The sequence below is a fragment of the Natator depressus genome, chromosome 12 (assembly GCF_965152275.1).
Source record: "Natator depressus isolate rNatDep1 chromosome 12, rNatDep2.hap1, whole genome shotgun sequence".
NCBI classification, from domain to species: domain Eukaryota; kingdom Metazoa; phylum Chordata; order Testudines; family Cheloniidae; genus Natator; species Natator depressus.
The window spans coordinates 14,172,568-14,749,283 of record NC_134245.1 but is presented as its reverse complement, the minus strand read 5'-3'; the positions used below and the strand labels follow the sequence as shown (position 1 = coordinate 14,749,283).

The 576,716-nt window shown below is 40.7% G+C and overlaps 2 protein-coding genes across 12 annotated transcripts; both read left to right on the top strand.

Moving 5' to 3' along the window:
* The first annotated feature begins 328,045 nt into the window (after window positions 1–328,045).
* Window positions 328,046–510,359, top strand: CHD9 (chromodomain helicase DNA binding protein 9). 9 transcript variants are annotated; one of them, XM_074968615.1, is made up of 42 exons: window positions 328,046–328,099; window positions 337,380–337,580; window positions 338,663–338,797; window positions 339,328–339,418; window positions 350,176–351,781; window positions 393,285–393,622; window positions 405,985–406,096; window positions 416,648–416,794; window positions 425,270–425,338; window positions 425,449–425,504; window positions 426,763–426,880; window positions 427,722–427,808; window positions 428,361–428,498; window positions 430,353–430,474; window positions 431,750–431,993; window positions 435,724–435,900; window positions 436,926–437,069; window positions 437,751–438,006; window positions 447,283–447,493; window positions 449,552–449,747; window positions 451,274–451,441; window positions 452,501–452,680; window positions 457,093–457,203; window positions 458,306–458,502; window positions 459,672–459,871; window positions 460,407–460,566; window positions 466,266–466,355; window positions 467,057–467,160; window positions 467,301–467,418; window positions 468,133–468,190; window positions 468,513–468,555; window positions 468,726–468,945; window positions 469,118–469,320; window positions 469,608–470,516; window positions 475,775–475,935; window positions 482,219–482,443; window positions 483,287–483,455; window positions 486,164–486,303; window positions 486,958–487,179; window positions 497,841–497,969; window positions 503,840–503,944; window positions 506,980–510,359. In XM_074968615.1, the coding sequence occupies exons 5-42, from the start codon at window positions 350,342–350,344 to the stop codon at window positions 507,838–507,840; spliced, it is 8,628 nt and encodes a 2,875-aa protein (XP_074824716.1). In that variant the 5' UTR covers window positions 328,046–328,099; window positions 337,380–337,580; window positions 338,663–338,797; window positions 339,328–339,418; window positions 350,176–350,341; the 3' UTR covers window positions 507,841–510,359. The 9 variants fall into 9 exon arrangements, with proteins under 9 accessions (XP_074824716.1, XP_074824714.1, XP_074824715.1 ...); XM_074968613.1 differs by having other exon boundaries at window positions 482,219–482,491; XM_074968614.1 differs by having other exon boundaries at window positions 475,772–475,935.
* A 5,288-nt stretch (window positions 510,360–515,647) lies between these two features.
* RBL2 (RB transcriptional corepressor like 2) lies at window positions 515,648–575,167 on the top strand. 3 transcript variants are annotated; one of them, XM_074968609.1, is made up of 22 exons: window positions 515,648–515,778; window positions 523,601–523,731; window positions 529,486–529,686; window positions 534,430–534,494; window positions 544,831–544,959; window positions 546,405–546,565; window positions 546,682–546,746; window positions 549,983–550,169; window positions 558,235–558,401; window positions 560,782–560,891; window positions 562,461–562,564; window positions 563,048–563,185; window positions 563,799–563,963; window positions 564,613–564,724; window positions 567,086–567,358; window positions 567,827–568,110; window positions 568,608–568,784; window positions 568,907–568,978; window positions 569,587–569,692; window positions 571,360–571,565; window positions 572,100–572,264; window positions 573,166–575,167. In XM_074968609.1, exons 3-22 carry the CDS (start codon window positions 529,508–529,510, stop codon window positions 573,334–573,336), a joined length of 3,036 nt encoding a protein of 1,011 aa, XP_074824710.1. In that variant the 5' UTR covers window positions 515,648–515,778; window positions 523,601–523,731; window positions 529,486–529,507; the 3' UTR covers window positions 573,337–575,167. The 3 variants fall into 3 exon arrangements, with proteins under 3 accessions (XP_074824710.1, XP_074824708.1, XP_074824709.1); XM_074968607.1 differs by lacking the exon at window positions 515,648–515,778 and adding an exon at window positions 520,340–520,565; XM_074968608.1 differs by lacking the exons at window positions 515,648–515,778; window positions 523,601–523,731; window positions 529,486–529,686; window positions 534,430–534,494 and adding an exon at window positions 536,699–536,747 and having other exon boundaries at window positions 573,166–575,166.
* Window positions 575,168–576,716: the final 1,549 nt, after the last annotated feature.

Sequence of the window (576,716 nt, the reverse complement as noted above, 5' to 3'; positions counted from 1 at the left end):
ACCTGCCTCATTACAAATTGCTCAACAACTGTAATATCATCCCCTATGAAACAACTTCCGCAGGTGCTTTATAAATAACTGCTGAGGTCACTCAACCTGTTAAAATTGCCTGTGAAAATTCAGGTTGGGTGTCTGCTATCCAAATTATGTAGGTTACAAAGAATGCTTATGTCAGCTGCCAGCAGCTGGCTGCCTGCTAGATCCTACCACCACTGCCACTGTGAAATGCCCTTGAAACTAAAGAGAAAAAGTGGCACTGAAGAATAAAATAAGGAGTGTATCAGAACGCACATACTACAGGAAGCCATTCTATAATGACAAACTCCTGCTCAGTAAGCACTTCTTATATGTCAGATGTTCACAATCTGAGTTACTCCTAAAAACAATTCTGCTTATGTCAGTAGGTTGTAAACCAGGAGGATCTAGTACCACTTGCACCAATCTCCTTAAAATCAAATAGATAAGTACTCCAGCTTTAATTATTGCAAGAAGAAATGTTTCAGAGCACAATTGCAATTGATCTACTGACAAATTTGGGTTCAGAAAATGCTCCTGACAAAATTCCACACCTAAGGGTAAAGTTAATGAGGCTGTCAAGGGAACGGCAGGGACAGATTTAGTGCCAAAAAGAATACCAATCATACGGGCTAGAAATGGAAGGTTAAGGAAAAATAAGGCTAAGTGATAAGGAACAATGCAGCTTGGTGACAGATTTAGATCCAATAAACAGATGCCAACGATTGTTAAATCAATTCATAAGAATTATGCTGAATCCTGCCTAAGAAGCACATCAGACAAGTACAGTAGCATTCAGAGTTAAGAAATGTATGAAGTCAAGAAGGTAGTCTACGTGTTGAATGAAACAGGAATGAAAAGAGGGCTCTTCCAGACGAAGTCCACTCTCCACAGCTGGCACGCCCCCTCCAGGTGGTGCCTCTCCTGTCATCATCTCCACTTGCAGACTCACCTCAGTCCAGGAACCATAGCATCCTTTTCATGACTTGGCCCTCTGGCCATGTTACATTCTGTGTTTCCCCCTTCTAGGTAGGGGGAGAAAGGTAAGTATCTCAGTTCAATGCTGCTTCAATTCCCTGGGCTACTTCCCCATGACCCCAGCACCTTCTTTGCCCTCTTAGCAAGACTTTCAACCAGCAGGTCCCAGCAGCCAGCCAGGAACTTCCTCTTGCTCTCCTGGTCCCGGCCAGAAACTGCTCTGTCCAAGGTACTTCCAATTCTCTCAGACCTTCAGGAACACAGTCCTCACTCCCAGAGCACCCAGCAGCCACTGAGCCTGCTATGCCCTGCAGTGCCCTTTTATGTGAACCCACTGGGCCCTGATTGGCTGCTCCATGCAGCCTCCTTCCAGTTGGCTACTTGGAGGACTCACCTTCACTACTCCTTTCTGGGCTAGGGTGTGGCAGGCCCAGGAGGCCTCAATTAACCCCTTGCTCTCTGGTGTGGGGTGAATACCCTATTACAGGAAGGGAAAACAATAATAAAAATGTGGAAATGGCAGAAGTGCTAATTGACTTTTTCATTTCAGTTTTCACCAAAAAGTTTAGTAGCAATTGGACATCTAACATGGAATGCCAGTGAAAATGAGGTCGGATCAGAGGCTAAAATAGGGAAAGAACAAATTAAAAATCTTCAAGTCACCAGGGCCTGACAAAATACATCCTAGAATTCTCAAGAAGCTGATTGAGAAGATATCTGAGCCATTAGTGACTATCTTTGAAAAGTCATGGAAGATGGGTGAGATTCCAGAGGACTGGAAAAGGGCAAATATAGTGCCAATTTATAAAAAAGGGGAATAAGGACAACCTGGGGAATTACAGACCAGTCAACTTAACTTCAGTACCCAGAAAGATAATGGAGCAAAGAATTAAGCAATCAGTTTTCAGACACCTAGAAAATAATAAAGTGATAAGTAACAGTGAGCATAGATTTGTCAAGAACAAATTGTGTCAATATTTTCATCAATGGTTTTGATAATGGCATCAAAACCATGCTTATAAAGTTTGCAGATAATACCAAGCTGGAAGGGGTTGCAAGTGCCTTGGAGGATAGGATTAAAATTCAAAATGATCTGGACAAACTGGAGAAATGGTCTAAGGTAAATAAGATGAAATTCATTAAGGGCAAATGCAAAGTACTCCACTTAGGAAGGAGCAATCAGTTGCACACATACAAATGGGAAATGACTGCCTAGGAAGGAGTACTCCAGAAAGTACTGGGGTTCTAGTGGATCACAAGCTAAATATGAGTCAACGGTATAACACTGTTGCAAAAAAAGCAAACATCATTCTGGGATGTACTAGTAGGAATGTTCTAAGCAAGACATAAGAAAAAGCACTACTCTGCGCTGATTAGGCCTCAACTGGAGTATTGTGTCCAGTTCTCGATGCCACATTTCAGGAAAGATGTGGACAAACGAATACCAGAGAAAAGCAACAAAGATGATTAAAGATCTAGAAAACACGATCTATGAGGGAAGATTGGAAAAAATTGAGTTTTAGTTTGGAGAAGAGAAGACTGGGGGGTGGGGGGACATGATAACAGTTTTCATGTACATAAAAGGTTGTTATAAGGAGGAGGGAGAAAAATGATCTTGTTAACCTCTGAAGATAGGACAAGAAGCAATGGGCTTAAATTGCAGCAAGGGTGGTTTAGGTTGGACATTAGGGAAAACTTTCTAACTGTCAGGATATTTAATCATTGGAAGAAATTGCCTAGGGAGGTTGTGGAATCCCCATCATTGGAGATTTTTAAAAGAAGGTTAGACAAACACCTGTCAGACATGGTCTAGATAATACTTAGTCCTGCCTTGAGTGCAAGGGACTCTCAAGGTCCCTTCCAGACCTACAATTCTATGATTGTATGGAAAGCCCAAGACAGGTTTGAAATCAGGGATGTGAAATACCTCTTTAAAAAAAAGGTACAGAGGGAGGAAAGAGGATGCTTAGGGAGGAAATAGAGGGAACATGCTGTTGGCCTTGTGGGTTCTACAGTCATTAGTGGAATAATTAGGAAGGAATTACACAAAGAGATCCTTGTAGTGATTTCCTCCTCCTGAGTTTTTGCCTATGGGTTATTCAATAGGAGCAGTGATCCAGATCATTATTACTGTAGATGATCGTTATCCACGTTAGCATGTATTCTAACAGAGGATATGGTACTGAACAGAGCACTTGGGAGGTAGATCATTCTTAGATTGGACCCCATCTGATGGCATGAATGCAAGGAAGAACATCAGAGTGACTGTACTCTAACAATGGCCAATGCCAGATGCTTCAGAGGGATTGAACAGAACAGGGCAATTTACTGCATGATCCAGCTCCCTGTCATCGAGTCCCAGCTTCTGGCAGGCAGACCTTTAGGAACACCTGGAGTATGAGATTGTATCCATGACCATCATCGCTAATAGCCATTGATGATCTATCCTCCATGAACTTATTCAATTCTTTTTTGAACTAAGTTTTACTTTTGGCCTTTAGAACATCCCATGCAATGAGTTCCACAGGTTGACTGTGTGTCGTGTGAAGAAGTACTTCCTTATGTTTGTTTTAAACCTGCTGCCTATTTTACTAGATGGCCTCGGGCTCTTGCATTATGTGGAGGGGTAAATAGCACTTCCTTATTTATTTTCTCCACATCATTTATGATTTTATGACTGTTATCATATTCCCCCCCCCCTTAGTCCTTTCTTTTACAAGCTGAAGAAGAAGACTGTGGATGATCATTAGAATGAATCAGTCTGAAATATTCTAATGTGACACCCCTCAGGTGGCAACTATTGTTTGAATACAGAACAGGGAAAATGTAGCTGTGATCCCTTCCACAAAGAGGAAAGATTTTTTAGATGTGTGTTCTAAATTTTTTATTCATAAGGCCAAATTCCATCCTTAGATGCTTGTGTTTTCAGTAGGAATCATGCACAAGGACAGGCTTTGGCCTATAAGGATGGCTGACATAACTTGTGCCCATTACTGTACACAGTTAAGTAAAGTAATTGTTTTTCTTTTTGCAAATAGGAAAAATAATACTCTAATTCCCTTATGAGTAGTTGCTTTATCTTTTTATAAACATTTTTAAAGTAGCCTAGTCAGTGGCATCAAACAGCCAATGGCTGATGCAATTAAGAATGTGAAATCGGGAGGCAAAAGTGCTGGAAGAAGGCTAGAGAGATGCCTAGTGGATGAAAGAGGAAAGGAAGAAGCCTGACAGTTGCAAAGGCAAATCCAACATTGGAGAATGGGTCTGTTAGTTGTCAGTGTGGTCTAGCAGGAATAAAAAAGAATACTTGTGTCATAATATAAATGTCTCTTCACAAATATACAGAAGTACCATATTAGACTACCCTTCTTTGGCCTATGCTGAGTGATAAGCTGTGTGTCAAGTGTTTAATTCGAGAGAATTTCGATTCTCTTTGCAATTCATTATTGACCTATAGTATTATTTCATTTCCAGATCACATGCTGTACCTTCTTGCACTGTTGCTTTTTAGGTAAACACTAACAGCACTACACAAACAACACTACAACATGGAGCTGAGCCAAAGTGTCTGATAATTCATCAGAAAAAACTTAAGTGTTTTCAAGCAATGCAAATTGTTTTGGCTTCTACACAGCACCTGCTTCCTTCAAACACTGATGGCAAAGAGCCTTTCTCGGGATTAATATCAAGTATTAATTTTAGCAGCATTAATTTATGATGTGTGTCATCCCATTTTATCTTGTGCAACATGACATTCAAAAAGCAAGTATTTTTCCCAAAGTGAATACCCATTCTCCACTGTAACAGTAGTGCTCTCCCTGGATTTTTAAGCTACGGGGGCATATGTTGGAAAAGACATTATTTGTCATGCTGTTTCCACAGGGATTGCTCATGGAGATATTAATATACCAGCATATTCATAAAAACTGCCTACATAATACATGGTAAGAGCAAAATTATGAAGTTACAAAGGAGATATATATATATTTGGCTGCCTGAGGTTCTATCCTCAGAAAATTGTAGCTGTACCACCAATTGTCAGGCAAGTCATTTAACCTTTCTGGCCCCGATTCACCGCTGGCACTGTTCTAAGTGAATGACTCAATGATGAAGTTAATGCAATTGTGCCCATTTCTGTCAGTAGCAAATTTGGCTCTTTGTGTCTCAGTTTACCCAGCTGAAAAGTTCATATAATTATATTTATCTAATACACAGGGATATTGGGACTACATTTCCTGGCCCATGCATTCCCCTTGCAACCAGCTGCATGCTGGAGAGGGGACCAGACCTGTAGAAGCTGCCATGGACCTATGTGAAAGGGAGAAGGCACTAACCAGGATGCTACCTTCAACTTTCCTTTCCTCTGGTGCAGCTGTAGATTAATACAAGGTGCCATGGAGAAGCTGTCCTGAGCCCACCCCAGCCAAGTTGCCACAGAATTCTTGCTGTGATGTGTGAATGAAATTCACCCCATGCAGACAGCCCGCTCAAGGCTTATGCATCATCTACATTCCAATTAAACATATTTGCCCTATTTTAAGGACATAACTGGGAATTTAGTGGTGTGAGCTCCCTGCACAGGGGTGAATTTTACTCTCTCTGACTTTAGTCTCTGGATCTTAAAGCACAGCTGGTTTCTGGTATAGCTACTAGTCTTGCCATGATGCCCTCAACAAAGGAATAGCAGAGAGTTTCTTTGGGCAAGTAACGAGGTTCTGCACTGTTGATGGTCCAGGTCCCCAGAACTAACTAACATCCAGTGTCTTTTTGGGCCCCACTTTTTATCTACTTCGCACTGCAGCTCAAACATGGACTAGGGACATGGGAAAAGGTGAATTAAGCAGATCCAAATGGAGCTGCAGATTCTGGGCACTGATTTGTTCCCCTACACTTGAATTTGCACAGGAGGGGCGCATATCAGTCATTGTTTGTAAATCACGTTGGATAAAACGTGTTCTATAGAAGCGCAGGTATATTACACATGCCTAATCCTCAGATAGTGTAAATCAGTCAATGGAGCTATGCTACAACACTCTTTAATCCATTGATTTCAATGGAGCTACATCAGTTACCAGCACCTGAGGATCTGGCTCATGGTCTCTTATTGTAATGGATTATTTAATTATTAACCTTAAAGAAAGAAGCTACATAGCCATAAAAAGTTTTATAAATGTATAACTGTATAAAGAGATTCAAAAACTAATTTTGCTGCAAAAGCAAGATTTTAACAGATGTGCAGCTGTTTTCAACCTTTTACAATTGTCTAGATGAGCCAAGAGATTTTTGTCTAGTACTGTAACTAAATTGACTCTGAGGCTTGTTTTCTATCCCCTTGGGTAAGCCCTCCTGACATACACTATACCAGGAAAAAGCTTTTTCTCAGACTCATCTTAACCAAATTGAACTGCTTTAAAAAAAAACATAAATGTATTTCAAAATCCAATTGCTTTGGCCCTAAATCTAGCTTTTCTTGGCAGTGTGTGCTTGTTTTTAATCCTAATGCTAATATTTAGCAATGTGGCATCAGATTTAAAACACTAATTTACATTCTGCCAGAGAACTATAGTATTTCAGTATGAGTCAATCAATAAATGATTTTAGTGGTGTTTTTTTAAAGGGAACATTGTTTAAACTGTAATGTAATATTGGAAACAATTCTTCTACAGACTACATACACATATACTCAATTGTCTAACACTATACATTACTGCTATTTTCTGGGGTAAGGGGATTTAGAGCTTATCTACTATATATATATATTCATTCTGGTGTTCACACTTCAAAAAGGATGATGAAAAATTGGAAGAGGTACAGAAAAAGCTATAAGAATTATTCAAGTTCTGGAAAACATGCCTTATAGGGGGTATTAAAGAAGGTCCATTTATTTAATTTATCAAAGAGATGACTTGATCATGATCTACAAGTACCTACATTGGGGAGAAGATTTTTGATAGTAGATGACTCTCTAATCCAGCAGAGGAAAGTATAACAAGATCCAATAGTTAAGTTGAAGATAAACAAATTTAAACTGGAAGTAAGATGCACATTTCTAACAGTGAGGGTAATTAAACAGTGGAACAATTTAGGTAGGCATCTGATGTATTAATCACTTGAACTCTTTAAATCAAGACAAAATTTTTCTAAAAGATTTACTGTATCTGAACAAAAATTACGGACTTGAGTCAGAAATTTGGGGGTGAGATTCTTTGACCTGTGTTATACAAGAGGTCAGACTAGATAATCATAATGGTCCATTCAGGCCCTAAAATCTATTAATCTATTATCCAACCTCGTGATCTCTGATCTGTGTATTTGAGAAATAATCTACATGCATACATCATATTCAGCTGATGCATCTTATACATCTGAATAAATAATTTATAAATTAAACAGGCGAACATTGTCCCATTATCTGTTGGGACTAGAATATGTGGAAGCTCCCAGTACATACAAGAATAGAAGCCACTTCCAAATAGTCAGGGATTCTGACCTCTTTATGGCTCTCTCCTCCTAGTCAGCCTCTCAGTATAATTACTGAAAGCTCGTTCAAAGCTGTAGAACACGGGTGGGCAAACTATGGCCCACGAGCCATTTTAAGGCAGCCAGCGAGCTCCTGCTGGGGAGCGGGGTCTGGGGTTTGCCCCACTGCGGAGTTCCAGCCAGGGCGCAGGGTCGAGGGCCGCTCCATGCAGCTCCCGGAAGCCATGGCATGGCCCTGCTCTGGCTCCTACACTCTCCAATGGCCCCTTACAGCGCTCATTGGGAGCTGCAGGGGCGGTGCCTGCAGACGGGGCAGTGTGCAGAGCCACCTGGCCACATCTTCGTATAGGAGCTGGAGAAGGGACATGCAGCTGCTCCCGGGAGCCACTTGAGGTAAGAGCCGCTCGGAGCCTGCACCCCGTCCCCCCTCCCGCCCTCCAAACCCCTTGATCCCAGCCCAGAGCACCCTCCTGCACCCCAAACCCCTCATCCCCAGCTCCACCCCAGAGCTCATATCCCTAGCCGGAGCCTGCACGCCTTCCCGCACCCCAACCTCCTGCCCCAGCCCTGATCCCTCGCCTGCCCTCCAAACCCCTTGATCCCAGCCCAGAGCACCCTCCTACACCCCAAACTCATCATCCCCATCCCCCCCCCTTAGCCCGCAGCCCCCAGCCGGAGCCCTCCCTCCCCCCTGCACCTCCCTCACTCCCCCGCCCTAGCTCAGAACCCCCTCCCACACCTTGAACTCCTCATTTCTGGCCCCACCCCAGAGCTCATATCCCCAACCAGAGCCTTCACCCCAACCCCAATTCTGTGAGCATTCATAGCCCGCCATACAATTTCTATTCCCAGGTGTGGCCCTTGGGCCAAAAAGTTTCCCCTCCCGTCCTGCAGAGGCTCAGTTTTCCTTTGTTGAGAAACATTTCCCACTACAAGTGAATAGTCCCTCACCCATTCCATGCACCCAAATACATTACTTTCTTTTTCTTGTAATTTTTGGCATCTGAGTGGTTACCATAGTCCACTCACACTCATGTAAGCATGACAGCTTACCTCTTTAAGGAAACAGTCTGCTGAATCCTTTCCTATTGACTGGCAAAGCTCATTGTCCTGTCAAGGTAGATTTCTACATACCCCGGTGCCCCAGCTCCCCAAAACTACTCTGGAAGAGGCACGCTCCACTGGTTGGATCTCTAGTATTTCTTTTCTCAAAAACAAAACAAAATAAATCTACTGCCCTCACCCCAACCCACTCTGTGAGCACTTAGCAAAGACTTTCTTTGAAGGATTTCACTGAATACAATCCATAAAGCTATCCATAGACCCAGCCAACAAGAGATTTTCCTTTAACAAACTGTCATCTCAAATATCCTCTGCTCAAGTAAGCACCTGCTCAAATTGACTTCCATTGTCCCATTTCCAAGGATGGAAGGTTAAGGATTGTCTCTGCTTTGCCAAAAATATTGGGGCATGCCTCCATTTTCATCCCGAAACTGTGAATTTGTCCTCTCTCTCACCTTCTTCTGGACCTTACAACAAGAGTATATATTCTTGATACATAATACATTCTTGATACATAATGCAACACCTCCTCTTTCTTTCCCTGCCTGTTCCTCCTGAACAACCTATACACCTCTCTACCAATATTCCAATCATGAGATTTATCTTGCCAATTTATCCTGTGATGGTAATGAAGTCATCATTTAGCATATGTACTAATACTCCCAGTTCTTTCTCTTTATTCCCCATACTCCTTGCATTTGTGTATAGGCAGCTATGATGTTGAGCAGATTCTCCCATTTCTTTCTTTCTTTTTATTCCTATGACTCTTTTGTAATTTTCTGTGTTCACCCGTCATCTATCCTTCTGTTATGATTGCCTTTGAATTCTTTGTACCTGTGGGGTTTTGTCAGCTGCCCCCTTTGAACCTAGTTTAAATCCCTCCTCACTAAGTTGGTGAGTCAGTGTGCAAGACAAGTCTTTTGAAGGTAGAAACATGGAATTCTGAAGCAGGGAATGTCAAGTAATCAGAACATGACGTTTTCCTATTTTTTGCTTCAAAACTTATTTGTAATTTTAAAGTTTATACCTATGTTCTGTTACTGAATTAGAATCACTGGGCCTGCTTCAAACAGTATTACCTCAGACTATGTGGTGGCTTTACGTCCTGAGACCTAAACAAGGTTGGGTGAGTTCAATACTATTTGGAGTTAACCTTAAACAGGAAAATACAGCGTCTAGCAGAAATGTTCATAATTCAGTAGATACTGCTTTTCTCTGCATCTGGACTGTTTCAGTGCCCCATTTGCAATTTTTCAACATTTCAGTTGTGGGTGAAATAATTTCTTACATATAATGTGTGTTTGTGATATGGATTTATATGAAATGTGTTATATAAAATGTAATTTATTATTATTTCAGTTCACCTTTAAATTGTTTTGTGCAGTATGCTGATCCCAATAAGTTTGTATTTGCTCTAAATGTTTCAGTATATGTCTCATCTAGCAATAAACACACAAAAAACCATTGTTTGGATATGGAAGAACAAGGAGGAAATGAAATGGAAAACAATCAAAACTAAGAAAAGGCTCATGAGAGATATAAAACATTGATATTGTAAAATGGATCTGTGTGTGGAAACAATCAAGTAAAATAAAGGTGGAGAATGAAAGACACATTGTACCAGGATTTGAGATAAGTTATCACATTTTTTAGTACAAAAGAAACCTTGGGTCACTGAAGGAGACAGCATGGCTTCTAACAGATGGCAAGGATATTCTGGAGACAGAAGAGGTAAAACTTTCAGTAGACAATTCTTCTAGAAAATGACCTGAAGAAGAACTGAGTGTAAGCTTGAAAGTTTCTCTCTCTCACCAGCAGAAGTTGGTCCAATAAAAGATATTAGCTCATGCTCCTTGTCTCTCTATGAACCTCCCAGAGAAGATAGAAGGAAAACTGCAGGAAATCACAGCAAAATTGAGAACATCTGAAGACCTCAGAAGATATCTAAAGAAAAATACTTCAAAATCTTGGGATGAATTAATTTTAAGTGGCAAGAGACAGAAAAACTGTTAGCAGACATTTATGGAAGCAAGAACATAGGTGATAAATTTTTGGCTGGTAATATATATTTGTCATTACTGTATACTACGTTATAATTATTAGCATTTCCTTATAGAGTAGAGGGTTGGTTGCAATAATAAACATAATCGTGAGTAGCACTAGTATTGCACTTCATATGTACAAAGTACTGTACAATCTGTGGTGTAGATAAACAAATATGTATATCCATATTTTTCTTCTTCTGTGGCATCTCCATTGTTAAAGGTTTGCAACCATGCTGTAACCTATTCTGTAAGAGCCTCTGCTAATCTCTTTGAGGATTTATAGTCTCTTAGATCTTGCCAGGATACTACGTAGCCCATCATTTCCTTTCCAGGGCCCATAAACATGCACCGCCCACTGAACCCCTTAAAATGTGTCCTGCAACTCCAAACTCTCTTTTCATAAAGATAAGATTTCTATCATTGAATTCCAATCACAGCCAATACCTTTTTTATTGGTTACATGGTCCATCCATGGTACAGTATTTTCAGAATTCATCTATAAAACTATAATTCAAAGGATTGTAATTTCTTTATTATCGATTGTTTGAATGTCCATGTTTCACAGCTATAATTTAACACAGACCAAATGTAAATATTTTGAGTCAGAATTTAGTCTTCAGATTTCTCTCCCTTCTGATCAGATGTTCATTCTTTCACTCTTGCTATTCTGGTGGTGACTTCAGTATCCAATCTTCCATCTTCTGTGATGATGCTTCCTAATTGCAATAATTTCTCATTTGCTGTATGGCTGTGTCATTCACTGTCTTCCCAGGGTCCTTGCCTTTTTGTCTTGTCCACATTCTTTGACCATATTCATTGCTATAGTAGGATATAATCTCCACTAACTTCATCAGACTTTCTTCTGAATCAGCCAACAGAACTGTCATCTGCATTGTGAATGTTATTCACCCATTTTCCATTCATCTTAATACCTTCTATTTATTTAATTTAATCAAACACTCGCTATAAATGTTGAATAAAATCAAAGACATTATGTAACCTTTTCACACTCCTCTCTTGATCTCTGTTAGATTTTCATTTTCATCTTCCATTATAATCACCTTCTGATTTTAGTATAATTCTTTTATTACTCAAAGTTCATATTCATCCATCTCTACAGACCTTAATATGTTGAGCAATCCATTTTATAGATGGGGAAATCAATGCAGAGATCATGACTTGGCCAAGGCCACCCAGTGAGCCTATGGTAGAGGGGAATTAAAACTCAGGCATATCTGGACACAAAGCTGTCCTTGTTCCTCTAGACCAGTGATTTTTCAACCTTTTCTATACTATGACAACTGAGAAGCAGCTGTGTTAGATGCCTTTCATGCCACTGGCTTGTGTGTCACAAAATGCTGTTACAACAGAAGTTGTTTCATGACTCTCTTCTCGGCATAAAGAAAGGGAGGGTGGTCATGACCCCCCTGAAATATGTTGCACCCCTTGGGTTGAGATTCCCTGCTCTTCTAGACCATGCGGCTTTACTGGCCTAGTGTTCATGGTGAGCAAATTTGAAATTACTGGGAAATTTGGTTCAGCCTGACTATGTATCCCAAAGTTTGGATGTAGCTCCATAGCTTATTTTCACTGTTTTGAGGTCCTCGTTTACAAAGTGTCTTTGGAGTGGAGGAAAGGTTAAACAACTGAGAAACAGGTCACACCACTGTCTTGGATGCCACAAAATGATGCTATCTCAGCTGTTTTCTTTTTGAATCTAAGCCCTTAATAACAAGCCTCGGCACAGGAGTTTTGTGATGTGAGGGGGGTTATATATGACATATTTGGAAAATATGTTTTTGGGGATAATCTGATTCGATTTGTTTGCCATTTTTTGGATTGTGTGAACCCCGTCTTCCAACACAAGCATCCATATGATTCATATCATGTTATTGCCAGTGTGGCCATGTTATTGCCAGTCTTTTGCTTGAATGTACAAAAAGTAATTAAAGAGCCCATTCTGTGTTTGACAACTGGAAAAAGCCACCATTCTGGGGGTTGCTCCAACGACCACTCTTAAATTAATCTCCAGCTGTGAATCTAGCTATTGTCTGAACACACTAAACATTTGTTTCTGAATCACATCTGGAAATCCCTCCCACAGCTGTATAAGCTCAGTGAGACCCATGTTGCAGGCAAAAACTAATCTGCTTGATTTCTGTCATCCTGCTTGAGATTCACAGATCAGCCATCCTCACATCTCACTGATAGGACTGATCTCTACACTTAGACATACTATACTGGTATTTGCTGAACCAACTTTTGTCCAGTTTCTCACTCTGACTTCAATGGGAGTGTAGGGTGCTCAGGACCTCTCAGAAGATATGCAGCTCCTGGCAGGATTTGGCCTTTAATTGAGGCACAAATTAAATTTACTTTAGGTCTGGATTTGGAGATATTTTATGCACCCAGAGCTGTAGCAGTTTAGCTCCAGTCCTCACTGAATCAGGCTGTTACTTTGGCACAAGTAGGATCATAATCAGATTGCTGGTCATCAATTACTCTATGCAAAGTTATGTTTAGAAACGGACAGCTTTTGAAGGATCTCTCATTTGGATTAAATCAAGTTGTTTAAATATTTATAAAGCTCTAGGGCACAAGATACACCAAGTATTTGCCTTACACATAGGCAATGGAAATACGAATGAGCATAATCTGAGCTCAATACTCATTTCAAGAGTTGTTCATTTTGTTTGCATTATTTTAAAAAAGCATATTGCTTTCTGTTAAATACCCTAAAGGCTTAGCATAAAACATGACTGGAATGAATATCAAGAAAAACTTTCTGTCTCATTAGATGGTCTGAGTTTCAAAATCTGTTCTAAAAGTGTTGTAAAGTGTGCAGTGTTGTACGTTAATGCGCTGAATGCATTTCCACAGTGCTTGATGTGTTTCATAAAAGGTCCATTTCAAAAGTGTGCTGCATTATAGGTGAACAGTCGCAGTAAATAATCTTGTTACAGAAACCGAAGCAATTTTTACAAGGCGCATTTCTGGCTGACTGAACAATTTATTCTCCAGATGTCACATTGCATTTTCCCAATATAAAATGAAACAGTTTTTTTTTTTAGGCAGACTGTTTTGTTTGGAGAGACTGGAACAAAGGGTACTTCCTTAAACACGATAATCTACTATTAAAATATGTTGTTACTATAAAACTATCATACATAAATGTTCATAATTTACCATTTAATTTGGTTTAAGAGACATAAAAGGTTACTTCAAGACTGGGCTTTTCTGAGGATACTTGCATGTACTTCAAAAAATAAAGAATGGGTATTTTGGCTCTCCAAACTGACAGTGAATATTGATCCTGAAAGTTTTTGACACCTGAATAGTTCTGTGAATGTCTAAGCTTGTCTCACACCATATTGTGCCATCTAATAAACCCACATGATGTGATGTAATCTTCCAGGGATTATAGCCTAATGTAACATGACACAATGTCAAAAAACTAAAGCAGTTTAAAACAATGTTTTAGATTATATAGTTATTAATTTAGGAGGTGTAAATTCCAAGACAACTTTCTGTATAAAGTTTATCGGCTACAGAAGACATTTGGTGTGAATATTTCCATAGAAAGCTCTGGTACTGGAGAAATCCATGGAAAATCAGCAATGTATTTTCTCAAAGGCAATATGAATAAAGAATGCTGTATAATTATGAACAAAAATGCAGCAACATTTTACCTTTATAGAATTTGTTATCCTGTGCTCTTGATTAGAAGATATATAGCAAATTGGTTGCACAGGATAAATTATTTAAGATTTTATTAATAAAATTCACCTTTTTACCCTTTTCCTATTAATAGTTGTGTAAGTAGCGGTAACTATATTTCTGCCTACTTAGCTATCAGTCTAGGCTTTTGTAATAGTGCCAAACAGCTGAGCCCTAGAACTGTTTGACTCCTGCCAAGATCAGTTTGGCAAGGTCTGCAAAATATTGGTGTCAAAGCCACTGAGCTCCTAGGCCTTGAAGTTCCAAAAGTTTCGGCTTTGAATGAATCTGGTTTTCAGAAGAGATGGACTCAAGCTGAGAAGTTTTACTTTCATTCAGCTCCATCTGTGGTTTTGATATGCTAGAATCTTTGTGAACCAACAGACAGGTTTGGGTTCATGCAGTATGGGCTTCTCTGCTGGACCCAGAAGTGAGAGGCAATGGCCATGTTGGCAAATACCAAGTGGCTTGCCCTATCAGACTTTTCTTTTTCTTGGTGAACACTGTTCATACTCGCAAAAAGAAAAGGAGTACTTGTGGCACCTTAGAGACTAACCAATTTATTTGAGCATAAGCTTTCGTGAGCTACAGCTCACCTCATCGGATGCAAAATTCTCCAGTGGGCAGCACTGAATATCCAGAAGGAGCAAATTTTTGTTGAGATTTAATAAAATTTGAGTAAACCATTGCTGCTACATGACTAAGTCAAACTTGTAACAAAGATCATTTCAACTTTATCTGAGGTTCGAGTTAAATGTTTTGCACATGTCTAATGTCCACCAATTCACATGTTTCTAACATGACTCATTAATAAATCTGTGTCTATGGTGTATGTATAACAAAAGTACAACGGAGGAGGAATCTGTTGTGGATACAGCAAACGCTTCAAATCAAACTTTCCCCTGTAATATATATCCGTGGTTTGCTTCTTGGCAGTGCATCTGGCTCTAACATAGAACACTCATATTCAAAACAACTTGGGATTTTTGTTCTCATTTTAATTCCCCACCCTCCCCATTCTTTACATGCTGGTATCTCCTGGGTGCCTTTATAATAACTGTAGTTATATGTATAAAACCTTCAAAACTGAGGAAATTAGGTGACAAATAAATCCAAAAGCACACAGCATACACACAACACAGCACACACACAAATGTATAAGTAAAGAAATACAGGAGTGCAGTCCTTTGCTACATCTAGCATTAGAACAATGAGTCATTGTGATATTAAACGTGTTGGAAATGGCTGATTCTTTGTAATGAATTTGTATTGAGCACATAATAAAAAGAACAAATTACGTTTCTTAAGGTTTACTTTTAAGCAAACTCCAGGGGAAGCTTTATACTGTACAGTCAAGTGCACTGTCAACATACAACAGGGGAGAAGGTGAAATATACTATAAAAGGCATCATCACAGCACTGCATTCAAACTGTTCTTGTACTTAAGTTCATTTGCCTGTACACTGAGTTGCAAATTTGGAACAGCACCTTTTACAGGATCAGTTGCTGGCTCTGCCATATACTTCCTGTGTGACCTTGGGCACGTCACTCACTCTCTGTGCCTCCGTTTCCTAATACTTTGATGGATCAAGGCCCAAGGGCTGAGCACCATGCAGGTTTGAGCCTTTAGACTGTAAGGGCCAGATTTTTAAAAACTATTTCAGTGCCTCAAGATGGACACTCGATGCCTACAAGATTTTCCAAAGTGTCTGGTTGCCTATCTGCATTTTAGGTGCCTAAATATCTTTAAAAATCTGGCCCTGAGTGGAATTTACAAAAGCACCTAAGCAGTTTAGGAGCTTAACTCCCATTGAAGTCAATGCTCAAGCTCTTTGGGGGCCACAAACTCACTTGCTCTACATTCAGGACACAGGTGCTATAGTGTTCAGGAGAAGGGGGCTTTGATTTTGGTCTGGGCTGTTAGGTGCCACTGTATTGCAAGAAAGAATTGTTAACAGTGGTTATGTAGAAACCAAGCCTTACAGTCCTAACTCACTGATGTTCTCTGACAATAAAAAGTTTTAAGCTTTGTTTTAAATTGTGTGGACAAATCAGAAACATAAGATCCTGATTCAGGAAAGCGTCCATAGTCAGGACAGCACTTAATCACATGAGTCAGTGATGTCCTGAACAAGGATGGATGTAAGCAGAGGCTTCAATGCTATGCTGGATCGGACCCCTAGTGATTTGAGGGGAAGGGGACTACCAAACTGCAACAGCATAGGCAAAGTCCCCGCATTCAGTTAGCGAGCAGTAAACTGGAGGACGCCAAGGCCATTTAAAAAGGAAATGCAACTTGGGAGTAGGGTAACCAGACATCCTGATACGATCGGGACCGTCCCAATATTAGGGGCTTTGTCTTAAATACACAACTATCCCTCCCACACCCCAAAAAGTGTTCCAATTTTTGACACTTGCTATCTGGTCACCCTAGTTGGGAGTGGGTATTTGCACAGATATCAGGTAAACTAACAGTTTTAGAAATATTTAAGAAAATTAGCATCTTTCCTCTCTCAAGCCTATAACAGATTACTTAAGTAAGAGCAAGTAAACTATGAGGTATAATGGCGTGGCTTTTGAAGTATATTTGTCATTAATTAAAAGAGAGAGCACTTCTAGAAATTGTGAGCCTGAAAAGGGAAGAGCAAGCTTCACATTGAGGCAAATGCGGTAAGAGAACACCGCTACACAAATAAATGGTATTGGCCATCATTTCTTGTGGCTCCCATTTTCTCCAAGGAAAGACATTTGCGGTCAGGTTAATGCTGCCTCCCATGCAGTCCAGGCTCTTCTTTCACCAGGTCCTGCACTGAAGCAAAAACACTTTGCTCATGAAGTAGCTTATTTCCATAGAAATGATTGCAGTGTCACAAATTCAGCATTCTGATTCCACAGCAGGGTCAGTTAGGAGCAGCTGAAGCACTGAAAAAGAGGTGAACCCTTGATGAAACACAAATAGCTGTGACAATTAACAAATATGGGAAGAAAGAGTATTTAAAACCATGTAAAGAATTAGTGGCTTTATATTCAGAGCAGGATATGATTTAAAGGTTTTTCTCAATATTAGATGTGACTGAATATTTTTAATGTCTAATTTATTTTTAAAATTTCATGAAATTCACTGAATAAATTATTTGTGAATATATGTAATTAATAATCAGACCTGCTCCATAGCTCTGTGAATAATCAATCAGATGTGTGTACAATCCAGCACACAATGGGACCCCAAGCAGGTTAGAGCCTCTCAGCACTACTGTAATAAAATATGTAATAGGAATCAAATCTATTTGTATTTTATTCAAAAATATTAAATATTTTCAACTAAAGGTACATCATATCTAAGTCCCTCTTTATTGGCCCAATCCTGAAAGGTTCTGACCAACTCTTGTGAGGTGCATTGTGCCCTCTATCAATGAAACACCTCCCAGAGGGGTTTTGCATCTCACAGGACATGGTCCCAATGGAGCGTAGGCAACCACTCTAACTAAAAATATTTGCAATTTCATTTTTATTCATAATGACGGCTCTGATTCAGCACGACACTAAAGCATTTGTCAATAGGACTACTTATATGCTAATGTACCTTACAGAATCAGTTAAAATTGGACATATGCTTTAAGTACATTGCTGAATCCGGGCCTATATTAGGATTCATTAGGTTCATAGTGGCTAGAGGTGGAAAAGACCTATTTATATGATCCATTCTATTCATTTTTATGAGCATACAGTCCCCAGTGGAGGACTCATCACATATTAAATTGATACAACAATTGATCCAATATTATTTAAGTCCATGGGGGATGTTTTCTTTTCAATAGGTTTGATTGTAAAATCTTAAAAAGACATTTTTTGGATACCTGGCAGCTCAGGTTCCACCCACAGTTATTCTAGTACCAAAAGTACACTGTGGAGTGGGTATATCCATTCCAGGCCATGTCTACTCTCAGGCTTTATGCACTGTTTCTTCTATTTCAGACTATTTAGTCAATGCCATTAATCAAAATCCTATAGCAGAAAATGCATGCATAAGTCCTACACATTTATTGCCATGGCAACAATTCACGCTCTTGTTCATATGTCAAACTACATCAGTGGAGATAAATTCTATTGTTTTCACACTGACAATTCTCTCTATGTTGGACTTAATCCATGAAAAAATATAGCTTTGCCTCTTATTAAAATAAAACACAGACCACCCAGCTCTCAAAATTCTCATTCTTCACAAAACATCAACTGAACAATCTGAACAGTTATAAAATTATAATTTGATATTTAGGGTTATTATAGCAATTAAACGGTAAGAAATGGCCTAGTCCTTCTCATATTGTTTAATCTGTGGGTTTGGTTGGGAATTTAATTCTTGATGAAAAGAGCTCATTGCTGTGAATCTAAATGGTTATGATACTGGTTCTTGAACTAGATTGCAGTACTTTAAAATGAAAGCCTTTAAGCCTTAAATGAAGTTGATTTAATTCATTTGCCAACTCTGATGTAGATACTGTATTTTCATAACATAAAAATTAATCATAAGTGCATAAGAATATCTCACCCACAGAGAGAGATTTTATATTACATTTAACTCAAGAGTAAAGATCCACTCACATGGGTCATTCACACTTGTGAATGAAAGATAAGCATCATCCTTTGTGCATGAACCTCTCTATATACTTATTTGTATATACTGTGTTGTGAAATATGTATTGGTGCCTGGTACAATCCTACATAATTTTATTGCATGCTAGACCACAGTTCTCTCATTCCTAGTCTCTCCACAGAACACATTATCTTTCTCATTATCACAGAATAACGAGAAAACAGCCTCTTGTTAATAAAATACTTATAATTCTTCGGAATCTCATTATTTCATGTGTATGGTACATCATGCTTCACCAGAAAGGCACATACCTCATATAACCAGTGATTTTACTAAAGATATGTCTGTTTTGATCTGACCCCTTTTTCACTTCCTCATGCAGATTTAAGTCCTTGCTTTTACTGCATTGCTTCATATTGACAATGCCTATTAACATGATATACTATACTAGAGTTCATTTAAACTAATATCCACTGCTACATCTGTTACTGTCAGTACATAACCTAAGTTCCTGTGTCAATGCAGATGAAGACAACCATGATTGTCACACCATGCGATGACAATATAGAAACCCGATTCACACACATTGTGTGACTTGCATCAAATATGTATTTTTTTAAATGGGAGGCTTTGTGTAATTTGTAAATATACTGTGAACTTCATTCATATTAATGAAGCACCATTTGCTCCTTACTGGTATTTTAATGCAAATTGCATTAACTCCTTGTGTGCTGCACCTCCATACATGACCCAGGTCATGTCTTTTAAAAGCAGGTCTATTTTTTTCCTGTGATGGAGCAGTAATGTCAAACCATACAACACAGCCTCTTCATAGGTCATCTGGATGGCCTAAGGCACTGAGGAGGTTAATAATGGATTAGAGTATATAATTCATGTGTATATTTGTCAAATAATTTATTCTCTGTTTTGCAACATTTATCAGAGAAAATATTTGGAGAATAATTTTTCATTATATGTCGAGGTTTGATTGCAAATATGGTCATAGTGAATGTTCACTTTGAACTCCAAAAAATAATCATTTGGGTTTTTTTTAGTTTGCACCTGAATTATGCTTTACTTTAGTTTTGTTGTTAAAAGAAATGTAAAGTGAAAAAAGATTAATGCTAATATTTGAAACAAATTATGAATACATTTTAAAATATCTAACAATGATTTAATAAAAAATAACAATCTGGTTCTTGGTTAATACAGCACAGCCCCTTGTTTGTGTCTATCTTAGATGGCCATTATCACTGTAGTATCTGAATGCCTCATGATACTAAATGCATTTATCCTCACACCACCCCTGTGAGCTAAGAAAATGCTATTATCCCTATTTTACAGACAGGGAACTGAGGCAGAGAGAGGCTAAGTGACTTGCCCAAGGTCACATACATATAAATAGCAGAGACTAGACTTGGATATGGGTCTCTTGAGTCCGAGTATTGCATCCTAGCCACTGGACTATCATTCTTGCCCCTGTGAGGTATCAGTGATACCCTTATTACCAACAGATCTGGTTTCTGTCATGACTGGGAGGGGCTGGAAAGCTGACAGGTCTGCCACACATTGGATATCCACAAAGAGTCATATCCTGCAGTCCTAACAGGGATTTCTTTATCAGGCCCACAAGCAAATTAATCTTGCCAAGAACCATCCTTCCTGATCTTATGTTTGTAAAATAGTGGTTATGTATTGATTACTACATCTGCAAGCATTTATCTGTCATGAGTCAAGCCTCTTTCTTCTCATCTGGCAGACACACAGCAAATACAATTTTGAATAAAATACAAATACTTTGTGTCACAGGAAACCTCAAGCCAGATTTTCAGAAGCGCTCAGTTCTCAGCATGTCCCTTTGTTCTAAATGAGAGCTAATGGATGCTGAGCACTTTTGAAAGTTGAGCCAATTCATTCTGGTGCCTAAATGGGAATTGATCTGGGGCAAAATTCCTATAGACTTTAATGGAGCCAGGATTTCACCCTGATAACTTATTTAGGTGCCTACAGAGGATCTGTTGGGTGCTGAGCTCTTTTGAAAACCTGACCACAAATGTTGGTGGCCCCTTAATACTAATCGCTAATGCACCTGACCACTGAAGTTAGTGGCAGGTGCATTAGAGAGAGACAGAGTAACAGCCGTGTTAGTCTGTATTTGCAAAAAGAAAAGGAGTACTTGTGGCACCTTAGAGACTAACCAATTTATTTGAGCATAAGCTTTCGTGAGCTACAGCTCACTTCTGCATCCGATGAAGTGAGCTGTAGCTCACGAAAGCTTATGCTCAAATAAATTGGCTAGTCTCTAAGGTGCCACAAGTACTCCTTTTCTTTTTAGAGAGAGACAGACAATGATGGGGTAAAATAGTATTCTGAATATTTTAGCTAGAAGATATAAACAGAAGATTCCCAGTGAAAAGATTTGTCATTTTAAATATTGAAAGATGCTTTAGTGAGATCTTTAAGAATACAACAATGTGTGTAATCCAAATCAGATTCATATTTGTCACTAACTACATGAAAAACGCCAGAAAAACATAAACCTGATTTGTCTACATAAATGACAACTAGAAAGAAAAGAAACCAACTTTTCCCCAGTTCACTGTACAATATTTCATATTATTAATCAGAATTATGTCATAGTATTATTGCTTTGCTTAATAATGTGTTTAATGTAAGTTTAATGTAAAAAGATACATGATACAGGCAGTCAAAGGGCTATTAAAATCCTTTTCTATAGTTCAGTCACTGCCTGAGCTGCTTTAGCTTGTTAACTTGGATCCTAATCCATTACCATGTATGATATTTAATGTGTTTTTGTCATTAGAATTTTTTTTAACAAAGCAGGAAAAAAACACACAGGTCTGAACACATGGTTGTCATTGAATATATTTTCAGGCTGTGTATAATCATAACATAACCTCTTATTTTTTTAAAAGTGCCTTAGATCACATACTAGTCATACAATTGTCGTCTCATCCTATGAAGTGACGAGAGATATAAAGACAACCAAAGTCAGAATCAGAGTCAGATGTTACAGCTGTCCACAAGGGACATAACTGAAGACATAGTTCCATACCCTTCCATGAGCTTCCTTACTAAATTCCATGGACAGGGAGGATGAAGCTAATCCCAAAGGAGTGATCCAGAATAGTTATGTGGTTTTTATTTTCTCAAACCTCCTTGTGTTTAACTTTGGCTTTGAGAATGGGTTTACAACAATTGAAGGGATGATTATCATAACACCTCAGGATTAAAATGTTATATAGCTCTTGGCAGGAATTTGGTCTACTTTTGAGTCAAAGGTGGAAATACATCTAGACAGAGAACTATATTAAGGAACATAGAAACTCTTCTACCTCTAATTCACCATCTCTGGGACATCTCTGGCACATCTGGTGAAATAAAAGCATTGACAGTGCCTACTTATGCTGTACTGCCTATCAAATGATTAACAAAGGAATCCAAGTACAAGAAAGGGTGGGAACATGATATCAAGACCAGAAGGAAATGAAAAAAACCCATGCAAAATATAATGCTCAGAAACATACCATACAGAATAGTGTCCTTACACTTGAATCAAGAGCTGTCCAATATAATATAGAAAGTATTCCCCCCCCCACATTCCGCCTCACACACACACACAAAACAAGACACACAAATGCACCATATCAATATATGCTGGAAGTGTCATTGTACCAAAATGCCTTAATATATCTTAGAGAATTTTCTCTTTTTTTTTAATCTCAAATGTATTTTTTACCTCTAAATATAAATATTCAGACAAGATTAATTTGGGCCTCATTTTATTAAAGAATATTCTTCTGAATTGACACATCATCTGGTGAAAATCTGTTCAGTTTACACCATTGTAAATTTTAAATGAAATTTAAATGGAATTTCTGTGCTACGGAATGTCCAGCTTAAAATACTAAACAGGAATTCTCTGAATTGGACTCTCTGCCATAACTCACAATGTTAATCTGTTACGTGACAGAGGTTTACAGATCCAGCAACAACAATAAAGAGAGTGAGACAGAGAGAGAGAGCTTCATTCATTATAGGCCCACTAGCCACATCACACCTGACTGCTGGCCCACCCTCAAGCCATATTCTGTGGTGGCCCATACTGAGCTGGCATGGAGCAGTGTGTGCAGAATTGCCCTGGTATCCACTCCACCTGCTACATAATGTAACTGCAGCCCTTCTGGTGCATTACAAATCTACTGAAGGACCTCTAACTGCTGGCTTAATTTCAGAGAAAGTACATGTAAAGCTCCCCTTTTAGAACCATTAAGTTAGTTAATGCCATTTATCATTCAGAATTAATATTATACAATCTTATATTTATAACTGTTTGGCACTATACCCATTTAGCCACATCAAAAACACTGATGGAAAAACCATTATCCACCATATGATCTTTAAAATAAATACATAAATAGTGCCCAAAGGGGTATGAGTGTGCAGGAATTTTAGAGTTAACTGTGTCTTATGAAAAACTGCACAGTTAATATGGCTATAATGTAGCTAAGTCAAGCAAGATATGATTGATTTATTATATTGGAGTTCATTAAAAGTGCTCCACTGCAGTCTTTAAACCATATAGTTATTAAATATCTTTGAAAACACACACTCTCTACCATCATTATAAGATATTCTTGACAGCACATCATTTTTAATGACACTATTATAAACAGGATTCATAATGGCTCTGCTCAGTATGCCACGGAATTGGAGGCCAGTAATATACAGATTTGTATTCAACATAATCTCGTAACAAAGAGCACTATGGGAAAGGATGAGTGCACAATTAATATATGAATAATTATTTTGTGTCAAATTAAACACATTTTAAATAGTCCATCATGCCAAACAGACATTAATGTAGAAAAATTAAATAGTGAAATAGAACTGAAGTACAGTACAATACTTACAAGCACAACATGAAGTAGTGGTGCTGAGCTATGCTTCAAACAGGAAAGGAAAGATAATTCCTAAAGCTAATTGTAATGATAATTCTGCTTTCTAATTTGCAGAAAACTGATATATGCTGAGAGTAGATCTCAGATTCAGTGCATGGGTCTTAAAACATGGTTTCAAACTAACTACTCCCGCTGTTTGCCTATAGCTGGAAAATATTTCAGAGACTGCCAAAAACAGCATTTTCCAAGTTGGTAAATATCGCAGGGATACTTGAAGCATGATTTGCCCAACTATTGTCTCTTAGTTTGTGCTACAGAATCATATTGTCACATTGTATTGTTGTGAAGAATGGATCCTCAGCTGTTATGATTTAGCTGTAATGATAAGAAAACTACGCAACATAATATTTTAAACTAATATAGTGTCTCTTGTTCCAAATTATCCCTAAGTCATCTGAACTGATCTACAAAAAGCACCATGGGAATTCAGCTACTTTTGCTATAATAGAAGGATGGGAACCCGTTTATAAAAACTATTTCAGTGCAACTTGAAAATCAAGAATGCCCTAAATATTCACGCAAGGTTTCTACAACCATGTCAACATGGCTACTCTTCATGGATAGGATCTATAATAGTATGGATTACTGTTGAATATGCTTTAGTGTAGATATCTGACATAGCTAAATAAATGTTGCTTTCGGATCTTTAGCTTTTACATTTCCTGAATTTTTGTGTTTAAAGCTCAACCTTAATAGTTTATACCAATAATTACCATAGCTTTTTTCTTTTAATTTCTGCAGTTTAAAAGAAAGTACCCCCAGGGAACGTGACCCCACTCCCAGATGCCAATTTCTGATTAATCTTAATTTCCATTGACAATCCCATTGTTACAGGAGTGATGTACTTATTAATAATTATTAATATTATTATAGTTTCTGGGAACAAGTAGTCAAGGACCAGGAAGCCAGTGTGCCAGCTGCTGTACAAACACAAAATAAAAAGACAGCCTCTGTCCAAAAGAGCTTACAATCTAAGCAAGAACAAGAGACAACAGATAGGTACAGACAGACTGAGGGGGCATCACAATGAGAAAATATTGATCATCATGACAGGCTATGGTCTCAGCACACCAGCAGCCTAGCTATTGTCAAGTTTTAGTAGTCTTCACGGCAAAGGAGAGTTTTAAGGAGGGTTTGTGTGTCTGTATGTGTGTGTATATTGTCAGTAAATGGATAGTGCTCAATAATATGTAGCGTAGTTCCTGCACTTTGCATAACAGAACATCTTTTTCTGCACCGCAAATGACTATCTGCTCTTAACATGCACTTCCCCACTGTCCCAGGCATTGTAAGTCTATCGTGTTGGGGGCTAAATAAATATCTAAGAAAGTAAATATGAAACTTATTAATCTTCTTTCTGTATTTCTTCCCAGGACCAAAATATTGTCAATTAGACAAATATGGCTTTAGATAAAATACTAATGTGTATACATGCTGCTTCTAAGCCTCCCCCTATTGCCTAGGTACCATGGGATCAAGCAAGAAGTTTGGCAGCCATTCCTTTGGGCTCAGGGTCTTTCAAACTCAAATTTCTTGTGCTCTGTGAAGCCAATAATTCATGGGGAACCAAGAACTAGAACACAAGTATTTCCAAGTTGTAGATACAGGGTCTCAGCTGAAAGGCCTAGCTTTCAACCCAACTACTCCTGCTGTTTGCCTATAGCTAGAAAATATTTCAGAGGCTGTCAAAAAAAAAAACCTGCGACCCTTCCAATGCCATTTGAATAGTAGATGGGACAAAAGCTTATCTGGATGAAGACCAGCCATATGAGTCCACTTAAATAGATAGGTGCCTAATTACCTGTGTACCTGAACAGGTTGAAAAGATAATTTGTGTGTTTGGGTGTGTGTGCGCACACACACGCACAATGTGTAATCTTTCACTTATATCTTAATTATTTCTTATAACCATTTTTTAAACTTATTAAAGCAACTATTACAGCTGGCCATGTGCTGAGCAAGGACCACTCTTCCCACCTTACTAACTTAGTAGATTGTAAACTCTTTGGAGCAGAGTCTGACATTCACTATCTGTTTGTACAGCACCTAGCTCAATGATGCCCCAGCCTCGTTGGCATCTAGGCACTACCATAATATAAACGCTAAATACTATTACGTTACTATACTATACTATAACTATATAATACTATAAACGTTAAATAAAATAATAAGGAGATGCATCAGAAAAAAATGAAAACCCTTCAGACATAAAGGCTCCAATCCATCCCTGCACTGGAGCTAGGTGCAGGTGGAAGTGGCTTTGTGTCCAATGCATTTCTCCTATCCTGGTTTGGATCATCAGGGGAAGGGTAGAGCAGCTGAAGCACTCCCCTAATTTAAGCTACCTCCCTGGAGCAGAGGTTGGGAGACTCCCTGCTGAGCAGAGCCAAACCCATTGGGGTCCACTCCTAAGCACATAGGAAACAAAAGACGGGGGCCCAGTGGGCTAAGCAGTAGGCTCAGCAGGCCACTGCAGGGAATAACTGAGCATAGCAGCATTCCCTACACCCCCCCCCAGTTCTGGGGCTCCTGTGGGGGTGTTAAACCACCCCAGGTCTACGCTAGCCAGCAAAGCCCCCATTCACCAGGGAACCCGCCCACTGTGGCAGTTCTGAATCAGAAAAGAGGAAGACTCTTATGTAACTAGGTCACAAACCATTTAAACTGAAGAAATTGACTATGGACAGTTTGTACCTTGCAGGTAGCTGGCTTGTTGCCAAACTGAGATAAGAACAGTTTTGATCATCTATGTAACTGTACGTTTATCTGCAGATATTAATGGTTGCATACATGTGTTATGTACTTGAAGAAATTACAGAACCATTATGACTGACTTTCTTTTGCCTTTTCTGCTGCTAATTAGAAAATTAGCTTTCTGAGTAATTACAAAGTGATATTTTCCTTCCTCCCATTCCCTCCCCAGTGTTAATTATGCAAATAGGCAACATATAGGAAAATGTGTGTATGACAACTGAGGCTAATGATAGTTATAATGAGTAAATAAAATGGACTCGGAAAGTACTGATTCAGAAGTTCTTCCCTTGAGCTATAGCAGGATTGTCAGACAAGTTCCATGATCTTGACTCTGTTTCCCAAATTGCCACTTCTTCCCATTACACTGATGTCAACCTTGATCCAAAGTTTTTCTTCTCCAGCATCTGTGTGTCCAGATTATCATCACCACAGTACTGCCCCAGTGTGGCACATCAGCTCTCTCTCTGCTGAAATCCTTTTCTAGTCTTTAGATCCTTGCACCATACCATTTTAATTCCTTTCTCTATGGCCTCACCAACTCTTAGCTCTACAGACCCTAGATTGCTGGTGCCTAGTATTGATTCTTTTTCTTGGCTTCCCCTCTGTCCCAGAGTATGAAAACGGCTCCGGGGGCGGCGGGGGGGAAAGGAATCTATGATGGGACTTAGGCATTGCAATGCTGAGTGTCATGGCATCTAACTTTGAAGCCCCTAAAAATACCACAGGAACAATACTGTAATCCACTAAGCCAAGTTAGGCATCTAAGCTCCCTCTACAATGAATGGGGAGAGATGCCTTGGAATGCAATCCACAAAAGCCAGCAAGTTAGGCAGGGAGCCACCTAAACTAGCCAGTGGAAGATGCCAAGGAGAGGGTTGCATGCTAAGTCCTGCTCCTCTCACCGATATAGGCACTTAAATCCAGGCTGCAAGGAAGTGCCTCCCTCTGCCTAGCAATCCACAAAGGAGAACGAGCCACGTGGAGTCAGGCAGCTAAGGCGCCTAAGACTCTTCTGGTGAGAATGAGTTAGGTGCTTGCCTCGCTCCACACGAAATGGAGGGGAAGGAGGAGGTGATGATGGCGCTGCTGCCACTCACCTCATAACTTTTAGCCCAGTGGCTAGAGCACTTCTCTGGGATGTAGGAGACCCAGGTTCAGGTCTCCCCTTGTTCCCAGGGAAGAAAGGATTGGAGAACAGGATCTCCCACAGCTCAGATGAGTGCTCTAACCACTGGGCTATGGGATAGTCTGGTATGAATCTCTGTCTCTTCTGTTGAAGCTGTTCCACTGTGGATAAATAATGAAACAATTATTGGAGCCTGGTTCTGCCATCTCCCAGGTAAGTGTCCTAACCCCTGGGACACAGAGTCATTCCCTCCCCACCCCAATGACTATTTAAGTATTTATCCACAGTGTGTGTATATTAGATTAGACATAGATGTGCATCTATGCATATTTATCTAGATCTATGTATACATATATATTATAGCTAGGGCTGGTAGCACTTCCCATTACAATATTCTGTTTTCACTTACTATATCTTTGCCAAACTTTAACCATTAGGGCTTAAATTTTGGAAAATTTCAGCCAAAACAATTTCTAGGAACAAGGGTAGAGAAAATACATTGTTTTTGCTGCATTAAAAACATTCTGGTGACCTTTTCTTTGAAAAACCCTAGCACCCCCTTACTTTGGAGAACGGATTAGAAATTTGACAAGGGTGGCCTTTATATTAAGGATGTGGCTTTTACGTTTAAGTGTAAATCTGACCAAATTTGGCCAACTTTATAAATTTAGACCTCTTTTTTGGACTTCTCCATCCATGCTCAAGCTGGCAGGCCTGATTACAGCAATTCCAGGCACCAGGGCCAAGGCTGTCCGTAGGGAGGTGTGGGGCCGAGGGCGGAAGTGACAAATCCGTCACTTCCGGGACCGACCAGTCACTTCTGGGACCGACCACACTGGCCAATCGCACCAGCCTTCAGGGCCCCCCAAAGCGCAGGGCCCGGGGCTCCCAGCCGCTGCTGCTGCTACTGTGGCGGCGGAGGTCTGGGGCCCCAGGGCCCTTTTAAATTGCCTGGGCCCCTGGTCAATGGCCCCTGGGCAATTGCCCCCTTGGTCCCCTCCCCCGTTGGTGAGCCTGCAGGCTGGGCACTGCTCTGGGCATGAATCAAGGCTGTGTAGTGAAGGAGACCATTGTAAGATCTCGGCCTCATTTGTATCAGAAGTTGGAAGGTGTGTGGCAGGGGAAATGGAGGAAGAGAAAGGAGGGTCTCATGGTTAAGACAGCTGAATGCTGCCATGGAGAATTGAATTTTATCCCTCCCTCTCCCACCAGGTTCCTATGCAATGCTGGGCGAATCACAAACCAAATATCTCACAGATTGTCCCTAAGAGCATCTCTACACTCTATCAAGCCTCCCAGTTTGGGTCTAGAGACCTGTGCTAGTGGGGCTCGCGCTAGTTCTCTGAAAATAGCTGTGTGGATGATGCTTCGACACTGTAACGTGGGCTCTCAAGCCTACCCCAAGCTTAAGAGCCTGAGCTCTGACAGAAGTCACAATATCAAAGCATCATCTGCACGGCTATTTTCAGAGCACTAGTGCAAGCCTTGCTAGCACAAGTCTGCAGACTCGCAATGGGAGGCTCGCTCCCAGATGCAGGATAGGCAAGCCCTAATTGTATGAGACTCATTTTCTGGGTGCCCAGCTTGAGAATTTGGAATGTGATCAGTACAAGTGGTGAGCACTCAGAGCTGCAGCTGAAGTCAATGGGAGCTGTGCTTTGATCATAGAAAGTACTCTGAAAAATCTCAGATTGGGCTCCCAAAATTGGTGGACACTTTTGACCTTAATGTTTGTGTCTCAGCTCCTCATCTGTAAAATGGGGCTAAAACCACCCACCTCACCTGCAAGACTGTTGTGATAATTAATTAATGTTTTTGAGCTGCTCTGATACTGTACTGATGAGCACCATAGAAAAGCTCGTGAGGAAATTAATAATTCTGTCTTCAGAGTAAGGTTTGAATCATGTGCAGTAAATAAGGCCACACATTGAAAAATGAGGAGAAAACAAAACACTGAATAACTATTCATTTAGTGAGCGTCATCCATCCTGTGCACTAAATGAGGCAGGGGTTCTCTGAACAAAAATTATGTGATTGTCCAATTAAAGACTGTATCATAATGCATATGCACAAGGGGGCCAAATCAACATTGCACAGGCAACATTAATGTTGGCATTTCCTAATTTTTGAGTGCTTGACTTTGCTACTTTTTCTTTTAACGTAGATTTTTGTGTGTGCGGTATATAATCGAATGAAAGAATGACCTTTGGCCAGAATGGCCTTGTGCTAGAGCAGTAACATTTACTGTAGATTATATTATAAAAGCCTTAATGAAATTCTAATCAATAATACTTTACAGAATGGTTAAAACTGAATACATTTGTAGGTAATAGATTATGTTATCTCAATTCAGTAATTATGAAAGAGAAATTTAAAAATCGGTTTTTATATTAAAAATGAGTGCAGCTATACAGTTACATAATAACGTTTTGCTTGTATGCATGGCAAGAGAGTAACTGGTGGACCACAAGTTATTTTTATAAACCCAAACAAAAAAATTCAATCAAATTTCCAGTTTTTGACCTTATAATATTTTGAATCTCTACATAATATACATATTACAGAGAGAATACTCATTATTGACCAGGCACGTTGACTAAAACATGTTGGTTCTCCTGCATATCCAACTACCACGTCTTTCTTGAAAGGCTTCCTTGAAATAAAATGAAAGGTTACTTACCTGGTACAGTAGTACTTTGAGATGTGTGGTCCCTACCATGCACCTGAGACAGTAAGATTTTTTTTGCTAACAATGTCTGTTGATCTGTGGCTGCACCCTTCTCCCCCTCATGCTCTGAACTGAGCCATTAGGGGCGGTGTGGACCAACTGTCTCTCCAGTTACCTTTCTACTGCAAGTATCCCTGTGCTAAGGCTCTGCAGCAGAGGGAAGGGAACGCAGGTGGTGGAATACAGATAAGAACCACACATCTTAAAGAATTCCAGTCCCTATACAAGATAAGAAACCCTTGTCTCTTCTTTGAGCAATGGTCCCTATAAGTATTCCACTCTAGGTGACTAACAAGAAGTATTCATTGAGGAGAAGGATGTACAGACCCCTGCTATACCACTCACTGAAGGACTTCTCCACCAAAGAATATTTTGGCTGTCAAAGCTTACCCTAAGGCATAATGCCTCGCCAAAGCATGAACACAGCATTTTGTTACTGCTTTGCAGATTTCCAGGAGAGGGCTGTCTTGAAGTGAGACTATGAATATAGCCCGGGCTCTAATCAAGTGGGCCCTCAACCTTATGGGGGATGGGTTGCTATTAACTTGTAACAAAGCAGGATGCAGCCCGAAATCCTTTTGGAACATCTCTGAGACGAGAATACTTCCCCTCTGATGGTTCTGTAAAGGGTGCAAACAGTCCAGGTGACCTCTTAAAAGTGTTTTTCCTCTACAGGTAATATGCCCTGTCCCAATGGATGTCCAGAGAGTGAACTGTCCTATCCTCACTGGTGGCTGCAGGTTTAGGAAGAAGTCGGTAAGTGAATGGTCTGATTTAGATAGAATTCTGAGATTACACTGGGGTGAATTTTGGGTGTAATCCCAGGGAAACTTTTTGTCCCTATCAAAGATTGTGTAAGGTAGAGCAGCAATAAAGGCCCACAGTTCACCTACTCTTCTAGCTGACATGATGGCAACCAGAAAGGCAACTTTCACTGATAGGTGGGTTAAGGAGCATGAGACTAAGGGTTCAAACGGAGCCATCATTAATGCTGATAGGATTAGACTGAGGTCCCATATCATCATAGGCTTCATTTTCAGAGGAAAGGTTCTGTCCAGCCCTTTTAGAAAGCATACTGTAATAGATGGGCAAAGACTGGATGGTTGTCCACTGGAGGGTGAAAGGTGCAAATAGCAGCTAAGTGCACTGACAGGGAGCTAAGAGATAGTCCAGAAGTTTTTAATGAGAGAAGGCAGTCCAAACTGGCAAGGATGTCAGTACCCTCTGGGGTTATCTAAAATGTTGACACCAGATGGAAAACCTCTTCCTCTTCTGCCTGTGTAGCACTTCCTTGTGGAATCTTTCCTATTATTGCTAAGGATGTACTACCTCCAAGAATGACTTTTGTAGGTTTGTTGTCAATCCAAATACCACACTGTTCGGTGAAGGGATGCCAGATTGGGAAATTTGATCTTGTCTCTGATGTGGGTCAATGGGTATGGGAAGAGTTGGATATGGACATATGGGTGTATGATAGTATGTTCCATTTCAGGGACCTCTTTTAGGATTCTTTGTCCTTTCCAAGGCAGAATTGCTTCTTGAGAGCTACAGAAGTGGGCAGACTCACAAATGGTTCGTTAGATGCATTGAGGGACACTGACCTTTTGAATTATATTGAAGGCAAGTCCTAGAAAGATCTGTCAATGTAACCGAGAGATGCGGCATGTTCCTTTCCCACCACCTGTGTGCTGAGGGCACTAGTGTCTGCGATGTTGACTCTTCGCCAACATATCCTGTTCATCTATGTGTCTCATAATTCTGTTCTTTGCTATAGTTTTAACAAATTTGCCTGGTACTAAAGTTAGGTTTACTGGCCTGTAATTGCCAGGACCCCTTTTTGTTTTGTTTTGTTTTAAATCAATGCTCCATTAGCTATCTGCCCGTTGTCTGGCACAGAAGTGGATTTAACCAATAGGTTACATGCCATAGTTAGTAGCCCTGCAATTTCATATTTGACTTTCTTCAGAACTCTTGGGTGAATATCATCTGGTCTTGGTTCTTGAGAAAGTTCAGGATCTGCCTTTTGAGAGTTGTCTGGATTCCCAATGGATTTTAAGGATTCAGGATGTTGCATATATGGATCCCATGGACCCCAGTAAGTCCAGCATGGAAATTGGGGAGATCCCCATGGAAGAGGATACCATTGGTCCCAAGGTGCACAGTCCCTCTTATGTGAGCAAACTAGTGCCCACAAGAACTTTGATCCTCTCTCTGGGCTGACACCTTGTCTTGATGGGAGCTGTTACACTCTCCCACTCACACCAAAGTCATAAGAGGAGAAAGTACTTCAAATTCCCTGGGCAGTGCCATTGGTACTGGTGTTCTTATTATGCCCCAGCTGGCTGATGCTACTAGTGAGTGGCTCCCACCCACTTCCATGCTTTCCCTGAACTGAAGATGTAAGGACTTTCCTGGTCAGAATAGGTTCCAAAAAGTCCAAGTAGATAGCATTGTCCTCGGAGGCAATGTATTTATTCCCTGGTTCAAGGGAACAGTCTGGGCTTGTTTCTTTCCGTGGTTCCTGTGCTGTCAGTCTTGCTGCAGACTTCAGAAGTAGCAACTTCTTTTCATGGTGCATTGGTACTGTTGGTGTGGGAGGCATTCACTTCCGTTTTTTCCTCATCTGCACCTGGGATGGTCCCACTCCTGTGGTTAATGGTGTCTGGGCACTTTTGCCTGTCGGGTCAGGAGATTAGTACCCTGCTCCTTGTGAGCTCCTGACACTCCCATACTGCGGCACAGTCTCGCCAACTTGGAGCATGTCAGACAAGAGGCCTTTTTTTTTTTTGCATGAGGACCTACAGGTGGATTTCTCTTGTTTCTTGTGAGAATGTTTCTTACCTTCCTCACAACACCTTTTGGAGGAGTTCTTTGCCATATGCCTATCAGCCCTAAAGCCAGTAACCACCATACTCTGAGGGGTACTTCTCAGTGCCTCTGCCCAACATAAGGGGGGTCTGACAGATCAGGATTTCACTGGGGCCTCGTAGTGTCACTAGTTAGGAATTTTCAGAGCCTATACTCACAGACTTGTCAGGCTCAGCTAGGAAAAGATTGGCAAATGCTGCCTTTTGAGGGGATGTGGGCTTCCCCAAGGCAGTAGAGGCACATGAGGTGGTTGTTACTGATTGGAAAGGCCTGAGAGCAGGACACATGGTTTTTTGAATCCCAGGATCTGTGGCATCCTAGGTTCCCCCATCAGGGGGAGGAAGGCACTGGGAGGGGAGGACCACCAAAGCTCTGAAGTACTAAAACTACACTACAACTATAAAATTATTTAAAATGTAGTTACAGATAATTACACTTTTGAAGAACGCTGCAGACACTGCAGAGGTTCCACCTCATCTCAGAGTTCAGGTGATAGAAAGGAACTGGAAAGGTGGTCAGTCCAACAGACACTGCTAGCAAGAATCTCCCAGTCTCAGGTGCACAGAGCACATGCATACCCACAGTGGAATACATATGGGATGATCACTCAAAAAAAAAAATTGTTGCTTAAATTCAGGCTGTCAGAGCTTGGACAAACATATGTATTTAGGGACTTGATTTTTAGGATGTTAAACATTTTCCAAATTCATCATATTAAGGAGTTTAGGATAATTATAGTAAAAATCAATGGAGAATTATAGTGTTCAGAAAAGATTGTGCAGTAAAAGAAAAGCATGTTTTTAATGATGTATCGGACTTTCTCTCTAATGAGCCAGCCTCCTAACCTTCCCTTGAATAAAGGTAGATTAAATGTATGATGTTTTGTAGATGGATCAACAATGATACACACAGAGAGCCAGATCCCTACAGCTCCAGAACAACATAGCCCAACTGACTTTAATGATTTACACCAGCTAAGAATAGGAGTACTTGTGGCACCTTAGAGACTAACCAATTTATTTGAGCATGAGCTTTCGTGAGCTACAGCTCAGCTAAGAATGTAGCCCGCAGCTTTCTGTATCTTGATTGACTTACCAGGTAGCTAAAAAGCAGTGAGAAAAGAGACTATAAAGCCCATTGGTAATAAATTGATCCTCTGCAATAGAGGTCGTCTTTGTGCCAATAACTGTACTCCTTTCCCCCTCCATCAAATTCAAATCCAACACTGATTTGCTGCCATCCAACACAAGAAGTGTGTTAGCTGGAAGTTGAGGGTGGAATCTTCTAGTGGCATTATTTCAGGTATGCTGACTTTAAATAAATTCCTATTCTCAGCTTTTGAACAGTGAAGAAGAAGAGGTCAAAGAGACAAGGGCCCATTTACATTACTCAATAGTATCGTTTCTGGTTCTACTTGTAGGTAGTACCTAAGATGCTGACTTCAGTGATTTTTCTGTCAATGTAAATATTCTTTCAGACACAAAAGGTACCATTCCCCTTTCCTGTAAGGTGTTCTTCTGCAAAGCAACATTAAGTATGACCTGAACTGCAGCAATAGAAGAAGTCTGGATCCATAAAACTGCTTGTGGCAAACTATCTTTTACTTTAAATTTCCCCTTTTTTCATTGTTTCAGTCTGAACTCACTGCTCATTGTTCCAGATTCAAGATCAAAAATAGTCTCTCTTCCTTTCTGTTCCTGACTGATTTCTAATACTGCTAACATGCATCTCCTAGAGAAAAGAACACTTAAAATTCTTATATTTTAACTCAAACAGAATATCACCAAATTATATACAGTATTTAAACAATCAGTACTACTTTTCACTTCTCTATGTAATTGAATATTATCTCCTTTGTCTTTCTCTCTCTGTAGTTCCTTTGATTTTCCTTTTATCCAGTATCTATATCTGCCCTTTGCTGGCAAGGAGTCATTTACTCATGTATAGCCATGAGTCATTTACTCATCTGCAGATTAACTGGGTAGGTCTCCTATGACCTGCCATTGCTGCATCTGTATAGGGTTCCTCAATATCCTCCACTGCTTTCTAACCTCTTGTTAGCAGCATTTACTCGAGTAACAATATGTGCTATAGAAACTCCCATCGATTCCCTTTTACTTCAGTGGGGCCAGTATTTCACACTGTGGCAAGGCTCTTTTGAAAATCTGGATGAGCACTGGCTGGGATATGCATGAGGCTCAGACAGCTGCACAGACCTTAGCAAATTTCTTTGGGGTCTATCCATTGTGCCTATGCTACAAATGTACACTCCTGATTTTCTAACTGATATGATCTGTGTTTTTTTGGATCAAAAATGGATGGGGACAATATAGAGTCTGGCCTCTGTACACATAGGTGCAGATGCACTTCTGCTTAATGGAAACTTTAAAGTTTAACCTCCCTTCTTAGTCAATATTATTCAAATATTAGGACTATTTTAAATATAACCAATCCCATCATTAACTTGAGGCTATTTTAATTATATATTTTTATTTAATGAAAGCCACTACAAACAGAGATTCCCTCCTTCATTGTTTGTACTGATAGTTTATTCCTCTTCATCCTCCCCTCCATTGCTGTATCACAATGTCTATTTGTCTAGAGATAGTGAACAGAGAATTATAACTGCTTAACAAAAGGCAGGTTATGGACCATGCATCAGCAAGAACAAAAGAACCAGAAGCATAATGTAAAAGCTAATAATAAAAGCTTATAGACAGGGAGCACAGAATTTAGCATTTTCATTATGTTTTTCAGTTAGCATGAATGTTTAATCTTCCACTAATCATTTAAAAACTAAAGGTAAACAACTGTCACCATATTACAGTCTATATGCAGATCCCCAGGAGAGTGAAAACCACAAAAGAAAAGTAATATGAAGCTATATATTCTGAGATATTGCCATTCAATCTGATTTGCCACATGCCCATACATTTTAATGCTGATTTCATTTTGAGATCGCTTCCTGATTAATCATTGGTGAACAATGACTAAATTGCACTTTTTCATCAGCCTGAACTAGGGCATTGCCAGCAGCAACATTCATGTGAAAAGCCTCCCAGGTGGGCTGAAGAAAGGTTAGTATGGTAGTACCATGGTAACAATGGACAAAGCTCAAACTGGTGGCAGAACCAGGTGAACCGAGAGTACAGTAGCTGTGTAAAACCTGCTAGCTGACTGTTTCATCTCCCTCACCCATTTAAAAATTGCTATTCATTTTTATAATGTTCATTCACCTTCTGTTCTCTTTTCTGTATGCACTTCCCTTTCCCTTCCACACTCCATCACTGACACACGCAGCTATTTGATACTTCTGAACAGTAAATAAATAATACCACCAAGCTCGTACATGGCACGCTTTAATTAGTAGATCTGACAAGGCTTCCCAAAGCCCAGGAGCTTTATCCCTGTTTTACTGAGGGGGAAACTGAAGCACAGTTTTGGATGCACTTTTATATGTGCTGCTGGAAATGAAAAGTTAGTGTGGAATATATAGGTTGTATCTAAAGTACTTTTACAGCCCCCATTACCATCCCATCTGAGCACCTCACAATCTTTACTGTATGTATAAGCTGCAGGTAGGGGAAGTCTTATTTGTCCGACTTCTACCGATGTGGAACTGAGATATGAAAAGACTAAAAAACTGACTTTCAAAGGTATTTAGGTTCAGGTAAGGGAATTTTCAAAAGTGCCTAAGCAAATTAGGTACCTAACTTCCACTCTGGCATCAAGGAAGTTTAGGGGCTTTTGTGAATGCCTTTGGTACCTATCTGTATCTCAGGCACCCAAACAATCTTGAAAATCCTAAGTGACTTTCCCAAGGTCACTGTTGCAGAGCAGGTCATTAAATGTAGGTTTCCTGAGCACCAACTTTGTAACCTAATTACTGAACCATCTTCTCTCTCATTGTGCTGTATGTGCTGCATCAAAAGATTTTCTCTCTGCTGGAGAGGCAGCATTTTATGTTGAGATGCAGACTGCTACAAAAGAAACACACCCTGCTCTCTCTTAAAGATTTTACTTTTTGTCTCTATAGTTTAATTTTTCTCTCAATATAAAGTAAGCTCTTGGAGGGAAAACAGTCTTCCTGGTGAATGGATGGTGCCTAGCACATTGTAGACAATAATAGACACCAGCAATGTCGTTAAACTAAGCCATAACTTTATTAATTTAACACATCTGGAAAACTATCTGCAATAACTATTCCAGTGCAGGTTATCCTTCCTTTTCTAATCCATTCCACCTGGAGAAGGGCTGCCCTTAGCCCTGTCCGCCAGCACTGTTGTGGAAACTCCCTTCCCCTTCCCTTGTAAAGGGCTAAGGATATGGGAGAAAGTGTTAGCCACTCATTATACCAGCCATTGTACCAACCCTATTCCCCAGTTTCTTTATGAGATGCCGTCCCCTAATTCTGCTTCCAATTCCAGTTTCTCAGAGAACCAGACCCCAGTTGAATGATTACCTGCACTGGGCACGTGCAAAGCTGCGACAACATGAACTTTACAATCTAATCTACCTACTGAGTTTCAGGGCTGCTCCGTGGAAGGTAAAGAAACCCGCCCTGCCCAAGCCAATCTAGCAGTGAAGGAAACTTCCTTCACAGCCCCTGAAAGGCAACCAGCATGATGCTCACAGCAGGCTGAAAATCTCAGACTCATTTAAATCATGGGAGCTGTTGCTCCCTGGCACAAAATGGTGTCCTGGACCAGAGAGTGGTCTTAAAAACTTTCCCTTTGAATATGCAGGAGTCAATGGGTTTCTGCCACCCATTTTGGTCCGACCAATCATCTAGGAAGCCCCCCACCCTGTCTATCCTTTCCATCCCCAAGTCTATGAGGAAGCTGAGCTCCCATAAAGAGGGGGCAGAAAGGGTGTCAATCTTTAAAGTAACCCCAGGGCAATTTTTCCCTTGGTGGCTCAGAAAAGCCACTCTGGATTCCAGCTCAGGGACCATGTACACTGCAGCCAACATCCTTTCCCTGCACCTTACTGTCTTTCCCTGAGTCGTTTCTATACCTCCAAGCCTTCCCCACTCCTCTGGGTTTGCCCATCTCTTCACTCCCTCCTCCCAGGGAATAATTTAAGGCAACTTGTCTCTGCAGCCCCTCAAACATTCTTCCCTTCTCCCGGGGAGTGTCTATAGCATTCTCCCTGATTCCCCTCTGCTTCCAGTTTCCTGTCTTTTATAATAGCCCTGCCTGTCCCTCACAGGTGAGCATCTCTCTAATCAGCTGTATTGGTTTCCCTAGGTGTAACTATCAAGGAATTTGAGACTTCTGAGGAAATTAGGATGAAAAAGTCCATCTTTAACGGAGCTCCTCGAATACACAAATCGCCCATCAATATAAACAGGAGTTTTGCATCACCAGTTGCAGTTCTTAGCCCTGCTGTGCCTCAGAGTTCTATCATGACTAGTTAGTGTGGTTTATAAATGTGCAATACACCTCTAGGCCTATTTGTATAATTTCCAGTGGGTGAAATTGCCCCGGGCAAAGAGTGATGTACTTAAACCATATCTGGATAAATTATAGCTCCTTATACAATCTGTTATTAAGACTTAACTAACTAACAGTTCTAGATATTCCCCAAATATATAGATTAAGAGTTAGCATGGAAAAAAACCACAACAGAGAGGCAAGTAAATCTTGGTAGTGGTTTATCTAAGAATGATTATTATTTGTATTACTGTAGTGCCTAAAAGCCCTAGTCACGGACCAGGACCCCATTGTACTAAGCATGGTACAAACAGAACAAAAAAGAAATCCTTGACCAAAAAAGTTTACAATCTAAATATAAAACAGATTGTTTCCTGGTTCTCCCCTATTAGACAATGGGACTATTGGTCAACATGATACGCAGTGGTCCCATTACACCAGTTTTTTGTGTTCATCACAGCAAAGATGAGTTTTTCAGGGTAGCTTTGTGTATGTTTTGGGGAGGTCCTCCCAAGTGTAAAGGGCAGCATGGCAGAAAGCATAAAGTTTGACAATTAACAAGTGGACAAACAATCGAGACAGGCATAATCAGCCCGATCTCTATAGTGAATCAACATCTCTATAGTGAATGAACAATGAGATAGATAAATAGGTGTAGCTTCACTGACTTCAATGGAGTTACGCCCTCTTAGGATATGGTACTTGAGATGTTACAGGTAGTTACTTTTACTCTCACCCCTTGTTCTGAGGGCTAAATTAAAGATTGAATTACAGCCTTCACTTTGATTTATGTTGGACAGTTGACATTATTTTAATGTAGATTCTGTGAGAATCATTAATGTTATATTTTTTCTTAAAAGATTTAAAATACTGACAGCAATACAAGGCAAGTCTTCAAGGAGGAGAGCTATATGAATAAACAGAAAAGCCTCCAGGAAGATGTAGGGGTAGGAACCTGATATGTTTCCTCAACAATGCCACAATTTGTATGTCCCAGGTAGGCTCACCTGCATGAGACAGCATGCCTGGCACAGGCTTAGGGTATTATCACAGAGGACAGACCCAGATGGCAAGCTCAAGCCTGTTGTTTATCAGAAATCCTCCTACCAAGGTCAGTTTTGTTGAAGTCAAGATTAAGGTCTACAGCGGGGTGGCCAAACTTGCTGACCCTCTGAGCCGCATACCGTAATCTTCATAACCTCAAGAGCTGGGCATGCCTGCCGGGGCTTGGAGCTGCCCCATGGGGCTGAAGCCCCAAGTCCCACCACCCTGCTGCAGGGCAGAAGCCCCAAGCTCCCCCAGCCCAGTCTGGTAGGCAGAGAATGGGGGCCATGGTGGGCTCCATGAGCAGAACTTTAACTGTAAAAGAGCCACATGTGGCTTGCGAGCCGCAGTTTGGCCAACCCTGGTCTATAGAATCATGTACAGCATTTGTGTGGGACTGGGGCTATTCTGAAAGCTAGAAAGGGTGGTTGAAAATAAGTCAAAATAGAATAAACAGTACTCCAGTGGCCCAGCTGTGCAGTGGTTCCATTTTGCTCAGCAATACCTGAAGGAGTCCATCAATGACACTGGTAAACTCATTACTCAAGTCATTGGAGACCAATAGCTTTATTAAGTCAAAGAGACAAAAAATCCTAAAACAATTTCAGTTGTGTTTCTTCTACATGGACACTATTATTTAAAGCTAAATCCAAAGGAGGTCAATGACCTGGCAAGAGCTGTAGTGACAAAGATAGACATAAATGACCATATTTTATTGCGCAGTTCAAGGCTTTAGACAAAATTGATCATGCTGTCTATTGTAGATGGCATTTCAATTTGGGAAGGGAGTTCAGACACATGTTTCAAAAACTATCTTGTGGAGTCAAAATAGTTTTTGTGTGGGAAATGTTGTGATCATATTATATATAAAAGAAAGGAATCACAGGAATTATTTATGCATGCCAGAAACAGGAAGGATGGGATTTTGATTAAGGCTCTATGCTAAGACTCAAGAAATCTGGGTTTGGGTCTTGGCTCTGCCACAGACTTCTTGTGGACCTTGGGCAAGTTACTTACCCCCTCCGTGAATCAGTTCCCCATCTGTAGAGAACAAATAACATATCATTTCTCCCATTCTTTGTCTGTATTCTCTATTTAGATTGTGGCAGAGAGTGTCACTTACTATGTGTTTGTACAGTGTCTAGCACAATAGGGTGCCAGGTCTCTAGGCATTTCTATAATATAAATGATAAATAATAAAATATTTACATTATAATATTCAACTTTGTATTTTAAAAGTTTTTTTTAAATATCACTTGCCTCTGATATACAAGTTTACTGTTACTTTTGATTACAAATTGTGTAGTCACGGTCCATGCTCAAAAATCATATTTTTGTTGACCAATCCTACCCTTACCTGCTTCTTTTTTTCATCTATCTGCCATGTCTTGTCTTCTAGAGTGTATGCTCTACAAGACATGGACTGTTATTTACTATATGTTTGTACATTGCCTAGCAAAATGGAGCCTGACCTCACTGGAGTCTACCACAATATAAATGTTAATCATAAATAATTCTCAGTAACATACATGAGAAGTATACTTTTGAGGTTATAGACAGACTTGATACCGTAGAACTGTCATCTCATGGGAAGGTAATTTTTGGACCTTATAATCTCCCAGATGGCCTGTGCCCATACTCACTAAATAAGTGATGAGACCATGCTCATTTTCTAGTTTCCCTTATCAGCTGTTCTTAACCATATATCACATTGCTACGGTAATGTGGACAATATAAGAATCTACATAGAATAAAATTGAAACAGCTACAAAGTGAAAGCTTCTGTAGCATTACTCCAAGCAATCATGTTAAAGTGTCTGACAAGCTGACCAATGTCATCCGTGATAAGAACTGGTCAAGAGTCTTTTGTCCAGACTCAATGGCAGTTCACTTTCCATGAGGGTAGTATCTACAATTGCGGTGTTCAGCGTGCTAAAAATAATATTGCAACTATGTCTTTGTGTGTCTCAGTACATTGATTGGCCCTCAGTATTTGATCATTATTTCTTATTTGTTTTTGCTGATCTCATACCCTACTTGAATACATTTTTTAAAAAAAGCTAGAGATTGTGTGTTAGTTATTGACCATTTTGGGGACTACTGTGAGACTACACTATACATTACTGCAGTCTATTATTCTTCACTAGATTGAAAAAATTTCAAGGTTAACAAAATTGTTGTGACAAATTGTTATTTTTCAAGTGACTCAAGGAAATATCCTGCTATATCCATACATTTGACCTTTTGAGAAGAGAAAGAAAATGTTACTGAAAACCTGGAATCCAAATCTTGTATACATCTGTTTCTTCTATAAACATATGTAAGTGGGTGTCCTATATTGTAGCTTCTATTCTGAAGATTCTTTTCCCACTGCAACCACCTTTCTTCACCTCAACTCCTGTTTCACATAATGAATGTAGCAATGTCTAGCAACCAGATTGGAATTTTTATTTATTTATTTACTGCTAAGAGGTTTTGTTGCAACAAATGTGTACTTTGGTTTGGACAGAAGTACAGTCTGCGATTTATGTTTCCTCTACAGTGCTATCAAAGTAGTAGTTTTTCTTGGAAAAATTAAAATACCCTGTCAAGGCATGCCCATCAAATCCTCCAAAGTCTACCTATTTTATGAAGTATCCTGCTTTATGAATAATACACCTCCTGTAGTAATTCTGATCTATAAAATGTTTTGCCTTTCAATGTATACAAATGGTGCCCATTTTACCGGATGATAAAACATCAGTCATCCTGGAGATTTTTTTTCCTCATTAGACAATGGAAATGCACTTCAGAAAGAATAAAACTTGGGCCTTTTTAAAAAAGTTATAATTATAGTGCTGTACAAGGCACTGCCTATCCAACTGTGAAGAAAACCAAAAAGAGAAATTGTCCCTTTCTCCCCAGGCTGGCTGAATACTAGGATTAGCCTAACCTGCAGATGAGCTGTTGTAGCAACTTTTCTGCCTGCCCACACTGATTGTTAAGAACAGAGGATGCTAGCTGACTACAGATGACTACAGCTGTACCAGAGGAAGAAGGAAAATTGTATGCACTATGGGGAGGAGACCAGCTGCTGGTCATCTCTGGCAGTAGTTAACAGTGCTCCACCTCCCTCCCACCCCCGTCCATCATGGTCAAGAACCAATATGCCAAACTGGCAACAGAAGGTGAGGAGCTGACCCCAATGGCTGAGAAGGCAGCTCCTGCCAAGGAATGGAGGCTCCCAGCCACTGCACCCAAGAGGAGGTGACGTAGGTTGCTGGTGGGGGATGGAGGCATCCATCTGCCAACCTGACATGATGTCCTGGGAGGTGTGCTGCCTGCTTAAAGCCCACATCTGAAAAGTTACAGAAAGGTTGCCAAATATCATCTGGGCCTCTGACCACTGCCCCATGCTCTTCATCTTCATGGGCACTAATACTGTCAAGTATGTCCCTGAGCAGATCAGCAGTGACTACCGGGTTCTGGGAGCTAAGGTGAAGGAGTCAGGTGCAGGTTGTGTTCTTGTCCATCCTCCTGGTGGAGGGCAAGGGCCCAGGCAAGGACTTGTGCATGCTGGAGATGAATGCACAGATGGTATCATTGGGAGGGCTATGGCTTCCTTGACTCTGGGATGCCATTGTGGAAGGAAGACTTCTGGGAGAGATGGGGTCCACCTGACCAAGAAGGGCAAGAGCATCTTCATGCTCCAACTCACCAACGTAGTGAGGAGGCCTTTAAACTAGGTTTGAAGGGGTCTGGTGACCAAAGCCCACAGGTAAGCATAAAAAAAGGTGATCTTAGCCGAAGGCTACAATAGGATTATAGGAGCAAAGAGAGGAAAATCAGTGTGGCAATCAATATGTTTAGGCCTGAAATTGGACAAAGGTTTCTTAATATCAGAGGACTGAATTTCTGAAACAGCCTTCCAAGGGAGAGTAGGAAGGGCGAAAATCTAACTTGGTGTAAGACTGAGCTTGATGAGTGTCTGGAGGGGATGGTGTGATGAGATTGCCTACAATGGCATGGGGCCCATCTGTGATTGCTATTTTCAGATGTTGCCAACAGCCAGAGATGGGGCACTGGAGAGGGAGGGCTCTGAGTTACTACAGAGAATTCTTTCCCAGGTGTCCGCTGGTGGGTCTTGCCCACATTTTCAGGGTTTCAGTGATTACCATATTTGGGGTCGGGAAGGAATTTCCCCCCAAGTCAGATTGGCAGAGACACTGGGGCGGAGGTTGGGGGGTTTCTCCTGTAATGTTGGGCATGGGACACTTGCTGATATGAATTAAAGTAAATTGTGGATTCTCTGTAAATTGAAGTTTTTAAGTGAAGATCTGAGGACTTCAGTAATTCAGCCAGAGGTTATGGGCCTACTACAGGAGTGTGTGGTGAGGTTCGTTGGCCTGCAATATGCAATATGGAGCCCAGACTAGATGATCATTATGGTCCCTTCTGGCCTCCGAATCTGAGTGTCTTTCTACACACAAATGCAAGAAGTATGGGAAATAAACAGGAATAACCAAAGTATCAATATGTAAGTTCAATCATGACCTAACTGGCATCACAGAAACTTGGTGGGGTAAATCTGATGACTGAAATAATAATATAGAGGGGTATGGCTTTTTCAGGAAGGACAGGCAGGGAGAAAAGGGAAGAAGTTGTTTTTTATACATCAATAATACATCCACTTGTTACGAGGTCTAGAAGGAGGTGAGAGGCAGGGACAGGCAGGGAGAAAAGGGAAGAAGTTGTTTTTTATACATCAATAATACATCCACTTATTACGAGGTCTAGAAGGAGGTGAGAGGCAGATCAGCTGAAAGTCTCTGGGAAAAGATAAAAGGGGGAAAAAAGCAGAGGAAATGTTATGGTAGGGTCTACTATAAATCACCAAACAAGGAGATGGGGGGGGGATGAAGCATTTCTAGAAACAGAAATATCCAAAACACAAGACCTGATAGTAATGGGGGACTTTAACTACCCAGATATCTGTTGGGAAAAGTAATATGGCAAAATACAAAATTTCCTATAAATTCTTGGAATATATTGTGGATAACTTTTTGTTTCAGAAAGTGGAGGAAGTAACCAGGGCCAGTCATTTTAGACTTGATTCTAACCAACTGGGAGGAATTGGTTCCAAATCTGAAAGTTGAAGGCAATTTGGGTGACAGTTATCATGAAATGATAAATTCAGGATTATAATGAAAGGAAGGAGTGAGAGCAGCAGGATAAGGACAACAGACTTTTAAAAAGCAGATTTTAACAAACTCAGAGACTGGTAGGTAAGGACACGTGGGAAGAAAACTAAGGAATAAAGAAGTTTGAGAGAGCTGGCAGTTTCTCAAAGACACAGTATTAAAGGCACAGCTGCAAACTAACTCAATGCAAAGATAGGAAGAACAGTAACAGGATTATATGGCTCCATTGGGAGCTCTTTAATCACGTGAAAATCAAAAAGGAGTCCTACAAAAACTGGAAACAGGAAGAGTACAAAAGAATAGCACAAGCATATAGAGACAAAATCAGAAAGGCTAAGGGACAAAATGAGCTACATCTAGCAAGGGACATAAAATACACTAAGAAGAGGTTCTTTAAATACATTAGGAGCAAGAGAAAGACTGGGGAAAAAGTGTAGCTCCTCTACTGAGTGAGTAAAGAAAGCTAATAACTAATGGCATCAAGAAGGTGTTTAATGCCTATTTGACTTCAGCCTTCACTAAAAAGGTTAGTGGGACCGGATACTCAGCCCAACTAATAGTAATAATCAGGGGGAAAGAAATGCAAGCCAAAATAGGGTGAAGCAGGTCAAAGAATATTTAGTTAAGTTCAATGTATTCAAGTTGGCAAGACCTGATGAAATTCATACTAGGGAACTTTAGGAACTAGCTGAAGCAATCTCGGCATCTTCAAGAACTCATGTAGGATGGGTGAGGTCCCAGAGGACTGAAGAAGGGCAAACATAATATCTATTTTTAAAAAGGGGAGCAAAGAAGTCCTGGGGAATCAGGCCAGTCAGCCTAACTTCAAAACCTAGAAAGATACTGGAACAAATTATTAAACAATCAATCAGTTTGTAGAGCAACAAGGTACATCAGGTAATATCTTTTACTGAACCAACTTCTTTTGGTGGAATGGATCAGCTTTCAAGCCTCACAAGCTCTTCTTTAGGTCTGGGGAAAGTAACCAGAGTGTCTAAGCTAAATACAAGTTGGGACAGATTGTTAAGCATAAGGAGTTCACACGTGCTATTGTAAGCATCTAGAGGATAATAGGTTATAAAGGAATAGCCAGCATGGATTTGTCAAGAACAAATCATGACAAACTAACCTCGTTTCCTTCTTTGACAGGGTTACTGGCCTACTGGTTAGCGGGGAAGCCATAGATATGATATATCTTGATTTTAGTAAGGATTTAGAAAAAGTTCAACAGGACATTTTCATAAGCCAATTAGGGAAATGTGGTTGAGATGAAATTATTATAAGGTGGGCGTGCAACTGATTGAAAGACCATACTCAAAAGAGTAGTTATCAATAGTTGGTTGTCAAACTGGAGGATGCAGCTAGTGGGTCCCACAGGGTTCAGTACTGGGTCCTGTACTATTCAATATTTTCATTAAATGATTTGGATAATGGAATGGAGAATATGCTAAAATTTGCCAGTGATACCAAGTTGGAAACAAGGGCGCTTCAGTTAAGATACTGCCTACGCCTACAGGAGGGCTTCTCTGGTTAGCATAGGTAATCCCTGAGAAGCAGTAGATAGGTTGACAGGAGAATTCTCCCATCACCTAGAACTGTCTATGCCAGGGGTGACGTTGGTTTAACTACGTCGTTCAGAGATATGGATTTTTCACACCCCTGAGTGACATAGTTATACAGACCTAACTTCCTAGTGCAGATCAGGCCTTAGTAACCATGAGGGTAGTTAAGTTACTAAGGGAGGTTGTGGAATAATTGGAGTTTTTAAGAACACATTGGACAAATATCTATCAGGGATGGCCTAGGTTTACTTGGTCCTGACCCAGCACAGGGGGCTGGACTTGATGACATCTCAAGGTCCCTTCTAGACCTACATTTCTATGATTCTATATTACTATCTTTCTTCCAGTCTGCTTGCACTGTAGATTTAGATACTGTGATTTAAAAAACATCACTCCCACTTTCCATTCTCCTATGCAGGACTAATGCTTTCTTAAAGTAAAGTAAGAAAAGATAAATTCTTTTAGAAGCTTGGGTAGAGCTTTATAAAAAACATATATACTTCATTTAAATATCTAAACTTTTCAATCCTTAAACAAAATCTGAATTCTGAGAATACCTGCATCTGATAATGATAAAGTAATTAATCTCACACTGCTCCCGCTTCTATATTTGGTTGAGTCTGTAATATATTTAAAACCTCTGTGTCACACAATTAGATTTTGGAAAGTTGAAGGAAATGCTTCAAGTCTTTACCTATCTAGTTGTCTCTAGCTGTATGTTTTGTTTATGTGCTTGATTTAGAGGTGTTATTTGATAGTAGTTGGCAGTAATTCCTAGCCAGCTTTGCAAGTAGTAGGAAAGGAAGGCACTGGTTTGCGGTGGTGCACATGAGAATGAGTGAATGTGAATCTAGTTCTCTCTTTTGGATGGTCAATAGATTTCTTTGTTTTCTTTTTATGTCCCTGTGTCCTGTCACTGATTCTCCTAAAATTAACTCCTCTGATGGAGTTACACCAGTATAAAAGTGGTGTGAAAGGGGAGTTGGACGATATAATAGGAAAGAGGCTGACATTTCATTAAGAGAAACGAAGGAAACATCATTTAAATACACACATTGTTGTTTTCTTCTGACAATAGTGAAATAACTCAGTGGCCCAGGAAAGGGTTACACACTGTGTCCTGGCAGTTTGCATAAGAGCAAAGGCATTGCAGCATCCCACTCCAGTCTTCATGCCCCAGCATGTTTTCTCCATAATTTCACATTCTTTGAGGGACAGTAGTATGTTAACATAGAACCAGATACTGTGCTATGTGACCAATAATAAAACCTGCCACTGAGAGCTCTGCACACATATCTTGTGACTGGACATGTTTTGGAAGACTTTGGTCCTTCTTTTATATATAATATAATATAACGGGTAAAACTCAACTACCACAGCTAAGTAGCTCCCAATGCTGTTGGGGAGCAAACAGAAACAGATTTATTTCGGCTAATAGCTATATATGATCATAACTACCACCATCAAGGTAGGGAACAGTAAAACCAGGCATAACAAATAGATAAAATGGAGATGCTCTTAGCGTGATCCACAGTTATATACATCCAGTCCTCCACATACTACTGTTTCTGGTGTACATACTTGCGGGTATTATAAAACAGTGTAGAAGATTTTAAGTATAGGATTGGGTTTTTCCTGTCTTTTCTAAAAATTGTTTTACTCCAAAAACAGCATTTACCATAAAAAAAACATTAAGTACATGAACAATGAAGATACCATCACTCCCCCAAAATGCATGACGTGTAAAATCATGTATTGGATCTTTAAGTAACGTTCAATTATCAATATGTCTTGGGTGACATCTGAAAATGGAATAATCAGAATTCTGGGTAAAGAAAAAATGGTTTCTATATGAATTTTACAGTCAAATGACGTTTGAATTGCGGATAATCAATTTTCAGTAACCTGTAGAGGGTTAGACTGTGGCTTTAAAATCCCATTTTGCATTTGCAAGGTGCAACTGCAGCACCACACCAGGAGTGGAGGCCAGAGGCACATTCTACAGTGTGACAGATAGGGCAAATTCCTGTAATAGCCTTGGAAGGCCTTATTGTACTAAGTCTATGTATTATTGTGGGTCAGGACTGTATGTGGGGGGAGCTGTGATAGAGGTGAGACCTGGGAGTTTAAAAGAGTATATAAAATATGTGGCAGACAAGTAGGGACTTTTGGGACAATAAGTGTTAAATGGATTTCCTGGGGAATCCCTAGGGAGAGGTTAATGCAAATTCCCCAACTCCAGTTATGGAAAAACCCATAACCTGAGGCATTTGAAGCTGGCCTGAGGAAAGGGTGATTATCTGCTGATTACCTGCTACAGAAGGCCAAGATCAAAAGGTCCAAGCTGTATAAGGGTTTGTCTACACTAGAAAAGTAAGTCAACCTAGGTTAGGTCGACTGACGGACACCGCAGCGGGATCCAGCCACTCAGCTCTAAAGCGGAGCAGGGGACAGCGAGGCTCTAGCTGCCTGGCTTTCTTGTCAACAGCTGATGTCAGGGACACAGTGTATACACAGATACTGCATTGTCCTAACTACGACAACATAAGCCTTACACCTCTCATGGAGGTGGAATTATTATGTCGGCGTAATAAGGCACTTACATTGGTGGGAGGAAGGCTGTAGTACAGACACTGACATAATTAGGTCAACATAGGCTGCCTTATGTCGATCTAGCGGTGTAGTGTAGACCAACCCTAAGAAATGACTGATCTGCCCAGCCTTCATTCGGGTTCTGGGTCTAAGACAGATAAATTTGTAACCCCACGGAAAACCCAATTATGGGTTTTGTACTGAAATCTACCAAAGCCATAGGCTGGAGTGTGGGTGACCTCTGGTAAGCTTCTTAGCGAGAGTGTAAGTTCTTTTACTGTTTTAATATGTGTTTTCTGCAATGCTTCTATCTTGAGAATAAATGTGATTGCTCAGAAGGAGCTGTGTGGTAACTTATAACTGCAGGCAATACACAGAGCATAGCCCTCAGAGAAAAAGCAAGGCGCAGGCACTGGCCTTTCAGCGGTCTGGCTTGCTGGGAATATCACAGTGTAAGGAAAGGAACTGTGCAGCCATAAAATCCCAGTCCCGAGGGAGTGAGACAAGGGTCTCTGCCCAAGAGAGGTGACAGATTGGAGCCAGAAGCCTAAAGTGGGTACCCTTGGTGGACCACGGAGGGGGGAAATTCAAGTGCAGTTGCCCTGAAACTGAAACAGGCACATTCCACAGAATGCTGAGGAAACCAGAATGCTTCCAGGGATATTGTGGGGAGCATGAACTCTCCATATCACTAGCCATGGAATAGCTACACCCCTAATCCTACCTACATAACTGCTTTGTAGGGTCTGGACTTGATGACTTAGAGGTCCCTTCTAGCCCTATATTGCTATGATTCTGTGTAGCACTTCTGCCTGAACAATCTTCAGCACCTGGCATTCACAAGGAGCAAACACCTGAAAACTGGCTGCATCTTTTGCAAGTTGACAAGCCCTTTCCTCCCAACCCTTGCAAGCCTACCCTGAAAGCAGCCAGAACGTTGGTCACATTATGTTGTGCTACAACTACAAATATGTAGACACCCCAAACATCCCAGGACACAAACCAAATGGCTGTAACATCACAATTTTTCTGTGCATGTTTAAAGTATGCTTAGCTCTGCAAAAGAGCTATTAGTTTTCCCCATTCTGTAAAGCGCTTTCAGATCTGCTGTTGAAAATGCATTACATAAGAGCTAGGTATTAATTATCATCAAAGATTTTTGTCTGTGAACGCCTTATGCTGATTCAATGCAGTGTTAATACAGCTTAACTTCTACCCCATATATAAGCCGTTCACATAGGACTTTTGTTGCTGTTTCTGTCAGACAACACTAGCCAGAAAGCCTTTTTGTGAGGTTAGATTTCATCAAAATAGTGTATGGAATGGAATGTCTTGGGGTTTTCTTACATTCACTCTTCATTACAGAATGTGAAATACCACATCACCACTCCTCATTGGAATCTAGTGCAGGAGGTCAGATTCCTGTAACGTGCGCTTTGTTCCAGGGTCTCTTCTAGTTTCTGTACCAGTGCCATGGAATTACTCTCTTCACTGCAGAAATTTGTTTTCAGTGCTAGTTATGCATTTTTAAGAAGCCTATTGAATAGATCTTCTAATGCTCCTTTCATTCCCTCCTTACTTCCAAAGCATCCATTTTTCAGGGTATTGCTCTCCTCTATTGCACTCTGAGTCTGCTTTTATTCTACATAGCCTCTGATCTCTCCTGCTCAGTGAGGGAAGGGTTTGAAATGGAAGTGTATAAGCTTTGGCTATAGTAAATCCCCAGTGCTGCCAGAAACTGTAGAGATGGGCATCCTTTGGGATTGACATACTCCTTGGGGAAAACATGTCCTAGAAGTCAAACTCTTCACAGGGAAGGAAACAATCTCTCACCCTGAAGGACATCATCTGGAATAACTATACAGTGCAAGGAAGAGCATACCTTGTCTCAATCATAATTATAGGGTTTCCTCTTGGTGTGTAGAATATTCCTAGCATATGGAATCTGCAATATTCTACACACCAGAGTTTGTAATATGCACAGAGGTATAGAAAGGTAGATAAATCATGAAAATGAATGTGTCCCCTTTCTATACCTCTGTGTATATTACAAACTCTTGTACCCTTTTCTGTATATTCTGAGCTAGACCCTCAGGTGCTCCTGAGGAGGGATGTCACTGGTGATTTTCCACCCCCCAGATCCTGAGGTTGCTGGTATTTTAATGAAAATTGGCCTACTTTGCATGTAATGTGATATGTATATTATTTTACATACACTGGATCTACTAATTATATGAAGCATATGTTTATTCATAGGAGCATTTTGCTTTTGCTTTTGAAGTGCTGTTAATTAGTGGCAACTCCTACTTTACATGATTAGAATCTTTTTTAGAAATCCAGTCATGAGCATGCAATTAAATTTTGTTTGGACATTAGTATATTTCCTTATGCCATGATCACTGTGTTTATTTGCTATTTATGCACAATTCTACGCTTGATCACACCCAATCTATCTACAACAATGGGGTAATACATATAACCCTATTCATAAAAATAGGGGCACCCACTTTACTTATTTCTAACATCTACTGGAGGTCTACAGACTATGTCTAAGGGGTCCACAAAAGGTTGTTGTTACCATAGAACAGTGGTTTTCAAACTGTGGTTTATGGACCCCTAAGGGTTGTCTAAGATTTCCAAAGGGGTCCACACCTCCATTCAAAATTTTGTAGGGGTCTGCAAATGAAAAAAAGGTTGAAAACCACTTGTCAAGGTTCCTCCCTCACTCTGAACTCTAGGGTACAGATGTGGGGACCTGCATGAAAAACCTCCTAAGCTTATCTTACCAGCTTAGGTCAAAACTTCCCCAAGGTACAAAATATTCCACCCTTTTGTCCTTGGATTGGCCGCTACCACCACCAAACAAATACTGGTTACTGGGGAAGAGCTGTTTGGACATGTCTTTCCCCCCAAAATACTTCCCAAAACCTTGCACCCCACTTCCTGGACAAGGTTTGGTAAAAAGCCTCACCAATTTGCCTAGGTGACTACAGACCCAGACCCTTGGATCTTAAGAACAATGAACAATCCTCCCAACACTTGCACCCCCCCTTTCCAGGGAAATGTTGGATAAAAAGCCTCACCAATTTGCATAGGTGACCACAGACCCAAACCCTTGGATCTGAGAACAATGAAAAAGCATTCAGTTTTCTTACAAAAAGACTTTTAATAGAAATAGAAGTAAATAGGGTCTATCCCCGGCAAAGACAGAATATAGACAGACACACATACCCTTTGTTTCTCTCCCTCCTCCCAGCTTTTGAAAGTATCTTGTCTCCTCATTGGTCATTTTGGTCAGGTGCCAGCGAGGTTACCTTTAGCTTCTTAACCCTTTACAGGTAAGAGGAGATTTCCTCTGGCCAGGAGGGATTTTAAAGGGGTTTACCCTTCCCTTTATATTTATGACACCACTGATCTACTGTATTGAAATTTCAGTAGAAAACTATAACATGGCTTCACATAATACTTCTCCCTTTGGACTGAGTAAATTCTCAGGTGCTATTGTATATTTGGAAAGAGTACTGAATTATTGGCGATACTATGGCATTTTCCAGCCAAGATATCTGGTGGAATCTTTTTATTCCATGACTCTGAAAAACAGTGTTTGAATTAGCTAGCCTAGAGCACATCTCAACTACTATTCAATGGAAACTAAAATAAACAATGCACTTTTTGGGTTCAGAATCCTTTCTGGGGTCTGGGATTCATTTAGGAACTGTGTGTGTATAACCACTTTAAAATATTTTATTTTAATGTGATCAGATTCCAATATACTGTTGACTATGGAGGTGGGGTGGGGGGTTGTTTTTTTAAATGGAAGGAAGCCTCCCATACACTGAGATGACAACATGTACACTACCATGGTCAGCCTTAAAATATTGGCATTTTTGTCATGGATGTATGGATCAGCTTACCACAACTTAGAAATGTTTTTGATAGTTCTCAGAGTAAGCAGCCGTGTTAGTGTGTATTCGCAAAAAGAAAAGGAGGACTTGTGGCACCTTAAAGACTAACCAATTTATTTGAGCATAAGCTTTCGTGAGCTACAGCTCACTTCATCGGATGTCCAATGAAGTGAGCTGTAGCTCACGAAAGCTTATGCTCAAATAAATTGGTTAGTCTCTAAGGTTCCACAAGCACTCCTTTTCTTTTTGATAGTTCTGTATACTTGGGGAATACTGAAGATATTGAGTTCTTGATAGTTCCCGATAAAAAACTAATACTTAAGTAACACTGTAAATACTGAAGCAATATTATTTAGTTATCTAAAGCAATCAGCATGTTTTTAAGGGTGACCTACTTTATGGACCTGATGCAAAGCCCATTAAAGTCAATGGAAGTCTATCTATCGATTTCAATGGGATTTGGATCGGGCTGTATGTATGTTTGTTCCTTTTTAAAAAAAAATTTTCAGTAATACTTCAGTTCTTAACAGTATTTCCAAAGTGTTTCAGAGCTTCTAGTCCAACTCAGAACCAAGAAATGGTGAGGTAGATTGAGATGAAGTAAAAAACTCATTGTTTTGTCCTAATAAAATGCTTCATTCATTTTGCACGGGTGAACGTTTGGGGCATCATGCTTCATTTTAGCTAAATATAAAATATATGTTTGATTCATACCCATCCCTTGCGAAGCAGTGAGCATCATTGTGACAAGATAATGTCATTTTACCCACACCATACCCATCCTATGATCCATATCTTCAGATGGAAAGAATGGTTACATGCCTCAATCTCTTGCAAGATTTTGCAATGGATATCAAATATACACAAGTGTCTCACCACCACTGTGCCATTAACATCCATTCACTTAGAATTCTAGACAGGAAATAGAAAACTTCACCCTTATAGAGACTCATAAATAGCTAAGCACCTTCTATCAACACAGGATAAAAGGGAAAAATAACCAATAAAAATACGTAATGAAACAACTACAGAACAAACAGAGCAATAGCACTCTCATACTGCCAAGTTATTGCCTAGGCTATTACAAGGATTTTACAGTAATATCATTTGATTTTCCAGCTTCATGGCAATTATTTCAAAGGTCCTTTACTCTTTTCTGCTGGGTATCACTGACTCAAAATAAATTATATTATGAAGTCCAGGGTGGGAAGCCACCAAAAAAAGTTGTTCAAGGTCATGGGCAGTAACATTTGTATAGCACATTTGTCCTTTTTGTTACCTTCATTTAATTGCTGGTATCCACCTCATGCTACATTCTGCTTACAAACAGAAAGATTACAGTACTTTACAGCATTTTTAATCACTATAGATAGGCTCAACTTTTTGATTCTGGATGCAAATCGGAATTTGCACCGTTCAGGTTAAATTGACTTTGGCTTCATTTCACAGCATCTGAAATCATATTGCAGTTCTCCAGTGCTTTCAGGACATAATTAGATAAATTCATAGATAAAGCTGCTCCTGGCAGTACTTGCTCTTCTGTGAATAGTAAACCAATTCCACAGCACATTGAAATACAAATGTAGTTGCAATACCAAGTTGGCAGTGTGTCTTTGCTGTCGATTGTTGTTTGCCATATGGACCCACTTAAGCCTCTTCCTCTTTTGGCTCTGGAAGAGAAGGCAGCCATTGTGGCCAGTTATGAGGTCAGTTTGGAAACCAAATAACCCAGGTGCAGAGACTTCAGTAGAGACATCTGGATCCAGAGCTGGCTTTTTGGCTAGCTTTTTCATTGCCTGTATTTAGACAGGCAGTCTGACTTCTTACTGCAGTATTGTCAGTTTCTGCCAAATAAAGCCTTGTAAGTGTTTTCTTATTTGTACCATAAGTGTTTTCATAAGAAAAACCTGAGATCTTGCAGATTAGTACCCAGTTCAGCTCTGTACGGTATAAATACTAAAATGTCTAGCATTACTTTGTTGGACTTATATTAGATGGTACAGACAGTAATTTAGGGGAACTTTGGTTATGTCCCAAAAAGCAAGAGAATCTTGAATGTGGAAATTTGTTCTTTTAAAAAAAAAATCTTTTGACGGCAATCAGTAACCATTGGAGAGAAAGCAACAATTCAGAGCAAAGATAAAAAGTTTAATTTGGTCGTACAGACCCATAGTTATATATTCCCACTTTTGATGCATTCTGAACTTACCCTTCAATACACAGTTCCTCAAATGGCTAGACAGATGCAAATCAACCATGCTCATTTTGCCTGCAACATTAATATTTATATCAACATGAACAAACACCGATAGGATATATAAATTATGCTTGTATTTCCTGAGACAATTCTCTGTGAGACCCAGAATAATCAAACCAGCCTCTTCTCCATTCCCCTTCAAAAGATGTTTACTACAATATAAAATAAAAGCATCCTAGACATTGTTATCATTGAATGATTGTAATGCTTTTTCAAGCACAAGTGACAAGCATCCTAAAGTAACTCATGCATTTCATATAGAAATATTCTGTTAGTACATTTCCAATATGTCACTCCTAGGACAATACATCATCGAGTTTAACTTTCAGTTAGACAGTGCTCAGATATAGAGTACAGGGCCTGCATAAAATGTTGATGGGGGGTCTGATTCACCACTTTATCACTCCAATTTTAGACTGGTGTTACTCTTTTGCAATCATTGCAATGCAACCAATGTATTGGTAAATCAGACTCATAGCTTTTGGCCCAAGATTTCTAATGCCACTAAAAAAAATTGAGAGATGATATCAACAATCTTATTTAGGCAGAATGTTTGGTTATGTCATGAGACAGATTCCTTTGGACCCATATGTAACCCTTCTGCCCGTCAGAGTTGGCAGCAACAAAGGCCGGGTTCAATATCTAGGGGATCCATTCCAATAACACAATGCAAACCGGCTCGAGCCCCCACCCAGTGACCTGGGCGCCTCCGAGAGGCAATACTTCCCCTCTCGCAAGCACCTAGTCTGAGTGTAGCAAAAAGCCTTTTAATAACAGAGAGAAACAATGTGGCATATTGTTGGGGAAACATCACCAACAGGATTCATAACACAACCCATGAGCAAAAAATCTCACCCCAAGCAAATTGGGGCATGCCCTTTCCCTTTGGTTCTTGAGTCCAGCAACCCCAAATCACCCAAAGTCCCAAAAGTCCAATGACCCAAAAGTCTCTGTCCCTGGTCAGGGCAGCCCCAGAGTTCAAAAGTTTATCTGCAGAGCTTTACCTCCCAACCTGGGTGGAGATGGGGGTGGGGGTAAAAGGCACCTTACATGATCTGAAGCTGACCGCCCCACAGCTCCATAGGCCTTCGCTCCGCTCCACCAGCCACCCCACGAACTGCTTCGCTCCGCTCCGCGGCCCACAAGCAGCTCCCGCCATCGCACGAACTGCTCCGCTCCGTGTCCCACCAGCAGCTCCCGCTGTCCCATGAACTGCTCCACCAGCCTGTCCACAAGGCACTCCAGCCGTCCCGCAAACTTCTCCACAATATATCTTCAGGCTCCCCCACTACTTAACACAACGCTCAGTGATTTCAGCTCTTAGTCAGTTCAGCTCTTTGGTGAATTCAGCTTGTAGTAGAGGAGCCTCAGTGCTGGTGCACCATTAGCCCAAAGTGAGCTCAGCAGCATGTAACTAGACTCCTAATGAAATCAAAATTAGCTCTGATATTCCACAATGGGGAGAGGAGGAAGTGCAATTAGCATGTAAGGCCCTCACCAAGGGGCCCATACCACCAAGTATTAATACTTGTCCCCAACCTCTCTCAATTCACAGAGTTTTGGAACCCATGACCCTTGCCTAGCGAGTGCTACTTAGTTGATGGTGAGTCCCTCCATCATAACAAAAGGCCAAGTACAGTTTCAAGCACAGTTCCCATAATCAGGGTAATAACAATTTATTCTTCCTGCCCCAATAACAGAGACACTGGGGATCCCACAGCAGCCAAAGTGATCATTTGGGCAGCTATGGCCTCATTCTAGCCTTGGATCATTTCTGCCACACCACATTCTTCCCTTTAATTTGCTTAGTCCTGCCCTGGATTGCCCCCACCTTCCATGGCAAATCCATCCATGACCATTTTTGCTGAGAATGCCAATTGTCAGTGTGGTTATTTTTTCTGAGAACATCTGTCTATTTTTCTGAGAACACCAGCTATCAGAGACAACCCTTAATCATGAGAATTTACACAACCAAAATAGCTGTTATTGCATGGCAGCTCAGTTAGGACCTGCTTCAAACCGAGTACAGTCAATAGACCTGCTGACTTAAATGGACATGGGCTTTGAGTCAGACTCATAGGACTGATTTAAATTTGCCACAGCTCCACTTAGATCAGTAACAGCTAACCATAATAAAGTCAATGGGAAACTACATCCACTGAGGATCTGGCCCCTAATTTTTAATTTTCACGTTAAAAAAGTACCAAATGCCCTAGTTATGATCAGCTTTTGAGTCTGCAGCAACAAGCCTCAACTCTACCTATTCGTCTTCAACAAATTATTGCTACAAAAAAAGGTTTTGTATACTGATGTCCCCAAAGCAAATCTGCAAGAACTCTTTTTCTCCCAAGAGAGTAATGAAATCAAGCTGACAGTTTGGAATGCTAGTGAACTGGCAGTTATTTAATGTTGTGTCTGTGCAGTACGGGTGTGAAATTACTGACAATAGATTTCAGAAGTATGGGAGCAGTAGCACTTTTCTTTTTTTTAACATATATCAAACATTTAGGAGAGTGCTAACATTTATTTGTAGCTACTATGCACCAGTGGTGAGGGATAAATGCATCTAGGAAATTACTTTAGAATTCTGGACGCAAATGGAGCTTTCTGATTGGCATGTCAGTAATGCCAAGGCAATGAACAGGTCTGTTTTCTTGATTTTTATGTATAGATTCTGTTTTCTAATAGCAATAAGCCATTCTAGCCAGTGCATTTGGAGGCTATTATTGCACTTCTCCAGTGATTAGACTCGCTCATCTTCAAGCCTTATGCCTCAGAATACCACCCAAAGCCACGTAGTCATCCAGTCTGGTTTTTTGGGGGTTCTTTTTGGTTGATTTAATATTCAAGTTTGTGTTATACTCTATGTATGTTAATTAAATTGTTTTCTGTTGGGGGGGGAATAAATATGTAGCTGACACTGGGTTATCTGCAATTCCAGGATTCTAAGAGAAGAGCAAGATACTTGTCTCCTTCCTATAGTGTTTTGGAACACAATAGGCATTTCTATCTGTCTGTTTAGCTCTGTAGATATTGATGTAGACACAAACAATGAGATATAGACACCACAATATGGTTAAATGCAGAGGCCACAACTTTAGTTATGTAGTGAGAACTGGAATAAACCACCACAAACTACCAGGAAGGGTTGCTCCAGTGTGGATCTCAATGGGCACTAATGACCTCTGATGTACTATAAACCTTAGGGTGAGAGTGATGGCCATGCCTCCTCCACAGCCTCAGACCTGCCAGAAGACCCTGACTGGAAGCCAGAGACCCAGTCCACTCCCATAGATAGAAGAGATGAGCTATGGGGAGCCACAAACTGCCAGCCACAGGGGTATAACCCCTTACCATGCAATAGGATTGTCCAGAACCAATGCCACAGAAGCTCCAAGGTATAGGGCCCTTTATTAACCCACCCCCAATGCTGGAACCTGACACAGTTGTGAAATTGTAACTTCAACCTCAAAACAGAGTTTGTGGATGCTGGGTGAAAGTGTGAAAAAAAACCCACACAGCAGTTTGACAGTTTTGTGATATGGGAAAAATCCATTCCAAGCCCCTAGACTGATTCAGCATCACAGGGGATCAGGCAACTAGATTAAGGGAGGAAAAGTGGGACTGAAACAGGAAGCTCCAAATGGATACCCACCAATATCATCCCCCCTCCAGCACCACAAAGGAGCCAGTCTCCACTCCCAGCACCCAACGGCAACAGTGATGGGCAGGACAAAGCCTCAGAGCCCAGTCCCAGATGTAGCCAGTGAACCCCTCCCTCTCTACCCACCATGCCATGCAGCATGAATTGGGAAGCCTGAAGCAACAACCCCAACATGCCAGAAGTAAAAGTTGAGGAAGGAGTGCAGGGGGATACAAAGAACACTGCCTCAGGTGCTCTCATCTGAGTTCTGCCTCCTCCCCCCAGGGTGATCTCATTTCCATTGACATGGTACCTGATTTGTAAGCAATACTCAGTCTCAAAGATTTGTGGTGTTCACCTTGTTCTTTAATCATTTTGAACATATGAGGAAAGATTTTTTTTAAATACATAATTGCTTCCAGTTTGCATGCTAGTTGTAGGGTCCCACTGTGGGAAAATCAAGCCCTTTTGTCCATTGACAACCTCACTTCTGGTTTTACTATGTGTAGCGTTATTGATGGCTGTGGGTTTTGTAGAGGATCATAGAAAGAAGTGATCTGTGAGGAAGTTGGGATGTAGACCATTGTGGATTACATATGTTAGAGCCAGGCCCTTGAAGAGGATCCAGTATTTCAAAGGGAGCCAGTGTAACTCCTGGAACAATTTTTTCCATTGACCTTGTGCTGTCAAGTTATCATTGGGACATTTCTCTATACATATGCAATCAATCAACTTTCTGCTGTTGGAATGTCCACCCTAATCACGTATGTTGATAACTGTGGGCTAGCCACAGTCATAACTACTCCAGTAATATGACAGTCAGTCAAGACTCTTTATTAGCACAAATGTTAGCAGTCCTAGGTTTTGGGATAGAACCACCTTGAATTTTATCCCCACAATTGACCTCAAATTCCATGTAGTTATGTTGTGCAGCTGACAATGAGAATGACATGGAGAATCTTGAAGTGGTGCTAGGCTTATTTGAAGGAAGGGCAGTAGATCTTGGTAGTGCTATTATTTTACAGGTCTTAGTATTCAGGATGGTAGAAGTGTGATTCACTAGCTGGCCCAACCCCTTTTGGCTGGGAGTTACAGGGTCCACAGCTGGGCCTTCACCTTAGTTGCCTCCTTTGGCTGACCATCCGGGCTCTGTGGTGGCCTGTTTCTTTTAGTGACTAGGGCCTCTCCAGCCAAGGTACATACAGTCTCACCCCTTCCAGGTATTAGAATCCCAATCTACTCCGTTCTCCAGCTTCCTCTCCTTATAGCGCCACCCTGCCTGACATACTCCCTTCCCAAGGTGTAGCAGGGTGGAATTAATAGGGCTAAAATACTCCCATAAATCCCTTCCTAGGCCCAACTCCTTTACCAGGCCTCCACTGGGTGGGGAAGTTGAGGCGGGGGGGGAGTTTGTACAGTCAGTCACAGGGAGCTGGACTAGCCCTCTTCCTTTAATAGGGCCAGCCACCCTGTAACAAGGACAAAATATGATTGATGTTCTAAGAGAACAACTGCAGATCTCCAGTGAGCTCATTGTGTCACAGAGCTTGTGGAATTTCCACAAACCATATTTCTGTACATTTATTTTGAATACTTTAATTTAAAGGTAATTTTGTAATTAACTTGTTTGTACAGAAGAACAAAACCCATTTTTCCAATTTAGCACCACTGTGATAACGTTCCTGAATAAACAGTGCTTTTTAAATCCAAATGGAAGTCTACAAATCTCCCTACATTAGCACTACTTTCATTAGTTTCTCTGACATGAGCTGCTAATTAATTGAGCTCTTTGATATTATAAGCTATAGAAGATCAACTACATAAAAATGAGATGTCAAATTTTCACCATACATCATGCATAATGCCACTATTTTCATCGTATCGTTGCAAGACATCAAATATGTTAATATTTATAAAGTGTACGCTAAGGAATACTGCTAGAATGAATAAATAATAAAGCTAATATTTTTACTCAAATAAATCTTCAGATATCTCATTATAAACAGGATATCTTCAACTGTATATAATTTAATACAGCAATAAATAACAGGAGAGCACAATGCTGATGGAATTATATTCCATTATTTAAAATATCTTGGTACCAAAATAAATATATTTTATTTTGTATTTGAAATGGTAGAGATGGGTTGATCGGATTCAAAAGAGTTGAGGTTCCTCCAAAAAAAGTGAAAATGGGTTTGTGTCTACCTGTCAGCAAGGTATAATTTTATAGAGACGTATGAGACATATAGTTCTTCAAAAACACTACAAATTCATTTGAGGAGTAACATAGGCAAGTTCCGGGTGAGAGAAGTCTAGCACAGTTTCTATTGTCTTGGCAGTAAGACACCCCTTTTGTTTGTCTTGGAAGGGCTGTCATGCAGGGCCAGTTTGAGTGTCAACTGGGATACTTTAAAGGATGTATGCAAGGCAAATATAATCACCAAAGAGAAGTGCCACTCTCTAGCTAAGTTTGATCTTGAGTCTGACCAGCTATTGGTAGACATGATGGGGTAAGTGTGACAATCAGGGTTCAGACTCCACAAGGAGAGAACAGATGGTTTAAACCCAGAAAATGAGGAGGTGAACCAACTGATTGCAAACGGTATTATTCTACTATACACGTATATTGAGTAAGGTCTTTTATGAAAGCTTGTTCTGAACTTGATGATCATTTAGATAGATACATTTATTATTAACTGTGGCTATGAATCTACCCCACAGCTAGGGGGTAGGCTGGGAAACCATTCAAAGGTAATATGTAACTTGTGTTAGAAAACATGGAAGTGTAAAGCCTGAGGTTGTGTCTTTTTGTTTGTTTTCTGTGTATCCCATATGTGTTTGCTTTTCCTTCATATTTCATCTTTGAATCTTATTAAATAAAACTTTTTGTTTATTTTGATCCCAAGCAGGTCTCTGTTGTGCAAACTGTGGCCTCTGTGTGTGCCAAAGAGAACTGGAATCTGGAGGGCTGGTTTCATGCCTTCGGGGGTGATGAACCAGAGCAGAATGGTCCAAGCATCTGGTACTTAAGAAGTAGGGGAGGACAGATTTGGGGAGATTCAGGACTGGAAGGTCTGTTGGTGTCACCCTGCAAGGAATAATTAAGGAAGCCAGGGTTTGGATCTTGTGCTTGGCTACTTTCATCAGGGAATTGAACCATAGTTGCGCAGCATGAATGTCCCCCAGGTTACAGGGCAGGAATGATTGAAACCTGTACCAGTCTGGGTGATCCCCCAAAATGTCAGAGATTTTTGTAAAATCATTGCTTCATAGTTAATTGCTTCTGTGCCAATTAAAACTAGTCAAATACAGTATTTGGTGAATGACTATTTTTAATAAATACATTATTAAAATTGAGTAAACAGTTTATTTGCCTCGGATCATATTGCATCTAATCGTAGGACCCAATCCTACAAACACTACCAAGCTTATGCTGTGAGTAGTCCCATTAGAGTCAATGGGACTTCTTGTCATATTGAGTACTGTGTTACTGGCTTGTACAACTGGGATCCTAGACTGTGGGGCTAGGATTTTCAAAGGTTACTAAAATAATTAAGTGCCCATGTCTCATTGAAAGTCAATGGGAATTTGGTATGTAACACCCGTAGGCCTCTGAAAGTCCCAGTCAAAGTTCCTTGGAGCAGGGACCTGTCTTTATCCTCCCTCCAAAGTACACCTACTATGTACTACACACGTGTCAATTAGCTGATAGTAATATAATTAAGAAAACATGGTTATGGACCATTGTAGCATGCAGTTTCAGACAGTGACAACCAAATTTAAATACAGTTTTAAAATAGTAACACTGTTGACAGGCACAGTGGCAATAGGAAGATCAACATAAGGTTATGATTAGAAATCCAGATCCCACAAAAATACCTTGTGGCACTATCACTTTGTTTTCTTATGGCTCTTTTCCTTTTTCTAGAGAACGTGCCTATGAGATTTACATATAATTTTAGTAAATCTCTAAGCCCATTCTGCTATTGAATTTCTTGATATGTGACTTAGTGAACTGGTTTTATGTGTCAAAAGCACATTTAAGAAGATAAGCTTAGACAGCATTTTCAGCCTACAACAGATAAGTTAACTCTGTATTGTTTAGTTCTCTGTGTCTGCATCTAAAAGTCTAGGTGATGATTTGTTTAAACAGCAGAGATTTTAAATGTACACTGATCAGACATTATTTAAGAACAGCTTAAAGGGAAATGGTACATAAAATCAATGTTTAATTGATTAATTTACTTTACAAGTCAGGGACTACAGGCTGATATAAACTGGAAGGCATAAACTAAATTATCCACCAAGTTGATCCCATTACATTTCTGTGTCTGCAGAATTAAAATCCTGATAACCCAAGTGATAATGTTACAACAAAAAGTATAATTCCAGCTAGCCAGTGGGGTAGCAGCAGAATTTTACTTACTCCTAGTGCCATTAAAATCAATAGAGCTATGATGTTTTTCACTGACTGAGGATCTAGCCCAGAGTTCTCAGGCATCTCCAGGACGCCCCTCTCCCCATATTTTTCATCATTACTGAGGTTTGTTTGCTTTTAAAATATTGTAGCAAAATCTAGTAAAAAAAATCCTGCTCTAAGCCTAGAACTTTAGATCCACAACCCAGATCCAACATCTGGGTCCATTTGTCAGCTGGTATAAACTGGCACAACTCCACTTAAATGTATGGGTTCACTCCTTGACTGCAGTTGCTTTCTGCTTCTGAAGCAGCAGGAAGCAGCCCAAATGCTGCCCTAGGTAGGCAATCAAGAATCCCCCTTGTACCATGGGTGTATCAGAAGGAGAGAGGCTGTGAGGGTAGCAGGGGAAGAAGAGGAATGGGCAGTGTAGTGCACTCTGCTTGATCCTTGGCCGCTGTGGGTAATGTAATTAAGAGCAGTCACAGAGCTGCTATAAGTCATTCATTTCAGCTCCCAGTTGAACCAGGATCAAAGAACAGAAAGTTGGTTTGGGGTCAGTTTTGTTTTCTGCTTCTCATCTGTGCTGATTGAGCCTCTTATTTCTATAATGGACCAAACAAAAACTCAATACTGGAATACCCCAAACCTGGGGGACTCAGACCTTTCCTAGATTGACAGGTGTAGTTTTGGTGTTGGATTCAGGCCAGGGAAGAAAGGTCTTAGGTGAAAGATCAGTTCCCAACCCAGATCCAGAACATGGATCTGGGTTTAGGGATGAGGTGTATCTCTAGTTTTTCTGTTTTTTTCATCATTTCTGTCTGCACACCAGCAACACAGCTGTTCACAGAAGCTCCAAAAGCTTCCAAAACTATTCCATCACAGAGGTTGCCTGTTATTTCGAAGGGATTTCAGTGTGACTATTCACATGTATAAAGTTATGTGTCTGCAGGATTCTTAGGCATATTAAACATTAAGATGCAATACATCTTCTCTTCTGCCCCAACCCTTTATACTACATGGAAATGGAGCAGCCAATAGGCTTAAGTGGCCATAGTAGATATGTCTACACTGCAATAAAAAAAACCAGCAGCACCAAGTCTCAAAGCCTGAGTCAGCTGACTTGGGCTCACAGGAATCAAGCTGCAGGACTATCAAATTGCAGTGTAGACGTTTGGGCTCAATCTGGAGCCTGGGCTCTGAGATTCTCCCCGCTTGTGGGGTCTCAAAGCCCAAGCTCCAGCCCCAGCCTGAACATCACACTGCAATTTTCATAGCCCCACAGCCCAAGCCCACTCACCCAGGCCAGCTGTGAGTCTTTTATTGCAGGGTAGACATACCTAGAGTCAACAAGAAGCCATTACTGAAAAATATATCTTTAATGGCTTAACCATAAGAAGTTGTCCCATGGCTAGATGTGTCATATGCATTGCCTATCACTGGGGAAATCTGTACAGGAAGATGATGATGCATATTGGTCTTACTATTTATTCATGTAATTTTTAGAAAACTTGTTAAAGTCTTTAATGGAAAAAACTAGCTTTCTTCCTATACGTATTGATTTTGTTTATATTAAAAAGTGACAATTTTCTGAACGGAGAACTATTTTTTTAAATGAAGGAATTCTTTGTGTTTAGCCAAAGTAAGTATGTAAGCATTAATAACATAAGAACATGGACATTGTTTGGGATTAAATTAAAGCCATTTGCCTCATGCATGCTCATTTCCTTTTTTACTACTCAATTCCCCTATGATGCCATCTGATCATTTCTTGAATGTCCCCTGTGCTTTTGCCTTAACAATCTTGCCTGGTAGGCCATTCCACACGTTTGTGATTCTCTGCATGAAAAAAATGCTTCCTGACATCTGTTCTGAATTTGTTTCTCTTTAATTTCCATTTATGCTTCCTTATCCTAACATCTGTGTCATTCTGAAAACGGTAACTCAAATTGACGTTATCTGTGCCATTTAAGATTTTATATTCCTCAGCTAAAAGCTCCTCTTAACCATGTAGTGTTTTTGTAGTTCTTATTGATACTTTAGAAAGTTTTTCTAGTTGTAATTCATATGTTTTAAGTTATGCGTTGTCGTTACTGTTGTCTTTTGAATCTTTTCAAGCACTGCACAGCCTTTCTCACAAAATGGTGGCTGATGCTGTACACAGTGGGCGAGTTTATTTCCTGAGTTACACCTATGCATCTCCAGCTGATGTTGCACAGATGGGGAAAAACAGCAGAATTTGACACGATATGCTTATGGGTGGGGAGGACATCCAGGGGATTGTACTTTATGCTAATTCATTTCCTGCTGTGGTAGTGCCACAAATCTAGCATTCCAAAAGCATTCTCATTGTTTCTCTCTCTAAATATTAGGGCTGACTAAATAGTATTTGGAAAATATTTTATTTGACAAATTTCACCGTGTTCTGCTGGGGACTGAACAGGCTCTCATTTTTGCCCATCCCTCTTAGATTTACTAAGTGCTGCTCCAGCACACCAAAGAATCTGAGACAGTCTTTTCCATTATTACTTTTTCTATTGCTTTGAAAGCCTGTGTCTGGGACCAGTACTCTTACTCAAGTATTGTCATTTACTTGCCCTAGTAAGATAAATAAATCCCAAGAGATTAACATTCATCTTGTAGACTCTCCTCCCCCCAAACCAGCACTCAAACTCACACTTAACTTTAAGCAATGAGTAGTACCATTTAAGTGGTTTGTTGTCGCAATTTTACCCTAAAAGGTGAAATTGCCAATACTGGAAAAAACAAACTGAAGAGAGTAAAGCAATTTGGTAGCTGGTCACTGAGGCTGGGGAGTACATTGATCAGACTGGAGAACATAAAATTTCAATTGTTTAACTCTTGCTTCCCTTTAAGTCATAACTTTTCAATAACTAAAAAGGGATGTGGTTTGTACAGAGTTGACTGAACTTGTGAGCTTTTTAAAATAAAACTGATAGCAATATTTTGCATGTGTACTCTTTACAGATATAATAGATTAATGTTTGTTACATCAAAAACACCTTAAACTGTTCAGAGGCCTGATGGTACTTCAGATTGTTTTCCTACCTCTCAATGGTGCCTTAGCATTATTTTTGATGTCATTGGTCTCAGAATTTCTACTGGACTATGAAACGAATACTTTCTAGAAAAGCAGCAAACATTGATTGTAATCTCCTTCATTTCCACACACATTCCCAGCAGTATAGCCTTTTATAAAGAATGTGTCTGAAAAGGATAGCAAAACATGCTAGTTTACATAGTGAGCGTGGTGTTTGGCAAGTATGCCCACCAAGATGAGTTGGGTATTCCAGCCTTGGTTTGCCTCCAGTTCATATCTTCCTTTCTAAATGCAATTATACTATTAAACTTATATTTATGATACTTATTAATTATTTAGTATACCAAAGAGAGGAGGGAAAAGAAGAACAATATTGCTGAAATGCTTACGATCATGGTGGGAGTTGTGCTTCGGGGTAAGACTGATGCTGAGGTTACATCATCTACTATGGGTAGCTAATGCACTATTGCATTACTTAACACATTTCCCATTCTACAATTAAGAAATACCACAGTAATGGGAAATACCATAGTGAAGTAAATGTTCATATTTTTGAGGCTGCCTACTGTAGTCATGTGGTAGGAAGAATTTATGGGGTAAGAAATAAAGCAGAGGTGATTAATTAATTTACAATATGCTTTCCTTAAATGAGTCATGTGAAGGAACTACTGAAGGACTGAAATACTGGACCATATCCTCAACTGACTTCAGTGGAGCTATGCTGATTTACAGCAGCTGACGATCTAGCCCAGGGGTGGCCAACCTGTGGCTCTGGAGCCCCATTCGGCCCTTCAGAGGTTAATATGCTTCGCCTTGTATAGGTACCGACTCCGGGGCTGGAGCTACGGGCGCCAACTTTCCAATGTGCTGGGGGGTGCTCACTGCTCAACCCCTGGCTCTGCCACAGGCCCTGTCCCAACTCCACCCCTTCCCACCCCCTCCTCTGAGACTGCTATGACCTCACTCCGCCCCCCCCCCCACCTCCTGCATGCCATGAAACAGCTGATCGAGAGGTGCGGGGGGGCACTGATTGGCAGGGCTGCCGGTGGGCAGGAGGCGCTGGGAGCGGGGGAGAGGAGGAGCTGATGGGTGGCTGCTGACATATTCCTGTGGCTCTTTGGCAATGTACATTGGCAAATTCTGGCTCCTTCTCAGGCTCAGGTTGGCCACCCTGATCCATTGACCCCAAAATGCATTCAAGTAGAATAGGAGAGTAAATACACAAGAAACCTTAGAAATAAACATGATGGAGGTGGCATGTGTGGGGAGGAGAACAATTTAAAAAATGAGATGTTCAAGGAGTAATGTGTCATCCAAAATGTGTCATCTAATGTACCACATCAAATGAGTTCTAATCTTTATCATTGACATAGTACTGCACTGAAGACTTATACAGGAAAGGTCAGGGAGGATTGGAATTCTTACCAGTAGGGGGGCACCATTTACAAAACAAATGTTTACTGCATTTACTTTTTACTGCAGTATTTATATTTCCTGCACTTTAAATGGGAATTACAGCCAGTAGCTATGATACATTAATTAAGGCTGGTGGTAAATGTCCATTTTTTAAAAATGGAATCCACTGAATATTTTCCAAAATAAAAAAAGCGGCATGTTTTACTTTATGGCTTGTGAATTGTACAGTTTGGTAGCAAACAAGGGGTATTTTTCCAAGTTTGGGGGGATTTGATAGAAAGTCTTCTACTTTTGGTGGTGCTTTTTATCTTACAAAAAAGATTTGGCTTAGTGACCCTGATTTTAACTAAGCTTCTGTGAGTAATAGGTAAGTTTCCTTCATGATTATATCATACTGAAGCCTATTCAGATTTGATAACATTTTTGCTGCTGTATCTTGGCAACATGATTTATTCTGTTAACACTCAGTGTTACAGTCTCAAAAAGCTCTACCATCTGGGTTGAATTAATAGGCTACCCAGAGAAATAAATGAGAATGGCCTGCTATAATTAACATGTAGGTAAAGTATATTGAACAGATTATTATAATTAATATGTCAGTTACTGATTTCATGCTAAATAGAACTGCGAACACAAGATATTAAGATTAGTTACCCTCTCAGTGTGTGCCTAGTAAAATGCAATGGAAAAAATGAGATCCACAGAGTTCAGCATCAATAAAATTGACCTTAACGTTTAGAACATCAGATATGAAACTCCAAGAAAAACAGAGGCAATGTAGGGCACCAAAAGATAGCACTGGCAAATTACTGGTTTTATAAATTGAGAATTAATACCAGAAAATCCCAAATATGACCGGGGGCGAGGGGGAGCATAAGAATGCTGAATTTACACATTGCTGAAGGTATCAGTCCACAAAATGGACAGAGAGGACAGATTTGTTTATTATACCTGCCTTGGTAATCCTGGCTGGTACTATGTAAAATGCAAGATAGAGTGGAAAACCAACAAAGGACATATGGATGTGATCAGAATTCATGCACCCACACACTGCATCTTCGTGTAGAATGGATATAGTTTTTATATTGGCAGCTGCTTCATGAGACACAGAATAACACTGGTTAGTTTATATGGAACACGGATGGAAAAAAAACATCACTGTTCTTTTAAGTGACTTTCATGACAAATTTGCCTTTCAACATTATTAAGCTCCATTTCTTTAGATGCCTCTGGGAAATTGCAGATTCATCTTTGTTGAGGATCTCTTGGGTATTTTCAGCTGAACTGAAGTTAATGGTTCCAGCTGGGAGATCTCCAGTACACAATTCCAGGATCATAGAGTTTTCCTACGATATGTTTATGCATCTGTCAAGGTTCCTTCCCCACTCTGAACTCTAGGGTACAGATGTGGGGACCTGCATGAAAAACCCCCTAAGCTTATTTTTACCAGCTTAGGTTAAAACTTCCCCAAGGTAAAAACTATTTTACCTTTTGTCCCTGGACTTTATTGCTGCCACCACCAAGCATCTAACAAATATATAACAGGGAAAGAGCCCACTTGGAAATGTCTTTCCCCCAAAATCCCCCCAAGCCCTACACCCCCTTTCCTGGGGAAGGCTTGATAAAAATCCTCACCAATTTTGCATAGGTGAACACAGACCCAAACCCTTGGATCTTAAGAACAAGGAAAAAGCAATCAGGTTCTTAAAGAAGAATTTTAATTAAAGAAAAAGTAAAAGAATCACCTCTGTAAAATCAGGATGGTAACTACCTTACAGGGTAATCAGATTCAAAATATAGAGAATCCCTCTAGGCTAAACCTTAAGTTACAAAAATACACAAAAACAGGAATATACATTCCATTCAGCACAACTTATTTTATCAGCCATTTCAACAAAACAGAATCTAACGCATATCTAACTAGATTGCTTACTGACTTTTTACAATTAACCCTTTACAGGAGTTCTGACCTGCATTCCTGCTCTGGTCCCAGCAAAAGACAACACAGACAAACCCTTTGTTTTCCCCCCCTCCAGCTTTGAAAGTATCTTGTCTCCTCATTGGTCATTTTGGTCAGGTGCCAGCGAGGTTGTCTTAGCTTCTTAACCCTTTACAGGTGAAAGGGTTTTTCCTCTGGCCAGGAGGGATTTAAAGGTGTTTACCCTTCCCTTTATTTTTATGACAGCATCATTCATTTCACTGGTGATCCAACAAGAAATATATGATCTCTGGATAATTAAAGACTAGTATCTTAGGAATGTATGTTACCCATATTATATTATTTTGTCACAAATGAAGTATGGCTGTCCATCGTATACAATGAAGATGTCACGGCATCGTGTGTGTTTTCATGGGACTGTATAAATGTACTTTCAAAAGAGTTCCCACCCCCGAGTTGCCCAATTAAGGCATTTGGGTCTCCAGATTTTCTTTAAACCATTAGTATTTAGCAAGTTTAATACAGTAGTGCATAAAGGCCAACTGAGAATGGGGGGAGCCCTGTGCTAGGCATTGTACAAACATAAAATTAGGGAGCCCCTTCCCCCCAAAATTTACACCTAACTAGACAAGACAGACACAGGGTAGATGAAAGGGATCTAGGGGTTGTTTAAAAAAAGTTTTAGAAATAGGAGTTTAAACATGCACAATTAAAATGCCCACTTTAATCAGGGACAGATTGTTACTGGCCCTAATGTGGATGTATAGGGTGAGATCTTGTAAAAACCTAGTCTCTGAGTAGTCGTCCTCATCACCCCAAAAGAGCAGGGTCCCAGCTTCTCCCAGATGCAGCTCAGATGCACTAATGGGAGTATTTTGAACTCTCCCAAAGTGCATATTCCCCCTTCACACCAAGGAAAGCAGAGGCAGAAATCCTCTTGCAATTCCTCTTGCAGCCTTACACATCTTCCAACAGAGGGCTGTGCATATACTACACGTTGAGACCTGATCGAACCTTCAGCGAATGGGACGCTTTCCACTGACTTGTGTGATAGTCAGACGTGCTGATCTGTTGATGTAGTTAATATGAAAGCATATGAGGCTATTGATAAGATTTTGCATTATAATGCAAGTTTGATGAATCTGGGGTATTTGGTTTTGTATTTGGTTTTGGGTATCCATTGGAGCTGGAAGTGCAAGTCTTTTGGAGCGTGTTATCAACAGTCTTGTAGGGAATATGAAAGTTCCCTTAACTTCTTAGTCCCTGCTTTGGGTAGATGGGGCATAGCCTGCTGCAACCTGGACTTTCATTTTTGTTCACATTGTTTTCTAATTCTATAACAAACAACCCTGCCTAACTACTGTAGGTTGTGGTACTTTGGCCTATTATTGTAGAATACTGTTGTATTGTGTGTGTGTGTGTGTGTGTGTGTGTGTGTGTGTGTGTGTGTGTGTGTGTGTGTAATATATACATATAAAAGAGCCAAATCATAAAAGGTACTGGCTGCTTTCTACAAGGTACCAAGCACTGTATTAGGTGATTCCTAACAAACTGTCTAAAACATCCACCCACAGGGAGTTCCACAGGTTAATTATGTATTTTGTAAAATGACCTTTAGTCTTTAAAAATTTGCAGCCTTAAATTTCAACTGGTTTTCTCTTGTTCTTGTACGAGACAGTAGAGCTAGTTAGGAATGTCTGATTTGCCTTCTCTGTGCCATTATCCATTTTATTATTTATTAAAATTTCATAATTGCTTATTCATCATAATGTCTTTGAATCTGCTTATTACTATATATCATTTGACTCCTGTAATTGTGCATAATGCAAAGACAATTCATTGTGCTGATTTTCTTTTCTTCTTAAACATGAAGGATAGGATTTTCAAAAGCGCCTGAAAGGATCTGTTCCTACCCAGTGTAAAGTCAGTGGAAAGCCTCCCATTCCCTGCACTTGGAAAGTTATTTTGCCCCAACACTGCTGGGGTCACTGTTAAGGTTTTAGGAAAATTAGGGGCATTATGATGTTTATGCCTTCTGCTGAAGCATCTGACATTCGTCAACATCCAACATAATACTGGACAAGATAAACTGTTGGTCTGTTCTGTCTGTGCAGCAGCCCAGACGCACTAACGGGAACATCTTTTACACACACAAACACCTCTCTGCCCCCTCAACTTCTGCACTGGAGAATTCCCAGGAAGAATTCCTCTTGGAATTCCCCCTGAGGCAGTGGTTCTTACAACTCATACATAATTATCCTGGCTACTATTCTATATTGCTTAAATACATATATGAGCAGCAATACCTACGCTAAAAAGTGAGCTGGTCTTTTAATACTTGTATCTGTACATAACAACCAAAGTGACTATTTTGTCTCCCTTCTCACATTCTTCCCCGGCATCGGTGGAGACCTGAAGTAAAGTGGATCAGCAGGTTAAAGATTTCTTTGAAAGCCTCACTTTTTTATTTTCTTGCTAAGTTTTCACAAGAGCCTTATTTCTACAAGTGTGAATGTAACAGTTGCTCCTGATAATCTTATTTTTAGATGATTCTTAAAAGCATCAAAAATGAAAGCGAATACCCCCCTATGTGTATAAATGAAAATGGAATGTATCAGAAAGGAAATCTGTTGGACACCGAGGAGGATTTTGTTTAGTATCCTGTTGTCAGAGATCAGGACATGAGTGGTCGTGCTGAGTGATTAGAACAGGAGTTGGCAGCAAGGAACAGAAGTGCAAGGTCTGATCCAAAGGCAGAAATCAGGAGTTGAAGCCAAGGGTCAGAGCCAGGCTACCTGGAGTGAGGCAAAGCAGGGCATGGATGGGTCCAAGGCAGAAGCAGGACTGGAAACGAGCAGGTGCAGAAGCTAACAGAGCCATGGGCAAATGCTTTGAGGAGTCACTGTGCAGGTGCTGGACTTAAGAGCTGGTCTGCTGACTCTTCCAACCATTCAGGCAGTGTAGCCAATCAGGCAGCAGGCTCCAGACCAGCTGTGCTAGTTAGGTTGCCCAGAGACTGACTCAGCTGCAGGCCTTGATTCCTGACACCTGCACCTTAGGGACATTATTGGGTGTGTCCCTATGATCATATTCACATAGTAGTCTATTAATACATGCCTGAAGCAGGTTTGGAGAAACAAAGCTATGCATGAAAGGAGAAAGGAATATAATATTGCAGTTCTTTAAGACTACTGAGAGATGAAAGACTTTAACTCTTGAATTATCCATGGTATCCAGTGCTTGGCAGTCATAGACGCAGCAGGTGAGTCTACTTTGCCATAAAACACAAGGAAAAAGAAGACAAAGAAAAGGGTATTTGGATACAGTGGATGGCACCATGACAACAAGGCATGATTGCGGGGGCGGGCAGTCTCAAAAAAATCTGCTATTACAATGGAGGATTTTTTAAAACCAAAGCCTGATAGATGTGAGATCCTGCTTTGTTCTCTGCTGCCTTGTGTGTCCCTTTCTGAGCCCTGTTATCTTCCTCCTGTCTTCTCTCTCTTTCCTTTTCACCTGAATCTGAAATCCACTGACCTGCATAGTATCAGCATAGTGAGGTAAGATGGCCCATCCAAATCTGCTCAGCCTGAGAAGGACCAGTGAAAGAGAGGGACCTGACCACACCAACTAGATGATGTCCCTGATCAGGGAGATGAGTTGGAGTCCAGAGCAACAGCTATCATGGCCAACCTGCCAGCCATCAGTAACTGACCCACTGCCCTGTATCTTGATAACACCTACAAAAGACGTGTTTCCCCCATCTTCACTATCCTATCTCTTCCCTCCCTATTGTGTCTATGTTGTTAAAAGCAGAAAAATGGCTATCATTCCCAACTTAGAATTGAAGTACAAAAATAACCCTTTCTTCCCCACCAAAAAGGATTGTTTGATCAGCATTCACTGTCTCCAAAAAGCACTTTGATAGGTTTTGATCGATTGCTTTGCATAATCACTCAATTTCAATGCTTTTTTGCCTTCTTTTGATTTTTTTTCTCTTCTGTGTATTTTAAGCAGAGGAGGGTCTCACATAGAGCAGCCTGGGGCCCTGGCTGGCGCACCAATGCACCCCCACTGGAGTACCAAGATCTAGTGTCACAGCAACAATATTTCATGCAGTGATGGTAAAAAATATGTTTTCTTTTTCTCCCCCAACGTCTCTATTTAAGGGCCCCAAAAAGGTGATGGGTTAAATGATCCAGCCTAACAATATTTTGCCCACCAAATAGGTTTAATTTCCAAAGCACCAATGTTAGTTCATTGGACCTCAACTCCTCTTGTTTACCAGTCATAATCTTCACCCAGTCCGTAAATGGTATCAGTAAATCTTTTCTCTTTAAATTAATTCAGTCTTGCTGTCTCCTTCTCACATCTTTTCTTAACCAGTTTTATGTAACAGGTCAGTGTGACCATGCATGCATTATTAGCCACTTCTTTCCAGTTAGGCAACCAATAAAAAATAGGGCTGCTAGGCCCCAATTATTACAGCAGGCCCCAATTCACAAAATACTTAAACACATGCTTAAGTCCCAGTAGAGACAGCTTGCTGAATCAGGACCACAGTATTATAAAATCATAGTTTTCCCACAGTTCTTTGAGAGTATTCCAGTTACTAGATTAGCAGCAGATAAGTGTTGCTGGAGGTGGAGGTGGAGGAATGTAGAGTGGTTTGTTTTGCAGGAACACATTTTCAGAAGAAACATTTCTGAAGATCCATTTGCAAGAAGATCCATCTGCCTGAGATCCATGCTTTAAATAAGTGGGCAATTTCGAGCACATATCAGTGCATTCAGTTATCTTTATTGTATGTGCCAATGGGTAGCTAGAGGCTTTAAAAGACCTTTCTGCCTGCAATCCCCTGGACTTGAATGCATAGTCACAGGAACAGTGAGCGCAAACACAGATATGTAACTGCATGCACGAATTTGCATATATATCTTGGGCCTCATTTCTTTGAAAATTTGGCCCTTAAAATTTACACTAAGTCCCTGTGCTCAGCAGTGCTTCCCGGGTGGCCAGACAACTTCAGTATTGAGCATCTGTTAGCAAACAGCTAAAATGGGAGCAGTTTGATGGCCTGTATCTGCATTCTTCAAAAGTTCAATACTTATTGGAAAAAATAGGTTTCTTGCATTTTAAATAGAGAATGAATACATCAAATAACTTTTATCTTTCCATAATTCTGACCTAGACGCTTCTTTCTGTACATACCATATGCATCATAGGATATTACTACTGCCAAATTGAGGACTTTCCCAGTTAGTTTATATTATTTATTCGTATTGCACAGCAACTCTGCAGGGTGCTTTACCATGTGTAAAATATACTCAACAAAGACCATTATCCCTTTACTGAAGGGTTTTGCATTCTGAAAGCATGAACAAGTACCAAACAATGAAAAGCTACATGATGGTTTTCTCTAATAAACTGACCCTAATATTTTGGGTGCCTTACTGTTATTTTCAGAGATGATTAGCCTACCCAAAGGAGAGAGTAGAACATACTTTGTTTTGATTGAAAATATGAGTTTCAGTAGTCATGATGGCAAGGTAGGTATCTTGGTCAATTTTATATCTGACATGGGAAGCTTATTTACAGCGTAACTGTCTTCTGAATGTTTAAAGACTGTTGCATTGTCTGCCTGCTGTGCTTTTCCACTGTAGTATGGAACAGCACTAACTGGATAATACTTTCAGCATGGGCTGCTAGCAGTGTGATGCTATAAAGTTAAACAAGATTGTTATCTTTATATATTGTTCTATACTTGAACACATTTGTTTAGTTTAGATTTTTACATTGATATTTGGTTGCTGTGATTACACCATGTGTACTTGTTAAAAAGTTGGTTTCTGGTGGAATAGAGGTATGCACTTTTATCTAGGTGAGCTTTTTCATTCATTACAGTTTCCCTTAAACAAGCTTCTTCTGCTATCACTGCTTATGGCCAAAGGATAAATACAATCACGTATACTGAAATAAATTAAGGGGCAGTTAGCAATATGCCAAGAATGATTTGCTGATGGAAGTTTATTAACAGCCCAAAACAACTTATATTAAGATGGATATAGTTTGTATGTAAGTATACTTGGCATATCAGTACAGTACACAAAATTACAAGCATTTATTTAATACCCGTCTTCTGGTATCTGGGCACCTTACTAGGCTAAAGCTGAGGAATTCAAAATCTCAGGAAATGAGACCAAAAAGTTATGGGCCAGATCCTTCAGATTAAAATGTTAAAAGCAGAGAGATCCAAGATGACATATTTTCTTCTAATATTTTTCCACTATTGCAATCAGTGCCAGGAGCCAATTTAACCTTCTTTTGGTGATAAAGAATGTAAGGTGATATCACCTAAAATATCGCCAGTATAAAGGATATATTTTAGAAATATAAGGCAAGATCATACTCCCATTTTAATATTTGGAAAAAAAATTCTAGAGGAGCAAGAATCTAGGGTGTGGGCTGAGCAGTCCTTACAGAGGAACTGTATGAGCAGCTACGCAGAAGGAGAAGGTTTGAGCTGATCTTTGTTACTTTGCTGTTCTTTTCCCATAAAGCTAAATACCAGATAGGAGCAGTGGTGGAGCCAGGTTTTGCAACTCGACGGGCGATTTTCATTGGTGCTGCCAATTTTAATTATACCTATTGGCTTGCTCATTTCACATGTTTTTATGCCTGTGTATTTCACAAATTAACATGTCTGCTGCAGTTTACAGCCCTGCACCGCAATCCTAATCCTGACCCAATCTGGAGGGGAGGCCTGAGATAGGTGGGGGAGGGGGAGCTGGAGAGTGAGCCTCCCTGCACTTTCCCGGTAGCTTTCCTGTCCCACAGCTCCCCACTCCGGGCATTGCAGCCTGGCACACAGGGTCAGAGAATGATTCAGGTTTGGGCTGGCCACCTCTTTCTCATGGGGGTAGTCATGCCAAATTTGAGTGAGTGACATTGTGATCCTGTGTGCCATGATGCAACACCAACACCCTCCGCGGATGGGATAGGGCCTGCTGCTGCCAGGTGAGTATGAGGCAGGCTCGCTCTCAAGCCCCATGTGAAAATTCATGCTGTACACCTACTTTTGTCAATTGAATAACTGGGTGCCACGTATACATCTAAAGACCACTGGGAAGCAGTCATCCCTCGCCACCTATTTGATCGGCCATTGACTTGGGGGTGAGTTTCAACTTTTCATCCAGTTCAGAAAGAACCTGCTCAGAAGAATATACTAAATCATCAAAGGACTTGTATAATTATTAAAATAAAAATAATCCAATAATTTAAAAAGCCATGCACCATGTTCTGATTGCAGATATGCCCTGACAATGGCAATGGAGTCAATGAAGACTGTGCGTGTGCTTTTGTGATCAGAATTATCCTTAGGTCTTTGGGGGAACTCATACTCTAGGTATTCATTAGTTTAAAACTTTCCAGTAGTTTCCCTGCTATTTTAAAGGCAAGTCTTTCCCTCTATTCCTTGTTCTTAATGGCTGAGAGCATATATGCAATAGGTATCAATGGTCAGTATTTTAAAAGATTTGCAAAGCTTTGAGTGGCTGACACATTAAAAATAATAAAGATCTTTCTTTAATTGTTTTTAGAAACTAAATATATGAGTAGGTACCAGCGTCCTGTTCCTGATCTCAGAGAAATCTACTGGTTTGTAGCTATCACATTTCTAAATAACTGAACTGTGTTTTTTCCTGAATTTATTTAATAATCAGCTAATTCTTTTGTTCTTTAGAACAGTGGTGAGAATTAATCAATATATAGTTATTCTAATGGAACAAGATAATTGAAATTATAATAAAATACACACCTCACCAATGTATGATCCCAGCACCCTTGAAATAAAGTATAAGGAAGAACTTTATTATTTATTATTCATTTGTATTGTGGTAGTGATTGTACGCCAATCAGGGCTAAGCAATTCACAACCATAAACAAAGAGCTGGTCCAGCCCTGAAGAGCTTACAAACTAAGTATAAGATGAGAGATAAGAGGTGGGGGAAACACAAGGTAAGAATAAGACAAATTAATGAACAGCATGATAAGCAGCTGTCACAGTTCATGAGCTGCCAAACCATCGTCGAGTCTATCACTGAACTATACAGTGGTTAATCTCTACTGGGTTTTACAATATTATTTAGGCCACTGGAGGGCTCCCATATTGTTCCATAAATACCTTGGTAAAGGATCAACCATGTAAATATACAGGTTATAAAAGTGTATCCCTGGTTCCTACACCAAGATCAGCATGCATGGACAATTACATTCAAATCAGACTCCATTTACTGTGCATTTACCTCATCTTCAATTAAGAGGTGAGAGGAAGAAAAAAAACCTTCCCTACATTTGGTCTATACATTTCTCCATAAATAGGACACCTATTCAAAAGATGTCCTTTGTATGCAACGATAGGGATCAGGTCTGTTCAAAAACACAAAAGGAATAAAGTATCAGTGCTTCATATTGTCAGGGCAGTACCCCAGATTTCCTATCAAGTTCAGTGTTGTATAGGCAATAATAACCATTACTGGGCTCCTTGGTTTCCAGTCACTGCTGTGACTCTCAATACAATGAATGTAGCAAAGAAAACATTTAAAATTGCTGATAAAAATCCTTTAGTTTTCTGCCTTTGAAGAAGTGTTGAGAGAGTTTCTGACAGAAGGGAGTAATTTCAATGAAAGGGATAATGGGAAGTATATTGGATGACAAGGAGGATGGAGGGCAGGAACTGCAACAATACGATTTAATTAAATTAAAGAACAAGCTCCAGCCGTGCAGTATATGCTGGGTTTATATTTTTTTCTAAGGACAGGCTGGAAAAGTCTAATGTAGACTATTGAAGATAAAAATATAACCATTGGGACATATATTGATCTTCGACTCAAAAGCTGATGTTCTATTGAATATCTCCCATTCTTTCTGACAATGCACGTTCGGTAACACATTGTTGAGGAAACCAGAAAGAGTGCAGTAGATGGTGTGGCTAAAATAGCACCCTCAATCAGCGATCTCACTTTAGATTATGTAAGGTATTGCATGGATGACACACAACTAAAATGACAGGTTTCAGAGTAACAGCCGTGTTAGTCTGTATTCGTAAAAAGAAAAAAGAAAAGGAGTACTTGTGGCACCTTAGAGACTAACCAAATGGGCATTTGAAAAAGAAGCATCAGATCTGGAATCATTTCAATCTGAACCCATTTCAAGCCAGACATTCTGCTTAAGTCCAATGATGCTGATCCTGTGATATGTCCCTATTTGTTGTTGCTGTTTTTTTTTAATATCAGATGCATTTGATGGAAAAAGTTGTGCATTGTGATTGCTCTTTCAATTCAAAATGTATGAAGACAAAAGTGAACACACGTGCAGTTTAGTACCTGTCATGATTTTATTTTTCACAAGAGGGAAAATTTCCCATGGAAAGCACTCTAGCATCAATCCTTTTTTTCTCCTGCTAGCACTCCCTGTTTCTAACACTGCTTATGAACCCTAGTTGTATGGGTCAGATAGTGGGATTTCGCCCTCAATCTTGTCTGTTTCAGATGTGAATGGTTCATCCTGTATTTGCTGATGATACAGAGGGCACATTGGCCAGGGCAGGCCTTACCATGAGGCAAACTGAGGCGCTGCCTCAGGTGCCAGACTGGGCGGGGGGGAGGCCACAAGGACCCAGAGTGTAGAAAATTGTATCTGCTGCTGGTGCATAGGTATTCTCTCTGCTCTAGATGCATAGAGATGGTGGAGTGCTGTGCTGGAGGAAGGAGGGCACAAGAGACATAACAGGCAGGCAGGAGAAAAGGTGAGAGGGAATAACAGAAAGCGGTAGGAGCTGCAGGGAGAGAGAGGAGGAGGAGCCTCTTATGTTCCTCTCTAGGACCTCCAGGAGCCTGGACTGATTAACACCAGCTTTTCAGGGAGCTTCCTGGTTCCTGCTGCTTCCCTGAACCCGCTTGAGGAGAACAGGCAGTCAACTGAAGTAGTAGAAGCCAGTTAGGTCCTTAAGACGCTGATATCTTCCCTCCCGCAGACCCTGCTACCAGCCTGCTTATTTGTCCCCTTCAATTGAGTGTTGAGAGCCACTATAGCTGGCACAGAACAGCAGTCATGAGTGAAAGAAGAAAACGCCCCTCCGGGGCAGCATTCAGAAAAAGAAAGAAAGCAAAAGAAGCTTTGCTATCTAAGCAGGAAGGAGCTCTCCTTATATACATAGACACAAATGTTCACGGTGAACCTTTCGGCCCCAGTGAAGATGTGAGTGGTGAGGAGATGCCTGATCTTCCAGTTAGTCAGAGTGCAGGTTACCTGGCAGCTACTGCAGCATCCATATCTCCATCTCAAATGGATGTAACCATGCACATTCCTGAAGAAAAGTGTAGATCAGAGAAGAGTGTGGTGGAGGTGCAAGAAACAGCTGCTGCTGAGTTTAGTTCCTTAAGTCTAGATGATCCAGGACTGTGGACCCACTTGAGCAGTAGCCTGAGGGACTTCCTCGTACTGCATGGGCCACAGCAAGTGAAAAACTTCATGTTCCCCAAAGATAATGAAAATAGAAGTTTCCATCCAACACATTACTGGTGTGAAATCCCCAATGGTGACAAAGTGGAGAGGCCATGGCTTATGTACTCAAAAACCCAGAATGCTGCATACTGTTTTTGTTGCAAACTCTTCCGGTCTAATGTTCCAGCCACACTGGGTTCTACAGGAACAAAGGTCTGGAAAAATCTGGCTAGAAATCTGGCATGCCATGAGAAGGCAGCAAATCACCAGAGAGCATTCCATAGGTGGAAAGAGCTTGAGATGACACTAAGGTTAAAGGCCACCATAGATGATCAGTATCAAGAGAATATTGCATCAGAGTCTCTTTACTGGCAAAATGTTCTGAAAAGGTTCATTTCCATTGTGAGAATGCTTGCTACCCAAAACCTAGCACTGCGCGGCACTTCAGATCAGCTGTATGTGCCAAACAATGGAAACTTCCTTAAAATTGTGGAGCTGATGGCTGAGTTTGATGCTGTACTCCAGGAGCATATAAGAAAAGTCACCCCCCAAGAAATGCATCCGACGAAGTGGGTATTCACCCACAAAAGCTTATGCTCCAATACGTCTGTTAGTCTATAAGGTGCCACAGGACTCTTTGCCACCCAAGAAATGTACACATGCCACTACCTTGGAAAAACAATTGAAAATGAGATCATACAGTTACTGGCAACAACAGTCAAACAGAAGATTGTGGCAGATCTGAAATCAGCAAGATATTATTCTGTTATTCTGGACTGCATAGCTGACATCAGCCATATGGAACAAATGACTTTAATGGTGCATTTTGTAACAACAACAGAACCTAGTGAAAATGTCCCTGCAATGGTGACTGCCAGAGAGCATTTTCTAGAATTTATTGACATTGATGATACTACAGGAGTTGGTATGACAAATGTGCTTCTTAAAAAGCTGGAAGATATGGAAATTGCAATAGCTGACATGAGAAGTCAGGGCTATGATAATGGTGCCAACATGAGAGGAAAGAACAGAGGAGTGCAGACACAGATCCAAGAGTTAAACCCTCGAGCTTTTTTTGTCCCATGCAGTTCTCATTCATTGAACTTGGTGGTCAGTGATGCAGCATCAGCTTCTAGTGAGGCTGCTGAATTTTTTAATGTAATTCAAAGCATCTATGTATTTTTCTCTGCATCAACTCATTGATGGCAAATTTTGAAGCAACATCTGGGAACATCCTCTCTGACACTGAAACCGCTGAGTGCCACACAATGGGAAAGTCGGTGGAGGCGATAAAGCCTATCAAACACCGAATTGGGAAGATAGATGATGCCATAGTTGCCATTATGGAGGATAATGCTGTGACAGGAACTGTTCGTGGGAGAACAGTGGCAGAGGGAAATGGAATCAGCAGAAACATACATAACTTAAAATTTCTGTGTGGCTTAGTGTTGTGGCATGACATACTGTTTGAAATAAATGTTGTAAGCAAGAGACTCCAAGGTGTTGACCTTGATATATCTGGAGCAATGGAACAACTGGACAAAGCAAAGTCATACCTACAGTCTTAGTGGTCAGATGAGGGATTTCAAAACATTCTGAAGAGTGCACAGAAATTGGCAGAGGAACTTCACACTGAATCTATTTTCCCACCCATTCAAGAATACAAGAGTCACCAAAGAAGACGACATTTTGATTACAAGGCACGGGATAATCCCATAAGAGACCCCAAACAATAATTCAGAGTTGAATTCTTTAACCAGGTGCTAGATTGTGCAATACAGTCAGTTGAAGATCATGCAGCTCTAGGAACACAGCAGTATATTTGGGATGTTGTATGATATTCCAAAACTCCTCACTATACCTGAAGAAGACCTACACCAGCAATGCAGGGCACTAGAGACAGTGTTGACACCTGATGACATGTGCAATATTGATGTGAGTGATTTAGGTGATGAACTGAAAGCCTTTTCAAGATACATTTCAGCAGGATCAACTCCAAAGGCTGTTCCAGAATATATGTGCACAAATAAGAAGACTACCCTCTTTCCAAATGCTTTTGTTGCTCTGTGCATACTTCTAACACTTCTTGTAACAGTTGCCAGTGGAGAATGCAGCTTCTCCAAGCTGAAGTTAATAAAAACACATCTACGCTCCACAATGACACAGGAGAGGCTGGTCGGCCTTGCAACCAGCTCAATAGAGCATGAGCTGGCCCAGACTGTGGACCTTCAGGAAGCAGTTCAAATCTTTGCAACCAAGAAGGCACGGAAAGCACCACTTTGATTATTCAAACAGATAAAAATGCCAGTGTTTACTATGCAAACAAGAAAAGTTACATTTGCTGTTCAGGCGTTTGAAAGCTGTAGCTCAGGAAAGCTTATGCTCAAATGAATTGGTTAGTCTCTAAGGTGCCACAAGTACTCCTTTTCTTTTTGCGAATACAGACTAACACGGCTGTTACTCTGAAACCTGAAAGTTAAGTATTACTTAAAATTTTTGAACAAGGCATTTTAAGTTGTTAGTTCTCCTTTATTGGGGTAGGTAGCAGAGCAGTACCATGAGAGGAGTAGAACAGGAAGAAGGCAGAACTGAAACCTTTCAAAGTTTTGGCCCAAGCGAAGGGGCATGGGGGCATCATTTGAGCTTCCCACCTCCAGTGCCAAAATGTTATGGGCCGGCCTTGACATTGGTATTCAAGATGTCTGTCAACCTCCTCTTGCCTCCAAATTTTCCACCTTCCACTTGCTTTTCCCACTTATTTTGTGAGGGTAGCATGTAGAAGAATTGTTTTGGTTACTTATGAGTTTGGATTGAATTGCATTAAATAACCATGATGATATCAATACATAAATTAACTTCAAACAGTGAAGAGATGTTATCTACAGTGGAGATTTGCCCCAGTTACACTCATCAACCCCTGCACTGCAACATCTTAGCATAGACAAGCCATGAACCACAATTGGCTCCAGTGCAATTTACCCCAGTTTTGAAGCAGGCCTAAGCTGCATTGATGCAAATAGTGGTTTGTAGCAGCTTTGCCAGCCAAACCTAGGGATTTGCACTGTGGCAGCTGCACTACTGAGTGGCCACCAATAGCTAGATCCTTAGAAAGACAAATCATTAGAGCTGCAAACTCTTTGTTGAAGATGGCTTCATGACAATACTTTTCACATTTCATCTCTGGATCAATCATTGCATTACTTGTTCCGCATTAGCTAAACACCAGCACTTAGAAATCCAAATAATGTTTTATGATTTGGGCTCAGTCCCAATTTAATTCATCTGACATAGTCAAAACTCTGACAGTCTCGCCTTCAGTAGTGTTATGTCGGTTTACACCAAGGTGGGATCTGGCCATATAAGTGCAAATAATCAGGGGATAGCACTTATATATTAAAAATTGCTGGCCAAACAAACCAAAGACTAGCATTATAATTATGGCTTTCTAATCCCAATATGCTAAGGCATACGTTTACAGTGTGCCTAACCATGACAATGAGTATTTTGTAGGACTGCTGATTAATTCATAGATGTATATGTAATTTACTGCCACTGTTTGCCATTCATGTAACCAAAGTAGCGGTATTGACAGAGAGGATTATCATAATGCGACAGTATAGTGTATGCAGAGGCAAAGCAGTGGTTAAGAAGATTCTTTTTACACACCTTGTTTTTTCACAATTGTTTTCATTGCTTTTCTTTCAAGAAGAGAAATAACGTTAACAAAACCCTAGATATTGACTCTTGAGGAGTGACGCCAGCTGCTCTTATTGGCTGCATGTCCCAGAAATACTTATGGGTATTCTCCAAAGTGTGGCTTAGATGTTTTTTTTTATTTCTGAGACTACATCAACAGACAACTATGTACCAGCCCTAAATTGCTCTAATCAGGGAAACAAAACACATTTCTATCCTTCATTTTTAAAGTATGAAGAGTATGCTAACTTATTTATAGCTCAGCAGAAATCTTGGGAAGATAATGAAACAATAGAGGTCTAGGTCCTTAACAATGGCATAAAAATAAGTTACTCTGTGGACATTAAAGTGTAATACCTCAGTAGAGTACAAACCTATCCTTTCTGGTACAATTATCTCAACAGCAATATAGCTCCATATTTAAACTAAGGCAATTATTTATGGAGTTATTTAGAAATTCATGTCAGTAAGGTATAAAAAGGAAATGAACTACTGATTATGCTTGTGACTCCCATGATGAAAAGTCAAAAAACCCAATAGATAAAACCTCTGAATGTCTTATAATGCAAAAATTGAGTTGTTGCTCACCTTTGCCTCACTACAACTCTCCTTATTAGCCATCCACACAAAAATGGTTACTGAGAGAGGGTGATGATTGGTGAGGTTGTCCATGTCAAAATACATGTCAATAGTAGTTACAGGGTTAAGCAGTACATGCTGCTTACTACTTCAGTTGGTCAAATTAACAATTCGCTCCACTTCCCAGTGGAAGCTGTTCTGCTTATTTGCATAGAATGCCAATTTCTGTTATCTTCCATGGTTTTTAATAGACTGTTTTGTCACCTCACAGGTCAGTAACACAATGATAGCAGCTAATACCAGGATCACTGCACAGCTTAAGTCCTTTGGAATCATTGTCTACATTTTCTTTAAAGTGGATTAGATTTGATTTACTCTCCTCTCTCGTTTAGGGCTGTCAGGTGTTCCCCAATCCCTACTGTTATCAAGTCATCATAGTATTCAGGCCCAAAATTTCAAGAGTATCCAATATTTCTGAGCGCCTCAATTTTTGAGTGCCCAGTGTGAGATGCTTAAGGCCTACCTGAGGTGCTGAGAGCCCACCATTCCTATTGCATGATGTTGAGGAAATTCACATCAGTAGATTTACAAAGAGACTAGATCCTCTGACAGTGTAATCAAGCTCCATGATGTAAATTATTTTTTACCAAAACTCAATATTCATGAAACCCCAGTCATGGTCCCAGGGACAAGTGCATGTAGCTAATGTAAGTATTATTAACTTTTGTAATGAGTTAAAAGTGTTAAAGGAAACTAAATATATAAGGGATAAAAATTCATGTTCTCCATTCAGTTCAAAGTAAACCAATTATAGTTAATGGAGACAATTTCATCCTGGAATTTAAATCAGTGGAATTACACACTAAGGGTGAATTTGGCCCAATGGGTCAAATTATTTCAAAGGCCTCAGAAAATGTACCTTTAACTTTGCATATAACAAACTGAGTGACCCAAGATCTCTTTTTAAAAGAGATATATGGAGTTCTGTGCATACAAACAGGCGTGCCCATAAATATTAGGAGTATATTATTATTTATTTGTATTATTGTAGAACCTGGGAGCCCTGGTCATGGACAAAGATCCCATTTTGGAAGCCCTTTGAAAAACTGCTCATACAATAAATTATTAAAATAGATTGAAGCTTACTGAATAATTAATTCAGGTTGTGTTTTACACTGTGATGCTTCCTTTTTTTCATGATGGAATTGTCATGAATTCATTTCTAATTAAGATCCTTTACTCCTAAAACTAGTACAGACTTGCTGGTTCCAACTGTGGGAAACCTTTCTGATGGAAGACATACGTTAGGTCAAGAAGCATCTTTGAGAGTTACTGGAAAATTAAACTATTAGAGGAACCCACCTAAAAGCAACACAAAAATAAATGATCTTGGATTCCCATTATGGGAAGTTATTGGTTAAAAAGTTGAATTTGGACACTTCAATTTTGTGCAGGCAGGATGTGTCTTCTGTGCTTACTGTTCTAATATAATAACTGTTAAATGCAGTTGAACGAACATCAGGACAAGAAATTGTTAACTACATACGTCTTTGCAGGCAGTAATTTATATTTAATAACTGCAGTCACTTTATTGTTCAGACTTTTATTATTTTTCCTACTGGGCTCTTTATCTTCTCTGTCCCTTTAAGTTTAGGTTACTTTTCAATGCAACAAACTGTTGGGACACAACGGTTAAATAATGTGAAATTGCACTGATGCCAGTGAAATAAAAGTGAGTTTTACAAAACCAAGTTCCTTGCCTGAACATAATAACAGTAAATTTCTAGGGTCCTCTAGTGCAATATCCATTAGATTTATTATGTTGCAATTCCCAATCCCACTAGTTCTGCCTGAGGGTGAGTATATTACATTTCATCACAGTTTCATTTTCTCCTACAGATGAGAAATGGGAATGCTATTGCAGTTATGTAGCATGCATGTGTTAAATCTGATCTCTAATAAAATCAAACACATCACAACTCACAGCACTTTAGCACAGCGTCGGCAAAATGAAACACCATCTGTCATCATGTAGAGATTGCCTTATTGTAACACAAAATCAAACTGTTCAGTGTGAACATTGTTATTTAATAAATGGGTAAATGGAAACTGATAATTATGATCTTATTTATTTTAAATGATTAGTTAAAGCTACAAGTTCAGTATAATTTATCAATTAGACATTACAGACATTACACTAACATATAGTGCAAACATCTATAAGTCACATCAAAATTTTTAATGCATTTAGTAGGAGTGAAATAAATATAAGATAAATACACTTACAAAGACCATCCAAAATGTGGGATAGGGATAAAGATAGGATTTGAAGATACAAACAATCATTCTCAGTACTGATTAGCCAATTGTAGCTTCTAATAGATAACAGTTGAAGGATATGTTGTTAAAAAAATAGCTACCACGATCATGTTAGAAGGTTTTGTGACAGAATTAGCATCGTATTAGGATCTCACTGTACTGTCTGTTGTTTAATGTTCTACTGTGCAGCAGTTAAAGGTTAGCTGTCTTTCCAAATAAAAACCTGATTTCTAGAAGTTTCTAGTCTCACCCTTTTAATTAATGTCAGGCTGAAATATCAATTGGCATATTTGCTGTTAGCGTGAACTAATTTCATTCTCTTAAACAGAATAGGATTATTCAGTTAAGCTGTTTCTTTGCGTTAGCACAATAAAAAAAATAGACTTTGGGTTCTAAAGTGGTAATTAAAAAAATCTTAATTTGACAGCTAAAGTGTAATGTAATGTAGATGGTGCCTTTTGCTCTGATAAACATGAAAACCTCCAGGATATTTACCTTCAAAAAGCAGCTGTGCACGCCCAATGTGAAGTTTATTACTCTATCTACAATAATGACAATACAGTCTGATGAAATCTTAACAGTTCCATTGTCCTCATATCATGTCTAATGGACCCATGGGTCTGATAAGATGTCAACAGAAGTGTCTCAGACACTAAGAGTGACATTGTGTGGTGTCTGAAGGAACTGATACAATGCCAATGAAAACTCTCATATTTATGAATGTGGGAATTTTGACCATTCTATTGACATTGTATCATGAACTGAAGAACCATTAGTAGTCTAGGAGATGTGTCCTATGCAATGAATACATTCATGAATGTTCTGCTGATATTGGACTCAAAGGTGTTATAGAAATATAAAAATGTCAGTGGATTTGTTATTTCTTTGTTCATGTTCGCCTTATTTTTTTACTGTGTGTGTTTTAAAGGGACATTTTAAAATATAGGGCCTGTTCTGAAAATTGCGCGGAGTTCCATTATGCATGAGCAAATTGTGCTACTGATGTGCCAGTTGGATATTGGAATACACAAATGAACTGTAGAGCACACAATTAGACATTTGTGCATATAACTGCTTGATTGGTCTGCGCAGACACATTTAATTGCTTTGCAAACATTAGACTCTCAGTTGCATGATGTCTGATGGTGTTTAGTTGGTTGGTTGCTTTTTTTTAAAACAAACAAGGTCCAGAATGAATAGGGCTAATAATATTGACAACCTCAGTGACATTAAGAATTTCAGCAGTTATTGTTTTTTCAGTTTGCCCTGTTTGTTACTAGATATTTAGGGTGACATATGTCCCATGTTGGCCAGGACAGTCCATTTTTAAGTCCTGACCTGGCCACCCAAACTTTTTCGGCAGTTGGCAAGAGCAAACGGGACAAATGCCCACTTTTGTCAAAAAAGTGGAGTGCAGTGCGGAGGAATGTGTGGAGGGCAAGCCGCGATGCCAGCCCCTTGTGGGGAAGGAGACAGGCAGGGGGCAGGCAGGGTTCCAGGGACCAGCAACCCCAGACTTGCAGGTGGTGGGGGGAGCAGGCAGGGTTCCAGCAACCCCAGCCTTGCTGGGGCGGGGAGAGAGGGCAGGTAGGGTCCAGCAACCCCAGCCTCGTGTCAGGGGAAGGGGCTCAGGTGAGTGGCTTGGGCCAGCCTCACGCAGTGTCCCATTTTCACTTTGGGAAATAGGGTCACCCTACAGATATTGGAATATGTATATATGTCATATACAATTACCTACCAGACAAGACCCCCATAAAACTTAGGCACCAAATGGAAAAATAAAAATAACATATTTATGTAGCATGTTTCATCCCAAACAATTCTCAAAGCACTCTAAAATCAACAGTACTTTCCCTATGATTGAAATGCAGCCAGTTGCATTGTGATACACAGCAGTTGTTTAACAGCTCATATTAACACTACACAGCAGTCAGCTGGGCAGGCAGCAAAGAAGAATACCCTATTGAGTTGAAAGTGAAAAGAGAAATTACGCAATCAAAATATAATTACCCAGCCCGGAATTGGGCCAGGAAACCATCACCAAGGCATCTTGAATCACCACAATAAGTCTGGAACTTGATTTTATAGCTCCTCCAACCAAGAGACAGCACCTCAATCAGCATGGAACCCTGCAAACCGTGCTGGAACATTTGTTCAGTATGGAGTTGAGAGGGAAATTAAGGTTGGTGTTTCATTCTTATTTGTAGCTGTCTTTGCTCTTGTTAGTTGAAATTAGATTCTCAGCATTAATTTAGCACCGCGTTTTTGTGTTGATTATATCAGATTAGGAAGTTATACAATTGGATATGAGGCTTTTGAGAATACTGAGAATGTCTACACACAGGGAACACTGATATACTTTCCATATGTGCTTCATTTATTAAACCTCTTATACAAGGGAGTCCTGAGAGAAGTAACATCTTTCTAGGGATGCTCTTGAGGATTGGTTGCTAGGAAGTTACATATGCTAGCGTTTTTAATGAGATTTAAAGTATCATGCATTTTATATTATTTTCTGCATTTAGGATGTTCACCACTATTTGGCTTATTTCGTATTTCATTTTGAATTTGTGACATGTAGCCTGTTTGCATACAAAACATCTTTTATAAAGAATTCCCTCAGAAATTTTAGAGAGAACATTTCACATTTCTGCCTTAAAAGAGAAAGCTCATATAGCCTTTTTCTCTATTGACGTGTCTGCTGCAGGCATTCACAGAGAATTTGTTTTCACCAACTTAAAAAAGAATTAATCGTGGCCTGTACCACTAGTAATTATTAATGTGAGCTTTGTGTGCTTTCTCTAATGTTGGCTCTCATAAGCATTCTCCTAACTTTATGTTCAGAAAAGATGTTTAATGTCAGTTCTGTAGGTTTTATTCCACTGGTAATTATGGAGGTAGTGTTTAAAGAGAATATTTTATAAGACCCTTTACCAACTCCTTTCACTTTTCAACATTAAATAAAGAGGCAGCCATTTCTCAAAATAAATTCAGAAACTATTTAGTTTTAACTGCCCAACAAAGAGGCAAATCATTATGTAAATGTGCAACACTGAATTGGCTTTACATGTAGCCCTTATCCAATCTGCATAATAAAAAGCACGAGTCAAAGGTCAAAAAAAGGCAGCAAACATTTCTGTTGAAAGTGGAGACTGAAAGCAAATTAAGATGGTAGCTTTAGCTTAAGGAACTGTTTTGATCTGCAAATAGTTTGGAAAATTAGGTTTTAAACATTCATTGAAGACAATAGGATGTGTTGTTCACCAACTTCCTTAACCTTTAGTGTGCTAGTGTGTGATGTACTGAATTCTCAACAATTGTTCAGATTACATTTAAAATATAATAGAGTATGCACTAGTTTCTGTAGATGTGCAGCTATTTTACTGTTTTGCCTTTAGAACAGAATTTGAGAGCTTTAAAAAGGGACAATTAATCGGATGTAATATAATTTGTACAAATATTCAAAATCCAACGATAGGTTAAATTCAGATTACTGCAAAACAGGCAAAACTATTATTCCTCAATGAAATCTCAATACTGTTTTCTTCATATTCTCTCTCCTCCTCCATCACCTATCAAATGCACTGTAATTTATCCTTCTCCTGCATTACCTGCAGTGACTGTAAAGCATTTGTTGGAGGATTGCTAATCTAAGTATCTTTCATGTTTAGTTACCCAGCTTTGGAAGCAAAACTGAAGATACTTCCCAGTATGGTGGAGCAAAATGCAAAAGCTAAGACTGGATCATATTTTCAAAAGTAGTTTTTATGCAGTGTATAGACTTCCATGGTTCAGGGTGCAATTCAGACCAGTAAGAGGTTGTGTCACCACTTGCCCTGTAACTCTAGGTATCTTACGATGCTTTGCTGATATAACTCACAGCCCAGCTACAAGCCTACAGGTCACATCCTGAGTATCTGTCTTTATAACCCATATAAAATCTCTCTTCCCTGCTAGAAGCTGTCTCTTCCCCCGCTTGTTAGCTTTGTTTACCTTATGTGTAAATGAACCTTCATTGTCTCTGCCTGGAGACTGGGCTGGACAAACAAACAAACAAACAAACAAACACACATTCCTTTGTCTAACACAGACTGGGTTTATGCATTGCTTGCCAAATAGATGTAATTCTAGCACATATTCATAGCTCTTAATACACACCACATGTATATACCACATGAGAATACTAATGATCAGTGAGTTATGAATTTTCCAAGGATATGTTACATGACCCCTTTTAGATAGAGATTATAACCATAGTGAGTTGGGGTACACTGAGTTGGTCAGGCCAGCTGAAACTCATTACCTGATACCAGTGAGCCCCTTGTCCTCTGTCACTGGGATGCTCTTAGGATCACATGCACCCATCATTTTTTGCATACATTAAGTAGCTAGACATCTAAACCAAAATGTTCAAAACTGTTCACTGATTTGAGGTAATTCAGTTTTTGGTTGCCCAACTTGAGACAGTTGGGTCAGATTTTTAGAGGTACTTAGGAAATTAAAGATGCAGATAGTGAGATTTTCAAAAGCATGTAGGAGAATAAATCTTCATTTCAATGAGTTAGGTATCTAGTAAGATTTTCAAAAGCACCTATCTGCATCTTTTAAAAATGTAGGGGCCTGATTTTCAGAACTGCAGAGCTTCATTGCTCCCAGTGAAATCAAAGTGTTTTCTACCTATGGTGGAGGGAAAAAAAGAATCAAAAATTAAATTGCATTAGTACCATTTGCATGTTACCTTCAAAGTTACACCTAGAAAGGTCCTAAAGAAAGCACAAATATTGGACTTACAGTCTTATCTCCATGCATATTAAGTTATGCAACTCAGTCTTTGTGAATCAAGTTAAGATTACAGAATTTATAAAAAATACAAATATTGACTTGGAAACCCTCTCTTATTTCATCGCTTTCCATCAAGTCATGCAGCTGTGACCATCGGAATTTCTGCTATGGTAAAACAAGTGCGATAAGTAGCAACCACCATGATGAACACCTGGGAGTTAGCTAAGTACATATTGACTTGCTGTTCATTATAACTTTGTAGCAATGAGACAAAATCAGAAGTGCATATCTCACTTTTGAATTTCAGGGGGAATTTGGATCCAAATCCCTAGATCGAAAGATTGTGTTTTGTTTTGGTGTCTTTATTCTGTTTGGTTTTTGCTTTGTTTTTTGTTCTGGGTCAGACTGAAAACAAGAAGGGGATCATTTTCTACTTCCAGGCAAGATGTGCTTGAACTTTCATGAGATTTCCTTCAGTTGGAGCCACACAGTGTGTGCAAGATTTCAGTTCCACTGCATCTGAACCAGAATCCAACTTTCGACCTGTTTTTTTGCTTCCAGAACCAGTTCATGTATAACTAGGACCCTTCACCCAGAAGACCCCTTGGGGCTGTAGGTTTGCGACATTGTAAGAACTGGCCCTGTGAACCTCAAATACAAACCTTAAATCCTAAATTAAACCTAATTTAGGATAGGACCTAGATCCAATTACTGGGGCTCATCTCTAGTTTTACTATAAGTAAAGAAACACTGAGACTATGGTATCCATATAACAAAACTGTCATATACTAAAATCTCCTGCCACTACTTCTCATGGGCAATTTGGTGTCCTAATTTCTTAATATGTGACAGGCAGTCACTAGTTATACTACTTTGCCATCACTGTCATTTTGAAAAAACAAACGGTTTTAAAACCGTTCCTGCTACTGCCTCTGCTACAGCGCTGTGCAAAACAGAGATAAGATGAGAAAAAAATAAGACTCTTTTTAGATGAGGAAAAAAAGGAAATTTAATGAAATGATCTGGAAAAAATATTTAGTGCAAAATTTCACCCAACTGTAATAAATATCGAAGCCAAATGGTCCCTCCCCAATTTAAAATCCACAATAGACGACTTTGGCAAGAAAATGTTGATGATAATTCTATTGCAGAGGTTGTTCCGTCAGAAGAGTAGACATCTGGGCATAGGCTCTATTCTCTGGTTCTGGCAGTGCCCTTGGCTACACAGTCTCCACCCCACCCCATCCCCAGCAAACATTTACATCCCATTAAAACTACTGATTGTACACTGGGATTTTATTTATTTTGTAGTTTGAAGAAATGTGTTGGATTTAACGTTAGCTGCCGTAATATAAAAAACACTTGAGAAAGAATTGAATCTCTGATCCAAAGGCCACGGAAGTCAACAGGCGTCTTTCCACTAACCTCAACAGAGCCTCTAAGAGAATAAGTGGAGGAAGGTGCTGCCTTTGCCCACAGGCACCGCCCCTGCAGCTCCCATTGACTGCGGTTCCCAGCCAATGGGAGCTGCAGAACTGGAGGCTTGGGGCGGAGTGGAAGCAGCACATGGAGCTAGGAGCTGGAGGTCGCCGCTTCCCAGGAGCTGGGTAGGGAACCTGCCCCAGCTCCCCCCCGCCCCCACAAGCACCCGTGGTGCCTCCCTGGGGCCATGCCCCCCCCCCATCCACACCCTCCCCAAGCACCCACAGGGCCACCCCCCCCGAGCTGCCCTCCTCCCAAGTTTTAGTCAGGGGTATATATTAAAAGTCATGGACAGGTCACGGGCCATGAATTTTTGTTTATTGCCCATGACCTGTCCATGACTTTTAGTAAAAATACCCGTGACTAAAATGTAGCCTTAACTATAAGGCAGGTTTTCTAATCTTTTAATCATGCTGGTGGTTCTGCTCTGAACCCTCTCCAATTTATCAACATCCTTCTTGAATTGTGGACACCAGATCTGGATACATTATTCCAACAGCAGTCTCGCCAGTGCCCAATACAGAAGGAGAATAACCTCTCTACTACTCGAGATTCTCCTATTTGTGCATCCAAGGACTATATTAGTGCTTGCAATGACAGCATCACACTTGCAGCTCATGTTCAGCTGATTATCCACCATGATCCCCACATCTTTTTCAAAGGCCCTGCTTCCCAGGAGAGAATGCCCCATCCTGTGTGAACGGCCAACATTATTTTGTTCCCAGATGTATATGTTTGCATATAGCTGTATTAAAATGCATATTGTTTGCTTGCACCCAGCTTACCAAGAGATCCAAATCCAGTAAATCAGAGCCCTGTCCTCTTCATTATTTAGCACTTCCCCAATATTTGTGTCATCTGCAAACTTTATCAATGATTTTATGTTTTCTTCCTGGTGATTAATAAGAATGTTAAATAGCATAGGGACAAGAACCAATCCCTGCGGGACCCAACTATAATCACACCTATTCAATGATGATTCCACGTTTACAGTTACATTTTGAGACATATCAGCTAGCCAGCATTTAATATGCACCATGTTGATTAGATATCTTTCTAGTTCTTTTAATCAAAATGTCTTTTAAGACAAATGCCTTACAGAAGTCTAGCTATGTTACACCCACCCTATTACCTTTATCAACCAAACTTGTAATCTCATCATAAAAAGATATTGAGTTAGTTTGACAGGATCTATTTTCCATAAACCCATATTGATTGGCATTAATTATATTACCCTCCTTTAATTCTTTATTAATTGTATTCTGTATCAGCTGCTTCGTTATATGGCCCAGGATCAATGTCACACTGACAGGACTACAATTATCTGGTCATCCCCGTTTACCCTTTTTAAATATAGGCACAATATTAGCTTTCAACCAGTCTTCTGGAACAGTAACGGTACAGCAAATTCCTCGGTGAGCTCTTTTAACATTCTTGGATGCAAGTGATCTGGACCTGCTGATTTTAAAATGCCTGACTTTAGTGGCTGCTGTTTAACAGTATCATGAGATACTAGCTGAATGGAAAGAGCGTGATTTAATATGTGTACATCATCCGTTCTTTTCCCCAAATACAGAACAGAAATGTTATTGAACACTTCTGCCCTTTCTGTATTATTATTGATAATGCTACCATTTCCATCTAGTAATGGACCAATACCGCTGTCAGGATTCCTGGATAAGTGTCATCATAAGTTTCTCTGTTTATACGAACTTACTAAATAAAAAACTCAAAGAAAGAGTGGTTGTCTGCACTTATTTATTTTGAAGTCCCTGAAAGGACTTGCAAGGGTTATTTGTTTTTTTTTTCCAACACTATCTAATAGCATAAAAGCCACACATTTCTTATTTATAAAGAAGATTAGAGAAACAGACATTATGGTCCAAGTGAGAGTGGAAAGAATAGCCCACTAGTGAGAATTGCAATTTTCTGAGCGCACCATTGCAAATGGAGTTGCAGGTATTGCATTTAAGTGCCTTGCTTGAGGGTGCTTCTTCTATTATTATTATTGTTGGGCTGCTCGAGTGTGCTTAATGCAGACAGTAAAAATGTTAAGATCGTATTCTTAATTGTAATTCTATAGTATTGTATAATGTGTTCTTATTTGTGTGGAAGTAATAGATCTCTTAAAACGTTTGATAATCTGATGAAACGTTTTGTTGGGGATTGTGGCTGAATCAAAATGAGTTCTCTTTAGAACATTGTTTTTGGCCAGCTTCAGGAGGTGAAGGAAATTACTTTTTTTTTTTTAAAGAGATAATAGAGTGATTCAGTGCAAACTGTTATTCACTGAACTACAGGGCAATGCCTCTGTGTGTCTGAAAGTACAGAATCTACAGTGAATGCTACTGAAATGTACACTACAGTAACTGTAAATTTAAAGGATCTATTTAGTAGTGAGTCTAATTCTTCACAAACTCCTTGGAGAAACTGAAAATCAAGACTGTCAGGGCTAAAACACAGCTTAATTCAGTAACTGTATGCAGCCCGAGCGGCTCTTAGAGTTCTCCTTTTTTAAAAGAAGTATTGATATCTAATCACAAAACAGTAACAGAGGTGACAGGTGCATAAACTACATATGTATCAAATTTAGAAGGAATTGTATTGAACATATGTGCCCATGCTGGAGATAAGCCTAAGCTTGATAGCCCTGAACAGTCTCCTGCAACACCCAAGTGACAAAGATATCAAAAGAGACAATTTTACTTAGTGTTTCTAAGACAATATAGAATACAATAAAATCTGTAATTTTTCTCAAAAAAAGAAAAGGAGGACTTGTGGCACCTTAGAGACTAACCAATTTATTTGTTAGTCTCTAAGGTGCCACAAGTCCTCCTTTTCTTTTTGCGAATACAGACTAACACGGCTGTTACTCTGAAACCTGTAATTTTTCTAGGTCTTATGCGGTTACTTGTACTAATATATTTTATGTATCAACAATGGAAATACAAAGAAAGGGTCTAAAAGGAAGCAATAAGAAGAGGAGCACTGTCACTGACGTCCTTATACAACTACATTTCTCAAGCACTATCATGCAACAAGTAGATATATATGGAATTATGTAATCAATTTTGCTTTACAAAAAAAAAATTCTGCAATATTAGCAAAGCAGAAGGGTTTATTCTGTCTGTCTAGATATGGCCATATTGGACATGGGTCAAGGTATCACCCTATTATGTGAGCATTAAGAACATTACATGAAGATACATGCATTCAAAAAGACTGTATTCTCCAACTCCTCCAACTTGGAGCAAGTGTGCTATTTGCTTTAACTTTTCCTTTTTTCTCTTACTACTTTCTGCTTTCTTCTCTTCTTGTGGTGGACTGTCCTATCTGCCATGGGACAGAATACACTGAGATATTTTTGGAACTATTACTGAGGGAAAGCTATTGCAAAAAGCCTGATATTAAAACATAGACTCCCAATGTGCATAGACAATCTGGTGTCAAGAGAGCAGGATTTTCACAGGCATGGGCCAAAGGCTAATAAAGTCTTGGACAACTTGAAATTGCCCTGTTCTATTCATTCCCTCTGAAGCATGTGGTACTGACCACTGTCAGAAGACTGAGCTAGATGACCAGTGGTCTGAACCAATATGGCCATTCTTATGTTCTTTTAGTTCTGGACTCCCATTCTTGATATTACCTCTGTAAAGTCATTTTGAGCTTCTACATAATATTCTCGGTCATCCTCAGCTATAGGACATTGCAGTAATACACCACCTCCAGCCTCAATGAGTCAATTCTGCTTCCAGCTGGCAGAGTGCAGCTTCATGACCAGATAAAGGTACACAGTAGCATCTGGCTACTGATACCATTTGTGTATCCAACACCAGCAAAGAATCCAGAAGGACTCTGAAACGGCAAACTTCATTGACAATCAGGGCAGGAACCCTCTACTGAGGATAATGCAATGGTTCTGGACAGTTCTTTAAACAGTTTTCTTCTTCCCACTATCATCAATTCTTGCCTGGATTTAGTTCCAGCCAGTGTCTTTCCAGTTGCTTATTTCACTCAGAACCACTAGGCAATGGTGTTGTCTGGGTTTGGTATGGAGATGAGGTAGAAATGGGTATCCTCTGCTTTCTACTGGCTTTGAAGTCCATGGAATCTCATATCTCCCGAGATGATAAACAAAGTGAGGGATAGAACTGAGTGCTGCAGGACCCCACAGGTGAGGCAGAGATGCAGCATGAATCTCTAGGATCTAACTAGAGCCAGTTCAGTGCACTTCACTGTCTTCTGCCAGGTCTCTCAAATGAATTGGCTATGCATCGTGCTCTATGGTGCTGAACACTGCTGATGAGTAACAGAATGGCAGTTTGCCCCTTGCCTGTAGCATGTGGGACCAATCAACCAGTACAACCAGTGCTATCTCAGTTCTGTAACCAGATCTGAAGCCTGAAAGGAGAAAGCTTGAAGTGTTGAAAGAAGTCAGGTGCTTCACCAGCTTCTGAGTGACTCAGCCTAAGAACAGAAGATCAGATATTGGGCAGTGGCTGGTGAGATCATTAGCCATGAGTGATGGCTTTTTGGTCACTGAGCAGACTTGCAGGTTTTATGGTTGCCTGAAAATTGCCCTCAGAGGAGGTCTTGACTAACTTTATCAGCAAAGTCCAAGCCAAAGGGAGCAGTGGCCAGAGCCAGAGTCATAAGTCACTGGAGGGGAGGGAGAGATCATAAAATGCAAACTACTCTTTGAGCTACACAGAGCAAACAATCTGAAACATCCTCGACTTGTCTCGCAAATCTGGTCACAGACACAGGCACAAATTGAGCTGTACACAAATTGAGCTTGTATGCATAGTTGCAGGTGGAAGCCTGCTAGAGATCATAATGTTCACTCAACAGCAACGTATGAATCATGCCATGTTTATCTGCAAAGCAGAAAGTTGCTTACTTCAAAACCAAATATACCCTACCATATTTTAGAAAACTCCTTAACCTTTCAAAGTTTAGCTAGACTTTGTTGCTGACTTGTTCTTTGTATAGCCATTTAAATATGCTGTTATTTCTTCCCTTCATATTCTAACATACATGTGGCCATAACTATTTTGCATTCCATCATCTCTGAGAACTTCCCAGAAACAGTAGGTGCCAGAACTTAGAGCCTTCTATTCCTAAAGCACTTGCATTGTTTGCACTATAGGAACTATGACACATGGTCAGACAATTCGGATTCCATGCAGTGGCATGTATACACACTAACCATCCATTAGGCATTTTAGTACTTCATACTTTTCTTTTACTTTTTTATGTTATTGTGGGGGAAAGAAGGGGGGGTTATTGCAACATTTGTATTGTTTATTTTTTGTTATTTAATGTTAATGAAAATGGCAGTTGAGACAATTGTATTATACTCAATTATTTTATGTACCTAGACATCTGTTCAGTACTTGCATTATGTGACCTGCTCACCTCCATAATATTTGAGTGCCTGAAATAACTTATCCTCAGCAACACCTCTGAGACAGAGAAATATTATCCCCATTTAAAACAAATGGGGAACCAAGGCACAGAGAGAATCTGACTTGCTGAAGTCACACAGTCTTTGGTAAAGTCAAGAATTGAACACAGATCTCCTGACCGTATGAGGACATAGGTAAATAAATGGATAGTGCCTTCACCACACAACTATCCTACCTGCAGATGGAATATTCACTGTTTGACCTTCAGCTCACACACTCCACTGGCACACACAAATCAAATTTTTGCAATGCAGGAAGAATTTCACTCGCAATTGCAGCAAAACCTAATTAAAATAAACTGGACTGGCAGACATAGAATGTTTCTACCTAAAAGAAAACTGATAAAAAGACACACACACACATTAAAAAAATTTCTGCTTGTGGGTATATTGAAAAATTTTCACACAGCTTTAGTTGTAATATTTTATGGTTTTTTGAGAGAGAGAGGTATAGATAATATTCAGGCTGTAGAACACAATATCTTTCCCACTTATAACAAAATAAGCAGTGTCTTCTGTTGTCTGCATGCACTTTTGCACACTGATTTACAGTTAAACTGCCACCGCAGAAAACTAGAATAATAACTCCTACAGCACAACTTACATTTGTCCAAGCAGATTCCTGAAAGGTGGTTATTAATTCCCCTCAGAGGATATTTGATGGAAAGCAAACAGGTTATTTTTATATGTTGATAAGCTCGTGACTTAAGGTGCCTTCTCTCAATTATCAATAACACATATTCTACTAAAAAGAACAGGAGTATTTGTGGCACTTTAGAGACTAACAAATTTATTTGAGCATAAGCTTTCGTGGACTGCTACTCTGAAACGTATTCTACTACACATTAACTTCATTCCAAAGAAAGATCAGAGTTTAAGGAATAGCAACTACATGTACCTTCTCACTGAAGTTTTCTACTCAGCAAAAACTAACAATTTGCCTCCAGCATCAGAACTCTGGCACTTTTCATAAGCACTACATCAGCTTTAATTAAAAAGAAAATGTTTTGGCATTTCCAGCAAGGTAAATTTATGAAATGGTAATAATCATAATGAAAATGGTAAGGTTAATTTGCCCATAGCAGAAAGTAGCTATTTTAACAGCGAAAAACACCTCTTTGTGGTGAAATATTTTTTGAACTGGTAAAATGGACGTCAGTGCTTGAAGCAGCAATAAGTACAGCTCTGTCCCTCCTATGGCTGCTAATGGGCAGCCGTTTGAGGACTTAGTCAATGACAGCGTGGTTGTTTCAGGAGCTATCCTGCCGCAGGACATCATAGAAAACTCTCCCTCTGTGGGAATTTCCTTCCTGCCATGGAACAATGACCCTTCCCTGTATATTCATAGGATCCATGAAATTAGGAGCCCAAGGATTATGCTCTCTCCACACTTCACTAAATGCCCAGCACCTGAATGCCCCAGTAACTTGAAAACTGCACACAGACCATTTCTAGAGTATCCTGCTCCCTGCCAGAACTTTCTCTGAGGCATAGCAAGATCTAGCTCCTAATAACGATTAGTCTTTAAATCTGGCACCTTGTATTTGAAGATCTCCACGTACTTTGCAACCACAAATAAATTTATTCTCGCAACATCCCTGGCAGGTCAATGAATGTTTTTGCAGAAGAGGAAAAGGAGGCACAGAAACTAAAGTGACTTGGTAAATATCACAGAGGTCTGCTGTACAGTCAGGAACAGAGCCCAGTCTGCTGATTTCCACTTTGAGGTTCTAACCACCCCTTTAAGAATGTGGCAAAAATGGGTACACTGTTTATTGGCTGAAGAATCTCCAAGGATAAGAGAGCGTCCTGGTGGTCGGTGAAGAACGTTTTGTTGGTCATTTTGGAACAGGAGCAGCCAGGTGCTATATTAGTGTAAGATATGTTTGTTAATTCTTGATTAAACTTTTGAATGGCTGTTCCATGTTGAGAAATTAGAAAGTGACTCAAGTGTTTTGGCAGTCAGAAACAGCTCTAGGCTCTGCTGAGCATTCAGGACAGTAAGGGTATGTCTACGCTGCAATGAAATGCCCACAGCTGACAGGCTTGAGGGGCTATAGCTACAGGCCTGTAAAACTGCAGCATAGACATTCATGCTTGGCTCCCCATGAAGGCGGAGGGGTCCCAGAGCTCAGGCTCCAGCCTGAGCCTGAATGTCTACACTGCAATTTTACAGCCCCATAGCCCAAGCCACGCAAGCCTGAGTCAGCTGACACAAGCCAGCCATGGATGTTTAACTGCAGTGTAGACGGACCTAAGACTCTGCTGAGCATTCAGGACAGTAAGGGTATGTCTACGCTGCAATGAAATGCCCACAGCTGACAGGCTTGAGGGGCTATAGCTACAGGCCTGTAAAACTGCAGCATAGACATTCATGCTTGGCTCCCCATGAAGGCGGAGGGGTCCCAGAGCTCAGGCTCCAGCCTGAGCCTGAATGTCTACACTGCAATTTTACAGCCCCATAGCCCAAGCCACGCAAGCCTGAGTCAGCTGACACAAGCCAGCCATGGATGTTTAACTGCAGTGTAGACGGACCTAAGACACCTTCTAAGTGGGATTTATTAAGGATGACAACATGCCCAGTGAAGAAAAAACACAAATCTGTCTAGGGTGTTATATTCATTTGAGCTGGAGACACACTATCCAGTGGAGCTAGAGTTCAACTTCTGGAGACCCCATTAGCTGCCAAAGGATTTTTGATCAAAGCTAACATCAAGCCTAACATGCTGTGACTGTTGGAATCAGAGATACTGCAAAGAAGCCGTCTCTGGAGCACTGAGTTTCTCTTTCATCTGTGCTAATGTGTCTTTCACGGAAGACTCCAACGGGTGCTGCCTGTTCGAAGCACTGCAGATAAGTCAATACTATAGCATCTGTGTACGGATGGGGAAGCAGGAAGAGTCAGGAGTTTATTCCTTTGAAGGGAATCTGGGGATAACTGTGGCAGCAGCTGCTCATAGGAGGGGAAGGGAGAGTGAAAAAAGGGGGGAAAATGAATGAATGAACAAACAAAGACAATCACATGCATGTGTACAGGCTGCTTTTGGTCACAGATAGTTGCTTTACTTGTGATCAGAATTTACTTTTGCTACTGGACCTGCCTGTCCGTGCTGGGATTCCATGTGTCCACACATAATAAATAGCATTATCGTCACATTCATATATAGGACCATCAGTCCAAAGCACGTCTTTCTATCCCTGTCTCTACAGATTTAACGGTGTGGACCCCAGAGCAGCCTAGCTGGGCTCTGAGGATGTATCTACACTGCATCTGAAATGGGCCTCACTGCCCAGTTGACAGACTTGTGGGTAGTGTGCTAAAAATAGCTGTGTAGACATTGCTTTGATGTTACACCTTGGACTGGAGTTCGGACTCTCAAGCCCACATGCCCCCCCCCTTAGACTTAAGAGTCCAAACATCAAAGCAACATCTAAACAGCTATTTTTAGCATGCTAGAGCAAGCTAAAAGTACATACCCATACCTAGCGTCTCAGATGGGTATGTAATCCGGCAACTAGCTCTACCCACAGCTTGAACCGTTGCAGCTGCACCTCTATTTTCAGTGTGCTAGCTTGATTAGCGCTAGGAGGAATTTGTCTCCTGAATCTGGGAGACGTACCCTTTGAAGTCTGAGGGTATGTCTACACTTCGCAATGAGAGGCATAACTCCCAACTCAAGGGTATGTACTCGTGTTAGCTCTGATCAAGCTAGCTCACTAAAAACAGAGCATAGCCATGTCAGCACAAACAGGGGGAGGGGCTAGCTGCCCCAAGTTACTAGCTATGTACATGGACAGATTGCCCCTCCCGCTGCCACGGCTAAACTCTATTTTTAAATGAGCTAGCTTGATCAAAGCCAGTGCGAGCGTCTCCTCGAGTTGAGAATTGCAACTTTAGCTTGAAAGGTAGATCTACCCTTACAGGCAGCAGGAATTTCTACTTCTTCTGTCACCCAAATGGACTGCAGAATGTTTACCAGTCCCCCACCCAGCATACAGCTGCTTGTGGAGGGACAGGTTCAACCAAATATTTACAAAAAACTCAGAAAATTTATCTTAGTGGTAAAAGCAACAGCAAAGGCCTCAGGGGACTACGTGGAGTCTCTAGCTCTCCACACCCATTGGAGTAAAATTCTTCTTGAGATATTGTTGGAGGGTTGGTAATGTTTTGTTATTATATGTCTGCACAGTTTTAAGACCCCTTGTCTTAATTAGAGTACAATGGTTTTGTTTTTATAACCAAAGGTGGGCTGCACCTGAATTTTACTTCACCTTTGAAAGACAGCAATGGGAAGAGATTCAGCAATAAATATGCTACATTTTCCAAATGATCATTCTAATGTATAATGATTTGCATAATAGGAATTGCATAATGATTCTTCCAGTTACACCCAGAAAGAACATTACAGACCAACCCGTAAGTAAAACATTAATCTAACTCCAGAAAGATCTCAATGGGACTATTTTTTGCTAAGAAATTGTGCATAGCAGGTGAATTTTGTTCTTTATTGGTTCTGTAAAAAGAGAAATGAAAGTTAGAGCTCCAAGAATGCAACAAAAAGCAAGAATTTTAGATTTGCCGACAGGTGATGAGGGAAATACTCCAAAAGAAAGAAAGCGCCCTTATGAACTGCTACATTGAGAGTGGCCTTCCTCTAGCTATTGAAAAAGGGTTTCAGATTTCAGCTAAATGTTCTGCATCTTCTGGTATTCTTGGAAATCAAGAAAAAATAAGTAAAGAAACTAAATCTAATCAGACTAATCAGGTAATTTTTTTACAGCTTGACAGAGAGAACATTTGGGAGAGCTAGAAGAAAAGTGGAAATATTCTGTCAAGGAAAGAGGCTTTTCCCCAGCGGTAAACTAGGCCACCAATCTAGAAGATATGGAGGGTTTTGTCTTTCAAATACGATTTTAAACAAATTTTGCTGACATCCATATTCCCCATCACACAAAGTTAAGGGTGGTTTTTACAGGTACAAAGTATTTAATGCTGTGATTTTGGTGAGCCTAAAATTTTCTCTGATTCTCATGAACCACAGTATGACAGCCCCAGAAACTGAAACTGAACTGCTGACAGAAGCTCAAAGAAAGGGGATTTCTTCCTTCTGGACTTTTAAGCCTATTAGATCTCTGATCCTATTCTCTGTTACAACTTAAAACATAGACTATAATGTACTCACAACAGATAGGGAAATTAAATTCAAATGTCTATACAGGACACAGTAAAATTTATCCAGGGGTTTTATAAGCTCATCCAAAAGTTTTGAATAAATGAGGCTTTGAAAGAATTAGGGAGCAAAAAGGGTAAACAGTGAGGTCAGGAGACATTTGCAAACTCTTCAGTTAATAGAACTCAGTATGGTTTTACTACTTATTCATTTTAAATGCTTCTAGTTGTTCCTGTCTTTAAAATAATGGGGGGCATTTACCCATGTGCTATGTTCATAAGCAATAGTCTCCCTGACAAGCTGTCATATATCCATACCCCACCCTCCTTAGGAGCCCTTGACATTGGACCTGGGGACAGAGCCAGGACATTCTATGCCCTTGGCATTACCAGATTCCAGAATGGCTCAGAGGGGCTCTTGCAGCCAGCACATGAGTTAGTCAGCCCCTCTTAGTCCCAGTGCTGTGATCAGGGAGGAGCACTGACTCCTCTTAGTCACTGTGCTGGATTCAGTAGCAGTACAGAGATGAATTGGGCCCAATCTTTTTAAAGTCCAAGAGCCTGTGTGTTCAGATCCTTCTTAAACTGTGAACTGTAATAGTCCAGCCCCTATGAACAACTGTGTAGTTGCACACTTATGTAGTGAAGATGTATAATTCATTATGATTCTGCATTTAAGGGGATGCAGTAAACATGCTGTTAGTTATTAGAGCTGAGCAAGGGTTTGCAGTGGAAACCCAAAACCATGTGGACCTCATCTGATCAATACAAATTCATGCTCAGATCACATTCACTAAAGTCTCACCAAGCTCTGTGAGCCTTTCAAGGGCATCTGGGCTGATTTATGACTAAGGGATGAAACCAGGAAAAATTCAGTGGTTTTAACCAAGGTGTGTTCTCCCAGGAACCTTGCCTCCTTCAGTGCTTTGTATGATCAGAGCTCAGTGAATAAGCCCCCTATTCAATAATTCTTTATAACCGTGCATTATTTATTTCATGTGGTATAAACCCTGCACTGAGTATAGAATTATTCATTTCCTCATGGTCTCTTTTAGGGTACTCATAACCAAAATATCTGAGTGCATCACAAAGTTGAATACATTTATTTTCCCAAATCCCCTGGGAGATAAGGGAGTACTGTTACCTTCATTTTATAGATGAGGAAACTGAGACAAAATCAAAGTGACTTGCCTGAGGCCACACACAGTCAATCTATGGCAAAATTCAGATGAGAACTCAAGACCTCCTTACTCCCAAGCCTGGGCTCATTCCTCTAGATCAGCGGTTCTCAAACTGTGGGTCAAGACCTCAAAGTGGGTCATGACCCCATTTTAATGGGGTCACCAGGGCCAGCATTAGACTTGCTGGGACCCAGGTCTGAAGCTGAAGCCTGAGCTCCACTCCCACCCAGGGTGGTGGGGCTTGGGATGTGGCCCCTTTTCACCCAACCCAAGGCAGCAGGGCCCGGTCTCCGCCCCCCTTCCCGGGGTCATGTAGTAACTTTGTTGTCAGAAGGGGGCCGCGGTGCAATGAAGTTTGAGAACCCCTGCTCTAGATCACACTGACTTACTGCAAGAGGTGCTGAGAATCAACAGCTCTCATTGACTTCAGCTACAGTTGTGAGTGCTCAGCCTTTCTTCATGCCAGGGTCCAAGTCTCTCGAGTTGGCCACATAAAAAAGGAGGAACAGACAACTGATGCGGTGATGTCTGCAGAATCTGAAACCATAACTGAGAAGCTATGAACTCAGATAATCAGCTATGACAAAGTGAACATTTAAAGGATTAGCTATTTCACTGCTCATCAAACCTCATGGAAAAGGAGGGTCACAATACAAATATCTGCACAAATACCTGCTGTGAGTGACGGCCGATTCTGGCACCATGAGTGACTGGATTTGGGAAGAGTGCCGCCACTTTTTCCCATCTCTCAATCAAGAGGAGGCCGAACCCAAGGAGCTCATCTGAGGCCACACAAAGGGGATCAAAGTCCAAGCAGCCCAGTGGGGCATACAGTCCTTACCAAGAGAAAGCCAAGCCTGAGGAGCCCAACAGAGCCCATGGGTCTATTTGAACCCTAGTGAGGGAGACTCGACCACAGACAGCATGCATGATTTGATTTTGAACATCTGCACAACCAACTGTGAGGAGCATATCATGTGGAAGAGTACCATCACATTTTCCCGCCACGTGAGGCCTGTATATAATAAAGAGGTACTGTATATAGTAAAGAAGTACTGAAAACAATCTAGCGAGACTACAAAGTTAGCTGAACTAAAGTGAGATGAGAAGAATAAAACCATTGAATTTCCACACAGCCAAGTTTGAAAGAAAGCAAGTGATCTTGGGTGAAATCTAATCAAAGGAAGTATTGAAAGAAAAGGACACTAAGGAGAATAGAAAATGCAGATAAGTGTATGCCAAAAATATGTATGCCTTCTAGCAATAAATAGCCAAGGAATCAAAACGGCCAGTGTGGGTAAACAAGAACACAAAAACTAATAAAGGAAAAGAAGGAGGCATAATATGAGATATAAAAATAACAGGATCATAGAAAAATTTGAAGGAATATAGAATAAGTGAAGAGAATGTAAAATATATATATGGAAAGCTGAGGTAAAAAATAAAAAGCTGATTCCCATACCTGAAAAATAAGAGGTCAATGAAAGAGACAGAAGGGCCTCTGAGGGATAATAAGGATAGTTTGACAAAAGAAATACACAATGCTGAAAATATTTAAATAAATTGTTTAAATCAATGTCCACATAGGAGTAAGGAAGACAGATGCCAGAAATAGGCATAAATTCCTAAATGATGAAAAAAGAAGTTAAGATAGTAGGAAAACGTGATCAAGAACTCCGAAGACTGACTCCACAGCCAGACAGGATCAAGCCCAGAATACTCAAAGAAACTTGCTCAGCGGCATGGAGAGAGAAAGGGAGGGGAGAGCATTAGCAATGTAACGTATTTACAAAATCTCCTGTGCCTAGATTAGAGCTGGTTGAAAAATGGGAAACATGTTTCATGAATTTTGTTCCCTTTTTTCAATCAAAAATTTCACATTTCCTAAATTTTTTACCTACTCTTGATACATTGGGAATAGGTGAGTTAGAAATGCACATAAATAGTAATAAAAAATACCATGAAAGGAACAAGGATGTTTAAACAGATATCTAGATGGTAGCTTTGAATCTGCAGACTAGCATACTTTAGTGCAGGAGCTGGAAAGGAAGTGGAATACAGAACCGAGGATCATCTGGAAAGCTATATTTTAATTGAGGATAGTCAACTAAATGGATCCAAGTTTTTTGGATTTTAGAAAGATCACTTAGGCTCTGCTTCCTCTTCCACTGTCTTTCTATCCCTCTTTCCCTCTGCACCACACAATCGAAAAGAGCAGTCCAAAGTCATTAAGTATGGTATTGCGGTGAGCCACATGTGTTGATAGGAAACTGACTTGAATGTCACAGACAGAAGCTGTTTTTGGGGAGAGAAGGGATTAGTGGAATCCCATAAGAATTAGTATTCGGCCCATTTTTTTTCTCTTTTTCATCAGCGACCTAGTACATGAAATATGTATAAGGGGAAGAAATTAGCTGATGAAACAAAACTAGAGAATGGGGCCAGTAAAGACAAAAGTAGTATGGCAATAAAATTGTAAAAACGATAAATAGACTGGAATCATGGGCTGATACTGTTAGTGGTTTCAATGACATACGCAATTCATTGCAAAGAAAGATAAGGTTACAAAGTTACAAAATAAATAATAAAAAGCAATGCTCTCCCAGGAGCCATATGCCACAAAACGTTTAACAGGAGTTGAATATTGTCTTGGTACTGGCTAAAACCCTAATACCATCTGCAAACTAGGATTAATAGTATTTAAATTTTTAAGAGAAAGAGATTCTAAGCTACAATGAACAAAGTAGAACTCAGAATAAATCATCCTAATACTACATAAGGGACTCTAGGCCACATTTGGTATGCAGTAACAGTTCTTGTCCCTCTAGCAGAAGAAGAATTTTATAAAAATAGAGAAGATATGAAAAGGGCAATCAGAATGATACAAAAACTCTAGTAATGTCGTTCACTCCACAAAGGTAAGAGCAGCTAGTATTCTTTGAAAAAAAGATAACTCGGAGGGAATATCTCTTTGAAGTATACAGGATACTGAGAGAAATACAAAGGAAACAGCGTATATTCCCCTAAGCTAAGAAGGATGGTGAACGAAGGGGAATTTAGGAAAATACATAACCAAGGAGAGTGGTAGGAAGGATTAGCGAGATGGTTACCAGTGTTATCTGATTAGTTGCTCTCCCAAGTGGTGTACAATACTACAGGATGTTATGCTGTCGTACCATCATTCTCAAAGTACGTTACATCACATGGGTCACCTGGCACATAATGGTCGTCACTATGTTTACACAGAGGAAACAATATTGTGGGACAGAGTTACTAACTCATAGGTGAAGACATACAACAGTAGTGCCAGATATTAATAGCAGAGATATCAAAAGAACATAACCCCATTAACAATTCTCGGAATTGCACAACATTGTTTCTAACTTCAGATAACACACCCTGCACAACAAGTCAGCAAAAATCAGTCATCATCTCACAAGGACTATGCAGTTCTCTTGGGTCACGATTGGTCCCCTCAGCTTGCTGGCCTTCCTTCTATCCCAGAGTATCCTTGGTGCCTATGTATATTACAGGTCTGATCCAACTCCCCTTTAAATCAATTGGAAGATTCCCATTGACTTCAAGAGGAGATAGCTGAGGCCCAAATTACTCACTGATTTTTTCAATATATGTAATACCTTTAGCATTACTCAAAGGCCTGATTATATACTCTAACCAGATGCATAAAACATTATGTGGCTTCCTTAGCAGTGCTACAAACATTTTCTTTTAAAATGATCCACGATTTTCTTATCCTGAATGGTCTTTTCATACAACCTAACTAACTACTAAAAACAGTGTAATGTTATTAGAATATCATCAAGTTTCATTACGTTTAATATGAGAATCTGACAAGAGATGATTTTAAATACATTTCCACCCAAATTAAAATCACAAGTTGTAAAATTAATCCTAGAAGTGTCAGTTGTAATGTAATGTAATTTCAGTCTTCCTAAAGTGACTCTTTATTAACTGCTACAGATGGGACTCTCAGCATAAAACCAGGAATGTGGTGAAATACTGTACTAACTCCCAACCAGACAAAGTGGGGCAGATTAATTTGATTTGATAACCACCTGCAAATATTCAGGTTGTGTTCCTGCCATCTGCATTAATTAACTAAACATGACAGGCTCCCGTTAGTTTTGATATTGTCTCACAAGAATTCAGCAGTCGTACCATAGCTTGAAGGGGGGAGAAATCAGATGGGAAAAGGTGCTGCCTAACTGTACTGTTGATTTTCTCTCTATTGGAACCTCTTCCTAGGAAACTGCAAGTGCCACAAGAAGAAGGGTTTGTTGAGTCAACAGGTAACAGTCTTTCCTTAACTCTGTTAAACCAACAGCCCAGTATGGTGCTAGAGGTGAATTTACTGCTCACGGTGCCCCATAAAAAATACCCTCCTGAATCTCATGTATTTTCTGAACCACGAACTCCAGCTGTACAGACTGTATTCATGTGACATTTTCCAAAAAAAAAAATCAACCTGTGGCAGACACCCGGCATGAGAACTACTCAAACAAACAGTTATAAGCAACTGAAAACAGGGTTTTAGAATAGGAAGTGTTGGGCAAACTTAAAAAAGGGCAGTGCTATTAGCCCATGTATAGTCTGGCAAATAATGGTTTGAGTTGAAAATCGCTAGCTAGTACCTGCAAAAGCTACATTTGGGTGAGAGGGTTACCTCTCCAAGTTGTTGCATATCAAGGAAGAAAAATAAGTTCCCAATCATCTGCTCAGTCTTCCTGCCACCACTCTCTCTGCCCTTTCAAGTCCTGTCATAAAATGCCCTTCTTTTGCAAAGCCTGCCTGTGCTGATCTCATCAACAGTGTCCCTGCACTTTGTCATACCTGGACTGCTGTCCTGTATGTTGTATGTCTTTGAATTAAACAGTGAAAAGTTTGGGACAGGGACCTATTTTCTTTTATTTTCCATGTAGCACGATGTAAATTTATGAGATAGTAATTTATGAAGTGTAGCGGGGCGGTCACCCCGCTCCGGCACTGAAGGGATTAAAACAGCCCTGGGAAAGGGCTGCCCCGGGGGAGCCAATAGGGAAGGCTGATTGGAAAGGCAGCCACAGCTGGGGCCATGCCCCAATCAGGCCACAGCTGGCCCTATGAAAGGCCAGTGAGCCAGGCTCTGGTAAAGACTGTCTCTCTAGCTTCTGAGAGAGAAGGACTGGCTGCCTGGGAGAAACAGTTACCTGGAGTGAGGCAGGGCTGGGGTGCTCCAGCCTGGAAAACCTGCAGGCCTTGCTAAAGGCCAGGAAAGGTACTGGGGCTACAGAGGGGTAGCCTGGGAGTAGGCAGAGGCAGCTGGTCCAACCACTTTGCCAATGATGAGTGGCCATTACAGACTTCAGGCTGCCCCAGGGAAAGGGGGCTAGATGACAACTGGCAGTAGCCACTGAGGCAAGATGGGTTTAGAGGATTGGGGGTTCCCCTGGGAGGGGAGACCCATAGTGGGGGTACTGCTGGGGCAGAAATCTGAGGGAAAGGGGCACTGGGGTTTGGGAAGGACACGGGGCCAGCGGCAGGCAAGACACCGGCCTGCAGAGGGTGCTCTGGACTGGAAGAGCTAATTCCCAGTATGACCAGCAGGAGGTGCTGCACTGGTGAGTCATTGCCTTGCTACAGAAGTTTTTTAAGGTTAGCTTATTAGAAACTGATATCAACACTTTATGAAGCAAAATCCTTCAGTCAATCACAGTTGCTGTCAGGAGCCCTGAAGATGTTCTCTGAGCACTTAACAGTGGTCAACTTAGAAAGAGAACAAGTTTTACCAAAGTTGGACACTCCCAATTTCACAATTACCAAAACAATCAATGGTCTCACTCAAGACTTGGAAACTTCACTTCATGAAAATACTATTGCACAGACACAGACAAGTGGAGCTTACTTGGAAGGTGCTGCTCAACCCTGGGGATAATGATAAATTCCAACAGTCACCTGTGAAGTTGTATTTAGAAACTGGGACACTAAAATGTTTTGATCCCGATTATGCTTGTTTATGTTGCAGTGATTGTCAAGGTTCCTTCCCCACTCTGAACTCTAGGGCACAGAGGTGGGGACCTGTGTGGAAAAACCCCCTGAGCTTATTTTTACCAGTTTAGGTTAAAACTTCCCCAAGGTACAAACTATTTTACCTTTTGCCCTTGGACTTTATTGCTGCCACCACCAAGCATCTAACAAATGTATAATAGGGAAAGAGCCCGCTTGGAAACGTCTTTCCCCCCCAAAATCCTCCCCAAACCCTACACCCCCTTTCCTGGGGAAGGCTTGATAAAAATCCTCACCAATTTGCATTGGTGAACACAGACCCAAACCCTTGGATCTTAAGAACAATGAATAAGCAATCAGGTTCTTAGAAGAATTTTAATTGAAGAAAAAAATAAAAGAATCACCTCTGTAAAATCAGGATGGTAAATACCTTACAGGGTAATTAGATTCAAAACATCGAGAATCCCTCTAGGCAAAACCTTAAGTTACAAAAAGACACAAACAGGAATATACATTCCATTCAGCACAGCTTATTTTATCAGCCATTTAAACAGAATCTAACGCATATCTAGCTAGATTACTTACTAAGTTCTAAGACTCCTTTTCTTTTCTGTTCCCGGCAAAAGCATCACACAGACAGAGAGAACCTTTGTTTCTCCCCCCCACTCCAGCTTTGAAAGTATCTTGTCTCCTCATTGGTCACTTTGGTCAGGTGCCAGCGAGGTTATCCTAGCTTCTTAACCCTTTACAGGTGAAAGGGTTTTTCCTCTGGCCAGGATGGATTTTAAAGGTGTTTACCCTTCCCTTTATATTTATGAAAGTGATATTTACCAACTTGCATAATCATACCTTGTTTAAAAAGTTATTACAGCATTGTCTTTGCTATCAAGTTTGGATAACCTGTTTTTCCAAGCAGGGGAGAGAAATATTGTACCTGATGAGTGGAAGTATATTGCTAAACCTCAAATCATTACTGCTGACTTCCTGAGAGCAATTTAAATAGGCAGAAGATAGCACCAGGATTGCAGTTAGTGGGGATGGAAGGTATCTTTCTTATCCATCTGTTTTCTAGCATAAACATCACCAGGATACCCCGGCACTAAATACAATAATTAAAGAGAAGGGTCAATTACTGTCCAGTCTGATATAGTAGCATTTTACATCCACGTTGCACTCAGTTTACATAAGTGTAAATGACTTCAGAAGGAGCAAGGCACCAGAAATTCAGGGTTTAAGTACATGGGAATTTGTCCACATACACATTTTTTAAAATGCAGCCTTCTGTTTCTGGCTGGGGAAAAAAAATCTTTCTTGATAGCAGATGCCTTATCCGGATGTTGCTGATAGGTAAGTGAGCCTAAGAGACTAAGTGGGACATAGGGATAAACATCAAACTTGTCAAAAGCTAATTTACCAGCTTTTGATCAGATGTTAGAGATGACAACAATGGATGACTTTATGCAAATTGTTCTAAAAGGCATCATGAAATGATTACTAAAATACAGAAAAGATGTTTCAAAAAGTATAGTGCTTGCCCTTAAAACCTTTGGGACAGTGTCTCTATTGCAAGAGACTGCCCAGTGTGCACCAGCAGTGAGGCTCCCCCACTTAGAGCTGAAATCCCTGAGCTGTGTTAAGTGGGGAGCCCTGAAAACATCTTGGCAAGTGGCCAGCCCGGAGGCTGGTGGAGAGGCGCGGAAAGCGGCCGGCAGGGCAGCTGGAGGAGAGGTGCGGCCAGCAGAGAGGCTGGCAGAGAGGTCCAGAGCAAAGCCCCACAGAAAGGCACGGCAATCAGCCATTGGGGCGATGAGTGCCCGAGCAGCGGAGCATCTAAGATGCCCCCTCCCTCCCCTCCCCCCCGCCCTTCCTCTGCAGATGAACCTCTGGTGGAGAGGCGCGACCAGCAGGGCGGCTGGTGGAGCGACACAGCAATCGGCCGTTGGGGCGATGAGCAAGTGCCCGAGCAGTGCAGCTTGTAAAGTGCCTCCTTACCCCTCCTCCGCCTTCCACACAGGGTGGGAGGTGAACTCTGTGGATGAACCTCTGAACTCTGCGGCTGCACTGGCCAACAATAGCAACTGTGAGTGGGGTACAGAGAAGGGACAGGCACGTTAAAGGGACTCTTGGATTGCTGGACTTAAGAGCCTGAGGGGAAAAGGACACTGCCCAACTTACTTGGGGGTGGGTCATTTACTTGAGGTTTGTGTTTATGAACCCTATGCAGTGTTTTCCCAAATTAAGGCTGAGTTACTTTCCTCCTTTTATTAAAAGTTTTGCTACACTCAGACTCTGTGCTTGTGAGAGGGTAAGTATTGCCTCTGAAAGGTGCCCAGGGGGTGGTGTGTAATTGTCTCAGGTCACCGTGTGGGGGTTTGAGCCGGTTTTGTATTTTATTGTTAAAAGGAACCCCTAGATACTGAACCTGGCCCTTGTTGCTGCTGGCTTCACCTGGCAGAAGGGTTACTCTTCCTATAAAAATAGAACTAACATAATTTTAATTTTCTAAGGCAAGGGTTCCCAAATATTTTCATAGTGCCAGGGTTCTCAAACTGTGGGTCGGCACCCCATTTTAATGGGGTCACTAGGACTGGCTTCGACTTGCTGGGGCCTGGGGCTAAAGCCAAAGCCCTAGCCCCACTGCCTGGGACCAAAGCCTAAGCCCTGGGTGATGAAGCTCAGGTTACAAGCCCCTCTGCCTAGGTCTGAAGCCTTTTGGCTTCAGCTTTGGCCTCTGCCCTCCCCGCCAGGGGCAATGGGGCTCAGGCTTTGGACCCTCCTGCCCAGGGCGGCGGGGCTTGGATGGGCTCAGGCTTTGGTCCCCCCTCCTGGGGTTGTGTAATAATTTTTGTTGTCAAAGGGGGTCGCAGTGCAATGAAGTTTGAGAACCCCTGTCATAGTGCAATCCAGTTAATACAATACAGATCCTTAAGTGGACTATCCCCTTCCCAGTCTGCCAAACACTTTACAATATTTTACCATGTATTTTAATGTCCTATTTATCATTTAGCCTATCAAACTGAAAGTAGGTTTTCTTCAGTGTCTGATTCATTTCTAAACAGACACTTACACAATTAAATTCAAATATGATTTCTCATATTTATAAAACAAATTAACCCCATTCTCTCATCTTTATTTTCATCCCTTGTGCTCCTCTGCTCCTGCTTTCTCTCTTCTACCTACCACCATGTGCTCTGAGTAACATTCGCCCTCTCGGTATCTCTCACTCCTGCCCTGCTCCCCACCATATGCAGCACCAGACTGCTAAGGGAACTGCCTTCTCCATGCACAGCATCAGGCTGGCAAGAGATCTCTTCTCCTCTTCCTGACTCCACTGACACACACAATCAGACTGATGCCAGCAGAGGGAGGCCCTCACTCCCCTACCCCACTCCCAACAGCTGCTTCTACTGGCAGCTGTTTTCCTTGTAGCACATCTTGGAGGTCACAGCATACACTTGAGAATGACTGGTGTAAGGCAACTGAAACATTATTTATGGGCAACAAGTCTATTCACCAGCCTAGGGACAACTTTTGGAGAATATAAATTATAGTATGATGCAATACAGTATAGTATAGACTAGCAAACTAAGTAACATCTATCGCATACAGTAGTTACTTCTCTATCCGTAAGACATCCCATCCTCTGATGGAAACATGAAGGTCATCTAGAATTCACTAAATGTTACAACTGGCTTTGCCCTCTTGCATGGTGGCCTCTACCTGAACTGGCTGTGAAGTAAAAGTAGAATTCTGTAAATTTGTAGGACTAATAAACTTACCCAAAAGGAAAAACAGCAAGTATTGACACAAATATCTGAAATACATGAGAAAGAAAAGTAGCCAGTGTCCACGAGGAGGAAGAACAGAAACACATAATCATAATTGACTATTTTGTACCATTTCCAGAGATAATCTTTATGTCAGAGTTGACTAGTCAACTAGCTATTACTAAGGTGAAGGCAATTTTAGCTCTCTTCAGTATCGCTGATAAGCTAGTGACTCAATATGCCACAGTTTGTGAGTGATGAATTTCAGAGGTTTCAGAATGAATCCTACAGTATATTATACATGTCATAACAATTCCACACTCTCCAGAAGTTAGTAGTCATGGAATATATCACACAGTTTGACAAGCAAATCTCTCAACAAGATCCACTTTTATCTCATATGACCTACAAAGTGACTCCTATCACAACAAATGGAGCAAGCCCAAAACAACTCAGTGTGTCTTCACACTGAGACAAATCTATCTATATAAAGGAACAACGATGGGCCAACCTCGTGGGAGTAAGACAACAGGCTAAAGATACATGCTTTTTCTTTTGTGAAGGTTTTTTAAAACCTATCTTAACTCAAACCAGTATAATACCAGCTAGACAGAAAAAAGCAATGGAGATGCCAGGAACTGATTAGAAGAGAGATTGGCTCCAAAATGTTCTGTACTGTATATTATACTAAATAAAGTCTTAATAATGAGAAATGGTCATCATTTCTAATTCTTTCCAGAAGTAACCAAGGCAACAACTAGAGGTAAGACTGATTCTGCACATAAGAAAAAAATCAAAGCCCAGAGAGCTAGTTGCAATAAGCCTGCAAAAATTCAGCTGTTTTTCAATAGCTTATACATATTTATTGAAATCTCTTTGGTCTAAAAATCAGACTGAAAAAATGGAACAAGTTCTTAAATAGTACTAGGATTGGAGTAGCAGTAAAAGTACAGTGAGATGTATCAGTGTTGTGTGCTTTCAGCCGGTCATCCACACTTAGCAGATAGTATTTACTATCTTTGGTCTTTTGGTTGGTCTGCTTTGTCAGATCAAGTTATAACCCAATAGAGTCATCTAGCCTCGAAGTGACAAAAGCATGAATCAGTGGCTAGGTGCCCATCCAGAGGAAGGGGCTCAATCCTCCAGTAAGCCAAAAGAAGGCATTTCTGGACGGATGTGCATTATGATTGTCTTGTGACAAATTCGGAGTCCATTTGGACCCCAAGGTTCACAATCTGCTGGCCCTTCTAGATCTTTGGCCACTTGTGTCTTATGGGGGCCAGCTCTGCAATCCTTGCTCAAGCTGAGTAATCGTTGTTCAGGTGAGTAATCACTATAAAATCAGTGGGGCTACTCACCTGAGAGGGGGTCCCTAAATGAACAGAAGTTACAGAATGATGCCCTTCAGTAGTAGCAGCAACATATGGGAGGGCTTTTTTCCCCATCAGCATCTGAGTACATTACGAACTTTCCTTCCAGATGCAGTCTCCCATATAGTGATCCATGTTTCAGTTACATCCCGAATTAATTATCCTAATATGCCTTCTTAAAGCTACTCTTGGAGATTGCTCAGAAACTTCAGCTGGTGCAGATTGTACAGTTACATAGGGCCTGATCCAAAGCCCATTGAAGTCAATGGGAGTACAATCCTTTGTGGTGCTCTATAGAACTGTTCTGTAGTGAGTGCTTGCCAGCAGTTTACTTGCAAATGCATTGAAAACTATTGTTTTAAAATGTATAAGGCTCCACATGGTGTGTATCCTTAATCATAACCCAACCCCACTTAAGGCAACAGAGTCCTTCCACTCTCTTCAGTGGGAATCTGAATAAGCCCATAGACAGCACCACATAGCCTCCTAGTTAAGATTAGTTGGGACTCTTTCACCATATTTCAGTGATTAGGCAGATGGGGGGAGACCTGGAGGCAGAATTTTCTATTTACCTCATTGACAGGTCAAAGAAATCTGACCTTCAGAAAGAGATGCAAGGCCTGTTCTCTCGAGATCTTTTAAAGTAACTAGTGTAAGAGAGAGTGTATTTTTATGATGTGGGGGAAAATTGACTCTTGTCAGCATTATCTATTTTACAGTTCGTCTAAAATTATTGCAGATGTTCCCAGAGATGATTAAATAGTTCATATTGTTTATTAATAATAAATATACAAATGATTTTATTTCCTATAGTGCTGTTTAAATGCTATGATACCTGGTGTATAGTAATGAACAATTAAAATGTGCAATTCTTTGATAGCACCATAATTGGCATTCTTCATGACTGAAGACAGATGAAAATGAGCAGGCTGCACCCACTGGAAAAAAGAGGACCAGGAGGAATTCCACAAAGCTAGAAGTTTCCATTCCATATCATGTCCTCAGCATGGAAACTCTGGAAGATACTTCTCAAGATCCAGCTGGTCCAAGAGAATGGAGAGAGGTATGGGACATTCCAGTTGATGGCAGGTTGGCCCAAACTATGAGACAAGCAAGCTAGTCCACAAAGAGTTCTCTGACTGTCCAAGGAAGATGGACAATCCTTGTTGAAGATTCAGTACTCAGAAGAATCGAAAGAACATTCTGTAAGGAGAAAAAAGACAACAAGATGGTGTGCTCTGCTCCCAGAGCCACGACACGAAATGTCATTCTAAGATTGGATAGGCTGCTGAAGTCAAAAGGCAAAGATCCATTAGGGGGCATGTCACTGTGATGGTGCATGACACTGTGTCACAAGATATCCTGCAGATAATAGAAGATTTCAGCCAACTCAGAAGCGTACTAAAAGAAGAATGTCCAAACGAACTTCTCTGAGCACCTTCCTATTCCACAAGAGAAGGGAAACAGAAAGCAGAAGATTTTTGGAAGTGAACCACTGGCCTGGAAAGTAGTGTAGGGTTTTGATTTTGTGGAACATTGGATTGCCTTCTTTTGGGGGAGAGGGGCTGTATAGTTTGGATGCCCTTCATCTTAGTGGAAGGGGAACCAATCCCTTTGGGACAGGCTGGCTAGAATAGTTAGGACTAAACTAACTAAACTAATAACAAAAGTGGAGGCATAAAAAGAGGGACGATATGAACACTCATTTAGCACAGAATCAAGAGGTTGACAACAAAATTAATCAAGGAACTAAAAAACATGAAGATAAGAAATTACTTAAATTTCCTATAAACCAATGCCAGGAGTTTGACAAACAAGAGGAACTGGAATTGTTCATTTATGAGCATAAATTTGATCTATTGATATTACTGAAACCTGGTGGGATGATTCACACAACTGGAATGTTAAAATCAATGGTTAAACCTATTTAGGGAGGATCGAGGAGCTAAAGGGGAGAAGGAGTTGCACTCCATCTCAAAAAATGGCATTACCTGTTTCCGACTCACTGACAACTAGGAAGAAAATTATCTTGAATGCTTATGGATCAACGTCTTAACAGATTAAGCTCAAGATGTGGTATTAGTATCTCTATAACATGTAGAGGGGAAAAACTGGTCTGGGGGACTTGAATTTGAATGACATATGCTGGAGGCCTCATGCTGCCAGTACTAAAACATCCTTGGAATTTTTAAAAAGTATAGATGACCATTTCTTCCTAACTCAAAACATATTGCAGCCAACATGGGGGAATTCTATATTAGACCAAGTCTTGACAGATAATGAGGACCTGATCACAGAACTAAAAATTAATGTTAGCTTAGGCACAAGTGATTATGACTTGATCATTTTTACAATGTACAAAGAGAATAAAGTCCAAACCAGAAATTACACTTACACACTTGATGCTTTAAAAGGGCCAGTTTCACAAAGCTGAAAACAATTAGGAGACGAATAAACTGAGACGAAGAATTTAATCAGAAAAATGTAAATAAAAATTGAAAATTGTTTAAGAACACATTCTTAGATTACCAAAAACTAGATAACAATTGAGGAAGAAGGCCATATTGGTTAAAAAATCTGGTTTAGAGAGGAATTATAAATTAAATAAATAATATGTAAAGGGAAAGCTGAAAGTAATGAATATACATCAGAACCTAGGAACTGTCGAAAATAGACAAGGGAAGCAAAGGGATACAAGAAGAAATCTATGGCCAGCAAAATTAAGGACAATAAGATGTTTTTAAACAAAGAATCCTGATGATACTATTGGCCCATTACTAGGTGAAAGTGGCAAAATTAACAACAATTATTCAGAAAATGCAGAAGTGTTCAATAAATATTTCTGTTCTTTATTTGGGAAGAAGACAATGATGTAGTCTCATCATATGATAAGAATCTTTCCATTCCACTAGTATCTCAGGAGGAAGTTAAACAGCAGCTACTAAATTGAGACATTTTTAAATCGTCAGGTCCAGATCATTTGTATCCAAATGTTTTTAAAGAGCTGGCTGAGGAGCTCTCTGGACTGTTAATGTTGACACTGAGGAAGTTCCAGAAGACTGAAAGAAAGCTAACATTGTGCCAATATTTAAAAAGGGAAAATTGGATGACCAGGGTAATTATAGATCTATCAGTCTGACATCAATCCCAGGCAAGATAATGGAACAGCTGATGTGGGACTCAATTAATAAACAATCAAAGGAGGGAAATATAATTAATGCCAATCAACATGAGTTTATAGAAAACAGATTGTGTCAAACTAACTTAACATCTTTTTATGATGAGATTACAAGTTTGGTTGATAAAGGTAATAGCAATGTAATATAGCTAGGTTTCTGTAAAGCATTTGACTTGGTACTGCATGACACTTTGATTAAAAAAACCTAGAAAGAGATGAAATTAACATGGCACACATTAAATGGATTAAAAACTGGCTAACTGTTAGGTATCAAAATGTTGAGCAGGTATGTTTATAGTGCAGTCCTACAGGTATCTGTTCTTGGCCCTATGCTATTTAACATTTTTATCAATGACCTGAAAGAAAACGTCATCACTGAAAGTTTACAGATGACACAAAAATTAGAGTGGAAAATAACGAAGGGGATAGGTCACTACTACAGAGCTATCTGGATTGCTTGGTAAACTGGATGCAAGCAAACAATACGCATTTTAGTATGATTACATGTAAATGTAAACATCAAGGAATACAATATATAGGCCATACTTACAGGATGGGAACCAGTGACTCTGACAAAGGCTTAGAGGCCATGATGGATAATCAGCTGCACAGGTGCTCCCAGCAAGATGCTATGGCCAAAAGGCTAATGCAATCCTTAGATGCATAAACAGGGGAATCATGAGTATTTGTAGACACATTATTTTACCTCTGCATTTGGCACTGGCGCAGGCCGTAGTATAATTCTCTTTGCAGTTCTAGTGTCTGCAATTTAAGAAGGATGTTGGAAAAATTAGAGAGAGTTGAAAGAAGCGCCACAAGAATGAGTAAAGAATTAGAAAATCTGCCTTATTGTGATAGATTGAGCTCTTTGAGGTTATTTAGCTTAACAAAGAGAATATTAAGGGATGAGCTGATTACAGTCTAAAAGAACAAATATGGGGAACAAATATTTATAATGGGCTCTTCAATCTAACGAGAAAGGTATAACATGATCCAATGGCTGGAAATTATTTCCAATCTGTATTCATCTAGCTTTAAAGTGTAAATTTTTAACAGTGAGAGTAATTAATCATTGGAAGGGTCATGGTGGATTCTCCATCACTGACAATTTTTAAATCAAGATTAGATATTTTTCTAAAAGATATGCTCTAGGACAGTGGTTTCAACTTTTTTTAATTTGCAGACCCCAAAAAAATTTCAAATAGAAGTGCAGACCCCTTTGGAAACCTTAGACCCCTTAGGGGTCCACATACCACAGGTTGAAAACCACTGCTCTAGGAATTATTTTGGTGACGTTCTAAGGTCTGTGTTCTATAGATGGTCAGACTAGATTATCACAATTGTCCCTTCTGGCCTTGGAATCTATTAATTAGAATATCTGGTTTTAACTCACAAAAAATATTTAGCAATAGATTACACAAAAGTACATAAGAATGGCCATACTCGGTCAGACCAGTGGTCCACCTAGTCCAGTATTCTATCTTCTAACAGTGGCCAATGACAGGTACTTCAGAGGGAATGAACAGAACAGGTAATCATCAAGTGATCCATCCCCTGCCACCCGTTCCCAACTTCTGGCAAACAGAGACTAGGGACACCATCCCTGCCAATCCTGGCTAATAGCCATTGACGGACCTATCCTCCATGAATTTATTTAGTTCTTTTTTGAACCCTGTTATAGTCTTGGCCTTCATAACATCCTCTGGCAAGGAGTTCCACAGGTTGACTCTGCGTTGTGTGGAAAAAATACTTCCTTTTGTTTGTTTTAAACCTGCTGCCTATTAATTTCATTTGGTGACCCCTAGTTCTTGTGTTGTTAGAATGAGTAAATAACACTTCCTTATTTTGTTTCTCCACACCAGTCATGATTTTATAGACCGCTAACATATCCCCCCCTTAGTCGTCCCTTTTCCAAGCTGAAAAGTTCCAGTCTTGTTAATCTCTCCTCATATGGAAGCCGTTCCATACCCCTAATCATTTTTGTTGCACTTTTCTGTACCTTTTCCAATTCCAATATATCTTTTTTGAGATGGGGAACCATATCCATACACAGTACTCAAAATGTGGACATACCATGGATTTATATAGAGGCAATAAAATATTTTCTATCTTATTATCTATCTCTTTCTTAGTGATTCCCAACATTCTGTTCGCTTTTTTGATTACTGCTACACATTGAGTGGATGTTTTCAGAAAACTATCCACAATGACTCCAAGATCCCTCTTGAGTGGTAACAGCTAATTTAGACCCCATCATTTTATATGTATAGTTGGGATTATGTTTTCCAATGTGCATTATTCTGCATTTATCAATATTGAATTTCATCTGACACTTTGTTGCCCAATCACCCAGTTTTGTGAGAACTCTTTGTAACTCTTCCCAGTCTGCTTTGGACTTACCTATCTTGAGTAGTTTTGTATCATCTGCAAATTTTGCCACCTCACTGTTTACCCCTTTTTCCAGATAATTTATCAATGTGTTGAACAGTACTGGTCCCAGTACAGACCCCTGGGGGACACCACTATTTACCTTTCTCCCTTCTGAAAACTGACCATTTATTCCTACCCTTTGTTTCCAGTCTTTTAACCAGTTACTGATCCATGAGAGGATCTTCCCTCTTATCACATGACAGTTTACTTTGCTTAAGAGCCTTTGGCAAAGGACCTTGTCAAAGGCTTTCTGAAAATCTAAATATCCATTGGATCCCCCTTGTCCACATGGTCATTGACTCCCTCAAAGAATTCTAGTAGATTAATGAGGAATGATTTTCCTTTACAAAAGCTTTGCTGACTCTTGCCCAACAAATCATGTTCATCTGTGTGTCTGATAATTCTGTTCTTTACAATAGATTCAGCCAATTTGCCTGGTCCTGAGGTTAGGCTTACTGGCCTGTAATTGCCAGGATCACCTCAGGTGCCTTTTTTTTTTTAATTGGCATCGCATTAGTTATCCTCCAGTCATCTGGTACAGAAGCGGATTGAAGTGATAGGTTACATTCCACAGCTAATAGTTCTGCAATTTCACATTTGAGTTCCTTCAGAACTCTTGGGTGAATACTAGCTGGTCCTGGTGACTTATTACTGTTTATTAATTTGTTGCAAAACCTCCTCTAATGACACCTCTATCTGCTCCTTTAGCATCTCAATCGTCCAGTGGCCCCACTGGTTGTTTAGCAGGCTTCCTACTTCTGATGTACTTTAAAAAAATTTGCTGTTACTTTTTGAGTCTTTGCCTAGCTGTTGTTCAAATTCTTTTTTGGCCTTCTGAGTTACATTTTCACACCACACTTGGGGCTTGTCTACTCACAGGATCGACCGCCAAGTGCTCTCCCGTCAACTCCGGTACTCCACCAGTGCGAGAGGCATAGGCAGAGTTGACGGAGGAACGTCAGCAATCGACTCACCGCAGCAAACAGTAGATTTAATTACGTAGCTGAAGTTGCGTAACTTAGATCTATTTCCTCCACCCCCAGTGTAGACCCAGGCCTTGCTCTTTTCTACTTTCTTCACTAGGATTTAACTTCCACTTTTTAAATGATGCCTTTTTGCATCTATCTGCTGCTTTTACTTTGTTTAGCTACGGTGGCAATTTTTTGGTCCTATTACTATGTTTTTTAATTTGGGGTATATATTTAAATTGAGCCTCCATTATGGTGTCTTTAAAAAGTTTCTATGCAGTTACATCACTGCAGCTATATTGGAGTGGGGAGGCGAAGGAGCACTGTCTCCATGCAAATTCACAAGCAAAGGGAACACTTTTCAAGAGCTTAGAGCCCAGCTGCACAGCCAGTTTGCCAAAATATTAATAAATAAATACCCAGCGGTAAGCAGCCTTAGGTGACCACCTTCCAGTTTCTCTCTGCCTGACAGTAGGATCCTATTCCAAACTATCCACACTGCATATTTATCTGTTTAGATAAAGTGGAAACAGAAAATCAAATCATAACAAAGAGGGAGTAAAAAAGTGTCTTGAGTGATAGATTAGGTGTTGTATGCAATTAAATTGTCAATGTGACAAAAGGAATGCAAAATATATATCAGAAGATATCAACATTGTAGACGAAAAGACAGAAGATGGTTGCAAATACATTTCTGGGGTCGTGGGGGGTGGGGGGAAGATACCCAGATTGCTGGGGGGGTTTTTTGTTTGTTTTTTGGCCTAATGAATAAATCATCTCTGTCCCCCTTTATGCACCTGCTGCTTTGAAAAGCCCCTTGCACACCAACTGAACAGCAAATGCTGCACAATGCCTCAAATGTTGCTGGAGTCATGCCAGCAAAAATTACCACTCTTCAACCAAGATAAACATCATATTACTTCATTACCCTTTTAAAACATATGCAAATTAAATCCATTATTCTTTTTTCTCAGAGAAATGAAGTTCGTTTGGCTGGAATTCAACGGCTCCCTTTGTCATTGTTGACCATGAATGGATGAACTTCATGTAGATGATGCCCATTTCCCATCTTTGAATCAAACATTAATACCATTTGACAGTAATAAATAACATTTATCACAATGGGGATCTAATAATGATTTTCCCACTAAGCGCGCTCATCAGAACCTATCAGCTGACAACTGCATAAATGAGATTAGCATAACAGCTGCCTATGACAAATGTATCTAAATCATTTTAATGCCAGCTAGCTCTTTGATCTCCCTATCACGTTGTTGCAAAAACTAAATCCATTTCTCCAAGATACATGTTCTTTATTATAGATACCTGGGTATATTCTACAGCATTATGGACTCTTGAGACTTTAGTAATGAAAAGAATTAGGAATATGGATTGGACACCATCCTGTAATGTAAATCTGCAGCACTGACCTTCAGAATATAATTCCACTGCCTATTTTAAAGAATTATTTTGCAGAATTTTGAAACCAAGTATCTGTTTAATAGCTTCTGTCTGGGTATTTCCCCAGCATGTAATATGTGTTTTAATGCAAATAATTTTATTAGTTTCACTTTGTGATTATTGCTTTCAGAGTTATCAGATTTATACAAATTTAAACTGACTGCCAGTAATATGAAATATGGCCTTTTATATACACACATTAAAACTCAAAATCATTGTGTGTGGGTGTCTGAATGCAAATGCGTTGGGGGGTGGGAAGCTAATCGGAGATGCAATGTATTCATTTTTAAAAGTGTTAGTTAAGGGATGTCACTGTGCAGTAAACCCACAACAGGAAATTCAGAATAAAACTAAGCACTCAGGTGTGACTCTACCTCCTTAACTCACCCAACTGAGCTGAATGGATGGGATTTTCAAGAGCATCTATATGGCCTAGGAGCACAACTCCCATTATTAAAAACTTTCAATGGGAGTTGTGCTCCTAAGCCACTTGGGGCCAGATTTTTTAAGATATTTAGGTGGCTAAGAAAGCAGATAGATGCCTAGTGGGATTTTCAAAAGCACCTACCTCTTATCAGTAGGTGCCTGCAACCCAAGTGCCTAAATACCTGTGAAAATCTGACTAACTCTCATATCAAGCCATATTGTAATGCACATCCCTATTCATGATGCAACACCTTAGGGACACTGTGAAATTTAAAGCAGAACTTTCACCACAGACTTTAAATTTTAATTCTGAATATCCTTGATTAAGTTGATTTATATCAGACATGTAAGTACACACACTTGGAGCCTGATCCAAACCCACTGATATCAGTAAAAATAATGCTTCACTGAGGTTTATATTTAGCTTTCGGTGCACTCATATTTCCAATGGGATCAGGCATGTGCCATAACAGTGAAGTAGATTAAATGTTCAGGTATGCTTATGACCAATACTCCAGTTTTGTAGCTCATCATAAAAAATGGCATATATTTTCCTCAGGTAGTTCCAAACTGTTGATAGGAATTACGTGCACATATGTTGTAGAGCTGCGACTAAGTATGTTTTGCATTTAAATTGAAAATCAATACATACAGGGTCCAATTAACTCCAGGTGAAATCAACAAGCACATTTCCATTGTCTTTAGTGGGAGCTGCACTGGGGCCATTGAAGGGAAGAATATAAACAGTAATCTGATTTCATTCAATTCAGTGGTAACACTCCTATCGACTCCCACAGGTGCCAGGACCAAGCCTAATGTCTTTTAACATCCAGTCTACAATATATTATCTTAGGGTTTTACATAACATTGGCAAAAATGTTTATCTATGGGAAATAATGAGACTACAGGATTAGAGTTGTTACAGCATCCTAGTTAAAATGTTCTGTAACAAATAGCTTGCCCTCTAATGCTATTGTATTCAGTAGCACTTCATTCCAATATTTTCAATTAGAATTCATGTGATATTTTCTCCAACCAACCTACAGTGCACTTTGCAAGCACGCCTTCATTTTCCATATCTTAGAAAAATGTCTGGTCATTTATTTTTCATGTAAGAAGAACAGAATGTATGGTCTTTTGTCCAAGCCTTTTGTTTTTTGAAGCAGGTCATTTTTCATAGATGAGAATGAGGTACACAAACTCAGTTTTGACAGCATTTCTTATCATTCCCTACAGTTAACATTGTCATCTTTCATTATTTAATTTTTAAGTACAAGGAAGGCTGATTTATATCCCTGATGTATAATTACAGACAGATGCAGGGTTTGGAAAGTAGAAATACTGAATTAGAACTGCACTAAGTGTCCTCATGCTTCCTGCAAAAAAATATTCCAAGTGCCCAGGTAAAAAAACAAGCAAACCAACCAAAAATGAATTAAATGAAGCCATGCTGTTGTAAGCACTATTTCAATTAAACTGAATACAAAACTAACAAGTCCATTGGCTGTGGTTGCAAGGTAATTTAAAATGTTTTCTGGTACAGATGATTAAATGTGTTTATATTAATCAATATGGGCTTTGAATGTGCTCATGGTCAAATAGACTCCCTTTATAACCTCCACTTCACTTGGAATCACTTTGAGACAAGTCCACTCTGCATTTTGAAGAGGGAGGCACTTTCTGGAGTTCTTTCATATGATAATATACAGTATATATTCAGCCTTCTTTTTTGTTTAAAGTTTAAACAAACGGAAGCCTTATTAAGAAGATATCATTATTACATGCAGCTATTTCACTGTCTCTTATCTGAAGAGAAAGCAAGCAATTAGTTCAGAACATAAACTGATTCAAGACATTTACAGAACAAGAGGGAATAGACCAGCAGGAGATAAAATAGGTCCACTTTCGTGTTTCATTTTCAGCTGAGCCTTATTGAAAGAGAGTATACTTATTTCAACAGGTCTAACAGCATCTAACATATATAGCTTGGGTGATTTAAACGCTAATACTTGCAAAACTAACTAAAATATTGAAATATTTTCAATATTTCTTACAAATATCAAAAGTATACACACACAAAACTTCCCCAACAATGCCCATTAGGGCAGACAACAGTTAATGATGGTTATAATATATGTGAAATGTTGAGCTCTTGCAAATTGACATAGCTCCACTTACATCAGTTGACACCAGCAGAGAAATCAGGTTGAACTAACATTTAGTTTAATCAAAAATAATAATTTTTATTCAATTTAATTGATTGAGAATTGTTTTTAATTTAAAAAAATAAAATGAAATAAAATTTTGAAACAAATGATTTCAAAACAATCAAAATGTTCCATTTTGAAAGCGTCACTGAGCCATTCTATAGTGCTGCCAGCTGTAGATCTCACTGGCGTGAGTTCAATATAGAAAAGTAGTCAGACTTTAAATTATTTCCTATTGTACAATTACACAAAATAGACATGAATTTGCTAAATGTTTTGGTTTCCTGAATGTGCATTTTTCACCCCCAAAAAATTTCAGCTGAAAAATTTTGCCCAGTTCTATTTATGGCTTTAATTAAGTGATAATTAAGCGCCATGAAGTCCTAACACTCGTTCCTCCCCTTTCCTTACAAAGGTCATCATGAAAGAAAGTAGGAACAATATTAGAAATTTGGCATGGGGTTTTTTAAATTATTTATTTGGAAGTATAAGCAGTACAAGGCACTTCTCAAACATCTTAGGTGCCATAAAAATACATGGAAATATCTTCACATAATGGGATTTGTTGTAGCATAACCTTAAATAGGGAAAGCACACTCTTCTGATAGATTGTGCGGGAATTTATGTACACTTTCTAAATTATTTATTTACTTCGATCACCAGATGTTGGAAGGCGTGTAAGTACAATAATACTTAATCCTTCTCTAGTGCTTTCCACTTGCAGATCTCACTAGGGTGAGTTGAATGTGGATAAGTAGTCAGAGTCTAAGCCCTGGTCTACACTGGGGGTTGGGAGGGGATCGATCTAAGTTATGCAACTTCAGGTACGTGAATAACGCAGCTGAAGTTGACGTACTTAGATCGACTTACCGTGGTGTATTCACCGCAGTGGGTTGACTCCTGCTACTCCCCCGTCAACTCTGCGCCTCTTGCGGCGCTGGAGTACAGGAGTCAACGGGAGAGCACACGGGGGTTAATTTATCGCGTCTAGACTAGACACGATAAATCCATCCCCGCTGGATCGATCGCTGTCTGTTTCTTTGCTCTTGTACAGTTTTGATTGGATCCTGAATGTTCCTTTTAATGAATGAAACATAATTAATGTAGAATCACTGTTGTACCGAGCAAATTCATAATTAGTGACAATTTTGCAGCTGATGTCATGGGTAGACAGTGTTTCCTTTAATTAGCTTGATAACTTGATTATTCATTGGGAGCTGCACGAGTTACTGATCATTTTATATGTTTCCTGAAAAGAACATTGCAGTTACATCTGGGTGAATACAGCTGAAAAGTATTAGCAAATATTCTTAATAATCAAGGCCCTGATCTATCAAAGCACGAGTAGTTCCAACGACTTCAATGGATTGTTGCTTTGGTGGGTGTGGATGAAAACTCTGTGGGTATGGGAGGCAGTTACACTTTGTGTAAAATTAATATGGCTAATGTTATGGAGGTTAAACTATATGGAAGGAATGTGCATTTTCCCAGGACGTGTGGAGTGTCTATTGGAGAAGGGGTAAAAGAAATGCAAACAAAACATGGTACTTAATTAAAATCCTATTAGGGCTCCAAAAGGGGCCACAATAGGTTGTGCTTTCTTTTTCAGATCTCTGTGTGATTTGGAGCAGGAGATGAAAGTAATCAGAACTCTGGTGGAAGTAAAATGTTTCCCTTTTAAGACAGTGTCTGAGCTGCTTACAGCTTTGGATCCAGAAGCAAGATAGTAAGCCTCTGTGTAAATGCAAATTACCTAGCTGATGGGCACAAAGGAGCTGCAAATAATGAATACATCTGGTCAGCAAACAAGCTACTAGAAGACTCAGATTATGGCCCTCCAGGAAAGGGAGGTGAAAAAACAAGTCAAGCCTGAAAATAAGGGGGACAGGTTAACCTTAAGGGGTGGGTGTGTGGGTGCGGGAGATGGGAACAGGGAATGGGGGTGGGGAAATTGGAATCATGTTTGGCTAAAGGGGGAAATGGGAACAGGGAATGGCGGTGGGGAAATTGGAATCATGTTTGGCTAAGGGCAGGAATGGGAACAGGGATATAGGTGTAAGGCTCTGTGGTGTCAGAGCTGGGAAGGGGGACACTAAGGAAGGAAACTGGAATCATGCTTGCTGGAAGTTCACCCCAATAAACATCGAATTGTTTGCACCTTTGGACTTCGGGTATTGTTGCTCTCTGTTCATGCGAGAAGGACCAGGGAAGAAAGTGGGTGAAGGAATAAGCCCCCTAACAAAGGCCCTGATCTATCAAAGCATGAGTAGTTCCACCAACTCCAGTGGAATGTTATCACCTGGTGTGGTAATTGGATGGCTCATATGCTTGAAATAAAACATAAGTGCTTTGTTGGATCAGAGTCGAAACCCATACGTTCAGCTCAATGAGATTCACAATTCTTTTTACTTATTTGTATCAACATTCATGGGAGTGACAATATGTGATTAAGAATGTATTTGAGAGCCTCAAATACTCATTTCTATAATCTTTTTGCATCACAAGTCCTCATGCGGATCTTGAAAGTTCTTTAAGACCAGGAGAGACATTTTGCTTCCAGAACTTATGGGTGACATATTGGGAAAGTAGTTTTATTGGGTGCATGGCTTTTCCTGCTGCATAGGCTCTTTTTCTAAAAATATTCAGTGAGTCTGGCTTTGTATATAATTATTTTCTAATAGTTAAAGATATCTGATTGCAGGATATCTGCAAGGGACCTCTCAGTCATTCTTCCAGGACCCCAATGAGCTGTGCTTCGAAAGAGATGGATGGAAAGAAGTTCTATTTCCAATGCTCTTTAATCTGTGTGTGAACGTGTGCATGTGTACCAAAGGAAAGGGAAGCATAGTAACATCTGTACCCTGCAGATCCAAAATTTAGCATGAGTAGCAAGATTCCAATCCCATTGGGGATTTGGAGCAATCCTGAAATGGCAGGTCTACTCTCTGGGAAAGGCAAAAGGATGGCCAGGCAACCAGCCCCAAAGCTATTGTGGCAGTGTGACTGATAAAGGCAAAAGCCTTTATCCATGTAAGAGGAGTGGATGCTCTGGATTAGTTGGAAAAGGATTTCACAGAAAGAGGGGGAGAGCCATGGACGAAGTATTGAGAGGTCCTAAAGGGAGGGGTGTCTTTTGAGGAAAGTAGTTTGAGCATTTGGAATAGTTCTGTCTGTGAAGCAGTGGAAAGGGGAGCGTAGAGTTAACCCTGAGCCTGCCACTCAATGGTGCTAGAGCATGTTACACTTCTCCATCATGTGTGAGCTGTGCTTCAACAGACCTTGATGCTTTGAATGTTAGAAGGTAACTTATAAGTAACTTTCTAGCATAATTCTGTAAGTCAACTGTTTAATAAGGATAACCTGCTATGATGACATTCAGGATAATTAATCGTAATAATGAAATGCTTGTCAATGATGTTGTCTTATGACCAGTAACACCTAGCTACTGGATGGATCTTTTTCTCTACAACAGTAGAAATGGACTGCAGCACATTGTGTTTCTAAGGGATCATTACACAGCTTGGAACATTGAAGCCACTCGGCTGGTTAAAGCCACTCAGCCTTTGGCTTCTTACCTCAACACCGCTACATGACCTATGCAATAACTGCTCAGATATGCTAGGCTGGTCATGTCTTATTGCATAGTTAATCTACTTCTAGTTTATATAACTATGATGTACTTCCATAGTGGTTTAGCTGCACAATATTATTTTCTTGTGCTTTGAAAAGCAGCTTAACACTATGTACCTTTAAATGGGACCAACCTTTGCCAAATGTGATATTTATTTGTTTACCAAGATTATTGTATCATCTGATAAAAACAGGCTATACATTTTTTCCCTCCCAGTTTCACTGTAAGCATTATTAGATTTCAAATATTTTTCTTTTTGTAAATTCCTTCACAAGTCCAAAAAGTCATCTTTCCAGGAACACTCCCAACAGTATCATTAGGTGATATCTTCCATCAATACTGAACATGATGATGCTGTGCATAAATATGGTATCTGTATTCATATTATGTTAATCTGAACAGCATAATATCACATACTAGTTGTTTTCAAATGCACCTACAAACCATACATGACCAAACAAAAAACAAATAACTTTGATGTTTAGAAATGACACTACCTAAATTATAATAAAATTGTTTAAGCTGTAAAGAATAAAACCCCACCATAAAGCCCCAAAAGCCTAGGCATACACAGATAAAGATTTTAAACCTCAGCTCCTGGACACAATATGACATTTGTACAGGAGGCATGGGAGGAATATGAAGGTGATTCTTGAGTTTGGAGAATCCTCATCCTTACTTATTAACGCGCATTGACCTTGGATGTGCAAAAAAAAAAAACAGTAGAAGCTATATGCACTCAACTGCAAGGTCATGCTTAAGGGTCAAATCCTCCCCTGGCTTATTGATGAAATTTAAGTAGTTTTTGTTACACATTTTGGTTTGGCCTTTTCCTGAAGTAATTTCCTATAACATATAACAGCTACATGCTCATTGTTTACTTTAGGGGCCACCTATACATAGCTAATAAGTATTTAACACATTAACAAATACTGTCAAAGTTTTATAAACAGTTAAATAACTCATTAAAACAATCCTTGTGAACCTATTTACATCACTAATGTATACCATCTGTTAGAGTTGTGTTAAGATTATAGGCAGTGTGCTGTTCTGTTCAGTGCGGCGTGACTGCCTCTTGAAACCCTACCTTCATTTCAGAGAGCCATGAGCAAGTAAATGTTGATTTCTGGAGCTAAGTGGAGATCAGAAGGGACAACAGCCTGTGGGCTGCTGCCAAGGAAGTGAGAGAATTAGAGACGGTATTTCCATACTTCATTTAAACAATTGGAGTAGTAGCAGATATTCACACCAACGCAGAAGGGCTGCATCACTAACACTGTAGCACTCCAGCACCTATTCCAAGTCTAAGAGTCTTCTCATGGGATAGGATCTCCTACCCCAAAGTAGAGTCACACCACAGTCAATACTAATATAGCTTCCATTTCACTTCTTTCAGCCCCTAGATATAGCTCACTGGTCAGCGAGTGTTACATTACACATCACATCAGAGGAGATGAGTCTGTTACAACTCCTACCTTGAGTCTCTGGCTTTTTTTAGCTCAATTTGTAGACATTCATATTTTCAGCTATGGAAGTCCCTGGTTCAAATCCACACTATCAGCCAAGTTGGAGGCCATCACATAGACATAGGGATTTGGTTTTGATTCTACTAAGAGCGCTATAGGTGATTGATATGAACTACTCTAAAAGAGACAGTTTGGTCTGTGTTAGACTGACAGACTATGTGGTTAATTATAATTATTTTAATGTAGAAATGAAGAAATGAATGAAGCGAAACTTCTGTCATGATGTAAACAATGTTAGAACTTTACTGGCTTTGATTACTCAGGAATTCTCATACTGGCTATTTTTATAGTTCATTAAAAAGGAAATTGAACAAAAAATATATAACTGCTAGCCATACCTTTTTTAAAAACCCACAAATTTCAGCCAGACACAGATGTTTGCGGTGAAATTACAAGTTCCTTAAAATAAGGGGATTATAGTGAAAATGTTAGCACACACAACATCAACTATAGTGGCACAAATGGAAAATGTGAATTGAATCACTGTTCAACATTCTCTCTGAATATAGCCTCTTGGAATTCAGCATGATTTTCATTGTAGGATGTAACTGACAGTTTATATCTCTGCCCCTATATGGGGAAAAGTGGTAGGAAAACTAGTGTTCATCACTCCCGTTTTTCTTCTTCCTTCCATGCTTTGGGTGAACACCAACGATGGCAATGATTAGCTTTGTAGTCCCAATGTGTCAGAACTAAATACAAAACATGACCCCTTATTACCACCTCTGCAATTAGGAGTGTTTTTGTAAAATCAATCTCATGTTCTCTTCAGCAGATGCAAAGGAGGCTACATAGTTATTTCCTTCTCACCTGGGAAGTAACAATTAACGAATCAGGGAAGAAATGGGAAAGAATGGGAGATTCTAATACTCTGGCAAAAGCTATTTAGGACTCACCATCTCTCCTTTTACTCAAGGCAAAGTTTTGATAGGGCTGTCTTGTGCTTTACAGGTCACTGAAATAGTGTGATCCAGTGCAACAGTTCTGTAGTGCATCACCAGTGGTCTACAGAGCCACAGAAGTAGTGCCACTGGTCTATGGAAGGAAAGATTTAAAGAACCCAACAGTTGAAAATTTCTTACCAAGTCCTTAGTCTAGCAGTTAGAACAGAGAATTAGCAGTCAGGGGCCCTGTTCCTGGTTCTGCCCATGACTCACTATACCACTTTGGCCAATTCACTTAACTTCTTAGTGCTTTCAATTTCTCCATCAGTAAAATGGGATTAAAAATACCTTCCTACCTCACATGCTTATTAATTAATTTTTGCAAAACACTTTGAAATCCTCAGATAGAAAACACCATGGATCCAATATCAAGGCTGATTACTCAAGAGCATAAGGGCTGAGTGTGGCAGAAACAATGCATTTACTCCACACAGGGAGAAAATTAGCTGTGACCTTGCAGAGGGTACGCAGAACACCCTTGCAAGCTGCAGAATTACCTTCTATAATGGGTCTCATCAGGGGAATATACAGTGCTGGGGAGGTGTGTCCACAGATGTGTATGTAGTTAATGGTTCCATTTACAGCATTAACCCACATGTAGGACTTTGGCTGTAGAGGAGGGTGGGGAAAAATTAGGCCGCATTTAATGCTCCTCCTCCTACCTGCTTTAGGTGGCTTTAGGCCAGCTACATGGGTTCTCTGCTGTTAACGCAGAGGTTAAGAATGAATATTCAGTTCTTCAGACCTTTTTGTAGAGCTTTGGCAGGCAAAGTCTCTTTATTTGAGCCTTGCACTTCTATAGAGTCCAACCCTAAGCTGGGGCAGAAATCTCATTCTGACACAAAATGGCAATGTAACATCATGACATTGACATCATACTGCAATAACTTTACTTAAGTGGACAGTATAAAAGGTGGTAACCCACATTCTGATAGGGAGAACCCTAAAAGTGGAAATCTCCAGTCATTTTAGAGGTGTAACCAGTGCTTAATTTGAGCCAGGGCTTGCCAGGCTGAGCCCCAGCACCTCTAGGCTTGGCAGTTCATAGGGCCAGCACCTCTGGGCTTGACGCGTCAATCACAAAAGTAAAAAAAAAATGATTGAGCCCTGGCAACTCTTTCATTACAAATTAAGCACTGGTTGTACCTTTACATTCTGTACATTAGACGACAATCACAACTACCACCAAAAAAGTGTTTATTTGAAGACCACCTATTTTAAGCTGCAAAGCAATAATCACAAAAACCAAATTAGGCAAAATTAATCCTTCCATTGGTTTCAATGGAGTTATAGTAGGGGTGAATTTGGATCACTGTTTTCAGTTCTGGGTTCATCCAACTTGCCTATCCCTCCAGACATTAAAGGGCTATGGTTTTTGTAAACCTCATCTTGTAAGTAATGGGGATAATTAACCTTAGAGACTACTTAGGTCACATAAACAATAAAGGCCAAAAGGAAATTAATTGTACGAGCATGTGAAAGAACCCAGAAGAGATCTATACTTCATTGCAAATAAGGCCTGACAGCCAGAAGACATTGCATATGTGTTAGTTCAGCAATGGAAAGCTGCTTCTGGTTGTGTCATTCATACAGTTTTTTGTGGAAAAAAATATTAGACAAGACATGCCCAGTGGTGTCTTATATGGTGTAATGATGCTGGTTCTGGTGGGATCCAACTGAGAGTACCAATTCAGGAAAATTGCTTAAAGCAGGACAGTTACAGCCCAAGGGTGGGGTTTCTATGCACACCAAGGCAAACCAAACCAGCCAAACAGAGAAGACTTTGGTTTTACCCCATTGGCTAACCACAGGTCACATGAGCAATTCCCTTAAACACTCCAGTTTCCCAGTACCACCACCAGTGCCACTCGTTATGGGGACGAATGGTTATGAAAACCAATACCCCAGAAAAAGAAAAAAGGTTCTCTCGCTCCCAAAGGACCAAGCCCCAGAGCCAGGTTAATATACAAATCAGATCTTACCCACAAATCACGCTGCTGCCAATCCTTTAGAATCTAAAGGTTTATTCATAAAAGGAAAAAGATATAAATGAGAGCTAGAATTGGTTAAATAGAATCAATTACGTACAGTAATGGCAAAGTTCTTGGTTCAGGCTTGTAGCAGTGATCGAATAAACTGCAGGTTCAAATCAAGTCTCTGGAGTACATCCAGAGCTGGGATGGGTCATCAGTCCTTTGTATAGAGATTCCGTTTGTAGCAAAGTCCCTCCAGAGGTATGAAGCAGGATTGAAGACAATATGGACATGAGGCATCAGCCTTTTATAGTCTTTTCCATGTGTAAGAACACCTCTTTGTTTCCATTTGCTGTGGAAAATTACAGCAAAATGGAGTTTGGAGTCACATGGGAAAGTCCCTGCATACTTTGCTGAGTCACAAGGAGTATCTGCCTTCTCTCAATGGGCCAGTTGTAGAGCTGACGGTACTTAATGGGCCATCAAGCAGGCTAGGCAGAGCTGATGCCAAACTGTCTGGGGTGTCACCCAGAAGCATAGCACAAGTTTGAAATACAGACCGTATAGAGCCAATACTTATAACTTTAAATACAAAAATGATACATGCATACAGATGGCATAATCATAACCAGAAAACCATAACCTTGTCTTAGACACCTTATTTGACCCTCTTTATACAAGATTTGGTGCCACTACAGGACCCTGGTTGCAACAATGATCTATATGGTCCCAGTTCATGTCAATAACGTCACATATGGTTTGCAATGCACATCTGTGGGTCATGAATTTTGATGGGAATCTGAACAAATTAATCATTGGCCATTTCAGTCTATAGGCTTTGCTAAGGTAAAGGAAACATTTACCTCTGTGGTGGCTTGCCCAACCAGTCAGACCCATTGAAAGCTAGCCAAGAGTGGCTCAGAGATGCGAGGGCACTGATGGCACTAAATTGTCTAACAATTTTAATGGGATTGGAGAAAGCAAATATTCACAATCTTTTCAGGGGATGGCAGAAAAGAGAATCACGGACAAATCCAAGGAAGAGAGATGGCATTTTGTATCCCATTCCGGGGTTTTATCTTAACATGACTAAAAGAAATCATGAGAGACAGTTACCTCAAACACTGCTTCAGAGAGGAAAAAATGCAACACAACGTTGTGTGTGTCATGATGGGACAAGGCCATACCTTTCACGTAGGCTTTTTGCCTACCAATGTTTTGTTCTTTTTCTGTCAAGTTGCTTGTCTAATTATCCTGACATGTTCCCTGTAGCAGCTTCAACTGGTGTCACCGGTAGAATCTGTCCTGCACTTATCACATTCAATAGCCTCAGCAAAGAACTGAAATCTTTACTCAGATTCTACTCAGCCCTTACTCAATAAAACACTAATTGATTTCAATGGGAATTTTGCTTCGGTCAGAACCGAGTATAAACCACTACTACGGTCCTCTATCTATTACAATTCTATCCCCTCTTAAACTTGTCTGTTGAATAGAAATCTATCATTATTTAACATATATATTACAGAAATGCTAGTAGGCCCAAGTCCAGATCAGACCATTGTTGTGTTAGGCCCTGTAGAAACACATGAAAACACAGTGCCTACCCTGAAGAGCAGATAGTCAAAGAAACTAAAACTAATATTCTTAACCTTGACTGTAATTATGTGAAGGACTGAACTGGAATATCCAGGAAGTCTCTTCTAATCCTAACAATCTGTGAAACTTTTCCTTGTATTTGTAAATCCAAAGGCCCTGTATCAAAAGTTTCTTGAAGTCCGAGTCAGTTATATCTTCTGCTTCCTGGTCTAATTGATACCTCTTCAAAGATATTAATCAAGATGATGAAGCATGATCTTCCTTTTTGTGATTCTGTGATAATGGTTTCTAACCAATCAGTACCTGTGTAAGTGTTTATGGACCTTAAATTAGGATAGAAAAAGATACGAAGAGAGTGACAAAGAGAGCTCTGTTTAAAAATTAATGAATCCATCCTCAACTTGCTCATTCATGCTAGTTAATGGTTTGAAGCTGGTTTATTAGTCCTCATAAAATTACATTTATCATTTTGGGAGCCCATCCCCCTTTACACATTTAGATTAAAGATGCTCAGGTACAAAGCTACGCATTGTCTACCTGCCCAGCTATAACTTAATACACAGAAAATAGTACCTTCAAAAGATAAATACTTCCCAGAATTAAATTATTGAACACACCTACACGTCCATAACACTATGTGCAGGTCAGAAGGTTCTTTACATGCCCAAATCAGTCAGCTTCTTGAGAACAATCATGTCTTTGGGAGCTTTGCTTAAGTATGGACTGAGCAAGGAGTGCCAGAATTGGCCCAATGATAATTTTACATAGTAAGTTTGGTTTATGTTCCAGGTAATTTATAACATATAAGCAAATAACAGCAGATCAGTCTGCAATGGGATAGGGGTTCTGAAATTAAAAAAAGTTCTTAAACTTAATTTTAAAGAAAAGCTATTTGTGGTCTTTCAAAGGTTCAGAGGCCAGAGAAGCAAAGGTATAAACAATACCACTTAGCCCCATATCCTTAATCATTAGTGTTTAAAATGGTACACAGGATATCTTAACTTGAGTGAATCTTGCTCAGCAGGTCTTTTTTGTAAACATATTTTGTGGCTTTACAAATCCAGATTTTCTTTGAGGGCTTAAGGTAATATATATGCAATATACAAACCCCATTCCTTTTTCAGTATTGCATTAGGAATTGTATTGCAGATAAGGAACAATGGTGAATGACAGGAGTGGTTGATTTATTATAGAGAAGTGCCACAAGGGACCAAGACCATCACATTCATTTCACTTCATCTGTGATCTCGTGCAGAGAAATTTGTCAGGAAAAGAGTGTTTGATCGCTGCGAAAGCATTTGTGAGGCTGGGACATGTACAATTTATTAAATTCCGTTTAAGACTGGTTAAAACTGATTTTAAAATGCAATGAAATGTTTGTCAGAGAATATCCTGTACAAAGGCAGTTATAACTGGCTTGGAATAAAACAAGTGGGCAAGAGAGACACTTTCAAAGAATGTCCCACAATTTTCTAACTTTGTTTTAGCTTCAAATAACTCATTTTTTATAATAACCCCCTGAAAGCTTGAAACTGAAGACTGTTTCCTAACCAATACTTTCTCTCCATCACACAGACATAGGCAGAGATTTTCCAAATATGGATGCCTCAAATGAATAATCTAAATCCACATAGTTAAAGTAAGAGAAAAGGAGTACTTGTGGCACCTTAGAGACTAACAAATTTATCTGAGCATAAGTTTTCATGAGCTACAGCTCACTTCATCGGATGCATTCAGTGGAAAATACAGTGGGGAGATTTATATACATAGAGAACATGAAACAATGGGTGTTACCATACACACTGTAACGAGAGTGATCACTTAAGGTGAGCTATTACCAGCAGGAGAGCGGTGGGGGGGGAAACCTTTTGTAGTGACAATCAAGGTAGGCCATTTCCAGCAGTTGACAAGAATGTCTGAGGAACAGTGGTGGGGGGGGAATAGTTTTACTTTGTGTAATGACCCATCCACTCCCAGTCTCTATTCAAGCCTAAGTGGCCACACACTATCAGAGGCTCGTTCACCTGCACATCTACCAATGTGATATATGCCACCATGTGCCAGCAATGCCCCTCTGCCATGTACATTGCTCAAACTGGACAGTCTCTATGTAAAAGAATAAATGGACACAAATCAGACGTCAAGAATTATAACATTCAAAAACCAGTTGGAGAACACTTCAATCTCTTTGGTCACTCAATTGCAGACCTAAAAGTTGCAATTCTTCAATAAAAAAACTTCAAAAACAGACTCCAACGAGAGACTGCTGAATTGGAATTAATTTGAAAACTGGATACAATTAACTTAGGCTTGAATAGAGACGTTTATCCCCCCCCCCCACCTCCCACTGTTCCTCAGACGTTCTTGTCAACTGCTGGAAATGGCCCACCTTGATTATCTCTATAAAAGGCACCCCCCCCGCCCCCGCTCTCCTGCTCGTAATAGCTCACCTTAAGTGATCACTCTCGTTACAGTGTGTATGATAACACCCATTGTTTCATGTTCTCTATGTATATAATTCTCCCCAGTGTATTTTCCACTGAATGCATCCGATGAAGTGAGCTGTAGCTCACAAAAGCTTATGCTCAAATAAATTTGTTAGTCTCTAAGGTGCCACAAGTACTCCTTTTCTTTTGCGAATACAGACTAACATGGCTGCTACTCTGAAACCTACAGTTAAAGTAAGTTGCTAAGCACCTGTGACTTCCAATTAAGTCAATAGGAGCTCAGCACCATTGGCAGTGTTCAATTGTAGCTTTGTCATGAGACCCCAGCAAGTGGCATTGTGTAATTATGCTGCCCTTCAAGCAGACCAGATTGTGGTCTAGACAGATTGTGACCCTACTGTCCTCCCCAAGGCTGCTATCTGTAATGCGGGTAGCGGGTTCAAGGAGTAAGGAAGTGTCTTAATGGCCCCTCACTCTCTTGCACGTCTGCAAAGTTAGGTCACAATCTGGCTACTTGTATTTTGTGCCTTAAATATGGACTTAGATGCCCAGGTTGGAGTTTCATAGAATTTAAGGCCAGAAGGGACAAATAGATCATCTAGTCTGACCTCCTGTCTATCACAGGCTATTAAATTTTACCCAGTTATCTCTAGACTGAGCCTTAATAATTTGGGTGAGACAAAAGCATTCAGTTCTCAGGAAACTAAACTATTGTGCACCACAGGCAGAAAACAGAAGAGATTGAGATCCCACCAATACCTGTAGCCCCAGCAATGGGAAGGAATTGATTAGGTGAGACATGCCCAGATGATTCTAGCAGGTGAACAACTCCCTATGTTGAAGAGGAAGGCTAAAAATATCCAAAGTCTCTGACAACCTGACCTGGGGAAAAATTCCTTTCCAACCCCAAATGCGATAATCAGCTTGACCCTGAGCATGCAAGCAAGACATACAACCAGGCATCTAGAAAGGATTGTCTGTATCACCTTAGAGCCATTGTCCACCCCATCTAGAGTCTTGCCTCCAGCTGTAGCCAATCACTCATGCTTCAGAGGAAGGACTGAAAACAAATCAAAAACCAGAATACATCTGACCAATTGTGAAATAGGTGGAAAAAATTCGTTCCTGACCACAGCAGGTGACCAGCTGAAGTCCTGAAGCATAAGATTTGCTTATAGTCACTGTTTTATTCCAGAGCTGCAAGTGTTATGAGCATGCTCAGGGCAATGCAGAACTTCCTGTCCTTTCCATGATCTATGAAGGGTGGGAAGGAATGAACAGGATTCAGAGATTCACAGATCCATAGACTTCAAGGCCAGAAAGGCCACAACCATCCAGTCCAAACCCCTGCATACATGGGTTGTAGAATTTCTCCCAGAGGTGGGATTAAAGCATACACTTTAGAAACAAGTAATCTCATTTTAAAGACTCCAAGCGACAGTATATCTAGCTCCTTCTAAGCTGTTCCAATGTTTAATTACTCTCACAGACAGGAAATTGCATTTTATTTCAAGGTTGAATTTGTCTAACATCAGCTTCCAGTCACTGGATCTTGTTATGCCTTTGTCAAAGAGACTGACAAGGCCCCTCACTATTATACCTTTTTCACGTGTAAGTACCTATACACAGTGATCAGATCAACTCTCAACCATCTTTTTATGACTGAATAGGCTGAGCTCTTTAAGCCTCACATCGTAAGGCTTTTCCAGTCCCTGGATCATTCGTGGCCCTCCTATGTACTCTCGCCAACACGGCCATATCCCTGCCAAAGTGTGGACACCAGAACTGGAGAGACACTTCTAGTAGCAGTCTTACCAATGCTACAGAGGCAAGATAGCTTCTCTGCTTCTGACTGATATCCCCTTTTTTATGCATCCAGGTATTGCATTTCCTCTTTTTGCCACAGCCTTGGACTGAAAGCTCATGGTGAGGCAGTTATCTACGATGACGCTTGGGTCCTTCTCTGAGTCCAGGACAGAGTCTCCCATCCTGAGTTCTTTGTTCTCAGAAGTATTACCTTGCATTTGGCTGCATTGAAACACACTTTGCTGGATTGTAACCATTTAACTAGGAGATTGAGATCACTCTGCAGCAGTAACCTGTCGTCCTCATTATTTACTATGCTACCAATCTTTGTGGAAACTTTACCAGCAAAGACTTCACATCATTGTCTAGATCATTTATAAAAAATATTGAAATAGTATTAGACCAAGAACCAGGCCCTGCGACTCTCCACTAAAAACAACCCTGCTTGTTGATTTCACCCCAGTAGTAGCTATATTTTGAGATCTATCAGTGAGTCTGTTTTTTAATCTATCTCATGTGTGCCCTGTTAGTTTCATATAATGCAAACTTTTTAATCAAAATGTCATGTGGTACAAGTCAAATGCCTTCGAGAAATCCAAATATACTATATCAACACAGTTGCCTATATCAACCAGATCTGTAATCCTGTCAAAAAACACAAAAAATGGTTTGTTTGACAAGATCTGCCTTCCATGAAACTATGTTAACTGGAATTTATTATATTTTTAGCCTCTAATTCTTAGGTGATAGAGTCCTGAATTAATCATTCTATTATTTTTCCTGGGATCAGTGTCAGACGAACTAGTCCACAGCTCTAGGTGTCATCCCTTTTACCCTTTGTAAATATTGGAACTACATTGGCAGACCTCCGATCCTTTATTTTTCAAGATTTGTTAAAAAGTAACACTAGTAGTTCAGATAGCACCTCAGCTAGTTCCTTTAACACTAGTGGACACTCTGGGGCTGTTGAAAACATTTCAGTTCAGTAGATAGGGACTCAGATCCTCCTTTGTTACAGATGGTAAACTTTCTATTCCATCCAAAACATTATATGGGATGTATAGACTCATGCTTTGCTACAAATACAGAACAGAAATATCTAAGGAACATTTCTGCCTTTTCTGCATCACTATTTACAGTTTTATCATCTGCTTTTAGCAACAGACCTATATCTGACCTAGGGTTTATTATGTTCCTAATAGGTTTAAAAATGCCTTCGTTGTCTGTAACCTCATTGGCCATTGAGATGTCTTTGATTCCTTTAGCTTCCTTTCCATTCCCTACATTTTTTAATTTGTACCTCATATTCAATTTCTCTCAGACATCCCTTCAACATCAATGAGAATTGCATTCATGTATTCGAGAACATATCTCAGCCCATAATTTATATACACGAGGTTATTTAAAAAACCCACAATATTTTTTTAATCTAGTGGGACCACCACAAAGTTTCTTTAACTTGGTAGCCACAGTATACCAACACTGATGACATTCAGAAGCCTTAACAGCCTTAATACACACCAAAGTTAGAAGCTCAAATTAAACCCAAAGGTCTTCCACTCAGAAAACTTTGCTCGCCATCTTTCTACTGGAATACCTAAAACTGATCTTGTGTTCGTTTGGAATGACATGTTTACTCACACATATGGTACCTTTCTAGATCTTAAAATACCCGTAAGAGATACACCACGTCCATATTGTACCTTGAGGTCTTCCTAAGTACAGCAGTATGTTTTCTTATATTGTACTTATATGTTTAAATGAAGCTCCTACATATTGTTCTGCGATAATGGCCTGGGCACACATTCACAAATGTTGGTGATGACAACAGTGGCCTCTGTGTATACATTTAGTTTCTGTATACAAATCACGTGCATTTTTCTGAGTACTAGATCTTGCTTGCACAAACTCTATCTGCATATGAGATTAAACCACTTCTTCCTATAAGGTTTCAGAGTAACAGCCGTGTTAGCCTGCATTCGCAAAAAGAAAAGGAGTACTTGTGGCACCGTAGAGACTAATAAATTGGTTAGTCTCTAAGGTGCCACAAGTACTCCTTTTCTTTCTTCCTGTAAATGACAGTGGCAGAAAATAGTCAGCACACACAAGTGCATATGCAAAATTACGCATTCAAAACCAGAGACAATCCATGTAAATCTATGCAAAAAAAAATAAAATAGTTTAAAATATATAGTTTAACCCACAGTTCTTTTTCAAATGAGAATTAACAACCCTTCTACTAAAATTGCTTTACTCAATCCAAAGAGAGGTGCAGGACCAGAAACACAAGGGGCGTATGTTGCCTCTCACCCAAATTGAATAAGACTGTTCACAGAGTGCAGTGACATCTAGGAATTGATTTTTGTGGTTGTTATGCAACGCTTTTTATTAAAAGTATTATAGTAGAGTGTGGGTTACTCTTAGTTGTATTTCTGAAGCAACAGAATGGCTGACATACTGCAGATACCTTCCTTCATTTAACTAATGACAGGTATACCATGTACATCAGTATTATTTCAACTATACTCTTTTGATTCTTCTTTCCCTTTAATCATTATGAGATGGACCCTGCAGACCGCACTTAATTTTGCTCAGGAAGTAAAGTCAATCCACTTAAGTCAATGGGATATTTCATTGAGAAAATTCTGCAGGGTTGCCATGTGTTTCTAAATAAGCATTTGTAGTTTAGAAACAATCTGATTATTCTTCTGGCTTTAGGTAATTAAGTAGATAACTGACAAATATTAAAACTAATACCAATTGAGTGTACTCTTGGAATATTCATGGAAAATGCCATACTTCCATCATTTGTGAAATTATAACGGGACAATATTACATCCAAGGTTTACTCTGAAAGTTAGCTCTGTATCTAGTTACCTATACGGACAACTCCCCACTCTCTCCCATACACACACAAAATCATTGTAGGGTCTGAGTACTGTGTAATATTATTATTATTCCCTAGCCTTCATACAAACATTAATGATTAATCCTAACCATACCTCTGTAAATTAGGGAAGTACTATGCCCATTTTATCCCCAGTCTAGCATCTAAATTACAAAGACAGTCCTTCCTCCTCTTATCACCAAATATCCTGGTCCTCTACATTCTCCTGCACACCTTCTGGTACACTTCATCTCTTACACATACATGTGGTTATTGTTTCACAGAGAAGGGATCATATGCTAGAGGCAAATTATATACATTTTCAGACAATTATTGCACCTATTAATGCTAATTTGTACTTTAGAATTTTTTCCCCTAAGAACAGGATTTGAGACCTTAATTAATATACCACAGTTCATAAGGATCTGATGAAACAAGAGATGGTGCTTACAGTACATCAATCTAATAACCAGTCTTGATGGCAGGTTGTGCTTGCATGCTGGCTCAGCATTAGAATTTCAAGTGCCACACAGAAAAGAAATTTGCATTCTTAAGTATTCTGTTTAAATGTGTGACTATAATGAGCCCACAGCCACACTGAATACAAAAGAAAACACTGGAAAATGAAGCATTCGCTCTGCAAGATTTAATAAATCTATTTAAAAGTGGTTTCTGCTGGCTCAAAGATTGCTGTTCTAGATTAAAATGCATAGTTTCAATGAGCACCATGAGGAGTCACCAACTTCCCTTCTTGAATTCTGTAGAGATCACAGAATTTAAGCCCACCTAGTCCTTGAGCTGGGATATAAAAGGTTTCAAAGGATTAAAAAAAAAACAAAAAAAACAACCTCCTCAGGATCTGCAGAAAATGCAGTCTTTGCTGCTATAATATAGCCATGAATATGGCCTCATGAGAATTGTTTCTACCCATTTTCAGTCATGTAAACATGTGTCAATTGTTCAGACCTGTGGGAGAAAAACAAGCTGTTTCTCCCACTTCAGCTGCTGTTCAGAGAGATGCTGCTTTGCCTTCAGAGCTTTGCTGTTGCTGCTTTCAGCAAGCTTGTGCTCCATTGTCAGAGACTGTCTTTTCATAGGCCTCTGGGGAATGAAAGGACGGTGCAGATGGTAAACAAACCTGCTTTATGGTCTTTGAGCTTATATTGAGAAATTCAGATTCACTTCTGACTCTGGAATGCCACTGAATAAAAAGATTAACCACATTTATTACCAAGTTGATCCTCAGCTTTATATTATCTCCCACCACTGCTTTGTCTGGTAGAGGTTTTTTTCTCAGATCTCACAGAGTTCACTGATAGGCTTTAAAAATCCATCAGCATATTGTGAATTACATCAAGATATCTGATTTTGTTTATAATGATAGGTCCAGGTCCTCAGTTAGAGTAAACCAACGCAGCTCCATTCACTTCAGTGGAGCTACACCAGTTTACACCAGCTGAGATCTGTCCTACATATGCACTATTCATATCAACAATTCATCAACTGAACAACTCCTGTTCAGAATCTGCATGTCATTCTAAACCATGCAGATGATTGTCTTGGTTCTGTGTATCCTTCAGCTAGTTTTTAGTCTGAGAACAGTATCTTTCAAGGCAGTGTACTCCAGCTGAGGAACTGTCTCAGTTCACATTTTAGATAAGTTTTTTTCCAAGTCAGTGCGAAAAGACGACATACCTTTGGAGTTTGGATTCTACATGGAACACCAACAATATCTCTGCAGGTCAGAATAAGAACTCCAACAAAGACTGTGATACTCAGATTCCTCCAGTTTGTTTTGGGGGTGGGGGAGAGGTGTCAACAAAACATGGATTCTGTGAAGAAATAAGATGGATGAATAGTGCAAAAATCACTAATATTAGTTTAAATTACTAACCAAATTCATTTAGACTGTGTTCACATTCCCTTAGGGCTTACCCTCCCTTTATAGGCTAGTATGCATGTTTACTTGCATGAGTGCTAGTTAAATAACCAGTTTTAAGTGAATCTTGCAATATACTCAGAAAACACAATTTCAAATGTGTAGTAGTGAGAATTCTTAGCAAGAAACTGATTCAAAAAGAGTGTGCTTAAACAATCAGGAAACAAGCTAATCATGTGACCTCGTGTCCAGACAAAACATTTAATATTCCAAATATCCAGTACTCATAGTTAACAGCACACAAACAAACAAAGAGACCAAAAATTATTCACTGAAAGTCAAACCTACCCCATTCAGAGGCCAGCACAAGGCATATGCACCACTTCATACTGGCTTAAGGGTTAGATAGCAAAACCTTTAGCTACAGTGTATAGTAGTCCCACTGAAGACAACAGAACTATTTATGGAGTAAGACACTAAATATGGGTAAGGATATCAAAATCTGGCTTCAAGTGAGTCTCAAGGACCTTGTAGTGGCCTTATGCACAGGGATGGGTTTCACCCTCAAATAATTTGGCAAATAATTTTGAATAAATGAATAAATTTGAGGAGTGTCCAAAACAGATAATGAAGCAAAATGCAAATTCATTATTAATTATCATACTCCACAAAAATGGAGGAGCTGGACAACATTTGATGCTACACAAATCAATAATGGTACTAACTAGTCAGATATATAAACTGCAGTACACTAATGTACTATATGATATTTTACTTCTACAATTACAATCGTGGCATGCCTAACGGTAACATGGATCTTTCTAAAAATAGTTATTTTCTTTTTGCTTATTAGAGCAAGTGCTGATATTGTCTTCGTGACTCATCTGCTTTTTGCTGTTTTGGGCACAAGTTTGTCTTTATGATTCAGGTTAAGGATCCAGTGAGTTAATGAGTGCATTAACTCACTGGTTTAGCACATCATAAACTTCTAACAAACAAGCACTGTAAATGGCAGAAAAAGGTTTCTAGCTGATCTCTTCAGGTGTCAGTAATTATATGACCATGATCTATTCTCTAGGGAATTTTAAAGACATGCTATTGTTTCTGTTTATTATTTTTTTAGATATTTTTGTTTCTAGTAAAAAATCAGCAGACTTACTTTGGATGTATAAAGAGAAATTCCAAACAGCAATAACAAACCACATCCAGATTTTTCAGGCTTCTCCATAATATAAATACTTTTTCCTGCCCCAGAGAACTGTTATCCAGTTCATAAGTGAATGGTGCAAAGGTGACACTTTGTGGCAAGACAGAAGCATTTAATTTTCTTAATCCTATTAATTCCTGTGTGTTTTTATCATTCTTGTACTACGCGTTTCTCAAGAAAGTAAATAAGGTAATAAAATTGTTCATTCCTTCATATATTCCTATTGGCACCAGACTAATGCCATGGAAGATTGACAAGTGGAGTTGAAAAGTGGGGAATAAGTAAATAGCTACCACCATAAAGTGTCTCATGGGAGTATTTTAAACGAAAATCTATTAATAAATCATAATATGGAGAAAAATCAGCAGTATAATAATACACACCAATCAGATTCTAATATAAGGGAATTCCATTAACTTCAATGGACTAAGGATCAGGCCCATATTTAGTACCTGGACTTACTCCCATTGAAGTCAAGACTGACAATCTAACTGCTCTCCAAAAAAGTTAAGGTTGGGCCCAGTCTTGAGAGATGCTGAACACTTGTAAATTCTTCTGAACAGGGACCATATTTTTGTTACAGGTGTACAGCACCTAGCACAATGGAGCCTTGATCCACAACTGGGGCCCAGGGGCACTTTGGCAGTAAAAAACACACTACAATAACTTCCCACGCTGAGGATAAGGATGCTCATCCACTCTCAGCATCAGACACCTCTTCAAAGTTTCCTACAGGATGAACCTTGTTGATGAGGCAGCTACAGGCCTTCAGTGCTTTATCAGAGTTCATTCAGGACCTCCCATGATCAGACTAAATAAAATGAAACTGAACAAAATAAAACTTGCATCACTCATCTACTATTTTATTCTGGGAAACTGTTATGCCATTACTACTCTGTGCAGTGTGATGAGTGGAACTCGAGAAAGAGGGTCAGGGACCTAGGTTAGTTGACATGGGGTGGGGGCACTGAGGAATGTAAACTGGGGACAGGCCACTACTAGACAAATACAAGCTTCTCTGCAAGTAACACTCGCCTCTTGCATGCTCAGTAAAGAACTTTTCTACAACTTATGACTAATGAAACACTGAGCCCATACAGTATTAGAACCTTTCACTCATAACATGGGTATATTCCGAGTATCTTAATTTCAAAAAATTCACCTAGGATGCTACCAAATCTCCTTTCCCAAACATTATATATATAATAAATTATAATCTTCTCCTTTTTAAACTTGTAACTTAAAGTCTAGTATGTTTAGTATATCATTTAATGGGTGTTTTTCCTTATTATTTAATATTCTGTGAATTATTAATAGTTCAGAATGACTATTAATTTAGACTTACTGATTAAAGGTGTAACTGTGAGACAAATGCTCAGACATGTACTCTTTATTCATACAAATAGTTCAACTGAAGCCAAATTCTCATACCCAACATAGGATTCAAGTGGTGCAAAAGATTTTTGGTGGTCCTCTGCATAGGTGTGAATTATACTCAGAGCAAGAGGAGAATCAGGTCCATCATACATTTGCTTTTTTTTTAAAGGGTGATTTAAAGTGCTATACATGATATATTCAGATAGTAATAAATCAGTCAGAAAACTTACACAGTAGATTCAATCTTGCTCTCACAAAGATCAATGAAAGTTTTGCCACTAACTCTAGTGGGAGAATGGGAGCAGAATCAGGTCCACTTTGTTGCAACCATGCCCCTATAAAGCTGAACAGAATGTACAATGTGCATTAGAGAAAGTGGTAAATTAACCACCTCAGAAAAAAAGTGCATGGAAATAAAGTTAAGGGCAACAAAGAAAGTCAGCACCATTGAAAAGACAGCATACTGCAAAAGTTACCGTACGATGCTAAAGTATCTGAGATACCCTGGCTATTTCCCATTCTGAGTATAGTGCGGGGGTGAGCAAACTATGGCCCGCGGGCTGGATCTCGCCTGTCAGGGCTTTGGATCCAGCCTGCAGGATTGCCCCCCACTCCATGGTGCCACAGGGCTAAGTCAGTCTCCTTGCCTGCCCTGGCTCCGCACCACTCCCGGAAGCAGACAGCACCACGTCCCTGTAGCCCCTCAGGGAGGGAGGGCAGAGGGCTCCACGCACTGCCCTTGCCTGCAGGCACCGCCCCCCACAGCTCCCATTGATCAGTTGGCAAGAGCAAATGGGACAAATGCCCACTTTTGCCAAAAAAGAAAAGGAGTACAGGGCTTAAAAATGGGACTGTCCTGGCCAAAACGGGACATATGGTCACCCTAAGCTTGCCTAACCCATCAACCCGGTAACAGGGCTGATCGTTCACCTACTGACCAAGACAGAGGAAAGCAAGTAAGTAAAGAATGTTTCTTTAACAGTCATTTGAAAGATGACAATGCAAACTGTGAACACTTAGAACACCAATCAACTCAACTAAAATACAAGTCAGCCTGATAGCTCTTATTGTTCTCTACAGTTTTTTTATTTTCAGTTTAAGATGTAAAAACTTATAAGGAATATTAATTTCATGCAGCACATATCAAAGGCCAGGCACAATAAGACACATTCATTAGACACAGAACAGGACAGCTCATCTTTACAAGTTATTGAAAGGACACTCCCAAGCAACCTGTACCAAAATGATGATATACATAAGCTAATGTACAGACTCACAAGCCAGGATGGAAAAACAGAGTCACAACTCCAAGTTTCTTCACATCCTTTTTTTCAAGGCTTGCTTTATTCCCAAACACTCAGAACTAGAGCAAAATCAACTCAAACTACTTGGCAACAACCATTCAAGACCTTTCCAGATCCAGCCAGCTGGGAGCGGAGGAGATGTTCCCTTCCTCTAAGGAAGCCTCTTTTGTATCACCTTTCCCTTTCTGCCCAGATTGGCCTTGTGATAGACAGGAACCTATATACTTAATAGGAAAAATGCTCACCTGTATGGTTCAATGCTGAATTGGCCTCACAACTAGAGCTACCCAGGAATTTTTCAACAAAATGATATTGTGGTCAGAAATGCATATTTACTGAAACCAAAACTGTGTATGTGAAAGGGTCAGTTTCAACAAAACTTTTGTTGGGAAGTGTTTTCAGGTCAAAACCAGAGAGAAAACACAATCACTGCAGCTAACAACGTAGCGGATAGGGCACTCCCCTGGGCTGTAGGACCCTGATTCAAGTCCCTGCTTTATCAGATATAGATCTATATTCTGGGGTTGTTCTCTATCATTTTTTGCTAAAAATTTTTAAAAGGTCATGGTTTCATCCCCGTGCAGAATGGTGAAAATAGCCTAATGTTCACCTCAAATGGATATATGCTGTATTATCATAATCAAACGTGTATTTTGCAGTAAAGCCCAGAAACTTTAATCAAGACTGGAGCCCCAGCATACTGAGCTCTCTGTAAACAAATAGCAAGAAACGATCCCTCACCAAGGAGCTTCCAATGTAACACATTGTTCTACTAATATTTGGGCAAAATAATGTGGCCTCATTCAGGCTTACTGTGGATCCACTGTCAGAAAGGAAGAGGCAAATCTGTTTTCATTCCCATATGGGACTTGGGACTTCTGAGGCTAAAGGCTTGGCAGCAGACCAATTATCCCTGTCTTTTCTGTAGAGCAGAAGGTCCTTGTTCTTTACTGTGTCCAGTAGTATAAGTCTCCTGCCAACATTAGTGTTTTCCTCATCCTTAATGAGTTCAGTTGGCGAACGGATACAGGTACCATAGATATGCTATTAACTGCCTTGTCCAGTTTCATGGGTTATCAAACTAGGGACTACAAGCAAGCCCAGGGAGCCCCAAGTAGGCCATGGAAGGAGAGTGTGAATATCACCCTCCCTTTCTTAATAGTTAGATGAAATAAGGGCCCAGGAACCTTTTTCTGTTGTAACATGGGGTCACTGTTCTGAAAAGGTTGAGAACTCTGATATGCCAGCACTTAGAATAGATTAGACATAAAGCAAGCATTATTCCTCCCATTTTTGGAACTTGGCACATGTGCATGGTGACCATATTTTCAGAATAAAGTGAAACTTCTGGGGATCACAAAACAGTCTAAAAATGTCAAAAATACACTTAAAGTTTTTTTAAATATTTTACATTAGGATATATTATTTAAAATTCTCTGAATTTTGATCAGGTTAATGTCACTTTACATAATCTTATTACAAATATAGTAGTGACATCACTGAAAAGCCTTTTAAAGTGCAATTTTCTCAAATCACTGTGAGCAACACCATAAATTAGTTTTTGCTTGTCTTGCCCTTCTCATCTAATGTTGATTTCACAGCATGAGACCAGTGACATCAATCTTAATGCCTGCATTAACAAAACAAAGTCTAAATGGTGTTTCATTAGTCAGTTGTTTTTTCTAGATTATTCTAATTAATTTGTTCTTCTCTATGGTACTTTGAAATTTGTCACGTGACTGCTTTGAAAACTCATGCCCTTGTAAAATCTTCAGGCCAAGAAATTTATCTTACTCGGTGCTTCTATTGTGCCTAGGACCAGGGGGACCGGGGTCTGATTGAAGTTTTTGGGAGCTACTGCATTACAAATGTACTGATCATGTGACCAAGGCAAGCAGTCCTTGTTCCTCCAGCAATGAACTGAACTGAGGGTGGGATGTGTGCAGGAAGGTGACACAAGTGATGCACTGGGTTTCTTGGTGAGGGAAGCTGCAAATTTACCTATTCTAGTACAATTCAAAACAATTCAAGCACAGCAGCTTGTTCTGACTTGCCTGACAAAACTTCCTCCAAGCATGTGGGTCAGGGCAGATACCAAAACATGAGATGGAATGGGAAAAGAAAGAAAGCAGGCATCACATTGGTCTCAGAATACTTTACATGTAAGGGCACTGCCCACCAGCAAATAACATTAAGGGCAAGTTTAGAACCAAATTTGGCCCTCAGTTACCTGTCTGTTCGCCTTCTGACTTCACCAGGTTTCATGGGTGTAAGAGAAGACAGAATATTGCCCCAAGACCACAAACCATTAGATTTATTAGTAGGCCATAGCCCCACCATTTAGATTACGTATAATAATAAGAGGGATTTTATAGTAAAAGTACTGTTAAAAATGCTTTCATTGCATTAGGAAGATGAAGATATTCCTCTAACAAATTTCTTGGTTCCTTTGCTGGTTCAGTTCCTTTTTCGATGTGCGCCTGGAGACTACTCTTTTGTGCACAATAGCTAGCTGTCCAGTAAAGGTGATCACGTCTCTCATAATGCACAGTGTTCTACTTATGATGTGTTTTTCCCCCTTAGTTAACCTTTGAAGTCCTCTCACAGAGACAGAATCTTTTGCACAATTGTGTCCTGGCCAATATGTCCAGCACTGACTTCTTTCATTTAGCCTGTGCAATGGGGTACTCTTTTATAAGTACAATGGTAAGATTTTCATTGTGCTGTCACTGGCTTTTGTTTTATATTAATCTCCTTGTCTTCAATTACGTCTTTAATTTAGAGAGCTAGTACTTTCTGAAAAGCACAATGGCTGGCTGCTCAGTGGACTGTCTCCTGTCAGGCCTTGATTGCCTTGTGCCTTTTATTCATCACAGCTTCAATTTAGTCTTTGTACAATGTGACCAAAGCCCAAAGGTGAACAGAAAGAGGAACACAAGACTGTTTTTGGTGAACTCTTTTAAAAAACAATAAAATATGACTTTGTTCTTAGAGATGTGTTTACATTTTAAAAGACATTACCCAGCAAAAATCATGACATTTGGGAGGGTGGTAGAGAAGAAGAGACATGTGGCCAAACTAAGTTCTTTTGAAAACAGAATTTCTTTTTCTGATGCTGCTGGAGCTGCTGTTACTTTATAACCATTCATCTTTCAGTCTTTCCCTTTAAAATTTTGCTTTGCCTTTGTTAGCTGAGCAGACAGAAGTTCACTGGATGTCACTGGTTTTTAAAAAAAGGAGTACTTGTGGCACCTTAGAAACTAACCAATATATTTGAGCATAAGCTTTCGTGAGCTACAGCTCACTTCATCATGCATCCGATGAAGTGAGCTGTAGCTCACGAAAGCTTATGCTCAAATATATTGGTTAGTCTCTAAGGTGCCGCAAGTACTCCTTTTCTTTTTGCTAATACAGACTAACACGGCTGCTACTCTGAAAACTGGTTTTTAACTCTTCCAATATAGTTTAAAAACAGAGCCAGATTGTGGCTACCAGTTATATATAGAGAAGAGAAGAGAAGAGAAGAGAAGAGAAGAGAACTCTGTTCCTGCACCCCAGTGCAACCCTGGGGAAAGACCAGCCACAGTCCCAGCCTTTGTACTCACTGTGCACAAGCACAAGTCACATTAGTAATACTTACTAATAATTCATCCACACTACTTGCTCAAACTTTTGGAAGTATATCAAAATCTGATATTGTTCAAGACTTTACATGAGGGCCCAGGTTGACTGTATAAGAACTGAGCACAATAGTGTGAAAAAACCCCCAAACTTTCTGCCCAAAAAGGCCTTCCTTTACATTGAAAGCATTAAAACAATGGAACCTCAGGATAAATAGGATTCAAGAAGGGACAGTTAATTTGGAGACAACCGTTGGAATTTGGATTCTAATTGAACTATTTCGTGTGAGACTTATGTTTATGGCACACAAGAAGTTAGATAAAAAGACTTTATTTCTAGTCTGAATTTATCTAGCTTCAATTTCCAGCCATTCGATCATGTTATACCTTTCTCTGCTAGATTGAAGAACCCATTATAAATATTTGTTCCCCACATAGGTACTTATAGACTGTAGTCAAGTCATCCCTTAATACTATCTTTATTAAGCTAAATAGCAGGAGAAGGGGTTATATTAGCTCTGTATATGGCACTGTGCAACCAGTACTGTAATCCTGTGTCCAGTTGTGATGTCCACAATTGGAGAAGGATGTTAAAAATTGAACAGGGTTCAGAGAAGAGCCACAAGAATGACTGAACGATTAGGAAACATGCCTTATAGACTCAAGGAGCTCAAACAATTTAGCTTAACAAAACAGAAGTTATGGTAGTAGTGAGCAACCTGCGGCCCGTCAGGGTAATCCACTGGCGGACCGCAAGACAATTTGTTTACACTGACCATCTGCAGGCACAGCTACCTGCAGCTCCCAGTGGCCGCAGTTTGCTGTTCCCGTCCAAAGGGAGCTACGGGAAGCAGCGAGGGCCACAGGGACATGCTGGATGCTGCTTCCCGCAGCTCCCATTGGCCGGGAACGGCAAACCTCAGCCACTGGGAGCTGCGAGCGGCCATGCCTGTGGACAGTCAATGTAAACAAACTGTCTCGTGGCCCACCAGTGGGTTACCCTAACAGGCCGCTGGTTGCCCACCACTGCTTTGATATTAGCAGGCTCTAGCACCATCTAGCTAACACTCATCAACACAGATACTCAATAAGACATGTCAAGAGCAAAAGTGTTGTAAAGCACCTGTGTGTGGCTTTGAACCTGTTAGAATTAATTTATGGTGGGTAAAATGCTGTCCACACAAAGAATACAAAGCAGAGTAGTATCACAGTAATGCAGCATGTATTCTCAAATAGATCTTAAAATATCAAAAAGAGTAAAGAGAACCAATGAAGAAACCAGACAGAAAAATATTTACTATAGTTACTGGCTGTGCCATCTAATGTAATTGTTAGAGAATATAACAAATGGGCATGTTCCCCAAGTTAACTGGTGAAAATGAATATCTGTGATTAAACTTGTTTAGCAAGTGACAGCGAAAAGGAAATTATTATTATTATACACAAATCATCCTTAAACACTAGAACTTAATAAATGGGCAAAAAATAAACAATGGGTAAAACTGTTTGCTAAATAAAAGATAAATCAGAATGCCTGCAGTGTTTCTATAGGGCTACAGTGGAGATCTTTTGGAACACTTACTTGTTTTTGAAATACTACCATTTCATTATTGCCCAGCGGTATTATTATAAGAAAATAGCCATTATTGTGCGTAAAGGGATAGTGTGGAGATGTGTGTTTTTATATATCCCCAAATAAAATCCTTCCACTTTGACTACAGCACCAACCACAGCTCACACACCTAAGTCTTCTACATCACATCCAAACACAACCGGAACGCCAACCCCATACTCTTCCATGTAAAAAGAAAATATTTTAGACTTTACCAGAACATATGTAGCTATAATTTATATAATCCAGCTGTGACTCGAGTTAAGGCTGCATATTTTAGAGTGAGCATAGCGACTGGTTACATGTTGGCTGGGCAAGGGGTCTAGGGGAGTATATTTGTATGGTATGATGTCTGGTTGTTAAGGCATGTGAATTAAGGTTGGCTTACTTGGTGATTTCCTTGATTTTTTTTTAATTGATTGTGTTGGGGAATAGGATCTTGAGCAGCCTTAATAAACAAAATCATTTTGGGAGAGGGGGAATATATACTGCTGTCATTATCTGTATATAATAAAAACTTCAGATTTTGCTGATTCTGCGGGCTTATTAATATCAGTTGGACACAACCAGAGCAGGGAGGCCTTTGGAACCCTTCAGGGGTGGCTCCTAGATTGACAGGAGGATGAAAGGGAAAGTTCTGTGCAGTTGAATAGCAGGAGATTAGTCCACGATGCTGAGGTGACTCATACAAGGTCTTGCTCTTGGGCAGGCCTGGCTGTCAAGTTTTTCAGGGCCCTGAGCAGGGGTGAAAGTAAGTCGAGTGACTTACCGGTATGCTGGGGCCAGCTCTGGCCCCCGGACAGGGCGGGGCCCAGGGTGGAGGGGGTGGGGTTGAGGGGGTCAGAGCCAGCCCCAGCGTACCAGTAAGTCAGTCGACTTACTTTCACCCCTTGACAGCCCCAGCCCACCCTGTAAGGTAAGTGCCCTCCAACCAGGGTAGCAGCATCAGCCCAGGGCTCTGGGGGCTGTTTAAAGGACCCGGGACTCCCCTCTTCTATTGCCCCAGCCTTTTAAATAGCCTTTCACTAAGTGGCTGCACAGTGGTAAGTGCATTAGCCCCAGCCTAGATATAATGGAGGTGGAAGTGGCTGTCCAGCTTAAGAGCGCTAGGGTAGAAGAGTTCCTGTTGGGGAACCCTACAGATAAGGTTTTAGATTAAGCTGATGTTGTGTTATTGTTCATGAGCTACAAATTAAGCCAAAGAGATGATTATGGACACTAACTCAGGAACAGTATGCTTCAAGTATTTGCTGAGAATCGTGCCATCTTCACTAAGTTCTAATGTAAATGTAAGTAATTATTGATTATTAGGAAAAGCACACTACGAAAAATATGTACCTGATAAGAGAATTGCTGGCATGGGGCGGGAGGGGAAGGGAGAGAAAAAGGCAGTTGAGCATAATAATAAAGTTGGGCTGACCTGCATTTTTAAAAAGGTACTCCCTTGTGTTGAGGGCAGTGCAGTCTCCCTTCCCCAGCAGGACTTCCTGAAGGCACTGTGCTACAGAGAGCTCACAAGCATGTAGGAAAATACACTGTGACCTGCTACTCCATGACCAGTCAGCCCCTCCCTCATTGCAGGTCAATGAAGGAGCTGCCAACAATCTAACCCTTGCTCTTGCAATGTTTATACAATCGCTAATAAGAATTTTAGACAAAAAATAGTAGAAATTATAAAGCAAAACTATGTAAATACATTAAAAATGAACCTAACATATTTACTAGTATTTTTACATTATTATTTGAACCATTAATAAGGACAATAACCATTAATAAGGACAGAAAAGGCTATGTAGAAACTGGTAGCAATTATTTTAGGTCCAATTTGTCTTTAATTTTAATCTTGTGTGTGCAGAAAGAACAAAAGTACCTTACAAAGGTACATTTTAATAACATAAAAAATGTTTTATGGTTGATCATTATACATATCCTATTCCAGTATGAGATCATCCACAAAGCCAGCATGAGAGAACCTATCATAGCAACACGAGGGCAGTGCTCAGGGGTTTAGTATATGGAAGGCACAAATCTAACAAAAAAATCAGGGACAAAAGGGCCACAATTAGAAGCACCTTTTGAAATGAAGGAATAAAAACTCTGAACGTGGTATGTTAAAGTACCTCTGAATGTGTTTTAAACTTTTATATCATTGCTCAAGTCCCAGGGTTTAATGAGACACACCACAGATGAAAAAAGGGACAGAAACCATTTTGAACGAACAATCAGGGGAGTGCTTGAAAAATCAGGCAAACTGGAGAGGCTTTATGGGGAAAAGCATTTACCTCAGCCACGCCGCAAAGGTTCAAAACAGGCTCTCACCCTGTCATTTAACTTTTGAAATGACCATAATTTTTGTCTCTGTCGTACATAAAATTTCTGAGCAAATAAAATAACGTTCTTGAGCTAAAACTGCAGTTTAACCAAAATATGTACATCTATGACCCAGAAATACTATCTATTGTACATTTGCCTTCAAAATTTATTTAGCGGTCACCATTAAAAAGATTAGCTTTGCCCTTTGCTACTGTACGTAAGGTACTGCATGATTTCACTGTAATTTGAGATAACTGTAGTATCTGTTTTGTTTCAGTTCAGCATTAATCTACGTCTGCTTAAGCTGCTGTAATGATTCACTTGAGTGATGGGCTGAGCTCCTTGGCTAGTCTATATCTCCCATGATGCACTGTAGTGGTTCAACCAAAGAGGAGACCATGGTGCATCATGAGATGTAGTCCATTCAAGGAGCCCACCCCGTAGGGAAGAATGCGGCCATGAGGCACCCAGACGACAACTCCATTGAGACACCATGTCAGCTCAGGAGGAGGAAGTTCAATATTGATTCAAGCTGAAAAGAGACATTTCACTTTAGTTCAACAAACCAAAATATTCTGTTTTGACCCAGGAATGTCAAAATATTTTTTTAAAAATGTCAAAATCTTTCATGTCTGAACTGAAATCTTTTTAAACTTCCCATACCGAGAAAAATGGAAATATTTCAATTTTTTTGTCCTGTTTAAGGATGAAAGTAAATTTTGAAATATCAGATTTTCCAATAGTACAGAAATTCTGATTTTTGACCAGCTCTGAATTTTGTTTTACTGTCCCTATCTTATAATATGCGAATCACACAATCTCCAGAAATATGTAATGCTCCTTGGACTCTAGCCAAGCTTCCCCTGATTTTAGTGGGAATAGAATCAGATCCACAGTCAAGCAACACAAACAGAAGTGACCCAATATTCATTGCCTTTTTTGCACTAGAAGTTGCAGCTTTCAGTTCCCCAAAAACCATGTCACAAGCCTTTGTTTAGTCTATGACATACTGCTTAGAACTCTGTATCGGGCTAGCCAATATACGATGTCACCACTGAAACCCAGAACACAACAGTCATCAGATTAAAAGGCAGATTTCATGTCATTAAGTTGTAACAGCCCTCACATTTGTTTATAAGCAGTTTCCATTTTGTTGTGTTTACACGTACAATATGTTCTGAACCCCATAAGTAAACTATGGAATATTAACAAGAAATAATTCAAACATCAACCTCAAATTAAAATTCTATGGATCAGAATAATCCACTCATAAGGTTCTGGCTCCAAAATCATCTAGGGAGTTTCTCAAAACCCTCATGATATCCCTGAATGCTGGATTTTCCATTTGGATCCCAGCTACATCTGAACTATGTGTGAAACCTCATGTAGCAAAGGTTTTCCCTATTTGTAGTTTAGATGAGGAGGCCCAAGAGAGTGAAAGCTTTTATGTTGATAGATGTGCATTTGCACACACCTTTCTTCTCCTCCCACTCCACCTTAGGCTGGAGCAGGTATGTGTCTTGCAGCTTAATGCTATTCTGCTTTCCCAACATGATCTACCTGGTTTGTAGCTCTGAACAGTGGAGTTTTAAAGCCACACTCATTGTTTTATCTGAAAAATGTGTTTGACTGGAGTGTAGGCTACAGTGCTATTTTATATGCACTTTTTTGTACGTTTTCCACCAAATTGTCCCTCTTGCCACATTGTTTTTTCCAGAAGAGAAGCACATTGACTCCATTACATAAAACAGACATCGAATAAATATAGAAGAGATCACAGAAGGGAGTAGCTCTTCAAGAAAGACCCAAGATCATATCAATTCCCTAATGAAATCGTCATCAGGAGAAAACCAAAACCCAGTATCACATTCCATTGTAATATTTATGACAGTTTCTAACATGGTAAAAAAAAACCTTTTCAATATTTCAGTAAATAAGAATTTAAGCAGTGATGCAGCAAGCTAAGAATAATAAACCTACCCATGTAGGGGCAGATTTTCAAGTGCTCTGCATCCAACAGCTCCCATTGTGACACATATGGTCACTTACCCATAGTGCTAAGCTCTTTTGAAAATCTTGCCTCAATTGTGGGTACTGAACCCTTCTGAAAATTTCTACTATAGACCTTCATATTCCATCCTTTGCATAGCTCTGGTGGCATTAATATAACCTTGGGGATTCAAGGTTAAAAATCCCGTTAGGAATTTATGCTACAAATGCCAATAACCAGTTTGTTTCCTGCTACCATTTAGGTCTTAAAGAATATGAAATATTAATGAGCATAAATACAACTAAAGAGATTTAAACCAGGTTAAAGGAACATTGTCAAACTTGACAATCCATGTATAAAAGTTCTTCCCTTATCTTGCAAATCAGCCCTACTGCCAAAACACTGTCGGCCTAAGAAATTACACCAGTAACATTTCAGAAAATAAGCCTGTGATATTGATTTTTCTCCTATACATTGATCTGTGCACATTACATGTGGTGGATTGGCTGGTTGCAGTCATGTTCCAACCCTCTCTTGTCACCCTATTGCCAGAAAACCTGAGGCAGATGTGACATTGACAACTACAGAGAGCAATGGCTCCTCTGCTTCTGGCATTTCAAATCCACTTTAACTTGTCACACAGAGATCTAATGTGGTTTCTTTGCCAAATCAATATCTCTGGAACCCTTGCTCCTCTCTGAGGTCTAAAAATGAATGCATAAACCACTCTTTTAGAGGAATAATTCTTTGCAAGTTGCCTTTTTAGCAAAAGAAGCCAGCCCAACATTATTTAAAAGCAGATGAGAAAATAAATCAATAGTAAACATTCTCATGTTTTTATCCTGTTGAAAATTGATTGATTTCCTACCTGTGCTCTTTAAACAGTCTACATTTGTCAGTATTTAAATGAGACATTATTTTAGTTTCCAACATAGTACAACAAAGAAATGTAACCCAAAGTAACTTAACAAAACACATTAAGTGACTGCAAGGTGTATGTACTGTGGCTGTGATGCTCAATCTGCATTTACTGCTCCGGGATTGTTTTTCCAGATGCCTCTAAGCTAGCAGTTCCCACTTTTTCACTGTCTACATGAACTGTTTAGTTCAATTAATCTCTAGGTAGGTTTGATCAATTATTAGACCTTGAAAGACATAAGACTCACTCACTGACAAAGCTACACTGAAAGTAGACAAGTGAAAGTTAAAAAAAAGATGTAATTCACTACACAGCTACTTGCAGCTATTCAGTGTCTTACATGAATAGGCCCTTCTGGTGCACACGGAAGGTTCTCTAGTGCTCTTTAATGTTGTACTGTTTCAAACAGCACTATGTGAAAGCACACCAGCAGGGTCCTCTCAATTTATGGATAGCACATTAGCGTTCTTTAGAAATCACACCTCCACAAGGTGCACGACCTCACTATGTAGGCAAGCTCTCACGTAAGCTGTTCCCGGGAGTACCACCTCTGGAAAGCAGTTCTTCCTGGAAAGATAATTCTTTCTGGTGCTTTAATGTTATAAATAGAACTACTGTCCTACCTTCTGAATGTTGTACATCCAAAATGACATTACATTCAAGGGACAGAGTATCAAGGTCATCCTTCAACATTTGTGCTGCACAAGTGGCACACTGCTCCACTCACAGGCTGGAATGCACATTCATAGACGCGTTTGAATAAACAGGATTCTTTGCCTCATAGAACTCATGATGTCTCTAATGGACAGTTAATACTGCTGACTCAGGAAAAAAAGTAGCTAGCATGTAGTGCTGGAAATTAAGACACTGGTAATCCAGAGTTCTAGGAATAGGAATGTTCCTAAAACTGAAGAGCTTGAAAGCTTTGCCTAGCTTTTGTAATGAAATGGTGGAGACAAATGGACAGAAGCAAAACTCTGAAATATAGCACCTGCAATGGATAGAGGAGTGCGTCTAATATGTTTGGATGTAGCTGAGGCAAGCCTATTATATAGGGACTAAAGATGAGACATTCTGGGTATGTCTACACTGCAACGTAAGCCCAGGGTTAGTGGAATGAAAGTCAGCAAAACTTGGGTTTGAGAACCCAGGATTTTAGCATCTATACTGGTTGCTGAATTTCTGAACTCGGGCCTTAGCCTGAGACTTCATCATCCACACTGCAGTATGCAAGTCTGAGTCCAACCAACCATACCCCAAACTTCCTAGCTTCATCCCAAAATGTGGCTGCTCTAGCTCTTCGTTTGTGGGGTAGTGTGGAAAAACTTGAGTGTCCACCCAGCACATCATGGGAAGCCTGAGCAGCCTGTCAACACATCCTGCCAAGCAGTCATTTCGGTCCCTGCGCTCCCAGAAACTGGAGCCAGCAGCATGGAAGAGTCACCATTTGAAGAACTTCTCTCACTTGCGCTTTCACTCTTGTTTAAGGAAATAGGCAGAACTCCCATGAGACACTGACCACCAAAGGCACCTGACAGAGCTAAGTATGGAGGCGGAGGACACATACATGGCAGACTGAAACTGGCTGATGATGCTCAGGACACTCAGTATGGACTCTGATGCCTCCTGTGTAGACAGGTCCTTCCGGTCAAGGGCCACAAGCACAGCCTGGTGGAACCATGTCATTATGCAGACACTGGATGACTAGCAGTGGGTCCAGAACTTTCTTATGAAGAAAGTTCCATTTCTTTGTGAGCAGCTTCCCGACACTTCAGCATCAAGGCACATGCAAAGGCAGCCAGACTGGTCCAGGAGTGGGTTGCTATAACAGTCTAGAAGCTGGCTACTCCAGACTGCTACAGGTCTACCGCCAACCACTTTGGTGTTGGAAAGTCAACTGTGAGTAAAGTGGTGGAGAAGATTTCTGAGGCAATCAGGCATGTGGTTTACCCCAAGATGGCAGGCACAAAAGATATTCCTGAAGTAATTGCTGGCTGTGAGAGAATGGGGTTTTCCAAACTGCTCTGGGGCCATAGATAGGACTCATGTGCCCATAGTTTGCCCTCCTCAAGGAGCACTTGAGAACACAAACTGAAAAGGGTACTAACTCACTCCATTGTTATGCAGTCTCTTGTGGACCAGAGGCCAATTTATGTACATCACTGTGGGCTGCACTGGAAAAATCCATGATACCAGGTTTTCTGCTGCGTGGGAGTCTACATTCAAGGACAGGTTGGGACACTCTTCCCACCAAATAGCATTGTCATAAATGAAGTTACCGTTCCCACTGTGATTCTTGGGGACCCTACGTACCGCCTTTTGCCTTGGCTTGTGAAACCATGTCCTCATCTCAGATGTCCTGGCAAAAGAAGGGTTAATGACACTCTCGGGTAGGTGTTGAATGGTGGCAGATTGAAGTCCCACCAGCACTGTCTACAGACCCATTTGGATTCCTGTGTCATCAATGTCCATATCACTGTGGCTTGCTGTGCTTTTCACAATCTTTGTGAACCCAGAGGTGAGCCGTTTCCCCCTGAATGGCCTGTGACAGCGATGGACTGCTGAACTGGTACGCTCAGCCAGGAAGGGCAGTTACCACGGCTGGAGCTGGATGCAGCTGGGCAACAGAAGTCAGGGATGATCTGTGCTCCCACATCATGGACTTGCATGGGCCAATGGAAGAGGGAGAATAGTACCATTGTGAATGCGCTTGGCAATGCAATGCTTTCAGTGCATTAGGTAAGAGAGAGGAGGCTTGATTGCCATACAGTGAACTCATGACTGATGTGAGCACTTACGAAATGGTGAGGGGGAGTGGTAGAACTATGGCTTTAGAGCTATGAATTGACAAAGAAATAGTGTTCGCATACAACTTCCAAGTGTTCTCATGGGTTTATTATTTGAAATACACATTATATGATGTGATGGTAATACAATTTTTAATAAAGTAAAAACTATCTTTTTGAGCTTTTATTAAAAAAAGCACAATAATAAATTATTGCCACTCAGCCCACCTGTCATTAGCACACCAGAACACCAGTAACAGCAAAATCTTAAATGAAACCATCAACAAAGCACATGAAAAAGTACAAACAGTGAAACAATTTCCAAGATGGAAAATCCCAACTATGGCATGGCCATTGGGCCCCCATTCTCCTTTCCCTTCTTTTCATATTTCCACACACTGGATGCCGAGGCAGGCGGGTGGAGGCATCCATGGCAGAAGGGTTCTCTATGTGGAAATGCATGGGGTGCACTTGGCCTGTCCATCTGTTGAGAGGGCCCAACTGCATGCACATCCAGCCATGGAATTGTGCCCAACAGTTCCTGGTCTGCAGCACGTTATACTATGGAGGGGACTCAGGCAATGGCGCAGGTGCAGCAGGAGCCTGCCATCTTGTGGCCATAAGCAAAAGCTGCTGCTCCAACAGTTCTACTTCCTCCCTTAACTGCCATTCCTCTTCCAGAAACTGCAAAGCATGGGTCTGCTGCTGCGGTGAAATCCCCTCCTCAAGCTATGCAGCCAGCCTGAGCCTTTCTGCTTGCCTCCCATCTGCCTTTCCCTTGCTGCAAGTTCCTCTCTCTTTGGTATTGGACCTGCTTGTTGGCCCTATCCAGAATGTCAACTATAAATTCATCACAGAAAAGCTTCCTCTTGAACCAGTCCATCAAGGTATGTGGGTGAGCTGTCGAGGTACACAGGCTGTAGAGGTCAATGGGTATGGAAGCCGACAAGACACGGAAGGTTGTCGTCTCAAGTGTCTCAGTATACGAGCACAGAAAAATTCCTTTTGGAATTTCAAGAACATAAAATGTCACGCTGTAAAACTATATTTCAGTATATTGTTAGAGGGACACTTCAGACCACAGAAGCTCCCTGGACACAGCCAGATTAATTACAGTGACAGATGTGCACAGAGACTTGTAAGTCAAAAATCACATCTGCTTTTTTCTAAAAATTGCAGACCAGTTTCGGCTTTGGAATTTGTTGTTGGTGTGGTATTCTACATCCTCCTCTATCATTTCACATTCCATACTTTGGAGGACATAACAGTTCTCATGGTTCCTGAGTGGCAAAGAGAGGTTTTATTCCAAGCTGCCGGGGGGAAAGCCAGCTGTGTATGCCACCACAGTATTCAAAGTATAGGGTGAGTGAACAGCACATCTACAAGTGGAGTAGGCTAGTCAGCTATTGATGTGGCGCTGAAAAATACACCTTTGCCCAAAATGTGACTGCATCTCTGGAGTTCTTTCTCCAGGAAAAGTTTGCAGCCATCAGCACCTAGGATTGGATTAACATTCATGAAGAAATCAACAGCATGCTGCGTTAGCATCCACATGGGTTGGTGCCTCCCCGCAGCTTCTGATAAAGCCTGTTATGTCTGCATGCAAACACACAGAACTCCATCTGCATCCACCTTTCTCCCCTCACCCCCAGCACACTTCTGGACTGCATTTCAAACCCCCTATCCCTTACAGTTCACTGTTTGCAGGCAGCTCGTTACACCTTAGGGCTGGTACAGAGTGTTATGCTTATAGGGAAGGCAATATAAGGTTTTGTGTTATGCTTATAGGGAAGGCAATATAAGGTTTTTATTTTTAACATACAGCCTATCTGAACAAAAATACACTTTTAGAGCCTTGTTTCATTGCTTGTACTTCGCGGTCTCCATTTTGAATTCCACAGAGGGGGATGGGGGACGCCAAGATACTGTCATGCAATCCACCATTAGCAGATATATGCTGGTACCCAGAGCTCATAATAACTTTCGCATTGGTTCATAAAATGGAAATCACTCCCACAGCTATATTAATAAACACAAAAATGGAACCAGAAACTTCTTCTGTCTTTTCCACTTCTGCTGCTGGTTCCATGGTGTGCCGCTCCTTGGGGGGCGGGGGAGGGGTTCAAAAAGCTCCTCCCAGTATGGCCCCATGCTATGCTGCAGCTGGTTCTGTAGCAAAGCCTTCTTAGGGTTGGGTTTCATCACTAGAGTCACTTCAGTGCACTCATCCTGCACCTGCTGATGGCTCCCATCCATTCACATGCTAGATTCTGGGGTCAGCGGGGACCCATCCTTGCTGACCAGGTCATCATGCACCACTGTTTGCTCCATGATAGGCGCAGTACCCAGCACCCAGTTAAAGATCTTGTAAAATGGGCATGATGACAATGAGTTCCCCGAAATGCGGTTCTGGTCCCTGGCTTTGCAGCAGTCAGTCTTGAGCTGCTTAATCCGCTCCCTGCATTGGTCACCAGTCTGGTAAATTTCCAACACTACCAGCTCCATTGCTATTTGCTGGGAGGCATAGTCTTTCCTAGTACTCTCACTGAAATCAAACATTTTGCTGGCCTCACACACCACAGATTCTGGACCAACAAGCGGACTTCTGGTCAGTGGTCACTGCAAATGGAGGAAAAGGTTCACTGTGTTTGCAGCTCAGCGGTCAGAGTAAAATGGAAGGGTTAAATGCCGAGCTGTACTTGAACAAAGGGGTTGCTTCCGTTTCCTGGGAGTCAATCGGTGACTCATGGGATAGAGAGGACAAAGAACACTGGCCCATGGGACTTCTAGGCATTGGCAGACTTCCAGGGTCTGAATCTGGTGTTGGTGCATCCAGAAAGCAAAACAATAGGTCTTGAACCCTGCATCCCAACTGGATTTGGGCTCGAACCTTCCATAGGGTACGACAACCTGGGTTTTAGTCTCAGAGTTTTGTGGGTGGAAGAGGGGTTAGGGCATCAGAGCCTGGGCTTACATTCCTGTGTAGACATATCTTCTGTTCTAAGAGTGGAGCATGAGACTTACATTCAGGAACTCCCAAAATGTAGTCTAGTCTCTGCCACTGATCTGCTGTGTGACCATGGAAAGTCACTTATCTCCCCATTATGACCATTTATATAATGGTGATATTATGTACCAATGTGTAGCATTGTTTGTAAAGAATTTTGAACATGCATTATTTGCACACTGCACAAATTCAGGTATTTGACATATTTTAATAAATTCAAGACATTCCAATTTTAAACGGAGCTTTGAAGCAGTATTTCTGTGCTCATACAGCTGGCTACTAAAGACATAGTTGGAAGGGAAAAAAATCCCCAAGAGTTAGATTTTAAATGCATATTTAGTGCTACAAGACACACATCTTTAAAAAATCCCTTGAGGATCTGTTTTATATTAAAATTCTAGTCACAGTTTGCATTAAGCCACCTTATTGTTTTCTACTTAAACTAGGGAACTGTTTGTAAATTTAAATATTGTTTCTTTACAGAAGCTTCATTTTTTATTACAAATGTAGATCTTAACAAAATGCTGTACTGTAATGTTTGAAGATTTTACCCCTTTTCCATAAAGAACAATAGAAAGAGCTAGAAAAAAAGTAGTGATGTAGTTATTAGACAACCTGCAAAGTTCTCAAAGTTCTGGAATTTATTTGCCGATAGGTATGCTGTTCTTCATACGTTCTAATACTAATCACATGATAGTATGATCTTGATTAGGCCCTATGACATTTTCTTCCAATGGTATATGAAAGGCATGTCAGATCCTACCAAAGTTACTTCGATAGTCTGTGTTATGCCCATAAAATCAGTCTTTTGGGAATGAGGTTGTTGCGAAGTTATGGGAAGCAGGTATAGCTTTAAAGAAAATGTTTGTTCTTTTGAGAAGCAAAGAGAAAGGTGGAGAATTTACACGAAAACTAGGTTGGATTTAGCTACTCTTACAGCTCAAAGAATGATCCTGACAGAGGTACTGGAAAGATTTATGAGGCCCTTTGTTCTAAAAGCAGCACAAATTCTTATAGCACAAACAGCTGTTTATGAAAATACTACTGGGCAAGCTCTCCATGGCAGGAAACGCCTTTCTGCACCAGTCAGAAGCTAGACCGTTTCACGTAAAACTCCATATCCCAAATAGCTACTATACATAGTTAATAGATCTTCTTTATGACTTTTAAGCATGGTTCTGTCCTCTGTCTTTGTTCTTTTTTCTCTGTATTTCACAGGTCTCTCTTATTGCCTTGAAACATAAGGCTGTATAGTCCGTCCCATGTGAAGGATGGATTTTAACATAAAATTAGTGTGCTGTACTCCTGAAAAAACTGATTAATTGAATTGTCTTTATAAGACGTACCTTCATTTATGACTGTAATTCATATATTATTACCTGAAAATAAACTATAGCTGAGGGGACGGGGGAATGCAGAACAATAAGTCTACACACAAAGAATAAAGAGGAGGGCGCATCTGCCAAAGGGAAGTGTGCTGCAAGTTCCTCACCAAGAAACAAACTAGTAAGTTATGCTCTAAACCAGTGGTTCTCGACCTATTTACCATTGTGGGCCCATGGGCGGCAGGTTGAGAACCACTGCTCTAAACAAAGTCAACCAAGGAAGTGGGAAGCAGGAAATCACCAATATCTCAATGAGTTCTATACGAAATCTCATGCATCCCACAAACTTCTCCAAGGACTGAACTTTATTTTCCAGGTGTTGGCATTTTTATGACATGTCAAGATCGATGACGAAATGAAAATAATCGCCAGTATATCTGTACGAATAACGCCTCTACATTTTGCGTCTACTCATGCTCACAGAGGGACAACACAAGGCCTATGCACTACATGAGCCAACAGCACAGGCCTAACGTAGGACTGAAATTGTATAGAGCGGCTTTGGGCTGGCCCACAGCAGAGGGGTGAATTTCACTCGTGAGCCCAATCCTAGTGCCATTTTAGTTCATAAATTCAAAGCAAAGAGGTGCTTTAGATGTCATTCAACTGAAAGTTACATTATAAAGAATACCGATTAAACTGAATCAGTTAAATTCCTTGGACTAGCTTAAAGCATACCGACATGGGACAATTTTCTAAAAAATCAACCACTACCACCACCACGCATGGTTGTGGCCCAAATGAGGTTGCAGGCTCAACAGACTTCACTGTATCGCATTTCCACAAACAGTTAATGAATGTTTTCCAAAGAGAACCCTAGAAGTACACAGCATCAATGACCCATCATGGTGAGTTGGAGCAGTCACTATTCACCACTCTCTTGAAATAGCAAATATGATATAACTAAGACTTTCTGATGCTAGATATTACCATGGTCTGTCACCTAAATAAACAAACAAATAAAATTAAGGACAAAATCCTGGCGCTACTGGCTTCAAATGGGACCAGGATTTCACCCTAAAGCTTATTATAGAGCCAGTGATGGACTGCCAGGAGTGTGAGATTTAGGTGCAGTGTCTTTGCTCAAGAAAGCACAGGACTGTAACACTAGGGACAGAGGATGAACATATGGGGGCAAGACTGTGGCATGGAAGAAACTTTCCCAAATTTTGTCTGACTCAAGTATGGGCACATGGGCATGCTTTACTTTAAAAAAGTAATGTATCCTAAGTCACATTGGAATCACAGTGTTGGCCTTTTAACTTAAAGACTAAGTGCAACTTTATCTTTGGAAAACTTTTGAGAATTGTGTTTAGAGCACATCATGAAATAGGGCTTTATTATGAAACCCTTCGTGTTCTAGTTCCTGAGATATAGCGCACTGTGCCGACTAAAATGTTTAGAATTATAGCACACAATTGTATTCTGCTTGTAGTACAAATACACTGGCACATTCTATTTTTATTTTAATTATTTTTTTATTCAGGGGAAAAGAATTGCCAGATTTATTACCAAGGTGGACTCCAATGGCAATATTATAATAGTTGTAACAGATGAATAAACTAATATATTTCTTCAAGCCATAAAGGAACTAGCTACAGTTAGAGAAAATAGATCTGGAAAGCTGCAGCAGAAAAGTTCAAATGGGAGTAAGGACCCTCATTCCACAGCTATTCCAAGAAAAATAAAAGCTCAATCCAGACAGAATCCAGCTGAGCATTTCTCAATATCTAATCAGTTTCAAAATCTGCCAATATTCTCAAAAAGTAAAAATTCAGCTGCAGTCCATGGGGAGCTCTGAGATGTACATTTTACTAACTATATACTCACCATTTTTTGTTGTTAAAAATGAATATTTGTGCCTTCAATATCTCTAATTAATACGTTAGTGCAACCTTATATTGCAAACTGAAAAGACAAAGTTTTTTCAAACTATGTCTGATATTTTAGTGCTTGATCCGGGCAAAGCTGCTAGTTTGAGATTTCTTTAGGGGGGTGTGGAGGAAAAGAGGGGTATGCAGAAACAAGAGAAAAGTTTTACAAAACATTGCTTATCAATGTTATACCATACTCATATGTGGCCCACAAGCACACCCAAATGGTGACTACACATCACAGAAAAAAAAAAATCAACTAACACCACTTGATACATTTATGACTTCTTTTCACTGAATAATTTCTGCACACTTTACAAACATTAATTGAGTTCAGAACTCTTGTGTGAGGCAGATAAGGAATAATTTTACCATCAATGAAATGGAGCCACTTCTGGCATTGAATATGGCAACTGTTTAATAGCACACATCAGTTTTTAGGACACAACATAAGAAGATACCATTATCCTTTTCAAATTGCAGCAGGTAATTACAGGACTTAATTACCAGAGTTGGAAACTCTCCAGATAACCAATGTTAACACCTTTCATTTTACAAAAAAATGCCATATGCTCCATAATCCCAAATCTGACCCACCAGCACTGCGACATCTAACACTGCACTAAAGCACAGATTTATTATTGGTTGACAGAGAAGAGAACCACCTCAATGCCAACATCTGTAGAATCTAGGTTTTTCTTAACAGTCTTCCATCCAAATACCTACTCAGTGCCAAACAGCTTGTGTTTCATAATGGGTAAAACAGCACAGGGTGAAATGGCTGGGTTGGAATGCAGTTCTCTTAGAGACATGTGGTCAAGTAAAACCTTAGAATGAGCAGACAAAACTCCTTTAACTTCATGGTATTGTACCTACCTATGCTTGAGCTGAATTCAGCCCATAGAATTCATAGCATAATTCAGAAGGTAACTACTGGTTGTATGAGACACAATACAAGAATTGCAGCACTAAACTGATAGTGACACTGACCATACGTAGACAGAGCATGCTTTTCTCATTGCTCATAATTGCTCATCATCTGTCAAAGACCTCCTGTTTTATAACTATAACAATGAAAATATATTTAGAGTGGCACCAAAATTCCACCCAATGCAGACAGAAACCTCAAAAACAAAGAGCTCCAGAAGCAATTTTCTTATTCCAGCTCTCATTATTTTAGTGTCTCAATTTCGTCTTCATAACATGATTACAAGATTACCGATAAGACTAAGTGATAAATGTCCAACTCAGTTATATTTTTAGATAACTTTATTTGGGTAACAAACTGCCTTGAGTATTGCTTGGATTCTTCTGGATCAGTACTTAATTTTGGAATAGAGTAATGGCATGCACATCCCAATTCTCCTAAGGAAAGTGTATGCTCTTAACTTAGGGTTTGTCTATATGAACACATAGTTTGCGATAAGCTCAGGTGTAAATCCACCTCGTACTAGCCTGCCATGCACTAAAAGTTCCCCTAGCACACTTGGATGTACTCCTGTTTCAAAGTGGAGTATATCAAAGCCCATTAGGGAACTTTTAGTGCACAGCAGCAGGGCCCACATAGACACTTAGTGTGTGGCTGGCTACTTAGTGTAGATTTGCACACTAGCTTGCCACAAACTAAGTGTTCGTACAGACAAGCCCTTATTCCCGTTTGTCCTCAAAATATAGCTATGAGAAGTAAAGATGTGGTGCAGCCTCCTATTCCCAAATCCACACACTGCTCTGAATCGAAAATGTTTGTGACTGACCTATGTTTAAAAGCTATTATTCCCAGGCATGTTAGTTTTCACAACGATGAACCAAGACTCTGGAGAAAATTCTTTCTTTGAACAGAAACCTACCCTATTATGTATGAGACACATTCAAACGTACCAATCCAAAGTCAAATTTAAACCCTTTGTTCTTGAAGTTCCAGCTGGGTGAATCCCCGGCCTTGCAAAGCTACTCAACCCACACTTTAAATATACGTAATTTAAACAGTGTTTGCTTCCAGAATCATGAAAGAAAGCCATTCATATTTACTGATTCTTAAAAACCCCCTATAAGTATAAAAGGAGACATGGTTCCCTGGTGCTTCCTTTAGACCAGTGCCATGGCTCTGCGCAATACATCATCCAAGTGATAATATGCTGATGATGTGTTACACTAACATATCCTTACATGGGAAATGCTCTAATGATCTGTCAGGGTGCTGAATCACTACAGAGCTGTCGTTCTGATGATGTGTTACTTAGAGATATGGCTCTGATCTAAAGCAAGCATCAAGGGACCCAACAATGGGAGAACTATATTTTTATATTTCAGGGATTTGGCATATTGAAAATAACTTTTCATGAAGGAGAAAAAATAAGGTTTGCACTAATGGATGACTAGCCTCCCACTGAGTTTTCTGTAGATATTCAACCTGTAGGCAAATTAAGGAAATGTACCTTCTGAATAATATATAGCATGATATTCAAACCTGAGTACTGCAGAAGGAGTTCAAAGCTAAACATTCATATTTTCAAAATGGCCTAATTGTGTACAATACTATGCACAAAACCCCCTATATTAAAAGAACATTAAGATTGCAAAGTCAAGACTAAACATGCCCAGTTTTTTTTAACCTTTCCTAATAGGTCAGGTTTTCTAAACCTTTTATCATTTTTGTTGCTCTTCTCTAGACTGTCTCCAATTTGTCCATATCCTCCTTAAAATGTGGCAACCAAAACTGAACTCAGTACTCCAGCTGAGGCCTCACCAGAGCAGAGCAGGACAATTACCTTCCATGTGTTACGTACACCCCAGAATGAAATTAGCCTTTTTTGCAACTGCATCACATGGTTGATTCATATTCAATTTGTGGTCCACTATAACTCTGAGCCTTTTCAGCAGTACTACTGCCTAGCCAGTTATTGATTTTTTGTTCCTGTATGAATAATTTTGCACTTGTCAGTTTCTTTCCCAGTATCAAAATTAGGCAGACCCATCCATACTTTCCCGAGTCCTCTTTATTCCCCTTGTTAAAGATAGGTATTATGTTTGCCTTTCCTTCAGTCCTCTGGGACCTCCTCTGTCCTCCATGAGTTTTCAAAGATAATCACTAATGTTTCCAAGATTGTTCCAGCTAGTTCTTTGAGTACCTGATGGTGCATTTCATCAGGCCTGCTGACTTAAATACATCTAACTTACCTAAAATTCTTTAGTTGTTCTTTCCCTATTTTGGCTTGCATTCCTTCCCTCCTGTTGTTAATATTAATCATGTTAAGTATCTGGTCACAACATACCTTTTTAGTGAAGACTGAAGCAAAATAGGCATTAAATACCTTGTCTTCTTAATGTCATCTATTATTAGCTCTCCTTCTCGGCCAAGTAGAGGAGCTATACTTTCTATAGCCTTTTCCTTGCTCCTAACATATTTAAATAACCTCTTCTTATTGCCTCTTATGTTCCATGCTAGGTGTAACTCACTTTGTGCCTTAGCCTTTCTAATTTTGTCTCTACATGCTTGTGCTATTCTTTTATACTCATCCTGAGCAATTTGTCCACATCTCCAATTTTCATAGGATTCCTTTTTGATTTTCAGGTCATAGTTTCACCTAGCCTCATTCTCAAAGACAGTCGAACCAATTCTAATATTTTCCAGAAAAATTCAGCCTGGAAAATTTCAGCCCAAATGGTTAAAGTTTACCAGAGTTATAATCAACTGAAAATGGAGTCTTATAGTAGGAAGTGTCAGGCAACCTCAAAAATAGGAGGAGCTTTGTTACAGCAAATGGAGATTTAAGTAAACGGGATTAGAGACTTTATAGCCCCTTCATCACCCCTTCAGTAAATTCCATATCATTAGGAAATAAATACCTTTTTAAAGGCTGGTGAATAACTTTTTGAAATCACTATGAAAGTAAATAGTTATTTAAACTCAAACCACCTTCAGCAATGGTAATCCATGAACAAAGAGGATTATTCATCACAGCTGAGTCGAGACTGGCCTGAACTATTATTCTGGATTCAAGTCTACCCCACATCTGAATTTCAGAACCAGATCCAAACTTCCCACATCCACTGCTATTACAATTGGAAGGTGCAATGTACCCATGATTAAATGCTTACAAAGACCAAATTAAAATAATGAATAAAATCAGGGCACATGCAAAGTTGTCAAATTCATGTCATAACATTGACAAATCTAGGGCTCTGATCATATGCAATTTTGCTAATGAAACTGATCTGAAATCAGATCATGAATCATAGCAACTTTTAATACAAAAAAAGATATACAGCCAAAATCTTGCCATCAGATATATATGTGCAGAACTCCAATTGCAGTAAATGAGAATTACATCTGTGCATCTAGAGGCAGACTTTCGCTCTTTATACTCTAATGAGGATAATGGAAATAATGAATGGACATATTTGAAGTCATAATTAACAAGATATACAATAAGCAGCCAAGGCAAAACTGATACAGCTTATGATAATGCTATCAACACAGTCACATTATTCCATCGTAAACTACTTCTTCCATCCATTATCTAACAATTATCTGACAAGTGACACAGCCAATATTTCTCTAGAGTTCTGATACAGGCAGTAGGTCCACAATATCCTACATATGTCTTTGTTGCTTTTATGATTTTGTTTAATAGGGAGTGACTGGAACAAGAAATGATCTTTCTCGCCCTCTCACCATGTAATGAAGAACTGACTTATTCAGGACATCAGGTATAGATAGAAGATAAATGTGGGGATCCTAGTTCCTTTAATTTTCAGCGATGAAATAGGGAAACATGTCTGACAGGGCAGAAAGAAGCTAGCCAGAAGAGTAATTTTTCCAGCATCTGCCTATGACAATAGATCAATAATTGTATTTCAAATTATTAATAAAATTTTGTTCCTAAAAACAGATTTTCATATTTTATCAATCAGATCATTTGTATAGTAGGTCTAAGAGTGCAAGATGGGTTCCACATCCATTGAGACATTGTTTTATACTGTAAAATATGCAGTTTTATTTACCTGATGCATGGCTTAGTCAGCACTTTATACCTTGTGTTACTATAGCGCCACTAAAAAGAAAAGGAGTACTTGTGGCACCTTAGAGACTAACCAATATATTTGAGCATAAGCTTTCGTGAGCTACAGCTCACTTCATCGGATGCATACTGTGGAAAGTATAGAAGATCTTTTTATACACACAAAGCATGAAAAAATGAGTGTTTACCACTACAAAAGGTTTTCTCTCCCCCCACCCCACTCTCCTGCTGGTAATAGCTTATCTAAAGTGATCACACTCCTTACAATGTGTATGATAATCAAGGTGGGCCATTTCCAGCACAAATCCAGGGTTTAACAAGAACGTCTGGGGGTGGGGGGGTAGGAAAAAACAAGGGGAAATAGGTTACCTTGCATAATGACTTAGCCACTCCCAGTCTCTATTCAAGCCTAAATTAATTGTATCCAATTTGCAAATGAATTCCAATTCAACAGTCTCTCGCTGGAGTCTGGTTTTGAAGTTTTTTTGTTGTAATATCGCAACTTTCATGTCTGTAATCGCGTGACCAGAGAGATTGAATTGTTCTCCAACTGGTTTATGAATGTTATAATTCTTGACATCTGATTTGTGTCCATCTGTTCTTTTACGTAGAGACTGTCCAGTTTGACCAATGTACATGGCAGAGGGGCATTGCTGGCACATGATGGCATATATCACATTGGTGGATGTGCAGGCGAACGAGCCTCTGATAGTGTGGCTGATGTTATTAGGCCCTGTGATGGTGTCCCCTGAATAGATATATGGGCACAGTTGGCAACGGGCTTTGTTGCAAGGATAGGTTCCTGGGTTAGTGGTTCTGTTGTGTGGTATGTGGTTGCTGGTGAGTATTTGCTTCAGGTTGGGGGGCTGTCTGTAGGCGAGGATTGGCCTGTCTTCCAAGATTTGTGAGAGTGTTGGGTCATCCTTCAGGATAGGTTGTAGATCCTTAATAATGCGTTGGAGGGGTTTTAGTTGGGGGGGTGAAGGTGACAGCTAGTGGCATTCTGTTATTTTCTTTGTTAGGCCTGTCCTGTAGTAGGTGACTTCTGGGAACTCTTCTGGCTCTGTCAATCTGTTTCTTCACTTCCGCAGGTGGGTATTGTAGTTGTAAGAATGACGTACCATACAAAACAGCCTTTGTGTGTAAATTCTTGTTAACCAAAAATAAACTTTTACATTCAGCTTCCATGTATTCATGACATGGGGATTGTTTTCCCTTTTGACATCTGTTTGTGGTAACATCTTAAGATCCTCTCTGAAACTCTCAATTCTATTTAGGACAGTGGGTAAAATAAGAACAATAAAAGTAAATAGTACTACTCTAAAGTTGGAGCGGTACACAAGCTCCCTGAGAGAAATACCACAAAACCGCAGAATTACAGAAGGGAAGACCTATCATAGCTATTCATTTATTTACTCAGACTGTACTACACTATTTTGCATCAGAAAGATGAACAAGTAGCGGCTATTCAGCTTGCCCTACTCTTTCCAGGGATCACATCAATTCTCAACCTTCCTGCAGATAGCAGATAAGGATGAGTTTTATGTGGCACCCCCACCTAAAATAGATTATAGTTTGGCATGCAATTCACCAATAACCACTGGTATGCAATAAGGTATTCATGTATTAGCAGCTCTATACCAATTACGTTGCTTTTGTGATTATATTGTCCCCCCAGAACAGGACTGAGACTGATTGGCATAGGGAAGCTTAGGCTGTCTCTCTGCCTGTGCTGCAACTTTTCTGATCACAGATATGGTACTTGAATCTGGGACATTTCCTGAGCTCCAGGAGTCACTTGAAACATGTATGGGTTGTGGGAATGGAATCCTAGCTGATAGAGATACATTGAGTAAGTTCTCCCACATTTTGTGTTGATAAGTCAGACTTATTTCTGGTTTCCTTTGCACCCTAGTAACCTTTTTTCCTGAATATGTTCTTTTTATCGTCATACATTTCAGAACACTTCGAATTTTTCAAAAATGTGTATGTAAAGAGACATGAAAATACTATAGACTCAAAGGGGAATGTTTATGGCCTTTGCAACTAATGCTAAAGTGATTCTGTAATATGCTTTCATACGTGTTTCTGTGTGCTTCTAATATTCTAAGATTCACTCTTTTTTGGGAATGAGATGAGCAGGAAACTACTTAAACATACTAAAACAAACGCACACACAGTATCATTTGGAGGAAAATGAGAACAAGCGTGAGCACTGGGTTAAACATAGGATCTTCTGTATGAGGCCTGAGCAGAAACCAAGGAGCTATAACTACGCAAACAAAAGTGTTAGTACATCTCTTTGGAGTGTTAGTACATCTCTTTTGGATTAGTGTGGTTCCTATTTTTGAGCTGGGTTTATATCCAACTTAACTGAGAACATTTAATGTACAATATACAATAGCAGAATAAAGTATGCTGTGTATTGATATTACAGAGGAAGCCACCTGGGAGTTTTTGTGGGCTATGTGTCACAGCGTCAGCTTGTGTAAAAAAGAATTCAGTGGAACCACACTGATTTACACTACCTGAAATTATAGCCCTATATCTCTGCAAATTCATTCATAGGAAAATAGGCTACTCTTTAAAGCACTATATATAAATTGTTTGGATTGGTTTTTTTTTTTCATTTGGGTATATAATTAGCTGAACATATGAGGTTCAGCTAATTATACACCTGAGAAAAACACAGGTGTGTGAAACAAACTTACTGAAAGTAAAATAAACTAACCCAAAGCTTTTACTCTACAACTCACTCTCTTGCACTGAGAGTTAATAAATTGCTAAATCATAGTATAAGAAGTCAACCCTACACTATTGTATTTTCTGGTTTGCTTCCAGGCATTTCAATTTCAATACATGCAATGGTGCCTGAAGGATGATTTGGAGGTGCAAGACTCATCTAGCACTGATTTATCTTATTGTTACCTCTAAGCCCTGTGGGCTAGACCATTGACACAACCCACCAGAATATGTCAATATGTTGCTTTGAGAGACTATTCTGAGTACTCATAAGCATACACTTCAGAGGAACTGCATGGTCTGGATGCATACTAAGAATAGTAAGTATGGTTGTCACCAAGTACTCACAATGACCAGAATGACTGTCCACCATAAAAGTGATAGGAGAAAGGAATCCAGAGATGCGGCAGTTCTTGAAGATGCATCGGTATTTATTGCACCAGCAATTACATTCAGTTGCCTTCAGCCCCCATGTATGCATGTGTCCCGTCCCCCCGTCCGCCCATGTTCAGCGTGCACCAAGTGTGATCAGAATAGCCTTCCGGGTCCCAACCTGTGTGCCCAAATTCTGTACTTTCTTCAACATGCAGTGAGGAGGCTGTTTCAAGCAAGAGAACTTCTTCCAGCCTTTACCTGCATGCCCTCCCCCAGCTTTATTCTTCTAGTATCCTTCCTACCCTGGTGCTATTCTTGTAATTGTTCTCTGCACAACCTAGCTTTCTCTGGTATTGTCCCTCCTCCTCCCTCTGTCATGAGCTGAGCCTGTATGGTATAGGGCCCCAGAACCTCTGTCACTCCCAGAGGATTTACCAAGGATAATTAGGCAAATTGAGTTACCTGGACTACACCCTAGTTCTAATTCCTTAGGGAGTCACAAAACTTTTTGCAGATGCTTCTTGGTAAGCCTAGCTTCTCAAAGCATTTTCCTTTCTTTTCCCGCAGTGACAGTTTACTCTGCCACAGCTGTATATTATTGATCCTACTGCATTGTTGATCTGTTCAGTGATCTGCACAGTACAGTGTTCTGTGTATTTTCATTTTAAGAGACATTTCCATAACAGTCCATACTGAGACTGCTAAAAATATTAATTCTCAGTTTAATTGCTAGCTGTCAGGACCCCACTATTGAACCAAAGCCCATCTGGTCCTTATGTAACATCCTTAGCTGCTTTGTCATGACAATGCACTGAACTGTTTCCCCTGACCAATAGCCTTAGTCTAAATGCCTACAGACCCACAGCAGACATGCCCCAAACCCCTGATTGGATGTACAGGCAGCAGTCTCATTGAGTATCTGGACTATATAAAGGCCACAACAGGACGAGGAAGAGAAAGCTGTCTGAGCAACATTGCCTGTTGGTTCCTGCCTACACCTACTGCCTCACCTGGCCCTACCTTGTTGTCTTGCCTGATCCTGCCTTGCCATCTCACCTGCCCTTGCCTCCCCCAACCCACTGACCTGGCTGCTTGGATTGGATCTTCTAGCTACTGACCCATGTGAGAACTCCAACCATTGCACCTGACACTGATTGACCTCCTGGCTACCTGTGCATACTCTACTAAGGCTCTGTACTGCCCCCCCCTCAGCCACCAGGGATTACATTATCCACTTTTACAGAATAAACAAAGCATCATGTGATTGCAAAAATACTTAAAAATTAAGCAAGTGACATGATTCCGAATAATCTGTGAAGAGTGAACAAAAGAAACAAGAGTCTAGAGAGAATCAATAGTTGGAGACCAAAATAACTTAAGTATGAAATTTTAAAGGAATGGATCAAAATTTAATTTGTAAAAGGAGTTAGTAGTTGCAGTGTTTAGAATTGTTGACCAGATTAAGTAACAATCTAAAGCAGGGGTCTCAAACACACGGCCCATGGGCCGCATGCGGCCTGCAGAGTTATTTCCTGCAGCCCGCCATAGGCACCGACTCCACCAGCAGCCAAACTCTCCTCCCCAGTCCCACTCCCCCAACGAGTGCACTGTGTCCCCGCTCCTCCGCCTACCTCCCAGCGCTTCCCGCCACCAAACAGCTTTTGGCGGCTCTTAGGACTTTCCAGGAGGGAGGGGGAGGAGCGGGGATGCAACGCGCTCGGGGAGGAGGTAGAGAAGAGGCAGGGCTGGGGCAGGGATTTGGGGAAGGGGTTGGAATGAGGCAGGGAGGGGGCAGAGTTGGGGCGGTGACTTTGGGGAAGGGGTTGGAATGGGGTTGGGGAAGGGGTGGGAAGAGGCAGGGCAGGGCCAGAGCCTAATGGAAAAGATGGAGTGGGGCGGGACCAGAGGCAGAGGGGGAGCTTTAACCAAAGTAATTCTAAAAGTAAATGCATGTTTTGTCATTTGAGTGAGGTGCATTACTGAGTGTTTATATTTTATTAAAACCCCTCTTTGCATTACAGTTTTTAAAAAGTTAATACATTGACTTTTAATAGCATACTATATTACTCTTCATTTTTTTCATTTTTGATTATACTTTTGTATCCTTGTATGAAAAGGTTTCAGCAATGTGGCCCTCGGGCCAATGTACTAGTCCTCATGTGGCCCCTGTGGTGATTTGAGTTTGAGATCCCTGATCTAAACGATACAAAAAGTAAAACAACACACAATAAAAAGCCTACGTCCCTTGCAACCAGTACAGGACCAGAAGAAGCAGAGACTTCAATTAAGCAAGGATTTCACGCAACAAGCCTGCTAGTGGAGTAAGGTCCTATTCAAAGTGAGTAAGGTGGAAGAACTGGGTGCTTTATTCTCAAAGGTCAACAAAAGGAGGGTGATTCTGGCCAGGTACAGAGATGTATTGATGTACCTTGTTGATGTACCTTACACATCTACAAATATTTAGTTATACAAGAACCTAGTATCAGCATAGAAGCTAGGAAACAAAAAAGTAGAACTCAATATTGCTAGTGCAGAGATGCTGCTCGAATCGTGAGATCTTATGAACTCAGTAAGGGGAAAGAATAAAGAAAATATTAAGGGACCCAGGAATGAGCCCTGCAAATACTTACTTTGTGCCTGTAAGAATTGGACAAATTATTTTAACCAATACAGGAAAAGATTACATTAGACAGCTAGAAAGAAACCAGTGAAGAAATGAACTGAGATCTTGTTGAGTAGGTATCCAACTACTGGCCTGGGGTAATAATTTATAGAACTCAGTCAGATTACATTGTTTAAATAAAAATTTCTCTGTTTATCCTAAAAAATATGGAGCTCTGTGAAAGTAAAATTTACACCAGTCCTTTTAATGATCATTGTTTATATTTTAATGCTAATTTGTCAGTTATTTTTAGTAAATTGTATACTCTTTTATATGGGGTACTTCTAATTTAAGAATGCCTCCCTGAGTACTAGCTGGGAATCAATCACCTGAAAAGTGATAGAATAAAATCAACTGAATGAAAGCATATAATTTGTTCAAAACAATCTACTTCCCAACTTTCTCAGCCCTCCTACACCTGGAACTTTCAAAATCACATTCTGGGTACATTTTGTAATACCTTTTATATACTAAGCACTAAATCTTTACTAAAAAATACCATTATGATCTCTGCAGTACTTAAAATTAGGACCATAATATACCACACATTTGATGTGTAAGAAGCAAAAGACACTGGCAGTGACTTAATAGCTCTCTTGTGGTTTCAGTAGCTTTTTCTAAAAAAATGGATGGGCTAGAAGTTTTTTATATTATAGATATAGATACACACACACACACACACACACACACACACACATATATGTTTATATTACATATATTGTGACAGGGTCAGGCCAGATGGCTACAGGAGAGTGATTTTTTTTTTGAAGCAGAAAAGAATTTTATTTGCATAACACTTACAAAGAATCACCAAAAAGGAAAAAACAAAACTATGCAACAAAACAAAAGCAAACGCAAGGTATAACACAGCAGCCTTCAGGAGGGAGAAGTGTTCAGGCTAGCCTGGGCCCAGAGCGGGGGGGCTTCCTTGACACTTATGGTCTTCCACCCTCCTGCGTTACCTGGTGGCCTAGAGCGGGGGGGCTTCCTCGACACTCATGGTCTTCCACCCCCTCGAGTTACCTAGTGCCATGCCCAGTGTCACCGATTATTCCTCTCCTGAGAGTGCCCGACAAGATGGGCACGGCTGCAGGGTGGGCAGTTTGGGGGGGGGGGGGGATGTACACCCACATGCGATAGGACCCTTCTTAGGTGACGGTGATGATGGTATCCACAGCGGCAATGGCTGGGGCTGGGGTCTCTTGCTCTTCCCCTCAATCAAAGGGTCAGACGGAGGGAACCGGACGGGGTCACCGAGCAAAGAACCTCGGACAGCGCCCACCGCTCCTCGAAGGCGTCAAGGGAGTCGGTGGATGCCACCCAGAGGAACTCCGCCCGGATACGTGAATGTACTGAGGATCGGAAAACGGCCCTACAGACGCTTCATTGGCCAGCCTCCTCTCTCTGGTTTTATAGATGGCTGTTTTAGCTAGGCCTAGGAGGAGGTTAACCAGGAGATCCTGCGACTTTGTGGGGCCACGGATGGGGAGTGTGTAAATAAAAAGGTGAGGGGAAAAGTGGAGCCAAAAGCGTAATAAAATATTCATGAGGTGCCGGAAAAGGGGCTGCAGCCTGGCACACTCTAAATATAAGTGTGCCAGGGTTTCCCTCACTTTGCAAAAAGGGCAAGTATCTGGGATGGGGGTGAACCATGTCAAAAACACGCCCGTGCTCACAGCTCCGTGAAGGAGCCGCCAACTAATGTCCCCGACGGACCTCGGGACCAAGGTGGAATACAGGCTGGCCCACCGGGGCTGCTCACCCTCCAAAGGTGGCAGGAGGTCCCGCCACTTTGTATCGGGGCAGGACACCAGGGTGAGGGCATGAAGGGTGTGAAGCGTGGGTGTGTATAGATGTTTCCTTGGCTTGGTTTGAAAGCTGACCGGCTGCAATTCGTGCAGCCGGCTCGCAGTGAAAGGGTGAGGGGTTTGTTGGGATCTACGGGGTAGGGGCCCAATTAAAAGGTCCAGCGGGCCTGGGGTAGAGGGTGGGCGGGGTGCGCCCTCACGTAGGGCTCGGTTGAGATAAGCCCGAGTGACGGGCGTCAAAGCGGCCTTCACCTCCTGAAGTACGCACCGGGGGGTACACGGTCTGGAGAGCCCCATGCGCCTAGCGAGCGTCAGGGGATCCAGCCAGTCTCCCCAGTCGTAGTCCAGGAGGTCTCCGACTCTTGTGACTTCCGCCAGGACCAAACTCTGGCGCACCAAGCGGGACTCTGCCACCTGCACACAGAGCTGGGGGTTGTGTAGCAGGGGCTCCGCGAGGAGATACGCTCCCATGGTGGCCGCCGCGGACCTGGTCATTGAAAACAGTTTCCAGGTCCGGAGGAGGTCCTGGTAGAAGACCGGCAGCCTGGAGAGGTCTCACGGAAAACCTCTCGGACAAAGATAAAAGAGCTGCCGGTCGTATCGGAGCCCTTGGAAACGGTGCAGGAAGGCGTGCGCCAGTATGCTCCACGTCGAACTACCTGCACTATAGAGGAGCCTCTGCAGGGCCTGGAGGCGGAAGACATGGACCTGAGTGTGCAGACACTTCAGGCCCTGCCCTCCTTCCTTCAGGGGTAGATGAAGAACCCCAACAGGGGCCCAGTGCATTCCTGACCAAAAGAACTCTAGAATCGATGTCCGGAGGTTGGTCAGGAAACCCGGGGCCGGGACCAGGGTGTTGAGCCGGTACAGAGCGTGGACAGGACTAGTTGGTTAAGCACCAGCGCTCTCCCTCGGAGGGCGAGACATCGGAGTAGCCTCGTCCATTTCCGGAGCCGCTCTATCACCCCGCTTTCTAAATTTTGCCAGTTCTCCGGCGGAGAAGAGAGAAGAAAGATAAATGCCTAGGTAGAGCAGCGGACCTGCGCTCCACCGGATAGTCTGAAGCATGGGTGGGACGGAGCTCACCTGCCGCCCGTCCTCTCCCGCCAAGCCAGAGCCCGAGTTCCAAAAGGTCTTGGACTAGAAATAGGTTGTCAAAAATGCTGTGGCCCGGGACAGTGTAGGTCTGTTCTGGGTGGATCACGTCCACCAGCACGGACCCTAGCCGCAGCGAGATTGCTTTCGCTACAATTTTGTAGTCTGTGCTAAGGAACGAGACGGGGCGCCAATTTCGTAAATCGCGGAGGTCCCTCTTCTTCGGCAACAAGGCGAGCACCGCTCGCCTGAACGAAAGAGGGAGGACCCCGCCCTGCAAGGACTCGGCCCAGACAGTGGCAGGTCTGGGCCAAGGATGTCCCAGAACGCGCGGTAGAACTCTACGGTCAGCCCATCCATGCCCGGAGATTTATTGGTGGGCATGTGACAGAGGGCTTCCGAGAACTCGGCCAGGGTGAGAGGCAGCTCTAGTCGGTCTCGGTCACCCACGCTGACCATAGGGAGTTCCTCCCAGAGCACCCTGCAAACACCAGGATCGGTCGGATCCGGGGAGAAAAGGCTTGTGTAGAAGTCACAGGCCCTCCCACACATCTCCACCAGTTCCATGAGGTGGGTGCCATCCTCTGCTAGAAGGCAGGTGACATGTTTCTTGGCCCCCCTCGTTTTCTCCAGGGCGTAGAAGAAACGGGAGCCATAATCCATTTCCCGAAGGAGGCGGATGCGGGATCGAACAAAGGCACCTTGGGCGCGATGGTCCTTGAGGGCCCGGAGCTCCTCCTGCTTCTCCTGGCACACTCCGCAGAGGAACGGGTCCTCGGGGCTGGTGGCCAGACGCCTCTCCATCTCTAAGACCTCCCTTTCCAACTGCTCTATCGCCGCATTTCTCCGTCGGCTGGTGCCCCGGGTGTGGTCATGGCAGAAGAGCTTGGCACGCACCTTCCCTAGATCCCACCATCGCCGCGCCGAGGGAAAGGCACACCGCTGCTCTCGCCAGGCCAGCCAGAACTCCCGGAAGGATGTCACGAACCCCTCATCCTCCAACAGGCTGTTGTTAAAATGCCAATAGGCTGGCCCCGGCCTCTGCACGGAGGGAGGCTGTTATGGTGCCTAAATGATCGTTGGAAAATGGGGCCGGCTGAATGTTGGAGGAGTGGGCTCGTAAAAGATGGAAACGGGATAAATAAATACGGTCCAACCGAGAGTGGTGTGACCTATGGGCCTCCACCCGGACAAAGGTAAACGTGAAAGTGTCATCCGGGTGGTGGTCACACCAGACGTCCACTAGGGAGTGATGTTCGACTATTTCTTGGAGAATGTTCACGGTGGCCGGGGTACCCCCCCTCCCAAAGGAAAGAGAGCACCTGGGACCTGCGGAGAGCCATCCTACAGCCCCTGGTGTTCAAAGTTGCGATAATGAGAGGCGTCATGCGGAGGGCTGGGGAGGTGGGGGTTCCCTGTTGGCGGGGGTGTTCGCAGCCCCCAGTGGGTCGCGCAACAATCCATGACCCATCCCATAAGTGAGTAATTTATCACGGAAGCTGCGGACCCACCCGTAGGCCGCGGCACCTTGCCTCCCTGTCCCTCTACCCTCTCTTATAAGGGCCCTTGTGGCTTGGAGGATTTGGTCAAAGTCCCCCCATTGCTGAAGAGCTAGCTGTACCTTGTTGCGGGAGCCATGGGCATCTTCTAAAAACTCCCACAATGCTTTTCACAGCTCATGGGGGGGTGGGGTTGAAATTTCTCAGTTATTCCCTGGTGGGGCTCTTGGTGTGGCCTCGTGGTCCGCTGAGGCGGGCAAACAGGGTGCGGACCACTGACGGCGTGTCTGACAGGCCAAAGTTATTAGGTCCATTTCAAGCCTTGGGGTAGAAGGGGATGGCGGAGGGAAAACTGCAGCTCCTAATGGGTTGCGGCAGGAAAATGCAAAGGCTGCTCCTTGGGGGGAATCCGCAAAAAAAGGGAAAGAAATAACCCCAGGGGCGGCAATAGCATTGCAGGAGGAGGTGGATTGGGCAGGGACGGGGTGGGGGCAGGGGCAGAGGTGAGGCTCTGGGCTTCGGGAGGCAAGCAGCTGAGAGGTGACGCCTCCCGAACAGATTCGAGGGTTAAGGGGGTGGGGAGGGGGCTCCCAGTGATGCTAGGCACAGGCTCTGTGGTGGATTTGGCAGCCACAGCATCAGATGGTGGACTACCTTCTGTAGGGTGCCCGCCCGGGAAGGCGGTTAGGGGGAGGGAGCATGGGGAAAAGGGGACTGGAGTGAGGTTGCCCAGATCGAGGCCAGCCAGCAGTAGGTCATCCTCTCCCTGGGTGACCGGGGCAAACCTAGGTCGCCTTCCGCCACTCCAAGGGTCTCCCCTCTGCTAAGAAAAGAATGACCTTACTGTACATTTTGGAGGCCTCCACAATAGCCGTGGGTCCTACCACCCTCACCAACGCCTGCACGTATGTCTCCAAGTGGGGCGAGGCGGGCACTAGGAGGCAACGGACGCAGTGTTTCCTGGTCATGGTGGGAAAGGGGCCCTGGCTGCTTTTGATGGTAGCGGAGGCGGTGGGTGGGCGAGATGACGAGGCAGCAGGTGGGGAGGCTGCCGCCGCCTGGGCATACACCCTGGGGGCCGGGGGAGGGACGCTCGCAGAGCTGGTGGAGGGAACAGCGGGGAGGGACGCCATGGTCGATGACGAGGCCACAGTGGTGGGGGCAGCCCCTGCCATGGAGGGCCTGGTGGTTGTAGCGGGGCCCTTTCCCTTCTTCACACCCTGGCCTTCCGGCCAACTGGGGGGGCTCTCTTAGAATCTGGGGGGGCGGTGGGTGTGGCAGTGGCAGTAATCGCCCCGCTGCCTCCTGCTGCTGATGCCCCAGCGGGGGCGGTGGCAGGTGTTTTGGCAGCAGTGATGGGGGGAGAGGCTTGGGGGTCGGGCGGGGGGGTAGGTGGGGGTGGAGCAGCTGAGGTTGTTAGAGGGGCCTCACCCCTCTCATTCCCCGCCATCGTGAGCAGGGAGAGAAGGGGAGACACCAGAAGGAGGAGGGGGGAGGGGGGAAGCAGATTAACCACTTCTCCCTGTTAGGCTGCAGGCGGGGGGGGGGGGGAGGGCCAAATGGATCGGACTGGACAGGGGGAGAAAACAGGAGTTGGGGTCAGGTAGTAGGGGCAAACTGTGGGGTGGACAGTCCGGGGTGGGGGGACATGAACCCATGCACGTTTGTCCAAAGAGTCTCGTTTGGTCGGCTGTTGTTTCTGGTCCGGATGGTGGAATCAGGGCGAGCAGCTGAATCCAGAGGCAGATGGCAAGTTGCCAGTAGGGACGGACGGCGGGGGGGCCATGACGGTTACAGTAGTGTTGGGGGGGGGCACCGATGGATCGGGGGGCAGCTCCGTGCCACACCCCCTGTGCCCTTACAAATGCAGTCAAGACACAGTCAAACCTCCCCCCACACGAGAGTACAGTTCAAAAGTTACTCAGTCTTACAGCCCCCTCCACAATGGTTCGTAGCTTCCCTGGGCGGTTTTTTCTGTCGGCTATCTTTCCTTCTGGTTTTGTAGTGAGGCTTTCAGCAGGCCAGGAATGTCGGAGAGATAAGAAGATTCCTCTCGGCCATAAACATACAGCAAAATGGTTGGGTCTGGGGGCTTCCACTCCCCTCCTCTGGGGAGCGGGTCGGCAGTCCTCCCCCCACCCCGGGGGTTTCAGCTGGAGCGGTAGCAGCATCCAAGAGCAGGTGTGGGGGGGCTGGCAGCTAGCTGGCAGCCGACCAGCACTCGAACAGCAGCAAAGAAAAACAGCAAAAAAAAAAACAAAATGAAGAAAAGCATCTGGCCCGGTCGGGGGAGAAGCTGAGACAGGGGCAAAAAGTAAGAAAAGCCCAGGCCGGGGGCTTTAGGAGAGAATAGAAAGCAGATAGCTTAGCAGCAAGCGAAGGAGGTCCCTTTTCCCTGGGTAAGGGAGCAGGGAAGGTTCAAGAACAATCAGGAACTTTCTGGAAACAATTACGGCAGACAGGCTGATTAGAACACCTGAAGCCAATCAGGAAGCTGCCAGAATCAATTAAGACAGGCAGGATAATCAGGGCACCTGGGTTTAAAAAGGAGCTCTCTTCAGTTTGTGGTGTGCGTGTGAGGAGCTGGGAGCAAGAGGTGCTAGAAGCTGAGTGAGAAGGCGTATTACTGGAAGACTGAGAAGTACAAGCATTATTAGACATCAGGAGGAAGGTCCTCTGGTGAGAATAAAGAAGGTGATGGGAGGAGGCCATGGGGAAGTAGCCCAGGGAGTTGTAGCTGTCACGCAGCTGTTACAGGAGCCACGGTAGACAGCTGCAATCCACAGGGCCCTGGGCTGAAACCCAGAGTAGAGGGCGGGCCCGGGTTTCCTCCATCCCCCCAACTCCCTACTTGATACCGAAGGAGTTGATCTGGACTGTGGGTTCCACCAGAGGGGAAGGTCTCTGGCCTCTTCCTCGATCCACTAGGTGGATCAGCAGAGACTGCGGGGATTGTTCTTCTTCCTTTTCCCCATGCTGGCCAGTGATGAGGCTAACTGAGTGAGCAGCAGATTTGAGCCACGAAAGTGGCCAAACTGAGGGCTGCCGTGAACCTCTGAGGCGAGCAAATTCACCAATAAGCACAGGACCCACCAAGGCAGACTAGAAACTTTGTCATAACATATATATATATATAAATTTTCCAGAGAGACTACATTTGGATTGGACTAGCTATAATGTCTTCCCTATATTGGTCATATCAAACTGCAAATAACATATCGTAGAGGTACCACCACAGTTGAACTACTGAGACATAAAACATAACAGTATGATGTGCACACATTCTTTATCTATAAAAATGTATGTACAAATGTATATATACACACATCACAAGGCTATCTACATGCTGAGAAAAGCCCAGTGAAGTATCAGTATCAGAAAATATTTAAATCTAATTTATCATAGACAAGATTTTATTTTGTTATATTTTCAAGACTACCATTTTGCTAAAAACCTAAAATATTTCCCAAAGATTTCTCTCTCTCTATTTATATTAAGGATTCCTTTCAAAAATGCCATCAATCAATTTCTAAGACAGTGTCTCTGCTTCATGGCAGTTAAATTCTTTGTTGAAAGCAATTCTCTTTTATGTCCAGTTTTTTTGGATTTTAAAACATGCTTTTATATATTCAGAACAAAGCCTGTTACAGGTAATTTTTTTGTTTTGTTTTTCAATACAGGATCATTTGTAGTGAGAACATACGAATAAGCTGCAGTTGCTCATTTAAGTACTCCTGTTCCCCTTGTTGTCTATGAGGGCACTTAATTGAAGATATTATGCTGTAGCTGAATAACTAAGCCTGCAACTATTTCATTTACCTACAGCAATTTATTCAAGGTTCCATCACCATGCTGCTTTGAAGTTCAAGAAGAAAGAGAAGGAGTACTTGTGGCACCTTAGTCTCTAAGGTGCCACAAGTACTCTTTTTCTTTTTGCAGATACAGACTAACACGGCTGCTACTCTGAAAGAAGAAAGAGGTTATACTTAATGAAGACCATTTGAAGAGTCCCCCTTGCAGGTGCAGCCTCTGCAGATACTGTAGTCCAGAAGGCAATATACTGTATTGTGATGTAGATTTGCTTCAGAGTACATCTGCAACAACAACAAGATCATTTCCCATGGTCTTCACTGTATTTCTTCTATTATTCATAGAAAACAATGTAAATGAAGCTATAAATTTTACCACATACTAAATGTGGAAGGAAGATAATGGAAATCGTGAATTATGAATGAATCACTGTTATTGTAATTCCTCAAGGATTCTAGTATAGATGATTACATTCATGCAAAGACACAGTAGCTAAACTTTTATATGTTGATCTTTAACAATGATTCTAAGATTATAATTAGTATATACAATTCATGGATTTGTTTTTCATATCAATGCCAAATATATCCAACCATCAAAAGACAGTTACACATCAATGCTACCTAGGGGCAGGCAAGTACTTTTATATTTAGGATTACTGAATTGGGAAGAGAATGATAATAGCCTCCAAAAATGTGTTTCTTAGCTACCCACATGTGTTCTTTCACATTTAAATAAGCCACAAGCAAACTTTGTTGGGTATTTTGCAGTGAGTGCATTTAAATGCCAAGAAATAAGCAATAAGATGAATTTTTCCTTCTTTATTCATGGGTAGACTGAATCAATCAAAAAGTTTTTAAAGGAAAGATTCCACTTGCAGATGTGATTCAGAAATCTACAAATCCATTTTTGCTACATTTGTTTTGATAACAAAGGATGCCAGTCAGTAATTACTCTCTTATCCATCATGAGTAGTTCTCCTAACGTAATGATAGGTTGAGAACCAGGAACTGTTCTGGTTTGATAATGATTGGAAATTATTAGAATTACTTCACTGATTCTATTTTAGATAGATCTTATGGAAAATTTCAAACGTAATTCAAATCAGCAGTAACACTGACTGTGCCTTGAGGCAAAGAGAGTTCTCATCTCACAAAAGTAATTCATGTTTAAGAATGTGTGCGCTACAATGCAATGCTTATAGGGCTATATCCTACAGTCCTTACTAATTACAATAATTGTGTTTTGCCCAAATAAGGACTGAAGGATTTTTCCCATAGCAATTATCCAGACCAAACATATTATCCATTTGCTTTATCTGTAAATACCGAATAATGAACTGGTCTCACAACTCCTACTCCTCTGAGTAGTTCCATTGACTTTAATAAAACTTCTCACATGAGTAATGATTGCTGGAGTGGGCCCAAAATTCTTCTGAAAATTCCCTACATGAACGTCAGACAGAATTGCTTGGAATTATGGCATCATGATCATGTCTTCATGGCTAAAATAGAACTAAGTTGTGGTTTAAGAATTATTTTTAGCCTCCCTATACACCAACCAAAGCAAACTGCTTTGGCATGAAAATTACCAGATTTACTCTGAAAGGAATGGAATTTTTTCTGGTAAGTTTGGAAAAAAATCAGTAAAACCATTATTAAATCATCAGTGGTTATTCAAAAATTCAAACCGGGATACCTTTTTAGTGTGTATCACTTTGGATTCTCTATCTCCCATATGGCTTTTTAAAATACTATTTTCTATATGGATGGACTGAGTGGCTTGCTGTTTGTTTTGCACTGGCTTCCAGAATGATAGAAGTGACCAGCTAGTAGCAGCAGTAGGACTGGGAAAAGCTCTAGGGGACAGGTTTCCACCTCCCAAAAAAACCTATCAACACAGTTGACATAATAATTATCTGTCTCAGCCAAGCTGGCAAGGGCTAAATGGGATCAAAGATGGAAGTACCCTGTCTCCCCACAACTCATGGTTGAAGCATATTGAGACATCGTGAGAAAGTTTTGACTGCCACTACTCATGCTGTACCTCTTCTGTGGAGAAATATATGACTTAAAGTATCAAGGGATGTTAAACTGGGACCTTTCCTAACCGCTATAAGAAACAGAAAAATGAGACAAAGAATGAGAGACTAGAATATTTTAAGATAGTTTTAAAAATATTAAAATGGACAAAATTAAAAATTGCTTACTACACAGACATGTCAGTGTCTGCTTTTGACAAATATATTCCATACTTATATAGCATGATATATTGATCGACCTATGGCCATTATTTTGGAGGTACAAGTGGGAAAAAGAAAAAAGAAAAAAACTTTACTTCTATTTATTGAAAGGAAACAGACAAATGTCCTCACAATGATTTCACTAGATCATGGTGTGGTCCCTTATGTATGTTTTTTGCTGATATTTTGTTCCCTTTTAGACCAGGAGATGGAATTGTTGGCGGGGGGGGAGTTAATTCTGCTATTCTGTATATGTACAGCTGACACCCTCCTTTTTCTGAATGTAATAGGCTTACAATAGTACTTTCAATCCAGCACAGAAAAGTAAAGATGCAAACAAGCAGTATTCCAGGATGATTTATGGTAGCAGTTCACGTTGTGACACTCTAAAACCATAAAGTGTCTCAAAAACTCTACTAAGAATGAGACCCAAGAAAAATGTAAACGTTTGTTAGTTTAGCATCATTAAAGTGGAAAATGAAAGTGATTAAATTGATTTAAGTACTCTACATGTAACAATATAGAAGTATCTAATACCATTCTGCTAGAGTATCTCACTCATACAAACCTCGTAAAATGCACCCAGCCAACCGCAGTATTCAGAGTCCATTGGTTTTCACTGTAATAGGCTTTTTGTAAAAGCACACTGAGTTAACAATTCATCAACTCTAAACTGCTCCACTCCTCCTTGTGATGTAAAATGTTTGACAATCTAAACATATATACATTGAAGTAATGTTGAATTCCATATAATGATATTTAGTATTTATATAATGCTTCATATTTTTATAGTTCTGTGCAAATGTGAACTAATGAGGCCTCACAACATACTGAGAAAGTAATGTATTTTTCCCATTTTACAGATGGGGAAACTGAGATGGAAGTGAAGCATGTACCACAGGAAGTCATAGTCATAGCCAGTAGGAGAAATCAGGAGTTCCTGGCTCCCAACTCTCTGATGAATTCCATAGGCCACACTCCCTTCTTTATTCACAATATGTAGTGCAATATAATGGGGGTATATTCTCTACTTTTATGCATACAACTTCCATTTCAATGAGAATTCTGACTGGATTATGGAATAACTTGTCCCTATTGTTAAAGAAATCTATCTTTAATATAAGCAGGGCTGGTGGAGCTGCCTGTTATTACAGTTGCCTGATACTTCCCATTATAAGGCCCTTTTTTCAATTCCTTTTATATTTCCCATACTTTAACTGTATGGGCTAAAATTTTTCAAGCCAAACATCTGCCTGAGACTATATTTTTGGAAAATTTTAACCAAAACAGTTCAGTTGTTTCAAAGAACAAAGCTAAGAAAAAAAATTGTTTTGCCCATGTTAAAAAACGCTCTTGTTCCCCTCTGCTTTGGGCCAGGGACTTGAAATTAGGTGTGTGGGGACGGGGTTAATACTTTGTGTCAGGATATGTGCTTTACTATCCCTGTGAAAATCCATCCAAATTTGGCAAAATTATTTAGCCAAGTCTCTGGAGGGTCGGGGGGGATTAAAATTTGCACATGATCCGTAGAGATTCTTTAGATTTTAGCAGTTAAAATCTGAATTATGTTCTTGCTGAGCACGCATAAGTCTCTCATATTGCCTAGTTCCAACCAGACTCTGCATGCGCCATCCCCACAAAGCAACTGAGCATCATCCAGCCCAGAACTATGGAGGCAAAGCTGAGTTTTCCCCATGTCTTCGAACAACTGCTCTGAAATACGGTGGGGCTAGATACTGGAAATGAGAGTGGGTAGCCTGTCTCTCTTGGTCTTAATTATCCACGATGACATCCAGACAGTGTGGGGGAGGAAGCTGCCTACATCAGATAGAAACGGGAGAAAAGCTGGACCAGGGGAGGGCAGAGGGAGAGGGAAAGGTGTCTGGCAAAACTGGGACCTGAGGAAGAAGGGAAGAGTAACTAGAGCTGGTTGGGCAAGGGACTGGGACAAGAAGCCTCAGGTGTGGAGACTGCGACGAGGTATACAAGGAAAATGGGCCTGGGACAAGGAGTCAAGAGTGGAGAGAGAAAAGACTGGCACCAGAACACATTGGCGAGGACATGGCAGAAGGGGGCAAGCTTGGGGGGGCGATGTGCAGAATTGGCTGTGCCCACTAGAGGACACTCCCTCCAAAGCCTGGAATGGAACCCAGCATTCCCAAATCTCATGATTCGTCTTCTGTCAACAATTAGGTTTGAAACCCTCTGGACAAATGTGCATCTCATTCCCCGTTAGTCCTGGTCCATTCAGTGGGTTACAACCTATTATCATCATCAGCTGCTCCATTAGTTCAAATGTCAGAGGTCTGCGTGGTGAAACTAAAAGTTCCTACCCTACTGATGACCCCATATAGGTGGAAATATGATGCCATATGATGGAATTTCTGTTTTTCCAACTTGCTTCTCTTTAAACCAGAGAAATCACACACCCATGTTACAAGTTCTTTGTTAAGGCTTCAAAGTCAAGCATAGATCATAAATTAGGATATGCCACAGTTAAGTCTAATGGTGCAATTCATCCTCCTTGAACACATGCATTATGATACAGTCTTTAATAACTTGATCACATACTATTTCTTCCAGAGGACCCTTGCCTCTTCAGTCGACATGCTCAGTGGGTGTATTTGTTGCATAAGTTGGAAGGTGTGTAAAGAATGAGGAAGTGGATTGGAGGAACAGAAAGGACAGTCTCGTGGTTAAGGTATTTGAATGCTGCCCTGGAGAACTATCCCTGCCTGTTCCACAGCGTTCCTGTGTGAAACTGGCCAAGTCACTTAAAACCAAAACTTTTCAACGGTGGTCACTAATCATGTGTTTATCACAGACTTGAGGTCTCGCTTGCAGAAGAGCTGAGCACTCTCAGCTGAAGCTGAACTCAATGGGAGCTGTGCTTTGAGTGATACAGGATGCTAAGCACTCTGAAAAGTTAGGTAGTAGATGTCTCAAACCGGGCACCTCACATTAGTGGAAACATTTGACACGCTCCGGGACTCAGTTCCCCATAAGTACCATGGGGATAATAGCAGCCTCTCACCTCACAGAGGAGTTCTGAAGATAAATTAATGTTTGTGAAGCATTCATATCATACAGATATAGCACTACAGAAAAGCCAATAAAGAAAATAATTATTTCTGACTTCATAACAGGCTTTGAAATAGTCTGCAGTACATAAGCCAGGAGGGCAAACATTGAACAATTAGAATAAAACAAAATATTGAATAGTAGCTCAATAAGTGACTCTAGTCCAACCTGTGCACTGAATGAAACAAAAGTCCTGTGGGAAAAAATAGCATGTGGTCATGTAATTGAAGACTGCCTCATAATGCACAAAAGCCTTAATTCTGTCATTTCCAAACTTTTGCGTGTTTGACTTTGCAACATCAATAATGTTCTTTTCACGTAGCTTTTTTCTCTGTAATATTTATATGCAGCAAAGCCAACTTCACCATTCAGAAAACACTGGATGATATCAATAGTCCATCAAGTCTAATAGGGTTGGTTTGGATTTATTTTTTGCCTTCTTCTGAAGCATCCACCATTGACCCCCCCAGAGTGAAACTTTAATACACCTTAAATACTTCAATAGGGAAAATTTCTTCTCGTCCTCAGATTCTGCCATTCTGACTGACACTGAAATAAAGGAGAATCATAGAATCATAGAATCATAGAATATCAGGGTTGGAAGGGACCCCAGAAGGTCATCTAGTCCAACCCCCTGCTCGAAGCAGGACCAATTCCCAGTTAAATCATCCCAGCCAGGGCTTTGTCAAGCCTGACCTTAAAAACCTCTAAGGAAGGAGATTCTACCACCTCCCTAGGTAACGCATTCCAGTGTTTCACCACCCTCTTAGTGAAAAAGTTTTTCCTAATATCCAATCTAAACCTCCCCCATTGCAACTTGAGACCATTACTCCTCGTTCTGTCATCTGCTACCATTGAGAACAGTCTAGAGCCATCCTCTTTGGAACCCCCTTTCAGGTAGTTGAAAGCAGCTATCAAATCCCCCCTCATTCTTCTCTTCTGCAGACTAAACAATCCCAGATCCCTCAGCCTCTCCTCATAAGTCATGTGCTCTAGACCCCTAATCATTTTTGTTGCCCTTCGCTGGACTCTCTCCAATTTATCCACATCCTTCTTGTAGTGTGGGGCCCAAAACTGGACACAGTACTCCAGATGAGGCCTCACCAGTGTCGAATAGAGGGGAACGATCACGTCCCTCGATCTGCTCGCTATGCCCCTACTTATACATCCCAAAATGCCATTGGCCTTCTTGGCAACAAGGGCACACTGCTGACTCATATCCAGCTTCTCGTCCACTGTCACCCCTAGGTCCTTTTCCGCAGAACTGCTGCCTAGCCATTCGGTCCCTAGTCTGTAGCGGTGCATTGGATTCTTCCATCCTAAGTGCAGGACCCTGCACTTATCCTTATTGAACCTCATCAGATTTCTTTTGGCCCAATCCTCCAATTTGTCTAGGTCCTTCTGTATCCTATCCCTCCCCTCCAGCGTATCTACCACTCCTCCCAGTTTAGTATCATCTGCAAATTTGCTGAGAGTGCAATCCACACCATCCTCCAGATCATTTATGAAGATATTGAACAAAACCGGCCCCAGGACCGACCCCTGGGGCACTCCACTTGACACCGGCTGCCAACTAGACATGGAGCCATTTATCACTACCCGTTGAGCCCGACAATCTAGCCAGCTTTCTACCCACCTTATAGTGCATTCATCTAGCCCATACTTCCTTAACTTGCTGACAAGAATACTGTGGGAGACAGTGTCAAAAGCTTTGCTCAAGTCAAGAAACAATACATCCACTGCTTTCCCTTCATCCACAGAACCAGTAATCTCATCATAAAAGGCGATTAGATTAGTCAGGCATGACCTTCCCTTGGTGAATCCATGCTGACTGTTCCTGATCACTTTCCTCTCATGTAAGTGCTTCAGGATTGATTCTTTGAGGACCTGCTCCATGATTTTTCCAGGGACTGAGGTGAGGCTGACTGGCCTGTAGTTCCCAGGATCCTCCTTCTTCCCTTTTTTAAAGATTGGCACTACATTAGCCTTTTTCCAGTCATCCGGGACTTCCCCCGTTCGCCACGAGTTTTCAAAGATAATGGCCAAGGGCTCTGCAATCACAGCCGCCAATTCCTTCAGCACTCTCGGATGTAACTCGTCCGGCCCCATGGACTTGTGCACGTCCAGCTTTTCTAAATAGTCCCTAACCACCTCTATCTCCACAGAGGGCTGGCCATCTCTTCCCCATTCTGTGATGCCCAGCGCAGCAGTCTGGGAGCTGACCTTGTTAGTGAAAACAGAGGCAAAAAAAGCATTGAGTACATTAGCTTTTTCCACATCCTCTGTCACTAGGTTGCCTCCCTCATTCAGTAAGGGGCCCACACTTTCCTTGGCTTTCTTCTTGTTGCCAACATACCTGAAGAAACCCTTCTTGTTACTCTTGACATCTCTTGCTAGCTGCAGCTCCAGGTGCGATTTGGCCCTCCTGATATCTTTCCTACATGCCCGAGCAATATTTTTATACTCTTCCCTGGTCATATGTCCAACCTTCCACTTCTTGTAAGCTTCTTTTTTATGTTTAAGATCCGCTAGGATTTCACCATTAAGCCAAGCTGGTCGCTTGCCATGTTTACTATTCTTTCGACTCATCGGGATGGTTTGTCCCTGTAACCTCAACAGGGATTCCTTGAAATACAGCCAGCTCTCCTGGACTCCCTTCCCCTTCATGATAGTCCCCCAGGGGATCCTACCCATCCGTTCCCTGAGGGAGTCGAAGTCTGCTTTCCTGAAGTCCAGGGTCCGTATCCTGCTGCTTACCTTTCCTCCCTGCGTCAGGATCCTGAACTCAACCAACTCATGGTCACTGCCTCCCAGATTCCCATCCACTTTTGCTTCCCCCACTAATTCTACCCGGTTTGTGAGCAGCAGGTCAAGAAAAGCGCCCCCCCTAGTTGGCTCCCCTAGCACTTGCGCCAGAAAATTGTCCCCTACGCTTTCCAAAAACTTCCTGGATTGTCTATGCACCGCTGTATTGCTCTCCCAGCAGATATCAGGAAAATTAAAGTCACCCATGAGAATCAGGGCATGCGATCTAGTAGCTTCCGTGAGTTGCCGGAAGAAAGCCTCATCCACCTCATCCCCCTGGTCCGGTGGTCTATAGCAGACTCCCACCACTACATCACTCTTGTTGCACACACTTCTAAACTTAATCCAGAGACACTCAGGTTTTTCCACAGTTTCGTACCGGAGCTCTGAGCAGTCATACTGCTCCCTTACATACAGTGCTACTCCCCCACCTTTTCTGCCCTGCCTGTCCTTCCTGAACAGTTTATAACCATCCATGACTGTACTCCAGTCATGTGAGCTATCCCACCAAGTCTCTGTTATTCCAATCACGTCATAGTTCCTTGACATCACCAGGACCTCCAGTTCTCCCTGCTTGTTTCCAAGGCTTTGTGCATTTGTATATAAGCACTTGAGATAACCTGTTGATCGCCCCTCATTCCCAGTATGAGGCAGGAGCCCTCCCCTCACAGACATTCCTGCCTGTGCTTCCTCCCGGTATCCCGCTTTCCCACTTACCTCAGGGCTTTGGTCTCCTTCCCCCGGTGAACCTAGTTTAAAGCCCTCCTCACTAGGTTAGCCAGCCTGCTCGCAAAGATGCTCTTCCCTCTCTTCGTAAGATGGAGCCCGTCTCTGCCCAGCACTCCTCCTTCATGGAACACCATCCCATGGTCAAAGAATCCAAAGCCTTCTCTCCGACACCACCTGCGTAGCCATTCGTTGACTTCCACGATTCGACGGTCCCTACCCAGGCCTTTTCCTTCCACGGGGAGGATGGACGAGAAGACCACTTGCGCCTGGTCAACTCATCAGAAAGAGTGGCAGAAACTGTCCTGTTATGATTACCACTCACCTTGTGCTATGAGGATTGATAGAACTATATGTAGTAGTTCAGCTATAAACCCAGTGGACATCCCTCCAGTTCTGTGAACTGGCTCCTGCTGCTAGCTCACATGCATCCCCAGTGTCTCATCCCTCCCAGTCTCTTCCCCTGTTTTATCTGGGATTCAGAGGGTGTTTGTGAGGGCATGCCAGGCCATCTCTCAAAACCTGAACCTCCAATTGAGCCAGTAAGGGTGGTTCCATTGCCAACCTCTGCAAAGTAAACAGTGCAGGGTCTTATTCACGTAAACCATACAAACCAGATCCTACAGGGTTCATCCAGCCTTTAGTGATAATTGTTCCTCTTTTATCCCTGCTGGTACAACTGCAGCTGCTATTCTTATCCATATACATAGCTCATACTTTCTAAAGTCTTGCTGAGCTATTTGCCACATTGCTGTCCTGAGGCACAATCTCCCCCAATTTAATTATATGTTGCATTGAATTTTTTTTTTAAATCTGAGTTGCTTATTTTTTGCTTTTCATTTAGTTTGTGTCCCCTTGTCCTCATATTGCAGGAATAGGTAAGCAGGAGCAGCTAATGGGCACTCATTAAAACATCCATCCCATTACACACACCAACACAAAAGCTATGTTCAAAGAACATTAAAGTTGCATAATCAGGCATTCAGCAGTTAGGAAAAGCCAGAATTAAGATTGCTCATCCAGTCCTGGTCCCCTCTACATCCAAATCAGGCAGCTTTCTCCTCCATGCTTCCTGGGCCCAGCGAGGAGGAGAGTGTAATGGAGAGGACAGGACACAAGCTGCAATTGCAGGGGAAAGTCCTGTTCTGCGCCGTGCTAGAGCATGCTCAGTGTGCATTAAATCTTTGGGAAATATAGCTGCTAAAATCCATGGAGCACAGGCAGACAGATTTTTCAAGGTCTTATACCTTGGTCAAATGTAGGCAGATTTTCAGAGGGACAATAAAAGATCCATCCCTGACACAAAGAAAACACTGCCCTGTCAAATTTCAAGTCCCTACTCCAAAGTGGGGGGAGAGGGAGCTAGAGCTGTTCAAAGCAAATGTGACCACAATTTTTTTTTAACATGGGCAAAGCCATGTATTGTTTCCCTAGCCTAGTTCTCTGAAATGGCTGAACTCTTTTGGCTGAAATTTTTTCAAAAAATTCACTGAGGCAGAAACTTGCCATGAAAAATTTCAGCCTGAACAGTTAAAACTTGGCAAAGAGTGGCAAGAGAACAGTCTTATAATGGGAAGTGTTGGTCATCCTTAAGAATAGGCCATGCTACCAGCCTATATCCTCTTAGACTTCTCCTTTCCAAACTAAATAATCCCTGGAATGTTAACTTTCCTTCATATAGAAGCCTGTCTCTTTCTTGCCCACAACCATTTTCATAGCCTTCTTGTTGAAGATTCCAGCTGTCTGGAAAGCTTGGAAGCCCACTATACTTAAAGAAAATTGTAGTCCAGTGTCCAAGCTGCTCACGGATCAGGGGGAAAAAACATAAAAATAAAACAAAGACAGCATTAAGTCTTTATTACTTTTCCCCCCTATGATGTTCAATGTATGGTTGCAGTTGGAATGGCTACATAGAATATGAAGTTTGTATCACTCTGTAAACATGGTCTTTGATGTAGTATAGACATATAGATTAGCTCTCCCATTTAATATGGAAACAAAATGTTTGTTTACTTGCTGAAGTTCTTCTGATGTTAAACCAGGACAAACAAACAGGTGCTTAAGGCTCAGAAATGCCAGCTGTAATTTAAAAATAATTATTTATAAATAGTTCTGTACCACACATACTGTTTATATGATTCATAGTTAAGTGCTTCTTTAAAATTGTTGTGCATAATCTTAAAGATAAAATGTTTCTTGCTTCTGTATCAACCAGGATTTTGTTATTTGGTACGTGTAGAATTAACTCTTCTTGTATCCTCACCTGTCTTTAATCTATTTCCCCTCACCAAATAAGAAAGTGTTTAATGGAATATTCTACAGCAATAAAGAGTCCACATGAACACTATCTGAGGACCCCCTCTGTAATTAGAGAAAGGTCCAAACCAAAATCCCAGATCCAAACACCCTGAACGTGGAATTTCTGATCCTGATTTGAGCCTTATCTCTATAACAGGTCAAACTAAAACTTCAGATCTAGACAATGTTCAGCTTCGGCAAAACTTTGATTTAGTTCAAACTTGGTGACTCATGCCCACCTTTATTCATAACAGCCCAATAACAGTTTCTTGGCATAGACCAATGTTCCATTCAATAGTCACAAGGAGGGAGAAACAGCTCCTGTAACTTTCTGTAAGCAAATAACCATTTTAGGTTTAATGGGAGCCCTTTGCTTTCATTATAAAAATAAACCTGATAGTTTTGAAATCAATCTTTAAGGAAATAGGATGGTTAAAATCAGATTCTTTAAGTATGTCAGGTTGGATCCATTAAATATCACATTAAATATCAGAGTAGGAAGGGGTAGAAAGAAAATAGAAGCCTGTACCTTCATTGGAATTCAGTGTTGGAATTAGAGCAAGTGTGACTCAAATATATGAGAGGAAGTAAGACAGAGATGCCCAAGACACTTTAGTGTTTACGGTCATACCTCAAACAGCCTCACCTGCAGCTGCTCTGGGTCAGAGGATACTGGCCATCATCCTTCTGGCATCTCTCCTGTCAAATCCCACCTCTAGAAGGTAGGAGTAGGAGTGTAACTTCAAAGCATCAGCCCAATCATAGCTGTCTGAGATTACTGGCAATAACATCACAGTCTCCCTTAGGCAAGTTTGCCTGGGAATTATGATCATGACACACTTGCAGGTGAGAAAATGGAGGCATAGAGGGATGAGTCCCAACTCCCAGTCTTCGGCTCTAACCATTAGACTCCATTTGATGACAGGCTTTTGAGCATGACATCAAAGGAGAGTGGAGGTGAACCTACACAAAAGCAAAATGGGGAAATAGCTGCACCAGCAAAGCTCTGCATTTGCATGTGCAAATACATATTTGCAAGCTAAGAAGGGGTCATGGCATGTAGAAGTATTTCTTTGTGCCCATTTGCATCCAAAAATTTGTATTTCTGCAGGCATACCTGTTGTGGCCTGGTTCAAAAATATGACTCTGAAGATGCAGCGTTATCACAGAGCATTGCTGCTACCAGAATAGCTTCATTTTATAGTTTTGCTCAAATTTAAGTTACAGCATGTACTGCTGCAGAGATGCTATTCTATTACTGCCATTTGGTACAGTGTGTTCTTTTATTTTACATTTTTTTCCCAGTTGTCCAGAGTAATCCATTTTGTAAACATATTGGCAGTCTTCTAAAATGTGATTTATGGTACCATTTAAGCACTTATCACTTGCTGTTCATTTTTTCCCATCATACCCAGCTGCATTATTTTTCAGGGCTGCAAAATAGTAAGTATCTCAGCAAAGCAAATACTTTTAATTTATAGTGTTTTTTTACTTTTGCCATACCAAAATATGATGGGCCCTGCTTGTCATGTATATGACGATATACAAAATATACTCACCCATGCGTTAGAGATCAAAATTCCTCATTTTTCATTTGCAAGACAAAACCTTGGGCCCCAGTCCTGCAAACACTTATGCACATGCTTTATTTTAAGCATGTGAGTAGCCTTATTAGCTTCCATGGGACTATTTGTGTACTTAAATTAAGTAAGTGCATATGCATTTGCAGGATCAAGGTCTAATTGGATTCCCTTATTTCCTCACTACTAACTTTCGAAAAGATTGTGGACCAGATTAATTCCATCCATTCCAATGATGCTAAGTAGCTAAACACATCCAACAGAAAAGTGCACCCTTCCAGGGAAATGTGGGAGTAAAGGGGGGACTTGGAGCCAGAGCAGATGGTCAGCTCTAAAAAGCTGAAGTCTTTTTTTGTTTTCTTGCTTTCTCAAATCCACCACATGAAATTGCTGACACCCCTCTGTAACCACATGCAGTAACTCACTCTTTGAGACAATAATCCTGAAGGGTAGGAAGGGGTGGAAAGAAAATAGAAGCCTGTACCTTCATTGGAATTCAGTGTTGGAATTAGAGCAAGTGTGACTCAAATCCATCCATTGAAGTCATTAGAGTCATTATACTAGGGATAAATGTGGCCTATTGTCATTTTAACAGACATAGATGAGAATTATCAGGAGATATAATTCCAACAGCATTAAATGAAAAAACAATTTGGTCCAGGGAAAAGGAAACTGTTCATTTATAAGATGAGTAGGATAATGCATACTGAGATACATTGTAACGTTGGTGTGCATGTGTCATAAAGGGAAGGGTAACCACCTTTCTGTATACAGTGCTATAAAATCCCTCCTGGCTAGAGGCAAAATCCTTTCACGTGTAAAGGGTTAAGAAGCTACGGTAACCCCGCTGGCACCTGACCCAAAATGGCCAATGAGGGGACAAGATTCTTTCAAATCTGGAGTGGGGGGAACAAAGGGTTTGCTCTGTCTGTGTGATGCTTTTGCTGGGAACAGATCAGGAATGCAAGCCTTACAACTCCTGTAAAGTTAGTAAGTAATCTAGCTAGAAAATGTGTTAGATTTTCTTTTGTTTAATGGCTTGTAAAATAAGCTGTGCTGGAGGGAATGTATATTCCTGTTTTTGTGTCTTTTTGTAACTTAAGGTTTTGCCTAGAGGGATTCTCTATGTTTTGAATCTGATTACCCTGTAAAGTATTTACCATCCTGATTTTACAGAGGTGATTCTTTTACCTTTTCTTTAATTAAAATTCTTCTCTTAAGAACCTGATTGATTTTTCATTGTTCTTAAGATCCAAGAGTTTGGGTCTGTGTTCACCAATGCAAATTGGTGAGGATTTTTATCAAGCCTTCCCCAGGAAAGGGGGTGTAGGGCTTGGGGGGATATTTTGGGGGAAGATGTCTCCAAGTGGTTTCTTTCCCTGTTCTTTGTTTAAAACGCTTGCTGGTGGCAGCATACTGTTCAAGGACAAGGCAAAGTTTGTACCTTGGGGACGTTTTTAACCTAAGCTGGTAAGAATACGCTTAGGGGGTCTTTCATGCAAGTCCCCACATCTGTACCCTAGAGTTCAGAGTGGGGAAGGAACCTTGAAGCATGTTACCAATGTGTAATAGAGATTCCCTGTGCAAAAAGACATTTCAAAAAATAGCTAAGGTTGCTGAGTGACAACAATGTACTTAACTAGCACCTCATTTACAAAACCACACACTTAGAAACAAGGAAATGAATAGTTATAGCCATCATAAATCTTACACTGCCAACATAATAAATACATTATTATAATTAAATATAAATAAATGCATCACAACAGAACAACATTACCAGTATGTGGGGCTGGGGGAGGGGTTAAACACCTTTCGTTTTTCTTTTATGCCAATAAATGATGGAAAATGGAATAGTAGAAAATGGAATAGTAGACAACCAAATTATTCAATTTGAAGGAGTGAAATGCACCACTCAGATTTTCCTACTAGTTTTAAGCTGTTGTAGAAAGAACCAGTCAGTGAGAAAACACTGTCAACAAGCAACTCGTAGGTTTGTAATGGTCACCAATGCAAGCACACTGTATAGGAGCAATACATCTTCCCATTACCTTTGTTTGGGTCATTGAAATGATTCATTGCTGACAGTGGCCAGGATAGAATATATTCTCTTTTGGCTTTTTCTTTTCTCTGGCAGCCTCAATGATAGAGAATCATGTTTCATTTTCAAATAATTTCTTAAACATTTTACCATTCCTGCCTTCAAAAACTGCCTCTTGCAGGAGCCAATGAAAAAAATCTACCTATGTTTCAATTGCTGTGATGTAATGTGATTTTATTGGATAGACAGAGGGGCATGCACAAAAATATTAGACCCTTTGCAAAAATTTCAAAAAGGAGCCATTTTTAAGTCTCAAAAAGTATTTAATTCACCTATTTTTCAGAACACATTCTAGATGTCATATCTGAATGCAGGAAAGTTTTTTTTTTTAACTTTTAAAGTTAGCTTTATAAGGGGATTCTGGTGGCAATATTAGCTATAATAAATCATACATACTTGCAAATCTGGTTCCACAGCTGCAAAAGACACCAGCTTTTACACACACACACACACACACACACTAAAGGGAGAGTTCTGAAGCTGTAAAAAGAACCCACTAAGTGAGTATGCTGAAGTTTCTGCCAGTTTTGAGAGACAGTATTGATTCTACTGCTTTTTAAGTACAGGGTTTCCCTTGAAAACTTTATTCCATTTTGAAGGATATCAGTGTGGGTGTAAACTGCTCTTACAGAGTCAGGTAAAAGCATCCAACACCAACACACTCTTCTCAATGTTCAGAGGTGCTGATCTCAGATACAAACTTACATTTAACACCTCTGAAATCAAAACCAGAGAGCCAAGAAATGCAACCCATTCACATTAATAGTAGGCCATAACTAACCATAGCAAGAAACTATCAACTTAATTATGACCTATTTTATTCAAACATACTGGGCATGAGTTTTCAAGGAAATTTAACAAACTGGAAAAAGTTTGAAAGGGTGGGTAACCAGCCATTTATTTTAATTACAGTAGAGGGAGACAAAGAAATGCTTGACAAAAGCCAACTTTTCAGATTAAGGTTTTCCTAATGACACAACTAAAAAAGTTTGGGAAGTGCAGGGGGGCAGTAATGGTCAATCTCCTTTGCTTTTAGAATATCTTTTGGTCATTCTGAAGCCAAACAAAATTTCCAACCCAAAGTTATTGTGAGTGGTGGGGGCAGTAGGGGTGTAAAAAAGGGTTTCTGTAGGGACAATAGCATAAAATTTAAAAATGTGGGTTTCTTCTTGAAAGGTTTTTACGTAAACTTTTCCCTCTGAAGATGAAGATTCCAGAGGATAAGCTGACAAGACACTGACAAGTAATCTTTCTATTTTGCAGCTGGGCTATAAATCAAACTCTCTCGTTTGCAAGAAGACCGACAAGATTAGTTATAAATTGTTTCAATTAATTTTTAATTTTGCTGATGGATGAAAGCTGAGTGACTGGCTGTTGAAAAAGAATCCCAGCAATCAGCTATTTTATTTAATAGGATTTGTGTGTTGAACTTTCTCTAAAATGATGACACAATGTCATCAAGAAATGCCAGCTTAATCAAATGTGGTCTCACGTGGCTGTATTTTTGACATTTTTGCGTGGTCACAGATTTACAGCATCTGTGGTCTGCAAAACAGTGAAAGCATTTTTAAATTGCCGATTTAAGTGGTACTTTTCCAAGTTAAAGCTTGCAAATGATGTCCAAATTCAAACCTGACTGGACCAGATTGCATGGCTCCAAGGTAGGCCTCACAGCTGATTTGTCTGAGGATCTTGGAAACAAAGGCCAAAAACTGAGTAAGTGAAGTTCTCAAACAACAAGGATTAAGGGTAAGGCCCAGAAGCTTCACTTTGGGGATTAACAAGCCACCTGAGGGAAGGCTGATGTTCTAGAACCCTCACGGTAGATCACCTTGGGGAGAGGAAGTCATGCCTGGTTGTTGTCAACTCCAGCCTTTGATGAGTCTCTCCCTGTGCCTGAAGGAGGCCCTCCTAGTGAGAAGTGCTGTGCCAGCATCATCACCATCTGGCTCCCTGACTGCAGTTCCAGCTCCTATGCTAGGAGAGCCCCAAAAATGTGAGCTGAAGGGTTTGCGCATCCCCATTAGTCTTAAGTATCTTTTTCTTTTTTTGGTTTTTTTATTATTTATTATTATTATTATATATTTTTTTTTTATTAGCTGAGAAACATCCCAGCCTTTTTTATTTTGAGTATGAGAAAGCGGAAAGGTAGCTGTGCGCTTGCATGTGTGTTTGAGCAGCCACGAAGTCCACCTGAAAGAAAAGCTCCCTGGGTGAACAGTGCTATACATGGTCTCATAAAATTATTCATTAGCATGTGTTCTGTCTGAAAATCCTGCAAAACTTGAAATTGGCATTTTTCATACATAAGAGTGGTCAAATTTTGCCGAATCAAAAGTAATTTTTTAAAGTCTGTATTACAATCGCTCTGTTGTGGGGAGAGAAGGAACTGGTTAGCCAACACACAAGAGTTGAAGTCTAAAGAGAAAGGTTTGTAATTAGCTCTGAGGTTGTGGTTCAGACAATTTGGTTTCAGAATGAAAATATTCACCCAGCTTCAACTGATACATCTATATGGCTTTGGTACAATCTTTAGTTGGGGTTTATAGTCAATGGCAGCCACCTCCTTAGGGACCTTTTAGGAATTCAGATGGGTTCATATTTTTCCTGTTAATCTGATTGTTTAATTCTAATTCAGAATTAAGTGTAGTTGATTTAACCTTGATTTGATGTTGATTGTTGTATTGCTTTCTTCTTACTATTAATAGTTTAGCTTTGATGATGTATTTTCTTGATTATGTTTTTGTTTAATAGTTTTAATACAATTTCTAAAACTGATGCTGAGTCATTTATTTCAGTAATGAATGTGGGTGCAGACTCTTTGGGACCTGTATAGATACCAGCCAGTCAATCTAAAAGCCTGATCAGTTCCTCCTAATAATCCGTTGGGTCATACACTTCAAAATGGAATCTGGTTGGAACCAACACTATGGAGAAGCTACTGCCCCTCAACGACATAATATACACCACGCATGCAATACAAATATCATGTTATGATAAGACTGTTTAGAAGTTAAGGATCACTCCCATAGGTATGTTCTTAAAAAAAAATCAAGCTTAAAGTACTCTGCATACCTTCCTACTAATATTAAGTCTTGTAGCAGAAGAACTTATAACTGTGCTGTGTGCTAATCAGATATTTACCACCATATTATATATTAGTACTGTACATGCCATTTTAGTCAAAGACAGTGTGGGGCAGCTCTGTCCACCTTGAATCTTAACTAGTTCAAGTATTCCAAGGGATCAAATCTCTACCCTATTTTTTCTTTTATTCACTTAGGTTCATTAAATTGAAAGCAAAAAATATGCTGGCGGCTGTGCTAATGAGCAGCACATGGTTTCACTCCCAATCCTGATTAAAAAGCTTCTCTGAGACAGCAAAAAAAGGATAAAAGTCCAGTTCTTCTGGGCTCGAACATTTGGACTAAGGTGACTGTCAAAAGGAGTCAGAGAGAAAGACTTAAATATAGAATATTATGAGCCTGTTTTTGTTTCACGTGTATCTAAAATAAATTGTTCTTATTCAAAACCATGTATCTGGAGTAAACTCACCATCAGCTCTGATTCCTTCACGCTTAGTAAAAGGACTACAGGATTCTCACCAAAACAGCTCACAATCTGAATTGGATCCAATGAGGTGAATATTTGTACTGTGAGGAAATCTTACTTTGTGGCAAAAAATCTCCCTGTGTATCTTATGGAGCCTACAGATCCTCCTTCTTTCTCTACACTCTCCTTTCCCCTCAAACTCAGGTGCAGCATGTCTGGTTCTGGAAACGCTTTGAAGGTTCATACTCCCCGTCACATGAAACTGTTACAGCAATATGCTAGTCCCACAGCGATGATATACTTTGGGTAGCAATTTGCAGTTCATGGAGATATAACCATGCTAGCTTTAATCCAGTGGGCCTAAAGTAGAAGTGAGGATGCTGCAGCCTGGTCTTCAGCACAGGCTAGCAACATGACCAGTTACCCCAGGGGTCAAGGGTGTTAGTGCAGCACAGGTATTTCCCAGTCATATCCCCAGCTGCAGTCTAGATGTACCCTTAAGAGCAGTCATTAAAAAGTCAATATTTGCCAGCCATTAGTTTGTATAGTACCAAAGTTATCTCCTGTCATAACTATAGGGGAAACTGTAGCACCTCAGATGCCACTTTCTCCTTTAATTATAAGTACTCTTAATTCAAGGTCCTCTAACTCCAGCAGGGAGTCTTCCCCTGAACCCCACAGAATCTGTCTGTCATGGAGAACGAAAATCTGTCAGAGAAAGAGAGAATATATATGTGTGTGTGCCTGTGCATGTATATATATATATGTATACACACACCCCTCACATTATATATATATATATATATATATATATATATATATGTACACACACACACAGCAACTCAAACTTCTATTAAATGGAAAGAGCTAAAGAGGAGTACTTTACTCTATGGCTCAGGGTACGGAAGCTTACGTACCTGCTTAGCTTTTAAATGGCTGTTATATCTTGTCTACCATTTTGCTAAAGTGTTTAACAATGATTAGGGACCATCTCTAGCATAAATATCCTACCCTTTTCCATTTTTGATGCATACTTCTATTTCTCAAAGGAAGCACTTTAGGTCTCCCCCCAATTTTAATATTTCTATGAATGGTGTGCACTTTGTGTAGGGGACGACTTGGGAGGAATCAATTCTTTACGTTATTTGCTATAAAGTAATAATATCTTAAAGTGACAATGTTCTGTTTACAGCTGCAGGGAGAGTCTGCTGACTATCTACGAAACTGAAACAGGTTTTTTGTTGAGGTATGCGGAGGATGCTGTAGATAGCGTTGCTTCAGTTCTAAGAGCCTTTGCTTATTTTAAATCAAACATGAAATAATGCCATGAAACAGTTAGGGAGCATTGAAAAATTGTCAAAAAAAAAAAGGGTTGTGTGCTGTTCCCTCAGCCCTGCCTTTAAGGTGTTCCCAGTATTAGCGATAGAATGTGAGGCAGGGAATGCCCCTATATTCCAGCACAAACTCCTTTCCTGCATTTACACTGTACCTTACAGACCATTCAGTGGGTTACAGAGTTAATGTTGAGCTTATAAACATTAATCCCATATATTAAGTGAGGCGAGCTTTGAACTGTCCAGTACATTAAGCATGGCAAACCTCCAAATAAGCTCTCCAAGCTTATGAGCTCTTGTACAATTTACATATGCAACATTATTCAGGCTACATTAAGAGCTACTTAGCAGCAGCAGGTAAAATGTCAAAATCCCTGTTTTCTTTCACGCTCAGTCCCTAAGGAATGTTAAATACATTAAAATAATGTTGTGGGTTTGATTAAAACCAAGTAAAGTAAAGAAATCCACTGCCACTCTCTTTAATTCCGCAAACTGTACCCAAGTACAGGTTGTATATAAAACCAAAGAGAAATGTAGGTTTAGATCTTCAGACACAAATTAGATCCACAGTAATATCACACCTTGCATTTAACGTTTATGTATAATATTCCAACAATGAAGCACATTGGGAAATGGGACAAATATCAAAAAAAGAGCCCTGCTAATCTTTATTTGAACCTTTTGTTAAGAGCCTGATTTTAAGAAACAAACTCCATATTTGCACATACAATTAAGAAAGGGTACAAGTGACTGCACACAAGATGGGTCTAACTCCCTGACTTGGGGATGCAGTCAGATAGTCATAAAAATGCCAATATTTTCATCTGCAGTGAACTGCAAGAGCAAAAGTACACCTGTAAATCTGGATGTCCCAAAACTAAACAACCCAGAGGGTTTTCTTCCTGTTGCGGGGGGTCAAAGGTGGGGGATTTGGACATATCTCTCTATATTGGGATGAGCCAGAAAACTGCATCTTATCACCTATGTTTTTACTTTGTCCATTGGAGTAAAGCCTCCTGGCTGTTAAAACAGAACAGTTGTTTATTAGCACATAGCATATGAGAAAGAATATAGGAAGTCCTGCTGAAACAGCAGGGAGAATTTGGGAGAATAAAAAGTAAATCCCTGGGTGGGAATTTCATTTGGATACTGGGGTAAAAACATTCTTGCTCTTGCAAACAGTGCCAGAGAAGATTTACTGAAGACTTCAGGTTTTCGTGTCTCATCCAAAATATGGCACTGCCATCAGTGCATCACCCCATCACAATGCTGTTCGCTTGACTCAGAGGGAAGCTAACCACCCACAGAATAACCCACTTCCTCAATTGTGCAACAAAGGTATGGTATCAGGGTGTCCCTTCAAGTCCATCTCTGGCCAGGGACAAGAGAGACTAATGTTGAGGGCCTTATTTTGGAGAGGGTGGGGGGAAATAACCCCACCAGATGGGTGCTCAAAGTCACCGATTTATGAAGCCAGCCTATGCCTTTCCCATCACAGATAGATGCATCACATCCATAGAAATCCTCAGCAATAGAAAAAACCCATAAGTTACAAACCCTTCTCAGCTATATATGTCAGGCATGTCACTGCCCAGCACTTTGGTCCTTGGCTTCTCCCACAGTTCAGATACCTCTGGCCATGTTTCTATGGCTGAGATTTGCTTCCTTCCCTTTCTTCCTTAAAAAGACACAACCAGGATAGTGGAGCCCTTAGAAAGATCTCTCCTTTTACATAAGATAGTGTTTGCTCCTGCAGTCCATTTGAGAGATGGGGTAGGCCTGTTGGTGGCACTACCACATCTACCACTGCCTCTCACTTTTTAAAGTTTAAGTACCATCAGAAATGGTTTCAGAGTAACAGCCGTGTTAGTCTGTATTCGTAAAAAGAAAAAAGAAAAGGAGTACTTGTGGCACCTTAGAGACTAACCAGTTTATTTGAGCATGAGCTTTCGTGAGCTACAGCTCACTTCATCGGATGCATAGCATATCATGGAAACTGCAGAAGACATTATATACACACAGAGACCATGAAACAAAACTTCCTCCCACCCCACTCTCCTGCTGGTAACAGCTTATCTAAAGTGATCTTCAAGTAGGGCCATTTCCAGCACAAATCCAGGTTTTCTCACCCTTCCCCCCCCCCCCACATACACACATACAAACTCACTCTCCTGCTGGTAATAGCCCATCCCTCTTTGAAACCTCTCTTTATAATGCGCATGATAATCAAGGTGGGTCATTTCCAGCACTAATCCAGGTTTTCTCACACCCACCCCCCACGGTGTGAGTTTTGTTTCATGGTCTCTGTGTGTATATAATGTCTTCTGCAGTTTCCACGATATGCTATGCATCCGATGAAGTGAGCTGTAGCTCACGAAAGCTCATGCTCAAATAAACTGGTTAGTCTCTAAGGTGCCACAAGTACTCCTTTTCTTTTTTCTTTTCATCAGAAATGGGTAAACCTCACAGAAATATTTAACATTCCATGAAAAAAATATTGTATATGAAGCAGTCAGTGTAAGGGGAGGGTGTATCTGTCAAGCTTAAGAAGAAATAACATGTTAATAATACCACTGTTTAGTGCTGTAGCAGTAAACAGTTACATGTAGTCCAGAATCACACATAAAATTCATAGATCCATAAGTCATAAGGCCATATCAAATTTTTCAAAAATACCTAAAATTTTGAAAATTTTACCAAGTCCCGTTTTCAAAAGTCTCTTAACGGCTCCTAAGTCACCTGGGCATTTTTGAAACTTTTACTCTTTTTCATCTGCCCTCTAGCAAGAAACAGGCCTGGGGATTCCTGCATCAAGCCCATTACATCGAAATGAGATCCAAATCTTGATGTAAAGACTTCACGTGATAGAGAACCTACCACATCCTTTGCTAGATGTGTTCCCACGGTTAATTTCTCTCACTGTTAAAAATATGCACCTTATTTCTAGTCTAAATTTGTTGAGCTTCACTTTCAGCTACTCAGATCGACCCCATCTGCTAAATTAAAGAACCTTCTGTTATCAAAAATCTTCTGTCCAGGTAGGTACCAGACCATGATCAAGTTACCTCTTATCCTTCTCTTGGATAAATTAAATAGATTGAGCTTCTTTGCACTCTCACTATAAAGCAGAGATTCTCAAACTGGGGAGGTGGTCCCTCCCCTGGGGGAGTGTGAAATGTATTCGGGGGGAGGGGAACGTGCAAAGCTTTCCGGGGACTTACTGTGCACATTTTACCCACAGCAATGAATAATTAGCAAAGCTGATTCCTCCAGACATATCAGGTCCTCAGATGGTGCTGTGCCTTTTGATGGATTTCTGTTAAGCTTGCCTAATATTATACAAAGTTGTTGCCATCCCTACATTAATCCATTTGCTACGACACAGCGTGCACATTTAGTCGTAAGCATCAACCACAATCACAGTTTTGCTTTTGCTCTTATTACGAGGGATCGTTGGCTCTGTTTGAATCAATGCCTTACTGTTTTTAATAAATAGTGAGAGTTGCATGTTGATTTTTTTATCAGTATATGTACTTGTGTGGTGGGGTGAGGGAGGCGTAAATCACTACAGACACAAAGAAAAGGGGTGCGATTAAATAAGTTTGAGAAACACGACTATAAAGGCATATTTTCCAGACTCTGAATCATTCATGTAGCTCTTGGTTTTTTAACTCTGAACAATTTGTCAACCTTCTTTTTAAAGTGTTGACACCAGAACTGGACACAGTATTTCAGTAGTGGTCTCACAAATGCAAATACCACCTCCCTACTGCTGCTCTACCTTCAAGAATTTCACTTGCTGTTTTAGCCGAGTTGTCATTGGATTACTCTCATAGTAATAGCGAGCACCAGAAACATCTGAATCTTTTCTTAATCTGGCAGGACAAGAATACCACACAGTTAAAGCATGTTTAAATTAAAGAATTAGGTAATGTTTTCATTTTAACAATTTCTCCCATTCTCTTTCATTTTAGTTGTACAGAGTTTGTATATGGAAAAATCCTTTGTTTAAACAGTCCTATAAGTAGTATTAAAGCTGGTATTAACCGTCCTTTGGGGGAAAACAAAGTTATTTTAATTGGTCTTGAGTTATTGCTGCTGAAGTCCAATCCTGTTCCTCTTAAGACAAAAATAAGACATTCAAATACTGGAAGAAAGAAAGGACAAGGAAAAGATAGAAAATGCACCTTCTATCTCACTTACTTGTAAGCTAGTTACTCGAAAATTACAGGCACGGTGTAGTTTTAATCATTATTTCGAGAGGTAGCAAACTTTTACCAATAATGGACTGTTTAAGGCATTGCTTTTAGCTAGTCTTCCTGGTCACAGGGTCAAAGCAGTGTTGTGAAAGATGAAGTTGTCTTGTCTGGAGGATAGATAGAAAGTGTGAGGAAATGACACAGGAACCTAAGGTTTACAACCAAGGATTTAGCCAAATCGGATGGAGGGCTGATGTCAACTGGTTCCCTCCCTCTGGTCAGGTCTGGTCAGGACATCTTTTAGGATAAGGATGATCAAGACCTAATGGCCCAGTAGATCCTGGAATCCTAGTAAGCAGGAAGCTGAGGAACAGCAGTGACAGCCATAATGGTGACACCCAGTTCCTTCAAAACATCCCCCCACCACCACCCAGATAAGCCATGTCGAGAAAAGGGGTAGCAATCTCATTCCATCAAAATACATTCTCAGTGATTTTCACTATAAGCTCCCACCCATTTCTAGAACCTTTCAGTTTATTGTCATGCCAACATGTGACCTCACCAAGAGCCTTAAAGATCCCCTTATCAAATTTCCTTGACTTAAAACAGCCAATTTGTTCAAATCTTTCTGTCTTCAACTTTTTCTCATTTTTATATAACAATTATGTATAATGGGCTGAGCTGAAGTTTTGTTACTAGCTGTCCTAAGTGGGTAAAAGGGTCATTTAAGCTTCTGCACAACAATCTTTCCATTATGTGCTAGAATAGGGAAATAACACAAGTTATGGGGGGTAAAGTCAATAATGTGTTCAAAATACTGTTTCTATTTTAAGATCATCTACTGTAAATGTAAAATACATACAAAATTGCCCTTTGGCATGGATTACATATGGACTACATATTGAGACAACATAAGGGGAGAAGCTATGAACATTGGCCAGGAGAAAAGGACATGAGAATCTTACTCGCCACAAGAAAATGTTGTGAGCATTGCCAAAAGCATGTACAGTACATGTTTTAGAGTATAATGCTACCTCTGTCTCATCTAAATATGAATTCAGGAAGTCTACATATAATGGATAGGCAGAAAACTAAACTACCAAAACAGAACAGAATTACCTACTACTTGACTTCCAAACACAGAGGGTGAAATCATGGCTCCACAGACATTAATAGAGGTTTTGCCATTGATTTCAATGGGCTAGGATTTCATCAAAGAAATATTGTGGGCAATCTCTGTGATGTGCCTTTGTGGGGAAAGGGTTACCATAGTTCTTGGCACACAAAGTGCATTGTTGGAAAATCATTTCCACCACATCTGCTGGATGATATTTGAAATGGTCTTTACTTCCCCTTTTTAAGAGGCTTTTCCCCTTCCTCTGTGTTCAGATGCAGCCCCCAATCTGCATCTAAGCAGGGTTTCAGGTGAATTAAAATGGACATGTATGGCAGCCCTAAAGTAGTATATAAAAGTCTTATTGGATTAGTCATTTTTTCTGTCATTTTGTATTAGTGTCATATTAGTCTAATGCAATGCTAACGTTATACTGAAATGTCAGCATATTATGGATTACTCAGTGTGTCAAGTTTGTACCTGATCATATTATTCTGTATTAAATATTTTTGTGAGAAATAAATGAAAATGTGCAGGACTTTAGCAGAAAACATGAGGCTGTGAGGTGTGTAGGATTCTATAAAGCAGGAGTGGCCAAACTTACTGATCCTCCGAGCCGCATATCATAATTTTCAGAAGTTCGAGAGCCTGGGCATAGTTGCTGAGGCTCGGGGCTTCAGCCCTGCTCCTGTTGAAGCCCAGAGCCCCGGTAGGTGCACCCAGTGGGGCTGCAGCCCCCAGGCTCCCAACCTGCACTGGGCAGAAGCCCTGAGACTCTCCTCCCGCTGGGCAGAAGCCCCTACCCCACTACCCTGCTGCAAGGCAGAGGTCCCGAACTCCCCCCCCCCCCCCCCCGTCTGGTAGGTAGAGTGTCAGGGGACTCTGCAAGCTGCACTTTAATGGTAAAAGAGCCACAGTTTGGCCACCCCTGCTATAAATCTTTCATAAGAGGCATTAACATCTCTTGTGCCAAATGCAACAGCCTAACTGTAAGTGAGCATCCAATATATTTGATTCAATCTATAGTTTTGTTAGAACAAACAAGGTTTTCCTTTTTGCTTTACATAGAGAGAGACTGAAATTCTGCTTAAACTGAAGAACAAACATTGTAAGAGAAGTATATTGGCTACGTCCAGTGGAAAAAAGTGTTGGCTTTCCTCCTGAGCCTCCCCTACTTTTAATTAAGTGTAACTCTTCTGCGAGGTGGAGCCAGCAGCAACAAGGGCCGGATTCAGTATCTAGGGGTTCCTTTCCAACAATACAACACAGAACCGGCTTGAGCCCCCACCCAGTGACCTGGGACAATTACACTCTACCCCCTGGGCACCTCTCAGTGGCAATACTTCCTTTCTCACAAGCACAGAGTCTGACTGTAGCAAAAACTTTTAACAAAAGGAGGGAATTAACTCAGCATTAATTGGGGAAAACAGCGCAACTAGGGCTCATAAACACAAACCATGAGCAGAAGACCCACCCCCAAGTAAGTTGGGCAGTGTCCTTTTCCCCTCAGGGTCCTGATTCCAGCAACCCAAAAGTCCCTTTAATGTGGCCGTGCCTTCTCTGCACCCCACTCACAGTTGCTATCCTTGGCCAGTGCAGCCCCAGAGTTCAGAGGTTCATCCACAGAGTTCACCTCCCACCCTGTGTGGAAGGCAGGGGGGGGTAAGGAGGCCCCTTACACACTGCAATGCTCGGGCACTCGCTCGTCGCCTCAATGGCCGATTGCCACGTCTCTGCAGGGCTCTGCTCTGGCCCTCTCCACCAGCTTCTCTGCTGGCCACTTGCCACACTTCTCTAGCAACCGCCCTCCTAGCCGCTTACCACGCCTCTCTACCAGCCGCCCTGTTGGTCGTGCCTCTCTGCCAGCCGCCCTGCTGGATGCTTGCCACGCCTCTCCACCAGCTGCCCACTTGCCAAGATGTCTTCAGAGCCCCCCACACACACACTTAACACAGCTCTCAGTGATTTCAGGTCTCAGTGATTTCAGCTGAAAGTGGGGGAGCCTCACTGCTGGTGCACACTGGGATGTCTCTTGCAATAGAGACACTGTCCCAAAGTAGGTCTAATACTTAGACCTAGGTATCAGTGATATCAGCTCTGCAATGTGTAACAAGACTCTCAATTGAGTCTAAATTATCTCTTTTATTATACCATGGAGAGAGGAAGGGTCAGATGGTGTCTAGGACCCTTAAACAGGGCCCACACCACCAGATACAAGTACCTGTCCCCACCCTCTCTCAACTCATTGGGCTTTGGAACCCATGTCTCCTGCCTAGCAAGTGCTGTTCAGTTGAGGGCGAGTCTCTCCATTGGGGTATGCAAGGTACAGTTCTGTTGCCCTCGGTTCACACAACAAGGATAGCAGCCCTTTATTACTCCTGCCCCAATAACAAGGAGACTGGGGATCCAACACCAGCCACAAGTGATCATTCGGGCAAGCAGTCCCATCATGTTGAGAGTCTAGGGGTTCTTTTTCAACAATACAACACAAAACCAGCTCGAGCCCCCACCCAGTGACCTGGGACAATTACACACCACCCTCTGGGCGCCTCTAAGAGCACCTAGGCAAGATCAGCTTCTGAAGTCTTTTTCCACAGCTCACCACCCGATGTCAGACTCTACTTACATCAGAAACACAAAACTCAGTAACTTAGAAAAACATACAGTATTGTATAGATATGGCTGATTACTGTTATAGTGGCTTAGCATGAAGTAAGAAATAGACTATAGAATTGTGTACCACAAAATGAAATGCTGTGACTGAGTTTTCCTGGTCAGTTACTCCAAAACCAGGCCATTGTGACAAGTGAGCTCAGATACAACTACCAGTAACTGATGGCACAAAACTGATAATGATTCCCTAATGGCCAAGAACTAGTTCTTGACAGCTGTAAGACTGGGATTCTGGGTGTTTTCCAGGTCTATAACTGGTGCCCAAATTAATCACAAAAAGGTGCCAAGGTTCTGTTGCAGATTAACAATAGTTGTGAGATTAGATTGTTTAGATTCAGTCTATGCTCCTAATTGAAATAAGCAAATGATAATGTCTCACTCTTTTATAGCACTTTTCAACAGTGGTTCTCAATGTGCTTTACAAAATAAGTCAGCATCATCGTTATCCCCACCTTACAGATGAGGAAAATGAGGCACAAGGCATGTAGTTCCCATTGACTGCAATGGGAATCAAATACTTACATGACGCTAGAGCATAGCCCAGATTTGATACTGCACCCTCTAAGAGTGAGTAAATTATGGTGTTACCCAGGGTTCTTTCAACCCAAAGCTCTTGGTAACTTGTACAATGGAAGGTAGACATTTAACTTTTCAAAACACAGAGGAAGCAGAAACTTGGAATCTGAAAGGGTCTAATATTAATCCATGTCTGGTGACAGAGCTAGAAACAGCCTGACCTGAAAAAAATCCAATTATTCAAGTGACTACATGAATTGCTGTAACCCACACTGTACCTTGTTTAGTCTTTGATAGGGTTTCTGAACATTTTCTTTTCCATGTGTTCTTTTTAGTCTGACTCCTTCACTGATTACTTTGCTTGACTTTTTGCTGTATCTTCATTTAAATGTAATGCGTAGTAACTGCAGAGCCTACCTCAGTTTTGTCATGTTTTTAGAAAGTCGTTTTCTCTACATGTCACGTGATTAAAGTAGCTACTATTATCAGCAGAGTTACAGTAGCACTTAGATGTCCTCCGAGATCCAGGTCCCATTGTGCTAGGTGTACATGCACATAGTTAGAGAAGTCCCTGCACTTCAGGGACTTGCAATCAAAACAGACAAGACAAAGCATGGAGATGATGAGTATTATTTTCCTTATTTTACATATGGGGAGACTTACCCAAGATCACACATGGAATCAGTGGCAGAACCAGGAACTTAAACCAATCTCTCAAGTCCCAGTCTAGTGCTTTAAACTACAAGACTACAGACTTTACAATCTAACAGATTTTTTTTAATTACACAATGCGTGCGCACACACACACCCACGCACGTCTCTCTGTTCACCTTAGATGTGGCATGACAATGGCCTTTCTTGCAGTTTATGCTATTGGTAGTTCTTAACTTGGGAGATTTCAGTAAGGGCCATTCTACAGCTTGACTCCTTCAATGGACATGCAGTATTGGCTTTTACACTTCTTTGCATGCACAAACATCCATATTTGTGTGCGCTCAAATCTAGCTACATACATCTGCACATGTAATTTCCTGTCCTGCCCAGGTAAACAAGGGGTTTTCTGTAGAGTTGTGGTCGCAAATACTGTTAGTGCAGGCAAGAAGATGGGATGAAAAATGTGCTGCTTACTCTTTGTATAAAATCAACTAAAAGCTTCTAATCTACATTTATTGCAAAGCCTGGAGAACACGGAGCTGTTCAAAGATAAAGTTTCAGCCTTAGCTTTGAATTCCCTTGGGTTTGTAGGTTTAAGTCAAAACCCATAATATCTGTTTTTATATAATCAGAGAGTGAGGGAAGCTGGGAAACTAGTTAATATCATTTCCATGTACAGAATGAACTCTTAAGCATGTGATTTGATGAACAGAGTTTTATTGAATTTGGATAAGTATTTAAAGCTTTTTAGAGCACCATGTAAATCATATAAACACAGATTTGATCTGCCATCTGCTGGAGAGCCATGGTATATAGCAGGAAGGAAAAAAATATCTGTGTTTGAAGACATACCCAGAGCTGAAAGTCTTCTAATTTTCACTAGTTTCTTGCCCCGCTTCTTCTTCTTCTTCTTCTTCTTTTTTTTTTTTTGCGCAGCCAGTTTTGAAGTGAGCAGTAGCATGAGTCCCAATGAAAATATTACCAGAAAGAGCAGCACCTGTACAGACACAAAGCGACATTACCCTGTTTAGCTGCTCACCCCAAGCAGATAAACATCCAATTTGTTGGGCATAGTGCTACTAACACTATTTTCCCACCTCCAGTTCGGTTTGAGCAGAGAAGGCCAAACAGTACTGTATCAATAGAAATACCAAGTCATAAGAATGCCAATATATTATAGGATTTACTATTGGCTGCTATATCGGGAAAAAGATTTCAAGTGTACAATGATGCATCAAATTAAGAAGGCAACTAAAACTAATAATGAATTCCTTGAAGTACCTGCATATAAACTAACCATATCAGAAAGGGAAAAGGTTTAGAGAAGTAATTTTTCAGCACCTTAAAAAATAAACTCTTCTTAGACCAGCTAGCTCTAGAGCACACAAAAGGCCAAGCTATTCTCTAGTTAGTCTTAAGTAACATGGTGGCGTTGGTTCAAGAAGTAACTAATAGTAACTACAATATCATTAGGTTCAAAATCCCCAGGGAGGGATCATGCTGAAAATACACATTGACACACTAAAACTTTAGAAAGGAAGTTGCCAAATAAATGAGGAAGCTAATCAAAAGAGACACGAAAGTCAAAAGAGAGGAAATTAAAATCTTTATATTCAGTATAGAGGCTTCCTAAGGAACAAGTGCAGAGTAGCGAGCAGTACAGAAGAAGATATGCATACCCCTAAACAAGAGAGAAAAAGCAGCATAAAAGTACAAAGTACAAATGTATAAGCCAATCACTAAGCGACATTAAGTAGCCAGTTATCCACAATGAGGTTTCTTGCACCTCCTTTGAAGTACCTGGTTCTAGTCACTGGTAGAGATAGGATACTAAATAACTGGAGACTCCCATTACCCCCTGGAGACAATTCATTTGTCTCTTGTCTTATACTCTGATTGTAAGCTCTTTGGGGGCAGGGAGTGTGTTTTTGTTCTGTGTTTGTACAGCATCTCGCAGGATAGGGTCCTGATCCATGACTGGGACTCCATGGCATTATAAAAATATAAATGATAATAATAATAGGAAAGTTGTTTAGTCTAACAAAAGAATTCCAAGTAAGTACTGGCAAAAGTTTGGACAGTTTTTCATTCGAAGCAGTAGATACTAAACAGACTGGCCCACCTTTCTTTATTATCCTCTACTTGCAACATAATCCTTTTTCCACCAATCAGTTGTGGAAACCGTGACTTCTGTTGGGAAATGTGCAGAAGGAACAAGTATATTTTTCAAAAACAAAGCTCTCATTTTCATGCAAAACAGTCCAATAATAGAAACAAGGCAGCAAAACCACAAACCTCTATGTGATACATAGGCAGAAGAATATCTAAACAGAATGTGTTTGAAAGTTTTCTATGCAGCATCAGCAGCTCTTTAATTTCTCCAGTGAGTTAATTCATATTCAGTTGCCTACCCCCATCCAACTTCCTTTTTGCATCTGATGCAGCCTTTGCCATATGTCAGACAGACACTCAGAGGAGATACAGGTTCTAAAGCTTTAGAATTGTGAAAATGGAGACATCTTTTAAAAGTTTATATTTTTGCCAAAATTGCAAGTTGTTGTGCATTTCTGCCTAGTCGGAGAATACTAGAACCTAACAGGATAGAGCTTCAGACTGAGTTTTCTAAACTCTTTTGGACCATGCGTGCACGCGTGTGTGTGTGTGTATATATATTTCTATATATGTTATCATTGTTTGTAAAACCACTTGAAAGCTCCCATCCAATCACAGTGATAAATGACAACTACCACAGGTCATCTTGGTCTTCTGGTTCTCAAAACATTAGATATGAGTGAATACTGAAAAAAAAAAGCACAAAAAATCTTTTAAAATGATTTAAATCACTGTTTCAGGCAAGTTTACACCTTCTTTTGGGGTTTTTCTTAATCACTGAGGAAAGAAATCAAGATTACCTAACATGAACACTTACAGAAAGTGAATATTATGCTCAAAACTAGGATACTCATGGAAATCAAACTTCAGATTTCAGCAATAAGCCTACTGAATAGGAGTGAGCCCTTTGTGACATGGGAAGAATTGGGTGAGTCTGAGAAGATGAGATTCTCATCCAGTAAGGCACTTAGCTGACACGCCTTTTCTTAAGTCTTGTATACACAAGAAATTTGTATTGCTTTTAGTATCCTGGTCTAGTTGAAGGGGTACAACGCCATTAATGTGGATGCAGCTATATCATTATAAAGGAGCTGTATGCCAGGATAGCTATTCCTGTATGGGAAGAGTAGCAGCTGTACAGGTATAAGAGACCTTTATGCCAACATAAAGAAGTCTTCATTAGGGCTTATAACAGAAGAACTATATAGATTTAAAAACCTCACCTCTAAGTAACATAGTTATATTGTTACAACTTTCAAGTGCAGATTAGCCCTTAGGCTAATGGTCTGAAGCAATCTGGTGACCAGACAACAGCATTCGTTCATGCATGATCAGGTTCCCTGGACTTTTTGGGTATGTCTACACTGCAGTGTAGGCCCAGGGTTAGTAGAACTTGAGTTAGTAGACCCTGGGTTTGTTAATCTATGGCTTGAGCATTGACTGTCATTTGTAACCTCAAGTTAGAAACTGTTGAACCCTGGGTCCCAACCTGGGGCTCCAATGTCTGCACAGCATTATGTGGGCCCGAGTCCAACCACCCATGTCTGAAACTTCTTAGCGCTGTCCAAATGTGGCCGCTCTTACCCTTTATTCATTGTGTAGTGTGGGAAACCATGACTGTTCACCAAATTTGACTGTCCAGAGGACAAAGTCAGCTGGTGGGATAGTTTGATGGATGCCCAGAGCACAAGTCCAGTGGGGCTGCATCTACTATAAAGCAACAGAGCTTGAACCCTGGGTCCCATCTTGACTCAAACATGGACCCTCCATTCCCCTGGGGTCCTGAGAACCTGGGCCCAAGTTCTGGGTTAATGCAATCTGTGTATAGATGGAAGGCGGGGGAGTTAGGCTTGAGCCTGAGTTCCAACCCTCAGCTTACATGACCATCAGTTTGCAGAATCAACTGTGTTTGGTCGAGAAGTGGCTGCATTTCAGTGCAAAGTGAAATTATACATCTATATAGTATAAATCAGTTGGTCAAATGCTTTGGGATCTTAATGGAAGAAAGCTGCTATATAGATTATATTTTTGTCATTAGCCATTTCACTCACAGATATTTATCTGTTCACAGGGTCTCACAACCTAGTTTTTCTGTGAAGCAGAAATAAATGTGCAGGCTACCTTCAGTGATATTCTTCCTATGTTTATTACCCATTGTCACTGTGGGTGGTATTGGGGGAGCAATGGTGACTTGCCAGTTCCTATGTGCCATGTTTTGCACATGATCAAACTGCAGACTCAGGACTTTCTAAAGAATTACAGCATAATCATCTTCTGGACAGATGCTCACAAAACCTGAGCCATTTTAGTCAGTCAGTAAGGGCTCATTAAATTCTTTGAGAGCTGCAGGAGGAGAACATGGACAAATTGAAACTAAAAATGCCAACTCAATAGAATCAGTGCACAAAAAGTCAGCCATGCATACGCAGGCCATATATCATAGGCCTGAGGTAAGTGGTGTTCCACCTCTTCAGTAATAGGGGTTTATGAAGTATTTGGGTCAACATCCATTGTTCTTTAGGGGTGGTTGCTTATGATGTCAGAGAAAATGATGCTGTCCCCTTCAAGTACTGCTTTTCATCAGTCTTCAGGAAAACCTTAGGAAAGAATATCCGCACTGTGATGCCAGGTGGATGATTGAGGTTTAAATTTTCGGTCCTAGTTTCTTAGTCCCCAGTTTGGGATTCAGCCAGGTTAGTGATAGGAGAAATCTCCACGTGCCCTCCGTTGATTAGGCAGAAACATTGCCTAGGACTGGGATTTTCAAAGGAGACTAAGAGGCTTTGGGCTCCGAATTCCCTCAGGCTTCTATGAGAACCCCAGCCTGAGGTGCAAAGTTACATTCCAGATCAGGATCTGAGCTTTTCCAAAGACTGAGCATATTCAGATCTGGAGTTTTAGCTAGGCCCATTACAGCAATAGATATACAACGAAATAAAGTTTGACATCATTTGCCTTAAGTGGAGGAACTTCAACCAACATTGTTAAAATTCATTAGCATGAGGCGAGCAAAGGTTTTGAACTGACAGCATTTGTATATTCCACTCATTATACAAGTTCCTACAAAAAGACTTTCCTTTCTTTAGTTGCAAATATTTAGAGTCCTTGTAGAGAATATGAGCTAGCAAAATCTACCCACACTTTTTTATGCGTTATAGTCATTAGCTTCTGATCTGAAACCTTTCAAATAGCTTTCTAGAAAGCTAACCTTTGTTTTGACTGCACCAGAAGTGCTTTTTCATCATTGAGATCTTGTGGCATTGTAGAACTTACATGTTACATACACATATATATTACATATGCACAAAGACACACACATAATACTAAGAGCATTGTATACATGCAAAATATATACTCCCATCATATATATATTAAACAATTAATGTAGAGCCAAACCCTGAATCCCTTAAATCAGGCAAAACTCTCCTTCAGGTGGGAATCTTGACTGAATAGAAATGAATAAAGATTTCAGCATTTGGCTCAGTGAATTTAATATGAAAATATTCTGAATGCTAACAATTCCCCAATATACTTGTAAATGTTAATGTTCTAACAATCACACTTTGTGTATTTCATCTATTTATATATAAATTCTTTACATTAAATGGGTGATTCTTACACCAAATGTATAGGAGAAAATATACTGAATATGGGTTCTTACAGAAAAATATATTTATACCTTGAATTATTTACCATGCTTTCAAGGAAACACTGCTAAATGATTCCTTTACATTTTAGTTCCTGACCAACCAATCTCATGCCAATGTATACAGAAATAATAGAGATAGTTTGACCCTAGTATTCATACTGTACTGTATTTTTGCATAACAAGAATTGTCATTAAATGCTAGTCATGTGACACGCTTATTGTAAGTTTGTGACTACACCGGATCTTGGTTGGATCCAAGAAATCTACAGTGTAGAGGAAGAATGGTTAAAGTAACAGTAAGGGTCCTAAAAACCTCTATACAATAGTGTATAATAGGGCAATAATAAATAGTAAGGGTACCATGATTTTGCTACATCTAGATTTTGGAGAGAAGAGTATTTGGTCACTATTGATAAGTTACTAGAAAGAAAGATACCAGTTATATCACTGTTTCCAGATGTGTTGTAACATATATATTCATCTTGTCACATTGCTGTATAAATATATGAGGTAAAACAACATGGCATTTGTTGTACTTCAATTACTTTCTTGTATAATGTCAAGAAGTAAAAGCTAACAAACCATAACTTTTCCTGACATTTCCTACCTCCAGTGACCAATGATGGATTTGCCCTGAAAAAGCATTAATCATTTTACAGAACAGCATAGACTGATTTTTTTAGTTAATGTTTAAATAGAAAAGCTCAGCTCTTATCTACAAAGATGTCAACCCTGGCAGAAAACATTTGGTGCATTTCCAAAGAGGCAGGTGTTGGGAGACACACAGAGTAGACATTGTGTTACCTCTTACCTGCCACAAGTTAGTCTAGCAGGATGATTATAAAAGTGATGAACATGCCATTAGGACTCAGTCCTGCAAGGTGCAGAGCACTTTTGTGATGTACTGGACACCCTTAACTCTGTTTAAAGACAGTGGGAGCTGAGGGCACTCAGCTGCTGAGAGTAAGCCTATAGGCTCAAATGCAGGAAAGTACCCTATGCAGCAAAGAACGTAAGCATGTCCTTAAGCTTCATTGAGCACGCGGTCAAGTACTTTGCTAAATAGGGTTGGATTTTTTTTATTGCTAGTTATTTTTGCTTTTGCAGTTTTCCCATGGAGAAAGGAACTCCTCCAAGAAACACACAGGAACAAAATGGCAGAGTTGTCATGGATACCACAAGTTTCTCATAGATAAATGAATACACAAAATTGGGAGGGGAAATGCTGAATATACCTTCTCCCTGAGCTAGTCTTTTCTGATAACTACCCCTTTTTGTCTCAGACACACATATCACCAATGGGTACCACAGGGTATTTGCTAAATTACACAGAAGGAAATGAAAATACCCTTTATATGTTCTGTGTTTGGGGTTTTTTTTTTTTGGTAGAGTCCGCAGAAAAGCCACAGAATTAAGAGATTTCATAAAGCATTTGTTACCTTATATAGTTTATATCTCCATAAAAGAGCTGTGTGTTCCATCCATTTAAAATTAAGCAACTCATTTAAGAGCTAGGTAGGAGGTTGTGTTCTAGCAATTATATGGATGAAATGCAGTGCATTGGACAGAATGAATGTTATCATTAGCTGCTCTTGCAGCTGCTAGTAGCAACTCATGTGCATGATACATTCAGAGATTGTGAATAGGACATAAACAGGAAAAAATCTGAACAAACATTATGAATGTCACCCATTTTTCTTGTCCAAATCAGGAATATGTCATTCCTGCTGCAGTGAATACAGCAGGCACATAGTCAGTGTATTTGCCTATGGGCAAACACAATGATCTCCAGAATGCAAATTTGCTACAAATTTCAAGATGAAAACCTCTTTCGCCAACATATTGGTTTGAGTGTACAAAAAATCCTATCATTTAAAAAAGTGGATTATTTGAATTTACATTCAAAGATACAAAGACAAAGCGAACCACAGGAATACTTTTCCTCTCTCACTTAATTAATTTTAACTTTTTAATGTCAATGGCTGGTCAATAGAATCAGCACCATGAACTCATACTTCCAAGGCCAGATTAAGGCAATCTGGTGCCTCTGTGTAACCCACTGGTTAACATGCATGTGTCCCCTCCTCTACACTCAATCCAAAAAGAATATAAATCATTTTCAGTTCCCAGATATATAGTCTGGCTCAAGCTGTGGAGACAACTTTCCATTCTGGATGTTCAACCTCGACTGTTGGCTGTGACATGGCTCCTCTGTGACCCTGACTCTGCTCTATGACTCCATTCCTTCCCTGGAGTGGCAGTAGCTCCCCTCCCAGCATGGCTGGTACTGTGGCAGCAAGACCCCCTGGTGACATGGGAACAGCAAGAGTAGCAGCAGAATCCCCTCCCACAGAGACAACAGTGGTGCCTCATTATGTAACCCAGAAGGTACCATGTATTTGCTTGAGCAAGTTGGTGGGCGCTCTGGGACTGCTACACTCTTCTCCTCCTGCCAAACACAGAGGAGTTGGATGGCATTGGTGCAGTTCCCCCAAAGCGCTGCAACTTGGAGTACATGGGGGCGGGTCGCCATGGTTCTTGAAGCAAACATGGAGCTGTTCACTCCTGTAAGAGCTATCACTTCAGGCTGTCTGCCGACTCAGGCAGACATCACTGCACCAGTTACACTTGGGTCACAGTTCAACCTGTAGTAGAAAGAGAGCCTGAAACATGAGGCCTGGTATAAGAGGCCCAATATGAGGCTTGAAGCGTGAACTAAATTAGTGGTCCAGCCTTGCTGACATAAAGCCAACTAAGCAAAAGTCAGGCTGTGAGCAGACGGCAGGCCCTGTTATAAAACACGCCTGCGTGCAAGCTCACAGAACCTGGCCGGAACAGGTCTGTTATTGCAAGACCACACACATTCCTGAGAAGTACTAGGCAAAGGACACTCACACAGACACAGTCCAGAAGGGTGGTACCAGAACACCCTAATAACAAGTAGGGTACAAACACACTCCCCAAAGATGATACAAGGACAAACTGACCCCCTTGTAAAGATCAGATCAGATAACAGCATGATGAATAGAGATGTTTTGATGAAATCAACATGTACAAGGTAAAGGGTGGTAACTACATCAGAGGGGCAATACATAAATTGTTTGTGTCAATGTATAAAGGGGGGTCTCAGGAGGAATGTCTTTGGCCAGCCGAGGGGACAACAGAAAGTCCTGCCATTCACTGAGCTGAATCCATTGTCATGGGCATACACATATTAAGTGTACTTGTAGCATGTATAGGGTGCTAATACCATGCTTTGTTGACAATAAAACTGGCCAGGTGCCTTCACTACTAAACCCAAGTCTTGTGGTCTTATTGGGTGGTTCCATCGGAGCCTGCTGTATGAGCTATCTGGCCAGAGTCAGTACAGCATGCAGAGAGAACACACACACACACGCAGCCAACAACGAACTACACAACCTATTCTTTGCATCCATGAAAACACTTTTTAAAATGATAGCTGAGGTTCTGATGGAATCACATGACTGCAGGAGCTAAGACCATAGTGCAGATCCCTTAATTATCCACCTCCTTCTTGTCTGTTTACTTCACAAGATGCAGAAATCTGTCAATGAATCAATTCAGTTTCACAAATTAAATGATCATACTACAATCTAAAGTTACTATATTATGATGCCTCTGAGCATGGAATTGAAAAGATAGGTTGTGACCAGACAGTGCAAAATATTCATAATGCAACGAAAGATTTGAAGATTATGTGAAAATTCTGATGTGTACATATTGCTTTGAATTATTTTTAAAGTGACATTTTCATTGAAAATTTCTTTGAATTACCCATTTCTAGGAGAAAATAGGCCTATTTTTGAGTTTGCACGATTTTGATGCAAAGCTATTTAACACTGAAAATAAAGTTAAATTTGACCACATGGAAACTAAAACAGACAATCATAAATAGCATTGTGAATTTTGTGCAATTCTAGTTAGAATGTTTTCAATACAAATATACATTCTCAAACACATTTTGCTTTCTCCACACTATCAACAGCGATAGACTCTAATGCTAGGATAATTACTAAATAAAATGTAGTCGGACATGGAATTAAACAAAAGTCAATTTCCCAAGAGCTGTAGTATGGACCAGATACTTGCTTAAAATACAAAGTATCAAGCTGAAGTCAGTACAACACTGCTGACTATTTAAACTTAAGGCTGAGGGGACGTGGGTGGGGGGAGAATAAACTAAAAATTTGTTTTCTACAATATATCTTTCAACTCTTGTTACAGATGAAGAAATGAAAGATATAAAAAGTATCCCAAACATCCAGTTAATCTTGACAAGCTGGCAAGCATTAAAATATTATCCTTTTTATTAGTATAGCCACAACTAGATTGAAATAAAATGAAGAGCTTTCAGAAGAGAAGGGGTGGGGAACTCATCCTGGGATTGGAAAGCCAAGACGAGATTACTTACTTCTATTGACTCTAGTATTACAAAAAAGATTTTTTATTTTTGCCTATGCCACCCTTTTTAGTATTGCTGTGAGCTCAGTCTACTATCAATTACATGAAAATACAGACGTTATGAAACTGCTTTTAAGACAGAGAGTTTTCAGGGTTACAGAAAGAATAAAGAAGTCTTCAAATCTCATATTTACTTCACAGACAAGGTCAGCTCCCAGACTGCTGCACTGGGCAACACAGTATGGGGAGGAGGTGAGCAGCCCTCAGTGGTGAAAGAACAGGTTAAGGACTATTTAGAAATGCTGGACATGCACAAGTCCATGGATCCAGATCGAATGCACCCAATGGTGCTGAGGGAATTGGCTGATGTGATTGCAGAGCTATTGGCCATTATCTTTTAAAATTTGTGGCGATCAGGAGAGGTCCCGGACAACTGGAAAAAGGCAAATATAGTGCCCATATTTTAAAAAGGGAAGAAAGAGAACCTGGGGAACTAAAGGCGGGTCAGACTCACTTCAGTCCCAGCAAAATCATGGAGCAGGTCCTCAAGGAATCCATTCTGAAGCACCTGGAGGAGAGGAAGGTGATCAGGAACAGTCAACATGGATTCACCAAGGGAAAGTCATGCCTAACCAACCTGACTGCATTTTATAATGAGATAACTGGCTCTGTGGATATGGGGAAAGCAGTGGATGTGATATATCTTGACTTTAGCAAAGCTTTTGATACGGTCTCCCACAGTATTCTTGCCAGCAAGTTAAAGTAGTATGGATTGTATGAATGGACTATAAGGTGGATAGAAAGCTAGCTAGATTGTTGGGCTCAGCGGGTAGTGATCAACAGCTTGATGTCTAGTTGGCAGCTCGTATCAAGCGGAGTGCCCCAGGGATGGTCCTGGGGCCGGTTTTGTTCAACATCTTCATTAGTGATCTGGATGATGGGATTAACTGCACCTTCCACAAGTTTGCAGATGACACTAAGCTGTGGGGAGAGGTAGATATGCTGGAGGGTAGGGATAGGGTCCAAAGTGACCTAGACAAATTGGAGGATTGGGCCAAAAGAAATCTGACGAGATTCAACAAGGACAAGTGCAGAGTCCTGCACTTAGGAAGGAAGAATCCCATGCACTGCTACAGGCTGGGGACTGACTGGCTAAGCAGCAGTTCTTGCAGAAAAGGACCTGGGAATTACAGTGGATGAGAAGCTGGATATGAGTCAGCAGTGTGCCCTTGTTGCCAAGAAGGCCAAAGGCATATTGGGCTGCATTAGTAGGCGCATTGCCAGCAGATTGAGGGAAGTGATTATTCCCCGCTATTCGGCACTGGTGAGGCCACACCTGGAGTATTGTATCCACTTTTGGTCCCCCCCATTACAGAAGGGATGTGGACAAATTGGAGAGAGTCCAGCGGAGGGCAACGAAAATGATTAGGGGGCTGGGGCACATGACTTAAAAGGAGAGGCTGAGGGAACTGGGGTTATTTAGTCTGCAGATGAGAAGAGTCAGGGGGGATTTGATCGCAGCCTTCAGTTACCTGAAGGGTGGTTCCAAAAAGGATGGAGCTAGGCTGTTCTCAGTGGTGGCAGATGACAGAACAAGCAGCAATGGTCTCAAGTTGCAGTGGAGGAGGTCTAGGTTGGATATTAGGAAACACTATTTCACAAGGAGGGTGCTGAAGCACTGCAATGGGTTACCTAGGGAGGTGATGGAATCTCCAATCTTAGAGGTTTTTAAGGCCTGGCTTGACAAAGCCCTGGCTGGGATGAGTTAGTTGGTGTTGGTCCTGCTTTGAGCAGGTGGTTGGACTAGATGACCTCCTGAGGTCTCTTCCAACCCTAATATTCTATGATTTAAAAATACATATATTTGATACACCAAATTGCATAACTGCCAGCTGTCTATATAAATACTTGATAAGATGCATGAATATTGTTTTATGGTGAACCGAATGAAGGCATGGAACGAAAAACTTCTTATATAGCTTCCTATATTTATTGTTTTCCACCTCTTCCATTTAAATACTATGTTAAAGTTTTTACAAAGACTTGAGTTCAAATTAACTTGAGGGTCACACCAGAAAAAATTTCTCTCAGAAAAATGTCACTGACATTTTTCTTAAGCGTGAATGGAAGTGTAGCAACAAAGCTGAAAGTAATTTGGGCAGCAGAAAAGACAATGTTAACTGACCTCTGGGACATTTTGTTGTTCAAAGCAGTTGCTACTGTACCTATTTTTTGTGAAAAAGGAAGGCACTTCCAAGTTAACAGAAATATCATGGTGAATAATTGTCAAGACCAGATAGGGTATTCTGATACATTTTTAAACAAAGGCTATTATTCTCTCTATCCAAAACACCCAGTGTAGGTGTAATGCTGACAGACCCCGGTCGTCGGCGGGCAGGATCGAACCTGGGACCTCAGTGCATAAGCCTCTACAGCAGAGGTGGGCAAACTATGGCTCGCAGGTCACATCTGGCCCACGGGACCGTCCTGCCCAGCCCCTGAGCTCCTGGCCTGGGAGGCTTGCCCCGGCCCCTTCCCCGCTGTTCCCCCTTCCATGCAGCCACTCCTCCGTGTGGGCAGCAGAGCTGCGAGCTCCTGCCACTCTGGGCAGCATGGTAAGGGGGTGGCAGCAGCGCGCAAGCACGGCAGTGAACACCTTGGGTAGGAGGTCCCGGGGGGGGCAGTCAGGGGAGAGGGAGCAGTTAGGGGCGGGGGGTCCCGGGGGGCAGTCAGGGGACAGGGAGCGGTTGGATGGGGCAGAGGTTCTGGGACAGTCAGGGGTTCGGGAACAGGGGGGGTTGGATAGGGTGTGGGAGTCCCGGGGGGGCCTGTCAGGGGGCGGGGGTGTGGATAGGTCGGGGAAGTCAGGGGACAGGGGGGTTGGAGGGGGGTGGGATCCCGGGGGGTGGTTTGGGGTAGGAGGTCCCAGGAGGGGGCAGTCAGGGGACAAGGAGCAGGGGGGTTGGATGGGTCGGGGGTTCTGAGGGGGACAGTCGGGGGCGGGAAGTGGGAGGGGCGAATAGGGGGCGGGGACAGGCTTTTTGGGGGGGAACAGCCTTCCCTACCCGGCCCTCCATACAGTTTCGCACCCCAATGTTTGCCCATCCCTGCTCTACAGCATGAGCTAAAAGCCAATGGCTTTTAGGTAAGGCTATAGAGCAGATCCATTTTATCGCTCTCTTTAAGTGGTCTGGGTTCCACTAGATGGGTCAGAACACCACACCCAGAAGGTGTGTGGATTACGTAGGGAACATGCTTTATACAAAGAGAGTGTATTTTGTGTTTGTCTTTTTAAACTTATTATGGTGTCAGTGCCATAAAATAAAAGAAAGTCAGTCAGGAAATCAGAAAGAACAAGTAGGATTCTACTAGCCAGTAGATTATTTCAAGGAAGCAGTTTGGTGAAGAGTGTTTTCAAGCACAATCAAAATTCATCTTTCGCAAAGACTAAGATTTCTTCAGCGAGAAATGTACCAGAATTTTAATATTATGATTCATGATCCCACAGTACATGGGATGGAAAAAGTTAACTGGATAAGACACCTGAAGCAATGTTTTCTCCAAGCTCAGCAAGGAGCTATGGGAGACTGAGAAACAGTTTTGACTGAAGAAAAAGTTGCTGGCTATACATAGACTACATATAGAACAGCAGAAAAAAATCCTTCCCATTTGGAGCAGAAACTGGAATGCAGCAGCTCAAACATCATCAAGCAACAGACAGGTAATAAACAGCTAGCTCAGGTTTTGACCACAATAAGTGAGAAGTAGCTAGGAAAATACTTCAAACACCTAGCAAATGCCATGACTGCCTCACTGGTCAAGAGTGTCCATTAGTCCTCAGGGCAATGCACAGTTTTAGAGCTATACTTGTCTCAGTTCTACATTTGGATGCCCATGTTAAAGCAAAGACAGAAATCCTTTATTCCATCTTCAGCTAGCAAGAAATTGATGTCTACTCCTCTTGGACGCAGACCTTGCTATAGTAACCCACATCTGCGGAATACTGTAACACTGTCTACTCAGGACTAGCAGTGACAGCTGCAGCCAGTCACGCCATAGCTTGTTTTCCAAGTGCAATAGATACAGAGCATAAGATCCCTAGAGTGCATGTGTTTCTACATGATGCTACCTCCCAGTTCAACTTCAACCCTATGGATGGCACAGACATTTAATCAATAATTCAAGACCCTAGATATCATAGTAGTGCCCTAGTAATACAAAGATACACGTATAAAGAAAACATAGAAACACAATACTCAGTCACAGGTTCTTTCCTTCTGAGACATGGAAACAGCTGGGGAAAAGTGATAAATTGAGGGTTATTAGTATTTATTATTTGTATTACCGTTACATCGGAGCCCTAGTCAAGAACCAGGATTCCACTGTGCCATAAGTATCATTATTCTGTTAACTCTTTGCTCCCTATTTTAAACATCTGCAGTTTAACAGCAATACTCATGCTGGTTAATTCTCTATTCAGGCTTCTCCAACTTACTATTCTGCACCTATGCCACCACAGAAAAGTTTAGCTCCCAAGGCATGGAGAAGAGTTCTGACTTTCTAAACCTATATTATTCACACTTAATTAAGAGTTTTGGAATGGATAAAGCAGTTTGAAAGAAAACCATAAAGAGCATTCTATTCTCATCTACACTTGTATAGTACTCAGAGTAATAGAATCAATGTCACTGGACTTACTTTGAATTTGTACTATGTTAATGAAGTAGAAAATATTCAACAGGCTAATTCATTTTGTGATTGTAATTTGGATGCTAATAAAACAGAACTATTTCTCTTCTCACATCAGTGCTACATGCATACCCATACACAAACTGTCTACGTTACAAGACCCTTGCTTATTGCTTGGGTGCAGACTTCATGAATTTGTTTAAAATATCACAAACAATCTGGAGAGAAAAATAATTTGTTTCAGAAGTTCGTGACAGCTGGACATTTATATTCAATTGACATTTTGTTCCAGTATGGCACTATATTAGAATAAAGACATTCAAAAACAAAACCCAGACTGTTTTAGCAGGTTTCTGTTGTTCCTAGAACATCCTAATTCTGAGTTCAAGTAAAAAATATCTTCTTTTGCCTTCTGATAAGCTTAGATTTGTTTATGAGGCTAATCATGATCAGATTAAACAGTTGGCCCGCAAAAAGCATAAACTGTAAGTATTTAACACGGATGCTGTTTTTGTTAGTGGACTAAAGACAGAGGACCTTCCTCACTGGGTGATAATCCTGCAGCACACTTGCTGTAATAAAGTCAATATTAGAACTATACTAGTACTGCAAAAAACATTCTCAATTCGTTTGAGTAAAAATTTATGAATTTACTTTGACTGTATTCACAAACCTTCATATTCATCATTCATGAACATTTGTACAAGTGATTTTCTGCAATACATGGCTGAATAAAAGTTTGCCTAAGGGGTTATACTAAGCGTTCAGGCACCCATCTTGAAATCTTGCTAGTTTGTTTTAAATTTCCATCACTCCTGTTTATAAAAACTTAATTTGCCCTAATCAGGGACCTGCACATGGCTGATGTGACTAAAAGTCAAATGCTACATAGTCAAAGTGAATAATTGACAAACACCTTGAGTTTGAAACATGCTTACTGAAATATTTCTCAAGACAATTCTGGGCACCTAACATGTTCATTAAAACAAGCCTGTTAGCAGATAATTCACAAACAAAAGGGCAACATTAGCTCTAGTTGCAGTCTAAAGTGATAGTAAAGTTCACATATTTTAAATTAAATGTTAAAATGTTTCTGAAATTACTTAAAATAGCCAAAACCGTAAACAAGTGTCTCATAGCCTTATAATAACTGAATCTTTTAAAGATCATGTTAAACTGGAGCTAAGATTGAGAATACTCATTGCTAATTCAAGCTAACACATTACAGGAAAATTAAAATTATCCCAGACATAAACATTATAAACCAAAAAAATCTCTCCTTTAAAGTTCAACCTTAACACTTAAAAAAAATCTTAAAGGTAGAGAAATTCATAGGTAGGGCATCCAAACAGCCTTAACTTCTATCTGTAGTTACGCTGTTGGGGTTTGTAAGCGTGCATATGTGTGATGAATCCGATGTTTCTTTAAAAAAAAAATTTATATCAGTAATGTAAGGTAAAACCACAATATTAAAATGCCTAAACACTGAAATATTTATTGGATGTTATCTACAAAGCCAGGTTAAAATTATTTGGTTACCTAACTGTCCATTTCTATACCTACATGTTTGGATTTCTTATAAGTTTATCCTTAACTGAATTTCCTGGGTTTATAATGCCTCTTTCAGAGACAATTTCAACATCTATGGAATGTATTTGATCCTAAATTATTAATATGTACTCAGTCTTAAAGACATCTTAATGTTGTTTTGGTCTGGGAATTTCCCTGGTTTTTTAGACAATTTCATACTGGAATACTAACCAAAAGTGTCAAAGAATGTTACCATGTGATAGTTCTCATTTGGACACGGGAAGACTCAAGCTTTATTTAACTTTTAAATTCAGATTCACTGGTATGCTTTGGCTGCCCAGCTCCATTCTGAAACAGAACAAAATAGCCAGACCATACTGGCCAGTTAAACTAAGTTTACAGCTGCTTTGCATCACCTGAGCACCAAAACTGCTGCAGGGTACACCCCATGATTCCTCCTGGTCTGTACATTGCCCTGTGCACACAATTCTCTCTCTAGCACCCAACTATATACTCTTGCACACACACAAACCTGAATACCTCTCTCCTGGCTCCCACGTTGTCCTGCAGGCACACATCCTTAATTTTACCCTAAGTAAAAAGGTAAAGTTGCCTTCACAGGAGATAGTGATCTCCCTATACTCCTGGAACAGAGGAACAGTCTGGATCAGCTATCTTTGCCAAGGACAGGATGTGACCTCAGTCCCAAACCCTCTTGAAAGTGGGTGCATACTCCACATCGCTCAGCATACCTCTACTGCCCCTGCCCAGGCTACCATGAGTTTTGGGAGAGGGGGGAATTCACACTCCTAGCTCACAGTGTAGACAGAGCCTATGAGAAGTTTGAAAACTAAATCAATACATTATTAAGAACATTAGGAGAAAAAAATTGTAGTAGATACTAAATTTCTTGAAGGATCCATTTTAATTCATTTTAACTCAAACTAATTGAAATAATTATTTGTAAATTCTCAGAACATTCATTCTATACTCAACAAGTGCATTAATATTGGGCAAGATATGCTATATGTTTCATACACTGCTAAATGTCTACTTTTTGTGCCAAACCCAGCTCAGCTCTATGGCACAACACTTTTGGTAATAGATAACTATACAGGATTGTAATTGATTGTCACTTATAATACCAGGTTTCAGAGTAGCAGCCAGTGTTAGGCTGTATCCACAAAAAGAACAGGAGTACTTGTGGCATCTTAGAGACTAACAAATTTATCTGAGCGTAAGCTTTCGTGAGCTACAGCTCACTTCATCGGATGCATTTACCTTCTTGACAACAATTATTCAGTTTGCGTAATACTCAATTTTTTAAAAGGCTGTCAATATATAGGGTATTTCTGATACTTTACTGAACATGTTCTCATGATCTTAGTGTGAAAACAGAAGAAATAGAAATTGTTGATTTTATAGTGATAACATTATATCTGGATAAGAATCCTCAAAGCATATTTAAATGGTGTATAACATGGAAATGAGGATTCAGTCAGCTGAACTGAGTGTTCAGTCAAAAGTCATATGTAATTATAGTATCTAATTTGAAATTCTTTTAAAATTTGAGAAACTTGATTTTACCTTACAAAAAACATGTGAGAAGCAATGGAAATGTATTGTAAATGTCAGCATCATATTTGATCGTGCATAGGTGACCTTAAAATGCCATCTTATCCACTTTAAACGATTAAATATTTGATATAAAAGAATATACATTGAACCACTGGAACATGCAGCTAAAAAATATTTTAGTTGTCATGCTTGAAAAGACTACAATAGAGGTAAGGGGGAGGGGGGACTTTTTTCCAGTAAACTTTATGTCTTTCATGTAAGGAAAACTCTGCCTCACCACTTTATCAGGAAACTTTCAGACTCCTTGAAAACTGATTTTTCTAATCAGTGGGCCAGTTTTTATAACAGTGCACAGAGGTTACACACAAAAATCCTCTTAACACTGGAATGCAACATTCAACTGAACATTTTTAGCTGATGATATTATGTATGGCCCCAATCCTGCAAACAGACAGTGCTGGCACAAAAGTTCACTTCCATGGTCAACTGCAGGATCAGGGCACTCATTCCAAATTATATTAATACTTCATACTTTTACAGTGCCTTCCATCAATGGGAGATGGCTGTATTGACATAATATCCAGTGTTTATTTTGGTTTTTGCTTCCTTTAAGTAGAACCTGAACTCTGAACTACCTGGATTTCAGTCACTGGTGTTTTAAATCTTCAACTTACTGTTAAGGTTTCTTTCCCCTTAAAAATACCAATTTTATTCACAACCTCAAATGCATCTTAAAGAAGTATTCAAGCATGGGAGTTGCCTTTGGTTTGGGGCCTTTACAATAGTAGTCATTCAATTATACTGTCCAATGCCTATTGCTATCGCACTGATTTAAAATGAATCCAGATTCACTTTTAAATCAGTGAGAATGTAATATAAGTACAGACAGAAACATCAATCATAGATACATTCTGCAATTCTCATTAGCCTTAACATAAAATGTATTGCCACCTACAGTATTTACATAGTAATATCACAGATTTCTAGCTCATTTGGATGCTGCTTTTTTCTTTAGAAATACAAAGAAAGATGTTTTAGATTATCACATGGGTTAATGCTGTCTAATGGTTAGGGAAGGGAGTCAAAGCATCCCTGCATTTTTTCCCCTCCGCCTGCCATAAAAATCACATTGTGATGATGGGCAAGTTAGTTAACCTTAGTTTGTGCATCTGTGTGTATTACACTCGTTGGTATACTAATGCTCAGTGCATTAACATTTGCAAAATGCTGCTCTTGAGATTCTTGCATGAAAAGCACTACATAGGTGCAACATATTATTTACCTAGGAAAGTACATAGGTTATCTGGTTAAGCAGAAGATCTGGTTAAGCAGAAGTACAGAGAATATTACTTAGGTGTGTGTAAGGAGGCACATAACATTTATAGGTACAGATGTTACTTGCACTGTACATTTATAGTGAAACCCAACTTCAGCTTCCACTCAGGCCTGGTCTACACTATGAGTTTATGTCGGATTTAGCAGCGTTAAATCAAATTAACCCTGCACCAGTCCACACAACGAAGCCATTTTTTTCTACATAAAGGGCTCTTAAAACCGATTTCTGTACTCCTCCCCAACGAGGGGATTAGCGCTGAAATCGACATCGCCGTTTTGAATTAGGGTTTGAATTGTGGACACAATTCGAAAGTATTGGCCTCCGGGAGCTATCCCACAGTGCACCATTGTGACCGCTCTGGACAGCACTCTGAACTCAGATGCACTGGCCAGGTGTACAGGAAACGCCCCGGGAACTTTTGAATCTCATTTCCTGTTTGGCCAGGCGAGCTCATCAGCACAGGTGACCATGCAGTCCCAGAATCGAAAAAGAGCTCCAGCATGGTCCAAACGTGAGGTACTGGATCTGATCGCTGTATGGGGAGAGGAATCCGTGCTATCAGAACTACGTTCCAAAAGATGAAATGCGAAAACATTTCAAAAAATCTCCGAGGCCATGAGGACAGAGGCTACAGCAGGGACGCAACACAGTGCCGCGTGAAACTTAAGGAGCTCAGACAAACGTACCAGAAAACCAACGAATCAAACAGACGCTCCAGGACAGAGCCCCAGACATGCCGCTTCTATGCTGAGCTGCATGCAACTCTGGGGGGGGGCGCCACCAGTACCCCACCCCTGTCCGTGGACTCCAGTGATGGAGTACTCTCCACCATGCCTGAGGATTGTGCAGACGGGGAAGATGATGATGAGGAGGACGAGCTTCAGGAGAGCACACAGCACACAGTTCTCCCCGACAGCCAGGATCTTTTTATCACCCTCACTGAAATACCCTTCCAACCCAACAAAGCTGGAGAAGGGACCTCTGGTGAGTGTACCTTTTGAAATATAATACATATTATAAAAGCAAGCATTTTTTAATGATTAAGTACCCCTGAGGACTTGGGATGCATTCGTGGCCAGTACAGCTAGTGGAAAAGTCTGTTAACGTATCTGGGGATGGAGCATAAATCCTCCAGGGACATCTCCATGAAGCTCTCCTGGAGGTACTTTAAAAGCCTTTGCAGAAGGTTTCTGGGGAGAGCAGCCTTATTCTGTCCTCAAATGGTAGGACACTTTACCACGCCATGCTAGTAGCAAGTAATCTGGTATCATTGCATGACAAAGCCTGGCAGCATATGGTCCTGGTGTTTGCTGGCATTCAAGCAACATCTGTTCTTTATCTCTCTGTGTTATCCTCAGGAGAGTGATATCATTCATGGTCATCATTCCCCTGGTTGAAATAGGGGAATTTAATTAAGGGGACATTCAGAGGTGCCCGTTCCTACTGGGCTGTTTGCCTGTGGCTGAAAAGAAATCCTCCCTGCAGTTAGCCATGCGGTGGCGGAGGGGGGCATTGGTGCTGAGCTGTTCGCGTTTGGCTAGCAGGGATCTTCCCTGATACCAGCCACGCATTGGGGTAAGGGGTAAAGCAATCATCCCAGAGAACTGGATGGGGAGGGGTTAGTTTGGTTTCTGTTGCTGCACGTTAACAGGAAAACTGCAGCACTAAATGGCCAACTCAATGTGCTTTGCTTGGTATGGGAGAGGAGGGTGCTGCTGTTACGAAGGTTGCAGAAGCCGAAAGACTATGGCTTACCATGGCCGCCTGCAAGCCGAATTCTGTTACCCGGCACTACGTGTGTGATCTCTAACACCAAAGCTGCAGGCACTCAATATAAGATGCAAAATGCGACCTTGTACCAAAATCACATGTGCTACGTAATGTGAATAGTGTTGTTCACTGTGAAAGAGTATAGCCATTGTTCTGTAAAATGTATCTTTTTAAATACTTCACTCCCTTTTTTTCCTCCAGCAGCTGCAAATGTTTCAAGCCTCCCTCCTCCACCCCAAAGACTATCTCAGATAAGGCGGCGAAAAAAACACACGCGCGATGAAATGTTCTCTGAGCTCATGCAGTTGTCCGGCACTGACAGAGCTCAGCAGAATGTGTGGAGGGACACAATAGCAGAGTACAGGAAAGTGGCCGATGAACGTGAGAGAGGTGGTGGCAGGAAGATCAGAGGAGGCATGAGGCAACGCTGGGGCTACTGCAGGATCAAACGGACATGCTCTGGCGTCTGATGGAGGTTCATGAACGGCAGCAGGATTGCAGACTGCTGCTGCAGCCCCTATTTAACCGTCCTCCCTCCTCCCCAAGTTCCATAGCCTCCTCACCCAGACGCCCAAGAATGGGGGGGAGGCTCCAGGCACCCAACCACTCCAGCCCAGTGGACAGCCCAAGCAACAGAAGGCTCTCATTCAACAAGTTTTAAAGTGGTCTTTTCCTTCCCTCCTCCGCTCCTCCCCTCCTCCCACACCCCACCCGGGCTACCTTGTGAGTATCTCCCTATTTTTATAATCAATTAATAAAGAATGCATGTTTTTTAAACAATAGTGACTTTATTTCCTTTGCAAGCAAGCTGTGATAGAAGGGGGGAATTTAGAGTCAACCAAGGTGGCGGGTTTTCATCAAAGAGAAACAAACAGAAGTGTCACACAGTACCCTGGCCAGTCATGAAACTGGTTTTCAAAGCTTCTCTGATGCGCAGCGCTTCCTGCTGTGCTCTTCTAACTGCCCTGGTGTCTGGCTGCGAGTATTCAGCAGCCAGGCGATTTGCCTCAACCTCCCACCCTGCCATAAATGTCTCCCCCTTACTCTCACAGAGATTGTGGAGCGCACAGCAAGCAGCAATAACAATGGGATTATTGGTTTTGCTGAGGTCTGAGCGAGTCAGTAAACTGCACCAGCGACCCTTTAAATGTCCAAATGCACACTCTACCACCATTCTGCACTTGCTCAGCCTATAGTTGAACAGCTCCTTACTACTGTCCAGGGTGCCTGTGTACGGCTTCATGAGCCAGGGCATTAGAGGGTAGGCTGGGTCCCCAAGGATAACTATAGGCATTTCAACATCCCCAACAGTTATTTTCTAGTCTGGGAAGTAAATCCCTTCCTGCAGCCATTTAAACAGACCAGAGTTCCTGAAGACGCGAGCGTCATGAACCTTTCCCGGCCATCCCACGTTGATGTTGGTGAAACGTCCCTTGTGATCCACCAGTGCTTGCAGCACCATTGAAAAGTACCCCTTGTGGTTTATGTACTGGCTGCCCTGGGGGTCCAGTCCCAAGATAGGGATATGGAGTCTGTCTATAGCCCCACCACAGTTATGGAATCTCATTGCAGCAAAGCCATCTAGTATGACCTGCACATTTCCCAGAGTCACTACCTTTGATAGCAGCAGCTCAATGATTGCGTTGACTACTTGCATCACAGCAACCCCCACAGTAGATTTGCCCACTCCAAATTGATTACCGACTGACCGGTAGCTGTGTGGCATTGCAAGCTTCCACAGAGCTATTGCCACTCGCTTGTGAACTGTGAGGCTGCTCTCATCTTGGTATTCTTGCGCTTCAGAGCAGGGGGAAACAAGTCACAAAGTTCCATGAAAGTGCCCTTACGTATGCGAAAGTTTCGGAGCCACTGGGAATCATCCCAAAACTGCAACACTATGCAGTCCCACCACTCTGTGCTTGTTTCCCGGGCCCTGAATCGGCATTCCATGGCATGAGCCTGCCCCACTAACACCATGATCTCCAAATTGCTGGGGACTGCAATTTTAGAGAAATCTGTATTCATGACCTCATCACCGCGCTGCCGTTGCCTCCTTGCCTGGTTTTTCAGGTGCTGGTTCTGCATAAACTGCATGATAATGCACAAGGTGTTTACAATGGTCATAACTGCTGCGGTGAGCTGAACGGGCTCCATCCTTGCCGTGCTATGGCGTCTGCTCAGGCAATCCAGGAAAAAGGGCACGAAATGATTTTCTGCTGTTGCTTTCACGGAGAGAGGGAGGGTTGACTGACGACATTTACCCATAACCACCTGCGACAAATTTTTGTCCCCATCAGGAATTGGGAGCTCAGCCCAGAATTCCAATGAGCAGCGGGGACTGCGGGAACTGTGGGATAGCTACCCACAGTGCACCGCTCGGAATGTCAACGCTTGCCATGGTACTGTGGATGCATATCACCGAATTAATGTGCTTAGTGTGGATGCATGCACTCGACTTTACACAATCTGTTCCCAAAAATCGACTTCTGTAAAATCGGAGTACTTTCGTAGTGTAGACATGGCCTTAAGTACCTATTCCAGGTATTCTGAGGCACCAGCTTAAAAAAGAACTTTCCCTAAATAAGAGTGGTCTCACAAATAGTGTCAGGTATTACCCAGAAATACAGAAGTAATATTACTAGGGCCCTACCAAATTCATGGTCCATTTTGGTCAATTTCACAGTTAGAGGATTTTTAAAATTATAAATTTCATGATTTCAGCAATTTAAATCTGAAATTTCACAGTGTTGTAATTGTAGGGTCCTGACCCAAAAATGTTGTGGGAGTGGGTTGCAAGGTTATTGTACAGGGGGTTGCGGTACTGCTACCCTTACTTCTGCACTGCTGGCGGTGGCGGCGCTGCCTTCAGAGCTGGGAGCTGGAGAGCAGCAGCGGCTGGCCGGGAACCCAGCTCTGACGGCCGAGCCACCACCACCAGCAGTGCAGAAGTAAAGATGGCATGGTATGGGATTGCCACCCTTACTTCTGTGCTGCTGCTGGCGAGGCGCTGCCGTCAGAGCTGGGTGCCTGGCCAACAGCCTCTGCTCTCTGGCTGCCTAGCTCTGAAGGCAGCACAGAAGTAAGAGTGGCAATCCTGCAACCACCCTACAATAACTTTGTGACCCCCTGCAACTGCCTTTTGGGCAGGATCCCTAATTTGGGAAATGCTGGTCTCCCCTGTGAAATCTGTATAGTATAGGGGAAAAGCACATGAAAGATTTCACGGTCCATGATGCATTTTTCATGGCCATGAATTTGGTAGGGCCTTAAATATTAAACAAGTACTGCTGATTTAAGTAGCTGATTCCAATATTAAAGAGACTACAAAGGTTTTTTGTGGGGTGAGGGTTAAGTGAGTTTGGGGAGGAGTGGAAGATGGAACTAATAATTTCAGTTTTTAGTTTAGGATGTGTGGGAAAAAATGAGCAGTCATCTCTCTGGTCCTGTAAAAGTTCCCTATGCTCGGTAATGTATCCGTTTGCTCAGTGACTAGTTGTAATCATTTTCAATTTCCCTTGCAACAGAAATTAAAACATCTAGCACTCTTCTCCCTGTCATCATTGGTTACTGATTTATAATTTCTGAATTTTCCTTAGTCAGAGCATCTAAAAATTATGTGGATGGACAACATGGAGAAGCATTGGTCATATTGTGAAAATAACTCAACTAAAAATGATTACTTTCTCTATAAACGCAGGTATTGAAAAGTGTCTTAGATGAAGAAATGTGTCATTTGAGGGCAAATTATATTTAAGACTGGAAGAAGAAACATACAATGCCAGACACAAGGCAGAATGCTCAGTTAAGCAGTCTCCATGTTGTATCTACTCTGTTGCTTCATAATCTCTGAATTTTCTAGACAATACATGCACTGCAGTACAGTGTGTTTGGATAATTAGCAATACTACTTGTCTTCTATTTAACATCTGATATTCATTATCCCAGCTGATCGCTGAGTAAAGCCTAAAGATGAGCAAGTCTGCAGAGAAAGCGCGTCAAAGGACTTAGATGACAAAACTTCCTTTTTACTGAAAAAGCAGACACCATTCCAAATCCTTAAATTCCTTATTTCTGATTCACTTTCTAAATATTGAGGGGAAGTACATAAAAGAGTAATCTGAAAATAAAAGGTTAAAGACATGTTCACTTTCAAATATTATAAAACTACACAGAAGCATAAGGTCCAATTTGATGCCCCTGGAATTCAGTAGCAAACCTCTCACTGACTTTGATGAGAACAGGATCAAACCCATATTGAGAAGATTTGGAAAGAGAAAGTCAGAAGAGCAGCAATCTATAATTTAACATCAGATATGGCTGGAATTACTACTTAGACTTTCAAATGATACTCACTGCATAAGGCATCTATGAACTTTACAGACAAATCCTCTCATTTTACTTTTTTTATTGGTTCCATGGTTGCTATTTTAAGTATCTCTCTATATCCTCACGAAGTTTTAAACAGGATGAACAAATGGCTACATGCTTTTTCTTTTGTTGTGAAATGAAACATAAGGAATGAGTAGGTGAGACAGTTTGGATAAAACAAAAACTGCTCCAAATTCAAAATACAGACTAAGCCTGAGGGTATTTTTGTCTAATATTAAATAGCTTCTGTGAATTTTATAGCAGGCAGAGGAGAGGGAGAGATTTTCATTGGCATGAAACACAGTCACATCCAAGACCAGAATTGGAAGTACCAAAGTAACACAAGCCATGTTGGTTTTCATTACAATTTCTGAGCCAACAGGAAGGAGACAGGACTAGAAATCTCATGAGAAATTAGAGAAGTGAAAAATAAATGACTTTTCTCTCTTGTCTTACTTACAGACACGTGATTTTGTATCATGAGATCCATTTTCATTAATTTTTCACCATAGGTCTTGTTTGACATTGAAGCATGCACATATTCATATTTTTTCGTTTTATTCTGAAAATTGATGTTTTTCTGTCTAAACAAAACTGCTAAAATGTTGAGATTTTTGTAATCAAAAGCAAAACAATCTCCCATTCAAATTGTATTCATTTTCATTTCAAAAGCATGCAGGGTTATTCCTAAAAGTTATTCTATTTTCAAAAATGTGAAATGGAATGTGAAAATCACAAATTTCAAATACTGATGAGAATGTTTTACACAACACACAATGAAAGCCTGTTAGATTTTGAACTCACTTTTGGGATATATGCCATCATGTGCCAGCAATGTCCCTCTGCCATGTACATTGGCCAAACCGGACAGTCTCTACATAAAAGAATAAACGGACACAAATCAGACGTCAAGAATTAGAACATTCAAAAACCAGTCAGAAAATACTTCAATCTCTCTGGTCACTTTATTAAAGACCTAAAAGTGGCAATATTACCACAGCAAAAACTTCAAAAACAGACTCCAACGAGAGACTGCTGAATTGGAATTAATTTGCAAACTGAACACCATTAAATTAGGCTTGAATAAAGACTGGGAGTGGATGTGTCATTACACAAAGTAAAACTATTTCCCCATGTTTATTTTTCTCCCCTACTGTTCCTCACATGTTCTTGTCAACTGCTGGAAATGGCCCACCTTGATTATCACTACAAAAGGTTTTTTCTCTCTCCTGCTGGTAATAGCTCACCTTACCTGATCACTCTCGTTACAGTGTATATGGTAACACCCATTGTTTCATGTTCTCTGTGTATATAAAATCTCCCCACTGTATTTTCCACTGCATGCATCCGATGAAGTGAGCTGTAGCTCACGAAAGCTTATGCTCAAATAAATTTGTTAGTCTCTAAGGTGCCACAAGTACTCCTTTTCTTTTTGTGGATACAGACTAACATGGCTGCTACTCTGAAACCTGTCAAAAATGATAGGTTATATATGAGATATGGAGACATATCCAAACTTCTGGGTGCTTAGTTGAACCCAACATCCAACTCTTCTGAGATTTCCTCATTGCCCCTTAAAGTGGGTAGCAGAACTAAAATAACAGTTTAAAGTTGCTTTTATGAAAAAACACATTCTCTTCTAACTCTGGAGTCTTGTTTAAACATCTTAATAAAATAATTAAATTAGACCTATGATCTACTTGGCACCAGCATTCTGTGCAGAAGCATTTCTTTTAATAGTGTGGTGTTGTTTCAAGTCTACAATTTGGGGGGGGGGCGGGGGGGTAGATATTATGACAATGGAGGGTTTTCAAGAATCCTGAAAGCAACTTGAATTCTGTAACAATATAAAATATATTACTCTGTACCAACCACAAGAATCATGAGTTTTCAGATCCATTTTAATGGCCCATCTAAAATGTTTACAGTGTTTTATATATAGGTTTGCAGAACTTATTTTTAATCATTTTAATGGGCTATATTGGTTTATTTTTAAGCTTTATTTTTATGGATTTTTACAGTTGCAAGAAATTACGGGAGACAGAATTATTTAATGACAGTGGACACTGACATTCAAAAAGTTAAATTTATAACCATTAAAACACAAATTGTCTATTTCACATGTCAAAATATAAAAAATAAATATTCTTAAACTAATACATTCTCAGGCAGCATTTTTCTTACTTTGCTGATCTGTAAATTTCAATCACCTGAGGAAATATTTCTGTCCATTTGTATGTGTATGGTGCAATCAATGTTTACGGATTTAAAAAAAAAATCAAATTCTTCCAAGCCTATTGATCTGCAGCTATGAGAGACTGCAGAATTTAATCTGCCAGTAAATAATTTTACTCTGAAAAAAAAATACTCCATGAGTTCTGCTAGATTCCTAGCATTCCCTATTTTGTGGGATTTACTCTTTTGTTAGTAAGCACCAATTTGTCCCCAGTGATTGGAATACTCCAGGAGCAACAACATCCCATATTTGCACCTTTATTTAGCAATGTGCAGTACAGAATATGTACTTTTTGTAACAGTACAATACTTGGAAAAGACACTTCCGAGTTTTGAAATTCTGTTGCCTCAGGAGCAGAATTTGGCAAGAGTTTAAGATAACATTGCACAAGAGTATAGGTCGGGAAAAATCTAAATGAAATTGAAGGGGCAGTTTTAGTAAGAATGTAGTTAATCTAACTGGAATTTGACTAGGACACCCATACTCTTGTGAGAAGTATGAGGGAAGCTTTAATGACCGCAGGCAGTCATGAGCTGACTTTGGGTTTAGTAAAAAAAAACAAAACAGAAAACAAAAAAAAACCCAGCAACTAGAGCTAACACAGTACTAGCTCACTGGATCAGCAATGTAAATTAGAGGTAATGCCAAATCAAATCAAAGGACAAAATACAAATATTTCTAAGTACCCCAGCATGATACTTTCCATTGACCTGAGTTGGAGAAGGAGCAAGCCACCAATGCTATATGTATTACTCATGCAATGTCCACATAAAATATATGAATATGAAATTTAATCTTAGTACATCAGACTCTGCCTCTAGGATTCAAAAGACCTCAGTCTAAAAGATAACATACACCAGTTACAATCTATTAAGGAATTCTTCTATGTTATGCATATATTAAAAACCTTCCACCTGAAGAAAAGGTGACCTCAGTTAACTACAGTTTCCTCTAAAAACAAACAAACAAACAAACAAACAAAATCACTAAGAAAGTTGGTCAAAAACTGCAAAAAAGTCAATCTTCAGTCACTATAGAAATAGCAGCCACCTTTTTCTTTGTATCCTTTCATTGACCTCCCCCCCATGATAATTTTTGTGCACTTTTTTCCTTCAATTATTACAACAAAAGCTCCTTTCAAGTTAAAGAAAATTATGCTATTTTCTTCTTGGAGCAAGCAGCACTTTCACAAAAACTAGCAGTGATACTAAACATTGCCCATGATTGTTATGGAAATATATTTCTCTGTATCCTGTTGTCATGGCAGCTGAAGATCAAGGCATGAATGCTACATATAGTAATTTATATTGAATAGAAAGAATGTTTGGGGGAAACATTTAAATGTATAATCTGATATTTGAAACCATAGTCTGACTGAGAAGACTGGCTAGAAGAAAAAATTTGAGACATTGTGGATTTCAATCAATATTTGGTTCATTATTTATGTTGACTGAGTTCCTTTAATTTTTAGTGCACTGGCAATTCTATTTCTCAGGCACTCTGAATCTTCCAGTATTTTTTTACCCTGGCATTAGTCCAGCTTCAGCAATGTTCCTGACCACACAAAAGAGAACCACAAGCTGTTATTTTGTTTCTTTTTAGTTAAATAGTATAGTTTGCATAAGGCTAAATTGTCTTTATTGTACTGCAATTGCCCACTGTTTAATACAATGGTTCAGCTTCTAGTTCTCACCATAAAACACTGAACTACCATTCATTTTCTAGTTACATTCAGAATGTTTGTTCAGCCATTTGCTTCTAAAACACTGTCAACAGAGCAAATACTGTATATCAAAACATTTTAGATGATGTTGCATTCCTTGGATACTTTACAAAGAAACTGGCACTCTCTGTGTAGAAGTGGTGCAACTAGGGTGACCAGACAGCAAATGTGAAAAATTGGCATGGGGTAGAGGGTAATAGGAGCCTATATAAGAAAAAGACCCAAAAATCGGGACTGTCCCTATAAAATTGAGACATCTGGGCACCCTAGATACAACAAAATAGTTTCCGCACTTAAGCAATGTTGGTGAAATACGGGTTCTTGGTGGCATGTAATATTGTTCAGTGTTGTGGAAAACTCTATAACAGGATCTAATCATGTGCTGTCTGTACAAGGAGAATGGATTAAACAGAAACCATCTTAGGGCTTCAGATTTCCTTATTTTTGTCTGTTTCAGCATTATTATTTTTGTAGTTCATGTCCATTTTACTTTATTAATTTATTTACCCAAAACCAGAGTCTGATCCAAATATTTACCCTCACACATATACAAACTTTAGGTGCTTGGAAATCTGCATCCTGATCCAGATGTTCCCATTTGGGGCCCACTTTTGTTTTATAAATATATCTCTTACGGATTTGCAATGAATTAGTTTTGCCTGGCTACATAAGATCATAATGAAGGATGGACATTCTTCTTCAGATAAACAAGAAAGAGGTCTGAAGAAAAGGTTTCATGGGGAAGACTGAGAGCAGAGGAGATAAAGGAGCCTTTGAACTGTGCAAGATCAGCTGGAAAGTGGAGTCCAGAGTGAAGGATACTCCATTGCAAATGCTCAGCCACTAAATGATGCAATGGTGTTTGCCATGTTTGTATCATGGAGATATGATTATGCAATAAAGGACAAAAAGCAAACATGACAGAAAGGAAGTAACGTTCCAATTATTATGGGCTCTACAATCCATTTAAGGACACGGTGGCTTTCCAGCACTTCAAAGTTACTTATCAGTGCATTATTCTATTCTAGAGAAATTCTTATGCTGACCTCATCACTGTAGTATCTCAGCCCTTTCCAGTAAAGTACCAAGTGAGTGAATAATGGCTGTGTTTTCGTGAGTTTGTCTATCCTTTTTAATATAAAAGATATATAGACCATGTTTTGTGTTTATATTAATGAAAGCAAAGCCAAAGAAGTGGACTTTGCTCTTGGAATGAGAAATGGTGAGGTTTGTGATTGTCTTTAGTTACTATAGGAGTTTGTTCTACAATCTTGGACCAGTCCCCTAGAAAGTTCTGCCTTCTGCACAGACAAGCTTCACCTCTGCAATGGGCATCTCCATTGCGCCCACAGAGCAGAATTGTCAGCCACCATCATCCTGGACTTTTAGGTGACCTTTGGGTATCCTGGGCCAAGCCATTCAGTGCCTTGAAAATAAGGACCAAAGACCTTGAACTAGACTTGATATGCTATGGGAACCCAGCGTAGAGGGTGGAAGACAGATTTGATGTGCTCACAGTAGCCCGTATAGCTGAGGAGATGTTAGATACTAGAAGAAGTTTCCTTAGGGCTCACAAGTTCATGTCCAGATACACAGCACTGCCATAGTCTAGCTGATAGGTGATGCAGGCATGTAGCACCTAGGCCACGTGTGATGTTTCCTAGCCAACCAAAGACAATAGAAAGCACTAGCTCATATAGCTGCATCAAAGAGTATGTGAGAGTTTGACAACAACGAGGAATCCAAGAGCACTTGTAAAACTGAAGATTGAATTGATCAATTGCTGTTGTGTCTTCAAACAAAGGGGAGTCGCCATGGTTGTGAATTCCTCAGAGTGCTTTCTTCTCCCAATCAGCACAAACCTGTCTTGCTTGGGTTCATCTTCAACAACCTGTTCTTTATCCATGAGCTGAACTCTTCCAAGCACTGGGTCATTTTGGTAGCAAGGGTGGTGAAGGGTAGATAGAGCTATGCATTTGTAATACTTTTGGCACTTGAGTGCATTATCTTACCAGTCCCCTAGTGTCTATATGCAGATATTCAATAGGACAAGATAAAGAACTGATCCTTAATGGACTCCACAAGTGAGAGTTCTACTGGGGAAGATGCAGTTTCCCATTACTATCTTTTGGGTACATCCCTCCAAGAAAGACTCAAACCATTTTAAAGCATTTCTCTGGACCCTGGACCTCCCTCAAGCAGGAAAGAAGTATCTTACTCTCTGTTGTATTGGTGTAGATGGAATCAATGGGCCCAACAGTGAAAGGTGTTACTATGTCCCTGACACTGTCCAACGTTAAACAGCTTTGAACAAGGTCCAAGGTTTGGTATACAGAAACCTGAGGCCTGCTTAGTACCATGGTAAACACACCACTAAAAATTGTTTTAACCTTTTATTACGGATACAGAAAAGGAGGAAAAAACAGAAATGGCATTTTAAATAAGATATTAAGTATGGCTTTCATGTTAACAAGTGAGAGTTCTACTGTGGCAAAACTCTTTCCCATGCACCCCCCCAGACACCGCCAACACACTCTTATAAACTTCCTGGCTCCAGTCTGTACCCACTGCATTCCACTCCTCCCCCATCACAGTCCAGCACTGCAGACTCCCAGTACCCACTGCACTCCACACCTGTCCCTCTGCAGTACAGTACCCGCTGCACTGTACTCCAAAGGAGAAGGTTGGATATGATTCCTGGACATACACAAATCTTTAACCGTCCCGGGACCCCACCTCCTCCTGGGACCCTCCTTTCCCCTCAGTGCTGTTGTTGTTGTTGTGGCTGTGTGTGTGGGGGGGGGGGGATGTGGGGGTGTGTGTGTGTGTGTGTCCTCCAGTTGTTGTTTTTCAATAAAAGAATTGTTTTCATTTGAAAACAATCTTTATTCCATTAATTGAAAGCAAAGAGAGCCCTGCAAAGCAACAGGCAATTTTCTTAAATCTTCATTGTGCATCTTCTGCACCAATCACAATCACCTCCTAGCATTACAAGCACTGCACTCCCGAGCATAGCAACAAATATTAGTGGCATTCAGCTTCAAATTGCTGCCTCAAGGCATCCCTGATCCTTATGGCCCTGCGCTGCGCCCTGGTCTCTGGCAGTTCAAATTCAACCTCCAGGTGCTGAGCATCAGCATTCCAGCCCTGAGTGAAGCTTTCACCCTTCCCTTCCCAAATATTATGGAGCGTACAGCATGCGACTATAAGCATAGGAATATTATCATTGGCCAGGTCCAGCCTCCCATATAGGCAGCACCAGCAGGCCTTTAAACAGCCAAAAGCACACTCAACAGTCATTCTGTACTTGCTCAGCCTGTTGTTGAACCCCTCCTTACTGCTGTCAAGGTTCCCGGTGTATGGCTTCATAAGCCATGGCATTAAGGGATAGGCGGGGTCTCCCAGGATCATGATGGGCATTTCGACTTCCCCTACGGTGATCTTCTGGTCTGGGGAGGAAGTCCCTGCTTGCAGCTTCCTGAACAGTCAGTGTTCTGAAAGATGAGTGCATCATGCACCTTTCTGGACCAGCCTGCGTTAATCTCCGTGAAATGCTCATGGTGATTCACAAGCACTTGGAGAACCATTGAGAAATACCCCTTCTGATTAATGTACTCGGTGGTTAGGTGGTCTGTTGACGGAATTTGGAATATGCGTGCCATCTATCGCCCCTCCACAGTTAGGGAAGCCCATTTGTGCAAAGCCATCCACAATGTCACACGTTTCCCAGAATCACGGTCTTTCAGAGCAGGATGTGATTAATGGCCCTGCACACTTCTGTCAACATGAGTCCAACGGTCAACTTTTCCCACTCTGAATCAGTTAGCGACCGATCGGTAGCAGTCTGGAGTAGCCAGCTTGCACAGTGCAATTGCCACGCGCTTCTCGAACGGCAGGGCAGTTCTCATTCTCATGTCCTTGAGCTGAAGGGCTGGGACGAGCTCATCACACAGTCCCATGAATGTAGTTTTCCTCATCCGAAAATTCTGCAGCCACTGCTCGTCATCCCAGGTGTGCACGACAATGTGATCCCACCACTCAGTGCTTGTTTCCTGAGCCCAAAAGCAGTGTTCCACTGTGGTCAGCACCTCTGTGAATGCCACAAGTAATCTCATGTTGTAGCTACTACGTGTTGCAAGATCAATGTCACGCTCCTCTTGCCTTTGTAGTTTAAGGAATAACTCCACTGCCATTCGTGGCATGTTAGTAAGAGCGAGCAGCATACTGGTCAATAGTTTGGGATCCATTCCTGCAGACCAAAGAGGAAGAGCAGAGCGCACAGTACACTAAACCATTGAAAGATGGCACCAAATGCAGACGGAAGCACAGGGATTGCTGGGATGTGATGCAAATCATCATGGGGCATTGGGACAGGACCCAGGATGACTCATGACCCCCTTCGCCTTCCCACAACTCTTAGCGGCAGAAGAGGAAGAGGTGCTCGGTGGGATAGCTGCCCAGAGTGCACCGCTCTGAATACCACTGCAAGTGCCGCAAGTGTGAACACACTATTGTGCAGGCAGCTGACAGTATGAACACACAACAGTGGTTTTCCTTCAGCGCTCTCTGAGCAGCACTGTAAATGCCAGTGCTGTAACTCTGCCAGTGTAGACAAACCCTAAGAAAAGAACGGAACTGACATCAAAAAGATGGAGAGCATGGGGAGGAATTAAAGGACATTGACACCAAGAGACACTTTTTGGTAGCTGAAAAATAGCATGGCAACACAGGAATTATTAAAGAGGAAGTTCTTGGGATAGAAACAGAAGAAAGCGTGTTAAGGAAGAGACAGTTTGAGCCTGAAAGCAGAGAGGGAAAGATGTCTGAAGAATTATATCCAAGACCAAATGAAACTCACCAGCTCTAGGATCTTTAGCGGGGAAAAAACATTTCTTTTTTCTAAGTTTTATTGCATTGTTCCTGGCTAAAAATACACCATAGAAGGTTATTGAGAGTCTTTAATTAAAGCAAAAATATATAGTATTAAAAGCAAGATTTTTTAAATAGGGATGATCTTAAATCTTTGTGTAGAATGCACAGAGTATTTTACAAGTGCATTAAAGAAAAATAACATACAGTAGTTAGTCAGAGCAACTGTTTTATTGTATTGTTTCTTTTTACTGGAAAATTATTGACAATGTTTTTCAAAACCACCTTTGCAAGCTCTGAAGCAAACATTTTCAAATTCTCCCAATCCATGGTAAAAATCACCCATGCTCATAAATATGGCACTTAGTTTTCATAGTACACTGGAATTAATATACCATAAAGTGTATATAAACTTACATTAAACTCTTATTCATGCAGCATTTCTGGCAAACAAACTGGGTCCCTGAAGAGATATGCACATATTTTGTCATGCTGGTTTGTTACAATGCTGGATGAGCTCTTCCTGTGGGATGCTCACCAGACTGATGTCCTAGACCCAAACATTGAGTCCCATGTACTCTTGGTTTGCTGAAGCTGTGCAATTTGGACACTATCTCTCTGGCTCTGAGCATCTCGATACACACTGTGTCAGGCCTCCCTCTTGGCCGTGAGGACCATGTAGTCCAATTACCTAGGTCCTAAACGAGCACCAGCTCTCACAAGCCTCCCCATCCCCAGTACCTGTTGCATGCACTGAGTTCCACTGGAGCTGTGGATACTCTGGTTTACTATTTGTCCTCTCAAGATCTACCTGAGATTGTAAGTAACATATGCACGCTTTACTTTTAGCCAACAGAAGAGATATACGGATCTACAGAAACACAACAAAACCTGCATACAAATCCCTGCCTCAATTTCCTCACCACTTCGAGAGTCTTTTGAGATTCAGCCTGTGTCCTTTCAACGGATCCAGGAATCCTCCTGCTCAGTTTTGTCTGCTTCTGGTCCGCTCCTCACCCCCATCTCGCTTGCCAGAGCAAGTCATTTTTATAAAACTGCAGTCCCCTTTGTAAGGTGACCACCTCAGTGACTTCAAGTCTTTGTCAGGTGTTCCTTGGTTATCAATCCACCTGGAAGAACAGTTTCCCCTGGGTGTTAGGCAGCTCATTGTCCCACCAAAGCAAGTTATTTAATTGTTGATGGTCCTTTTCCATTCAGTGGCAGAGACCCAGTGCCAATCCCCCCGCCCTTAACATAAGAGGTATGAAGCAAGGATATAGTGAAAGAAAACCATAAGGGCAAAAACATACAGAGAGTTCATAAAACCAAACTGGAATTTGTAAGTTCACTTAGATTCTCAAACTCTCATAAGGTGACATTGATATCACAAGATGTCCATTGCAATGAGCTTGTTTGGCACTGTAATTTGCTCTTGTAATTGTTTCATATTACCATTAAAAATGGACTCCCTGGAATAAAAAAATTATTACTTAGACATTAGAATCTCACATAATTCTGGCATCACCACAACCTGTTTTCCATGGACTTGCATTACAATGGCATATTCAAAGACCTGAATTAAAATTGATTTGTCATTGTAATCTCACGTAATAATGGTATGGTAATGGCATTATAATTAGTAGATCATAAAATTACATTAAAATCATTTTGGCATTGTTAATTCACATTGTAATGGCATCAAAGTGACATTGCAATAGGTTCCACTCTGCATACAGTTTAACTGAAACTGTTTTGGCATTGTAATATCAAACACTAATGGCATGGTAATGGGATCATATTATAGTCTCTATAGGCCTGCTTTGAAATTCTTCTGCAATTATAATTTTACATTGTAATGCCATCATAACAGGGTTTCACAGCCCTTGCATCAGAGTGGCCTTGAACCTAGATTGAACCTATTACTGCCGTAACTGATATGTCTAAGTGACTTCCTTCAAGTCAAGAAAAAAGTTTAGCATGGTTCTTTGTAGTGCAGACTTAGGGCGTACAGTACCTGTGGACCACAAGAGCCTATTTCTCAGCTCAGGAGATACAAATAAAAGTGTGCCCATCCTTATGAACAGTTACCACAAATGTGAAAGCTGGCGGCTAGTTAGGGCACTTAGCCATGTTTGTATGCACGTTTAATTGCATGTTAAAAATTGCATCCAATAGCAGCTGAACTTTTTCCACACACAGACTGTGGCCTCTACTTTTTGGCCCATAATAAATTTAAGTACAGAACAAGGGGCTGTGTTAATTGGCTAGGTATGTTTGGATTGTCAGGCTTCTCATTTATAGATACATTTGGCAATGGAAGTAGGCAAATCTAGACATCAGTGGCGTGTATTTCACATAAACAGCAAGTGTCTAACAGGTCTAGAAGACTGTCTATACATTTCAATTTAGATTTTATTTAGGCTCAAGTTTGGGTTTGGGCTTAGGTTTAGGTTTTATTGCTCTAAAATCTTTTCTGTATTGAATGATATCAACCCAAACTGGTAGTAATCTCATAAGGGTTAGCTGATTTTATGATTAAGGCCCTTTGTAAATTACGAGTTTTGTGGAGTTTTCTAAATCATGGCAGCATCATGGATAAGTTTTAGAATTTTGCAGGATATGAACGGCTGCAGAGTCCCCTGTCAAACTGCTGTGGGTTTGCCCGCTTTTGCTTGCCCCCCACCCCGTTGAGGCCACAGGTGCTCATAAACTGGGAGGAGAGGTAGATACGCTGGAGAGTAGGGATAGGATACAGAGGGACCTAGACATATTAGAGGATTGGGCCAAAAGAAATCTGATGAGGTTCAACAAGGACAAGTGCAGAGTCCTGCACTTAGGACAGAAGAATCCCACGCACCGCTACAGACTAGGGACCGAATGGCTCGGCAGCAGTTCTGCAGAAAAGGACCTAGGGGTTACAGTGGACGAGAAGCTGGATATGAGTCAACAGTGTGCCCTTGTTGCCAAGAAGGCCAATGGCATTTTGGGATGTATATGTAGGGGCATTGCCAGCAGATCGAAGGATGTGATCGTTCCCCTCTATTCATCATTGGTGAGGCCTCATCTGGAGTACTGTGTCCAGTTTTGGGCCCCACACTACAAGAAGGATGTGGAAAAATTGGAAAGAGTCCAGCGGAGGGCAACAAAAATGATTAGTGGACTGGAACACATGACTTATGAGGAGAGGCTGAGGGAACTGGGATTGTTTAGTCTGCGGAAGAAAAGAATGAGGGGGGATTTGATAGCTGCTTTCAACTACCTGAAAGGGGGTTCCAAAGAGGATGGATCTAGACTGTTCTCAGTGGTAGCTGATGACAGAACAAGGAGTAATGGTCTCAAGTTGCAGTGGGGGAGGTTTAGGTTGGATATTAGGAAAAACTTTTTCACTAGGAGGGTGGTGAAACACTGGAATGCGTTACCTAGGGAGGTGGTGGAATCTCCTTCCTTAGATATTTTTAAGGTCAGGCTTGACAAAGCCCTGGCTGGGATGCTTTAGTTGGGGATTGGTCCTGCTTTGAGCAGGGGGTTGGACTAGATGACCTCCTGAGGTCCCTTCCAACCCTGATATTCTATGATAAGGGAGGGTCAGTGGGCTGGTCCTATTCCAAAAAGTGGGTGGGGAGGTGGCAGGCTAGTTCCTATCTCAGGGAGTAGGCTCACTACATGGTACTGGCCATCTGGACGACCTTCATCCCAGGCTTCTGTTGCTGCTGCCACCAACCCCACCTCACAGCAGCCCCCAGCAGGCCTGGGCAAGACACTGCAGGAGGTGAAACTGGCATCTGCCACTTCAGCATGAGAAGATGGGTGGAGGTGCCCAGCCCCAACAAGGGGATTGCGGTGAGACAAGGATCCTACCTCTCACCCCCATCCCTCTCACACACTTGCTTGTGCTCCAAGCCATCAAATTAAAATAAGAGGCACATCTGACAAATATTTACAAGTGCAATTAAAAAAAACCCAACCATGTCAGACTAAAGAAAGGTAGCATAAAAATAAGTCAAATTCCTCATTTTTCTCTAATCTTCACTGTGAGTAAACACCTATCTCTTCCTTAATCTTTCAGCTTCTCCTCTTGCATTCATCTGCTGCAGCCTGGTAGCTGCACAACTCATTGGGAGTGGACAACCGTCCATGGCCACTAGAGTCTGAAGTGGATTGGGGTGTTGGTCCCAAAATTCTTTACCTTTCAACATTTCTCCTTAGAGGTTATAGGGTTTTTTAACGGATGTCTGCATAAAACTATGCACACAAAAGTAATATTGACCAAGACTAAAAACAGAGACACCATGGAATTAAAAATAAATGGAATGGTTATCATATCTAGATTTACACTTACAAGCTAAACTATAAGATATGGAATTTGCAGCTTAGTTATAGAGAGAAAAAAGAAACATGAATAGCTCACATATCTTGGGGGGAGAAAGTCTTCTCTCTCACTATTATTTGGTCAAAACCTGAAATGCAGTTTTGTGCATATAGTTACATGCACATAGAAAAATATGCATGTACAAAAGGCTGGAGGTCAGCCAAAAGGCTGGCCTCTATTATTCAGGTGTAAGCACTTTAGGCCTTTTATCCATACCTTTTCCACTCATTCAATTTACAGTTTTATTAGGTCATGATTATTAAGTCTGTTTAAATTGCAGTGATCTCCCCATTGAACAGGCTTTTCCCTGGTATGTAATAAATGGTCACACAAACATATTCAACAAACAAAATTCTCTCTTTATAATGAGAATGTATTAATGGCAAAATGCCAGTCAAAGGAAAATAAATCTTCCCTTTAGACTAAATAAATGTATTAAAAAAGATACTAAGACAGCAAAATTAATTTTGAAGTGTTCGATTCCTGAATTTTAAATAAATACAATTATCTAATCATTAAATTATTTAATGGGCTTCATTAGGCTTATTTCTGATTTTGATGTCACATTTTTCATTCCAATTAACTCAGCCGTTAAGATTAATTTCATATTACTAGTAAAAATAAAGATCAGAGCCAAGATTCATACTGCCTGACTTTGCATAATGCCATACAGTGTTGAAATTGATCCTTTCATCAGTATGAATACTGATTCACTGTGTCAATACTACTATCTAAGTAAGTTCTAGGTAATAGCATTACCATCTACACTGTTTAAAAGAGCCAAACTATGCGGCAAACCTAGTCTGGCAGCAATGCACTAAAATGTCCTAGCTTCAAAAGTGTGTTTGGTATTCTGCAGGCTGGCAGGCAGATGACATGGGCTGCCTTATAGAGACAATGTGTTGTCTCTAAGAAATTAATAGACCACCTTTATGCTGGTGTATCTCTGTCATATTATTTCTGAATATTAACAACTGCTCACTAATCCTTCCTGTCACAGAGTAGGTGCCAGTATGCTGGTTCACACTAAGGTAAGAATTAACAAGAAAATGTAAATAAGACAACATTTTGGGAAGGGGAGCAAGTTTTGTTATAGATAGTGACCAAGGTGACTATTGCCATGAATTCTGAGCATCTAACAGCTTTATCCACCATAATACTCTACCAAACAGACTGTTTCTATTGCCATGTAATCTGTTTTGTGTGTCTAATGTGAAAAAAAGATTGCCAGAAACCATCAAAATTAAATAAAACAGAAACAGAATAATTTTGTCATCTAAATTCTACACAATTTTAAAGAGGTGCAATCTGAAATCTGTTATGAAACACAGATTAGATCTATAAACAAGGCAGGTTCCCTAAATCAAATAATCCACTTCAGCAGAATACAAACTTTGACAGACACTTCCCATATGCATATTTTAGATAAATGTTATTACTGCATACAGATTGCCTATTATACACATATCCAAGCTGTACACTTATTTCATCTCTTATCTACTAAAGTGAATTATCCTTGTCTTCTTCTGTTTGAATAGGTAGCCACCTGTTGTCAACAGTATAATGTAAGTGAGAACACCAGAAAATTGAGTTTTTACATGAAAGGATTGTTTAACCCTTCTCTTGGGGCCTGAACCTGCAAGGTGCTGAGCCCCTTTAGCTCACATTTAAGTCACATTTGGTTGATTTCAAAGGGCCAAACTCGGAAGCGATGTATAAGAAATCTTAAATGGAGCTATCCTAACAGTGACTCTCATCCACTTAAAGTCTCTTACCTATTAAGAGGGTGGGTGTAAGTGGACCTAAGTTACTCTCCCACCACCCTACATATCACTTATGAATTTGAACCAAAAGAATCGTAGCCTCACAGAAATGTAGGGCTGAAAGGGACCTTGAGGTGTCATCTAGTCCAGCCCACGGCACTGAGGTAGGACCAAGTCAACCTAAACCATCCCTGACAGGTGTCTGTCTAACATGTTCTTAAAACCTTCCAGGGATGGGGATTCCACAATGTCCATTGGAAACTTATTCCAAGGTTTAACTATCCTTATAGTTAGACATTTTTTCCTAATATCTAACCTAAAATCACCCTTGCTGTAGATTAAGCCAATTACTTCTTGATTGACCTTCAGTGGCCATGGAGAACAATTGATCACCATCCTTCTTTATAACAGTCCTCAATCTATTTGAAGACTGCTATTGGTTCCCTCCACAGTTTTCTTTTCTCACTTTTTTTTTTAAACCTTTCCATATGTCAGGTTTTCTGAATCTTATCCTTTTCATTGCTCTCCTCTGGACTCTCTCCAATTTGTCCAGATCTTTCTTAAAATGTGATGCCCCCAAATTGACTCTGTACTGCAGCTGAGGCTTCACTAGTGCCAGATAGAGATAGACAATTACCTCCCAAGTCTTACATAAGACACTCCTGTTAATACACCCCAGAATCATATTACCCTTTTTAGCACCTGCCTCACACTGACTCGTATTCAATTAGTGGTCCACTATAACTCCCCCCATCCCTAGTTTTCAGCTGTACTACCACCTAGCCAGTTATTCCCCATTTTGTGGTTGTGCATTTGATTTTTCCTTCTTAAGTGCAGTAGTTTTCACTTGTTTTAATTGATTTTCATCTTGTTGGTTTCAGACCAATTCTCTAATATGTCAACAATGTTATGAATTCTAATCCTATCCTTCAAATTGCTTGCAACCCCTCCCAGTTGGGGGTCATCCTGAAATTTTAGAAGCATACTCTCCACTCCATTATCCAAGTCATTAATACAAATATTGACTAGTATTGGACCCAGCACTGATCCCTGTGGGACCTCACTAGATACATCCCCCAGTTTGACAGCAAACCATTTATAATTACTCTGAGTATGGTCTTTCTATTAGTTTTGTACCCACCTTATAATAATTTCATCTAGACCACATTTCCCTAGTTTACTTATGAGAATGTTGTGTGGGACTGAGTCAAAAGTCTTCCTAAAAATCAAGAATTTGAGGTGCCCAATCTCTCTCTGGAAGCACCTTGCATCTGGCTAAGGAAGTAAGATATTAATACTGTACCAAGCTGTTCAGTAACTAATTCCTGTTTCCACTGTGTTGGTATTTGACACAGAGTAATAGCTTTCCATTTGTTTTTCTACAGTGTTAAGAACATCATTGCAACACTGTTTATAAAATCAGTGGAAAATAATTGAACTGAAAAATTCTTACACCGCATAGTTTTGGTATTTGAGATATTTGAATAACGTCTTCCATGAGACAGCATGTAGGAATCACAAGTTTTGCAGAAGATGGAAGGTAAGAAATAAAATTCACAATACATTGAAATACCTATCCACAGATACAACCCCTTATCCATCATTCTGACATTAGTATAAATTCTCCTCTCAAGAGCCCAAACTCCATCCTCAGATACACCAGTGTAACCCCACTCTAAGTTATGGGGCTGCACAAGTATAATCTAGGACAGTATTTGCTCCAGAGACTGAAGAATTCTGGAATACCAGCTGCACGCAAGTAAACGGGGCATGATGCTGCTGCCGTCAGCTTTGTTGCAGTTGTGCCCTCTATCCCTGCCATCCTGTCCAAAGGAGAAGTCCTAAAGACAGTACGGGACAGTGGTGCTACAAACCTTATGGAAAGGGAATATTGTCTTCACTGAGAAATGTTAAGAAGGCAACATGTTCAAGAGGCTGAGATTGGGAGGAAGAGCAGAAACAACGGGAGAGGATACCCCTTTCTGATTGTTAGCCGGGCCCTCCCACTCCACCGGGCTCCAGCTCAGGGCCCTGCAAGGGTTACTGAAGGCCACATGCCCAAGAGCGCCTTACAGCTGTACTCCCCACACCCTACTCTATAGCCCAAGCTTTTCAGTTTGTAGTCAAAGGTACTGAAGAAAAGGTATTAACTGCACCATTGGTCTTTCTGGGCCTACCAGGTATGCTCCTCTTCCCAAAGGAGCTGCCACTGTGTCCCTTCTCAGGAGCTTCCACTGGCTGGCATATGTCACACACACTAATTAGAGCTGACTGAAAAACAAAAAAGGTGTCCAATGGTAGGACATTTGTTTTTGCCCTGAACTGGGACATAAAAGGAGAAGTATAATAACTTTTCTTAGAACAAAATGTTCAGAAAAATTGTGGATTTGGAAGATATTTTGTTTTGACATTTTGGATCAAAACAAAATGTCTCAACATGCCTGAGAATGAAACCTTTCAGGTTAGAACATTAAACTCTGCATCTGCCTGAGCCACCACAGTGCCTAATGGGAGCTGTTGTTTCAAATCCCTCATTACTATGTTCTCCTCTCCGCTATGAGATGTACTCCCATGCCAGACTACCTCTCCCATGATGCATTGCATTGCCTTTGAGGCCAAGTTTCTGTGGTGCTTCATGAGGATCTTCATGAGGACCACAAATAACAAAAGAAAAAAGGCACCATATTCGTTAACCCATCTGGACACTATATTTGTTCTTCTCTCATGGGTCCGGTGATGTGTTCTGCACCCTCTCCTACCACACCATGCTGGCTTGACAATATGTTCTGTGCTTCCCCAAAATCCTCTGTAGCTTCCTCCTCGGGTGTTTGCTGGTTCTCTTGAAGCCTCCCTGATGACCCAGTGATGTGTCCAGGTCCTCTTAACCAGTCCATTTATAGCATGCATCTCTTTCAGATCATCAGTTCTACCCTTTCTGCTTAGAAAGAACATTGGATAAGAGGAAAATGAATATTTGACCGATGATTTATTTTTAGCCAATATGCAGTAATAGCGGTGGTATCTAAGCAATAGTCTAATAACTGTTGCCCCTAACTAACTGCTGCTTTTGGCTGCTGCTATTTTTAGCAGGGCTTTTTGTGCTTCTAGTTGTTCTGATTACTCCTACCTTTTGTTTCATGAGAGGTACTGAACCTTACTGGATTTTATTGGAAGAGGAAGAAGTGGTAAATATATGGGCAGTAACATGTCCCTTACACTCTAATAAATATTTTACTAATCTGACAGATCAGCAATATTTTTAAAAAATATTTGTACCCATTGATTTGTTCATATCTAAACCTTGTTTAAGGGCCTAGCGTTATCTTGGTGTCAGCCCCTCTGATGTGCTGGTTTGTTGCTGTTGATCCAGATATTGCTGTTGCTACCAATTTTGTTGCACTTTAATCTTTAGCAGTTGCCAAGACTGCCAAACCAGCTATTCTTTTCAGACAGGGATTGGTGGTTGGTGTTATTTTAGTTCTCACTAACACCAAACACACACTTAAAGAGGGATGGCTGACTTCGTTAGATTTGTTTATACGGTACAGCACTGTTGCTGGACCAAAACACAACTAAACAACGTGTAAAAAATAAATCTGACAGCCATGATATTTTCTAACTGTAGTTCACATGAAGCCTAATAAATCATTATGCAGAGTTTGTTGTATAATAACTTCTATTTCTCAAACTAGCTGATCTGGAGCACTGCTAAATTAAGCAGGCTCAATTCAAATATGCTCTTTAAAGCAACAAATAAAGGGCATCCAGAAGGAAAAGGACCATGCATAGGCAGATGATGAATTATCAAGTAAAGGAGTCTCATCTCCATGTTTTTCAGGTGTAGTAATTCTGAGGTTTTCAACAATGTTATTTTATAGTCACCTCTGAGGATCAGGCCCCAAATGACAAGCACCTCAGTGCAACTACCATTAAAGACAGTGGGAAGTTGCAGCTTCTCAGCATGCCTTAGAAGTAGGTCCTATATTAAAGGTGTCCAAAAACTAATAAGATGAGTACATGATGTCCATTTCTCTAGTAATTCTATCACCTTTATATGAAGGATAGTGGATAGAGATGCATCATCCACAATATTCAATTCATTGTAAAGAGAAGTAAATGCAGGGGGAGAGAAAACCTCCAGCTTCCTGTTGCTGGGAGATAACTCCTATGCTTTTTTCATTCTCTCTCTTCTGATTCCTAAAGACAAATTTGAAAGGCATACTAAATGCGAAAGAGGGAAAGAGAATGAGATGTAAACCCAGAAGCAGCCACATGGTTTTCCAACAAGACATATTTTTCCGGCTATTTAGTTTTGGGTTTGGGCAGGAGGGTGATTAAATGCATACCGTTCAGTCTAAAGGCTAATGTAGACCAGAGTCCAAGGGAGTGCAACTCCCTCTCCTCTGCTAAAAGAAAGGGCTGGTCTCAGGGTTCTCAGAAAATAAGAAAAACAAAGTTTATGGGGGAAATGGAAGAAGGAGATGGGGGAGAGAGAGCTAGAGAGACAAAATGGAAAAGGAGCATATTTGGTTGTAAAAAGGAGAGCAAAAATCTAGAAAATATCCAGAAATAACAGTGGCAGTTGAGCACTCCAAGATTTAAGTTGACTATCACAAACTGAAGTGATTCCAAAATATCACTGATTCATATTTTACATCAATTGTTTTTTCTAGAGCTGTTGAAAGTAGTTTTCTGTCAACTTCAGTATGTTACATGCATGTCAAAGTCTCCTAACTCCTCTCTGGGCAGGTCTGCACTACAGCGGGGATCAATGCTCTGAAATCGATCCACCTGCGGTTGATTTAGCGGGTCTAGTAAAGACTCGCCAAATCAACTGCTGATCTCTCTCCAGTCAACCCCTGTACTCTACCCCTGACAAGAAGAGTAAGGTAAGTCAAGAGGAGATTTTCTCCCATCGACCCCCAGCAGGATAGACCCCGTGGTAACTCGACCTAAGGTATGTCAACTCCAGCTACGTTATTCACGTAGCTGGAGTTGCATAGCGTAGGTCGACTTACCGCGGTAGTGTAGACATAGCCTTTGTCTCCTTACGGTTCAACAACTACTTGCTATAGTACACTAGGAATGCCTGCCTAGGGCATATGTTATTAGCCAGGATGGGCAGGAATGGTGTCCCTAGCCTCTGTTTGACAGAAGCTGGGATTGGGTGACAGGGCATGGATCACTTTATGATAACCTGTCTGTTCATTCCCTTTGGGGCACCTGCCATTGGTCACTGTCAGAGGACAGGATACTGGGCTTGATGGCCCTTTGGTCTGACCCAGTATGGCCGTTCTTATGTTCTTAACTGCTTGCTATAGTACACTAGGAATGCCTGCCTAGGGCATATGCACAGTGCCTGAGAGCTGCATACAAACAGAATTATGTCTTTGTCTCCTCTTTTGAAATCATCCACATGCCCCAAATAGCTATTTGCTCCTTGCTAGTTGAGTAAACAATAAAGATGTATGCAATTGTGTTTGCCATTTCTTTCCCATCTCTAGCATTCTTCCCCCCAAATATACCCAGGACTTTAATTAAGGTGGTGGAACAAAGAGAAAGATCTATCCATGGCACAGTTTTTTGGTTTATCTCATCTCTGGTTTCATTTTATCTCCACTCTTTCTTGTATCCCTGCTTGTCTCCTTCACTCTAATGAATTGTGTTAAACACAAGTGAAATAATGCTTCCTTTCAACCCAGCAAGTTATTTTATGCAGCTAGTGAGCATCCCATGTAATAATTTTAATAAATCAAGCATCCCAAAACATTTTCCCCTTGGGTTCCCCAAAGGGTTTCAAACTGTAGTTTATTCCTACCACCATTATTATAAGGACCATGAAAGTAAGAAAAAGTGTGGTGACACACATGCAGTATGTGGTGTGCACTGATTAAGCGGTCTTCTAAATGTCAACTGCACGTGATTTTGGGTATCACCTGAAATCTGTGGACACTTCACACTTGTTAAAGCTAGAATATAATCTCTGTTGAGCTGCAATGGGTTAATAGCTGGTAGCAATATTCACTGGAGCCTGTTTTTGCAATTCTCCTTAGTATACCTGATATGGTTCTGAAATACTGTATGTTCACAGTTAAATCTAATGCTAAAGGGGGAAAAACAACACTTCTCTTCCAATTACTTACAAAACTTTGGGTGTCAAACAGTCAGAATGGATGTTCTATAGGTTGGGAATCATCTCTGTGGCTGCATTTTCAGAATGTGCACCTTTTAAAGTTTCTTATCTCATGTCATGTTGGTTTTGCCAGTCATGTCATGTTACATTACACAACATAACTTGATGTGGCTGATGCAACCTGATGTCATGCGTCACAACACAAAGAAGTCTGAAAAGGCACTTTTGGTAGAAGTGATCTCAAAATCTTGATTAAAGATAGCACAGACTGCAGGGATAAGGGGGGGAGGAATTCTTTTTCAGAGTTTATACCTGAAAAGGGGCCAATAATTAACATTATGTATTCACAGCTCTGATCAGGACGTGGCTCATTAGGTCAAAAGGTTTGCTGGCAATTCTGATTAAAAGCAGGCACCTCCTAACTGTCTAGCTTACAATACGTTTCAGAAGGTGTTGAACAACAGAGACAGAAAAGTACAGGGCAAACAAGACAGATGTTGTACTGATCATTCTGATCTAGGAACCAGAGGGCTGCCCATATTGCACCTTACCATACAGAGATGCCTAAATGTACTGAACATTTGAAAAATGAATAGATCAGTCAATTACTGCCTCAAGACAGGTATTTGGATTTTTTTTTCAAGAAATAGTTTTAAAGTACCTTGGGAAAGTGAAACAGGGAACGTTGCTCCAGTCTCAGTGAGATTAGGCTCCACTTCAGAGCTTCACAATTGAAAGATATGTGAAATATTCAAAGGGGTAAAATTGGCTTTGGCAAAATTGTTCAGTGAGGATGTATAAGGAAGCAAAACGTATTATTATGTCCCTAACCTCTTCTCATCAAGGATTTCCCTTGAGTGTCCGTTTACTTAGTTCTGCAGGTAACATTTGTGAAATTGTTGGACTTTCACATCCCTAGAGATAAATTACTAGTGTACTTTCAATGATATTCCCTTCACATTTCTAAAGTAGAGGAGTCACATTACAAAAGCTACCCAGGAACTCCAGATGAATCTCAAAGATCTCACTCACTGCTGTCTTACTGAAGAGAGAAAATGTCTTACTAGACAAACAATGATAATGTTTTTCCTGCCTTGGTTTTGTATCAATGATGGATTCATTATTCCTGCCACATGTAGAATAAGGCAACTTAAAGGGGATTTCTGACAGAATGAAAGAATGGAATAGAACGAACACCATAAAATGTCCAAAATAGTACCTAAGGTCAGCAGTTAGTACTACTGCCCACGGGCTGCAAGACTGAGCAGAGCTATCATGTCACTCTCATATTTGGATTAAATTATGGGGATTATGGGGTAAAGTCAAATTTTAATCTGTACTTAGAAATAATTCCATATACTGTAGACTAATGTAGACTTCAATACTTGGCAGAGAATCTTTTTACTACAGGCCAGGCAGCTAGCATGGGACTAAAACATTCAGTTGTACAGAGTGACAATATATAGCAAGTGCCTATGTGAGTGACAATAAGGGAAATTAGAAGTACAAGCACAAATGTTCTGTGGGAGGGTCACAGTCATATAAAAGATGCATTTCTTTGTCCAGTTGACAAACTAGCCAGGATACCAAAGGTCACTAACCCCAATAAAATTAAACCATGACTTTGAGTGTAAAAAGATTTAGTTTTCTCTAATGAATGTTCATTAGAAGAATGGGATGTGGGGAATCTGAGATCAATAACTGTATTTTATAATATAGAAGCCGGAAAGAGAATTTCCATTTGAGAGGATAACAATCCCTTTAAGTATGGGAGTATCTTGCCCCGGGGGATGGTCCCTAAAAAGGATTTTAATGGAGTTTACACTTTTACACCATCTACTCTATTCATGGAGGGAGTCTACTAACGATTGTTTGGACCCTTTGCAGTGGTTAGTGTCTTATGCCTCACAAGTTTAGATAAATTAGATAATTAGGGATTGTGGGGAAAGCTTGCTAATGACTGAAGCAGCTATTTATTACCCTTACATCCAGCTCAGTTTCACCTGCTTGTTTTTAAATCTGAAATTAAGTGTATGTGGATCATTTATGCCAATGGGCATTTTGGTTTCACTGTGCTGTTTGCAGTTTTCATGCATGGGAAGAATGATTAATACCAAATCTAGAGGTTCAGGAGGTACTGGGTACAATGCCAAATAGAGATTGTTGAGTTTGTAACTCATTAAAACGGTGTCTCTAAGCAGAAGTGGGTATGTTTTCTAGCCAAACACAAAAGCACTTGAAAGAGGCAAGGGGGCATATTGACACGTAAGATTATAAGCTGTAAAGGCTAGAGAGTATCCTGTGCTAAATCAACTCTTCTTCGGACAGTGCAGAATCTGTCTCTTTCTTTCATACCTTGCAGGCTACTGCCTTCTACAAGAGTTCCTTCTATTGACCGAAGGAGTGGAGCAACTCCTTTAGGTCACAAGGCAGAGGGCTGAGTTTTTTGAGTGGATAGCCAGAATTTTTATTTTTTTTTGGTTCCGTGGGCCGCATATATGAAGTTTGGAGACAATAACTGTATCTATGCAGCGTTCCACCTTGTTAGCCACAGAGAGGTAGTAAACTATAAAGGACTTAGGAAATTAAATCCCCCTTTTTTCAAAATAGGACCTCCCATGTTATATATCGTGACTGACCAAGAAAATGTCTGATATGCCCCAAACCTTATCACAAAGACACAAATTCAGCACAAGAGTTGCATTTATGAGCAGGAAGGAATTAGTGGACAAGGAACAAGAGCTCCTTTAAACTTAGAGATGGTAAATAATTTTTTTGGATCAAAAATATTGATTCATCAAAACAAACTGTTCTTGGGAAATTTGACGAATTTTGTTTTCAAAAAAATTTCAAGCTATTTTCTCAACGAAAAATTCCATTTTTTGTTTTGAAGCAACTTTGTTTTGAAATGTAAGTTAATTTATAGCACAAAAAATGGTCACAATCTGAACAAAATATTTCGCTTGACCCAATAATCAAAAGGTTTTCCTAGATTTTCAATTCATAAAAATTTGAGATTTTAACTTTGTCATGATTTGGGATGGGAAAATTTAAAAAATAAAAATCTAAAAGTGTTCACAGGACAAAACCACCATATCCTGCCCAGCTCTAGTTAAATCGTTTACATGGAGAGGCCCTTTGAAAAAGCTGGTGTTGAGACCTATTGCTTGATTTTGGGGAAAGTACTGCTGGTGCAGGAGGGTTCTTGCTGGCCATTGCCTGTTACTGGAAGAACTCATCAATGAGGTGAGGAACTTTGGGGTGACTAAGTTTATTTAGTAAACATTTGCTCTTTGACAAGATCAGATAAGCCTCTTTTTAATTTCAGTCTCAAATGCTTGCTGGTAATTTGAAAATGGGTGGGAAAGGGTGTGGGGGGGAAGTCATGCCCAGGAGCTTAGATAGATATTTAATAAGACCAACCTGTATGACTAAGCACTGCTATGAGAATAGGAACTGTATGTAAAGACAATCTCTATTAAGATCACTTTATGGTGAAAAAAGCCTAGAATCCAGTAAGAGGAGTGATAGCATAGAGATCTAGGGAGCAGGTTCTTAAAGATGATGCAAGCTGGAGCAAAATAAAGGAGTGAGCAGTATATATTGAAAAGTTGTCTATTCTTTCCTGCTCTAAGGCTAGTACAATTGCACAAATACAATTGTCAGACAAGAATGCCAACAGTAAGATTTTGGCACCATGTCAGGTTTTCTATAGTTTGACTATGTGTATATAACCTGTCCTTCCCTAGGGACTGCACACCTTGATGTAGTAGAAAGGCTTGTGTGTTCCAATGACTACAAGAGCTATGGAAGGTCCACCCAAACTAGACCAGTTACAGGGCAGGGACTAGATCTGTTGGAAGTCTTCCAAATTAACTAGTTTTAACAATTTGAGGCCAGATTCTGGTTCTATTCAGCGTGAGTGATGGTATCAGAATACAGCTCTTGATTCTTATAACATTAAAATTAAAAACATAATACCCATTTGGTAACTGGCCTCATCACTAGCAGTATCAGCTTTCGGGGTTCAGAACCTGAATAGGTTGATTAATAGATTCAAGGGCAGAAGGGATCATTGACCTCCTGGATAGTACAGGCCATAGAACTTTCCTGAAATAATTTCTATTTGAGGCCCAGGGGTTCTCAAACTTCATTGCATTGCAACGCCCTTCTGACAACAAAAATTACTACATGACCCGGTGGGGTGGGGCGACAAAGCCTGAGACCAGCTGGCCCGGGTGGGGAGACCAAAGCCAAAGCCTGAGACCTGCCGCCCTGGCCCAAAGTCCTTAGGCTTCAACCCTGGCAGGTGGGACTCAGGCTTCAGCTTCAGCCCTGGACCATAGCAAGTCTAACACCAGCCCTGGCAAGCCCATTAAAACAGGATCTTGACCCACTATGTGGTCCTCAACCACTGTCTGAGAACTGCTAAGCATACCTTTTAGAAAAGCATTCAATCTTGATTTAAAAATTGCCAGTGATAGAGATTCCACCACAATCCTTCAAAAATTGATCCAATCATTAGTTACCTTATTTCCAATCTCAATTTGTCTAGCTTCGACTTCCAAGCATTTGATCTTGTTACACCTTTGTCTGCTAGATTTAACTCATAGACCTAATCTACCATAAAATTTGTGAGAGTTTGCTACACTCATTAGACACAAAACCAAGGATATTAGACCTTAAACCACCTTACTTACCCCCTCAACCTACCTTTCAAGACACACCTTTACCAAACTACTTCCTCCCAATGCAATTAGTTAAAGATGTTTGCTGAGATGGTTGTGCTGGGAGGGTGTAACAGAAGGCTGGTATCCCTGGAGAGCAGAGTTTAGGCTATAGTGTGCAACAAAAGTAGTAAAGAGTCTGGATGAGATGGTATGCGCAGTTAGGTGTCTTAACTTCTCTTTACCTCTGTATCAGATATGTTTCTAAGGTAGCTACCTTAAGTGTTTCACATTGAAGTTCATGTGTTCAATGCCTCTGGGTTTTTTGGTTTCGTTTATATTATATAATATATATAATATAAACCAAACCAAAAAAACCCAGAGGCATATATATATATATATATAGGCAGGTGAGAAGGATTGGCTGAGGACATGATTCCAGAAGTGTGCCACAAGTGCAACAGCTAACAGAGAAGGTTTTCTCCTATGGCTGCCCACTGTACATATATTGTTAGTTATGACAAAAACTGCAAAAGTGACCCTCAAGCCTATTTTTTTATTTTTGTGTGTATATGTATTTTAGACTCAAATTCAACAATATGTAGATTTTTTTTTAAATAAAAAGATACCCATAGATTTTTTTAAAAATCTGACCTCCATGACAAATTTCAACCATGGCACAATTTCAAGTAGTACTTAATAAACATTCATGAAAATAAAACTACACATAGCATTCAAAGGATGTACAAATTGTGATCATTTGGGGGCTATAATCCATAGAATTTATGAATTCTGATTGTATTGTGAACTTGTATTGTTTGTTGTGAGTGCATATGTGTATGTGGATCCACCACTGCTGACAGGTTCTGTAGCAGACAAAGATACAATGGGAATTACTTAAGGTTACCGTGGTACTTAAACCTCTCAAAAGGTTATGTTAAAAAAAGCAGCTCAAGCATCGGAAATCCAGTTTAGCAGAAGGGGCGTGGGGGAGGCAGGAGCATTGGAAAGTTAACCAAAAGACAGAACAAAGGAAGCCAAGTAGGTTTAAATAACACGTCATACAGGAACAGGAAAAACCAACAGGAAAGTGAAGCATGGAGCAAGAGACAGCGAGGTCATAGAAGCTGAATAAGAGGCTCCATGAGGGAGAGAGACCAGCTAACATTGCAACAGCCTGTATGGGGAGGGGACACCCTGCCTACTTGCCTTCCAGGGCCCAGATGGTTCCCCAAGGACACAAAAGGGAAGGATGAGCTAGAAAGTAAGGGACATTTGCAGTTTCAGATGTTTATTGTTTTGTATGATCCATACTCTCATGTGGTTTACATGATTAAGTATAAAACAGCAAGAAGGTCTTAGAACGTTCAAAATATAAGTATGTTGACTGTTTCACAGCTACTGCATGCCCTTGAGAAACTGCAAACCAGAAACTTCACGTGTTCTGGGTGGAGTTCTGGAAGAGGGTGTGTTTAAGTACCAGGGAGTCTGAAGGGTCAGCGCTGAACCCAGCAGTGCTAGGCAGTGGGACAGCAGGTTCCTACATTTGAAGTGGGGGGTGCCAGATAGAAGGTCTATATGCTGAGAGTGTGCCTAGGCATCCTGAGACTGGGGTAGTGTCTAGGCTCTGTTTAAGCTCCAGAAGCTTGAAATATCTTCGATCCAGAGCAACAGAGGCTTAGATCACAGCACTCCTAATGGGTGGTCACAAAGGGACACAAACTAACATGGACATTTCACATTGAAAGGCCACCTACATTGAGAAAAAGAAATAGAAATTTAGGCCTCATTTTAAGCCCATTTCAGAATGCAGCCTCAGCTATGGAGTGTGACAGTACCTCTATAATATTGTGATGCATGGGGGCTATAAATAGAAAATAAAAGCTTTGGACTGAATGGGGCCCTCTAGTGAGGCCCTTTAGTGATTCCCTCTAAATCCTACTTTACTCATACTTATCACTTCGTACAATGCTTTCCATTTTCACCTGGTCACCACCTTTTCTTGCTGTTACAACTATAACTCTCATTGCAGCTTGAACCAACTCAAGTTGGGTATTACCCCAAGTTTATGGGTTGATACATGTCATAGAATCTAAGAGGGAAATGTTCACAGAGCAGAGAGATGCACAGACACCATTTGAACATCCTTGTCCCAGCCAGGCTTTTTCTCTCTCCTTCTTTTCCATGGAATAAGTTTTCCACTCCTCCCTTCTATACCCTCCAATTGTCCTCTATAGGTTTTTCAGCAACCAATGGCTGCCTGTTCTCTCATTTTACATCATCAGGGAGTCGCCACGCTGCTATAAGAGAACATTTATCATTTCCAATCCTTGTCCCCAGAAATCAGTAGAACTGGAGTACTTGGGCCTACTCCTAAATAGTGTTTAGAGTGCATACGCTGGAGATGGAACGTATTGCTCACCAGGCATGTCAAAACAGATTTTAGCACCAGAATACTGGGATTTCCAGAGCCAGCACAATATATACTTGAGGTTTCCACTACTGACTGGGGAATTTTATATATTCCAAAAAAAGGTTGACTTTTTAAAAATTTTAAAAAGTATGCAAGGTTTACACACACACACACGCGCGCGCACACACAAACAATTTGCAGATTTATTCACCTCACTCATGTCACTTTCATATAATGTAAAATGGATTCTTATTTGAAGCAGGTGACCATTCAAGTTGCAGAAATATTGAAAAGATTTTAGATCCTGCACAGAACTACTCGTTTTGATCCCCTCCCTCCCAGCTGACCTCATTTACCAGAGTGGAAGTCTGCTTTTCCTGGTCTATTAACACTTCAATAAAATCATCCGTTGATAGTTAACTGAAATAGTATTCACATTTAGACCTGAATATTAATTGACTGATAATGAGATGATAAAGCTGCTTTTCTCTGCAGGTGTACCAATCAATTTCAACAGAACTGAAAAAGTGAGTGTTTTTTCTTATTGCATCCGAAATTAAAAAGTGATTTATATTTTCTAATAAAGTGCTTTTCATTGATCTCCTTCAAAAATGTATGGTTTCATTTGCACCCTTTTAAATTATAATAGTTTCCATTTATATAAGAATGATTTTCCAATATATTTTTCCCCCAAATTGATTAGCTTTAATATGGCTTTGTCGGATAAAAAACCTTACTGAAGAATTCTTTTTACTTTTAATAAACTTTAAAATATCCAGTCAGCAAAATGATTTATTTTCAACACAATGGTGTCAGAGTAAATTTTTTAAGTTTGTTTTCTTAAGCTTTTGCATTTGTACAAATAGTTTTCCATTATTTGTCAACATAGCTGCAGGTTAATGTGTACAAGTTTTTTTTGGCTGCCACCAGTAACAAATTCCAGCGGGGGCAGCTCATAGAATACTGTTACCTACTGAAATCTTCTGGCAGATATTGAAGTAGGTTGAACAATTAGATTTCACTTTAATTTTAGTATTATTTTTCATGATTACTTAATTATCATCACTTGGAAGGGAAGCTATATTCTGAATGTGTTCAGAGTTAGGAATAGGTGTTGCGAAATCAGGGTAGAGGTTGCTCATCTCTATGCGAGAAGACCCCAAGTTTTCTGTCAAGATGAGAAATTGAAGAATCTCCATCTAAGAGCTGGATGGTGATGTTTCGTATGAATTAACTTTTTGAAACAGACCATATGCTTGTTTTCCTGTCCAGAGGTTAAATTGTAGGCTCTGTTTTATTTTGTTCAGCTATGGATTGTGCTCATACAACAGTTCTGAATTTTAGTTCTCGATTCTGCAGTCCCTGAGTGGAGATTATTATTTGTATTACTGTCGGGCCTGGGAGCGCTAGTGATGGAAAGGAACCCCATTGTGCTAAAACGCTTTACAAACAGCAAAAAGACAGCCCCCACCCTACAAAGCTTACAATTTAAGTGTAAGAGAAGATGACGACTCTTGCAATTTTATCGCAAGTCTTATGATATTTGGTGTTTTTCATAAAGCTCTACCTCCTTCGGTATTGGGATACGAGAGGGCCAAATTCAATCTCGGTTTAAGCTTAGACCAGTGCTGAATCTGGCCCAGCTTCCATAGTGTATTGAAAGAATAAGAGCAAACTGTAGCTCAGTAGAAAGTAAGCATTCAGCCTGATGTTCAAAGCATTTGTTGCACAACTACCACAAACATTAGTAGTCGTTAGACATTTAAGTCACCACATTGAAAGCAATTCACCAAATGCCAGAATAGATAAGGCCTGGAATCCTCAAGCTCTCTCTTTTATGGCAATTTTTAGAGAGGTGTGTACAACTGAGCAGTGAGGACTGAGTGATAGAAGGTACACAAAGTCTTATAATGACTTCTCTAGAATTACCTTGGAAATAATTTTCCTGTTATGGTAGCCCTTAGGAAACCATGGATCAAGGTCCCATTTTGGTAGGCATTGTACAAGCAAATAACAAAAAGAGAAAGTCCTTGTCCCAGTTACAGTCCAAGTGTCAGAAAAATCTTTGGATTCTCTCCTGCCCCCAATTTCCTTAAACAAAAGTGATCTTTATACAATGTCAAACAAAATCAATCTTTAGGCTAACATGATGCCAAATTTGTTAGTGTTTTGTTTCCTTCCATTATTAGATTATTTATGTCAGTGGTTTTCAACCTTTTTCATTTGTGGACCCTTAAAAGATTGCAAATGAAAATGTGGACTGGACCCCTTTGGAAATTTTAGACATAGTATGTGGACCCCAGATTGAAAATCACTGATCTATCTGCTGCAGTGGCAAACATCCTAACACGCAAAAAAATTCTGAACAAAGACCCTGTTTTTACTTAAGGCAGTTCTCTAAATTGTTTCCAATGAATACAAATACATCGTGAGTAGTTCACCTCCTAAGTCTAACTTCACTGCATTTCTGTGGACTTTTCTAAGTTCTTAATGAAGACAGTGGATAGAATAAAAAGTGACAATAAAATAGCATTGATTGATAGTTCATTAAGAATTGGATGGACACAAGAAAGAAGTGACTATTATAGAGACCAGCAATTTTTAGACAGTTTTGTTTAATGTACTATATATGGATAAAACAAAAATGTTCTTAAATTCAACATTACAACTTTCATTTAATAGGGGAGTAAGACATAGTAAATGATTAGTGCTGCTAAGTCTGCCTTTAAGGTTTCATGACTTTTAGAGTTCTCTAGCTGTACTTAAACACACTTATGAATAAGTCATCAGTATTTTTCCTCTCTGGTATAAATTTATTTCATATGAGGAATTTTTAGCTTCTTAATGATATCGTCTAGTCATACCATATTACCGTATGTTTAGAAGTAATTAGTTTTCTGACTGCAGTACAAGAGGGTGTGATGCATTTAATTTAAAATTGATTTTTTTAAAATCTACTGTATGTTTCCACTGGTGGAAATAAAGTTACTTTTTTCCCAACTTGTTAAGTCAGAAAAAGATCTTATTATGGATGATGTTTGACATAATTTGGAACTATTTTTTTTTATGCCAGAACAGAGCACTCTCTGCTAGATTTGACTGCATAGAAATCTAAGGTATGCAATATAGACAAAGGCAACCTAAATCTTTGGCCTTCTGTGCACTCCCAGGAGTGCTAAAACCAAAAGGCAAAACTGTACTTCCTGAAGAGACAGCACAATTGCAAATCCCCATCTTAAAACATTACAGCATTATTGATAAAGTTTTCACAAACTGCAGTGGTACTTTTAGATTAGACAGGGGGAAAAGGGAGCAACCCACTGATTTTAGAGTTAGCCTGTATCTTGCTGAAGGGCTCTAAACAGGGTGCCACTGTCAAGCCAGTTCAGCTTATTACCTTTGATTAGGATCTATTGTACTTGTTTCTGTTATTTCTGTTAGTGGTGCCCTCTTGCAATCTTTCAGGTATTATGATTTAAAACTGCTGTTTTAAATCACTATCCAAAAGCTCAGTGGATTAGAGATGGATTCCCACCCCTCACCCAAAATCCTATAGGTCTAAATACACCCCTCTAACATTTGGAGCTATAAAATGTGGCCCAAATTAGTCAATAAAGATTAGAAAACAGAAAATATTATGTAATACAGATTCTGGAATAATTATTTTAAATGTTTAGAATAATCAACTTAAAAATGCTGCATTTTCTAACTCCATAATTCACATTAATAAAATAACCAAACTATTTTACTTTGCGTAAGAGTACAGACTTGATTTAAAAAGTATAGATAGATAGAGCTTTGCCAATAAACAGAGCTGGAATAATTGTGTAAGAACACGTTTTCCATTAGGTGCTAGTACAAAAGTGTCTCCACATCTTCTAGTAGGTCGGTCTTTTAATTCCTGTTACATCACTGCCCTCTAGTGTTACCTTAAGTTATACAGAAAGATTTTCTTATACAATTCATGCATTGTTTTGCTTCAGTGGCAAACACATTCCTAGAATTGCAACATTTATTTGCTCTCTGTAAATAGCTTTGTATGCATCAAACATTCCATGGGTAAAGGAGGTGATGCAGATTTCTGGTTCATACACTCCATGTTTACTTGGTATCATACTTAGTTACAAAATATTTGTAACTGTAGATGGGAAGGATTGTTCCTAATTTCAAAATTAGGATACATCAAATCACACAAAGTCCAATCCAGATCACTGATTTACATCATTCATTCTCCACTCTTACCATCTATATGGTATGTCAGAATGTGGGATTTGTGTACAGAATTGGCAGTTTTGTTTCCATGATCTGCAGGAACATACCATTTCTTCTACCATGGAATGAAAACTTTTTAAAAAATATATAAAATGCTTAGTGTGAGTGTATCAGTTAACATAGGTTCTAGGTAAATGGCTTGTAATGAACTATATGCCAGTAATGAAGGATAAGAATAACAGTCTCATATGAAAGAGTGCATGACACTGCATTTAATAAACTTAGATTACAGATATGTCAAAAATATCAAGAGATCCTTCAGTAAATATTTCTGTAGGTGAAAAAGAGCAGATCAAGGAACAATTAATATATAAGGCAGATTGTCCACAGTGATACAGGCCAGATTGGGCTAGCTACTAGGAGCCACACAATGAGTTGAAGTCACAAAGAGCCTTTCTTCTCTTAAGAGTCTTGGCAGAATTCACCCACACCTGGAGCCCTTGAGCTACTCTGTGAGTACAAGGGTTGCTTCGGGTTAGCATCTAAAGAGGTGGAAAGAGTTAGGGTCATACCCTTTTCCAAACTGTCCAACAAGACTGGCTGGCTCCTGAGGGCAGGACACACTGAACCTCCTAACTGGTGGTTCCAGAGTTTCCAGGGCCACTCATGGCTGTGCCTTAATGGTACAATCCGTCATCACCATGTTTATAAGAACCCACGATGCTGTGAATGTGAAAGTTACTGCTGTTCTATCTGTAACTGAACAAAAGTTACTGTAAAAATCCTTTACAAAAATAAAACCCTTCAGTGTGACTCAAAACTGATTGAACAGTATAGCTTTCCAATCCACAAGATGAAAGCACTCAAGCCATTAAAGTTATAGACACTGGTGTAATCATCAACTTCAGGGAACAAAAATATATATAGCATACAGTTTAGTTTATTTATTTAAAAAAAAAAAAGTACGCACAAAAGAAATGGATCTGGCTTAATGATGTAAAGATTTAAGCCAAACCTCTTCAGCTTTAAATTTAGAGCCCACTGAAATTTGTTTTAACTATTACCCACAAATATACTAGCAGGTCTTACACAATCAGGTTCAATTAGTACATTATTACTGTAAAATTTTTACATACTCTTCAAGAGAGGCAACCTCAGAATTTTTGAGTGGGCCTGCAAAATAATGTTCAAGGTCTGTGTCAATGGACTCTGAAGCTTCGGAGTTACAAGATGAGAGAATTTAAGGGAAGTTGGATTTGGGTTTAAACATTTAATAGTGTGCCTTTAATAGAATAGCAGCAACTTAACATTTTTATAGTTCCTTATCTTGAAGCATCTCCAAGTACTCGTTAAAAGTTATTCCATCCTGTAGAGTTAATAATTAGTCAGAATCAGTGAATATAAGTACGTTTTAAAACTATACTAAAGGGAAAGACAAAAGCTATTTCTGAAGTCAAAAGGCAATAATTTCCAAGTGCATAGTACTGTAGCTATAAGTGACCCACAATCCCCATAAATGATGATATCTGTATTTCCGAGAGACCTCAGATGGCACCCAGTACAGTAAGTAGGTCCCATATCAGATAAGTGTATCATTACAATAAACTTATTTAGTAGGACAATGACATGAATCAAAATCTCTGCATCAAAGGAGATGCTGAATTTTCGGAGTGTTTCACAAGCAAAGACTGACTCACAAATGGAGACATATGCTTCAGAAGGAAGATTTAAAAAAACCAGTCAGGGCCCCCAAGATCGACTACTGGTGATGACACTTCATCAGAAATGAAGGAGGACTACATTAACCACTTTCTCAATGGACCAGTGCTGCAAGGTGCTAGCAATCTCAGTGATTGCTACAGATGATCAGGAACCTAGGAGGTAGCCAGCATCTCCCCGGCTCAAATTGGGTTTCTGAAACCAGCAAATCATACTACCATTTTTAGGATCATTTATGGTCTTCATATTTATGTTCTTTAACATCCATGACTACGCCCTCACAACAATTCAGTGACATGGGAGAAGCAATTTGCTCAAGAATGACAGTACAAATAATTCAAGTCTTCACAATCTCTTCATCCAACTGCTGTCTGAAAATATGATTTTAAAAGACCCCCCCCACATCATTCTAACAGACAGCATGTAACCAGGCAATGAAGCAAGTTCTTTGCTACACATCTGCTCTGCCATTTTATCAAGAAGTGGTAAGTTAGACCGGATAGTTGAAAGTATTTTAAAAATTAATGTTACAATTGCCAGCTTTAATAGGAGCGGAACTAAACAAGTGACTCAAAAGTAAAAGTAGTATATTATAAATGGAGAGTGCATGGGCATGATGTTGGAGAATAGGTTACTGGCCAGCAATTGCACAATAGCCTCTTGACTTCACTGTACATGAGAGCTTTTGAATCTAAAGATCTCTGTTCAGAAGCTTGTGCACACACATACACGCACACCCGTTGGCTTACTATGAGATTCTAATGTCAATGTAATGTCCCATTATTTTTGTATTTGCTATAAAGTACGGTGCAAAAAACCAAAGAAACAAACAACCCCCCCATCCTAGAGGTTTTCTAGTCACTGGGTTTTCAGTGTTTCCATGAGCTAATCTAATATTGTCTGTTAGAGACATCAAAAAGCTATAGGTTCATACTTGGATACGAGAAAACATTGTTTATCTGCTCTCTCATATTCACGGGCAATAAAGCACTTGGCAAGGTGCTCTGCATAAATGGCCAAAATAAGGCTCAGTAACAGATTGCTGAATTAGGGTTTTATCCTTCCAGCACCTAGCACCTCCAAAGAGTGCCAAGCACCTTCAGTACCTATTGACTGCACTGGTTTTTGAGGGTGGGCTGAATTGAGCAGATGCTCAACAAATCTTTTGGATTGTTGCAGTTTTTTGTTGTTGCTGTTGTTTTGATGTAATGAAATCATCTAGATCCAGGACTGCTCAAAAGCAACAATTCTATCATCTACTGAGCTCCTAGAGTGGTTAACTATTGAGACATAAAACAGCTCAGTGCTAATCCTAAACTACTAGACGCAGATGCCCAAGTCACTACATGGTACAGCAAGGGAGGTCTTTCAAGAGACGTCTTCTCCTGCTATTTCTTCTCCGCCTCAGGGTTAATAGTCAGTTTAGACAGCAGGGTCACAGTTTAATAGGAGACTTAACAAATGTTTTAGTGTTACACATCTTTAACTAAGCATGGAGAGCACAGAGCACATTTTGGAAAGGGCTGTTAGATTTTGTTCTAAGGGTCCAACAAGAGCTCTCTCTTAGATGTTCTATGTGTGCAGTGGGTTAATTACCATTGTATCTGCGACACTGTAGCAGCAGTCAGGAAAGCTGGCAGGGCCTGGAGCCATTTTATGACTGCCAAGCTGTAGGCTTTGTTTTTGATTGCATAAAAAGCATGTGAAATTCTCATCACTATGTGCTAGTACAGTAGCATTTCCACATCATTCATTCCAAATGAGCAGTGTGCCATACCATCCCTTACAGATAAAGTACAAAGTGCAGTACTGCATTGTTTAAAGATACAACGTGTGACTTAGGCAAAGGGGGTCAATTAGGTGGGAATGGGCTGTACAAGCAAAAGGTAAATAGTGGTGTGTAAATGCAATGAATGATTTATATACAGAATATTTTCATCTCAAGGTGCACTGTAACGATGCAGTTAATTTAATAACTATTTTATTTTTGCCTGTGTGACTTTGTGCTTAAGGAAGATGCTAGGCTGACAGCACAGGTGACTGCAGTCATATTTATCTACAGAAAAGTTTTATCTTAGAAGAGCTTGCACAACTACTGCCATCCTCTTCATCCATTCCCTCAGGAAACCACCCAAAAGAATAAAAGTGTGTAAGAGCTTGGAACACCTATGCAGTCCTCAGACACGCTGTGAAGACTGTGAATAAGGGCACAAATCAGTATCACTAGCAAAGGAAAGTCTGAGGTGAGGATATCCTTCCAGTAGAAATTAGACCGACACCAGACAACTTTCAGGTGATCGCTGGTAACTTGGATTGAATTTGAATTTGTGACGTAGCATTACTAATGCCATGAACCATCAAGGCAGCCTGTTTCAGAAGAGCAAGTAATGTGCTCACTGTGAATAAGAGTGTGGAACATTTGAGGAGGTATATAAACATAATATTCTTAAGGCACTGGATTGGAATTCAGGAAATCAGAATTTAAATCCTAATTCTGTCAGAGGCTTGTTAGGGGAGCTTGGGAAAGCCATTTAATCTCTATGTGCCTCTGTTCCCCATTAGTAAAATGGGGACAGTATTTCTGCATTTGCAGGAAGGAGTGTGAGGAGTCACTATCAATACTGGGAGAGGTGCTTAGATACCCTGTGATGATGTTACCTAAAGTACCCAAACAAATGAAGAGTAAAATTCACATTCCTATTGTGAAAGAATTCAACTCTGCAGTTCTAGTGGCTTTAAATTTTCCAAGCTTGATATATTTTACAAGTTATCTTTCTGCTTAGCGAAGGCCTGATCCAAGGAAAAGAAAAAAAAAAAAAAAGTAAATCAGGTTTATTAAGGGGAAGTTGAATCAAGCCCTCGGTCAGCATACTGCTAATTACCCTGGGTATGACTATACTACCCCTGATTTTAAAATGGTTTAAAAGTTAATCTAGCAGTAAAATATTAAAATGTTGCCCCTAGGGGACAGGATTTACTGCATCAGTACAAAAGTGGTCCTATACTTCAAGTTAATTGTAACCAGGACCAAACAAAGTGGATCATCCACAATATCTATTTTTCCATCTAATTAAAAATCTACTTCAATTAAGATTCACAATAAATTATTTTGTAACAGTTTGAGTTGCTACATACATCTGACATGGACCCAGAACAGCAAGGTAATGAAGTTAAGCCACATAACAGACCATACCTTCTACTTCTCCACTCACGCACACACACACCTTCAACTATTATATACTGTAGCCCACATATTAATCTTAATTCTGACCCTCCACTGCCAAGATTGTACTGTCCCCACTCATAGTTGTGGACATTTGATTTAATAGCTGGCTGTGTTGGGAGGGATATTTTGATAAAGAATTGCGTGTAGAAGAGTGGTGAAAGGTTGGCATTCTGGGAGAATAGGAGGAGAGGGTAAGCAGACGTTAAGATTGAGGCTTGTTGTCTATAACATGCGCTCACAGTGGTAATCAGAGAATCACAGGACTAGAAGCAGAGGTGAAAGCAAGCCCGTACAGCGTACCAGTAAGAAAGTGGCTGCCGGTACAGGCCGGTACACAGTCGACGTTAAAGCGCTGCCGGCTGGGCCACTGATGGTGGGGGCAAAAGGGGCAGCCGCACTGGGCCCAGCAATTTAAAAGGCCTGGGGCTCCCAGCAGTGGCCGGAGCCCCAGGCCCTTTAAATCGCTGCCGGAGCCCAAGGCGGCACAGGCTGGGCAGCACTGAAGGGCTGACTGGTGGAGTCTGGCCCCAACCCCACCCCTTCTGCCTGAGGACCCCCCCCGACCTTGCCCAGGACCCCAGCCTCTGTGCGTACTAGTAAGTCCTTTAAGTTATTCACCCCTGACTGGAAGGGACCTTGAGAGATCTTCTAGTCCAGTCCCCTGCACTCTAGGCACGGCTAAGTATTACCTAGACCAACTCTGACAGTTGTTTGTCAAACCCACTCTTAAAAATCTCCAGTGACAGAGATTCCACAAGCTCCCTAAGCAATTTATTCCTGTGATTAACTACCCTGACAGTTAGGAAGTTTTTCTTAATGTCCAACCTAATCTGTCCTTGCTGCAATTTAAGCCCATTGCTTTGTATCCTATCCTCAGCAGTTAAAAGAGAACAATTTTTCTCCTTCCTCCTTGTAACAATGTTTTATGTATTTAAAAATTTATATCCCCTGAATCTTGTCTTCTCGAGACTAAACAACCCCAATTTTTCCCCAATTTTCCCTTATAGATCATGTTTTCTAGACCTTTAATCATTTTTGTTCCTCTTGTATCTTGCTTACAACACTCCTGCTAATACATCCCAGAATGATGTTTGCTTTTTTAACATCAGTGTTACACTGTTGACTCACATTTAGCTTGTGATGACACTATGACCCCCACATCCCTTTCTGCAGTACTCCTTCCTAGGCAGTCATGGGTAGGTCCATGCTTCTGAATGAAGGAGTAGAGGGTATATAAAATGTTTAAGCCACTTAATAGTATATCTCATTTTTGTGTGGATTTGTGTCAGCTATAGTGCATGTGTACCAACTATAACTGCTTCACAACCAAAGTTTAATGCATTTTTGGGGTAGGGGCAGACTTGTTGGAGGTAGAAGTGCAGTTACGATGAATACTTTACCCATCATCAGCTATACATGGACCCTTCTCCACTGTATCAACCCCTGACATAAAAGATTAGCTCCTGGTGCTAACTATGTGAACCTACCCCTTCATCAACTACTCAGGCTTATGTTTACCAAGCCTCCCCTCCCAGGTTTGTAAGTTCATGTACTATGCACATCATTAGAATATGAATAGCAGCTACCGATAACCCTGAGGCCACTTTGCCAATGCCCAGAAGTTTCTCTATTTCAGATGATAGAGAATTAACTCAAGTTAGTTTGGGTGTTTCTTTATATGTTATGACAGTACCCCTTATATCACCAGTGAAACGGATTTGACCCAAGCACTCTCCAATCTGAATTTTTAGGGTTAGATCTGTCAGTTACATAACTTGATACAATGGGAATCAAACAAATCATGGATGTTTTAATAATATTGCCATTTATGAGTATTATTTAAATGAGATCTTATAGCATTGAAGCAAATTAAGAACAGAATTGCTCCTGTTTGTGGTTTAACTCAAAAGGGTTAATATTTTGTAGCCTCTGAGTGTTGTGTAAGAAACCTGGTGGATTAAAGTTAACTTTTAACTTGAGGCATGTTAGAGCTTGCATGGCGCTGGTGGGGGGTTGAGAAAGAATCTACTGATAAGCTTGAAAGAATTTGCACACATTTCCATGCATTTTGGGTATTCTCCGCTCGTGGCAAACAAATTCAATTTCTATCAGAAAGGAAACCAACATAAAATCTATATGCCTAACTTTGCAGTCTTTACTCAGTCGAGTACCTGTAACTTTAACTAAAAGGCAAAGGGGGATTTTGCTTAAGTGAAGCCTGTAGGATTAGTCCACATTTATCAACATGATTTCAGAAAGTTAGCAGCTGGTCTAGAAACTTTGAAGTTATTTGGAATCCAGAATGCCTCTATTTCATTACTGTTTGCCACCAGCACCAGAGCAGAAGGGGGAAGAACTGTCTGTTGCTAGCATGAAATACTTGGCAGAGATCTTAAACTTTACTAATTCACCCCTCCCTTTTGCATCTTTTAATGGACTTGATTACTCAGCATAACATTAATTAAAAAAAAATAAGGTTTTCAGCAGAAAATAATTTGATGTTTTTGGGGAAAAAAGTTTCTTTCCTTGCACTATTTCTGATTGAGAAAGCTTTATTTCCCATCCTTTAAGAATAGAGTGTAAAATAATATTTTTCTCCCTCATAGAATTCATGTGCAAAGCAGCTCATGCTCTCACCAGAGAATCACGCACCATGTTTGCACCAATGTAAAAAACAACTCAGGCAGGACTTGCTTAAAATCTAGAGCTAATCCACTTTTACATAGCACAAAACAATGGACCTGACCTCCTCCGCTTCACCAGCTTTATGAAAGTGACTACAGTGCAACCATGCGAGTGTGTGTAAGACTGGACTTAATACTGTGGTAAATAAGAGCATTTTGGGCCTCAATGTTTGATAGTACATAGCATGGTCTTTCAATGACTGCAGGTTACCAACTTGCGTAAGTCACCCATGTGGTCTGATTCTTCCCCTACTTAATATCAGGTAAAACTAGGAGTCAAATGAAGTTACACTGGTGTAAATCAGCAAAGGGGAGATCAGTTTCAAAACACAAATCATAGATTTTAAGGCCAGATGGGGCTATTAGATCAAGACGGAAATCTAATCTTCAGGAGAATATTACTACTGCAAAGTAAAACAATAGATAATTTTAAATTCAGTACTCTAAGCATTTTTTACTCCATTTGTTTTCTACCTCCATATGTTGCAGGGCTTATGCCACTTGCTATTCACTCTTACAGAGAGTACATGCCCCTTCAGAATGAGAAAAACACACACACACACACACACATTTCTATCGGAGCTTTGACTCTCCCAACTGAGATATTTCATTACTAAAGGACACTGCAGTTGAATCTCTTCTAATGATGTTCCAAATTGAGATATCAATATTTTTCAAACCTTAGTGCTGGCCTTTGAGTGTTTAAAACAGCAAGTAGCCAAGCACTCTTCTGAGTGTTCAAAGATTTTTTCATTTGCAATGGACTAAAATTTGGTGTGCAAATCCCACTCCAATTTGTTCAGGATCACCAGAAAGCTAGATTTCCTCACTGCCCAATAATTTCTTTCAAGAAATTGAAGGATTAATTTCTTTGGCTGCTTAGAAATGTTCAAACAACATAGTAGACAAAGCTTATCTTACCAATTTTTGGAATTACCATTAAATGAAAAGAAATTTAGATTCAGCTCTGAAACGAATGATTATGTCCCCCCATACAACTTTTAAAATAAAAAGTGTTTATATAAGCAAGTCACCTTTTACTAGATTTTTGTTCTTGAGTTATTAGCATTACAGATATACATAGCAATCAAGGAACAAAGTGAAGGCCTACTATCATCACAGAAGTAGTCATCCAGATGCATAGGTGTATGAATTTTTCAGAGTACAATCAAAAATCTGTTATCCCAATTCTGCTGGGTCGGGTTACAAAGGCTTTAGATAGAATTTCTGCTGAAAACATTGTTTAACTATTGAATGACTGGACTGTACTTATATACATTCTTGAATTTCATGCAAATATTACAGAAAATACATCCTGAATCCTTAAAATAAAAAACTGATTTGAGCCTGAGTTACACCCCTCCACGCAACAGAAAGGAATCTTACAAGTACCTTTACATGCCCAGCCAAAACAAATTTCATTTCAGGTACCGAATACATGAACAGCTCACAAATGATCCACAGACCAAGAATCTTTCTCAGGAATTTGATTTCAAATTATGAAGAAGAAAACTGTAGGTTTATGGACAATTCCTGAACAGAAGAGGAAAATTTGTCTAAAGGTTACTATACAAGAAAAAAAATCATGTTACTCAAGTTAACATAGTTACAGTACAAGTGCTAAAGAACTGAAGGAACTACAGTATGCTATTTTATCATCTAGTAGATGAATTTTAACTGTCATCCTTCCCCCTCGGGCAAATATAGACATAGTTAACCTGGATGGAAATAGCTTTTCTTCTGTAGTTACACAGTCTTGTTGAAAAACACAAATAAAGTTTTGAGAATTTGGTATGCATTTCAAATATAGAAAAGCGTTCAAATGCAGGAGATTTCAAAATTATACTCAATTTTTTTTAAATAGTGAAAGCAGAATCAGATTCCATCATAGTTATAAAAATGAACTGTAAATAGCCGCATGTTCCAGCTTGATAAATCATTATTGTTTTGAAATGTGATTAAAATTTCATAAAATCCACAAAATACTATGCTAGAGTTTTGTGAAATGTCATGAATTAGTTAACATTTCCAAGATATCATGTCTGAATTTTTCCAAATAAAATCAGATGCATTGTTTCATGTACAATACAGGCATATTAGAAACTAGTAAAATTGCTATTTAAACTGAAAATAGTCATGTGAAACAGAAGCTATTTCATAAATATAGGATTTGAGCGTGGAATGGTTTCGATCAGCTAGAGTCTATTGATGTCAAAGTGAATTCGCTTCAGACCTGCCAGTCTCCAGAAAGTGGCATTGATTGTTGATTAGTTCCTATCCCAGAGAAGTATGCAGTTTTCCTTGAGTATTCACGAGGGAAGAGCTCTCTCTCTATTTTCTCAGTATTTAGTCTAGTTAGATGACAGAATTTTACATCCATTAGTGATGTACAGTGGGTATTTCCAGGAAGATTCCTTGAGATTCTTTATGAAAGATTTTATCCAGAAGAAATCCTCTTCCCCCATCCCCCTCCACTGACCCCTCAGTTTGTAGAGAAATAAGATGACAGAATCTGTGTGCTCCAGCCAGAAACATCAGTAAATAAATTGCATACTTCATAGTTACGTTCTGTGTGTGGAGCAGTAGTTTCCAATTTCAGCTTGTTATATCAGAAACACCATCCTTAACAGATGAGTTATGGAGGTCATTTGCAGTTGTTTCAGCACCTGTGTCCTCATTTTTATCTTCCCCCTCAGGTTGTTCTCCTGGCTTCTGAGCAGATTCCACCACTGTTGTACTCTTACTGGTATTGCAGCCCATCTTGGTATTAAGCTCCGAAAGCAAGTTAAGCAAGTGATGTTTCTGTATGAAAGTCTGAGGTCGAGATCTTATAGGATCCCTGTGCTGTAGGACTGAAGAAGGAAGAGAACTCAAAGCTAAATAGCCCTTCCTGTTGCATTGTTAGCAAGAATGTTTGGTTTCTGTGACAACCTACCAATGCTGCCAATCAAGCACTCTATAATAAAGGCCTATAGCATATTGCAGCCAGCAGAATGCAGATTTGCAAGCTAAGAAGCTCTCTTTCATTAGCACTTGTTCTAGCCTGGTAACTCACATTTATCTTGCCCAAAGAATTCTGTTTAATTTTAACTTTAAAAATACCCTGGAGCTTAGTTGCCAGGAAATATTGGCACGTTGCAGGAAAGAAACCTATGCTGTCACAGCAACAAACTTGTCCTACCTAGTAAATATTTACAGCTTTATATTCTGATAATATCTGAGGTCTGCCACAATATTATTATGAGATGTTTATTTTATACACAGTATATGTCTGAATAGGTTTTTAGTTGATTCAACATTAGAGATGTGATTTAACAGTCTGAGCACAAGACTTGGAACCAGGAATTATTGAGTTCCACTCCTACCTTTGATTCGGACTTTGTCCCCTTGGAGAAACTAGCAAGAAGCAGTGTACCCAAAACCAGTAAATTAGGATACTTATTATATTCATGAAGTGTTGTAGAAATAATTGGCCATTTGCAAAGCACTTTTAAAATAAATAAATAACTATAAATAAGGGTTCGATATTGTGATTCATTGAGTGCCCTCATCTCTTGTTTGTCTAGAGATTTGGCCTTCAGGGGCCTCTGTGGACACCTTGGATGAAATTCTCCCACTACTGTATCCAATGGGACTTTTTGCCATTGATTTCAATGAACCAGGGTTGAGTGGATAGACCTCCTGGAGGTAGCAAGTACGTCTACACTACAAGCGCTACAGCTACACCTCTGTAGTGCAGACACTTGCTACAGTGACAGAAGGGGTTTTTCCATTGCTGTAGTAAATCCACCGCTTCGAGAGGCAGGAGCTAGGTTGACGGAAGAATTCTTCCATCGACCTAGAGGTGTCTCTGCCGGGGCTTAGTTTGGCTTAACAACGTATCTCAGGCCACACCTGGAGTCTTAGGCTTGGTCTATACTGAAAAGTTATATTGTCATAGTTATGTCAGTCAGGGGTGTGAAAAACCCCACATCCCTGACCAAAATATCTGCATCTACACTGGGGGATTTGTCAGCATAGCTTTGTCAATGGAAGACGGGTTCCATCAAAAATGCTAATTTCGTTTGGGGAGGTGGCATTCCTGCACTGACAAAAACCCCTTCTGTCAGCGTAGGCTGCATCTATACAACAGAGCTATGCTGGTATAGCCTCCATAGTGCAGACATACCTTTAAACTAAAGAAAAGTAAGAATGGCGGGGTTGGAGAGAAAACCAAACAGCTCTCTGCATTAAACTGAACTGTAAATCAGTCTTTTTTTACTGGGGCCTTGAAAGAATCAGTGGCATACTTACAACATATTTTGAAGAGCAAGACTATAGTGTATACCTGAAACTCAAGCATGCAGTACAGAATGTACCAATATTAGGCCTTGTCTAGACTAAGGGGGCTACAGTAACTATGCCTCTGTAACACCATAGTGCAGACACTTCCGACAGTGAAGGGAGGGACTTTTTCAGTCACTGTAGAACTCCACCTCCATGAGCGACTGTAGTTAGGTCCACAAAAGCAATCTTCTGTCAGCCTAGCTCTGTCTGCACTGGGATTAGGTTGTCACAGCTGTAACACTCAGGAGTGAAGTGCTGTAGCTATGCCGACCTAACTTTTAAACGCAAGCAAGGCCTTAGTCTCCAGCAGGTGCCAAGGAATGATTCAGTTGTATACAATTATGAAATGCCAACTAGCATTCTATCCCAGCAGATAAAACAAGAGTTCTGAGTAGGCAAGAGTGGCATATAATTAGCTTATAGTAGATGGATGATAGTAATGATCCATCCACTACTAATTACAAGCTAGTAATGCCACAGAGTGCATTAAGACATATTTGGTTTGTTTCATCTAGGAAAAAAGCTGACTTTTAAAACTGTTCTTAAAGTAAATATATAGTGTAGCACTGCAAATAGCTATGCCAAGTACACTAGAGCGTCAAACTACCGCTGTATAATAGGATAGCATGCACGAATAGTAAGTCTCATAACTGTACAAAAGTTCTACAGACTCCCACAGAGATTCATTTGTTAAGAATATAGTAAGAGATCACATCTCTCCTGTACAATGATTAGATAGCAATATGGGCATATTGTGCAACAGTGACAATTCTCAAGACGGTTGGGGATGCAAGGTCTGATGGATAATGTGGAAAAGAGGTGCAGACCTGGCCAGAAGTAGTAGTACATAAGGCAAATTTACAACCCAAAGGCAGGAAAGACAGAAATCCCAGGCAGTGGAACTGCAAGAAAGAGGGAAAGTTAGAAGGACAGGGTTTTCCCTTGTTGATTAATCAGCACTTGTCAGATTCTAGGGCGATTAGGAGAAAAAAAAACAAAGGAACAAGTTTAGGAGGAAGGGAGTGAAGACGTTTCTTTGCCAAGCTCTAGCTCTGAAGGCCCTGGTTTCCTCTCACAAGCAGATCTAAGGCCCCACAACACCCAGAAACAACAGCTGAGTGCAGGCCTGGGGGTCAGCACCAGCACACCTAAAAATCCCCACCCATAGCTTTTCTTCCCTAATGAATACAGTCCATGTTTATTGCCACTTTGTCCTGGGAGGACCAGAAGGGAAGGTTTTAGAATAATTATCTTCATATTTCCCATGGCATTAGTCAAGACGGGGAGCCTTTTAAAGTAGCTCACTCAGGGTTAGCATCACGGGTTCAGTATTTCCCAGCCCCTTGCTACTTTCCAGTCTATTTGTGTGGATTTTAGACCCGTCTTCATAAGACTTGTACTATATGTGGAAATAGCTTGACAATAGTGGGCATGAATCAAAGTTTATGAAAGTTCAGATTGGGATCTAATAACCTGGATATCTGGATCAGAGGTTCTGTGCTATATTTTTTCCCTAGTGTAAAATACGCTGTTATCTTCAAGCAGAGGCAGTCTGAACCAACTCTGCAACTACCACTCAACACAATCCAGCTAATGAAGACTTCTCAGAGTGGCAGAGAAAAAGTGAAGTCTCTTGGCCTTTATCATAGTCACAGGATAGGAATGTTAAAAACCGTTGCTGCAATAGGTCAGATTTGGAATGCTGTCTCCACTATTGGGCCATATGTATGTTTTAAAACTTTCTGCACATAGCTGGAATAGCCAGACTTTATTCTGAAATATTTTCTAGTCAATAGCTATAAATGTCTATGTAATATTTGTAAAGGGCTTGGGAATGAATACACAAAGAATAAAATTACTTGAGACCAGGCCTCTCCAATATGAATTTTGAATGTTCAATCCTCCAATTTACAGTTTAGCCAGCTGCCAAGTTTTCCTCTGCCAGAATTTGCTGCGTAGCATTACTATGACCTATATTGTTTATACTTATTAGAACTCAGCTGTCAAACATGAATACATTTGCACACAACTTCTCAGAGAAGTCTTCATTCCTGAGAATTTTCTCTTTCCCAGGGTTGGGGTGGGGGGTGGACAGGAGGGAGAGATGAAGAGAAACTGTTCTTATGAGATAAATACTCTTCTTAGCTAAGATATGCATTGCTTTCTGAATATCAGTTAAAATGCAGGAGTCCCATGAAACCACAAACTTCTGTGTACAGTCAAACAACTATACAAACAAAGATCTAGTCCTTGGGGATCTTGTACTAGTTATTTAATCAAACTGACCCTCCCTCAGTGCCACGGGAGGAAAAAAAATGTGCAAACATTCTCGTAATTCTGATGGTACAATATGCTCTGTAACATGCTGCAACACTGAGTATTCTCCTCTTTGTTTCCTCTGGTGTTTGTAAAGCACAGTTGCTAAGTAATTTCTCTACCCATTTAAGTAGACAAAAGAGATAAACATTCTCTTAGATCTGTAGTCAAATAAAAACGGGGAGGTGGTGTTCTAAACTGACCATGAAATGTGGATTCTCATTTGTTTGACTATTATGCATTTCCTTTCAAAACTGGAACTACAGGATGGAAAATTAGTTATGTTGCTATGGAAACAAGAATTGGCTGAAGCCAACCAGAGCCTGGCTGTTGTTGAGAGAGTTGTTGGTAACACATCAATAGATGAAAGGCTGTTTCTATAATATGCAGCAGGAGCAGGGGGAGAGAAGCCAGAAGCTTTAGGTTTGTGAAACAAACCCATTCAGATAACAAAAAAAACCCAAAACAAAACAGCCAATACTTCAGAAAATTCCTGACAGAAGGGCAATAAATATCCATGGGACAGACAGCAAATATAATTTTAGGTCACTTACATAAACAGGATAATAATGCTTTCTTTAGTTGAAAGGTTTAACAAAAAAGTCTTCTCCTCCAAAAAGGGACTGCAATGCAACAAGTAAAATATCTTTTCCCCTTCCCCATGTTGGACACACAAGAGACAATAATGAATTTCAGGTGCTAGGGCAGAATCCTTAAGTGCTAACTTTTTTCAAGTGAAAGACTTTAAAACATGGGTGAGAAAGGAGTAATCCTTATAAGAATGGTCATGTGTGAAGTCCTAACCCACAGAAAGGAAGGAATAAAACATGCTAGCAATGAGAAATTAAAGGAGATATTCCCAAGGAGTACTTGTGTGCTAAAAAGTTGCCAAAGAAAGATCTGCTGATCATAAATGTTGCAGAAACAGTGTGTGGTCAGACAAAGATACTCCTTTAGAAAATTGCCTTAAGAAGCAGAATACTACAGACATCTTGGGGCCTTGTATCTCAATATGCTATTTTTTCCACTCCTGTTTCAATAGACCCCTACAGCTGTTGGATCATATTAAAGAAGCTCTGTATTAAAATCACAAATGAGTTTGATTCCCCATAGTTTAAATTCCAGGGTATTACTAATTAAGAGGTCTCTTGGTTTTTGGTACTGTTTCTCTCCCTCTACGTGTGAAACTTGCAAGCTGCTAATTGTGTTAGTACATTCTAAGACAGAGTCTGCTCTCAAAGCAATTCTTTGTAACAACAACTACTCACACACAGAGAGACTCAAAGCAATACTCTGTAACAACAGAAACAGCACCCAGAGACTCTCCGCCCTTTTGTTGTATTCATCTCGCTTTGTTAACAATTGTGATTAAAATAGAGATAGAGGATGTATGTGGATGGATGCTTGGTGTGGATAATGACTGAATGATCAGGGAGGTGCCAGCCTAAGAATCCAGTGTCCATCGGCTGAAGAAGGCGTCAAGTGGAAATAACCAGAGGACCCCCGGAGGGCAGACTGGAATCCACCCAACAGCCTCAAGAATGGGAGAACCAAAGAACAAGATAACATCTAGCAGCACAGAGCCATCAGGAATGTGACATCTGCTGATTGATTCAGCAACAGCATGATGAAGCAATTCCCATAGACTGTCATAGGAAGAAATTCCTATAAAAATGGACTCTAGAAAGTGAGAACTTTGGGGTCTGATTCTGCAAACCAACTTCCAGGAGCAACAGATGTGCATCTGACAAGGCCCTGTTCCCTCCTCACGTCCAGGCCACCTGGCCAGTGGCTTGGCATGAGCAACTCTAAGGCTGGTAACTAGGATAACAACCTTGCCGAACCTGTGTGTGTGTGTTTGTAGGAATGAATGTGTGAATAAATATGAGATTGAATGGAATGTTATAGCTATAACTAACTGCTTACTATGATTCTTTCTGTATTCACAATAAATGTGGTATTTTGCCTTTTTCCCTTTAATAAGATCCTGCTGGTTTTTATTTTATTGGTATAACACAGCCAACCCACCCTCTTATTTTATTTAAGAAATGAAAGTAGTACTACAGAGTATGTATAAGAATTGAGACACAAACTTTTAAAGTGGCCTCTGATTTTGAGTGCCCCACTTCCTGGGTGCCCAGCTTCAAACAACAAGACGTGATCATCAGTTGCTGAGCTCTCAAAATGCACCAAAATATGTCTAAAGTAAAAGGGAATTGCGGGCACTGTAGAGAGGGAAAATCTTAGTCTTGGAGATTGATTTTAGGCAAAAGTGCCTGCACCTCTCATAGCCAATCTTATAGTAATATGGAAGTAACCATTATGTGGAATTTGAATTTTCTGAAGTAACTTCAGTTTCCCTAAATACAGTAATCTGAGACAATTCTACTTCATGCCTCAAAGAAACAAGACCAAAGGTCTCCAAAGTATGGGAGAGAAGGAAGAATAATGGAAATGCATGCTGAAACCAGATTTCAAAGCAACATAGGCCTATTCTTTCCCTGCAACGGGAATGGAGCTCTGCCTAAAATATGGATCTGAGGGTCTAGCTTGTAGGGACTCCATCATTAGTAAGGATTGGAACCAGGTGTGCCTCACTTCTAGGGTGACCAGATGTCCCAATATTATCCAGACCCTCCCAATATTAGGGGTTTGTATCATGTAGGACTATCACCCTCCCCCCTCCCATCCTGATTTTTCACACTTGCTATCTGGTCACCCTACTCTCTTCAGGCCTAATATGTAATATGCTAATTAGTTATCTGGGAAGTAGCTTTCCCTAGGGCACAAACGTTATGTGCCTTTAGCTCCAAGAAGATGTTGCACAAAAGACACTACTTTATCCAGATCTCTTGATCAGAGCTGGGTCAGAGGCAGGGCAGCAATCTTAATACAATTGCACATGCACTACCTAAACTACAGCAAGTTTATATAGACATGGAGCAAAAAGGTTTTATTTGCTAAGCATGGAAAAAGAAGAACTGAGGCAGTTGGAAGGGACATAGCCTCTTATAACCTTTGCTCTGAGTGTTCAAGGCCATGGAGTGTTCACGCAGTCCCAATGGGCCTTGCTTTTCTAGTCATCCTGAAATTTAGAAGCCTGAGAGGACTCTCCTCCCCTCCTCAACCTACCACTGCTCCCAAAGAAGGACTATACTGAGGACAGTTTGAAGAAAGATGTATTTTTTTACCTATTAAAACAAAGTACTTGAAAAATACTCAGCAAGAACAATTCCTGCATTAACCATTTATACAAATATTTTAATCTAGAAGTTCCATTAAATACAATAGGGACAATTTTTTTTTATAATGGCTAAAAGTTTTGGACTCTTGCTTCAAAATTCTGCTGAATGTAAATGTAAACAATGGCAAGTAAGAATTAAGATAAGTGTCATCTCAAGGGAGGACCTGGAAACCTGTATTTTCTATTCTCTATCTTTAGAGATTACAACTAAATAGTTGTTTTCTCAACTTTAAAAAAAAAAAAGAAGAATACTGCAGGCTAAACAAGGAGTATCCTATAGCACTGAAGTATTAATGTTGTTAAAGGAAGAACCAGTATTCAGTCACCACCTAGTGGGGAGCCTTGGGAGAGCATTTCACAAATCCTGAAGTGACTGGAAATATATACCCAAATCATAATTCATCTACAAGCCAACCTAGTCAAATCTTTCAGCTTGTAGATAGAAGTCAAATACCAGCACTTATGAAATAGTTTGAGGGGGAAGGTCATTTTTGATATGAACCTGTCAACAAATGCAAAGGAGACAGCAGGGCTAAGTGGACAGCGCACTGGTGTGGGAGTCCAGAAACCCAGATTCTTTTCTGGTTCCACTGTTGATTTGTTGTGTGACGTTGGGCAAGTTGCAACATGCGTGCCTCCATTTCCCTACTTCTGTCCCAATACAAGACCTCTCATAACAGACATACATAGGAAAAATTCCTTACATAAGTCAGTCTGCTAGCTTGAGGACACAAGTTGCAGACTAGCCAGCTTGTCAGGTGCAGTCAGTACCTAGGCAGCTAAATCCTATTGCTTGCACCTACAAGTGGTGGTACAAAATGGTGATAACAAAATTGGAGGCAATTTTTCAAAAATCAGACCCATTATAGATGCATATGCACTGCAGAGAGAAGTGATTTTAATGAGTGATAGATATATGCTTTATAATTCAGCCAGTACATGCTCAGCCAGTTGGATGAGTTAATTGGCTGAGCATTACCTTGACATCACTGTCACCTTCCATTTAACTATAAACAAAAATTTCTCCTACTTAACAAGAGAAACAGTGAAAGCTCCACAAAGGAAACAAATCTGATGTGTGTTGATATCATGTAAGTGTTCCCGCTAAATGCAAGGTAATTACATGTAATACTACTGGTAGTGAGACAGGAGTACTTACTATTTTGTTTGTGGTCTTTTGCTGAGTCTTGGATTAACATGGTAATGGTGCTGCTCTGATTCCCTTTCCAACATATGAATCAACGCTCCTCTTCTAATTTACACAAAAGGGGTGCTGCTTCAAGAGAATTCTAAAGCCCTACCTATGTAACAAGTATAATACTCTTTCTTCCTCCTCCCTCAAAAGAATAGATAACTAGACAGGAATAAAAGCAAACTGACTATTGAGGGCCTTTCAAGGGCACCTATGATCTTGGTATCTACATCAACACAACATTCTGAACCAGAGAGAGGGGACCAGGAGATGGCTCGATGCCTAGTTGGCAGCCGGTATCAAGCAGAGTGCCCCAGGGGTTGGTCCTGGGGCCAGTTTTGTTCAACAACTTTATTAATGATTTGGATGATGGGATGAATTGCACCCTCAGCAAGTTTGCAGATGACACTAAGCTGTGGGGAGAGGTAGATATGCTGAAGGGTAGGGATAGGGTCCAAAGTGACCTAGACAAATTGGAGGATTGGGCCAAAAGAAATCTGATGAGGTTCAACAAGGACAAGTGCAGAGTCCTGCACTTAGGAAGGAAGAATCCCATGCACTGCTACAGGCTGGGGACTGACTGGCTAAGAAGCAGTTCTGCAGAAAAGGACCTGGGGATTACAGTGGATGAGAGGCTGGATATGAATCAGCAGCGTGCCCTTGTTGCCAAGAAGGCAGACAGCATATTGGGCTGCATTAATAGGAGCATTGCCAGCAGATCAAGGGAAGTGATTATTCCCCTCTATTCGGCACTGGTGAGGCCACCTCTGGAGTATTGCGTCCAGTTTTGGGCCCCCCACTACAGAAAGGATGTGGACAAATTGGAGAGAGTCCAGAAGAGGGCAACGAAAATGATCAGGGGGCTGGGGCACAACTTATGAGAAGAGGCTGAGGGAACTGGGCTTGTTTAGTCTGCAGAAGAGAAGAGTGAGGGGGGATTTGATAGCAGCCTTCAGCTACCTGAAGGGGGATTCCAAAGAGGATGGAGCTCAACTGTTCTCAGTGGTGGCAGATGACAGAATAAGAAGCAATGGTCTCAAGTTGCAGTGGGGGTGGTCTAGGTTGGATATTAGGAAACACTATTTCACTAGGAGCGTGCTGAAGCACTGGAATGGGTTACCTAGGGAGGTGGTGGAATCTCCATCCTTAGAGGTTTTTAAGGCCCGGCTTGACAAAGTCCTCGCTGGGATGATTTAGTTGGTGTTGGTCCTGCTTTGAGCAGGGGGTTGGACTAGATGACCTCCTGAGGTCTCTCCCAACCCTATCTTCTATGATTCTGCGACATTAAAAATCCAAATAGAAGGTGGTTTTCATGAGTGCAGGAAGAAAAACAAGGCATGCAACATCTAGTGAGAGAGCTGACCATAGGAGCACTCACCACTAGAACACTGGAAGGGGCAATGCTCAATTTGTAGTGAGAAAGGTGCCACAGCTCAATAGATTTTTTTTTTAACTTTCATAACTGATGCAGTAAGCCCAGAGGTGCTGGGTCTATGAACTGCCAAGCCTAGAAGTGCTGGGGCTCATCTCTGGCACAAATTAAGCACTGGGAAGGGGTATAGGTCAGGGGAGAAGCCAGTCAGCAAGGCCAATAAAGGGTTAAGTGGGTGAACACCACAGTTGCAGCCCTGGCACTGATGTCCAAGGCCACAACCAAAATTTCACGAGGGGAGGGGAGGCTAGCGCCCCCAAAATTTAAATATTGTGGGGGTCTGATCTGTTTCCACTCCTGTGTGTCATTCCCTGTAAGCTGCCCACATACACAGGGGATGACATTAAAATGCAGGTTGGAGTGGCTGCCACAGTGCCTGGCAGCCCATAGAACACTTGACACCTAACCTCCACACCCCTCCTTTGTACAGAGCCTAGCACAAGCGGGCTTCTAGATCCTCTTGTACTGAAACATGCAACTCAAGGCTTACTCTGTGATAGCAATATTTTGTTAACAAAAGTAGCAAAATAAAAGCTTAGAGAAGGATTCAGGAGCAGGAAGAACGCTGAAGTTACATCTGATGGATACTTAATAGGGACAGCATCTGAGTTAGATAGGTACACTGCCTGGAACTATGTAGTGTTGCTTAAGATGCCTAAAACATTCTGCTATAACCCTGTTTCATTTCCAAAATTATCTTGTGAGCAACGTTTTCACAGAGGCCTCAATCCAGCATTCAGTCTTGCATCTGCATTCAACTACATGCTCACTTTTGTAACTGCACTCAACTATGTTACAAAAGCCAAGCAACTAATTTAAAAGACAAGTATATGCACCTTCACGTCAGGTATCTTTGCACCAATAATTGAATGGAGGTGTAAGATCACAGGTATTTTTGAAAAATGTACCCCCTTGTGCCTGGGTCTCCTGGAGAGCATCAGTGAGAGTTAACAGTGGTAGCCATGTTAGTCTGTATAAAGAAGTATTAAAGTAATGTTGTGTAGTTCAACACAATAGATGCAGCTCTGGGGACTTGCTGGAATGCTTATGTGTTGTTTCTACTTTCTGTTTGTCAGCCATACCATCTTATGGTATAATGACAACACTTTCTACAGCAGGGGTGGCCAATCTGAGCCTGAGAAGGAGCCAGAATTTACCAATGTACATTGCCAAAGAGCCACAGTTATATGTCAGCAGCCCCCCATCAGCTCCACACACACACACACCACTCCCAGCACCTCCTGCCCACCGGCAGCCCCACCGATCAGCGCCTCCTCCTCCTCCTCCCTTCCCGCACCTCCCAGTCAGCTGTTTTGTGGCCTGCAGAAGGTTCGGGGGCAGGGGGAAAGGGGTAGGAGAGAGGACATGGCAGTCTCAGGGGAGGGCGCGGGAAGGGGTGGAGTAGGGGTAGGACCTGTGGCAGAGCCAGGGGTTGAGCAGTGAGGGCCCCCCCCCCCGGCACATTGGAAAGTTGGCACCTGTAGCTCCAGCCCCGGAGTCGGTGTCTATACAAGGAGCCGCATATTAACTTCTGAAGAGCCGCATGTGGGTCTGGAGCCATAGCTTGGCCACCCCTGCTCTAAGAAGAAAGATTAATTGCCTGCCTTGTACAGCAACTATAGTTCAAAATGTTTTTGAGTGAGTGGGTGCTAAAGCCTGCCTTCCTTTCTCACTATTTCAGAGTAATCTCCTTTGCAATTCTGAATCAGTTACTCCTGAGGGCATTCTGTGCCAAAAAAAATTAAAATTCTGCAAACAATATTTTAAAATGCTGCAAGTTTTATTTGTCAATAAATAAATGCAGAGACTTCAGCATGGCACTGGGGAGCACAGGCCACTGGCTGCACGAGGGTGAGAGATCACCCTGCAGCCTCCCCACTCCCTGGGACATGGACTCAGCGGTAAGTCTGCACCCAACCCTGACACACCACAAGGCCTGAAATACCCTGGGGCCCTGCCCCTTTTCACCAGGCGCACCAGGTGTGGGGCAGGCAGGCTCAACCAGGCAAGATCCAAGGGGCTCAGTGGGGGCGGGGGAATCCAGGTGTGGGGTGAGAGGATTCTGTGGGGAACAATCTGGGTGCAGGCAGCTCAGTGGGGGGGTCTAGGTGTGGGAGGATCTGGATGCACAGAGGCTCATTGGGGGGCTCCAGGGGCAGGGACAGTGGGACTCTGGCTTCCAGGTGAAAGTGGCTGGGGCTCAGCGGACAGGTCTGGGTGGGAGGATCTCAGCAGGGAGGTCTGGGTGCTGGGGGAGTGGGGCTTGGTAGGGTGGGGATCTGGGTGAAGCTAGTTGGGGGGTCAGTGGCATGGGGGCTGGATGTGGGGGCTCACGGTGGTGCAAGGGAGTGAGGCTCATCAGGATGTGGGTTTGCGTGCAGGGAGCTTAGTGGGGGGTGGTCTGGGTGCAGGGATGGGGGTCCGGAGGCAGGGAGTCTGGGTGCAGGGGGCTCCACATGCAGGGGTTGAGGTTCAATGGGGTGGGATTTGGGTATGGAAGGCAAGGGCAATCTGGGTATATGGGGTGAGGCTTGCTGGGGGTGTCTAGGTATGGAAGGTCTGGATGCATGGGGCTTGGGAGGATGGGGAACAGGTCCCTGTACAGTGGACCCCTCCCCCCTCAGCTGAGGAGCAATGGGGGCAGGAAACGGGAAGATGCCGAGGGGAGGTTTCTGGCGGTGGGTCTCACAGCCCCAGCCACTCCTTGCAGGGAAAGAGGAAATCCTGTTCTTTCCCGCCTCCAGCCCAGCTAGGATTAGCAGCTGATCCTGGCTCGGGCTGGAGCCTCTGGCTGGGGTGTCCCCAGCCCTGCAGTGATTTACGTCTCTGCCGGCTGCTCCAGGTGCCTGAAATGATGTACCTACCTGTGTGGCTAGGAAGTGGTGCATGACTGCTCTTGCAGCTTCCCTGTCAGAAAGTCGTTTTTCTGCGGGAAAGCAAAGCAATCTGTGGGGGACATGAATTCTGTGCACCCGCAGTGGCACAGAATTCCCCCAGGAGTAATCAGTAAGGAAACAGAGTGATGCTCAGGCTATTCCTCCTTTTATGCTCTTGGCTGGGAAGCATGAGGGCATACAGGAGGTAGGCCTGGCTACCCCCTACAGAGAGTTCTTGCTAGAACTCCAAATTTGCATGCGTGGACACCAACTTCTTTGGCTATCCCTCAATGCGAGGATGATATCTGCCAAGGGCGTTCATTGGTGAGTTTTTAAGTGGCTGAGTAACCCAATTCTTGCCTGGCAGATTTTCCCACAGAAGTGACAAGTGTAATCTTGGAGGAGACAATTGTTGGCTGGAGTGTTGTGCCCTTTCTTTCCTCCTTTGTCCATTTTCTGTCTCATGAGCACATCTGTTTTCCTCAAAGTGAGTTGTGGCTTGGTGTATTGTGGGTCGTCACGGTCTTCTGTTCTGCACCAGGTCCTCCCAGTTTGTTCAGTTGATGCTTTTTTTTTTTAGATGTACTTTCAGTATGTCTTTGAAACGCTTCTGCTGCCCTCCGCGAGCCCTTCTTTCCTGACTTAACAGAGAAAAAAGTACTTGCTTCGGGAGGCAAGTGTCAGGCATACGTACACAGTGGTCAGTCCAGAGGAGTTGGTATTTCATGACCTGCACTTCTATACTGCTGATGTTGGCTGCAGAAAGAACGCTGATGTTAGTGCGTAAACACCAACAGTGTTCTCACCAAATGAAATTAATAGGCAGCAGGTTTAAAACAAGCAAAAGAAAGTATTTTTTCACACAATGCACAGTCAGCCTGTGGAACTCCTTGCCACAGGATATTGTGAAGGCCAAGACTATAACAGGGTTCAAAAAAGAACTAGATAAATTCTTGGATAGCTCCATCAATGGCCATTAGCCAGGTTAGGCAGGGATGCTACCCCTAGCCTCTGTTTGCCAGAAGCTGGGAATGGGCGACAGGGGATGGATCACTTGATTACCTGTTCCATTCATTCCCTCTGGGGCATTTGGCATTGACCACTGTCGGAAGACAGGATACTGGGCTAGATGGACCTTTGGTCTGACCCAGTATGGCCGTTCTTATGTAAGATAGACAAAACATCTCAAAGAACCATAATAACTGTACAAGGGAAGCAGCTGTTCTTTCCCCAGTTTATTTTGTTGTTAAGTTTCAAGTCCTTATGTGAAAACTTGTTTAGTCTAATAATGTTCCCTCTCCTTGTAGCAGGCTGAAAAGGAAAGCCTCTATTCCTCTAATTAATTTATGGATAGGATATGCTCAGGGTTTATTTGGACACTAGTAGATTGCAATTTATGAACTTAACAAAATAAGACAGTGAACCGACAAACAGGAAGTATTCAACCATCTAAGCCAGTCTTTGTCTCCTCACCTTAGCAACAGAATGCTGCACTATCAAATACGTCTGTGTTTCTATACACTGCGGAAATGGAACCACAACAATCTGTTCTGACTTTAGAAACACAAGCTGTGTTTTACTGCCTAAAAAAATAAATCTATCAAACTGATAAATACAATATGGTACTTCACAAATGTGCTTACCTCAATTAGTTTTAAAGGTTTAGATTTTAATTTAAAAAAATTAATGTATTTATATGTTCAAAGCCCAGTACAGACAATAGCCAACAGTCATATCTCCCTCACAGAATTTTTAAATCAACACCATTTTATGAATTGGGAAACTGAGAAAGATGCAGTGTCTTACCCCAGGCCACAGAGCAAGTCAGTGAGAGCATGATTAGAATTAAAGGAACTCCTGATTCCCAACCCTGTGCTCATTCCTCCAGACACAGGGAATATGGTCGGATATCTAGTGCATAAATATACATAAATAGTTTGAATTGAGATTGATAAAAACATGTTTTCTGTTATATTAAATTTCTCTTTAAACCCGCCCTTAAGGTCTCGATGAGGTGTTTGTCTGAAAGAGATAAGTTCCATCCATGGATATCTCTCTATGTTCTATAATCCATGCTCTAATAAGAAGCATATAGCAGTAGGGATATCTTACCAACTACCTGACCAGGATGGTGATAGTGACTGTGAAATGCTCAGCGAGATTAGAGAGGCTATTAAAATAAAAAAACCTCAATAATAATGTGGGATTTCAACTATCCCCATATTGACTGGGTACATGTCACCCCAGGATGGGATGCAGGAATAAAGTTTCTTGACACCTTAAATTACTGCTTCTTGGAGCAGTTAGTCTTGGAACCTACAAGAGGAGAGGCAATTCTTGGTTTAGTTCTAAGTGGAGCATAGGACCTGGTCCAAGAGGTGACTATAACTGAACCAGTTAGTAATAGTGACCATAATATAATTAAATGTAACATCCCTGTGTCTGGGAAAACACCACAGTGGTCCAACACTGTAGCATTTAATTTCAGAAAGGGGGACTACACAAAAATGAGGTTAGTGAAACAGAAATTAAAAGGGACAGTGCAAAAAGTGAAATCCCTGCAAGGTGCATGGAAACTTTTTAAAGACACCATAATAGAGGCTCAACTTGTATGTATACCCCAAATTAAAAAACATAGTAAGAGAACCAAAAAAGGCTAAACAACAAAGTAAAAGAAGCAGTGAGGAAAAAAGGCATCCTTTAAAAAGTGGAAGTTAAATCCTAGTGAGGAAAATAGAAAGGAGAATAAACTCTGGCAAATGAAGTGTAAAAATATAATTAGGAAGACCAAAAAAGAATTTGAAGAACAGATAGCCACAGACTCAAAAAGTAAGAGCAAATTTTTTGCTAGTACATCAGAAGCAGGACGCCTTCTAAACAACCAGTGGGGCCACTGGACGATCGAGATAGTAAAGGAGCAGTCAAGGACGATAAGGCCATTGCAGATAAATTAAATGAATTCTTTGCATTGGTCTTCATGGCTGAGGATGTGAGGGAGATTCCCAAATCTGAGGAACTGTCCCAGATTGAGGTGTCACTAGAGGAGGTTTTGGAACAAATTGATAAACTTAACAGTAATAAGTCACCAGGACCAGATGGTATTCACCCAGGAGTTCTGAAGGAACTCAAATGTGAAATTGCAGAACTACTAACTGTAGTCTGTAACCTATCATTTAAATAGCTTCTGTACCAAATGATTGGAGGATAGCTAATGTGACACCAATTTTTAAAAAGGGCTCCAGAGGTGATCCTGACAATTACAGGCCGGTAAGCCTGACTTCAGTACTGGGCAAACTGGTTGAAATTATAGTAAAGAGCAAAATTGTCAGACACAGATGAACATAATTGGTTGGTGAAGAGTCAACATGGTTTTTGTAAAGGGAAATCATGCCTCACCAATCTACTAGAATTGTCTGGGTCAATAAGCATGTGGACAAGGGGAATCCAGTGGATATAGTGTGCTTAAATTTTCAGAAAGCCTTTGACAAGGTCCCTCAGCAAAGGCTCTTAAGCAAAGTAAGCTGTCTTGGGATAAGAGGAAAGGTCCTCTCATGGACTGGGAACTGGTTAAAAGATAGGAAACAAAGGGTAGGAATAAATGGTCAGTTTTCAGAAGGGAGAGAGGTAAATAGTGGTGTCCCCCAGGAGTCTGTTCTGGGACCAGTCCTATTCAACATATTCATAAATGATCTGGAAAAAAGGGGTAAAGAGTGAGATGGCAAAACTGGCAGATGATACAAAACTACTCAAGACAGTTAAGTCCTAGGAAGACTGCAAAGAGCTACAAAAGGATCTCTCAAAACTGGGTGATGGGCAACAAAATGGCAGACGAAATTCAATGTTGATAAATGCAAAGTAATGCACATTGGAACACAATCCCAACTACACATATAAAACGATGGGTCTAAATTAGCTATTACTACTCAAAAAGATCTTGGAGTCATTGTGGATAGTTTTCTGAAAACATCCACTCAATGTGCAGCGGCAGTCAAAAAAGTGAACAGAATGTTGGGAACCATTAAGAAAGGGATGGATAATAAGACAGAAAATATCATATTGCCTCTATGTAAATCCATGGTATGCCCACATCTAGAATACTGCCTGCAGGTGTGGTCGCCCCATCTCAAAAAAGATATATTGGAATTGGAAAAAGTTCACAAAAAGGCAACAAAAGTGATTAGGGGTATGGAATGGCTGCCATGTGAGGAGAATTAATAGGATGGGACTTTTCACCTTGGAAAAGAGATGACTAAGTGGGGATATGGTAGAGGTCTATAAAATCATGACTGGTGTGGAGAAAGTAAATAAGGAAGTGTTATTTACACCTTCTCATAACACAAGAGCTAGGAGTCACCAAATGAAATTAATAGGCAGCAGGTTTTTAGTAGTCATTTCTGCAACCAGACAACTCTTCCTGTAGCGGTCTACTCCCTTGTGTTGTAGTTTATATATCATGTATTCAGGCCTGGTCTGGGCTGCAAGGCCAATGCTCCCTCTCACTGATCCAGTGCAAGGCGAGTTCTACAAGCCAGCCTGCACTTGCCAGTAGCTCAGAGAGACATCCCCTCTAAAACATGCCTACTAGAAGGCACTGCACAAAGCTCAAACAGTGTTCATTAGGGAACAGCATGCTTGATCAGTCCTCCTTCCTGCTGCTTATGAGAGAGACAGCAGGAGGCCCTGAGCAGCCTCCCCGATCAACCCATCTGCTTATATTATGGGGATACAGCACTCAAGTGGTTAGAGAAGGGGTCTTGGAATCCAAATGTAATTTTAATACATCTGGGATTCATTATAACCAATCTATAAAACAGCACTGTAAGCTCAGCTGGTATAGGGATATCCAACTGGATTCTACCCATCTTGTCTTTCACAAACAAGAAGAAAGATCCATATATTAACTTGCTACAATTCTGTTTTAGATCCTCAAGGCAGAATCTATTTATTCCATACATTAAAAGAAAAGTACTATTTTGGTCTGTAAATGAAGTAACTGTGATTTGGAAGATATGAGGAGTAACAAAGGGCTACCTACTTGCAATCAGAATGTACACTAACTTCTCCATGTAGATAAGCCCTTGAAGTGATGCTGTCCTGTCAGCTCTACAGATTTTCAGAGCCATCTGGGGGTCTACAGAGAAGACCCCTAGTCTATGGGGGAAACCCCCTGATTCTGTCCTCTCATTCCCATCACTCCTGAGGATAGCAAACCAATCAGAGCTGCTATAGGGTGACAAACCCTCTGGTCCCTCAGGATGCATAGGGTACAGAGGTCTATCCCCTCTCCCCACCCCCCAACATAAACAAAAGACCGAGGCTAGTGAATAGCTCAGTCTGCTGCTACCTACTGGCTCTATAGTTCTTTGTGGTCGCAAGCCCCCTTTCCCCCCGCCTTTTTGCTCTCAAGGCAGAGCTCTCCATCTTACCTTGGGAGTCTTCTAGTAAAGGCCCTGACCGCCTATTCTACAGGCCAGTCTCAAGAGCCTCTCTTCCTTCCTAGCTTTGTGGGGTATCCAGTTGCTCTCCCCCTCCAATGTCCAATATTCAAAAAGTTGGGGTCTTAACAACCCCCAGCTCCACAGAGACTGCTCTAGGATCTTTGGGGGAATGTGCACTGCTCCCTCACCCAGGAAGGCCCAGCCCAGAGTGAGCCCAGTGACCTATTCCAATGCTGCTGGCCTAGGGTAGCTCCTGCCTACTCGCTGGGGAAAGGCCCTATCACTAGGAGACCCTGTCCACAGGGATGTAATTTCCCCAGGGCCAGCAGGGTAGGAGCTGGCTGAGCTCAGTCTGCCCTCTAATCCTACAGAAAGGATGTCAAAACATTCAAGGCAAGGGGACGCAGCCCCATCACAGCCATCTCCCCCTTTCCAAGCCTCCAAACACTGGAGATGGAGGGGCAGCTGGGTACCCTCTGAAGAGAGGATGAAAAAGGGAAAGGCAATCAGGGCTTTCCCCAACGGATTTCTAAGGTAAGAGGAATAACTAGGTCTGTGGGTTCAGTACCACTGGCACATGAGGGAGGAAGCGGAGGCAGTGGGGTTCCTCCGCAGCTGCCTTTTCAGGGGAAGCTGAGGACTCTGGGAGCCTCAGCTTCTGATGTGGGCCTTATAGGCCCTCCTGTGTGGGTGCAATGGGGGGCTTCTGGCTGATGGGGGTGGAGATAAGGACAGGAGCAGACATAAGCCAAGGGTGTTTATTGGAAACATGGGACTCTTACTAATATATGTAAACACCATCCTTTCTTTGGGCTTTGCCTATAAACAATAGGGCCTGTGATGTGTATTCCCTCTGCTCAGTATCTTGAGCTATTTCTGTAGGTGATGGGAGGTGTGCATTGAATGACTAATGTAAAAGAGGAGATGTGATCAGAATGGGCACATGTAGGAGCAAGTGTGGACATGGGTGTATAGAATGAATGGCTACATGTATTCAGTGTCTGGTGCAGAATGGGATAGGTAGAGTAGGCTTTGTTTGGGGGAGTATGTGTGTAATGAGCATCAGTGGCGGAGACAGGCTGGAGTGGATGCTAGTTCAGATGTATGTAATGCATGGAATGGGTGGAAGTAGGACAAACAGGCAATGAGTGTGAACTTGGGTGTGTATGCAAATGTATAAAAATTAGATCACAGTCAATCACAGTCAAGTCAATCTATCACCACACCTGCCAACATTCACAAGGGGGAGGTGAATGTTGGCAGGTGTGGTGATAGATTGGGTTGTACTTAAATATTTTTTCTTTAAATAAGTTTGCCACAGTATTCCCTATATTTAGTCTAAAGAATACTAAATTGTATAGTTTCAATTTGCTCATTTGCACAAGACTTGTTTTAGGTTGCTTTTCTTCAAGTATCTTTTTGGCATGGTCTCCAAAAGGAACCTATATTTTGTCTAGAAGATTTGCATTGGGTTTGTTTAGTTTGGAGATGAGAAGACTGAGGGAAACAGGATAACAGTTTTCAAGTACATAAAAGGTTACAAGAAGGAGGGTGAAAATGATTCTCTTTAATCTCTGAGGATGGAACAAGAAGCAATGGGCTTAAATTGTATCAAGGGAGGTTTAGGTTGGACAACTTCCTAACTGTCAGGGTAGCTAAACATTGGAACAAGTTGCCTAGGGAGGTTATGGAACTGCTGTCATTAGAGGTTTTTAAGATCAAGTTAGACAAATACTTGTCAGAAATGGTCTAGTCCAACGGTTCTCAAACTGGGGTCCGCGAGGGTACTCCAGGGGGTCTGCGAGTCATGTCTGGGGCCACTGGCTCCACTGATCAACTCCTCTCCCTCCCTCCTGCACATTGCGGAACAGCTGTTTAGTGGCATGCAGGAGGCGCTGGGAGGGGAGGAGGAAAGAGGCAGGGGTGGAGCATTCCCAGGAAAGTTAGAAGCCAGCTTGGGGGTCTGTGAAATATTTTAAATCAAAATGGGGGTCCTCAGATTGCTAAAGTTTGAGAACTGCTGGTCTAGTCATTATGTAGTCCTGCCTTGAGTGTAGGGGACTGAACTAAATGACCCATGGAGGTCCCTTTCAGTCTTACTTGCAATTTGGATTCTAGAATCAGAAGTGAGACACACTTTAGTGTTACTGCAGTGTAGAGTTATGTAAGAGCCACACCACTCATCGCATCTGTGAAAGGGACATCTTTGATCATTATTTCTGTGTCCCCTGGGGCATTAGGACTTGATACATTTGTCAAACTGTCTGTAAAGTCTCACTACCATGAGTACCAACCTCAGGGCAGTGTGTTACAAACCAAGGCACAACCCCAAATTGGTTGGGAGTTCAATACTTAGATTTCACCAACCAAGCATAGCAGGGAAGAGTGTCTGTGCATGTCTCCTCTTCATGGGTTGGGGAAGCAATCAACAAAGTCTCTTATCCCGTTGTTCCACAATGGCTTGTCCGGAGTTTATGGGCCTTCTTTTGTTGAAGAGGAGATGACAACTCTTGTGGTAAACTAGCCTTTCATACTTAGTAATGCTTCTCTCCTGACTGTGGATGTTTACAGTTTTAAAGCCAACACAAATATTATAATATTTGTATCTCATGTTATAAGGTAAGTGAAATGAATGTATGCAGCAACTCACAAGCATTTCATAAAGTCTTAAAATAGTTATTAGATTTATAAAAATGTGTTAACAATAGTAACACAGGTGAGCCAGATTAGTTTCCAGCTATGCATTTGTCAGTGTTCAATGAGGCCTTGGGGACTTGGCATGAACTGGCACCTGGTTTGCCAGCCTCATAGCATTATTTTGCTACACAAGAGATTTCTTCATATTTCTGCTAGTATGAAAGTGGTTTGGCAACTGATTGTCTCAACTGGTCTTCATTATACTCGCTTTAAATACATTTGTGTAAAATGCACAATTCTGTCCTAAACGTAAGCTGAATCAAGGGGGAAGGGCTCCACTGACAAAATTGTTAGAAAGCTTGCTCCTACTGCTGCAGTACCCATATGTAAATGGAATTTGATAAAGCAAAAACTAACTCAGTACATAATTATGTTTTTCAGTTGCAGATGAAAATAATTTGGACAACACTAAGGCAAGTGTGATTTGATAATATCCATTACTCTTCCTGATAATGCCATTAAACAAGAGCATTGAATGCATACAAAGCATCCAGAATGGCTATATTATGACATATTTCAGCATTTATTTAATACTATATTTGATAATATTATGGCAAGCAGTGGCACCTGAGCCATCATAAACTCAACTGTGAGAGAGAAGAAAACCAGAAATATAAAACTGCTCTAAGTATGGATTGCTAGGATTTTATTACTTTCCTGCTAGCAGGGACTGTCCTTTGACAAGATGCTAAATACAAGTCTAGAAGCACAGTAAAATTATTTGGAACGAGACTAATAGCCAGGAAAATATGAAGGGGAAGAGAAATGCTCTTAAACATTTTCAATATATATTGTTTAAATTGTACAGTAATTTTTCAGCATCGGCTCCAACCCATTAAATGCAATGCACATGACTGTACTCCCTCCAGATAATCACTTCATTTCTTATTTTGATATAGGCAATCTAAACAGTAACGTACCAGAGTTTGACAGGCCAAGCTTAACAATATGCCTGGATAGGCTAACTCAGTGGTTCCCAAACTCAGGCCACTGCTTGTTCAGTGAAAGCCCCTGGTGGACCGGGCCGGTTTGTGTTTACCTGCCGTGTCCGCAGGTTCAGCCAATCGCGGCTCCCAGTGGCTGCGGTTCGCCGCTCTTGGCCAGTGGGGGCTGCGGGAAGCGGCACGGGCTGAGGGACATGCTGGCCACCCTTCCTGCAGCCCCCATTGACCTGGAGTGGCGAACCGTGGCCAGTGAGAGCCGCGATCGGCCGAACCTGCGGACATGGCAGGTCAACAAACCAGCCCGCCCTGCCAGCGGCTTTTCCTGAACAAGCGGCGCCCCTAGTTTGGGAACCACTGGGCTATCTGGAGACTACACCTGGGACCTTTGGATCTAGAAGCATGAGCCTCTACTTCTTGATCAAGACGACCAAGATCAGAACCATGAACTGGGAAGCAGTAACAGACTCAGTCTATGTATGGTCCGGCTGCTGGAGAGGGACAAAGTCACTACAGTGTTACCCTGGGTTACACAAGGTTTGACATAATTCATTATAGGTATTTGCCTAACAGACGCTCACCTTTATACTGATTTAGAATCACAGACAGGATGTAGAGTACAATTTTGGGATTCCTCTTCCAATCCTCCTCACCCCTAGCATGTTAGCACATTGACTACAGACCAAAGAATTGTGAAGATTTATACCCCAATAAGTCTCATTAAAATACCATGTAGATTCTCTAGACTTTAAAACACAATGTGATGTCACCTTACCTGAATTTTTGTTTTCTTATGAATTATAAGCAGGTGCTACAATAGCTTCTACATCTAAGAAGAGTCATTCACCATAACCCTTTTTAACAAATTGCAATATGCCTCTTTGCTATCTTTTCCGATCCAATGAGCTATTCAAAAATCTGTTACTGAGCTAATAATTTCATCATTTCATTTCAGGATTGTGGTGTAACCTCTTCAGCTCTAGGGCTGCGTTTTTGGGGTTTTTTTCTTCTTCTTCCAATTACTGTAACTTGTACTACTCTGTTTCTGAGAGAGGATAATAGAAAAGCTAGCAATGTTTCCATTTTTAACATCTAATCTTTGGTCTACCTTCTGAACACTGAATAAAACAGATTTAAATTCTTCAGCTAAGTCCTGTTCCTGGGTTATTAAATTCCTTCCAGTATCTCTTAGTGGTCAGATGTCTTTTCGCAGTCCATTTATTTAAAGAAACTCACTGGCTTTATTCGCTTCCTAGGTAATCCTTTTTCTCACAATACATTTTGGATTTATTGATTCATTTTTACACCCTTTTAGGTCTGATTCATAATCCTCTTCATCCCCTTTTGACATGTACAGTATACCATGACAAGGTGTTCCTTCTTTTCCTTAATACAATCTATGAATACTTTATTCACATTGAGTAGACAAAAGGCAGTCAGAATCAGTGATATGTGCATTTCCAGGATTTGGTGTTCATGTGAATTTCCATATCAGATCAGACTAATGGTCCATCTAGGTCAGTAACCTGTATGATACTGGTCAATACCAAATTCTTCAGAAAAAAAATGATAAAACTCATAATTATCCCTTATGGAACAACTTGCCCTTACAGAAAGTGTCTTCAACACCAGACAATTATAAGTAATGCCTCATACTGTGAGGCATTATATCCCTGATACATTGTTTACTAAGGGGGGGGGTGTACGGAGAGGGAGATGAACTTGCACCCTTTCCTTCCCCCACTGAACCACAAAAGGAAGAAAAAAATGAAATTGTGAGATTGTCAAAGCTAACTGAATTTTGAAAAACATTTGGAAAACTTAGTTTTGAAAAAAGCCATTTTCCAACAAAAATATTGTTTTGAAAAATTTTGACTACCTCTAATTTGTATGTCTTATGTAAAAAGGTGTTTGTTTATTGGCATGGATGTGTAAACTTTTATTTACTACTAAAATTGTGGCCTTAATGATTGTGACAAATATGGCAATTTCCTTTAATAGCTTTGGGAGATCTTTCTGTATAAAGTTTGTGTATCACTGTGGGCCAGGGATTCCATGTAACTTCATGGGGGAGGGTATTCACAGCTCCTCCAGGAACTAAGAACAATGGGGTCTGATTAGACAAATTCACTCAGGTTGCAACACCTCCAGAGAAGTACCACCACCATGAAGTGGTGAAGCATCATGTGGAGAGGCTCACACATACTCGTTCAAACTGGATTATCCAGAGATCAAGAGACAGAGAAAACACTTTTGGATAAAGACCCTGAGTTTAAATTGGCTCAAGGCCTTTTTCACTCAGCAAATTGACAGGACATTCTGTCCAATGGCGGGGGGAGTGGGCGGGAGGTGGTGCACAATGCTTCCTGGGAAGGGTTGGAAGGACTTTTGGCCTACTGAGGCTCCATAAGACTCATGGATGATTTCTAATAAGCTTTTAGCATTCATATAGGAACTTCTTGTATGTTTTCTCTACAATGCTTTCACCTTAAGAATAAAGGTGCTTGCTCATGTGGTAATTTATCACTGATGGCAATTATAGCTGTTCATAGCCTTCAAAGAGAAAGCACAGTGCAGACACTGGCCAGTTTAGGCACTCTAGCATGCTTGGGATATCACAGTGTAGGCAGTGAAATGTGAAGCCTGGAAAAAACCACCAGGGGCAGGGACGGAGAGAAGGCCTCTCTGCCCAAGTGAGATCATGGCTGAGGAGCTAGAGGCCTAGGGTGGGTGTCCTCCAGAGGTCATGGAAGGGGAATACAGGTGCAGTTGCCTTGGATTGTGACAATGTTGTCTTGTGCAGGGAGTATTACAGGTTAATTATAGGTACATAATTACAGTCAAATGTATGAAGAAAAAAATCTAACTGTCATGACCCATTTTTAAAAAAAGAAATCCCAGTCCTTCCCCTCTTTCCTCACATCTTCTGTAACCCATCCCTAGGTGAGAACCAAAGGTTAACTGTGGAGAGCTGGTCCAGCTTTTACATTGACCAGCTGGTAACCACCCATGTCCTCACACCATCTGATTCCATTGTGCTTATTGAGATAAATGAGTTAGTATCACCTTTATTTAAAAAAATATCAAGCTGGGCTATTATTAATATTAAACTAAAACCAAAGTAATACAACTATTAAAACAAGGTCAAATTAATAGGTTGGTCTCAGTATTCAGTGTTTTCATTAGTGACATGTATAATGGAGTAGAAGGGGTTGTAAACATTTTGGAGGACAGGATTAGAATTCAAAAGAAACTTGACAAATTGGAGAATTTATCTAAAAATCAACATCATGAAATTCAATGGAGACAAGTGTAAAGTACTCAACTGATGAAGGGAAAAAAATCAAATGCACAAATACAAAATGGGGAATAAATGCGTAGGCAGTAGTACTGCTAAAAATAATCCGAGGGATTATAGTAGATCACAAATTGAATATGGGCCAATGTAATATGGGCCAAAAAACAAAACCAAAAAAAAACAAAACACTAGGCATTCTAGGATCTATTAACAGGAATGTATATAAGACATGAGGTAATGTTTCACTCTACTTGGCACTGCTGGCACCTCAGCTGGAATACAGTGTCCCATTTTGGGAGCCACACTTTAAGATGGACAAACTGGAGAGTCCAGAGAAAAGCAACAGGTCAGGTTTTCTAACCTAGTCTATGAGGAAAGGTTAAAAACTGGGCATGTTTAGTTTAGAGAAGAGATGACTGAGTGGGGACCTGATACAGTGTTCTAATGTATTAAGGTATTTTATAAAAGAGGATGCTGCTCAATTGTTCTCCATGTCCACTGAAGATAGAAAAAATTAGTAATTGGCTTAATCTGCAACAAGGGAGATTTAGGGTAGATGTTAGCTACAAGTGTTTTTTCCTATAAGGTTAATTAAGTACTGGAACAGGTTATTAAACAGAGGTTGTGGAATCCCAGTCAGCAGGTGCCGCTGGGCTGGGTCTGTCAAGGAGTAAGTAACCAAGGCAAAAACCATAGCCAGCCAGCCACTGCGCCATGCCCACCAGTGCCCCGCTTTCCCTAGATGCTCCCTATTTCCTAGCAAGTCAGATATCAAGGATTGTTTAATCTCCCTCCCAGGCACATAAAAGTGTGCAGGGGGCACACCAATACGTGGCTATTAGTAGGGGAAGACAGGGGTGAATGAAGGACAACTAGAATAGCTGCCATGAAATATACAAGATACTTAAAGTTTTGTCAATTTCAGCCTCCGCACTCTGCGGGACACCGACACCCACAAAACAAAAAGTGATCTGAGCCCCTATGTCCTAAGGACATTTCAGGTGTTTAATTCAATATATAAAGAGGGTGGAATGAAAACTACTATTTCTTTCAAAGGAGGCACAATAGTTTCCCTGAATATCCAGTTTTCCCCTCCAGTCCCTTTGTGGTTTTGTCTATGGGGCTATTTGCTTTGCCTGTGAATCTTTAGTTGTTTTACCAAAATTGCTTTGCCCAAAATAAACCCCGATCATCAGAACACATCTTCCCACCATGTTCTCCATGTTTCTTGTTTTTTTTTTAAACAGTAGCATTTCAAAGAGGATCTGCAAGCAGTTTGGACATCACAACCATGATCCTCTGCTGGGGAGGGAATGGAATAGATTTGAACTTGGAAATGGTTCCTGATTTTGATTGTATTTTTTGTGTATTATATTATTGAAGATCGCCTCATCCAGGGGGCAGAAAAGAACTGCCCAGGCTTTGGTACCCGGCCCCAACAACCTTGAGTGAAATTAACAAGAAAGCCAGAAATATCCCCTCATTCCGATTCAGACTGCAGTGTGAACAGCTAAATTTAAACTGTTTTTATGCAGACAGCAGGCATCCTGGGGAGGCTTTTTCCTCAGCCAGTCCCCCTGCTCCCTGCTACAAGCTAGAGGGGAGCTGCTGCAGCCCCTGGTGGCGGGGGTGGGTGGTGGAAACGGGGAGCCTAGCCAAGTCGGGCAGCCTGGCTGGAGGAGGAGGGAGGAGAGAAACCAATGTGACAGTGAGTTTTCCCCTTCCACTGGCTTTTATTAGCTCTGGATTTAAGCTGTGCAGTAAAATGCCTATTGTATTCTGCCCCTGCCTTGATCTCACCTCACTCTCCCCCCCCCCCCAACAACTGTGAATGAAATTAACAAGGATGCCAGAAAGAGCCCCGAATCCCAGTCTGAACCAGGGAGGGTGCAGCAAGTTTAAACTGTTCCTATGCAGACAGCAGGCATCCTGGGGAGCCTTCTCCCTCAGCTAGTCCCCCTGCTCTCTGCTACAAGCTAGAGGGGAGTCGCTGCAGCCCCTGCTGAGTGCGAGGGTTCGGGGAAGCACTGAGCCTAGCCGCCACGGGCAGCCTGGCTAGAGGAGGAGGGAGGAGAGAAACCAATGTGACAGTGAGTTTTCCCCTTTCACTGGCTTTTATTAGCTCTGGATTTCAGCTGTGCGGCCAAATGGCTATTGTATTCTGCCCCTGCCTTGGTCTCACCTTCCCCCCATCCCCTGCTCCCAGCAACAACCCTGAGTGAAATTAACAAGGAAGCCAGAAATAGCCCCGAATCCCCGGTTCAGATTGCGGAGTGAACAGCTAAATTTAAACTGTTCTTATGCAGGCAGCAGTCTACCTGGGGAGGCTTCTCCCTCAGCCAGTCCTCCTGCTCCCTGCTACAAGCTAGAGGGGAGCCCCTGCAGAGTGCGGGGGAAGGGAGAGCCTAGCCACGTCTGCAGCCTGGCTGGTGGAGGAGGAGGGAGGACAAGGAGAAAAATGTGACAGTGAGTTTTCAGGCTTATTCCAATAGTAAAGTTTTATTACAGACAGTACTGGTAGTAGTAATAGTAGCTTTATTTTCTATAGCTAAGTCATGCAATAGTAGGGATCCATGAAGTATGTAGGAGAGGTGGGTTGCTTGTGTTTGGACTGTGCAGGTAAGAAATGTAACTTACTTCCACCCCTGGTCCCACCCTTTCCCCGGAGGCCCCGCCCCTTCGGGGGGGGGGAAGAGTGGGACCCCTAAAGGTAAGAGCTGTATTTTACTTTCACCCCTGGAGAAGACGCACATGTAAGGTGAGGTGGTGGCCTTGGGGGGGGAGGGGGAATAGGCGGTAGGGGGCCATGGGGTGAGAAGAGGGGGTGGGGGGAATTTGGGACATGCAGGGCTGTGGCGGCTAGAGAAAGAGGTGACTTTCCCCAGCTCCAGCTGCCAGGGAGAGATTGCCCTCCTTCCTAGCCTCAGGTCTGTGGCAGGGGAGAGAACCCTCCTTGCTAGCCCAAGGGCTGCCACGGTGGGGGAAGAGAGCACATCCATCGCATTAGAAAGGTAGACTACTGATATTAAAATATGAGTTGTGTGCTTCTATTTGTAGAACAAAACAGTTATTTTTAAGATTTTTTTAATATAGCGCTGTTATCCAAAGTGCTTTACAATAGTTAGCTAACGGTACAAACAACATTTGGAAAGATCATTAAGTGGTCTGCCAAGACCCTCTGCAATTTTCAAGTGGTCCGTGGAAAAAAAAGTTTGAGAACCACTGATCTAAAGAGTTGGCTGCCCTTTTGGTAAATTCTTTGGTTGGGGTATACAACCAATCAAAAAAAGCCCCACAATCAAATCTTACTTGAGCTCATTTAAAAAACATCATCTAGTATTTAACAATGACCTCAGAGCCAATAATAAAGCTTCTGCCTTATACTTCAAAACTTGTGTAATGACCAACCCTTCCCTCTAACCCTGCAGAAATATTAGAATACAGACTTAAGCAGAACCTTTTATGATAAGCGTAAGTTTAACTCTTATGTACCAAAAATTACATACAAAATTTTAAACATGTCACAGAACATTAATGAAAGTTCTGAGACAATATTCAGGGCATTTTAAACATTGTGGGGGAGGAGAAGAGACTAATATTGGCATGGAGACCCAGTGAACTCTGAATTAAGGTAGGCCCATATACTGAAGGGATATTTTCTTTTCCTTTCTGATGTTTAATGCCATTTGCTGACTGCAGGCTGTTTTGTTATTTCACCTGGGACCCTGGCAGCGGGAGAAACAACCAAAAGACTTTGGCCAGAGGTTTGAGTGTTGGCCTGCTAGAAAGATGTGCCCTGCAAACCCCCTACAGTGGGATAATTGACTCACAAACATGCTCCCCACAACTCCTAAAGGGGGTGCCACGCTATGGACAGATGAGTGACACCTCCCATGTGTGATCTTGATAGGTGTCTATACAGACATGCTTGCATACGACCACACCCAACAATTGTAGAATAAAGAGAGTGGGACATCTCATCTAACGAGGACAAGAGGGTTCACAAACTCTTCATCTCAGTCTTCCAGACTCGCATGGAGCAGCAGCTGGAACTACAATCAAGGAATCCGATGATGTTGCTGCTGACACAGCACTTCTCACCTGTGGGCCTCCTTTCAGTGCAGGGAGAGACTGGTCAAAGGCTGGAGTCATGATCTCTACTCTCCCAGAGATCAGAGTTACAGATTCTGGAACATCAGACCTTACCCTTGATTCTTGTGTTTGCAATCATTGCTTACTAGGCCTTACAGCACCTCCCTCCAAGGTCTTTGGACAAATCAGGTGGAAGGCCCACCTTGAAGCCATGCAGCTTGGTCCAATAAAATTCAAATTAAGTCATCCTTAGCTAGGATCAGTTTTGATAAAGCCCTGTTTGAGCCACCAATTTATTCAGTGTTTTGCAGGCCACAAAGACTCATGACCCCCACCCCCCAATATCAAAAGCTGAGAACATAAAGCCTTTGAGGGAAACTGGTGTGTCCTTATCAGGGTCCTAAGATGACACTATATCAGCAGTTTATAGGCCATTAAATACAAAATCCTATAAAATAAGCAATGGAAAAAATATCCTAGCAACAACCAACCACTCAACATTCTTCCACCAGCAAAATTAAAAGTAACCCTGGGCAGTTTATGAGTTGGGTTGGAAGGAATGGATTTTTACAGTAAAATCAGCATTTACTAATTATACATACCAACTGACAAAAAGTATTTCCCTCAATAATTGAAAAGTTACTGATAAGCAAAGGAAGAAAAATGCTGCTTGAGAATTTAGAGTTGGATTTAAGGAAATTTACTTGGTACTTTTTGACATGTGATGTTTACATATGTTTTACTGGTTATGAAGCTAACTTTTTCGGTCTCGAAATCTACTGAGAAATTATCTGACCTCTCCATAATTTCCTGCAACTGTGAAAGTTTATTAGAAGAAAATGCTTAAAAATAAATACTGCCAATTATAAAAAAACTTCTGCTAAAACTTACTCATGACAGATGTCAGTTTTTACGGAGAGAAGAATTTACAGCAATCAGTTTTTCAGGTGGGGGCATACCATTGCATTATAAAATGCCATTACATTTTAATTAGGCTAGACTATGGCTTTGAATACACTGGGAGGAGTGGGCAGAGCTGACATGCTGGCCAGTACAGCTAAGCCAGTACAGCTATTTCTTAATATACTACTGGTAACAGCCAGAAGCAGATAACTAACTCCGGGAGCAGAGATGAAATGCGATGCAATGAGTGCATGAGGTACAGTTCCTCCTGGATCTTCCCCTGCCGTGGTGCTGCTTACACCTACACCCCTGTCCTTACTCAAGGCTGGGCCTATGGACATAATGGTACCCAGTATTTTTTTCCCCCTTCTGACACAAACTAATGTTTCCAATCCACAGAAAATTCTTATCTTTAAGAGATTTTCATCCCCAAAACAGTCAAAATTAAGATTCAAATGTTCCCATTGATCTCAATCACTTAGAGGAGTATTACCAGAACAACAACTACAGGATCATCCAAATGAATTTTGGAATATACATTTGAAAATAAAAATCTACATCCTACACATGCATTAAACACGAAATATAAGCAGTTCAACCTAAATACCTAATTATTCTTTCATGAGTCAGGCCTTGAGGAAGAACGCTATCATGTGTAAAGACAAACCTGTTCCTCCAGTTGTTTGTCATGCTTATTGGACATAATAAACTTGGAGTGCTGGAGGCTATAATTAATCTCTACTAAATCAACAACCCTACTATGATGGCTTGTCTACTGAGCTGTCTCGTGACACTTAAACCTTTGGTAGATAAATAGTGATATGTTATAATCAGGCAGCCTTTCTTCCCATCTCATTTTTAATAAGATATAGGAGCTTTTCTATATATCTTGTCCTATTGTCACAGTCTTTATCACCACGCGCTGTGTCCCATAACATTGACTTACTGTCACTGCTCCCTAACAGAGTTCTGCAATCAACTTCCTGCATGAGTTTGAACAATTTTAGATTCTCCTGAATCTGATTATTCTCCTGTTCTGTCTGGATTGCTCAGTGTGTTGTTTTTAACTAGATGAGGCTGGATAATGGCAATGCGCCTTCGCTTTCCATTGTGAGAGCTTAAGAGGAGAGGAGTGTATCTTGGGGGGCGGGGGAGAGGGGAGCATAGAAGTAGTCTTGTGACCAACCTATAATCTCAGTTTCTGTAATTTTTTTACAGAAAAAGATGTTCTTGCATAATGTATCGTAGTTGTTTCGCCTCCAGTCAAGGTCAAGGAGATAGTTCGATTTTTTTCCAGGAGTATTTTATAGCTAGTAAACTTTATAAAATAAAAAACACTAAGTTGAAACTTTAGTGATGAACTATTGGTGAGCCCTTCATTAGCATGTATAAGCCTGTCGTTATTTGTATTACCATATGGCCTAGGAGCCCTATTCATGATTCAGGACTAAAATACCCCCCAAGGAGCTTACATTCTAACTATCAGACAAGGTACAATAGGTGGATACAGACAGATGTAAACAATAAAACTGCATGTAACTTATGCAAGCACACATTTCAAAGTTCAGATATTGAAGGTTTGCAATGTGCTGTTTGCTAGCTAACAGATAAATTTGGGAATTTGCTCATGAATATTTTGCAAAGAGAAAAAGTGAATTTCAGTGTCTAATTTATTCTTTATTAAGAATATTATGATATTGATATGTCATATATATTTCTCACCAATCCACTAGAAAGCACATTTCAAATATTTGCTATTAGCAAATCAAGATTCAAAAGATACTTGAATTTATTCAGTGCATAAGGAATCAGTTTGAGGAATTCATAATTACTATTATATGAAATATAATAAAAGCTACAATCAAAATAACCGAATAAAATACATATGCAACTTATTTTTTTAATTATGGTTGTTTGTCAACTCTCTAATTCACACTGGGTCTCCCCATCATTATTGAGGAATAAGCACAGTTCTGTGTATATAGTTTTCTTGGTATGTCGCAGTGTATTATATTTGTGGTTATTACTAAATGTGGTCCGTAAGCTATACAAGGGGCCAGATCTTTGGCTAAAGGGGGCAGAGAGGTAGGAAAGGAACTAGCTTTGAGGCACTTTTCTGCTCCTCCGATGTTGGGGCCTGGCAGGGGCTAGCTCAGTCTTGGTATAACTTAAAACTGCCTAAGGGCTACACTAACAGTTCCCCAAAATTCCTCAATTTAGTTAAATCAGTATAACATTTGTTTAGACAAGCCTGTAGTGGGGCAGCTGCCCCACTCTGGAGTGGAAGGGGTTAAAACAAGCCAGAGAGGATCATGGAAGGGGTTATTGGGAGCCAATCAGGTGGAGGCTTGAAAGCAGCCTATCAGGGTCAGGCTGGGCCCTATAAGAAGGCTGCAGGGCTCAGAGGAGTTAAGTTACTCCTCAGAAGACAAAGGGAGAAAAAGTAGCTTTTAGAGAAATACCTAAGACAGAGCAGTGCTGGGTAGGGTTAGGAGAGGCTGGGAGAGCTCAGGGCTGATGACTGCCAGACTGGGGCCCTGATACAAAAGGGACAGAGAAGGTGCTGGGGCCACTGGGAAGTGGCCCAGGGAAGTAGGCAGTAGAGGAGAGCAGGAAGTGGCTGCTGCTAGAGCAGGGGTGAGCAAACTTTTTGGCCTGAGGGTCACATCTGGGAATAAAAATTATATTGTGGGCCATGAATGCTCACAAAACTGGGGCTGTGGTATGGGAAGGGGTGAGGGTTCTGGTTGGGGATGTGGGCTCTGGCATGGGACCATCAATGAGGAGTTCAGGGTATGGAGAGAGGGTGGTGGGGGTGAGGAATTTGGGGTGTAGGGTGGCTCTCTGGGCTGGGACTGAGGGGTTTGGAGGGTGGGAGGAGAATCAGGCAGGGGATGGGGTGCAGGCTCTGGCTGGGGGTGTGGGCTCTGGGGATGAGTTTTGGAGTGCAGGAGCGTGCTCTGGTCTGGGATCAGGGTGGGGCAGCGGGTTGGGATGTGGGGAGGCATAGGGGTGCAGGCTCTGAGTGGTGCTTACCTGAAGCAGTCCCTCCTGCTCCTATGTGGAGGTGTGGCCATGCAGTTCCGCATGCTGCCCTGTCCACAGGCACTGCCCCTGCAGTGCTCCCAACGGGAGCTACGTGGGTGGTGCTTGAGGTGGGGGCGGCATGCAGAGTTGAGCCCCCTGGCTGCCCCTGCACATAGGAGCCCTGCGGGACCATGCCTCTGCTTCTGGGAGCTGCATGGAGAGGCTCTAGACCCCGTTCCCTGGCTGGAACACAGGAGTGGGGCAAGCCCCAGACCCTGCTCCCCAGTGGGAGCTCGAGAGCTGGGTCAAAACTGTTGCGCAAGAGGGTCCCTGGGTCGGGGCCCAGAGTAGTGGGTGGACCTGGGCTTCTCCTTCCACCCCTTTGCCAGTGATGAGAATGGCTAAGCCAGACTGCAGTTTGCCCTTGGAGGAAGGGACTAGACTGAGGACTGCAGTGAGCCACTGAGGCAAGTGATAGAACCACAAGCTGCCAATCCCCTGGCAGATGGGGGAGAGCCAGTGGAGCGGGCACAGCCAGAAGGCCGTGTACAGAAGCAGATGCTGTGGTCCAGGAGTGACGGGGGTCTGACGGCAGAGACCAAGAGAGTAACGCTGGGCAAGACACCACTAGCGAAGGTGCACTGCTGACAGAGCTAATTCCCAGCCAGCAGGAGGCGCCACTGTGGTGAGTCTGTGCCTCGTTCCAAAGCCTTTCACATTTTCTGACTCTTCAGAGTTATCTAAAGGAAACTTTCCAATAATACTATCTGCTTAGTCCCAATTAGGTTGTTAAATTTGTTGAGGTGAATACGTGAGGAAAAGAGCTCACACATCAGATTAAAAGGACGGATTAGGAGGACCAACACCTATGCTGCCAGCCATAACTTTGCCAAACACTGTCTCTGGCCACGCTGGATTAACAACACATCTATTTACACTGTGGCAACTGTTTCTTAATGTAGCACCTCTTTACCCAATCTAATATCAAATTAAATTAAATATTTAGTAAATATGTTTTATTTAAATAGTTTCTTGTATTTATTATGGAAGGTATATTACTGGCTCATCTCAAGGCAATGACAATGTGCAATTAAGTTTCCACATAATATTTGGTAGGACTTCTCATATTTCATGGTGTGTGCAAAACCTTGATTCTTAATTGCTGGGCATGGAAAATGTGCTGCAAGAGTCTCTCTAGTGCACTGAAACTGCCTGGCACCTTCCGGGTATATACTACACGTAGACTACAAGTCTTAACTCGTTTCTAATGGTACTGAACAAGGTTTGTCCCCACCTACACACTTACAGTGAAACTATCTAGCACTATTGCTGACACCAGTTATGAGCAAGGGGAGACCTTCCTACTTTAGACAAGGCCAAAGATGTTAAGTGACTGCCCCAAAACTAGTCAGCCAGTCAACAGAGCCAGGATTAGACAATACGAGTTCCTTCCCTTAGTCCTGTGTTTAATTCACAAGACTGCACTTGGATCAATTCTCATATTTGCATCAATGTAAATCAGTAGCTTCACTGAAGTCAATTAAATATCAGTGTAAGACTGACATGAAAGCACAATCAGATCCACTGCATCTCATAAGAATCAAATTCTTAATAAAATGATTCTATATATAAAAAACCAAGTTTATGAAATTAAATATTTAAGGGCCAGATTTTTAAATGAATTTCTTAGTGGGTGAACCATACAAAAATTCTATTTATCAATCCAAATGAAAGCAACCACATTTGGATCTACAGACACCAAACTGGATACAGCTACTATTTGCATACGTAAATTTGAAGTCAGAGTTTTAGTACAATGGGACCTAGTTTTGCAGATTTTTTTTGAAGCTTTGGTTCAAAAGGTTTGATCAATATCCAAATAAAGAAAATTCATAGGGGAAAAAAACCTACCTCTTTAACTCGCTTTCATTCTGTGCATGCATCACAAGGGGCCTCATCAAAGAGCAAAATACCATATTATAGCAAAAACTAGCCATACAGATATACACCTATTTTAAGTTGCAGTATATCTGGGAGATTATAGCCCTGAATAGTAAAAAGAAAAGGAGTACTTGTGGCACCTTAGAGACCAACAAATTTATTTGAGCATAATCTTTCGTGAGCTCACTTCATCGGATGCTCACAAAAGCTTATGCTCAAATAAATTGGTTAGTCTCTAAGGTGCCACAAGTGCTCCTTTTCTTTTTGCGAATACAGACTAACACGGCTGCTACTCTGAAACCTCTTAATAGTAAAGTTGTTTTGGGGTTCAAGAGTATTTTTAAAAGCAAAAGGTTTAATTTTCATTCCTTCAATCCATCAAATATGTTGACTGATGCATAAACTCACAGAAAAGAGTGATAGTTTTATCTACTTAAATACCACAAGGGGGCAGCAAGAGCTCTTGTTAAATATTCAGCAGTTGAAGCAGCAAAAAGTTAAGAAGAACCTTATGTTTCAGATTCTGAGGAATGAGTCATACAGGGCTTAATTTGTGCAAGGGCTTGCAAGGGCTGAGCCTGGCATCTCTGGGCTTGGCAGTTCATAGTCCCGGCACCTCTGGGCTCACCATATCAGTTATGAAACTAAAACAATTGCTTGAGCCTCAACATGGAATTGCTTGAGCCCTTGCATCTTTCATTACAAATTAAGCACTGGAATCATGATTGTTATGAAGTAGCATCAGATAAATGGCTCTCTTTCTGAGGAAAGTAATCCCAAACCTTCACACTTCTTATGCTTGGAGTGACAGGCGTCCTGTGGTCCGACACTTATTGAAGCTTGTTGTTTTAGAATATAGGACATTGCATCAAGTGAAAACAATTTTCAGAATGTTTTCACTGTTAAAGTCTAATAGAAGAATTAATGGGAATGAAAAAAAATTAAGTATAATGAATAGACAATTTTGAAGCAAGCTTTATGTCCACATGTCTGTGATAAGGCAAAACAGAAAAATCCTTGCCTGAGACCATTTTAACTGACTCATGTACTGAGGGCTGCACCCACTTGTGGTTATGCCACTTATAATAAATGATGCTACCCTCCATAAACGGGAATATCATGGTTTGCAGCCCCAGGGTCTGTTTTGTCTCTTCCCCCCCCCCCCGTGGTGTTTTTTTTTTTTTTTTTTTTTTTGTGAACTCCAGTCTTGCCACCTAGAGGAGCCATCAGACCTGGTGAAGTTGACATTTGGCGAAGTATGTTTACATCTCAAGAATCTTCCCCCTCCAGGTTTGTCACACACTGACACCTTGTCCTACCTGCCTGAGAGCTTCTAGACCCTGATCCAGCAAACCACTTATGCACATGCTTAAACTTAAGCATGGCCAATGCGGCTAGCAAATGCCTTCTCTAAGTAACTGGTCTGGAGTTTACAAAAACTAGAACAAAAATCAGTGTTCTGTCTGATGAAGTGAGCTGTAGCTCACGAAAGCTTATGCTCAAATAAATTTGTTAGTCTCTAAGGTACCACAAGTACTCCTTTTTCTTTTTGTCCTAAAATGTAAGTCAATGGAGTCTATGCTTCTACTTAGATTCAACCGTGTACTTAAACATTTTCTGAATGAAGGCCACAGCAAGACTACACCCGTTCTGTGAGTCCTCCCCGTCATGTAGAATCAAACCAAGAGTTGGGCTGATTTTATTAGTGAGAAGTGGTGACCACTTAGCTTTTTTATGCATACTAAACTGTGTTTGCCCTACCTATTTCCAGCAAATTATCACCCCTATGCAATGACTGGTAGGAGTGGGAGAAGAAGTATGAGTACAAACAAATGATCAATCTGAAAGTGAGCACAGACTGAAGTCCATAAAGAGAAGTGATAACTTAGAACTTCCAGATTTTCAGCCACAGATCTCAAAGCATTTTACAGAAGAAAACAAGTATCAGCGTAGGTGAGCTTGTGGCTATGCGAGTGGTCTGAAGAGTACTGTAGGTTTCAATTACTGTCTGAGCAGTTTTATTTAAATACAAATATCTAGTTTTACTGCTTCTGATCATTCTTAAGACACTAATTTTGTGGGAAAGTAAGCAGGCTGAAGAATTTGATAATACTGAGTTATTTAACATGGGATGACGACGGGGGACCCTAGCCACAATTATCAGAATAGACCTCTGTGGTCATTCATCCTCAAATTTTCTGTAAATGTAAATGAGCTTTAAATTAGGCCCTACAATAGCATTGCAATAAAATGGTGAGAGTTGGCAAGTCTCACAACAGTGTGTTAATCATGTGACTATTACAATCACACCATTCATTTTCTTTTTAATATAATGAAAGCTGCTGGCCCTTATGGTTACTGAGAAGTTTGAAAACATGAACCCATAGTACTGTAAAGGTTCAAAAACCAGAAGGTATAGTTTTTTTTCTTCTAAACTTTCTGATTTTTCAAGTCCGTCATGATTGTAGAGGGTGGGGTTGACTTATCATTTTTGCTTGAGGTTAGCATTATTGCATTAAAGTCAAAAGAAGTATTTTGATTTGGCCACGTACCGATCCTCTGCAAAGGGGTGATTTTCCCCATATAGGAGTAATGTCCTAAGAATCTCACTTTCTATAAAGGCCTGATCCAAAGCCCATGGGATTACTTCAGTCTACTTTAAGTTCTCTAAAAATAGACTTTGCTAGCTTTATGTGGTTAAAAATTTAGCCAATGAGATGTTAATGTAACTTTTAATGTATCGTGGAAGACAGTGGTCTTCAAAAAATACACCCCCCTTACTGTCTTGTTTGAAAAGCAAATATTGTAGCACAAAAACTGATTCTAAACAAAGGTGAAATTGACTTTATTTTCATTCTCCAAACTGAAATGTGAAAATGGTGGGTATAAATATTGAAGTTAGATTTTTAGAGTATTCACTTTAGTAGTGTAAGATATAGATAAGACATCTGTTTGTTTTTGCAATATTTTGAAGAATAAGTCATAAGAACATCTCTTTGAAATACCATTTAAAAGTTTCAATTTTTGACTCAAGCCACGAAACATTTAAAATATGTTTATATGGTTACTACCGAAAAGATGGTTAGGTCTACCTGTAAGGGTTCGCTCCCCACTGTGAACTCTAGGGCACAGATGTGGGGACCCGCATGAAAGACCCCCTGAGCTTATTTCTACCAGCTTACGGTAAAATTTCCCCAAGGCACAAACTCTTTGCCCTCAGGGGGTACGCTGCCACCACCAAGTGATTTAACAAAGAATCAGGGAAAGGACCACTTGCAGTTTCTATTCCCCCAAAATATCCCCCCAAGCTCATACACCCCCTTTCCTGGGGAGGCTTGAGAATAATAACCTAACAAATTGGTTACAAAGTGATCACAGACCCAAACCCCTGGGTCTTAGGACAATAGAGAAATCAGTCAGGCTCTTAAAAGAAACGGAACTTTATTAGAAAGAAAAAAGGTAAAAGAAGCACCTCTGTAAAATTCGAAAGGAAGCTAATCTCACAGGGCAATCAGATTTAACACAGGATTTCTCTCTGGGCAAAAACTTTAAAGTTACAAAAAGAAAACCAGGAATACATCTTCCTCTCAGCACAGAGAAAAATCACAAGCCAAAACAAAAGTAAACTAACGCATTTCCTTGCTAGTACTTAGTAATTCTAATGGAGTTGGATTGCTTGCTTTTTTGATCTCTCTCTGGCAAGCAAACAGAACAGACAAAAGCCTCCCTCTTCCACACCCCCCCCCCCCATTTGAAAGTATCTTGTCCCCTTATTGGTCCTTTTAGTCAGGTGCCAGCCAGGTTACCTGAGCTTCTTAACCCTTTGCAGGTAAAAGGATATTGTGCCTCTGGCCAGGAGGGATTTTTATAGTACTGTATACAGGAAGGTTGTTACCCTTCCCTTTATTTTTATGACAGACCCATTTTGCCTGTGTGCAACAATTGGGTCAGAGAAAGCTTGTGTCTAGGTGCCTACAGCTCTGGTTGCCAAAAATAGTTGCTAGCACTATTTATTTTCTGAGCGTCAAGTTATTACGGTCATAATATACAAACATTTGAGAGTTACACTAGTAGTGATCTAATTTCACTAAATGCAATTGAATTAAATCCATCCAATCTGCTCCAATATATTTATGCCTTAGGAAGCAAAAATTTATTAAATTGGTTCTGTGGCATATACTTTCCTTTCTATATTGTCATATTTTCCTAATTTGCACAATTAAAGGAAATTATACATTTATGTCCATCTCTGTAATTTGCTCATCTCTTAGGCACAATGAATTAACAATTACTCATTAATTAAATAATGCTTATACACTGGTATATGTAGTAGAGTGTGACAGCAAACAGCTAGACCCAAGGAATATACAGTAGATGAGTTCTGAATATGAAATGACAAAATTAAAAAAAAGTTTGGATTTTCAGGAGCAACTGAGTTGCAGCTGTAGAGAATGGCAATGCTGATGAGTTTATGAAGTTATTTGTAGTGACAAATTTTCAAAAAGGCACAGGTGATTTTTTCACCTATAGTTTTGTGGGTGCAAGTTTTTGGAGCCAGATCCTCACCTGGGAGTCAGTGGAACTACACAGACTAATACCAGCCAAGCTCCAGCCCTTGATGTTTAAATACCCTATTTATAGACACAGGTGTTCATTATATCCAGTTTTGTCACTCCCTCAGTGGGGCTTCCTCTGCTTGCAGCTCCAGGAGGATGGACTTGTCAGTCATGAAGAGGTTTGGACTCTCCTACTGGGAAAATTCCCAGTTCAGTTTGTCTTCTGGCAGTTACAGTTAGGAAAGCATTTAAATTTTCAGACTTGAATCAGTTACTTGAAGCTTTGTCTTCCCCCTTTGCCACCCCAACCCCAGGCATTTTTCTTGGCAGTTTCTGGCCTTTTAGAAATGCTTGGCTTCCCAGCCTACAGTAGCTACCTACATGTGCTGGAATTCAAATGACAATTCAGTCAATCAAGAGAGAACCAGAAAAGACCTTTCTGCTTAATTGCCCTCACTCTTACTTAAAAAGAAACCTTATGACTGTTGCTGCTCCAGGTAACATCTCACACCAGTGCAAATCTGTTTTCAGCAATCCCTGACTGCAGTCCCTTTGCTAGTTCCTGCTTAAAGCAAACATGTCCAGCAGCTCCCTAGCATGAGGTAGAATAGAAGGCACAGCTGGGTCAGAGGGTAGCAGCCAGAATGCAATTCTAGCAGAAGGTTCCCATCATTTAATTTCCATTTGCAAGCCTATCCTCTCCAGGCAATCTTTTATCACCTTTTGCACCTTCAGTCACAGTTTGCTAGTCAGCTCTCTCCTTAACCCCACGCTGTTCCCCAACTATTACATGCTCTTCAGACACCATGATTTTTAACCAGAGAGTACTCCACATAGCCACTAATGGACTCTAGGGACTGATCCAAAGCCCAGTGGCTACTGGGAACCTTTCCCTTGACTTCAGTGGGCTTCAGACCAAAACAGTGGTCCTCTTTAACCCATGAATTCACATGATGGTGAACCAGTGGTTCCTGGAAATCACAGTACATTGGTTCTACCATAAAATGTGGTATCAAACCTTTAAACTGATGTTATACAAATCTGTTCACCTCCAACCCATCCAAAAAGGAAGGGATTCAAAACTCCCTGAACCATCATCTGAAGACTGAAACCATTGTCTAAGTCCTAGAGGACCAGAATTGTAGGTTCCTCCCCCTCTCAATCATCAAGGAAATAACAGAAAGCATTTGTTTTAGACTTTATGAAGATGAACTTCCTATTCGGAGCATAAGCTTCCAAATGCGGTCTTTGCAGTTCATCATCCAGGCAATAAGTGAGCAAAATACAATATTATCTGGATGTACAAAGTGACTATTTCCATGTTCCTATTCTTCAATTGCACTAGTGACTCACATGTTATGCCATTCTGGCCCAATATTTTTAGTTTAAGACTCTACCATTCTGCCTGACTACAGCTCTGAGAGCATTTACCAAAATTATAATGGTGCTGACAGCCACATTACAGAAGTGGGACAACTGGCTGACTAATGCCAATTTGAAATTATTATAAAAATATGCCTTCTCTCTCTGTGTAAGTTTGTTCATTATCTATTTTGCTGTGAGGGATGGGTGAGGGGAGTGCTGGTTCATTTCTTTTGGGAGACAAGAAATCATTGGAAAAACTCAGCTATATTATTTCCCAAAATATTGTATGTAAGGAGCAGTTGAGATTGTGGGGGTGGGATTAGGAAGTAAATGGGAGAAATTCATCAGGACTAGTAAGTAGCAGAGAGTTTACCAACTTAAAACTTTACTGATTAGTGGTGCTCTTTTTAGACATAGGATTAAAACCTTGGGGGCCCAGATACTGAATGAAAAAAACTGAAGTAGGGGTATCCAAATATCACATTTTCAATTTGTCATAAATTAATATACAAACAAGTACAACAAATTAAGACCCATATAATATTTCAGTGTGCATATATTGAAATTTAACTGAGCTATTCAGGAAGTGCATGGTCCAGTCTTTAAAATGACATTATTGTGGTACATAAATATTATACAGGGTATCAGGTATATAAAATATTTTGATATTGGACTAATGACAAAAATGCTGAGGATGGAAGACATTTCAGACAAGAGAACCCACGGCTCACAGAGAGTTGAAACCGTAGTTTTATTTCAGGGTTGGGGAGACTTAGAATTTAAGACATTTTCAAATGTATTCCAGTAAAAGATGCACATAAAGTATCTGTGCATCAAGTACTGTCTGTTTAAAATGGTGAGAATGCTCACCCCCTTTTGTAAAGCTGTGAGAACTATGGTTGAAAAGTGTGATTAAGGACAAAATTAAAGAATTATAATTTGTAGCTATAGCTTTAGATTTTTTTTTTTTGGCACGTAGAAACATATACACGGTCACATTTGTTAGCACAGTGCTGGAGGCCCTTTGGAAAAGTGGCCTTAAACGAGTCTGAGGCTGGGGTCAGTACTGTGTCTAGTATGCCCCCTGGGAACCAAGAAGGGGTAAGTATCTTTCTTCGTTTAAAATGAAGTGGAAACACTAGGGCAGTTTTCTTAGTGAACCTAGAAGTCAGGCAGGGCCACGGCGCACCCCTGCTGCAGGGAAGTAGCGGCTAACAGCGAACACATCTCGGGGAGACTCTGAAGCCCCTGGCGACAGAACTGCAGCGGAACGCACAACGGATTTACTCCGCCGCACGCAGCATGTAGCTGAATTCCTCAGGCAGCGGGGTGCCCCGGGGTTTCTAGATGACGGCAGCCACGGGAGTTGTGTATGAGGAAACCGGTGGGAGAGGAGGCGGGGGGAGGTCGGTATTTAACGGGCCTGCCCGTGAGCCGAAAGGGTCCTTTCCCCCAGGGGGGTCAACCCCTGTCCCCTCTCCCTGCACGCTGGCGCAGCAGCTGCGAGAGCCAGGGCAGCAGGGCTAGGAAAGGAGGAAAGGAAAGGAGGCCGCGGCCGGGGGCGTGCGCCGCGGCCGCCCGCCGCTGCAAGAGGGCGCCACTGTCCGCCGGAGCGCTCCGCTCTCCCCTTGGCTTTCCCCGGCAGCGGGGCCTACCCAGTATCCAGGTCTCTGCGGGAACCTCTAGAGTAAACGCGCCCGGGATTGGCTTCTGTCAGGGAAGGGGGCCATATTGGATCAGCTCACGCACCATTTTATCAGCGGCTCGGATTCTTTCATCTGCCCGGAGGCCCCGCCCAGGGCGGCTCCCCCCGCCCCTGCGGGTTGTGGAAGCGTGAGGAGAAGGCGTCTCGAGGAAGGGGACTCGCGCGCGCGCCTCCCAGCCCCACGCCGCCTCTTACGCACGCTCCTCCCCTCCTCACACCCCTCGCTCACTCCTCCCCGGCTCGCCGACCCGCTCCCCCTCTCTCCCCCCGCAGAGGCACCGTGTCAGCCCGCGGAGGCGGCCCTTGGCCGGGTGGCCAATCAGCGAGTGGCTGACAAATATGCAAATGTGCCCCCCCCAGCCCGTCCCCTCGGGTTCGCTGGGGCTGGTGGGGTCGCGGCGCGGAGCTAGTGAAACTTCGCCAATAGCCCTCCTGTTTCCCTGCCCGGGCGGGGGAAGAGCAAATCAGCCGCGCCGCCTCCTCCCGCTCCTCCTCCCGGGCCTGTGCCAGCCACCCGGTAAGTGGTGCCCCCAGCCAGCGGTTGCCTGCGCACCCCGCGGGGCCGGAGAGGCAGGGGAATTCCCCGAGGGGGGAGGGGAGCCGCCGCCCCGTTCCCCCGGCGTCTGGCCGAGGCAGGGAGCTGTCAGGCGTGGGGCATCGCCTCTCCCCACGCGTGCCGGCCAGACGGCCGCGGCCGTGTAATGGCGAACCCGGCGGTGAGTGCGTGCGAGGGGACGGGCTGCTCCCCGCCGCCCCCGGAGCAGGCCGCGCTTCAGGTGCCAGAGACACGGGCTGGCCCTGGCTTCCCCCCGCCCACGCGAGGGGACGGCGCGGCCGGGCCTGCTCTCGCCCTGCCTCGGCTGAGCCTGCTTCCGCCCCCTCGCAGGGCAGGCGCGGGGCGACGGACACAGTCTGGGTCGCCCCTGCCCCTCGCACCGGCAGCGCCTGGGCCCGAGGCAGGGTGGCGGGGCGGGAGAGGGGTTGGAGGCGGCCCCAGCGTACGGTAGGTCGGCGGGGGCTGGTTCCCCACCGGGCAGGCAGGCGGCGGAGGGAGAGGGACGGCAGCTGGCTGCCCACCCGGCAAGCGGGCGAGGCGGCCGGGGGAAGACTGGCGAGGTTGGAGCGGGCTGCCCGCTGAGAGGGCGGGTGCGGGGCGGTGCAGGTGGAGAGGGAGGCTGAGGTTGGAGCTGGCTGCCCCCTGGGCGGGTGGGAGGAGAGCCGAGCGGAACGGAGCTGGCTGCACGCTGGGCGAGGGGCGTGTTGGATCTGGCTACCGATGAGGCAAGGGAGGGGTGCGGGCAGTGGACTTGGCTTCTCCACCAGGCGGGGCGGCGGTGTGTGTGTGTGTGTGTGGGGGGGGGGATGGGAGGCTGCAGATTAAAAAGGTTTGGAGTGCAGATTGTGGGGGTTGCTAATAGGCCAGGTCGGGGTGGGGTCTAAACTGGGGCCCTGGGATGGCAGGGCCAGGGTGGTCATTTTGAGGCTGTCTCCCTAGTGGGTGTGTGAGGTGGATTGGCACAATATATGTCAGGCGAGCGTGTCTCCGCTGAAGGCAGGAGGCTTGTGACAGCTTTTGGCTGAGGCAAAGGGACCAACTGCAAACAGGATGGTGTGGAAGAAAACCTATTTTCCCAGACAGGTTTGGGGGGGGGGTGGGGGATGGGGAGAACATTCAAGAAGTCTCTCCTTGCAAAGGTGAAATCAAGGCCCTCATCTCTTAGGAAGGTTTTCACCCTCCTTATTCACGTTTGCATGCAAAAGACCATATGCACAGTAACTAAAAACTTTAATGAAAGCAGTATCAACTCACCATGAGGAGATACAGACAGATCTGGTGTTTCCTACAGCAGAGAGACTGAAGAGCCTTGTGCCAGCAGGCATGGTTGCTGAGGAGCAAATGGAGACTGTGGACAGAGAAAAGGGAAGGATTAATAAATATAATGCTGCAACAGCCATGATAGTGCTAGAAAGGGTTCTGACCTTCTCTGCCCCTTTTCTCTGAAGTCTTGTGACTTTGCTTTTAAAAGTAGTTGTCTCTGAGCTTCCACCACAAGAAAAGTAGTCTTGTCTGTCATAGGAGGTTCCTGTACCCCATTTCACTTTTGTGCCAATCCAGAAACACCAGTTTGTTAGGTGCAAGCTTTATCCCATCTTTTTCGTTTAATTTAAGAGTAGTCACAGCTGAAAACTTCTGAGTATCTTTCTTATTAGAAAGACTATGTTGGACTTTGTAGGTAAATAGTTTCTCCTTCCTTTAATATCTTTGAGCAGTTACAGAGTTTCTATCTAGCAAGGGTTGTGAATTTTTGGTTTATATCTGTAGGTGAAATAGCCTATATTATATTTGTGCTGACTTCCTTCAAGTGGTAAACTAAATCTTACAACCTATTTGTTTTACCTCAGATTTTGATAATTACCTAAGTGAGAGAGCAAAATAATATCCTGCTTATTTCCTGACAGTCATGTGGTCTCCACCCAAAAAGACACCCTGATATGTTCCTGCTTGTAGGCATCTGCTAATTCTTTAACTGTTCAGACACACTTGCTTGATGGGGCTACAAAATACCACTGACTTAAATTCGTTTTTTAACTCATGAAGAACATACAAAATAAATTCTTACTCTCACATAAGCAATTCACAGAGCTGTGCTTTTGACAGTCATAGATGTCATAACAATTAACCGTCCACAGGAAAAATATTCTCCGTAGTGAAACTGTTACTTATAGGATATCTTCAACAAAAGCTTGTCAGCAACAATCAATATTTTGCCATTCTAGGAACATCACAATATGCAGTTTGCCAATTGTGCATTGCATGACGTTGGAAACAAATAGGGAAATATTATGCCAAACGTGTCTTCAGTAATTTGAGTATAAAGATCGTTAAGTTAGTCGGTGTTACTTAAGCTGTTAGTATTCAGCCACATATATAGTGTGTCAGCAAATGGTTCGGTATATAAGCTCCTAATAGATCTTTACAGTGAAGAGTGCCTTAAAAGCAGACCTTGTTCATGTGTTTCCTTTCTATAAAATAGACAAGAGCCAGTGACTGAGGGAGATTAAAAATGAGATTGACACAATTTTATTATACTGCTCTACTCCTGTGACATTAGGTAATAGGTATGTTTTAATTTCAACATGCTTCCATCCCTCCACCCCAGTGTGGGGAGCACTAGCAATTCTTTATGTTGTGTTATTTATTCATTTAACATTTTAATACAAACTTCATTTAATGTAAACTACAACTCATACTTGAGATATTATAAAATGAATAGGTCAGCCACACAACTCTGTACAGATTATCAGGTAGGATTCCTTAATGTGTTGCCTTGTCCTCCAAATATCAGGCCTGCTGTATAAGTCCTTGTGTCTACCTCAAGTAAATGTCTAGACTCTGGAGCATTGCATTATTTGGTAGGAATGATGAACAGAAGTTGGAGCAGAAGGAGGAGAATGCAGTGTTCTAGTTTGGTCCTGCACAGTTCTGGGTTACAGTAATAGTTGTGATTCCTATGCTAACCACAGACTGAGTCCTGAGTAAATTTTCTCTGCTCTTCTTACTTTTTATAGATCATTTCATTCCGTTTACTTCTCTGATCATTCCTCTTACAGCCACTGTTCCTTTCAGACTAAGGAGCAGACTCCTCAATACACTCAAGGAAATCTCATTCTCTTTCAGGTTCAGACTGCACTCTGTTTTCCCCTTTCTCTCAGTCAGCCTCTTTGCCAGACTAGAGGCAGGGCTTTCAGGAACGTGAAGGATCTGAAGTCACCTTAATGGATGTACCCAAAGCCCAGTCATGGGATTTTGTGAGTCCAGAGTTCTAAGAACTGACAGCTGGATTCCCACTGTCATTTGGACTCCCTGAGAGGCATCTCTCCTGTTCAGCGAAAGGAAGGAGTGAAGACTTTTCTTTATCTTCACCATGTTGAATTTGCAGGGATACAATAACCCCAATATGAGTTGCTAGCACTTAATTCAAATATGATCAGAGTGTGCCGATCATTTTTTATTTCTCTGGCCAGCTCATATAGGCAAGAGAGAACTTGTTTGGCCATTGGCCATCTGAATGTAGAGACTCTCCTCTTTTTAATGTAAATTCTTGGTATTTCACTTTTTGTGCAACGTTCTCATAAAGAATACATAAAAAAGCTAGATGCTGTTGCCGTCTAAAAAGATCACTTGTTGGAGGAACTGATAAAATATTGAACTGTAAAATGCAAACAAAAATAAATTGTGGTATTAGAGCAATGTGGCAAGTGAAAGCACACATTAGGCATTTAAGCATTTTAATCTATAACACACGGACAGAGGTAAATATTTAGAAATGCTGAGTTCATTTTATTGTATGGGTATATTTTCAGCACGGTGCAGGTGCCAGCTAGAGACACAACTACATTTTAGTGAGAGCTCATTTAGTGAGGTGTTTGTATTGTAGCATTTAAGACTAAAGTTCTCTCTTTCATGTTACCCTGCCACCATGCTTCATTTATAAAACTGGAGGGAACATACTTGGGGTGAGGTGATGGTTCTGTCCTCAGTTTCACTCCGTTCTTGGCTCGTTTTATGACAAAGGTGCCAGTGTGATGTGGACATTTGTACTGAGACCTCCAACTTGATTCAGCCTGAACACCAAACAGATGTCTGATATTAACATGTTTGGCTACTATGTATAACTTTGAGTGAATTTGTGGATCATAACTTTGATATTCCTTGGGGTTTTTTTTGGTTTACCTTTTTGTTTTGTTTTAAAGGCCAAAAGGGATATTTGTGATCATCTACTCCAGGGGTTCTCAAACTAGGGGGTCGGGACCCTCAGAGGGTCGCAAGATCATTACATGGGGGGGTCACGAGCTGTCAACCTCCACCCCAAACCCTGCTTGCCTCCAGCATTTATAGTGGTGTTAAATATATTTAAACAGTATGTTTAATTTATTAGGGGGGTCGCACACAGAGGCTTACAGTGTGAAAGGGCTCGCCAATAAAAAAAAGTTTGAGACCCACTGATCTAGTCTGACCTCAAAAACACTGACACTTGAGGTTTTTGTTAATCTATGAAATCAACCTTGTTCTTGCATAAAAAGTAGCAGCGTCATCACAAGATGAAGCAATCCTATTAATTTCTTGTGGCCAAATACCAATTTTTTGGCTCTGCTTTATCTACCTAATAGAAAATTTACGAACAGTGAGTACCAAATTGATCTCCTCCTTCAGTGTGGTGTTAGTTACTCTCCTTTATGTAACAGGAATAAAAACAGTTTTCTGTGCTTAAAAAAATTAGAAGTTTAGATAGTCTCCCAAAATTCATTCTAGAAAATTGCATAGGCTTTCACTAGTAAATAAAATTTAATAGCCTCATATTATTACTTTAAAGTTTAACACGTTAGTGAACGTCATAAGAGGAAAAACTTGTAATAGCTTCTGAAGACTTTTTCTTACATATATAATGGCATAATATTCTATCCCTTTAATAATATGAATAACATGAACTTGCTGTCATTTCTGTATAGGGTGGGTTGATTTACATTGCCACTTTGAATCAATTTAAATGAACATGCAGGAAACCTTGATTTAAATAATCAATTTTAATCATGTTTTGCATGCACTTTTTCATTATTTTCCTGAAGAAAGGTTGATTCTCACTGGCTGGCAACCATTAAAACATGTTGATTGCAACTAAATATAGCCTTTACACTAAATTTAATGCTGCTTTTTGCTAACCAGGAGGATACACTAGATCTATATACATTTATTTAAGCAATTACATAGCTTAACTTACATTTATTTAGGTTCTTAATTATTACATTTTAATTGATAGAAAATAGTGAATGATGCATTTCTTATTTACTAGATTTAATTTTTTATTTAAAATCTGTGTCATGCTCTAATTGGATGGAAATTCAAATTAAATTTTAAATGTACAGAAATGGCATTTTAAATTTAGTACTACTTTAAATGTGCGGATACATAAGGGGAAAACAGTTTATCAAAACGTGTTTTGCCTTGAAAACAAACTGATTTATTAAACAAAGAAAGTATTTTCTATAATAGCGAATTTAACTGACTGTGGCTGGTCACCATGTCCTTCAAGATTTTAGAAGTAGTAGATCTCATTTTCTTGTGCTTTTTCAACTCCTAGTTGGTTTCTCAGGTTTGAAGGAGGCATTTGTTGAACTAAACTAGTTGAATAAACTGAAATAAGAAAGTATTCTCTCTGCACCTTCAGAAGAGGCTATTGCTGTCCAAAAACTGGTTTAGCACTTCAACAAACTCTTGTTCCAGGTGCTAAACGAGTGACTTCCACCAATTCATGAAAATTTAGCAGCAAATATATCACACATTATATTTTGTATTTAGTTTAAATTATTTTAGTGATTATAGTGAGTTAAGCCCTTATTAATATAAATTGTCAATTTAAAATTACATTTTAAATAGGTACTTTTAAAAAAAAATAGGTCTTATTTAATTTAAATTAAAACTGGCTTTTTTTATTTAAAAAAATCATTAGACTTTTTTTTATCCGCTATGTTATTGAAAATGAATTTAGGCCTGGTTCTCTTCTCATACTGTAGTACCTCAGGCATAACGCCATTGAAGTTAGTGGGATTAAACTGTTGGTAAAACCAGTGTAAATGTGAAAAGAATCGGGCATTGGGTCTTTGTTTCTTGATGGCTGCAATGTACAGTTTTTCAAAATATTTATCAATATTTTTCAGAAGTCACAATAAAATTTAGTCTCTAATCTAGATCTTTTGTCTTCTGAGAAATTCACAATTATAATCCCCAGAACGTGCTTGTGAAATAAGTGTGTGTTGCCAATTTACTGATGGGTGGCAGTGAAACAGGTTGTGACAAAAGGTGTTGATGCTAAAATGGGATAAGAGCTCACGTGTTCCTATCTTTTCACTGCTGTGTTGAGATGTCTAGAATTCAAGAAGGTATTCTGAATCCATGGTCTCTGCTGAAACCATAATTGTGAAAGATAATGAAATTCTCATTAAAATACTTAGAGTTTAAGATACTGTCACTTTGAATTTATTTTGTTTTTAAGTTAGAAAAGAGGCAATCTATTAAGGAAGTCTAAAACTTTTGTGCAATGCATTGCTTGCGACTGATAATGTCAAATCTGTATTAGAGCACTATTATAATGTTAGAGAAGATTTATGTGCTCTTCGTCTCAAAGATGTGGGGCTTTCCTTGTGAATAAATGTGATGATGAGAGGGAGCCTGAAACTGCACTTGTTCTGAACAATATATAGTGTAATATCTGGAGGAATATCTGTGGCACCTTAATCTGAGCTTCATTGAGGCTTGAAATTCCATTTTTCTGAATTTGCACAAAAAATTACTTATGCTTATGTGTAAATAGTCTTCAGTACTGTCAATCTGTGTTCAAATCAGCCTTAGTCAACAGCAAAATAAATATGGCCTCTACTTTGACCTTTGTTTACACCCTTGTTCACGTAATAAAGTTGTCACAGGTCAGAAAACCACCACACAACGTCGTGGCTGGCAATAGCTCACCAGGACAGTCCTGAAACTGGAATACTGGAGTTACTGAAGGTTAAGATTAATGTGTATTAGTAGAGTTGTACGATGAAAGGAGGTTAGGTTGTGAAATGGGTTAGTAGTTCATTATTTTATCTCTGGAGATCTGTAATGAAATCTTGTTTTAGGCCACAAGAGAAAATGAGAGCGAGCTTTTACCTGGTTCTTAGTGAATATTTGTCCATATCACACAACTTCCACGTAATTGCTCGGGAAAAATCTTGGACTGCAGAAGTGGGGGTACTGCAGATCAAGTTTGAGGTGTATTGGCAGAACTTGTGACAAAACTTGAATGATGATTTGAATCTATCTTGGGTGTAGCAAAGCTTCTGTAGTTGTCTCCTAAGTTATCACTTATTTTTATAAATACTAAAAACTTACTAGAAGCATCTCATATTTTATCCTAAATAATGAAAAAAGCAAATAAACCTTTTACCTCCTTCCCAAAATTAAAATGTTTTCCTAATCTTATAATAGGCCTTGGTTTCCACACAGGTCACTTAAAGAATATATTTCATTCTGATCTTCCAAGGGAAAAGTATGTTCTTCATATTGGCATGTTCAGATAAGCTATATTTGGGTGAGGAAATGGAGAACTTTGGTTCACTTTTGGTTATAAAGTGAACCAGGATTCACTGTATGGAATCCTGAAGCTTGTCAAAATCACTATAGAACCTTTCATAGATAATTTTTGGAAAAGCCAGATAAAAGTAATCTTGTAAGAGTAGAATAAGATAATATTTTGTTCCTTTTTCCAGTAATTTTACCATTGAAATTTTGGACCCCGACAGTTTTTCTCCCATACAGAAGTTTTGGATTAGCATATCTCCTTTTTCTAAGAGCAGAATATTCAAGGATGTTTAACTCCTTCTTATCTCAACATGTTAAAATCAACTTTACTGACAAGGTGCAGTGCACACTTGTGTTGGTACCAGTGCTTGCAAATAAATATTCTAATCCAGCAAGTTTTTTCTACAACGTTTGAACTATAGTCTTATTTCAGAGTAATAGCCGTGTTAGTCTGTATTCGCAAAAAGAAAAGGAGTACTTGTGGCACCTTAGAGACTGGGTTTGTGGGGGGGGGGGGGGGGGGGGGAGAAAACCTGGATTTGTGCTGGAAATGGCCCAACTTGATTATCATACACATTGTAAGGAGAGTGATCACTTTAGATAAGCTATTACCAGCAGGAGGGTGGGGTGGGGGGAGGTATTTTTTCATGCTTTGTGTGTATAAAAAGATCTTCTCCACTTTCCACAGTATGCATCCGATGAAGTGAGCTGTAGCTCACGAAAGCTTATGCTCAAATAAATTGGTTAGTCTCTAAGGTGCCACAAGTACTCCTTTTCTTATAGTCTTATTTGAAATCAAACCTTCTGTTGGATGTGCTTATGACCAAGTGCTTTTTGTATACAAGTAAATAGTCTTTAACTTAGCAGTTTTCTATTATCATGAGTTTTATGTGATATCACAATTTGTTACAATTGAAGCAGAGTGGTTATGCAAAATAAACTGAAATAAATATTGTATTCCACTCTTTACTAATGTGTATGGAGAGTCTAAATTGAATGGTAGATTATTTTTGTTTATGGTTCCAGATGATTTTTTTTTTTAAGGGTGATGCTTTGGCTCCATCAAGAGTGTGTTAGGGATTCTCAGAGTTATACAGTTTGTACATGTATGCAGAGGAAGATCCTTTTTTTAAATTTTTTGATACTGGTATTTTACAAAAGAATACTGGTCTCCTTGTTTGGGAAATGGCAGATCATTTTTTAAAGGAGATGCCTCTATGATAGTTTTGTTCAAATGAGCCATGTTTGGAAAAAAATCTTCATTCCAGTTCAAGTTGATAAAATTGGTCCCTATAATTTATATGCAACATATTAATCCCATCCACACATTTCAGGACAAACAATAGGGTTCCCTTTTAAACCACAGAAGCTTTACTGAACTCCTTTTGAGTTGATGCATCATGTAACTATTCATTATAAGTTTGGCAAAATAACTAATTGACTGGACAAAGTAAAGAAATACTGCGTAAATAAACAAGAAAGATGAGAATGGGCTTGATCCCATTTTTTCTTTTTGACTGTGACTAAGCTGTGTGCATAGATATTTTATTTTTATGAACGTATTGGTGTAATTGTCATTGAGCTATCTGTTTGCGTGGGTAACACTTTGCAATGCTTTAATAATCCCTTGTTTTTCTCATTACTTCATCCTTTGTTTCTTTTTTCTTTTTAACACAAGATTCTTCAAAGACACAAATACTCCATGGTTGTCTTAATATCTGAGGCTGGTCAAGCAAGTGGTCTCTCTTGGCTTCAGGAGTGAGAATCCTCTTTTTCCTATTCTGAGTTATTGACAGAATCAATTTGAGGAAGAATTTGTGATTGACAGCTATGTTTCAGATAACAAAACATTTAAGCAAGCCGATGTTTGCCACAGTTGGTAAGTGCAGAAATCAGTTTTCTGTAATTGGGATATTCTTAATTTGTAAACTAGTGGGGAGGGAAATGTTTGATTGCGAGATCATGGTTTATTTTTTCCAGATTAAATTAGATAATGTTGTAAATAAAATACCAATAATCTGTGTATTGCAAAACCTTATGCTATAATTTAGCCTGTTTGTAGTATTTCTTAACCAATTAACTCTTTATTATTCAGAAAAGTTGTGTTTCTATATTTAGTAATACTTGACTGTTAAACTCTCTAGAAGTATGGGTTCTCACCTTGATTGGCAGATGGGAAGAGAGGTTTTTGAATCTCTAAAGGGATCTCAGATTTTTTTCTGTTGTGATATGAAATCACAGTGTAAGAAGAAAATCTAAAGGAAACTTTTGTGGATATTCTTATACAAAATTCTTACATAACACTGAAGACAGTAGAGGACCGATTAGAGGATGTTTCAGAATAATTGTCTAATTATTTTAGACAAAACCAATTTCTGTTTTTGCATCAATTAGAAATCAATTTTTAGAGTACAAAAATTCCTAACATAGAACAGCCTGTAAGTAGGCTAGGCATACTTCAGTCTACCAACTTTAGAATGAGCTTACAAGTTATTAAATGAGAAGAGAAGGGCAGATAGTGCAGCATGTATATCAAGAGTGTGTACTAAGTACAGTTTTAATGTGAAGTTACCAGTTTATGACAAACAGTTCTTGTTATCTTGATAACTGTGTTGTGCATTGTTTGGAAGATATATGGAAAATGAGTTGTATCCTGCTTAAAATATTGTGAAGTTTCAAAAAATAAAATGATGTAAAATTAAGAATAACACTTAACTAGTAAATTTGTGAGTGCACATTAATGAAAGATCTCCTGAGAAAAATCTCCTGACAAGGCTTGTATTTAACAGAATTTAAGGCTGCTCTATCTGCCTAGGAAAAGGATCATGTTTTTGTATGGGGAAATCTATTTATAAAAGCATATTGATATAGAATGTAAATCCACTTATTTCCCCCCTTTTCCTTCCCACGCAGCATTGGGGAAGGGGGATGGTATGCTTCATTGTGTTTTCTCTCTTCCAGGGATCCCAGAAGCTTTTACTTCTCCCCTCACCCTTCCCCTTCCCCGCAGTGTGTTTGCACATTTGGTGCCTCTACTAGGCTCTGTGGGCTCCACTCCCCGCTATGTCCAATGGGGGATTGGAGCATGACTGTCGAGTAAGTGCACTTCCCCCAATTCAGCAATATTACTTGATATTGGCAAGTACATCTGTTAAGCCCTGGTGTGTAATCACAGCAACCTTCGGCTTTATCTGATAGCAGAAGGGAAATAGTTTAATGGATAAGCATTGGCAAGTTTCAACCTCAGCCCTTAAGAACATGATTTATTCAGTCTTGAAAATTATCATATTCTTTATATTCAGCACTTTTAAGTAGTCATAAAAATTTTAAAATTCTAGCACAAAATCTGTCTAAATATCTATTACAATGATGGTCCTTCTCCCTTTCATTTTGTCCTTTTCCAGTCATATTAAAAAAAAATAACTTCACTTATCTTAGGGAAGTGAGCAAATAGACATTTGCAAAATTGCTTTAAAAATCTCCCTTATTTATGAATACATGTATATTCTCATGTTTCCCAAGTGATCAATGCCATAGATGTACTCAGTAGTTGAATTATCAGATGCTAAGATATGATCTTGAAGTGTGGTTTTGATTTGTCATTTGTTACTGTGCTTTACTTTCAGGTCCCTAATGATAATGAGCTACCTATTTTGGGGTAGGTATCACCCTGAGTTATTTCACTCTTCACAAAGGATATGCACTCTTAATTCATGGGTAAGGATTCTTTTGATTTTTGACTTTTGTGATTTTATCAAGTATCTTACAGAATAAAGAAAATTCAGTAAGAACATTTCACTTTCGCCCATTTATTTTTCAGATTTTTCTGTGTTAATCAGAGAGTTAACGTCATAGCATCATCTAAGAGTTTGTATTAGCTTGTAGTAATTTTGAACCTGTTTTGACTAATAAAAGCACATTTTAGGAACCGAATAATCTCTTAACAAGTATCAGTGTCTTAACTCAGCCATCCGATCTTGGTGATTTTTTTTGAGCGAGAGGAACCAAATGTTTGAGTTTATGTATATATTCAAAAGTTGGTCTATGAAACTACTTTTATGGAGTGTAAAATGAACCCATTTTTACTCTGGGAAAATAGTCTGCATTTTCAAACTAGAGTTTTCAGGGGGGTGGAGATTCTGTTCAACAGAGGTCTTTTATACAGTTTCCTCCTCCAGGCAAAGAGGGAAGGACTGAGAACTTCATGAGTCTGTTTCGGTTTTTATTTTGATATGCTTTTTAATGCTTTGAATAAATATAATCTGAAACATACTGCATATGTATTTTCATTCACTTACGGAGCAGAATATACCCACGTATAGTAGTAAAAGATCTGACTTTAGGGAGAATCTGAGATGCTTTTTAAATGGACACCCATATTCTAGTTTTGTTCTTCTCTAAACATCCACCACTTTCATATGTAAGAAATTGGTCATTCTATGCTGGATTTTAAAAAAACCACACACACACACAACTTTTCAGCATATTATGAAGGCACCATTTGCAGCTCCATGTTTGAGGTTGAATTAAGTAGCAGTGATTCTATCAATTTATATATAATACAGTGTATACACCCCAATATTTCAGCACTTTTTGAATATACAATAACTGTCTGCGAACTTACAAATAAATCCATTAATTTGAGTTAAAATTGATTTTAAAATAGGTCCTTTAAGAACAGTAACAACTGGCCTCAAAGCTCTTTTGTCCCTAATGATATTAGTAACACATCTTCAAACTTCCCTTCTAGCTAAAACTAAAATGTGTGTATGCTACATAGACTGCATTTGAAGGAATAGTTTTTGGATTAATAGTATTTTTTTGCTGTATTCTTCATAACTGAAAGTTTATTGTTCAGCAGAGGCTGACAAATAATCTGTTATAGAGAATTCCATGAAGAAGTGCCCTCTTAAAATTGCTGCCATGTCTGATTGTTCTCAGTTGGACTGAGGCCAAGCTGCACTCAGCAGAGAAGATAGTGACCCTTTCTGCTGTTAGGGGCCACTGTCTTCCCTGTTTTGGGAAGCTTGGCTTTTCTCACATTGAGAGTAATAAAAGATGTCCTCTTTGCAAATGGCCATTTTTTGTGTAATTATCTGAAGTAGGACATCATCTGTCTGTCTCTGCGGACTGAAACTGAGTTATGAAGAATATCGAACATTTACCATTAATCCTAAATTTTGCTGTCAGAAACCTACCTGTTGCACCAGATGTTGTCAGCAGAGAAGTTAGGGAGGAGAGGGGGAAAACTAGGGCCTCTGAGTACAGGGGGATGCGGGGAGTGCAGGATGGAGCAGTGACTTTGGGCGTGATGTGCAGGAGGGAGGGGGAAACTGCGGGTATGCTTTGTGCTGCTGGGAGTTGTAAATCCGTCTCAGTTAGCCAGCATGCTCTGACTGCTTTGTGCTGCTCCACAGAAGTATAAAGCAGCCAGGGCATCCTGGTGAACATGTTCCTAAAATTACTCTTTTTTTTTTTTTTTTTAATTTATCTATTTATTTTGTTTATTTATATTTTATTTTAAAGCTTTAAGGTTGATTCTTCCATTCTTCATATTACAGGAAATATCACATGTAAACATTTGCTTTTTGGGTTTGAATTCAGTGTTTGTCTGAAATTTTTAAATCAAAAGTAAATTTCCAAGCACCAATTATATATCCTCAACCTTAACTTAATCTTAGTATGTGTGATATAAGGATGATTGATTATTCCAAAATAAGCATTATAAATACAGAAAAATCCATGTTAATATATATCTGGACTTTTAAAATTTAATCTTAAAGTATGGAAATGCGCAGGTGGGATAACCAAGTAACCTAACTTTGCCCTGTAGTCATGCCATGAAGGGGGAAAAATCAGTTGAATCTGTCTGACTACAGATGATAAAATGCTTTAGTCATAGTGTATGGTTATTGCATGGTGGTGTAGCAGGGCAGAGTTAACCTAACTATGCATTTCTGTACCGTAACACATCAACAACATATTAACAAATCTTAGCATAAGATTTCATTTTAACTCTGAATTTCCATGGTGTAGAATGTTTCAGGGACAATTATACCATCCCGGTTGTTTTTTATAACTGTAAAATACCTATATATACACTCAACCTTAAGTCCATGTTAGCATAATTTTTCTCTGGAAACACAGAGGAATAACTTTTACATTATCATTATAGTTTGTCAAATGAAGAGAACCTTAAGTAAGATGAAAATAACACAAAAAATAAGAACGTGAATGTCTCTGATCCTGGAGAGAGAATGTCTGGATTTAGTTCTATTATGCAAGAGAAAACCACAAAAGTTTTTAAAATCAGTTTATTTCTTCACATATAATTTAGGTTCATCTTTGCTGTTGTCTACATGTCTGGTATTGTGTACTCTTTGTCCAGCCAATGACTAAGGCAGTGGTTCTCAACCTTTTTTTCATTTGCGGACCCCCTAAAAAATTTTGAATGGAGGTGCGGACCTGTGTGGAAATCTTAGATATATCTTCTGACTCCCAAGGTCTGGGGACCACAGGTTCAGAACCACTGGACTAAGGGATTTGATAATCAGGAACATACATAGCACATGAAAATGTGTCATTTAACTTAGTAAGATATAACAAGAATACCGCTATGCTTTCTTTGGCAAACCTCTGCCCAGTAAGAAGCAAGTCTCTTCTACTATTTTGGAGGGTAGTTCTTAAGTCTAAGAAAATGAAACTTTTTCAGGGGGGTGGGGAGAAGAAAAGGAAAAAAAACAAAACTTCAGATATTCCTTCCTGGCTATAGTTCCCAGTGCTTTACATCAGATACTACCACTACCATGCTTTCATCCAGGTTTCCACTGCTGTCACATTTGCTTGTCACAATGAAATGAATTTTTTTCTATATGCAGAAACTTTCTCTGAATTTAGAGCTAGAAGCATTTTTTGTAAAAACTTTCAAGAATTGAATGGATCAGGGTCAAATTTCTTTGCAATTAGAATAGAATGGGTCAAGAAATTCCCTCCCTGCTAGAACACTAAAGGTGCATGTGTATTTTGTGTACAATATATAAACTTTTCCTTAATTTGATCTTTTACAGTCTTAGAGAAATGAACGAACTCCCATCTTTTACAAGAATTTTGAATTTTGTTGCCTCATGTCGGTAACTGAGCTTTCTTTTTTTAAACCTCTTTGGCCTTCTGAATGGACACTAACCTTAAAGTGGATGATGATGTCTCAAATTTCCACGTGAAAGCAGTCACTGATGACTGAGGTTTTATCACTTCTGCAGGGAGTGGTTCTACTTTTCAACAATCTGCCCTCTTAGTGTGGAGCAGGGATTTTTTTTACAATAGGCAAAAGTGATGATATTGTGTTTAAAGATTGAGCTGAATGTTTACTTGACATCTTCTAGCTGAAGGACTGAGCCTACTAGTCAGGAAGAATAGTAGCTCCCGTGTCCCTAAAACCCACTGCCTCTGCAATTAAAGAAATCTAACTGTTCCGTAGTCTTTATGGTGTTCTGTGTTTAATTGTGATGCTGTCCATCAACTTTCCATTTAATAAATGTTTAAAAGCATAACTTGCTGTTTCTTGCCTTCTTACACTCTTTTCCTTCTCAGTTTCACTGCTTTTTCATTTTTTCCCCATGCACGCCCTTCCCCCATGATCTTTCCTCTTTTTTTTCTTTCCCCATATTTTGTTCCATAACTTCACCACTATGTTTTCCTTTTCATTCTCCTATCTCCTGCCACCACGCCTTCCCCCAACAACCTCTCTAGCTTTTATGTCTGTTTCTTTGCTGATTCATTTCCATTAATCCTTAATCCCATCCTTTCTCACACACTTTCTTACAGAATTTACAAGACACTCAAATCAGAGGACTACACATACCAACCAAAGACTGACCAGGGGCAATGCCAGGTAAAAAGCCAAGCTTCCACAGCTGCTGGGAAAATGGTAGTTACTGTTTCCTACCAGGTTTCCAGCCATACATATACCCCACTTAGGGTGTCTAGCTTTTCATAGCTTCTGACTAGTTGGGGTATGATACATTTGAATCCTAATCACTAACCCCTTTGACTGATGGAATGGAGAAAGTGTACACTCTCTCTCTCTGTGTTAGTCCTTCCTCATCTTCTCTATGAGGTATATATGCAAAAAACAGTTACTTTACCTCAGCCTCAGTCCAGTCTGGATCCTCCTGCTTAGTTTTGATATTTGCCACCCCTTATTGCTCACAGCTTTCTTTATGAGCAGCAGACTGAAACTGTCCTCCTCATTACCAGTTTTATTGCTGCTTAAATGTTTCTGAAAATCAGCAGTGAAAACTAACCTAAACTGCACTGAAAATATGTCCAAGTGCTGGAGAGGGACTGTGGGCAGGCTGAGAGGAACAGCACTGCATTGCTTTATACCCTGTTTTTAATTGGAAAATGTTGTAGTGTTTTATATCCGTGACAACTAAGGGTTAACACGCTCATTTGATTTTAAATGGAAGCTCAGGTTGTGCAGAAGTTGATGGTTTGGCATTGCCACACTCACCTAAGAAATTTTTCTGCTCACTTTGATCTATTTGAAGGAGCCACTTTTTTTTTTTAAATCTGAGGGTTTAATCTCTGATTTGAAGTAGATCTCTTATGCATTACTAAAAACTGAGTAGATTGAAGTTTAGATACTTTGTTGAATGACCAGTCATTGAGACGACAAAGTAAAGGTGGGAGGTGGTTCCCGTCACACAGAATTTACATATTACATTTTAAATGTGATGTCATGACTGAAGATGACAGATGGCAAAACATGTTTCAGTTGAGAAAAGACAAGGGTTATTGCAGATAGTGTCCTGGTTATTTGTTTTAGGCAAAGTGGAGTAATGATTTTGGAATAAAGTTGCATTTGTTTTGAAATAGAGTATCCACACAGAATTATTCTGGAATGGCTGTGCTGCTCAGTTTCCCCAGGTAGCTAAGCTCTAAATACTGAGCTTGTGAGATTGCAAGAAATGAGAGAAATCAAATAAGAACAGGACACGTGTTGCTCATTGTATTTGTATTTTATTGTTTACACTGAAAAAAATTCTGGAACTATTTTAGATTAATTTGAGTTAAAATGCTACTTCTTGATTAAAAAATTAAACATATTTGAGAGAAACCTGAAATGATAAATTTATCAAATGTACATTATATTAGCTAATAAGAGGTAATCAATGACCTTTGAAAACTCTAACAAGAATGTATTCTTCATCTTGGCTAGTCACCACTTGTACCAGTGGCTTCATACAGGCAGTTCATTAATGTTTAAGTGTTCAATACAAAAAAACCTTAACCTTTATAAAAGGACCTTGCCATCTGAAGCTTGTGATCAGATTCGTTTTTTCCTTCAAATTAACATTAAACCTTGTGCAATAATGCCCCATTATGGATAAGAATGAAAACCTATAAAGTCATGGAATTCAGTGAGGCTTCCAGATAAAATTTTACTTTGTCACGAAATACTACATCTGAATATGCACAAAGGTGGCAAATCAGATTTGATCTGGAAGCCTCATTAAATTCCAGTTGCCTTGAATCTGGAATTTAAGTTTCCTTTCAAAACACTAAGATAATGTAGTTTTGCCAAAATGGAAGAAAAAGTTAAAGTAAAGGAACTTAGAGATGAAAGAACAGGTACCAATTCATTCTAACTGTATCTTACACATTCTGCCTGTTCAAGCTATTACTGTAATTTCAATCATTTGACATGCTGAAGTCTAGACTCCCTACTCTTGTTTAAAATGGAAGTATGCTGGAAGGACATCTTCCACGAGGGATACTTCGCTATGAAATTTGTGTCCCGCTTGATTTTGCAGAATCTCTATTTGTTAACTTGGGCATGCAGCCCTAAAGATGAGGATTAGATTTCTAAACTCCTTCCTTTTACAATTTCCCTGTAACTGATCTGTAACAGGCTGGCAGTGTTTCCTAACACACTACCTTGTTATCAGGGAGGGAGACACCTAAAAAAAGGCTAAGTAGTGCTAACACAGTGCTGCAGTTCTATCATTACCCACCTGTTTATGATAGAGAGCAAGAGAAGGTTGGCAAAGCAGTTGTGTTTGTACAAACACCAAAACAAGTTTGGAAAATGTCTTCGTGTGAAGGGTAGTGTTCCAAAGCAGAATATCGTTCAACTTTCCAAAGAAATTTGTGTTTGTTCTGGATCAAACATGATACATTTCTGACAAAAGGAAAACATTTTTACATACTTTACATAAGTGTTCAAAAACAGTGGTTTCGAGTAGAAGTGTTCTCTTGACCATAACAATGGTGCTATGCATGCTGCTTCCATGTTGTCTTACAAGGGCGACGTCTGATTAAACAATTTTTCTTGTTGGTTTGTGGCATTTTCTTTTTCTGTAATATGTAATATAAAGAGGAATTGTTACTAAACTAACAAGAATCTACGTATCCAGTTTTCTGAGCTTCATCTTTCTTTGAAATTTATTTTGCTTCACTGTCTCTTTTAAGCTGCTGGTATGTCTAACTACTACTTTAAACAAATTAGAATTGCTTAAATTAATTGGTGTCAAGTATCAGAGGTGTAGCCGTGTTAGTCTGGATCTGTAAAAGCGGCAAAGAGTCCTGTGGCACCTTATAGACTAACAGATGTATTGGAGCATAAGCTTTCGTGGGTGAATACACATGCATCTGACGAAGTGGGTATTCACCCACGAAAGCTTATGCTCCAATACGTATGTTAGTCTATAAGGTGCCACAGGACTCTTTGCCGCTTAAATTAATTGCTGTCTGTATTTGTTATAAGAAACTACTGGTTTTTTCCAAGAACTAACTTGCCTGGAAATATTTATCCTGTCTTTAGTGCAGAGATGCCAGATGATTTATCAATTGGGAACTCAAATTGTAGTTTTACGTCTTGTGTTGGAATCCCTAAACTGGCATTCTCTGCCTCTGCTTGGCTTTCCAATTTTATGCAATTGTGATGACTTTTACAGAAGTTTGTAGTGGAAAAAGCTTGGCTGCTTATATTCCCTCCACCCCCTTTTTTTTCAGTGCTGAAAGACAGGAGGACTAAGGGTCTAGGACACAGAGGGTGCCTCTTAAAGTGGAAGGAAGATTTTATTTATATGTATGTATATGTTTAGGACAAACCATGGTTAGCTTTATCTAACTTCAGTCACACACAGCTTTTTCTGGTCTCTATCTTACACAATTTTTTCCTCAAGGGTGCATAGTGTTTAAGCATTCAGGTAGACAAAATATTGATGTGGGTGGAGAACATCAGAACTGTCAACTACGTATGTGACCTGGGGGACAATTTGTGCCCACTCATCCAATTTATGAAAGATGGCGGTTTGAGATCTGTGGAAGTACATAAGAACTATGTATGTGCAAGTAATACTTATAACAATATTTTGTATTTTCAGTCTAATCTGTGGTATGACATTCATTTGTAAACAATGGACTTTACTTTTTTTCTTCATTCCCTCCTTTGAAGGGGAATTTAGTATCTTGCCCTAGATAGTAATTGGAAACCAGAGGGATATATTTTCATTTAAAATATTTTCAATTATGCAGGCATTTAAAACTGATTTTTTTTAAACACAGGAGTCCTTGATGGACAGACAGCTAATAAATATAGTAAACCTGTCCATTGATTTAATGGGTCCCCTCAGAACTAAATCTGTTTACCATCAGCTACAGTACTTACTTAATCTAACTTGGTTATGTTCTTCTGCTTTAGTTTCTTCCACCCCTCCTTGGTCAAAGGTAGATAATACAATTTCTGTTTTATGCTATATGCCTATGAATGTGCAAAGTGGGAAATCTGACTATTAGCAATGCTTTTTAAAAATATGCTCTTTATTCACATTTTGCTTATCACAAATGAACAAGAGAAACATCAATCTTCATAATTTTTCACTTCAAAATGCTGAATTGTGTGGTATATTTTTCTGTTAGCATAACTGATACGAAATCTGGTAGAGGAAAATATATTTAGCTTTTCTTCCAAAGCACAACTGATTAGAATGATGAAGAGAATATACTCTGGTCTTCTGGGGCATTTAGATAGTCCCACCTTTATTTCCCTTTCCACTTATTTTCTGAAGATGTTCAGGTTCCTTGTACATCTTTTTTATTTATGTGGGGAAATGCAAGATTAGGGCTTGCTGATGTTGGCGTTGCCTAAAGAAGTAGACCAGCTAGTAATAGTGAAGTACCTCACATGGACCTTACACATCTATCAGTGCAAACCCTAATTTACAAACGAATTGTGGGTTGAACAGTTTATAACATTGAACACCTCAAAATCATAATTTAATTTGCAGAATGGTGCACTGCCTCATTTTCTTCTTGTTCTTCAAGCCACTGCAGAGCCATTTCTAATGCATTGAAGGCATCAGAATTTGAAGGGCTGTCAACTTATTCTTTGTCAGCATCAGCATTTAACTAGATTTACATACTAGATATTTTCTCATCATGAAACCTGATGCAGTTCTCATTAAGAATGGAAAGACTGCTATTGGCTTTTGCAGGATATGGGTTGGGCCCCTGTAAGCTTTCAGAAGATCACAAAACTTGCTGTTCAGAGGTCATATCCAGGGAGTCGGTCATAGAATATCAGGGTTGGAAGGGACCTCAGGAGGTCATCTAGTCCAACCCCCTGCTCAAAGCAACACCAGTCCCCAACTAAATCATCCCAGCCAGGGCTTTGTCAAGCCTGACCTTAAAAACCTCAAAGGAAGGAGGTTCCACCACCTCCCTAGGTAACACATTCTAGTGTTTCACCACCCTCCTAGTGAAAAAGTTTTTCCTAATATCCAACCTAAACCTCCCCAACTGCTTGTTCTGTCATCTGCTACCACTGAGAACAGTCTAGATCCATCCTCTTTGGAATCCCCTTTCAGGCAGTTGAAAGCAGCTATCAAATCCCCCCTCATTCTTCTCTTCTGCAGACTAAACAATCCCAGTTCCCTTAGCCTGTCCTCATAAGTCATGTGTTCCAGTCCCGTAATCATTTTTGTTGCCCTCCACTGGATGCTTTCCAATTTTTCCACATCCTTCTTGTAGTGTGGGGCCCAAAACTGGACACAGTACTCCATCCTCACCAATCACTGGAGGAGAGAGCTTTGGGGGAGCCTGGATAAGTTTTAGCAATGGTGGGTTTCAAGAGTTAAAACTTTTTCTTCCATCTGAATGTTAGTGTTAGTTATGTATGAGATGGGAATGCTGTTAGAAGACCAATACATATTTTAAAGTAATTTCTTCAGTATTTTTGAAGACTAAGTTTTCTGCTTATCTAGGAAGTCAAACTATCACACACAGCAGTAATAGAACATAATTCATTCAAGCTTGCATATTGGGTGTTGTGTTGAACGGAAATATGAATATGTTGTATTTCAGGGACCTTGTGAATAGCTCAATTTTGCCAATAAATTTCTAGCCAGTTCTGTTCAAAAGCTTGATGAGTTGCTCTTTTTCCTTTGGCATATACATACTCTCTCCCCAAGATTTTTTTTTATGGTTTTGATCCTGCCAGTGATGATTGCCCTCTGTATTTGTTGGTTTCAGGGGGATTTGACCTCATAAGCAGAAAGTTTTGATTCCAAATACAGTAAAAGTTGTTTAATAGTTATGCCTTTGTGGATTCTACTGTGTCTTGGTTAAGTGGGTTTAAATTAAATTAATCTAAACCTAATGTAATGTTTCTGTAACTTGTTCTGTTCAGCTGAAGAATAATTACCATTTACCCACCTCTTATTTATATGCAAAGGGAGAGGTTTTCACAATTGCTTACACACAATTATGCATGTGTTCACTTGTAAAAATTTGACCTAGAGTTGATTTGCAGTTTGTTGCATTTTTAAACATTAAAATGTTGAAAAAATACATTACTTGATATTTCCTGGTTGCCATTGTGAAAGCACAAAATCTATGAGCAGTATGTGACTTAACCATTTTATTAATGTGTAATGGTAATTGACAGGTTAAGTAGACTGAAAATCACAACAAAAATGTTGAATAATTAAGATTCTCATTGAAATGACCAAGCACTCATTCAGTTTAATGGAAAGAAATAGGTTATCTGAGCTTCATCTTACTAAAGTTGTTTCCCAATGATTTGTGTCTCTCCAGTGTTTGGACTGTTTCCTTTCTCCTCTCAGATTTTACTTGATCTAGAATATACAGAATCATTACATGTAATATTACTTCAACTGTATAAAATATAAAATTGGAAAGGAAATAAATGAATAGTTACTTATTTTATTTGTGGGACACAGATACAAAAATAAAGCAGCCCATTCATTATTAGAATTTGACAGTTTTTTCTGTTTTTTGTTGCTTTTTTTAAAAGAAGTCAAAATGAGTCTAATTGCTCACTTTTGTTTATCTAAATATAGAGTAAAATTGACAAACTAATACCCAGGGGAGGAGGAAATAAAAACTAAATAAAATAAAACTCCAGACAAACAAGTTTAAAGTCATTGCTCTTATTCTTTCTTCCCTAGGATATTTTTACAGTTTAAGGCATACATTTCTTCAGAAGCACTAATGGATGTTGACATGCATTGGATAAGGTGGTGACCACTGGAAGTAATCTGTTGCTACTCACTGCAGAGAGGCTAAATTGACTCCATTTGGAGTTCAGAGACGAAGCGGTGTGGACGTATCAAGATGACTGATCCTATGATGGATTTTTTTGATGATGCCAACCTTTTTAGCGAGACGTTAGAAGGTTTGTCGGATGATGCCTTTGTACAACCTGGACCTGTTTCACTAGTTGATGAATTGAACTTGGGTGCAGAATTTGAGCCTTTGCACATAGACTCATTGAACCATGTGCAAGATACTCAAACTCCACAAAAGATGAGTGAATTTGAGCAGTTAAATCAGTATGATTCATTGAAACTTCAAGTAAATCAGTCTTTCAGCAGTCCAGCTGACAGTGTTTTATCACCACACACTCAATTTAATTGCTCACCAATCCATCCACAAAACCAATCCAATGGAATGTTTCCTGATGTGGCTGATGGTAGTCCTATGTGGGGTCATCAAACTACCACAACTGTTCCAAATCAAAATGGGTCCCCTTTTCACCAAGGACATTCTCAGTCTATGCAGCAAAACAAAGGTTTTGTAGCACACCATGACTTTGCCTTATTTCAGGCCAACGAACAGCAGCATCAGTGTGCCTCACTACAGTCTCAACAAAGCAGAAACAACATTAACACAGGGCAAGATGCTCTGAATCAGCCAAAAAACTTTATGGAGGTTAACGTATCTGCTCCACGCAGAGTCAGTGTTACTCATCCACCTCAAATTGCTAATCCATCAACTTCACAGCAGCCTCTCTCTGTTCAACAGTTTTCTCAAAATGCCAGTGCTTCAATACATTTTTGTGGGAATCAAGAAGGAAACTTTGATGGACAATCTCCAACTATGACTCCTTGCTCTGTTAATAATACACAGCGGTTTCCTTCTCCATATTCTTACTCTAATAACCACATTTCTCCTACTAGCCTTCTACAGTCTTCTACTGCTCTTTCTACTAGCCAACAAACTCATCCTTTATCTGATTATACTGGAAGTGATGCCTTTACATCTCAAACAGGGACCAAGCAAGAAACCACCGAGCACCTCTTGAATCCTAACACACCTTTGAATTCAAATAGTTTCCAGATGTTGCATTCAGCACATCCTCAGGGCAGCTTCAGTAGTTCAAAACTCTCTCCTGTGAACATTAATTTTCCAGCCTCTGCGGGTTCTGCTTCTCAGATAAGCCATTTCAGTGATCCTATAGAAAGCAATGGTTTTTCATCTTTGGATGAGAACTTACTTCATCAAGTTGAGTCTCAAGCTGAATCATTTACAGGACTTGATCCAGAGGACCTCCTTCAGGAAGACCTCCTACCCCAATTTGATGATTCAGCATTTGTTCAGGACACTTCAAGCCACATATTAGAGCATGACCTAGAACACCATATTACCCCACAGCAAATAACACAGTCATCTGATATTGCTCGGACAGAGTCTCAAAGTCAGATGCATCCCTGGCATTCTTCAGTTTCTAATCGGCATCTACAAGATAGAAATCGTATAGCCTTGCAAGGGCAGGTATGTAGCCCTTTTTTGGGAGGGTGTGGCTTAATTGTACCAGTGAACTTAATCATATTGGTAAGTATTCATTCTTTGTCCACAGATAACTCTAAAATATCTGATCTGTTGTTGGTCATTTGTTAGTAAAGAATAGGTAACTCTTCTATCCTTGAAAAGAAATTACAACCCATATCCCTAAAAAAGTCAAACCCTAAATATAAACACTGGTTGTTACACTGAACACTTACAATTCATACTCCTATCTAAATGGATGAATAATATCTATAATTTAGCTTTCTTAAATACTAAAATGGTTACTACAGAATTAGTTTTAGAAATACTACTACAGTATTTGCCTGAAACTAAGAACTTTGTGTGACTGCTGCAGTCTACATCTTATTTTTGTTAGAGGAAGAATTTGTCACTAATGTGTACTTAGGTACAAATACGTTTTAAGAAGTGTTTCAGAGTAGCAGCTGTGTTAGTCTGTTTTCCGATGAAGTGAGCTGTAGCTCAGGAAAGCCTATGCTCAAATAAATTGGTTAGTCTCTAAGGTGCCACAAGTCCTCCTTTTCATTTTAAGAAGTTTTTTGTTTTAATAAAAAAGATTGAAGTATAGCTTTAAGCATTTGAGGGACTATTTTTCTCATAGTATAATGCAGGCTTTTACTTTACTACCTGCAGTGTAACCAGTTGTATATATTCCCTACTAGGTAACTTTTTGACTATGTTGAGTGAGTAGAAAGACAAGGATCTGTCCTGAAAGCTATAATGCCTTTGAATTTCAGGGGAATGGAAAAAAATGCTGCTTTATTAAAAGCCTGAAGAACTAAGGAGAAAAACTCATGGTTTTACCTAAACTTTAAATACCAGAAATGCTAATTCCTGTATTATTGCCTTTTGTTGCTTATAGCCTCTGTGGAGGACACGAGAAGTGGATTAGATTTCTTAGCCCTTAATTGAGTGGGTGGCTGTGTTGAGTCTTTTTTTTTAAAGTGATCTTCATTTTCACCTGTTTGTTAGGTATATGCTTACGTTAAATAGGTGTTTGATGAAAATTACTGAGTAAAAATCACTTCATCTTCGATTTTAGTTAGCTTTTTTGTTCTTGTGATTTCATACATTTACTAGTTCTCAAGTTATCCCTTCCAGAAAAACAAACACAGAAAACCAGGATGAGCAAGACCTGAATTCATGTAAATCAGTGCAATACTGTCCTGTTAATCTAACTTTTTAGAAAACTCCACTCTATAGCTTGCATCACCAAACGTGTACACTCACCCCACCCCACTGAACTCAGTGGTGTGAACTTGAAAGACACCGAGCCATTTAAACTCAGATTTGTAAGGTCAGAAGGGACCACTATGATCTAGTCTGAACTCCTGTATAACACAGGCCTGCACCACACCCAGTAACTTCTGTATCAAGCCCAGAAGTTAGCTTTGAGCTGCTGCATACCTTTTAGAAAGATATTTGGTGTTAGTGATGGTGAATCACCACATCACCAAAAGTTAATTATCATCACTGTTTTTTGTGTGTGTTCTTATTTCTAGTTTGAATTGGTCTAGGACTAGGTTCACCTTGCAACCATTTAATCTCCTTATGCCTTTCTATGTACTATCAGAAATCTCTTCCTCCTGTAGCTGCTTGTAGACTGTGATCAAGTCACCTCTGAACCTTCTCTTGGATATACTGTAGATTGAGCTTTAGTCTCTCCATATAAGGCATGTTTTCCAGACCTTAAATCATTTTTGTAGCTCTCTTCTGAAAGCTTTCCAATTGAACATCTTTTTTGAACATTTAACATCCTTTTTCATTCCAGTAATGGTTTCACTAATTCCATATATACACTTCCTTAATCCTACTTGATATTCCCCTACTTATACATTCAAGAATCACATTTGCTCTTTTAGCTACAGCATTGCACTGGGAGCTTATGTTCAGTTGGTTACCTACCATAATCCCTTACCCCTTTCTTCAAGTCCTTTTAAGAATCCCTGTTTTTCCAGGATACAGTCCTCCATCTTATAACTGTGGCTTACATTCTTTGGTTTTTAAATGTATGACCTTGCTTTTGGCTATATTAAAAGGTATGACGATCAATTGAGTTCACCTTACCAAGCAGTCCAGGTCAGTCTGTGTAACGGACCTGTCCTTATTTACCACTTCATCAAGTTTTGTATCTTTGCAGATTTTACCAAATATTTTATATTCAAGATGTTGGCTAGTATAAGGCTAAGAACAGATCCCTGTAAGGCTCTAGTAGAAACACCCACTTTTGATGATGATTCCCCATTTACAGTTACTTTTTTGCGATCTTTCAGTTAACAAATGCTTAATCCATTGAATATGTGCCACATTGATTTTGTGCATAACGTAATGTTATCAGAATGTCATGTAGGAGTAAGTTAGCATTAACACAGTTACCGTGATCAACCAAACTTGTGATCTCCTTTTTAAAAAAAAAAAAAAGTTTGTCTCACTTTCCATAAAACCATGTTGATTGGCATTCAGAATACTACCATCTTTAATTCTTTGCTGATTGTCAACATAAGAATGGCCATATTGAGTCAGACCAATGGGTCCATCTAGCCCAGTGTCTTGTCATCCAGTAGTGGCCAATGCCAGGTGCTTCATAGGGAATGAACAGAACAAGCAATCGTTGAGCGAGCCATCCCCTGTTGTCCACTTCCAGCTTCTGGCAGTCAGAGGCTAGGGGCTCCCAGAACATGGGGTTGCATCCCTGACCATCTTGGCTTATAGTCATTGATCTATCCTCCACGAGCTTACCTAATTCTTTTTTGAACCCTATTGTAGTTTTGGCATCCACAACATCCCCTGGCAACGAGTTCCAAAAGTTGATTGTGCGTTGGGTAAAGAAGTACTTGTTTGTTCTTTTTAAACTTGTTGCCTGTTAATTTCGTTTGACCCCTGGTTCTTGTGTTATGTGAAGGAGTAAATAACGCTACTTTCTCCATATTGTTCATGATTTTACAGACCTATATTCTATCCCCTCTCTTTTCCAAGCTGAAAAGTCTGTCTTTGTAATCTCTCCTCATATGGAAGCTGTTCCATCCCCTTTGTCATTTTTGTTTCCCTTCTCTGTAGCTCTTCCAGTTCTGGTGTACCTTTTTTGAGATGGGGTGACCAGAACTGCATGCAGTATTCAAGCTGTGGGCTTATTATAGTGGCATCATTATATTGGTTTCTTTTTATTCCTTTCCTAATGGTTCCTAACCTTCTGTTAGCTTTTTTTTTTTTGACTGCCATTGCACATTGAGCGGATATTTTCATAGAACTATCCACAATGACTCCAAAATCTTTGAGTGGTAACAGTAGTGGGGATTATGTTTTCCAATGTGCCTGGAAAACATAATCCCCACTACTTTGCATTTATCAGCATTAATTTTCATGTGCTGTTTTGTTGCTAATCATACAGTTTCGTGAGATCCCCTGCTAACTCTTTGAAGTCTGCTTTGGACTTAACTATCTTAAGTAATTTTGTATCAGCTTCCAATTTTGCCATCTTGCTGTTCACCCCTTTTTCCAGATCATTTATGAATATGTGGAACAGCACTGGTGGTGTTGAACACCACAGATTCCTAGGGGGCACCACTATTTACCTCTCTCTAGCCACTATTTACTTTTGACCATATCAGCCTTAGTCATCTATGTTTTGAAAATTTTGGTTAACATTATTAGCCACAAGCAATCTTTTTTCCTCTTTAAAAAGAGAGAAAATAAATTAAATGTTAAACCCTACATTCCAGCACTGTTACGAAATTAAATCAGAAAAATAAGGAAATGAGAAATCCTATGCCAATTTTAATTTGTCTGCATAAAAATGCTATGTGTGTATAATGTAAATAGTCAAGCAAATTAGCATGGCTTGATTTGGGAGCATAGGAAAGTGCTATACTTGAACAGATCTGTGATCTGTTTAGTCAGATATTTGGTTTCCCAATGAAGGACAGTACTTCAGAAGAAGGTGCAAGTCTCCATAAGAGACAATTATGCAGTGACATGCCCACAAGGGAATGTTTTTAACCTCAGGGGCTTAGTGGCTGACGGGCATGAGGTTTGTTGTATAACACTTTCAATTCCTTACTTTGATGTGTTAAATGCATTGTCTTAACATAGGTTTTTTGCATTTAATTATTTAAAATGGAAGGAGGAAAATATATTTACTTAAAGAATGCTTATACATCTCTCTTGTAACCTACTCTTTGTGGGATCTCCCACCATAAACCACTAATTTACTTCAAGATTATTAGCTTGACGCTTAAAATAAAACTACACATTAAACTGTGGGGTTTCCATGTCTTTTATTTTGGTTACTGCTGTCTGTACTGCGTGGAAAGAGGGACTGCCCAAGAGCAGTCACAAGGCTGAATGGTGATCCTTCTTCACTACGGGGGTATTTGAGAGGGAGCTGTGTTTTAACTAGTGCCGAGAGAGTTTTGTTACTGTCGTGTAGACTGTATTAACTAAGCAGTTCAACGGCATTTTACCTTGAAATCAGAACAGTATCTGATAGGTCCGTAGAGCTTGAAATAAGCAAGCTTTATGTGGATACAATAGAGGAGAGTTGGAAAGTGAAGTCCATCCCCTGCCCTCGTCCAGACACATGGTTCTGACCGTGGACCCTCTCCCCAGCCACTATTACAACTTGTAAATTAGAATAACCGCTGCAGCACTTTGTGCAGTTGCAGTGGGTTTTGGATCCTCTGAAATTCTGTAACTACAGATTCCTTGGCTTGTCCTCTAGTCTACCCCCTTGTAGTCTCTCTGCCACCCTATCTGGGATCAACACAGAAACCCTCTTCATGGTATGCAGGAAGTGCACAGATGCCTGTGCATAGTAGGCCTGTGATATATCCCTAAAGTACAGATTAAGTCATTCAGATTGCCATATGCTGGCCCTCTTTACCATGTGTGAATTTTACCCTATAAGGTTTGACACTAGTGGGGCTTCTCTGTACCACTAGGATTGAGAGGGATTTTGAAAGTATTGATGTAGTACTTACCTATCTTAGGTATTTACGAGGGACCTACTGCCTTGGTATCTAACCTGTTGTTACTCATATTAGAGGAACTCAATGAACTGAAGCCTTCCAGTTACAGGGAATCTCTTTGGCAGGGGGAAAAGATGCTCTCAGTGGCCTCTGAAAATACCCAAATCAATTAAAAGATAGAGCATGAAGTCTAACTCTTTACCTGATTGCCTGCAGGTGAGGGAAAGAGAACTTGCACAGGTAATCTTTGTTTCACGAGGAATTTCCACCTCAAACTAGTGCAGAATTTTGTGTCCTGAATACCCTTTTAATCCTGCGATCCCCATTCCCAGTGATGCCCTCTATTTGTGCATTAATGTGTTCCTTTCTGTTGACCGTGTTCAAAGTATAAAAAAAATTAGACATGAAGTACTGTCATATCATGGAATTGCTTTTTATGTGTAGGAGATTCTGGTTCCTTTAAAAAAAAACCCAAAAACCAAAACCTAATTTACTTTATAAAAATAAGGAACCTCCTCTCACACTGAACACACCAAAATCACTGAGGTTCTCTTGCACAGGTTGGGATGGATATGAGTGGCTAATCTAGGTGTTACAGGTTCCTGTGTGCCATGCAGTCTAACTAGAGGATTTTGGGAGTGTGTCAGGCCAAGAAAAAGTGAGGGGTAAGAGTTGCTGGATTCTTCAGTTACTCTCTCTTATGCTTTGCAGAAGAAAGCGTTCACCTGTGATACTGCATCCATAAGAATGGTGCTTGGGGTATTATCTGTACTGGAAAAAAGAATAGTGTTAGAAAATATGTTCAATAACATGATGTTAAAAAATTGCTTTCAGTGTGGACGAAGGACAGTTGTATTTAAAAAATATGGTTAACCACAATCAGCTGAAGCATTTTTAAACATGACTTCCCTTGTCCATAAATTCAAAATTGTGTTTACCGCGTTGTTTAACATGTTTCAAGCACAATATATTTTCCCACTATAGATGAGGTCTCGAAGGATTGATTTGATCTTGCCATAATGACAGCTGTGACCCTCCTCAATGCACAGCCTATTTACCGTGCATCAAGAAAAATATTTGGACCATAGTGAATAAACTGGTGAACAAAAAATGGCATTCAGCAGTCATCAGGCTATTCTTTAGTGTAGAGGAATGTGCTATATTAAACTCCCAGTGCAATAAAACGGTTTATGAAAATCAGATTTATTTAGTCTAGCTTCAGGTGTTGCATTGTCCTGATTAAGCAGTCAGGTAGAAGGTCAACTATAGTAAAAGCTCTGTTATCTGACATGTTCAGGGACTGGGGGCTGCCGGTTAATTGAATATTCTGGTTAAATGAGAGTTATAGTTTACCAGTGGAATACCAATTTTCAAAGAACTGGAATACAATAAAATGAATAAAGTATAAAATAGTATGCAGGTACTCACCAATCCAGTAGTAGTACTGCACTGCAGAGTGGTTGGTTTCTTGAAGCACTTAGGTGTATACAGATCAAGTTTTCTATACAGTAGGTTATCTTATGACACTACATGTCACTATGGGCAGTGCATGGTGTACACCCAGATCACTAAAAATACACTTCACATTAAAACTATACTGAACATAATTTAATCTTTGATGATTCAGAAGGCACTTCAGGATCTTGCAGTGCCTCAGGGTCATCATTATCAACACCAATTATCATTGTAGATGTAGAAGGTGTTGGAGTTTGGGCTGAATTTGTAATGACCCTATCACATTGCCTAGAAGCTGCTTTTTTTAAATAAATCCCTGATATCATCTTGCTTACTTGTCTTCTGCCTCTTTTGCATAAAAGTAGAGTCCAGAATGTACAATTGAATAACATGCTGGGCAGTATACTAGTCCCGGTTACTAGATTGAAGGTTTGTATTGGGAGATATCGGAAATGCTGGTTAACTGAGCTTTCTGGTTAACTGAGTGCCGGATAACAGAGCTTTTACTGTACATCTAATTTTCAAACTGCTCTGTATCCATCTGACTGTCTATATCAGGGGTGGCCAACCTGAGCCTGAGAAGGAGCCAGAATTTACCAATGTACATTGCCAAAGAGCCACAGTAATACGTCAGCAGCGCCTTCCCCCTCCCCCCATCAACTCGTCCGCTCCCACTGCCTCCCACCAACTGGCAGCCCTCCTGACACCTCCAAGCCCCAGGCAGTTGCCCTTTTGTGGCATGCAGGAGGATCTGCGGTGGGGTGGAGGGAGGAGTGAGGGCACAGCAGGTTATGGGCAGGGGGTGGGAAGGGATGGAGTGGGGGCAGGGCCTGTGGCAGAGCCAGGGGTTGAGCAGTGAGCAGTGTTCCCTCTAATTTTTGACAGGCCGTGTGTGCAAAAAATTTCTTCTATGCAAACTGTGCTTCTGTGCAAATTTGTGTGTGCGTGGGGTTTAGGATCTGTGTGCACGCGTGCACAGCTTAGAGGGAACAGTGGCAGTGAGCACCCCCGGCATATAGGAAAGTTGTCACCTGTAGCTCCAGCCCTGGAGTCGATGCCTATACAAGGAGCCGCATATTAACTTCTAAAGAGCCCCATGTGGCTCCGGAGCCACAGATTGGCCACCCCAGACTATATTACCTGTCCATTGGAGGAAGTCAGCGGATTGTAATAGATGACCAATTTGCTATTGTGGCAATAACTACAATAATACAAATAATCACTTTTTGTTATGTTAAAAATTTATTTTTTTAAATTTAATGGTGTCTATAGATTTGAGTCCTTTTTAATAATGCAAATAAAAGCTACCTAAGGGCAATATTCCTTTAAGTAAGTTATAGAGAGACCACCTCTAGTTCTAACTTCGTATGGGCTAAATCCAGCAAGGGTGCCAGTAGTTGACTATGGCTTTTGTTAATGTGTACATCTATCCAGGAGCTGGGACTGAAGCAACCGAGCCTTTTCAGATTGGCTACCAAACAGGCTTCAAAGAGAAATGCTTTAAATCAGTGGTTCTCAACCAGGGGGCCGTGAGCAGGTTTCAAGGGGCCCACCAAGCAGGGTCAGCATTAGACTCGCTGGGGCCCAGGGTAGAAAGCCTAAGCTCCACTACATAGGGCTGAAGCCCAGGGCCCTGAGCCCCACCACCTGGGACTGAAGCCAAAGCCTGAGCAATGTAGCTTCTCGGGAGACCCTTTGGCATAGAGCCCCAGGCAGTTGCCCTTCTTGCTACCCACTAATGTTAGTCCTGGCTTTTATATGCAGAAAAACATTTGTGACACAGGTGGATAGTGGAGTTTTTATAGCATGTTGGGGGGTCCTCAGAAAGAAAAAGGTTGAGAGCCTCTGCTTTAAATCATTGTTTAGAGAGGTTCAAGTCACCACTCTATTCGTGAAAAAGTCCATATGCTGCTATCAGTCCCCTGAGCTAGAAAGTCCCTGTCTTGTGTGAGTTTTTAATTGCAGACGTGTTCATGTGCAGAACAATTAACCCTAAGGAACTGGCTTAATAAAATGTGTGTGTGTCTGTCTCTCTATCTATATATACACACTCGTATATGTATGCATTTGCTTATGTGTTTCTGAGCTACCTGTGTAAAGCAACAGGTGCCTGTTTTCGAACTTCTATTCCAGTGGATAAATACTTTTTAAAAACTGTTTCTTTTGGACTTATGAAGTGCTCCTTTGGCAATGCTGCACAGCCAGCAAACTCTCATGGTTTTATCACAAGTTTTGCAATATTTGGTGTTTTTCTTAATCTAGCTACTGCAGTCCTGTGATTTATGTGAGAATCTCTGATTTTGTTTTTAAAGCAAGTTTCCAGTTCTCTCAGTTGAGAAGAAAATCTTGAAAACATTGTATGTACCCTACAGGCTCAAAAACCAAAAGGCAAATAAAAAAGCTGCCAACATTTATTGCTTTTTAACATTCTCATAGGTTTTTAATTCAGTCCCATGATTTTTTGGGACCCGAGTCATGAATTTAATAGTTTGGGGTTTGCAAAACTTTATGCAGTATGTATCAATGGATATTTTTACCTTGTCGCATTTTGATCTTTTTAGAAGAGCCAAGGGTTGATTTAAATGAGAATGGATGAAATACCCTCTCAGCGCACAGAGGTGGTTACTCCAAATTGAGTTTTGCAGTGTATGAGGTGTCACAAATCTCCTCCCCCTCCCCCACGCCACCGGTTTATAGTCTATCAAGGGCACCCCTCTCAGGCTTCTGCCTCCCTGTCTGTCACCTCGCTTGGGCGAAGTCTCATATTTGTCTCCCTCCTGACCAGGGTATTTCCAGGTTGCACAGTTCCATGATGATGCTGTGAACTCCCCAGAAAAGTCAGTCTGTCTAAGAAAGTCTACTTCACTTTTCTCCCATCAACAGGGGCACACAGTGCTATTGCCAGTAGTTATAAGTTACCCCACAGTACTTCCTATGCAAGCCTGTTTATTCTTAAGGTAAAAAGCATTACAGAAAAAACAATAAAAGAATCTATATGGCTGCTAATACATTTTACCAAAGATCACCCCCATTTTCTTCAACATGGGCTCTGGCATGTGTCAGTCCTTCCAGCCTTTCCCTAAGGATTGGGGCCCTCTGTCAACTGGAAGTCCTGACCATTTTCTGGGGATCAGAACAAAAAGCCGTGATCCTGTTTAAAGCCAGGATTTTTAGATAAATAGCCTTTCTTTGGATTCTCCAAGGCCTCACCAGTGCCAAATATAGGGGAATAATCACTTCCCTTGATAATCTGGCAATGCTCCTACTTATGAAGTTCCATACAATCCCACAGTAGTATGCAAACATTTGTGTTTTCAATACAATGGACACTAAAGGTATTAAACTTTAATGCAGTAAGGTTTAATTTAATTCCATAAGGTTTGCCCAGAATAGTGCAGGATACGATCATATCAGTCACGAGGGAACTGGCATTGCTACTGATCGCGGCATGTTCTGTTGGTAAAGAGAGGAATTCAGTTGCCAGGGCTGGGTCTCCAGTGCTGCAAAAGCATGAAACTTTACTTCTGCTTTTTTAAACAATAAAAATGAAACGCTTTCCATAGCTGCGATACCATCTGGTAAGCCTGGTATATAAACAAGACAAGTAATATAAATGGTCATGCTAATTTTAAGTGGAAATTTAATTTAGAGGGTTTGGCAGGCGGAAAATAGGTAAGAAATCTATTCTCTAATTGTCAAACTTTATATTTCCAAATTGAAGCAACCAGTGTCACATATCTGCCTATGTAAACATTATAAATGTTAGAAGACATATGGCTAAATGTACACGAACTATTATTTTGCCATTTTAGATCCTTCTTACTGATACACTTTTTTTTTTAATAGACTCTTTAATTTGAGGCAACAAGCTGAACAATGTCTGAGGAAAAAGTATTTTACAAAATTGTCCTTCACCTTACTTACCATTTCCATTTGTGACATGACATTAAAAAATGAAAGTATTTTTGGTGCAGCACAGTTCATCTTTGTTTTTATGTTTGCTACTTCATTATTTCATCCTCTGCTTATGTTTGTACCCAGATTTAGTTCTGCATTTCTTTTACTGCAACATTCTTTAAAAAAAATCTTGCTGTTTGTAAATGTTGTTATAAATCTGGTCCATACTGTATGTGCACATTTCTAGGCTTCATAGTGGTTTGATCAGCTAAGATGAAATATAGGTGTTTTCTTAAGATTTTGATCATTTTTAGTAACATACTAGTTTTAAGGTCATGGGAGACCGCCCATAGTGGCTGGTTTTGTCGCTTCCGTCAGTTCTGTCTTAGCAAAAAGCCTCTATAACCTGGAGATGCATGGAATGGCAGTCAGTGGTGAAATATGATCCTAGTTATTACTCTGCATACTCTACTGCAAAGGAAGCAGAGCTCTGAGCTCCCTGCCAGGAAAATGAGTAACAGAAACCAGAGTTGTTAACAGTAGCTTTCAGGCTATTGGCCTCGAGTGTGCATACTTAAGGTGAAGGGTGAACAGGAAGTGGATTCCAGGAAAAGTAGGGGTGGAGTTGTGAGAAATTCATGGATTAGTCCAGTATGTGAGGAGCATGTAGGATCCAAGCCAAACTGAACAGTAGGTCTAACTAAATTCTTCCTGCTGCTAAGACTTATTACTGTTGTATGCTTCAGATTCTCTTAAGAATACTCCAATCTTCGAATGAGACATCAGTTACAATACAGTGTTTTGAAACTGACATAATTAGAGTGAAGGTTTTGAGGCATACCGAAGGTTTAGCTCATTTTAATTATGAGAACAAAGCACTTTACCTCACATATTCCTTGTCAGCCTTGCCTGCAACTTTGGAATGAGACTAGCAAAACCAAATGTTATGAAAATATTTTTACAAAAATACAGTGTATGTGCAGTCTGAACATAGATGCATAATAATGATTCTAATTTCTCTTTAACAGGGCAGACTTTTGTTTTCTTCAAAAATAAACTGGTTATCTAATATGCATTGCAAAAGAACCACGAGACATATTGTGACAGAAAGCTAAACATTTACAGTTTTTAAAATAAATATTTAATATCTTTCCTTATTGAATAGTGAGTGAAATTTATGAAAATACTTCAGGTTTTCTGTTGTCCGATATTACAGTATACTATATGAAAACTAATAAGATTGTAGCTGAAATTCCCAGTGTTTAATTCTTTATTTTATAGTTTTGTAGAATGTATTATCCAAGAGAAGCTTGTTTTATGAGTTTCACTTGCAAAATAATGTTCAGAAACACTTGCTATCCTGCTCTCAGAAGATCATTTCTCTTTGGAATTGGAATAGGTTTGGGTAGGGAGGTCTGTTGTGTGCCCTCCTTATATGCTATTTAAATGACTTACGATGGAATGCCCATGTGTTTTTTCAGACACCTTTTCCAATACTGGTGAATGTGTTAACTTTTGAATATTGAGAAAACTACCAGTTGGTTTGATTATTTTCACCAGTTTTAATAGCTTTGTGAAGGTGGGTGGAAAAAATACCATGTCACTGATTTTTTTTTTTAATGCGTTTTATTAACTAGCTATTAGATAAAGCCTGTAATTTAGGGGAAGAACTCATTAAGTAGGTATACGTTTGGATACAGCTTTTAAAATTGATTTTTAAATTAGGGAAAAAAGAGGAACTTAATGTGGTTTATCATTTGAAAATGCTCATTTCAAATGAAATACGTTCATAGCAGTGTTACTTGTGTATCTCTGATTTCAGTGTACATTAGTTTTTAAAACATGCCATGGTCACTAAAACTTAGTCATGTGCAGTGTAAAAGCTGGTATAATCTAGAATGTTTTGTGGTCATGATATATTTTCTGTAGGTGCAGTAATTGGATCGCATCAAGAACAATGCAATATTATCTTTAACCATAAATTTTATAGTCTTGTGCATATTTTATTATAGATCAATGCAATAAGAAGAAAATACAAGTGATATTGATTGAAGTAGTTTAACTGAGTTTGTGCAAATTTTGTTGAATTCTCCCACTGCATTACTATTGTAATGTTTTAGGAGTTCATAAGATTGTGTAACATCCATTGTAATAAGTTCAGCTTGACAACTGGAGAATGAATTTATGGCATTTTAGTCCATTAATGAAAGAGGTCATCTTGGAATTTGAGAACATTTTGTATCTTAAAAACTTAATGTAAGACTCAAAACTTCATTTTCGTAATTTTAAATATACCTGCTAAGGTGTTGCAAAATATTAAACATTGTGTTTACCACAGTGTACCTTAATAACAAAGAACATTAAATCCTCTAGAAAGCTTTGGTTTGCTAATATCCTTTTTCTTAACTTTGAAAATATTTACGCAAATGGAATTGTACTATGGATTTTAAAACCTATCCACTGTAGTCTGAGATGCTGGAAATGAATGAGGAATCGTATGTTTATCTTTATGGGATTTTTTTTTTAAACAAAAACATACTAGAATTTGATGATAGAACTTTTAGTTTGACTTAGATAATTTTCCATTTCATAATCTTAGGATCTCAGATTGCCTGACATTTATTAAGCTTTTTTGATGGTCTTGTTGATTTTATTAACTAACAAAACAGAAAAGGTTTTAACATATTTAGATTTCATATTAATTTTTAAACACTATCAGTCTAAAGAAGAGTAGGCTTGCACTATTGTAACTGTGTTCCACATAAAAACAAATGTAGACAGATATTGTAAAATACATATTTTTTCAGTGAGCATTTTATGGCCATTGCACTTAATTTTATTCTTCTCTGCATTTTCATAGAAGTATGCTGCCACCACTATTGTTAATGGACTGATTACATGTATTAAAGGAGGGAAATACAGACCGTAGGAGCAAAGAAAGGTTTTATCTGAGCAGCAGTATTTATACACATGGATGAAATAGGATAAAGTGATGGTAGTTTTAACTTCCGAATTTTTCTTTTCTGGCTAAAAGTCAGATACTCTAACTTTACTGTTGTAATTAATATATTCAACGAATTAAAAATCTGTGCAATTTTCAGACTGAGTGGGAAACTAAAACTGTATTTGTGCTGGTGAGCACAAGATCTTAACTGTACTTGCTTGCTCTCTTGTTACTAAGCAACAGATGACACTGCATTTGTAAAATGAATTTGTCGTGCCCCCCTTGGAAAAAAGTGAATGAAATTCCAAGATTTGTAGATGCTGCTTTTGGTGTGGTATACATTAGTGCATGTGTATATATGTTTGTGTGTATGTGTATAAATTTGTTTTCATATATACACTGTGTTAATATCAGAGCGCGACATCCATTCCATCTGCGTAAAACCTAAGAAATTGGGCTTTATACAGCAGGGTTACAGAAGTGTAATCTACACCCAGAGCACAGAACTTCAGTCTTGTACTGGAATAGCAGCTACAACCCCTTAGTATTAGTGTCTTGGGGCCAGTGGATTCAAGTAAATGTAGCTCCACCATCTGCTCTTATCCATGATGCACAGATATTCCTGGATGGCTATTCCATTCATGGACCCCCTGCATTGTACCAGTCTATGGATGAGGAGCTCAGGACTCATTTTGTTCTTCTTAACCATAGGTGATATTCACCCTAAAGAGCTAATATACGGCAATGGTGCAATGAGCACAAATATGAAGATATGGCCGAAAACTCATGCGATCCTGGGATATAAATATGAAGGGGAATATCAAGTAGGAGTAGAGAGGATCTATTGCCTCTGTATTTGACATTGGTCGAACTGTCATTTTAATTATGGGCCCAGTTCTGGTGCCCACAATTCAAGAAGGACGTTGGTAAATTACAGAGGGCTCAGAAGAGCCATGAGAATCATTAAAGGATTAGAAAACATGCCTTATAATGATAGACTCAACTGTCACAACCTAGTTAGTGTAACACAGATGGTTAAGGGGTGACTTGATTATAATCTGTAAGCACCTATCTAAATGGGGAAACAACTATTTAATAATGGGCTCTTCAGGCTAAGCAGAGAGAGGTATAATACAATCTAATGGCTGGAAGCTGATGGTAGACAAATTCAGAGTGGACATGAGGTGTAAGTTAACAACAGTTGGGGTGATTAATAGTTGGAACAATTTACCATCACTAACAATTTTTAAATCAAGATTGGATTTTTTTTTTTTAAAAAGAGATGCTCTGTGAATTATTTTGGGAAGTTCAATGCCTGCATTATACAGGAGGCCAGACTAGATGATCACAATGGTCCCATCTGATCTTGGAGTCTATACAGTAAATGCTGTCAAATATCCAAAATACACAAGTGCGGAGGGGGGTGTGTGTGTGTGACTTTTTTTATATTAATCAAAGGTTTTACTTAAACACTTGAAATGTGATTCTTTCTAAGTTAATATCTGTTTAACTAAATTATATATAGTACACTTTCAGTCCTTATCTTAGTCCATATATTCAGCCCATGCTCTGTCACTATAATTTCAATAATTTGAAATCATCCTTACGTGTTAAGTAGAACAAGTATCTTTCTATAGTTTTTATGTGGAACATAGTTACAATAGTGCCAGCCTTCTGTTATTCAATTTATGAAGTTCTGATAATTCTGAAAGCATCTTAAAATTCAGAAGCATTTTGAAATCATAAAATGCCTGAAAAAAAAGACAAAATGAAAAATACTGAAGACCACTAAAATCTGTGTGGTATACTGTATATTTCATGTGTCTCTAATTCATCTATTATTATTTTTGCATAGTTTTCTTTTCTGCTTACTAGTGTTGTTTGCTATTGTACAATGTTAGTCAGGGAAGTGGCAAAGACAGTTGGAGTTGTAATATCTTTCTATGAGGATCATTCTTTAGTGTTGGATTTATGCAGTTGGCACTGTATTACTGTTGCTACTTATCCATCTTTGGAGAGAATTAAGGTGGTTGAATCATTCCTTTATTACTTTTGTTGAATTTTAACTAGCAGTAATGGTTGCTTGTAATGATTATATAAGTCCCTTTGAGATTGCTCTGGTTGTCAAACATTATTAGGTTATTCTGTTTTGATTTTGCAAATTTGTGTATTTTTTTCTCAAAATATTTTCTGGTTTAGGTTTATTTTGAATATTTTTTTCTGGGATAATTGCAGGGTCTGTTAGATGTATTTAGAATTCAAGTGATGACTACAATGCCAAATATAATATTGAAACAAATTCAAGAATTAATTAGCAGATGGCAGGCATGGAAGGAGTCTTCTGTCAAGACATGTTTGCAGAGTTATCACATATGCCAGTGAGATTAGACCAATTGCCCCCCCCCGCCCCCCAAATTTAGAAAATAGTCCTTAAATTGTTGTTGCAGAAGAGAGCCACAAAGGTACAACTAAATTTATAAATATTATTAGATGCAACAGATGTCTGGCTGACAACATTCAGAAAACTATCAAGTAATTCAGTTATCTGAAAAGTGCTAACCTAGTGATAAAATCATGTGCTAATTATGCAAGTTCAGTAGTTGGAAGAAGAGCTGTCTAGCTAGAGAGGAAACAAAGTCAAGCATATCTTGGACTTTTATCTAAATGGAGCAACCCATTGAATGTGGTGTCCATTTGACCCATCTGTGTGTCAGTCCACTCAAATGCAAAAAAGGACAGAAGTAGAATGAGTAGGAATCTGAATCAGGTGCCTACTGAAGTACAGTAACTCCTCACTTAAAGTCGTCCCGATTAACGTTGTTACGTTGCTGATCAATTAGAGAACATGCTTGTTTAAAGTTGTGCAATGCTCTCTTATAACGCTGTTTGTCCACTGCTTGCAGAAGGAGCTGCCCATTGGAGCTAGCTGGTGGGGGTTTGGAACCAGGGTGGACTGGCAGCCCCCCATCGGCTCCCCTAAGTTCCCAGTGCGGCAGCTGCCCAGCAGGCTATCAATTGCCCAGCAGTTCAGCTGTCCCCTGCCTCACTGCCGTGAGCTGCTCCTGCCCTCTGCCTTGGAGCTGCTCTCAGAAGCCTCCTGCTTGCTGTGCAGGGGAGGGGGGGAGAAGAGGGGTGCTAATGTCAGGGTGTCCCACTCCTCCCCCCTCCCCCTTACCCCATCTCCATAGAGCGTGGGGGGGGGGGACACGACACAACAGGGCTCAGGACGGTTGGAGCTTGCTCGCAGCAGCTGCTGTCTCAACTTGCTGATCTACTTAAAAGGGCAGTGTACTTAGAGTGGTGTCAGCATATTTAAAGGGGCAGTGTGCATCTCTCTCTCTCTCTCTCTCTCTCTCACATACACACAGGGTGTGTGTCTCTGTCTGCCATGCTGTCTCCCTCCCATGCCCACCCTCCATTCGTGCTGTCTTGTAGAGTGTCAGGCTACATTAACAACAATGTGTTAACCCTTGGGGGCTCAGCCAAGTGCTAGTTCATCATTCAACAGTAAGGCATTCCCTGGGAGATATCCCACCCTCTTCCACCCTCTGCCTCCACCACCTCAACCAAGCTTCACAATCATCATTGCTGTGTATAGTATTAAATTGTTTGTTTAAAACTTATACTGTGTGTGTATATGTGTGTGTGTGTGTGTGTATGTATATATATATATATGTATATATATATATGTATAGATCACGTCTTTTGTCTAGCGAAAAAAAATCCCTGGAACTTAACCCCCCCATTTACATTAATTCTTATGGGGAAATTGGATTCGCTTAAAGTAGCATTTTTTAGCAACTTAACTACAACTTTAAGCGAGGAGTTACTGTATTTCATGCAATATTACTTATGAGATTTCAAGTCTATAAGCAGCTTCTGCTTAACTCCTCCTTTTCTTGCCATCGCTTACCCCCCCCCCCCCCCAAAAAAAAACCCAACCCTGCTAGAGAAGTATGTCCTCTATTTTTCAAAATGTGGAATTTTCCTTTCAAACATTCAACTGTTCCAGCACTCAGGTGGGAAATATTCACTCCTCAGCAAGTCAGTACTTTAAAAGTCTGATATTTCAAGACATGCAAGAAGGCTAGAAACAGGAGCATTGTATTGAAAAAAGGAGATTCTGAATCTCTTACGGTATTTGATTCTTGGTCTGAAAGTTTCTGTAATATGACTTAAAAATCAGATCATTAAGTACAGAAAAACTATTTGAGGGTGTCAAGGTTCCTTCCCCACTCTGAACTCTAGGGTACAGATGTGGGGACCTGCATGAAAAACCCCCTAAGCTTATTTTTACCAGCTTAGGTTAAAACTTCCCCAAGATACAAACCATTTCACCTTTTTTGTCCCTGGACCTTATTGCTGCCACCACCAAGCGTCTAACAAAAATAACAGGGAAAGAGCCCACTTGGAAATGTCTTTCCTCCCCAAAATCCCCCCCCCCCCCCAGCTCTACACCCCCTTTCCTGGGGAAGGCTTGATAAAAATCATCACCAGTTTGCATAGGTGAACACAGACCCAAACCCTTGGATCTTAAGAACAATGAAAAAGCAATCAGGTTCTTAAAAGAAGAATTTTAATTAAAGAAAAAGTAAAAGAATCACCTCTGTAAAATCACCTTACAGGGTAATCAGATTCAAAACATAGAGAATCCCTCTAGGCAAAACCTTAAGTTACAAAAATACACAAAAACAGGAATATACATTCCATTCAGCACAACTTATTTTATCAGCCATTTAAACAAAACAGAATCTAACTCATATCTAACTAGATTGCTTATTAACTCTTTACAGGAGTTCTGACCTGCATTCCTGCTCTGGTCCCGGCAAAAGCAACACACAGACAGAGAGAACCCTTTGTTTCCCCCCACCCCCGTCCAGCTTTGAAAGTATCTTGTCTCTTCATTGGTCATTTTGGTCAGGTGCCAGCGAGGTTATCTTAGCTTCTTAACCCTTTACAGGTGAAAGGGTTTTTCCTCTGGCCAGGAGGGATTTAAAGGTGTTTACCATTCCCTTTATATTTATGACAGAGGGTACTTACAGGCTTCTAAGATATATTTGTTGCAAGCCAGGAGCCACAAGAGTGAAGATGGTGCTCCTGGCTGGCCAAAGGGAACTGCCCAGGGACTTGGGCGGGCTCAAGCTTCGTTCCCCGTTCCTGGGGTTGTGTAGTAATTTTTGTTGTCAGAAGGGGGTCGAGGTGTAATGAAGTTTGAGAATGCCTGTCCTAAAGAATATCCCTGAATAAGATGATGTTATGTTAGATTGTTACCATGATTGAGAATGTTGATGCGAAGTCTCTGAAAGATGAATCCAGGAATGTAACTTAGATGTTTTAGAAACAACTGACATATGCTTTGCATCCTTGAAAGTTGTTGGCATTCGTTCCACTTTAAAAGAAAACAGTCAGTTTCTATTACAAAAAGTGGCAGCTGTCGACTTGTGACTTTGCATTTGTTTGTGGTATTTTCCCTTCATGTTTTGCAGATTGAAATGCTAGTCTTCAAAATATCTCCGTATTCAAGACCTTTTTTCACCAAACAACCTACATTGGTAGTGACAGGAGCCTCTACCTGTAGTTGTTGGGGTGGGTGAAGGAAGGGGAATTCTAACCATAGCTAGCATATGATTATTGAAACAAAGCTGAAATGATTTTGTACATAAGTACTCTTTTACTGGAGAAGTAGAACATTATCTTTGAATTTGAGCTTTGTTTTTATGCTTGTATGTTCAGAACATCATGCTGTAAAACAGGGAATACTTGTTCTTATCTACAATTTTCAAAAAAAACTTTAGGAACTGCCTTAGAAAATGGCACCAGTTGTTTCAGGCAATATAATATATTTAAATAGAATTCAAATATTCAGAAGAAAGATTCAAGTTATTGTAAGTAATCTCACTAGAAAAAACCGCTATTATGCTTTCCATGACTTACTCCATACTCTCTTTGGCTTCGATTGTCACTGCTCTAAAAGGGATAAGAAAATAGTTCTAAAAGAGATTTTGCACATTCTTAGGAGTTGGGTTCCTTTTTCTTCACTGGATTGTGGAAGCTACAGCTACTGTGGGTTAAGCATTTCTCTGTCAGCTTGCTGTAGAAATTCTATTAAATCACTGAAGTAGGTGGTGAAGAGTAACCTTAGTTCTTAAGAGCCTTGAAAGCAGCTGCCAGCTGCTGTAGCTAAAGAACACCAGCTGTCAAAGAGAAGGCAGGTAAACTAAGGTAGAGGAATGCATAAATAATCATTATAATTTATGTTAAACTGGATGAGGGTAAAGGAGAAAGGGTTAGACTGCCAGGAAGGGAGGACTTCAAAGAGCTGAACCCAAGACAATTGGCTAAATAGAATCATATAACCCTTTTTCAGGTTGTTGCTCCCCAGTTAAGCCCACGCTTTAAGAACTGTGTACGCTTTCCTACTTGCAAAACACCCAATGTATGCTTGCTATTCAGGATTATCATATGAAACAATATATGCAAATACATTGCAGGTTCATGCCACCCCCATTACACAATGTTTATGCACAGTTCTCGGTATGTACATGTATGTGAAACTCATTCTTGTGAGAATGTTTGTGTTTCTAAGTATTTAGGCCATCAGTTTGTCACCCAAATACTTTTTCCTGACTGAACTATAGCTCTGAATGCCTTGAGGTTGGAGGTAAGGAATTCTCAGAGTTCCTTTACCACTTTGCTCCTCCTGTTGGTCTGACAGAGTCCCGGTCTGTTGACCTTCAGGGCACTGTGAAGGATTGTGGAGGGAAAGAAAATTCAGTGGCTTCAGTCCAGTGCTTAGAAAAGTTATTGGTCCTGAAAGTATTTACTTTGGTCTGTCAGTGTCTGACAGGGTGGACTAGGCTCGGAGTCCCTCCTCCTGGAGGCCTCAGGATCCTGCCACATGCATCCTAGGAAAGGAGCAGTGGAGCCAAGTCCTCTGAGAAGCCTAGACAGGATGCGAAGGGCTAGCCAATGAGAGAGGCTGCAGGAAGCAGCCAGTGAGGGCCCAATAGGGCCATATGAAAAGGAGCTGCAGTGCCAGTGACAGGCAGTTCCTTGCTGGAGCCACAGGATTGAAGATGGTGCTCCTGGCTGGCCAAAGGGAACTGCAGCACCACAGACAGCTCCGTGCTGGCAGAGACCAGGGGAGTGAGGAAAGAGCTTCTGGCTGGGTGAAGCATGGGTGCAGACTGGGGCCACAGGGAAGTGGCCCAGGGAACTAAAAACGGTTTTGTTAAAGGGACATGACAGTGCATGGCTGCTATTCTTAGGGTTCCTGGGCTGGGACCTGGAGTTGTGGGCGGGCCCAGGTCCCCCCCATAAGCCACTGGGGAATTGGCCTACAGTTGGACAGCAATAAGCCCCCAGAAAGGGATCTGAACTACTTAGTGGCCTGGCAGGAAGGGCCCGGAGAGGATGAAATCGTTGCCTCCAGGGAGGAAGTCCTGGGGGTACAGCCCAGTACCACAGTTGGGACTGTTTAAAGATTTTAGATGCACCCGACCAGAAGGGGGCACTCGGTAGAGGTGCATGCCAGCCCATTACACAATGTTTCTAGTGTTGGTAGGCCACGGAATACCAGAAGATAGGTTTATCATTGTTATTATAGTGTGTGTTCTGCATTTCAATTCTGGGATGCTTTTAGAAGAAACCATTAGAGTGAAAGATTTATACTCTTATCATGCCAATGGCTTGGCACACTCAGAGGCAATTTAGAACATTACTTTCTAGTTCTGGTGGGTTAGCCAGATAGAGGATGCTAAAATTACATTCTTCTTTGAGTGCTGGTCCCTGTGGGTATTCACTTCGTGGATACTCCTGTGCTCTGTGTCCGGCAAAAGCAAATTTTTCAAGAGCAGTGTCCGTTGGTTCCAAGCCTGCACCCTGCGCTGCCTCATGCTTTCAGTCAAGGAGCAGCGCGGACCGATCACCTTTCCAGTTGCTTACTCTGCTGCTTGCGGTCTGAGTTGATGCCCTTCTGAGTCTGTAGCTTTATAGCTCTAGCTATTCCATTTGTAATATATTGTAAATAGTTTATTATTTTAGTAGTTTAGTATAGTAATAGTTTATTTATTTAGTATATAGCTTATAGTTAGTGGGGATCAAGAGGGTTCCCCTATCATTTGGGGCACTTAGTATGCTCAAGGTCCCAGGCTTCAAGCCGTGCTGGGTGGGTCTTTCTGGTGAGTGACCCACACAAGAGCTGCCTGCGCTGCCTCAGGAAATTACACATTCTATTGAAGCATGAGATTTGCCACTCCTTTCCCCCTCATCCTAGGCAGTCATGGAAGGTCAGATTCCATAGGTACCTGATGGAGGCTTCCATGAGGCCCTGGTCTGATCTGGAACCCTCCTGCTCTTTTTTTGTCAGCTGGAGCCTTTGGGCAGTGCTCTTCCAACACAGGCACCTTTTGAGCTTGAGACCCTAAGAACCAAGGACTCCACGAAACAAAAAAAGGAAAAGATGATGAAACACCCTCAAGAGAGAGACACCCTCATAAGAAGAGACAACAATCACTTCTTACGTCCTCAAAGAAAAGGACTGCCTTGCCAACTTCCTTGATACCGGGTGAGACTCCATGCCCTGGAGCCAGGTGCCTCTATAGCTCATGGGGAACTTGGACTGACAAAGATGATACCGGGAGATTCCAGTGCTCTGAAAATGTCCACAAAGGTGCAAAGGGACAGGAAGATGCATTCGCCTTCCCCACTGGTGGTACAAGCCTGCGCCAGTAGACTACCTGGTGCTGAAGACTCCTGTTAGCTCTCCTTCAGCCAGACCTCATTACACCCTTCTCAGGAACCTGATGACCTACATAACTACAGAGTAAATGATCCTGTCAGGCCAGGTTCAAGTAAGACATCACTATGCCATCTGTATATCATTCACCAGTACTGAGCACTAGACAGAGTGTGGATGCACCAGGATCACTGGAATACTATTCGCCAGGGCACGCCTTTGGTCTCACTACCTCAAGTCACACCATACTGATGGTTCTACATATAGAGCCAGGTAACTCTTAATCTGGGGATGAACAGAAGGTTCCCATGGTCTCAAGAAGGAACATTAGTGCGAACAGGGCTTCCAGAGTCTCCTGGGTCCCTACTGTGGAGCTAGAGACCATTGGTATTCCCCTGCCCTTGGGGCCCACTTCCATACATTGTGATCACAACCACTGGCCATACTGGAGTTCTTGGAACCCATATTCTCGAGCCCCAGTCTAAGAAACCCAGATCACCGTTTCAGACAGAAATTGCCTCCAAGAGAGGAGCCTCAGCCTCCTGAGAGCAGGAACAATCAGTACCACTGAATCTGCAAATTGTCATCTTCAATTCTGGATGAGGTGGTAGCACTGGCCTTCCCACTCCTCTCCAGATGACTACAGGCAGTACCAGGAGCTTCTGAGGAGGATTGCAAAAACCCTACGGATCCCACTGGATGAAGGCCAGGATCCTACACACAGACTTCTGGAGAGCCTCTCTAGTCTAAGGCTCCTTCCATGGTGACTCTCCCTAGTGATGAAGCCATTTTAGAGCCTGCTAAGGACATTTGGCGCACACTAGTCCCCCAACCTCTAAGAGGGCTGAAAAGAAGTGTTCCCAGGTGGTGGAATATCTATTCTCCCAACCCTGACTTGAACACTCGGGTTGTCTAAGCGGTCACAGAGTGGAACAGGTTCCTCCAGCCCAGGTCCACCTCTTCAGCTAAAGATGTCAAGAGGCTAGATTGCTTCGTAAGAAAGAACTATTGTTCATCCAACCTACTATTCTGAATTGTGAACTACAAGATGCCTATGTCTAAATATGACTTTACTAATTACAACAAGCTGTTGGATTTAGTCAATAAACTATCTCAAGAATATAGGCCTCAATTCTAGGCTATCCTAGTGAGGGGAAGCTGTTTGCAGGATCATCCCTACAGGCATCACTTGATGCAGTGGACACAGCTTCCTGCGCCATGGTGACTTGAGTGGTCACGAGGCAGATCTCTTGTCTGTAGTTATTGAGTTTTCCCAAGGAGATCCAAGTGGTGGTTGAAGATCTCCGCTTTGAGGGTAACAACCTTTTCAGTGAGGAAAAACCAGAGAGTCACTTCTCTCTTAAGGACTCTCTCACCGTCTGTTCCTTGAGAATATATACCCTGACTCCTCACAGGAAATATTCTAAGCCACTGCTGGATAGCTACTGGCTAACCCCTCAGCTGGTCTTATCAGCAGATGATCTATGAGGCACCGAGAAAACCCAGAGGGTGGAGCATGGCAGACACACCGCACCACTGCTGTGCTCTCTCCAGATGCAGCAGCCTACCGAGAAGACATTGTGATGAGATGCTCAAGAGCTGTCAATCAGTCCTTGCACAACAAGTCTCTCCATACCTCTTTCTGTGCGGAGAGACTTCCGGCCCTATTTCCTTCCAAGGTGGCAGCATAGAACATCAGACCAAATGGGTTTTGGCAGCAGTGGATCTGGCTAGGTGATCGAATATCTCTTCCCCATGCCTATTCATAGACTGCAGTCATGACAGCACCCTCATACAGGAGGTGGACCTTCCAATTTAGTTAGCGGGTGTTGAGCCAGTACCCCTTCATTACAGGGGGACGGTTTTTACTCCAAATATTTCCTAATCTCTCAAAAGAGAAGGGGCTGGAGACCTATCCTGGATGTCTGGTAAATGAACATCTTCATCTGCTGCTCAGGATTCAGAATGTTTACCGTGGCTGCTATTATCTCCTCCCATGAAGGAAACTGGTTTGTGGCTGTTAATTTGAACAATGCTTCTTTTCTATCTAGCACACAGGAGATTGGTAGATTTCACAGTAGGCCTAGAGCATTTCTAATACAAGGCACTGCCATTTGGCATTTCGATGGCCTGGAGGGTTTTTGCAAAAATCATGGCTGTGGTGGGAGTGCACCTGCCCCATCAGTGCATTTCCTTATTTCCCTACCTACTCATAGGCTGCTCATAGGATGATCATATCAGGAGGTATAGGTAGCAGTCCCCTCCTTACTAGACCAATGCCGCTCCTTGGGACTTCAGCTAAATCCAGGAAAGTCCATATTTACACCTGCAACATCTATAGAATTTATTGGAGCCAGTCTAGACATGTCTGCAGCCAGAGCCTACTTAGTGCATATTCCTTGTGATGAGACCTCATGTCTGAGGGTTGAAAAAAGTCAAATGACAGTCTGATCCTGCTTGTTTTTGGGATGTCACATGGCCACATATGACTGTGTGATTCTCTTTTTGCAAGAGTCCACCCTTACGATCTCTAAGCTTGGCTGAGGAAGGTCTATGCTCAGAGCGGAGACTCCTTGAACAAAAGTGTTTCACTTTCTCACAGTGTCCTCATGTCACTTATCTGGTGGTAGAAGAGGGACAAGGTTTGTATAAGGGTTGCCTTTGTTCTTGTCCCTCCCACAGAGACACTCGTTACAGATCTCTCTCTTCTGGGCTGCGATGTGCCCCTGGACAGCCACCTGGACTCTGCAAGAGTTCATACTCCACATAAACCTTCTCAAACTTCAGTTAACTCATGAGACATGCCGGAGGTTCTTGTCCTTCATTTGATCCAAGTCAAGTTAGACAACATGACCACTGTTTATTATATAAACACACAGTAGGAAGCAAGATATGCCTCATTCTGCAGGGAAGAGATCAAGCTCTGGAATCATCTAGCGTCAGATCATCCTCTCTGCAGTGCACCTACCAGGTGTAATGAATTCCCTAGCAGACTGCCTTACAAGGGTCACGAGTGGGAGCTGCATTTGATGGTGGTCCAGTGGATTTTTTTGTTGGCAGGAGTTGCCATCATGGGACCTCTTTGAAAGCCAGGGAAATGGGCGGTGTCCTGCCAGTTGCTCTTGAAATATTCAGGGGCACAAGTCAAGAGGGAATGCCACCTTAGTGCAGTGTTCAGAACCATTGATGTACACCTTCCCTCTCATCCCACTCCAACCTCATGTCCTCTGAAAGATCAAGTGGAACAAGTCAACAGTTACCTGAATAGGACCGCGGTGGCCACAACAGTTCAGGTTCACCTCAGCTTTGCAGATGGCATCCTTCACGTTTCTAGACCTATGTTAACCTGTTGGAATCTGGACGTTTCTAGACCTATTGTCACAGAAGGTAGCAGTCCCAGTCATCTCAACCTAGACATATGTAGAGCTCTGGCCTTCTACCTTGACAGAGTACAGCCCTTTAGATGATTTCCAAGGTTATTTGTCTCCATTGTTAAGAGAATGAAAGCACTGAAAATATCTTCCCAGTGGCTCTTGAAATGGATTTCCAGTTGTATCCTCCTTGGCTTTGAGTTTTATGGAAGACCTTCCTCCTCAATCTGTCAGAGCTCAAGCTGCCTTCATGGCTTCCCAGCAAGGAATCCCACTCTCGGAGATCTGTGGAGAGGCAACTTAGAGTTCTATTCACACATCAACCAGGCACTATGCCTTGATTCAAGCCATTGCTGGGGATGCTTCCTTTGGTTTAGCAGTCCTGCAAGCTGTGGTGCAGAGCACTTCCTCACACCCACCTTCTCAATTAACACTGCTTGGGAGTCACCCACAGTGAATACCATTAGGGACCAGCACTCAAAGGAAGGTTACTTACCTCTATAGTAACGGAAGTTCTTAGAGATATGTGGTCTCTATGGGTATTCGTGTCCTGCCCTCCTTGCCTTATGCTTGTATCCTCTTGGATTTGCAGTAGAGTAGGAACTGGAGAGGCAGTAGGTCTGCACTGCCCCTTATGCCTTCGGTTGAAAGCGCAAGGAGGCAAAGGGCACAGGTGTGGACCAACAGACACTGCTACTGAAAAGTTTCTGGTCCCCTGAAAACAGAGCGTATGTGCACCCCCAGTGAATACCCAAAAGGACCACAGATCTCAAAGGACTCCAGTTACTAGATCCTCTTAAACAGTGGTTCTCAAAGCCAGTTTGCCACTTGTTCAGGGAAAGCCCCTGGCGGGCCAGACTGGTTAGTTTACCTGTCACATCCACATGTTCGGCTGATCGCGGCTCCCACTGGCCACGGTTCGCCACTCCAGGCCAGTGGGAGCTGCGGGAAGGGCGGCCAGCACATCCCTTGGCCCGCACCGCCGTCACTTAGAGTCCGTATGTGTTGACACTAGGAAGCACAGGCTATGTTTGGTTGGGTTGTAGAGTGAAGTAAAGTAAACGGTAGTGGGGTTTGTTTGTTCTGTTTAGTCTTGGGTGGGGGAGGGTTGTTTTTTGGTGGGCTTTTTCCCCTCAACTGCCGTAATAAAGAAATTCCCCTTTACACTCATTACCTATGACCTTTGTGGTAGAAGAGTACAGAAATGAAGGAGAAAGGAATAGGAGGATTTTAGTAACAAGAGAAAATGGGGGGACTACAGTGGAGGAGAGATAGTAAAGGTCCTGTTGCCTCTCTTACGTGGAGAAGGGGGGTATTAGGTGAAACCTGGCATTCTCTCAGGGAGGAGGGAACTCTGCTGGTTCTCCCCTCACCAGTGCCCTTGGGGAAAACATTGGCTTAGTTGATAGAGCACTAGACTGAGACTCATGAGAGGTGGGTTATATTCCCAATTTTGCTATTGGCCTGCTCTGAGATCTTGAGCAAGTCACTTGATTGCTGGATGCCTCGGTTTCCCCATTTTTAAAATAGGAGTAGTGAGGCTTGCCTCCTTTGTTAAAATGCTTTGAGGTCTTCAGATGAAAAATATAAGCTAGTTTGTATTTATTCGTCTCCATTGAATGCAGAGGATCGGCTTTCTCTTCCCTCCCACTCCCCCATGCTACTCTCCCTTTTCCTACTGTGACAAAGTTCCTGCTCTACCTTGGTGGGTCTTGCGCTTATTGGTGGAGTTGCTCGCCTTAGAGCTTCACGGCAGCCCTCAGCTTGGCCGTTTTTCTGAATTCACAGTCCAGGTCGACTCCTCCTGTGTCTGACCAGGAGTTAGGAGGATTTGGGGGGAACCCGGGCCCGCCCTCTACTCCGGGTTCCAGCCCAGGGCCCTGTGGAATGCAGCTGTCTAGAGTGCCTCCTGGAACAGCTGTGCAACAGCTGCAACTCCCTGGGCTACTTCCCCATGGCCTCCTCCCCACACCTTCTTTATCCTCACCATAGGACCTTTCTCCTGGTGTCTGATAATGCTTGTACACCTCAGTCCTCCAACAGTCCGTGTTCTCACTCTCAGCTCCTAGTGCCTCTTGCTCCCAGCTCCTCACATGCACACCACAAACTGAAGTGAGCTCCTTTTTAAAACCCAGGTGCCCTGATTAGCCTGCCTTAATTGATTCTAGCAGCTTCTTGATTGGCTGCAGGTGTTCTAATCAGCCTGTCTTAATTGTCTCCAGAAGGTTCCTGATTGTTCTGGAACCTTCCCTGTTACCTTACCCAGAGAAAAGGGACCTACTTAGCCTGGGGCTAATATGTCTGCCTTCTATTACTCTCCTGTAGCCATCTGGCCCGACCCTGTCATACTACCAAGAAGCCCAATAACACAAATGCATCCAAGAAAGCCTGTTCAGGGATGGGTAGCCTTTTTATGCCCAAAATTTGGATAGTCAAGTTCCATTATGCCGTGATTCACCAGAATATATACATAACGTGCCCAGCAGTTGACAATCTACAAATCCTTAGGACTCTTGGGGAGTTTTCCCAATAATCCTGACAATATTTTAAAATACTAGTAGCTGTGGTCAACGTTGTTTAAAATAGCATGCTTTCCTCCCTCCCCCTCCACCCCCAAAAAAGCACCAAAACACCAAGGGTTGTGAGAAATCATCCAGATTGGTGGAGGACCGACAACATGCCCTGTAAACCTCTCACACTAGTAATCCCTTACCCATCTATGTGGGCCTCAGTTCTCTACCCAAACCTGTTGGGGGGGACAAAGGTGGGTTACTACTTGCTTGCCATATGAGTGGAAGCTAGTGGCAGGCCTGTTTCCCTCTCTTCCTATTACACTTTCTCTTCCTTTCTCAAGTTCCTTATTCTACTCTTGGAATGTCTTCTGATGGGGGTGCTGAAGTGATTCTTTGTGAGTGGATGGGTTGGATGAGAGTGAATCCAGCTGCGTTCTCCTATTCCATGATCACCCTAAAGCTAAGCGCCCAAAACAGGGAGTGAGAACACTAGCAGGTGGAATAGTGAAGAATGGGAGAAAAGGCCATCTCTGGCAGCCACAGCAGTGGTAGCCAAAAGCATGAATGACCGGGAACTGTCCCAGCTGCATAGGGAAGCTGGAGACCTGGGAGAAGGGGCGAAAAGTTCTTTTCTGCTTAATATGGGGCTGTTTCCAAGTAGGATTGTATCCATTTAGTACTTGTTCTTGCAGCCTGTCCTTTTAAAATGATTTAGAAATTCATCAGCTCTTTCAGTGACTAGGGAACTGTCTTCCTTTTATTCATTCATTCATTCGTAAAGCAGAGTGTCTTTTATTCATTTCACTTTGTATTATATTTGAAATCTGAATTCTTCTTTGTTTTGGGTCATATTTGTAAGAATTTATAATTGTTCAGCAAATAACTTACATTGGTTAACATTTAGGGTGTTGCTAGTGTTCCAGTCTTGGAGGCAAACAGAGGCACTGTGTTCTGTTTGGGCCTTTGTTTTTCTTCTTGATCTGTGTGGTTCTGGAAGTAAGTGCTAATGCTCGGCTTCCTTTTGAGTCAAACACTTAAAGGTAAAAGAGTTTGTTCCTTTCCAGATTGGCCTTCTGAATTAATCTTTGTCTTTAGAGAAACAAGGTGGTTGAGGTAAAATCTTTTATGGGACCAACTTCTGTTGGTGAAAGAGACAAGCTGTCAAGCTTACACAGAGCTCTTCCTCGGGCTTTGGAACTTGCACAGAGCTCTTCTTCAGGTCAGACTTGAAGCTTATCTCTTCACCAACAGAAATTGGTCCAAAACAAGCTGTTGCCTCACCCAGCTTGTGTTTCTTATATCCTGGGAGTAACATGGCTACAACAACTTTGCCTTTACAGAGGCTTCTTTTGTTTCAGGTTGGTAGGAAATATTACTTTACAGAAGTCTTAGGGTCCTAACTTAGGCCCTTGTATTGCAAAGACAGGCATGTACTTAACTTTAAGCACGTAAGTAGTCCTCTTGATTTAATACAATTAAAGTTAGGCATCTCAATTATTTTTTTTGCAGGATCAGGGCCATAGAGTGTTGACACTGTAAGCAGTAGTAGCTGGAACTGACACATTTAGAGCTGTGTACTACCACCACAGTATTATAAATTAATTTTTGTAATTTGCCCAGAGTCTTGAGACAAGCTCTGGAGAAATACAAATAAAAATATTAACCACACATGGAACTCTCATTAGCAACAAATTAAGGTCGTGTATAGTCCCAGGTCTGAACGTGTGGGTACAAGACTTTCTGAAATAGAAAAGAAGATGGTCAACACATAAGTGTTTCTGGAAGGGCACAATGTAATTACAAAAGAGCCATCATAGTATGCAGGCTGAATTTGCACATAGAAAAGGCAGTCTCGGTACTTCTCAGCAAGAATTTAATATCAGAACAGTATGGTGGTATCTTTTATTGCTTCATTAAAAAAAATTAGCTATTGAAATATTACAATAAAACTAAATTGCACTTGTCATAAGTGAACAAAGGACACTGCAATTTATTACCAATGGCTTCTTTGTGTGTTCACACTAATACACAAAATTTAGTAAATTGCCATGGGTCTCTAAGTCACTGGTGCAAATTAGTGCGTCTCCAGTGCGCAGGAAAAATGGAGAGAAATAAAGGGCGGAAAGCAAAGTTGGAATCTACTGAGGATGAGCTGAAGAACGAGGATATTAAAATGTAGAGATACTAAGTGATGCTGATATTTTAACCACTTAGTCAAAATAATGTACTGGAGCAATGTTGGCGCTTAATACTTTATTGCTCCTTTGTTTTTGATGCAGTTAAATTGCTTTTTGTCAAGAAGACTATAAGCAAACTATTGGATAAAAATCAGGCAGCACAGTCTGATTACTTGCATGTCAGTGCACAATAATATCTTGAGAGCTGAAACAGCAACTTAGGAGATTTCATACTTGAAAATTCAAGTTCTCTCATTGTATAAGCCCTATTGTACTTTAGAGCCAAGGAATTTGTGGCTGTCAAAGGTTGGCTTAGAAATATGGCATTTTTTTGCCTTTCCTATATGAGATGATACCATTGCTTGTTTGTTTTTGGGTTTGTTTATTATTATTCAGTGGATTGAATGTAAAGACGAACATAGAGGAATGGAAATAATTTCAACCACCTTAAGCCCAATTGTTATGCATAGTGGATGGTGACTTGCATTTTCATGTCATAGGATCATGACACTTATCAGAGAGGACAAAAATTATTTAAGTTGATTTTTATTAGAATCAGATTTTTAAATTTAAATACATTTTTCTTCTTAGAAATCAATTTAAAATTAAATATGAAATTGTTATCCTATATTCCATGTAAATTTACCATAATCTATATTTCAAAGCAACTCTGTTTCCAGGTGTTTAGCCAGTAACTTCTACCAGTTCAGTGAACTAGTAAACCAGCTTTTGGCAGCAGTAGGTTCTTTTGCAACTGTAGAGAGGTATTTTCTTCATTTCAGTTTATTCAGCTAGTTCAGGTCAATGACTAGTTCATTCAAAGTTGAGAAACCAGTTGGGAATTGAAAACACAGGAAAGCTTATTTTCCTCTTCCAATCAGTGAATAAAAACTGAGAGATACTTGTTCTAAAATCTGGAAGGACATGGTGACCAGAAACAATCTGCAATTCACTCATTACAGATAATACTTGCTTGGTTTAATAAATCAGTTAGTTTTAAATGCAAGACCTGTTTGATAAACTTATGTAAGAAAAAAGTATCCAGAACATTTAAGTAGTTTTATTTAACTAATAAAAATGTTAAAAAAATGCTGTTTTTGTGCATTTTAATTGAATTCCAATTTTTATCCACCCATTCACAGCAGCTCTCTGCTATTAAGAAGAATGACAGTTTGTGGTGCCTCTACCTTGATAAGCACTATATATCTCTGTTAGGGTATCTGGGTAACTTCCAGGAACGATTCTGGCCTAATTCATATAGCAGCCCTAGCAGATAAGAGCAATTTATATTATTGCTCTAAATAAGCACTAAACACTCAAGTTGGAGCAAGGAACAACTTTACTTAGAAGTAATTTAGCAAAATACAATGACAGTACAATAGAATAAAATAGAGTACCTACTGTAAGGACTGCAACAAACCAATAAGATGGCATTACTACAGTTTCAGCTAATGGTGGCAACTTCCAAACAACTTCCAAACATTAAAGTAAACTTATGCCTGTATTGCTTTATGTAAAACAAAACTTAACCTTACACAAGAACCTTACACAAGAACGTTCACCATTAATAATATACACATTCATCGCCTCCCGGAGTGTGTACTCCCCTTTAGTTTTAAAATCCCAGGTACTTTCTAGCAATGGCATATTTGATGAACGGGAGTTCAAGGGAAGCACTAGGAGTTTCTGATGTATCAGAGAGAGTCCAGATAACCGGGATGAGACATTTTTGTGTAGAACAGGTTCAGATTGACACAGTGTTGGCTGGTAATCATCAAGTCATAAAACAGCCACCATCTCTATGCAGGCAGTTGCTTTTCTTACATGCTTCTTTCTCTTTACCTCCGGTGCCCTGGAAAGAGGTACTTTCCCTAGCACAAGAACTTTCACATCAGATGACCAAGGTCTCCCTAAACAAGGATAATCTCTGGGGTACTCATACTTTCCACAATTGCCTGGGTTTCACAGTTCAGGATCTGCCAGTATGATCAGCACTTCCTGGCTCAGCTGCTGAGAAGGAATAAATGTGCTGGAGCTCAATGCTAGCAGGCATGCAGGTGCGGTGTGGCCTTAATACTGCTCGTGTGGTCTCAGCAGGGACATCTGGGACAGCCTAGTCTACCAAATCTCTTGACGTAAACATAGGCAACTGCTACTAGGTCCTATCCCGCCGGGCCTCCTAACTTGGTGAAGTAGCACCGCTGGCTCCAGGCCTAGCCTTCCCTTCGCATGAACCTCCAGATCTTCTTTTTCAGTCACTTCATCCTTATCCGCTTTCTTGCCCCTCCAACTTCCTTTAGCCAGCCCTCCAGGCTACCAATAAGATCTCCTGACTTTCAACTTCCGCCCAGATACAGGATCACAGAGTTAAGGTGAAAATGTCCCAGAAGATGTCAAGTACTACATCATAGGATGTATAGTCCTTTCAGGGCAGAGCCCTTATGATTGAACTGGAAGTTTTGTAGTCCTTTGGAGGTAGTACACAGTGCAAAGAGGACTAAGCAGAACACCCCTGGCCAGGTTCAGAGGTCCCCTTATGGGAAGGGCCTACATACGTGTAGTTATAGTGTATCTGCGTAGTTAACAAAAAGAAGGTACCAAATTGAGTGTAAAGGCTATATTTAGTTGAAAATCAACATGTTTTATTGATTAAAACCATCAACTGTTCCTATTTTAGCAGACTTCAAAAGCCACTTCAGGTTACAAATTCTTCAGAATTTAATTTCTGAATAAAATTTTACAATTCATATGATCTAAAATATATTCCCTTAAGAAAATCTACTATTACCATGGTGTGAGAAATTGGAACTGTAAAGTCCCCTGAATCATACCATGTGTAATACTAATAATTGGGAATATTTTAAAAAAGAAAAGAAAACCATACTTTGTTACATGTTTTAGTTGACCCTGCAGATTTTTAATCTCTTCACCAGTACTAGATTATAAAGAGATGAAGATTATTCTGGTGATTGTAATGTAAAAAATGTTTTGTTACATTCTCATGCATAAAATTCCCTAGTAGTAACTTCTCAAAGATGTACATACTTCCACTGCTGTTGGAGGGAATTATATAAAACATTGAGAAGCAAATGTGTAACCCCATAGTCTCCTTTCCTTTAGAGTGGGATAGGATCTTAATAAGATTATTTGGACATGTTAATACATAAGTGAAAATTTATTGTGTGTATTTAGTATGGGGAGGTTTACACAATTCAACCATTGACACAAAATTCACTAGGTCAGTAGCCAGAAGACTCATTACCAGCACCTGAAGTGCATGTAGGTTGTTGGCTGGTCAGGAGACAGATATATGAAGTCTTGAATTTACACACATGCAGACTTTGGAATTACATTGCACTGAGGCTATGTCTACCACTTATGTTGGTATAGGTGATTCACACCCCTGAACGACGTGGTGTGGACAGCGCTATGTCTGCTGGAGAGCTACCATCACTAATTGGGGGTGGATTAATTAAGTCCATGGCAGAGCTCTCTAGTTGGCTTTGAGCAACTACAGGAGATAGATTGAGCATCACAGCTGCACCAATGCAACTGCATTGCTTAAGCTCTCTTGTGTAGCCATAGCCTTAGATAAATGGCAACAGCTTAAAGTCTCAAGTGCAAGTCCTGCCCATCCCTAAATGGCATGGAAGGAGCTTTTATAGCAGAACTAGTGTGGTTCTGTTTCTGGAGCAGGTAGGGCAGGATTTGGGGAGCATGTTCAGGGAAATGCACTCTCACTGTGTTAAACCCACCTCACTATGGGGCTGTGTCTGTGTTGCTGTGCAGCGTAGGTTTGGGTAGGTGATTCATTGCTACGTAATTCTACTAGCTGCTCTTCTCTACATAGTGAGGAGACACACACTGTGGACACTATTCAAGCTATGAATTTGGAGTAGTGACCATTGAACGTTTCCTCTTCCATGGTAGGGGAAATTCCTCCCTCCCCAAGACCAGATGGACTCCCAAGTTCAGACTGTGCACTGGGGCTAGGATTTGGGCCTTAGAGCAATTCTTACTGTTCTTGTTTTAGGATGCCTTCCAGTTACTTCTGGGAAATTCTACACATCTGCACAATGCAGAATTTGTGCAGAATTAATGCTCTGTGCAGAATTTCATGTTTCTCTGGAGAATTGGGTTTGCACAGTTGCTGGTGGCCATTAGGGGCTGCTGGACTCCGCAGAGCCTAGCTCTCCAGCTCACAGTGAGTGGAGCACCCAGCCTGGTGGGGATAGAGGCTCTTCACACTGACTGCTGGGCTTGATTCTCATCTGCCTGGGTATGGGAGAGGCTCTGGCAAAGGGTGAGGAAGGGCAGGACTGCCTGCATCACATCCCCCAGCAGGACAGTAAAGAGGGTGGGGGGAAGGGGTGCAGGTATCTGGGCTGAGGGTGCCCTGTGACTAGGTCTGGGGGTAGGGAATGTGGTAGTCTGGGCTCTGAGGGTAGGGCAGTGGGTCTCAAACTTTTGTACGGGTGACCCCTTTCACATAGCAAGCCACTGAGTGTGATCCCTCTTATAAATTAAAAACATTTTAACGCCATTATAATGCTGGTGGCAAAGCAGGGTTTGGGGTGGAGGCTGACAGCTCACGACCCCCCATATAATAACCTCGTGATCCCCCTGAGGGGTTCCAACCCCCTGTTTGAGAACCCCTGGGGTAGGGAATGTGGGAGTCATCTCTGGGGGTGCCTTGTGGCTTGGCTTGGGGGAGGGGGTACAGGTGTCTGGGCTCTGGTGGGCCCCACACAGCCTCCTCCAATATCGCCCAATTGGAACTGGGTTGTCAGAGGGGTTTCTTTAACTTTGTACTCCTGGGGAAATCTTTTTTGTTGTCTGTATTGACATGCTTGTTGACAGATATTTTGAAATAAATTACCAAAATAATTGAAACTAGCATGATTATATTGTGGTGTTTTGACAAATAAAATATGCAGAATTTTAAAACATGCAGAATTTTTAATGTTTTGGTGCAGAATTCCCCTAGGAGTACTCCAATTCATTGAGTCACTACTCCCCTGTTTAAAGTTAGGTACATGTGTGTTTGCAAGATTGTGACATTACTTTGCAGTTCATAAACAGTGTTACTACTTTCAAAATTAGGAAATACCAAGATGACAACTACATTATTCTTGCATAGGAACTGATCATGGAATACATTGACAAAAAAGTTGGCAGTGTCTGTCTCTGCCTTCCAATCCTCAGAATTATTATAACTGTATTAAAGTAGATTTTAGTATTGAAGGTTTAGTATTGGGAGCTCAAATTTTAGGATGGTTAATGGCCCTAAAACTTGATTCAGAAAGTATTGAGTTACTACTAAAAGGAAATGATGGCATATGCACTTTGTCACAAAATTCGTTAAGGGAAAATGTGACAGTTTTCAAGGGTATTCAAGACTGAGTGTCACCTTGTTACCACTTCAGGGAGTCTTGCTTGTTCAGTGCTACCAGCCTTTTAACCGCTCTTCTCTGGGCTGCATCCACCCTGTCTTTGCCTTGTAGGTTAACAGTAGGTGAACTCCAGTCCCCAAGTCCCTTTGAATTGTTCCCCTGTGATATCTACCCCCCGACACTGGCTATTCGGAAATCCCAGATCTTATGCTCAAAAAGGAGCAGTGTACTCCAGTTTACTAGATATACTTGAAATCACCACTCTTGTAAACCATACAGCACTTGTGAACAATTTATAATAAAAATTGGATTTATTTAATAAAGAAGAAAGATTTAACTAGAAAGAAGAGGAAGTAGTGGAAGCAAATGGTTCTAATACAAAACAAAATAATAAAAGTCTTTACTTGAGTCTACACTTACTAATAATAATCTTTCCTATCTAATAAAGTAGGTTTTTTCCTCCCCGCATGCCCCCCCCCCCACAGTTCAGTCTGTTCCAGACCTGGCTGGCTTCATGGCAACCAAGATTCAATTTTTTTGAGTGGAAATTGCTCTTTGAGGGTCTTTCTCCTTCCTCTGTTATATTGAAATAGTCATAGGGGTTTGCCCTATCTATGAATGGAAACTAGTCTTGTAATGTCCCCCCCCCCTTTTTTTTTTTTTTAAATCTTCAAGAGGTTTTGATTGTTTTCAGTTGTGTCTGGTGGTTTTCCACTGAAAGATTTGGGATTGAGCAAGGCTAAACATTTGAGCTTTGCATTGCATCCCCAGCTAGACAGGACAGTATGGGAACTTTCTCCTCCCTGAATGGGCCATCACTGATATATATTTTCCCTGAGGATCAATTTTTACCCCAAGTCCATAAAGCATAGGTTCACTATAAATACATTATTCTTTAAATATTACTTGTACATACATCTCACAATGATTGAGTCTCGACAAATTACAAGCTTTCTGTAGATGTCTTACATGTTACTCTTTATGGATAAATATCTTTTAAGATGTGTTTGGTGTGGTGAGTCTGGTCTGAGTTGAGAGCTGTTTGCAAACATCGAGGGTGAGCTCTTTGCCTAGGAGTTGCTGTGTCATAGAGAACTTAAAAAACAAAACAAAAAGATACCTACCACTAGTGTGGTCTAGGGAAGTGGTTCTCAAAGTCGGGTCCACCGCTTGTTCAGGGAAAGCCCCTGGCGGGTCTGGCCGGTTTGTTTACCTGCCGCGTCCGCGGATTTGGCCAATTGCGGCTCCCACTGGCCGCGGTTCGCCGCTCCAGGCCAATGGGGGCTGCGGGAAAGGCGGCCAGCACATCCCTTGGCCCGAGCTGCTTCCTGCAGCCCCCATTGGCCTGGAGTGGTGAACCGCAGCAAGTGGGAGCCGCGATCGGCCAAATCTGCAGCAGATAAACAAACCGGCCTGGCCCGCCAGGGGCTTTCCCTGAAAAAGTGGCAGACCGGCTTTGTGAACCACTGGTCTAGGGGCAATGCCTTGATGAGGCTCACCGTCAGCTGCTGGGAAGGAAGAGGTTTGTATCACAGTTCTGTCCCTGGACTGTACTCAGGGAGTTGATTGTTTTTGTGTTAGTCTGGTATCTTGTAAGATGTTTAGTGTGGTTAGTTTGTCCAGTCTGAGTTGAGAACTGTTTGTAAACAACAAGGGAGAGCTCTTTACCTAGGAGCTGCTGTGTCACAGAGGACTTAAAAAATAAATTACCAGACACCTTCCACTAGCGTGGTCTAGGGGCGGTAGCTTGATGAGACGCCCTGCCAGCACAGCACTCCCAGCTACTGGGAAGGAAGAGGTTTGTATCACAGTTCTGTCCCTGGACTGTACTTGGGGAGTTGGTTGATTTTGTGTTAGTCTGGTGTCAAAAATGTAATTTGTCATAACTGACGTAAAGTCTAGTAGCTGGGGGACAGAATGCCAGAGCTTCTTGGCCACTTCAGAGGGCTGATGTTTACTGCCTCTCCCCTGACGGCTGTGAGGTGGTTCATAGGAAAGGAAGTCTTCACTCCTCCCTCAACTTTTGTTGTTTGTTCTGCCCTGTGAATAGTTAAACTCCTTGTGCCTGCTGCTGCTAATGGCTTTCCCAGGCAGCTGCAGCACTATGAAATTGTCATGATTCTTGACAATTTCATTGCTGTCCACAGGATCTTGAATAGCAGCAGGGAAACTGACTAGAGCCTTGTTAATTTCACATTGCTGCTGCTTGGCAAAGCTATTATCACCAGCAAAGATAACCTGGAGCTGTCTTTTTGCAGTCTCAAGAAGACAACGCTGCTTCAGTATATATTCAGTTAAATTTGGAAGATTATTTTTGCAGCCTTACGAGCTGGAAAGGTATTTTTCAAATAAATCATAAGTTCTAAATACATTCCCTCTCCCTTGCACATTTGCTAGAGAAATCTTTCTCTCTGAACACTGGAAAGTAAAGGAGTAGCATTTTAAGCCTTGGACAAAGGGATATCCTCATCTAGAGTGCCATCAGCCACAAAAAGGGAAAGTACCTTTTTGGTTTGTCACAACGCCTTGTAAGTGCTGGGTAATTTTTTCAAGTTCTGTGTATTATGTTCATTGAATTAAAAGTAGTTAAAAGCTGCAATATTGATATTACAGAAAATTAAATGGCTAATAAGATGAGTACATAAAAATTTAACTAGTTTTGCTTTTGTTGTTTTATTTATATTTTATTTTTAAATTTGGTTGCAAAGTTCATGCAAACTTTTTTATTTTGGGGAGCGAGGGTGTGTTTGTGGTTTTGTCACTACCACCCCCATGCCCCACCCCCCTGACAATATATTTCAGTATTCCTCTTTTTTGGTGTCCATCAGAGTGATGACTCTCTCAATGAAGGTTTATATTCTGGTTTATTGTGATCTTTATTTAGCGGAGGAGAACTCACTGGTGTTTTCCTTCGTTCTCATAATGCCTGTTCCAGATTGGCCAGAGATGTTGCCCTGCAATAGTAAAGTGTACCTCCTGTTCTCTAGCTACTAAGCTTGCTGCTTGTGTAGTGTTCTCTACAAGCCTGGGATGCAAGAAACACTCCCTGATAAAATACACATTGAAGTCAATAGAAAGACTGCCATCAACTTCAGTAGCCAACTTCATTGGATCAGATCCTGAAATTTTACTAAGAGCCCAGTAACAAGAATGTTGTGCCTAGATAATTAATAATAGACTGAAAAACGTATTTGATACAATGTGTTTTACTTAATTTGTAAAATAACACACCTTTATTAATGTTAAATTTGTTGTAATTTGTATTACTGTATGTATTACAACTATAATGCACAGCACTTTGTAATTTTATTTATTTAGAACCTCCAAATAATTTAAGACTCAAGGGACGGTATTAGATATAAATAACAAACAGAGACATTTTATTTAAATCAAAATAATAATGTTGACAAAAGCAGTAACTTACTTATGTCTATATCACTTGTATTCTCAACTGACAGGGAAGTTAATTCTGAAGTAAATAACCTATTTGTGAATTAAAGCATACTATTAATAAAAGTGAAGCCTAAGCAATGTAAACTCTTAAAAGCTCAAAGTCACTGTAGCATTATAGTGAACATTTAAATGAAACCCCCCATGAAGTGTGATTGTCATTTATCGTTTTCATGATAAATAGTGTTTGGAAAAATGACAACCCTGCCTGATATGGTTTGGTTTTGTTTTGTTTTTTTGAAGGGGGAAGTTGATTGTGAAAAGAATAGAATTGCCAGGGGAGAGGGAGTAATTATCATGTTCTATATTTTAAATAATCTTTAAAAAAAAAATCAATGTACCTGCTCACCTAGTTTGATGGAAATGAGGCTAAATATTAGAAAGATACAAGATGCCTTCATGTGGTATTTTAATTTTGAATGCTAAAATCAAAATGTAAAATATTCCATCTATGTTAAACAAAATTATAAACCTTTGAATAAATAGGAGCTCATTATAGCATATGTTCCATCTAACTGAATGCTCTCCAGCTCAAAGTATTGTTTATTTCTTCATGGGGAAAAAAAGAAACAGCAGCAAGAAAAGGAATGCTTCCATTTTGTGTTCTAGTGATCTGTTCTATATGAAATCTCTGTAGTAAAATACTTACTCTCAATGTCTAAAATAAGGCTTAGTGCACAGTCTACTTTGCCTATCTTTCATCCTCTCGGCTAAATTTGTTACAGTGTCTTGATATTGAGCTCTATAAAATATTTTGTTCTCCAGACTTATTTAAGATTTTGATTATTTCAAATAAACTTGACAGAAATGTAAAATTGCAGCAGTGTCTAGTACGTTACTTGGAATTGATAGTTTGCAAGATTGCTTCTACCTATGTAAAATACAATCTTTTCGTTACTGTAGGAGGGGGAAGAGCAAGAGTTAACTACTGTACCACATGTAGGGAAAAGCAGCCCATTGGGGGTTAAATTGCAGAGTCTAATGGAATAATAACTGGTAGCACCATCTGCTGGCCTACTTCCGCAGAAGGAGTCAGTATTTTTAACGACATCTCTAATATTCATGCTGATGCATTTTGATGCTTTGTGCATTCATTTCTTTCTGTGCTTTGTTGGAATCTGGCTATCTGCTAACAGCTGTTGTTGAAATTCTGCTCTTTAGGGGAGATGGCAGTCTTTGTCATACCTGAGTAGGATGAACAGTGGATGTATACTTCTCAAGGAGGAAATATGTTGATAAATCACAATGTGTATTTGTGGAGGGTTGTGCATATCTTGGCTGCAGCTTGCTAAATAGGCCATTTAGCAATCTTCTTTCAATGCTTTTTTCTTGAGCCCTGCCTGGGGTGGTGAAAAAGCAGAGGGCAAGCCTTTGTCTGACGCCAAAAATGTCTTCAGTGAAGAGGCCAAGAGGAAGGGTAAGTGAAAGCCTGAATGAGTGGGAGGAGGAGGGGTTCTTTGGGCTAAAAGGCTAATGGGATTGAATAACCTTCCTTATTACTGGCTGCTGCTGCGGGAGTCGTGCTGCATCGCCATCTTGAGCTTGTTGCTGTTTTCTCGGGTCTTGGTTATTTGTTATAGCTTGTAGGCCTTAAGGTGGCATTTTTGTGAGCGATCCTAAACCCTGTGTCCTTCTCAGTGCTGCAGCATTGCTATTAAGCCTTTGATGAGGCACGTATAGAAAAATTATTCAGTGAAGTGCACTGGATTTGGCTTGAAAATGTGTTTGGAAATTCCTGGTGTCTTTTTCCCATGCTGTAGTGAGAGGCACATTTACGGGTGAGAACGTAACAGAACTGTTATCTGCTATTTTTTGTCTGTTTGTTTGAATAGGAAATTCTTTCTATTCCTTAAGGTTAAACAACATGCCTTCTAGTTGATTTCAAATAGACTGCTGATTTGAATGTAGAATCCCTAGTTCTAGCATAAAGAATTCTCTATAGATATAACAGGGGAAAAAAGTGAAAGTTAACTCCTTCCAGTAGCAGTATAACCTTATGTAATTTTAAATAAATTAAACATATGCTTCCTAACTACTTTACTGATGTAGAAAACTACATAATCTGCGTTTGTTCTTTTTGAAAGCCTTGATTTGTTCAAATATCTGGTTTTGTTGGTCGTAAAATAGTGCGGTTTTTCTATTTAACTGTAGGATAATTATTCCTGTTTTGATACTATTTTCAGAGGTATATTGATGCTATACCTTTATTAATTCACTACTCTTTCAAGTTTTGTGAAGCAAATAGCTTGGGGAAATCTCTTCTAAATCCATAAAACATTTTCAGAGACTAAGAACTGGAGCGTCTAATTGCAGAGGTTGGTAAAGAAGACTATGAGAACTTTAGAAAATCTGTTTCTCCTTGATTTTCTGTACATAGACCCAGTTTAAATGTAACTGTTGGTATACTTTATTCTGGAACCCACGCCATAGTGGAGTAATACAGAATCATTTTCCTTGTTTATTGCGTTTATATGTATTCTTGACTTTGCTGTAGAACTCAGTGAACAGTATTTGCAAATTTATTTTGAAATATATTTATTTTCTTTAAAAAATGTTTTTATTCTTCCAGCCTCCTTCCTCCAAGAAAACTGATGTTTCAGGGACATATACTAAATTGCAGAATACCCAGGTGAGGGCAATGTCGGAAAAGAAACAGAAGAAAAAAGTAGAATCGGAAAGTAAGCAGGAGAAGGCTAATCGCATAATATCGGAGGCAATCGCAAAAGCAAAAGAGAGAGGGGAGAGAAACATTCCACGAGTAATGAGCCCTGAAAACTTCCCCAGTGTTTCGGCTGAAGGAAGAGAGGAAAAGAAAGGTAGAAAAATTAAATGCAAACCAAAGGACAAGGAGAGCAAAAAAACTAAAACTGGTTCCTCATCCAAAATTAAAGACAAAACAAAAATTGGGTAAGTAGGCTAAAATTTCCTTTTAACTCCCTTCAAATTGCAAACATTTGACTGGAACAGAAACTGCTTATTAATCATAGATATTCTTCCTCTAAATATCTTGAACCCATCTGTTTTTGTTTATTAAGTTGCCTTTTGGTTTGAGTTTTTAAATTGTATTTGATGTATTATCAATGCTATTTTTTATCAGTCTCAGCATTTCTTTTGAGATGAGATCCATGATACTATATAGAGAGAAACTGGACATCTAATTAGCATATTTGCAAACAAACATTAATGCAGATGCCTGAGAAACTGTGATGTAGACCAGAAGAGTTCATAATGTAACAGAGAATTTGCGATCACATTATTTATTTATTTTAATTACTGTGTATTCTGCATCCATGCACACTTGTTCTGTCATCCCTTGAAATTTTGCAAGTTTAGCAGGGTCAAGATGTGTCAATAGCTTGGTGGGAAAACTGCACAGGATGTTTAAGGTGTTGTAGAAAGTGTTGCTAGGGCTTCAGTAGGTGGCACTCCTGCCTCTGATTTACTACTGACCCATTTCTCCATTGTGGTCTTAAAAGACAGTGTATAATTTGAGGTATTAACTTTCAAACAAAGTTTAAAACAGAAGTCGTGGCCATTTGTGTGTCCCCCCTCCTCCCCCCAAATTTTTTTTTTTTTTTTGGTAAGAATAGTGATATTAAATCAACGACTTTATCTGTGCTTGAATTTGGTGGTATATCCTCAGATGACAGATATGGAAATGTCCTTTTTAGGTCATCCAGTTAATCTCCCTGAAAATGTAAAGTTAATCCCTGTTGTACATTATCTAGAATTTTGTGCCATCTAGTTCTTAAATGTTCCAATTACCTTGGGAGGCTATTCCACGACATTATGAATAACATTCTGATGAAACTTTTCCTGATTTTTTTTTTTCAACCTAAATTTTCTTGGGCTTAATTTCTTCCCTGAATTTGTTGGTGAACCACACTGAATAATTCCCTTCCTTTTTGACACCCACTATTACCCCGGTCTCTTTCGGCATCATTGCTTTCCAGGTTTCTCCTATCTGTTTAATAACTTGTGTGTTGAATAATTTTTTCAGGCTGTATGAACTCACAGCTTTCCAAGTTGAATTACATTCGGTTGTGTTTTGCCCTGATTTTTAATCTTTCTTTTCACTAGTATTAGCAACTCCTTCCAGTTTAATATTATCAGTGAATGTCAGTAGCATGCTGTTTACTCCTCTTTTTGGGTCATTAATTAATGTATTTAATAAGACCTTATCTAAAACTAATCCGTGTGGTATACCACACCAGACTTTCCCCCTTCTTATTGTATAAATCAGAATAAATAAATAAGTTGTCATTACCCTTTGTTTACAGTTCATCAGTCAGTTTTCAGTTCACGTGACATTGTTCTATCCATGACAATATGGATTCATTTTCAAGTAAGATTTCATGACAGGTAAAATCCAAATATACAGTAGTGTAGTACTCAAAAATATAATACATTTAATTTTGGTTATTTTGGACCCAATTCAGAGTATATTGAAGTCACCTAAAAGACTCCCATTTACTCCAGTAAGCTTTTAGTAATTTGGCATTTAAAAATGAAAAAGGAATTTGTCTAACTATGCTTTACAGTTTAGAAACTTTATCATTAATGGGTCTGGTAGCCTCAGCATGTTTATTAATTGCAACCACAAATAGTTTAATTATTTTATAGGGAGCTAGTTACTTTCCTATATTATTCTGTTGTGTACCATTACTGTGTGCTGTTAAAGACCTGTGTTGTACTCCAGAGATGGCTGAGTTTTACTGGTGGATGGAGTGATCTCTGTATAATTTGCTTGTAGAGCACTTTCTGATCCTTCTGGATGAAATGAGTTATACAAATGAAAGTTGCTGTTGTATGAAGAAGACTAACTTAATGTGAACAAAGTAAGAACATTCAGAATTACAACTGAAACTGTGTCCATGGTTTATCTTGTTAAAATTTCAGCTCATGAAAGCTTATGCTCAAATAAATTGGTTAGTCTCTAAGGTGCCACAAGTACTCCTTTTCTTTTTGCGAATACAGACTAGCACGGCTGCTACTCTGAAACCAGCCTTAATGGTGCATATCCTAATTTTGAAATTATGAACTAGTGAATAAATATGATTATAAGCTTGCTTTTCTGCGTGAAGTGTGTGTTAAGCAGGGAAATAAGAATGTGCAGAACTTTCTATCAGAATGTCATGTCTGCTTTTTACACACAAGAACCATAACACAGTGGCAGTGAATTGTCAATAAGAAGCATAAAATGCATCTACAACTACTGTGTATTAATTTAGGCCCCAGTCCTGTGAAATCTGACACATATGTCTAATTTCAAGCACATGGGTAGTTCCATTCACTTCAATGAGACTGTGCACATGCTTAATATTAAGTATATATGTGTTTGCACAATCCGGACCATAAATATTAATTTTTTTCACTCTCCATCTACTCAGAAATTATTTAAACATTTTCTGCTGAAAATATTCATAAAAATGCGCTGTCAGGCAGAGACCATGCCAGAAATTTTTTAGCACAAATACTGAAGTTTTGAAAATCTATGAGCAACTGAAAACAAGCCTAGAATGGACATTCTTGAGCAGTCTTAACAATAATGGTTGCTGCTGCTGCTTCCATTTTAGTTAGTAAGTGTGCGTGTGTGCATGCATATATATGTGACAAATGACAAAAAATTTCTAACGTGTCTAGTAATTGTTGTCTGGGACACCTTCAAGGGGCCTAATGTTCCGATTGTGGTTGCTAAATAGTTTCAGAAAATCAGACTGCTTTAAAGTTGAACACTAAATTAAGTAGTAGTTCTTTTAGATCTTGTCTTTATTGTAGGGGGAGCTGGTAGTAACTCCTATATTTAGTTTGTCATGTTCTTTCCATTTTTTTATTATTATTATTTATTATGGTCTGGTCTTTGAGAAGTTTCTCATACCTCTGTTGTTTCCAACTGCCATTTCTTTATCTCATGAATTCCATGTTGATTTTGCTGATATATAAATTGTTAAAAATCATTCTTCTTCTTTGAGTAGTGTCCCTATGGATGCTCCACTATGAGTGCGCTTGCGTCCCTGTGCTGCTAATCGGCGAATTTTGGTAGCAGCGCATGTGCTAGATGAACAGACACTATTGCCCCTTGTGTCCCTGCACAAGGCTAACTAGTGCATGCAGGCTAACCCCCCTCAGTTCCTTCCTGACCGCCGGGAAGAGCCAGGTCGTCCTCCCTTTGCGCAGAAGCACTAAAGTTATGGAACTGTTGCGTTTCCCACAAGCCTCACTGTGATAACAGGGAGGCTATACTATACATATAGTAGATGTCAGGAGAGTCCTGGCCTTTTTCCTGAATAGGACGAAGGATTTTAGGAAGTCTTGTAAACTTTTCCTTTCTGTTGCGGAGAGATCCCGGGGCTCAACAATATCCACCCAGAGACTCTCCAAATGCTTCTCCAGCTGTATTAAACAATGTTATCAGGTTTGCAACATGACACCTCCAGCTGATATTCACACTCTCTGCACAAGATCGGTCCCCTGTCACCCTCCTCAAGAATGTCCCTATCTCAGAAATCTGTAGAGGGGCAACCTGGGCGTCAGTCCATACCTTTGCAGAACATTATGTGATTACTGGGGAGTCCGCCTCTGATGCCATATTTGGCTCCACATTATTGTCATTCGTAACAGATTTGACTCCGAAGCCCCAGCCCTCCAGTGGGGATACTGCTTGGGAGTCACCTACAGTGGAGCCCACAGGGACACTACTCGAAGAAGAAAAAGAAGTAGTAGTTACTCACTTTGAGCAGTAACAATGGTTCTTCAAGACGTGTCCCCCTATGGGAGCTTCACAACCCACCCTCCTCCCGTCTACTTGAGAATTCTTGTCAGGGACTTTGCGGTAGAGAAGGCACGGAGGTGGGTTACCCTGTGCATGCTGGTTTAGCCTTGTGGTGAGGCATGGGGGAGACACAGCATGTGCGGGCAAAATGGACACTGCTACGAAGTTCTCTGGCAGCATTGCAAGGAAACAAGCTACAGTGGCGCACCCAAAGGGGGACATGTATCAAAGAATCGTCGTTACTGCACAAGGTGAGTAATTCTTCTTTCCCTTCTCTCATTTGTATTCCTCAGAAAAAATGTTGGCAGCTCTCCAAAATAACACAAAAGTTTCAAGGCTGGGATTTTGCTGCTGCTGTAGCAGACGTACATTCTGTTCTGGGGAAACCTGGGAGCAGCTACAGCAGGGGAGGTGGTGCGCAAAGAAGAGAGCTGGGTTAGGTTCCCCACGACTGCATCTAGCATATGCCTCCACTGGTGTATGCCCTCGTATATGCATGCCACCTGAGGCAGGAGCCCCCCCAATTCCTGCAACGATAGAGCCTGCCCCTCAGTAGCACCCCCCACCACCACTCCCACCCAGATGCTGCATATTGCCCTATTGGCAGTTCCCCCTCTGTGATAACTGTCTCCTGCTGCTAATTAATGTCTAATAACTGAAATGGTAGCATTGTATGCTGCAACGATGAAGGTTTAAGGTTCAAGCCTGCTGATGATAGATGATGAGGGATTGTTACAATTACATATATAGTATTTGTAGATTTGCACAGGCAGCTGTAAATATGGCTTTTCCTAACTTTCAAGTGCTTAATTGTTCAACCAAAATTGTGTTCTTTTAACATATTTTATAATATGTAATATATAAATAAAATATAAAATAAAAATAGTGATACGAGAGAGAAAAATGTTTGGCAAAGATCTGACGTGGCAATTTTAAACACAGGGAATGTTTAAGTGAATCATAATTCCATACATTATATGGGTTCATAATGGAAATCTTGCTAGATCCCTTGCCAGCAGTGGAACAATTGTTACCATTATAATAACAAAAATAATATCTAGAATAGAACTAATAAAATGACTGTTCTTAAAATATTTTCCTAAAAGCAATTAGTTATGGGACCAAAATCCTGTTTTTAATGTAATTCAGATTTTCATTAGTTGAAAAGTGAGGCTGGAGAGTAGATAATAACCTCATGTTGATGTAATATCTATTTTTAACTTTATTTTAATCTTCTAAAAAATTAAATCCTATAATTAACAAAAGCTTGCTTGAAAAGTTTACCAAATCAATATAAGGACATTTAAGAATCAGGAGAGTTTGTTAGCAAAACATACAAATTAAAAAAAAAAATCACATTCCATTAAAGCCAACTCAAGCTCATACACTGTCCCATGTGAACTCTTCAGGGCAGGATTTGTTTCTTCCTGTGTTTTTGTACAGTGATGAGCAATTACTGCAAAATAAATGGAAGGATGGGATTTGCAGAGTGGCCCACGGTAGTTAGAGGAAAGTCCAGTGGGAACTGGGCACCTAATTCCTGTAAGCCCCTCTTGAAAATTCCAGCTTAATCATCATAACATAATTAATAATCAAGCTTAATAGGACTACTCACTGTATTAAGTACTGTGAGCTCATGTGATATGTTTGCAGGTGTAGGTGCATAGTGTGGGGAAAAAAGCCTGAAATATAACTGAAAACTTTTGGTTTTCTCGTAGGAATAAAGATTTTTTGGATATGTCCAGATCATCCAAAAATTGGGAGAGAACATTGATATTAAATTTCTTTCACTGGGATTTCAAACTTCATTATTTTGGGGGGAAATTAGGAGACAAAAATACATGTTTTCTCTGACAAGGCCCTCACCCTCCTAAAATCCACGCACACTAAATAAAGATTTACAATGTGAAGAAACCAAGAAATAAAACCATTTATCTCCTGGAGGGGGGGACATGGTATGTCACCTAATATGGGATGCAATGGAGACTACTCCCCTAACAGATAAAAATAAATAAATAAAAATGTAATTGACGTTTTAATAAAGGTAAACAGCAGTGGCAGGAACTGACTGGGTCATGTGTATTTAAGAAGTTGTAATTGTGTTTTTTAAAAAGCAGTTCCACTTTGAAAAGTCATTCCCAAAAAAAGACATTGTGAGGGTCCCATGTTTGTTTCTCAATTATTTCTATATCAAATAGTCTCAACTTACAAATAAAAATTGTTTTATTCCAACTACCGGAGATGCAAATTCAGTGTGTCAAACTGGGTCTGTTTTTCCGAATACTGAGTGGCTCATAAAAAGTTCTGAGGATCATATTCTGTCCTGAGTGATTCCTGTGCAATGCCCATGATGGTTAATGAGTTTCCCCAGGTATAACTGTTTGGAATTTGCTAATTGTGATGTGCAAAAAGGAATGAGTTCCAGGTCACACTTTCTCCAGAGTCAGGGAACAGTCTGTTTTTCTTGTTAAATTATTAAACATAATTTGGGATGTCATTTGGGTCTTAATGTAGACCTTATAAAACTTTCTTAACAGCTTCTGCATGTTACACTTCTGCCATTCAAAGTTCAACAGTGTGAATTTTTCTACCTTTAAAGCCTTTTTTACCACGGTTAGATATAAATTTTAAGGATCTACCTCTAGACCAGCAGTTCTCAAACTATGGGTTGGAACCCCAAAGTGGGTCATGACCTCATTTTATGGGGTCACCAGGGCTGGCGTTAGACTTGCTAGGGCCTGGAGTTGCAGCCTCACCTCCCGGGGCTGAAGTTGAAGCCCAAGCCCCACAGCCCGGCACTTAAGCCAAAGCCTGAGGGCTTCAGCCCTGGGTGTCAGGGCTTAAGTGACAGGCCCCCCACTAGTGGCTAACGCCCTTTGGCTTTGGCCCTTGCCATGCGGGGTGGTGGGTCTTGGGTGGGCTCAGGCGTCTGTACGACCCTCCTAGGTGCAATCGTGGTGCAATGAAGTTTGAGAACGCCTGCTCCTAGACAGATTATATCCCCTTTGAAGTAGGGGAATAAAGAGCCTGATCCAATGCCCTCACTGAAGGCAGTGGACCATCTCCCATTGCATTTAGTGGGCACTGAATCAGGTTCTAAATCAATTACATTCCATGTCTAGTTAATTGGATAAATGTTACTTGAGATAAATGAGTAAGTTCCATTTGTTACTGTAATATAGTATCCACAGTACATGAGAGTTTACTAATTTAGGATTACCAAAATTAATTTGGTTGATGATCTTCAAGTAAATTGTTTTATGGGTTGGTTATGGAATCTAATTAATTAGCAGTGCATTGACATGCTTATTGTACAGTAAGAATCTGATGATAGCAAAACCATTTCCTTATTCTAGGTTTTCAGCAAGGTGTTAAGGATTTGATATAATTTTCCCTTTGCTTTTGCTCTGACTTCACATCTATTTATTATGGGCTTCCCTGGTGATTAAATGTGGAATTCCACTATGGAGACAATAAACATTAATGTCAATAAGTGCATTTTTCTGTCATAGTTGTAATGAATTCTATGCGCTGTTTATTTGCTTAAAAAAAAATAAAGACCTGACATTTAGATTTTGTAACTCCATTACAGCCATGCACTCATACATATAGTTAAACTCTGGATAGTATGGGAGGCTAATGAAAAGCTCTTCAGTGATGCTGTGATGAGGTACAGGACAAGACCATTAAGAAATTAAATTCCCCAAGAAATATTGAGGTTCCCTTCATCATCATATTGTACACATAATTTTGTAAAGTTCTTTTTAACTGTCACATCCAGCGCAGTAAATCTTATGTTCAGAATTTCCTTTTGTTATCATAAACTGCATTGTTGTGTCCCCTAAAAAGAACTAATGGGGATTTTGCCTTATTCATTATTAACTCTTCAAATATATCCTAAATTATCCAGCCATTCCTATGTGGTCCAACCCAAACGTAAAACATTATCACCCCATAAAAGTAAAAGAAAAAAATTATCTTTGTCACCTGGAGGTATGCTATAGATGTATTCTGACTTCACTGATAGAACATTCCTGAATCACAGACCTTTGACAGAAAATCTTAGGTCTTTCATTCTCTGGATGTAATACTATATGATTTGTTGTTTTGGTCTTGTTTAATCTGATATATCAAAATGGGATGTGAAGAAACACATGATCATTCTAATACTCTGATCCAATATTTAAGCGTTTAAATACTAATAAGAATTTGAAGTGGTTATGCTGGATAACTAGCAGCCACCGTGGAGTTCCTGGAGTATGGACATGTAAGTATGCCTTCTGTATTCTGCTGTAGTTGCCACTTGGGATGATATTCAATAGCAGTCTTACATAAAGTATGTTACAGTAATCCAGCCAAATTGTCCCCATATAAGGTCCATGTACAACAGAAGAGATCACAACTGCTCATGTGTTTGCTAAATCCTGACATTCCATTTTTGGCTCATGGTTAGAAATGGCCCACAAATTCCATCCTTCTAATAGAACCTGCCCACACTTACTCAGTTGTAACTCAGCAATATTGCTCTCCCTCCACCCAGACCACTAGTTCCTTCAGCGATAGGCAGGGGATGAGGAACCTTTGACCGCCTCTGCCAAGTATGGGTTGGAGAAAGAGACCATACCTTCCTTGAACAACAAGCAACTTCCAAAATAAACAAATAACCACAGCAGGACATGAACCCCAAGCATGGTGTTATAAAATCCAAGTGACGTAGGACTTATTCCTAGCAAGGTCTCTGACAGCCATCCCACTTAGTAGCTACAGTGCTCATTTTACAGGAGAGTTAATGTGCATGTGAAGGAATGCCTGCTAGAAGATGGTGGTTCTATATGTTTAGCCATTTCTTCAGGAAATTTACTGGAGTTTGTAGGATTCCTGTTTTTCAACCAATGCCTGGTCTTCTGACTGCCACCAGGGCAAACTGATTGTTTATGAATTCGAGCCTGCATTGCTTACTACTCTTCTCTTTTCTTCTGTCCCAAATGTTTCTATATGAAAACAGTGAACAAGAGCAAATTATCTCATTTGGTCACTTCTGTGAAGAGAAAAGAAACAAGTGTGTTTCTTTGGTATTAGCTGACCAAGTGATTAAAATTAATTTCAGAATGTTAGATTTCCACGAAAGTACAAAAATATAATGTTCTTATCTCTAAGAGTCTACTGAAAGACAGGTGAAAAACATGTGGCTACAAAACAAGATTCGTTGTTAAGACTATGTAGATAAATGTGTAAAAATATTCAATCTGTTTTGACAAGGCTCTGTGATGTGTGTGTTATCCTATGGGCTGTTAGCCCAGTTGCCCCCAAATCCCTGGCAGATGCTGAGGGATTCACAAAGAAAGACACTTCTGTGCTTTTGCACCAGATCCAGCCCCCACCTGGCTCCTCCCTTCTTGGTTGTTTGGCAGCACAGCTCCAATAGAGCTTCACTATCTGGGAGTATCCATGGCTGTGGCTTCCCAGACCACTCCAACATCCCACTGTAAAAACAAAACAAAACCCATCCGCACTCCCAGTCTCCTCACCTATCCATGGAGTGGTCTCCTTGGAGTCTATATGGGATGGGGGGGGGGACAGTGTCCAGGTGGCAGTTGTCATCCATCCCACTTCAGCATGGGATTGGGAGATCAGTGTGCGGAGTGTCTCTTCCACATGTAAATCTAAAAGGGACAGTCTGGGTTATTGAAATTGATGGGACTGTTTGTGGAGCAAGGTACTACTCAACATGAGGCTGGCAGAATTAGACGTTTAGACTGTTCTGACCTCATGGATTTCCCCAAGTACTTTTACATTCTTTACAATCCTAAATCATCTAGACTAGGATTTAAAGGCTTCATGGCTCATGTTATAACATGTTTTAGAAGTCTAGTGTGGACAAGACTGCCTTTAACATGATAAAATGGTCTAGTAAAAGCCTAGAGGGGAGTCAAGGCGCTAACTCAGTGGCTCTCAACCTTTCCAGACTACTATACCCCTTTCCAGAGTCTGATTTGTCTTACATACTCCCAACTTTCACCTCACTGAAAAACTACTTGCTTACAAAATCAGACATAAAAATACAAAAGTATCACAGCACACTATTACTGAAAAAATTTTCTCATTTTTACTATAGAATTATAAATCAATAGAATATAAATATTGTACTTACACCATGTGTATAGTTATAGAGCAGTATAAACAAGTAATTGTATGAAATGTTAGTTTGTACTGACTTCGCTAGTGCTTTTTAAGTAGCTGCTTGTAAAAATAGGCAAATATCTAGATGAGTTGATGTACCCCTGGAAGACCTTTGTCTACCCCCAGACGTATATGTACCCCTGGTTGAGAACCACTGCTTTAACGTAACCGGTTTAGCATGTGTTATATGCAGTGTTCCTTGTCTAAACTGTACTTCTAAAATATCTTGGTTAACATGCCGATATCATACCTTTAAGTTCTAGTCTAGACTAGGCCATACGTTGCAGTGACCAAGTCAAACGCTTTTCCATAAAACAGACACCAATTGGCATTCAACTAGGAAACCTGAATTAACAAGTTTGGGTGATCCATGGAGGTCTGAAGGATTGTGCTTGAAGGGAAAATGAAGCTAGAATACTGTGGAAAAGTCAGTTCATCGAAGGACAAAACTACCTCGTTCAGCTTCTCAAGTTTGAATAAATGCTAATAGACAACCATTAGTATTCACAAGGGAGAAGAAACCAAGCTACTTTTGAAGAAAAAATATGAAAATCAGTGTGTTGACTCTTTAAAATTTATTCCTTGAGATAATGAAAAATAACTTTTTTTATATATAAGAATTAACAGAAAGAATATATGATGGGGCAGAGGTGTGAGGGAAGCCAGGAGCCAATTTCTGTCCCATAGACATGTGCAAGCACTTCCCCTTCAATTTAGAATTGCCCAACCTATGTTTACTGCCACTAAATTTAAGCGTACATTTCAGTTTCTACTAGAAATCAAAATTGTATAGCAGAAAGAAAACTACTTGTTAAAAGCCTTTTTCCCCCTCCCAGTAAGAATTCTTGCTTTGATGGTTGGATATTAATTGGTGAAAAATGTTGGTCTCTTTCTGAAATGCACCTGTGCTTTGTATTTTGGGAACTATTGTATTGACACTATCAGTAGTGAATTGGTAGTTTGGCATTTCGGGGTTTGTATTTTCTCTGTGGACTGTTGGAGATGTAATGTATTTATTACGATCAGCCTGTCTTATTTTGCCTTTTTCCTAGGAGAAAACATGAGGCTGAAGGCTAGTCAGTCCTTTTGCTTAGTGCGTTTTACTTTCTTCAGGCTGCTTTGATGAAAATAATTTTACTGCCTGTGAATAAAGGCCAAAGTCTTGTCTTTAGGCCGAGCCATGAAGTGGGAGAAGATATTTGTACGCTAAAGCAATTTTCTCACTGTTAACATAGTATGCAATTAACAAATCTATATTTATGTAAAGTATATATTTAAGGACATCATTTTATCCATGATTGTTTGCTTGTAATCACTCTGTGATTATTCCTCTGAGAATACACTTGAAGAGTAGCACTTGTCAGATTTCAAAGATGAAAAAAAACCATGTATTTTGTCACCCTATCATTAAAAACAAATAATGATATTAATGATATTGCCCCTCTCTGTGTGACTTTAGAATTTAAACTAAGAAATAATTAGTATTTTTCATGTAGAATTATAATTTGCCGCACAGCTCTGGTCCTCCGAAGTGTTGACTGATGAAACCATTGTCGATAAACCTAGGCTTCTCAAATTTTTGCTTTTGTGAAATTGCAAAAAGTCAGACTTTACAGTTTCATATTTTTACCATCTAATAATTTACTTGATGCTATGAATTTTGCATATTATAGGATTTGCTTTTAAATCGTGTAATGTATAACTGTTGTTGTCAAACTAAAGTTTCTTGTATGAGTAAAGATATCAGAAGTTCCATGTTTCACAGAGAGAGAAATTATGGCATCTAGGGGGTACTGTAATTTGGAGGAGATAAGTATGGTAAATTGTAGCTCTCTATGCAGTTAAAAGTACCCTGTCAACTCAGCTCCACGTTTACTTATCATAAATTTACTTTTAAACATTTCAATTAAAATATTAACACTGTTGAGGAATACATGAGAGATTTGCCTGTGGAGAGAAATACAGATGTTTCCACTAGGCCTTTGGGGATTTAATCAGGAGTAGTATCAAATGCTAACTATTGTAAAGTTGCCTCCTTGTTCTTAAGTAATAACAAAAAGTCAAGTCTTACATTCCCACTGAAGTCAGTGGCAAAATCAGTAGAATTAGAGTAGAGTCAGTCCTCTCAGTAGAGTCTCTCCTCTCATTTGTGACGTGGTGGAACTCTATGGTACTGGTAGTAAAAAGAGTAAGGAAATTAAAGTTATTTTATTTTGTCCTGGTCAGTGTCCCAGACATTAAATACAAAATGCACAATAGTGCATAAACATATATTCACAGTCTGTCTTAACATTGTCTTATTTTTGTTTTGAAACAGCAAGCTTATAATCACATTGGGTAAAAAGCAGAAGAGAAAGAATGAGTCTTCAGATGAAATGTCTGATACTAAGCAGACTCCACAGCGGTCATTTAAAGATGAGGACTCTCAGGTCAGTATTCATAATTTTTTCTTTTTTTCCTTTTGAAGATTTTTCTGTGCCATTATAGCTTTAAACTCCAAAATATTATTTTTTGACTTTAGTGATACTTATTAGTGAAGGCAGAGGGTTTTTTATTGCTATTGAGTTTATATAAATTGATGTTTCTGACTCTGTGGTTTCTGCTCTTAAATGAGTAGAACATGAGACCAAATGTCTGTAAACCAATGATTCAAATACTCTTCCTTGTACAAGAGATAAATTGCTGATTATGGCTAAAGTGTTATAACTAAGCTGTGTTGAGGTGGTGATTATAGTTATACTGTGTCTAAATTTCAACACAAATGTGTGGAAACATTTATATAACTATAATAATTAACTTATTCTAGACTTACGTCATCGGGTCATTAAAAAATAAAAAGTAAACATCACCATAAAATTTCTGATGATGCCGAGCATCATGCTTTATCTTAGGAATACAAAGATACCAGATAGCTTTTTACAAGAAACACAACACCAAACTTAAGGTTGTAAGGTTGCTCTGAGGTTTATGGCTATAAGGTGGCATAAAAATGATTATCAATAAAAGTTTATTGATGTTATTTATTAGGGCTGACAATCGCAGTTAACTCATGCGATTAACTCAAAAAAATTAATTGCGATTAAAAAAATTAATCGCAGTTTTAATCGCACTGTTAAATAATAGAATACCAATTGAAATTTCTTAAATATTTTGAATGTTTTTCTACATTTTCAAATATATTGATTTAAATTACAACACAATACAAAGTGTACACTGCTCACTTTGTTATTTTTAATACAAATATTTGCACTGTAAATATGGCAAACAAAAGTAGTAGTATTTTTCATTCACCTCATACAAGTACTGTAGTGCAATCTCTTTATCATGTAAGTGCAGCTTACAAATGTAGACTTTTTTGTTACATAACTGCACTCAGAAACAAAACAATGTAAAACTTTAGCGCCTACAAGTCCATTCAAGGCTACTTCTTTCTTGTTCAGCCAACTGTGAAGACAAACCAGTTTGTTTACATTTATGGGAGATAAAGCTGGCCACTTCTTATTTACAATGTCACCTGAAAGTGAGAACAGGAGTTCGCATGGCACTTTTGTAGCTGGCATTGCAAGGTATTTATGTGCCAGTTATGCTAAACTTTCGTATGCCCCTTCATGCTTCAACCACCATTCCAGAAGACATGCTTCCATGCTGATTTTGGAATCATGCTGGAATCATGATTTCATGCTGGGTTTTTTTTTTTTTTTAAATACATAATTAAATTTGTGACTGAAGTCCTTGAGGGGGAGAATTGTATGTCTCCTACTCTGTTTTACCTGCATTCTGCCATATATTTCATGTTCTAGCAGTCTCGGACAATGACCCGGCAGATGTTGTTCATTTTAAGAACACTTTCACTGCAGATTTGACAAAACACAAAGAAGATACCAATCTGAGATTTCTAAAGATAGCTACATCAGTCAACCCAAGCTTTAAGAATCTAAGGTGCCTTCCAAAATCTGAAAGGAACGAGATGTGGAGCATGCTTTCAGAAGTCTTAAAAGAGCAAAACTCCAATGCAGAAACTACAGAACCCGAACCACTAAAAAAGAAAATCAACCTTTCTGCTGGTGGCATCTGACTCAGATGATGAAAATGAACATGCATTGGTCCGCACTGCTTTGGATATTTATCGAGCAGAACCCGTCATCAGCATGTCTTCTGGGATGGTGGTTGAAGCATGAAGGGACATATGAATCTTTAGTGCATCTGGCAAGTAAATATCTTGCAGTGCCAGCTACAACAATGCCATGCAAATGCCTATTCTCACTTTCAAGTGATACTGTAAACAAGAAGCAGGCAGCATTATCTCCTGCAAATGTAAATAAACTTGTTTATGTGAGTGATTGGCTGAACAAGAAGTAGGACCGAGTGAACTTTTAGGTTCTAAAGTTTTACATTTTTATTTTTGAACGCAGTTTCTTTTTGTACATAATTCTACATTTGTAAGTTCAACTTTCATGATAAAGAGATTGCACTACAGTACTTTCATTTGGTGAATTGAAAAATACTACCGATATTTCTTTTGATTTTTTACAGTGCAAATATTTGTAATAAAAAATAAATATATAGTGAGCACTGTACACTTTGTATTCTGTATTATTGAAATCAGTATATTTGAAAATGTTAAAAATATTCAAAACTAATTAAATAAATGGTATTCTGTTATTGTTTAACAGTGTGATTAATTTTTTTTAATCGCGCAATTAATCGCGATTCATTTTTTTAATCACTTGACAGCCCTATTTTTTATATAGCTTGACTGGCAAGGCCTAGCAAAATTTTTGAAGGGTATAAACACCTCCTAACAAAAGGAAGTTAAAAACACCCTAGGCTTGCGTGAAACCATAGATGTAGAAATCCTAGGATGATGAGTTCTTATCTAGATGAAAATTCTCACTGGTGTTAGTTTTAAAAAGAAAAATTGTTGTACAGGATGGCATATATTGAGCTGATGATAGTCTGTTTAGTTTTAATATTGAGATAAATCCTGCTATTCTAAATAGTACCTGTGGTAAATAAAATGAATTCTCTACCAGCTTTTCAGATATTTTAATATTCCAAGTAGTGATGTCATCAGTTTTTATTAATTTATAGCTCTTTGTTGTACACTAAATGCCATTTTCTTTTCTTAGTCTGTGGCCATTAATTGTTGTCACAGGACAGTTAGTCACCAGGAGTACATTAAGCAATATGTAAAATATTCTGCGCTGGGAGGTCCTCAGATCCTAAGCGTTGATCTTCTGCCTAGGCTATGCATTTTTGTCCTGAAAACTTCCCTGCTAGGAGTCAGTCCTTTTCACTGAGTTGCTGCAAGACCACAAATTGCACAAGAATGTCAGGCAAGCCCAGAAAGAAGTAGAAGGCAGAGGTATACTCCTCTTGGTAATCCTCCATCATTGAATGCAATGATAGAGATTTCTTCAGCAACCTACAGTGAAGTATATCTACAAGGTAGCCACAGGCCGTGCAAGGAAATGCCTAAACTTTTCTCATCCAAGGAAGAACGGAACTTACTGGGCTCTCATTATCCAGGTGATGCTGGAGGAGAATTAGCTAGAAGTGCTTCCAAAACTTTGCCTTGAGTGGAAGAATAGGAGAAGGAGGAACCAGACAAACTAGGAAAGCGTTAAACTGTCTGGAGTTGTCAGCAGTTAAATGTGTGCTGTGCTGTACAAAAGAAGCATATTTTTCTTTTTCTGACTATCTGTTTCTGCCTCATAAGCCAGTGGGGCAAGGCAAGCTCTTGGACAAGAGCTCAGACTGATAGGGATGTGCGCGGTATCCTCCCATCAACAACCAACCTTGATCCTGTATTCCCTCTAGTAGTCCCTTTTAGCCATTTCTGCCTACTTCCTTTCCCTCCCTGTCTGTGATCCCTGTAATGTCTAAACCCATCCTATGTTCATGGCACAAACTGCATCATAGTAAATAAAAATATCCATATCTGCTGATGGTTTTTGGTGGTAGATTTTACATACTTATGTAATCGTGCCCCAAAGTGCAAATGGGCTCTAACCAGGTCCTCCAGTTAACAAGTGTAGGGCAGGAATATTCTTCAGTTCTGGAAGTTCTTCACTGGGAGAAATTTTTCGGCCTCCCAGATGCAAAGGACTAGCTGGAAAAAAAAAATCTAGCCCCAGATAAGCTGCGACTTGACAGATGAGAGAAGTTGCACCCCATTTGAACCTTCTCTGAGGTGTATCCTAAGGAAGAGACCCTAGGAACCAGTTGACAACTGACTTGACAACATCCATGGCAGGAGTACCTTCAGAGTTCCTCCTCTTTCCCTTAGGACCTACCACAATGGGCCTTCTGGAATCTAGGGTCCTGTATGGAGACTGTCTTTAGTAGGTATCCTCACAAAAGAGGAACTGCCAAGAGGTGCAGTCACCAGTACCTCAAGACCACCTTCCTCAAGATGACCCTCAAAAGTTGAAGAAAAGGCAGCACCATCTAACAAGTTCCTCTTCCTCACCAGACAAGGCAGGTAGCTTCTTCCCTCATCCTTTGCAAATGATGTTGAAGTCTTCCAAGAGCTCTTGAAGGTGATAGTCAAATCCTTATAAATCTCCTTGGAAGAGGCCCAGGAGCCACAACATGCCCTGACAGATATCCTACACACTTCTCCCAAAGGTAAGATAGCCTTACCTAGAAATGATGTTCTTCTGTTACCAGCCCAATTAATATTGCAGACACCAGACACTATACTGCTTACTTGCAAGAGGGTGGACAAGAAATACTGTGTACCTGCCAGTGGCTCAGAATATCTCTTTTTCCACCCCATCCTGAATTCCCTAGTGGATGATGTTGTAAACGAGAGAAACAGAGAACAGATTGATCTTCACTACAAGAAGTTTGAGTGTAGGGAACTTTCTGCAAAAAGCTGTTGTTTGGCCGCATTACAAATCAGGGTAACTAAATAGGACACCACAAATTTCAGCAAGTTCTCTTTGCCACAAAACCAGAAGGACCCAGTTCCAGGCTCTTGTCACTGAAGGTCAGAGGATTGCCAAACCCTCTTTGCAAGCTTTGTTGGATGCAGCTGACATAGCCTCTAATTGTACAGCAGCTGCCTTAGCCATAAAGTATGGTGGATAGCTGCAGCCCTCCTTCCCCAGGGAAGTCCAGAATATAGTGGAGGAACTTCCAATCAAAGGCCCCAAGCTCTTCAGTGATGATACAGATGAATCTCTTCATTCATTAAGAATTCTAGAGCAACCCTCTGATTGCTGGGTAACCAAGAAAAAATTTAGCAGGTCATAGACAGTCCAATTGTCTCAGATGATTCCCTACCAAACTTCCCAGAGAACCGTAGAACCACCCAAAAAGAGGCCCAGATGCCATGAGAAAGGACCATCTGATGCCACCTCTCAGTTGGCAACTTCTTCTGAACAACCATTTTGATCTTTGTCATGAGTCATTTCACAATCTGGATTTTATGCTGCACCACTCCACTAGACATCCTACAAGACATCATCATCTTTATTTCAATCTTTCTTGGAAGCACATCACAACAGACACATGGATTCCAGAAGTCATGACATCAGGCTGTGCCATTCATTTCAACTCCATTCCCTTCACCCACTATGTCTCCTCCCTCTCTCTTTTGGGGGATCTTCAAAGCCAGGAGGTACAACCCTCCTGCTCTGGGGGCAATTGAACCACTTTCCCTCTCTTTCTTCTGGAAAGAGTTCTACTTCTAGTACTTTCTGGTACCTAAGAAAAAAGGAGGATGGAGACGAATCCTGGACTCTGACCACATTTATTCAAATACAGAAGTTCAAGATGGTAACCATAGCAGCAATAAAACCATCATTAGATCCAGGAGAGTGATTTGTGGCCCTTGGCCTTCAGGGTGCATATTTGTATATGGTAGTGCATCCAGCTCACAGATACTTCCTACAGTTTGTCATCGGCAACAGCCACTATCAGTACTGAATGCTTCCTTTCAGCCATCTGACCACCTGGAGTCTTTACAAAGCTTCTTGGTTGCCACAGCCCATCTGCGGCAAATAGGAATAGTTATCGTCTCCATCTGGACGACCGGTTCTTCAGTGGTCATTCCTTCCCTGAGGTTGTCAGCAACCAACAAAGTTCTAGTCTCTTCCACTCCTTGGGCCTTTGAATCAATGCATAAAAGTCTACCATGACATCTGTCCAACACACAAACTTCATAGGGGCCACCCTGGACTCCACAATCACCAGGGCATATTTCCCACAAAAACATGAGTTTGCCACTCTCCAACCTCATCTCTGGTGGGCCCTGAAACTGTAGCAGTGGCCTACTTTCAGCTTCTGAACCATGTGGCAGCCTATACAGTTGTAACACCTCGTGCCAGACTGCATTCCTGATGCCTTCAGGCCTGGCTCAGAACTGTCTACTGTCCCAGTATGCACAACATATGTTCAAGCGTGTCTCTGTTACTCAGAAAGTTCTCAACTCTTTCAGTTGTTGGAAGGATCCCCAAAAGGTTTGCTTGAGAGTTCCATTCTTGCATCCATACCATTACAAAGATCATCACCACAGATTCCTCTGTAGTAGGTTAGGGGGGCCACCGTGAGGACCTCGTGGTGCAAGGTAGATGGATTCCTTAGGAGTCTGCTCTTCACATCAGTCGGCTTAGCTCAGAGCAGTTCAGTACAGATGCAGCCACATCCTACCTGAAATCAAGGGCCACTTGATCAGAGTCATGACAGAGAACAGTTTTCGTGTACTATATAAATTGTCCAGAAGGAGCAAGTCCTTGTGCACAGAGGCAATAATTCTCCAACTTGTGCATAACCACTAATTCAAAATCACAGCAGTACATCTACTATGTCTGCAGAACACCATCATAGACACACTGAACAGGCATTTCTTCCAGGACCACGAATGGGAGGTTGAGCAATCCTTTCCTATGTAAGATTTTTCTTTCCTGGGACTTTCTGGAAATAGACCTCTTTGCAACACCCTCCAACACAAAATGTCCACGATCCTACTCAGGAGCAGGATGCAGCTGCAACTCCTTACGAAATGCATTCCTCATGCCTTTGCTTCAGATTCTGCTATATGCCTGTCCCCCAACACTGTTACTTCTTAAGGCCCCTGAACAAACAGTAATCATTTTCATAGCACCAGCTTGGCCAAGGCAGTGATATGGTTCTTGTACCTGATTCGCCTATCTCTGTACCCACATTTTTGCCTTCCTCTGACAACAACTGACCCAAGAATTGAGCACATTGACTCACCTCTTCATAAAGAAAAGGAGTACTTGTGGCACCTCAGAGACTAACCAATTTATTTGAGCATAAGCTTTCGTCCGATGAAGTGAGCTGTAGCTCACGAAAGCTTATGCTCAAATAAATTGGTTAGTCTCTGAGGTGCCACAAGTACTCCTTTTCTTTTTGCAAATACAGACTAACACGGCTGTTACTCTGAAACCTGTCACCTCTTCATACTACATCTCAGGTCCTGGCTCCTCAATGACTCTTGGGTATAGAATGGACTGTTCTTTCAAAGAACAGAATGTGCTGTTTAATAGTAGGAAACCTTTCATGAGAAAGACCTACGTGCAGAAGTGGAAGCAGTTCCACTTCTGATGTACCCAGTGGGCATTTTCTCCCTCCTAGCACCTCACTCATATACTCGAATTCAAAAATCCTGAGCTTGTCACTGAGCTCCATCAAAGTCCACCTGGCTGCTCTTACAGCTTTTCACTTACCTGTTGAGGGGTTTTCAGTATTTTCACACTCTATGACTTCAAGGTTCATTTTAACCTTTTTTCTCATGTCAGATAGCTTACTCTGCCTTGGAACCTCAATCTAGTTCTCAGCGCATTGAAGAAACCATCCTTCAAGCACACAGGGAGCTGTTCTCGCCTCCATTTATCCTTCAAAACGTTGCAGTAGCTACTAAAGGGAATTTCCTCCCAAAAGACACCACAGATAGGAAAGAGGACTCCTTACAAAGGAGAAACTTTGAGGCAGCCTTTGGAGTTCTGAGGTGGCAGCAGCTAGATTTGCAGGCAATCCTGACTTGGATTGAATCCTGATAGGCCACCAATTTGATCAGCCTAATGTACCCTCTCTATACACATGCAGTTCATACATCATTTGAAAGCCTATTATGTCTCCTTTAAGATGAGCTATGATGTGGAGCTATCTAGTGGTGCCGTTACCATAGAAACAGGGATAAACAACGACACCATCAACACATTGAAATGACCACTTAGAAGTATTTGCATTTGTTTCTGTTAGTTTAATCACTCTGTGTATTATTTCAAGACACAAAATTGTATTTCTTTGTGACCTCAAAGCATCACAACAACAATCTAAAGGGCAAAACAAATTCTAATAATATATTTGCTGCACAGGTATAATTGAAATGTAATAGGGTTGGTGACATTTTTAGTCAACCTCATTATCCATCATCTTGTTCATCATTATGATCTCTGTCGAGAGTGCAAGGGTTACCAGAGTCTTCATTACCTTGACTTGTACACAGTTCTGTGCCAAGAAGATTGTTCTGCCTACAGACACAGTTGATTATCTCAAAAATGTTTTCAAGGCGTGTTGCTTGTGGAAGTGTTCTAGATTTTTCAAATGCTGCACAGTGTGTAAGAGACTCTGATTTTCAAGGGAGAAGAAGTAACTGTTCTCTCCCATACTTCAGTGATATTTCTTGTGATGTTTGGGTTACTGTAGACTCTTCTTGAAATACCACTCTAGCCATTGAATGGAAGATACTCTTTCCATCAGTGGTCTCTAAATTTATTTCTATATGATCATCATCTTCATGGATGAGGTTTCCACCAGCATGAAGTGGTACAATTCCATTTGGAATGAACACGCCTTCCTAGAATCTTTCTACTTCAATTTTTGTAGTACTAGTGGTGAACTGCCATAGCTTCTTATAATTGATGCAGTGTCCATGAAGATGTAGTATGACAATTAAATTGCAAGATCCAAACTCTCAGTGTAGCTGTACTGCAAGGCATACCTGCAATGGTGTGGTAATTTTGAACTTGTTAAATACCATGCACTCTGTAACTTAGAGGCACCTTCTTTGAATGTCTTCTGAAGGATGATACTCCATTGCTGACTGAATTATATGCCTCTTTATGCATCAGTCAGGAAAAACTCCTGCCAGTTGGAGCACAAAAGTAGCTAATTTCTATAAAGTGTAGTCACTTTGCTTTGGGTAATATTTTGTTTGGTTAAGATGAAGAGAAGAGGTTTAAAAGTCCATAAGTTACTTTGAATGAGACTTATAGTCCTAAATTGCTTATGCACTTTTGAAAATCCTATCCAAGGAATTTAGGAAGTCACCTAAGTTCTTTGTAGCCTGTGAGAATCAGTGTAAGAAGAATGCTATTTCCACTCAAAACCAATAAAAATGGAGCTGAGTATGCTCTGAGACCATGCTCTCGGTAGCGTCAGTAGCAGTTGATCTTAAAACTGACTGTATTAGTGCTACTGTGGTATCATGTCAGTTGTAGCAGGTAATAGCAGTCGTAATAGTAGTTAGCTACCTGGAGTTCTGTTTTATGCAGCGGTAGTGATAGTGTGGCTGATGTGATTAGGCCCTATGATGGTGTCCCCTGAATAGGTAGGTGGACACAGTTGGCAACGGGCTTTGTTGCAAGGATAGGTTCCTGGGTTACAGGAAACCTACTGATTGCTATACTTACCTACATTCCTCTAGCTTTCATCCAGACCACACCACACGATCCATTGTCTACAGCCAAATAAATTTGTTAGTCTCTAAGGTGCCACAAGTATTCCTTTTCTTTTTATATTGCAAGTGTTCTAGGATTTGAAATATGTCTGACTGAACAGTTGACCTTTTATCTAGCTCTCTTAACTTCTTTAAATCCCTCTCCAGTTTTTTTCATATTGATAAGCTGACATTTTTTCTATGACTGCCTACATTTTCTCCTGAAATGCCCTCCTTTCAGAGATAGCTGACTACTGTGTTTTATTAATTATGATGTAGCATCTGGATATCTGTAAATTTATGGTTTCTCTGTGCATAAAAAAACCCATTTTGACAACAACCACCTAATACAGACAGACAGACAGCTCCATTCCGATAGGCTTGTGCATAATTATTTTCACTCGACCCAAGATTTCACTTCATCGATGAAGTGAGCTGTAGCTCATGAAAGCTTATGCTCAAATAAATTGGTTAGTCTCTAAGGTGCCACAAGTACTCCTTTTCTTTTTGCAAATACAGACTAACACGGCTGTTACTCTGAAACCTCTTATTAATTTGGAGTTCAGCCTCCTCATTGGGCACACCGTCTTCCTCTTGAGAGAGCATTCCTGCCATAATCAGATATTTAAACCAATTCTCTTCCCCCCCCATCCCATTTAAAAATTACCCTCCCGTCCCACAATATAAATTCAATGCAAGTAAAACATTCTGTTCTTCTCACTTTACTAGTTATGAAAGACTCCAAGGATTCCACAGGAGACCTCAATATACTTTACTTTATATATGCTTAGTTATTATGGTGGTGGGCTCTATACAAAACCCTTAAAATAGATAAGAGCCTCTTGCCTACTGCAAAAGTGTGTCAGGGACTATTGTACACCTTATTCTGCTTAATGAATTGCCCCAACACCTGCTTCCACTGTGGCTCATAGCTTTAATGTTTCAGATAACAGACTAGACTGGTCAGTTTAAAGAAACATTAACAAGAAACATTAACATTGTTTAACAAGAAATTTAAAGAACAAGAAATTTAAATTAACAAGAAATTTAACAAGAAACATTAACAAGATTTGTAGGTCCAAAATTTGGCTTAGAATCTCCCCACCCTGTTGTTTATACAGTTACTTTTTTTCTTTAAATTTGTGCACTTATCAAAATTACGGCTCACTAAATTTTCTATAGTAATATGTAGTGTAGCTGAATGACTATTTTTAAAAAATCAATATAAGCAGTTCTTGCTAGAAAGAATTTTCAGTAAAAATATTATGTTGATATTACTGTATTGTAGAAGAGAAGATCAAATCGTCAAGTTAAAAGAAAAAAGTATGCTGAAGAAGGAGAAGGAAAACAGTCAGAGGAAGAGGCTAAAGTTTCTGTGAAAATCAAAAAGAGTTCTGCTCCTTTGCCTGCTGAGCAACCCTTACAATTATTTGTGGTAGGTAAAAATCCAGAACTGTGAGTAGTGTGAATCTTCCAACTAACTTCACTATATCATGGGTAAAGCCCATTTTGTTAGCCATATTTGGCTGACTTAGGTCAGTTACCCAGTAATTATGATGCACAGTAGCAATTGCCCAGGTTCCATACAGTTATCCTCCCCTTTCCAATTTTCAGGTCATCTTGTGTGACATAAATACTACTTTTTTGGAAAGCTGCAGCAAAAACAGTTCATTATTGAGAACAGGGTTAGAAAAAATTACATTGTTTTGCCAAATGTTAAAAAATTATTGCAGCTGTTTCATTGAGAAGTTATGGCACCTCATGCTTTTGAGCAGGGACTTGAAATATGGTAGGTGGTATATCCTAGGGTCAGAGAAATGCCTTTACCTATTCTTTTGAAAATCCACCCCAATTTAGCCACATTATAAGCCTCTAAAAATTACCATTTCCACATGCTCCAAAAAGGTTTGATAGAAAATGGCAGCAAAATTCTCTGGACATTGCATTTCCATTAAGCATGCTCCACATCTACAGAACTGTCATGTTCCTGCCCAGAGCTGAACTGGACTTTTCCTGCAGTTGCTCCTTCTGGCTGTTGATGACTGCTGTGACTGTGGGCAGCAGAGCTGAGAATAAGGAGACTTTCTCTCTTGTTCTCAATACTCCCCCTGTTGGAAACTAGGCAGCAAGGAGGAGACAGAAGCCAACTTTCTTGAATTCAGGGGGTTCAGTAATAGAGTCAAGGGGGAAGAGCAGTCTATTGGTGGACAGGTACAGGGGATAAGAGAAGGGAAATAGCAACATATTTGAGGGATGGACAGGAGTATGAAGACTGGTACAGTCTGGGCCAGGGTTTCTGATCCTGTGGAGTCATGACCCAAAATTAGGTTGCATGTGTGTCAGAGGGTTGCTTAGGAGGCCTGGGGAATTGATAGCTCGGGGCAGGTCCTGTCTTCGGGGAGGGAGTTGCAGAGCCTACCCCTCGTTCATTCTGCAGTGGCAGCTCCTGTCATGTGGGGCTGGCTGGGCTCTGCTCCCCACTTGGGGCATTTTGCAATATTGTGCATGGGGTTGCAGTGCTACTTAGGTATGGCTCAGTTGTCCTGCCGGCATGATGTAGGGTGAGGGGGAAAATTTGAGTAAGTCGTGCTGAGTCAGAGGGGCTGGTCCAAACCTGAGGGGTGCTGCAATCCCAGAGGTCACAGTGCCTGGAACAAGGAGGTTAGCCCAGATAGTTCCAATGGACAGGAGCTGCCACTACGGTGTGTAAGTTGTAGTTATTTAGTATTTGTTTTGTTGATGTGGATGTTGTATATTGTGGATAAGAAATATTAGTAAACCACATGTGTTTTGCACTAAAGCTATTCAATGCATCGTGACAGGCCATCGAGGTTTACAAATGAATCCTGAGCCCCAAAACATTGAGAATCTGTGGCCTAGGCAGGGACAGGAGCAGAGTGGGACTGTTATGTGCAAAGAGTAATAGAAGAGGGACTGACAAGAACTGAAGGGGATATGCTGTTGAGGGACATTCCAGGAGACAGGCAGAAGGAGACAGACAGGTAGGCTAAGAGGATCTGTAACCACTAGATACATTATTCCAGATTTTGGGAGGGAATGGAGTCCCAATGTGCCTTTGCTGTCAGCAGATATCCATGAAACTCACTGACCAAGTGTGTGTTTAACTTTGAGTAATTTTATATCCTCTGCACCTCACTGTTCACCTCTTTTTCTAGATCATTTCTGAAGATGTTGAACAGCACAGATCCCAATATTGATTCTTGGGAGACCACGCTATTTGCCTTTGTCCCTTATGAATACTAACCATTTATTCCTACCCTTCATTTCCTGCCAGTTCCAGTTCTGCTGATGGCCCACGTTGGGGTCAGTCTGATACCACGTTATGGAATTTTTGTTTTTTGTATTTGCTATAAAAAACCCTGCACACTTTGACAAGCGGTTGTGTGGGAAAAAAAATATGATGTGATCGTGTAATTAAAAATTGTCTTATGATGCATTTGCACAAGGGGGCGGAATTATGGCTGCACAGGCAACCTTTGTTCTGATCTTACTGAACTTCTGAATGGTGGACTTTGAAACCTTAACTTTCTTTTAACATAGGGTTTTTTGTTTAGATGTATTTTTGTTTTATATGTAATAACTTAGGGCTTGAGATATGGAATATTTTTTGACAAATTGTGGAAGTTGCGAGACATTTTTCCTTCGCATTTTTTTTATAAACTGCACACACCCACACACTTATGCCTGTCTCTTATCTTTTTTCTCTTTTTTTACCTTTTTTGCCTTCTTTCTCCCTTTTCTTTCCCTTGCCATGTTTGATACCTTTATTTTTTTTAACTTCTTCCGTTTCTGCTTCTTTATGCTTTTTTTGTTGTTGTTGTTGTTGTTCCTTTTGTCCCTGGTTTTCTATTTCACCGTCTTGGCAGAGTTGGCAGAACTGCAGCACTTTACACACAGACTGAATGGAGAGGAAAACTGACTAGCATCCTAATCGGTTTTCCCTTTGGCTTCTTACTGTCCATGTAAAGACTCTTTTCAGCTACCAAGAGCAGGCTGCTAACGAAAATGGTGTATGTGTTCACCACAACAGATTAACTTTCAATTTCACTATATAAAAATTTTGCTGTAGAAGCAACCTGAGAAGCTTAAGTTACCTTTCCTCTTCAGGTGCTGTGGAGTAAGCTGCAAAGGTAACAGCTTGCTCCAAATACCAAGTGATGGAGTGCTGCTACTTCTGTTTCTTGCAGGTTTGGCAGCCCTGGCTTACTGAGGGCTTGATCTAACGCCCATTGAAGCCAATGGAAATATCCCCATTGACTTCAGTTGGCTTTCATTCAGGGCTTCGAGAGCTGTCCCTGTGGGTGTTCCATTCTAGGTGCTGGTGCATCCCTGCGCCTTTGCTCGTACCAGTACTCGTACCAGTCGCACATGCGCAGAGCTTCCTCCTCCTCCCCCCCCCCCCCCCGCTCTGAGTGTACCTTAATAGTACGCGGGCAGAATACCCCTCAGTTCCTTCTCTACTGTCCCCAGCCTGAGACGAAGCTCAGCAGGTGCCACAAGTACTCCTTTTCTTTTTGCGGATACAGACTAACACAGCTGCTACTCTGAAACCTGTCATTTTTCTCCCTTGTTACTCTTACCCTTTTAGATAGTTCATTTGTTACCAATAGTGTTTGTTATTAGTGTTACCAGTAGTGTGTTAGTTTCTTTTTAAAAAAAAAAAAATTCTCTTAGTTCCTGTCAGTGCAGCCGTTTCTGACATGCCTGGCTCCCCAGGCTTTAAGCACTGCTCTAATTGTAAGGATACCATCCCTCTGTCTGATGGCCATTCAAAATGCATAAAATGTTTGGGGGAGTCCCACATCCCCCAGAAATGTGCCCACTGCAGCAAACTTGAGTCTAGGGCACGAAAGGACAGGGAGTTGAGGCTAAAGCTGCTCCTGCTGCAAAAATCCTTAGGGTCAGCTTCAGAGCCAGGTGCTAATTTCGGCTCTGCTCCACACCACAGCCCCCCCGCCGCTAAGAAGATGAAGAAAAATTCAAAAAAACATCACCTTCTGTCACCCACAAAGCGAGCTTCGCGGGAGAAGGCTTCTCCCAGCAGGTCTACCACCTCCCTCCCAGCGCTCCCTTGGCTGAGCAGTTTTGACGCACCGGGCTCCTCCAGTGCTGCACGAAACCCACCTGGGGCTGCGGCGGTAGCATGGAGCTCCGGTGCCAAGGCTTCAGGCTTCCAGTTATCTGCCTCTCAGATGGCACCTTTTGGCACCACGGTGGAAGCAGTGCTGACACATGCGGACGTGCCTGACGCCCCGCAGGCTATCACCGCTCTCCCGGCACTGGCACCCGCTGAGCTGGCCAGCAGCCAAACGACTTTGAAGACGCTGGTGCAGAGGAACTTTTTGTTACAGCAGATTCCTCTCACACAGCCCTCACCACGCAGAGGAGCTTCAGCACTGCAATTTACACAGTCAAGTGACCTGCTTGTGTCACCCGTTCTGCAGTCATCCTTACTGAATGCCTGCTTCTCACCAAATGCTCAGCCAGGGTCCAAACAGCCTTCCTCCAGTGAGGAGGAAGCTGGTGTCCAGGAGGATTTTTCACCATATGAAACGTCTCATCCTCAGACCCCAATTAATAGAGGTCATAGAAACATCACCTCGTCATACTCTCAGTATCCTGCCCCGTGGTGTGTAAACCCGTGGATGGCACAACCTATGCCCTTCCCACCACAGTGGCAATATTGGGCCCCGTGGGCATCCTATGCTCGAGACCACACTCGCTATGCCACCTCAACCAGGCCCAACACCGGCCCAGCACCACAAGCTCACGAACCTGCCACCGATGCCAGTCACCATACAGCACCATCACAAGTGCAGAATCAGGCACAACCTGTCTCTAACCCAGTAGACTCAGTTGTTACGCCTGACGAAGCCCTGCTTCCTCCTTCCCCGTCATCTTCAGATGACTTTTCAAAATTTCAAGACCTTTTCAAAAGAATGGCCAGTGAATTAAGAATTAATCCGGAGGAGGTTCCTGAACAGCAGCATGAGTTAACGGACATTCTGCAGCCGCCGCCTTCTTCCAGGATTGCATTGCCGATCAATCCAGCTCTTCTGGAACCTGCGAAAGCCATCTGGCAGACTCCTGCTGCAAGCTTACCTACCTGCAAACGAGCGGACTGCAAGTACTTCATCCCTTCCAAGGGCTCTGAATTTCTTTTCACTCATCCAGCACCTAATTCGCTGGTAGTTGATGCAGTCAACCAAAAGAACAAGCACCAGTATCCCCGCTCCGCCCCAGTTGATAAAGACAGTAAGCTTTTAGATCTGCTTGGACGTATGGATGTATGGATAATAACAGACAACATCGCCTGCATGTTCTATCTAAACAGGCAGGGAGGAGCTTGCTCTCATTCGCTTTGCACAGAAGCTATGAAACTCTGGAACTGGTGCCTTGCGAACAATATCCGGATATCAGCCCCCTACCTTCCCAGGGCTATGAATACCACAGCAGATGAATTAAGCAGATGCTTTCCTTGGGACCACGAATGGGAGATAAACGAAACGATCATCACCAACGTATTCCGCATTTGGGGCTGCCCAACCATAGACCTCTTTGCAACTGTGAAAAACACGAAATGCCCCGAATTTTGCTCCAGAGCAGGACTGGGCAAACACTCCCTGGGAGATGCATTTATGATTCTGTGGCACTGGAACTTACTCTATGCTTTTCCCCCAATCCCGATTCTCCACAGAGTTCTGACAAAAATATGAACAGATCGTGCCAAAGTGATCCTGATTGTCCCAGCATGGCCCAGACAACCGTGGTTCCCATTACTCACCAGGATGTCAACTCGACCACCAATCTCGTTGCCTCTCATTCCAAACCTCCTATCGCAGCAACACAGCCGATTTCTTCACCCCAACCTGTCCATGCTTTACCTCAAAGCTTGGTTCCGACATGGTTCTCCCAAAACGAACTAGCATGCTCTGACGAAGTCCAAAGAGTGCTCCTACATAACAGAATACAATCTACTTGCACCACCTATCTCCAGAAGTGGAAGCAATTTACACAATGGTGCTCAACTAAATAACTGCCTCCTATGTCTGCACCTTTTCCTCTTATACTCAGCTACTGTTGGACCTCAAACAATCTGGCTTTTCTTTTAGCTCCATCAAAGTCCCCCTAGCTGCTATTACAACCTTCCACAATAAAATTGACAGTACCTCTGTGTTTGCTCATCCGATCACTAAACATTTTCTCAAAGGACTTCAATCCCTATACCCAGACATTAGACCTCTTACCCGCCATGGGACCTTCACTTAGTGTTATCTTGCTTAACTCAACAACCATTCGAACCCCTAGCCACTTGCTCCCTCTTACACCTTTCTGTGAAGACAGCATTCTTAGTGGCAATCACTTCTGCTAGACGGGCAGGAGAAATAGCAGCTGTCATGGCAGACCCACCGTATACCCTATTTTTTAAGGACTTTAAGGACTATCAAGCACTTCAGACCAGTGTAACTATGAAGGAAAATTCCATGGTTTGAGGGGAAGGAAGGACATTTTGGTGGAAAGGGGTTTTTTAAAAAAGGGAGCTGTTCAAAAGATGAAGGAGTTTGAAGTATTCGAAGTAGTGCTGGCAGAAAAGAATTTGTGGGTGGGACTGCAGGTGCGGCTGTGGAGGTGCAGGGTGTTAGCAATTTGCAGCATAATCCTGCGGTTTATTTACATAGGTTTAATTCTTGTTAATGTATGGTGATATTGAACTATCAGAGTAAATTCAGAGTTCTTTGACGGTGTGAACGCTGCCTGTTAATGGGCTGTTTAACTTCTAAAGATTTTTGTCTTTTCAAATTTAAAAATAAAAAGTATATCAAATGAGAGGTTATACATGTTCACTAAAGATACAAGTATGTAGCAGGTATTACCAATGTATGAATTTTTGGTTATGGGATATTCTCTGTATTATATTTGTAATTAATGTTTATCGTCTCATAAATTGAGAGGGGGTTTTTTGGTTTTGTTTGTTTTTTTGTAAAGGTTGATGTCTGGGGAGCCTCAGTTGGCAAATTGTGGATAGAGAGCTTGACACCTTAAGACAAGATGTTTGTTAATGAAAAATAATATGTTGCCTGCTGCTTATTCTGTGTCAGAACACATCCTCTGTGTGATATATCGAGATCCTAGAAATCTGTTTGCCATGGAAAAATACGGAATTTGCATTTGTACAGTACATTTTAGTTTTTACATTTTGTGAAAAAATAAAAACATATACAGTAGAACCCTGTTTTATCTGAGCCTTTGTTATCCGGCTGTCCATATTAACAGAACCAGGGCTGTCAACCTGAGCCTGGGGCTGCAGGCTTGGGCTTGAGCTCTGGGCGGCATCCAAGCCCTGCTGCCCAGGCTGACAGCCCAAGCTATATTAGCTGAAAAAACAGAATGGAGACATAAAAGTATTTGGTGTATATATAAGAAATACAAATCACAGTTCTGTTAATTTCATTTTATTATAATGATAGATGGCACTGGTAGGCTTCAGACTTGCTTAAAAATGTAAATATATCAGTAACACATTATGTTCAACTGATACCTATATAAATTGTGGCTAGGGAAATTCAAGTTCAGCGTTTCATTGTAGTCCGGGAAAAACATGGATTTTTATTGGGGGGGGGGTAGCAAATTTTGGGGTTTTTTATCATGGAAAACTAGGATCACAGTTTGATGTCAAACTAATCAATTATTTTGATGACTCAAAGAGAGGGGTATGATTTTAGAAAGTAAACAGTAGAAGAGAGGTCATGCCCTGTTTTCATTCTAAAATTCTAAAAAAGCTAAGGAAGAAAAGACAAACATTCTAGAGATAATTCTGCATTCTGTACTACCATGATTTTTAACTTTCCATGAGACATCAACATATGCTTATGTAGTCTCTTATACTCAAACAACCATTGTTGCTTCCAGATGACCTTGCTACGAGGATAAGAAGTAACCCAACAAATACATATTGAGATGTTTTTGAAAAACTTGCTTTCTAAGATATCCATATCTTACATAGGATATATTATGCTGAATAATGCCATATCTCACCCATAATAAAGTAATATTATAAACCATCTTAACCTTCAAGCAGAACAATTAGAAATTAAAACATGATTATTAAAATACGCTTTATATAAATGCAGTTGGCATCTTGCTAAGCTTTCATGAACGCTATCAGCTAAATGGCCCATTAACGCTTTTCCTTCTCTGACAAAAATATTAGCCAGCATAATTAAGTTACAGTTAAAGATAAGTACCTATTAAAAATTGTGACATCTTGCATACTGTGTAGAAAGGAAGTTTATTAAAAGGTTCTGTATTCAGTTCAATCTAACATTTTCATTAATATATAGAACCCAGAGGGGGCTTTGGTGACTGTGTGTGAGCTTCACAGAAATAAGCATTCAATTTTAAAAAACATGGAAACTATTTTATAATTTAACTGAAAGAAAAAATAGTGCGATGGATCAGCAAAATGCTAGCACATGTTGGAACTTCAGCATTACATCCTTAAATTTTTGAACAATAAAGTACCCCTTCTCTGGTTATATATGGTACAGAAAGTGAATTGAATTGACCTACCAAAGTAAAAGGTACAATGATTACTTCAGAATACATTTTTTAAAAATACTGATTTTGTGTTCATCTGGATTTTTTGAAATAAAGTGACAAGTTAATAACCAGTCCAGGGAAAGATTTATTGAAAGATTTTTGTCACTGGCTGAAAGGAAATGGAAAGTTTATGTACATTAAGAGAAAGAGACAAAGAAACTGTTTTTGCAGTACATGCTGGCCTTTTAACATACCACTGTGTTTCCCAGGCTTTTTCAGCCTTATACAGCTCTAAAGAGATTGCCTAGTACTGACTGTAATCATTTAATTATTTTTCCACATTTATTAGGAGAATCCAAGTGAAGAAGATGCAGCAATTGTAGATAAAATTTTATCCTCCAGGATAGTGAAGAAAGAAGTGAGTAATTGTGACTAAAATGAGGGTGGTGTGTATACGAGGGAATTATTTATTCTAAGATGTGCTTTAAATGTTCATGAGTCTAAAAAATCTTGAATTTACTTTTTTAGATATCTGCTGGAATGACAATGGAAGAAGAAGAATTTTTTGTAAAATACAAGAACTAGTAAGTGTTATATCACAAGAGTGTTGTCTTCCTGAGTTTGTAGAAAGCCTGAAACAAGCTTTAAGATATGTGAAGTGTTGCATCATGTTAAATAAGGCCCTTCTGTACTATATATTTTTGCTCCTACAGAATTTAGGAATTCAGGGAATTCAGCATTTTTGCTACAGAAGTTCCCACACTGTGTTACCTGTGGCTTTGCCCTGCTGGGTCCTGCCAGCAGCCGCCTGTAGATTTCCAGGTTTCCCTGTAACAGGGAGTTAACTGGATACAGTGTGTATTCTTTACCCTTTTCCTTGGAGCCATGCAACAGGGAGTTGGGGAACCCAATCTGAATTTCAGCTTGCAGCCATAAAACAAAGGTTGACCCAGAAGTGCAGACTAGTGAGCTAGGCTGCCACTAGGGAAAACAAAGAGAGGAGCAACTGAAGCTAGCTACAAGCTCCCCCTTTTCCTGGCACACTTGAGGTGAGGAGGATGTTCTGAACTGGACCACCTGGATACAATCACAATTATTGAAGCCAATGGAAACAGGCATGATAAACTTGAATCCAAAATGGAAAATAGTAACGGTTGATGATGAAAAAGAGCCTTCTTTCATATGGCTTATACCTCTTTCCTCTCATCACTAAGATCTTTAAATTGCAAAGACTTGGGCACATGTTTAATTTTATGCATGTGAATAATCTCATCAAATTGTTACTCCTTAGTGTAAATCTCCAGAATTGGGGCCCAGATGTTCTGGGGTTTAAAAGTTTTCTCACTAAAAGAACTGAAACTTACTTAGCAAGATTTTTTTTTTCTAATAAGCTATTTCTGTTAAGATGTTAATTCTCTTATCACTGCATGAACAAAGACCCTGATCTTGCAAAGTGAGGTGTGTGGGTAAACTGCTGCAGCTGTATGGAGCCCTGTCAATTTCAATGGGGTTCCATGCGCTTGCTGAGATCAGTCCATATGCAATACATTGCAGAATTGGGGCCTAAAATGTCTTTGAGCTCTAGAGAGGGAAAAGGTGATTGATATGTTATTCATTAAGGGTACCTTAACCACATGGGGTCAATCTAAAGTACATGTATGTGGAAGGAGGGGGAACAAACTGATTGAACAAAATGGTAGAACATATTGTGTACATAAAAATGTATGTGAAGACACATTGCTGTCCTCTTTCGATGATTGCATATTGTGGAAACTGTAGGATAAAATAAGTATAAAAACTTTTCTTGTAATAATATTTTAACTTAATGTTTTATAATTTTAGCTCCTATCTTCACTGTGAATGGGCCACAGAACAGCAGCTTTTGAAGGATAAAAGAATCCAGCAGAAAATTAAACGGTTCAAGCTGAGGCAAGCACAAAGAGCCCACTTTTTTGCAGATGTAAGAAAAATACACAGTAAATTAGACTTTTGCTTGCCAAAAGCTTTACAAATTCTTTCTTTATTTTTGCATTTATTTTGAATTAAGTGGTTGAATTTTAATGCTAAATAAAAAGGTCTTGGATTTTTCTCTTTCTTAAAACTTATTTGATCCAAAAGAATGTCATCTGTAGTTACTTAAGTACTTGTGTCTTTTAAAGTCAGGATTAATTGGGTAACTTTGTGATCAGGAGAGACTGATACTATTAATGACTGACAGACACGCAGAGTATGGGTATAGTGCAGACTTCCTGACATAGTTATGTCAGGGTACTTCAATCCTAAATTACAGCACTACTTCTACTCTTGAGCTAGGTCTCTCTGTGGCATCATTTGTCTCTAATTGTTTGGTGATGTTGTTTTTATTGTTATTTCTGTTGCTGTAGTGCCTGGGAGTCTAGTCATGGACCAGAACTCCATGGTCCTGCCTAGGCTCTGTACAGACACAGAACAAAAAGACAGTTACTACCCCAAAGGGCTTACAATCTAAGTATAAGACAAGAGACAACAGATGGATATAGACAGACCGAGGGAGAACAAGGAAACAGACGAAACTGGTCAGTATGATAGGCTGTGGTCTCTGTATACCAGCAGCCTAACCATTGTCAAGTTTTTGGTAGGTATCACAGCAGAGCAGTGGTTTTGAGGTGGATAATGTGGACAAAAGCTCACAGGCATTAGATTGAGACTGCTTACTTATATTTATACCTAAACAGGTAAAAGCTGGTGTATTAAATCACAGCAGCACTGATCTCCTCTCCACATAACCCCAGATTACTAATTATATTACTCTTGAATTGTAGATGGAAGAAGAACCTTTTAATCCTGACTATGTTGAAGTGGACCGGGTGCTAGAAGTCTCCTTTTGTGAAGATAAGGACACTGGTGAGGTAAATATTTGACCAAATGTAACTTGAAGTAAGCCAAGAACACAAATTCTCTGTGTTTTGTGGATGTATCACATGTTTTTATTTTAGTGGACTTCAGAATAAAATCTTAATGATGTGAGTTTCATCAATGGTTTTGACTGAAGTAAGTGTGTGTGGGTGTGTCTGTCTGTCACTCCTTTTGTTCAATATGTATTTTGAGCCCTCTAAGGAAAATAGAAACTCTATAGAATGTAATGCCTTTTCATTTTTTGTAGTATTACTAGGTACTAGGTATTTAGAGAAGAATAAAATACAAAGTGAATGCCCTAAAAACTTAGTCAAAACAGAAGCATGAGATGACAAAAACAAAGAATTATGTTAAGGGAATGGAGAACATTAAATTCAGCTGTAAGAGTCACATATTCATAGATTTATTTTTTTAAGGCTAGAGGAGACCATTATGACCATCTGTCTGACCTCCTGCTAAACTCAAGCCATTAAACTCGCCCAATAATTTCTGCTTCAAGTCCATAGTACACAAATTGCTAATATTAAGGATTTATTTTCCTGCAGCCTGTTATTTACTACCTAGTAAAATGGTGTTCATTGCCATATGAGGACAGCACGTGGGAGTTAAAAGAAGATGTAGACCAGGCAAAAATAGAAGAATTTGAACAACTGCAAGCTTCCAGGCCTGATTCAAGGAGACTGGTAAAAATATACCTAATTTGTCAAATAGGACTTTTCCTTTCCAGCTTTAAAGCTTTGACTGTTTGTATTAAAATGTAGTATAAGTTTCACTGAAAATCTGTAAGGTGTACTGAAAACACTCTTACAAGTTTATGCATCACAGCTCTCTCTTTTATATGTTAAGGTCACAGATGTGGTATATTCTGCATCAGGGAGAGTCTAGAACTGTCTGCCTGCACTTATGGAGGCAGAACTAAAACTGTCTGGGTCATCAAGGACTGTCCAATCTTAATGTCCATCCGCTTCCTGCAAGTAACAGACATTTCTTTTTCTGCCTCCAAAGCTGCAGATAGGGTGAAGACCTACTGTAATAGGTCTGTGAACTTTATTACCCAGGCAAGATATTCTCAGTTAAGTACGGTTACAGTAGAACCTCAGAGTTATGAACAACTCGGGAATGGAGGTTGTTCATAACTTTGAAATGTCCATAACTCTGAGCAAAACATTATGGTTGTTCTTTCAAAAGTTTACAACTGAACATTGACTTAATACAACTTTGAAACTTTACTATGCAGAAGAATGCTGCTTTCCTTTTTTTTTTTTTTTTTTAAAAGTAATTTGTTTAACAGGACTGTTCTGTATTTGCTTTTTTTGGGGTGCGGTGGGGCGGGGAATCTTGCTGCTGCCTCATAGCGTACGTCTGGTTCTAAATGAGGTCTGTGGTTGACTGTTTGTAACTCTGGTATTTGCAACTCTGAGGTTCTACTGTAAATGTTCCTATTCTCATATATTGCCTGCATATATAGCTGTTAGTAAGATATTTAACTTTATTAATCAGAAAAAGTTACAGAAGTATTCTGATAACTTTCTGCAAAGCTTTAAAATAAGAGATGAGTAATAGAAAGTAAATTACCCTTGTAGAACTTACAAAGGTGAGTGGAGAAAGCACTTTTGTAGAGAAATCCGCTACTAAAATGAACAGAGAGATAATTAGGTCCTGCATTTCCACACCAGAACAAATATGCAAACATAACTGTCACAATATACTCCATAGCTATTTCCTGACTTATTTTTCTCCTCTTGATAATAATTGAACAAATGAAAAACTTAATAGGAAGAAAATTATGTACAACAAATAAATTACTTTTGTTGAAAGAGAAGTCATATATGTCATTGTCACTATGTACCATAAAAGGCATATATAGTAAAACTCTGATTTTATTTTATGGCAAAATAAATAATCAAGGGGCTGGGGAGGGTGCATGACTTTTTGTACAAAATCAGTGGTTTTTTTCCTTGTTGCTTAATGTGCAGGCTTTGCAGTTTTTCTTCATTTTTGAAGGCCATATTAGCCTCTTTTGCTAATATCTTGCTCAGTTCCTCTGGTACTTGTTTAAAACGTCACCATTTTCCAGAAGTGTTTTATGTATCTGTTACCTAATTCTTTTGGGAGGTTGGGTGGGGAAACAGAGCAAACTTGATGTAAGTGGCATCTGAACAAACATTTAGTAGGCCTTTTCAGTCTGCTGAGACTGTATCTTTTTTTCCTTCCTGTAACATTCAAAGCAATCTTTTAACTATTAGCATTTATTTCTAAAAAGTCAATTACATTTGATTTTGATTTATATGTTTTTCAATTTATTAATAAAGCATTTCTCGAGCTCTAGGCATATGTGTAATAAATGAATGTAAATTCACATTCATGAATTAATTTAATCAATAGAGAGTAACAATAACAAGAAACTTCCCAGCCACAGAAAAACAGGCAAACTCAGAATCCTTCAAGTCACTCTCAGAGAAAAACAGAGTACAGAGATGTTTTGGAAACAGGAAAATATTTATGCTTAGTTTAAAATATTTTTGTTTTCCTTTAAGGACCGACCTCCTCCTAACTCCTGGAAGAAGCTAGAACAGTCCAGAGAATATAAAAATGGCAACCAGCTCAGGGAATACCAACTGGAAGGACTCAACTGGCTCCTTTTCAACTGGTACAATAGGTAAGGGCACTGAACATTTTGATGTAAATTTCAACATATATTACAGGTAAAATGGATTGCTATATTATCGTGAAGGAATAGTGCTTTAGTTTCATTTGCATTGACTTTTCTGTATTTAAGCGGAAAAGTTAAACCTAGGAAAATATTTAAGAGGCTTTCAATTGAAATTTGGTATACAGATTGTCAGCCTGGATATGTGCATCTTTTTGCAAGTCTTTGAGATTTTATTTTAACTAAAAATCAAACAAACAAAAAGTTCTATTAATGTTTTTTTCACTTAACTAAACCCCAAACGCTGCACTTTACTGGAAGTTGGATCCTAGAAGACAGTGAAGTGCACAGGTCACCAGTATATCATTTAAGCAGGGAAGACAAAAGGGTCAGACCCTTGCTTATTGGAGTACCAGAGAAAGGGGAAGTAAAAAACCAGTAGAAGGTGGAGGAGGTTGGGGGCAAGCCAAGACTGATCCAGAAATAAGTCACCAGCAGGGTTTTGAACATTTATAGCACAGAATGGAATGGAAGGGACTTGTGGAAGGAACAAGTGGGGGTCTCTATACTGCTGGCTTCTGTGTCTCAAAAAGTAATAAAGCGCACATAAGGACAAACAAGTTGAAGAAAGAACATAAGGAAATGCATATATTTACAGCATTCCAGGAGCTTAGACATAGGGATGTTACCAGTGGTGTTAAGCTAGCACTGGGGGCCTTAAACCTGTTGTCCTAGTTGTAGTGGCCAAAATTTGGGATGGGGACATCGTAGGTCCTATATCTGGGTGCAGATGGGATATTCCAAGCATGGCACTCACCCCTCCCATGTGTGCTGGGTCCTCCACAGAATATGCACAGAGCCAGGAGCTGATGTAGGGTCACAGGACCTCACCTCCAGTAGATCCTTCTAGGGAATCTGTGTGGTTTGTAGCCCAATTCCCTACTCCTACTGGGAGGACGGCAGTTAGGCTGACACTACCGTGAGAGAGAGAATTGAACAAAACTCTGCAAGAGGAACCTTGTGGAGTTCGCCTCCTCCCTGACTGCCTCCTGGGTTTTTACATCAAGAGGTACAGTTCGACCTCTGGGTGGGTACCCAGTTTCATGCTTTTATGACAGTGGGAGGAATACCGTTCAGCCTATTCTGCACTGCCTCAGTTTTGATTATCTGTTTTAGACTTATATTTTTATGAACCTTAATTGTTTTCAGATATTGTCCTTTTGAGTAAAAGTGCAACATTTATGGTTCGCTCTAGCCTAATAACAAATATATTTGTAATTTCAGACGAAACTGCATTTTAGCAGATGAAATGGGTCTTGGCAAAACCATCCAGTCAATTACATTCCTCTATGAAATCCTCCTGACTGGTATACGAGGGCCTTTCCTGATCATAGCTCCACTTTCCACTATAACCAATTGGGAAAGAGAATTTCGCACGTGGACTGATCTTAATGTCGTAGTATATCATGGGAGCATGGTTAGCAGGCAGATGATACAGCAGTATGAGATGTACTTCAGGGACTCACAGGTATTGTAGTGATGTGTTTGTACACTAGCTCATCTATAACCCGGTTCAGATAACAACTAGGAAAAGCACACTGTAGAGATCAGTGGTATGTGTCTTAGTAAAAGCCATTTTACATCAGAGTATATATTTTTAATTACTGTTTATCAATCTTTAGTGTGTGCTAATAGGTGAGTTTAATATATGTGGTAAAATTGGTATTGTTCCAGTTCCTCTAGATCATTGAGCCCCTCCAATTTTGCACTTGACTATGCATGGTGTAACCCATCACTGACTTCAGTAGGGCTCTATGGGGAGGCGAGGGTGAGCCCAAATATAGTCAACTGCAGGATCTGGGCCTGAATTTGCAGAGTAGATGGAAAAGAAAGTGAAGTTCTCCAAGCTTTACATAGTCTCAAAGAAAATTAATTTACTTGCTTTGTATAAGGCTATTAATTCCCTTTCAAGATTTAAATGAACGCTACTGAGATCCAAATTGTATATATTAAAAAATTTACATGTATTACTAGTAACTTGTGTTTTATTGAAATAACTAAAAAAAAAAATTGATTTCATTTTCACCAATTACATTCTTTCTTTTTGCATATGCCTTGTCTTAGACTAAACTGTTTGATTCTTGTGTGCTATTTCCAGCATTACAAAGGCCATTTTTTACTTCCTGAGAGAGGCATTTTTTCATTTAAAAATATTAATTAAATTTACATTTATATTTGGTTTTATAGTTTTTTCAAAATACAAAACCTAAATTCTAAACATCAAATGTAACATGGAAAAGATATTTTTAAATTGACTTGTGTCCTATTTTACTGTTTCATACTGTGTAAAGAAGGTCTGAGAAAAAAATTTTTCCCCCTACCTTTCTGTTTACTTCATTTTCAAAATTATAAGTGAAACTAAACGGAGCAGTTGTAGATTCCCAGACCCCAAAGAAACAATCTGATGGCCTATGAAGTTTACAATAATTCACCGATGTATTTTATTTGTTGCGATATGTATGATATGAATTCATCCTTAACTATGGAGTCAGGATCAGTGCCTACATAATGTGATTGATCATTTTATTTGTACATGAATAATTCTTCCAAGAGCAATACATAATGTTTTCATTAAAGGTGCTCTGAGATATAAACAATATGGCAGTCTTAGCAAAATAAGTAATCCAGGACTCTGATCTAGGCCACAGTGGTGAAAGTAGTTCATTTGGGCTCTTCCCAGGTGGACCCCTGTGCCTGAACAGAGCCCATTGAACAACTTGCAGCGTTTGGTGCCTGTGGCAGGAGGGACGTAATGTCAATGGAACTGTTACAGGATAATACAGTAACTCCTCACTTAATGTTGTCCTGGTTAATGTTGTTTCTTTGTTACCTTGCTGATCAATTAGACAACATGCTCATTTAAAGTTGCGCAGTGCTTCCTTATAATGTTGTTTGGCAGCAGCCTGCTTTGTCCACTGCTTGCAGACAGAGCAGCCCATTGGCACTAGCTGGTGGGGGTTGAAACCAGAGTGGACCGGCAGCCCCCTATCAGCTCCCCGCTCCCCTATGTTCCCTGTGTGACAGCCGCTCAGCAGACTATCAATTGCCGGGCAGTTCAGCTGTCCCTCCCCCCACTGTCTTGTGCTGCTCCTGCCCTATCCCTTGCAGCTGCTTCCAGGAGCCTCCTGTTTGCTGTGCGGGGGGGGGGGGGAGAGAGAATGAGAATGGGGAAAGGGGTGCTAAAGTCAGGGTGTCCCCCTCCCCGCCGCTCCTTTTCCCCATCTCCACAGAGCAAGGTGGAGACATGACAGGGCTCAGGATGGAGGCAACTTGCTGGCAGCAGCTGCTGTCTCAGCGTTCTGATCTACTTAAAAAAGCAGTGTACTTAGAGAGGAGTCAGAGTACTTAAAGGGGCAATGCGCATCTCCATGTCAAGGTTCCTTCCCCACTCTGAACTATAGGGTACAGATGTGGGGACCTGCATGAAAAACCCCCTAAGCTTATTTTTACCAGCTTAGGTTAAAACTTCCCCAAGGTACAATCTGTTTTACCTTTTGCCCTTGAACTTTATTGCTGCAACCACCAAGCGTCTAATAAATATATAACCGGGAAAGAGGCTGCTTGGAAACGTCTTTTCCCCCCCAAAATCCTCCCAAGCCCTACATCCCCTTTTCTGGGGAAGGCTTGATAAAAATCCTCACAAATTTGCATAGGTGAACACAGACCCAAACCCTTGGATCTTAAGAACAAGGAAAAAGCAATCAGGTTCTTAAAGAAGAATTTTAAATAAAGAAAAAGTAAAAGAATCATTTCTGTAAAATCAGGATGGTAAATACCTTACAGGGTAATCAGATTCAAAACATAGAGAATCCCTCTAGGCAAAACCTTAAGTTACAAAAATACACAAAAAGAGGAATATACATTCCATTCAGCACAACTTATTTTATCAACCATTTAAACAAAACAGAATCTAACTCATATGTAAGTAGATTACTTACATCCGATGAAGTGAGCTGTAGCTCATGAAAGCTTATGCTCAAATTTTAGTCTCTAAGGTGCCACAAGTACTCCTTTTCTTTTTGCGAATACAGACTAACACGGCTGCTACTCTGAAACCTATCACACATGGTGTCTCTCTCTGCCACGCTGTCTCCCCTCCCTCCATTCGTGCTGCTTTGTAGAGTGTGAGGCTACATTAACAACCATGTGTTAACCCTTGAGCGCTCAGCCAGTGCAAGTTAATCATTTAGCAGTAAGATCATTCCCTGGGAAATATCCCACCCTCTTCCACCCTCTGACTTCACCACCTCAACCAATCTTCACAATCATCATTGCTGTGTACAGTATTAAATTGTTTGTTTAAAACTTATACCGTGTGTGTGTGTATATATATGTGTGTGTATATATATGTGAGAGTGTGTGTGTGTGTATATATATATATATATATATATATATATATATATATATAAAATAGTCTTTTGTCTTGGGAAAAAAAATTTCCCTGGAACCTAACCCCCTCCTATTTACATTAATTCTTATAGGGAAATTGGATTCGCTTGACATGGTTGTGCTTAAAGTAGCATTTTTCAGGAACATAACTAAACGTTAAGCGAGGAGTTACTCTACTCTTTTTTCTTCTATATAAAGATCAAGGTTTTGCAGAATATAAAAGTATAAGGGAAACATTTGTTTTCAAAACCAAAATATTGATCCAAAACAGGAAAACCATGTTGTATTAGCTTTCTTTTAGACAAAGTTCTATTTAAAATGTTTTTTTGTTATATTGAATGATACGAAGTGTGTGACTGAATTTTTATGAATAAGTTGATTCTGAGTGGCTGATATGCAATTTTCACAGTTTACTAGTGCATAATGGTGTCCCATCCAGTATTATGATTGATTGATTGTCTAGATTCCATTTTGTAGATGCTTAAGATAGCCTTTTGACTTTTGTTCAGATGATAAGAATGCTTCTATTTGATAGGACACTTAATGATTGAAAAGCAATTCAAATTGGTTAGAAATTTATTGTCCATGAAACAACACAGCATTACTGAAAATGGACAATTATTCATTTAGTATTAATTATAGAATTGCACAATCGTAGTGAGTCTCTGGTAAGATGAAAAGGATTTATATCTCAAGATTTAAAACACTACTGGATAATATTTCAGTAGCAAAACTGGCAACTTGAGAATGAAAAATGAGAAGATTCAAGATAATGTGACAAACTGTTACGTTTGTTAATAAATCTCTAGGGGCGTATCATTCGAGGTACTTACCGGTTCCAAGCTATTATCACCACTTTTGAAATGATTCTTGGTGGCTGTCCAGAACTCAATGCAATTGAATGGCGGTGTGTTATTATTGATGAAGCGCACAGGCTGAAGAATAAAAATTGCAAACTCCTGGAGGGACTCAAACTCATGAATCTTGTGAGTGGCTGCATTTCATTTACTTGGTTTAATGAGATTTCTTTCCTGTTAGGGAGAATACTACAATAAATTATAAGGCTGTTTAATTGTTAGACATAAAGAGCATGTTTTATATGTGGGCAGCTATGAAAGTTTTATTATTCCACTACTGATAGTTTTCACAGCTTAAGGTGTACAATTTTCAGAAACCTTTTCAAATATAGTTTTGTGGGATTGAAATGCAACTTGCATAAGCAGAATCCATTTTACTAGATCTGTTTCTGATAGCTTAATTTATTTTGAATCAGAGTTTTAACTGCAATCATAGTTCTTATTTATACAGTATTTTTCAACTTCTTAGTATACACAAATATTGACACCTTTAAAAGGAACTGGATGATGATATTGCTTATATGTTTGCAGCTTACTTGTTTAAGATTTAAGGGTTATAACACCTTATGCCTGAGGCCATTGCCTGGTCTCCTGGAAGGTTCTAAAAGGAATTCATTGCCATTGACTATTCATGTATTATAATGCACAAATGACTAGATGCATTATGGGATTTTTTGAGTTTATAAATTTTTACTTTACATTGAAGCATTAGATATTGCCTGCTGTCAGAAGCACAGTACTAGACTAAATGTATCAACTGTCTAATTTGGTATTCTAATTTCTACTATAAACTTCAGTAATTATTGAGAGAGAAGTGTATGTGAATATTAGAAAGAGGGAAATAAAGTGTGTAACTATTTCTTTATTACTTGGCTGTAACAAGAGTTTTTTGTTCACAGGTTAATAATGTAGTTTGAAGTTTATTAACATAGTATCTTAGCCATAGACCACTGGACACATGATATTAATGTAAAGTTTAGAGAAATTCTGGTTCTCAAATAGTTTGCTTACTGATGCTCTTTCTTTTGTTTATAAACCATCAGATCTCTAGTGCTTGTGTACTGAAATCAATTCGATGTTAGTGCTCAGAAACAAAAAAAACATTTTGCTAACTGTGCACATAAGAATTTCATGTGACATCTGTCTTTATATAGGAGCACAAAGTGCTGTTGACAGGCACGCCACTGCAGAACACAGTAGAAGAACTGTTTAGCCTCCTTCATTTTCTTGAACCTTTGCGTTTTCCTGCTGAATCTACATTCATGCAGGAATTTGGGGACCTTAAAACGGAGGAGCAGGTAGTACATATAAACAACTTCTTAATTTTCCAATTTCAGTGAATAATTTGAGGATGTTTTTTGTTTTGTTTTTCTCTTTAATACTATGGTTTATAAATGGATTATATTTAAATCCTTTCTGCCTCCACTGCCCTTTCAGTCAGTGCCAAAAGAATTTGGGTGACTAACTTACTATCAACCCTCACGCAGATCAACTCTTCATATAGATATGTAATTTCACTTCGTGACACAAGACGGTAAAGAGAGGGTTCACCCTCTCAAATTTTTAAGCAAGCCAAGGACGTGTACTTGGCATCACAGATTTGATGCACAGAACAAACATCTCTAAATGAAATATAACCTATAAAGATTTGCTATTTATTTGGTATTAAATAATTCATTTTTTTCCTATTAAATAACAAATTATGTGGCTATGATAAATAAAGGAGTGAGATTAATGGAAATTCAAGTTCTTCCTCTTTGAGGCCAGGTTGTCTGCTGACAAATGCTAAAAGCTTCCTTTCTGTAATCAGAGCACCTAGAAAATTACTTTGGTAACTTGTCTCTGAGAGTGAGACTGTGTCCCTTCCAAGCAAATATTTCATGTAAATCTGGCAAATAGGAAATGTAGATTGTAAAATGTTAAATTAAGCTTCTTTGTTACCTTTGCATACATTCCAGTTATATATATATTTTATTCAGGTGCAAAAGTTACAAGCTATCCTGAAACCAATGATGCTGAGACGGTTGAAGGAAGATGTAGAGAAAAAGTTAGCTCCCAAGGAAGAAACTATAATTGAAGTAGAACTAACTAATATCCAGAAGAAATATTATCGGGCAATTTTGGAGAAGAACTTTGCATTCTTGTCGAAAGGAGCTGGCCAAGCTAATGTACCCAATCTAGTTAACACTATGATGGAACTCAGAAAGTGCTGCAACCACCCTTATCTTATCAAAGGTAAAACATTATAAATTAAAAGACTGACTTTTTCAGTTGATATACTTCTGTTCTTGGTGTCACAGTTCAGGGCAGCTGCACCTGTAGTTCCCCTCTATAGTCTAGCCAAGGCACCCACTCTTAATTTTCTAGCTCCCGAGTATTGCCTCTCTTAGCAGAGACATGCATGTCTCTCCTTCCTGACCATGGTGTTTCCAGTCTGCACAGCTCCCTGCCTAGACTGGGAATTCCCCAGCAAAGTCAGACTGCCTAAGCCAGCCTGCTTTTCTTTTTTCCACAGAGCAAGTAAACAGTGTAGTTGCCACAGTTTGGTTACCACATGGCTCTTTCTAAGCAAGCGTGTTTATTCTTAAGGTAAAAGCATTACAGAGAAAATATATTTAAAACCAATAAAAATACATGCAAGGATGCTAATAAGCTTACCAGAGATCACCTCTACTCCAACAAGGACTCTGGCCAGTGAACAGTCCTTCAGACCCCACTAAGGGGTTTTTCTGGGGTTACCAGTTCATAACTTCTTTTTCTCAGAACAAGATCACTTGTTAATCTGAGAGTTACTTCTTTAAATAGTTTTTGAGTCTTTGATCTGTCGTCATGTAACAGGTGGTCAGCAGACAAAAGTTTCCTTCCTGTAGGCAAAGCTTCAAAGGCAGAGTTCTTGCATGAGCAGAGTAGGTGCATTTGCTTGCCCCTCCTCCTAGAGATTTCCTGGGAAACCTACTTAAACTAACAGTTCATTTTTGTCTTAGCCCATTGTTGAAAAGAGTCCTTTGATGCACATAGCACTTCCCAAGGTTTACATTAGTCATGTCTCCTAGACTAGTTACATACGATCCTGTAATAACACATCACCATTTGTATTTTTAATACAGTGAGCTCCTAAAATACTTAAACTCATAGAATCATAGAATATTGGGACTGGAAGGGACCTCAAAAGGTCATCTAGTCCAGTCCCCTGCACTTCTGGCAGGACTAAGGATTATCTTCCAAACCATCCCTGACAGGTGTTTTGTCTAACCTGCTTTTAAAAGTCTCCAGCAATGGAGATTCCCCAGCCTCCCTAGCCATTTATTCCAGTGCTTAACCACCCTGACGGGAAGTTTTTCCTAATGTCCCACCTAAACCGCCCTTGCCGCAATTTTAAGCACATTGCTGCTTCTCCTATCCTCTGATGTTAAGGAGAACAGTTTTTCTCGCTCCTTGAAACAACCTTTTATGTACTTGAAAACGATTATCACTCTTCCCTTCTCCAGACTAAACAAACCCAGTTTTTTTCATCTTCCCTCATAAGTCATGTTTTCTAGCTCTTTAATCATTTTTGTTGCTCTTCTCTGGACTTTCACCAATTTGTCCACGTCATTCCTGAAATGTGATGCCTGCAACTGGATACAATACTGCAGCTGAGGCCTAATCAGCGCAAAGTAGAGTGGAAGAATTACTTCTCGTGTCTTGCTTACAACACTCCTGCTAATACCTCCCAGAATTATGTTTTGGGGTTTTTTGCAACAGTGTTAAACTGTTGACTCATAGTTAGCTTGTGATCCACTATGACCCTTCTGCAGTACTTCTTCATTGGTAGTCATTTCCTATTTTGTATGTGTGCAACTGATTGGTCCTTCCTAGGTGGAGGACTTTGCATTTGTCCTTATTGAATTTCATCCTGTTTACTTTAGTCCATTTCTTCAGTTTGTTCAGTTTATTTTGAATTTAAATGCTATCCTCCAAGGTACTTGCAACCCCTCCCAGCTTGGTATCGTCCACAAACTTCGTAAGTGTACTCTCTGTGCCATTATATAAATCATTGATGAAAATATTGAACAGAACTGGACCCAGAACTGATCCCTCTTCTTCTTCTTCAAGTAGTATCCCTATGGCTGCTCCACTTCAGGAGCGCTCATAAGCCTCTCGATCCCTTGATCAGAGATTTTCAGTTAGCAGTGTCCTTTCGACTCCATGCCTCTTTGGGGCGGATACCTCCTCATGCTGGATACCAAAGTTATAGGGGGGCCTCTTTGTGCCAGATGCTGAGGCTATTCAGGGTGTGCAGGTGAACCATCCTCAGTTGCTTTTCAACCGCCTCAGCCTGAGATGGAGCCCTAGCATGTCCACCTTGAGTGTGCCTTGGCTTTTCTAATATTTCTGTAGTGGTTAAGATAAGTTTTTATAGCTAATTTTTAGTTGTTAATATAGTTATATTTAATTAGATAAGTAGTGAGAGGATTGTTTTACTTTGCTCTTTCCACTCAGGGAGGCTTATTCTTTTCCTAGCAGGGCATGCCTGGCTCACCATGTTTTAAAGATTACCTCTCTTGTCAAGAAGCTGTATCTGTGAACAATGGCCACTCTGTGTCCCTAGCTTGTGGGAGCCCCATGTCTTCCAGAAGTGCAACTTCTGCCTGGCCCTCAAGTCCAGGGCAAGGAAAAGTAGGGAGATGAAACTTAAACTGCTGATGATGGAATGCTCCTTTTGGCCAGTTTGAGAGGTCAGGAGACCCTCCCCTGTACATTTGTCTCCAGACACATCTGGTGCCCCTTCTACCTCTTTGCAGGCTTCCGCTAAGACAGGGAAGACTTTGGAGGCTTCCTAAAAGAAGAGTGCAAACTCTCTCCTCAGGGAGTCCACTCTGAAAAAATCCAGGTCTCCAGCAAGATCTACTATCTCTGAAGCCTCAATCTCTTCACTCAACACCATTGACTCAAAGGTGTGCTCCAGTAGCAGCCAGGTTGTAAAGTCCAGGAGCACGGAGAAGAGAGATGGCTCTGACAGGGCTTTGGTACCTCCTGTCAACAAAGAGGGCAAGCATAGACACTGTCGACTGGCACTGTTGAGTTCAGCCCAGATGTTGGTACCCATGCATGAGGCACCCTTGGCACCAAGCAAGCAACGGTGCCAGATACCATCGGCATAAACTTCAATACGCCCACCATCATCAGTACTCTTTGCTTTGGCAGTTTTGGCCTTGGCTACTGCTTCAGTGCCAATCCTCTATTTAGTACTGCAGGAGTTCACATATACTAAGGACCTCTTGATAATAGATGAACTGGAGTCCCCACTCTTCATTGGTACTGAACATCTCTTGGTACCAAACCCTGATCTCTGGACTACCACCCTCGGTATTGCAGGGCTCTCCACTTTTTTCTGCAGGTGCCCCTCCTTTGGATGAGATGGAGGAGGATGAGGGAGGCTTCCAGTCGGTCTCCTTTGTTTCTGTTCAGGGCTCTCCAACATATCCCTTCAGGAAACCACTCTCTGAAAGTTATTTGGAAGATCGGCTTCATTATGAAGGGTGGTGGGGAACCAACCTTGTATACCATTCCCATTTCTGTATGGCCCAACCCACCTGGGCTGTCTATCAACAGCAATTTGCCAGACCACCAGTACTGTCGCATAGGAAGGCCAGAGTTGTTCAGCCCTCTCCTGCTCAACCTGCTCCTCCACAGGAGCAGATGTTTGAGGAGCAGGAAGCTAAAGCAGTTAAGGAGGCCACCCTTCAAGAACCTATTTCATCCTCGTCGCTGGGTGAGGTGACTATGCCTCCACCACCATCCATGGCCAATGATTTTTGGCAATTTCAAAACCTCACAAAGACGATAGCTGACGCTCTTCAAATTCCTATTGAAGAGATCAAGAATTCATAGCACAAACTGTTTGATATCTTAGAGTGAACAACATCCTCCATGGTGGTGATACCCATCAATGAGGGCTCCTATATCTGCCTAAGATGGTGTGGCAGACTCCTGACATCCACATGTTAGCAGGCGCACAAGAGGTATTATGTTTTCCCTAAGTATTTGGACCTTCTGTTCGCCTACCCTCCACCAAACTCCCTAGTGGTGGATGCAGTAAATGAGCTGGGTAGGCAGCACTTCTCTAAGTCTACCCCATATGACAAGGACTAGAAAAGGCTGGATCTCTTTGGGTGAAAGACCTGTTCGTCAGCAACCTTGCAATTCAGGATCATGAATACGAAGCGGTCATAGCCAAATATAATTTTACAAATTATAACAGATTAACAGTTTTTATTGAACATCTGCTACACGAACATAGGGAGCAATTCCAGTTGATCATCTCAGAGGACCGATTGGTGGCCAGAACGGCTCTTCAAGCATCCTTAGATGCAGTGGACACTGCTGCTAGGTCCATCTCCATGGCGGTGGTTGTGTGCAGGGTATCATGGCTCCATCTTTTGCTTTTTCTGAGAGAAGTACAGAAAATCTTGGAGGACTTTCCCTTCAATGGTCATAAACTGTTCTTGGAAAACATGAGTCATTGCAGAATCTAAAGGACTCTAGGGCTACTTTAGAATCCCTGGGCACATATACATCTACAAATAAGAAAGGGCTTAACAGGTCACAGACTACCCAAAGATCTCATCCTGCTCAGTTTTCCAGATTCCCTAAATCCACCAAACCACCCAGAAAGAGACCTAGATTTCAGAGAGAGGGGGACGCCCAGCCACCCTCTGTGACCACCTATCCAGGGTTTGAATCCTCCTGCGTCTCTGTATTGACAGCTGTGCCCATTAGCCCACCTCTCCCACTTTGGAGACTGCCTTGCCTATTTTCAGTATGTTTGGAGGCAGTTCACTGCTGACAAGTAGGTCATAGGAGTCATAACATTGGTTAAACCATCCATTTTATATCACTCCCTCTCTTCCACCCCATTCCTCTTCAGGGACCCCTCTCACAAGCTTTTATCGAGACAAGAAGTGAACTTTTTTTTAATTTAGGAGCTTATAAGCACAAGGGATTACGTATTTCCTTGTGCCAAAGAAGGACACAGGGTGCAGACCGATCTTAGATCTAAGACTTCTAAACAAATTTGTAAAGTCTGAGAAGTTTAGGATGGTAACTCTGGCAGCTATAATTCCTTCACTAGAGAAGGGGGATTGATTTTTGGCCCTCGACCAACAAGATGTCTATTTTCATATAAAAGATTCACCCATTGCACAGGAAATACCAATGTTTCACTGTAGTCCCAAGATCATTTCCAATACTGAGTGCTGCCCTTTCCTCGGTCTCAATGGCGTTCTCAAAAGTCCTGGCAGTAGTGGCTGCTTACCTCCAACAAGAAGCGATCCTAGTCTTCCTGTACCTTGGCAACCATTCCTGTGAAGCAGTGCTGTCTTCCATCCAGATGGCCCTTGCTCTGTACCAGGAGTTGGGTCTGCAGCTTAATGTAAAAAAAAGTCCATATTAACCCCTGTACAGAAGATACAGTTTATAGGGGCATATTTGGATTTGTTGACAGCCAGAGACTACCTTCCTTAGACAGATTCGTAACCTTGTCAGGTCTGGGATGAGCAATTCAGGGGACCGTTGAACCACAATAGAAATTCAGTTCCTGGGACACATGGCAGCTTGAACCTTTGGACCAATCATGCAGGGCTATGTCTTTGCTGCTTCCAGGGTTGGCTCAGAATGACCAGTTCTCCAGTCAGAGACCCACTGGATAGACAGGTGATAGTTTCTCTATGTGTGAGGAACTCCTTAGACTGTTGGAAGAATTAACTCAATATCTGTGTGGGAGTCCCTTTCTGTCACCCAGCCCCTTAAGTGACTGATGCATCACAGTTGAAATGGGGAACTCACCTCAATTTGTTGGAGCTCAGGGCTGTCAGGAATGCTTTCCTTCATTTCCTACCCCTCATCAGGGCAAATCAATTTGGGTCACGGCGGACAACATATCCTGCATGTTCTATATCAACAAGCTTGGAGGACCAAGATCCTCCTTCCAGCGTGCCAAACCCATGAAGGTATGGGATTGGTACATAGCTCATCAGATCCAAATTTCAGAGATCTACCTCCAAGGTATTCAGAACAACAATTCCTCAGCAGACAGTTCTCACAGAATTATGAATGGGATCTAGATGCCCAGTTTCTCTTCAGCATATTCATGAGATGGGGACTGCCAGAGGTGTATCTCTTCACTGCTGCTAGGAATAGGAAGTCTTCTCTTTTCTGCGCAAGAGGGGATCTGGGCCACCACTCCTTGGAAGAAGGGTCTGTTCTCTGCAATTCCTCCAATGCTGCTGATACTAAGTGTGATGAACACGATCAGACAAGACAGAGCCAGAGTTATCCTTATAGTGCTGACGTGGCTGAGACAAGTTTGGTACCCATACCTGTTTCACCTATGTACCCAACCATCATTTGAGCTTCCGTCCATTACTCATCTTCTGTTATAGGATATGGGTCATGTGCTTCATCCCAGCCTAGCAATTCTCTGCCTCAAGGTGTGGCTTCTCAATGTTCATGGGGTTAGAATCCTCCTGCTCTACATAAGTACAACAGGTTTCAGAGTACCAGCCGTGTTAGTCTGTACAACAGGTGTTACTGAATAATAGAAACAGATCAATCCTCACTACTTACCTGCAGAAATGGAAGAGATTCTTCCATTCGTGTTGTCGTTGTTGCCTCTTGCCTGATTTGGTGCCACTTTCAGTCATCCTGGTTTATCTGTAGGATCTAAAGAAACCAGGGTTATAAATTAGTTTGATTAAGGTCCATTTGGCCAGAATATCAGCCTTTTATCCTCTGGTAGAAGGATTGTCTGTATTTGCTCATCCAGTATTGTATAGGTTTATTAAGGGTTTGGGGAAACTCTGTCCGCAGACTAGAAACCCTGCTTTAACCTGGGACCTTAACCTTGTACTCAGTGACCTTGTAAGACCTCCATTTGAACCACTGGCAACCTGTTCTCTGTTGCATTTTTCTATGAAGATGGCCTTTTTAGTAGTCATCATGTAGGCTGTTGGATCAGGGAGATTGGAGCCTTGATGGCAGAACCTCCCCTTTATAGCGTTCTTTAAGGACAAGATGTCCTTATGTCCCTACTCTAAATTCTTACCTAAGGTTCTATCAAAGTTCCACCTTAATCAGTCCATTCATTTTCCAGTGTTTTCCCCAAAGCCACATAGTTCTCTACAGGAATTCTATTTACATGCCCTGAATCTTTGAAGGGCATTGGCCTTCTACTTAAATAGGATGAAAAAATTTAGGAAGTCACATAGGCTCTTCATTTCCTTTGCAGGTAGATCAAAGGGTCCTTGATCTCTGCTCAGAGACTGTTGAGATGGATATCTGGTATTATTGCTTGTTATGATGCTGTGGGTGCTCATTCCCCCCAAAGGGTGTTAGCACATTCAGCCAGATCACAAGCAAGATCTACAGCATTATAAAAGAATGTGCTAGTATCTGAAATATATAGAGCCTGTACATGGGTTTCAGTACATACGTTTTCAAAACATTATGTCTTGATCCATTCCATCAGATCTGATTTGACACTTGATTCTGCAGTACTGTCTTCAGTTCTGAACTATTCTGAAGCTGCCTCCTCCATCTGGGAATATTGCTCGAAGTCACCTGAGGTGGAGCACTCATAAAGACACTATTCAAAAAAGAAGAAGTTACTTAGTTTGTGTACTAACTGTGTTTCTTTAAAATGTGTCCACCTATGGGTGCTCCACTACCCACCCTCCTTCACCCTCTTCTTATATCACATTGGTAGATGTGAAGGTGAACAAGCCTCTGATAGTGTGACTGATGTGATTAGGCCCTATGAATAACAGAACGCCACTAGCCATCACCTTCAGCCCCCAACTAAAACCTCTCCAATGCATCATCAAGGATCTACAACCTATCCTGAAGGACAACCCATCACTCTCTCAGATCTTGGGAGACAGGCCAGTCCTTGCTTACAGACAGCCCCCCAACCTGAAGCAAATACTCACTAGCAACCACGCAACAGAACCACTAACCCAGGAACCTATCCTTGCAACAAAGCCTGTTGCCAACTGTGTCCACGTATCTATTCAGGGGACACCATCATAGGGCCTAATCACATCAGCCACACTATCAGAGGCTTGTCAACTGCTGGAAATGGCCCACCTTGATAATCACTACAAAAGGTCCGTCGTCGTCCCTCCCTCCGCCCCCGCTCATGCTGGTAATAGCTCACCTTAAGTGATCACTCTGGTTACAGTGTGTATGGTAACACCTGTTGTTTCATGTTCTCTGTGTATATAAATCTCCCCACTGTATTTTCCACTGAGTGTATCCGATGAAGTGAGCTGTAGCTCACGAAAGCTTATGCTCAAATAAATTCGTTAGTCTCTAACGTGCCACAAGTACTCCTGTTCTTTTTCCACAAGGTGAGTAATATCTTCTTTTCTATGCTCTTCTGGTTTTAAAAAAACAAAATTCTTAGCTACCAGTGGCTTTGTTTTAATCAGTAATTACAATTGTATTGGTTATGAATGTTGTAGCTGTGAACCTATAGTGTAAAAAGTTAGTTTTGTGTTAATACAATGTTTCTGAAACCTTTGTAAATTATTTCGGCAGGTATACTCAAATTTCTGATGGGATAAGGCCAACTGCTGTTCCTTAAATTCCATTCTCTGAAACAATGTGCCCAAATATTGTTTCTCTTTTTGTCATAACTAACTTTAAAATGAATTACTCCATTCAGCCCAGGTGTAACTTATTTGAAGTCTGTAGCCATCAGAGGAGGTACATAAAATGTGAATTTGGCCTGACGAATTTAGGGCCACTCAGAAAGATAAACAGGTGTGATTATGTGCTCTGTCTCTTTAAGCCATCTTTGTGTCTTCTTTATTTTGGACTGTTCTGAAGGCCAATGTGACCCTCCCGTCCTCTTAGACAGCTCATCCCTGGCTATGTATGGGTGTCTGCTCTTCTAGAATTTCTGCAGCACACTTCTCCTGACACCAAATATGCCTTTACTGCCCCCAGCATGCCTCCTACAACAGGGTTTTAATGGCAGCCTTACTAGGGTTGCCAACTGTCTAATTGCACAAACCCAAACACCCCTGCCCCGCCGCTTCCGCAAGGCAACATCCCTGTCCCGCCCTTTCCCAAGGCCACCCACCCACTCCCTTCATCCCCCCTCCCTCACTTGCTCACTCTCTCCTCTCCTTTGTGCTGTCACATCAGCATATGGGAGCGTGGCTAGTGGGGAGAGGGGGAATCCCTCCCAAGATTTCTATTTATGCTCCCTCCTGTGGGAAAAAATCTGTCTTTACTTACAGCTGTAGCCTGTAATGTGTGGTTTGGGTTGTGTTGTGATTTTTGTTTTGTTTTTTTGTTTTTAAAAATGGCTGTGGTTGGAGGACAGAATTTGCCCCAAAGGGAACAGTTAAACAGTGAAATAGAGTGGGTTAACCAAGCTGTGTGATCATTAACTTGTTGTGTGGGTGAAAAAATAACAACCACCATTTCTTTTGAGATTAGTCATATATTTTTATTATTTGACAGGTGCTGAAGAGAAAATCCTTGGGGAGTTTAGGGAAACATATATCCCAACTGCTCCTGATTTTCATCTACAAGCAATGATCCAGTCTGCTGGTAAATTGGTCCTCATTGATAAACTTCTTCCAAAAATGAAAGCAGGAGGCCATAAGGTGCTTATCTTCTCTCAAATGGTGCGCTGTCTTGACATCCTTGAGGACTACCTAATACATAAAAGGTAGAATGCTACATATTTCATAAACTCTGTGTGCTGTTCTCAACAGGGATATCTTTTTGATAAATGATTGCAACCTACTAAAATTAAAAAAAAAAAAAAAAAAAACAAAGTTGGTACCATTCTTATATATAGCTAATGTTTCACAATGCATGCAAAATTATATTGGAAAGACTTTGCATTTCATATATTTAATAACCTTTATGATGCAATTTTATTTAGGACCATAGTTGTATGTTTTTTTTCAATGCTTGCTGTACAAATTAGCAATTACAAGGAGGAATTCAGCTTGTATCAGTATCTTGATTTCAATTCATATGATTTTGTGATATTGTTTTAAAATGTGTATAAAAAGATGTTTCTTATTCTATAAACAAATAATACATAGACTAGTGCAGCATCTGAACAGGTTGACTCTTCTTTTGAATGCCATAGAGGTATGACTTGGCTTTGCTCTTTGGTTAGAATTGTCAGAGTTAATACATGACAAAATGCATTACACCAGAAACATGGCTGACTGCCAAAATGCCTGTGGATTATCTGCTGTGCCATTTTATGGTTGATCAGCAAGGGGGAAAAATGCTTGTGAAGCTTTCTACTGACAATTAAATACAAATTTTGCAGTTTACTCCACTTATTTCTCTGCATGTGGTGTTTCTATGGTTTAAGGTGTGGGAGCAAAGCACATATATTTTGATATTACAGCAAGAGTACAAGAGTCTTTGTAATTATAAAAGTTAATAAAGCAGCAATAATTTAACTAGGTTTTTCATTTTGTCAGCTTTTCTTAAGGAAAACGTAGTTTCACTGGTGCCTCTTTAAAGACTTTTGGTGGGGGGGTGACTTTATTCTTGTTCCAGTTTGCTTGGTCTTGAGAGCTTGATAGAACAAAATTACTAGTTTAGAATTTAATAGAAATTATTACATATTACAGTTAGGCTAATGTTCAACACTTTGCAAAAAAAAAAATGCTAATCAAATATAAACCGGGCTAAAATTTAAAGAAAGACTAATTTATTTGTAGAAGGAATACTTGTTCACAATCCAAATACTGGTTTCTCAAGTGACAGTTATCTAAACATTGCTTTATACTGATTACCCAATAATCCCATATGTGATGAGACAATTTAGCATATTACAATACGAAACCGAAGTATGTTATAATTTGCGCTCACTTTGTGAGCCCTGCTAAAGACTTGAAATGTGGTAGACAGCTCTAGAGGGAGTGGGACTTTCGGGGTGGTGCCCCACAGCCTCTGATTGGGCAGCCAGAGGAAAATGGAAGCTAACTCCTTGTCCTCCCCTTCATTAATTTAAACTTCTGCCTGTGTCTTTTGGAGCCTCTTGTCCCATTTTGCTGCTCTACCCTCCGTCCCTGTAATTATAGCATAGGAGCTGTGTTTTTATGATGATCACACATGTTGGTGTGTAGGGAGCTTTTCCTGTTGGGGCCAAATTGTCAGAGGCCTGATGGGATTTTTCACCCTCCCTGCAGCATCATGGAAGTACAGTTTAATTAAATAGACATAGGACTTAAAAATCAATATTAGTCATTTGTAGGAATGTTTAATTTGTCGCTACTTGCAACCAGTATCCAGTATGGATAAAGGCCAGATGGCCAGCTCCCACAAGTAAAAGAGACGTGAGATTTCATTGGTGGACCTCAGCCCTATGGGAGAAGGAAAGACCTGAAGGCTTTGCAGACCGAGATTTCACTTTTGATACCCTCTCTGAGAGTATGAGAGATGATTCAGAAGTGTGGGCTGAGTTATGGGTTATATGGTGGGAGCCCTGTAATCCCCTCATTGGATCCAATTAAATGCTTGGTGCATGCAAGTCAGGACAGATAGCACACTTTCCCAGTGTTAAAGTAAGAAAGTTGCAGCTGGCCATATAAATCCATCCCTGTGTTTATCTGCATTCACCTGTGTATCCAAATCAGTGCTATTCATGAGAGATAAATAGAAAGCAAAGATAACTTTTTTCCATTGTAGATGATAGGTAACTGTGCTTTTGTAATACCTGTTTTTCTAAATAAGGGGTTTCTTTTGCACTTTCTAGGTACTTATATGAAAGAATTGATGGGAGAGTGAGAGGAAATCTGAGGCAAGCTGCTATTGATCGGTTTAGCAAACCAGACTCTGATCGGTTTGTGTTTCTTCTGTGTACCAGAGCTGGTGGATTAGGCATTAATTTGACTGCAGCTGATACATGTATAATTTTTGATTCTGACTGGAATCCTCAGAATGATCTCCAGGTAAATTCATTTGAGGTTATAACTGGATCATAAAAACCACCAGGCTGTATATTTCAGTAACAGTATAACAGAGCTTTTTTTTTTTTTTTTACAATAGGATTACAGTATACAAACAGAAGATCAACTGTATTTGGCTGGGCTGTGTCTTTGATAATCAGAGCTATATTTTTCCATCCCATTTTCTGTAATTATCTTGAAATCCGAATACAAATGTAAATTTTGAAAGGCTTTCTTCTTTAACTTTTTCTGTTTCTCCCCAAAAATATTCAAAATAGACTTTCTTTATTCATTTAATAAAATTAGTTCTCTGCTTAAATCATAATAAATTTGCAGTATATGCAGTGCAATACAGGCAAACTATTAGTGAGATTATAAAACTCTGAAGGTTTTGAGGATATCACAGAACTCATTGGGGGACAGATTTTACTCTCTCATACATAATTAATTGAATAAACGTTAATGGAACTGCTCTGGATTTATAATAGTAGAACTAGAGAAGAATTTGGGTCTGTGCTAAGTTTCAGATACTTCTGTGATGCTCATAGTGTTAGAGAAAGAGTGGGAATGACTTTCAGAAACTATCCACACACAAAAATTGCATTGGAAAGCCAGTGGCTGGCTATTCATTATCAGTGCAGAAAAATTACTTAATGTAAATAATAGAGAAAAGTTAATAATATATGTGAAGTGATGTTGAAGTGAAGAAGTAGATATAATCATGGAATTATAATTAGAGGTATCGCATGTAAGAATCGGGGGAAAGTGTCTCCGTAGTTACATGATGCTCTTTAGATTACAGCTGGGATTTGGCATACAGTTGTGGACACTCTGCTGCATATTATATAGAGTAACTGAAGATTGCATCAAGAGGACTATTTAGTATACAAAAAGGATCGTAGGGGGTACACACGAGAAATTTGAAATAAATATGTACAAGTTCAGAAAACTGAAGTTATCCATTAAGGACATAGGGGAAGAAAGAGATGACTCTTAGTACAAGTAGATAAAAGAATAATGCAAAGATGGAGAGATTTTTCATCACTTATTAAAACTAGAAATAATTGATTAAAATTAAAACTAGAAACCTTCAGTTTAGATTAGCACAAAAATGTTTCAGTTGTAAGATCACCTAGAAAATGGACCAAATTTAAGGAAGAGGAAGTGGAATCAAAATCTCAGAAATCCTCAAATGACTTTTTGTCTAGCATCTGACTGGAGTGATGTGGAGAGATCAGTACTGTGAACAAATATATAGATAGGATTTAGTTATGAGATAAATAACATGATATCATGCAACTTAGACCACTTCACCTGCATTCTTCCTACTAATCCATCTTTTCAAGACTACTTCTAACTTTCCGAGACTCTTCTGTATTTGTACGACTTCCATTTAAAAACATTGATTTGTTTTCAAGTTGACTGTGTTCCTTTAAGATTACTTTATAGCACAGCAGGTTTCTTAGACGAAGGAATATATCTTGCTCCTAGGCAGAAACCTAATTTTGTTTTTGTTTCCTCTTTCAAAGGCCCAAGCCCGTTGTCACAGGATTGGTCAGAACAAAGCAGTAAAGGTCTACAGATTGATAACTCGGAACTCATATGAGAGAGAGATGTTTGACAGAGCAAGTCTGAAATTGGGTCTGGATAAAGCTGTCTTACAGAGCATGAGTGGAAGAGAAAATAGTGTTGGTGGTGTATGTAGACTTTTTGTTTTTGGCCAGAATAACTACCATTTTTAAAGCTACTTTTGTAATTGCAAGGAAACAGCTTAGTTAATTTTAACTTTTTTCTTGGGCCTTTTTTTTTTTAAATTGTGTGCATAGCTATGTGATGCTTTCTGATGAAGGCAAAGATGAACATTTGGAAATGTCTTCAAAAGTTTAGCCATAAATTTGCTTTGAACTCTTGCACAGACTACTTCCTCCATGTTTTCTTGTTAAACCACAGGGTAGATAATTGCCTTGGTGATGTATCTGAAAAAGTGAAATATTTTGCTTACCACATTTTTTTTTTTAAAATGGTGTAGGCTTTATTTATTTTATTTGTACAGATTATGCCAGACCATGAACCTAGAATCATTAAAATATTATGCTTCACATTTCACAACATTCGTTACAAATTTTTCACAACAGTGAGACAGGATTCCTATCTCATTTCCTATGCAGCTTTCTGTTTGTATGGAAGAAGGCAGGACTACATTAGCTCCACAATCAAACCTTGATATATCGTAGTTTGGTATTTTTTACTCCACCTACATTATTTTAAGAAAAATCCCATGAAATGTAAAACTTTCCTCCACTTTATCTTTTTATCCTTCTAGATGAGTATAAGCTGTCGCCTTAATAAAGGAAGAGTTAATTGAGTTATACAGGTGATCATATACATCTTTAGATATTGATTAAACTAGGGCACAAAGCTATTTTTTCCCCGAGTCCCACATGAATCATGACATATAATAAAGCCTTGATTCATCAAGGTACTCAATAGGTGCCCAAATATAGACGCAAGGGTACACGAAATATGCTATAATAATATTTATATATATTTAATATAATTGTATTTATCATTTTATTGTTTTTATTGTTTAATTATAAAAAGGTAGATACTAAATCTACAAATCTGAAAGGTTAACTTAATTATAAAAATATTGGTCATGGAAGTAGATAGAAAAAATACTGCACATATGCTTTTGTGAATTTTTCATCCATTTTTACAACAAATTAAAACAAAAACACCTTTAATTATTTGTACAGATCCAACAGCTTTCCAAAAAAGAAATAGAAGACCTGCTTCGAAGGGGTGCCTATGGTGCTATTATGGATGAAGAGGATGAGGGCTCTAAATTCTGTGAAGAAGACATAGACCAAATCTTGCAGCGCCGTACGAAAACTATCACAATTGAATCCGAAGGAAGGGGTTCAACGTTTGCCAAGGTACAGTAGCAGCAACTTGTTTTCCATTTGATCATGCTACTCTGCCTTTTATTTAAGAAAATTCTTATTGTTGCTTAGATTCAGAATGTGAGATTTGTAGAACTTTGTGTCAGCAAAGAATTTCATGGGACTGTTTGTTTTTAAATATGAGGCCCACGTTGCATCTGTTCTTTTGCACGCACACATTTCTGTCTACTTTACCTTTTGTGTATGTACTCGAGAGATTTTGCATGCTGATCTCACTAGAGAGAGACCTATATGGACGTGTGCACATGGAAAAATCTCTGATTGGCATGGCATACATTGAGTAAATTGCATACTCAAAAGTATGGACCACGTGCTGGGAAAACAATAGCTGTGTACTTCTGGTGTTTGTTTTTGTTTTTTTTTTTAAAAAAGCAACAACTACTAATATATTTTTGATATAGAGGACGTACAGTTACTGAGAATACTTTTGCTTTGCTTTATTCATACACTAGCACATAAACTAAGACAGTCATTGCAGGTGTAAAGCACATAAGAGCAAATAAGTGTTGAATGGGATTAAAGAATAACTCAGGTTTATACTGGAAATGCAGAGGCATCTCTTTATCCATATTGTTTTCTTGTTAGGTCTTTGAAAAGCAAAGCAAGGATGGTTGTATAGGAGAGGAAATGAAGATCTATAAAATGTGAGAAAAAGAAACTGAGGGTGTGGGACAAGGATAGAATTGGGGAAAATAATTCCATACTAATTTCTTACTGGTGCTAGAGGCAGCATTTACATTTAAGACAGAAAATAGAATATACTCTATGCTGATTATTGGCAAGGGCCATGTTTGAGCTATTTTATGGCTGCTTCTAATTGTATTCATCTAAATCTCTTTGTTTAAAATGCTTCCCTTGAAAATAATTTTAAAGCATTTTTTGATTTCAAGAATGAATACAAACAATGTGAATTATGGGGAGTTATAAACTTTCTCAAATTGGTTAGGCCACTGACATATAACATTCACTATAGCAGACAGAAGTGGCAGAAATAAAAAGAACGAGAAAGGTTGAGAGGGACAGAAGAACTTAGCTTTCTATGGATCTCAGAATATGCATGCAGTTATATTGATTTGAGGATCTATTTAAACTTATTGATTGTGGAGTTAGGTTTCTCTTGTGAAAACTAGTCTTAGGAAAGAAGAATCAGGAAGCTTAATGCTATCATCTCTTCTTTATGAGAATAACCAAAAAGTATTTTTATACATAATTTACCTTTTCTTCCCATGCCAGTGTTATTTGCATGTCTGTCCCTGGCATTAAACTGCCCCCAAATCCCTAATTTAAATTACCAGGGGCTGGAAATCAGAACATTCCCTTAATGTATTCTACTTAAATGAAACCTGAATGGCCATGTCTACACTTAATGGGGATCGACACTGCTGCGATCGATGCAGCAGCGGTCGATTTAGTGGGGTTAGTGAAGACCCCATAAATTGACCACAGAGCGCTCTCTGGTCGACTCCGGTACTCCACAGGAACGAGAAGATTAAGGTAAGTCAACAGGAGAACGTCTCCCGTTGACTCAGCACGGTGTAGATACCGCATTAAGTTGACCTAAGCTACATCAACTCCAGCTACATTATTCATGTAGCTGGAGTAGCGTACCTTAGGTTGACTTACCCCGGTAGTGTAGACAAGGTCTGTGTAAGATGAAATCCCTAAGTGGTGATGTGGCCTCTTCAGAGAGTTCTTCTCTCCGTTATGCTAAATTAGTCATAGGAATTAAAAGCAGCAAGGATGACTTCCTGGGGTCATCTAGTCCTTCCTCCCTATCAGTGCTGAGTAGTTCCTTATGTTAAAATTTGTAGAGCTCTGTTTTTCCTGCTTTAAAAGTTCTGAGGGAAATACACTTATGAAAATTCCACTCCAGGTCTCCTCTGAAGATTCAGGTGATATATTGAGGGATGATTGTGGAGTCATAGCCATGTAGTCTTTTTACAAAATTGACAGGTTACAAACACTACTGAGTCATTCACTTTACATAAAAATATAAAGATTTAGGTCCTGATTCTGCAGTGGGCTCCATTCAGGTGAAACCCTTTGCCCAAGTGGAGCTAAATGTAAAATCAGGGCCTTCGTTGGGTTTAGCATACATGTTCAGAATTCCTTGTATCCTGCCTATAATTGTTCCTTTGCTATAATATGCATACCAGTGAGACCTTGCTGTATGTCTTGTGTATCCTAAGTTACATGATACGTAGAATAAACAAACATTTTAGAAAGTCCATCCAACTTTTTTTTTTTAAACACTAGTCTGCCTCTCATCTGAAACATTTCAAATGACCGCACCGCACTTTTAAGTTTTCTGGGCTTGCCGAAGGAAGGTAGCAGTGTTTTATGGGTTGGGGGGGGGGGGGGGGGAGAGGAGGTCAGAAACTGCTGCAAAAGGGAATGTAAGGGGCGGAAGGCTTTAAAGGTGCATTATGTAATGGCACATTACAGTTTTGATGTGTTAGAGTGGCCTATTCTCTGTGTTGTTGCCTTGAGATCTCTTTGGCAGTCACATGGAGATCTATATATCGTATATACTCGTTCAAAAGCCGAATTTTTTTAGTAAAAATGGGAAGCGTCAGAGAAAGGGGTTGGCTTATGAATGGGTATAGAGAGGGGGAGAGGTGGGACACAGCTCCTCCCCCCAACAGAGGGGGCAAGAAGAGGCAGCAGAGCCAGAAGGGAAGAGGCGGGTCCAGAGTCTCTCCGCTTCTGGCTACTCTGCTCTCCCCCCAGCCTCAGAAGCAGCTGCAGCTCCGAGGCTGGTAGGCTGTGGCCATGCCGCCCGGCCTGGCCCCCCAGAGCAGGCTGCGGCCCAGTGGCTTAGCTAGCGGGGCAGCGGTCGCTCCCCCACTGAGCACAAGTGGCACCTTGTCAATTTCTTGGCGCCTTTTAAATTTTCCCATGTTGAGGGAACAGGGGGAGCGATCCAGAAAAAAGGTGCCACCCGCTACAGCGCTTTTACGCACCCGGCAGCGCTCCAGGTCTTCGGCAGCGGGACCTTCAGTGCCGCCGAAGACACCCAGAGCGAGTGAGGGCCGGCCGCCGGAGCGCCGCTGGGTGAGTAAAAGCGCCGCAGTGGGTGGCAACTTTTTTTTTTTTTTTTTTTTTTTGCATCGCTCCCCCTGTTCCCTCCACCGGGCTACACTGGTGTGGCTGCGCCGCCCGGCCCGGCCCCCCAGAGCAGGCTGTGGTCGCCCGGCCCGGCCCACTGGAACATGCTGCGGCTGCGCTGCCCAGCCTGCCAGAGCAGCTCCAGCCGGGCCAGAGACATCCTCCCCTGGCCCTCCCCAGATAAGGTGGGAAGGGGTGGGATAGGGAGAGTGCGGGAGTCCTGGGCTAGGGGTGGGGTCGTGGGGGATGGTCACAGGGGTTACTCCCTGATCCCCAGCTCCCCCTCGCCAAATTTCCCCACCAGTTGCTGTCCTGGCCCATCAGGGTAAGCAGTTGGCGTGCCGGGACACTTTGTGTACTTAGGTTTTCCTCTGTGCCTGCAGACGCTCGAGGTAAACAAACCGTTTCGGCCAGCCAGCAGCTTATCCTGATGGCCCGGGAGCCACAGTTTGCTGACCCCTGAATTATAGGGTTGGCTTATGAATGGGTCATAAACATTTTCCATTTTTACTTATCCATCTCGGGGGTGTTGGCTTATAAACGAACTGGCTTATGATCGAGTAGATATGGTAATTTTTACCAAACATCATTCTTAATTAGACACCTGATTGTAGGACAGGTCTGGATTCAAATTATCTTTGTGAGATTTCTTTTCAAAATGAAAGGTCCTGCTCTTGTTTTCTTTCCTCTGATCTTATGGCATGTTTTTGGTCAAGGATATACTGCAGTTGATTATTTAGATAGTTTCCTTTTTGTAATGTCTTTTAGAGGATGCTGTCCATCACTTTTCTGTGCATGGGAATATTTTTGCTGCTGCTGTTCCGCCAGTATTATGTATTTAGTTAAATGTTCTGATCCCTTTAAGGAACTGGGAGTACCTTCTAAATAGAGAAACCCTGCCAACTCTGCAAGCTCAGAGTTGGCATGTACATGTTTTAGCAAAGTTTTTAGAGCATGAATCAATAATAATCCTGAAATATTTTTCTCAGCAGTTTATATCTTGTCCACCATCCAGCCTTTGGCAGTCAGGATGTACTCTCTTAGTGCTTTTTGTCAGTACCAAATTGATGGACGCTACAATGTTTTTTTAGCATCTCCTTTCTTAGTGAGCTGCTGCCTTAATTTTCTATAACTTTATGGGACTTAGAAGCATTTTTGATGCACACATTGAACATGAGGGGCTTAGTATTTAAAAAGAATAATTTGGTGTATATTTAACATAGTCATTCTGTATTACAGTTTTATGCCATTAATGAATATGATGATGTTTATTGCAGGCTAGTTTTGTTGCATCTGGAAATAGGACTGATATTTCATTAGATGATCCCAACTTCTGGCAGAAATGGGCCAAAAAAGCAGAAATAGATATAGATGCCATCAGTGGTCGAGTAAGTATTTTTTGTGTGTGAATATTTTCATTTGTGTACATTCTTTTTAATGGCCCTTTTTGTCTTTCTCACAATCATGTTGCTCATGTGAATTGAATATTCTGCAGATTGAACTATCGAGTTACCACCTTTGCGAATTAATATTAAAACCTTTGGGCTTTAAGGATAGCAGTGTTGGATTTATGAAACTTTCAACCAAAACTAATCATCACACTTGTTATTTTAAATTGACTTCTTTGGTTAGTCGGTGCATTAGTAGGCAGCGTCAGGGCTTTTCTAATGTAAATCTGGTTCCCAAATGACCCAGGAGACCATTTTAGCACCTAAGAATGGTTGGAACACGAGCCAGTCTGACTGCTTTATTTCCATTGGCCACAACCCCTACCATAGGCGCTTCGAAAGAGTGAGAGAGAGAGCCACAATGTCAGTTCTTCTTCAAGTGCTTACTCATGTCGATTCCATTTTAGTTGTGCACGCGCCCGTGTGCACAGTTGTCGGAGATTTTTGCCTTAGTGGTATCCGTAGGGCCAGCTGTGGCGCCCCCTGGAGTGGCGCTCCCATGCGACGGTATATCAGGCGCCGCCAGCCGTGCCCCCTCTCAGTTCCTTCTTGCCGGCAACTCCAACAGAGGGGTAGGAGGATGGGAAATGGAATTGACACGAGCAAGCACTCGAAGAAAAAACGGTTACCTACCTTTCATAACTGTTCTTCAAGATGTGTTGCTCATGGTCATGCTACCCCTGTGTTGAAGGAATCGCCAGGTTGTCAGTTTTAAAATGGCTTTATGTCTCCTTTGCATTGCCAAGAGCATACGGAATAAACTGGTCCCCAATACCTATGGCAGTATTCAGTACAAATAAAATAAAACGTTACATCTAGTTTGTAATGTACATCTAATGTATTGGTCTCATTGAAGGAGTAAAGAATGAAGAATGTCTGTTTTGTTGCGTAAGAATTCTATAATTGGTTTACAGCTAGGAATTTCTTTGATGTTTGTGTAAATGTGGAATTTAAATAGAAATTGCCCTCTCAAAATTATGTCAGGTACTTTTAGAAAATGTTACCAACTATGTCTTAGATAATATTTGTTAAAATTTTACAGAACAGCCTGGTTATTGATACCCCAAGAATTAGGAAGCAAACAAGACCCTTTAGTGCCACAAAAGATGAGCTGGCTGAGTTATCAGAAGCAGAGAGTGAAGGGGATGATAAACCAAAACTCCGCAGGCCTTGTGACCGCTCTAGTGGATATGGAAGAACAGAGTGCTTTCGGGTGGAGAAAAACTTATTAGTCTATGGGTAAAATATACTCTATTTTGTTAAAGTGAAACTCACAACATAGTGTTGATTTCTAAATATACTAAATCTTACTTATGGAATATAATTTTTGTTTTATTAACAAGAATGAATTACAGATCTTAAGATGTAAAATGCTTATGTGCGTTTTAAATATTGCCAACTGTTGAGACTTGTAAACTAGTAAAGTATGAGATACACTGGCAGCATAACGCCTTTCCTTTTTCTTCAGTATTTTAAGTCATTCTTCTAATATACTCTTAATGTACTTCTTTATTTTTAATTCTCATCCTCCCCGACTCTTAAGAGGAGTGCTTTCAGGAGCTCAGATGAACTGCAGCTCACCAATAACACTGTCAAACTATATATCAATTTTTAAATCAGAGTTGTATGCATGAGACACGTTGGGGAAATCTGTTTGGGATGGGAGTTTTGTTCTGTACCCTATATAAGTCTTTTCTCTTCTGAAAAGTTTAAAAGAAAGAGTGAGTTTTTTCCTTTTTAATCAAAATGTGAGAAATTTGTTAATCCATGGATTATACATAAATTATAAGTGTTCACTGGAAAGAACTATGCAGAGTTAGAAATTGCGTAATATAATGCACATACAGTATGTGTTCATTTTAAAATCAGTCTGGAAAAATAGGACACAATTTTCAGAAAGAGATACCTAAAGTTAGGCTTATAAATCCATAATTAGGTGCTAAAGCAACCAGATTTTCAAATATACTAAGCACCCTGCGGTTCCAGCTGGTTTGAATAGGAACTTGCAGATTCTCAGCACTTTTGAAAATCAAGCCTATTATTTATGAGCCTAACATTTGGGAACAAAAACCTTAGTCGTAGTTCACATAAAGAGAGAGACAGTGTGTGTACATTTAGCAGTATTGTAATAACGATTTTTGAAAAACCTAAACCAATAATCCTTATTTGAGATACACATTCTTCAGAATTTCATTTGAAACAGTTATTTTGATGTTTACAACATCATGGTATCTGAAGCCTGAGTGATTCACAGTCCTTTGGACTCTAGGAGCTTACGCTTCCGAAGACACCAAAAAAGTGAAAACCACAAAATCTTAAGAAGTTGTTCCTTTTGCAGTAATACTCATATACAGATTGCCTGAGTATTGTATTTTAAAAATTCTGCTGGGTGTGTCACTTTGGGTCAGGTGGGGTCGTTGGAGAGAGATTTTGTCACACGGTCGCTTCAAGAGGCAACTAAATGAACAGGACGTGGAGATAATTTGCCGAGCACTCTTAGCATATTGCCTTGTTCACTACAGAGGAGATGAAAAGATAAAAAGTTTTATATGGGATCTCATCACCCCAACAGAGGATGGGCAAACACGAGAGCTGCAGAATCACCTAGGTAAGGAACTAAGTGTTTCTGTAATTAGACAACTTTTTGTATGTAATTTTGTGATAAAGAAATCAACATTTTCTAAGTATGTGAAAAAAACAGCTAAAATTTTTGTTTAAAGAATAATTAAATAACTAAAGTAAATGGATTTTGCTGAGGTTATCTCAAAAGGTTGATTGGAAAAGCAAATTCTCCTTTTTCCCATTCTTTGCTATTGCTGGCTTTCTACTATGGGTTGGTATACTGTATGTAAAGTAAACTTCCCAGTTCATTGCTCACTGAAACCTAGTTCACTGTGTGCTAACAGTGACAATAGGCAATCTCTCCTTTATCTTTCTGTCCTAATGGTGAAATACACCTCTTAGAGATTCCCTTTCTGACAGACCAAGGAGCCAAGGACCTATAATGAGCCTGGTATCCCATATGGCATTTGGGGTCACCACCAGAGTTTACCTCTTTTAGAATATATTAATTTAAAAAACACTACAAAGCATCTGCCAGTTGTACATTACTGTCCATTGCTTTGTATTTTCATTTTGTGTAGGTTTGTCAGCACCTGTGCCGAGGGGTAGAAAAGGAAAGAAAGTGAAGACTCAGGCTAGCACTTTTGATATTCATAAAGCAGAATGGCTTCGAAAATATAATCCGGAACATCTACTGCAAGATGAAGGATATAAAAAACACATAAAGCATCACTGCAATAAGTAAGTACTAGTATAAATGTGTGAATGTATTTTTTCAGTTTGTATAAAGGATTATTTTTTCTTTTAGCTGTTCGTTGTTATACTCTTGAAAGATTAAAAGGTATATCTTAAAGAACAAAAAAGGGCGGGGGGGCAATCATTTTTCCCCACCGATGATTTTCCGAAGCAGAAAGTAACATAGCTCTAGTAGTAGTAGTAGCCTTTATGGCATCTTATTGCACATTTCCAAAGCATCTTACGAATATTAACTACTATTGTTTGTTTCCTTTCTTTTTTGCCAACTTATCATTCTGTGAACAGAGATCTGGGAAGTCTGCTACTTCTGTAGAACCACAGAATTCACAATTGTGGGTGTTGTGCAGAAGGAGGTATTAGTAGCCCCTGCTTGTGGGGCAGGCTCGTGGAGGGTGGGCCACACATCTCTGGGTGATGGTGTGGCACCTGCTGGTCTTTGTTGGCCCTTTCTTATTAAGAATGCACCTATTGGTCGGTGCCAAACATCCAACGAGCACGTTGGGTTTGGGTGGCTTGGAGCTGCCCATAAAAGGCAGGAAGGAGTAGAAGCAGCTCTCTGTCTATCTCCTTCCTGCAAAATCTCAGCTTCCAAAATGTTACCATCCGTTTCCTGTGTTTCTGTCAGTCTGGAGGTTTGTGTTGTTGGGTTAAACTGTATGTTGAGGTTACAAGCATTAGAAGATAACAGATACGTTTCAGTTTTAAAACAGTTGCAAGGCATCTGGACTTTAGAGGTTGTTATGGGTTTGATTTAACTCAGTAAATAGCTAGGCTCAATCAATTTTATTAATCAAAGATTATTAGTCAAAGATTAAAACTGTGTAATACAGAAAGACGAATACATTACCAGCAATCTGGGGTGCAGTAGTGTAGTTTGTAAACTCTCTCGAAATCTGAGCTTCACTCTTGCTCTCTTTATTCTACGGTTGAGGGTTTCATCATTTCTTTGCATTACTTCTCATCTACTATTTTTGACATGTTTTGAAAGTCTTGCACAGACCCTGCACTAAACAGGGCAAAGTTTGTTACTAGTTTATTACCTTGTTTTGACCATAGTATTCCAGAAATCAGCAAAACTGTAGAGACAGCCTTCACCAGTTATAGCTTGAAACAGAGGGCATGTTAGCTAAGCATCAACAAAATTGTTCATCTGGTTCTTTTCTGGAATGACTCTCTAGCTAACACACAGATCACAATTCTTCACATCTCGTCTTGTTTAAACAGTTTAATATAAGTAAAAAGCACTTTGGGGAAAGCGGAACATGAATAAAATTCCATAGTTCTACAAAAACACTAAATCTTACAGACTTTTTCTTATTTGGCTCCATATGTATGCTCCTGTCTGCAGTAGCCAAGCATAGCAGAATGCCTAAAGGCTTTTGGTTTGAGACTATGTCTCAAGCCTTCTTGTATTCTCCTTCTGTCTACAGAGCAACACAGCTGTGCAAAGCCGCAAAGGTTATAGCATGTAACTTTAGAGTAATGTTAGTGTAATAGAACTCAGCATGAATGAATATAAAGCAATGTAAAATGTAAGGTATTATACTTATATATTAGGGCTATTGATTAATCACAGTTAACTCATGCAATTGACTCAAAAAAATTAGTCGCGATTACAAAAATTAATCACGATTAATTGCAGTTTTAATCGCACTGTTAAACAATAGAATACTAATTGAAATTTATTAAATATTTTGGATATTTTTCTACATTTTCAAATATACTGATTCTTCTTTGAGTGCTTGCTCATGTCGATTCCATTCTAGGTGTGTGCACGCCCATGTGCGTGGCCCTCGGAGATTTTTGCCTTAGTGGTACCCATAGGGCCAGCTGTAGCGCCCTCTAGTGTGCTGCGCCTATGCTGCGGTATATTAGGCGCTGCCGGCCCACACCCTCTCATTTCCTTTTTACCGCCCATGGTGGTCAGTCGGAGCGCCTCTCTTGTTTGTCAAGAGCTAGCAGTTTTCTTCCATGGGCCTTCGGGTCTTTGTTTAATTGTAGTTAGTGTTAAGTAGCTGTTAAGTAGCGTAGTTAGCTGTTAGCTAAGGTTCTGTCTGGGACTTCGCCCCAACTGGGGCATGCTCCGAGCTCCTGGGTTTGAGCCCTGCTTGGTCTGTAGCAGGCCTATACCTGTGAGTGACCCCCATGACAGCTGCCTTAAGTGCTTGGGGGAATCACACATTAAGGAGCGTTGCCGGATCTGAAAGAACTTTCGGCCTCGCACCCAGAAGGAGAGGGACATTTGCCTCAGAGCACTCCTGATGGAGTCCGCTCTCCGCCTGACTTCCGAGCCCTCAGCGCAGGCCGCACCGAGTACTTCGGCCTCCATGCCAGCGTATGGCTCCTTTCAACGCTGTTCGCCAGTGTCGAAGAAGAAGGCAAAGAAGCACTCGCAAGCGCAGAGCAAGAAGGCCCAAGGGTCATCAGGTAGAGGGACCAGGCCTGTCTGCCAGCCTTCTCCAGAGCAGCGTGAGCATGCCTCTGCGGCTGGGGCTCTTGGCACTCTTAAAAGTCCATCACTAACTCTGGTGAGCAATATGGGACCCACCACCCTGCCTGCACGTTCGTCATCCCAGGCCCAGGAGCAGAGAGAGCACAGGACTCCACCTGCTCCTGTGACATCTCCGGTGCCACAGGACCAGACTAAGGCTCCCTGAGAAGGCAAGCCAGTCATTAAGACCCCTCCAGGGCCAGGGAATCACCGGATAAGCAATCCTGTGGCAGGTCACCCACCTTGAAACGGGCAGAGAAAAAATATTTTGTGCCGGCCAAGGGTTTTGAGTACCTTTATACTCACCCACTTCTGGGCTCGCTGGTTTTGTTTGTGGCCAGCGAAAAGCACAAGCAGGTCCCCACTGCCTCTACTTTCAAGAATAAAGAAGCCAAAAAACTTGATGTATTTGGCAGAAAAAAGTATTCAGTGGCCAGCCTACAATTATGAGTGGCGAACAATCAGTCCCTGCTATGCTGGTACAATTTTAACTTCTTGGAGAGTCTCCAGAAGTTCCAGGAGTCCCTTCCTTAGGGTCAGTAATTTGGTACCCTGGTGGAGGAAAGGACCACAGCAGTCAGATGCTCCCTGCAAATGACATGGGATGCGGCGGAATTGGCAGGGAGAGTGGTTATGCAATGCAGCTCCTGGCTCCAAACGGCGGTCCTGTCCCAGGAGATGCAGGCCTCTATTCAGGACCTCTCTTTGACAGAGTTGGGCTCTTCTCCGATCAAACGGACGCCAGGCTCCACAGGCTACCCTTCGCTCGTTGGGTATGCACTCACTGTAGTCTGCCAGAAAGCCATTCCAACCTCCGCCACCGTTGAGGCCTTGGCAAGGCTGGCAGGGATCTACAAGGAGAAGGGACACCGGGTTTAGCCGTCATCGTCCTTCCTCCTCTTGATTTCCAGCCCAACCTGGACCCACTAAGCACCCAGGGCACCAAAAGCAATCGTTTTGAGGGTGTGCCCCAGTCAGCCAGCCAGATCCTGCCTGTCCTTTCCTCAACCCCTTTCTTCCTACTGCTCGGCCAGGTCGTGAGTTACCTGGGTCCGCTAGGTCCTGGACATAGTATATCGGGGCTACACCCTGCAGTTTGTGGATACCCCTCCTTCCCATCCCTTCTTTCCTGTCCCTCTTCAAGGACCCCTCTCATGAGCAACTCCTAGTTCAGGAGGTCCACGAGCGCCTGCAGTTGGGGGCTGTGGAGGTGGTTCCTCGGGACATGGAAGGAAGAGGATTCTATTCCCATTACTTCCTAATCCCGAAGTCAGGAGTCAGGATTTTCACTCTGGAGATACAGTGTAGGTTTGCTTGGCAGTTACATTTGGACTTGGAAACAAGTGAGTGAGTTTCTAGTGAGATATGCAGATGAGGTAATATCTTTCATTGGACCAGTTTCTGTTGGTGAGAGAGACAAGCTTTTGAGCTTACACAGAGTTCTTCTTCAGGTCTGGGAAACGTGCTCAGAGTGACAGAGCTAAATATAAGGTTAGAATGGAATGTTTAGCATTAATATTTAACACATATTTCAAGGGACCACTCAAGGTGAAGTGCTGTTAACATCTCTCCAGTCATAGAGGGGGGGAAAAAAGCTGAGTGGGAGGTTTGGGGGTTAAATGGTTTATACAGGTGTGGCGGGTGAATCGCCGGCTGGGGGAGGCTCCTGCCCCTGCCACAGCCCCCCCAGTCCCGTGTGCAGAGTGGGCGCATTGTCCCCTTTCCCCCCTGAGCACAGGGCGGGCGGCACGCAGTCCCACCAAGTGCAGGGCGCACTCCCCCCGAGCGCAGGGTGGCCGGTGCACAGCCTCTTCAGCCTCAATGCCCCCAGCTTCCCCCAAGCACAGGGCAGGCAGCCCCAGTGCCTCCTGCCCCTGAGTGCTGGGTGGTGTGACCCCAGTGCCCAGGGCCCCCCCAATGCTGGGTGTCCCCATTCCCCCCAAATCCCGGCTGCCCTAGCCCCAACACGCTGCCCTGAAAGAGGAGCAGCCTGCCTGGGCTGGGGCCAAGGGGGAAGAGCAAGCCAGGAGGAGGCTCAGGGAGGAGCGTGGGTGGGGCCACACCGGGCTGTTTGTGGAGGCACAGCCTTCCCCAGCCTATGTGACATGCAGCCCATGGGCTTATAGTTTGTAGTAATAAGCAATAAATTCAGTGTCTCTGTTCAGTCCTCGATTGTTAGTATGTAGCAAAGTTATGAATTTAAGCTCCCAAGTTCATCTTTTGATGGTGTTCCTCCCACTCCCTCATGAGTTTGAGGAGTTCCTGTTGCATGTAGTTCCCTCAAAGGGGCAGATGGACCATTTGCTGGATGGTGGAAGGTTCTTGCAGGGGGCAGGAGGCTTGTCCAGACTGACTCTTGTTCTCCCTGCTGCTCTGGCAGTATAGTGTGTGTGGCAGTGATGTGGTATAGTGTGTGGCAGTGATGCTGATGCTGCTTTGCCATTGGCCTGGCTTTCTAGAACGTTATATTGGTGGGCTGCCAGCATTTTTCCTGAGGAATGCAAGTGAGGGAAGGGAAATGGCAATTTTTAACAGTTTATAACTCAGCCAAACCTGAACAGAATTTCAGGGGACAAGAAAAGGCATGTCTCTAGCCAAAGGTCTTTTTCCCCTCTTGAATTTCAAAGGCTTGTTGCAAAGAATGGAGGTCTTTGAGCAGGGATCGGCAACCGTTGGCACGCAGCCCACCAGGGTAATCCCCCTGGTGGCCGGGCCGGTTTGTTTACTTGCCGCGTCCACAAGTTTGGCCGATCGCAGCTCCTATTGGTCGCAGTTTGCCGCTCCAGGCCAATGGGGGCTGCTGGAAACAGGGGCCAGCACATCCCTTGGCCCGCACCACTTCCCGCAGCCCCCATTGGCCTGGGATGGCGAACCACGGCCAGTGGGAGCCACGATCGGCCAAACCTGCGGATGTGGAAAGTGAACAAACTGGCCCGGCCCACCAGGGGGCTTACCCTGGTGGGCTGCGTGCCAAAGGTTGCCGATCCCTGTCTTAGAGATTCTCAGGTAAAGGTTGTACGAATCTTAAATGTTAGGCAGCCTAAGTATAGGATCACTGCCAGTTTCCCCTGTATTTCAGGAAAAAGCAGAACTGAAAAAAAATGAGTAACTAGTTAATTGCACAAAAAAAGCCTTCCAAACATAAATGTTGATAGCGTTCTAATGTCTGTTTCTTCTATGTGTTTGTTTTTAGGGTCTTGCTTCGAGTAAGAATGCTGTATTACTTAAAACAAGAAGTCATTGGTAATGAATGCCAAAAAGTGTTTGATGGAGTTGATGCCAGGTGAACTATACTGAAGTTTTTTTGCTTGTTTTTAAATGTAGACTATTAAGTAAAAATTCAGAATACCTCTCAGGGAAAAACAAGTGAAATTTACCATTTTTGCCCATGAAAAAACTGTTTTTGTTATATTTACTTTTTTATCATTAGCAATTCAAAGTTTTAGGAAATATAAATATATTTAGGACAAATAAAAATTCACCTGATTTATACTCTGTCAGCAGGATTCCCATGCATTTTAGTAACAGAATTCAGATAATGGATCTCCTTTGACTCTCATTGAAGTTAATAGCAAAACCTTCATTGGTTTCAGTGCCATCAAAAGCAATTTATATGCTTTAATTTAGCTGCAAATTACCAAAGCTCTCAGTCCTCAGTGAAAAAATTGTCCTTTTCATTCATGTTGCACTGTTTATGATTTATGCATGTCAGTGCTTTTTTTTTCTTTCTTGGAATGCCAGCTGACAGATATTTTTGCAAAAGAGAATGTGGCCTATATACTCTGTCTTTTAACAGACCTGGAAGCTGTGAATAAAATGATGTTTAGCTTGTTGATCAGAGGCTGGTTTTTGTGTGTTTGGATATGTAAAATTATTGCTGCTTTCTATTGAAAATTGAGATATAAAATGTGGAATAACAAAGACAAATTAAATTTCATCCTTCCCTGTGTAGATTTATGTTTGTTTTATTGATGAATTTTTCAGTGAAGTTGATGTTTGGGTCCCTGAGCCAGAGCATTCTGAGGTCCCTGCAGAGTGGTGGGATGCAGATGCAGATAAATCCCTCCTAATTGGAGTTTTTAAGCATGGTAAGTAATAAGGATTACTGGATGACTAAATAGATATATATATATCCCCCCCCCCCCCCCCCCCCCCGACACAAACCTTTCCTCGTTTCCTTTTATGCCTTCTTTTAAAAATCACTTTTATGTTGCCTCTTCCCATTCAGGGTATGAAAAGTACAACACTATTAGAGCAGATCCTGCACTCTGTTTCTTGGAAAGAGTGGGCAAACCAGATGAGAAAGCAGTTGCTGCTGAACAGAGAGCAAATGATTACATTGATGGGTATGAATGTTTGTTTAGTTACAAGCTGTTTGATGTAAACTGAACTAAACTTATACGCTGGGCCTGGTTCTCCTCTCACACTATTTTTACACCAGTGTAAGCTGATTGATGTAAATGGCATTATTTCTGGTGTGTTCCAGTGTAAGTGATAAGAAAATCAGGCCCAGTGTATTTATAGCACAATACTTAGACATGGGAATTCATTGGTAACATAAAAACTTAGGTTATCCATGTGGCAGTGATAGTGCTTTGCATTGCTATATGAGAGATGTGAATTTGATTCCTCAGTACAAAAGCCAGCAGGAATTGGGAGTTGCTACCATATTAGTCAGCCTTTCCTCTAGAGGCCAGGAATGCCTAGTGTTGCTAAACAGCAACCCCTTTAAATCAATTTGAGTAGCATTGACAGCCTCCAAAGAGGAGTGGTGGTTCATTTTTCATGAGACAGAGGGTTGGTGGCCACAATTTAGGGCCACAGACATAGAAGACCTCTTGGGGTGATTGTGGGGCAGGAAAGAGGGAAAATGTCGAAGCCATAGTTCCTGTTGTAGTGTTTTTTCCCCTCCAAAGTACAGTGACTGAGATTTCCCAGTAGAAAGTTAACCAGAGAATAAATCCATCTTGATTTAGAATTGCTTTGCATAATACAAACAGAATAGGTCCTTTTAAAAGAGTATTAAAATGGATTATTTTACTGTGTTGAAATTTTAACAGGGATGTAGAAGATCCAGAATATAAACCAGCCCCAGCAATGTTTAAAGATGATATGGAGGTACGGTATGCATCTGTTTTTAGTTCTTTCTATCATAACGAAAATGTTACTTCTAACTTCGTGGAGCTAGTTATTTTAGCATTTTTAATATTTCCTATACATGCACAGCTTAAGTATAAGTCTCATAGAAGTCTTTGACAAAGTATTTTTGGGTGATCCCTTCATATTAAAGATGCCTTAATAGCCAGTTGTCTAAAATATAACAAAATACTATTATTCTTATTTTATTTTTGTTAGTTATCTACCTAAGGTGTGTGTTTTTTTTAACTGCGTCTCTGATGGATTTACATTTTTGATTTATTTCAAATCTTGGATTTTTTAGGATGATGCTTCATCACCAGGAGATCTAGTAATAGCTGACGGAGGTAAAGTAAATTAAACTTCATATATGATCATTATTGTGAACATATAGTATCCTATCATGCTGGGCTACATCATGTCGTGGCGCAGCCCTGCTTTAGGTGTAGTGCAGAACCTGAGACACTATCAATAATTGACTTGTTTCTTTGAGTTTGGTTGTTTTCTTTTAATATAGACGGTCAGATGATGGAAGGAGACAAAATTTATTGGCCCACTCAGTCTGCTTTAACAACACGTCTGCGCCGCCTAATAACAGCCTACCAACGTACTAGTAAGAACAGGCAGGCCCAGCAAATCCAACCAACGTTTCCAGTTCAGGCCACTGTGATGCAGCCTCCATATGAAGAAGCTGCTCTAAATCCAAAAATTGCTGCCAAGATTGAAAGGCAACAAAGGTTTGTGCAAAATAAGTATTCCGTTTAAACGCATGAGCCTATAGAAACTCAAAAAGACTTCTTAAATTTTTTTAAAGCTGTAATCACTAATGATCACAGGTGATAATATTAAGAAAATTACTGAATGTCCAAACTTGATTGATTTTTTTTTTTTTTTTAATTGCCAATCCAGATGGACGAGAAGAGAAGAAGCTGATTTTTACAGGGTTGTATCCACATTTGGAGTGGTGTTTGATCCTGACGGGGGTCGATTTGACTGGACAAAATTTAGAGCCATGGCTAGACTGCATAAGAAAACTGATGAGAGTTTAGAGAAGTACTTGTATGCTTTTATGTCTATGTGCAGGAGAGTCTGTCGCCTTCCCTCAAAAGAAGGTATGTATCAAAGGAAAATAGAGTACAGTATGTTTTAAAAATATTTGAAGCATGTAGTTGATACTGATCGTACAAAATATTGTTTGTTTCCTCTTTCCAAAAAGCTACAACTCTGTCTGCTTTCCAAAATTTTATTAGGGGAGAAGAAAATGGGGAAAAGTCTAATGTGGAACATGAGGTTAATGTTTTGTGGGACTTGGCTGTTAACTGGTTAATGTCACTTGCTTCTGATCTGCATTACAAGGTTTTGTTTGCCAGATACTCCCATTTGTTTTATTTTTATATAGAACTTGTAGACCCAACCATTTTTATCCAACCAATTACCGAGGAGCGTGCTTCTCGGACCTTATATCGCATTGAACTCTTGAGGAAGGTACGAGAACAGGCTCTCCGACATCCACAGCTGTTTGAACGCTTGAAACTTTGTCAGCCAAATCCAGACTTGCCAGTCTGGTGGGAGTGTGGGACTCATGACAGGGATTTACTTATTGGAGCTGCTAAACATGGGGTTAGCAGAACAGACTATCACATTCTTCGTGATCCTGAACTCTCATTTATGTCTGCCCAGAGGAACTACAGTCAGAATAAAGTGGCACTATCAAGAACTTCTACTCCACTTTTACATCAGTATCAGATGGCATTGTCTGCTTCTCCTCTTGCACCTCAGTCAAGATTGCCAGATACTAAAGGGAATGCTCTTGAGGATACAAAAGTTAAAAATGAAAACCTTAAAGAGGACCCTCAGTCGTCTGAAGAAGAATCTATGTCTACTGAGGAAACACGGACAATGATGAAATCTGAACCTTTGAGCCCAAAGAATGGCACGCCATTACAGACTACAGACCACAAACCTGGCGTGAAAACTGAAACTGACAGGCGTATGGTTGCAGCAAGGACAGAGCCCCTAACTCCAAACCCTGCTTCCAAAAAACAGAGAGTCAACAAAAGAGGGTCAGACTCTAGCTCTGATTCTGACTCTGATTCAGACAGATCATCCTGTTCTTCCAGGTCATCTTCATCATCCTCTTCCTCTTCCTCTTCTTGTTCACGCTCCCAATCAGGATCCAGTTCTTCTTCATCCTCATCTTGTTCTTCAGCATCTTCCTCCTCTTCATCATCTTCATCTTCATCATCGTCGTCATCATCGTCGTCATCTGAAGAGAGTGACAGTGATGACGAAGAGGCACAAAAGCGAGGTAAGTGTCAAAAGTCTTATTACTACATCATAATTTTAAAACTAAAAATACTGAATATTGAAAGACATCTGAAAGGCATAGGAATAGGAGAATACATAGTAAAAACAAAAGCAAATATTCTGTATTTCCCATCACCTCCTATCAATGCCTCTGTCGATTCAAAGCATCATGTTGACTGATTCCATAGAGAGCTGTGTTCAGCATTTGACTCAGGTGTGGGAGGAAGGGTTGAATTGCCAGAATTTCTGCAAAAATGTTTTTCCCCTCTTCTTCCCCATTTCTTTTCTTTCCTCCTATATTTAGGTTCTTTTGGTACTGCTTCTGTTTTTCCCTCCTCATTCATCCCTTGTCCCACATCACTACACCACTCTTAAGTATCTCTTGAAAACTCACAGTCCTGCAATCTGCCAAAGATCATTAAGAGTAATTTGAGGTACTGTCTCAGCACCCACCTATGGGCAATCTTGGTTACCAAACTTAGATATCTAGAGCAACAGGCCCTCCTTTTATAAAATCTCCCTTTTGTTTCCCCTACACACAGTTTGCTGCTTTAGGAAATACTTTAAGATGAGGAAAGGAACAGACAAATAATCGTGTCATGTAGTACTTTCCCAACAGCAGAAAGAATTGTGACAACAAGGACCATATTCTGCCAAAGCATTAGCTCAAAGATTTTCAAGACAGAAATTACACAATGGGGGAGCATGATTCTCAATGTCTTGTATTCAGTTCAACAGTTTTACTGTTAAGAATATAACCCTCTGCTCTGTTTTCTGTGATGGAGAGAAAAATACATTAAAAGTGCTAATATTCAAGATCTGCTTTAAATTGGTTTCCACTATGCGTACAATAAATGTTATATCATGGTGATCATTAACTTTCTGGCAGTAGAGTTGGGTTGTGTGGGTTAGGATTGGTTTTCCACCACGAACGGTAAGGTTTTAGGCTGCAACATCAAGGGTCAGTTATGAGTAATTTGTTACTATGGGATATTAGCATATTATATAAGTGGGTGTTTGCTCATTCATTTATGCTTGTGTGACACAGTGCAACGTGTATTTGCATTCACTGACAAATTTTCAAGCATTTTTGCACAGATTTCAGGCTTCAAAACTATTCAGAAAATATAAACAAGATTGTGGATTAGTGTAGGGCCTAGGAACACAAAGATAGAATTTTCAAAATCAGCTGTGTGGCTTGGGAGCACTAGTTCCATGGTGTTGTTTTTTTTCATTAGGATTTGTGTTCCTGTGTTATTTAGGTACCTTTGAAAATCTCATCCATAGCAAATCTATTGATACATTTCATATGGTAAAAATCTTGACTATAGTATATATTTGGCTTAGCAACAAGTGAGGCCTAACAGTCAACTAGATGGCATGTCTCTGAAGCATTGTGACATCAGAAGTAAATCAGCTAGTCATCACTCTCCTCCTACAGTTCATTTGCATACTCAATTCCATTTATCAAAATGAATCATCAAGTGAAACTGGCAGTCAGAACTAGGAGAGTTGGGGTGGCATGGGAGTTCAGGACTGGAATAGAGGGCTGTTCTAGATCAATGGTTCTCAAACTTATTTGATTGCATACCCCTTCTTTGTGTCTGTAGCAGTTTATCCTCCTTTCCCCCCCCCCCCCCCGCCGCAACCCCATCACTCTCTAGCCACTCAGCTCTGAAGGCAGAACAGAGAGCAGCAGCTGCTGGTCAGGTACCCAGCTCTGAAGGCAGCGCCGCCGCCATCAGCAGTGGAGACGTAGGGTGGCATGGTATGATATTGCCATTCTTATTTCTCCGCTGTTGCTGGTGGCAGCGCTGTCTGGCAGGCATCCACAGCTCTCTGGCCACCCAGCTCTGAATGAGTGCAGTCAGGTTTTTTTTTCCCCTACAGCTTCTCGTGCTCCCCCAGAATACATTTCGTGCTCTCCCAGTTTGAGAACCTCTGTTCTAAATCAGGAGCTATATTGGCTGAGTAGGAATGAGACAACATTTGCACTGTGGCTCCCTCCACACTATGCCTTGCAAAAAGAAAAGGAGTACTTGTGGCACCTTAGAGACTAACTAATTTATTTGAGCATAAGCTTTTGTGAGCTACAGCTCACTTCATCGGATGCATACTGTGGAAAGTACAGAAGATCTTTTTATACACACAAACCATGAAAAAATGAGTGTTTACCACTACAAAAGGTTTTCTCTCCCCCCACCCCACTCTCCTGCTGGTAATAGCTTATCTAAAGTGATCACTCCTACTTAAACCTGTTTTAGTAGAATCTCTCTGCCTTGACTGTCAAGGAGGGAGATGACCAAGGTAAACAACAGGTTAGTGTTAAGGTTTAAGGCTAAGGTTAGAATTACTGGCTGAGTAATCTCTGATGTTGCAATGCTCCTCTGCCTGCAGGACCAAATGGGCATTGTCAAGGGGACGTTGTTGATAAGAAACTGATAAAACAAAGGAGAAGAGGAGGAGGAGGACTGGCTTAGACAGTGTAACACAATTTAGGTTTAGTGGCAGTATCCTGTAAAATTGCTGCAGGTTCAAGTAATAGGGACGGTATTCCTGCCCTTTCCACCACCTGCCAGTTGAGCCTATGTAACCAATGATGTGTCCAACCCTCGAGTTGTAAAATGTCAGCTAGGGAATGTAAATCTGTCTGTCTTTCTGTTGCTGTTTAATTAGAAATTTCCATTTTAAAGATTTGGTAACTGCTGGAAGGTTCTCTTAACTTCAGTGCAATTCATTATGCACCATCTCTTTAATATGTACTTTTTTTTAATGTGTAATACACCATTCGTAGCACTTTTGAGCAGCTGTTCTATATATTGCACACTTAACAGATACGAGTATTTTAGACCAATCTGTTGTGTTAAAGCTGTTTTTGAGAGGACAATATTTGTAACAAATGCCTCGCTGTTTAGTGGTTTTAATTTTGGTTACTAAACCATTGTTAATACTGCCATTATTTCTATAATCCCAGGATTTGCATGCTTAGCAACTGTCCTGTTCTGCATGAAAACAATACTTCAGCTGACGGAAGGGATAACCAAAACACTTCTACCTCCACCCTACCTACAGGGCTCTCTGGAGCAGTGGTTCTCAAAGCCGGTCCGCCGCTTGTTCAGGGAAAGCCCCTGGCAGGCTGGACTGGTTTGTTTACTGGCTGCATCTGCAGGTTCGGCCGATCGCGGCTCCCACTGGCTGCGGTTCACCGCTCCAGGCCAATGGGGGCCGCAGGAAGGGCAGCCAGCACGTCCCTTGGCTCGCGCCGCTTCCCACAGCCTCCATTGGTCTGGATCAGTGAACCGCGGCCAGTGGGAGTCACAATCGGCCAAACCTGCGGATGCGGCAAGTAAACAAACTGGTCCGGCCCGCCAGGGGCTTTTCCTTTTCCTCTAGAGCAGTGTTCCTCTCAACCTTTTTGATACAAGGGACCTTTCTGCTGCCTTCCTAAACTATGTCAGGGAGATCTGAGTGACTGGCTCCGATCCACAGACTGGTCATTGAGAAATACTGCTCTAGAGGAAGAAAGTTTTCAGTGGGCCCTACGTATTGGACCTGCATGGAAGGGGCGGGGGGAATACTGGAAAAATGGGTTACATATCAGTTTGAAATAGAGAGGTTTTTGGTGGTCCCAAGCATTCAAAATCCATTTCAGTTTTTGAAGTAGTAATATTTGGGAGCTGAGATTTGACAAGCATGTTGAGAGTTACCTTTTGTTATCTAGGGCATTCTCACCCTTGTATTGTGGCTGCTCGGTGCTGTGCCACAAGTAGATTCTGGGTGCAGAGCCAGTTTAGCCACTATGAGATGATATTCCCTTCAGTCTCCCTTGCACAGGGGGGTCGTCTGGTGGTGTGGAGCTAGGTTAGTCATTAACTGTGTTTAGAGAACGGAGACATTGCTGGGACTGCGCTACACCTTGCTGATCCCAAGCTGCCTTATCAGTCTGTTGGTGCTATTGGTAGGTACTATTTACAGTGTCCTTCAGACTGTGCTGAATTATGCTTGGGACCATCCTGATGCACATCTGGTCCAGGATCAGGGAGTAGCGGGGAAGGGCTCAGCACAGAGGCAAATTGTGGTCCTCTACCATAGAAACTTTTAATATTTTGTCAAATAAGTGGTGGGTAGCATTTTTTATCAATATTTTATGATTAGAGTGATAATGGAAACACTTTTTTGTAGGAAGTGGAGTGTTGTGACACAAATGCTTTTTCTACAAAAATAAAAAACCACACACACTCACCCACCCATCCTCCATAACTTAACCACACAATGCATAACTAAAATATATGGTATTAACTGATTTTAAGCAATGAAAGCAATTAAAATCTCCATCTTTCGCTCTCACTTATGTACACAATTTTAATCTTGCATTTTTTGTTACACATAAGTTTGAGTCTTGCAGAATTATCTCACGTTGCTCTTGCTTCTGTACTCTTTCCTACGCAGCATTGGCTGTTAGTTTAAAAATATGTCTGGCCTTGCTACCAGGAAATTTATACTGTGCAAACACAGAGACATAATATCCCTGATTTTCTTCTTCTGTTGGAGATGATCTGGAAGAGGAAAGAAATAAAAAATGGAGGTTGGGATGTGGGGAAAATATGTGAGGGTCAGGGGAGAAGAAGAAACAGTGGAATGTTAGTTGAAAAGAGACTCAGAATTTAAAAATGCGTGTTTAAAATTGTAATATGATGTAGACATACCATTTTAAAAAAATTGGGGGGAGGCAAATGGAGCCTTCTACACCCCATCCAATAAGTGAAATGGACCACATATAACAAGTAATATCTCCTCAATAGATTTACCACACTCTGGTGACAACCACTTTGCTTTCCATGCTTACTTTTCTATTTAAAAATGGAATTGATTTATTGTCTTGAAATCACATTTTGTTTCACTTCAAATTGAAATGCGTGTGTTCTAAAATGGTCACAAGGGATTTCATATCAGACTTTAGCAAGCAACCTGTTTTGAAATATCTGAATACTTCACATGTTAAGCTCTAGAAAAGAGAACAGGAATATAGTTATGTGCAGAGTAGTAGTAGTTCACAATTTACATGAAAGAGCTTCAGCACTCCTAATTTAAAAATCAGCGTTGCATATACCCAGAATAAAAATTTCATTTTTCGTTTTATATTCGTGTTCAAATTTTTCTTTCCAAACCTTTACATACTTTGTATGAGCATCCTAAAAAAAAACTATGGTATATTTTTCTATACAGCTTCAAGTTATATGTAGTACTTTTATTTAGCAGAAGGAACCCCTCACATCAAAGCATATGACGAAGAGAGCGTAGCCTCTCTGAGCACCACACAAGATGAGACCCAGGACTGTTTCCAGTTGAACAACGGGACGCCAAATTCCAACTATCTCTTGCAAGGTGGATACATGTTGGCTGCATCCTATTGGCCAAAGGTAAGTTTGTAATACCATTTTCAGGCTCAAATGTTATAGCTGGGTCATTTTTTCTTGGGGTTAAAATAGACGAGTTAAAATAGTAAGCTGGGGGTGAATCCTGTTGTGACTATGCCGATATGCTGTTTTGGGTTTTGAATCAGACCAGTCGGGTTTAGTCATTGCCTGGCCTGGAACTCTGGATGTCTTAAATGTTATGCTGCTGTGGCTTATAGCCCTGACATCAACAGCCAGCATGCAAGCATGCAGAGCACACTCTGGCTTCCACCTCCCAGTTACGTTTTGCAGGGTGACCCCAAGACCCTCCCTGTCCTGTATTTCCCCCAAAACGTCTGCCCTGTAGTGTCCAGCCCTCTCACTGACAACTTACAGAAGTTAAGTTTGCTGCACCCTTCAAGAGACAGTACCTGGCAGCTTATTACCTTAACTGGGGTTAACACACTGAGTTGGTGTATAGTACAAGTAAAACAAGTTTGTTAAACAAAAAAAGTCTTAGGTTTAAGAGATACCTAGTATAAGGAATAAAGATAGAGAAGGTTACAATCAAACAAAAGTAAAAATACGCTTCTAAGATTAAAACTTACTTTCAACAAGTTGCAATATTTGCTTAAGCAGGTTTCTCATCTGTATTCAGTTCCCAGAGACTTCAAACTGCTTGGTTAAAGGATCCACTATTCTGTGATTTCAAGAGCTCTGGCCCGTTAGTCTCTCATGTGAAGGAAGGCAAAAGCCAAGGAAGGCAAAATGGCTTTCTCTCTTTATATCTTCCCAAAGTTCAGTGGTGCTGCTTCAAGAGGCAGGAAGGCTTCGGGAGGTGGGGGATGCACTCTCCATACCCCATCGAGATTAAGTGGTCATCTTTCCCCACTTGCTCTCCTGATGGCTTTGTTTACCATGCATGTAAATGTGCTTTTCTTTGTCTTTGGTCACACCTTGCTTAATTTACACCAGAAACACATTCAAGCAATGTGAAAACACACTCAGTTAAAGCTCAGGCGCAGCATCTGTAGTTTTCCTTAAAGATATCCCTGTTATTGAAATCTGCAGAGCAGCGACCTGGCACTTTTTATACACCTTCGCTAGGCACTGTGTACTGGGTGTGAACAACTGCATCTGATGCAAAACTACCCTGCCTAGAGAAGCAATGTATGTCATAGGATTCTAGGATTCCTTAGAGACACGGCTTGTGAATCACCAGAAGTGCACAACACATAGGGACAGTCCCTGGAAGGAGGAGGATGGGTTACTCATCTTGTAGTAACAGGAGTTCTTTGAGATGTCTTTTCCCTATGTATAGTGCACTACCTGCCCTCTTTCCCCGCTCCCTGGTCTCCTACTGGGAACTGGTGGTAAAGGAGGAACTGAGATGGTGGCAGTCTGGCAGTCCCCCCCTTTATTCCTGTGATGTGGTACACAAGGAGAGGAGAGGCACATGGGTGGACCAGATGGACAGTGATAGGTAAAAATGTATAGTTTTTGGAGTGCTTGCTCATGTCCATTCCAAATTAGGTGTGTGTGCTCTCCACATGCACCGGTGCTGGAAGTTTTTCCCTTAGCAGTATCCGTAGGGGACCGGTTCTGGCGCCCTCTGGAGTGCCGCCTGCATGGCGTGGTATGAGGAGCGCTGCCGTCTCCCCCCACCCTGAATTCCTTCTTGCTGCCAGTCATTCTGCTGGAACTTCTGCTGCTTTGGCTAACTTCAGACCGCTGGTCCTCAATACCGTGGCGGAGTGTTATATCCTACAGTTTACTTCTACCCCCCCCCCTCTTTCCCTGTCCCTCTTCAGGGACCCTTCTCACGAGAGTCTCCTCATGCAGGAGGTAAAGGGGTTGCTGCAATTGGGTGCGGTGGAAGAAGTTCCTCTCGACTACAGGAACAAGAGGTTGTATTCCCGGTACCACTTAATCCCAAAGGCCAAGGTCCGTCTGAGGCCCATCCTGGACATGAGGGACCTCAATAAGTATCTAAAGAAGCATGGTCTCCTTGGCTTCTATCATCCCCTCCCTGGATCTGGGAGACCTGCCCTTGACTAGAAGGACGTGGACTTCCACATAGCAGTCTTTCAAGGTCACAGACGCTTCCTTCGGTTTACGGTGGGCCCCCACCACTACCAGTTTGCGGTCCTCCCGTTGGGCTTGGCAACAGCACCCAGAGTGTTTACCAATTGCATGTCGGTGATGGTTGCTGACCTCAGATGTTGGGGTATCCAGATCTACTCATACCTTGATGACTGGCTAATCAAGGGCAACTCCATGTCTCAGTTCCAAGAGGATGATGTGGTGCTGCAAGCCATGTGCCGCCTACTGGTAAACGACAAAAAGTCTATGTTCATTTGGAGCGGTGCTCAACTCAACCTGCGCCAGAGCGTTCCTGCCGTTAGAAAGGTTCCAGATGTTGACGGACCTCATCGCAGAGGTCTCTGCGTTCCCCCTGACTATGGCCAGGGTTTGCCTGCGCCTGCTGGGTCACATGGCAGCATGCACATACATTGTCCACCATGCCAGGCTCTGGATGCGGCCCCTGCAGCAATGGCTGGCAATGGTCTATTCCCAGTCCAGAGATCACCTGGACAAGGTTGTTACCATTCCCCCTATGGTACTTGCCTCACTGTGATGGTGGACCAATCGCACAATCTTCCTACAGGGGGTTCTGTTCGACACCCACCATCACTCCATCGAATTAGTATCGGACGCCTTGGATTTCGGCTGGGGTGCACACCTTGGTGACCTCCAGACCCAGGATATGTGGTCCCCGGAGGAGATGATGTTACACATAAACGTCAAAGAACTCAGGGCAGTCCCCTTGGCATGCAGTCTTCCTACCTCACCTGTCGGGCAAGGTGGTGAGAGTCCTGACGGACAACACTGCCTTGATGTTCTACATCAACAGGCAAGGGAAAGCACGTTCGTTGACTCTCTGCCAAGAAGCACTCCATCTTTGGGATTTCTGCATCAGCAACGAAATCCATCTGGAAGCTTGTCACCTCCCTGGTGTCAAGAACAAGCTAGCGGATCATCCCAGCAGGGACTTCTCCTCTCACCATGAGTGGTTGCTCCACCCGGAGGTAGCCTGCATGATCTTTCAGAGGTGGGGAACTCCCCAAGTGGACCTGTTCGCCACCAGGGTAAACAGGAAATGCCACCGGTTTTGTTCGCAGCAAGACTTGGGCAAGGACTCCCTCTCCGATTCCTTTCTCCTGTCGTGGTCAGGGAACCTGATGTACGCATTCCCTGCGATTCCTCTCATCAGCAGGGTCCTGGCAAAGATCAAGAGAGACAAGGCACAAGTTATCATGGTCTCCCCGGCTTGGCCTCACCAGCACTGGTTTTGCACGCTCATGAACCTGGCAGCAGCCCCTCCCTGGCCCCTGCGCAACTGTTCCTGCCTGCTCTTTTTGTGAAAGGTCTCCTTCCTGGTGGCCCGAAGGGTCTCTGAAATCAGAATGCTTACGTCAGAGCCACCCTACATGGTGTTCTATAAGGACAACGTTGAACTGCGACCGCACTCTGCCTTTTTATCCAAGGTAGTTTCGCAGTTTCACACTAATCAGGACATATTTTTACCAGTCCTCTTCCCAAAACCTCATAAATCTGATAAAGAGTGCAGGTTACACACTGTGGACAATAGGAAAGCACTAGCCTTTTATATAGAAAGAACTAAGTCATTCCGTAAGTCAACACAATTTTTCATCGCAGTAGCGGACAGAACGAAAGGTCTACCTGTTTCTACTCAGAGAATTTCCTCTTGGATCACCACCTGCATCAGGTTTTGTTATGAAGAGGCAAAGATACCACTGCTGGCGATCATTACCGCCCATTCCACCAGAGCGCAGGCCTCGTTAGCAGCCTTCCTGGCCCAGGTGCCAATTCAAGATATTTGCAGGGCCGCTACCTGGTCATCCATCCATACCTCCATACCCATTACACCCAGCAGGTCCAGGGCAATGCCAGCTTTGACAGAGGAGTGTTACAATTCGCATGGCCGTGAATTCCAAGCTCGCCTCCAGAGATACCACTTGTGAGTCACCTAGAATGGAATCGACATGAGCAAGCACTCGAAGAAGAAAAAAGGTTACCTACCTCTCGTAACTGTTGTTCTTCAAGACGTGTTGCTCATGTCCATTCTATGATAGGCCCTCCTACCCCTCTGTTGGCAAGAGTTGCCGGCAAGAAGGAACTTACAGGGCATAGGGTCGGCGATGCCTCATATACTGGTGCATGAGTGCGGGACTCCAGAGGGTGCCAGTAAGCCCTATGGATACCACTAAGGCAAAAAATTCCAACAGTGGTGCACATGGGCGCACACATACCTAGAATGGAATGGACATGAGCAACACATCTCAAAGAACAACAGTTACGAGAGGTAGGTAACTGTTTTTTACTGCATGGTGAATAAATCTATCCTTTTACATGCATTAGTGGCTTGTTCTCAACTGTACTAGTGGCAAACTGTGAAGATTTTGTGATTTGTTAAAATGTATAGTTAAAATATAAACTTTAATCCCAGTGATTAGTATACTTTTGACAATTGCCTTCACAATGGAAAAGGATAGATATTATTTTTAAAATGAAAGATTAGATTAGCTTTGACACTTGACGTGAAAATCAGAAGATCCAAGAGGAATACTTTATGGGCGTCTAAAGCTAATCTTGTTTTCACAGTCCCCTGCTATGCTTATGGTTTGCAGAACATCTGGCTTATAAAATCACCACCTTCTTGGACATGCTAGTTGGATTTTAAGTAGATTCAACTGCATTTTTGAATTTTCTGGGATTTATATTTTATTCAGTAGTTCTAAAGTTATTTTAACATAATTTTGTAGAATGTAAGGGTCACTGGTGGTGGTCTAATTCTTCTGCATGCTACTTTCCAAAGAAACTGTGTTCCCCTCTACAAAACTGTTTTAAATTATGTAGATAACTATAACACAGTCTTAGAGTAAAATTTCATTGTATTTGTTAAAGGCATGTACTATATTATAAAAAAATAGCTATTGGTTTCTCAATTTGCAGTGGTAAAGATCTCATTCACTGGAGGCAGGCATGGATTGCACTGAAGCTTGAAAATACGCAGCCAGATTGGAAGCTTCTGATGAAGGCATTGTTTTCAGAAGTCAAGCAGCTTAGGAGGGCCTGAAAGGGAACTTCATGACAAAAGAAGAGACAAAAAGGGTGGGGGAGCTCAGAAGAGAGAGATTAGTATTAGTATCTGAAATTCAGGAGCTTTTAATCTCCACTACATTAACATCATGAATATTTTTCTTAAAAATAACTTTTGGTTTCAATGTTCATGATTTTCAATTTTCAAGAGCATCACTTGAGCCCTTCTTAAATGGTCTAATTTTCATAGAGAAGGTGGAAGGCCCATTTAGAATGTGTCAAAATGAACACCCACAAATAGAGGCATAACAAAACAACTAATCATTTTTGAAAATGTAGGCCCTTGTTCTGAATGTGGTGGTGTAGAACACAATCAAGATTAGGAGAGAATTGTAAAGAGCATTTTATATGTTGGGCAGTTTATTTCTTGGACAAATGTGTGCTCTAACGGTATCAGCAAACTTTATGGATTTTATTTTTATATTACATAGGTTCTAAAAGGGTCCCCTACATTTTATTTGGGGAATTCAGCATGTATTGCTTAAGGTCTAAGTACGTGCTTGACTTTTCAGTGGGACTGTGTGTTTAAAATTAAATGTGCTTTGCCGGCTTATGACCTAAGGTATTTGAATCGGGAACGGAACAGATTCAAACATGACAGCAGGAACTGTGAAATAAGAGCATGCACATTTATTTTTATATTTGTGGCTGGTTATTATATTATTGTAGCATCTACATATGTTAGGTGATAGTCCCTGCCCCAAATGGTCATGGCCAAAAATCTGCAAACACTTCTGCACTGTTTCATTTTACTATCCAGAGTATTCCCATTAAAATTAATGGGACTACTCATGTGAGTAAAGCGAAGCATGTGCTTAAGTATTTGCAGGAGCAGGACCAAAATAGACAAGATACACAAAGGGTAGAAGAAAGGAAGTACCATTGTCCACATTTTGCAAATGGTTATCTGAGGTATAGAGAGATTGTGATTTATCCAAAGCCACCCAGGAAAATGTTGTAGAGCCAGGAATTGAACCCAAATCCTGAGTGCAAGTCCAGTGATTTAACCATAAGATTATCCTTACTCTTCTTTGTAGAAGAGTAGGGTTTGCATTCTGAATGGCATCATGTATAGATTTTATAAGCAGTTCCTTTGTAAAAAGTTTTTTCTCTTTTTTTCTAGGATCGAGTTATGATTAACCGACTAGACAGTATTTGTCAAACAGTGTTGAAAGGTAAATGGCCTTCGGCAAGAAGAAGCTATGACAGCAATACAGTAGCATCTTTCTACACAACCAAACTTCTGGACAGCCCGGGTGCAGCTGCAGACTACAGCGAACCTAGTGCACCAACACCCCCAACTGCAGGTGTTAAGGAAGAACATGATCAGTCGCCACAGATGCCAAAGGTGAAGAAGCATGTACGAGAAAAGGAGTTTACAGTGAAAATCAATGACGTATGTTTATTTTTATTGCCCTAGGACCTGATTGCGATTGCGGTGTGCGGCATGCTTTACCTGCAAGTGGCTGCCTGCTCTCACTCTTACTTCCTTTGCACATTAGTTTACGGGTATTTGGATATGTTTCTTTTGGGCATTGGGCATTTTTAAATTTACATATCCTACTAGAGGGATCATCACTGAATGTATGTCCCTCTTTAAACTTCTGAAATCCTGCTGTTAAGATGCTTCCTCAAATGGTTTGTTTTATGCAGTTTCTAACAGTCTGGTTAGTTGCATAAATAATAGGTGTTTCCAGTGAGTTTGACTTTTTTTGAACATTTTAGCATGCCCTACTCAAATTAGCACTTTATAATTTCATGTGCTTCTAAAAAGGTTACAACTAAATCCTGTAGTTTCACATACATACTAGAGGTGTCTAAAATACCCATTTCCTGTGTTTGTAATTTGAGATTTGTTGGTAGTAAGTACAAATGGATGAGAACTCTGTTCTAGTAATTGGATTTGGGATTTGCATAGGATGAGATTAAGGAAGTAGATAGATGTTCAGTATCTGAATTTTTCAGTTAAGATATTAATTTTTTCACAATTTGTATTCAGAAAGGTGGTCCTGTAAAATTTCTGGTTAGACTGGTTACTTTGAAGAAAAGCAAGGCTTGATTAAAGTCTTGTGTGATCTCATTTTCCCTCAACTCTTCTGTAATAGATGTGTTTTATGCGAGAATTCTGAACTATGAAGTAGTCATTTCTGTCTCAGAAGACAGTCTTCTAACCCTGGCATTTGTTTAACAGGAAGGTGGTTTGAAGTTGACTTTTCAGAAGCAGGGGTTTTCTCAAAAAAGGCTGTTTGAAAGTGAAGAAGGCACGTTAGGACAGCAGCAATACCTGGCTCGGCTTCGTGAGCTCCAGAATGCTTCAGAGACCAGCCTTGTCAATTTTCCAAAATCCTTACCAGAATCAGGTAAACATTATGATTTATTATAGTGTCAATTTACATAATGCTCCCTGGTCACAAGAATCTCTTTGACAGTGTACATTGTAGGGAAATAGACAAAGAGCCATTATACTTTGTCTGCCATTTTCTATCTGTGTTAATTTTCTGTGCTCTTTGTAATCTGTCTCCTGTGTCTGAGGCAATCAAACAGTCAAGTATAGTAGGATAGAGACAGTTTTGTGCTTTACTACTGTGATCCTCAATAATATTCTGTATTATTAATCTTAATAACAAAACTGTATTCTATTTCAATCGGAAATATGTGTTACAACTAGAAAATAGCCTCTGATACAAATTTAAGATCTGGATCCTCAATTTTTCATACCAGGGATGTTTAGATTTAGGTATTTGTTTTGGATCCATTTCTCATTATAGATATGAAAGTCATTAAGTTCCAGAGGTTAATTACACATTTTTTGTGGGGGGGATTCCTTTTATACTTTTGAAATTTGTTACCTCTCCATTTCATTGGATGCCTTCTAGTTCTTGTGATGGTGTCATGACTTCTTTGGTGCCACTACGGTCTCATTGTGGTAAACTCATATTTAGATTTTTCTATGGATATTTAGCCTAGTAATCTTCAGTAGCTTTATTTTATAAATAAGTATTCAGAAAATGTCTAAAAGGGATATTATTTACCCTGTACATTACAATAGCTTCTTAAGAACTTAATGTAATTGTGTTTGTGTGTGTATATATATAAAATTGTAACCCAGTAGACCATAGTGACTCGTATAGAGACATTATAATCTCTCACATATACCTGAGTTATGCATGTGAGTAACATTTATGAAAAGTAATGTGTGTAAACATGAAGTAGACACAATGTTTAAGATGTTCATAATATTGACCAATTGTTTACACAGTTTTTTTAAAATCTAAGCTCAAGTTACAGCAATTCCAAAATATATCTTTAACTTAAATGAAAAATGTACACATTTTTCATTTATGTAAAATAGAAGCTTATTGAAATCATTTTGTTGAATACAAGCTACATAAAAATACAGAAGTAGAAACTTGGTATGTCAAGTTTCAACTTAAAAGAGGATAATACATCTCACATCCTTAAGCCTATTAAACATGTATGACAGTGTTGTCAACTTGTGCAATATTTTGGGTCTTTAAGGGTTCTCATTCATTTATTTTTTCTTCAATCTTGCAAATTTTTACCCTCATCTAAAATGGCTCCCATATCCCATTACCATCTGGGTCTGAAGGCACATGCTTCCCTTAGCAAGATGCATTGTATGTCCATTTGACCTTTTCAGATGAAAGTGAGGCTGCCCTCAGCAAAGATAGATGCCATCCTATTGGTTTCCAATGGCTCTGAAGCCAGGCTACTCTCAGGGAAGATAGTGTCCCCTTAGTCACTCTGTGAGGGCCGGGCAAATATAGAGGTGTTAGGAATGGGACTGTAGGGACTATCAGCGAATGGAGTGGGTTAGGGAACTGGACAGGGCACTGTGAATCAAAGGAATCTGAGAAGCAGAGTACAGATAGGATGGGATACTAGGGAATGTTGGGATCAGGAGGCCATCTGAGGGGTGGCAGGAGGATATGAAGGCAAAGTGAGAGGAGCTGAAAGAGTGCAGAGGAATGTGGTATGGAAGAGAAAGAGAATGTGATGGATAAGAAACTGTGAGGGAGGGAAATATGAGTAGGGGTGAATGTAGGTGACAGTAGATTGTGGGGAAACGTGTGGAAAGAATGTGAGTGCAGCAGCTGCCTATCCTGTTCAGCTAAGGACTGGATAGAATGGAATTGCCACATGCCCCCCCACGAGGACAATAGAAGGTAAGTGGAGTTCCCTCTAATCAGTGAAAAAAGATGCTGCATTTTTGTGTATATTTAAGGTTGCATTTTGACCCTAAGATGATCACACACACAATATGCATGGGGAGCTCCCCCTTAAAGGTGAAAAATCAAGACAGGTGAAAAACTGTGATTTAAAACCAAAAAAACTCAACCCCCCCATGTTTTTAAGTTACTCTTAAGACATTATTTTGGAAGATGGTGTAGTGTCTCATATGTTGAATGTTGAGCTTGACAGTACCTTGATGGAGATTCTTAAATGGGTACAACTTTCTAGGGATTTAAGTCCAAAACATGTTACCTTAAAATTGGTTCATTATGTTGGTGAGTGATATTTACATATAGAATACTGATCTGAGAATGCTTGCTTTCCTTTTTTCAACAACACCAATTTGGGGGACCCTTCTCAAACTGTTGTCATCCCTGCCGGCTGTGGAGCGGTTGTCTGCTAAAAACACTGTTCTGAGCTAATCATGGTCAGTCTAACAGCACTGAATGTTGTTGGTTCGCAAATAAAGAAATAAAATGCAGTAAGCACTGATGGCTTCTTCTGTAATAGAAAATTAAATTAAATCATTTGGAGTTAAAAAAAAAAATCTTTCCCTTGTACAATGGAGATGGAAAAATAGTTGATCGTTTTAATTTTAATAGTACTAGCAGCTGCAACTATGATTTATTGATCCCTTTTGTTTTTCTGTACTTGTTACAGGGTCTCTTTAGCAGTTTGATTTTTTGTTTATATGTGGGAATTATCTATAAACTACTCTATTTCAAATTATGGAACTTTTTTATTGAATGTGTTCCTGATTATAAATGGAACACACCTTTGACTCATTAATGATATTGCATTATTAATTTGATAGGTGCTTCCAATCAGTTAACAGTTAATGCTAATGGAGTGATGGTCGACAGCCAGCCTGTAGTCAAAAAGAGGAGAGGAAGGAGGAAGAATGTAGAAGGAGTTGACATCCTCTTTATAAATAGAAATAAACCACCTAATCATGTAAGTAAATCTGATTCTATATCCAAAATACAAGTTAAATTTTACTCTGAATTTCTTAATTGAGCATATTGTGCTGTGAACAAATAATTGCTAAACTTTAGCATTCAAATGATTTCATCTGGAATTACTCAGTATAAGCTTATAATTAAGGTCCTACTTAACTTGTAATATTGTGAAAATTGCAGATTCTGCAATATTACACTTCCACTGCAATTTTGACAGTGGGAGCCCTGGCTCCTTCCGTCAGCCCCAGGCAGCCAACAGCAGGAGCCACCGCTCTCAGCCATGGATAGCCGAAAGTGGAAAATCGCACAAAAGTAATAATGGACTTCATTACTCCAAATAATAAGGTCCATTGTTACTTTTCTGCAATTTTCCATGACTTGTTCACAATTTTTTGATGATCATCCCGCAATTCAAGTATTACCTTATTTATAATCTTTTAAATGTGAGCTGGAAAGGATTTTTATTAAAAACAAACAAAAAGCCACATCTATGATATTGCTTAATTACAATATGGAAAATTACATATAGATCTCTTTCAGAATGTAATTGGCTGTGTATTTAACTAAATTGGAGACCACCTACAAATTCTTTGTGACATTTGTTTTCCAATGTATTGCATGTTTCTCAGAATATTTTGTCTTTCTACAGGTTAATCCAGGCATTAACACCTCGCAAGTTGCTCCAGTAATAAACCCAACACTTACTTATGCTCAGTCCCAAGGTCTACTTGATGAAGAAAGCCCAGTTCCTGTCATTAACCTGAAAGATGGAACAAGACTTGCAGGTGATGATGCACCAAAAAGGAAGGATTTAGAAAAATGGCTTAAGGAACATCCTGGTTATGTTGAAGATTTAGGAGCTTTTATTCCTGTGAGTATTCTTTTGAACTCTGCTTCAACTAAATAGTGAGTCTCATTCTGCCTCTTCATATTGTATTTAAATTTGTAATATATACCACATGGGATTCCTTATTCTCTTCTTTTTTTCCCCCCTTCTTTATTTTCACTTGATTTGAAGCGGAAGTCTATGGGATGGTCTCTTAATTTCTATCTATCTTCTTCCCATCTCCATGCAATTTGTACACTAAGGCCAGCCCAGGAATATAGCATTTAATCACTAATAAAAAATAATCAATAGCAAGATGCTTTATCTGTTGCCATTTTTTATGGAGACTAATCCATTTCAAATATTTCTTTAATGAAAATTAGGAAATATGTATTCATGTGATGTTTCATTACTTATAAATGATACTGAAAATAGATGCGTGCATTCTCACAATTATGCAAGAAGAGTAAGTTAGTTACAGTGGAATAAATATCATAGGTACCTATATTTTAAATGCTTAGTAATGTCAAATGGATTTGCTATTCCCACCTTGATACCTCTGAGCTTGCAATCTGCTGATCCATAAATCTGCACATAACAGACATTAATGGGATATTATCACATTTATGGGATTAAAACCAAAAATTTTCTGTTCTGTAAAAGTGTTTTAATATGAAGTAATATAGGATAAACTGGTATACCCAGAAGTAAAGTACTCCTGAAAATTGCAATTTTATAAATACAAAAGGGGAAGCAGGAAATGATGAGCTCGAAATGGAATTGTTTGTGTATCTTTTGTCTTGCACTGGGTGTATATAAATTTGGTTAAATTTTGGACTAAATTCTAATATTTCAGTTTAAGAATAATTTCAAGTAACTACTAGAAGCTGAATAACTAAAAGGAGGCATCAGTATTCTCCAGCTACCTGTATCATAGACTCTAAGCCACTTTTTCTCCTCCTCCTCTTCTTCGTGACTGGTTCGTGTCAGGCCTGTCCATTCTGTCCTTGCACTGTTGGTAAACCTGTCAGGGTATTAGGAGGTTGAGGGTGCTAAGTATATTAATACAATCTGTTGTAAATATTTCATTTTTATTCCAGTATCTTGTCTGTGCCCATTAAACAGTGTGTTTATTATCTATCTTAATGGTCAAGTCTTCAGAATGCTGATTGGTTGATAAATAATAAAAGTGCACCTTGATCATCTACATGCCCCTCAGGTGCAGACTCTTCACGCTAACAGGGACAGTCATATCTAACAAATTCTTCGTCTTCCAAAGTTATGATCTTGACTAACTATGGGATTCTGTTATTGTTAATAATCCTGCTATATTGGAATAAATATGTAATACATGTTCTTCTATCATTATTGTCGTAGCCACCAGTCTGCTCCAAATTTGACTTCAGCCAAATGCTGTTTCCAGTTTTTTTGGTCAAATAGTAAAATTAAGCAGTGAATACACTCATAAATTAAACATCTAATCTTATATAGTTTTTACGGTAATACTTAAAAACAATGACTGTATGAGACATCAGAGGTAGTAAAAACTCTAGGAGGCAGGTGTGCCTCCTGTTGTGGTCCCTACAAGCTGCTCTAGTGAAGTATGTGAACAATTTCCCCAGCACAGGAGTACCAGAGGTCCAATGTAAGTGTCACTATGCGATCTCTTGAGCAACTTCCAGCTGGAGGGGGCATGTCAAGTAGGTCGTTGAGAGTCCATAGTGGTGATCACTGCAGAGATTTTGGGCTGTCGTGCAGCCTGTAGGCCATCTTGAGGAGTTTGCCATAAATTAGTACAGAACATACCATTCATCTTGAAGTGATCGTCTGAATGTGTATTCCAGACATGGGTTTGCATGCGCCCGAGTACAGAATTTTTTGCAAGCACTGTTGGCCCTCATATGCTGTGTAGTTCTCCTTGTACTCTGAACTGAGGGAGTGAAGCAATGAGGGCCAGTGCTTCTCCAGGTCCTTCTTACCACTGGATGGTCTGAGTTGAAATCTTTGATATCTTCAGCTCCTTTCTACTGTATCACTTCTGTAAATATATTGTAAATTGTTTTAGTATTTTTCTCATATAGTATAGTTAGCTATTTTCTGTTCTCCTCCACCCCTCCCAAGAAGGAATTTTTCCCCCCAAGAAGGCTGAGATCATGGCTGGGATTTTGAGGTTCAAAAACTGCATTTCCTGCCATTGCTCCATTTCTGTGAGTAGTGAACATCAATATTGTCTCTGCTGCCTGGGTAAGGCTCACTTCTTAGACAAGTGCAGCATTTGCTGCTCCTTTCCCCCCACAACTCATGAGGGTTGGGAACTGAGGCTTAGGAAACACCTGAGGGAGAAGGCTATGAGACAGCAATCAGATCCAGATCAGAGAGACCCCTCCACCCACAATACATCAGTCTCCTCAAGCATAAGTTGGGAATGAAGGCTAAGACTTATGGAGGCTAAGACTTCTAAGCCACTTCCAATGAGAGTAAAGGGCAAAGGGACAAACTGTCTTCTCTGAGGACTGCTCTGAAGAGAAAGGAGCCCTCCCCAACCCTGTCAGAGTCAGAAGAGCCTTCACACACGGGCATCAAGGACTTAGGCCCGAGTAAATCTTCTCAGCAGGAGAAGATGGTGTGGAAGGGTAGAGATCCACTGATTCTAGCATTGGTTCCTATGGAGAAGGCTCAAGCCAAACAGCCTCTGATGCTCACATCATCATCTAGAGCAGATATAGTGCCTAAAGCAACATGGTCCAGATGAGATCAGACTTCCACTGTAACCAGGGAAACTCCTGTTCCAGTGGCTCCATCAGTGAACTCTCCCCACACCTCCTGACAGTCTGAGATCTTTGTCTCCATGGAGGGCATTTTTGCTCTCCCCTATCATGCACCCCTCCTGTCGAGATCATCTTTATTTTGGGACATTGTCACTCCAGAGGAAGAGACTGTCCCAAGGATGCAGAGTAATTCTCCCATCCCAACCTGCCAGCCTTGGTGTGCAGCCATCAGTACTATCAGTAGTCCAGGATCCAGTGTTTTTCTTACACGTACCTCTAGAACCACTGGTCTAGAGGAACAGCTACAGCCCTTGTTATGAGGAGAGACTTATGGTTATAATCTTCAGGTTTCCTGAGATAGGTACAGACTGCCATCCAGGATCTGCCCTTTGATACGATCAGTCTGTTTCATGAGGAGACAGATGAATCTCTCTGCTTCCTCAAGGACTCAAAGACAACTCTTCACTCTCTGGCATCTCTATACCCATGCCCCCAAAAGAAAATATCATCGACAGAAGTATAAGGTGGGACTACCTACCCAGCTCTTTTATCATCATTATCCTCAGGAACCACCACTAAAAGACAGAAGCTTTATAGGCCCAGGAATACAATCTCTGCAGCATCTTATTTCAGCCCTTAGTCCAAGAGTTTCTTTTTACGAGACTGTAGAAACCCCCACATACCTTTATTGTTGCCACATCATTTTTGATTTTTGGAGGCCACCTTACCCATTTTGCTCGCAACTGGAGGGCCCTAATTGCCAACAAATGCGTACTGGAAGTTATTCATGGCAACTATCTGATCGAGTTTCTGGCTACTCCTATCCACAAACCCCCTTCACAGTTCCTTTTCAGGGACCATTCTCATGAGATGATTCTCTGACGGGAAGTGGACTCAAGTTTCTCGTCCTACACTAGGTCACTATCAGACCCCGGACCTCAATCAGAACTTGCCTTTCCCTTCTCAGCCACATGGCACCATGTACACACATGATGTCATTTTCCAGGCTTCACCTTCATTGTTGTCAAGCCTGGCTTCTCTCTGTGTACTCAGCTAGAGAGAGATAACATCAATTATCTCTGGTGGCAATTCCATCCAAGGTTTTGGACTCTGTCATCTGGTTGACAAAGCCAAAGTTCAGGTGGGGATCCCTTCCTTCACACTGACTCCCAAGGCAGTCATCTTGACTGATGCATGCCTCTTAGGTTAGGATGCTCATATGGGTGATCATACAGCACAGGGCCTCTGGACCTTTAGGGAGTCCAGAATGCAAAGGAATAGAACTCAAGGGGTTCGTTGAGCCCGCAGTGCCTTCCTGCCACTTACCTGATCCTGGCAAGTCCGAGTAATGTTGGACATTAGGATAACTATATTCTATATATACAAGTATGGGAAACGAGAGCCCCATTCCACTTTGTATAGAGGCAGTCAACCTCTGGAATGATGCATCAGCCATCACATACCCCTTTCAGGAGTATACTTACCAGGGGGTGCAGAATTCCCTAGCAGACATCTCAGCAAACATTTTTCTGCTACCCATGAATGGGAAAGTCACAGTTTGGTTCTCAGCAAGATCTTCACCCAATGGGAAATGCCAACCTCAAACCTTTTTGCCTCACACATGAACAAAAACTGCCCCATACTGCCCCAGAGCAGCCCTGGGCAAGGTCTCATTGGGAGGTGCTCTTCTGCTCTTCCATCCTTAGAGGTTTTTAAGGCCCAGCTTGACAAAGCCTTAGCTGGGATGATTTAGTTGGGGTTGGTCCTGCTTTGAGTAGGGGATTGGACTAGATGACCGCCTGAGGTCTCTTCCAACCCTAATATTCTATTATTCTGATTCTGCTACTATGAAAGGATCACCTGAAGTATGCCATTCCTCCCATTCCATTAATACCACAAGTTCTATAGAAAATCTCTCAAGACAGAGCTCGAGTCATCCTTATTGTGCCCAACTAGATGATCACAATGGTCCCTTCTGGCCTTGGAATCTGTGAATCTGTATAAAATTGGCTGAGACAGTTCTGGTTTACAGATCTACTGAAGGCCTCAGCTCAGCAACCATAAACATCTGCCTATTTCCAGACCTTCTAACACAACACAAAGGCATTTTCAGGCACCCCCATTCCAGAACCACTGCAGATCATAGCTTAGTATTTGAATAGGCATCAAATGTAGAGTGCTCATGTTCCAGAATGGTGCAATCTATCCTTAACAAAGCAGAAAAGACTCTACTAAGATATGTTATTCAGCCTAATGGAAGCATTTTTCCACTTGAGCTCAGCAACACCAGAACTGGCTGGAATCCCTGCTATCCTGGAATATTTTCTTACTTATCAGTCTCCAGGTCTCACTTTCAGTTCCTTCTAGGTGCATTTAGCAGCAATCAGTGCTTTTCATCCTCTGGCAGATAACCACATGATTTCACTCATCCTGTCACAACTCGTTTTTTGAAGGGGCTTCTTAGATCCTTCCCACTGTTGGTGAAGTTTGCACCTCAGTGGGACTTGAGTTTTGTTCTGTCATTTCTCACCAGCATCCCCTCAAGCCTCTGGTCACATGCTCTGTGGTCCATCTGTCTATGAAGTTGGCCTTTCTAATCACTATAACATCAGCCAGAAGATTTAGCAAGCTGGGGGCACTTACGGCAAACCAGCCATATACTGACTTCTATAAAGAAAAAGTCTCATTACATCCCACCCCGAATTCGTCCTTAAAGAAGTTTCTGAGTTTCATGTGACTCATACCATCCACTTACTGCTATTTTCCCCTCTAAACCACGTGCCTCAGATGAAATGAGGAGGCTGCATTCTCTGGATGTCCAAAGGGCCTTTTACTTACAAGGGCCTTTTGTCCAGTAGGCCTTTTACCTAAAAAGAACAAAAGACATTAGAAAGACATCTAAACTATTTGTTTCCATAGCAAAGAGATCATGGGGTCAAGCTGTATGTGTTTAGAGATTTTTGAAATGGATGTCTGATTGTATTATCCTTTGTGTTATCTGCTAGCTCACATTTTCCTCCTCTTCCCAGAGGGAGTGAGGGCTCATTCTATCAGAGCTCAAGGAACCTCTGCTACATCTCTGAAACTGTGGGTATGTCTACACTACAAAATTAGGTCGATTTTATAGAAGTCAATTTTTAGACATCGATTTTATACAGTCAACTGTGTATGTCCCCACTAAGTGCATTAAGTCAGAGGAGTGCGTCCTCGCTACCATGGCTAGCATCGACTTAGAGTGGTGCACTGTGGGTAGCTATCCCACAGTTCCCACAGTCTCCACTGCCCATTGGAATTCTGGGTTAAGCTCCCAATGCCTGATGGGGCGAAAACATTGTTGTGGGTGGTTTCGGCTACATGGCATCAGTCACCCCTCCCTCTGTGAAAGAAACGGCAGACGATAGTTTTGCGCCTTTTTTCCTGGGTTACCTGTGCAGACGCCATACCATGGCAAGCATGGAGCCTGCTCAGCTCACCGTCACCGCTGCTGTTGTGAGCATTGTAAACACCTCGTGCATTATCCTAGAGTATATGCAGAATGGGCTAAGAGACGCCAGCACAAGGAGGATTTTGATGAGGACATGGACACAGACGTTCCTGAAAGCACGGGCTGTGGCAATTGGGACATCATGGCAGCAGGGGGGCTGGTTGATACAGTGGAACACCGATTCTGGGCCAGGCAAACAAGCAGAGACTGGTGGGACCACATAGTATTGCAGGTATGGGATGATTCACAGTGGCTGTGAAACTTTTGCATACGTAAGGCCACTTCCTGGAACTCTGTGAGTTGCTTTCCCCCACCCTGAAGCGCAGGAATACCAAGATGAGAGCTGCCCTGACAGTTGAGAAGCAAGTGGCGATAGCCCTGTGGAAGCTGGCAACGCCTGACTGCTACCAGTCAGTCAGGAATCAATTTGGAGTGGGCAAGTCTACTGTGGGGGCTGCTGTGATCCAAGTAGCCAATGCAATCATTGACGTTCTGTTATCAAGGGTAGTGACTCTGGGAAATGTGCAGGCTTTGCTGCAATGGGGTTCCCTAACTGTGGTGGGGCGATAGATTGCATATCCCCATCTTGGCACTGGACCACCTTGCCAACCAGTATGTGAACCGCAAGGGGTACTTCTCAAAGGTGCTGCAAGCACTGGTGGATCACAAGGGACGTTTCACCAACATCAACTTGGGATGGCTGGGACAGGTGCATGACACTCGCATATTTAGGAACTCTGGGCTGTTCGAGCAGCTGCAAGAAGGGACTTACTTCCCAGACCAGAAAATTATCGTTGAGGATGTTGAAATGCCAATAGTTATCCTTGGGGAACCAGCTTATCCCTTGCTCCCTGGCTCATGAAGCCTTAAACAGGCAGCCTGGACAGTAGTAAGGAGCAGTTCAACTATAGGCTGAGCAAGTGCAGAATGGTGGTAGAATGTGCCTTTGGACATTTAAAAGCTCGCTGGCGCTGTTTGCTGACTAGATCAGACCTCAGCGCAACCAACATTCCCATTGTTATTGCTGCTTGCTGTGTGCTCCATAATTTCTGTGAGAGTAAGGGGGAGACGTTTATGGCGGGGTGGGAGTTGAGGCAAATCGCCTGGCATCCGATTTTGAGCAGCCAGACACCATGGCGATTAGAAGAGCATAGCAAGGCGCGCTGCGCATCAGAGAGGCTTTGAAAACCAGTTTCATGACTGGCTAGGCTTCGGTGTGACAGTTGTGTGTGTTTCTCCTTGATGCAAACCCACCCCCTTTGTTGATTTTAATTCCCTGTAAGCCAACAACCCTCTCCCCTTCGAAATAAAGTAACTACTGTTTTGAAACCAAGCATTGTTTCTTTATTAATTTAAAAAAAAATGAGATAACGGACAAGGTAGCCCAGGTGGGGCGGGAGAGGAGGGAAGAACAAGGCCACATTGTTTGTTATAGCCACACTAAAAATCAAACTGTTTGAATGACAGCCTTCTGTTGCTTGGGCCTTCCTCTGGAGTGGAGTGGCTGGGTGCCCGGAGCGCGCCCCCCTCACCCCCCCATTCTTGGGCATCTGGGTGAGGCGGTTATGGAACTTGAGAAGGAAGGTATGTGGTTATACGGCAGATGCAGCGGGGGTCTGTGCTCTTGTTGGCTTTCCTGCAGCTCCAACAGACGCTTCTTCGTCTCCGTTTGCTCCCCCAACAGACGGTATTGGCCTCCGGGAACTATCCCTGTTGTAGCCTCTGTCCAACATGCCCTGTGAGATTTTGGCAAATATATTTGCATTTCTTCTTTTTGATCAGAGTTTGGCCTGCATAGATGCTTCTCCCCATACAGCAATCAGATCTAGTGTCTCCCTTTCGGTCCATGCTGGAGCTCGTTTGCGATTCTGGGGGGACTGCATGGTCACCTGTGCTGCTGAGTTTGCCACACTGAACAAACAGGAAATGAAATTCAAAAGTTCCCAGGGCTTTCCCTGTGTACCTGGTAGTGCATCGGAGTTCAAAGCGCTGTCCAGAGCTGTCACAATGGAGCACTCTAGGATAGCTCCCGGAGGCCAATACTGTTGATTTGTGTCTGCGCTACCCCAAATTCGACTCAGCAAGGTCGATTTTAGCGCTACTCCCCTCGTCGGGGAGGAGTACAGAAGTCGATTTTAAGAGCCCTTTAGGTCGACAGAACGGGGTTGGTTGTGTGGATGCAATCATTTTTAAATCGACCTAATGCAGCTAAATTCAACCTAACCCTGTAGTGTAGACCAGATCTGTCTCTACCCTGCCAGGAGGCTGATATCTAGAAGAGAGATGTAGGACAGCTACTGGGAGCTCCTTGCATATCTTCACAATATATTATGCTTTGGTCCATCTTCTCCGGCAGATACAGCTGTGAGGATAGCAGTATTAGTCAGCTCTCACTTCTTCATCCTCACGCACACTGTCTGTTTGAGTACTGCTTGTTAATCTCCCACCTGTGGAATACACATAGGGACTATCACTTGAAGAAGAAATGGAGGTTACTTATCTGTAACTGGAGGTTCTTCAAGATGTGCGGTCCCTATCTGTATTCCACTCCCTTTCCTCTGCTCTGGATTTTTTGGATATTAGGTAAGAGTAGGAACTGGAGAGGCATCGGCCCAGACTGTCCTTTATGCCCTCGGTTTGTAGCACAAGGAGAGCCATTGCACATGTGTGGGTTAAAAGATGCTACTTGCAAAAAATTCTGGACTCAGACATGTGGTGTGCATGCGTATCCATGTGTGGAACACAGATCACACATCTCAAAGAGCGTCCTATTTCATTTGTCACCTCAGTTTTCCTTTTTCTGTTGTCCTTTCCACCACTCTCCTCCCCCAGCAAACTAGCAACTGGGAGTGACAACTTTGTGTTTCATACTCATTACATCCCAGTGAATGCCATTACTCTACCATATGGTGACCAGCTGATATGTAAATGTATAATTGGAAAAAAAATTTCTAAGTGTATTGATAAATTTTAAAAGAACATAGTATGAATGTCCAGAATTTATACTGAGATTTTCAGAGTAGTGCAGGGGATTTGGCCATGCGCTGCTTTGAGATTCTGTCTCAGTTTTTAAAATCAGAAGACAACAGCTGTACAGTAACTAACTCCTCAATTAAAGTCTTCCCGGTTAACGTTGTTTTGTTACGTTGCCGATCAATTAGAGAACATGCTCGTTTAAAGTTGCTTAATGCTCCCTTCTAACATCGTTTGGCAGCTGCCTGCTTTGTCCACTGCTTGGAGAAAGAGCAGCCTGTTGGAGCTAGCTGATGGGGGCTTGGAACCAGGGTGGGCCGGCAGCCCCCCATCAGCTCCCAACTCTCCTAAGTTCGCTCTGCGGCAGCCGTCCAGCAGGCTATCAGTTGCCCACAGTTCAGCTGTCCCTCCCCCCACTGCCATGTGCTGCCCTCTGCCTTGGAGCTGCTCCCAGGAGCCTCCTGCTTGCTGTGCGGGGGGTGGCGGGGCGGGTGGCTAATGTCAGGGTGTCTCCTTCCCTGCTCCTGCTCCCCACTACTTTAACCTATTTCCACAGAGCAGTGGGGGGACATGCCTCCGTCCTGAGCCCTGTCAGCTTGCTGGCCGCAGCTACTGTCTCAACTTGCTGATCTACTTAAGAAGGCAATAAGAACAGGAGTACTTGTGGCACCTTAGAGACTAACAAAAGCTTATGCTCAGATAAATTTGTTAGTTTCTAAGGTGCCACAAGTACTCCTGTTCTTTTTGCGGATACAGACTAACACAGCTGCTACTCTGAAACTTGTCATTAAAAAGGCAGTGTACTTAGAGTGGTGTCATTGTACTTAAAGGAGCATGCGCCTCTCTCTCACACACTCTCACACAAACACACACACACGGTGTGTCGCTCTCTCTGCCATGCTGTCTCCCCTCCCTCCATTCGTGCTGCCTTGTAGAGTGTGGGCTACATTAACAATGTAACCCTTGAGGGCACAGCCAAGTGCTAGTTCATCATTTAGCAGTAAGGCATTCCCTGGGAAATATCCCACCCTCTTCCACCCTCTAACTTCATCACTTCAACCAAGCTTCACAATCATCATTGCTGTGTACAGTATTAAATTGTTTGTTTAAAACTTATACTGTGTGTGTGTGTGTGTGTATATATATATATGCATATAGTCTTTTATCTGGCGAAAAAAAATTCCATGGAACCTAAACACCCCCCCCCCCCATTTACATTAATTCTTATGGGGAAATTGGATTCGCTTACCATCGTTTTGCTTAACGTAGCATTTTTCAGGAACATAACTACAACGTTAAGCGAGAAGTTACTGTACAAGGTAAGACTGCTTGTGATGTTGGAAATATGAAAGCATTTACCTTAAAATGAGAGGGTGGCTTAAAAGAATAAATAAACAAGTCAACTTTCTCAGCACTTTTGTAAGTAGTTTTCCTAGAAGACTAAGATTAATAATTCATTTTTTTAAATCCCTCTAAAACAGAGAATGCAGCTGCATGATGGGAGGCCCAAACAAAAAAGGCACCGTTGTCGAAACCCTAATAAACTGGATGTTAATAGTCTCACTGGTGAAGAACGTGTTCAGCTGATCAATAGAAGAAATGCTAGAAAGGTAATCATATTACTGTGTCCACTCGCCCTTTCCCCAAACACAAAATTTATGTGAAATGAAGTTTTCACATCTTCTGCTAGGAAGTCCTTATGCACAGTCTAAAGTTTGTTTTATTAAGTTGTCTTTTAAATGGGACATGAAGCGTAATTATAGTGTTTAAATCAGGATTTAGTAAACGGAGAAACTTTAATAAGTTGCTGCAAAATTATTCTGGAGATTCTGTGCAAAATTACACGCACTAAGTGAATATACAGCATTGTATGTTTCTGTTCAGTGGAGTTCAGCCAATGCAGAGGGCCTGCACAATGTCCTATGCACTACTCGAACGCCATGTTAAAAAATTTGAAGAAGTTTATAGGGCCATGCATGAGTCCCCAGCTCTGGGGTGAATTTCATCTACTAAGAATAGTACAGTATTAAACTGAGGCTTCATAATAACGAGTAAATTCTGAATGATCAAGTACTGTGAAAATGCAGCTATAAGGTTGGAGTCACCGTGTGGAAAAACAGATTGATAAGTGGGAGCTGCTCTGGATTTGTTTAAGCTTATTAGGGGGATATTCTTAAATTGATGTTTTAACACTGTAATTTTTCTTTCACAGAAGATGGAAAACTTTTTTTTAAGCTAAAATGCAGTTGTCACCCCCTCTCTGGATATTTCTAGACCATCCCTGCCAGAGTTAACTTAGTATAAATATTTCCAGCAAATAATTTTATTAAAAATTTCCAAAGTTGTCTTGCCTCTTACTTGGGTTAAAAGTTTTGTTTAAACAGACATACTAATGACTAGATTTCCTGGCACCTCACTCTTCTGTCTGCAAACACATATCCCTCTAATGTTAACAGCTCATTAAAGGACATTTCTTCTCCAGCCTCCTGGCAGGGTAGAGACCGTTTTAGAGCTACTGTGTGTGTGTTGGGTAAATGTACAGAGTTGAGCGGGCTGAGCTGCCAGTAATTTCTGCATGACTCGTAGTGTGAGTGCAAAAAAGAATTCACCAGGTTTGCAAGTGCAAGAGTAGACCTGACCTGCATCCAGTGGGGCACAACTACAAATGTTGGGTCCGGGTCAGATGGGAAAACAAAAGGACCCTCCTGGTATTGGTTCAGGTCAGTTGTTGTCCTCCTGCTCGTGGGGTTGGCATGGCGGCGGCTGCATGCCCCATGCCACTGGCCATCCTCCCCTTGCTGCACTGTTATGCTGCAGAGTGAGCGTGGAAAGGAGCACAGCGCCTCCCCCTCCACAGCGCAGGCAGCACAGCAAGGGGCAGTGGATGGCATCAGCAGGGCATGTAGCTGCTGCCACGGCAACCCCTTGGGCTGGAGGAGGAGGAGAGTCAGCTCCCTGGGCAAGAGGTGGCCGTGATGATGCTGACTAAGGTTTGTGGGAAAGGGTCTGGGTTGGGTTGGAAAATGACTTGACTTGCTCAAGTGGGCTTGAGTCTGGGTCGGGCCTAAAAATTAGGCACAAGCAGACCTCTACTTAGCAGGTGAAAATTTCCTTTCTTCTCTTTCATCATGGTTCTTGCAACAGCTTCTGGCGGCTCAACTTGTACCAGAACAGCATATCCCACTCCACAAAATCTATAGCTTTCTCCTCTCATCCTCTTGTACCCTTACAGGATGATAGAGGAGAAGAAATGTCCCCTTAGCTAATGATGGGCTGCTAACGCTAGAGGGTCATGTACTTAAAGACCCAAGAGGTGAGACGGTTTTAAAATGATCTCGTCTCATGAGCCCCAGTACCTTTAAACCTCTGGACACTTTCAATTTTCAGTTTCTGTTTCAAAAATTAAATAATAATTTATTCAATATTCTCAGTTTAGTTACTGTTGAAAATGACCTGGAACTCAACAAGAGGGATGCAATGTGTGCTTCTGAAGGGGCTTTAGGAAACTGGGGGAATAAGGAGAGAGAAAAGGGATCCAAGGAGTTGGTGGAACCTTAACAATAAAGAAAAAAAGTTACTGAAAATTAATTTAAATATATTTAAAATTGCATAGAAAGCCTTTTTTCTAGTATTTCCTATTATCCGTCTACTAGGAACAGTTCTTACATAATGGAAGGAGCATTTCAGAAACTACTTTAGCATGTGTTTAGTTGTTGCTTAAGTGGAGCTTGCAATAAGCCTCACCAATGTGTGAATTAGTAGATTACTGATGTATTATTGTGTGGTTGAAGGCAAAAGTTTAAATGCAGCCAAAGCTTGCAGATGATGTGGCTTTTTACTGTAGAACACTGAAAGTACACTTCACTAAGAGGCTGAATCTTGATGTAGTTTGGTGTTGGTTCTGTAAATCTTGAAAATATCCATTATTACAGAAGTGTAGTAACTTTTACTGAGAAGTCTGTGATGCTTGACATATAATGATGGCTTGCATTTATAGAACACCTTTCGTGCAGAAGGATCTCAAAGTTATTTACAAAATCACTTCACCCATCACGGAAGTGTTTTAACCGTTTAAAAGTCCCCAGGAATATTGCTCAACAGTTTAGGACAGAAAGTGAAGAATACCCTATCCAGTTGAAATAACAGGGAGAATTGTAGGTAGGCAGAACATAATTACCCAAGTTGAATTGGGCCAGAACACCAGGATTAACAACCCTGCTCTTGCAAAAATTGCTGTGGTATGAGAGGTCAAGGCCTTAGTGTTAAATGTCACCTGAAAATTGTAATCCTCAGCATCACAATACCCTCAGTTATATTTGTTCTAAACTGACTTTGGAGGGAAAAATGACCACCAACCACTTCTTCAGAACCTTGGAGGTCTTCTGTCAAAGTAATGACCCATCACAATCTCCTTAATAGGAGCTCTGAAAAGATCACAGCCAAAATGATAAAGCTTCCAGTCCTGTTTCTTCAACATTTGATTTTCTGTGAGTGTGTAAATCCTCTGCATGCATGATTCATTTCAGGTTGTATGGTTGTGTATTCGGTCTGTTAGACATCTCATGATTTTTATTCTCCAAAGACAGCATTTTGTGTTGTCTGATCAAGAATAGATCTCAACGCTAGTGTTACTTGTGTTAAATATCTATCACAAATACAGGGCTTGCTATTATAATGTTACTGTTTTGGCATGGAGTGGTATCCAAGATACTACAGTTCACACCAATATTTAGAATAGAAAATAAGTACGCTGATGGTATAGCATCTCTTGGTGAGTGTTGACTTCTCAGTCATGTCCAGTCTGTGACTTCCAGAGACAAATGTGAGTAGCCTCTGATGGGTGATGGAGACAAAGGAGTCTTAGTGGGAGATAAAACAGAGAGAGAACAAACAGAAGGGGGGAGGGGTATATTGGATAAGTGCTGGTAGTGATTCCTTAGTTATGATTGTGTTGAGAATTACACTTTCAGCAAGTTCACTACAACTTTTCAGAGGACAATTTAATGTTCTATGTAATCTTTCTTAATAAAAAGTTTGCTAACTTTTCCAAAGAAAACACTTGAAAAATGCCCCCTTGAAGTTTTGCCTTGCTTTACATACACTTCTTTGGATGACTCTAGCTAAACAGCCACAAACACCAGAAATTCTAAACGTGTCACATACCTTCAATTATATTTCAGACATCATCTACTTTCAAGGTTTTTAAAATTAATTGAATAGGTTTTCTTGCACTGGGACTGGCCAGTAGAATTGCTCAGATTTGTCAGCTGTTTCTGTGTTCATTCTGCCAACCTGCATTCTGATTCACCAACATGTCCATTGAGTCAGGTTGGCAGGTTTCATAGCAGGCTAAAGGGAACTGTTCTGGGGGAAAGATGTGGCTTGGGGTAGGGATGTGGAATTGCAGGCAGATGGATCAGGGTTTGGGAAGGGCATGAAGGAATTCAGCTGGGCTTTGAGGAAGGGTAATGTGCAGGCAAATAAAGTGTTTAACACTTCTGCATGTGGGAGTGAGTTTGTGGTGGTGGGCATAGGTGTAGTTTTGAGTCTGAACCGTGTACCCAAAGCAGCATTACTGTAGGGAGCCCTTCAAGTGCTGTTTCATCAATGCACAGACACTCAGCTCTTCTGGTACTGCAGTCTTGGCTGTCCAGCAAACCAAACAGCAGTGCCAGGAAAATGGAGCTATGCTGCACATAAATATTGATGTATCAATCAAGGGCTCCTAGTGGCTCTGTGCCTTTGTGTAGGAGAATGAGGGGGGAGCAGCACCAGGAAGACTTTCAAGCACCATTACCTCAAAAGCACTGGTCTCCGAAGCCTCTTCTGTGGCCTGAGGACCCCTAGTCAAAACATGCTTCTCCACCTAAAATCCCCAAACCTCCTTGCCCTTGCTAGCCACTCACTCCCCGATGCCCAATTTTTAGGCCCTCTAATACCTCCAACTCATTCATAAAGCTGCCTGGATGGAGTGCAGGATTCAGGAAGGCCTGGATATGTGTGTTTGGTGGGGGAGGCGGGGGGTCTAAAATGAGGGAATCCCAGTGTCTCTGTACCAAGGACTGTACCAGCATTGGAAAGACTCCCCGAAGCTCCCCAGTGCACTGAGGTAGCAGCCCCAGGAGGAGCCAGTGTCAGTGTCTTGACACACATACCACAATGGGAAAACAGAGTGTACCCCAGGGAGCTGAGCCAACAGCACTGGGGAACCCTATCAAAGGAGGTTGTCCCAGTGCAGAGACATTTGAGCTCTCCCCACCACAAGCTGCCTGCACAGTGATACTCCTTTGCTGCAACAAGATTCATCACTGTAAACTGCCTGCCCCATTACCTTCTGTGTTCCCAATCACTGCCCTGCCCCAACATCCCTGATCCCCTGGCTCATTTCTGCTCTTTCCTTTTTGGTTCTCTCAGTTCTCCATGCAGCAGCCCCGTGGGGAGCCAAGGAGCACAGGCGGATTTCTGTTTTGTGGGGCCCTGGACCAGAACAAGTGCACGTGGGCCCCCCGGCACCCCTGCTAGAGAAATGGGGTCAGAGCACGGGGGCTTGCCCAGCCCCCCGCCCGCCCAGCACTACACACAGGCCCCTTTGACCCAGTGGCTAATCCGTCACTGCCAAGGAGGGATGAAGAGCTGGTTAGAGAAGGTCTGGCAGTTAACAGAGATGTGGAGGACATGGGGAGTGTGAATTAAAAATGAGGCTTCAGCTGAAAGGAGCTTGAGTGGAGAAAAACAAAGAGGAAGCGCTCCTCTTCCCTCTCTTTCTTTCATTCAGCTCTGTCCTAGATCAAACCCTACTTCTCCCCTTCCATATCATGATGAGATGTAAAAAAGGGGAGTTGATTACAGGGATTTTTGATGACTTAACTGCTTATTTCCTTGCTTTTTATGGGTTACATTGATGGGATATGCTGTTTAGCAACCTTAACTCAAAATTAAAGTTTGATTTTTGTGTGTGGGGGAAAGTATAAGAAAATAAATAGTTTACCCTGCCAGAAAGAGCAGCTCTTATTAGACAAGAAGGGTGCCTCTTGAAAAGCAGATTCAGGGGTGATAGGGTAGAACTGATTCACCCACCAAAAGGTAAGACATTTTTAATAAACAAAAGGAGTATGAATTCTCCTTCTAAAACTTTGACACCTATTTTCACATATTCATTATTAGTGTGACACTATCCCATTTCAGTACGCTTCTGAAATGAGCCCTGGCATTTATACTAAATCTTACATTAGTAAGATTGTCAGATATTGAAGTTGCTCTATGCGAGTTTAGTGGCTGCCAACATCTGGAACAAATTAAAGAGTACCTATTCTATTCCATTCTGACAGAAACTAATGACAAACCGGGAGTGCTGTTTTGCTCTCTATTGCGGTCAGGTTACATTTGGTTTTTTTGAAAAAGACATAAATGAAACCAGAGTATCAAATCAGGAAAATCCAAAGTAAACTGAGAGATGTTTCTTCTCAAAATTTATTTTTAGGTGGGAGGTGCTTTTGCTCCACCGCTGAAGGACTTGTGCAGATTCTTGAAAGAAAATCCTGAGTATGGAGTAGCTCCTGAATGGGGAGATGTTGTGAAACAGTCTGTGAGTATTTACAGGATGAACAATATCATGATCTATGATGTGAAGTCTGCTCTCTTTCTTTAAATAAAAAAAAAAAAAAAGAGACAGACAGATACTAGCATTAGATTCAGGTACTAAAGTCAGTCAACTATTGTTTAATATACCTTTGGATGCTCTTAGGAAAATCTACCTGCCTACCCATAGTATCTACATCTCTCTCCTTTGCCACAATGATGAAGGTAATTACAAAATTAAAATTTTAATTTGCCATCAAAATAAAATTACTTGCCCTGGGAACATGAGCAAGTAGAATTTTTGAAGATTGGTTTAATTATACTACGTATCTAAATTAAGAGCCAACTATTTATTAAAATAGCTATTATCTTCTGCATTTTATTTTCTAGTTCAGAACTGTACTGTTAGGCAGATTCCAGTGGAAGCGAGATTTATATGTAGCAAAAGTTCAATTGTGTGGGATGTCCTACATCTGTCCTTGTAAAATAAAAAAATGTGCTTAATATTTACAGCTCTACAGTGAGCAGGGTTTTAAAGTAGAGATCATAAACTAGACTTACAGCAAAATTTTCTGAATTGCTTATGTCTCATGTTCAAATGTGACGTAGGCTCCTGAATCAGTTGGCACTTCAGAAAATTTTACTCTCGTGTCTTGTGCCCTCTAATTTCCAGGAGAATGGTTTGTGTTGCCTTGGCCTCACCCGTGCAGTTTCTTCTGTTTGGCTCTCCACTCTGTATGTGCTACTAGAAATGTGTAACAGAAGGAACATGCTCCCACTGGCACTGGAGCAGCTTAATGCCAATAGCAAGATGCATCTAATGTGTAGTTTTTCCCAGGTTAGGACTTATGAATGTAGCTCTAAGAATATATATTTATTGCAGCCCCTTCTACATTGTAGATCAAATTTTAATATACAATTTGAAAAACTTCATTTGCAGCTATTCGTGGACACACAGTTTACATTCACATTTGCAGATCAAATAATTGTGCATGTGCCAACCTAATTTACCAGATGTAGACTTTGTGCACACATAGGTGTACACAAAAATTTGTGACCACAATTTCTGAGGCCACTTACAAATTTTCCCCTCTCTGTAGAATTAGTAGGAAATATCCAAATCTCATGGGACATGTGGTACGGAAGAAGGAATCTACAAGGATGTTTTTATTTCTGTAATGAAAAAACAAACCCAAAAACCAAATTCTGTTATCTGCAAAAAGTGACAGTCTGTTATAAGTGCAGTAGATCAAAATAACACAGATCATTTTATTTGAGATTTGTACCCCAGTAAGTTGAAAGGGAAAATTTCACTTAATTATGGATGCTGTTTTTTGTCTGCAGGCTCAGCAAAACAGCATGCATATATTTTCATTGTGAAAACTGTATATCTGATTCATCTGTCCTTTGTTTTATTGGGATGTGCTTTTTTTTTTTTTTTTTTTTAACACACAACACCACTACCACCCACCTATGGACACACAGCTGTAAACCCACCATCCTTTATTTCCATGCAAATAGAAGTGTCTAGAGGTCCAGGCCTCAAAATGTTGGATAACAAAATCCTGCTCTGGGGAACTTTATTTACCCTTCCACTCCTCGTGTCTCACATAGAGATGAAGATAATTTCTGGTGGTAATCCTGTGAAGTCTGTATACCCACCTGCCAGAACTGGTAGGGATTGTGCTACATTTGCTGTACACAGTCAGCCTCAGGCAGATGATTGCAGGTTTTTATTTATTTAACAACATTTTAGGTTTCTGCAGTTAATCATAAGTACTACGGTATTTAAAAATAGTATTTTCTTACTTACCTCATCCTTACATTTATTGAAAGTTCTGAGCACTTGCTTTAGTGACAATGTAATTTTTACTATTTTTTTTTTCTTGTTGATATAACAGCACCAGTACAGCTAACAGTGAGCTAGATTCTATTCTGGTTAATATGCCAACAGAATTGTAAAGTTCCAGTTGCAGGACTAGGTTCTGCCCTCTTTTATACCCAGGCACCTCCATGTAGGGCAATGAAGTATCACAGCAGTAACCAGGAGCAGAACTGGTGACAATGATTACCACGATATAAGAGAGAATAGAATTTGCCCTGTAGATTTTTGTAATGGTGATCCTGAAAGCAGAAAGAATAGAGCTTGATTTTCAAATCCTTGGTTGAATGAGGGCTGACAATTTTTTTTAAATTAGGGGATCTTGTATACTGAGCAAACTTTATATTTTATAATCATTGAATCCTGTGGTGCCATTTTTATAGTCAGTTTTCAAGGCAAAACTGCACTTCAAAAAGAACACCAGAGCACAATTAGAGTCCTATCTTTGCCATTAGATAGGACTTACATAGATGGCAGAACACCATTCTAGGTCCCAAGAGAAGATTTTAAGTGTCTTGGATTTCAATTTATTTGGACTTTCAGTCTTTAGTAGCGTGTGTGAAATGTGAAGAAAGGATGAAATTTGATAGGATGAAATAGATACTAATAAACATTAAAATGTTCACAGATTATAGCTCCACATTAAAATGCACAATTATTTTTCCTATTATATTAGATAGCTCTGTTACCTGTGTAATCACAGTAACTAGGCATTTAAAAAAATCAAATAAATTATTGGAATCTGGAAATTACACTAAAATCTGTTGAAAGATCCTAAATCCACACTAGATTTTAAATCTTAAATTCAGATTGCTTAGGCCAAATCCTACAATAAACCCTGTGAGGATGATCCTCTGGGCCTGTGGAGAGCCCCGTTAAAGGTAGTAGGGATCAACATGGGTACAGAGGACTATTCAGGGTTACAGGGCTCATGGCAGGATTGAGGCTTGAATGAAGTACCTTTGGGAAGTGGCAGCACAGATCAGTCACAAACTTTCAGGGAGCTGTCTGGTTAATCAAACTGCTGTGCTAAATTTAGTTAAACAGAATAGTTTTTGGAACTATTCTTGAGTATTTAATTTTTAACGACATATCTTTAACCTTATCTTCCTGTAGTGGCATTCATTTTCATATATTAATATAGAATGTATCTGTTTCAGGGATTTCTTCCTGAAGGTATGTTTGACCGTATTCTCACTGGGCCTGTTGTACGAGAAGAAGTAAGCAGGAGAGGGAGACGGCCTAAAAGTGAGATTGCCAAGGCAACAGCTGCAGCAGCAGCAGCTGCAACAGCAGCAAATGTTTCGGTCAACCCTTTGCTAGCCAATGGATTACTTCCAGGGGTGGATCTATCTACTCTTCAGGCCTTACAACAAAACCTGCAGAACTTGCAATCACTGCAAGTAACAGCAGGATTAATGGGAATGCCTGCTGGACTAACTACTGGAGGAGAAGCTAAGAATATGGCTGCCATGTTTCCCATGCTACTGTCAGGAATGGCTGGATTACCAAACTTGCTGGGTATGGGAGGACTCCTAACAAAGTCAACAGAATCTGTTTCAGAGGAGAAAAAGGGAAATGACTCAAAAGAGCCAGTTGTAAAGAAAGAAAGGACAGAAAACCAACATGCAGATAATGGTGGTGAAGACTCTGTGTCAAGTTCTCCCTCTACGTCCTCTGCTGCTGCCAACCCTTTAGCTCTTAACCCATTACTTTTGTCCAATATACTTTATCCAGGGATGCTTCTCACTCCAGGCCTTAATCTTCATATCCCAGCATTGTCCCAATCCAATATTTTTGATGTACAGAATGCTGAAAATAATGACACAGGCTCATCCAAGCCTACAGAGGAAAAAGAGAAAAATTCTAGGGTTAGAGATCAGGAAGACAAAGGGGGAACAGAGCCAAGCTCTCATAATGAAAACAGCACAGATGAGGGTTCAGAGAAAGCAGATGCTTCATCTGGATCTGACAGTACATCGTCTTCATCTGAGGATTCAGATTCTAGTGATGAAGACTGACCCCAGACTATGTACTTAAATTATGAACTGATTTTGAATTTATTCTTTAATTATTTCATTGTAAATAGCCCAGTGTTGAGCTCATCAAATGATTTATTGACTCAACTTTCAGTATTTGTTTAGAAGTGCAAACTGCTTTCAGAGATGTTTTGCATGTAATATTTCTTGAAGTTCATAAGTTTCTGAACTTGTATGTACTATCAATACACAACGGTGTAAAATTACAACAAATGGCATAATTTTGGGAGGTTATTTTATGAAAATAATGCTCAGTAAGAGCTGTATATTTAATATATTTGCAGTGAACACAGAATATTTTAGGCATATTATTGATTTAATTTGAATATAGTTTTACAGCCTCCTTGACACTTATAATTTACAGATCAAAACTCAGCAATAATTTGGGCAGCTAATGAATGTCATGAAAGCTGTAGAATCTACATCACCATCCATTGCTTTAATTACATGAAAATGCTATAGTGTTGCGATGCACTGCTGATGTTTCCAATTCAGGTACAAGTGTGTTTAAAAGGAGGAAAAAAGTTTCCCAATCAGCCAGTTAAACTGGCTATCTGTTACCTCAGCTGAGTTAGTTTAGGACGTTTACATTGGTTTCTATACTTGTTTTCAGGTTTTGTTTTGTTTTTAAACACACCCTCTCTGATATGTTAATCTGGCAGGAGATAGGACTGTTTTTGCTGATCAAACGCGTTCTTTGATAACAGTAAAGGGAAGTTGACACAAAATATTCCTATCTCATCCTACTTTGGCACCACAGAGACCTATTTAGTTTAAACCTTGCAAAGTTTTGGGCTCCCACCACAGAAATACGATGTCCTGATTGAGGAATAGTATCCCCAAAACTCAGAAAAGGCAAACTGTCATGAAGTGCCACTGAAAAGACCTTTCAACACTGCATACTTCATGTAAAAAAAATGTATGTTTGCTTTGTTTGTGTTGATTTTTATGTGTTTTATGTAACAATGCCTCCCGGGATTACCAGATAATAAATGGTAAAGAAGAATATTGATAGTTTAAACTCATTTTGAGTTTAGACTTCTCTACAGGTTTAAATATGACTAAATGTTATGACGAAATGTTACCCAAAATCATTCTTGAGGATTTAGTTTATATATTATGCTGAGTTGCCCAATTTAAAATTTAAAAAAGCACTTTGAATAGTAAAGACAAGTAAGTTATTCCTGTAAACAACAATAAGAGGGCATAAGACATCTGTTCAAACCCAAATCCTTAGAACCCTTTACTGTATAAAATCAGTCTGATATTTGATGTGTGATATGATTCCTCTTTCTGCTGAAGCTGCTATTACTCTGACATGGTAGAGGCCCAGATTCACACTTACATGTTTGAACTGAGATTTCGATTGACTTTAGTTATCTCATTTGTGGCCCAAGATAGGGAAGTGCTCAGAGAGAATAGATACAGGTACTAGTAGAAATCATTGAAAAAAGCTTTTCAAAGGGATAAATTTGAAAAAAAAAAAAAAAAAACTGTATATTTTGATATAGTTCTGTTGCTCGCTTGTATAGTAAACAAGACTTTGTTTTTTACCAAGAACTTTTCCAATACATTATACGTTTCTATGTGCAAAATAATTAACCCCATGATTAGAAGCAGTATTACATGTAATTACACAATTATACAAGTCCCATTTGGATTGTCCTGGTTACTGTATTTTCCCACAATAGTATTCTGATTTTTGGCCTTTCATACAGTGTCTTAGCAATAGTGAAAATTAAAACCTGCCAAGAGAAGGGTGTAGCAATTCTTCATCATGAAGGGATGTATTGCATATTTAATATTTTTGCCCTTTGTAATATAGCACTTTTGTTTAACTAGGATGCATCTATGAAATAGCCAAAGTTTTTCAAACACAGTTATTAACTTAATTTGCTGATGGAGTATTTCAACAACACCCTTACCCCACAAAAGAAATACTAAATCTTGTGGCTAAAACATAATTTATATCAAATTTATTAAATAAAGTATTTTCCTAATTATGGTCAAGTGAGTTTGCTTACCGTTCTAGTGATTCTCTTTCTATGTAATAAGGCAATTGCAGTTTAAAATAATTAAGGCTGATATAGACTTGAACATAATGTATTGGATTTATTTTTAATCGTTATCAATTGGAAGAGGAAAAATGTGTCCCACTATCAGCTAAACAATATGCAAATATGGTTGTATAAAGTTAAGGGTTGTAAGGAAACTTCAGTAGATTTACACTAATACTGAAGTTGCAGTTAAAAGGATATCCAAGGTGATAATAAAGTGTGTGTTGGTAGTTACTAAAAGAACTTTAGCTGTTACTGCCTTGTATTTCTATCCCTTGTTTCAGGCTTCATGATACAAGTCTTAGTCCAGTTTTTCTTTTGGACATTTGCAATATTTGCCAGTTGTGTTCTGTGTAGTCTGAATTTGCTTTCTGTAGTTCAACAAGCGTCTTAAAAAGTCATTTGTAATTTATTGAATTACTTTCTATGATGTTCTATAGAGGAAATGGAAGTTTAATTATTTTTTATTAAACATATTCTTTGACTACCCATGATGTCAGCCTTGATACATGAAAATAATTTTTAACATGAATACAGATTAAATTTATATCTGTGAGCAGTGTAGGTGAAGCTATTAGTAAGATTCCAAGGTGTTAAAATACATTTTAAGATGTGTTACAAAATATAAAACTTGAAGTTATTCAAAGTTAAGAATTCAAGTCAAGGTTATTTAACTACATACAAATTCTGTGAATTAGTTAATAGTAACTTTACTGGTGTTCTTCCCTTGTTTCTGAGCGAATCCAGTTCAGCCTATTTCCTGTAGCATTTATATGGGTATTGTGCTGATTCTCAGTGTTGTTCAGAGACGGTATTATAACAAGATAACTTGCTGAACCAAGAACAGTTAATTTTTTTTTTTTAAATCAGGTTATTTTGCACAAAATAAGGTAATTTTAAAACATGAAGGATATATCACACCCTGCAGAGCTAGGGAAAGGCACTAGATAACCTTATGAATCTTAATCTCTGATTTTTATGAAAATCTGAAGGGAAACTAACAGCCAAATTATACTGAAAATAAAACTCTGGTCCTATAAACAAAATAAACCATTAATAGCCACACAGTCTTTGAAATATGCCACCGGATAGCTATTGTTAGGAAAGAGGAGACTGTCAAGGTTTAGGCCCAAAATTTGATTTGCTTTAAAGCCATTTATTTCTAGTATTATAGTAAAATATTAGGCCAGAAGGTGGATGTGACTGGGAGAGCCATAATGTCCATCTAAATCGATCAATCTGTTTTGCTTTTGTATCCTGTTACCTTTTAAGTGCTTGTCTAAATCTTTTGATTACGTTGGCAGCTGCAGCTGCTATTGCTCCCTTTAGTTTAAGCCACTCAGGATAAATATATTTTTTCCTGTACGCTCCCTAGTTGTCTGCGCCTTCTTGTTTCAGTCTGCTGCTCACTGTTAGTTCAGTGGCATCCATCTTATCTATTCTCATCTGAATCCTATCTCTAGGTCTTGAGTGTGCTCTCTGTTACTCCTTTTTCAGATGAATGTATACCTAATTTACTTAACCTGTCATTGTCCTATTTTAAATTTGGAGATCCTGCAGAAGCTCCAGTAGCTTTGTTTTTATTTCTAAGGGCTCATTTGAGAAGAAACAGTCATACATTTCAAAGCAGCTGATAAAGAAAATTATATATGATTTGTAGCTGTTCCATCTTTGGATGTAATCCTTTCAGATCTCTCACAAGTTAAACTGTAGAAGGATCAGTACTTGAAAGAGAATATGCAGATTGTGTAGGCCAGGGCTTCTCAAACTGGGGGTCGGGACCCCTCAGGGCATTGCAAGGTTATTACATGGGGGGTTGCAAGCTATCAGCCTCCACCCCAAACCCCGCTTTGCCTCCAGCATTTATAATAGTGTTAAATATATTAAAAAGTGTTTTTAATTTATAAGTGGTGGGCCACACTCAGAGGCTTGCTATGTGAAAGGGGTCACCAGTACAAAAGTTTGAGAACCACTGGTGTAGGCAGTGGTGTTGGTGACTCAGTGAGTACCTCTATACTGCAGCTAGGACCATGCTTCCCAGCTTGAGCAGGCAGACACCTGCTAGCTCTACTTGATCTAGAGCACTAAAAATAGCAGTGTAGTCAGGGGTAGCACTAGCACATTCAGTGGCGTGAGCTAGTTGACCAAGTATGTACCCAGAAGTTCTGAGTGGTTTTGCACTCAGGCGGCTAGCCTGAACTGCCACCTGTGCTGCTACACAGCTATTTTTAGCCTGCCAGCTTGAGCAGAGATAGCTCGTGTCTATTCAAGCTGGGAAGCATGCTCCCAGACGCAGTGTATAGGTAGGGTGACCAGATCGCAAGTGTGAAAAATCAGGACAGACGGTGGGGCGGGGGGTAATAGGACCCCATGTAAAAAAAAAAAAAAAAAAAAAAAAAAGCCCCAAATATCTGGACTGTCCCTATAAAATCAGGACATCTGGTCACTCTGTATATGTACAGATGAAGTGACAGTCTTGTAAATTGGTACTGATGCAATATCCTAGCATGGAGTTAGCACCTCAGGAAGCTAAGTGCACCTGATTAACAAGTCATGAATATCAGTGGTCATTCAAGGCTCATAGTGTTGATATACCAGATGAGATTTTAAATTGCTGTTTTGGGAAAATTCCAGCCCAAGATGTTAATTCTACCTAAACTCTCGCTGCAATTTCAACTGGATATGGTATTCTTCACTTCCTCCCCTAAATTATTACACCACCACTACACTGTCAAAAAAATGTTTCACCTTAGCATTGGCTGCATTTAAGAGGCAGATTAAATGATCTGTGTATGGCTTGTATATCTGATATTTTATACAGCACTTTGGGATGTAATGCATAATACGTACTTTGCATTGTAAAGATTATTAAGGTTTGTCCACAGTAGGAATTTTTGCACTGTTTAGCTATACCAGTATTAGTGTAGAGAATCTGCATTGGTGTAAAGTGGGATTTGAACGACTGCAGTTTACCCTGTTTTCAACTTATATACCAGTGCCATGCATGTACTTTGAGAGGGGAGAGGTTGCATCTGTGTAGCTACAGTGAAATAATTCCTAATGTAGATGACGGTACACTGCAGCAAATAGCTTTCTGACTTGCTAACTAACATGGTAATGTTATTTTTAGTAAGCAGAGAGCCATTCTTTGTAGCCACCTCAGAGGAAAGGACAATAAAAAAGTTTTGATTTCCTGAATTGAGTGGTAGCTGATTAAAATGCATTGTCTGCATTCTGATTCTAGAATTTAATAGTCCTGATAATTTTCTTTAACCACAGGTTTGAAATGCAAATAGTCTAATTCTAGTAAAATTGAGACACCACAAATAAAATTATTTCTGATTATTAAATGTTTCTTCTGAAACAAGTAAGTTTCAATTAAACTTTCCTTGAGGAAGCAGAACTTGCATGTTGCAATTAAGTACTGACCATATTTCAAATAAACATGGCTACAGGTGTAATTCACACTTACTTTTAAGTACTAAAAGATGTTCTAATGCTAAAAGCTTTCAGTGGAAATGTAAAGATTACAAGGACAAAACAGAGAGGTTTGCAAAGGTGATTTTTTGTTTGGTTGGTTTATTTTCAGGGGAAAGTCTTGGAGTTTAGCACAAGATTTTCGAGTCAGAAGGAAAGAATTCAGATTAGACCAAGTAAACACATTGGGCCAGATTGTTTATGGCATCCGTCTTTCACTGCATTCCAGGGGTAGGTGGAAAGGCATACAGGTAACTGGTTGCCTAAGGACGGTACGTCAGTTGGGGATTACCAGAGCACATTGTGCTCTAGACACACTCCCCCTTCACTGCATGTTGCTGGTTCAGACGGGAGGTGTAGAGAATTGGCTCTGTCAACACTATTCCTTCTGAGGAGACTCCTATGTGGAGGTATCCCCTGCTGGATGTGTGTGGGAGGTTTCCACTCAGGTGGAGTAAAAGGAACCAAACGAAATAGAGAATCTGGCCTAATAACTTTGTGTTCCTTCACTGGATTCTGTTTCAGTGCATGAACAAAGGTGGTGGTGTACTCTTTAAAGACAAAATCCTACTCCATTTGAGGTAATGAAACATATCTGGTTAAGCACTTGAATATGTTGATGACATGAACAAGAGCACAGGGGCAAATCCTCAACTGAGGTAAATTGTCATAGTTCTGATTGAAGTCAGTGAGCTATGACAGTTTACCCCAACTGAGGATCTGCTCTCTGTGGAACAACTTTAAATGGCTGGTTTTGAAGGCATGTACAAAATTAAAATACACTTGCAGGGAAGAAAAGAGTATTTCCATCAAGAGTTAAAAGTGAACAATTAAGGGAACTTTCCTCAAAGGTGAGTTTGGTTGAGGTGATGTGGGCTGACCAACAAGGAGGACATGGAGATGGATGTCTACATTCTGAATAATTTCTCTTCCCTGGAAATGCTGTTATTTCTGTATTTTTAATTTTGGATAAAATTCAACATTGTGGACTCTACTTTAAAACAATTTAGAAGATAACGGAAAACAAAATTACCACTGTACAAGAGCCTCCTCCTACATGCCTTAAAATGAATCTGAGACTATGGAATGTCCACCTATCAAGAAAGTTAATTTAAATAAATAAGGCAGATTGAGACTAATCTCTCCTTGTGTCTTTTTGTCATTGTCTTGGAATCAGGTAGCCCGTGCTTCATCTCTCTGCTTTTCTTCTTCCAGTTCCCTCAGGTGGAAGGATGATGGATAAAAAAGAGAAGGAAGGAATACAATCCAAGAGAAACAGAAAAGAGTATGTCAGAAAGTCCAGGTGAAAGGGTCATTCTGAGATTCCTCTGTAAGAGAAAAAACTTGCTTCCCTGCCTGCTCTCCAACTCATCTCTGAGCACGTGCTAAGAGTGCAAAACCCCATGTGAGTGCCCCAGGTAAGAGGTGCTTTGGGCGTCCCTTTTACTGCCACCTTTATGTATACGAGAGATTTTGGCTGTTTCTTTCCTCACTTCAGTCTAAGATGATGGGGGACAGTTCCTCCTGCAACCTCTGCAACTCTTCTCTGGGATGTGGGAGATGACATCCTGTTACCTACTCTATTTCCAACAGTAGGGAGTCCTGTTAGATAGGGGCTCTCTTCTACCATGTCTTCCTGCCAGTGGCAGCCTCTCCTCAGACTGTCTTGCAGTTCAGCTGTGACTGCTGCTGTGCCATCTTAGGTGTTTCCTGCTGCTTTGATCATAATTGTGTCTATTCTGACAAAATGAGTGGCTATAGCTCAGCTCTGCACTTTTGCAATGGAGGGAGCCTTTTACTGTAGTGAGGAAAGACTCTGGCAGGGGAGAGGCAGCGGGACACTATACTGCTAAAAAGAAGTAGTGTAGGTGTGGGAAGCACTGCTTAGACATGTAGAGAGATATGTAGGGTATATACCCTTGTGTTCTGACATGTTAGGTACCCTAATCCAGTGGTTTTCAAACTGTGGGTCGTGGAATGTAAGGCACTGGGTCGCAGCGGCTCTGGTCAGCACTGCCGACCGGGCCATGAAAAGTCCCATCGGCAGTGCTGCCCAGCTAAGGCAGGCTAGTCCCTACCTGTTCTGACACTGCGCTGCGCTCTGGAAGTGGCCAGCAGCAGGTCTAGCTCCTGCGGGGGGGGGCATGGGGCTCTGTGCACTGCTGCCGCCCTGAGCACTGGCTCTGCACTCCCATTGGCCAGTTTCTGGCCAATGGGAGCTGGGGGGGCGACGGTGCCTGCGGGCTTGCGCGGTGCTTGCTCGCCTCCACCGAGGAGCCAGACCTGCTGCTGGCTGCTTCCAGGGCACAGCGCAGTCCGTGGTGATAGGACAGGCAGGAAGCCTGCCTTAGAACCCTGCTGCACCGCTGACCGGGAGCGGCCTGAGGTAAGCCTATACCCCAATCCCCTGCCCCAACCCTAAGCCCCCCCAAACCTGGAGCCCCTTCCTGCACCCCAAACCCCTCATCCCTGGCCGCATCCCAGAGCCTGCACCCGCACCCCAAAGCCCTCACCCCTGTACCCCAACCCTCTGCCCCATTCCCAGCCGCACACTAACCCTCTGTCCCAGCCCTGAGCCCCTCCAACACCCCAAACCCTTCATCCCCAGCTCCATTGGGTTACAGGCATCAAAAGTTTGAAAACCACTGCTCTAATCTACTCGCATAAGCCATGCCTCAAATCTACACTGCTAGCTGGGCATATAGCATCTGTACTCTGCACATGGCCCTGAAGTATAGACATAACTTTGGTTTACCTCCCACTTTACCCAACACACATATTCTAGACTCAAGTAAGGAATTTCCTCTTCTTCCCAAACGCACACAAACCCTTACAGTCATAGTATTGCCAGCCCCAAATATTCAAAAATCACGAGTCAGGCCCCAAGAAGTCATGATTGGCTTTAAAGAAAATGGTGATTTTTTTTAAAAGGTTTTGCATTTGCATTCTGTTTTTTGAGCCTTCAGGGTGCATGCCGATCACATTTTTCAAGCTTTTCTCAGCAAACATAAGGGCTAGTAACTTACTGCTTAAAAAAAAAAAAAAGCTGAAATACTCACCTCTGGGAGCTGAGGCTTTAAGTAAAACATTTATTGCAATACCCACAATAAAACTTTGAGTTGGCAACACTGCAATAAGCACTGGCTACCTTGATGACGCAAATCGACATTGGAAATGCTAAGAATCATATTTGGGACAAAACATTCCTAGGTATGCACTACTTTCCCCATGCACAAATGTCTCCAAGAATTGGTTGACTTGGACTACCCTAATCTGGACCAAGCTATGACTGATAAGTATCCTGTCTCCTTTGAGAAGTACTTCTTAGTCTCCAAGGTAGATGGTAAGGTAGCAGCCATTACTTCAAAATCTGCCCCTAAATTGATTCTCTTGCTACCCTGATGAATAGATTGGGCTCGGTCATCTGCCAGTGCAAAGATTTTGACATTGTTACCTTGGCCCTCAAGATTGCAACCCATTTGGTTTACATAGCTAGGTCACTGCAGTCGCTCAACTAGATCACCAACCTGGCAGAAGCTACTATAAAATAGAATCACAAAGTAGTGCCATGTATGAAGGATTTTTGAGCTATCTGACTGACTTCTCTGCCACACAATTTCTGGTAGAATCACCAATGAGGCTAGGTGCACTAGTTGCTCTACGGTATTAGACACATATGGCTTTGAGTTTTAAAATGCCATTTTGTGAGGAAAAATTCAATTTGTAACTATTGCTTTCAAAGAGGTTAAGCTGTTTCTGGAAGTGAAACCAAGGAACAATGTGATACATGTAAAAACCCCATCAGCTCCCAAAGCTCCCTGTACCCACCCGGTGGTCTTGTAAGAAATGTCATTCCCAGTCTTTCCCAGGGCCCTTTCTGGGATGGAAAGTCTATGATTATTTATTTGCAGTAGCATCTAGGAGCCCTAATCATGGACCAGAACTCCATTGACATAAGCAGTGTCTACATTAGGGGGTTGCAACAGTACAGTAGTGTTGGTAGCTGAAAATTTAGTGTAGACAGGGCCTTAGATGGCACTGAGGAGTGAGTTAGAGGGACACAATGAATTGAGTTAAGCAATTAAAATTTTAAATGAGGTTTGTTTTTCCTAATATTTTAAAGTTGTGTGTTGATCTGGTTTTGCACAACTGAGCTTTGTGCATATTAGCAGATTAACTTGCTTTTCCAAGAGCAACAAGATTTCAATACATAATTTGAAATATCTATAGAGAAGGTAGATACTGTATATTTTAAAATACAAAACTTTATTTAAAAATACATAGTTATGGTTGCTAAGTGAGAACAATGTAGTTATCACCTCATTTACAAAACCCAGGCTCACAGAAAGGTAGGGAAATATGCATATTTCATCACCACACAACAACCTTACTTCTGACCCATGGCTTATTGACCTTTTATGTTGTTTTTGTTATCTTGATTTCTGTCTAAATATTTTCTCTTAAATGTCCCTCTTAAGGGAGACTTGTCAGTGGAAATGATCAGTTAGTATATTTATCATTAGTCAGTAAAACATTGTGGAAAAATATTTATAATTGCTTTTTTCTTGAGAATAATATTGTATATGTAGCTTAACGGGAAAGCCATAAAACAGCTGCCCCTGGCGCACACCTTTCTGGCTGGCACAGAGCTAGCTATGTAGACTTTGCCTCACTTAAGGTTGCCCCCACACTGGGAGAATATGACTCTATTTTAAAATACTTTTAACTTTCTAACTCGGGTTTGTTTTTATTATTTTTGTAAATAGTTATTGGGTAATTTTCAGTGAGGATCTATTCATCTTGAACATCTAGGCCTTAATCCTGGAAAGAATTGTTAATGTGTTTCACATTATGCATTTTGTGAATAATATTTCCACTAACTTCAGTGGGACTGTTCATGAACCCTGATCTTCAACTTGTGTAAGCTGCTCTAGCTCAGCTGAAGTCAACTGAACTATGGCAATTAACATCATCTGAGGATCTGCAGGATCAGGACCTTAAATGGAAAAGGTTTAGCCATTTTGAGTGATCAGAGCAGAAGGTTTTAAGCTCCCCACCCCCCAAATCAGCTTGCTCAAACAGGGGGGAGGGAGGAGAATCACCCCAGACTAAAATCAAGCATTGAAAATTTCAGTTAGAAAGGAGAAAATTTCACGTTAGTCATGTGAATATAAGGCCATATGAAAATCTTACCATTCTATTTTAAAAGGAAATGTTCTTTTCCCATTAGTCATATTTTAAGGTAAATTTAGTTTGTGCTCCCAACTAGTCTATTAAGAATTAGCATATTAGAGCCCAGTCTTCCAGTCCCATGGCTTCATCCAACTCCCACTGAAATGAACGGGACTCTGTTCCTTGACTTCAGGGGGATTTCGGCTCTAAAATACTATTGAATTAAATGAAAATGTTGCTACAGTAGGTACTATAGGTTTGAGTCACAGTAAACGTTAACAAAAGTTGCTATGTAATCTTCCATGTTGTTTAGATTAATTCTCTGGTGCCATCTAGCGTTTTTAGACTAGACTAAAAATGTCAAATCTAGTTCTTGGAAGATAAATTGTTTCGGGCTACACAAATCACCCTTCACTGCTTTTCAGTTTCACTTTTATGTATAAAATCATCCCAGCAGTTCTTAATACGTGTGATTTAGACATGAAACTTGACTAGTACAAGACCAGACATAGCTAAAACACCTTTCATAGCAAAGGTCTCAAAGGTTCTGGTCTTTCCCTGATTTTCAGTATTTAAACTTCATTGAGAGGGTTGTTCAATTTCCCTGTCTAGTCTTAGTGAAAAGAGCCACTAGTAGGGCATTTACTTTTTTATGTGACTACTTAGCCTCTGAAAATGGAGACCTACCAGTTCATTTCATGTTGACTGACCGATAGTAATGACTTTTTTGATCACTATCAACAAGCAGCCAAATTGAAATCAGAAACGAAAGACTTCATACACCATTAACAGTTACTGCCTATAACTGTGGAACCTCTTCTTCATAAAAGTTTAAAACTTATTTGGGGCACTGAATTCCCCTGGCTTATTTCATTTGGCATTAGAAAAAAAAAAGTTGGGGGGGGGAGGGGGTCAATTTTCTGTAAATTGTTTTTTTAACTAATTGAATGCCTCACTGTGCCCGAGGAAAGACTCCTAGTAATTTTATTGTGCCTTCTAGCTGCAAATCTCACAGCATTTAGTGAACACTCATTAACTTCATGTAACCCTGCAAGGTACTGTATGTAAGTATTCCTTTCCTTGCTGGTAAGAATGAGATTAAGACGTCTGTGACTTGCCCAAGGTGCCAGAGCAAGGCACCGAGGGAGCCCGCTGTAAAACCCAGCCGTTCTGATGCCAGAGTCCCTGGTCTCCTGGCGAAACAGGACTGCGTGCCCTCCCCTCACAACGGACCGGGCTGAAATTCAGCAAACGGAAACCCCGCGCTTTGGTTCCACACGGCCTTGCCCCGGGGCGGGGGGTGGCCGGCGGGAGACCTGCCCTCTGTTTGGGGGCGGGTTAAACGTCAGCGGCGCTGCCACGTGGCCGCCGCGCTCACGGCCCCAAGCGGCGCTAGTTCAGGGCACAGCGCCCGGGGGCGCTGGCAAGACGGCTGGCTGCGGCCGGGCCCCAGAGGCCCCCTGATAGAGGCGGCGCGTGAAAAACGCCTCCCCGCAGCAACAGGCCTGAGCCATCGTAGTGCATGCTGGGAGTGGTAGTTTTTGCTGCCTGGCTGTGGGTTGGAGGGGGCGGGGCTTGACACGGCTTGCTGGGATCGATCATGGAAGCGCCGCCGCCGGCGGCTGCGTAGGGCGAAGTGTAGTGCGCCTGCCCACAAGGAGCATGTTGAGTGGTAGAGGCTCCCCGCCCGGCCAATGAGGATGCAGGGTGGGGCCGAAGCTCGGCGCCCGGGTGTTTGGATTCGAACGCAGCTCCTGGCCGGCGCAGGCGCAGTGTGAGGCAGGCCGGCGTTGCCCTCTAGTGACGGGGTAGGGGATGCCGGGCGAGGAGGAGGAGGAGGCTGAAGCGGGGGTCGGGGGCAGTGCCGCCTCCCCCGCGGCGGAGGAGTGGGGCACTCGGCAGCGCTATGAGGAACTCTGCAGCAGCCTCAACATGGACGAGCGCGCCCGGGCCGAGGCCTGGCTCAGCTACCAGGGCATGAAGCGTAACTACACCCTGGAGGTGAGGGGGGGGGCGGTCCGAGGTGAGGGGTGGCCCGGGGGGACCAAGCTGAGGGGGGAGGGGCGGAGGTAAGGGGCGGGGCAGAGGGCTAGCTGCGGGGAGGTGGGCTCTCTGTGACCGACCCTGTCCAGACCAGGAACGCTCTGGGAATCGCATCCTGTGTTGTTGCCTCAGAGACTCTCCTCCCCAGCGTCAGGAAATGGCTCCGTAGCCCTCTGGGCAGGAGTCCTAAGGTCCCTCTCCTTGGGGGGCGGGGGCGAGGATGTTAGTGGTTGCCCCCTGCGGGAAGGAGGGTTGGATTCCCTGACCTGTGATGTGTTAACCTGAGGCTCCAGCTTTTCCCTAATCGAGACCAAACTCGACAGTCCTGCCTGAGATATTTGCAAACCGGGATATTTCTCTCCCAATTCCTTTAAAATTGCCATGTGTCCATTTCTGCAACATTCCTCAGACCCAAAAATGTGTTCAACAGAGTCTAATACAAATTTCTTCTCGTCTATTAAACCTTTGTTTAAAAAGTGGGGAGTTTAGCTGAAGTCTACAAAGTCTAAAGCTTTGCTGCTTTTATAAAATATAATGTGGAATATTTGCTGGTGGTATGAAGTGTTTTTTATAAATTAACATTGTGTGATGCAGTATCCTCAGTCTCTGTGTTGGTTCTTTGCCTTGCTGTTTTCAGAATTCAGTAGTTTACAGTGTATGTTCCCATATGGACTAATGGGATTCTACCATAGTGTACTTTCTGGTGATTCGCGCAGATATGTTTTTCAGCTATTGTGTATTATATCCAGATAAAGTACTTTTTTGTGTTGGTGTTTTACTAAATGTTGAACTAGGTTTTATTTCACATATTACACTAGTTTCTGGATTAAACAACAGAATAAAGTAAAGAAAAAATTCAGAACTCAAGGACACAGATACTAAAAGAAAGAAAATTCAAAATTTAAGTAATAAAACTGACTGTTCTTCCAGTGCGGTTGGCAAACTGTCTAGCTATAATGGAAAACAAATAATATGGGCCTGATTTCCAAAATATACGCATCCAGTTTGCTTACTCAGCTACTGTGATTGAATGAAAATCTGATAGATGCACACATACCTATTGCTATATAAATAGGTACCTATTGGACATACAAATATTTGCAGTACCATAATAACCACAGTTTCTATGTGTGATCTAGCACAGAATTGTGCATGTACATCTGTGTGGTCAATTTTGGGAAACTCAGCTTTTAAATTTGATCCCCTGACGCTGAGATTCAGATTTATTTGAAAAATATTTCTACCTGGTATCTTTCTTAAAAAATAAATATGGCAGTAAAGAAAAGTGTTAATATGTATATCTGAATACACTAGGATGGCAATTAAATAGAATTTACTGTGCAAATATAACTTTTTTTATTCATATGCAAAAATATATTTAAAGGAGAATTAAGATACAAGCAATCAGCCAGCACCCTGTGCTTCTTGTGCCCTACCAGCATATGATGATTTAATTCCCAGACTCAAAGGGTGCAATACCAGCTTCCGTTACATACTTCTTATAAAAAAGTTGTTTTTTAAAAAAAAAAAAATCACCAAACTACAAAGGTTAGAAAACCAAGAAAAGCTGAGTTAAGGGGACATTTTCCACATAATACAATACCTCTTACCATGCATCAAAAGCCTGATTTATTTGGAAAGGAACAGTGAGGTCAAAGCACCAAATTTAAAACCAACTTTTTGGTAATTTAGAAAATTGTTACCTCAATTCCAGATTTTGAATGTTAGCTCAGTGTCAGAGACACAAGGTGGTTAGGTAATATTTTTTTATTGAACCAACTTCTGTTGGTGGAAGGTAGAAGCTTTCAAACATCTCCCTGAAGAAGAAATCTGTGTAGCTTGAAAGCTTGTCTCTTTCACCAAACAGAATTTGTTCCAATAAAAGGTATTACCTCACGCACCTTGTGTCTGTAATATCCTGGGACTAACACAACTACAACGACACTGCAAACAATTCACTGTCAGCAGAAAAAGTAGCTTACTGCACAACACATTTTATCCATTGTCTGCTGTATGCAGTTAGGATTTCCCTGATTTGTACTTTGTCAATTGAGGTGTTATGATTTTATTTAAATTGCTACCACGTTTTTTTTTTGTTTGTTTTTTTTTGTACTGATTGTTTATCAGGAATAGGTTTATCTCATCTTAATACATCTTTCTGCAGGCAGGCAGCCCAGGAAAATTATGGCTCTGGTAGAGAGCATATATTGCAGATGGAACATTGAGAGTGACGTGCTAGACTTACCAATAAGATATTCCCTGACAGGACACAAGGACATATGTGCCCACTGCTAGAAAATGCCTTGAATCTCATCTGTGTGACACTTTCAATTACCTTGCTGAAATAGACACATGAAACTGGATCAAGTGTATAAGTTTATAACTATATTGATTGTGGGTGCAGCCAGACTGGAGAGCCCAAACTTGAAAGCGTTCATTCTTAGCCCTTGAGGAAAAATGAACATGTGTCCTTAGGAACAATTTTTAGTATAGTCAAAGGAGTTTATTTTTGTGGTGGTCACATAAATGGGTAATCATTCAGTTGTGTAAAGTAGACATACAAGTAGATGGAAACAGACTCCAATATACAGTTGCCATAAATCATTTGGGGAAGAAGAATGTTCTAGTAGCCAGGAGCAGTTGCTCTCATATCCACAAGATGATAGAAGATTTAAAATAATCTTCTCTTGTTAGAAGTAAAAAAGCATGCAAAATACCCCATGTTAAATTTGGCTTAAACATGAAATTGGTAAGTGTAAGTTAATTGTTGCTTTAGTAATTTTGATGTTACCCAATTTTAGCATTTTTTTTAAAATTCCTTCATTACCTTATAACTAGGAAGAGCTTTTGAATAATTGAGTTAAGCTTTACAAACTTTCCCTTGAGATGTCCTGGATTATGTTTTGCTTTTTTCTCTATATTGGATGCATAGCTGAAGTAAAAGAAATATTTTTCAGTGTATCCTTTAAATGGCGTAATGTTTAATTTCACAGGGGAATGATCTACACTGGCTAGCATGTGCCTTATATGTGGCTTGCAGAAAAGCAGTCCCAACTGTGAGCAGAGGGACAGTCGAGGGAAACTATGTATCCTTAACAAGAATCTTGCGCTGTTCTGAACAGAGGTAATTTCTCATTTAAAAGTGCAACTATGTTGTTAAAATGTAAAAGACTGCATTTCACCTGCAAAGGTCTAGAAATTGAGAGTGAAGGCTGAAAATTATCTTTAACCCACTCTTATTTCCTGCATTTTGACACACGGTATGTCTTCACTGCCTGCCAGATCGTGTACACTACACAGTGTAGACCAGGGCACGGTGTCTAAGAACAAAGGTCTTGCAATATAACTTAACACTATCATGAGTTAAAGGCAGTTTCTGTCTTTAATAAAGACTTTCCATCATTCTGAATGAGGATGTTTAAGAAGATTAAAATAATTTTAACAGACTTTGTTGTGATTTTATATCTAGTCACACAATTCACCTGAATCATTAGCATGTAACAGAGCATGTTCTATCTCTGAGGCTGGCTTTTCAACCTCAGGAATCACAAGCAGGCCCATAAAAAGTAGTAGCGGTGTGTGGGGGTGTTTTGGGGGGGGGTTATTTGGTAAAATCAAGTAAAAGCTGAACTACCTGTTTAATACATAATATTCATATTCTTGTCTTGATTTTTCTCAAGTACTTAGTGGTAATAACTAAATGAAAGTGAGAATTTATTAAGTTGCTCTAGTCACATGAGACATTTTCTTGAATTTTACACACATGCATGTGCACACACACTCTTTCTCCTTCAAACAGTAGAAAGATGTTATCTTTGAATTCTGGTCCCTGTGTGTATTCCACACACTCTAGGTACCTGAGACTGGAATTTTCTAGCAAGTAGTGTCTTTTGTTTTGTGGCTATGCAGTTATTCTCCTTGTGCTCCAAGCTGAGGATATAAGGGGTGGGGCAGATTGACGTCTCTTCAGTTCCTTACTGCTGCATGGCCTGATTCAGAATCCTCTGAGTCCGAAGCAATCTTGACATTGTTTCTTCCGAATGTGTAAATATATTTGTATGTAGTTTTTAGTATTCTTAATGTTTTAGAGTTTTTATAGTCTATTTAGTATAGTCTCCCCAGTCGGATCCAGGCACCTTTCTGAGCACAAGTTCCGGAGCAGAGGCCAAAACTGTAAGTCTCAGAAACCATTGCCTCGTGCCTCTTACAAGAGTAAGGCGCATACTCATGGGTATAAGAACTGATCCCCTTCGTGATCTGCCTCTAAGACAGTGCCCCTGCATGCCTTGGATCTGTTGGTCCTGACCCCTGGGACTATGCAAATTCCATGATGGACTGAAACATTTACCTCACCAGAGGATATTTTCACTTTGCCCTAACAACAATGTCCTTTCCTGTCTGGTCCAGTCCTCCTCTGACACATTTCATTGTCAGAAGAAACCACTTTGAGGAGAGGGGAGTCCTTTCATCCAGTCTGCCACTGCTATGAACAACTGGCTGAGGTTGCACCTTATCCCTGTGGAAAACTGTATGGGGTGGGTCAGCGGTAAGGGCCTTTAACTCAGACACCCTCCTTGCTGATGTAATGGCGACCAGAAAGGCTACCTTCCATGACAGAGAGAGAAGGGAGCAAGTCGCCAGCAGTTCAAATGAGGACCCCATCAGTCTGGAGAGGACCAGGTTATGGTCCCACGTGGGCACACGCTGTCTGATCTGGGGATGTAGCTGTTCCAGACCCTTGAGGGACCGACCAACCATAGGGTTGGCAAAGATGGGGCATCCAGATGCTCCCGGGTGGAAAACCGATATAGCAGCAAGGTGTACCTTTATGGAGGACGCTGCCCGGCCTTGCTGTTTCAGAGGGAAAATGAGGAGAGCTTGCTAAGTAAGTCGCTGCAGTTCCAACGACGGTCACTGATGGTAAGAAGGAGCTGAGGGTCGGCAGGGTCATATATTGAGTGCTGTGGAGGCGTCATTCCTGGGGGCTCCACGGCCAACCCAATGGGTTCTGCTAGGGGAAAAACTTTCGGAAGACTCTGCATGCGGCATGTGCGCACACCTAATTGGAATCGATATGAGTAATCACTCGAAGACGAAAATATGTTGCCGGAGTACAATGTGGTTTCTGATGCACCAGTTCCAGAACTGGACTGCCCCTATACACAGGAGTTTATTATGTGTGTCATGTATCTCCTCAAGACAGATCTTGAGTTCAGTCACAACTGTCTGGAAAAATTCCTGGAATTGCCTGTGGTCATTATGCAGGGATGGCAATAATGGAGTGATTGCCTCCTCAGGTGAGGAGGATGATATGCCCATCAGAACCATCAGTACTGAAGGATCTGATTCAGTTTCTTTCTCAGTGTACTCCAACGGAGCTTGGTGGCATCAGCTAGGACAAAAGGGTAGGTGCAATTCATGCACGGATCTGGGATGTCTAATATATGGATCCCATGAACCGCAGTAGAGCCAATATGAAGGGTCAACTGGCTGGGAGACACCAAGACACTGTTTATCATCGACCCCCTGGATAGTTGTACGTGGGAGGCTCCAATACCTTTTAGAGGTTCCATCTGTGCTTGCCTCCTGTAAGGAAGCAAAGGCTCATCTAGAACAACAGACACGGCCAACGAGAAGGTAGGCTCATTTTTTAACCAGAGAAAGAATGTTCTGGCTTGTGCAGGGGGTAGGAGAGAACTGAGAACTGAACCGGGTCAACAGGGTCATATATTGAGCGCCATGTAGGCGCCATTCCAGGGGGCTCCACAGCCGATGTCTGCTGCCAGGGAAAAACTTTCCCATGTGCATGCTGCGCACAACCACCTAATTGGAATCGATATGAGCAACACATCTTGAAAAACAACAGTTACGAGAAGGAGAGTAACCATTTTTTCCAGGTGTGCAGGATGCTCTGGCACACAATCTCAGCAGGAACTTTTCTACAAACCACAAATAGGAGATACACAGTTATGTCCTAAAAGACATCTTGGCTCAGTGGAGAATACCATCTTGGGATCTGTTTGCCTCCCAGGCGAACAAGAAAATTCCATCTGTACTGCCTCAGAGCAGCACTAGGCTGATCATCCAGAGCCGAGGCCCTCCTGTTTTCCTGAACAAGCCACCTGAGGAGAACAGCAAAATCAAACATCCCAATCCAAACTCTCTTCATCTCATGTTACTGGTTGTTGGATGGATATCAGATGTAGACTGTTCGTGTTCGGCAACCATGCAGTCTGTCCTCAATCAGAGGAGAAAAAGAATCCACCAGAAAATGCTGTTTAGCTAAATGCAGGCATTTTTCAGGCTGGATGCAATGGAACCAGCTGTCCCTAGAATCAGCAGCTATTCCTGCTGTCTCCTGTCCCTGAAGACTTCAGGGCTTTCTGTTAGTTTGCTGTGGATCCACCCAGCAGCAGTTGGTGCCTTCTATTTGGTAGTAGGCCACTCCATTTTTACATACCCAACAACAATCAGATTCCTGAAATGTCTCATTTACCACCGGTGGTGAAACCAACACCTCAATGGGATCTCAACCTTGTACTATCAGTATTTACCAGACCACCCTTTGAACCACTGATATGTTCAGTGTCCCACTTTTTTATCAAGGTCCCCTTCCTAGTTGCCATCACACCAGCCAGAAGTGTAAGTGAACTAAGTGCTCTCATGGCTGACTTGCCATACGCCATACTGTAGAAGGTTTCCCTTCAACTTCATCCAAAATTCATCCCCAAGGTAATTTCCAAGTTTCATATGAATCAGCCTATTCACTTGCCAGTAGTATCCTTTTCAAAATCTCATACTTTCAAAGAGGAGAGGAGACTTTACTCTCTCAATGTCAGATGGGCTTTGTCTTTCTATCCGGAAAGAAAGAAACCAGTCAGGAAATCACCAAGATTATTTATTGCTATAGCAATAAATAATCATGAGGACAAGCATTAACTTCTCAGAGACTCTATGTGGCTCTCTGGCTGCATCGTTCTTTGTTATCAGTTGACACACATTCTTCTACCAGATGAAGTGGGAATCCATTCCAGTAGAGCACAAACAACCTCAGTGGCATCTCTGAGAGAAGTACCTATGCTGGACATTTGTAGGATGACTATCTGGAGCTCCATCCAGACCTTCACAAAATATTATACAAAATATTGCAGAAGAGGAATAGTCCATTCCTCTTCTGCACATACATCTGTCGGGACAGTACTTTTACAGACATTTATACCAGCTGTATCCTTGAACCCTCTCCTGTTTGAAGACTGCTTAACAATTACCCATGTGTGGAATACACATAGGGCCCCTGCATTCGAAAAAGAAATGGAAGTTCTTTACCTGTAACTGGAGGTTCTTCAAGATGTGTAATCCCTAATCCCTACCTGTATTCTATTACTTGCCCTCGTTCCCCTCTGCTTCAATCTTACCTGGTTTGCGATGAGAAGAGGGAATGAAGAGTCATCGGTCTGCCTCGCCCCCTATATTATCAGTTCAGAACACAAGGAGAATAATTGCACAGGCACAAACCTACAGATGGGGCTTGCTAGTTTCAGGTGCATGATGCACAGGTATATCTACTGTGGGATACAGATTGGGACCATGCATCTCAAAGAACCTTCAGTTAGAGGTATGTAACCTCCATTTCACTTCCACACTTCAGCCTGTGACATGCTGTAGGTGATAAGATCTGTACCAAAGTTTGACAAATCCCTTTTTATCACATGCTTAAAATCCATAAAAGCAATAAAATAAATTATTTCCTAAAGCTATTGACTCAGCTGAGTCAATGTTCATCAGTAATGCAGTTGTGTTTTGTTATGATCAAGCAGTGTAACATACAAATGGTTATAGCAGGAAACTGTAGGTATATTATAGTATAATAATAATAAAGTATATTGTTGGACATTTTAAATAAAATGCAGAAAAGTTTGGTTTAAAAAAAGGCAAAAAGAAATAGAGGAAGGTAGAGACACAGGATATAAATTTAGGTGAATCTAGCTATAAAAGACAAGGCGGGGGGTGGAATTAGAAGTCAAGGAAGAACGGGCAATAAAACCATAAGACAAATGAAAAATATAGTGTAGCTCAGTGGTTCGCAAACTGTGGGTCAGGTCCCAAAGTGGGTTGCAGCCCCATTTTAATGGGGTCGCCTGGGCTGGCATTAGACTTGCTTTGGGGCCTGAGACCAAAGCCTGAGCCCCACCAGGGGGCTAAAGCCCAAGCCCCGCCATCCAGGGCCGAAGCTGAAGGGCTTCAGCCCTGGGTGGCGGGGCTCAGGTTACAGGCCCCCGACCTGGGGCTGAAGCCCTTGGGCTTGGTGGGCTCAGGCTTTGTTCCCCCGTCCTGGGGTCGTGTAGTAATTTTTGTTGTCAGAAGGGGGTCGAGGTGCAATGAAGTTTGAGAGCCCCTGGTGTAGCTTATTTAAAAGCATAGCAGAAATGACACATAGTCATGTTCTGCTTTTTCCTTCTGTGGCTGTAGATTTTTCTTAGTACTGTGAAGAGTGCAGGAGTGGTTTTTTCCCTGCCAAAGTAGATAAGTGGCTCAGGGAAATGGGGGAAGCTTAATATGCAGAGTAGTCTGAGCCACTGCAACTGATGGTACATATGTGGAAAAAAGCCTCTAAAGTGCAGTGTAAAGTCACACTGAGCACCAGCAAGTAATGGTACAATATTCTTGTTAGGTGTCTGAACTCAACCTTGTTCATGAACAAAGAGTGATCTGAGTTTTAATTGTCTTGCCTGCTTGTAATCGTGCAGTGTTATCAAACTGTATACGCGGTTGTCAACAGTTCATGAAGTGTAAACCAGGTTGCATTTTATTCTAAAATGTTTTTTATAGTTTAGTTTTCATAAAAATAAACTCATCCCCATCTTTTAAATGTTCTCAGCTTGATTGAGTTTTTTAACAAGATGAAGAAATGGGAAGACATGGCAAATCTACCCTTGCAATTCAGAGAACGTACTGAGAGACTGGAGAGAAACTTCACTGTTTCTGCTGTAATTTTTAAGAAGTATGCACCCATTTTTCAGGACATTTTCACGTATCCTCAAGATGATCAACCTCGTCAACAAAGAGGAAGAAAACAGAGGTGTGTGTTTGTTACTTTTTCCTAACAGATTTTGGAGCAATGCTCATTGATAATTTCTTGGTGCTTTAGTTTTATATTTTTTAATTCAGTTTATCTCCTGGTAATTCCTGCAGTTTCATTAATAGGTCATACTTCTTTTTTCTGGGCTTCTCTTTATGGTAGTAAATTTCTATTCCATTGCCATGTTGAAAGACTGAATAGATTTTATGTGCTGTACATGAATAGATTTTACGTGTTTGGTGTAACTCCTTTTTCTGATTCTGTACTTGTCAAAATTTCATCTGCCTGAGTTTGTTTATGTTGAGCATGGCTTCCCTTGATTTCCTTTGACTGGTTAACCAAGATGGAAACATAACCGTTCATTGGTGCTTCCATCTGTGCATCTGATGCATTCTTCATGTCTATTGTGCACAGCCTTTATTTTCCCTTTCTAACACTTAGTTAATCTTTTTCTCAGTTCTTATATTTAATGCATGTTTCTGTGTGCACATTAGTACAATATTTAAAACTGACCTTATTTAAACCTTACTCCTAAGACCATTTGGGACTGTCCAAATACTGGTTTTGAGTTATGGAAGATCAAAAAATTGAATGTGCTGTAACATAGAGTTAAAACTCTTGAAACAGAACCAGTTATTAAAATGAATTAGTTGATTATAACATGGAAGTAGAAAGTTATAGTAAATCCCATATATAATTCTGTAATAAGAGTAGTAAATCTTGCAAATTGTTAGCATGGATAGTACCAAGAGAAGACCTAATATGATTTTGGAGATTAAACTGGAAAATCACACTTAGGAGCATCCACACAAAAAAAAATGGTTTGGAAATCTTTTAAGATGATTCCATGTATAGGCATATGGTGCCAACAGAATAAAAGCTGATTAAGACTTCTTGACAAATTACATTTGATTAGACTAGCAGAATCTAAAAAAACTTATTAGAGAGGGAAATAGAGAAAATGGAAAAAGGAGAATGTTGAGGTTAACTGGATTTCTTGTTGATTTATTTTAAAAAGTAAATAGAATTACTTAAGGGAGCATCTAACTAATTTAGTCTTTCAAAATAGAAGTACTGTCCGAAATGGAGAGGCACTAATGAGGTCCCTTGTAGGTGAGGCTAATAGACCTGTTGTACAAATCAACTTAGGCAACTTTTTAAAAGTGGAAGGACAAGAAAACTTGGGAAACATGGACTTTATTACTTTTGTCTCAATTTCATAGCAAAATTCTGTCCTGGGGATGAGGTGTGGCACAGGACATGTCGGTTGTGGTGGTTTATTTTGAGAGAAGCAAGGACTGGTGCTGTGGAGTTTAAAATATCAGTCTTTATAAAGAAAAGGTAGTTCTGACCTAATGTGGAAGTACTAGCATCCTTTCAAATCATTCAGTAATTCAGCTATTATTTTTCCCTTAAACTGGTTACAGCTATGGTACCTAAAATCCTAATATAAGACTGATTCCACCTGAATTGGTCAAGATTTATGCCAGATCAAACAGAACATATGAAGACTTTTCAATATAAAACCTGAACGGGGGAATTGGAGACACTAGAATAAAAGAACTTTCTGAGTGGAGATTTTGTTTCAATACCGAAGCATTTTTCGTTTGGGATGAGTTGGCTGATTGGGTAGAATTGCTGTATAACAATAGCACAAGGCATTAACCAATATGTAACCCTCAGCAGGGTTCAGACCCCTTCCTAGAAAAGGAGGGAGAGGTACCAAAAATAGTAAAATCACAATTGTCTTTTTCAAATAGCAGAGTTGGTCTTACATTTGGCATTGTTATGACTGATGACAGGAGAGGCCCTTTGAAAATATTTGGATTCTTTCAAACACTCGAGAGCTTCATAATGTCTGGAAACTCAGATCTCCAAAGACTACAGTTAAGATTATTTGCATATGGAAAGACTTATTAAATTTACCAATATCCCTCTTTTTAGAGGTCCGCTATTAGGGAGGCAGAATGATTTGGCCTAATGCAAAAATGGAGAAAAGGAATGCTTTTCTCTCCTACACTTTTTGCTTAGGATTTATAGCACAATTTCATTCTCAGCAGAAGATTCTTCGGTTGCAGGCTCACAGTGGAATTGATCTCTCTCACGTGTGCACTAGGGTTGCCAACTTTCTAATCGCACAAAACCAAACTCCCCTGTCTCGCAGGCGAACGGAGGGAGTTTGGATGCAGGAGGGGCTCTGGGCTGGGGTAAGGGGTTGGGGTGTGGGGCAACGGCTCCCAAGAAGCAGCTGCCAGGTCTCTGCAGCCTCCTAGGTGCGTGGGTGGTAACTCAGTGAGGCTCCGCACACTGTCCTCACATCTGTATCCCTCCTCCTCCCCCCCCCCCCCAAAAAAAAATTGTGTACAGAGTAACTTGTGTTTGTTCCATTAGGGAATTAATCTAATGACAGATATTTGCAAAATCCTGATTTAGGGCTTGTCTAGAGGAGAATATTAGTGTACAGTAAGCCAGGATGTGAATTGAAAGTATACTAGTTACTCCCCATGTGGACACTCTTACTGTGTACTAAGAGTTCTCCCGCAAGCAGTTTAGTTTAGTACAGTTCCAAAGTGCATTAAACTGATGTGCACAAAGGCACTCTTAGTGCACAGTAAGAATGTCCAGAAATTAATGCATTCACTTCCTACCTTACTGTGCACTAATTTACCTATGTAGACAAGTCATTAGATTAATCTATAACAATAGCAGTTTAACGTTTCCTAGTTCATCAAATGTATTGTTGAAAGGCTTGGAAAAAATGCAACAGAGATCTGCCAGCTAGAGAATTAAACCTGTTAGCCTGACTGATGCAGAGGTCTTAGAGAGGAGGTCTATAGGCAAAGTCTGGGTAATATCTTGATAAGAAGCCTAGCCCCTGTCTGTACTTGTTGGAAAGTGGGAGGGTGCTTGAACACTGTGTATTGTTGGAAAGTGGGAGGGTGCTAGAACACTGTGTAGTGGGGGTAGACTATCTCTTTTGGTCATCTGGCTGGTAGGTGTTAACTCACACTGAAGTATGAATTAAATTGATTTTGTGTATGTATAGTGTTTTTGTATCTTGGAGGTGAAAGAGAGTTCCTTGCAGAGATGGAGTATTGGTGCGAGTGACTAATGTGATGTGTGGTTGTTGAGGAAAGGTAAAGAAGGTTCCCTTAACTTGCCATTTCCTTGTTATAAGGGTTTGCAGGGGTTGTATAAAAATGAAAAACATAACATTGGGAAACAGGTATTCACAAATAATAGAATACCATCTGGGTATAAAAGCAAAACAAAAAATGCTGATATGCCAGTGTTAAACAAAATAGCAGCAGCAGTACATAAACTGTTGGTTTACATGAAGGCCACATGGAAGAGCTATGTTTTATTAGGGTAGATTTTGTCTAGTCACCAACTGAAGTAAGAGACAAGGAACACTGAAAATACATTGCCTGATTTGTAGAACTGTGTAGGCACAAATGCATGCCACAATTTTTGTGAGCGGTCAATTCTAAAAATCTGGCTTTCACTAAATACACTTGATTAAATACCAGACACCTTGCATATTTCATTGTTTACAAGAATGTTCTGATGGATTTTACATACCCCACTGATTAAACACCTTGTTTGTAAGCCATCTGTACTCTGACTCTCAGAACACATTGCTAATTATTACTATCTTCAGTAATTTTGCAACACTTGTTATATGTATGAAGATAAGAATTTTTAAATCTACAGTAAAAAAAAATATTGATGCTGCTTAATTTACAGGTAACTTTTATTGAAACAGAATAAGCCTTTTTCTGTGCTACAGACTGAAACAAGCAAATACCAGTACAAGCGAATCTGTCTTTTTTTTTTTTAGTGAATAAATTATTTTCACTCACATTTTTTAATTGAGTACCCTTTTATAGTTTAATTCCTTGTGAATTTACACACAAGACATTTATACCTCGTTAAGGATCAGATTTATGACACCATTAAGTCTGCAATATCAGTTCTTCACACGTGGTATTCTCACTTCTTCATTTGGTGGTGACAGAAACAATTTACAAGATAAGCACCCCTAGCCACCAAGTCAACCCGTAATTAAACTACAAGAACTTATTTTTATTTATTAAAAACAATGTCACAGGTCTCAAACTTGAGTCTTCAGTATGATTTTTTTACTATGTAGATTGGTAGTGGGCAAATAATCCAACAGAAAACATATACAATAAAAATTCATTGTATACAAATACATCATATGAAACCAATGCAGACTAAAATCAATTACATTATTAAAAGTCTTTATTTAGGTTTGGTCAGTACAGGTAAGATAATATTGGAGTCACAGAGCAAGATGCATAAACTCTGTGGGATTAGTAATACCCAATGAAAGTGCTGTTCAGGAGAGCAAGCACTGTGGAATCTTCCCTGTACAGTTGTGTCCATCCTTAGGATTATCTGGAGAAGTCTGCTGTTCAAGTCTTGGCCCTTTTCAAATAAACTTTACTGATGTCTGAATATTGTAGTGGCTTTGTGATTAATGTGTGCAAACAGAGACGGGGGTTCAACTTACATTTTCACAGATGAAAGTCAAGTTCACTAACCCACTGTGCCACACAGACTAATATCCACATATGTTTGAAGGCATTTTGCTGTCCTACGTACTTGTGCTTAATTTCCCATCAAGTTATGGGCCGCTTCAAGGCATGCTGTTTTGTCAGTGTGAATGCATTGAGTTTGTTGAATATTATATTCTTACGATATTTTTTTTTCCAAAAGACGACAGCCTTGCACAGTCTCTGAAGTTTTCCAGTTTTGTTGGGTGCTGTTTGTTCATGCAAAAGGTAAGAGATGGACATTTGCTTTAAACTTTCTTTGTTAGTCTCCAGTATAGCTTATGTATGAATAAAAAGGAGTGATCCTCGTACATCAGATAAGCATCAAAAAGTTCAGCATATCTTAACCCATTGAATTTCCAGAGACGCCGTTCCACAACAGACCCCATGACCCTCTTTTTCCCTGCCTTTACTTCTCCAGTTCTACCTTTCCACACATTTTTAAGATTAATGATGAGACCACTTAGTCTTGTAACTTTTGTGTTGGCTGCATTTTCAGCTTTCCCAGCAGTTTCTCTCTCTAAAAGGGGGAAGCCTCTTGAAACTTTTATGGATCCATATTCAGATGTTCATGATGTGGATTTTCATGTCCATTGGTGACTAAGATAAGACCAAACTTGGGGTTGTCTCCTTGCTGTACCCATTTCTCTCCTTTAGCAGTTGCCTTTTCCTAATCTGCTCCAATTCTGATTTATCAGGGAACTGAACTCCTCATTTAATAATTACCTTCACTGGGTACCTGCCATGTTGCAAGAAAATGAATTTTATAATCTAACCTACCCCACTGTGCCAGGGTTGCTGAGAACAAAAAACACATAGCCCACACACCTCTCTCCAGGCCAGTCTGGCAGTGAGAGGGGAAAAAATTCTTTCCTAGCACCACAAAGGTAACTAGCATAATGCCCACAAGTCCCCAAAACCTGGTTTTGCTCCCACACCTCCAATTTGGATTAGAATTTCTTCCCAGTGCAGAATAGTGCCCCAAGGCAGGTTGAAGGGCTTATAAAACCTTCCCTTGGGTGCAATGGAGAACAACAGGCTTATGCTGGTTACTCTCGTATCCAGCCAGTCTGCCACAAACCTCATTCCTCAAGTCCACCAGAAGTCTGAGTTTCCAGAAAGATGGGATGAAACAGGGAAAGGGGGGCAATCCTTAAAGAGACAGAGTTTTCTTTTTTTTCTGCTGGCCAGACAAAGCTTTGCCACCCTTGAAACTGCTGAGGAATGAGGGGAGTAGGTGTTTTGTCATTTGCTTCTGCTGGATTTATAATTAATATTTTTGACTAGCTATGGATTTTTGAGGTTGTGCTTTCAGTGGTGAGCAACTTCTGATTCACAACTTACCTTTTCTGAGATCAGTGTGGATAAAAATTGACTTTTAAAAAAAAAATTAAAAATTGGATTGTTTTAGTTTAAATTAAAATGCATTTTTATTTTAAAAATAATCCTTTTTAAAATTTAATTTGATATTATGACAACCTGTGTTAATGCCTATACTTACTATAATCTGTTAATATTTAAATACAAAACATTAACATTTGAGGAGGGCTCACTCACGCAAGATGAGTAAAGGGAGCTGCTTTTAAAATATATGTAAAATCAGAGGGGTAATGTCTCTGAATTTGGAGTCAACCCAAGCTTCGTATTGCAGTGTCGTATTGCATTAAATATATAGGTATATTTCATTCTTTACAATAGAAGAAATAGTTACTTATATTTTTCTGAATGTCAGTACTTTCCATTTCTGTTGTGCAGAAATGATTTTGCCTTCATTGTTTTTGGTTTCAGTTTAGCTAGTAAGTGCAGAGAGACGGACTAATTCATTCAAACTTGAGTAACTTATGTATTCAACACAATTTAAGGTAGTTATGTGTAATGGCTTAAATAAATGTATAGATACAGTGGATGCTCTTGGTTAGCAAAAAGCACCAAATTTAGTATAAGGCTGTAGTCCGTTTCAAATCAGCATGTTTTATGGTTAAGCTAACATATGAGATTGTACCTTTTTAAATCAAGGTTTAGTTCAAGGTAACTTAGACAGCCCTGGGTGTGTAAATTACAGCTGCCTCCCCAGTCTTTAAAATCATAATAAAATTATTGATTTAAATCACTTTGATTTAAATTAATCTGGCCTGGCATAGGTGTCATATAACCTATAGCATTTTACAAAGAAAGGGAACATTTTATAATATTTGTAAGCCTAAAACACAGAATTAGTAGTGATATAAAAGTGGGGCAACAAAGATTATTAGATTAAATTGATCTTCAGGGTCATTAAAGGCACTTTTTTGCTTTGAAAGTTGCCTATTTTGTTTTGAGGGTTGACCGTTATCTTTATCGTGGCAACCGCACATTGATGACAAGTTGGGGCTTGTCTGTGCAACAAGCTTCCCAGGCTGAAGATCAGTGTGTGCAGCTTCGTTTTCCAGCAAATACAGCAGATTTGCTTGTTTAAAGCTTTTTTTGTCTGGAGCAAAGTAGGTCAGTGACTGGTTTTATTTGCTTTGTAAGATTAGTACTAAAATATTGTAATCTAGTATTATTGCTGTTTGTGTTGCTCTTTATCTTGCTTGTCAGAGAATCACTCTTTAAACTCTCTTTCTTGATTTCTTTTCATTTAAAATGGAAATAGAGCATTGAGCAGAATGTAACTTGTTTTTGTTATTTGATTTGGGAAGGGGAAAATAGTAGACCATTCTTTGAAATGCTGTGGACTGGGGAAATATAGTTTGGAATAATCTTTTGGTGCCCTTAAAATGAGATTTATTCTTGTCTGTGATGCTGTCAATGATTATTGTTTTACTAAACTTAGGCTTTCATTTTACTGTTGTGACACAGCACCTACTTAATTAATAAAAAGTAAACACAGTATCATTTCTAGAGCTTGCCTTGTTCTAACGTTTGTTTAATAGCTTGCAAATAGATCTGTAAATAAAAAGTATAAAACTTAAAAGAACATTCAGGATACACAGAATTGGAAGAGTTTGATCTAATTTATTTTAATTAGCTTCATGATTTTTATATCAAAGGAAATATGTATTCTAATTTACATGTATTTGCCTTTATATATCTTTATCTTCCATAATAAAAACTGTAGATTGTGTAACTTTGAGCATCAGTGACTGGCAGGGAAGACAGTTAATGAATAGCTTGCAGGGGTTCCCAAACTTGGTTCCTGGTTTGTTCGGGGTAAGCCCCTGCGAGCTGCGAGACACTTTTTGTTTACCTGAGCATCCGCAGTTATGGGCGCTCGCAGCTCCCAGTGGCCGAGGTTTGCCATTCCCGGCCAATGGGAGCTGCGGGAAGCGGTGGCCTGGCCCGCACCAATAAAACTGATAAAATTCATAAAACAACTGAATGCCTTGTACACGAAGAGCTAACCATTTTAAACCATCCACATTTGTAAATAGCTTCCTCCGTAGAGAAATACTACTTTTAAAAGGAAACTAGAGATCTAGGATATCTATTGCCTTTCTTATTTGCCTTAGCAATAGAAAATAACCAGTACCTGAAAAAATTATCATTAAAGAAAATATTGCAGAACCCAAAATTGAAACTCCAGAACGAAAGTCATTTCCTATGCAGATGACACTGTAGTAACATACGTAAGCCTTTTCTTCAGTATCTGTTGCTCTGTGAATTAGCTCACTTTGGTCAGGTCTTGGATTATAAAGTACATTTTTTAATAGTTATTGTCAATACTGATGAACCAAGAAACATATAGAGAAGTTAAAAATATCATGTCATTTCTGACATACCTAAGCGTAGAGAATGTAAGTACCTATTTGTGTGCACATATAACTGATACAATAGATTCACTTTATAAGGCTAACCTGTCCTCGTCTTCTGCAAAACTTCTCGAACAAAGCCAGAATGAAATAAAATGTCTAAGAAGGTTGACTGAATGATATAGTGTATGTGTGTGTATGTATGTATATATATAAAATTACGCTCTCATAATGCTACTGGATTCTGGAGGGTCTTTATAAGCCCTCAAGTTTTTTTAAGATTTTACAGTTACTATAAGAAGAGGGGAAGATATTGTGCTTCTGAACTTGAAGCAGTATTATCAGGCAGGTAACATAAGGATTTTCAGGTTGGAAGAAAGGAAACTAGAATTCCCCCTGGATTCAGGCAAAGAGAATATTCAATTTAAATATTGTGCTTTCCCATAAACTGAGAGTAAGGGAATAACTTCCCTTAATTAGGACATGATGGAAAAGGTCTCTTTTTTTAAAATAAAAAAAAAAAAAGGTGGTGACAGAATGTAACTAAGGTAACTCCATTCACTCTGATTACTAGCTTACAGAGTGAAATTTTGTGCATTTTTAGAAGTGCAGCATGGTACTTGAACCCTGGCTGGGGGGGAGAATTAAAGGGGCTTTACACTATTTTTGCACCCTCCCAATCATGGGCTGTTCCAGGAGTTGGAGAGACCCCTGATATAACTTAGACAGCCCTGGGCGTGTAAATTACAGCTGCCTCCCCAGTCTGCCCTATGGGCCTCAGGGCTGCCCAGAAACTATGCAACCTTGGCCACACTCCTTACAGGACAGGATTTCAGAAGGGGTCCTGGCTGTTTCCACCATATCTGCATCAAGAGAATCCTCGCCTGGCTGATTTGTGAGCTTTAAGGGCCCCTTTATGCCACTCTGGCCCTCTTATGCTATATGAAGGAGCCTGAATGATGAGGATCTCCACCACAAGAGCTTAAATAATTTGGAAACCAATTAAAAGTGTAAAAGCATAAAATGTTACAGTAACCTCCTTGAGAATGGGGAATTTATTACCCTGAAGTATATAAGAAACACCAAGAGGCTGAAATTTATAGTTATATTTACAATTTTATTATACCACCTTAAATACTATAATTAAAAACCTTCCTGTTTTAGCCAGTTTTATTTCTGCACACTCAGTGAAAAGAGTTAGAGGTAGAATATATATTTTAAAAATTACATAATATTAACAAGATAGAAACTTCTCCTCCCACTTACAGCCTGATTTCAAAAGAAGAGGAAGCAAGGAATGAGAGAAGAATGAACCCCAGGAATAATGCCATTACCTGCAACTTGATGGAATTTTAATAAATATTGTTATGTAAATTCTGTCATACTCCTGCAAGACGTGCTGGACTTACATGTAGACGTGTAGAACATACAGTTTGATGTTTCCCAAAATACAGAATTATTAATAAAAAATTGTCTCCAAAAAATCATTGGAATGACAATTGGAGTATTAACTTTTTTGTAATTTTAGGAATAGATAATAGCAAAATAGTGAATGCAGAACCACACTAACCTTTACAAATGTTATTTCTATTAAGGAAACATACTATAATAAGAGCTTGGCAGTCAGAGCCTTCTTCCACTTACAGGCTCCAAGGCAGCAAAACTCTTAGTCACATGCTTAACTTTAAGCACATGAGTAATCCCATTCCTGTTCAGCAAAGCACTTAAGCATGTGCATAAGACCCAGTATATTCAGTGAGACTCATTTGCTTTATTAAATTGGGGCCATAACAACTGCTTATGCAGTGTACCATGTTCAGTGGAAATAGAGTGTTAGACTTACTCTCTTCCAAACAAAGTGAAGATCTTCCAGGCTGAATAATTGTAGTTCATGTTGTCCATCTGTGCATTTTTGTGTCTCCTCTTCTCCAAGGAAAAGCTGGAAGGTGTGAAAAGAAGGGGGTTCTCGAGTTTGTTTAATATTTTGAAGAGTACAGAACTTGTGAATGTCAAGTGTTACTGGAGTAGAGTAGCAAATTCTATAATTGATTGTTTCTTAATGTGTGATGCAAATGTTGGGTATTATATGGGAAATGTATGTTATTTTAGAGGTTGTACTATGTAGTTCAAAGTTTTGTTTTAAACCTTGTATGACGAATGCAGAACTAGGGCATCATGACATTATAAAATAATACCACTAGAGAGAGATTCAAGTAGCAGTGAAAATGATTCTGGAAACCAAGAGCATGAAATAATACTTAAGACCTTTCAATCAAGGATTTTGACTTTTTAAACTACTGTTACAGAGACACCATCAATTTTAAAAATCACACTTCTGATTATCTACTATTGATACTAATACTACTGTAACTGGAAGATTAGCACATATTATTTCTGTTATTTTTTAGTTTACTTTGTGTTTGACAGCACTTTGTATACTTGTTTGACTGTTTCCATTTTTAGATACAAGTTGGGGGAGATAATATGTTTTATTGGACCACCTTGTTTCTAATATCCTGAGACTGACATGGCTTCAACAATGTTTCCATTTACAATTAGTTTCCTATGTTTGTGTGCATCTTTCACATAGCAAGAGAGGAGAGAGAAACATTACAATCATTTTCCTAGTATCTAATTAAAAAAAAATCAGAAAAAAGTTGCATTACTGCTGAAACTACTTTTAAATCGGTGTTTTAAATTGATTAGATCTCAAGTTGGCTGTGTTCCTATAAGCATCTCAAAACAATTTTGTGTGGGCAAGTACTTACTTCAGTTTTGCAGGAGGGGAAACAAACTTGGAGAGCCTTATCCATTGGCAGTCTGACAGACCAAGCTGTATAACACCAGTCTTGACATCTAGTCCCATGCTTTAGCATAAGAACGTAAGAATGGCCGTACTGGATGAGACCAATTGTCTATCTGTCCCTGTATGCGGTCTTCCTGAAGTGGCCAATGCCAGATGATTCAGAGGAAATTAATATAACAGCACAATTATTAAGTGATCCATCCCGTTATTCAATTAAAGCATCTGGTGGGGAGAGGCTTAGGGACACCTAGAGCATGGGATTGCATCCCTGACCATCTTGGCTAGTAGCCATTGAGGAACTTTTTCTCCATGAACTTACCTATTTATTTTTTGAACCTAGTTATATTTTTGGCTTTCACAACATCCCCTGGCAACAAGTTCCACAGGTTACTGTGCTTTGTTTGAACAAGTACTGTCTTATGTTTGTTTTTAACCCTGCTCCCTCTTAATTTTATTTCTTGTGTTATGTGAAAGAGTAAATAACACTTCCTTATTTCCTTTCTCCACACCATTTACAATATTATAGATCAGGCCCTACCAAATTGAAAATGGTGTCACAGACCAAGAAATTTGGTCTCCCCCCTGTGAAATCTGGTCTTTTGTGTGCTTTTTACCCTATACTATACAGATTTCACAGGGGAGAACAGTGTTTCTCAAAATGGGGGTCCTGACCCCAAAAGAGAGTTGCAGGGAGGTTGCAAGATTATTTTAGGGGGGTCGCAGTATTGCCACCCTTACTTCTGCGCTGCCTTCTGAAGGCAGTGCCCCACCAGCAGCAGCAGAGAAGTAAGGGTGGCAATACCATACCATGCCAGCCTTACTTCTAAGCTGCTGCTGGCTGCGGCTCTGCCTTCAGAGCTGGGCTCCCAGCTAGAAGCCACCGCTCTCCAGCTTCCCAGCTCTGAAGGCAGCGCTGCCACCAGGAGCAGCTCAGAAGTAAGGATAGTAGTACCGCAACACCCCCTTGCCCCCCAACCTTGCGATCCCCCCACAACTCCCTTTTGGGTCAGAACCCCTACAATTAATATACTGTGACATTTTAGATTTAAATAACTGAAATCATGACATTTACATTGACCAACATGGATGGAGAATTTGGTAGGGCCCTAATTATAGACCAGGCTGGCCAAATTTACTGACCATCTGAGCCACATACAACAATTTCCAGAAGTTCGAGAGCTGGGACATATCTGCCAGAAGTTGGAGCTTCAGCCCCATTCCTGCTGAAGCCGCAAGCCCTGGCAAGCTTGCCCCTCAGGGCTGAACCTCCCTCCCCGCTGAGCAGAAGCCCCTAACCTACCACTCTGCTGCAAGGCAGAGGTCCTGAGCTCTTCCCTGCGGTCTGGTAGGGGGAGAATGTGGGAGGTCTCTCTGGGACACACTTAAACTGTAAAAGAGCTGCATGTGGCTCACAACCCACGGTTTTGCCAGCCCTGTTATAGACCTCTATCATACCCCCCCCCCTTAGTCACTTATTTTCCAAGATGAATAGTCCCAGTCTTTTTAATCTCTCCTTTCTATCCCCCTAATCATGTTTGTTGCCCTTCTCTGTACCTTTTCCAATTCCAATGTATTTTTGAGAGGGGGCGACGAGAACTGCATGTAGTTTTTGAGATGTGGACGTACAATAACTTTATACAGTGGCATTATGATACTTACTTCTTATCTATCCCTTTCCTAATGGTCCCTAACATTTAGATTTTTTTGACTGCTGTGGCACATTGAGCAAATATTTTCAGAGAACTATCCATAATGATGCCAAGATCTTTCATGAGTGGTAACCGCTAATTTAGATCCCATCATATTGTATGTATAGTTTTCCAGTGTGCATAATTTTTTATTTATCAACATTGAATCTTATCTGCCATTTTGTTGCTCAATTATCCAGTTTAGTAAGATCCCTTTGTAACTCTTCACAGTCTGCTTCGGACTTAACTATCTTGAGTAGTTTTGTATCACCTACAAACTTTGCCACCTCACTGCTTACCCTTTTTTCCAGATTATTTGTGAATATGTTGAATAGCTCTGCTGCCAGTACAGATCTCTGGGGGACCCCACTATTTACCTCTCTCCACTGTGAAAACTGACCATTTATTCCTACCCTATATGCCCTGTCTTTTAACCAGTTACTGATCCATGAGAGGATCTTCCTTCTTATCCCATGACTGCTTACTTTGCTTAAGAGTCTTTTGTGAGGGACCTTGGCAAAAGGATTTCTGAAAGTCCAAGTACACTATAGCCACTGGATCACCCATGTCCATGTGTGCATTGACACCCCTCCTCCCAAAGACCTCTAGTAGATACGGGGGGAATGATTCCCCTTTGCAAAATCCATGTTGACTCTTCCCCCACCCCAGCAAATCATGCTCATCGATGTGTCTGGTAATTCAGACGTCTAAGATTGATAAATACTGTAGAACATATTTGAGGTATACAGACGTAACTTTTCAAATATAGTCAGTACCTACATTTCACAATATTAATGATCCTGACTTTCATTTAAGATATCACACAATATTCTTTATAGATAAAGACTATGACAGCAAAGTGTTCAGTGTAGTGAATTTATCAGGCCTGATTGGAGTTTCTGTTATAGAAAAGTGAACCTGTTGCCAATTGGCGTGGAGGTGTTGTTAGTGTAATAGGTGGGGCAGAGAGCAGATTTCAGGCTACCTATCAGAGTTTATGATGGTTCTGTACTCTGGCAGACCCAGAGAGCTGGGAAACCTCAAGAACGTAGGGGAGTCAGCCAGAATCATAGTGCTCCAAACCTGAGGTTGGAAGGGTGTTTTACAGAGAGAAGTGGGAAAGCAACATAGTTGGCTCCTCTTTTCCCTACTGCCCTGACTGCAACCCCTCTTCTGAAAATTTTGGAGGACTTAAACTGCTTCTACCATCAAAAGTGCTGTTCTTACTGAAAATGTGGTGATGAAATGATTATCTTTTAACAAACACGGAACCTAGTGTGGAGAAGAGAACTTAATGTAGAATTTCAATAGACTGCTAATGTAGTAGTGAGCTAATACAAGGAAATACGTCTTAAAAAAAGACTTTGAATTATATGTACACATTGATGTGTTCTAAATTAACTTGTCACGATGTGGATAACTCAGTGAAGACTTCTACTCAGTGCACAGCTCTTTTCTCTTCTATGTATGGTATACCACCACACGCTGAAACATCTCAGAGTATAACAGCAATCAAAAAAGTAAATGCAATTAGTCTGTATTTAAGTTATAGAGAACAATACTGAAAATATTAAATGGCATTATATAAGTTTCGTAGTATGTTCTCATTTGGAATACTGTGTTCAATTCTGGTCATCACACCTCAAAAAAGATACTGCAGAAAAAGAATATTGCAGAGAAGGCCAACAAATCTGATTGGAGTCATGGATAGACTTCCATTTGATGAAATTGGAGGTTATTATTATTAGGACTCTTCAATAAATAAAGGGATAAATAAAAAACTACATAAATATATATAAAATAAGGAAAGCCTCTTCCCCACTGTGCATTGTCTGTCTCTTCTGATACATTCCCTGTATTCCCATGCTGGGTAGAGAGGGGTTCTGGTGCAGGAGGTGGCAGAGCCAGGCAGTGGAGCTGGTATAGGCAGCAGTAAAGCCACATTTGTCAGCTTTGTACTAGCAGAGATTCCTCCTGCTTGGGCGAATTCACTGGGGATGTTCTCTGACCACTTTAAGTGCCTTCTGCTCTGCTTCACTGCCACAAAGTGAACTTGGCAGACTGGAACATCCAACCTGTTACGTCAACATTTTGTTAGTTTTGTTTTCAAAACAGAATGTAGTAATAACCAGTAAAGTTAACACTGTTTCTAAACACACAAATGTTTATCTGTTTATCGGTCCCTTTTTCTATCAGATATTTATTACAGTCACCAAAGAGAAAGATGTTGCGATATGATTCCGCATTATGATTATAGATCAGCTCTGAAGAGTGAATTGTTTTCAGAATCTTGAAGCTTATATTATTGTAAATTAACCCTATGTATATTTCTAATCACACAGGAAATTTTCCCATGATCAGTGATGACTTAGTCAATTCCTACCACCTCTTGCTATGTGCTTTGGATCTAGTGTATGGAAATGCTCTACAGTGCCCTAATCGTAGGGAACTTCTGAATCCTACCTTTAAAGGTATGTAGAAAAAAATAGTTTAGTTTTCTTCAATCCAAGACCATGAAAACTGCTAAAACTAAATCCTTTTTTTGAGACTGTGTAGGGCAGAGACTAAATAATAGAATATTGGCTTGATCCATGAAAAGGACTAAACATCTTGAAGCTATTAATTCTTTGTTCTAACTGGCTGTACTGTTTAACAGGTTTGCATTATACAGTACACTCTGAAATAGACAACTGGAATTCGTTAATGGTGCATAGAGAAGCCAGGAATATTATTTACAAAGAAAGCACCATTGTGGGAAGCTAGCAAATCAACCAGTGCTTTCTCGTTAAAGACGATAGACAGTGACAAAATATAAATTGACATGATAAACACGTACATATAATTCAATAGTGAAATGTTTCCATTGAGTCAGTAATATAATTTTTTTCTTCAGACTTAAACTTTTGTTTTCAGTGCAGTGAGCTTTTAGCTTATTTGCCTCTAACATTTTCCTACATTTAGCTTAGTTTAATCATTGGTGATGATGAGAGCCTGTAAGCCTCTTCTTAGGACAGGGGTCGGCAAATTTTTTGGCCTGAGGGCCACATTGGGGTTGCAAAACTGTATGGAGGACCAGGTAGCGAAGGCTGTGCCTCCCCAAACAGCCTGGCCCCCGCCCTGTATCCGACCCCTTCCACTTCCCGTCCCCTGACTGGCTCCTCCCGAGACCCCCAGAACCCCAACCCCTATCCAACCCCCCCACTCCCTGTCCCCTGACTGCCCCGACACCTATCCAGACCCCTGTCCCCTGACAGGCGCCCTGGGACTCCCATGATTATCCAACCCCCCCTGTTCCCTGTCCCCTGACCACCGCTCCCCAGACTCTCCGCCCCATCCAACCGCCCCTACTCCCTGTCCCCTGACTGCCTCTGGGATCCCCGGCCACCTTACCATGCCGCTCAGAGCAGTATGTCTGGCAGCTGCACTGCTCGGCCGGAGCCAGACATGCTGCCGTGCTGCCCTGCAGCAGCTCGCAGGCAGCGTAGTTGCGGGGGAGGAGGGGACAGTGGGGGCAGGGGCTAGCCTCACCAGCCGGGAGCTCAAGGACCAGGCAGGACGGTCCTGCAGGCCGGATGTGGTCCGCAGGCCGTAGTTTGCCCACATCTGTCATAGGACCACTTTTTTTGGCTATATTTTATTAATTCTTAGAATTCATAAGTATTTGATCAATTTTCCATTAGAAACAAAATGGTTTTACATGTTTGTGATTATTTTTCTCTGTCACAGATTAAAAATGTTTATAAGTAGTGTTTGATAATATTGTCAAATTAAGTTGACATTCTAAGATTCATCAGTGCTTTTCAAGATGGCTAATTATTTTAGTCTTGCAGTATGTATGTTCTTTATATAGATATATGTAGTTAGCAGGACAGGAATTTATAGAACGAAATATCACATTTTTCTCTTTAATTTGTAGGCCTTCCTGAAGACTTTCACAGTAAGGATTATAAACCATCTTCTCACCCTCCCTGCATCATTGAAAAGCTCTGCTCCTTACATGATGGTTTGGTTTTGGACGCCAAAGGCATAAAGGAACATTTTTGGAAGCCATATATTAGGAAACTTTTTGACAAGAAGGTTTGTCTAATAGACTTAAAAGATTTCTTGTAGAGGGGGAAGAAATCTGCTTAATGACTGGCTTTAAAATGGTACAGTATTGAAATATTCACCATCTGTACTAAATTTTCTTACAGATTTTAAAAGGCAAGGAAGAAAATCTGACAGGATTTTTAGATCCTGGGAGTTTTGGAGACAGCTTGTGAGTGTTTTGCATAAAAATTCCTTCCAAATTTCAAAACAAAAGCAGTTATATTGACATTATATGTTTTTATGTTTTGCACCTGTGAGTGGTAGTAAAATATTAACTAGTTGATTAATGTAATTGCTTGGAGTCCTGAATTAAATGTATTTTCAGGTTCTTGTTTTGAGGTATCTCAGTTTGAGACATATTTCAGGGCTCACACTTCTTGAAGAAGAAATTATTTGCTGTGTTCCATTATTTTAGTATCCCTTCTGGTTTTTTAGAGATCAGAGTACCAGAAAGAGAGAGAGATTTATTTTATTTGTGTTGCCTAATAGAGAGAGGTGTGGAACCACAGACAGTTATTTTCATATTGAGAACATGAATTAGGATATATGGAAGGAGGATTTCTTGATGAAAAACCAACCTTTTTCAGAAAGATTCCTTTTTTTCCTTATTTGTATGAAAATGTTTGGGAATGGAGGAAATTATTTAAAACAAACTGGTCTCAGACATAGCATTTGTTCTAATGAACTTGCTGAATGGAAGTCTTTAAAATAAAATCTATTCATATGATTTGCGAGCTAGATAGTATTCAAACTGTGAAATGCATTTGACAGTAAAAGTACTGTATATTGAAAAGCCTTGGCATGAATTTTGTTCCCCTCAGATCTTCAGAAATGATTACAGATATCTGTGTTACTTCTCCTTTCCATTCAATGTTTGGCATCTGGCCATGCCTCCTGGCAGTTGTCTCAGACCCATGAGAAGGTTGTATTAGATCAAAAATTCTGCCTTAGTGCTGCCCCCATTCTTGCCATCTGAAGAGCCCATGTTTGTCCAGTAACCCCTTCTTGGGTTAATTGGGAAGTGGTTCTAGGTCAAGAGGTACACAGGACACTGATAGGCCATTTTGAAGAATGGCAGGTGAGCATGAGCATGTTATTTCCAATTATGAAGAATTGTTTTCTAAAATTTAGGCACATGATTTCAAAATCATTTGTGAGTAAAGGTTCACAGCATTATGTAAGGGAGAAGAGGAATATAAAGGAGGTCTCTCATGAATGGTATCGAGAATCAGAGTTATTTAATTTTAGTATGTGTTTGAGAGAAAAGAGGTATCTAAGTTAGAAATTTTATACTCTTCCTTTAAGGAAAGAAGATGTGTACATCATGTATGAATTACTAACGAATGTTTGTTGCTTATCAAATGTGTATTTTCCACATACTTTGAGACATACAGTAAAAATCTTTTAAAATCCCCTTTACAGAGCAAAACCATCCCTTGATTCCTCCACCAAAGAAAAAATTAGTTAACTTTTTTTTTAAATATCTTGTTATAGGAATATAAGGAGTTTTTTAAAAGGTGGAACTTGAGACATTCACAAGGGTCTAAGTAATCAGATCACCTAGGTGCTTTTGAAAATTTCACTCAGAAGAAAAGCAGTTTTTACACCAGAATATTGTGGTCCTAATGGCCGTGTCTTCCCTACAAAAAAAAGTCTGTTCTTAACTTGAGTTAGCTAATGTGAGGTAAAATCCTAGTGAAGACAAGGAATTTTGTAAGATTGTGTTAAAGGCTAGGCTCCCCCATGGTCTTTAACTCAACCAGCTAACTTGTGTGAAAATTACAAATTTCCCTGTCTTCACTAAGATTTTACCTCACATTAGCTAACTTGAGTTAAGAACACACTTTTGTAGGGAAGACAAAGCCAATGAAAGAATGCTCCTATGGTTCTATTCTCTTGGTGTAGTAAAAGCCTTTCCCCTTTTTCATGAAACAGTCAAAGGTTTTCTTTAATGTGAAGGGGGCAAGAGGGAGTGTGTGTATTTGAACACACTTTAAAAAGGCAGGAGTTTATGGAAATTGAGCCTGTCTTGCAGCACACATCCCTGTGTGAGGTAACATCCCCTTTTCAGACAGTGGGAGACCTAGACACACATGCATTTCTCTGAAGTGAAAACACACGTACACACAGAGCCAGATCATCTGCATTTGGCCTAATTGTGGAGGGAAAGAAGAAGAGTTCAGGACAAAAGTGTTTTCTCTCCACCTTTAGGCATGGATTATGTCCCAGTGCAATTTAGAGCAATTCAGGGTGTTTTGCTCAGCTGCAATAAGCCCCCACGGACTGCGGTGGCAGTTGGGGATCATTGGAATGCAGCAGCACTCTAGCCATGCCTCTGTATCATTCACCAGAGGTCACAAGGTGAGGTGACATACGTCTAGGTATGCGAGCTCTTCAGCACCCAAAGATTTTCCTTACACTAGAGGAAACCTCAGTTAGCCTGTTACATACAGTTTGTAAGTAGCTCCGACATTATGTTTTTCCTTCTCAGTGTACTGGCAGTGAGCGGTTTTACTCCTTTTGTTTTCTCATGAGGGACAGCTGATTACTAATTTAATATACTCTGATCCTAAAAACTATTCACTTACAGACTGTTTTATGTTGCCCACTTCCAATTTATTTTTAATTCTTATTTGCCTTATATGCTTCTGCTAATTCATACTCAAATAATTTTAGAATAATATGTACCTAAAATTTTAGTTAACAATCTTTTTTATAATTGGGGGAAAAACATGCTTAAACTTACATAACATCCTTTAGGACTTTTGAAAATGATTTTTTGGTGACACATGTGCCTTCAAACCCAGAATCACTTTCTGATTGATTCTAGGAGGCGCTCTCAGTTAGGAGGAACTTCCAGACAAATACAGATTTCTCACTGGTATGGAAAGCTAGAGGAGCTAAGGCAAATCTAATACTGCTTTCTGTTAGCTCTGTGGCTGTTACTAAGTGGCATAGCCACTTGTCAAATTGAATAGGAAAGACAGATATATATTCTTGCTGTTATCTTACTTGTTATATTATGGACCATGACACAAATCTCAAATATTAAATTAGGATTAAAAATATCTTCAGTAAATTTCCAACAGGCAAAAGTACCAGATAAATGTACAGATGCTTCCCGACTTACGCAATCGTTCCGGAATGCCTTGCATAACTTGAATTTTGCGTAAGTCAGAAACGTATATCTGACCATTACGCAAAAAAAAAAAAAATTAAAAAAATATCCTCCTCTTTCTAGCTTACAGAATTTTTCTGTAAATGCAGATTTGCATAAGTCGGGTTTTGCATAACCTGGGGAGCGTCTGTATACAATAAGTAGATAAAGCAGCAACCCATCAGTTGTGGCAGATGTTTATACAGCTTTTGCTTTGAGTATCTGAGGCTTTTTTTTTCCTGCTATAGCAAAGCCATCAACAAAGCCTATGAAGAGTATGTTTTGTCAGTTGGAAATCTGGATGAGCGGATATTTTTGGGGGAGGATGCAGATGAGGAAATTGGAACTCTGAGAAGGTGCCTAAACACAGCTTCCGGAATGGAAACAGCTGAAAGAGTGCAAATGAAGTATAATCTGCAGCAGCACTTTGACAGAGTGAGTATGACATGGTCTGTGTTACATACTGGCTCTTTTTATGTTTGTTCTAGTCAGTGGATGATTTGAGTAAGGCTGTGTCAAAGAAAGATGCAGCTGCTTAATTACGACTACTTTTTGTTCTGCTCTGTTTGATTTGCCTATGGCAGACAGCACGGTTATTACAATAACTGATTATAGATTAATATTTTAATTTTGTTCAGAGTATGCATTTTAGATTTACCTTTTTTTTTTTTTTTTTTTTTTTTTATTTAGCAGGCAGTGTTTTTAGGGCTGCCAATTATATCAGCATTTATACTGACAACATTCTTTTTACTCACACTGCCAATTCTTCTTTGACTGACACTATAAGGATGTTGAGACTTTTCAAAAGCTTGTTACTAATAAATCTTTGTGTAAAACAATCTTCATTTACCTTACTTGGCTTGTTGATGATGACAGAAGTGCAAAAGGAGTGTGCACTTTACAGTGAGATAACATTCTGAACTGATTCAGTCCTGGTAAGAAAATTAGGAGGTATATCTTATTTTATTCAAAAAAAGTATTATATGCTCATCCAAAAAGCATGCCAGTACTAATTAATATACATGAGCGACTGCTCTCATGTTGTTGAGGTGAAATGCTCATGAGGGTTGGCTGGTGACTATAGAAGAGACTGTTTTATAGTTCAAGTCTGATTTAAAGAGCTGAAAGAAAACCTTGTTTCAGTAGTGAAGACCGCTGATAGGAAAATGTCTGTGATTTTAGGCCTAGGGGGGTTTTTTTGTTTGTTTGTTTGGTTGTTTTTACATCCGCTCCTCTGTAGTTGAGCTGTTTACTTGTTAGACGTCAGCTATGTTTGTTTGTTTTTTCAATTGGGTGTATACTGAGCAGGACTTAACGAATAGTATATGATTCCTTTCAAACTTTGGGTATTTGCCAAAGTGACCTCCGATCATTAGACTGGACATCCAGTGTCAATTCCTGCCTCAGTCTGCACCTATCTGTCACGCAGCTTTCTTATTTCCAGTGGAATAAAAGAGAGATGAGCAGTGCAGACAGAAGGCTTGGGCCCTGATTCTGTACCCCACACCATTGATGTTGGTGTGCATCTTCCCAACAGAGATAGGTGTAGGCCTTTTAATTCTCGTCTCAGTAGCTGTATATAGATGAATATTGTCTTCTACTTGACATCTGTTGCACGGGGCATATATGAGCATCATAGCTGACTTCACAGAATATGCAGTACTATTTGACAGTGTGCAATCCTCAGACAGGTTTGAGAGAGTCTTTGAGGGGGGAACTGGAAACCCTCTTTTACATGGTTTTGTCAGAATAATTATTTCAAAAGGGATATAAACCTACCCTGGCCTCTCCAGAAGGTAAAGGCACTGTTAGCTTGGGACCCAAAAAAATAAAGGACACTTCCACTGTGCATGGGTAGGTTACTGGCCCACTTTCTAATGTTATATTTATTTCCCTTCTCTCTTGTAGGCAGTGGAAAAGGACATACACTGAGATTTTCAAAGTGAAACTAATGGGAGATGCATCTGAATTCCCTTAGATGGCTTTGAAAATCTCAACTACAGTATATTCATGGCGGTTGTTTAGATATTGGAACATGTGCATGTATTACACATGGATGAGGCAAACTCATTGTTAAATTTGTCAGTTTAAAAAAGCCTCAGCCTTTGTGGCTCTGACATTACATCCACATGTAACAAACTTCAGTCAGTCACTATTTTTATACCTTGTTCTGCTGTGAGTTTAGAACATGTTCAACTTCCAATTAAATAATACCTTTTTTAAATATTATACCAATTTATAAACCTGCTGCTTCTGCTTTTAGTAGTATGTAGCCACATCTGTGCTGTGTTAAACTTTGTTTCTTCTTTGAGTTCTTGTTCATGTCAATTCCATTCTAGGTGTGTGCGCGCCCACGTGCACAGTCATTGGAGATTTTTGCCTGAGCGGTATCCATAGGGTTGGCTGTGGCTCCCCTTGAGTGCCGCGCTAATGCACTGGTATATTAGGCTCTGCTGGCCCTGCGCCCTCTCAGTTCCTTCTTACTGCCCATGACGCTTGGTTGGAGCACCTCGCCTTGCACTGCAAGAGTGTTACCAGTTCTTTGCATATAGTTTGTAGGTAGTCAGTTAGCCATTATGGTAAGTGTTAGATTAGTTTGGTGGGATTTTGCCCTGGAGCGGGGCATGCCCTGTTCCCCCTGGCTTCAAACCATGCTCGTCATGCAACAAGCCAATGCCTATTAGTGATCCCCGCGACAGCTGTTTGAAGTGCTTGGGGGGAGTCCCATAGAAAGGACAGGTGCAGAATCTGTAAAAACTTTTGCCCAAAAGGAGCAGGATATCCACTTGAGGGCCCTCCTCGTGGAGGTGCCGAAGAAGCGGCAAAAGAAGAAGAGCCCACTCAGTACCCATACTGGAGCCTGTAATGCCAGTCCCGTATTCCCAGCATTCCTCCCTGGCCACCTCGGACAAAACTGTCTCCAGTACCAGAGTCGGAACACAGTACCAAATCCAATGTGGGTCAGCGCAGCAGGCCCCAACACCTGAGGAGCCGTCACCAGAGAGGGAAGGTGAACCCATTGTCATCTTTGGACGAAGCAGTGGCGGGTCCCTCCCAAACAGGTAGTCCCACTGATGACTTCAAGGAGCACCAGGCCCTTCTTAAAAGGGTGGCTACCAATTTGAACTTAAAATTGAGTTCACGGATGAGTCTGACAACCTCTTTAATGTTGTATCCTCCTCCATCCCGGCCCGGGGCCATGCTGCCCGTCCACCCAGGGATCCTTAAGATTGCCAAAAACTGTGGCAGACCCCCTCTTCCATTCCACCTACTTCAATGAAGGTGGAAAAGAAGTACTACATCCCTGCAAAAGGGTTCAAATATTTGTACATACATCTTCCAGTGGCATCACTGGTAGCGTCTGCTGTTAATGAAAGAGACAGGCAAGGCCAAGTCAGTGAGACGCCCAAAAACAGGAGACTAGACTTGTTTGACAGGAAAATGTATTCAATGGCCAGCCTGCGATTTCAGGTGTCTAACCACCAGGCCCTGTTAAGCAGGTACAATTTTAATCTGTGTGACTCACTTAGCAAATTCAGGGAGGCCCTCCACCAGGACCAAGGCCAGGAGTTTGCCGCTTTAGTGGAAGAAGGCACAGTGGTGGGCGAGAGGGGCCCTCCAGAAGGCCTTGGGATGCTACAGGCTTGGCGGCCAGGGTGGTCGCCTCTACAGTGATCATGAGGCACAGATCCTGGTTGCAGTCCTCTGGGTAATCCTAGGAGATGCAGGCCACTGTTCAGGACCTCCCATTTGAGGGGGCAGGGCTCTTCTCCAAGCTCATGGACTCATGGCTCGATGGCCTTAAAGATTCCCGTGCTGCCCTCCGCTCCTTGGGCCTTCATACCCCTGAGCAGGCCAGAAAGCTGTTCCACCCTCTGCCTTCTCCGCCTCTCCAGTCTAGGTCCTGGCGGACTCCCCAGCTGAGCACCTACAGGAGAAAGGATAAAGACAAGGGGTCTAAGCAGCAACACTTGCCGTCTTCCCGTTTGTCTGCTCAGCCTAGCGCTTCCAGGAACCAAGGAGGCCAGAAGCAGGCAGGTTGAGGGTGTGCTCAAGGACGGTGCCCCGTCACATCCCAAGATCCACCCTCCTACTCTTTCCTCAACCGCCTGCACCCCTTCCGGTCAGCCTGGTCATGGCTGACCTCAAACTGTTGGGTTCTCAAGGTAATATCTTCCCCATCCCTCTTTTTCAAGAGGTGAAGAATCTCCTGCACCTGGGGGCGGAGGAGGAGGTCCCTCGGGATATGAAAAGAAAAAGGTTCTACTCCCTAATCCCGAAAGCAAAAGGGGGCCTCAGACCCATTTTGGACCTGCATCGCCTCAACAACTCTCTCAAGAAGTTGAAGTTTTGCATGGTCTTCCTGGCTTCCATCATCCCCTCCCTTGATCTGGGAGACTGGTATGCCACCCTCGACTTGAAGGACACGTATTTCCATTTTCCCAGGGCATAGGCACTTCCTCTGTTCTGTGCTGGGCCAGTGCTATTTCCAGTTCATGGCACTGCCTTTTGGGCTCTTGTCAGCCCCAAGAGTATTCACAATGTGCATCGCGCCAGTGACTGCTTACCTGAGGCACCGGGGTGTTCAAATTTACCTGTACCTCAACAATTGGCTAATAAAGGGATCAGGTACAGTGGCACCTCGATCTGGTTTGCTCCGCCTGTCGCGAATAAATGAGTAAATGTCAACCTTAATTCCAGTGCAATGCATAGAGTTCATTGGAGCAGTCCTCAGCTCTACTCAGGCTAGAGCTTTCCTCTCCAAAGCCTGGTTCCAAGCCATGACGGGCCTGATTTTGTGCATGCAAGCCCACCCTCTCACCACCACTCACACATGCCTGCGATTGTTAGACCACATGGTGGCCTGCACTTACATGGTCCGGCATGCGCTGCTCTGCCACAGGCCCTTGCAGGCATCGCTGGCATCTGTCTATGTCCCCAACAGACACAGCATGGACTGTGTAGTCAGGGTCCAAGACCACATACTGTTGTCACTCACCTGGTGGCAGAATCCTGTATCAGTGTTGGAGGAAGTTCCCTTCACGGCTCTTTCCCCATTGGTGACCCTCATCTCTAATGCCTCGGACCTGGGATGGGGAGCCCACCTGGGCAATCACAGCATGCAAGGTGGTTGGTCGAATCATGATCACTCCCTGCACATTAATGTCAGGGAGCTCGGAGCGGTTCACCTGGCCTGCCAAGCCTTCCAACCTCACATAAGAAACAGGATAGTCCAGGTCCTGATGGACAATACAGCAGCTATGTTCTATATCAACAAGCAAGACAGAGCCAGAACGTCTGCCCTTTGCCAAGAAGCCCTCAGGCTCTGGGACTTCCATGTACAACATGACATCCATCTTGTAGCCACACACCTCCCCAGGGCCAGGAATGCTTTGGCAGGACCATCTCGTCTTGCCACAAGTGGTCCCTCTATCTGGAAGTGATCAGCATCATTTTCAAGAGGTGGGGGACTCCCCGGGTGGACCTGTTCACGTCTAGGCAGAACAGGAAATGCCACGTTTTCTGCTCTATTCAGAGGATTGACAGAGGCTCTCTGTCAGATGCTTTTCTGCTCTCGTGGTCGTGGGCTCTGTTATATGCCTTCCCCCCCAGTGCCGTTAATTCGCAGAGTCCTCATCTAGATCAAGTAGGACAGGGTGAAGGTGATCCTCATAGCTCTCGCTTGGCTGGTTTGGCACCAGGACTGGTACAGCATACTGCTGGACCTCTCGGTGGCTGCTCCATTAAGGCTACCGCTCAGGCTGGATCTGCTGTCCCAAAACCACAGCAGTCTTCTGCATCCAAACCCGGCAGTGCTGCACCTGAAGGCTTGGATGCTGCATGGTTAAATGCAGAAGAGCAGGAGTGCTCAGCCAGTGTCCAACAGGTCCTGGTGGGCAGCAGAAAGCCCTTCACCAGAGCGACCTACCTGGCCAAATAGCAGAGGTTCGCTTGTTGGACCTCAGATAAAAGCATTCAGCCCGAGTGGGCCTCACTGCAGCTCCTTTCATCTATCAAGGTCCACTTGGCCGCTTTCTCGGCCATCCATCCACTGCTTGAGGGTGGGTTGGTTTTCGCCCAGGACATGACTGCCAGGTTCCTCAAGTGCCTCTACCCTCACGTCAGGGACTCGGTCCCTCAGTATGGGTAGAGGCACTTGTGCAGGCACGGGATCCCACTTTGAGCCTCTGGCTTCCTGCTTGCTCCTTCTTATTTCCTGGAAGGTTGTGTTCTTGGTTGCAATAACATCTGCCCTCAGGATCTCTGAGATTAGGGTGCTTACCTTGGAACCTCCCTATACGGTCTTTTACAAAGACAAGGTCCAGCTGCGGCACACCCAGCTTTCCTGCCTAAGGTGGTCTCACAGTTTCATAGGGGCCAGGACATTTACTTACCTATCTTTTTTCCAAAGCCGCATAAGTTGGAGGGGGAGTGTAGGTTGCATTCCCTAGATGTCAGGAGGGCGCTGGCCTTCTACATTGAAAGGGCCAAACCATTCCGCAAGTCAATGCAATTGTTCATTGCAATGACTGACAGGATGAAAGGTCACCCAATGTCTGCTCAAGAATTTCTTCTTGGATCTCTGCCTACATTCGTTGCTGCTACATTCAGGCAATGGTGCCCCCTCCAGCAATCGTAACAGTCCATTCAACCAAGACACAGGCCTCTTTGGCAGCTTTCCTAGCCCAAGTGTCTATCCAGGACATCTGTAGGGCGGCCACCTGGTCATCTGTCCACACATTCACATCCAATTATATGCCTACCCAGGAAGCCCAGGACGATGCTGTCTTCAGTAGAGCAGTGCTGCAAGCCACAAGACAGTGAACTCCAAGCCCACTTCCCAGGATACTGCTTGAGAGTTGCATAGAATGGAATCGACATGAGCAAGCATTTGAAGAAGAAAAAATGGTTACCTACCTTTTCGTAACTGTTGTTGTTCAAGATGTGTTTCTCATGTCCATTCCATTACCTGCCCCTCTGTCGGAGTTGCCTGAAAGAAGGAACAGAGAGGGCGTAGGGCCGGCGATACCTAATATACCAGTGCATGAATGCGAGACTCAAGGGGGTGACACAGCCAACCGTATGGATACGGCTAAGGCAAAAATCTCCAATGACTGCACGTGGGCGCACACACACCTGGAATGGAATGGACAAGAGCAACACATCTTGAAGAACAACAGTTCCAAAAAGGTAGGTAACTGTTTTTTGGTGCTTTTTGGTGACCACAAAAATAACCCCATACTGTTCATGTTTCTGTCATTTTGCCAAGGGAGGTTGGGAGATATAGAACAGAGACTTAGAAGGAAGGAAGAAAGAAAAGGAGTACTTGTGGCACCTTAGAGACTAACCAATTTATTTGAGCATAAGCTTTCGTGAGCTATAGCTCGCTTCATCGGATGCATACTGTGGAAAATACAGAAGATGTTTTTATACACACAGACCATCTTCTGTATTTTCCACAGTATGCATCCGATGAATTGAGCTGTAGCTCACGAAAGCTAATGCTCAAATAAATTGGTTAGTCTCTAAGGTGCCATAAGTACTCCTTTTCTTTTTGCGAATACAGACTAACACGGCTGTTACTCTGAAACCTTAGAAGGAAGGAGGCAGCAGAGATAGCAGGGGAGGCGGTGACATTGAGAGGTGGCTTATTTTCATTTTATTTGATTTTTTTTAAAAAAATCTATAATAAAGCTGAGAACCAAGTTCGGTCACTCTTTGGGGCTGGGACTGTCTTTTTATTCTGTATTTGTACAGTGCCAGCACAGTGGGGAGATGGTCTATAATTAGGGCTCCTAAGAGCTATAATAATAAAAATATCCCCTTCAGAAATGATTTACCAAAGACAAAATATGGTTAGGATGTTCCTGGGTAGAAAATCCATGGAAAGGGCTTTAGAGCCTAAATGTGTTCGTATATTTTGTTTCAGTTCACACTTTACTTCTTGTGATGGCCAGCCAGCCTGACCTAAAATGCTAGTGAGAGTGTAGGCAAAAATGTATTAGGTATATTAAACAGCGCATGTTCAAAGTACAAGAAGAAATATATCTGACCACCCTGCATCAAGTGGAAAAGTGCACATGGATGGAGAGAGATTTATTTAACAAATTCTGCCCATACGACAGCATGTGACATTAGCTGTCAGCAGGCCATTGTGGTACACTCAGAAATAAATTTGATGTCTGAAATGTGTTTGGATTCTTGCTGACTCAAGGCCAGTAGAAGAAACCATATTTCTTATCCGCCTTGATCAGTTTGAAAGCAACCTTTGGGATCTTTAGTTTGAAGTAAAAGGCCTTAACTAGGAGAAGTACCTTGGAAATTGTTGCTTGGAGGTGAATTTAATGCATGATGAAGTATGCAGTGTAAGAGAGAACTTTTCTGACATGTGAAATGTTTGTTTTCCCTTCTCCTGTCATGCTGTTCTCTAGCATTTCTTGGGTATGTCATGCAATTTTATAACAAACTGATATGCAATCTTGCAATTTTTGTCTTTTAGTCTAAATCACTTAGAATTACAACACCTCTTACTGGCCGCAAGTATATTAAAGAGAGCAACCCCAATGTGACCCCTGTTTCCATAGCAACATACAACTTGAGCCGTCTTCATACAATGCTGACAGGACTGAAAAATGCCCCCAGTGAAAATTTGGAGCAAATACTCAGGTTAGTGTGATCATATGATTTTTTTGGCCAACTAATACAGGTTTAAAAATAGATAAATGCTTTGTATTACACCTGTTGGTAAATTATATTTGCTGTGTTGGTCCTAGGACAGGGGTGAGTAAACTTTTTGGGCCGAGGGCCGTATCTGGGTGGGGAAATTGTATGCAGGGCAGGGGGTTGGGGTGCGGGAGGGAGTGCGTGTGCAGGAACAGGCTCAGGGCAAGGGATTGGGGAAGAAGAGGGGTGCGGGGTTTATGAGGGGGCTCAGGGAAGGGGGTTGGGCTGCAGGAGGCGTACGGACTGCGGGAGGGAGCTCAGGGCAGGGGTTGGGGTGCAGGAGGGGTGCACGGTACAGGCAGGGAGTTGGGGGGCGGGGTGCAGGAGGGATCGGGGGTGGCAGCAGTGCGCACTACAGCCAGGGCAGGCTCCCTGCCTACCCTGGCCCCAAGCCATGCTGCTGCGCTCTGGTAAGCGGCCGGCACCACCTCCCTGCGCAGCCCCTGGAGGGAGCGGGGGCCACAGGGCTCTGCATGCTGTCCTTGTCACGCTTCCAGGTACCTCCTCCGAAGCTCCCATTGGCCGTGGTTCCCCGTTCCTGGCCAATGGGAGCTGTGGGGGACGGTGTCTGGAGGCAAGGGCAACTCATGGAGCCCTCTGCCCCCCGGGGCCCCAGGGACATGATGCCACCCGCTTCTGAGAGCGGTGCAGGGCCTGTAGCACCACAGGAGGCAATCCCATGGGCCGGATCCAAAGCCCTGACAGGCCGGATCCGGCCTGCGGACCATAGTTTGCCCACCCCTGTCCTAGGATATTAGAGAGACATGGTGGGTAAGGTAATATCTTTTAGTGGACCAACTCTTTTGGTGAGAGAGACATGCTTTCAAGACACACAGGTAAAATCATGTAACTTTGTCAAGTAAATGAGTAGCGGAAGCTGCTGGAAGGTAGCTGTAGAAGGGCATAGGAGTCCCACAGAGAAGTCTTAAAATCCCACAGAGGAGGTCCTGGTCCAGTAATTTTATTCACATTTGTCCTTGAAGTTAATAGAAATATTTTCATTCAAAAGCACTATTCATATGACTACGGGCTGCAGGATCAGACCCCTTTCAAACAGGAAAATAGTAAGAAAAGTATCTTCAAGTCTGTTTTCCTCTACTACTTTTTATTTAAAGCTAAAAAATTAAAACCATTACACACTAAGAGAATATTAAATATAGAATACCATGTGTTTATATTTTATAACTTGTTAATCAATATATTTTAATACCCTTTTATAAAGTAAGATCTGGAAAGATGCTGTTAAATTATAATATTAGGCCCTGATCTTGCAAAGATGTGCATGTGCTTAACTTTAATTAGTATATATTAAAGCAGTACATGTTTGCTGCCAAAATTTTAAAGAAAGTCAAACCACAGAACTGGTGGAAGTCACTGGCAAAGCACCTAGAACCAGAGTGTGTTGAAGTCAAACCAGCTTTGATGGCAGTAGCTTCTTCTAAGGATGCAGAGAGAATATTTACTTCATTTCAGTTCAATAACTAGTTTGTTCAAAGTTAAGAAACCCGATTTGTAGTAGAAAAAGCAGGAAAGCTTATTTTCTTCTTCCAGTCTATGAATAAAAACTAATGTGAGAGGATGAGTTCTTCTAGTTCTAAAGATTAAGGACATTGTGACCAGAAATAATCAGTACAGTTCACTAGCTACAGGTAATATTTCTTTGTTTAATTAATCGGGTTTAAATGCAAGACATGTTTTTATATACTTATGTAACCAGCACATTTAAGGTAACTGAATTTAGTAATTTTAAAATGTTTTGTGCATTTTTAATTGGATTCCAGTTTCAATCTAAATAGAGCCTGACACATCAGTTTTAAAAAATGGTAGTAAATATACATCATGCACTATTTTCTAACATAATAAAAATTAAATGTGAATAAATGTGTTATGATATAATTGCTTAAATAAATGTATATAGATAGTGCATCATCCTGGTTAGCAAACAGAAGTACCAAAATTTAGTGGCTATATTTAGTTGCAAATCAATATGATTTAATAGTTACTGATGAGAATCACTTTTTGTTTAGGAAATAGCTAAAAGGTACAAATGGAAAACTAGATTACAATTTATTTAAATCAAATCAAGGATATCTGTTTGCTGACTTAAATCAGTGATTTAAATCACTAAGTCAGCCCACCTTGAGTGGGTCTAATCACAATGCATAAAGTTAGGCACATGGTGTTTGCATGATAGAAGAAGTTCTAGATCATCATCAGTTTTACTGCTTTAAAACTACTATGTTGAAGATTTATAAAAAGTAGATAAGGCTCTGTCTGACTTGCTGCTTGGTAAAGCATTTTGAAAAAATATTTATTTTGCCAGGGCATGTTCCAGGGATCCTTCTCAATCTATTGCAAAAAGAGTGAAAGAAATGTATGAAGTATATTGTCAGTGCACACAATCTGAGGGAGAATTCAGTAATTTCTCCAAGGGTGAGACATTTTATTTATAAAATGTAAGAATTAAAAATATCTTTAAAATACTGTGCTCTTTGAAAAGTAATTTATAATTTGAGACTTTCATTTTGGTTCAACAAATTTAAGATTTTTGCACAACGTATCCTTTCTGTGGAATTCTGCTATGCCTTTTATGTTTTCCCCTGGGTCCACACTGAAAATTTATCTCCACATAAGATGTCATAAGTACTTCAATGGGAGACCTCTGGGAAGGAGGGCAGGGGGAAGGGGACTGGAAATAGGTGCTGCAGGTGCCACTTTCCTCTGTCAGCACTGAAGAAATGCCCAGCCTGGCTTTATGGTGCACAGTGCTTTTGGATGCTATAGTCTTCTGAAGTAGAAATGAAACAGATGGCCCAGACCACTTGGGTTCTTTAAAAATCCCATAGCAATTTTAGCCCACCTGTGGAAATTCTCCAGGAAATAGGAAACCATACTTATTAGAAAGAGTTAGGCTTGGTTTTAATTTTTGTTATAATTTTGACACTCAGTGTTTATTCAAGCATTTTTTTTCTATTTGTATCCATTTAAATTTTCATAGCGGTGGAAAATTAGGGTAGGCGGGAATCAGACAAATTATTTAGTGACAGTAGCTGTTGATTCAAAACATGTAACCATTAAGACAACTTGTCAACATCACATGTCAAAATATAGAAAGTAAATATGCTTCAATCAAACTCTACATTCTCAAGCAGCATTTTTTTCTTTGCCTATCTGTACATTTGTTGTTGTCAGTGTAAATATTTTTCCATGGCTTGTGCATATGGTGAAATAGACGTTTGACATTTACCAATAAAAATCAACTCCTTCCAAACCTAGATATTAAGTTTAGAATTAATACAAGAAGAATCCAAGAGAAGAGAAAAAGCTATTCACTGTATTGAAAATTTTGGCAGATATATTGGAAGCTTATAAGCACAACCAAAAGAGCAAGTTATTTTCAAAATTTATCAGAATGTTGTAAGTCAGATTTCCCTGTGAAAACAGTTCAGCTACTGAAGGACAAACATGGGGGACAATTTCCCTCTATCAATATGGGACATTTTGTATCTACCAGTTATTAAAGCTACTTTCTGTTTATTGTTTGTACTCAATAGAAATTTGAAGGAGTATCTGTACCTTGAGATACTGATGCACCTCTTCTGTACTTATAGTAAAATTCACCAAAAGATTGTGTTAAATAGCAAGATTAAGGGTGATTGTTAGCTCTGGTGTCCTGGTCAAATTCCAGCTTCTGTTGCAGTTAAATTCTGCCTTCCTAAACTTCCCTCTGAGGCTTCAGTAATAAAAGCTATTCTTCACTTTCCCTGCAGTCTTCTTCTACCTCCTTACCATCCCCACCCCATCAGAAAGCATTTTGGGATCTCCCAAACTGAAAAGCTATATAAACGTAATCACAACATTTGTTACTGTAGCTTAATAAAGTCATTTTTATCCTCATTTTTATGAAAAAAGCTAATAGTAAAAAAACTAATGGCAATAGGTGGACCTTAAATCAGATATACAGAGTGTTTTTAATATTTTTCATTCTTTTTCCTCTTGCAGATAATGCTGGCAAGCATTTTCGTCTTGCTGAGGTTCTTTACTACAAGGTATTAGAGTCTGTCATTGAGCAGGAAAGGAGAAGATTAGGAGACACTGACTTATCAGTAAGTAAAATCAGTCATCAATCAGATAATTCACTTTTAAACTTGTTTCTTTCAGAAAGAACTAGTTGCACAGCATGACAAATGCTGTTAAGCCATTCAAAATTAGTAGGGAAGATAACTCCATAGTGAAGTTATTCTCTTAGCAATTTCCATATTAGATTGTTTAGTTTGCAAGTGCAAAGATGATATTTCTAACTGGCATTGCACACTGACTCTGGATTCAGTTCTGGCAGCAGAACGTGGGTGACAATTTTGCTTATGATGCAAAGGCAGAATAGAATGCAATTTACCCATCTGTAATTAGAGTTGTTAATGCATGTGAGTATGTAAATTCAAACAATGTTATACAATCTTTGTTTTAAAAAAATCTAACTTTTTAATACAATAAAGTACAAACCAAAGACTATTTGTTTGCCTTTTTTCTTCAATGTAGACATGTTTTTCTAAGCTAGGCTGAAGTTTATTTTAATATTTGTATTGCAGGCAATACTGGAGCAGGATGTGCTTCACAGGTCTCTCCTGGCATGTTGCCTTGAGATAATTACTTTTTCATACAAGCCTCCTGGAACTTTCCCATTAATTACAGAAATCTTTGATGTACCTGTTTATCACTTTTATAAGGTAAATGGCTTTGATCGTGTGAAGTGATGATTACCAGTCATGCTGGTTACTTCTGCAGACTTTTTTCTTGAAGCAAGATACTTTTTCCTCAGTTGGATGTGTAATTGCTTAAATTTCTAAGTTATGAAAACGATCATATGTGGGGTGGGGTTTTTTGTTTTGGTGGAGAAATTTAAACTGGAAAAATCATGTACTGTTAACTGTGTAATGCATTGGTAGTGTCCAAATTGTCTAGCTAAAAAATAATGGCACTGGACCACAACGTTTACATGGATTAATGGGCACTTCCTATTTCACTTCTTGACTTATTGAAAATAAACATTTATCTTCAAATCTTGTAACTTTGGTCTGACAGAGTTGTAATTATAGTGATTGATTGATGTAGATTTAATTGTATCTAGCTGTTGGGGAACTAGTATGACAGTTACATACTATTATTGAATTAGAACAGACCTTTTTCTGTCGGGATTAATGTGATGCTTCACAAATTTAATATAAACCCATTTGAAAGGGAACAACATGAAAGGTATGATGATCTCACTTATTGTATTGGTCACACAATGTCCTGGTTTAACATTGTAATAGGTAGGTTTCATATCTACTCACTTCACAGGTAATAGAGATTTTTATTAGAGCAGAAGATGGCCTTTGTAGAGAGGTGGTAAAACACCTTAATCATATTGAAGAGCAAATCTTGGAGAGTATGGCATGGAAACGCGAATCTCCATTGTGGGACAGAATCCGAGATAATGAGAACAAAGTTCCTACCTGTGAGGAGGTAAGTGTGAGAAGTAACAGCTATTTCATTTTTTTAATCCTTGTTATAAGTTTCAAGAGGCCTTGTTCAGTTTAGATGGCACTCCTTAGTAGTTCAGCCATTGGGCATTTGGGATATGAAGGCCTCATAGTGAACCTGAGCAAGTCTTTCCCCGCATGTGAATATTGAGATGAAGTAGCATTATGATTAAAATGATGGAAAACAGAAGTAAGTTGTCCAATCTTCTAAAATAATACATATTTAAAATGAAGCAAGGTATTAACAGCAACCTTTAGGTGTGCAACTGTGGCGAGCATAGCAGTGCTTAGCATTCTCTCTACAAAATTGATATATGACTTGTGCCTTTTTCCTCCTTCCCCCCAGTAAATAAGATTAATAAAATCCTGGCCCTGTTTACTTTACTGAGAGTTTTATCATTGAATTCAATGAAGTTAGGGTTTCTCTCGCTCACTTGTTTGTTTCATTCCCCTCTCCAGTAACTTGCTCTTTGAAATTGGACACAGTGATATAATGTGCTGCTTAAACTGGCCTGATTTTTAGAGTGCATCAGTGTCTAAACAAGGCTAGAAATCAGTTGGATTCTTCAATTAATTCATTTAATAATTAAATAAACATGCTGAAATTAATGGTTACATCAATATTATTTTAGGTAATGCCACCTCACTATTTTGAAAGGTCTAATGGGAACAGTCTGGTAGGCTCTCCTTTGACTCCAAGAAGGATCAGTGAAGTTCGTGCTGAAACTGGAGGGCTTGGAAAAGGTGAGATGTTAAAAATAAAATGTGTAGCCTGCACACAGTTACATACAAGCTATAGAATATTGCTACATGTTTAAAATAACTAATGTATGTTCCAAATAGCGTCAAGGAAAGTTGCAACTATGCATTGACTAGAACAAAGCAAATAATATTTTTTTTTCAGTTCAGAGGACTGTCATCATTCCAGTCTGACACAGATATGCCCCATTGCAGGTGGGCCCTTACTTGATTTTTTTCCCCCTCAGCCAGGATATCAACAAGTCCAGACAGATGCTAAAGAGCACCTCCTGGTGGAGGATCTCATTAATTAATAGAAAAGCTAATGCAGAAAATAAAACTTTCACCTGAACATCCCCACCAGGGTGATTAGGTCATTCTTAGTGCATGTCCCCCACCTGAGTTCAAGGCTTGCCTCTGCCCAGGCTCTTCCCTCCTGGTTTTAGACTTCTTGCCCCTTCTGGAGTAATGTCCTTCTCAGGAGTCCAGGGTGCAGGGTGGTCTGTTGACAGTATCTCTTCTCCAGGGACAGCGGGCGATCCTTGCTAGGCTAGGCTTCTGGCCACTGCCTGGGAGACCAGGCCTGCTTGGATGCCTGCTGACTGCACTCCTGGAAGTTCTCCATTTTGATGGGCTCCCTGCTCAGCTCTCTGGCTCAAGCTTCTCCTGGGAACTCCCCTCCCCAGGAGCATTGTTTCACTTTGGAGTTACCCAAGTTCAGTTAGAGGGAACCATTTCAGTAGGTCCGGGTGCTCAACTAAGCAGCTACCTGGGGCAGTTAGTTACCCCCAAGTGAGGCCTTCATAAGGCAGGGTGGGCCTTAAAAGTCCCCATAAAGAGCAGCTGCCCAGTTTGAGGCCAAATTGAGAAATAATCCAGTTCAATTGTAATTGAATCAGAAAAAAATATTTTGCATCAAGTGAAACATTTGTCAACTCAGAAAAAATCATTAATTTTAGTGGTGCTGGTATACGAACAAAAAAGTGGCCAAATCTGAATTCAAAACTTTGTCAAAATGAAATAATAAAACATTTGACTATTTTTAAATTGCTTTTCCTAGGCCCAGGTTATTCATCCAGTTTGACCTGAATTCATTAATAGTTTCAGAACACTGGGAGGGGAACGCATTGTGACAAAAAAAATTTGCCCAGTTCTAATATTGACATTAGAGCAAATGAGATGCAATAAAAACCTGTAATATTTCATTTGAAATCTTTGTTCAACCTTATTAGCCTACAAATGAAATCTATGAAATGACAGTGTAGATGTTCTATTATAGAATACAGGAAGAGGTTATGGTTCTCATAAGTTCTTGCTCAATGATAAAATTGCTCTATTTTGGTAAAACGCTTTACGAGTTTAGAGTAGCAGCCATATTAGTCTGTATCCGCAAAAAGAAAAGGAGGACTTGTGACACCTTAGAGACTAACAAATTTATTTGAGCATAAGCTTTCGTGAGCTACAGCTCACTTCGTTGGATGCAATGAAAGCTTATGCTCAAATAAATTTGTTAGTCTCTAAGGTGCCACAAGTCCTCCTTTTCTTTTTAAGAACTTAAGTGAGTTTTCTATATAAAAGAGTGACTATCAACAGCCTTAAGGTAGCACCCAATAGTATAACCTGGGGATAAGAGCAAGAAAAACATCAGAGAAAAGTAAACTTAAGGTCTGTTGTAGTGTTCACTAATTGTAATTAGTGCTACAAAGGATAGGATCATACATATAAATCGTTCACTTATTGTGTATAATCATTAAGGAACAAAAAGCAGCAATCTAAGATTTTCTGCTACCCTTTTCCCTGCCCCACAAACTGTTGTAGTATGTTTTTGACTATTCAAGAATAATCATTTTTAAAAAAAAACAAAAAACACCTCGGCTATTGTTGTTTCATTTACAAAAAACAAGTAATTTCTCTAACATTTATTCATGTATGAGATAAGGTTATTAAAAAACTTTAAACAGTTTGGCTAAAACAGTTTGCTTTTTTAGTAATACACTGAAATGGCAGCCTTATTTAGACAGTTGCATGTGACATGGACATCTTATTCATATAGTAGTTAAGTTGGCTTTTAAAAGTTGCTTCTGCTAAAGTGTGTTATATTATAGCCAACCTGTTTCTCAGATGGGAAGGTAGTTTTAGAAGCTGTGGTCCTGTGATAGCTCATCTTACAGGATATTTTAAATACTGTGTGTTATTCACCAGTGTGGCTTCAGAGAGATTTAAAGACACCTAGCTGGGAACAGTTCTAGAGGACATTGGTTTGATTAGATGAAGTTTTACAGCACTGGGGCAATGATAAAGCTTAAGCATTACTGAAGTGTAAAGCTCACGTTAAATGTTTGTTTGTTTTCTTTTAAATATCTTCAGGTCTTTCGTCTTCTCCAACCACACTGTATGACAGATACAGTTCTCCTACAACCAACCCTACTAGGAGAAGGCTATTTGTGGATAATGATAATCCCCCTGACAGTGGAACTCCTGTAAGAGTTTCACAGCAGCCTGTAGTAAATACTGTGCCAGTGCAGAATGTGACACCTGAAACGATGTCAGTTACTCCAGTGCCTGGACAGACTTTGGTTACTGTGGCAACTGCCACTGTCACAGCCAACAACGGACAAACTGTTACAATACCAGTACAAGGTGAGGGGGAAGCTCTGGGAGAATGGATTGCATCGATTACCACCAGAAACACTGAATTGCTTATCAGTAGGGAGTGAATGAGTAAGTAGACATGTGGGAGTGGAAGGAAATGAAAAAGAAAGGCCTGGGGGCTATAAAACAGGAAAGTAATAAATGGGAAAAGGCGTGGGTACTATTTAGCTGTTGAACACTGGAGCAAACGTACGTTTGCTTCCCAGCTGCCTTGTATAGAAGTCATCTGTTTAACTAGCCTCCTCTTCATTGATTGAAAGTAACTAAGGTTAGCCAGTTATCTTTTGGTCCATTTATGATCACGATTCCTCGTGTTCTTTCTGGAACATTTTCTGTTACCTGCCACTACACACTTATTTAATAACTGTTCATCACTAGAAAGGTTACTGGTGCTCAGGAAGCATGGTTGGGGTTTTGAAGACACCCTTTACTGAATTCATTTCTGTTTAATTACAGGCATTGCCAATGAAAATGGAGGAATAACTTTCTTCCCAGTTCAGGTAAATGTAGGTGGCCAGGCTCAAGCTGTCTCTGGCTCCATCCAGCCACTCAGTGCCCAGACCCTGGCTGGTGGTACCCTTAACACTCAGATGAGTGGGGCGGCCCTTCAGTTACCAGGCCAAGTTGCAGTTCAACAGATCTCTCCTCCTGGAGACCAACAAAGACAAAACCAGCAGTTCTCTACTATCAGCAGCAGCAAACCCCGAAAGACTGGCTCTCTGTGTCTCTTCTTTAGAAAGGTACCTTCCACTGTGAAATGTCATGTCACTGCAGTATGGGCTTTACTGGAAACATACAGAACAATGTAAAATTGTTAAGATGTCTAATTAGTAACAGGCTGTTTATATATTAAAACCAATTTTTTGAAAACTATTTACTTGCCTACCAGGACTTGGAGTTCAGAGTCATGTTTCTCCTGTAAGCGTTAAAACACAGTATGTTCCTTCTTTGGTTTAAATCTGTGGTGTTGGTTGTTACAAGGGAAAAACAGTCTTGAACCCAGGTCTTGTCAGGCAAGCAAAAGGAACTAGTTTTCAAATTTGGTTTAAAATGGACATTTTATTGTACACATACGTGCTGCCTATTGATCTGAGGTCTTAAACAGCTCATATTTTAAAAAAACATGCTGAGCTTTCCTTTTCATTAATTACTATAGTGGATAAAGTTTTATGTTTAGAAAGCCATGCAAGTTTAAAGAGCTTGATTTTGTCCTAATCAATGCTCTTCCTTCCAAAAGGTTTATCACTTAGCAAGTGTTCGACTGCGGGATCTCTGTGTCAAACTGGATATTTCTGATGAGTTGAGGAAGAAAATCTGGACATGTTTTGAGTTTTCCTTGGTACAGTGCCCTGAGCTCATGATGGACAGACATTTAGACCAGCTGTTAATGTGTGCCGTTTATGTAATGGCTAAGGTAAGATGAATAAAATACACATCTGCTTTTTATTCATAACAGTAAAACAAAATTTATCTGGATTACTAGTAGTGTAAGGCAGCTGCATTTCCCAACCAAATAAAAAAAAATGTCTTTTTTAGGTTACAAAGGAAGATAAGTCCTTTCAGAACATCATGCGCTGCTATAGGACCCAACCACAAGCAAGGAGTCATGTAAGTACAATTAATATTGAAGTAATGGGGTTTATATTTTTACTGAGCCCCTCAATTACTTATAGTAGCTACCATCTTCAGGTATATTCCATGAAAGGGAATCTAGAGTGACAACCTTTAATCTTCACTAGTGGAATTTAACACTGAAATGGTATAAATTTCTTTATTCCAACAGGATTCCATTTATTTCCCAAAAATTTAAACTGCATAAACCCTGATTGGTACAGTGCAGGTTGCCAATACCTTTTAGTAGTTTTTGAAGAGGAGGATGGCTAAATCCAAAATTCTTAGCTAACTACATGCTGTTTGGCAAAACTTGGTTTAGATTCAAAATGTCTTCATTTAAAACCTAAGGTATAGTGCCCTCATTGGTGATATTCTTGTAAATAAATAGGAAGATGCATTTAAATATGTGGTATTAGGGGTTAAAAAATTAGGCTGCAAAAATATTCTTTTCTAAGGATGTATATTGGGATAGTCAATATTGTTTCAGTAGTTTCTCTTGTAATAAAAACATCTCTTTAACAAGTACTGATCTTTCATACAAACCCTTTGCTGCTTGCATATATGGCTTCCTTCAATTTGTTTATCTCTTTGGCTTTTTGCAGGTATATCGGGCCGTCTTGATAAAGGGCAGAAGACCACGCCATCGTTCTGGCAGCAGTGATAGCAGTATCCAGCAGAATTCCCCAACAGAGAGGAGTAAAGATAGAAGTAAGTGATTCCAAACAATTGTATGTGAACTAGTCCTCCCCCATTAAGAGAGCTGTCATCTTAATGTTAATCCTGGGGAAAGGAAGTGTTTTATCTAGCTTCAAAGAAGATTTGAACAACCACTTCTCATGTATGGATTTCACCACCTCAAAATAGAGTAGTAAAAATGAAATGGTTTAATTCTTGGGCAACCAGCTATTTTAAATTTAGACAGGTATGGTAATATTTCAGTAACAAGACAGCTGCAGAATTTAACTCCAAGTAAATCTGCTCGATACTGGAGCTGCCCTTTACAGTTTTGTCTCTACAGCTGAGTATTATCATCAACCATGGCAACAACTCAGGAGAATTTATATCGAACAAGTAGAGGCATTTTTGATATTTGCTGTCCCTAACCCAGCCAGTCTCCCTCAGGTTTGGCTTGGGCTTTTATAGCAGTCGACCCCCACTTTTGTCTGAAGCGATGTGTGCTGGCAGACACATAAGCCACTAGTCTGATGCACCAGTTAGTGCTGTTGTGCAGAAGACTCCCCTGTAAAGTGAACTGTCCCCAGACAAAATAAATGCCAGCAAGTATGAAAAGTGGTTACTCGTGTTCAGGCTGCCTTTATAAGTAGTTGGGGTTAAATGCAAGTGCAGCAGCCTCCTCTTTCTTTTCTAGGTCTAGAGAAGAACTAGAGTTTAATTGCGAGATCGCCTTAGCAAGAATTGAGGCAGGCCAGCACCATCTCTAAGAGAACTGAAAAAAACATTCACTCAAAGTCCATTTGCCCTTGGGAGGTGTTCTCACTGCACACACGCCCCATGACTCTTCACTTTCTCTTTGAACATAGGAGTACCCCATTTACATTAGCATCACAAGAGGAAAAATTCTCCATCCACATGTCAGGGACTTCTCTCTCAGGGCCTAATCTGAACATCCATTCCCTGAGTGCAGGTACAACTTTTTCTAAAGCACAAAGAAATTGATGCTTACCTGCTCAGACTTAACGCCATCGCACCGCCCCTATGAACATCTCTATAGAGGATGTTGGTAGTGATCCCTAGATTTAGGGTGCCTAACGTGTCCATCTTAAAGGATGCTTGTGACTTTTGAGTAGTTCATGCTTCAAAATTTCATCAACAAGGGAGTGGAAGAGAGCGGAGGTAAGAACAAGCGTGGGTATATGGCCCACCAGCCACCCCAGGACTCAGTGGTCCAGTCCTTCTCTTTCTCCCCCCCCTTTTCTGCTGCTTCCAGCTAATGTCTGCCCTGGAACTTCAGTGATCAAACCTTGTTTATGAAGTAGTTGTGGGAAGGTGGGGCTTGATACGCTTGCACATTTTTTTTAAACTTTTCTTTTAAAAAAAATTTTTGAAAAAGGTAATTTCCAAGTTAAAAGAACATTTAGGTTGCAGTATCAAGCACTCACTGTTAGAAAATGCCAGATTTATAGTTGCCCACCCAACCTTAATTCTGTCCCCTTGTGTGCAGTATTTTCCCACAGGATGAATGTGCAGCCAACCATAGAGCTGGCATTTAACTTTTGAGTAGAGCTTAAAAAATTTTAATGTGTGTTTTGTTCTCTTTTTTAATAAGAGCACCAACTGGTGCTGAAGTGACTCTGAAATGCATTTAATAGTAATGGCCAGATAAGAGGGTTGTAATGTTACTCTTCCCTTTCCAGCTAGCAGAGACTCTAGTCCTGTCATGAGATCTAGCAGCACCCTGCCAGTACCACAGCCGAATAGTGCACCCCCGACTCCCACACGACTGACAGGCACAAACAGTGATATTGAGGAGGAGGAGCGAGGGGACCTTATTCGGTTCTATAACAACATCTATATTGAACACATGAAAGAATTTGCCTTGAAGTACTCTTCCACAAATGCTGTAAGTGATCTTAATTACCTTCATTAGTAAATAAAAACTAGAGCAAGGTGGTGGGTGAGGTAACATCTTTTATTGGACCACTGCTGTTGGTGTGGTGTTCTTACACATAGTAAAAGTGCTCTTGCCACCTCACCTGCGTTGCAGTCAGCAACCATGAGAGAGGTGTTTTTTTCACTTTAAAAAAAAGAAAGGGCAGCAGCAGAGAATAAGCATTTGTACTTACCCTATCTTCCAGGATGGGGGGGCTTTAATTGTTCATAAAAGTATTTTGAGATCCTTGGTGCCATACCCAACTGTATTTTTAGTATTTAAGAGGAAGAAAGTGCCCTCCCCCTTCAGTGAGGTATGCATCTCTGAATTCTGATGAAGAGTAGTGTTGTGCTTTATAAAGATTACAGTATCTGTTACCATGTTTCAGGATAGAGTAAAGTGGATCATCCATTTGCTTTTAAAAAAAAGAGTCAAGGGCCTTATGCATGCACTAGTCTCTGTTGAAAAAGTGGTAGTGATTGATTTGTTCTTTTACCTTAACAGACTGATGCTCCTCCACTATCTCCTTATCCATTTGTAAGAATTGGCTCCCCCCGCAGAATACAGCTGTCTCAGAATCACTCAATCTACATCTCACCACACAAAAATGAGTCTACACTTTCTCCGCGAGAGAAAATATTCTACTACTTCAGCAGCAGCCCCTCTAAGGTAAGAGTAAACGGTTAATATTCCAAAAATTGGGGGGGGGGGGGGTAGTTGTATTATTTTTAGAGCCCTTAATGTAGCATCCCTTTTTGCAAGTTTAAAAAAAAAAACAAAAAGACGTAGAGAGATGTGAGATTTGCAGGTGCATTCACATAGCTAGCTCTCAAGTGCTGTTGGTTTTGCCTATAAATAAATATTGCGCCTGCAAAGTTGCACATGCAGTTATTTAGGTGTAACAGAAAAGGCAGTTTAAAGCACTCTAATGACTAAGTCACTTTTGAAAATGGGACTTTGGATAGTGCGCTGTAGAGTTGCACCCTAGCTTGCCATATACTAAGAGAAAATGACGACTGAGAATAGGGAGCTGATGCACATGAAATATGATAGTGTATTTTCATTCATAGATTTCACACGGAGTAACTGAAAACCCTAGCAAGACAGTGACCCAGACTAGAGAGAACGTTCTCCTTATACATTTCACTCCAACAAGTTCCATAGTAACAGAAAAGCAACGATAAAGGGGAGAAAATGATGTAGTGTTTGACATGCCAATAATGATACAGGCTAGTTACAGTAGTGGAAGGGGACATAGCAGGAATAGGGGTTACAACGAAGGGAGAAGATAATGCTGGAATAAATAAATAGACCTAAATTAATGCTCATGATAGACTGATACCCTCCACTGCTGTAGATTTGAAACTCACTGCTTCCTTCAAAGTTTATATATGGTCATGCTTTGGTGCACATGAGAGTAACAAACCAATATGGAATCCTTGTCAGGGCTACTCAGTGAATGACATTCTCCCCATATGCAAGGTTGGAAAAGAGACGGGTTTTGCTTTAGAATCATCCTATGAACCTGTGAATATCCACATTTCCTATTCTTGCTATGATTATGTTTCAGAGGCTGAGCGAGATTAACAGCATGATTAGAACTGGAGAGACCCCCACAAAGAAAAGAGGCATTCTCTTGGAAGATGGTACTGAATCACCAGCCAAACGGATCTGTCAAGAGAATCACACTGCTCTACTAAGAAGATTACAAGATGTAGCAAATGATAGAGGTTCTCACTGAGTTTAATCAATTGTTTGTGTTCCAGAGCAGATTCTCTTTCTTTGTCTGTCCCTGGCCATTCTGTTTTGAGGAGGTGAATGCTGAGCATCTTCCAAGCTAACCTGTGGCTGAGAATGGTAGTATTTGACCTTCAAACAGAAATCTCCCTTTAGACTGCATTGAGTCTTTGAACTCTCCCATAAAGGGGAGTGGAGACTGCTGCTGCACACTTTATCCCATTGTGGTCAAGCACATCGCTAAAGTCATACTTCCACCTCTGAGGCTAACCCCAGGCATGGCTTATATGCTGTGCTTTACAATGAGGACACATGCAAGTTTTTAATTAAACTGCTTTCTAAACTATTTTGATATTTATTGCTGAGACAATGTACTCAATATAGTTTCCTAGCTTGTGATAGGAATTTTGTGTACAGGGTTTAGCCCCCAGCTGCATACATTGTTTTTTTTGGTGCTTTACTATTCTTTTTGCTGTAACTAGCAAGTCATTATTACTGGTCAGATCCAGGAGTATTGCACCAAGATATTCAAATTACTCATGTATAAGCTTTGTTTCTGTGGTAGGGATGACCCATTATCTCTAGTGCTACAGCGAGGAATGCTGACAGCCCAGTTTGGACTTCAGAGCAGATTGGGAAGATTTCTTTTATGAGGTAGGGAAAGAATACCTTATGAAATTACCTAAACGGATTCTCATCCAGATCAGGTTGTTTTGTTTTAATGTATGGGCACTTTGCTGTGTAGGCAATTCTGTTAATGCATTTTTTAGCTGTGCAATGTTTTAAAGTGAACTCAAGTTCAAGGGGAGGCACTTTTGATAGGGCTGTGAAGCATAAATTTTAAAAAGCAAGTTAGTTTTGCTGTATATTTGCAATGGCACTTTTTGAATGTAAATATTTTTCAAATGGCTGAGGCTTAAGATGTATTAAAGTGATGACTTTCTATTTATATGACATCCCCTAGATACCCTGTCAGTAAATGATGTTAAGCTAAAACTAATTCTTTGTGTGTATGCAAGTACTGCTAGGGGAAGTTTGCTTTTTTTCAAACTCAATATCCAGAATCATTTTTTTTGATGGTAGCTGTATCTTCCTTGTGCATTATATTCAATTTGGCTTTTTTTAAATGTCTTCTGATTAAGTCTAGTCCAATGAAGGTGCCATTTCTTCTCCCCAAAACAGAAAACTGGTGCATATAATAAATCTGGAAAAGGTACTTAGAAACATGCTGACATGTTTCTAAGTACATCTATTACTGAGGAAGCATTAAAGCAGCAGTTCTTAAACTATAGGGCGTTCCTCCCTGTGCTTTTTATTTAATTGCCCCAGGTGATGGGGGCCATGTACATGTATGAGGCAGGGTACAATTAACCCCCCCCCCCCCCCGCCCCCCAAAATAGCCCTGTGCGGGCAGTGCTAAGTCAGCTATGAAAAGTGAGACAAATTTCGCTGGCACAGCACAGCCTCAGAACTGGGCTGTAGAATATGTACTTGTGTGGCAGGGGAGTGATTGACTTGTAGAGGAGAGTACTGTTGACCACTAATACAGCATTTATCACTTTCAAGATTTGTTAAACAGCTACTTAAATTCCATGTTTTCAATAATGATTAGAATGGAAAACCTATTAGGATTTAATTCAGTTTTAAATTGAATTAAAATAAAACGAAAGTTAACCAGTAACTTGTTTTTTAACATGCATAACAAAGATTCAACAGCGGTTTTGAGTGTTTCTGTAAAAATATTTATGAACTGTCAGATTCTTATTACAATACTGTACCTTACTTTGTCTGAAGTGTATTTTTCAATAAAGACCATTATAAACATCGCAAGTACTGAATGTTAGCTGATGTAATTTCCTGGGGGCAAAAAATCACTGGTTTGTGCCTCTGCATGAAGAAAGAGAAACTGTCACCCAAGCCATACAGATGGTTATGGGGCTATTATGAATACATTATTTTGAGTGGACAGCCATAGAATGCTACAGCATCATGTTGTAGAGGTACAATCAGGATTTCATCCGTACTAGCTGCAATAACAAATCTACTTGGCTGTGGCCAGTAAGAAACGTACAGATTCACATTTTAAAGGTGAATCTGTGTAATGCTGTCTTTCTCTGCTACTTAGCAATCTAGTAAAACTAGCAGCTCTGTTCAGAGTCACTACTGTTACTCAGATCCTGCAGTGGTGACAGTGTTTTGATACTATTCAATGGTAGAATGCTGAGTAACAGCAGAGACTGTTCAAATGAGAGCCAGAGTCCTTCCTGCACCCCAGGAGAGGCATCATGCAACAGGGGAAATAAAGCCACTGCTGCTCCACCCTTTCAGCCACAGGAGCTTAAGGGCTAGACCTGACTACTGATGCAGTGTATGGTAGGTTACATACAATCTTACCTTTAATTGCAAGTATCTCTGAAAGTTCACAAAAAGAAAAGGAGTACTTGTGGCACCTTAGAGACTAACACAGCTGCTACTCTGAAAAGTTAAGTAATTTCATACACCAGATGCTTGGGAAATAGAGCAACCACAATACATAGAAGCTATTTTTATTGAAATGCACTATTTAAGGAAATCTGTCAAGACTATATTTATTACCTCCAACAGGTGTTTAAATTGACTCTGGAATGCAGAGCTTTATAACATTTTCTTTAAAAATGTCAGTAACTGTTGCTATGATTTGTGCCTTGTATAGAATATTTGACAGGAACCTTTAATTACAAACTGTAAATGTACCACAAATAGTAGATTGTAAATCTAGGAGCCATTAGATCAAAAGGCAAACCAACAGGGCACCTTCCTTGTACAAGACAGAGTAGTATAGACCTGATCTTAAGAAAATAAACTTAGGATTTGTTTTAGAAAGAGACCTGCTTGTATAAAGGTGGGAGGATATTCTTTGTTGGTTTATAGCTCTGATAAAACATCTTAAGCCATGAAAGTGGGCCTCTTTGTAAAAGAGAAAAATCTTCAGTCGTAACCCCCACAAGGAAGTCTAGAAATATCCTTATTTAAACTGATTTTGTTCATAGACACTTCAAACTTTGAGAACATTAATGGTTAGAAGTAATCCATATCTTTTGTAAAATGTTTTCCAACTCATGTTTCCTCTTCAATGGTTGAAAGCCTGTGTGTCCCTCCAGTGCTTAAGATAAACATCTGAAAGGAAGCTTATTTACACATTGTATCTAAATGCAAGCTCTTCCTAGAATAGCTGTACTATACCTTGTTTGGTGAAGGGTAAGATGTTTTATGTAAAAATACACTGAAGTCATATGATAAGCTGTTAATGGGCAGGATTAGTTATCTATCCGGCAGTGCTTCAGCCACTCTTCACCAAACTCAAAAAGACCAGAACTAAGGATTCTTAAGAAATGGCAAGACCAT

Coding starts and splice junctions, on each gene's coding strand:
- CHD9 (XM_074968612.1), top strand. CDS start 350,342: ATGACTGATCCTATGATGGATTTTTTTGATGATGCCAACCTTTTTAGC. Junction 425,505..426,762: donor TTTGTAAAATACAAGAACTA/GTAAGTGTTATA, acceptor TTATAATTTTAG/CTCCTATCTTCACTGTGAAT. Junction 457,204..458,305: donor TAGATGCCATCAGTGGTCGA/GTAAGTATTTTT, acceptor AAAATTTTACAG/AACAGCCTGGTTATTGATAC.
- RBL2 (XM_074968607.1), top strand. CDS start 520,380: ATGCCGGGCGAGGAGGAGGAGGAGGCTGAAGCGGGGGTCGGGGGCAGT. Junction 520,566..523,600: donor AGCGTAACTACACCCTGGAG/GTGAGGGGGGGG, acceptor TTAATTTCACAG/GGGAATGATCTACACTGGCT. Junction 544,960..546,404: donor TCTGAATCCTACCTTTAAAG/GTATGTAGAAAA, acceptor TTTAATTTGTAG/GCCTTCCTGAAGACTTTCAC.